Source organism: Pinus tabuliformis, chromosome 3_2 (assembly GCF_031772625.1).
Source record: "Pinus tabuliformis cultivar Carrire ecotype Pingquan chromosome 3_2, CPIR1, whole genome shotgun sequence".
NCBI classification, from domain to species: domain Eukaryota; kingdom Viridiplantae; phylum Streptophyta; class Pinopsida; order Pinales; family Pinaceae; genus Pinus; species Pinus tabuliformis.
In genome coordinates this window covers 136,139,505-136,716,220 of record NC_142302.1, presented here as the reverse complement: position 1 = coordinate 136,716,220, position 576,716 = coordinate 136,139,505, and the positions used below count along the sequence as shown (strand labels likewise).

At 38.6% G+C, this 576,716-nt stretch overlaps 3 protein-coding genes across 3 annotated transcripts; all 3 read left to right on the top strand.

Annotated features, from left to right (window-relative positions):
- Positions 1-164,540: 164,540 nt before the first annotated feature.
- LOC149180196 (protein MICRORCHIDIA 6-like) lies at positions 164,541-519,136 on the top strand. Its single transcript, XM_089413801.1, has 14 exons — positions 164,541-165,051; positions 165,453-165,536; positions 165,659-165,693; positions 166,366-166,444; positions 166,560-166,643; positions 166,763-166,838; positions 251,208-251,286; positions 251,402-251,527; positions 302,202-302,300; positions 302,519-302,611; positions 302,726-302,872; positions 303,066-303,161; positions 518,746-518,797; positions 519,021-519,136. The coding sequence occupies exons 1-14, from the start codon at positions 164,541-164,543 to the stop codon at positions 519,134-519,136; spliced, it is 1,677 nt and encodes a 558-aa protein (XP_089269927.1).
- Positions 519,137-565,939: 46,803 nt separating this feature from the next.
- On the top strand, positions 565,940-566,389 carry LOC149180195 (uncharacterized). The gene has a single exon (XM_089413800.1). It carries the CDS (start codon positions 565,940-565,942, stop codon positions 566,387-566,389), a length of 450 nt encoding a protein of 149 aa, XP_089269926.1.
- A 1,080-nt stretch (positions 566,390-567,469) lies between these two features.
- LOC149180194 (uncharacterized) lies at positions 567,470-568,210 on the top strand. Its single transcript, XM_089413799.1, has one exon. The coding sequence runs from the start codon at positions 567,470-567,472 to the stop codon at positions 568,208-568,210; it is 741 nt and encodes a 246-aa protein (XP_089269925.1).
- Positions 568,211-576,716: the final 8,506 nt, after the last annotated feature.

The window sequence follows — 576,716 nt, the reverse complement described above, 5'->3', positions numbered from 1 at the left end:
CAAAATCAAAGGTTTAATGAACATTTGGTAGCCAAATTCGAGGAAGAAAATGGGAGAGGATTTGTAGGAGGGTGTCCCCTTCATTTATGAACCCTTACTTTTGAATTCTCCATCAGAAACTCGGAGCACAAGCAACCACATTATTGCATCCAAGGGGCAGCCGAGCAAGTAAAGAAGGACTGCTGTTTATCTGCGGTTTTGGGAAGCTGAGCTCCTTGATTTTAGGAGAGATGTTGGAGGCTTGAGTTGTATAAATAGCAGGGCTTAGGTGCTCAGTTTTTTTAGTTGGATTTTATCCAGTCGTTAGTAGAATTTTCGCACTTTTGTGCAACACTTTTTCAGCTTATTCTCGAGTTTCTTTTTGAGAACACTTCATGTAATGTGACTATTATTTTTGATAATGAAGATGAAACAGTTTTTGAGCCAGCGCTGATCTATTTCAGAGGGCTAAAGCTCTTGGGTTAGGGCCCAACCCAAGCTTCCCAACACCTCCTACTTTGTACTTATATGTTTTTTCTTCAGTTCATGAGTTAATTTTTGTTACATAGATTCATTTTGCTTTGTTAGATTAGGTTGCTTTTGATGGTTTGCATAGCTGTTTTTGTTTCAGTTGCTCAAGTAGGTTACTATAGTGATAGAATAAGATTCAAAAAGGCCAAAAACAGGCCCTGATCTCCTTTCTCCCTTCCTGGGACTATGATTTGAGGTCAAGGCTACTGCTGCCACCAAAAACACAGTGTTGCTCTTCCATGCAACTGCTAGTGTGATAACTTGATTTGGAAAGATTGATATATTGGTTCAGATTTAGTTGCCAAGATCATTTCCTGTTCTTTTACCATAGATCTCTCTGCATGATTTTCTGTTCAAAGGATACTGTTCAACATTTTCGGTTTGTAGGTCAAAAATTAGGTCAAGCTAGAGAAATTTTTGTTTTCATGGCATAGTTAGTCCTTTCTTTGATCAATTTTTGTAAATAGATGTGCAGATCTCTTGCAGGACACCTCAGCTCACCATACATCCATAAAGAAGCCAAAAACAACTCACTTCTCACAGATTTCCCAAGTCATTCACAACATTTTGCTAATCTGCCCTAATTTCTGCATTTTTCTCCATAAGCTTCCCTCTTGCCATTTGAACAAATCCAACCATCATGTTCCTCCTTGACCTTCCTTGACAAGCTCCAGACACCTCAACACCTTCATCTAGCCTTCATTTACCCTTTCCCATCATTTTTCCACCTTCAAAACTCCAAAAATAGCTCTCGGCCTCCTCCTGTAGATCCTCTTGTAGATCCCCTGCAGCCTGCTGTAGAATTTCCTGTGAGTGATTTTTCGAAGTCCAATCGCCATGGAAGTCTTCAGAAGGGCACTACGGGCTTCTTAGGACCTCTCCACACCTTCCTCAGCCTCTGCAAAAGCCAACTCCACCTTCCTTCGCCACCAAACCTCTGCACGATCATAACCAGATAAATCACAAGCATAATAATTTCACATAAAAACACTCAAAAGCACAAAAATATGTTTTCTTCTCATTTCTTTTTAGAAGTAGCTTGAATAAATGCAATTCACCTTTTCAGTAGTCAATGGCACTCATTTCATCAGTTTTTATGTCTTTTCCTGCAGTGGTTGGGTTAATAGGTATATTAGGGTTTGTTAGGGTTTGCGTTACATTTCAGTTTTCCTTCTCTTTCCGCAAATAGAATAGCCTCCGGAGAGTTAGCTTTCTTTCGTCACAGTTAAAAGCTTCTTCTAAAAATTCATAGAAGTTGGCTTAAGCTCCTAGTGATCTTGCGCCAGCTGACCAAGTGACAGCCTGCAGTAAGAGCTAGTACTTGTGCATACAGTACCGTCGTTCCAAGTTTGTTACGAACTACCGGGTTGATAAAAGTAAAGTAGGAAGCCCCAGGAGTTGCAACATTACTACTGCAATACTGGTGCTCACCAAATGGTAGGGACTAAATTTTTAACTCAAGCTCAGTGAAGAAGCTATGATCATCAAAGAGCTGAACAATACTTCTAGAAGATTTAGACTCGCTTTGCATGAGACAAGGTCCATACAAAGAGCTGGGGTTCTGCCAGTGTGTCACCAATGTTGTAGCGGGTACAACCACCCTCCAAAATTTTGCCTATGCTTCAACTTTGGAGCCTTCCTTCTAAACCACAACAACTCATCTTGCACTGATCCATGTACTTGTTCTTCGAATGAGCCTTATTATTTTCATCTTGGCTTGTGCTTGATCATTTAGTTCATTTTCTAACCCATAAGCCGATCTCTTGACTTGGTCCCTTGACAATTCTGGGCTTGCCAAAAATAATTGCGCATTTCTTGAGGTCAACTGGCCTTGCTCTTGGGAATAATGCATTCCTGACTACCAATAGGCCTTGAGCTCAGAAAATGTGCAGTATTAAATGGAAGCTCGCCTTGAGTTAGGATATTGCAAATAGGAGAGGAAACCTAGAACTACTGAACCTAGAAATTGCGTAGACACCACTGTTATCAGAAACTGCACAGTGCATCAGCTGGAGAGTTTCTTAGTCCTTCCTAGAGCTACGCAATATTTCCAGGAAATGCATGGAATTTTTCCCAAAAAATAGAAAAAAAAAGAAAAAATAATCCCTAAAAAATAGTGATCTGTTTTTAGTAACCCAAAGGAGGCACTTGTGTTATTTTTAGAAACTGCCACCAAGTCTCGCTTTTTCCTTTGTTTTAGGCATGTGCGTAATAAACCTCATTAAGCGGAAACATACAAGCCTCATATGTATGGTTGTACAATAGTTTGGATGTCATGGTAAGAATGGGTTCCCTCACTGATGCTAAACCCAAGAACAGAGTCTGATTGGAGATTGATGAGTACTTGACGCAACTACGACGAGAGGCCACCATAGAAGATTTGGAGTTGAGTGCACACAACATGCAAAAGTACATCGTTGGTACTATCATGGTCAAGACCATGTTGTTCATGCTTCAGAACGATTTGGATATAGGTTCCAAGACCATATACCCGGATTCCATGGAGGCAAGAGTCTGCTTTCAGAAAGACACCATCAAATAGTTTGGGGACACCATCATAAAGTACGAAGCTTGGCATAAATATGTGACTGAGAAGCACCAAGTGGAGGTTGCCAAGTTGGTATTTCCCCAAAATTTGGAATCATAGTGTTTTGTCTTGTCACGCTGTCTCTAGCCTATTTTGTCTTACATGGGTACATGTGGAAAATGTAGTATTATTTGTAAATATGTTGTAAGTGAAATTACAAGTGTCAATATTGGAATATGAAAAGTCATTATGTAATGTGATGTGTCATTTAGTGAAGAAGTTGATGAGTCATGAGGGAAGTCAAAGAGTCATAAAGGGGAATGTCAAGGGTCACCCCACCCTTTGTTATAAATAGAACCTCTTAACTCACAAAAGAGGCCTTTGGGAGCCAAGAGTTTAGCTAGGCTTAGGCTTAGAGAAGGCGTGGGAGTATTGTGAAGAGCCTTGGGTTCTCTATGGTGTAGAGCAAGTATACTTCTTTGGAGGAGCAGGTGGTCTTGACTATAATGTTCCACTATTGGGGCCGGTCGTCAATGGTGTATGTATGGATGGAAATTTCACTTATAATAATAATTTCAGAGCCAACATGCTTTCATGCATATGTTGTTAGTGTAGTAGGATTATTCTTGTTATGTTAGCAATGTATGTTATTAACTTATGCATATGCTTATGATCTAATTTGTATGAATTTGTATGAATCCTATTGACTGCGTGTTGTTGGATTAACTCATCACTTTAATTTCTGGACTATTCTACAATTTAGCTTGTGATGTTGTTCCGCTTGTGTGTTCCTTTCAATCTGCATACTATTACAGGATTCTAAGGGGTGCACTTCCTTTTCCCATCTATGTGTTAGAACCTTCTTGCATCGCACTTGACTCTCCACAGGGTCACACACTTGTTCTCACCCAAAGTTATCATGCTTTCCTCTACGTGCTACCGTGGTAAAGGCATTACACTATCACCTACTGCTGGGAATCCTACTCCAAACGGTGTGAGGTCTAGTTAGGACTTCATATCATGGAGATCCCCTGAATATTGGAGGGTCTAGCACCGTTGAAATTTCTGGTGCTAGAAGGAGGGCCAGATGAAAAGCGAAGCCCTAGAAGTCTATTTTGAATTTATGCACATATTTCATGACTTCTTTCCAAATCAAAACCTTGGCATGTTTTTCTAACTCTACTCATTTTGAAGTGTCGATGAGAATCCTATATTACTTGTCCATATATAAGTTTAATGACGAGGGTGGAACAACCTTGTTCAGGCACACAGTTGCTTTCGTTGGCTTCTATGACAGACATTATGTCCCGCCTGATGATATTTCCTGTGGGTTGTTTGCCTTCACGTTTGAAGGGCACACAAAGAAAAGGTGCCACACATTTCCAACAACCTCTACTCACTCTTTTGATCAATTTTTTAGAGAATCATGTCATGCTTTCATTCTTTATGACCATCAAGATCTTAATAGAAAATATTAAAATTATGAAAGTCATGTGACAAATCCCTTCAAGATTTTCATGATCATTTTATTCACTACTGTTTTAAATTTCTTGAAGATGAAGTCAATTGGGAATTCTTGGATGAGAGATGTCAAAATCTTGTTCACGTTTTTGAAAATCCACATGAGTTAGAAGCTTTCGAACCTATCCCTGGTGTTAGAGCTTCTAAATATGAGAGGGAAAAGTTTGTTGTCCCAAGTGAGCCCCCGTCCCCTCCCTATAAAACAAATCTAGCTCCATAGGTTGAGGTGGGATATGTTGAAAGTCCACATGTTGATCTGTTCAGGATTTCTACGCAGATTTGGGCTGTAACTCTGATGCTTGTCATGTGGTCTTATCTCCTCATCCTCCATCCTTCAGAACCTTTGATCATCCAAACTTTGGTGTGTTGTGTTCATCCGCCTTAGATCTCACACATGATGTTCACGAGGATCAAGTACTAGAAAAAGTTGGTGTTGAACAACAATCTGCGGTCAAGGATGATCTCCTTCTGTCTGGACCTTGTCTACTTTATCCTGACATCTTCCAAGATTCTGTCATTTTTGTTCCATCTTGTGAAATTCATTTCCGAATGTTTTTCTAGTCTTTTGTAGAGCATGTGGAATGCCAATTTTTCATTTGATTGTGGAGAGGACAAATCTGTCTTCCCCAATCCTCCCAATCTCTCATCCTACCATTTAGGAAACATAGAGGGTGAAATTTATCATTTTTTATCATCCCCTTTGTACGATTCATTAGATCATGAGGATGTCATTGTCCATCATCTTGAACTTTCTGATTGTGGCTGTCGTGATATTTTCATTCATTCATTCGATCACGATTCTGATTTTTCCACTGTTGATCTTTCTAAGCCATCGATATTTGATGATCCATCTTCTTAGGAATTGGAAAGTCCTCAAGCTATCAAGCAAATTTAGCCCGAACTGATGGTTATGTCAAGTTCTCGTAGCATTGAGGTCAGTTCCACTTTGGATCAGAAATCTGTTGAATCTTTCGAGTATCCTCATCACTCTGTTGTTCACATTGAAAATCAATCTATCTTATCACTTTCACAACCTCCACCGGAATCACACGATCCTATTTCTAAAGCATTGGAGGAGTCATGCATAGCAAGGACTGTTGTGAAACAAAAGTTTTCTTATTTCTTTATGTTTGTTCCTTTTTCAAGTTCGAAGGTGTGTACATGCTTGCCTTCCATGCACAATGTGATAGGACAACATGATATATCCGTAGAGTGCCTTTCATGTGCTTTCCATTTTTTATTTTCTGTGGTTGCATTCAAGTATCAAACGTATTGGTTTTCACTGTTTCATCGTTATTTTTGGTTGGTTTTCTTGTATACCTTTGTTTTCGACCATGATCTCGCCTACATGGGCCAACTAACGCGTTGATGGCTACATTGGAAGTATCACTTCATGTGAGTTGGCCTATGTTCTTCTTAGGTTAAAAGTAGGAGTAGTTTTTATTTTATTGTTTGTTTCTTGATTTGTTTACCTTGTCTTTCTTCTTTCCTTTTTTTGTTTGCTTTTGCACCTGTAAGTTAGTTTCCGCATGAAACCGTGTTTAGCTTCTTAGACAAGTAAGGTGAAATCCAAGAGGAATTTGTACAACTATCAACACTTGGTTATCTCCCTATTCCCTCTCTTTGTGTGAGTCTTGCATTTCTTCTAGTTGATGATACCTTGATGGAAAATACATTCCTTTCAGAGAGAGTCATGGTGAAATCACAGTGCTTTCACTCTTAACTAGTACCACCTACTCTAATTGGTTTTCTATTTTTGGTTAACCCTTGTCAACTTAGTCAAGTAGAGTAAGGAGATGGGGAAAACCTTAACAAGTATGTCAGAGGTATATATATAAATATCCTTATTTGAAGGGACAACCTCTTATTCTCTCAATAATTTGGGATCCCTCTTCTACCTCATGAAATAAATAAGTGCCTATGCACAATTCTTTGAAAAATGAAAAAAATAAAAAAATAAAATAAAGGGTGAAAGAAGAAAAAGGCTTCCTATGCAGAGAGGTGAAGCAAGTAACTCCACTAGGGTACTGTCTAGGCTCGCTTAGGTGTTCGTAAAGTGACTCCATTGGGGTATTGTCCAGGCTCGCTCGGGTGTTCGTAAAGTGACTCCACCGAGGTATTGTCTAGGGTTGCTGGTAGTAGAGCAACACCAAAGAAGAAAGAAAAACTTTGATAGTCTATTTTACTTGTGCATATATATACTCCTCATTCCCCAATTGAAACAACTCAGTTCAAATTGGCTTGGTATGTGTGTTTCTGATATAGAGAATGGTAGGGACTACATCTTTAACTCAAGTTAAGTGAAGAAGGTATGATCATCGAAGATCTGAACAATACTTCTGGAAGAGTTAGACTCACTTTGCATGAGACAAGGTCCATACAAAGAGTTGGAGTTCTGCTACTTGTAGCGGGTACAACCACCCTCCAAAATTTTGCCTATGCTTCAACTTTGGAGCCTTCCTTCTAAACCATAACAACTCATAGTGCACTGATCCAGGTACTTGTTCTTCGAATGAGCCTTATTATTTTCATCTTGGCTTGTGTTTGATCATTTAGTTCAATTTCTAACCCATAAGCCAATCTCTTGACTTGGTCCCTTAACAGTTATGGGCTTGCCTAAGAGAATTGCGTATTTCTTGAGGTCAACTAGCCTTACTATTGAGAATTGTGCATTCTTGACTGTTGTTGGGCTCTTAATTTGTCATTATTATTACCACTTCTTAACAGTCATTTCATCTATTTCCACTATTCGTTTATCACATTATTACCATAGTTTATTATATAATTCCATTTCATAATCATTTATGCTCTTGTGGATAAATAATATCTGATCTCATTTATTTTTAATAATTAATTATTATTATGCATTATTTTGGTTTATTCATTCGTTTTAACCTCACTTATGATTTTAGCCTCCAAGATCTCTTCCAGATTGCAGATTTGGTCTTCAACAGATAATTAGATATTCCAACTCAGGAATTCGCTCGCATCAGAAGCGACAATTTTGCGTTGGACGTTTTGGGCAAATGAAAGTGAATTTGGAAAATTAGAGACATGGGTTTTGTTCAGAACATACCAAATCAGTTTCTAATGAGCAGTTTTCAAAAATTCGGTTTGTATTGGGAGAAAATCAAGGTTCTTCGAAGGAGATATTTGCATATTTATTGTTGTGACCATTTTCCAGAATTTCCCAATTGTAATAACCAAATTCGACTTGTTCCCATTGAATCATGATGGACAGATCTCTCAGATCTCATCTTGAATATTGGGATCAGATTGTTGCATGTTTCCTTTGGATGTTTGTATATTTAAAAGACACAATTCAGAGAGAGAGGGTAGCTAGCTGATGTAAGAATTGAGTCTTGTAATAGTGGATTTCTTGTTAATGAAATTTCTAGCCTTCTGATATTTTTCTCAAATATGGGAGTAAAGCACAACCCTAACTAGGGAGTTGGGCCCACTCTTTTGATCAGGTGTTGTGCGTGTGTCCTTTTTATGTATAATGTTTTACTTGTTGTATTTTCTTTATTGCTGTTACAGATTTCCATAGATTGTTGTGAATGCTTTTCTTTCTGCAATTTAATTTCCATTACTGTTATAGTGATGCTTTAATTTTTTAGTCACAGACCCTTGGTCAATGTAAGATTGTAACCTTGCTCCTGCATATACCTTGCATGTTACCTTGAAAAGTGTACGCACCTAGATTGGCATATTAATGTGGTAAAGGGTTGAATCACAACATTCACACTTGGACACCAACATTTTGGCGCCACTATTGGGGAAGGCTAACACGGTGCAAGACACGATCTGTATCGACCACAGAGTCAATCTCTCATCCTGGGGAGAGAAGGAGTTTTCTCACTCTGCTCCATGTCCTGAGAATAGTCATTTCTTTGTTTTGTTGTTTCTCTTTCGTTTCTTTTTGTTTTTATCTTTAGGCCCAATCTCTCATCCTGGGGAGGGAATGGTCTTTTGACGCCCTGCTCCAGGTCCCGAGCTTAAATTTTTCTTTCATTTTTGTTTGTTTTGATTTTGGAAAAACTAATCTCTCGTCCTGGGGAGGGAATGGTCCTTTGATGCCCTTCTCCAGGTCCTGAGATTTATATTTCCTTGTGTGCATTCTTTTCTTGTTTGGTTTCTTGTCCTGGGGAGGGAAGGGTCTTTTGACACCCTGCTCCAGGTCTTAAGCTTTAGATTTCCTTTCAAATTGTTTTTTTGAATAACTACGAAGAAAAAGGTAGAAATTTGAAGAAATCTTATCATTTCACTCAAGTGGTGATGTAAGCACCACCCACTCCACTAACAAATTGACAGGAATATCTTAAGGAGGAACCTCAAAGAAGCACTTGAAGAACATCTTCTATTATGGTAAGAAATGGCTCACATTGTTACTTTTGAATTCCCTATCAGCGATCTAGGAGGAGTGACACAAATGCACATAATTCCTCCATCTTCTCTACCGAATTTTCATGGTTTGGATAATGAGGACCCATATACATTCTTATTTGAGTTTGAAGTACTTTGTAGAAGATATGATTATTGTCCTAATGATCAAAGGTTGAAAGTGTTTCCTCTTACTCTAAAAGGAGCAACTCTCCAATGGTTCATGAGCCTTGGTGGGAACTGCATAAAAACATGGGAGGACATGAAGAATGTATTCTTGGAGAAGTACCAAGACTATTGCAAGACCAATGAAGATATTTTTAATATGATACAAGGGGAAGATGAAATCTTGGAGGACTATTTGGAATGATTTGAATACAACCTTCAAAAATCAAAGCATAAGCATTTGGAAAAAGAGATCTTAAAAACACTCATTCTTGAAGGGATCAAAGATGAAACTTTAGAAATCTTAAATCTGATAGGAAAATGTGACATTTTTCAGCTATCATATGATGATTTTTTTGATTTATGCATAAGGTATTCAAGAGGAATATCCAAGGCTGGTAAGAATTCTAGAGAATTTTCTTCTTTCCTTTCCAAATCTACTACAAGAACAAGAGATATAAGAGATGAAATCAGTGATTTATTTGAACATTTTAAAGTTGATTTTATTAGCTCTCTAAATTCACAATTTCATGTTTTGCAGGTTAATAAAAGTCAAGCAGAATTTGAAGAAGTGATTTTTCCTCAATGCCAAAAGGAGCATCCCATGGATAGTTTCTCTTTCTTACCTGGGATGAAAACAACATTTCCAAGAGATGGAGAAGCTGCAACAATTTCACAACCATTGAAACCTTGGCCTACATGTATGTTTCAAAACACTTCCTCTCCATTATCTTACTTGCATAATCTATTATGGAATACTCATGTGTTAGGGCAGCCATGCCAATCTCAATATAACCCTCATCAATCTTGTCCACAAGTTTGGCATGGTTCATCCAATGATTACATGAATACTCTTCCTTATCTTGTAGCACAAAAATATCATCCATATCCTTTTCCATCTTTTCAAGAACACCTTGCTTGTGTATCAAAATCATGCGCACATCCCAATCAACTACATCATCAAAATCCTCCATGCCCTACACAATATCCTGCTCAACTCATTCCACACCCTCTCCATAATAAACCAGTACAACATGCTTACAGTGTTGAATTTCAAGATTTACCTACCCTTCCCACCCAATATATCTCGCATACACAATTGCAGAAAACTTATATCAATATTGGAAATGTTTCAAATCCAAAAATTGTAGAAGTTATGGAAGAAAAGGAGGTTTTTTCTAGTTTGTGTCAAAAAGTTGTTTTACAAAACTCAAGAACTTCATGATATGACAACTATGGGAAATCAAGAAAGTAAAGGATATATTGAAGATTGGCTTCACTCCATCAGTTGTTTGCAGCGTCACTCCATACTTCAACAATTTTTGACACCATATTTTCAAGGGAAGTTGGTCTCTAATACCCTAGTATTTATTGATAGACATTTCTTAAATTCGCATGTGTATACACTTGAGGCCTAAAATGGCTCCATTGGAAGTACTCTTATATGTAATTATGCTTTATTTTTCAAGGTAGAATAGGCTAGTGTAGAAAATAGAATAAATAAGTATATAAATAATTTTCTTTATATGTAGAAAGAGTTGTGTTTGCTGCAACTTGCTGAGTATATCAATATCAATGGTAAATATTTGAATTTAATTGTGTATGTAGATGTATTATATTGAAAAAAAAATTTCTACAAACACTCATCATCATTTTGAAAAAAAAATTTAAAAAAATTGCTTGATTATCATATCTTAGGGCGTGTGGGCTTGATAAAACCACTGAAATCATAGTCGGTACAATCATGTTTTGAGAGACAAAATGGGCATATTTTAAAAAATTGTTTCTATCCTAAGTAACCCTTTATTTCTACTTTCTAATCCAATTTGAATCACTCAATTTGGATTTGAAATGAAAACTTTATGACTAAAACATTGATAGTATGCCTAGTAGGCAACTCAGGAATAAAGTTGGGACAATTATCTTTTGGAGGCCTAAATGACTAGATTTTAGAAACCTGTTTCTATGGCATATTCATATATTAATCTAGTTTACAATTCAATTTGAATCACCCAATTTCTATATCGTATGAGAAATTTATGACCAAAAAACTGGCTGTCTATCGTAAATCAACACCTTTAAAATTCTGTTTTTCTGACTGTTCCTACGCATATTTGACCCATCAATTCTTCATGATTTTAAAAACTGTTTCTATTGGATATATTTACATGAATATACTTTAATATCAAATTTTAATCGGTTCAATCCGTCATCAAACGAAAAATTTATGCTTAAAATATCAACTGTTGGTCTAAGTTGGGAAATCGAAAATGACTCTTTTATGCAGATTGTTCTAAGTAAATTTGACATACAAACCATGGAATTTTCAAAACTTGTTCCTAATGGTGATATAAATTTGAAGTATCTCTCAGTTGGCTTTGGAATGACTCAAATTGGACGAAAAGAAAAAGAGTTATGATTAAAACACTGCTGGTTAGTATGGTCGACCATTGCTCTCCCGCAGGTGACAAGTAAATTTTTCTTTGTTTATGATTCTATGTATTTGTTTTATAGAGTAACTAATTGTTATTTTTTTTCATATTTATTGGATTTATAGAACCCTATCACCTCTCTTCTTCCATTATTATATATTTTATTGCAGGTAAACACTCGTTTTTTTGCAAGTCTCAAGGGAATAAAGGAGGTCAATTTGTTTTTGAATGAGTGATTATTGAAGGAAATGATAATGAAATAATAGATATTCATCCCAAAATCTATTAAGAAATCTAATACCATATAATTTTGATTCTTTCGAGGTGCCATGGAAATTGATCATAAGAGTTTGTTACAAATTATTCCTGTTATTTCTCACCAACAACATGAAGACTTTTTCATTACTTAATGGATTCATAACAGGAAAAATGGAGAATTGATTTCCATTTGAAGATCCAACTCATTTCCACCAAAACATTTTTCCATTCATTTACCATCGATAGATTGTTGTTTCTGGAAACAGATTGATATTCCCTTAGGAAACAACATTGCTGCAGTCAAAATCATATCTGTTGCAACTTAAGTTATTTATTTATTTATTGTTTTTCAATAAAATTGTTGTTTCTTTTTTGATTCCTCTTATGTTTTTTTTCATGTGTTCAAAGTCACAAATTTTGTTCGTTCATCAAAATAAAAGGAAGCTCTCAAGTTTCATGATGTTGCTCCATATTTATCCATTTGTTCTTGAGTCTTATCAATATATTGTTTCCTCAGATCCATTGGGTGCTATTACTCTACCACTGCTGTTACTCCCGAAAATTTTCTAAGTGTCAGATGCTGTTACTCCTTGGGTGCTGTTACTCTGCTACTGTTGTTACTCCCGAAATTTTTCGAAGTGCCAGATGCTGTTACTTCTTGGGTGCTGTTACTCCGCCGTTGCTGTTACTCCCAAAAATTTTCTAAGTGTCGGATGCTATTACTCCTTGGATGCTGTTACTCCGCCGATGCTGTTACTCCTTGGTTGCTGTTACTCCGCTGCTGCTGTTACTCTAAAAAATTTTCTAAGTTTCGGATGCTGTTACTCCTTGGATGCTGTTACTCTGCCAGCACTGTTACTCCTCCAATGCTGTTACTCCATTGGTGTTGTTACTCCGCTGGTGCTGTTACTCCTAGTGCTGTTACTCCGTCGGTGTTGTTACTTCGTTGCTCCTGTTACTCCGCCGCTCCTGTTACTCAGCAAGTGCTGTTACTCCGCCGCTGCTGTTACTCCGTCGGTGATGTTACTTCGTCACTGTTGTTACTTCGTCACTGCTATTACTCCGCCGATGCTGTTACTCCTAAAATTTTTCTGAGTACCCAGTGTTGTTATTCCTTCGGTGTTGTTACTCTTTCAGTGATGTTACTCCTCTGGTGCTGCTACTCTGTGGTGAAATTTTTTCTAAGTACCTAGTGTTGTTACTCTACCCATGTTGATACTCTGCCAAGGTAAGTCTTTAGGTACGTCCCTAATCAACTCTGTGTATTTGATTGATGTTTCAATTATGACCGAGGACGGTCATATCTTAGTTGGGGGGAGGTGTTGCATTTGATAGAAAATGTATTATATTTAATATCAATGATGTCATGTCATCATTGTTATTAAAATTTCACGTCAACTCATACATCTCACGATTATTACCACCATAATCCATAATAATTCGTAACCCCCACTTATCCACACACATTGGAACTTGAATCATGCACGATGACATTAACTTGGTAAATGGGGAAATACATTTAATTGTCTAGGTCCTCTTTGACATACTGATTGGATAGTCAATTTATCTTTGTTTATCTATAAACATAATTTTATTTTTTAAGGAATAATTATGAAAAGATGATTTCATCATGGCAACTTTCAACTTTCCTAGTTTGTTAAGTCCCTGATTTTGTAAATTTATGATGATGACCACAAAATTGTACTTAAATCTTTCCATCTCTATCTAATGAGTTATTTCTCAAACCCCATTCTTAACAAAGCAAAATATATTTATCAACAGTCATTTGAAGGTTATTAGTATTTGAGAAGCAAAATTACCCGAGTTGAAAATAGTTACTATAAAACGTTTTACGCCATCCCTAGCTCTTAAGGAGTTGGCTTGCCACCCTATCTATCAAGTGATCTTTTGTTGATTAACAATAACCATAGTTAAATTTTAAACACAAATAGTCAACTGGAGGATAGGAGGTCTTATCACGAGCTAATCTACCATGATCATAGGTCCTAATAGAGTGACATTACCACTACTAGTCACCAAGCCGGGGTAATGGCCTTGATCATAAAACTGAAGGAAAAGAGGTCTCGTCATGCGCTGACTTGTTCACTTTTGTTAGTTCCCATGAATGGCATGGTTATTAACTAGTTACCAAGCTAGAGCAATGATCTTCAGTAGACATCTAAGTAAATTGAAATGCTTTTGTAACTATCTACTTATTTCTAATAGATGGGACATTGGCATCTCAATGGGTTAAAAAGGCATCCCTGTTGAGGCTATGGACGCTTGCTGGAAGCAATGGACATGCCTATGGTATAGAAGTTAATTCAATACTACGATCTACTTAGTTACCTTGTTTCCTCAAAACTAACTATCAATAAAGCCACTGTTGCATATATAAGGTTTGCTATAACTCATGGTTCATGGGGTAATATTTAATTAGTTCTTAGATAATGTTGGTTGTGGTTTATATCTATTATTGAGTTATAAATATTTACTTTACATGTTAGGGATGAAACTTTTAGGATATTTAATATTTGATATTTTGTATCATGTAATCTATCATTCCTTTATTCCATAAGTTTCATATATTTAACCAAAGATAGTTGCTTTACCCAATCAATCTCTATTTAATCCTAGCTTAACAACACTACTATTATTTTGGGGAAGGATGAAGAGACCTAATTCTGATTTTGAATCCTGATCAATTACTGATTGAGGATACTCATGAGATGTGCTATAGAAATCTTGATGACAAGGAAACTAACCAGTTTGGGGGAAGGAAATCTTGCCACACTTTTTGATTACTTTATTTGAGCTTGCATGGCTTCCACATTTCACATGACTTACACAACCTCAACCTACATTAGCTTCAAAAAGGTTAATCCATAGATGTCATTCCACATTATTTTGTTGAAAGTAACAATTGAGGTGAAATAACCTGGGTGTTTGATTTATTAAAAGTTTAGGAGAATGTCATTTAAAAAAAAACAAAAAAAAACCACTGAACATTATTCACTCATATTTTTCAAACCATTATTTCTCCTACTTTATACAGAGGCATTGGGTTGCATGTGGGCATGCAACATATTTAGTTTGGGGGAATGTTGGGCTCTTAATTTGTCATTATTATTACCACTTCTTATTATTCATTTCATCTATTTCTACTATTCTTTCATCACATTATTTACCACAATTTATTGTATAATCCCATTTCATAATCATTGATGCTCTTGTGGATAAATAAATATCTGATCTCATTTAGTTTTAATAATTAATGATTATTATGCATGATTTTGGTTTATTCATTCGTTATAACCTCACTCATGATTTTAGCCTTCAAGATCTCTTCTAGTTTGTAGATTTGGTTTTCAATAGATAATTAGATATTCCAACTCAGGAATTTGCTGGCATAAGAAGTGACATTTTTGCGTTGGACATTTTGGGAAAATTAAAGTGAATCTGGAAAATACGAGACATGGGTTTTGTTCAAAACAGACCAAATCAGTTTCCAATTCAGCAATTTTCAGAAATTCAGTTTGTATTGGGATAAAATCAAGGTTCTTCGAAGGACATTTTGCATATTTGCTATTGTGGCCATTTTCCAGAATTGCCTAATTGTAATAACCAAATTCAACTTGTTTCGACTGAATCATGATGGATAGATCTCTTAGATCTCATCTTGAATATTGAGATGAGTTTGTTGCAAGTTTCCTTTGGATGTTTGTATATTTAAAAGTCACAATTCAAAGAGAGAGGGGAGCTAGCTGATGTAAGAATTGAGTCTTGTAACAAGGGAACTCTTGTTAATGAAATTTCCAGCCTTCTGATATTTTTCTCAAATATGTGAGTAAAGCACAACCCTGGCGAGGGAGTTGGGCCCACTCTTCTGATTAGGTGCTGTGCGTGTGTCATTTTTATGTATATTGTTTTACTTATTGTATTTTCTTTATTGCTGTTACAGATTTCCATAGATTGTTGTGAATGCTTTTCTTTATGCAATTTAATTTCCATTACTGTTACAACGATGCTATAATTTCTTAGTCACGAACCCTTGGTCAATGTAAGATTGTAACCTTGCTCCTGCATATACCTTGCGTGTTACCTTGAAAAGTGTACGCACCTGGATTAACATATTATTGTGGTAAAGGGTTGAATCACAACATTCATACTTGGACACCAACCACTGCCAGTAGGCCTTGAGCTCAGAAAATGTGCAACATTAAATGGAAGCTAGCCTTGATTTATGAAATTGCGAAAACAGGAGAGGAAACCTAGAATCACTGAGCCTAGAAATTGTGTAGACCCCACTATTCTCAGAAACTGCACAGTGCATGAGCCAGAGAGTTTCCTAGTCCTTCTTAGAGGTACACAATATTTCCAGGAAATGCATGGAAGTTTTCCCAAAAAATAAAAAAAAAAACAAAAAGGAAAAAATGATCCCTAAAAAATAGTGATCTATTTTTAGTAACCCAAAGGAGGCACTTGTGTTATTTTAGCAACTGCCGCCAAGTGTCGTTTTTCCTTGATTTTAGGCATGCGCATAATAAACCTCATTAATTGGAACATACAAGCCTCATATGTATGGTTGTATAATAGTTTGGATGTCATGGTAAGAATGGGTTCCCTCACTGATGCTAAACCCAAGAACCAAGTCCGATTGGAGATCGATGAGTAGTTGATGCAACTAAGATGAGAGGCCACCATAGAAGACTTGGACCTGAGCGCACACAACGTGTTGAAGTATAGGTGGTACTATCATGGTGAAGACCATGTTGTTCATGCTTCAGAACGAGTTGGATATAGGTTCTGAGACCATATACCTGGATGCCATGGAGGCAAGAGTCCGCTTTTAGAAAGACACTATCAAATAGTTTGGGGACACCATCATAGAGTACGAAGCTTGGCATCAATATGTGACCGAGAAGCACCAAGTGGAGGTTGCCGAGTTGGTATTTCCCCAAACTTCGGAATCATAGTGTTTGTTCTTCTCAGGCTGTCTCTAGCCTATTTTGTCTTACATGGGTACATGTGGAAAATGTAATATTATTTGTAAATATGTTGTAAGTGAAATTCCAAGTGTCAATATTGGATATGAAAAGTCATTATGTAATGTAATGTGTCATTTAGTGAAGAAGTTGACGAGTCATGAGGGAATTAAAAGAGTCACAAATGGGAATGTCAAGGGTCACCCCACCCTTTGTTATAAATAGAACCTTTTAACTCACAAAAGAAGCTTTTGGGAGTGTGGTGAAGTAAAATTATAAGTGCGGACATGAACAAATTCCTCTAGCCCGATAATGGGTCTAGCCACAAAAGATACATTCTATGGAAGATTTCCTTAGGTTAGAATCAATCAAGAGGGCCTACCTCTTGGTCACTTATCCTGCTTGATGACGTCCTCGCTTGCTCGCTCCAACAATCTCTCGCTTCCTTCTTCAAGCTCCTGAAACAAGTAAACAACAACAACACACAAACATAATAATAGACAAATTGCAATTCAACCTACTTAATGAGTCAAGAAGCATTAAGACACGAATATGTAATATTACAGAACATATAGGAAATCAATCGATAATTGCATATATTAATATCAAAGAGAGATTACAAACATTCGTCTTGACGTTGCAATCTTCCTCTGACAAGATCGGGTTCCCACACACTTCTGCTAGCACTCCATGATGGCTTCAAACAACAATATTTTAAAGGCTCTTCCCTTTAGGCTTCACTCCAAACCAAACACACTTCTGCCTCACACAACTAGATGGCTACAACTAGTAATAGCCTGCTTGTCTAATCTAAACATCATACTCACACTCAACCAACACTCTAACTAGCTTGTGCTTGGGAAGAAGGGAGCTTTATATAGGAAATATGGATGGGAGATGGATCCTCTTCTCATGGGAGAAGGACTTATCCCTTGAGGTAGTTCCATCATTATAGGGGAAAGGAACCCAAACTATCATCCTCGACCCCGTCTAGCCCATTTACTAGACTTCCGTTACAGAGCTTCTAGAGGTCACAGGATCAACATGACTGGAACACAGCTCAGTCACATCGGTCAGCGCCAGGAATAATGCTAATCTCTACACATCGACATGGGGAGACAAAGGTCATTAGCATTGGCCTTGTGAACTGGGAAAAACAGAAATTTCAGGGGAAATGGTGCAAAAGGGAAATGATCTGCTCATGAAGAGGGACATAATGGGAGTTTTACCATGAAGGAAAAGCATGCAGGGTTCATTGTAGAGGTCCTCCAGGATCAAGGAACGGGGAGTATAGGGATAATGACAAAATTCTGTATAACAGATGCCCCCTAAAGCGTGAAGGTTGAGCCGAAGTGACTGATGAAATGCTTTATAAATTAGTGCAGGGAACCGATCTGTCATTGGAAAACCTGCAAGCAAGTATAGATACATATACATAAACTGAGATCTATGTCAAGTGATACATGAATCGTGGCAGGGATGCAGCCCTCTAGAGAATGATCATGTAAATGGATCCAGGTATGGGCGTAGCCATCTGTCAAAGAGGATTATAACGAAACCAAGGTATTGTCACAACCATCCAATAATGATAAGGATCACATATGATAGCTCATGGTCTGGTCGTAGCCAGCCATCTGAAAGAGACATGCATATCATCATAAACCATGTCACACCATTTCGAAACCTGGACTTATGTGATATGAGTCTAGGGTCTTGCGCTCCAACACGACCTCGTTAAAGTACAGATTCTAGCATGCTAATAGATGTGTTGATGTCGAACATGCTAGAAAGTTGCTTGATTACTAGTGAATGATGTAAACTGTTAACAAGCGTGAGAGAAACCACCAATAATAACAATGGTCCTCAAGGTACTACCAACACAATTCACGGAATGTGAATACAGGAACTGAAGTCCAACACTTGTGAAATCACTCGATCGAAAGCCAATGATGTGAACTTATCGTCGAGTGCGAAGAACTTGCCATTAAGGCATGCAAGCTCTAAGGTACTGGAAGGGAGTCTCTCGATCAACTTCCTGGATAATGAGTTGATGTCAACGGAAAGTGATCGTGTTGAAGGAGGGCCATAATGAATCCCACATCATCAATGCTAGACAAGAGGATGTAAAATGATTTTGGATGATACAGAGAATCAGAGGTAAGTGTAACTGTAGAAGGACAACTCTTGAACATATCAACGACACAACTGGAAGTTTGGCAGCTTTTGGATCCATGGGATCAGTGGTCATAATGACGTGGCAGAGATCAAATGGAAGGCAAAAATGAATGGCCCAAACCCAGGAAGGTCAATGATACAAAGGAGGATGTCCCAACCTGACACGAAGCAAAGGGTGTCATGTTCAAGAGTAAGCTACCGACACGACTTGATAGGTTTCCAAATTTTTCCCCACCATTTTTGGCGTACTTCAATTATTTTTTAATCACAAGCTTGAAGGGGATAACATATGCTTGCACTGTAAGTTCATCCTTTGGATAAATCGGACCTAGTAAGTTTAACGAGCCCTAGGAAGGGGAAGCTCGTGTTTGTTATGGTGATGAATCCGATGTTGTTTAATAGTTTAACGAGTCCGACAAAGGTGTAACTTAGTATTTTTTTATGTTTATAGAGTTTGAAAAAGACACGTAAAAGAAAACTCCACATGGTCCCTTTTTGTACATTTTTGTCTCTCGAGCTCGAAAAGGTAGAAAATGATACTTGAGAGAACTGCTTGACCATTTCAGTCAAGGAGTACCTTTTTCGTAAATAGTGCATCCCAGCGCAAAAAAGGGGTAAACTTATACTGGGTTCACGACGTTTCACATCCATTAACGAGTTTGAAATGATAAGGGCTCGGCCATATTTTCTCTTTTAAAGGGTCAGAAAAGAGCTCAAAGCAGACCCCCCATTTTTATTCTCTTTAACGAGTCAAAAAGGGAAAAAATACTCAACAATATTTTCATATGAGTTCAACGAGTCGAGAAAAGAGCTGAAACATCATTATCGCCAAACATTCATCACCTATTGTTGCACAAGTAAGGAAAAGTGAATTATCGATTCCTTGATGTAAAATAGGTCAAAAAATATTTACAAAACCTGATATTTTCATGAAAAATGAATAAAAATGGGAAAAGTAAATATATTTCTACCATTTACCATTTTACCTTTGCAGTGAAGACTTTTTACCCACTTTTTCCCTAGTTTTTCTGGAGCAGATTGTGGGAGATCCGGGAGGTCAATCGACGAGCCATCAGTTCCAGATAACAACCGAATCCCTGAGCTCCATTTTCATGCCATTCGTTTATGTTTTTAGCCATTTTTTTTGGATTTTTAGGGAGGTTTTTGAGAAATTTTTTCGCCATCGGTCAGCGTGATTTTCGGGCACGAGATCGCGCCGGCCGAGGGTGATTTGCATAACCATCCGCGTCGACCAGTGCGACTGTTTCTAAAACAGGTGCGCCGACGCCGTGGATAGGGCAAAACCATTTTTCCTCCAAGACTGACCATTAAAACTTGAATTTTATGTGCTAAAATTGATAATTGACTCAAATAAATGGCTTTTGCAGGAGAAATTGCCGAAAATGATGGATTGGAAGGAAAGAGAACACGAAGATGTTGACACCCAAACATTGAATTATCCAAATTTCCTAGAGGCTTTGGGGGCTTGCGGGCCCTCAAATTTTTCCTTACACCAGGATGCAGGCCCAGCTCGAGTTGCTTCAATACTTGATAAGCCTTTGGGACATCAATCACGAGATTTTTGTCATTGGGGACCAAGAGCTGGAGTTGACAACTTTAGATATCTACTTCATCACTAGACTGTCTCGGAGAGGTGAGTCAGTGAACTTGTATGGGTCATGTCCGATCAGGGCCAGCATATCTTCCCTGCTTGTCGAGCATTGTCTTGAGGCCTTGAAATCCAAGAGTGGGAAGATAAAGATTTCCAATGTGCGAGATCTACACTGAGGGTGCTTTTGTTAACTATCAACGGAGTGGCAGGGTCCCAAGCGAAACATGAGACTAACAAGTCGAAGTTCCTTTATGCTATTGACTGCACAGCTCCTAGGATCTTCAACTGGGTAGAGGCCATGAATATGAACATCAAGCACCAATTGTCTAAGGCCAAGGCGGGGAATCTAAAGCAATTTGGCTTCAGATTAGTACTTGTGACCTTCTTCCTAGAACGAGTGCCACTGTTCCAGTATCAGTTGACTGAGGTCTATCCTCCTGCACCACGTGATCCACGGAAGGCCCGCTGGAGTCTTCTGATGCCCATGATTACTTGGGGTCAGCATATGTCATACTGACCAACATTCTTCTCATGGCTACGACAACAGAAGATCATCGTGGAGGACTAGCTGTACAATGGAACTGATTTCGTGGAGATCCAAATATGCCCTTACCAAATGGAGAGGACTTCGATGACGAAGGTAAAAAATCAAAAAAATTTATTTTGATGTTTTTTTATTTGTTTTTGGTATATGCATGATTATAAAATTTCTCTTGTTTATGCAGATGTTGGACCAGAGCGGCCAGCCGGGATGTCCCCAATATCCAGGCGCATCCCCCGTCCTATCGATGTTGTTGCCCCTTATCAGGAAGGGAAAGATAACGAGGAGGAGATCACAAGGAACCTTGAGGGGTTGACTCATGGTATCTCGAAGTATGCTCAGATAGGAGACATGACCCGGAGGTACTAGAGGCACACAGTGGGAGTCTTAGATTGGATCTGCCGACTGCTGAATCGGGTTGCACGAGCTGTCTCGTGCTACCATGACCACCATGCTTAGTAGTTTCTATGTCCAGCACTTACATATTTTTTGAGGTTTGCATGCCACAGATGTATGAGACCTGCGAGCCGCTGATGTTTTTATAGACACACATATTATTTTTTGGGTTCTGATGTATCAAACATTCACACACACACACACACACACACACACACACATATATGTTGTATTTTCCTGTCTGTTATGGTACAAATGGTTTGCCTTATCTTTTGCATGTTTCGTAAATGTCTATCTAACACGTAATTATCTAATGCATCTGTCAATGTATTCATGCATTTAGGAATACGATGATATGTAATATACTCAAAATGTCTTTTGAATAGACAGATACGGAGATACATTCGTAATATTTGAGGGTTCCTGATAGAATATTTCCCATTGAGTTGAAGGATGACAAGCTGTGAATCCAAGTTGACAACCAATTCTCTAATGCCCAGAGCGATGACTTCTGACAACAATTCAATGACCACACTGTATTCAGCAATGTTGTTGGTTGTACAACCCAAGCAGATACCTTGAAGGTCAATCAACTCACCATTAGGATCATAAATAGCCCATGCCACGGATGATAAGTTCTAGGTACTACGACAAGAACCATTGACGAAACCAACGTGAGGAGTTGCAGACATCTACAAAGCAAGAAAAACATAGTAGACGTGAAAGCTGTTTGAAAAATATCACACAAAACCACACTATACAAAAATGAATCAAACACTAATGTACATAAGTATCGATACAAGGTGACCTAAGCATAGTACTTTTTGAGGTAAAGCCTATTTCGGGGCTTATCGAGAGGATTTCCTTCACAATCAATAAGCTCATAGGCTCCTTTCTGCAAAACATGTTTTACAATATAGGGCCCATGCCACATAGGTTCAAACTTGTCTGCCCCTAACTTATCGTTAGCTTGGTTGTATATCAAGACCAAATCACCCTCAGAGGAAGTGCAAAGGGAGACCGACTGATCGAAATGGGATTTGACCCGTTTCTTTTGTGCTTTGATGACCAAGGTAGTGAGACGACGAGTCTCATCCAATCGTTCTAAATATAAGAGGCGTTCCTCTTGAGGTGATGTTTCGGGGAGGAGTTCAACAACTAGCTTGAGTGAAGGAATCTCACATTCGATTAGCAATGTTGCTTCCAGACCATAGACCAGCTAGAAAGGTGTGAAACCAGTTGCGTCTTTGGCTGAAGTTCGGTAAGCCCACAGAGCTGAAAAAAGCATGAGATGCCAATTTGACTTGTGCATCCCAATAGTTTGCTGAAGCATGGTGACCAAAACCTTGTTCAAGGCTTCAACTTGGCTGTTGGCTTGAGGGTAATATAGGGTCGAGCCATCGTGGCACAAGCCCAATGTAGATGTCAGTTATGCCATCATGTAATCTCTGAAATGGGAGTCATGGTATGTGACAATGGCTCGGGGTACGCCTAACCTAGAAATAACATGGATAAAAAGAAATTGAGCCGCCGTCTTACCATCTGCAGAATATGTAGGCATCGCTTTGGTCCATTTGGTGAAATAATCCACAGCAACAATAATATAGCCATGCCCCCCGGCCGAACGAGGGTTACATGTCATAGAATCGATGCCCCATTTGGCAAAGGGACCAATGGTAATGACGGGGTGTAGGTAAGTGGGTGGGGCATGCATCTTGTGTTGGTAAATTTGGCATTCGCGACACTTACAGACAACAAGAATGTAGCCTTTGAAGATAGACGACCAGAAATAATTAGCGTGAAGTATTTTCTGAGCTGTAGCATAAGCAGACATATGACCACCACATGCCCTAGAGTGGAAATCATTGAGAGCTCTTTCAACTTCCTCGATCATGAGGCATCGACGAAGAACAGAATTGACACTGACATGGTATAAAGTATCACCAATAATACGGTAGGGTTGGGAATGATGCCGAATCCTTTGACGATCATCCTTGGTCAATGCGGACTGAAACGTGGAGGTTTGGAGATACACGATGATATCACCGTACCATGGATCAAGGGTGCTAATCAAGAAAAGGGTATCATCTAGAAGCTGTTCATCTGCACCAACAGGGAGAGCTTTGGAGGGAAGGGAATAAATCAATTCAGCGAAAACAAGTGACTTCTTAGATTTGGCCATAGTGAAGAACAAATCGAATTCTTGCAGGATAACGATCCATTTAGAATACTTTCCCCCCAGCAACTGACACGTCAAGATGTAGGTCATAGGGTTGGATTCAAAAATCATTGTAGTTGTACGTAAAAGGATATAGTGCCGAAAGCTCTGAAAAACCTGAACGACAGCCAAAGCAAACTTCTCAACATGTACATATCGCGTTTCAGTGTCGAGTAGATTCCGACTAAGGTAGTAGATCACATCTTTGCTGCGTTTGTCGTCATCTTGGACCAACACCATAACAATGGTGCTAGGGGCTGCGGCTAGGTAAAGGAAGTAATCTCGATAATAGTCCAGTGGATGCAACAGAGGAGCATTTATGAGGACAACCTTAATATCATCAAAATATTTTTGGGCCACCTCATCCCATGTAAAGGGCATTCCTTGTTTGAGCAACCAGGTAAATCCTGTGCCTAGCTCGACATAGTTGGGTATAAAATGATGGAGAAAGTTGGCCTTTCCTTGCAGGATCTGGAGTTGGTGTAGTGAAGATGGAGGGGGTAAATTTATAATGGCCTTGACTTTTAGTGGATCCAGATGAATCCTATCCTTGGACACGATGAAGCCGAGGAGTTGTCCTAATTCCACGCAGAAAACACATTTGTGTGGATTTAACCGAATGTTATAGTGTCTGCAACGTAGAAAAATCTATCGAAGATGGTCTGGGTGATCTTGGCACTTACGAGAATGGGCAGGAAGTTCATCCAAGTAAGTCTGGACAATGTTGTGGATATCATGAAACACATAGGACATTTCTTGTTGAAACATGGCTCCAAAATTTTTGAGGCCGAAAGGGAGCTTCTTGTATGCAAACGTACCCCATGGGTAGATAAAGGCTGTCTTTTCTTGGTCAGCTGGTGTGATATTAATCTGGTTATAACTAGAAAAATAGTCCATAAAGGAAAAGATCTCGCTCCCGACACATTCATCAATGATTTGATCAATGAAGGGAGTAGGATAGTTATATTTAGGACATGCACAATTAAGATCTCGATAATCCACGCAAACGCAGATCGTGCCTTGTCTTTTAGTCATTGAGACAATATTGGACACCCAAATCTGTAAGGAGGATGGGATAAATGAACCCAACTTTGAGAAGCTTTTCGACTTCACCCTTAATAGCAGTGGCCTTCCTAGGGTGCACTGGGCAAAGCCATTGGCGAATGGGCTTCGCGTGAAAATACAATAGTATTTCATGCACCATAATGCTAGAACCGATGCCAGACATTTCTTTGTAAGACCATGCAAACACATCATGAATTCTTGAAATAGACGAGTATATGTCTTGATCTCATCCGGAGAACAAGATAGCCCAATATGAACATGTTCAATGACACCGATTTGATAGAAATGTCAATTGGCATTGTTTGGGTAATATTACCCAAATTTCCTTTCGACCATACTTTATGAGTAACAGTCAGTAGCGGAAATGGAGAAGAGGGTTCTTCAAAAGCGGTAGACATGACCGCTGGGCGAGGTAGGAACGAGGAGCGATGATGAGTATTGATCCATGGTGGTTCCTCAAGAGACATGATTTCCATGATACCTTCATCAGCGAGGAAGGTCTCGGCTAAGGGATCGGATGATTCCAAAGTGCTAAGCCAGGGGGATTGAGAATACATATCGAGAGAGGTCTTTGACATATGAGAATCAGAGGATTCAAAGTTCGAAGCCGAAACAATTTCCATGTAATTGACTTCGTCGAGACTAAGTGGCATGATCTCACCCCAAGCATCAACAAGATCTGGTGTAGGTATGACCCATGGATCAGATTTGACCGAGACCATGTTGACAGAGGCAACATGAGAAGGTGGGAGTGGAAAATTCCCATTAACGTAGAATCTTTGAAGAGACCTATCCCCACACTCTCATAGGGATCACCAGAGTGCTTGACGTACGGAACACTGCCATCCGAGGAGGAAGAGGCAAAGAAAGATAGCTGATCGATGGTGACAATCTTCCCTTGATGGGGAAAATAGATCACACGAAACAAAGAGGAGGCCATGGTGTGCATGGCATGAGTCCAAATTCGGCGGAGTAGAAGATTATAATTGAGATTGGCATCAACAATCTCTACTTCGACTTGCACTGTCTTACCTTCCAGGGTGATGGCAAGGTTAGGTAAGACACCGAAGGGTTGAGAATCGCACCCATTGAAAGCTTCCAAAGTGTTCGAATACTGGTTCAGTGTAGGGGAACCAATAACCTTCCAACATGCAGTTGACATGATGCAGGTGGAAGCACCTTCAATTGATGACAGTGTGGTGGATGGTCTTCTCGTTAATGATTACCTGAATAAGAAAGGCAATATGATGAGGTAGTTGTGGAACATGGTTCTCCAAATCAAAACAGATCAAGTTAGATCGGTGGGGTCGATACCCTCGATAGTTGATAGCAAAGTATTCCGTTGTAATGGGCAGCTTTGGAGTACCTCGAGAGCTGACATGGCTGATGGCGCCTGAGCCAAATCTTCAACAATATTGTAGTGCTGAGCTACTTAAGCGTTGGGATTATACAAGGATCTCCACAACACACCTCGAGAGGGTGGCCGCATAGCGGAATTAGGGTAAGGGCACTTGATTTGCAGAGGGCCAGAACTTGGAGTAGAAGAAGAAGGTGCAACTTATTTTTCTTTCCCAACTGCCAGAGTTGGAGTTTGATAATATTTCAATCAGGTAGCCACATTAATGGGTGTGATCATCATGAACGCTTGAGATCCATAGGAAGTAGATCGGGGTTGGTCTACCATTTGAGTTTGTTGAGATGGAAATTGCTCTTTAAGGACAACAGGGGTCCCTTTCAGCAGGTGACTAACGTTGGATCATCGTGGAAAATCCTCAGTATAGTGATCCTCCTCGCAAATGAGGCAGGGATATTTAGGTTTCTGTTACAAAGATTCGCCAACAGACAATTTGGGAGGACCTTGTTTCGGGGCATCAGCTTTAGCTTTGCCTTTATTTTTCCCTTTCGAGGATTTTTCCATTGCAACAGAGTGGGCAGCATGGACCTCTAAGGTTTTACCAAGGCTTGGCAGGTTTTGAGATGAACTATTAGGAGTAGCATTCGAGACTGACTTTTGTTTGGAAGAAGTTTTAGCAGGGGTCTAGAATACTGAACCAATAACTCCATCAACGGGAGGAACAACTGGTGACTTTGATGCTGGAGGATCAGATGATGGCCAGACTGAGAGTATACCGGATCCAAGTACTGGGCATAGGTAATGGATTGCTCTTCAGTGACACATCTGCCCATAACTATATCTGGAGGAATTGGGGCTATGAATTATTTGGTAAGTGAGCAACTAATCATCTATCTCAAACTTGATCAGGCGAGGTCTATGTCTCCATTCATGGATATGATTAGAGATGTGCAACGTAGTCTCTTGCTTAAGCGATGTGAGCAAATAGGTGCTAGTTTCATAATGAACCAATAACTGAGAATGCATGGAAAGCCATGGCTAACGAATTGAAGTCATGGAAAGTACTTCGAGGTAGCTCGATGTACAATTTCGCTGCGGCACTCGTGAGGGTCCGTTGGAAAATACAAAGACAAATGGAATCGTACACATACAAGTTTGACGAGCACTAGAGGTGATATGTCATCACATGGGCATGAGGATCTTCTTTAGCTTTTCCATAGAAATTTGGGCAATCACTTGGTATCTTGGACGATACCAGAGGCCAGTACGACGAATTAAGGATCAGATCATTCGTAAGGCGCGATACCTCTGGCAACTCAAGTGTAGCCAAGAAAGGTAATGGAGTGTTAAAAGGCATGGGAGGTCAATAAGCGGGCTCATAGGGAGGAGCCCATCCCTTCTGGTAAGGATTTTGGCCCCATAGTGTGGGATTTTTTCCATATGGCATATGAGACTGCCCCATTACGGATTACCTTGACCAAAGGGAGGATTCTGACCTTGCATACCTTGAAACTGTCCAGGCACAGGTTGCTGATAGGCAATGTATGGGTTAAAAGGCTGTTGAGCCTGTTGACCTTGGACATATGGATATGGGACCTGTTGTCCTGGAACATAGGGTTGTTGAACTTGTTGCCCCTGAACAAGAGGGTTTTGGACCTGCAGTCCTTGGGCATAAGGTTGATACACTTATTGCCCTTGGATGTAGGGGTTTTGTACCTGGTTCCCTTGGCCGACAGGATTCTAAACTTGTTGACCTAGGACAAGAGGATTCTGCGCCTACTGCTGCAGGACTTGACCTTGACCTTGTCCCTGCAAGGGTTGACCTTGTTGATACGTATACAAGGGTTGCTGTTGTTGCAAGGGATGACCTTGCGGTTGCAAAATTTGTCCCTGGGTTTGCAGAGGTTGACCCTGTGAGGGTATAGGTTGAGAGGTATGTGGAGCATATTTCATCTGCTGCTACGCGACCTGCTGCAACTGTTAAAGGATTGACCTTGCGGTTGTTGCAGGTGACCTTGCTATAGGATAATATTCCCTTGTTGTTGCGTGGAAAACCCTTGCTGCTACAAAGGTTGCCCTTGCGGTAACAAAGACTACCCTGGTTGTTGTAAAGGTTGTCCTTGCTATTGCAAAGCTACTTGAATAGTTCCCGGGAAATTACCGAACTGAATCTGTCCATGGCCAGGCTGGATGTACTTCCTAGATTGGAGGGTGTAAGGTTGATTAACCAATCCTTAAGAACCATATGGAATGTAGGGATTTTGGTATTGAACCTGATCCCCATAGGGCTGCTGACACTAAACATTGCTTGACCCAAACGGACCACCAAGATTATGAACCTATTGGTACTAGACATTGCTTGATCCAGTAGGGTCAGCAGGGTTATAAATAATACTAGAAGAGGGCTAGTTTATACCAAGCATGTGAGCTCGTGAGACGCTCACATTAGTGGCACCTGACACCATAGAGACATTCAGGTTCTAACCCCAGGTGGTGGCACAATCTGGCCACTGACTAATGAGATAGAAGAACTAGCAGAGACAATCTTCGAAACCACCATTTGTGATTGACGTGTAACTGGGATTGATGATACAAGAGTATTCGGGATGGTGGGTTGCACCAGGACTGAAGTAACAGCTGGTTGGGAAGTCATGTTCATGATGAATGGACCTGACGTAGAACTGATGCCTGACGCCTAAATAGGATTATGGTAGAGTGATGAGGCACTAGGTGTGCCTGAAACTAAGTTCCCCAAAGACACATAGCCGGGTGGAAAGCTAGTGGGAATACCTTCCGAATAAGGGAAACCCTCAGGAGGAAACTGCAATTGCAATTCTTCCCCCTCAGCAGTGTGTGGAGTAGAAACTTTGGACTCATCTGGAGAAGTGACTAGAGCATCGCCTTCGGGTTCCATGTTTGAAAACAAACGATGACGAATGGTCGAATGTGTACTGGGGGATAGTTCCAAAGGAACACCCGACTGGTTGTATGGACTATAAGGATGTTGCGGTGATATCTCAACAGCATCAAACAGAGGTTTTAGAGGATAGATAACCAGTCCAAGCTGACTGTGAGTGGTCAGCGAGTTCTCTGGAGTTTGAACGAGATTATCCGGAGATTCTGGGCCAAGATCAAGAGACGACTCTGAATCAAAAGTAGGCGAAGGATGAGATGATAAAGGTTGAACACTCAAAATAATTGCGAGTTCAACATTTTGGTCCTCAAGTGGCTTTGATAACTTAGGAAATGGCTCCTCAGACAATCTTTCAAAGGAGAGGAAGAGGAATTGGGTGAACCAAATGGTTCAACCACGATGACCTTGTCTTAGTCGACATAACAAATAACTTCAAGGCTTTAAAATGTCCTTTTAAGGGAACTCACGATTTGGTCAAAAAGACTAACAGGATGTTTTGGATCATGGGTAATCAATTATTAAGACGCATAAAAGACTGATGTTCTTTCATTTTTTAAGAGTCGAGAAAGAAACAAAGATGACTCTAGCACTTTCGATTGGAAATGAGCTTGAAAGGACAAGTGATCGATTGACATTTCAAGTTTAATGAGTCAAAAATATCAAATGACTACTCTGGATGATCTAGGTAAACATGATTACTAGGAAACCATGAACTACAAAATACCTCCTGGCGAACCAAGAAGTACGAGCAGGAAATCTCCCCGAATGCTATGTTCAGTGTATCACGTTTACAAGGCGGCCGACTCGGCTTCCTAAGGATAAAAGGATTGCAGCTTGGTGGGGTCTCCTGTTATATACTCGACGGTATAGGGAGCATAAATCCATGCTAACGCTGTCTAATGCCGAAGCTAACGACAATTGCTAGGTTTAAAGACACCGGAACACGTCTCTAGCATAGACCTTCTAGATATGATCGTTAATGTCAAATCCGCCTTAGGTTAATTGAATTCATTTTAGAGTTGATCTTGAGTTAAGTTTCAGTTTTCAGGTCTTAGCAATGCTACTCGAAAAACCTAAAATGCAACTAAATGGAACAAGACCCTTTCAATTCGATGAAATGCCTACACCAGAAAGCGTAGAAACTACTTAATCAAATGAAAACAATCAAGCAACTAAAAACGAAATGATATTTCACTACACTTTTTCAAAAAATAAACTAATGAAAAATGCATTCCAATTCCTAATTTCCTGACAAGCACTTATCTATTAGTCCTTTCAAGATGAAAAAATTTATCTTTATTTTTCAAATGCTGATGCAATTCTAGTTTTTAAGAGATGCAAATCATAATGATGCAACAAGCTAGAATTTCATACTTTCTCATGAAACAATGGAACAAACTTTTCACATAAAATCTTTCAATGAAAAAGTTTCAAAGACTATGAGCTCTTCAAGCAGATGAAAACATGAAAAGAGAAATTCTTTCAGATCAATGAAACACCAACTTTGCCAAACACAAGACCAAAAATGTAATATATGCTGGAAAAATGCGTTCAAGCTAGTAAACGAAACTTTTTCAAACTTGTGCAAAAAGAGGTCAAAGTCATAAAAGGACCAAAAAACAAATGCAAGGATCAAACACACCCACACTCGTACTTGATGAGTCCACAAGCAGCTGAATGGGCAACTAACTAGATGCCCTAGTGTCACTAACCACTCAATGACTCAATCAATCAAATAGCAAGATGAAAAGCCAACAAGCAAGCAAAAACCAAATGAAAAGTAGCTTCCTAATTAGGGAGAAAACAATCAAAAAGGCTCACGGGGTCAAAACACAAGAGCAGAACACACTGGCCAAGATTTGGGTCCAGCCCTAATCTCCACTTACAGGCATCGACACGACTGCTTAACTGACAACAAGCGCTAGAGGCTAGTCGGCGCGATTGTTCCTCCGCAATTCACACTAGTCAACGCGACTGTCAGCGGATTAAATGCATTGGCTGAGGAAACTAAGGAAATATAAAAAAAATTTCAAAACAGGGACTAGATCAGCTACTATGAATTTTAGACTTAGGTTAGTAAGCAGGACATGAACGAATTCCTCTAGCCCGGTAATGGGTCTAGCTACAAAAAATACATTCTATGGAATATTTCCTTAGGTTAGAATCAATCAAGAGGGCCTACCTCTTGGTCACTTATCTTGCTTGATGATGTCCTCGCTTTCTCGCTCCATCAATCTCTTGCTTCCTTCTTGAAGCTCCTGAAACAAGTAAACAACAAAAACACACAAACATAATAATAGAAAAATTGCAATTCAACCTACTCATTAAGTCAAGAAGAATTAAGACATGAATATGTAATATTACAAAACATTTAGGAAATCAATCGATAGTTGCATATATTAATATCAAAGAGAGATTACAACCATTCATCTTGACGTCACAGTCTTCCTCTAACAAGACCAAGTTCCCACACACTTCTGCTAGCACTCCATGATGGATTCAAACAACAATAGTTTAAAGGCTCTTCCCTCACACAACTAGATGGTTACAACTAGTAATAGCTTGCTTGTCTAATCAAAATAGTATACTCACACTCAACCAACACTCTAAATAGCATGTGCTTGGGAAGAAGGGAGGTTTATATAGGAAATATGGATGGGAGATGGATCCTCTTCTCATGGGAGAAGGAATTATCCCTTGAGGTAGTTCAATCATTATAGGGGAAAGGAACCGAAACTGTCATCCTCGACCCCATTCGGCCAAACCATTTACCAGACTTCAGTTATGGAGATTTTAGAGCTGGAAGATTCAGTTCTAATTTAAAAAACTTTACATAACAGGACCAACATGCCTGGAACATAGCTCAGTCACACCGTTCGGCACGGGGAATAGTGCTAATCTCTGCACATCGGTGCAGGGGAGACAAAGGTCATTAGCGCCGACCTTGTAAACTGGAAAAAACAGAATTTTCAGTGGAAATGGTGCAAAATGGAAATGATTTTCTCATGAAGAGGGACATAATGAGAGTTTATCCATGAAGGCAAAGCATGCGCGGTTCACTGTAGAGGTCCTCCAGGGTCAAGGAATGGGGAGTACAGGGACAGTAACAAAATGTTGTGTAACAAGGAGCTAATAGTTTAGTTAGGCTTAAGCTTAGAGAAGGCTTGGGAGTATTTTGAAGAGCCTTGGGTTCTCCATAGCATAGAGCAAGTATACTTCTTTGGAGGAGCACGTGTTCTTGACTGTAATGTTCCACTATTGGGCTAGTGGTCGTCAATGGTGTATGTATGGATGGAAATTTCACTTATAATAATAATATCAGAGCCAACATGCTTTCATGCATATGTTATTAGTGTAGTAGGACTATTCTTGTTACATTAGCAATGTATGTTATTAACTTATGCATATGCTTATGAACTACTTTGTATGAATTTGTACAAATCCTATTGACTGCGTGTTGTTGGATTAACTCATCACTTTAATTTTTGGACTATTATCCATTTTATCTTATGATGTCGTTCCGCTTGTGTGTTCATTTCAATCTACATACTATTACATGATTCTAAGGGGCACACTTCCTTTTCCCCTCTATCTGTTAGAACCTTCATGCATTGCACTTGACTCTCCGCAGGGTCACACGCTTGCTCTCACCCAAGGTTATCATGCTTTCCTCTATGCACTACAGCGGTAAAGGCATTACACTATCACCCACCACTCGGAATCCTACTCCAAATGGTGTGAGGTCTAGTTGGACTTCATATTGTGGAGATCCCATAAATGTTGGCGTGTCTAGCACCGTTTAAATTTCTGGTGCTAGAAGGAGGGCCAGATGACAAGCTAAGCCCTAGAAGTCTATTTTGAATTTATGCACATATTTCATGACTTCTTTCCAAATCAAAACCCTGGCATGTTTTTCTAACTGTACTCATTTTGAAGTGCTGATGAGAATTCTAGATTACTTACCCATATATAAGTTTAATGATGAGGGTGGAACAACCTTGTTCATGCACACAATTGCTTTTGCTGGCTTCTGTGACACACATTATGTCCCATCTAATGATATTTCATGTGGGTTGTTCACCTTCACATTTGAAGGGTGCACAAATAAATGGTGTCACACATTGCCAACAACCTCTATTCACTCTTTTGATCCATTTTTTAGATAATTATGTCGTGCTTTCATTCTTTATGACCATAAATATCTTAATAAAAAAGATTAAAATTTCAAAAATCACCCGAGGAATCCCTTCAAGATTTTCACGATCATTTTCTTCACTACTGTTTTGAATTTCTTGAAGATGAAGTCAATTGGGAATTCTTGGATGAGAGATTTCAATATCTTGTTCACGTTTTTGAAAATCCACATGAGTTAGAATCTTTAGAAACTATCCCCGACGTTAGAGCTTATAAATATGAGATGGAAAAGTTTGTTGTCCCAAGTGACCCCCCGTCCCCTCCCCATAAAACAACTCTAGCTCCATAGGTCGAGGTGGGAGAAGTTGAAAATCCACATGTTGATCTATCACCATCTCCTCCTATCCCAGCTGTTTAGGATATTTGGGCAGATATGGGCTATAGTTCCGATGCTTGTAATGTGGTCTTATCTACTCATCCTCCATCTTTCGGTACCTTTGATCGTCCAAACTTTGGTGTGTTATGTTCATATGTCTCATATCTCACATGTGATGTTCATGAGGATCAAGTACTGGACAAAGTTGGTGTTTAAAAAGAATCTGCGGTTAAGGATGAACTCCTTCTGTGTGCACCTCGTCCACTTTATCCTGACATCTTCCAAGATTCTATCATTCTTGTTCCATCTTGTGAAAATTCATTTCTAGATGTTTTTATTTCTAGCATTTCGCAAAACACGTGGAATGCCAGTTTTTCATTTGATTGTGGAGAGGACAAATCAGTCTTTCCCAATCCTCCCAATCTCTCATCCTACCTTTTTGGAAACATACAAGGTGAAATTTATCATTTTTTATCATCCCCTCTGTACAATTCATTAGATCATGAGGATGTCATTGTCCATCATCTTGAACTTTCTGATTGTGGTTGTTGTGATATTTTCATTCATTCATTCGATCATGATTATGATTTTTCCACTGTTGATCTTTCTAAGCCATCGATATTTTATGATCCATCTTATGATGAATTGGAAACTCCTCAAGCTATCAAGGAAATTTAGCCTGAGATGATGGTTATGTCAAGTTCTCGTAGCATTGAGGCTTTGGATCAAAAATCTGTTGAATCTTTCGAGGCTCCTCATCACTTTGTTGTTCACATTGAAAATCAATTTATCTTATCATTTTTGCAACCTCCACCAGAATCACATGATCCTATTTCTAAAGAATTGGAGGAGTCATATGTAGCAAGGATTGTTGCGAAACAAAATTTTTCTTATTTCTTTATGTTTTCTCTTTTTTTCAAGTTCGAAGGTGTGTACATGCTTGTCTTCAATGCACAATGTGATAGGACACCATGGTATATCCGTAGAGTGCCTTTCATGTGATTTCCATTTTTTATTTTCTGTGGATGCATTCAATCATCAAACGTATTGGTTTTCATTGTTTCATCATTCGTGTTGGTTGGTTTGCTTGTATACCTTTGTTTTCGACCATGATCTCGCTTACATGGGCCAACCAATGCGCTGATGGCTACATTGGAAGTATCACTTCATGTGAGTTGGCTTATGTTCTTCCTAGGTTAGGAGTAGGAGTAGTTTTTATTTTATTGTTTGTTTCTTGATTTGTTTACCTTGTCTTACTTCTTTCCTCTTTTTGTTTGCTTTTGCACCTGTAGGTTAAATTCCGCATGAAAACATGTTTGGCTTCTTGGACAAGCAAGATGAAATCTAGGAGGAATTTGTACAACTATCAACACTTGTTTATCGGTCTATTCCCCCTCTTTGTGTGAGTCTTGCATTTCTTCTAGTCGATGATACCTTGATGGAAAATACGTTCCTTTCTTAGAGAGTCATGGTGAAATCACAATGCTTTCACTCTTAACTAGTACCTCCTACTCTAATTGGTTTTTTATTTTTGGTTAACCCTTGTCAACTCAGTCAAGTAGATATGGGGAAAAACTTAACAAGTATGTTAGAGGTATATATATAAATATCCATATTTGAAGGGACAACCTCTTCTTCTCTCAATAAGTTGGGATCCCTCTTCTGTCTCATGAAATAAATAAGTGCCTATGCACAATTCTTTGAAAAATGAAAAAAAAAAAAAATAAAACAAAGGGTGAAAGAAGAAAAAGGGTTCCTATGTAGAGAGGTGAAGCAAGTAACTCCATCTGGGTATTGTCCAGGCTCACTGGAAGCAGACAAATGCTTGTGTTACTAAACTGACTCCGCTGGGGTATTGTCTAGGGTTGCTGGCAGCGGAGAAACACCAGAGATGAAAGAAAAAATCTGACAATCTATTTTACTTGTGCATCTATATACCCCTCATTCCCCAATTGAAATAACTCAGTTCAAATTGGCTTGGTATGTGTGTTTCTGATGAAGAGAATGGTAGGGACTACATCTTTAACTCAAGATAAGTAGAGAAGCTATGATCATCGAAGAGCTCAACAATACTTTTGGAAGAGTTAGACTCACTTTGCATGAGACAAGGTCCATACAAAGAGCTGGAGTTCTACTAGTGTGTCACCAATGTTGTAGCGGGTACAACCACCCTCCAAAATTTTACCTATGCTTCAACTTTGGAGCCTTCCTTCTAAACCAAAATAACTCATCTCGCACTGATCCAGGTACTTTTTCTTTGACTGAGCCTTATTCTTTTCATCTTGGCTTGTGTTTGATCATTTAGTTCTTTTTCTAAACCATAAGCCGATCTCTTGACTTGGTCCTTTGACAGTTCTGGGCTTGCCTAAGATAATTTTGCATTTCTTGAGGTCAACTAGCCTTGCTGTTGGGAATTGCACATTCCTAACTACCAATAGGCCTTGAGCTCAGAAAAATGTGCAATATTAAATGGAAGCTAGCCTTGAGTTAGGAAATTGCGCAAACAGGAGAGGAAACCTAGAACCACTCAGCCCAGAAATTGCGTAGACCCCACTGTTCTCAGAAGCTTCACAGTGCATGAGCCGAAGAGTTTCCTAGTCCTTCCTAGAGCTGTAGAATATTTCTAGGAAATGCATGGAAGTTTTCCCAAAAAATAAAAAAACACAAAAGAAAAAATAATGCCCAGAAAATAGTGATCTATTTTTAGTAACCCAAAGGAGGCACTTGTGTTATTTTTAGCAACCGCCACCAAGTGTCGCTTTTTCCTTGATTTTAAGTATGCGCGCAATAAAACTCATTAATCGGAAACATACAAGCATCATATGTATGGTTGTACAATAGTTTGGATGTCATGGTAAGAATATGTTCCCTCACCGATGCTAAACCCAAGAAATAAGTCCGATTGGAGATCGATGAGTACTTGACGCAACTAAGATGAGAGGGCACCATAGAAGACTTGAAGGTGAGCACACACAACATGCAGATGTACATCGATGGTACTATCATGGTCAAGACCATGTTGTTCATGCTTCAGAACGAGTTGGATATAGGTTCCAAGACCATATATCTGGATGCCATGTTGGCAAGAGTCCGCTTTCAGAAAGACACCATAAAATAGTTTGGGGACACCATCATAGAGTACGAAGCTTGGCATCAATATGTGACCGAGAAGCACCAAGTGGAGGTTTCCGAGTTGGTATTTCCCCAAACTTCGGAATCATAGTGTTTTGTCTTGTCACGCTGTCTCTAGCCTATTTTGTCTTACATGGGTACATGTGGAAAATGTAATATTATTTGTAAATATGTTGTAAGTGAAATTACAAGTGTCAATATTGGAATATGAAAAGTCATTATGTAATGTGATGTGTCATTTAGTGAAGAAGTTGATGAGTCATGAGGGAAGTCAAAGAGTCACAAAGGGGAATGTCAAGGGTCACCCCACCCTTTGTTATAAATAGAACCTCTTAACTCACAAAAGAGGCTTTTGGGAGCCAAGAGTTTAGATAGGCTTAGGCTTAGAGAAGGCTTGGGAGTATTGTGGAGAGCCTTGGGTTCTCCATAGCATAGAGAAAGTATACTTCTTTGGAGGAGTAGGTGTTCTTGACTGTAATGTTCCACTATTGGGGGTAGTGGTCATTAATGGTGTATGTGTGGATGGAAATTTCACTTATAATAATAATATCAGAGCCAACATGCTTTCATGCATATGTTGTTAGTGTAATAGGACTATTCTTGTTATATTAGCAATGTATGTTATTAACTTATGCATATGCTTATGAACTACTTTGTATGAATTTGTACGAATCCTATTGACTGTGTGTTATTGGATTAACTCATCACTTTAATTTCTGGACTATTATGCATTGTAGCTTGTGATGTCGTTCCACTCGTGTGTTCCTTTCAATCTGCATACTATTATAGAATTCTAAGGGGCACACTTCCTTTTTCCCTCTATGTGTTAGAACCTTCATGCATCGCACTTGACTCTCCGTAGGGTCACACACTTGATCTCACCCAAAGTTATCATGCTTTCCTCTACACGCTACCGTGGCAAAGGCATTACACTATCACCCACTGCTGGGAATCCTACTCCAAACGGTGTGAGGTCTAGTTGGGACTTCATATTGTGGAGATCCCCTGAATGTTGGCAAGTCTAGCACCATTGAAATTTCTGGTGTTAGAGAGAGGGCCAGATGACAAGCTAAGCCCTAGAAGTCTATTTTGAATTTATGCATATATTTCATGACTTCTTTCCAAATCAAAACCTTGGCATGTTTTTCTAACTCTTCTCATTTTTAAGTGCCAATGAGAATTCTAGATTACTTGTCCATATATAAATTTAATGACGAGGGTGAAACAACCTTTTTCAGGCACACAGTTGCTTTTGTTGGCTTTTGTGATAGACATGATGTCCTTCTGATGATATTTCTTGTGGGTTGTTCTCCTTCACCTTTGAAGGGCGCACAAAGAAATGGTGTCACACATTTCCAACAACCTCTATTCACTCCTTTGATTAGTTCTTTAGAGAATCATGTCGTGATTTAATTCTTTATAACCATAAAGATATTAACAGAAAATATTAAAATTGGGAAAATCACCTGACGAATCCCTTCAAGATTTTCACGATCATTTTCTTCACTACTGTTTTGAATTTCCTGAAGATGAAGTCAATTGGGAATTCTTGGATGAGATTTCAATATCTTGTTCACGTTTCTGAAAATCCACATGAGTTAGAACCTTTCGAACCTATCCCTAGTGTTAGAGATTCTAAATATGAGATAGAAAAGTTTGCTATCCCAAGTGACCCCCCGTCCCCTCCCCATAAAACAACTCTAGCTCCATAGGTTGAGGTGGGAGATGTTGAAAATCCATATGTTGATCTATCACCATCTCCTCCTACCCCACCTCTTCAAGATTTCTGTGCAGATTTTGGCTGTAACTCTGATGCTTGTCATGTGGTCTTATTCCTCATCCTCCATCCTTCGGTACCTTTGATCGTCCAAACTTTGGTGTGTTGTGTTCAATCGTCTCATTTCTCACATGTGATGTTCACGAGGATCAAGTACTGGAAAAAGTTGGTGTTGAACAAGAATCTGTAGTTAAGGATGACCTCCTTCTGTTTGCACCTCATCCACTTTATCCTAACATCTTCCAAGATTCTGTCATTTTTGTTCCATCTTGTGAAAATTCATTTTCGGATGTTTTTATTTCCGGTCTTTCACAGAACACATGGAATGCTAGTTTTTCATTTGATTGTGGAGAGGAAAAATCAGTCTTCCCCAATCCTCCCAACCTCTCATCCTACCTTTTTGGAAACATAGAGGGTGAAATTTATCCTTTTTTTATCATCCCCTATGTACGATTCATTAGATCACGAGGATGTCATTGTCCATCATCTCGAACTTTTTGATTGTGGCTGTCATGACTTTTCATTCATTCGTTCGATCGCGATTTTGATTTTTCCACTGTTGATCTTTCTAAGCCATCAATATTTGATGATCCATCTTCTGATGAATTGGAAACTCCACAAGCTATCAAGGAAATTTAGCCCAAGCTGATGGTTATGTCAAGTTCTCGTAGCATTGAGGTTAGTTCCACTTTGGATCATAAAGTTGTTGAATCTTTTCAGGCTCCTCATCACTCTATTGTTCACATTGAAAATCAATCTATCTTATCATTTTCGCAACCTCCACTAGAATCACACGATCCTATTTCTAAAGCATTGGAGGAGTCATACGTAGCAAGGACTATTGCAAAACAAAAGTTTTCTTATTTCATTATGTTTTCTCGTTTTTCAAGTTTGAAGGTGTGTACATGCTTTTCTTCCATGCACAATGTGATAGGACACCATGATATATCCATAGAGTGCCTTTCATGTGCTTTCATTTTTTATTTTCTGTGGATGCATTCAAGCATCAAACGTATTGGTTTTCATTGTTTCATCGTTCTTGTTGGTTGGTTTGCTCGTATACCTTTGTTTTTGACCATGATCTCACTTACATGGGCCAACCAATGCATTGATGGCTACATTGGAAGTATCACTTCATGTGAGTTGGCCTATGTTCTTCTTAGGTTAGGAGTAGGAGTAGTTTTTATTTTATTGCTTGTTTCTTGATTTTTTTACCTTGTCTTGCTTCTTTCCTTTTTTTGTTTTCTTTTGAACCTGTAGGTTAGTTTCTGCATGAAAACGTGTTTGGCTTCTTAGACTAGCAAGGTGAAATCCAAGAGGAATTTGTACAACTATCAACACTTGGTTATCCGTCTATTCCCTCTCTTTGTGTGAGTCTTGCGTTTCTTCTAGTCGATGATACCATGATGGAAAATACTTTCCTTTTAGAGAGAGTCATGGTGTAATCATGGTGCTTTCACTCTTAACTAATAACGCCTACTCTAATTGGTTTTCTATTTTTGGTTAACCCTTGTCAACTCAGTCAAGTAGAGTAAGGAGATGGGGAAAACCTTAACAAGTATTTCAGAGGTATATATATAAATATCCTTATCTGAAGGGACAACCTCTTCTTCTCTCAATAAGTTGGGATCCCTCTTCTGCCTCATGAAATAAATAAGTGCCTATGCACAGTTCTTTGAAAAATGAAAAAAAATAAAAAATAAAATAAAGGGTGAAAGAAGAAAAAGGCTTCCTGCGCAGAGAGGTGAAGCAAGCAACTCCATCGGGGTACTGTCCAGGCTCGCTGAAAGTAGAGCAATTCTTGTGTTCCTAAACTGACTCCGTCGGGGTATTGCCCATGGTTGCTGGCAATGGAGCAACATTAGAGATGAAAGAAAAACCCTGACAATCTATTTTACTTGTGCATCTATATACTCCTCATTCCCCAATTGAAAAAACTCAGTTCAAATTGGCTTGGTATGTGTGTTTCCGATAAAGAGAATGGTAGGGACTACATCTTTAACTCAAGCTAAGTGAAGAAGCTATGATCATCAAAGAGCCGAAAAATACTTTTGGAAGAGTTAGACTCGCTTTGCATGAGACAAGGTTCATACAAAGAGCTGGAGCTTTGCTAGTGTGTCACCAATGTTGTAACGGGTACAACCACCCTCCAAAATTTTGCATATGCTTCAACTTTGGAGCCTTCCTTTTAAACCACAACAACCCATCATGCATTGATCCAGGTACTTGTTCTTCAAATGAGCCTTATTCTTTTCATCTTGGCTTCTGTTTGATCATTTAGTTCATTTTATAACCCATAAGCCAATCTCTTGACTTGGTCCCTTGACAGTTCTGGGCTTGCCTAAGAGAATTGCGCATTTATTGGGGTGAACTGGCCTTGCTATTGGGAATTGCACATTCCTGACTGCCAGTAGGTCTTGAGCTCAGAAAATGTGTAGTATTAAATGGAAGTTAGCCTTGACTTAGGAAATTGCGTAAACAGGAGAAGAAACCTAGAACCACTGAGCCTAGAAATTGAGTAGACCCCACTGTTATCAGAAACTGCACAGTGCATGAGCCAGAGAGTTTCCTAGTCCTTCCTAGAGTTGCGCAATATTTCCAGGAAATCCATGGAATTTTTCCCAAAAAATAAAAATAAAAAAAAAAAAAAAAAGAAAAAATAATCCCTAAAAAATAATGATCTATTTTTAGTAACACAAAGGAGGCACTTGTGTTATTTTTAGCAACTACTGTCAAGTGTCACTTTTTCCTTTATTTTAGGCATGCACGTAATAAACATCATTAATTGGAAACATACTAGCCTCATATGTATGGTTGTACAGTAGTTTGGATGTCATGGTAAGAACTAGTTCCCTCATCGATGCTAAACCCAAGAACCAAGTCCGATTGGAGATCGATGAGTACTTGACGCAGCTAAGACGAGAGGCCACCATAAAAGACTTGGAGATGAGCACACACAACATGCAGAAGTACATTGGTGGTACTATCATCTTGAAGACCATGTTGTTCATGCTTCAAAACGAGTTGGATATAGGTTCCAAGACAATATACCCGGATGCCATGGAGGCAAGAGTCCACTTTCAGAAAGACACCATCAAATAGTTTGGGGACACCATCATAGAGTATGAAGCTTGGTATCAATATGTGACCAAGAAGCACCAAGTGGAGGTTTTCGAGTTGGTATTTCACCAAACTTTGGAATCATAGTGCTTTGTCTTGTTAGGCTGTCTCTAGCCTATTTTGTCTTACATGGGTACATGTGGAAAATGTAATATTATTTGTAAATATGTTGTAAGTGAAATTACAAGTGTCAATATTGGAATATGAAAAGTCATTATGTAATGTGATGTGTCATTTAGTGAATAAGTTGATGAGTCATGAGGGAGATCAAAGAGTCACAAAGGGGAATTTCAAGGGTCACCCCACCCTTTGTTATAAATAGAACCTCTTAACTCACAAAAGAGGCTTTTGGGAGCCAAGAGTTTAGCTAGGCTTAGGCTTAGAGAAGGCTTGGGAGTATTGTTAAGAGCCTTGGGTTCTCCATAGCATAGAGGAAGTATACTTATTTGGAGGAGTAGGTGTTCTTGACTGTAATGTTCCACTATTGGGGCTAGTGGTCGTAAATGGTGTATGTATGGAAGGAAATTTCACTTATAATAATAATATCAGAGCCAACATGCTTTCATGCATATGTTGTTAGTGTAGTAGGACTATTCTTGTTACGTTAGCAATGTATGTTATTAACTTATGCATATGCTTATGAACTACTTTGTATGAATTTGTACAAATCCTATTGACTTCGTGTTGTTGGATTAACTCATCACTTTAATTTTTGGACTATTCTGCATTTTAGCTTGTGATGTCATTCCGCTTGTGTGTTCCTTTCAATTTGCATACTATTACAGGGTTCTAAGGGGCACACTTCCTTTTCCCCTCTATGTGTTAGAACCTTCATGCATCGCACTTGACTCTCCACAGGGTCACACACTTGCTCTGATCCAAAGTTATCATGCTTTCCTCTACGCGCTACCGCGGTAAAGGCATTACACTATCACCCACTATTGGGAATCGTACTCCAAACTGTGTGAGGTCTAGTTGGGACTTCACATCGTGGAGATCCCCAGAATGTTGGCGAGTCTAGCACCGTTGAAATTTCTGGTGCTAGAAGGAGGGCTAGATGACAAGCTAAGCCCTAGAAGTCTATTTTGAATTTATGCACATATTTCATGACTTCTTTCCAAATCAAAATCTTGGCATGCTTTTCTAACTTTTCCCATTTTGAAGTGCCGATGCGAATTCTAGATTACTTGTCCATATATAAGTTTAATGACGAGGCTGGAACAACATTGTTTAGGCACACAATTGCTTTTGTTAGCTTCTATGATAGACATGATGTCCCATCTCATGATATTCCTGTGGGTTTTTTGCCTTCACATTTGAAGGGCACACAAAGAAATGGTGTCACACATTGCCAACAACCTCTATTCACTCTTTTGATCAGTTTTTTAGAGAATCATGTCGTGCTTTCATTCTTTATGACCATAAATATCTTAATAGAAAAGATTAAACTTGCGAAAATCACTTGACGAATCCCTTCAAGATTTTCACGATCATTTTCTTCACTACTGTTTTGAATTTCCTGAAGATGAAGTCAATTTGGAATTCTTGGATGAGAGATTTCAATATCTTGTTCATGTTTCTGAAAATCCACATGAGTTAGAATATTTCGAACCTATGCCCAGTGTTAGAGCTTTTAAATATGAGACAAAAAAGTTTGCTGTCCCAAGTGACCCCCCGTCCCCTCCCCATAAAACAACTCTAGCTCCATAGGTCAAGGTGGGAGAAGTTGAAAATCCACATGTTGATCTATCACCATCTCCTCCTACCCCACATGTTCAGGATTTCTACCTAGATTTGGGCTATAACTCCAATGCTTGTCATGTGGTCTTATCTCCTCACCCTTCATCCTTCAATACCTTTGATCATCCAAACTTTGGTGTGTTGTGTTCATTCATCTCAGATCTCACATGTGATGTTCACGAGGATCAAGTACTAGACAAAGTTGGTGTTGAACAAGAATCTGCGGTTAAGGATGACCTCCTTCTGTTTGCACCTCATCCATTTTATCCTGAAATCTTCCAAGATTCTGTCATTTTTGTTCCATCTCGTGAAAATTCATTTCTGGATGTTTTTATTTCTAGTCTTTCATAGAAGACGTGGAATGCCAATTTTTCATTTGATTGTGGAGAGGAAAAATCTGTCTTCCCCAATCCTCCCAATATCTCATCCTACCTTTTTGGAAACATAAAGGGTGAAATTTATCATTTTTTATCATCCCCTCTATACGATTCATTAGATCATGAGGATGTCGTTGTCCATCATCTTGAACTTTTTGATTGTGGCTGTCGTGATATTTTCATTCATTCATTCGATCATGATTATGATTTTTCCACTGTTGATCTTTCTAAGTCATCGATATTTGATGATCCATATTCTGATGAATTGGAAACTCCTCAAGCTATCAAGGAAATTTAGCCCGAGCTGATGGTTATGTCAAGTTCTCGTAGCATTGAGGTCAGTTCCACTTTGGATCAGAAATTTGTTGAATCTTTTTAGGCTCCTCATCACTCTGTTGTTCACATTGAAAATCAATCTATCTTATCATTTTTGCAACCTCCACTGGAATCACAGGATCCTATTTCTAAAGCATTGGAGGAGTCATATGTAGCAAGGACTATTGCGAAACAAAATTTTTCTTATTTCTTTATGTTTGCTCATTTTTCAAGTTCGAAGATGTAGGTTTTAACCCTGTACAAAAATTACCTACATACAAATTCTAAAACACATAAAATAAACAATGCGTGAGCATAACACATAAAACACATATACACAGAGATTTTCCCCTGGATCCCAAAACTGGGACTACCGGCTTGATTTTTCATTATTTTCCTTTCAATGTTATAATACATATTTATACATGCCGAAGCACCCAATACCATGGACCAAAAACCATCGCGTCCAAAACCATGGACCAAAAACCATCGCGTCCAAAACCATGTGCGAAAATCATGCACAAAACCATAGGTAGGTCTGCCCAACCTAATATAGGGTCCAAAAAACAAAATTTTTAGAGGGGGGTTACCTGCACCCCTCAAACCCCCTGTGACCCCCCCCGCTATGCAATCGACGCAATGAAGGGGGCACTCCACCCCCTCTCTAACCCCCGATTAACTACATGGGCTAGTCGTGGAAAGAATATAACACAACCCAACATTTTCCCACTTGTTGTTTTTTTTCCACAGGGGGCCACAAGAGAGCTTAGTCATTTATCCAACCCTATAATGCCCATTGTTTCTCTACACCAAGAGAACTTCTCAGAGCTCACAGATTTTGTCAATGCATCTGCAGTATTCTTCAAAGTGTCCACCTTTACCAGCAACACTTTTTTGTCTTCTATTATATCCTTCACAAAGTGATACTAAACATCAATGTGCTTTGTCTTTGAATGATATGCAGGGTTCTTTGCCAAGAAAACTACACTTTGGCTGTCACAGTCTATCCTTATAGCTCCCTGTACTAACCCCATACTTGAACATAATCTCTACAACCAAACTACTTCCTTGCTTGCATGAGTGGCTAACATGTATTCTGTTTCTGTAGTTGATAGTGCCACTATAGATTGTTTCTAACTCATCCAACTAACTGCACCTCCAAATAGGTGAAACACATACCCACTTGTAGATCTTCTCTGATCCAGATCTCCACTTAGTTTGCATGAACAAAGCCGTGAATATCAACCACTTTGCCCAATCCTGGTCTTCCTTGGTAGCACAAACCATAATCACTAGGGCCACGCAAATACTTGAAAACCCACTTCACTATTGTCTAGTGCTCCTTCCCTGGTTTTGACATAAACCTGCTCAATACTCCCACTGCATGTGCAATGTCTGGTCTGGTATAGACCATTGCATACATCAAGCTACCAACTACACTTGTATATGGAACATGGCACTTGTCCTCTTCCTCTTCTTGTGTCTTGGGACACTATTCAACAGATAACCTCACACCTACAGGAATAGGAACCTTCACTAGTTTACTATCCTACATATTAAACCTCTGCAGTATTGTCTCGACATACTTCCTCTGGCTTAACCAGAGCTTCCTCTTTTCCCAGTCTCTTTTAATTTCCATGCCCAAAATGTAGTTTTCAGCACCAAGATCTTTCATGTCGAATTTGGAGGACAATTGAGTCTTCAAATCCTGGATAATTTCTTTGTCATTTCAAACCAGCAACATATCATCCACATACAAGACCAAATAAATAACATGGTCACCAATTAATTTAAAATACACACAGTGATCTGCTTTGCTTCTGGTGAAGCCAAGTCCCTGTATAAATGTATCAAATTTCTGATACCACATCCTTAGTGATTGTTTTAACCCATACAAAGACTTCTTTGACTTGCATACCATTTCTTTCTTACTCTTCACCGCAAAACCTTCAGGTTGCTTCATGTAGATATCCTCTTCCAGATCCTCGTGAATAAATGTTGTCTTCACTTCCATCCGTTCTAACTCAAAATCAAAAGCAGCAACAACAGATAAAAGTAATCTAATAGAAGCTACCTTGGCAATAAGAGAAAAAATATCACCAAAATCAATTCCTGGCACCTGGGAATAACCTTTTGGTACCAACCGAGCTTTGTATTTTTCCACTTTTCCTCCTGCATTTGTCTTCTTCTTAAACACCCATTTGCTGCCAATGGATTTCCTTCCAGCCGACAACTCCACCAGATCCCAAGCCTCATTTTTGTGCAAAGATTCCATTCCATCAACCATGGCCTCTTTCCAGAGTTTTCCATCATTTGAATCTACTGCTTCCTTCACAGTTCTGGGATCATCATCAGTAACAGATAAAGAAAAATTTGAACAGAAAGCAGATGGACTATACCTTTCCGGCTACCTTCTTTCTCGAACTATTCTTTTCACACCCAAAGTTTGTGGCTCTTCATCTTCTGATTCCTTCTCTGTTGTAGAGTCTGATTCTTCCTCCTTAAGCTCAAACTTTATTTTCTCAGGTTCCTTTGGTTGGAATTCATGTTTAATAACATATTTCACCTCTATGAACACCACATCTCGGCTGTACACAACCTTCCTTGTTACTGGGTTCCAAATCTTATATCCCTTTAAACCATCCTTATACCCAATAAAGATGCACTTTTATGATTTACTATCCAACTTGATTCTTTTCTCCTTTGGAACATGTATATATGCATCACAACCAAATACCTTTATATGTGAAAGATATGGTTTATTACTAGTCCATACCTCTCGTGGAGTCTTATCCTCCAATGCAAATGAAGGCGATCTGTTGACTAGGTAATATGTTGTCTCCACCGCCTCTGCGCAGAATTCTTGTCCTAACCCGACACCACTGAGCATGCTTCTTGCCCTTTACATCAATGTCTTATTCATTCTTTTTGCAACTCCATTTGCTCAAGAGTGTGTGGATTAGTTTTCTGCCGTGCTGTACTAAAATTCTTACAGAATTCTTCAAATTCCTTATTGCAAAACTCTCCACCTATCTATCCTCAACACCTTTATCTTCTTCTCTGTCTAGTTTTCCACTAGAGCCTTAAATTATTTAAACCTGTCAAAGACTTTTAGATTTCTTCTTAAGGAAATATATCCATGTATTCCATGGGAAGTCATCTATAAATGATACATAGTACACAAACTTACCCAGTGATGGAACATTCACAGGTCCAAACACATCACTGTGCAAAAGTTCTAATATCTGTTTCGCCCTCTTACCACCAGAGGGGAAACCCACCCGATTCTGCTTCCCATATACACAATTTTCATAGAAATCAAAAGCTAGAGATCTATTACTCATACCTTCTACCATACCTTTACCATGAAGTATTCGAAGGCCCTTCTCTCCAATATGTCCAAGCCTTTGATGCCACAACATGGTCTTCTCTCTAGAGACCACTAGATTTTCTGCTCCACTTTCAGGAACCACGGAGTTGCTGCACCCATCAACAATAGTGCTATCTAACAACTTGTATATAGTTCCAATCCGAACTCCTCGCATCAATACCAATGCTCCCCAAACCATCTTGCAAGTATCCTTCTCGAACACTATTTTTACACCTGCATCATCCAACTTGCTTACATAAATCAGATTTCTGGCTAATGTAGGAATATGCAGAACACCCGGAAGTGTTCTAACCCTTCCACCTTGCAACTTCAACTTTACTTTTCCACGACCAATGATTCTAGCCTTCCTGTCATTCCCCAAGAAGACAACACCACCATCATATTTCTCATACTCATAGAACCACTCTTTATGGGGAGTAAAGTGAAAGGATGTACCTGAGTCAATCAACCATGCCTCATGATCTACATGTGTACTTAAAGAAGCCAAGTACACATTCCCACCTTCATCTGAGGTGGTTTTTGCCTCTGCAGAAGGAGCATAATTAGATCCCTTTCCTTTATCAGGAGCTTTAGATTTACAATCCCTTTTGTAGTGCCCTTCCTTTCCGCATTTGCAGCACACCACCTCTACAGGTTTTCCTAGAGATTTAGATCTCCCTCTAGATTTAGACCTCCCACTCGATGACATATTTTTTTTTTGTTCTGGGACCGTCCTCGTATAGACAAGGCATCACCATTCTGGCTCTCCATATTTTTTCGTCTCATTTCCTCTGTCAGCAAGGATGAGACTATTTCATCAAACTACAAGGCAGTTACATTGCTACCTATTGCAATAACCAGACTATCCCACGAATCTGTTAGAGAACATGAAAAACTGATGCACTTATCTTCATCTGAAATTTTAATATCAATAGATAATAACTAACTTACCACAGTATTAAATGCGTTAAAATGCTCTATCACCGAGTCTCCATCTTTCATCCTTAGGTTATACAACGTTTTCCGTAGGAATAGTTTATTCACCAGAGACTTAGATTAGTACAAATTCCCTAACTTGTCCCACAAATCCTTCGCCGTAGCTTCCCCTGATATATTTAGCAATACTGAATCTAAGACACACAATCGTATTGTGCTCTTTTCCATTCGATCTAACTTCTTCCATTCTTCATCGGACACTCCTGTTGGTTTAGTACCCGGATCTACCGTGATCCACTGATCTTTATCCACCAACAGATCTTACATCTTGAGTTTCCACAACTCAAAATTCTGACCATTAAATTTCTCGATCTCTATCTTTCCACTACTCGCCATCTTCTTTCACCACCATAATTGATCTTGCAGATCTCCCACTGAACAGGGTTTACCACAGGCCGAAGCGAAACCCCTTAGCAACAAAGGCATCCCCTTGAAGCCAAAACAGCTATGATACCAAATGTAGGTTTTAACCCCGTACAGAAATTATCTGCATACGAATTCTAAAACACATAAAATAAACAATGCGAGAGCATAACACATAAAATACATATACATAGAGATTTTCCCCTGGATCCCAAAACCGGGACTACCAGCTTGATTTTTCGTTATTTTCCTTTCAATGTTACAATACATATTTATACATGCCGAAGCATCCAATACCATGGACCAAAAACCATCGCGTCCAAAACCATGGACCGAAAACCATCGTGTCCAAAACCATGTGCGAAAATCATGCACAAAACCATAGGTAGGTCCGCCCTGTTGAAAAGTGTGCAACAAGAAATGTAAAAATAGAAATTTCTAAAAATAGCAGTTTGGCTAGTGTGGAATTTTGGCCACCTTGGGTGAGAGGTGAAACTGCTAAAAATAGCATCTTCTAAAAATAATATTTCTGGGTCCTGTTAGTGTCGGTCTTGAGCCCTCCATCGGTGATCAAAAGCTCTTTGCATATGCATAGGTAGGTGTCTCATTAGTGTCAGTTTTGCATCCCGTTAGGCATGCCATAAAACTAATGGAGGAGCTGGTCCTTGTCCCCTTCTTGGCTTTGCTGGATCAGGTCATATCATAATGAGGTTGGGTCATACTTGTTTTTATTTTTGTCTTGAGGTCCCAAGTCTTAGGTCTAGGGTTTTGGTCAAAAATCACTGCAAGGTCATGAGTCAAAGGTTCATGAGTGCCCAGCAAGCCAGAAGGAGGTATGTACATATGTTCCATTGATATTTCTCATCAGCTACAGATCATTTATACCTTGGTTTTAAAAACCCTGTTTTTAAACCCAAGGTCATGTAATATTTGTAAAAAATAAGGAAAATTTCAAAAGTTTTCAAAATGCTGGCAATAACCCTGGTCTCCTCGCCAGAGTCCATCAGATGGTCAACCTGCACAAAGAACGGAGTTAAAATGCCTCAAAAGCTAAATTCAGGACAAAACAACTCAAGAAACAGTGTTAAAAGTGAATGTCAAAATAGAACATTAGAGAGTGGGTTTTGTGATTTAATTTTTTCAAATTCAACCTACAAGAGCTAAATTTCCCTCTAAACATTTCATTATGCCTTTATGAGCTAACAAAGAGGAGCAAGAGGGCGAAAATAGTGAAGGAAGGTCGAATTGCAGTGGAATTGGAGAGTTTTTCTGCGCGCGCCCACTCGGGCAGGGTGCGCGACCACCTGGGCGGTGCGCGACCACTTGAGCCCTCCTCCGCAGTGCAAATTTTACACTGGCGCGACCACTCCAACCCTGTGCGCGACCACTCGAGCTGTAAATTGCAGAACCGGCTCAAATTCGCTCAAATTGCCTTGTGACTTGTAAATTGCTCGAGGTAGGCCTCTCAAATGTTTTGAATGTTGAAAATAAGGATGATGAGCTTGTGTTTGTGCATTTTTATCATCAAAATCATGAAGAGAAATAGGTTAAGTGATTGCTTGTTCTTGTAGGCAATTTTGCTAGGGTTATGTTTGATTTCAAGGTTTTTAATTCCTTTTTATTCCTTCCATTACTCCTATTAGATTTACACTTGTCATCATGTGTCTCAATCTCATCTCATTTGCAAAGAATGAATCTCAATTGCCCATTCCCTACACCTAAAACCCTAAATCCCTCTCATATGCATCCCTAAACCCTCTATACAAATCTGTCCTAAAACCTTGATTCATTCCCCACAGCAATATCATTATAAAAATATGTAAAACCACAGCAAAGATCAAATAGTGATGTGAAAATGAAAGAGCAATTGCAATAATAAAACAAAAAGACAAAAAAAACAGAGAAAAAGATTACTATGTGTAGCCAAGTTATTGCAAAGATAAAAGAAACTTATTGCTGTGTATAGTCCTCATAAAAACAGTGAAAAGGAGGCTGTTATTCATAACAAAAATAAAGTAAATACAGCTGTACCTATTTGTTAAAGGACAGGTTGCCTTGAAATACTGTTTGTAAAGGAAGATTGCTATGTTTTCAGACCCAAACCTATGTATCTTTTTTTCCTTCTATTCCCCTAGATGCAATACATCTCCTTTCTCTTTGAATCTGTCAAATAAAGCCTTTCCCCTCCCCTTATGACAAATGCAAATTAATTCCTTATTGCCCCTTAGCATCAAAAGCATATCAGTCCCTTGGAAAAACAGAGTATTCTTCAAAATGTACAGTCAAAGGACATAATTGAAAAGCAGGCTGTTGATGCTAGTTATCATTGTTTCCCTATACCCCTGTAATCAGGCTATCCTTTACCCTCTGTTGAAAATTGTATTGTCCTTTCCCTTGGTGACCCTATTACATGTTTTCCCTAATAAAGATATGTCTTTGCAAATGATTTCCCAATGATGAGAAATGGGATAACATGTTTGACATTGTGTGAATTATTCCTTAAAAGTTCCCTGTTTTTATATATTTTCCCATTCCTTATGATAAAATCCCTCCCCTAACATTTCCCTCATGGTTTTTCCCCTTGAAAACAACATATTTCTCAGCATTTTGCAGGCAGGGCAGCAGTCAATTTTGCCTATTTTCTCCACCTTGCTCAATAACATCATGTCAACCACTGAAACTAATGAGCAAGGTGATGACCGGTCTTCTTCTACGGAGGTTGAGACACAGCAGAGGCCTCGTAGGGGTGGCAAAGGTGGTCATCATAGGAGAGAAGAGCCCACATCTTTAGCAGAACTACAGGCATGCCCTTTGGCAGTGACTTGTTTCCAGTACATGTCATGTTTCTAGTTTTGTGAGAGGCTGGCCCAGATTCAGCACCACAGGGAGTTGGCTCGATTATTTGTTTTGCACCTTCATGATGGGCAGGTTACTCTTGCAGGGGTGAATTTTGTGTGTTCTCCTGAGATGATTTCAGAGGCTACCGGGATACCCAATGTGGGTGAGGTGTGGCCAAAGCGCAAGTGGCTGGATTTTGTTTATTTTGAGCCATATGTCAGGCCAGCATTCGTACATAACTTGTCAGGGAACTTTCCTTTCAGATTCCTCCGGAGGGAGTATGCTCCTATCATGCGGCTTATCATGCATTACTTCACATGCGAGGGAAGGTTTTCACGAGTCTTTGCTTGTCACATTCACCTGTTGATGCACTTTACCCGGGTGAGGATGATGAACATCCCGGTTTACTTTTTCCAGGACATTCAGAGGATGGTGTCCGTGTTTCAGAGGCAGACCCCAGCTCAGCAGCATAGGAGTTTGTGCCATCATGGTCTTATCCAGCTCATTGTTTCCCATCAGCTGAGTCAGCAGGGCATTTCATGGGCAGATTTCATTTCCCGTGAGTTCTTTACACAGCCACAGCCACAGCCAGAGACCATTTATGAGGAGGGAGGTCCATCACACCAGCCCGAGATTGTTGTTCCGAGACATATGGCTTCTTCACCTCGGGTCACCTATCAGAGAGGTCATAGGACTTTATTTGCAGCAGCTCGACGAGTGCTTTCTCCATAGCAGGTGGAAGGGGTCTCGTCATCTTCTTCAGATCAACGAGTGTTATCTCCACACCAGGTGGAAGGGGCCTCGTATTCTTCATCAGCAGAGGCAGTGCAGGAGGGCAATGAGCTCATGACAGAGGAGGAGAGAGCCAGTGACACACAGGTTGACCTCATTGATCTTGATGCTCGCTCCCCTACTTCAGATTTGCATGAGATCATCCGACAGAGAGAGGCGGAGAACCTCGTATTGCAGCAGAAGCTCCAAATGGCTCAATGGACCATCACTTATCTGGAGCAGCGCAACAGACAATTAGAGGCGGAGAAAGAACTTGATGAGCTATGGAGGATCCGCGGTAATAGAGGCTTGAACCGTAGGAGGCCCGGTGACTTGCTGCCCAAGGAGAGGGAGTCCATGCTTATTCGTGTGAATGCACACTTGGAGAGACTGTTGGAGAAAGCCGAACAGGACAAGAGGCTGCTACGGAACATGAAAAATCATTATTGGGCGAGAATGCATGTTTGCAAGGCGAAAGTGAAGATACTCCAAAAGAAGTTGTCAGAGGCCCGCAAGAGGAAGAAAAGGACCGACCCGCTCCGTATCTTGGCTGAGGCCTCTCTTACTCACCATGATACTCACTAGCCTTCTCCTAGCAGCAAACTCAAGAAATTTTGAGAATTTTGAGGCATTTTGGGCATTTTTGAGAATTTTACAGGTTTTGGCCGTTGGAGTGGTCTCACCCCGCGCGCGACCACTCGGAGGGACAGCTCAGAATGAGAAAAACTTTGCATTTTTGGAATTTTCATGCAAAAATACACTTACATATGCATGGGGTCAAATTTTTATGGAGATTTGGGCCTCCAAAAGCTCAAAATACATGCAAATTTTGACTTTCTGCCCACTTTTTGAGTTGTAGAAAGATGTCTTGGGAGAAATGACTTTTGAGGGGTCAAATCAACTCCAAATTCAGAAATGCCAGTTGGGTTGGAAAGTAGACTCACAGACCTTTCTAATGAGCTATCTTGCACCTGATTTGGACACCAGGAAGGCCCTCAAACACAGCTGCCAATGCGCGCGACCACTCCAAGGCAGGGGCGCGACCACTCAGGGAAATTTTGCCAGTTTGACCATTTCGGCCTGCAAAACTCAGTTTTTACTATGGTTGACTCTTAATGCTTGTAAATGATGGATTTTTGGATAATTTTCATGGCACATGGATACATTTACTCTCCTTTAACCCTTCTAGAAGTTTCCTTGATGTAAATAGTGAATATTAAATGCATGGATGGGTTACCTAAGTTTTAGAGGCAAGTTGTTTTGACAGCCTATTATCTAGTGCTTAGTTTAGAATTAGTTCAAACTGCTCCTAGGAAGCTGAGCTCGACCCCTAGAGGTGGGGAAAGGAGTTAGATCATCTATATTATGCCTTCTCTTGCTCATTTTCATGGTTGGACTCTTGAGGGATAAGCTCTATTGTATATTTTACTTGTATCTCTGCAATTTGAGGAAAAGGAAGGCCAGGGTTTTGCAGACATCATTGTGGATTCTTGTGGATTATTGTGTTGATGGTGTGTTTCCTACTTGTCATTGTAAGTGTGTTTATGTGTTCCATCTCTTATTCTATTGCTGCTAATTAAACAAAAGAAGTGATAAAGTTTGAATTCATGCATGCCATGCTCAGCTTTCAATTTTGTTTAATATTTATGTTTTCCACTGTCTAAAGAGGATTCAAAGTCATTGTTTGCCCTCTTTAGCTCCCTCTCTTTCTTCCTTGATCATCCATCTCAGCTTAAGGCATCAGCACAAACTCCTTCCTTGCCCCAAAGACCCACCTGCAAAAACTGAGCTCAATCCCCACACCCTGAATTGCACTCCCTCCAATTGCCACCAAAAACCCCAAAAAAAACTTTAAATCAACCCTCCTCATCAGTTTACTAGCCTAATATCTTTGATCCTAATTGGTCAGCTCACCCCATTGAGAAAATACCTTGAGTCTGACCGGAGAGAGCCTTCTCCTTCCTCGTAGGGCTAGCTACGAGGTGTAATGGTTTGATGTAGCCTTGAGATTTGTCTATCTCAGCCTAGGTGAAATTTCAAGCGCTAACAGGTCCCTTCCTATTTATAGCAGTCCCTGGTCTATCTATAGGAAGTAAATTCGAATTTGGTCTTACCAGCAATTTGGAATATTAATTAATTAATTCTCCATGAGTTAATTAGTTAAGGAAAAGCAAACTTGAAGTCTTTGTGAGAACATGCAATAATTTCTCCACTGATTGGGGAATGTGTCCTTGATTTGATCCACTGATTGAGGAATTAATGATGAGTTCTATATTGAGAGGATCAGTTGACTTAGTTTAACTTAGTCAAGTCCAGTTAGATTAATTTAACAAGTTTTTAAATTAATGAGATACAATTTGTTGATGCTTGCTTGCATGTGACAACTATTATTTTCAGATAACTGTGTATTCACTCATGGATAACTGATGCATTTTAGTTCTGTCAGCGACCTAGTTGAGATCAGATGTGGGACAATGTACTATCAGATGCTAGGATATTTCTAGTAATTATTCCTTGCATGGGGAAGGAAGCTTATTCCTTCTAGTACTGCGTAGTTGGACCTGAGATGACAACAGGTATGATTTGGGCCAATTCACACATGTTATGTAGTTGGACCCCAATCAAAACTGCGCAAGGGAATAGGGGCTTGGAGGGCTTGTGGAACCTATATATACAGGCCTAGATAGTCCATGAGCTACATCATCAGAGTACAGAGAGAGAAGGATAGCTTTTGAGCTGATTCTTTTTGTATGTTGTTGTGGATTTCCACTTGATTGATAATACAGAGATGGGGTTTTAGGCTGGTGCTTTTCCTGGATAAATTCTTCTTTGTTATGTGTGATTGATTCCTTCTTATCAGTTATATGTGTTCATGCTTGATGTTGCTCATGATTGATTAGCTTCCGCAAAGTTTATGGTAGATGTAGATCTAGTATTATGCTTTAGTACATTGCATATATTAGTTGGATCTACACGTGAAATTTCTACATGATATCAGTGAGCTAATTGATTTGTAGAGAAAATTCCACACGCCCAACCTAATATAGGGTCCAAAAAACAAAATTTTCTGGGGAGCTGCCCTGGACCCATAGAGGGGGATTACTTGCACCCCTCAAATCCCCTGTGACCCCCCCGCTACGTAATCAGCGCAACGAAGGGGGCACTCCGACCCCCCTATAACCCCCCGATTAACTACGTGGGCTAGTCGTGGAAAGAATATAACACAACCCAATAGAAGGTGTGTACATTTTTGTCTTCCATGCGCAATGTGATAGGACACCATGATATATCCATAGAGTTCCTTTCATGTGATTTCCATTTTTTATTTTCTGTGGATGAATTCAAGCATCAAACGTATTGGTTTTCATTTTTTCATTGTTCTTGTTGGTTGGTTTGCTTGTATACCTTTGTTTTCGACCATGATCTCGCCTACATGGGCCAACCAATGTGCTGATGGCTACATTGGAAGTATCAATTCATGTGAGTTGGCATATGTTCTTCTTAGGTTAGGACTAGGAGTAGTTTTTTTTTATTGTTTGTTTCTTGATTTGTTTACCTTGTCTTGCTTTTTTCCTTTTTTTTGTTTTCTTTTACACCTGTAGGTTAGTTTCTACATGAAACCGTGTTTGGCTTCTTAGACAAGCAAGGTGAAATCCAAGAGGAATTTTTACAACTATCAACACTTGGTTATCCGTCTATTCCCTCTCTTTGTGTGAGTCTTGTGTTTCTTCTAGTTGATGATACCCTGATGGAAAATACGTTCCTTTCAGAGAGAGTCATGGTGAGATCATAGTTCTTTCACTCTTAACTAGTACCTCCTATTCTAATTGGTTTTATATTTTTGGTTAACTCTTGTCAACTCATTCAAGTAGAGTAAGGAGATGGGGAAAACCTTAACAAGTATGTCAGAGGTATATATATATATATAAATATCCTCATCTGAAGGGACAACCTCTTCTTCTCTCAATAAGTTGGGATCCCTCTTCTGCCTCATGAAATAAATAAGTGCCTATGCACAGTTCTTTGAAAAACGAAAAAAATAAAAAAATAAAATAAAGGGTGAAAGAAGAAAAAGGCTTCCTGCGCAGAGAGGTGAAGCAAGTAACTCCATCGGGGTACTGTCCAGGCTCGTTGGAAGCAGAGAAATTCTTGTGTTCCTAAAGTGACTTCGTTGGGGTATTGTCCAGGGTTGCTGGCAGCGGAGCAACACCAAAGATGAAAGAAAAACTCTGACAATCTATTTTACTTATGCATCTATATACCCCTCATTCCCTAATTGAAACAACTCAATTCAAATTGGCTTGGTATGTGTGTTTCTGATAAATAGAATGGTAGGGACTACATCTTTAACTCAAGCTAAGTGAAGAAGCTATGATCATCGAAGAGTTGAACAATACTTCTGGAAGAGTTAGACTCACTTTGCATGAGACAAGGTCCTTACAAAGAGTTGGAGATCTGCTAATGTGTCACCAATGTTGTAGTGGGTGCAACCACCCTCCAAAATTTTGACTCTGCTTCAACTTTGGAGCCTTCCTTCTGAACCACAACAACTCATCTTGCATTGATCCAGGTACTTTTTCTTCGATTGAGCCTTATTATTTTCATCTTGTCTTGTGTTTGATCATTTAGTTCATTTTATAACCCATAATCTGATCTCTTGACTTGGTTCCTTAACAGTTCTGGGCTTGCCTAAGAGAATTGTTCATTTCATGAGGTCAACTGGCCTTACTCTTGGGAATTGTGCATTCCTGACTGCCAGTAGGACTTGAGCTCAAAAAATGTGCAGTATTAAATGAAAGCTAGCCTTGAGTTAGGAAATTGTGCAAACAAGAAAGGAAACCTAAAACCACTGAGCCCAGAAATTGGGTAGACCCCACTGTTCTCAGAAATTGCATAGTGCATGAGCCAGAGAGTTTCCTAGTCCTTCCTAGAGTTGCCAATATTTCCAGGAAATGCATGGAAGTTTTCCAAAAAAAAAAAAAAACAAAAAAAAAAAAATAATCCCTAAAAAATAGTGATATATTTTTAGTAACCCAAAGGAGGCACTTTTGTTATTTTTAGCAACTGCCGCCAAGTGTCGCTTTTTCCTTAATTTTAGGCTTGCTCGTAATAAACCATAAATTGACCAAATTTATTTAATAGATGCTTGTAGAGCTCATTTTCACACTCAATATTGGAGCTCTAATATTCCTGAGGAGATCAAGGAGCCTTCGGTGCGATCGTCATCGTTTTTTTGGGTGAGTTTTGCTTTTCTGTCTTTTACCGCTTTTTCTATCGCTTTTTTTTGTTTAGTTTGTGAGAGTGATTTTTCACTTGTTTCTTTGCACGAATGTTGGTGTTTTAACTTGTTTTATCTTTTAGAAGTGATGTTTCAAGTTTTAGATTGCCTTTCCTTAGTGTCACGTGAGTTATCATGTTTTTGCACCAATGGTCGCCATTGTGGAAACTCTCTTCACATGCTTTGTTTTCCTTCAATTTAATCTATTGCTGCACTTGTTTCACATGCATGCATCAGGACTTAGTTAGGTTTTCACTCAAAATCACACCATATTTTAGATCTGCTTGATTTTCACTCTCCCCTTGGGCATATCTAGTTCTCCTTGCCTGGATCTCATAATTCACTGCTTGCATTGCACAATATGGGAGGGAGATCAAGGCCTCTGCCTTGGCTTCTGGAATTGTATAGAGCTTGGCTTGGGCTGGCTCCAACTGCACACTGCATAGTTCCAGGAGCCAGCCTCCCATCTTGGCCACTGAGATTGCTTAATGCACAGTCTCTCCCGATCTTGGCCCAAACTGAACTGCACATTGTGTAGTTCCAGTAATCAAGCTTCCCGATGGACTATTGGGACTACGCAGTGCAAAGTTCCCACAGTGAGCTAGTGACCTCTGTCAGCTGAAACTGCGTTATTCCCATCATGAGCCCGACTTGCTTCTTTATCTTGTCTTGAAGTTTTTTTTATTTTAATTAACATTTTCTTGCCATGAGTGTCGTCTCTGTCCCACAAGTGCACCATTTGTTGAGCATCTCTCTAGAAATTGCAGTTAACATGGCATCCAAGAGAGCTACATCAAAGGAAATTGCCGAGAGTAGTACTGGGGAAGTAGTTGAGTAGATATCTATGGATTTGAAAGTATATGCAGATACTCAGTTATTCATTCATAAGGGTACAACAATGACATGTCAATAGATCAAAGGCACTTTTTCATAGGACTTCAAGGCAAACTTGGAAGACCGACATGTTTATCTTAACATCCAACAGTTAGGGTTATACAAGTGTACATGTAGGTAGCTCACCTTCCCATGTGTGGACATAATAAATTGGATTGTCTCACATATGGATGAACAAACTATGACATTGAGTAGTGCCAGCCGGAGAGAGCTTGCCACCTTCAGGGCATAGAACTTTCACTAGATGTATCACTTTCCGTAGCCAGTGAAGCAAATGGACTCACTCTTCTATGCCACCCATAGCTATGTGAACAAGAAAGATATTATCAAGCACTGGGCGAAAGATGTTGGGATGAGAAAAGGTACTTTTTGTCCTTGTAAATAGATTTATTTAGCATTCGTGTTCACATGTGTTGAGCTTTGAAATTACACCTCTCCTACACATTTTCCCAGACTTTTTCCCCTCACCAGTACTCCATAAGCTATCAGAGATCATTGCATATTTATTATAAAAGATCATTTAAGTGGTTTTCTAACTATGTTTTTGTGTTTGCTGTTTGACTTAGATTTTGCTCATTAGCTACAGAATGCAGCCACTTTCTGCAGCTGTTTTTGTTAAACTCCAGGTTGCAGGTGACATCAGGCAAAACGAGACACGTGGGTAGATCAGGAATGACCTGGACATGGATCAGGTCCTATTGGTTCAGCCGGATTCATTAAGGAAAGTCGTGGTCAATGGTGGTCAAGCGGTGGTCAAACAGAGGAATCCTACAGCAACAAGACTCCATTTTCAAACACGTGAAGGATTCATGGCCATTCCTAGATCCCTGGGGTCATGTTGACAGCTGTAGACTGCCCCACGATGCGAATCCAACAGCCACTTTTGATAGATTGAATAAGCTCGGCAACCATTATGCTAAATTCATGAACGTTGTCTTTTACGTGTCCTCTGTTGACGTAGTTTCACAGGAAAACAGTTATAAAGCTTTTGTTATAAATAACGCGTTTCCAAACGCATAGATTTAGTTTTTGTTGATGTAATTTCGCTGTTAAAGTTTACTATGCCGTGACACTAGTCCCACTGTGGTAACGAATGATGACTATGAATGATGTGATTTGATTTTAGTTTTACTTTTCTGCAATTAGACATCAACTTGCTCGTATCATTGACGTTATCTCCGAAAGCCATAGCTTAGACTACATGGCGAGGTACCAGACTATGAATGATGTGATTTGATTTTAGTTTTACTTTTCTGCAATTAGACATCAACTTTCTCATATCATTGACGTTATCTCCGAAATCCATAGCTTAGACTACCTGGCGAGGTATTGGACTATGAATCATGTGAATTGATTTTTTTTTTTTCACTTACTGGTTCACGGATACCCGGGTCAGTGGGTAGCCGCTACGTCCAGGGTTTTAAACACTGAGTGGACACCACTCGAAGGGCATCAACACCCCTCGGCCTATTTACTGACCTAACCCAAGAGCTTTCGGGATTCGACCCTGTGACCTCCCATTCACGAGGCACTTGATTTGACCAATTGAGCTAACTCTTGGGGCTATGTGAATTGATTTTACTTTTACTAGATTGCAATATTTTTGATTTATTTGAGTGCAGTAGCTTAATTCATTTTTCTGTATTTGGAAGGCAGCAGAGATAATGGTTTCATGATCAGTAGTTCATTATTTGCTTGATTTGAATAGCAGCACATTTTTATTCTTGTTCGAGTATTAATTTCATCACTAGCATGTTCTAAGACCCTCCGAAGTGTTAAGTTATGGAAATCATTATAGAGGACATAATTGCCTTAAAATCTATATCCATACTTTCCTTATAGAGTATTCTTAAAACTCAGGAATAGGATTTCCATTCATATTAGGAGATAAACAAAGATAAAACCCCCAAAACAAAATAAAAATTGAAAACGACAAAAAGGTAAGAAAGAGGCTGTCTTGCACATATAGTGTGCCACACTTCTTCAGTCTACGACTCCCAGATTGATAATTAATGTAGCAATTTAGGACACACTAAACTGACTAAACATTTTGGCGCCGTTGACGGGGAAGTGTAACTAGGTAGCCAATCTCTTAAAAAAAAAAAAAGAAGGGAAAAATTAATAACTTCTTGAAGTATGCTCTCCTCTTGCACCTAGTGTGATCTGGAGGATCAGAAAAGAGAGTTGTTAGTTCAATAATTTCTTGATTATGCTCTCTTTTTGCACCTAGTGACCTAAAAGATCAGAAAGAGAATTATTAGCCCGACTTGAAAAAATAAAAAATAAAAAAATGACATGCATAGAGCAAGAGATTCTAGGGGAAGGTTTATAGCTAGGGCCAAAATTTTGATTTTCACAACTCCAGCTACTTCAAGGCATAGACAAGATACACCTCCATTATCTCTGACTTACACTCCCAGCCTTAGGATTCCTGGAATTCAAGGGACAATAGCCGAATTAGGAGACTCTCCCACACTATCCATTAAATCTGACCTAGGAGAAGAACCTTTCTTCACTTCTACAGGGGAACATATTGTAATCAAGGAAGTAGAATCACTTGAAGAAGAGGAGGGAGAAATTCTTCCTCGTTCACCATTAATAGAAGAACCAGAGGACTCTGAGGAAACTATCATGATAGAGGAAGTAGTGAATGGATTTGGAGGAGGGGGTAGAGGTAGAGGTAGAGGAGGAGGAACAATGGAGGAGGTAGAGGTAACAATGGGGGAAATAGGGATGGAGATAAATCATTTGGATTCCCTATAGCCGATGAGGAAACCCATACAACAATGAAAAACATTTCACCATCTGTCCTCCCAAACTTTTATGGGTTGCGAAGTGAGGATCCGGAAACATTTCTATTTGAGTTTGAAGTCTTGTGCCGAACCTCTGATTATATGGAAGACTCTAAAAAACTCAAACTATTTCCTTCAACATTGAAAGGCGCTGCTTTGAAATGGTTCATGGGATTAGTCACTCAATCTATTAGGACTTGGAATGATATGAAACAAACATTTTTGGATAGATACCTGGATTATTGCATGCCCACCAATCATAAGGATGAGGTATTCAAGATGATGCAAAAAGAAGATGAAAACTTGGAGGATTTACTTGAAAGATTTCAATACAACTTAAAGAGAGAAAAAATGAGTAATTTAGATGAAGAAACCTTGAAAGCGCTTCTATTTAAAGCCATTAGAGATGAATGGATAGATATTTTAAACATGATGGGGAAGGGAGATATTTCTCAACTTCCACTCCATGACATAGCAGAACTATGTGTCCATCTCTCAAGGGGAAAATCTAAAACTGGAAAAGGGCCTAGAGATCCTTCTCTTATTAGAGCAAACAAATCTGCAACTGGATCAGTAAGTAGGGCAGAGATTGGAAATATGCTTGATGAGTTCAAAACTGATATTCTAGGGAGCCTTAGTGAACAACTAGACACCCTTAAAATACAAAACAAACAGAAAGCAGAAGCTGAAGCCTTAGCCATATTTTGTCCAAAATGTAGAAAGAAACATGCTTTAAGGGAATGTCCCTTGGATGCAAAAGTTGTAGAAACATGTGTGATTTGCTCAAAAATCCATGAGACCAAGGATTGTCCTTCAATTCCTGGGCTCAAAGATGTCTTTCAGGAAGATCCAAATTTAGTAGAGTCCCTTTGTTTTGTTTCAAGAAGACCATGGCAGGGGCCACAAAATCAAGGATTTAACAATCCTATGAACTTTCAGCTCCCACCAAATTGGAATTCTTGGCAACAACCTTGGTCCCAATCTCAAAATCCATACCAAACATGGGCACAAGGGATGCAAAATCCTTATGGGAGATTTGCTCAATTTTATCAATATCCTCCATCTTTTCAAAATCAACAAAATCCACAACTTCCAAATCAAAACCCACAACTTTCATTACCATTTCTGCAACAACAACCTTCTCAACAAAAATCCAAATTCTCAACTCTTGCTTCCATTTCAACAAAAGACAAATCAACTACCAGCCCAGCCATTGCCAAATCCCAATAACAAAAATCCTCAGAATGCTTACATGGTAGAAGGACAACAATTTCCTACCTATATGATTATTCGTCTTAATGAAGTACAACTCAGGTCTGGTAGAGTTTTAGAAAAACCTTCTATAGATGTTCAAGAGCAAGATACCTCTGAGGAGGATTCTCTTAAAACCAATAAAGGTTCTAAGGAAGCATCTCTTCAAAACCCAAACATTCAAAAAGAAAAAGAAAAAGAGTCAACCCCCATAACTCCTATAGTTGAGCAACCTACATCTTCATCCACACCTCCTTTCCCTAAAAGATTACAAATTGACAAAGGGGTGGAAAAACAAATCTTGTTGCCTGACTATGATTTTCTAGATGAATTAAAGAATGTCTGTATCAAGATTCCCTTGCTACAAGCCATTAGAGAGATTCCTATTCTAGCAAAAACAATAAAGGAGTTGATTCTCAAGAGACCAGGAAGGAAACCAAGAGATACAAGAAGAATCCACCTGGTAGGAAAAATTGCAGATATCATGATGGGAAAAATTACCATCTAGAAATATGTAGATCTAGGTAGTCCAATTGTAAAGACACATATAAATGGGATAGAAATTTCAAATACTTTGATTGACTTAGGGGCTGCTATCAACATTATGAGTAGACAGACTATGGAACAACTTAAACTTCCTAATCTTCCTTTTACACCCACCTTACTGCAACTTGTAGATATATCAATAATCAAACCAGATGGTGTATTAGAATATATTTAAGTCTCCTTAGATTCTTGGGAATATCCAGTAGATTTCATGATTTTGACTCCCAAGAGTAATTTATGAGGGCACCCACTTATCTTAGGAAGACCTTGGCTAGCCACAACTGATGCTTTCATTAGTTGTAGATCTGGAGATATGTACATTTCTGATGGTAGTTCGACAAAGAAATTCAATCTGTATCCTCCAGCAAAAGCAATTACAGAAGTAGGAGACAATGAATGGGTCGATGATGAGGACAATATACAACCTGTCTTTACCATTTTTGAAATCAGTGAAGATAGTCAAACTCTGAACACATTATAAAATTTTGAAACATCTTCAGAACATGACCACACACAATTTCAGTTAGATTCTGATATTGAGTACTTATCATCAAGACAAATGTCTCTTTACTCTATGGAAGAGTTTGGTAGTTCTACCATTGAGATTTTTCCAGGTAAGACATTGAATATCAACAAAAATTTGGAAAAGTCACAACAGGAAGAGCTAACCAAAATCTTGCAAAAACATTCTACTGCATTTGCATGGGAGTATACTGATATGAAAGGTATTGACCCTAAGACTTGCATCCATAATATCTATATCGAGGAAAACAGTAGACCAATCAGACAACCTCAGAGAAGGATGAATCCAAACCTTAGGGAGATAATGAAAGAAGAGCTCCAAAAACTACTCAATGTAAACTTCATTTATCCAATTTCAGATAGCCGATGGGTTTCTCCTTTGGTTATAGTACCTAAAAAGAATGGTAAATTGAGGGTATGCATTGATTACAAGGAATTAAAGAAAGCAACTTTGAAGGATCACTTTCCTTTGCCTTTTATCGATCAAGTATTAGATACATTAATAGGCAAAAAGTACTTTTCATTTCTGGATGGTTTTAGTGGTTATAATCAAATTCAGGTAGCACCCGAGGATCAGGATAAGACCACATTTACCTGTCCATGGGGAACTTTTGCTTATCGAGTGCTTCCTTTTGGATTATGTAATGCACCCGCAACATTCCAAAGAGCAATACTAGGAATTTTTTCTGGTCTAATCCATGATTGTGTAGAGGTTTATATGGATGATTTTACAGTTTATGGCAATTCGTTTGAAGAGGCATTAGAAAATTTGGAAAAAGTCCTTATAAGATGTAAAGAGACAAACCTTTCATTAAGCCATGAAAAATGCTTTATGATGTTTACTGAAGGTATTGTTTTAGGACATCATATTTCAGGGGATGGGATTAAAGTTGATAGATCAAAAGTTGAAGTCATCTCAAAATTGCCTATTCCAAATTGTCAAAAAGAATTTAGAAGTTTTCTAGGATTTATTGGATATTATAGAAGATTTATAGAAAACTTCACTAAAATAGCATCTCCACTCTTCAAACTGCTTACAAAAGACTGTGAATTCAAATGGGATCCTGATTGTCAATCAGCATTTGAAACTTTGAAAACAAGAATATCTGAAGCGCCTATCTTGAGAGGACCAAATTGGAAACTTCCTTTCCATATTTCTACAGATGCTTCAGATACAACTTTAGGAGCTGTGTTGGGTCAAAAAGATTTAGTTCCTTATGCCATTTACTATACCAGTAAAAATTTAACTCCCACTGAGTTGAACTATATTGTGACTGAAAAAGAGTTCTTAGCTGTTGTTCATGCAATCAATAAGTTTAGACATTATATAACAGGCTATGAAACTTTTATTCATACTGATCATTCTACAATTAGATATCTAATGAACAAACCTATTACTAATGGCAGAGTTACAAGGTGGCTCCTACTTTTACAGGAATTCAATATTACTATGTTGGATAGACCAGGGAAACAAAATACAGTAGCTGATTTCTTGTCTAGGATTCAGAATACTAAAGAAGATTCTCCTGTAGAGGACAAGTTTCCTGATGAATATTTATTTGCAGTAACTACTAAGACCCCTTGTTATGCAGATGTAGCTAACTATTTGGTTACAGGGAAACTACCTCCACATTTATTTCCTGGTGAAAGAAGAAAGATTATTCAGGAGAGTTCAAAATATTCATGGATTTCTAATGAATTGTTTAAAACAGGGCCAAATCTTGTGATCAGAAGATGTGTTAGGGAAGATGAAATGCCTGATATCCTCAAAGCATGTCATGATGAACCATGCAGCGGACACTTTGCTGACAAAAGGACAGCCTATAAAATCCTCTCTTTAGGATATTATTGGCCATCCCTCTTCAAAGATGCAAAACAATATGTCAAAAGGTGTGACAGCTGCCAAAGAGTAGGGAAACCTACCCTTTCAAATGAAATGCCATTGCAGCCACAGGTACTCATCGAAAACTTTGAAAAATGGGCTTTAGATTTCATTGGACCTATTAACCCACCATCTAAGAAAGTATATATTGGTATGTACTGATTATGTCACTAAATGGGTAGAAGCCAAAGCATTATTTTCTGCTACTGAGCATTCAGTTGTTAGTTTTCTTTATGAGGATATTTTTACTTGTTTTGGTGTTCTAAGAGAAATTGTGATAGATCAGGGAAGTCAATTCACATCCAACCTGGTGGAGAAGCTGATGGAAGAATACAAAGTCAAGCACATAAAATCTACTCCTTACCATCTGCAAGCAAATGGTCAAGTGGAATTTACAAACAAAGTGATTGAAGACATCATCACCAAGACTGTTCATCTACACAAAAGACATTGGGCAGAAAGGTTTCCTGAAGCCTTGTGGGCCTATAGAACTACACGGAGAAACACAATAGGACATTCTCCCTATGAACTTGTTTATGGGAAAGAAGCCTGCTCCCCATTGAGTTCCAAGTCAAAACTTTCAAGATGGCAGTTCAGTTGGGAATGGATCTATCAGAAGCCCAAAAGCATAGAATGGAGCAGTTGAATGAGCTAGATGAGATCAGACAAGAGGCAATCCTAAGAACTGATCTAGTTCAATATCAAAGAGCTAAGTGGCATGACAAATACATCAAGGAGAAAAAGTTTCAAGAAGGATATTGGGCATTGCTATTTGATTCCAAGTTCAAAGATTTTAAAGGAAAATTTCAGACTCATTGGCTTGGGCCATGTGAGATTGACAAAATCTTTAGCAATGGAGCGGTAAGAATCAAAACCATTGATGAACATCAAATTCCTCTTATTGTGAATGGCCACAGATTAAAGATCTATCATAAGCCACTCTCAAAAGAGGAATTTGTCAAAATCTTTCAAGATAGTTTTGCAATAAGGCTGGTGAAGAAGAATCCTTCTTCTCCACCAACCTACCCTTTGTTCTTTTCTGTTTAAAAAAAAATAAAAATAAATAATTAAATAAATGTGTATAATCCTGAAAACCAATCACTGATTGGCAGTCTTATACAGAAAATACAGGGCGAAAATCAGGAACTCCTGACGCCCTATATTTTCCAAAAAAAAAAATCTTCTCTCATAGTTTCATGACATCTCACTTCACTTCATTTCACATCATTTCACTTCATTTTATTTCATTTCATCATCTCATTCTGCCAATAAAATTTCTTTTATGACCATTTTCATTCACTCAGTCATCATTTATCCATCTCCATTCAGTCATATGATCACTATGTCAGTTTCCGCAGCTGAACCCAATTTCCATAGCCAGAAGTTGATTCCACAACCACCACTCTGTTTTTCAACACTAACAGTCAGATGTTAGTTAAATGATCCTGAAAATCAAATGCAGGTATGGCAAAAGGAAGATATTCTGAAGATATAAAGCACCTAGAAGCATCATCAGGAAGCAGCCAATCAAAGGTCAGTGGACGGAAGTGGTAAGTTCCAAGGTACGAGCAAAGTTCATTTCAAATAGCGTTTTAAAACACATTTTACATAGTTATGAAACCACCAGCTCCATTATATGTAATGATTCGCCTTGATAGCTTCCATAACCGCTCCATAGCCCTTACATAATTCCACCACGAACCTTGCATTAATTTCTAACGACTTTATGATCCATCTCTAAACTTAACTCGTGTTCAATCGTACTTTGACACTCCATCTGTTAAACCGGGTAATTATGAGAATGTGATCAATTTGGTCACGGCTCTTTCCTACCGCACAAATTCCGCAGCCATTTTGTGAGCATGCTAACGTCTATTCCGCAGCCGTCTAGTTCAAAACTTTGCCCAGTTCACTCTATTTCCATACTGCCCCATGGAAGTGCATTTGTAATATTGGTCTGCTCACATAAGCCTTCGTTCTGTGAACCCATTCTAGCCTTCATTTTGTGAACTCATTTTTGCTACCTATTCTCTGTTCCTCCATTTACGACTACTGGTTTTTCTCCACAGTCCTTCTTCATTCCCCGCAAGCACAACTGTCTCACCTCCATCATTCTATCATTCACGCCAACGTATTTTAAAGAAGGGGAAGGAATGGGTCCTCTGTTGAGAGCAGAACTGTAAGGGCCCAAATTTATGGAAGGGTATCCGCAATCGAAAAGCATGCTAAGGAAGGTACGGTGGCTACAATTTATTCAGAAATTCAGAGGCTACAACAAGGAAGTTACGAAGACTTTTGCGAGGTCTTTTGATGGCGTGGAAGCTGAAGTTGGAGACCTTAAATTGTCAGTCACAGAGGCATCCACAACAGCCACAATAGAACTCCCACAGGAGGGAGAACGGTGGTTCAAAAATAAAAGCTTTGATGAGAGAGCATGGAGGGTTATCCTATGAAATCCAGGTAAGGATATAACCATTTTCAAATGTGGAATCCCTGTCTCTGCTTTAGAAGAAAAGTGGGCTAGTCTATTATTGATAATCCAGAAATTCATTAACTGTGAGGGACGATTTGGGTCAATGTATATGTACCACACTCGGTTGCTGATGAATTTTCTAGAAAACCAAACTATTAATTTGCCCTACTTCTTGTTAAACAGCCTGAAGAAGACGTCCATCATCGTCCAAAAGAATCTAGGGGACGTAGAACCCCACTTGTATCATCACGGCCTTGTGAAAATTTTGATTGAAAGAAAATTAAAGGAAAAGAAGGACACCTGGGAGCAGATTTTGGTTAGAAATCTCTTTCAAGATCCACATGAAACCCCTGAAAGCAGCTCATCAAGGAAAAGTAGAAGAAAGAAAACAAGTGTTAGAATTCAGGACACTCCTACTAACATAGTTAAAGAAACTAGTAGGGAAGAAAAACTGTCTGAAAGTAGGAAGGAAAGAACTGAGGGTAAGAAGCCAAGAAAATCAAAAGGGAAAAGAAATATTGAGGTTGTCTATCAAATCCTAGAGCCTTCCTTAGAAGAGGACCACCAAATAATGTCTGAAATACTAGTTTACCTTCAGGAACAGTCAGCTGCAGCAAAGAGAAAAGGGAAAGAAAAACAGAGTGTGGAGAAAGAAGACACTAGTTCACAAAATTTAAGGAGGAGCTCCAGACTTAAAGGAAAATTGAGGAAAGTACAAATGAAAGGGCCCCACTTTATTGATTTAGGAGGGGAAACACCGGAACAACCTTCAACAATCCCTCTTGGCCATGGCCCACACCATACTCCTATTCCTCAGCCAGATTTTGAAAATAGTCCTTCTCAGCCAGAGTTTGAGATCAGTCCTTCTCAACCAGATTTTGGGGACAGCCCAAGGAAGACTACACCTGAGATAGATCCAATCCAGCAAGAAATGTATGATTATATTGAGACGTTGGAGAAAACAGCCATAGACCAAGGCACTTCATCTACCCAGCCTAATATAGCTCAAGAAGCTCAAATCCAATCACTAAAACAGGAAGTTTTTGAGCTGGAGGTCTTAAATAGACACATCAAAAGAGAAAATGAAACATTGAAAGAACAGGGCAGGTTAGATAATATTATTCACGACAACACCATGCTGCATCTTGGGCTATGGCAGAAGAAAAATAGAAAATTAAAGAAAAAGAATAGGAGGTTGAGCAGGGCTCTCATCAACCTCAAATTCAAGTGCCTAATGAGGAAGTCGAGGATGATAGTGGTCCCAAGAAAGAAGAAAAGAAGGCTGGATGTATTGGCAGAGGTCTCAGAACACATGAATTGAAAGGAGGATGATCAAAGTTTTGGTTGCATGGGGACATGCAACACCTTCACAGTGGCGGTATGTTGAGCTTTGAAATTACACCTCTCCTACAGATTTTCCCAGACTTTTTCCCCTCACCAGTACTCCATAAGCTATCAGAGATCATTGCATGTTGATTCCAAAAGAGCATTTAAGTGGTTTTCTAACTATATTTTTGTGTTTGTTGTTTGACTTAGATTTTTCTCATTAGCTGCGGAATGCAGCCACTTTCCGCAGTTGATTCAACTTTCCGTGGCTGTTTTTGTTAAACTCTAGGTTGCAGGTGACATCAGGAAAAACGGGGCACATGGACAGATCGGGAATGACCTGGACATGGATCAGGTCCTATTGGTTCAGCCGGATTCATTAAGGAAAGCAGTGGTCAATGGTGGTCAAGCGGTGGTCAAACAGAGGAATCCTACAGCAACAAGACTCCGTTTTCAAACACGTAAAGGATTCGTGGTTGTTCCTAGATCCCTGGGGTCATGTTGATAGCGGTAGACTGCCCCACGATGCAAATCCAACAGCCACTTTTGATAGATTGAATAATCTCGACAACCATTATGCTAAATTCATGGACGCTGTCTTTTACGTGTCCTTTGTTGACGTAGTTTCACAGGAAAACAATTATAAAGCTTTTGTTATAAATAACGTGTTTCCAAACGCATAGAGTTAGTTTTTGTTGATGTAATTTCGCTGTTAAAGTTTACTGTGCCGTGACACTAGTCCCACTGTGGTAACGAGAGGATTATTCCTCTGTTTTGAATTATAAAGAAGACTCTGTTTTTATATGACTGCGTGAGCACAATTTTGGACTGATAGCCTGTTGACCAAGGCCGTGCAGAGGGCCCCTACACGCTGAGGTTTTGTTTCCTTATTGCTGTACAGTTTTTATGTATTGTTTCCTTATTTCCATTGCACATGTTTCATAGTTATCCACCTGTGTATATATTTCATCTGTTATGGTATTAACATTTCATTCCTGTTTATGATTTTACAAGCTTTGTATATTGCTGTTAACGCTGATTAGTGTGTGTATGTTTCAGGATAGAGTAGGCCCGAGCATTTTCATATAATTTTCACAATAACTAGTGACATGGGATTAGCCTCTTTGCTGACTTTGATTTTCTTAGTTTTTTTTTAATTCCAGTTCTGTTTGTTGATTTCAGTCTTATTCACTTGCTTTGTTAGTTAGTTTAGATATCAACTTGCTCATATCATTGATGATTATCTTTGAAAGCCATAGCTTAGACTACCTGGAGAGGTATTGGACTATGAATGATGTGATTTGATTTTAGTTTTATTTTTCTGCATTTAGACATCAACTTGCTCATATCATTGACGTTATCTCTGAAAGCCATATCTTAGACTACCTGGCGAGGTATCGGACTACGAATGATGTGATTTGATTTTAGTTTTACTTTTCTGCAATTAGACATCAACTTGCTTATATCATTGACGTTATCTCCGAAAGCCATAGCTTAGACTACATGGCGAGGTACCGGACTATGAATGATGTGATTTGATTTTAGTTTTACTTTTCTGCAATTAGACATCAACTTACTCATATCATTGACGTTATCTCCAAAAGCCATAGCTTAGACTACCTGGCGAGGTATTGGACTATGAATGATGTGAATTGATTTTACTTTTACTAGATTGCAATTTTTTTGATTTATTTGAGTGCAGTGGCTTAATTCATTTTTCTGTATTTGGAAGGCAGCAGAGATAATGGTTTCATGTTCAATAGTTCATTATTTGCTTGATTTGAATAGCATCACATTTTTTTTCTTGTTCAAGTATTAATTTCATCACTAGTATGTTCTAAGACCCTTCGAAATGTTAAGTTCTGGAAATCATTATAGAGGACATAATTGCCTTAAAATCTATATCCATACTTGCCTTCTAGAGTATTCTTAAAACTCAGGAATAGGATTTCCATTCATATTAGGAGATAAACGAAGATAAAAACCCCCAAAACAAAATAAAAATTGAAAACGACAAAAAGGTAAGAAAGAGGTTGTCTTGCACATATAGTGCGCCACACTTCATCAGTCTACGACTCCCGGATTGATAATTAATGTAGCAATTTAGGAAACCCTAAATTGACTAAACAACATGTCTAACTTCATTTTATGGATAAAAGTAGAGGAAACACAACTGGAGTTAGGTAAAATTAATCAGTAATAAATTAGATGAATTTAAGTAGGAAAAAATGACTTTTACTATATTTATGTGCAGAAGACACGTATTGGACGATGGCTATTCAATTGATAGAAAAACAACATCTCATAAAGGAAAAAGACAACATTAGAGGCAAAGCAGGACATCAAAAGACTAGGCAGACTGATGCAATTTTATGATGGAATTAGATCGAGTATTGCAAAATCCTCAGGATCCCCTGATCCCGAGGATTCGCTTTTATCTATTTACTTTTCTAAATGTTATATATAAGGCCGAAAGGCAAACTACATGACTAGTTCAGAAATTCACAGTTTGTAATTATTATTTTGGACATATAATATTGTTACCTTGGTGATGCTGTAACTCTGTTACTTGTTTTAATGAAGAAGACTGCGTTTAATTCATAATTATATTCTGAGTATCTTATAGTGGAGACTTTTGGCGACTCTGGGCCTAGTCAAGAGAAGATCTACTGCTTCACCTATGTTATAATCTTTTCTATTCATTCTTTACTGTTTGTTAATGTTAAGTTAATATCATTTCGATTATCGTGAGGATTGACGATTCTGATTTTCTTTTGCTATTTATTCAAGATTCAGATTTAGCCATGTGTTATATAGGTGTAATGATTTTGATTGAATTGCTTATGTTAGTTTCAGCGTTAGATCGCTGTTCATAGATTTCAATGATAGAATTGATTGCTTTCTATAATATGCTCATACAATCATTTGCTGTTTAAATATCATTTGTTGTTCTATTATAATTTTCTGTTCAATTATTAGTTGCTATTGAATTAGGATTTTCTATTCAATTGTCATAGTTATCTTTCATGTTTGAGTGAGTTAGTTTCCATTCCATGTAAGAATGCAAAGTGTGATTCTTTACAGTTGTATTCAGATTCATTTGCTTTCATAATAGGTTAAGTAGAATTGCAAAGTGTGTTATGAATTTCTTTCAGAATTTTTTGGATTGAGTTTGAAGAGATAGTCATTAGCAATTGCAATGATTTATTATTAGTTAACCTCTGAATTCACTACATATATAGTGCTGACACTCTTGAAATAAAAAGACTTGCCTTGGGTTGAAAATTAATGTAGGAATTAAGATTTCTTGTAAAAAGATATCTTAGTGCACCAACATTTTGGCGCTGTTGTCGAGGAGAGTGTTTCAAAGTGATTTCATTTTTATCTTGCCGTAAAAGAATTGGCTTTTAAAAACGGGAGGTAAGAACCTGCATACCTAGCAAGTAAAGTGCTTGCTTACCTGCCCACTTTTCAGCAAAAGCTTAGAGGTTAAATAGGAATAGGTTTTTATGAATGAATAGGAATAGAAAGATAGAAAAAGATCAGAACCCCCCACCTAAATCTACGAAATCCAAGGGATCGGTGAACCTTGGGAGAATGACCTTTATAGAGGAAATCGTAAGAAAAGCAGAATCTCAAGAATTAGTAGGATTCCAGATTGTATTTGGAAAAAGTCCTACTGTAATCCCTCAGGCATTAGGGTCACCATATGTAGCTTATGCTGAGATTCAAAGCCAAATTGGAGGATTTGAACAAAGTCTTCAGGTTACAACATATTTACATTCTGATCCCCTAAAAGAGGGAAAATTGTGTACCTTAAGAGAAGGAGAGGGAGAAACTAGTGGAACTACTAAGGAAGGACCTCAGATGTCTGAACAAGGACCTCATGTGATCCCATATCTAGGCAGTGCTGCAAAACCAACCCAGAATGCTAATCCTCTACTTACTCAAATAGCACCTCCTGAAATCCCTGAAGGATATTGGCACATCTTTGACCAAATGGAAAATCAACCACCTCAAGGTCAAACCTCGACATTGGAATACCCAATAGTTGATCAAGTGGCCAATGCCCCCATGAAGGCTATTCCTCTACAGAGTATCCCAAATTTTCATGGGATGATCACAGAGGATCTAGATGCCTACCTATTCGATTTTGACATCCTCTGCAAAGTATGACTAAACCACTGACCCTCAAAAGCTAAAACTGTTCCCTTTTACTTTAAAAGGAGCAACTTTAAGATGGTTCATGGGTCTAGGTGGACGTACTATTAACTCTTGGGATGATATGAAAACCTCCTTCCTCACAAGATACCAGGAATTTTGCAAGACTAAGGAGCTAAAAGATGAAATCTTTAAGATGGTTGCAAAGAATAATGAAACTCTAGAAGAATATGTTGAATGGTTTCATTATAATTTTCAGAGATCTCCACACACCACCTTACCAAAAGAAGTCCTAAGATCTATCTTAATTAAAGGAATGAAAGAAGAATGGATAGAGACTCTAAACTTAATGGGGAAAGGGATATTTCTCAAGAAGATTATGATGAAATCATTCGCTTGTGTATCAGGTGTTCGTGAGGAAGCACACACAGGAAGAAGAAGTCGGGATCCCATGAGTAGGAGAAGAAAACCACACAGTGGAGGCGTAACATGAATGGAATCGGTAACCTCCTGGAATATTTCAAGACGAACATTATGGGCACCCTCACAACGTAGTTGGACCTCCTGCAGACTAAACAGAAACAAGCCTTAGCAGAACAAAACTTGGCCGTTTTCTGCCCATGCTGCTGAAAGAAGCATAACCAACGGGAGTGTCTGTTGGATATGGTTTAGACATGTGCTATCTGTACTAAGGATCACACCACTGAAAAATGTCCATCACTTCCAGGGCTAAAAGTAGCCTTCAAGGAAGCATAAGAAGAGACAGAGCTAGTGTATCTAATGAACCAATGTTGACATTGGCAGGCCAAACCTACATGTATGTCACAAGACGCATCCCAGTTCTTTCCTTCTTCATAGTTTAATCAACAACAGAACCTTGAGGCAGCATTGCAAGGCAAATCACCTTACTCGAATTGGAAATTCCAACCATTTCTTATGGCACTGTGGCCAACTCAATCCTTTCCGAGTAATAGATGGCCAAATTCTCCCTTTTCCCCTGTTTAGCAAGGTAATCCCTATCCATCCCAGTGGTTTGCCTCCACTTCTCAAAATCTGAATTGGTTTACAAATTGGCAATGACCTTTGGGAATATCCAATACTCCTATGGGGACAGGTCCTCAACCTCAATCTGCATTATCAGCTCCATGACCATTACAACAAAATCCTCAGCCTCTTCTGCACCCTCAATTACTAGCTCAACCGAATCCAAATCCTTATATCAAACCGGTTCAGTTGGTGGAGATTGTCGAAAGCTCAGAATATGAGATTGAACAAAAAGAATGTAATGAACTAAGATTGAGGTCAGGATGTATGATCACCCCTGAGGAAAACAGGGACCAACCATCAATTGAGATCAACACCCCACCTGTACATATACCACCACCTGTAATTGATACCAAAATAAAGCAAGGAGAAGAGACAAATTATCATAAAGATCCTGAGGAACTCATAGTCACTTCTCCCCCGTTCCCCGAAAGGTTAACGATACCTAAGAAAATTGTTTACCCAAATTTTGATCTTGTAGGGGAACTAAAAAATATTTGTATAAAAATTCCTCTCCTCTAGGCCATCCAAGATATTCCCATCTATGCTAAAATAATTAAAGAGCTATGTGTAAAGAAGCCTATGAGGAAAGCAAAAACTTCACCCACCATTCATGTTGTTGGAACCTTATCTGATTTACTCTTGGGAGGGGAAAATCTGGTAAAGTATGAAGATATTGGGAACCCCATAGTTACAGTTCATATATATGGATGTTCCTTTCCCAATAGACTAGTTCATCTTGGTGCATCCATTAACATTTTAATAGCAGAAACCTGTCAAGCACTTGGTATTACAGCTCTAGAACCAACCACCACTTTACTGGAACTTGCTGATTGTTCGCTGGTAAGGCCAGAAGGAACTTTACATGATATTATGGTTTCTGTTGATTCATGGGAGTATCGAGTATATTTTCTTGTTATAAACCCAAAGAGTCGATTGTATGGGCACCCTCTCATTCTAGGCCGACCTTGGCTTGTGACAACTAATGCTTATATAGGCTGCCGAGAGGGAAGCATGACGATTGCTAAGGGGGATGCTATAAAAATATTGTTTTATATCCTCCTGCCAAACCAAGTCCACCCATTGTAAAAATATGTAAACAACCACCAGCATACCTGGAAGAAGAATTCGTTCACCACTCACAGTAGTAGAGGCACTTGAATTCATAGATTAGACTGAAGATGATGTTATCAACAATTTTATCAATTAGCCAGCTAATGTGAGCAATGTAAATTGTCATATGTTAAAAGAAATTCTTGATAATGAAGCCTTGGAAGATCCTTTGAAGGATACCGATGATCAACACATCCAGACGACTGCTATCCATAACAACAAGCCTGTGGAAATAAAACCACGAAAAGTTTTAAACATTAATGATAGTCTGGACAGTGATCAACGACAAAAGCTCATTCAGGTCCTGCAAAAATATAAAGGGGATTTTGCCTGGGATTATCTTGACATGAAGGGTATAGACCCATAGTAGTGCACACATCACATCTATACCGAAAAGTATGCTCGTCCTATCTGGCAGCCTTAGCGGAGGTTGAATCCGCATCTCAAGGACATCGTAAATGAAGAATTAGAGAAGCTGCTAGACATGAATTTCATTTATCCTATTTCAGATAGAAAATGGGTCTCTCCATTGGTAGTCGTCCCCAAGAAAAATGGGAAGTGGCATATCTATGTGGATTACCAGGAATTGACTAAGGAAACAAAAAAATATCACTTGCCTCTTCCATTTATTAATCAAGTCCTGGATACTTTGGTAGGGAAGCAATTCTTTTCCTTTCTAGATGGCTTCAGAGGCTACAATCAGATTCAAATTGCCCCTGAAGACAAAGTCAAAACAACCTTCACTTGTCTCCGGGGTACATCCTCTTACAGATTGTTACCATTTGGCTTATGCAATGCCCCAACCATGTTTCAAAGAGCCATACTCAACATTTTTTTTGATATGATAAATGAAGGACTTGAAGTATATATGGATGAATTTACTCCATATGGGGATGACTTTGATCAAGAACTTCAAAAATTAGAAAATGTTTTAAAACGATGCACTACTACCAGGTTATGTTTAAGTAATGTCAAGTGTTACATGATGATGAGAGAAGGCGTAATCTTAGGACATTACATTTCTGCAGCAGGGATACAGGTAGATCCATCAAATATACAGGTAATTCTTTTACTACCTACACCCTATACTCAGATGGAGGTACGTAGCTTCTTGAAATATGCAAGCTATTATTGTAGGTTTATCAAAAAAATTTCACAAACTGCTGGGCCTTTATATGCTTTAACTAGAAATGTTGATTTTAAATGGTGTGACAAATGTGACACAACTTTTACAGGTTTAAAGAAAATAGTCTCGACAACACCAGTATTATGTGGACCAAACTGGGAGCTGCGTTTTCACATATCCACGGACGCATCATAAGCAGCAATAGGCGCGGTCATTGGCCAGGAGGAGGACAAAAAACCTTATGATATATATTACATTAGCAAAAATCTTACTACTATAGAGCTTATTTATATAGTAACAAGAAAAAAATTCTTCGCTTTCATTTATGCCATAAACAAATTTAGACATTATATAATTGGCTACCAAATTTTTCTGTATACTGATCACTCCGCCATTAGTTATTTAGCTAACAAACCAATCACGAATGTTCGAGTGACTCATTGGCTATTGCTTTTACAGGAGTTTCACATCAATATCAAATATCATTTGGGGAAGGAAAACTTAGTCGTTAATTTTCTATCTTGAGTCCCAAAGGTAAATGATCCACTAGTAGTGGACGACCAATTTCCAGATGAACATTTGTTTTCTATAGTAGTCAAGACGCCATGGTATGCAAATGTAGCAAATTATCTGGCAATAGGGAAGCTTTCGAGGAATTTGATAGCAAGGGAAAGGAAACAGATCGTCCATCATAGCGCCTGATTCTCTTGGATTGGCGGATATCTTTTTCACACAAGGTCTGATATGTGTATATGCAGATGCATTCGCGAGGTTGAGATTTATGAAATCTTGAAGGCTTGCCATGATGAGCCCTATGGGGGACACTTCGCAGATCGAAGGAAAGGGCATAAGGTACTATAGATGGGTTATTATTGGCCCACTATTTTTAAAGATGCTAAGAAATATGCCCAGGCTTGTGATAGCTACCAAAGGATGGGCCAGCGTGGCCAATATGATGAAATTTCGTTGCAGTCCCAACTAGTCATTGAAGCCTTCAAATGATGGGCATTGGACTTTGTTGGCCCATTCCATCTGCCACCAAATCAGAAGGCCTACATATTGGTTGCCACAGATTATGTGACGAAATGGATGGAAACATTATATTTGCCAAGAGCCATAGAGGAAGCTATGAGTAACTTCCTTTTTGGGCTATTTGTGCAGTATGGTTTACCGTGGGAAGTGATAACAGATGGGGGAGGGAAATTTATAGGACACAAGATTACAACCACTCTCAAAAACCATCACATTACACACATGATCACTTCCCCGTATCACCCACAGGCGAATGGGAAAGTTGAAATCACCAATAAGGTCATTGAAGCAATTCTGACCAAGACAGTATGAACACATCGGTGAGACTGGGCTGCTAGAATGCTAGAGGCCTTGTGGGCCTATCACCAGACTTGGAGGAATACTACTAGATACTCTTTGTACCAACTCGTGTTTGGCAAAGAACTTATTTTTCTGATTGAATTCAAAATAAAGACTCTAAGAATGACTCAAGAAGTGGGACTGGATTTAACAGAAGCCCAAACCAAGTGATTTTAAAAAATCAACGAACTAGACGAGGCTCGACTGCTCGCTTTGCAACGAAGTGCAATTATTCAACAACAAAGGGCAAGGTGACATGAAAACCTTATAAAAAAGAAGACATTTCAAAAGGGAGATTGGGCACTCCTTTACGACTCCAGATTCCAAGACTTTCCGGGCAAGTTACAAATAAGATGGCTCGACCCTTATGAAATTCAAGAGGTACATAACAATGGTACTCTCACTTTGACTACCATTGATGGGTCTGGCCATTCTTTCAAGGTGAATGAGAATCAGGTGCGTCTCTATCAAAAACCACTCACCAAGGAGTCTTTCTACCAACAGGTATGCGAGGACCCCACTATGCAAATTCTAGTTGCAGGGAGTGATGACCCGACATCTTTTCTTTCGTAAAATTATGATTTTATTTCCGATTGATTGCAATTCAGTTAGGCATCACCATGTAGATATGGGGATTTTTCTTGTTTTGGGTGTTTGATAAATGTTGTTCAATTGATTGAACGATCGGTGTTCAATCAATTGAACATCACTTATGTGTGTATTTGCGTTGTTGTTCAAACGATTGAACGATAGTTGCTCAATCAATTGAACAACACTTATTTTTGTGTGTATATTTCTTTTCAATCGATTGAACGATTACTTTTCAATCAATTGAACAACACTTATTTTTATGTTTATATTGTTGCTCAATCGATTGAATGAATGTTGTTCAATCAATTGACCAACACCTTGTGTGTTTTTCTATTCAATTGATTGAATGATTGCTGTTCAATCAATTGAAAAACACTTTATGCATTTTCTGATTTTTTGCTGCTCAATCGATTGAACGATTGTTGTTCAATCAACTGAACAACACTTTTTGTATTTTCCAATTTTTGTTGTTCAATCGATTGAACGATTGCTGTTCAATCAATTGAACATCACATTTTTCTTTTTTCAATTTTTTCTGTTCAATCAATTGAATGATTGTTGTTCAATCAATTAAACAACACGTTTTTATTTTTCCGATTTTTGTTGTTCAATCGATTGAACGATTGTTGTTCAATCAATTGAACATCACGTTTTGCTTTTTCTAATTTTTTGTTCAATCGATTGAATGATTACTGTTCAATCAATTGAAGAAAACGTTTTATAATTTTTTCGATTTTGTTGTTCAATCGATTGAATGATTGCCGTTCAATCAATTGAAAAACACTTTTCTGTCTTTTTCTTTTCAATTTCGCTGTTCAAACGGTCGAACGATTGCTGTTCAATTAATTGAACAACACTTCTGAATTTTTTCTTTTTTAAAATTTTTGTTCAAACGATTGAACGGTTGTTGTTCAATCAATTGAACATCACTTTCGTCTTTTTTTTCTTTTCGATTTCGCTGTTCAAACAATTGAACAATTCCTGTTCAATCTATTGAGCAACACTTTTGCATTTTTTTCTTTCTTTCTTGAATTTTTTGTTCAAACGATTGAACGATTGCTGTCTAATCAATTGAATTGCACTTTTGTGTTTTTTCTTTTAGATTTTGCTGTTCAACCAATTGAACAACACTTTTTGTGTTTTTGTGTTGATTTTTATTTTTATGTGTAATCGGTAGAATAAACAACTGTGATTTCTCTTTGTTGTTTCATCGTTGGTCACTCTTTTTGCTATTTTTATTTCTCTTTTATGTTTCGAATGAAAACCATCTGGTTAGTTTTGTGCCTAAGATAACAAAAAATAGTAAGGTTAATATCATTATGACCTATAAAACCTTTTGATGGCCATCTTTGTTCAACAGCTAACATGGTGCATCTTTTTAATGACTGGCTAAATATCTTTTCTTTAGACACATCATAAAATGATTTATTATTTTAATACCATGCTGATTTATCTTTCACACTTTGAAATGGATAAATCTCTTTGATATGATGATATGGGGGTAAAAGTATAAACTTTCATTGGCATTTTTCTTACTTCTTACACCATCCTCGACTCTTAAGGAGTAAATTAGTCTCCCTCTTTTTATAATAAAAACATGAAAATATGAAAATAAAGAAATATGAAAATGCAACAAAAGAGGATAGGGGGTCTCATCATGAGCCAACCTACCATGATCATAGGCGACATTCCATTTTGGCCACCAAACCAAGGTAATGACCTTCTTGATAATTAAAACTGTCAGGAGGACAAGGGGTCTCATCATGAGCCAACCTAATCACTTTGTTATATCCTGGTGAATGGAACTATGATTATTTGGTCACCATGCCAACATAGTGATCTCTTTATGACAAGAAAAAAAACCATCTACATACTAAACGGAGGACTCTGGTTCATTTGTGGGGTTAAAAAGCAACCCTGTCGAGGCTATGAATGCCTACTGGCAGCAATGGCTCTACTTGTGGTACTGGAGTACTATCTGACACTACCAAATGATCTATATTCTATTACCACCTATGGATTCGTTTCTAAAGGAAATTTCCCATTTGAACAACACTTCTAAAAAGCCAACATGCATGGTAACTTATGTTACATATTCATTATATCATATTTGTCCAATCACTTTATGACAGTCATTAATACTTACCGCCAGTTATGCATTGTTACTAATACCACTTAAGGTAAAAATATTTTGATATAATGACTTAAATCTCTGTTTTAATTTACGACCATTGCAAATCCGATGACGTGTATTGCTTTAATGCCCTGTCGTGTATTGCACCACTTTTTATTAATTGGTTGTCTGCATTTATGTATTACGGTGCTTTCTCCTATTTTTCCCATGCTTGGTGGATGTGGACGCCCTTTTCCCATTGGAGGGGGATGGTCTGCATATGAACAACATGTGTGATAGTTTACAGATAATTGTGTGATAATTATTAAACTGATTTCTGGGTTAAGGACGACATGATGATTGTGTATGTGTAATTATTATCAAAGTATTTCTGATTGGACGAAGGACAAAAACCATTATGGATTACATGCGGATTGATTATGAGCCTACGTCAAATATTGCTGACGAGACAAATGACTTGACTGTATATGATGTTAATTCCCAAAACAACATCATTTTCCTGTTAATTGCTTTAACGTTCTTTGCTGCTGTTCTAAACTGTGAAAGTGCAAGAGAAGTGCATGCAAGTGAACCAGTCATAGGAAAACAACAACCATGGGAGGTAGAGCCATCTGAAATGAACCCACAGTGCTCATGGTATCGGACCAGGCTCATGCAATTCTCGAGCGTGCTGGCTGGCTGCAATATTTGAATAAATTGTAGGGATTTCACGAAGAGATGACACTCGAATTCCTGCAGAATTTGCAGAATGGTAGCACCACAGTAAGAGGCAAGGGACATAATGGTCTCCAAAGCAGTCATAGCTGAAGTCACTGGACTTCCAGCTGAGGGAACAAAATGGACAGACAAACACGTCCTTCTGTACAATGCGGTTGTAGTATTCCAGGACCCAGGCGAGCAATTGGTGCGAACAAGGAAAGGGATTCACCCTTCAGCGTTAAGACAACCATGGAAGGAATTGGCAGTCATTGTGCAAAGGTACATCACATGCGACGGTCGACAAGATGTGGTAAATCCCCGCTAACTCAAACTATTAGCCATCTTAAAATAGAAAATTTCAGTTAATTCACTGTTTTATTTGAATTCCCTATTGCATGATGTCGCTCGTCGAGTTAGGAAAGCAAAGGACCCACACACAGTCATCAGTCATCATGGGCTGATCAAATTGATTATCATGCATGGACTAGCCCAGCAGCAACTAACCTGGGACAATATTGTAAATCCTACTCTGGCCCCACCTACAGAAAACCTAGCAACAAAACAACAAGGGCCAAGAACCCCAGGTCCGAGAAGGACACTAAAAAGGAAGAATTCCTTTGTGCCCTTGAACCCAGAAAATTGAAGGCGCTCTGTGCAGGTGAAGTCGTAGCGATAGACCCCAATTCAAACAAATGAGGCCGGACCATCTCACACACCACCCCCAAGTCCGCAAAATGCCCCTTTGCAAGACTATGAGGAAGAGGTGGCCAGGGTATTGGAAAACATGGGGATATTTGGTGAGGGAAGAGAATAATCTGAGAATGTTGAAGGACAAAATTGTGCCCCCAACCAGTCTACCTCTGCTGACAACCCTGGTTATGATCAAACCTTGTTGTTTACTGATTTTTTGGAAGAATAGAGGGAACCAATCCCTTCTGTGGAAAAACCCCTAGAAGCAGAAGTGCACAAAGAAGAAACCATTAGAGACAAAGATAAATCAGCAGCTACTATCCATTGGACCCTCCAGCTGAAGAAAATCCTATAGATGAAACCCTGGGAGATGAAAATCAACTAGGAAATGCTAGTTTTATGAAGTCCCCTTAGGAGAAGGCCCACTTAGAAGAAATCCCAGAGAACAACAATTGCTCAGGAGACACCATTCTAGTGGGGTCTCCTGAGAGAGAAATTCATGATGAAAAAGAGCTGGAAGGTGAAGCTCCATCAGGAGATACAGTTCCAATTGAAACCCTCCCTGATGTCGACACAATTCCACCTGAGCAGGAACCTGAGGTAAATGCAACTACACCACCACCGGTTGGAAGTATCACAACAAAGAAAACCTACAAGGACAGGCTTAGAAAAATGCTTAAAAAGTATAGAAAACAAAAGAGAATAATTGGGTAGCTAAGACAGTGGTTAAAAAAAGCAGTCAGAGTTAGAAAATTGAAAGTGGAAATGGAGACCACAGGGACACAAACAGAACATTGTTCTAGAAAATATGCTGAAACCCAGATTGAGATTCTTTTGGTTTATTCAAAGGAAACTCAGACAGAACCATGTCTTGTAGAAGACAGTGAAATGCAGACTGAAGACCCCTGTGTTTGCCCACAAGAGACCCAAACGGACTTCCCTACTATGAATGCTGCCATTCAAAATGATGCTGAAGAAAGCATCCTAGTTGATTATTGCATGATTTAAGAAGCAGTCGAGGCTGCTATCCAGACTGAGCCTATGGAGACACAAGATAATGAGGCCCAAACAGAGGAGACACCTGCTTACATCCCCTTAGTAAGGGAAGCAATCATTAGAAAATTGCAGGATGAACTAAATAAGGTCCAGTAGGAATTAACTCAGCACAAAGAGGAAGTAGTTCCCTAATGTGTACATCAAGAATTAAGAAAGAAGTTGGAGGTACTCACAACCACTAAGGATGAGACCTTCGCTTAGTACAAGGCTGAGTAGAAAAAGGTTGAGAAAGCACAGGACAAATTACAAAAGGCGAAAGAGCAGTTGGAGATTGGCTGCTCTCTTTATTCAAACACCCTGTCATGCTGATGCATTATTCCTCCTGCTAAAAATCAAAGTTGTTGAGGTTGGAAAGTCTATGGAAATCAAGACTACCTCGGAATTTGTCAAGTGCTTCAGAGAGCAGAATGAGTAGGTACAGCGCCTCTTGTGTGAAATTTACATGCATAATTTCTTTTTAGAAGATGACAGAGATAGCAAACCTGACCCTTTATAGGGGATGTCCAATTCCAAGCCTTTCTTTCCTATTCTAATAACCAAATTAAATGGGCCAAGGCCCATAATACTTTTAGAAAATGCGAATATGGCATCGACCTATGGTTTAGGGGGGAGCCTACAAAACCCTTGCATCTCTCTGTCAGGCACAAGAAATTTATGAAGTGAGCTGGTGTTGTGGGCCAATTAGGGTCGTTCCACACAAAAATTTTACAAGATGGGAAGGAGTACTTCCAGGAGATCAAGGAAGAAGCCTTGTCTGCAACCAGACAAAGGTGGGAAGTCTCCAACAATACTATTAGGAACAAAGAACCATTCAGATACCGGAATTTTAAAGTTGCCTCCTCTCGCTTCCATAAATACAGTAACATGGTCTTAACCATGGGGCTCAAATGGATAGGATGTTGGTATAGGAGCCCAATCATATGGTATCCCCCAGACAGGTACCGTTGTGATTATAACTTGATAGATCAAGAGGTGAACCAGGCTTTCGTTGTGCTTAAGAAGAAAAATGGTTTCAGAGTTTATAAGGAGGAGGTATATCCTGCCTATTCCCTAACTCAGTTGCACCTAAACCATTTAATTGCATGAGGACATGCAATAAGGTAAGCTGGGGAGTATGTTGGGATGAGAAAAAGGTATGTTTTCTCCTTGTAAATAGCTTTATTTAGCATTCGTCTTCACATGTCTAACTTCGTTTTATGGATAAAAGTAGAGGAAACACAACTGAAGTTGGGTAAAAGTAATCAGTAACAAATTAGATGAATCTAAGTAGGAAAAACTAACTTTTACTATATTTATGTGCAGAATATGCGAATTGGACAACAACTGTTCAATTGATAGAACAATAGCATCTCATAAAGGAAAAAGACAACGTAAGAGGCAAAGGATGACAATGGAAGACCGAGCAGACCGATGCTATTTTAAGACGGAATCAAATTGAGTATTGCGAAATCCTCAAGATACCCTGATCTCGAGGATTCAATTTTATATATTTACTTTTCTAAATGTTATATATAAGGCCAAAAGGCAAACTGCATGACTAGTTCAGAAATTCACAGTTTGTAATTATTCTTTTGGACATATAACACTGTTACCCTGGTGATGATGCAACTCTGTTACTTATTTTAATGAATAAGATTGTGTTTAAATCATAATTATATTCTGAGTATCTCATAGTAGAGACTTCTGGAGACTCTGGGCCCATTCAAGAGAAGATCTACTGCTTCACCTGTGGTATAATCGTTTCTATTCATTCTTTACTGTTTGTTAATGTTAAGTTAATATCATTTCGATTATCGTGAGGATTGAAGATTCTGATTTGCTTTTGCTGTTTATTCAAGGTTCAGATTTAGCCGTGTGTTATATAGGCGTAATGATTTTGATTGAATTTCTTATGTTAGTTTCAACATTAGATCGTTGTTCATAGATTTCAAAGATAGAATTGATCGCTTTCCGTAATATGCTCATACAGTCATTTTCTATTCAAATATCATTTGTTGTTCTATCGTCATTGCTGTTAAATTATTAGTTGTTGTTTAATTAGGATTTGCTGTTAAATTATTATTTGTTGTTCAATTTTCATAATTCTCTCTCATGATTGAGTGAGTTACTTTCAATTCCATTTAAGATTTCCAAGTGTGATTCTTTACAATTGTATTCAGATTCATTTGCTTTCATAATAGGTTAAGTAGAATTGTAAAGTTTGTTATGAATTTATTTCAGAGTTATTTCTTTTAGAATTGTTTGGATTGAGTTTGAAGAGATAGTCATTAGTAATTGCAACGATTTATTATTATTTAACCTCTGAATTCATTGCATATATAGTGCTGACACTCTTGAAATAAAAAGACTTGGCTTGGGTTGACAATTAATGTAGGAATTAAGATTACCTATAAAAAGACATCATAGTGCACCAACAAAAGAGTCATCGATGTTTAGATAGACACCTACCCATGTTTACAAGACAAAGTCTTTGAGGAAGGCTTACCAGTTCTTGATCATCTTTGCTTGCATAATATATGGTTAAGAGAAAACATAAACCTTTTCTAGAGGGTGGGTGGTCTTACTGGACTAGTTGGTGAATGATGGGAGGCCATTCAATTGGTCGGATTTGTTGGATCATCAGTTGAATATCCATGTTGCTAAGGCTCAGAATCTTCCCAAGAATGAGCAAGCAAGGTTTTACATGTCCACATACTTACTGGATGCAATCTGTTCCAAACAACAATTCCCTGGCATGAGCTGGATATGGACACACCAAAAGAGATTGTCGTCAACATATATTGCAAGTTGCTTTATGATTGCAGCTATCGTGGAGTGATGGCAAGGCTAACTGACCATTTTATCACCCCATTGTGCAAGCTTAGCTTTGAGTAGGATCCACCTTTCATGTCCTAAGAAGCAATGGAGGCAATAGTAAACATTGTAGATTGGTATGCCTCACCAGGAAACACCTTCATCAGAGTGTTTGGTGGAGAGAAGTCTATGCATGTTCTACCGAGGTATGCCATTGATAAGATGATCATGCAAGAAGTTTCATACCACCTCACTAAAGGGTTGTTAGTAAAACTACTTAGGAAGAAGAAAGCACCATGGATTGCTCTTCCTTTGAGGACCAGGTTATACGATATTAAGATATTAAAAGATGTAGATGCCGAGGCTAAGGAAATAGTTAAATTCAATTTTAGCACCAGGAAGAAGAAAATTTTTTAGCATGAGGAGATAAAGAGAAGAGAACTAGAAGCAGGAAGAAGAAAAAATGAAAGGCACGATGATAGAGAAAACAATGCCAATACAGGTTGATGAGTTGAAACAACCCACAGTTGAGGAAGATGATGAACAAATGCAGGATCGAGAGCTTGCTCAGTAGATTGAGAAATTGATCAAAGTGAAAGAGATGGAGTTGGATCAGGAGCCATAGAATGAAGACACTGACCTGATGCTGAGAGAACGATAAGTAATCTCTCAATCTCCACCACCTCCAATGTCATAACTAGCCCCGAGTGAGCAAGGAGATGTTGTTCTCCTTAATGATGATCTAGTCATGGATGTGTACAATCTATTATTTGATGAGTTGTAGAAGAAGATTGTACAGGTGCGAAGGAAGCACTTTCCAGTTGATCATGCATTGCCTACATTCATCAAGGAAAGGGTGATAATGTCAGACACCAGGAAGAATCCAACTGCCCTGGTCCAAGCCATCTTGGCATATGCTAGAGCAACAAGATCAAATATTAAGTACATCACAATCGAGAATGAGAAACTGAAAAATAACTTTCACGTTGCATTGCAAGAGGCAGAACAGCTTTGAGCATTAGCGCAGAGTGCAGTTTCCACATTGGGAGAGATGAAGACAACGATACTTGCTGAAGTATCAACATTTGGTGATATCATGCAAAAGCTCTATGATTATTTTTTCACTGTTCATAAAGCAGTCTGTGTGTGTGGCTTATAACAACAGAGAAAGAGTTTGTTCAAACTCTCAAGAACATACATGTTGCCATCACCCATGTACAAGAGTGGACAATGCAGTACAAAGGGGCCTTTCTTGACTTAGAGAAGAAGATGAAGCGATAGGCAGAGTTGAAGAAAGCGAAGGTTCAAATTTTGATCAAGAACTATGAGCAACTCGCCTCATTCATCGACAACATACATGCCTCATATGTACGATTGTACAATAGTTTGGATGTCATGATAAGAATTCACATGATCCCATCAATTGGTTCCCTCATCGATGCTAAACCCAAGAACCAAGTCTGACTAGAGATCGAAGAGTACTTGATGTAGCTAAGATGAGAGGCCACCATAGAAGACTTGGAGCTGAGCGCACACAAAATGTAGAAGTACAATGGTAGTCCTGTCATGGTCAAGACCATGCTGTTCATGCTTCAGAATGGGTTGGATATAGGTTCCAAGACCATATACCTGGATGCCATGGAGGCAAGAGTCTACTCACAAAAAGACACCATCAAATAGTTTGGGGACACCATCATTAAGTGCCAATCTTGGAATCAATATGTGACTGAGAAGCACCAAGTGGAGGTTGCGGAGTTGGTCTTTCCCCAAACTTCAGAATCATAGTGTTTTGTCTTGTGAGGTTGTCTCTAGCCTATTTTGTCTTAGACGGGTATATGTGGAAAATGTAATATTATTTGTAAATATGTTGTAAGTGAAATTCCAAGTGTCAATATTGGAATATGAAAATTCATTATGTAATGTGATGTGTCATTTAGTGAAGAAGTTGATGAGTCACGAGGGAAGTCAAAGAGTCATAAAGGGGAATGTCAAGGGTCACCCCAACCTTTGTTATAAATATAACCTCTTAACTCATAGAATGTAGGTTTTAACCCCATACATAAATTACCCACATACAAATTCTAAAAACAGAAAATAAACAGTGGCGAGAGCATAAAACATAAAACAAATATACATAGAGATTTTACCCTGGATCCCAAAACTGGGACTACCAAATTGATTTTTCATTATGTTCCTTTCAATGTTACAATACATATATATACATGCCAAAGCATCCTTAAACCGCAATCCATTAACCCTGGATTAGAACATAACCGTAGTTCCCTTGACCAAGTCTACAAAAAATACCATGGACCAAAAACCATCGCGCCCAAAACCATGTGCAAAATCCATCCAAAAAACCATAAGTAGGTTTGCCCACCTAATATAAGGTCCATAAAATTTTTCCTTGCGGTGCTGCCCCAGACCCCGTAGAGGGGAGCTGTCGCCCCCCTTGTGACCCCACCGTTACGCTCGATGCAACAAAGGGGGCAGATCCGCTCTCCCTCTAACCCCCTTGTTTCACTAGTGGGGCTAGTTGTGGAAAGAATATAACACAACCGAACATTATCCCACTTGTTTTTTTATTCCCACAGGGGGCCATAGGAGGATTTAATCATTGATCCAACCCTGAAACACCCATTGTTTCTCTACACCAAGAGAACTTCTCAGTGCTCACAGACTTTGTTAATGCATCTGTAGTATTCTTCAAAGTGTCCACCTCTACCAGCAACACCTTTTTGTTTTCTACCATATCCCTCACAAAGTGATACTAAACATCAATGTGATTTGTCTTTGAATGATAAGTAGGGTTCTTTGCTAATAAAATTGCACTTTGGATGTCACAGTATATCCTTATATCTTGCTGCACTAACCCCATACTTGAACACAATCTCTGCAACCAAACTGCTTTGTTGCTTGCATGAGTGGCTACCATGTATTCTACCTCCATAGTTGATAGTGCCACTACAAATTGTCTCTTACTCATCTAATTGACTGCACCTCCAAATAGGTTAAACACATACCCACTTGTATATCTTCTCTGATCCATATTTCCAACCCAGTTTGGATCAACAAAGCCACAGATGCCCAAAAATCTATCCAATCTTGGTCTTCCTTGGTATGCCATGCAAATACCTAAAAACCTGTTTCATTGCTGTCCAATGATCCTTCCCTGGTTTTGACATAAACCTGCTCAATACTCCCACTACATGTGCAATGTTTGGTCTAGTACACACCATCGCATACATCAGGCTACCAACTGCACTTGCATATGGAACACAGGACATGTTCTCGTCCTCTTCTTATGTATTGGGACACTGTTCAACATATAACTTTACACCTACAAGAATAGGAACCTTCACTGGTTTACTATCTTGCATATTACACCTCGACAGTATGTCTTGACATACTTCCTCTGGTTTAACCAAAGCTTCCTCTTTTCCCGATCTTGCTTAATTTCCATGCCCAAAATATAGTTTGCAGCACCAAGATCTTTCATGTTGAATTTGGAGGACAATTGGGTCTTCAAATCCTCGATAATTTATTTGTCATTTCCAACTAGCAACATATCATCCACATACAAGACCAGATAAATAACATGGTTACCAATTAATTTAAAATACACGCAATGATCTACTTTGCTTCTGGTGAAGCCAAGTCCCCGCATAAATGTATCAAATCTATGATATCACATCTGTGGTGATTGTTTTAACCCATACATAGAATTTTTTAACATGCATACCAGTTCTTTCTTACCCTTCACCACAAAGCCTTCAGGTTGCTTCATGTAGATCTCTTCTTCCAGATCCCCGTGAAGAAAATTTGTCTTCACATCCATCTGTTCTACCTCAAAATCAAAAGCAACAACAAAAACAACAGATAAAAGTAATCTAATAGAATCTACCTTGGCAACAGGAGAAAAACTATCACCAAAATAAATTCCTAGCACCTGGGAATAACCTTTTTCTACCAACCGATCTTTGTATTTCTCACCGTTCCTTCTGCATTCATCTTCTTCTTGAACACCCATTTGTTACCAATGGGTTTCCTTCCAACCGAAAACTTCACTAGATCCCAAACCTCATTTTTGTGTAAAGATGCCATTTCATCAACCATGGCCTCTTTCCAGAGTTTTCCATCCTCTAAATCTACCGCTTCCTTCGCAGTTCTGGGATCATCATCAGTAATAGATAAAGAAAAATTTGAATAGAAAGAAGATGGACTATACCTTTCTGGCTGCCTTCTTTCTCGAACTGACCTTCTCACAACCAGAGTTCTTGGCTCTTCATCTTCTGATTCCTCTTTTGCTGTAGAGTCTGATTCTTCCTCATTTAGCTCAAACTCTATCTTCTCAGGTTCCTTTGGTAGGACTTCATGTTTAATAACACATTTCACCTCTCTAAAAACCACATCTCAGCTATACACAACCTTCCTTGTTATTGGGTTCCAAAGCTTATAACCTTTTAAACCATCCTTATACCCAATAAATATGCACTTTTTAGATTTACTATCCAACTTTGTTCTTTTCTCCTTTGGAACATGTACATATGCATCACATCCAAATACCCTCAGATGTGAAAGAGAGGGTTTCTTACCAGTCCATACCTCTTATGGAGTCTTATCCTCCAACGCTGATGAAGGTGATCTGTTGACCATGTAACATGCAAGCTCTAGAGCCTCTGCCCAGAATTCCTGTCCTAACCCGACACCACTGAGCATGCTTCTTTCCCTTTCCATCAACGTCTTGTTCATTCTTTTTGCAACTCCATTTTTCTCAAGTGTGTATGGAGTAGTCTTCTTTTGTGATATACCATACTTCTCTATGAACTCTTCAAATTCCTTCTTACAAAACTCTCCACCGTTATCTATCCTCAACACCTTTATCTTCTTCTATGTCTGGTTTTCCACCAAAGCCTTAAATTCTTTAAACCTATCAAAGACTTCAGATTTCTTCTTAAGGAAATGTATCCATGTATTCCTTGAGAAGCCATCTATAAATAATACATAGTACACAAACTTACCTAGTGATGGAACTGACACAGGTCCAAACACATCAGTGTACACAAGCTCTAATATTTGTTTCACCCTCTTACCACTAGAGGGGAAACTCACCCGATTCTTCTTCCCATATATACAATTTTCACAGAAATCAAAATCCAGAGAAATATTAGACATACCTTCTACCATACCTTTACCATGAAGTATTCGAAGGCCCTTCTCTCCAATATGTCTAAGCCTTTAATGCCATAGCATGGTCTTTTCTGTAGAGACAACTAGATTTTCTGCTCCACTTTTAGGAAACACAGGACTTTTTCACCCATCAATAACAATGCTACCTTGCAACTTGTATAGAATTCCAATCCGAACTTCCCGCATCAATACTAGTGCTCCCCGAACCATCTTGCAGGTATCTTTCTCGAACACTGTTTTTACACCTGCATCATCCAGCTTGCTTACAAAAATCAGATTTCTAGCGAATGTAGGAATATGTAGAACACCTAGAAGTGCTATAATCCTTCCACCTTGTAGCTTCAACTTGACTTTTCCATGAAAAATGATTATAGCCTTCCCGTCATACCCTAAGAAGACATAACCACCATCATATTTCTCATACTCACATAACCATTCCCTATGGGGAGTGAAGTGGAAGGATGCACCTGAGTCAATCAACCATGCCTCATGATCTACATTTGTACTTGAAGAGAAGCCAAGTACACATCCTCACCTTCATCTGAGTTGGTTTTTTCCTTTGTCGAAGGAGCATCATCAGATCCCTTTCATTTCTCAGGAGCTTTAGATTTATAGTCCCTTTTGTAGTGCCCTTCCTTTCCACACTTCCAGCACACCTTTATAGGTTTTCTTGGAGATTTAGATCTCCCTCCAGATTTAGAACTCCCACTCGAGGACTTATTTTTGTTTATGTTCTAGGATTGTCCTTGTACAGACAAGGCATCACCATTCTGGCCCTCCATATTTTTCTGTCTCATATCCTCTATCAACAAGAATGAGACTATTTCATCAAATTGCAAGGCAGTTGCATTGCTACCTATTGAAACAACCAGACTATCCCACGAATCTGGTGGAGAGAACAAAAAACTGATCCACTTATCTTCATCTGAAATTTTAATATCAACAGATAATAACTGGCTTACCACAATATTAAATGCATTCAGATTCTCTGTCACAGAGTCTCCATCTTTCATCCTCGGTTATACAGATTTTTCCATAGGAACAGTTTATTCACGAGAGACTTAGATTGGTACAAAGTACCTAACTTGTCCCACAAATCTTTCATCGTAGCTTCCCTGATACATTCAACAATACTGAATCTGAGACACACAATTGTATTGTGATTTTTGCCTTCTAATCCAAGTTCTTCTAGTCTTAATTGGACATTGCCGTTGGTTTAGTACCCAGATCTACTACGATCCACTGATATCTATCCACCAACAGATCCTCCACCTTGAGTTTCCACAACTCAAAAATTTGACCATTAAATTTATCGATCTCTACCTTTCCACTGCTCGCCATCTTCTTTCACCACAAGAATTGATCCCACAGATCTCCCACTGAATTGGGTATGCCACAGGCTCGAGCAAAACCCCTCAGCAGTAAAGGTGTCCCCTTGAAGCCAAAACAACTTTTATACCAAACGTAGGTTTTAAACCTGTACATAAATTACCCGCATACGAATTCTAAAAACAGAAAATAAACAATGGCGAGAGCATAAGAAATAAAACAAATATACACAGAGATTTTCCCCTGGATCCCAAAATTGGGACTACTAGATTGATTTTTCATTATGTTCCTTTCAATGTTACAATACATATATATACATGCCAAAGCATCCTTAAACCCAATCCATTAACCATGGATTAGAAAATAACCATAGTTCCCTTGACCAGATCTACAAAAAGTACCATGGATCGAAAACCATCGCACCCAAAACCATGTACGAAATCCATGCACAAAACCATAGGTAGGTCTGCCCACCTAATATAGGGTCCAATTTTTTTTTCCCCGGGGCATTGCCTCGGATCCTGTAGAGGGGAGTTTCCACCCCCAATGACCCCGCCGCTGTGACTAGTGCAACGAAGGGGGGCTTCTGCCCCCCCTGTGACCCCCCCGCTGCGCCCAGCGCAACCAAGTGGGGTTTCCACCCCGCCTCTGACCCCCCAGTTTAATTACTGGGGCTAGTCATGCAAAGAATATAAGACAACCCAACATGAGGATTTTTGAAGCCAAGATTTTGGCTAGGCTTAGGCTTAGAGAAGGCTTGGGAGTATTGTGAAGAGCCTTGGCTTCTCCATAGCATAGAGAGAGTATACTTCTTTGGAGGAGCAGGCGTTCTTGACTGTAATGTTCCACTATTGTGGCTAGTGGTCGTCAATGGTGTATGTATGGATGGAACTTTCACTTATAATAATAATATCAGAGCCAACGAGCTTTCATGCATACGTTGTTAATGTAGTAAGAATATTCTTGTTGCGTTAGAAATGTATGTTATTTAACTTAAGCATATGATTATGAACTACTTTGTATGCATTTGTATGAATCCTATTGAATGTGTGTTGTTGTATTAACTGATCACTTTAATTTTTGGACTATATGCATTTTAGCTTGTGATGTCGTTTAACTTGTGTGTTTATTTCAAGCTGTGTACTATTACTGGCTTCTAAGTGGTGCACTTCCTATTCCCCTATGTGTGTTAGAACCTTCATGCATCGCACTTGACTCTTCGTGGGGTCACACACTTGCTCTCACCCACAGTTATCATACTTTCCTCTACGCGCTACCACGGTCAAGGCATTACACTATCACCCACTGATGGGACTCCTACTCCAAATGGTGTGAGGTCTAGTTGGGACTTCATATCATGGAGATCGCCGGAATGTTAGTGGGTCCAACATTGTCAACATGCCTACATAACAATAATAATGTAAGGGCACAAAAATAAAAATAGTAGGATTCTTTGGTGTAGAACAATAAAAATATGGGGCTACACTTGTATTATAAGGACCTAGCATGCCCCTCTCCTTCAAAAAATTGTTGTCCTCAATGCTTTAGTAGTTGTGGATGCTTTTTTTTATAAAAAACTCATCCTCCCATAAGAAATCTTTAGCAGGTGAGTTCTTTCACTTAATGAGATACTTTGAAATTGATCGATTCTGTAGCTACCACATTCTTGTTTTCGTGATTACTTCAGGATCCAATATGGTTTTCCCTTCCTCATCAAGTTATGGAAATATAGTTTTAACTAGGATCTTGTCACCTATAACCTTATTTAAGCACGAAAAATGGAAAACTAGGTGTATTCGTGAAGATGCATGCAACTCCAATTTGTATGCCATAGTACCAATATTTTGCAACACCTTGTAAGGACCATCGTACTTGGGTGATAATTTATTATCCTTATCAGCTTGCTTGAGGGGAATTTGTTTGTATGGTTGTAGCCATAAAAATACCCAATTTCCCACTTCAAAACTTCTTTCACTGTGATATTGATTTTCCTGTTGTTTGATTTGATTTTTTGCTAGAGTCAAGTTATCCTTTAAGAGTTGGAGAACTTGTTTTTGATGCTCGATGTGATCTTCCACCACTTAACCTTAGAATTTTGTCTTAAGGATGATGTGATGGATAGTGGATGATATCCATAAAGCTCCATAATTGGGTTCATTTTTGCTGCGGTATGGAATGAAGTGTTATACCACCATTCCGCCAGAGGTAACCACTTGACCCATTGTGTTTATTTATTAGATACAAAAAAACGAAGATATCCTTCCAAACTTTTGTTCACTATCTCAATTTTCCCATCAGGTTGAGGATGATTAGATGAGTTATGAGATAATTGAGTACCAAGACAAGCCTAATAATTTTTTCCAAAAATTTCTAGTGGAAATGGGATCTCTATCACTTACAATAATCTTTGGGTTTCCATGTAGCTTTTGAGTTGTTTCTACAAATTCAATGTTGGGTTGTGTTATATTCTTTCCACGACTAATCTTTGGGTTTTCCGATTGCGCAGCGGGGGGGTCACAGGGGGGTTTGAGGGGGGCGGGTAGCCCCCCTCTACGGGGTCCGGGGCAGCGCCCCGGGAAATTTTTTTTTGGACCCTATATTAGGTTGGGCGAACCTACATATGGTTTTGTGCATGTTTTTCGCACATGGTATTGGATGCGATGGTTTTTCGGTCCATGGTATTGGATGCTTCGACATGTATAAATATGTATTGTAACATTGAAAGGAACATAATGAAAAAATCAAGCTGGTAGTCCCGGTTTTGGGATCCAGGGAAAAATCTCTGTGCATATGTGTTTTATGGGTTATGCTCTCGCATTGTTTATTTTCTTTGTTTAAGAATTCGTATGCAGGTAATTTCTGTACAGGGTTAAAACCTACATTTGGTATCAGAGCTGTTTTGGCTTCAAGGGGACGCCTTTGTTGCTGAGGGGTTTCGCTCGGGCCTGTGGTAGACCCTGTTCAGTGGGAGATCTGCGAGATCGATTCTGGTGGTGAAAGAAGATGGCGAGCAGTGGAAAGATCGAGATTGAGAAGTTCAATGGTCAGAGTTTTGAGTTGTGGAAACTCAAGATGGAGGATCTGTTGGTCGATAAAGATCAGTGGATCGCAGTAGATCCGGGTAATAAACCATTGGGAGTGACCGATGAAGAATGGAAGAAATTGGGTCGGAAGGCAAAGAGCACAATACGATTGTGTGTCTCAGATTCAGTATTGCTGAATGTATCAGGGGAAGCTACGACAAAGGCTTTGTGGGTCAAGTTAGGGACTTTGTACCAATCTAAGTCTCTGGTGAATAAACTGTTCCTGCGGAAAAAGCTGTATAACCTGAGGATGAAAGATGGAGACTCGGTGACAGAGCATCTGAATGCATTTAATACTGTGGTAAGTCAATTATTATCTGTTGATATTAAAATTTCAGATGAAGATAAGTGCATCAGTCTATTGTGTTCTCTACCAGATTCGTGGGATAGTCTGGTTATTGCAATAGGTAGCAATGCAACTGCTTTGCAGTTTGATGAAATAGTCTCAGCCTTGCTGACGGAGGAGATGAGACGAAAGAATATGGACAACCAGAATGGTGATGCCTTGTCTGTACGAGGACGGTCCCAGAACAGAAACAAAAATAAGTCATCGAGTGGGAGATCTAAATCTAGAGGGAGATCTAAATCTCCAGGAAAACCTACAAAGGTGGTGTGCTGGAAATGCGGAAAGGAAGGGCACTTCAGAAGGGATTGTAAATTAAAGCTCCTGATAAAGGAAAGGGATCTGATGATGCTCCTTCTGCAGAGGCGAAAACCACCTCAGATGAAGGTGGGGATGTGTACTTGGCTTCTTCAAGTACACATGTAGATCATGAGGCATGGTTGATTGACTCAGGTGCATCCTTTCACTTCACTCCCCATAGAGAGTGGTTCTGCGAGTATGAGAAATACGATGGTGGTGATGTCTTCTTAGGAGATGATAGGAAGGCTAGAATCATTGGTCGGGGAAAAGTAAAGTTGAAGTTGCAAGGTGGAAGGGTTAGAACACTTCCGGGTGTTCTACATATTCCTGCATTGGCCAGAAATCTGATTTCTGTAAGCAAGTTGGATGATGCAGGTGTAAAGACGGTGTTCGAGAAAGATACCTGCAAGATGGTTCGAGGAGCACTGATATTGATGCGGGGAGTTCGGATTGGAACTTTGTACAAGCTGCAAGGTAGCACTGTTGTTGATGGGTGCAATAGTTATATGGTTCCTGAAAATGGAGTAGAAAATCTAGTGGTCTCTGGAGAGAAGACCATGTTGTGGCATTAAAGGCTTGGACATATTGGAGAGAAGGGCCTTCGAATACTTCATGGTAAAGGTATGGTAGAAGGTATGAATGATAGCTCTCTGGATTTTGATTTCTGTGAAAATTGTGTGTATGGGAAGCAGAATCGAGTGAGTTTCCCCTCTGGTGGTAAGAGGACGAAACAGATATTAGAGCTTGTGCACAGTGATGTGTTTGGACCTGTGAAGGTTCCATCACTGGGTAAGTCTGTGTACTATGTATCATTCATAGATGACTTCTCAAGGAATACATGGATATATTTCCTTAAGAAGAAATCTGAAGTCTTTGACAGGTTTAAAGAATTTAAGGCTCTGGTGGAAAATCAGACAGAGAAGAAGATAAAGGTGCTGAGGACAGATAATGGTGGAGAATTTTGCAGCAAGGAATTTGAAGAATTTTGTAAGAAGTGTGGTATAGCACAGCAGAAGACTACTCCATATACACCTCAGCAAAATGGAGTCGCAGAAAGAATGAACAAGACGTTGATGGAAAGGGCAAGAAGCATGCTCAGTGGTGCCGGGTTAGGACAGGAATTCTAGGCAGAGGTGATGGATATTGCACGTTACCTGATCAATAGATCACCCTCATCAGCGTTGGAGGATAAGACTCCACAAGAAGTATGGACTGGTAAGAAACCCTCTCTTTCACATCTGAGGGTATTTGGATGTGATGCATATGTACATGTTCCAAAGGAGAAACGAACCAAGTTGGATAGTAAATCTGAAAAGTACATCTTTATTGGGTATAAGGATGGTTTAAAGGGTTATAAGCTTTGGAACCCAGTCACACGGAAGGTTGTGTACAGCTGAGATGTGGTGTTCAGAGAGGTAAAAGATGTTATTCAACATGAAGTCCAACCAAAGGAACCTGAGAAGATAGAGTTTGAGCCAAAGGAGGAAGAATCAGACTCTGCAGCAGAGGAGGAATCAGAAGATGAAGAGCCACAAACTCCGGCTGTGAGAAGATCAGGTCGAGAAAGAAGGCAGCCAGAAAGGTATAATCCATCTGCTTTCAGTTCAAATTTTTCTTTGTCTGTTACTAATGATGATCCCAGAACTGTGAAGGAAGCAGTGGATTCAGAGGATGGAAAACTCTGGAAAGAGGCCATGGTTGATGAAATGGCATATTTGCACAAAAATGAGGCTTGGGATCTGGTAGAGTTGCCGGCTGGAAGGAAACCCATTGGCAGCAAATGGGTGTTCAAGAAGAAGACTAATGCAGAAGGAAAGGTGGAGAAATACAAAGCTCGGTTGGTAGCAAAAGGTTATTTCCAGGTGTCGGGAATTGATTTTGGTGATATTTTTTCTCCTGTTGCCAAGGTAGCTTCTATTAGATTACTTTTATCTGTTGTTGCTGCTTTTGATTTTGAGGTAGAACAGATGGATGTGAAGACAACATTTCTTCACGGGGATTTGGAAGAGGAAATCTACATGAGGCAACTTGAAGGCTTTGCAGTGAAGGGTAAGAAAGAACTGGTATGCAAGTTAAAGAAGTCTCTGTATGGGTTAAAACAGTCACCAAGGATGTGGTATCAGAAATTTGATACATTTATACGGGGACTTGGCTTCACCAGAAGCAAAGCAGATCATTGTGTGTATTTTAAATTAATTGGTGACCGTGTTATTTATCTGGTCTTGTATGTGGATGATATGTTGCTGGTTGGAAATGACAAAAAAATTATCCAGGATTTGAAGACACAATTGTCCTCCAAATTTGACATGAAAGATCTTGGTGCTGCAAACTATATTTTGGGCATGGAAATTAAAAGATATCGGGCAAAGAGGAAGCTCTGGTTAAACCAGAGGAAGTATGTCGAGACAATACTGCAGAGGTTTAATATGCAGGATAGTAAACCGGTGAAGGTTCCTATTCCTGTAGGTGTGAGGTTATCTGCTGAACAGTGTCCCAAGACACAAGAAGAGGAAGAGGACATGTCCCGTGTTCCATATGCAAGTGCAGTCGGTAGCCTGATGTATGCAATGGTCTGTACTAGACCAGACATTGCACATGCAGTGGGAGTATTGAGCAGGTTTATTTCAAAACCTGGGAAGGAGCACTGGACAGCAGTGAAGCGGGTTTTCAGGTATTTGCGTGGCACTAGTGATTATGGTTTGTGCTACCAAGGAAGACCAGGATTGGACAGAGTGTTGGATATTCATGGTTTTGTTGATGCAGACTGGGCTGGAGATCTGGATCAGAGAAGATCTACAAGTGGGTATGTGTTTAACCTATTTGGAGGTGCAGTCAGTTGGATGAGTAAGAAACAATCTGTAGTGGCACTATCAACTACAGAGGCAGAATACATGGCAGCTACTCATGCAAGGAAGGAAGCAGTTTGGTTGCAGAGATTGTGTTCAAGTATGGGGTTAGTACAGGGAGCTATAAGAATAGACTGTGATAGCCAAAGTGCAATTTTCTTGGCAAAGAACCCTGCTTATCATTCAAAGACAAAGCACATTGATGTTCAGTATTACTTTGTGAGGGATATGATAGAAGACAAAAAGGTGTTGCTGGTAAAGGTGGACACTTTGAAGAATACTGCAGATGCATTGACAAAATCTGTGAGCTCTGAGAAGTTCTCTTGGTGTAGAGAAACAATGGGTGTTTCAGGGCTGGAAAAATGACTAAGCTCTCCTGTGGCCCCCTGTGGAAAGAAAACAACAAGTGGGAGATTGTTGGGTTTTGTTATATTCTTTCCACGACTAATATTAGGTTGGGCGAACCTACATATGGTTTTGTGCATGTTTTTCGCACATGGCATTGGACGCGATGGATTTTCGGTCCATGGTATTGGATGCTTTGGCATGTATAAATATGTATTGTAACATTGAAAGGAACATAATGAAAAAATCAAGCTGGTAGTCCCGGTTTTGGGATCCATGGAAAAATCTCTGTGCATATGTGTTTTATGGGTTATGCTCTCGCAATGTTTATTTTCTTTGTTTAAGAATTCGTATGCAGGTAATTTCTGTACAGGGTTAAAACCTACATTCAATAGTGACTATATTGGATTTCAAGGATGAGACAATGCATAAAATTGTGTATACTTGGTAAGCTTATCAACTACCACCATGATGAAACTCTTTCCTTCACACTTGGGTAAACCTATGATAAAATCCATGGAGACCTCCTCCCAATGCTAACTTCGAATGGCTAATGGTTGTAAAAGACTAGGGTCTTAATTGTATCAACTTTATTTTTTTGGAAAACCAAACATTCTTTCACAAGCTTCTAAATATCATATTTAAGGCCATCCCAAAAAAATTCCTTTTTGACCCTGTGGTAAGTTTTTAAAAATACTGAGTGTGGTCCTATAAGAGAGGTGTGTAATTCCAAAAGAACATTTTGTTTGAGTTGGGAGTTCTTATATATATATATAAGCGATCTTTGTACCATAGTGAATGATTTTTATAAATAAATGTATTAGATGCACTGGGATCTTGCTACAAATTTTGAATGAGTGTCCAAAACTCTTCATCATTCTTCCATTCATCCTTGCTTCAATTATCCAATTAGGTTGGATAATAGAAAGTGCACAGAGCAATGCCTCTACATCCTCATCCCTTCTTGACAGTGCATCTGTAACAAAATTTTGCTTCCCTTTTTTGTAGATGATTTCAAAGTCATAACCCAACATATCTGTGACATATTTTTGCTGCTCTTCTAAAGATAATACTTGTTCCAAGAAGTATTTAAGACTATCATGATCTATTTTTATCTTGAAGTGCCTTCGCCCTAGCTAAGGGCACCATTGCTTAAGGGCATGTAGTATTGCCAACATTTCATTCTCATAAATAGGGTTTGTGTAAATACTTTCCATTGATTAGATGACTTTCAAAAGCAATGGGTCTTCCTTCTTGCATTAAAATAACACCAATTCCATTTCTTGAGGCATCACATTCCATAATAAAGGTTTTTGTGAAGTGTGGTGTAGCTAAGACAATAGCTTGGCACATTGCCTCTTTAATATGTTTAAATGTCTTAGTTGCTTATGCAGTCTAAAAAAATACATATTTCTTCATTAATGTTGTTAGCGATGTTGTTATTTTCACATAGTTCTTAACAAACTTGTGATAGTACCATGTCAACCTGAGAAATCCTTGAGGATGCCTTAAAGTTGTGTGGAATTTCCATTCCTTGATGGATTTAATTTTTTTAGGGTCTACATTAACACCTTCAATGAGATAAATTATGACCCAAATATTCCACTTCTTGTACCCCAAAGAAACATTTGGAGGGTTTTACATACAATTGCTTCTCCTCAAAAATTTTGAGCACCCTGTCAACATGTTGAAAAATATATTTCCAAGACTTTCCATAGATTAGGATATCATCAAAAAAATACTTACACAAATTTTCTAAGGAGGATTTTAAAAGTGGAGTTCATCAAAGCTTGAAATGTGGAAGGTGAATTAGTAAGGGAAAAAGGCATGACCAAAAATTCATAATGACCTTCATAAGTTCTAAATGTTGTTTTCAGAATGTCTTCTATCATTCTAATGTGATGATACCCTGAACGAAGATCCAACTTGGTGAAGTAAATTTCTCCATGTGGTTCATCTAAATGATTCATCGATGATAGGAATGGGAAATCTATCTTTAATAGAGAGCTTGTTGAGTTCTCAATAATCCAGACACATATGCCATGATCCATCCTTCTTTTGCATGAATATTACTAGAGAAGGGACAGAACTTTGGCTAGGTTGAATTATACCCGACTCTAACATTTTTGCAACTATACATTCAATTTCAATCTTCTGGGAATAGGGATATCTGTAAGGTATGATATTGGAGGATATCCATGTTGCTAAGGCTCAAAATCTTCCCAAGAATGAGCAAGCAAGCTTTTACATGTCCACATACTTACTGGATGCAATCTGTTCCAAACAACAATTCCTTGGCATGAGCTGGATATGGACACACCAAAAGAGATTGTCGTCAACATATATTGCAAGTTGCTTTATGATTGCAGCTATCGTGGAGTGATGGCAAGGCTAACTGACCATTTTATCACCCCATTGTGCAAGCTTATCTTTGAGTAGGATCCACCTTTCATGTCCTAAGAAGCAATGGAGGCAATAGTAAACATTGTAGATTGGTATGCCTCACCAGGAAACACCTTCATCAGAGTGTTTGGTGGAGAGAAGTCTATGCATGTTCTACCGAGGTATGCCATTGATAAGATGATCATGCAAGAAGTTTCATACCACCTCACTAAAGGGTTGTTAGTAAAACTACTTAGGAAGAAGAAAGAACCATGGATCGCTCTTCCTTTGAGGACCAGGTTATACGATATTAAGATATTAAAATATGTAGATGCCGAGGCTAAGGAAATAGTTAAATTCAATTTTAGCACCAGGAAGAAGAAAACATTTTAGCATGAGGAGATAAAGAGAAGAGAACTAGAAGCAGGAAGAAGAAAAAATGGAAGGCACGATGATAGAGAAAACAATGCCAATACAGGTTGATGAGTTGAAACAACCCACAGTTGAGGAAGATGATGAACAAATGCAGGATCGAGAGCTTGCTCAGTAGATTGAGAAATTGATCAAAGTGAAAGAGATGGAGTTGGATCAGGAGCCATAGAATGAAGACACTGACCTGATGCTGAGAGAACGATAGGTAATCTCCCGCAGTGCAAAATCAACAAGGGCGCGATGCACTCAGGGCGCGCGGCGCACTGGGCTTGGCGTGCGATGCACACAACCAGGGAGCTCAAAAACACTTGCAAGTTGGTTTTATATCCCGGTTGAAGGCTAGCAAGCAAGAGGTAGGCTCAAATGAAACCTCTTCTCTGTCAATTTGGTCAATGAATGGTGTTTCTAAGATGTTGAATGATATCTAAAATGCATTGGCCATCCATCCAAACAATCATCAAAGCAAAATGATAAACGGGGTTTGCAAATTTGTGAAGATGCCACCAAGGTTGCTCCCATCCCCTTGTCCCCTCACTCCTCATCATTTGTCACCTCCATGCCACCTTGTCTCCCAAGGAAACCCCCTAGAAATCCCCACTAAGACCCATCCCCAGAGTTCCAAGCAAAGTTGTGTCGTTTGACAGTGCACGGCGCACACACAAGGTGGCGCGGTGCACTCAGGGCGCGCGGTGCACTGGGAGCCCGGCCACAGTGTTTATATTACACTGGCACGGCGCACACCCGGCGCGCGGCGCACTGGGCAAAGCGCGTGGCGCACAGGCTTATGAGCCTAAAAAAGCACCGAAATCACCCAAAATTTTATAAATGGCTCTCAAAATTGCAAAGGTGGCCCTAGATCCTTTCACCATTGATCCTTAACTCAAAGAAAAACATGATTTTGGTGACCATGAAATCAAAAGCAAATTTTTATTAAGCAAACACAAAAATGACACAAAGAAGGGAAAAAAGCTAGGGTTTTGCTACAATAACATGATTGCTAAATATGCTCCTATCCTACCTCTATCAGCTAATTCCCTTGGAGCAGTTTCCCCTAATAGTTACCCTAGCTACATTGCAATCATATCCATTCGTCCCCTTTATTCCCATAGCTCAAAATATCCCAAACCCTACCCCACTAAAACCATACCCAAAACACTCCAAAATCCCTGATAAATTTCTCCTTTAAACCCCTATTCCCCTTTTCATCATTCCCCTCCTAATACTCCCCTGTTTATTGTCCCCTTGGTGACAAATTTTTAGAGCATCTATCAGTTTCATTGGATTCAGAGGGCAGCATAAAACTCAGGGTACAAGCAGCAGTAATGGCATCAGAAAATTCATCAGAGTACGAGGAGGGGACCCACAGCGACACATCTTCAGGAGAGAGGACCCATAGGAGACATCATCGGAGTGGCAGACATCTTAGAGATGAGCCAAGCACCCTCACTGAGCTGTAGGCATGCCCACTTGCCATGTCTTGTTTCCAGCACTTGGCATGTTATGAATTTTGTCAAAGGGTGTCGAATGTCAAAGTCCATCATGAGTTGGCCCGCCTTTTTTCACTTCATCTACAGGGAGGCCAATCTGTCCTGGCTGGGGTCACTTTCACCTTGACACCGGAGGCTATATCAGTAGCAACATGGATACAAAACATTGGGGAGCAGTGGCATAAGAAGAAGAAGGTGGAGAGGCATCACTATGAGCCTTACATCAAGGACAGTTGCTTGAGCCAGCTCACCAGAGTTTTTCCGTTCAGATTCTTAAGGGATGAGTATGCCCCACTCATGAGATTGATCATGAAGTATTTAAGTTGCGAGGGGAGGTTTTCTCGCCTTTATGCCTATCACATCTGCTTGCTCATGCACTTCACCAGGGTGAGGATGATGAGCCTCCCATTTTTCATCTGCAACAACATTGAGAAGATGAAAAACTTCATGCAGCGCAAGACCCCACAACAACAGCTAAATAGTGTCTATCATTTTGCTCTCATCCGGATCTTGGTAGACCATCAGTTGGGATTGCAGGGTATTGCTTGGGAGGACTTCATCTCCCGTGATTTCTTCAGCGCCCCACCGGTGATATCAGAGGCAGAACATGAGGTGGGAGGTCCTTCACATCCGTTTGAGCCTGAGATGGGAAGTCCTTCACATCAGTTCGAGCACCATGAGACTGCCACCATGCCAGTATACCTCACATACCAGAAGGGCAGTAGACCGTTGTTTGCAGCAGCAAAGCGAGTGTTATCTCCACCCGAGGTGGAAGGGGCCTCGCTTCCGCCATCAGCATCACAGGAGCAGGGTAAGGGCAAGGAGCCAGTGCAGGAGGAAGGACCATCAGGTGAGTAGGAGACCGAGTTTGTTCTCCTCCAGGATGATGAGACAGATGCAGAACCTACAAATGCTGAGCTGGGGGAGATCATTCAGGAGCAGCAGTCTGTGATTGAGAACCTATCCCTGGACTTGGATAGGGCAAAGTGGAACGTGCAGTATCTCGAGCAGAGGAACAAGCAACTTGAGGATCGGCTAGCTGAGATAGAGTTGTAGATGATCAAGGAAAACCGGCGACACATCCTGGCAGCACAAGGCAGACCTATGGAGCAAAGAGACGAAGACCGGGAGTATGTGCTAGAGAAAGTGAACGTTCACTTGGAGCAGCGATTGGACAAAGCAAACAGGGAGAAAGACATGCTAAGGTGCATGACTCATCACTACCAGGCCCGAAACATGAGTTCCAAAGCAAGAATCAGGAGCCTAAAGGCAAAATTGAGCAAAGCGACAAAAGAGTCAAAGCAGGCAAAGGAGAAAAAGGAGCAAGATCGGCTTCGAATCTTGGCTGAGGCTTCCTTGGCACAGCAAAGCACTTCATAGGGAACCTCCAGCCCAAATTTCAAAGAATTTGGGCAAATTTTGGTCACAGGCAAATTTTTTGGGCACAAAACAGGAAATTCCTCCCGCTAAAAATATATGGCTCCAATGGAGAAACCTCTTGCATATTTGGATTCAACATCATAAATTACGACTACTGGTGTCCAGGAAAGAAATTTTGACAAGTTTTGGGTCTCCTAAAGGTCAAAAAACACCCAAAAATGGCCTCTCTGCCACTTTTTTGAAACACAGAAAGCAGTCTTGGGAGAATGAAGTTTTGGAGGGGCAAATGAGCTTCAAATTTAGAAATTCTAGTTGGGTTGGAAAGAGGATAGGGTTTCCAACAGGCCCACTTGGGCACATTTTGGACACCTTAAAGTGCCCCAAAACAGGCTCCAAAGTGGCGCGACGCACAGAGAATTTGGCGCGGTGCACAGGGAAAAAAACGGCCAATTTGCTCCCGTTTCGCGAAATTTTGGGTCGCGACTTCTCCAAGTGGGCTTGGTCATCTACAATTTGGTTTTTTGGCACCATAGGTGGTATTTAAAGAGTTTTCTCTCTAGATAGGCATCTATCCAAGTGGCAAAAGAATGCAAAGGGTCACCCCAGCCAAATGTCATGGTTGAGAGTGCTGCACCTATAGCTGATGGTTGGCTCTCCATCTCCTTTTTGTAATGATTTGAGTAACTTACCAACCCCTGGGAATTCTATCTCTTCCTCACACATTCTATATATTGTATGCAAGTTATTTGCAAAGGGTTGGCTGGCTTGTAACTTCTGGGAGACTATGGGAAAGAAACTCTGTTTCTGCACTGTGTATTTTTGACAGAGGATTAATGAAAGGCAGCGGCTTTGTTTCATGAGATTCTTGTGGTCGTGAGGGTAGAAAATGTGTTCTTATGTTCCATATGTATCTTGTTATGTTTCATATTTCATTTCATGCTTCATTTCAGTGAAATTTTCTAAGTGAGATTAGGTAGAATTCAATTTATATTGCTCTGCCTGTGGGAAAATTTCATGTGCAGTGTTGTTCTTCCGTTGAAAAGGATTCATGCGACTATGCCCTTTTCACCCTCTTCAGCAATCTTTCCATTCCACGTTACCTTAAGCCGAAATTGCTGCGCTTGCCGCCTACCTTCCCTCACGGAATAATCTGTGCCTTCATTCTCAATTCTCTGTTCTTTGCTGAACGCCAGTCCCATATACATCCCAGAAGCTCGGTCACTTCATAAAATCTTTTCCAAAATCCCTTTTCACTTACTAGCCTAAGGTAAATATTGCATTGTAAGTCATCTCAAATCATTTTGCTTATCCATTCACTGAGCGCGACTCGGAGAGAGCCCTCTCATGCTCTGGTAGGGCTAGCTACCAGACTGATCGTGGTTTGTGGTTACCCTAAATTTTGCCTTCTTTCAGCCTAAGGCAGATTTAGGTGCTAACAAATAAAACGGAGCTTCTTTGATCCTCTACATTTGACTTCTCTTTTGGTGTGCTTGTAAATCCTTGGAAGTATCCCCATTGCCTAGCAAGTACACTTTTATTTTATGTTTGTTTGTGAATTTCATTAGATTAAATTATTAGGTTCATATGTTTGAAATATTAACGAATGACCTTTCATAAGACAATATTAATGTTTCCTTCAATGAATATGATTTGTTATTTAATGTTTGATTTCATTAGTTTAAGTTTCTGATTTATATGCTTGAGATATAAATGAATAGTCTCTTGTAAGAGAGCTTTAATATTTCTTACAGAATTAGGTTTTGTTGATTAAGATGATTAGAAATATTAATGAGTAGTCTCCTGTAAGGGAACTTTAATATTTCTTACACTTATCACAATGTCTTTTAATTTTTAGATTTCATTTTATTAAATGACTAAATAGATGTTGGAGATCCCAATGAAAAACCTCCTGTAAGGGAGCTTTGGAATTTCTTCACCTAGCTTAGTCTAGTTTGTCTCTAGGTCCATATATATTAGATGATCCTCGAAGTTTACTTACCCAGATTGATAGTAAATGAAACTCTAATTTTCATTGCATTTTTTTTCGAACATTTGGCGCCGTTTTTGGGGAGGATGATTTAGAGATAGACTTAGGAAAACATTTTAATTGCAATTTATTTTTATGGACTAACTTGTGAAACCTGGTGACAGCAGGATCTTCATAAAGGAGTTCAAGTTTGAGCATTTTTTTTCGTACTTAATTAGTTTCAAATTCAGTCTTTTTAAACCCCCCATTTTTTAATAATTCATCTATGGATGAGAAACTTAAAGATGTTAAACAGGTACTTCTTGGAGAACAAGAACAATAATGAAGACTAGTGTCAAAAGAACCTTGCACCAACTCCAAGAATAAGACAAGTTACTCACATGCTTGCAAATCATAAGGTAAAAATTTTAAATCTTGATGTGAGCATTTTTGAATTTTTAGTTCGTAGGTGGCTTCACTGGAAGCATTCTTTTACCTAGGAAATAAAAAAAATCTTTCAAGTTAAAGGTAGAATAGATTAGACAAATAAAACGAGATCTCGTAAAGTTTTCTTTTAGCCTTGTTTTAAAAAAATAATAATAATAAAAAAGTCATCCACATTTCTCATGAATAAATTTAAGTAAGAGTCACTTCATCCATGCTAACCTACAAAAATAAAAATAAATCAATAGGTTAGTATGCTCTCTTCCTGCACTTCGAGCGATCAAGAAGATCAGAAAATCTATTGATTTACTTTCAAAATTAAATAAAAATCTCTTGCTAGGAATTTCACAAATCATTAAAACTACAAGCATTATAAGAAATCGAAATCATTTTTTAAGAAATTCTTTATTTTCGATTTCAAAATTAAATGATAATCGTGTTAAGAACTTCTCTGCATCACAAACATTTGAAACATCTAGTTGTTTCATCAAGAGATCATAAGGTAACACCTTTGTAGTTTCTGCTAATGTTAACACTGTTAGCTGCTTCAATTTGAGCACTGAGCAGATCACTAAAATATTTTGTACTGAGAGAATTTAAGAGAAAGCAAACAATGATGAATGTGTAGTTGCATTTTTGATTAATTTAATGAGCCTAAGCGTATTCATGAGCATCCTAATTAAATGAGGACTAGAGTAAAAAAAAAAAGAAAAAAAAAAAGATTTAAGTCACCAACATATGGAAAATATTTAAGTAACCAAGAATTTGACCTTTAATAAAGCATAAGTGGTTTTTGGAAGTTAGGCCATGTCCATTAGACAAAGAAATTGCCTTCGGAGCCTTTGAGGACAATTTGACAAGTACATGACCACTGAACACCAACATCGAGAGTTAAGGAGTGATGACAAGTGGCGAGCGGTCTCGTTGACCCACCATAAATCAAACTTAACAGCTGAAAGAAACAGTTCATAATTGTAGTTCTTTCTACCATATGGATCTAGGATAACATACCATTTTTAATTCTTGTTATCCTGCAAGCTCCTCTAAAGACCTCCTTCAAGATTCAGCTTCTAATGTAATCTTACATCAGCTTGAGATAGTTCTTACCTAAGAAATACCTATTGCATAAATTGTTGATATTGTGTAGTCAACTGGTTTTGAGGCCCGAGAAATATAGAACAGATTCAATCCAAATTAGCTCCTTGCAAACGAAAAACTCAACACCCAGCTCTGGAAGCTGTCTGCTAATGGAAAAACGCACTGGCTTTAGCACCAAGGTACATTTCCTTGAACAATACTCGACTTATGGGAAAATCAAACTTATAGTTTTAATGATTGAGAGATAGAAAGCCCAGTCCCCATTTTATGCCACGGCTTTCCATCTGTGAACCAAGTTGGTCACATTATATATCCCTCGCCTCGATATGGTGAACATGTAGGAGTTTTAGCAGTCTGATCTTCCATGAAAAAACCAAGGAGAAACACATGATGTTAGAAGCCCAGAATGAAGATAGGAGGACCCATAAAAAATAAGAAATTCTAGAAGACAAGGTTTCTGGAGTGTGCAGGAATGTTGAGAAGTAAAACTGACGTGAAATGGGACAGGTCAAGCAGAAGATTTAAAACAATTAGGAAGTAGAGAATGCGAGCAAAGCGATTTGAGAATGCAGATTTTCGGGCACAATTTGAGAGATTTGCTGATTACGTTCTGGATGATAACGTGGAATGTGGCATGGGTTTTGTTCTTGATGATAACGTGACCATACGCCAGCATTTACTTGTTATAACTGTCCATAAACGATGCCACCGCTATTAATTTGACCTCATGACATGCAATCACCCACTGTGGATTGCTACCATCCATCGTGTAACATGTAGTAAATGTGATGTGGCGTGAGCACAAAATGCCAACCTTCATCGAAATAATCCCTCAAAAACCATAGCGGATTGCAATAGCGCTAAATGGAAGCAAAACCACGTTTGTAGGAGCTGAATTTCTCCATTTAAAAATTTAGGGATATCCAATTCAGAATCGCTGGCATTGGGGAGGAATTGTAGGGGCAGGAGAACACGTAAATTGTAATACGTTTAGCAAGAAGACATTACGAGTTAAACATTTCTGCAAAGAAGATTTTACGAGTGGAAGCACCAGCGTCGGCATGTCTGAAACAAGCAGTGCAAATACAAAGGCCCAGGAGGGTGCAGTTGAAGTCCGAGGCCTAATCAAGGCCATCGGATTTTAACCAGGAAACCTTAGGGTCGAAGAAATCAGAGGAGATATGCGTCTCTTCCGCAATGTATGCAAGCCTCCGGGCGCTCTCGAGAGCTTTCCAACTGGACGAAAGAATATTGTTTGTATTCTTGTTGTTCCATAATTAAATGACTTACACAGAATTTTGTCAATTTTTGGGTTTATTTATCCTGGAAATGCACAATGATAGGAATGATAGGTTGAATAAGCAATATAGTATCCTAATGACATTTGACAGTCAGAAATCAGCAGATGACTTTTATCACCATTATAATCGGTAGTAAAAGTCTACTTGAAACATAAATTTGTTGATAGCATGTTCAGAACTGATTCCACTAAAGCGTTTGGATTCCAGCAGAAAGGAACACTCTTCCATTTTTGCATAAGGATAATTTCATCCAAGGATAAGACTGAATTGTATATAGTTTCTGGACACAGTAGACAAAGCAAATTTCAAGAGTCATTATTATTTTGTGTTGCGGCCAAAGATTGTGGTATAGTGGTGAAAGAATTTGAGTTGAGGTCGACAGTTATCTCCCTCCCAAAATCATCATTGTGAATTAAATCTATATCGTAAAAATCCATGCTCATCCATGGATCCATGATGCAAAGGGAGCGTGTCTGAGAATAGAAATTAGTGTGTTCGATTGACCTTGGGTTCAATTTGTAAAGTCTGATGGACAACTTATTAGAATATTTTTTTGGTTTCTGGTCTTTCTTTCTTGTTTGAATTAGGTTGCTTTGTTCAATATGAGAGGATAGTATTTCAAAATTGTGTATTCATCTTGATTTTTGAATTGGTGAATTTAATTCCCTGAGCATTGCTTTTACACACAGCAAATTCAATTTTCCGGTTAAAGAGTGATCGAATTTGTTTGTAGAACTTTGTTGAGAAAGAAATTTTGACAATCGCTCAGTTAGTAACAAATAAGCAAACTAACAATCAATATTCAAACCATGTATAAAAGGTGAATGGCATGTCAAATTGGTACTAATGAATTGGTGACAGGTCCTCTGCATTGGAAGAATTCATATAACGAACAATTGAAAGATTATAGTTGGCAGTAAATCTATGCTTGTATTCTTGCTGTATGATTTTATGTGATGTATTAATCAGCAGGCCAAGATAATGGTCATGCACATTCCAGGAGACATCTGGCACAAACAGGGAGATGATTTAATTTTCAGGTTTATTATTTAAAAATGGACTGTTATCAATATTATAAATTGGACTGAACATTATGCGTTTGATTCTCCTTAATCAATTTATGGTTAAACTTTAGAAAATAATCTCCATATACTTATTCCTAACAATTAGAATGAGTTTGTTGACTTGTGTAGGTACAAAGGAAGCTTCCAAGGCATCTTTATGTGGCACTCTATGTTCAAATTCGAATTTGAGGAGATCATGGACCTCATGGAGGATAGGGTTATGTGTCACCATTGGTTGAGAAATATGTGGGTCAAAGGAGGGAATAGTGGATTTACATTTATGAGTTTGTTATCATAGCTTTTGTATAAATAGGAGTGTTATCTCCTTCATTTGTAATCTTCATTTTGTAATCTTAGTATCTTATAGGTTGGTAATGAGAAGTTAGATTGGAGAATCATTGTAATGGTTGTAATTGCAATTTGCAATTGATGATGAATAAAACGGAGCTTCTTTGATCCTCTACATTTGACTTCTCTTTTGGTGTGCTTGTGAATCCTTGGAAGGATCCCCATTGCTTAGCAAGTACACTTTTATTTTAGTAGGCTTTTATTTTATGTTTGTTTGTGAATTTCATTAGATTAAATTATTAGGTTCATATGTTTGAAATATTAACGAATGACCTTTTGTAAAAAAGTATTAATGTTTCCTTCAATGAATCTGATTTGTTATTTAATGTTTGATTTCATTAGTTTAGGTTTTTGATTTATATGCTTGAGATATAAATGAATAGTCTCTTGTAAGAGAGGTTTAACATTTCGTGCAATCAATCAGAATTAGGTTTTGTTGATTAAGATGATTAGAAATATTAATGAGCAGTCTCCTGTAAGGGAGCTTTAATATTTCTTACAATTATCACAATGTCTTTTAATTTTTAGATTTCATTTTGTTAAATGACTAAATAGATGTTGGAGATCCAAATGAAAAACCTCCTGTAAGGGAGCTTTGGAATTTCTTCACCTAGCTTAGTCTAGTTTGTCTCTAAGTCCATATATATTGGATGATCCTCGAAGTTTACTTACCCGGATTGATAGTAAATGAAACTCTAATTTGCATTGCATTTTCTTTCAAAAAATCTTCTTCTTTTGATGTTTGTGATTCCTTTTCTTCCTCTTCTTCACAATATATGTACAATAATTTCTTCTCCACACACTTATGAACTTTAGTGTATTTTCTATCAAAACTGTAAAAAATCCCTTTTTCTCTTTTTTCCTACAGTTCTTGTGGTGGCATCCTTGTAGGTTGTGGGATGCTAGGAGTGGAAACACTTCCATATTTATAGTTGTGAGTGGTATACCTCCTTGTTGCCATAATTTTTCTTTAAACCTTTATTTCCACCCTGAATTTATTCTCTAATGATTTAGGTTCCTAAAGGAAAACCTCATGTTGGATGTTATCCTTTAAAGTCCCTAGGGAGACATCAATCAAATTCTCCTCAGGAATAAAAATTATTTTTATATTAACTCTTTGGAATTCCTTAATGTGCTTCACATCTGAACCCTTTTGTTTGATATTTATAAATTGGATAAAGAAGGTATTTCTCTTTGTATCCTATAATTTGCTATTAATTCCTTCGTAAAAATTGTCTAAGTGACAAGTGATTTATGAGAACAAATCCATCGATACCACACAAACTAGTTGGGTTCTAAATATAAAGATGCAATGCACACCTTTTGTGTATGTTGCACATCGTGTAGATAAAAAAATTGCTCCATCTGTAGTATCCATGTTATGGGATCCTTGCTATCAAACTTCCTCATATTGATCTTTAGAATATGGTTGGTATTGAACATAAAGTTAGAGTCTCTAAAATCATGATTCATATTCCTTTTATTATCATCATGAGTTTCATGAAATACCTTATCACCACAAGGAAATGTTTCTTGTAGCAACTTTGTCAAACATTCCTTCAAACCTTCCATTTATGTTTTTAAACCATCCTTAAAACCTTCCATTTTTGCTTTTAGACCATCCTTTAAACCTCCCATGTCCCATTTTATTTTTTTCTTATAAACCATCCATATTAACATTCATCACTTCCAATTCATTTTTGGGTGTAGCAATTATTTTGTTTGGGAGGAATTTTGGAACCAATTAATTTTATCTATTCTTCACTGTTCCCTTTGAATCACCTCAAACTGATTTTTCAAACAAAAGATATGAAACTTTAAAAACACACACCTTTTAAGCTCTTGATTTTGAGCTTGTTGATATGTATGACCTTGAAACTCTTTATCTATATTATTTTAGCCTCCCAATGGCTAAAATTGTGTCTTGAGGTAGCTCTCTGCGTCTTCTTCCCAACCCCACAATTTAGACTAAGATTCGATTGTTTAAGACAAATTTATGAAAAATATCCCACGATGACCTGATTATGGATTGGTTCAGTAGAGCAAACTTGTACGTGATCAGTAGAGCGAACTTGTATGGGATGCCCAATGCCATTGTTTCAACCTTTGGCCATGAAATTCCTACCTGAAGAACTATAGTTCATGCAATTTCAATTAATTTTTATGGAATTCAAATGTAATGCTAGAAGAGAAAGTTATGATGATTTTCCCTGGGACACTTATTTGAGATTGAATTCTCGAGCATACAAAAACCCTAACTTCCTTGGACCATATATCCGAAAATATAATGAACAAAGGTATGAAATTGTAACAATATGTTCATCAATATTTCTCCTCTATGTGGTAGAAATTTGACGGTTTGTTCACATAAAAAAAAATGTTATAGTGAAAATTCCATAATGACAAGTTTGAAGCATCAAAACCCTAGTATGAATACCTCTACTACCCAATGTTATGTATCTGGATCAAAATAACACAAAAAACATAAGAAAATATATCTCAAAGACTAGATAATAAGCCACTTCAAGGGGGAAACCTCCCTTTACATCACATAAATGAACAATTCTTGGATGATTCAAATGACAAGGCCTCATTTGTATATATATATATAGGGTCAAAATATAATTAGGGTATGTATAACAATAATAATGAAATGGAACAACAACAAAAATAGTGGGATTATATGGGGTGCAACAATAAAAATATGGGGGATACACTAATATTATAGAGACCTAATAGAGTGATAATAGAAAGAAGAAGAAGAAGGACCAAGAAAAAAGAAAGTCTTCCAACGATGGAAAACCAACAGGTGTAGTTAAAGAGAAGAATCCCATATCTTGTTGGATATATGGAGAGGATCACTTGCAAAAGAATTGCTCAATCAAGAAGAAGGTGGAAACTTTGGAGTAGCAAGATACAACTAAGGTTGGGATGTTGCAGGTAGTAGGGTCCTCAAAAGATTTGAAAGAAGACTTTGATACAATAGTGAAGATGGATATCTCTTTGAGAGTGAGCAACAATATTGTGGTGCTACATGCAGAGATTTAAGAAACAACAATGTGGAGTATATTATCTCATGACTTATGGATTCATGTATTCCTTGAAAGATAGAGTAGAGAAGTTGGAGAGGAGGACAAGTAAATTGGAGTAGGAAAAGGAGACCAGGATGGTAGAAGTGGTTCAAAGATGTGAATATGGAGAAGTTCCTTAGTATGTTGAGGTAAAGGAGGAGGCTAGTGATGGGCCTCCTAGTTAGGTAAAAAATAAGTCCCATCTAACCACTCCTAGGCACATAAAGGTTACAATAAAACTTACTTTTTTCACTTAATCACACTTTCCTAACTTAATGAGTTCCTAGGAGGGTCAAAGAGATTTTTCATACTTTATGTGCATAACATGAATATTATGTAGGATATTAAGAAGATTTTGCATTGATTTCGAGGAGATCCATCCAAATATATTCGTGGGACCTGCTCGCTACTACAAAATAATTCCAACTCGACTGCCTGAGGATAATAAATACTTCTTCCTATTGTTGCGTGGTGGCCCAGGAAACATGATGCAAATTTTTAAGGGTTTTGGAGTGAAAGTAGTCCTCCCCTCAAGGAGGCTACCCCCTACCCATTTTTTTTGACAGAGGGCTCAAGTAGACAAGAAAAACAAGTAGGAGTAGCATAATAAAAACATAGAGCATTAGGAGAAGTTTGAGTTCAAGTTCTGCAACTTTTTCCATGTAAAAAAATTCTTTAGTTAATAAAAGTAATATTTGGTTTCAGTTCTTAGTATGGATTTTCCTTAATAGTCCTGAGCTTCCTTGGATTAGGTCCCAGCCTAGGTGATCAATATTCCTCATGTAAAATTACTATTTATGCATATTTTTATCTCTACAACTTACTTCTGAACATTACATTTATGCATGGTTATTTATATGGTTTATGGGAAATAATTCCTTACAAAGCATCTGAGAATTAAATGATAATATTGGTAGTGGTTACATGGGTTAAATATAATTATTTTCTTGTATTTAATTAATTTTATTCATTGCTATCTATCTGTTGTCCATCATTCACTATTTAACTATGTCTGTGTAATCCCTTGTTTTGCAGCTATAGGAAACCCTACAACTTTGTATCTTATTGGATTAACCTTGATAGATGATGTGATGACTTGGACATGTGTGCCTTACCATTTTACAACCTCCCCTTAGCTTATTTTACTTCCCAATCTTTCATTTAGAATATTTTCTTACTCATTGGACTGTCTCCTGTAGCAAAACAAGGACTCCTGTAGTAGTTCGAAACTTTCCTTCGAAACTTGCTCATATTTGCACCCAATTCATGGATTATTTGATGTATTAAAATGCAATTGGAACCTTGAGAATGGAGTTTAGAGGTATAGAGACCAACAAGATGACTTTACTTAGGTTGTAGTAGAAATTGCTCCCTTCCAACAAAATTAGGGTTCACTGCTTGCAAGCTTTTATTTAAGAAGTGTGTTTGCTTCCTTACACAATAGAATAGGTATGCTTTCACTTCATTATAGTTAGAATAGTTTTCCTTCCTTCATTGAAATTAGTCTAGGTTTGCTTGTTGTCTTTCATTCCCTTCAATTTTATTTTTTCGTGTAGCATAACATAATCAGATTGGTGTTTGTACAACCAAATTTTATCTTAGTGCTTCCACCTACGTAATGGTCAACCAAAGGAAGATATAGTGCTTGTTTCACATATAGTGTTGATCCCTCTTAAGTTTGTATGAACCCTGGGTTGAAAATTAAAGTTGAGACCTTTCAGGGTTGCAACATTGTTGTTGTAATATTGAAGGTCGTCAACTAGTACCTTGACATTGAGCCCATGAGGTTTGTCATCAGATCTAGAGCATAAGGGGTTTGTTGAGGAAGCAGAAGGTAGGATAGGGTCATATCCTCCTTTATTGACTTACATGATGAGGAAGTATGGAGTGATTCTTTCGAGATATAAGATGGGAGATGAGGGTGGAGGTCACCATGACCAACACTCTTCTTCATCTTGTTGTGCCATAAGGATATGGATAACTATTATAGATAAACATTGAACTAAGAGCATGAGTGTACATAGGGTGGTGCCTCTTGAAAAACATCTTGGTGGAGTTGTGATGATTTGATATCAAGGCTATTGCACTATGAGACATGAGTTCATATGGAACTTGGTGCGATGATATCTAGATATGGCCAAAGGGTTGTTGTTGGATTATTTTTTGGATGACAATAACTTTGAGTGGGGGAGGATGTTAGGCATTGGAATTAGGTGTGACTTTAACCAAGGTGCATGTTATGGAAAAAATCTCCATTTCATGATTTGTGATGAAGATATTGAAAGAAATTTGATGAAAGACAGTGTTAGGTGAGAAAACACCAACATGTGGTGTCAAAAAATTGACACTTGGGGTTTCCATTTGGAATTTATGGGTATCTTGGTGACATGGTGGATGTGAGTGACCGAGCACCAAAATTGGCCTAATGAAGGGTGAGGAGGCCTATGATGACACCATGAGGAGCAACGTGGATGCTTGAAGACATGGCCCAAAATTCTCCTAGATGAGTGATAAAGTGGTAGACGATGTTGGCTCAAGGCGAGTTGGATTGAGGGGAGGGTGCCCTATTAGAACATATGGTGGGAAGAGTTCTCAAGATGAGATGATATGATTCAAGCTGAAATTTGGCATCAACTAGAATTTAGTTTTACATTGGATGAAATGAAATGGGTGGAACAAGTCGTGTATATGCATGACTCACATGATGGAGCAAATGTAGAACTGTGCAGGAATATGGGAGAAGAATCTAAGACGATAAGGTGCAATATGAATAGGTACAAATAAAGAGAAGAAGAGTGATGGACCCAAAGGGAGGTCACAACTAATTCTTGGACAAGTAAGGTGATCCATAATGCGATCGAGCTTGCGGTTGTATAGAGTGTCAGGTCCTATTGGAAAACCTAAATCAAACCAACCCATTTTTGGAAAGGCAACCCACGTACATGGTGGAATGACTCACGAGAGGGTGGAAGTGAGCCGGTGGAATCCTAAGGTTGTGAAGAAAGGTTCTTTGTAATTTCTTGGAATTTCTTGGTTCTGTAAATTTATGGGTCGAGCCTTCGTCTCAAGAAATTGTTGTAATTTGTGGATTAATAAAAACAAAAGGATAGAGGGAATTAGATTTATAAATTTGTGCCGTGTATGATGATATTGATGATGAATTGATGTCCCACATATAATTCTCATGTCTTTATGAATGAAAGAATTAATTGAAGTAGAAGTAGAAATAATATTGCTTACATTATATAGAAGATTTGTAATATTGTGTTGCGTAAATAATGATATAGATATTATATAAGTAAGTTTATTGTGAGGCATAGTCTAAGTGAAGTAACTTTGTACTATGTGAGGAAAAGGTGAAACACAACGGTACCATAAATCCCTTGGGGTTGTGACACACATGCTCGAGGGGCAATGGTGCACTGAGAGTGCCTTGCAACTGTGTGGAGCCATTGGGGTCATGAAAATTGGTATCAGAGCACAAATTTGGGCAACATGCATGCAACTATGGAAGAATAGTATTGGGTATGTGGACTCAACTTGTGCGATGATGAGATATGATAGGTGTTCTAGTGTCTTAGTGGAGAGTTTGGAACGATACAACATTTTGTAGTGAGGAGGCTTTATAACACAAAGACGTTGATTCCTTGTATCTCATGTGATACACCAGAGCATGAGAAAGTCCTAGATATTGGAGGAAATAACAATTAACATGGTGGTTACTTGATCTAGGTGGATCTCATGATCAGTAAAAAAATGATGTCTTCAAATGTTGATGCAAAGGTAGCCATGTCAAGAGCTCTTCAATATATTTTTAATAGTGCTTGAACAAAGTCAAACATACGTCGTATGAACAAGTTATACTATTCTGAATTTTTTTAGAAACAACAAAAAAGTTGGGAGAGTGTGCCACGTTGCAGTGCCACAAGTGGACATGTGGCAAAGGTGTTGACATGGTAGATGTGTTGACCTGGTAGGTTGACTCTATAATAATGGTTACAAATTAACACTTGACATGTGGGAGAGGTGCTGACATGGTAGGATGATATAACACTATTGACTTGTCCAAGTAATGTGGTAGAGGTGTGTATGTGGCATGGTGACATGGAAGGTTGACTCTCAAGCAACATGGACCTATCAACATGTGACACATAGAAAGGAATCTAACAAGTACAATAGATGACAACACCAAAATGTGACACGTGGCACTGTTAATGTAGCATGAGATTGATGTGGCACTAACGTGGAGAGTTAACTTGGAAAGTTGACATGGAGGTTGACTAGTACATGTCTAGACCAGCTAGAGGCTTCCATATGGTATTTTGCAATTGGCGCACAATTTTCGGGTCGATGGCTTCAACCCCCGACCTTGTCAAAATTAAACCTTCATATTATCATTAGGAAAATAACAATTTTTTTGAAACATAATGGAATAAAATATATTTAAATAACTTTATTTAAAGAGTATTTTTCCAACTAATGGTCTAAATTAGCGTCAACGATGATCGATCTTGCAACATATCCACCAGCATTTCAACGATTTGACCAACGTACCAATGAAATGACTTGATATATCATGTGGGTATTCTATTATTTGTGTTGAAAATATAAACACAGGCTGAAATTTCCTAAAAAACCATTGGATTTGATGCCATGAACTTTAAATTTAAAACACAATGATTTACCATTGTGCCAAAAGGGATGGATTTTGGATGCCTGTGCACAAGGATATGGTTTTTTTGAAGAACTTATAGGATGAAGTAAAAATAAAGGGAAGAAAAAGAGCATGAGGATGGAGAGGTCAAGGCTCAACCCTAATACTTGGTTCATGTAAAGCATGTGCATCAACCAATGCACCAAGGAAGTCAAATATTGAAATGCAATTGAAGGATTATGTTGTTATGAAAAGCTTAAAAAAAAGTGCCCAAACAATGGGAAGGCTCATGTCAAACTTGAGGTCCCGTTTATAACAACTCAATGTTTTACCCTTGCGTTATAGGTCAATGTTTTGATATGATGGTTGATCAACATAGCTTTTGAAGGTTAGTTATTTGTGTAATTTTAAGAAAAGAGGATTTAAGAGCCTTTTTTGAGTAGGATAAGGGTGGAGATATGGCTATCTTAATTTATGAAGATTACTAATGTACCTGAATTCTATTTGTGGATAGAGTGTGCAAGCTAGGATGGTTTTGTTCCGAGACACGAGTTGTGTAGAATGGGAAACTAAGGTTGTTGTGAACACTTTTCAAGCAGATCAAGAGTAGGAAGAGCTTGCGATTAGTTCCATAATCTTCCTAGAGCCGAGGACAACATTGTGTTGTCATGATTGAGTTCTATAGTGATGTAAAAAATAATATGAGATGATTCGCTTATAATAATAGAATGATTTATCAATTGAGCAAGCCTAGAGACGTAGCTCGAATAAGGTGAGATTTGTTATCAAGTTGTCTCTTTCTATCTCTCTTCTTGATGTTCATTTATTTTATTCCCTTTGATCATTGAGTTTTTATTTTCTAAATTACGATAAGTCAAATCACACTTAAAATAATTACAAGTTGTCATAAATTGTGGATCAATTTTGGTGTCAGAGAAGGTTTGATAGGATTTGCAATTTGAAGATCATGTTGCAAGAGGACAAACATGGGAAAAGTGTGTAAGTGAGAAATAATTAAGGAAACTGAAGAAATTAACTAGTAGATTCCAGAAGAGAATTATGTTTTGAGAAGGTTACTTCAAGTCTCTGAAGATGAGTAGAAAATTGCAGCTTGAACTGCAATCCAAGAATGAAATTTTGGTGAAGCTTTAGAAAGATGAAAGAGTTGGTGAAACATTGACAATTCAAGAAATGCAACGTCAGTTGCAAGTGGTAGAAGATATTTTTTAGAAGTATTAGAGTGTTGAATATTGAAGGAGAAATGAGGTCCTACCTTTCTAAAGAAATAATTTCCTACACTTGATACATAAATTGTGATTGATGTATGCAGGGTAAGTGATCCATCATGTTCTCTTTCTTCCCATCAATATGTAGATGCTTCTTTGGTGCCTTTGAGAAGCATACATGGGGTGTTGGTTTTAAGATTCTAACCAAAATGGGTTATGATGGAAAGGGTCTCAAAATCAATGGGAAAGGTATTATTGATCCCATAGAAATTATGGAAAGACCTTGCTATGCAGGTTTGGGGCATGGGAAAATAGAAGTTGAAGAATTCTCCAAGGTCATTGAAGCAAGAGATTATTCAAGAGAATAGACTAAATAATTACAAGAATGCCTTATCCAAATCATTGGAACAACAATTCATGAGCATGATAAAGAATGCAAGGCATATCCAAAGAGAGATGAACATTCCAAAGGAGGAGTGAAGATAATTTATCCTCGTTGAATTCACATGAAGCACACCCATGAAAGGTATAATAAACTTGATTATTCCAATGTTTTCTTTGGTTATAATAAAAATGGCCATGGGATACATAATTTATGGTATGCATATCCATGTAATTTTTGTGGATTACATAACCATTGTGTAGCCAAGTGTTGGAAGAAAATGTCCTTGTACATGAAGGTCATGTCAACTAAGAAGGACACAAGACATAAAGACCACCCTCCAAGATTGAATGTGGAGAATGGAAAGAAGGACTTGCGGTCAAAGAAAAAATTCACCCATTGCAATATGAGTGGTCACTAGATTGAGAAATGATGGAAACTCCATCCATTACTTCTTCCAAAGTAGGGCAAGAAAGTTGTGCACGCACCCACAAAGAAGGAGGTAGCAAATGAAAGAGTGGATCACACACTAATGATCCAAGAAGTAGTTCATGAATAAGCTCAACTAAGAAAGTGGAGTCCATTAGCTTGGTTGGGTAAGAAATGGGTGTCCTATTTGTATAGATAGCTACTTCAAACTTTGTAAACCTCACATGTTGTATGGGACCCCTAGAAAGGAAAATTTTACGAGTGATGATCTATTATAACACCACTTATATTCCACGCAACGTCTTTATGATTTTGAGCGTTACAAATCAGAGAGACAAGTCAAACCATATATCTAGACTTTTGGTGGACCAAAAATTCCTTTTGTGGGGAGGTTTGATCTAGATGGATCCTCGCTATTGATAAAAACAAATGTATTCAAATTCCAATACAAAAGTTTCCACATTGAAGAGCTCATTGAGATATTTCCAATGGTGCTTGATGATCCAGGTGGCTCCAGAGAGACACATAAGACAAAGATGGCTCAAAAATCAAAGTGTTTGGATTGTGCTCGAATCAGGACTAGAGTGTAGATCTCATCTTCCTAATCGCAGAGGTGTGAACGGTTCGTCAATCCAAGTATGTATGCGAAAGTTAGAAGCAATCAAAGTTGGGTTGAATTTTTGATGATTGGGTAGTTTAAGGAGGCCACAATTTGGACCAAACCTGGCCATCAGATTCTGGGCGAAATTGTGGGGTCGTTAATTTCACTCCTACGGTCAAAAATCGAATTTTAAAAAAGGCACTCTATTGTTTTAAAAAAACAAAAAAATATATTAAAATGGGTGGGGGCCACCAAACCCACCACCCCCCCAACACTATACGTATACAATGGTGAGGCCGGTGAGAGTTGAACCCGCCCAGCCAAATGGGCCAGCCCACTGGGCGGTCCCATAACAAACTTAACCATATATATATATATATATATATATATATATATATATATATATATATATATATATATATATATATATATATATATATATATATATATATCACACCATAAAATTGTGCATTAATACATTAACGTGCCCAACCTATATATCATACAACCGTTTCAATGCAACTATAGGCCAAGGTTAATACAACGGCCGGTGTGGGGAAGCGTGGGGCGGGCCGCCCAATGCAGTCCTGAACAATTTTTATGTGAATAGATTTGGTTAAAAAAAGGGAGGAGGCGAGATTTGACCACCTAACCTCCCCCTTAATAAATGGAGCCTCAACCAACTCAGCCAAACTAATTTCTTGTAAACTCAGCCACGAAAATTTTATATAAACTCAGATTTTTACTAGAGCTGAAGGAGACTGCAGGGCAAGGATTTCAAGGTGGAAGGCAGGCATGGATTTCGAGACGAGTTAATTAATATTTTAATGTAGGAACCATGAATTTTGCAGGAGGGCAAAATTTTCACTTTGTAAGAAATTGACAAGTTTTATATGGTTTTTACACCTCTCATCGCCACGAACACAATGGTGCTGTTAGTTTCTTCATCATAGGTCTGCATTTTCCATTCAGTTCCAGAATGCACGTGGAACCATGATTTCAGCAAAAACAAGGAGTGGAACCATGAGCCATGAAATTTTCCCAAGGAGGTAAAATTTTGACATTTCAGAATATAGTCAAGTTTATACTTGTTTTTCATAGTTTTCCATAGGGATTGCAATGGTGAGATCAGATTCGCCATTTGAGTTGTAGATTTACAGTCCATCCATGGAACAGAATCTTTGAGGAATCCCTGGGGAATCTAGAAGATTCCTTGAGCCAAAAATTCTCAACTTCTTAGAATTTGGGTTTTGGATAGTCGATTCAACACTAGTCGATGCCACAAATCTGATGGTGGCTTTATATTTCTTATTCTCTTATTTCTTCTTCTAGTCACTTTTCTAAGTGTTAGTGCAGATGTCCACATTCTTGTGCAAGCAGCTATCTTCATGAGATCAATGCCTTGAGAGCAATGGTCCGAGCAGCTTCAGCAGTGAGGCATCCACTTCTTTAGATGGCCCTCAGTTGTGAGGTATATGATGTGTTCATGTACTTCTTCTTTCTGCATTATGTTGTATAGATCCATGATTGATGTTGATGCAGGATCTTGTTTATTACATGTTGTCATGATTCCTTGCTTGATTTAATGTAGGATCTATTTATGTGATGTACTTACTGTCATAACTCTTCATATTATGCTTTGAGATCCCTTGTTGTATGTTGCTGGGATACTCTTGTTGTCGTCATGCATGTGTTTTGCTTTGACATCCCTTTTGTGCCATGTTGGCGGGATGCACACCATGCTTGTTTTTGTGTCATATTGATAGGAGTCTTTTGATTGAGAGTTCTCATTGTGGAACATCTCTTAGAGCCACTCCTACTTGAGGGCATTCTTCCTTGTATGATCAAGACATCATCTCTGTGTACATCATCTTTATTGACAACACATAATGCAGCGGCCTACACCATCTTGACATGGGGCCTGAAGACGTAGTCCCTCCTAGACGAACTCCATTATCAACGACTTTTGTTCTCATGTGCTGATGATTGTTATGTTCCTCTTCTTTATAATCTGCAGTTTTATTTGTTAATGTTCTTTTAAAATGAAATTTTAACACATCACAAAAGTAAAAGGTCTTGGAAAGGTCCTTCTTTAGACCCGAACCTGGATCACTTGAACAAATTCAAACATACATTGTATGAAGAAGTTATGGCGTTCTAAATTTTTTGTGAAACAAGAAAAAGTTGGTGGGTGGTCCATGTGGAAATACCCCAAGGCACGTGGTAGAGGTGCTAACGTGGAAAAATAATGTGGTAGACATGATGACATGGTAAGTTTACTCTATATTAATGGGGACCAATCATCACTTGACACATGGTAGAGGTGATGACATGGAAGAATGCTATGGCACTATTGACGTTGTTGAGTAATGCGGGAGGGTGACATGGTAGGTTGACTTTGCAACAACATGGACCAATCATAGCATGACACATGGCAAGGAAAATGATGAGGCAAAGAAGTGATAGCAACAAAGTGTGACATGTGGAACGAATGGCATATCATGAGGCGAATGTGGTAGTGATGTGGTAACTTGATGTGAAAATATGATATGCTAGTTGACTGATGCACATGTGGACCAAACAAAAAGTACCAAGTTGGGCTAGGTCAGGTTGAACCAATAGTGATATTTGGGTGCACAACCATTGGGTTGGTGGTTTGAATGTCCAACCTTATCAGAACTAATCCTCCAGATTACCATTATGCCAATGACCATTTGTTTGAAATATAATGGAATAAACTCTATTTAAAGGGTATTTTTCTAACCAATGGTTTAAATTAGCGTTGATGGTGATAGAACCCACAACATATCTGCCAATAGTTCAATGATTTCACCAACATACAAATGAAATGAATTGATATGTCATGTGGGTATTATTATTTGTGTTGAAAATCTTTATACAAACTTAAAGATCCTAACAATCCATGGTATGTCCCTCTAACCTTTAAATTTAAAGCAAAAAATTACCATCGCATCAAAGGGGTTGGATTTTTGAATCCTTTGTGCAAGGATATGGTTTTGTTGAAGAGATTATAGGTTGAATCCAAAATGAGGGGAAGGGAAAAAGAAAAAGGATGGAGAGTTCAGGGTTCAACCTTGAGACCTAATGCATGTAAACCATGTGCATCAACCAATGCGCCAAGGAGGCCATATATTGAAATGAAATTACATGATTATGTTGCTGTGTAGAGTTCAAAAAACTAGTGCCCGTAGTGGGAAGGTTGGGATCAAAACCGAGACCTAATTTATAACAAATCAATGTTTTACCATTGTGTCAGAGGTCAATGTTTTGATATGCTAGTTGATCAATAGATATTTTGAAGGTTATTTCTCTATACAATTTGAAGAACAAGGTATTTTAAATCCATTTTTGAGCAGGCCAAGGGAGGATTTTTGACTATCCTAATTTCTACAGATTATCAATGAGCCAAAATTCTATAATCTCCTTGAGATCAGTTCCATAATCTTCCTAGAGCTAGGGACAACGTTGTGTTGTAGGATTGAGTTCCAAACTTATGTAACAAAGCATATGAGATGCTTCACATTATAATAATGGAACACTTACTCAGTTGAGTGGGCCCAAAGATGTATCCCAAATTGGGTGAACTTTGTTATCAAGTTATTTCTTTCTATCTCTCTTCCTGAACTTCATTTCTTCTATTCCCTTTTCTCATTGATTTTTTTTGTAAATTACAATAAATAAAATCACACTTTAAATAATTGCAAATCAAGTCATATATTTTTGATAATTTCCAATTATAATGAGTGCTCATTCATATATGAGACAAATAGCAGAGATATATGCAGAGGTTGTCTAGGAAGTAGTCAAACTGAGGTAGAACGGAGCCGATGCCTTGAACAAGGGTGGTGGTTGAGACATATTTGCAGAGGATGTTAAAGTTTCCCATGAGAGATATTGGCCAAGTGTCTATTATGACTTGAGGAAAGAGGCCATTTGGGTGAGATCTCTCGAGAAAAAAGGACAAGATTATTGAGTTAGCAGTTCATCATGAGGATTGGTTGGATTTTCTTTATCCAAGCTTCACTATGATCAGAGATGAGGTCTTGGTGACCTAATGGGGAAGTGGCCCCTGGGAGTGGGGGCATAGCGATGGATAAATGAGCTAGCTAAAGAAGGAGCATGATGATGAGTTAATGTTCCTTGGGTAGTAAGAACCCAAGATTAAAAATCGTTTTAGGGTTGTGACCAGAGAAACCTTCATGTGGATGTATGTGTGATCTCATAATAGACTTGGTAGTTGGAGATTAGGTCTGAGATACATTATTCGCATGATCCAATAGGTGTAGTTGGGAATATTTGGTTGCAACTATGATGAGGCCTTGGTGTTGTTGATGGTGTTGGATATCGCCGACATACAAAGGATCTCCTCGATATGAGGTCCCAATTAGAATTCACACCATTTGGTGTAGGAGCCCCATCCAAAATATGGCCTAACTTCTGTTTAATTAAAGATATGCCTTGGCTTTAGTAGTTAGCACGAGAGAGAAATGCACCTGTGATTTTGAATTAGCAAGAGTGTGACTTGTGAATGTTCGATTGTAGATGTATCAAGGTTCTTTCACCACAAAGGGGAAATAAAGTGAGCCTCAAAGAGAGAAGTGATAGTACCACCCTAATGGAGACACACACAAATGAAAAAGGCTTGCCTAACATCAAGAGTGTTGAAAATAGCATCAAGAAATGTTAAAAATAACATCAAGAAAGAAAATCCTAATTTAATTTGTCCTTGAATTAAATTAGGAATTAAATTGTAACCCCACATCTCATGAAAACTTGTAATAGTTAACTAAGTTAATTTTACATAGTTGGCTCAGCTAATTTAAATTGAGGGTCTAACTAGAGTCATGTAGAGTGTCTCCTACTTTTTATGGGCCCTGGTTGAGTTTATTTTGAGTTGTAATTATTTAGTTTAGTTTAACTGAGTTAAATTCAGTTAAACTAGTTCTAACAGATGGAGGAATTAGTGGGAGATCCAATAGTGGGGTGTAACTAGCACTGATCAAGCGGTAAAATGAATATTCACCCATAATTAACTCATGCATGTCAGATCAGAGAAAGACTCAGTTGAGATTAGAGTTTATGGAAAATGTACTATCAATTGTATAATCATTTGAATTGTACAGGTGGTGCATGCAATCAGAGGAAGGCCAATGAGGATTGCACAATTCATATTTGTGTAATTTTCCAATTTAATATGGTCTAATTTCTTAGGAAACTGCGCAAGGAAATATGAGCTTGGTAGGCAACAAAATTGGGTAAATATTAGCTTGATCTTGTCTGGGAAGCAATGAGATAGATAAATATAGTGCAGAGGTTGCTCAGGCTTGAGAAAAGCATTGTAATCTTCTCATATTTTCTGACCAATGCAATATACAGATAGCAGGGGTTTTTAGCTGTGGATTTCTCCAAAAAATCATTATGTTATGTGTGATTTACTTCTTTCTCTTTTATGTTTCATGATTTCATCGATCATTTATTGTTTTTGCTGATGAGTAGATTAGATTCAAGTCAATTGTCTTAGAATATTACAATCTATAGTTTGAATGTACAAGGAATTTCTACATGGTATCAAATCTAAAATCATTATAAAGGATGAGAATATGAGTTTGTCTTTGGCAAAAGAAATTGAATTTGTAGTATCATACTTCAAAGCCAACAAGATGTCATTCTACGGATTGAGACTCGAATATGCCCTTAAGGGTAGTTCGAACTATATTTCTTGGAAGGATAGGATGAAGGAAGTTTTTGGAAGACAACATGATTAAAGAATTCATAGACAAATATATTCCTAAGCCAATTAACGCTCAGGATCTGGTAGAGTGGAGAAAGTGTGTGGAAAAGGCAAGAAGGATTATCCTAGAAGGAGTTAAAGATCATATTGTCTCGAACCTCGATAGTAAGGAAAATCCATTTACAATGTGGAAGGCCTTGATAGACATGTTTCAAAACAATAATGACCATAATAAACTAGAACTGAAGGACAAGATCAAAAAGATCAAGATGGAGAAGGGCGACTCAATACTGAAGTACTTGACCAAGTTCTCGCAATGTCGGGATGAGCCTAGAAGTGTCGGTGTTATAATTTATCAAGACGATATGGTGAAACTAGCTCTTCTAGGACTTCCCAAGAGATGGAACAACTACCAAGAATCAAATAATGGGAGGGAGAAGCTACCAGAGTGGGAGCGATTATGGTCCGACTTGGTGCAAGAAGAGTTTCGACAAAATACTAGAGATAGATCCTTATCCAAGAATGCTGATGAGGATAAATGTGCCTTATCTGAAAAGGTGAAGAAAGGGAAGGGGGAGTCATCCCATTCCAAATCATATTCCAATCAGGGTGGAAAGAAGAAGGACATGTCGAATATTAAACGTTTTCACTGTCACAAGCTGGGACACTATGCCACTAAATTTCCACAGAAGAAAGCAAGCAAGAAGGAGCATGCAATAGTAGCAGTAGGTGAAGCTCTAGATTCACAATTTGAACTTGATTTCACTCTCATTGCATGCATGGAAAGCACTATAATGGGAAGCATGTGGTACCTCGACAACAATGCCTTGTTCCATATGATAGGGAATAAATATCTCTTCAGTGACTTGGAGGAGAAATAACTCAAGAAAAACATAGAGTTTGGAGATGATGGGAGGTATAGCACGAACGAAATTGGTACACTTAACTCTAAGAGGGAGTCTAGCTCCCTTCTCAAACTCACATATGTGATGTATTTTCCAGGACTAAAGAATAATATTGTTTGCGTTGTGGTACTGGAATACCGTGGCTATGAGGTGATATTTAGCAAAGGAAAGGTTTTCTTTAGACACATCACCATGGGACAGGTGGAATAGATTGGTGTGCGAGTCAATAACCTATATGCACTTAAGGTACAAGATGCATGAAAATCCTTGAGGAGCAAGGAAAATGTTAGAGACATGTTGGTTGAGAGGGAGCATGAATTACCTCTCAACATGCAGCCTCAGAGGCAACCTAAACAAGTTGTGGAGTAGCCACAATTGGAGAAGGAGAGAGGAGACTGAGTGGAGACATCCACTCAAGAAAAGACCTCCAGTAGGGGAAAATTTTGAGCCAGGTGGGTAGAAGGAGAACATGCAACCATACCTCCAGGTGTGAGGTGGGGCGATATGAAACCTTAGTCTAAGAGTTTCAGAAATTGGGTAGGATCCATTGAGGTGTTTTTTTGTCTCACAGATCATTACCTTGCTATAGGGTCCCACAACATTCAGTAGAAAGAGGATCAATGTTAGTTAGATACTGAGGAGTGTGGAGCAGAGTTGACAATAGAGAAACATGCTCAGTGGCAGATTCAACAACAACAGAGCATTTCCCAGTAGACAGTTGCAAACACAATTGATTCAGTTTATTTTGTTTGGATGCTTTTTGGTTGTAGATGTTGCAGAAGAAACAACAACAATGACAAGAGTTGCATGCATAACATTCCAAAGGTACTAGATTATGATAGAGTTGAATTCCTTTCTTTTTGAGAGGAAGTGTTGAAAATAGCAACATGAAATGTTAAAAATAGAATCAAGAAAGAAAATCCTAATTTAATTTGTCTTTGAATTAAATTATAATTCCACATCTCATGACAACTTGTAATATTTAACTAAATTTGAATTAGTTAGCTCAGTTAATTCGAGGTTAGGGTCTAACTAGAGTCATGTAGAGTCTCTCCTACTTTTTAGGAGATCTGGTTGAGTTTATTTTGAGTTGTAATTATTTAATTCAATTTAACCAAGTTAAATTTAGTTAAACTAGTTCTAACTGATGGAGGAATTAGTGGGAGATATAGTAGTGGGGTGTAACCATCACGGATCAACTATTAAACTGAAGATTCACTCATAATAACTCATGCATGTCAGATAAGAGAAAAACCCATTTCATATTGGATTTGAGGGACAAACTATTAGTTGTATAATCATTCGAATTGTACAGGTGGTGCATGCAATTAGAAGAAGGCCTATAAGGATTGCACAATTCATATTTGTTGAATTTACCAATTAAATATGGGCTAGTTCCCTAGGAAACTGCACAAGGAAATAGGAGCTTGGTAGGCTGTAGAATTGGCTAAGTATTGGATTAAGCTTGTTTGGGAAGCAATGAGATAAATAGAGATATTGCAGAGGTTGCTTGGGATTGAGCAAAGCATCGTAATATTCTCATATTTTCTGACTAATGCAATATACAGATAACTAGGGCTTTTAGTTGTGGCTTTCCCTAGAAAATTATCGTGTTATGTGTGATTGAATTATTTCTCTTTTATGCTTCGTGATTTCATCGATCATTTATTTTTTTCACTGATGAGTAGAGCAGATTCAAGCCAGTTGTTTTAGCATATTACAATCCACAATTTGAATCTACAAGGAATTTCTACAAAGTGAAATAGATCACATAGATGCAATGATAATTACAATCATTACAACACATTTTCAATAAGTTAAGCACCAAAGCCATCGAAATAGTTCAATTAATTCAACACATGTGAAAGTGAACATGAATCATAAAAATTCAAAGAGTAGTATTAAAACATCTTCAATCCATGTATAAAAATGTGTTGGCTGAAAGGCTTCAAGTATTTAGCAAAATTTCCAAGATGCATAAGTACAATGAACATCAATAGCTCCAATAGTGGAGTGTTAGAGCCACTACTTTATCCCCAAAATTACTAACTCTATCTCTATAATGCATTGTGCGAGAAGCCAAGGTTAAAAGTCCTTTCCTCGAGTAATGAGGATCCTTTTATAATGTGAAGCATGACCTTTCACATCCTCATGACTCTTGACTTTCCAACTCCTAATGACCTTTGGACTTCCAAATGATTTTTGGAATTACATGACTCTTGGTATTACATGTCTTATGGAATTCCATGGATCTTTTTTCCATATATGAATCATGGACTTCTAATTATTTATCTTTATAATGAATACATAATTAAATCATAACTTCCACATCATCATGTCATGAGGCATGAAAATTCACTACCATTGATGACTGGGATGTACAGTGAGCGATGACATGGACTTTCTTGAATTGGTGACATGGCTGCCACTCGTGTCTTTGTTCTCAATGCAGCTTCCGATCATTGATCTCTTCACCCTCCAAAGGGTCTTTTGATCTTATGGAGTCTTCATGGTACTTCGATAATCAATACTTCATTGTGTTCTTTGTTCTTCAGTGCTTCCTTTGTCTACCTTCTTTGCCCGATATTCTTCATGCATGATTGCCATGTTATTCCTAAAATTCTTGCAACTACAATCACTCATGAAAAGAAACCACCAGTCTGAAAATATCCTATTCTAACACGTTTCATGCAGTTTTTCTATTCATGCCTTAATGTGTGCTCAAGAGAGTAAGGAGAGCTTCTAGGTGCAATGGCACACTTCGAAAGGCTGAAGGGCTAAAGAGAACAAGATTCAAGGCTTCAAGATGCACTCATGCACTCAAGAGAGGGAGGAACTTAAGGAAGGGCACAAGGCACATGTCCGAAGGATGAAGGATGAGGCTTTGGGCTTACCGAGTGTGCTATGCACTCAAGGGAGACAAGGAGGGTGCATGGCCTAGAGATGAAGGTTGAATGGAGAGGCTTTAGGGATTCATAGTGCGTTCATGCACTCAAAAGGTCAAGGAGGTTGTACAAAACATTGTTGAAGGTTGAAGGAGTTAATATTTAGGTCTTCAGGATGCACTCATGCACTAAAGAAGGGTATAGTCCTTCAAGTCAAATGAGTGCTCTCAAAGGAAGGCTTGGTTCTTCAAGGTCATAATTTGGAACAAGGAAGGGGAAAGATGGCTTAGGATTGTGATATGCACTCTTGGAGGGCATAGGATTTAATTACGAACAATGAAGGGTTGTCGATAAAGGATGAAGTGTGCGCTCTTATGCTCCTAGACTTAACAGGTTCATTTTATGACAAATAAATGTTTAAGTATGGAAGATCGAACAGGGGGTGAACACAATGAGTTTAGACATAAAATCATGTGTGACACATACCAACTCATCAAGAAAAATTATACAAGCTAGAATAATAAAAAATATACATCAAAATTCCACTTTACATACATTCCCCAAGTGCAACAAACAAAGTGTGTATGAGTGTGACCAAAAAGTGTCATTTTACAAAAACAGAGATGTTACGACCATGAAATGCACTAAATATGTTCTAATCAATGTAACAACACACAAGGATGATTAAGAACACTTGAAAAATATAGAATGGTATGAAATGACACTTGAAGACCAAAGTGACACTAGATACGATGGTGAAGTAGGCTCCAAAATTTGAATGTAGTGAAATTTTTGGAGGGTGTTATAGTAGCGACAACACTTGGCGACACATTGGGCGAAATTCAACTTCTCTGTCTAGGAATATATTTTTAGTTAAAGGGTTAGCCCTTTAGGAAGTATTGATTCACCAATTAGATTACCTTGACTTCCCCCTTTTGACCCGATTATATACATAATATATCACTTTCTTCCACTTGGTTCAACACAAAAATATATGCCATATCACAATTGTTTCAATCTAGGCAAAGGTAATGTGCGCAGTGATTTTATGATATTTAGAGTATGAGTTTTCATCTTTGGTTTTCCTTGGAGGGCAAGCCTGGACAGTACCCCAACACAATCACTTCAGGAGCACAAATGTTTCTTCGCTGCTAGTAGGCCTAGACAGTACCCCGGTGAAGTCGCTTGCTTCACCTCCCTGCGTAGGAAGCCTTTCTCCTCTTTCACCCTTTATTTATTTATTTAATAGGACCGTGCTTCAACACTTATTATTTTAAAATGAATAGAAGAGTGATCATAACTTATTGAGAGCAGAGGAGGCTTCCCCTTCAGAGAAATATTTTTAGAACCTATGATATTGGTTTACTCACTTTAGATTTTCTCCTTATCCTTTCTCTACTAGATTAGACAAGCATTAACACACAAGTTTTTTTGTACCAATTTGAGTAGTTTTCATACTAGCATAGGCATGGACCTAATAGGTTCCCTGAAGGTTTTTCCTTTGGATGTATTGTATTCTCCATCTAGACTTAGCTCAACCTATGTCATCTTCCTGAACAAACATATAACCAAGCGTTGTAGTTGTCACATTATCTCTTTTATTCCACCATAAAGGTCTTTCGATCCATGCACTTTTTTGACAAGGTCTTATTTATGTGCAATGATTGATACACAAGACAATACATGACATGATTAACATGAAACACATATAACTAGTGCTGAAAAAAAGAAAAGAAAAAGGATAAAATGTATAGGAATCACAACTTGTAGCTAATATTGAAAATAATGTTCCAAATCTCGACAATTTATGGGAAGGGGGTCAATCCTTCCATCTAAATATTTCAGATTGAAGGTATTATGATTGATCTTCTCTTTAATGGTAAATTGACCAATCCACAAAGGTTTGAACTTCATGTGTTTTCCTTTCTCCTCATGGCTTTATCACACTTCAGTACTAGGTCACCCACATAGAAACTCTTAACCGCTGTGGATTTCTTGTCAAACCAACGCTTAAAATAGTTTTCTTGAAAGGAAAATATAGCTTTGGCTTTGAGCCTTTCTTCCTCAATTTTGAGTTAAGTATCTATCCTACTCTGAACCAGAAGGTAAGGTCTACCTAAGGACTCTTAAGAGAGTTTAAATGCTGGGAATTACATGTTTGGGGGCAAGATAACTTCTTTACCATAAACCAAAAAATATGACAAGCTCTTAAGGGAAGGATTAGGAGTTACTCGGTCAACCATTAATGCATTTTTTAAAGCATTGTGCTAGTTCATTTGATCAAAGAAAATGGTATTCTTGATGATTCGGATAAGATTTTTATTTTTTGATTCAACCAAACCATTTCCCTGTGGGTAATAATCAGATGCATGCTTTAATACAATCCCATTTTCTAAAGAAAAATCATAAAGTTTCAATGACGAAAAATAAGTCGCATTATCAAAGAAAAGAGATGTCGAAACACCAAACCTAGTTATAATATTTGCTGCAAGAAGTGAATGACTTCCTAACCATTTACTTGTCTTAAGGGAACTGATTTTGACTACTGAGTAAAGTAATCTGTCACTACCAAAATATATCGGTGTTGCTTTGATGAGTGTGGAATGGTTACTCAACTACTATTGGTAGCAGTGGGGTGGCTTACTTTCGATCCCAACTGGTGCATATATGACAAGATGGGAACTTGAAGACATAAGCGTGAGCATTTGTGAAAATAATGGGCGAAAAATAACCAACCCTCATCACTTTATGTGCAGTTGTGTCACGCACATAGTGACCACTTGCCGGTCCATTGTGAAAATATCTAAGTACCTTCTCTGTATCCTGTGGCTCAAGGAATTATAGAAGGATACTGTTGTGGTGCTTTCTGAAAATCACTTCATGAACAAGCTGTTAGGACATATATTTTAAGATAATTTCCCTATTTTGTTTGTTCAATAGATGCGTGGGAAAGGTGTCGTTATCTGGAAATTATCATATATCGGAATATCATAGCGCTATAGACATGGACTAGGTAACATCTTCAACATTGTACATTTTTTATTTTGGTATTTTATTTTGGATTAATCACATCATAAGTTGTTGGTTGAAGTTTCAAACCATCTAATGTGGTTCATCTTTAGGACAAAGGTGAATTAAAAATAAAAATAAAATAAAACAAAACAAATCAAAATGATAATACATATATATAAAATTTATTCAACAACTAATTATTTTAATTAAAAAATAAAAATAAAAATAAAATAGAATAAAACGAATCAAAATTATAATACATATATATAAAATTTATTCAACAACTAATTTTTGACGACTAATTCCTAACAGATATTTCCTAGCGACTAAATCTGGAACCAGATGCATCTATGCTATTTAAACATTATGATTGATTGATTTTTTCAAATTTATCCCGAAGATGAACCAAATTAGATGATTCGAAATGTCGATCAACAACTTATGATGTGAATAATATGAAAGACATTACCACAATCAATATGGATCACAAAAGTCTAAAATCAACCGTTGTACATCTCTAATTCCTGCTCCCAACTTGAAAGATTTAGCTTGGGAGTATCTCTTGCTTCAGCTGCTAGTTGGAATAGGTCGTGATCCTTAACGGTATGAAAATTTCTAAACTCTAGATCATATTCTTCTAAGCGGGTCATCCAAATTTCCTTCTTCTCACCCAGTTCGTACTGCACAAAGAGTGTTCTTACCACTAGGTGAGGCACACAAATGATCGTGTGAGATTTTAAAAGATAGGGCTTGAAGTATTTTTTTGCTTATATAAATCATACACTTGTTTATCAATGATGGGATAATTTAGTTATGACCCCTATAAGCTAGCACTCATGAAAGATATAGTCTATTTATTTCCTTCAGTATTCTTTTGAGTTAGTATGACTGCAATAGATGAATCCAAAGAAAAGGTATAAAGCAAGAAATATTTGCAAAAATCAGGAATGAATAGTGTAGTTGCATCAATGATAGCCTATTTAATTTGATAAAAGTCATCCTTTTTCCTCTTGTCCCATTTATAAGTTGCATCTTTCTTAACCATATCCTATAAAGGCTTAACTATCTGAGCATAGTCAGAGATGAATTTTCACAGGAAATTAATCTTCCCTAAGAAAGAATGCATAACCTTCTTATTCACCAGGAACATGATCTAAGTAATAGTTTTGACCCTCTCGGAAAACTTTAATTCCACTCTTTTGTAATGATGTTCCCTAAGATAGTCCCTTCTGACACACCAAAGATGTTATTCTTGGGATTGAGAGAAATCCCATATTTATAACACCACTCAAATATTTGTTTCAAATGACATACATGATCTGATCTTCTTTTGGAAAAAACAGTAACATCATCCAAATAAACAACTACAATTTGACCAATTAGGCCACAAAAAGCAATGTACATCACTCTTTGAAATGTAGCATCTGTATTTATAAGCCCAAATGGCATCCTTTTAAAGTGAATGTTCCCCATTTGGTCATGAAGGTAGTTTTCAAATGATGGAGCTTCACTACTAGAGCTTGATTGTAATCGAAAAACCCATCTAGTAGAGAGAACATCTAAGACTGAGATATTGTTTGGAGGATTTGTTCCATGGATGACACTAGATAATTATCTTTATCAGATGCTAGGTTGATATTTTGAAAGTATACACATAACCTTATCTCACCAAACTTCTTTGTAACTGGGACCAAATTCGAAACCCAAGTTGAATGTCTTACTTTGAAAGTGATTCGAGAATCCAACAATTTTCTCAATTCCTTTTGAATAAGGGGCTTCAACGTTGGATGAACTTTCCTTAGTTTCTACTCGAAACATTTTACCCCTTATTTGATGGGAATGACATGCTGGATAATATGAGTATCGTATGTATTTAATTCATCGTATTTCCATGCAAACACATCACAATACTATTTTAATAAGTGAATGAATTCTTGTCATTCTTGTGGGGAACAAAATTTTCCAAGGTTTATATACTTCAGATCTTCATGAGTCCCTAAATTGACTTGTTTAGATGATACCTTCTAGATTTGAGTATTGGTATTGGTTGGTCCTCAAAAATGGTTTTGCAAGTCATATAATTTTTCCAGGGATACCATACCTTTAGGCATAGTATTGCATTTCATTGCATTAGATGCTTCCTACAAAGCCTTATTGTGCTCATCCTCTTCTATCGAAGCATCTTTAAATGCTTCCGCATTAGCGATAAAATGCAGTATCTGTTTGTCATAATTGAAAACATAGAAGTATAATTAGAAATGTTATTAGGGACAAATGGTTTATATACAATTTCAATAGAAAAACCATTTCCCAATGGAAACATCCTAGAAACTACATTAGCTAATGCATCTACTGCAGTGTTTCTAAGACTAAGAATAGAAAAAATATTAAAATATTTAAAATAATTAATTAATTTCCATACCTCCTGTTGGTAGTTTTTAAGATTCAGCGAAATACAATGGATAATATCCCATACCTGATCAGTGACCACCTTTGAGTCACCAATTACCTTGACAAAATATACCTTCATATCGATGGATTTCTTTAGCCCAAGCACGAGCGCTTCATATTCGATAGTATTATTTGTACACTCGAACTCCAAATGGCATGATAGGATATGTTTCTTATTACATGGGTCTATAAGTACGCAGCTAGTTCCATAGCCATCCCATGTCTTTGAACCATCAACGTATAAACTCCAAATATTATTATCTACTAGACTGGTTCCTATACTATTATTACTATTACTATCACCAGATGGAAAAAAAGGAAGGAGCTCCAACTGTGTATCTAGTGAGATAGGTGATGGATGTGCTTGATAACACCCAAGGTCGGTTTCCAAGAAATAATTTCCAAAGGTTAAATCTGCAAATTCAACAGGCTCATTATGGTCCTCAAGTGGTGTCATAGTATATTTCATCTATGATTCACTTTCCACTCGAATTTGGTTGTTTCTGCCCTTATATGGAAGCCATAAATGTGACCAATATGTAGCAAAATACCCTTGTAATTTACTAGAATAGTCTCTACTCAGAAGTACACCATAGGCTTCAGGGATGTCCACAATTACAATATTTATACATTGGTGTAATCGATGGTCAGATGATAATCGAATAAAAACATTCTTGAGTTCACTAATAGCATGGAAAAGGGATCTGTCTAGCTGAATGATTTGTGCATTAGTTTTGTCCCATTTAGCATTTATTTTCTTAGCAACAAATAATGGAATTACATTCATAGATGCACCCGAATCGACTAAACAATTATGGACATCGTAATTAAAAATTTCGAAGGTTAAAAAAAATTAAGGGCAGAGAGTGTTAGCATCTAATGCCATAACATTAACCACAAATTCAAGGGAACCAAAAGACTTACCAGACACCTTTTGAGAGGAAGAAGCTTTCTCTCTTAGTGAAGGTTGTGAAAAGGATTGGGCGAGTAGTTCACATTGGATTGCTATCTTAATGAGCTCAAAGATATAAATATTGGCTCGAGCTCTCTTCAAATCTTCAACTATGTTATAATCGATCATTTCACCTCTAGAAGGCAATGTTGAAGTGTCTGGAGGAGTAGTTTTATTCGACACTTCTAAATTGATGGAATTACTTTTGTTATTGGAGGAAGTGTTCTTAGAAGAAGTTGCATTTCCAGACTTACTTTGTGTATTATGATTAGGATTGACCAGTGGTGCGATTCTTCTTAATAGTTGTTCCTTAAATTTCTATCTCGTCACTTCCTATTTAGAAATGGACCCTTGGCTCCTCAATTTATGTCTCGTCACCTCCTATTCAAAAATGGGCCCTTGGCTCCTGAACTTGTATCGACCATTTTTTTTTTTTTGGGGGGGGGGGCTCGCTTTGAGGTGGTGCTTCAACACTTTTCTTATTAGTAGTGAGGATAAAATAAAAAGCATTCACTGCATGTCTAATACTTGTACTTTCTTTAGCCGCTACAGGTTCATTTGTTTCTTCCATCTCCTTAGATTTCTCATCTGCTAGTAAGGAATCCATAATGTGTGTGGATAGAGAATTCATGTTGTGTTTTCACTACAGGCATGTATTTTCTGAATGATATTCTTGGTGGAAAGAGAAATAGTTATCCATACCCATAATTTCAATATTCAACAAAACATTCAAACTCTTGGCAGATTTAGCCAGCTGATTGTTGTTGTTATTATTATTCCTTCTAAATGGAAAATACTTGGGAGGCTTTCTACTGGTGGAAGTCTAGCTTGACCTTATTTTTAATTATAAAACTTCATTAGTAAGTGCTTTTAATGTCCCGGTCAAGCTTTAAATATATACAAAATCATTTTCTTTTTCCTTACTTGAAGAAGGTTGAGACTTCCTTCCAGTCTCCTTGGAGTCTTTAGATTCATAATCATCAGTAATAACTCTAATAGCATGCAAGTATTTCTCCATGGAAATTTCTTCTACACAGTTTAGTGCCAACATTTCCTTTGCATCTCTTTTAACGAAAGAGGAAATGTTGGTGGGAAAGGCAATTGTATAACAATCAATAGTGATTGAATTATGAGGTTGCGTCCCCGAGGGAAACTTGTTCAATATGCGATTGAACTTTTGATTAAAGTCTTTTACTTTATATTTCTCCCCCATCTTACTATTCCCGAGTTCTTTCAAGAACATGGTGGGAGTCTTGTCATCATCGAACTTCTCCAAAAATAATTTTTAAACTCCCTCCAATTATGGACTAAATTGACAGGCATACTATGTTATCATGTTCCTGCTCCACCTTCTAGTGTAAAAGGAAAAAGCCTACAAGCAACATCATGGTACCATACCTCCAACATTCGTATATGCATGTATAAGTCACTGATATGATCTTCTACCTTAGTCTTCTTATCTGGATCAAACTTCGATAACTTCTTTTCCAGATTGTTAGGGCCTAAATCTACCTCAGGCTGAGAAAGGTAGGATCTAGGATAACATCAAACCATGCTTAACCTGGTAGCTAGCCCTACCAGGTTGGGAGAGGGCTCTCTCCTTGTCAATCTTAGCAAAATATGATCAAAGATGGCTTGAGATGACTGATGTGAATACTGATATTAGGCTAGGTATGTATGCAGAAGGGTTTGTTTGAATTTGATGATGTTTTGTTGGCTCAAATGGAAAGGCAGATTTTGGGTCTTGGGAATGAGGCTCAGTTTTGCAGAGGTCTGCAAGGTAGGCAAGTGATTTGATACTTCATATTGAGAAAAATGGAGAGATTTTAGACAGGTGAGGAGTTGAAGAGGGCAAGAAAACCTCAATGATCCTCTTCAAACAACTGAAAACATAGATAACTAAGAAAACCCTAGGTAGAGCACTGCAATTTCAATGGATTCTACCTTTATTCTTGTTTGTTTTAGTTAAGAAGAAATAAGAGAGAGAATGACATACATAAAACAAAATTAAACTTACATTTACAGAAGGAAACACAATATCAAAGCAAGATGCCACATGAATCCCATAGAGTGCTGCAAACCCTGGTCTATTCCTTAGCCAAAACTGCTGAGAAATGTATACAATGAAGCTCCAAGCTTTCTCAAAAGTCCAACCATGCTAATGACTGAAAAAACATAAGATATAGGCAAACAAAAACTCATCCTAGCCTCTAGGGGTTGAGCTCATGAGTTTAGGAGCTGTTCCAACAAATTCTAAACTGAGAACTAAAAAGTAGGCAGTGGAATAACATGCCTCTAAAAACTAGGGAATTGATTCATTCAGTTGCAAACTACCTTTTCATGGATGAATCTACCTCTATGAGTAAAAATTCAACATAATTACATCAAGATCCATCAAATTACATTAAATTACATCATGAGTTTGACATTAAGAAGGAGAAAAGTCAAACTGTCAAGAAACTAGGCGAAAAACAAAATATTTTGGTCAAACTGAGCAAAATTTGTCCAATGCGCTGCGCTGATTTCCCTATGCATAACGCCTTTTTGCAGCTGCTTTTTGAGGCCTTCTTGGTGTCCAAATCTGCTTCAAGTGGGTTTGTTGGAAAGGTATACCTGTCTAATTTATAGAACAAGTGGAATTTTTGAATTTGGCCTCCATTTCCCCTCCAAAACTGAGTTCTCCCAAGACTGCTTCTTGTGTGTCAAAAAAGGGGCAGAAAGGTCATTTTTAGGGTGTTTTTGACCTTTTTGGGGGCTCAAAACCTATCAAAATTTCTTGGCCATTGGTGAGCATGCATATTTTTTCATGAAAAATCCAAAAATTTTGAGTTTTCATCAAAAGGAGTCCCCCATCAAAAGCGAGCGCCAGGTGGCGCGGTGCATTAGGCAGAAAAACTTGTGTTTTGGCCCAAAAATTCCAAAAATGCAAAAAGTGTCCCAAATTTTTTGAAATTTGGGTTGAGTGTCATCCATTAGGTGCTATTCTAGGCCAAGGAAGCCTTGGCCAAGATCTAAAGTTTATCTTGCGCTTTTTTCCTCCTCAATCTCTTCTTCAACTTGGCCTTCAAGTTCCTGATTCTAGCTTGGCACACCATATTCCTTGACAAATAGTGATATGCCATGTTTCTCAACATATTTTTCTCATTGATGGCCTTCTCCAACATCCTCTCCAAGTGGATATTAGTCCTCTCCAACCAAGACTCACGATCAACATTGATTTCTTCCTCAAGTGTTGTGAACTTGACTTTTCTCTTTTTGTCATCTTGTGGGTTTTCTTGTATGTTTCTTAGCTCCATTATTGTTTGCTGATCCTCTAGTTGTTTGTTTCTTTGCTCTAGGTATTTAACAATCCACTTGGCTCTTTGTAGTTTGAGAGACAAATGCTGAATGTTGGCTTATTGCTCCTGGATTATCTCTCTAAGCTTTGAGCTTTGTGAGCCCAAATTGGTGTCATCATCCTGAATAAGAATAAAACCTGTCTACTGCTCTCCTGAAGGCCCCTCATCCTATAATGGCCTCTTGCCCTTGTCCTGAACCTATTGTGCTGATGAAGGAAGTGAGACCCCTTCCACCCTAGGTGGAGATAATACTTTCTTTGCTGCTGCAAACAACCCTCTAGTGCCCCTTTGATAGGTGACAAATACTGGCACACTAGCGGTCTGTATGTCATGACTCTCCTATTGATGTGAAGGTCCACCTGTCTCATGAAAAGCTACTGGAGGTACCTGAAGAGCCATGAAGAACTCATGAGAAATGAAATCCTCCCATGACATGTCCTGCAAACCAAGCTGATGCATGACCACAATTTTGATGAGTGCAAAATGATATATACTGTTATATTGCTGCTGAGGAGATTTCTTTTGCACTAGGGTGGTCATCTTCTCAATATTTCGGCACATGAAATAGGAGAGATTAATCATTCTCACCCTGGTAAAGTGCCTCAACAATCTAATATGATAGGCATATAGGCGAGAAAACCAGCCCTCATAGTTGAAATACTTAATTATGAGTTTCATCAAGGGAGCATATGAGTCTTTCAGGTACCGAAAGCGAAAAACTCCGCTGAGCTGTCTCAAATAACCAGGCTTGATGTGTGGTTCATAATGTTCCCTGTCAATTTGCTGCCTTTTGTTCCATTGCTCTCCAACATTAGGAATGTCGGTTGCTAGAGAAATAGACTTCAGTGTCAAGGTGAATGTCACACCAGCTAGAGTGGCTTTGCCATTATGTAGATGAAGCACAAACAACCTGGCCAACTCATGATGGTACTAGACTCTTGTAACCATCTCACAGAATTGATAACAGGATTGGTGTTGAAAGCATGTGACAGCAAGTGGGCAGGCCTGCAGCTCGGTAAGTGAAGTAGGTTCCTCTCTGATATGTTTGCCACCCTTGTGAGTTCTCCTTGGTGCATGCATTTCTGTAGGAGAGTCACTGTGTGTCCCTTCATCTCGGTCATATGAAGGATCAGACTCCATGTTTGCCAAATGTTTGTGTTGTCTTAGATGAGTATGAAGAGATTTTAGGTGTATTTGATCTTTTGCTGCCAAGTGTATGAAAATGTATGAGGGACTATGAAGAGAGAGGGTAAGAGGGATTTTGGGAATGTTGCTGACTGGAATTTGGGGAATTGAAGGGTTTTAGGGACATTTTTTAGGCTTTTGGGATAGCAATTAGGGTTTGGGAATTTTGTAGCTAAGGTTTGGGATAATGGGAATTGGGAATAGGGATGAATGAATTTAGGGATATGGGGGGATAGTAAAGTGAGTTAATGAAATTGGAAAAGAAGTGAGGGAATAAACGGTGAGGGAGTGATGGTAACAAAAAACAAATTTACAAACCCTGAGCAATCATATTTTGAGCAAAAATTGCAGGGAAGTAGGGTTTGATTTTTTTTTTACCAAATCATCATAAACATCTTAAGACACACTTTCATTGGCATTTAAAGAGTTGTTGACTTACTTTGGACCGGAGGAAACCAAGCAAATTGAGAATTTGGATGAATTTGTGGTGAAAATGGCTTGCAGCTCTATGCGCCACGCCAAAAACCCAACGCATTGCGCCTCCTATATGCACCGTGCCAGTATAGTTTTTACACTATGGAAGGAGGCCCAATGCACTGTGCCTTCTCTATGCGCCGCGCCGCTCACCCAATGCGCCGCGCCACCGAAACTAAAGCTCTTTGCTGTGATTTTGCTACCACAAGCTTGCTCTAAAACTCTCTTGCTCTTTTGGATGAAAATGAGTCTTTTAAACACAAGAAATAACTTATATACCAAAGACTTTAATTTTCACTTCATAAAACTCACTTTTGTAATGTTTACATTTGACACTTTCTTTTCAAACTCTGTTTTAGGCAGTTTTGCTTTATTTTGCCTCTGATTAACTGAATGACTTGATTTTTTGTTTGCCTTGTAGTGGATGGAGTTGTTAAAGCTTGGCAAGGTGACCAGGGTTGCCACTGAAGTTTTTTACATATGAGAGAACTGAAATTACACCAATTTATACAATAAAAACCCAAAATACTCTGTTTTTGAAAAATACATTTCTGAGCAAGTGATTATGAAATTTATTGGTACTGGAACTTTATTCAACCTCCTCATGCGCCTTCTGATCATTATTGGACATTTTGAAGAGCTTTTTTATGAAACCCTAGACCTAATGAAACTGAAACCCTAGAAATGACTCTTGCAAATTTAAAGACAAAAAATGACTACAGATGATCTTGGTGAATGGAAATTGGCCAAAAAGTAAAGGACATGAGGGAAAATGTGCAACAAGCTGCTATCATCAGAGGATCCATGCTCCTAACGGAATGCAACTGACTGAGCGAGACATCTAATATGCAATGCAACAAGAGAATTTGATCACTAATGGAGGGATGAAGATACTGACACTAACATTGGCTCCAATGGGGATGGTAGCTCGTTGGAGGTGCCAAGAACTACAGATCTTTGGGAAAGCAGGCAGTGCCTCTTCCATTGGGCTATGGAGTCAATAACTTCGACAAACCAAAAACCAATTACTATGAAACTTTGACTCAAGACTCATAGTTGAACTAACTAATTCAAAACTGAAACAAGACTCTCAAAAGCTAAAACTAGACACTCAGCTGAAACTATCTTTAAACTGAATTGACTAAAACAAAAAATGACTCAAGACTGACTTAACTGAAAGAAGTACTTACAAAGCTTTCAAAGGGCAGTGGTCCATCGAGATTTGAGGGCTTCAAATCATGACGACAAATACCTGCTTACTGATGAAATATGTACAATCATGTGAAATGGGCCTTCCAATGTAACCAATCCAACAAATGGCTACTCAATGAAATTCTGCTCTCTCTTTCCTTGAGCAGGAAGAACGATGTACATGTAGGCAACTCACAATAACAATTGAAACCAAGGCTTATGCTAACAAACTAGCCAGCATTTATCTTCTCTGGTGCTTGCAAAAGAATGCCTAAAGGATCTTGAAAATCCTGAAGCACTAGCTTGACTTGAGATCCAGCAGTAAAAATACAAGTACTCCCTTAATTCTGATCTGAAAGAACAACTAGTTGCTGAGTGATAGGAAGGCACAGAGAGGTATAAGCTTCTGCCATCTGAGTGTTAGCTGTAAATTCCTTGACCATGAGAAATTCTAGCATATTGTCTCTCTCAAGCTCATATCCCTCAACTTCATGGTCTAGGTCATTCTTAAACATAAAACAATCTTCAAGATTATCAAACATGACAGTCTTATCATTTTCATGAAGGAAAACATTATCTTTTTGCTGATCAATAAAGCTAATTTCAAGACTATCATTATTTTCAAAAGTGGAAGAAGTTTCACCAACACTTTCTTGACCATGTGCACACTGCAGACCTGCATTAGTTTGGGCTGTAACCTGACCTTTTAGGAGTTGATCTATCTCATCTTCAGACAGAGGAGATAATACCTTTTGTTTTCTTTTTCTCAAGTGATTATTTTCTTTGTGAAATAACATTTCAAAACATGAAAAACCTGAATGAAAATCCTCATTTCCCTAATCTTCTGAAATTTGAAAACATTGTTGATCATCTTCATATGACATGGCAATCAAATTATCATTTACCACTGAGTTATCGAAAGAGGATTTTTCACTTACTTGAACAAAGATCTCATCTTGTTTTTCATAAAATGACTGGATTACCTCCTCATGAAGGCTTGGTTCTAATGAAATGAGAACACATGGGCCAATAACTCTATCTTCTTCATTCTAGATGATCTCAACAGCAGAGCTCTCCTTCATGGGATTCAGACCAAGGTACTTTTGATCATCACGATCTGAATCTAGATCTGAAATAGCCAACTTGACTTTATCACATTTTGAAATTTAAACTTGACTTTCCTGCACACTGTTTTCTTCTATGGACAAATCTGAAATAAAACCTTCTCTTTCATTATTTTCCATTGTACTAAGATCTTGATCTTGCTGCAAAGTTTCCTGAGCATCTTGATGAGTATCCTCTAAGTTCTCTTTATGTTGCTGAAATGGATTTTCGTACAGAGCCTCCATGATCTCATCGTCCATGAAGTCATCATCCATGAAGTCATCATCTTCATAAACTTTTTCAAGATTTTCAATAAAACTATAAACATGTTTACAACAGTCCTGAACTAAGGTTAAGGATGGATAAGATTCTTTATACCTCTCAAAGAACATGGTATGAAAATCCTTCAAACAGTAAATACAAGCAGGCGGCAAACTTTCATACCAAGATCGGGCTTCACCTTCCAGAGTGGCCATGAATATCTTCATCAAACAATCTTCAGGAAAATCAACCTTCAACTTGTGAATATGTATGTGAAATCTAACCAAATGTAAAGCAACATCCTTCCTATCATCATCTTTAAACGTAGGCAAATTCCTTTGCCAATCTACCTTAGGAATTTTATTTGGGAAACCTGGAATGTGATCTCGGCTCATGGGAGCATACCTTCGATCCAGCAAAACCATTTTGATAACAATGAATTCACCAAGAAATTCTTCAGGCTACTGGTTCTTGAAGAGTGGAGTTTCCATAAAAATTCTGAAGCTTGGGATTCTTTGACACTGGAGTCGCCAAGAGAATGATTTCAGCCTTCATATGTGTCTGACTACTGTCTACCATCAACAATCAGATCTAACTTGATTCATGTACTGGGGAAATTCGCAAGTCAGATGTTCAGCTTATAAGGCTAGACCGGAGATTGACTGAAGCTGCTTTTATCTACTTATGCACTCGCAAAGCAATGTCCAGTTCGAAAGCTTCCTGACATAACTTCAAGCTCCGTCTGTAGTTTATAAAGCAAGAACACTAACAAGAAAATAAGCTTTTCTTCCCCAGTATGGTCACCACTATGTTAGGGCCTAAATCTACCTTAGGCTGAGAAAGGTAGGATCTAGGATAACATCAAACCACGCTTAACCTAGTAGCTAGCCCCACCAGGTCGGGAGAGGGATCTCTCCTTGTCAATCTCAGCAAAATATGATCAAAGATGGCTTGAGATGACTGATGTGAATACTGATCTTAGGCTAGGTATGTATGCAGAAGGGTTTGCTTGAATTTGATGATGTTTTGTTGGCTCAAATGGAAAGGCAGATTTTGGGTCTTGGGAATGAGGCTCAGTTTTGTAGAGGTATCAATGGGGAAAGGTAGGCAAGTGATTTGATACTTCAAATTGAGCAAAATGGAGAGCTTTTAGGCAGGTGAGGATTTGAAGAGGGTAAGAAAACCTCAGGGATCCTCTTCAAACAGCTGGAAACATAGATAACTAAGCAAACCCTAGGTAGAGCACTGCAATTTCAATGGATTCTACCTTTATTCTTGTTTGTTTTAGTTAAGAAGAAATAAGAGAGAGAATGACATACATAAAACACAAGTAAACTTACATTTACAGAAGGAAACACAATATCAAAGCAAGATTCCACATGAATCCCATAGAGTGTTGCAAACCCTGGTCTATTCCTTAGCCAAAACAGCTGAGAAATGTATACAATGAAGCTCCAAGTTTTCTCTGACAAAAGTCCAACCATGCTAATGACTGAAAAAAAAAAAAAAAAAAAAAAAAAAAAAAAGATATAGGAAAAAAAAACTCATCCTAGCCTCTAGGGGTTGAGCTCATGAGTTTAGGAGCTGTTCCAACAAATTCTAAACTGAGAACTAAAAAGTAGGTAGTGGAACAGCATGCCTCTAAAAACTAGGGAATTGATTCATTCAGTTGCAAACTACCTTTTCATGGATGAATCTATATATATGAGTAAAAATTCAACATAATTACATCAAGATCCATCAAATTACATTAAATTACATCATGAGTTTGACATTAAGAAGGAAAAAAGTCAAACTGCCAAGAAACTAGGCGAAAAACAGAGTATTTTGGTCAAACTAAGAAAAATTTGTCCAATGCGCCGCGTTGATTTCCCTATGCATAGCACCTTTTTGTAGCTTCTTTTGGAGGCCTTCCTAGTTTCCAAATATACTCCACGTGGGCTCGTTGGAAAGGTCTACCTGTCTACTTTCCAGCACAAGTGGAATTTTTGAATTTGGCCTCCATTTGCCCCTCCAAAACTGAGTTCTCCCAAGACTACTTCTTGTGTGTCAAAAAAGGGGCAGAAAGGTCATTTTTAGGGTGTTTTTGACCTTTTTGGGGGCTCAAAACCTGTCAAAATTTCTTGGCCATTGGTAAGCATGCATATTTTTTCATGAAAAATCCAAAAATAATGAGTTTTCATCAAAAGGATCCCCCCACAATAGCAAGCACCGGTGGCGCAGCGCATTGGGCAGAAACACCTGTGTTTTGGCCCAAAAACTCCAAAAATGCAAAAAGTGTCCCAAATTTTTTGAAATTTTGGCTGAGTGTCCTTCGTTAGGTGCTATGCTAGGCCAAGGAAGCCTCGACCAAGATCTAAAGCTTATCTTGCGCTTTTTGCCTCCTCGATCTCATCTTCAACTTGGCCTTCAAGTTCTTGATTCTAGCTTGGCACACCATATTCCTTGACAAATAGTGATATGCCATGTTTCTAAACATATTTTTCTCATTGATGGCCTTCTCTAGCATCCTCTCCAAGTGGATATTAGTCCTCTCCAACCAAGACTCATGATCAACATTGATTTCTTGCTCAAGTGTTGTGAACTTGACTTTCCTCTTTTTGGCAGCTTGCCAGTTTTCTCGTATGTTTCTTAGCTCCATTATGGTTTGCTGATCCTCTAGTTGTTTGTTTCTTTGCTCCAATTATTTGACGATCCACTTGGCTCTTTGTAGGTTGAGAGAAAAATGCTGAATGTCGGCTTGTTGCTCCTGGATGATCTCTCTAAGCTTTGAGCTTTGTGAGCCCAAATCGGTGTCATCATCCTGAATAAGAATAAAATTTGTCTCCTGCTCTCTTGAAGGCCCCTCATCCTGTAATGGCCTCTTGCCCTTATCTTGAGCCTATTGTGCTGATGAAGGAAGCGATACCCCTTCCACCCTAGGTGGAGATAATACTCGCTTTGCTGCTGTAAACAACCCTCTAGTGCCCCTTTGATAGGTGACAAATACTGGCACACTAGCGGTCCATATCTCATGACTCTCCTGCTGATGTGAGGGTCCACCTGTCTCATGAAAAGCTGTTGTAGGTACCTAAGGAGCCGTGAAGAACTCATGAGAAATGAAATCCTCCCATGAAATGTCCTGCAAACCAAGCTGATGCATGACCACAATTTTGATGAGTGCAAAATGATATATACTGTTATACTGCTGCTGAGGAGTTTTCTTTTGCACTAGGGTGGTCATCTTCTCAATATTTTGGCACATGAAGTAGGGGAGACTAATCATTCTCACCCTGGTAAAGTGTATCAACAATATGATATGATAGGCATATAGGCGAGAAAACCGGCCCTCATAGCTGAAATACTTAATTATGAGTTTCATCAAGGGAGCATACGAGTCTTTCAGGTACCGAAAGGGAAAAAATATGCTGAGATGTCTCAAATAATCGGGCTTGATGTATGGCTCATAATGTTCCCTGTCAATTTTCAGCCTTTTGTTCCACTACTCTCCAACATTAGGAATGCCAGTTGCTAGAGAAATAGACTCCGGTGTCAAGGTGAATGTCACACCAGCTAGAGTGGCTTGGCCATTATGTAGATGAAGCACAAACAATCTGGCCAACTCATGATGGTACTGGACTCTTGAAACCATCTCATAGAACTGATAATGGGATTGGTGTTGAAAGCATGTGACAGCAAGAGGGCAGGCCTGCAGCTCGGTAATTGAAGTAGGTTCCTCTCTGATATGTTTTCCACCCTTGTGAGTTCTCCTTGGTGCATGCATTTCTGTAGGAGAGTCACTGTGTGTCCCTTCATCTCGGTCATATGAAGGATCAAACTCCATGTTTGCCAAATGTTTGTGTTGTCTTAGATGAGTATGAAGAGATTTTAGGTGTCTTTGATCTTTTGCTGCCAAGTGTATGAAAATGTATGAGGGACTATGAAGAGAGAGGGTAAGAGGGATTTTGGGAATGTTGCTGACTGGAATTTGGGGAATTGAAGGGTTTTAGGGACAGTTTTTAGGCTTTTGGGATAACAATTAGGGTTTGGGAATTTTGTAGCTAGGGTTTGGGATAATGGGAATTGGGAATAGGGATGAATGAATTTAGGGATATGGGGGGATAGTAAAGTGAGTTAATGAAACTGGAAAATAAGGGAGGGAATAAACGGTGAGGGAGTGATGGCAACAAAAACAAATTTACAAACCCTAAGCAATCATGTTTTGAGCAAAAATTGCAAGGAAGTAGGGTTTGAATTTTTTTTTACCAAATCATCATAGACATCTTAAGACACACTTTCATTGGCATTTAAAGAGTTGTTGACTTACTTTGGACTGGAGGAAACCAAGCAAATTGAGAATTTGAATGAATTTCTGGTGAAAATGGCTTGCAGCTCTATGCGCCATGCCACAATCCCAACACGTTGCGCCTCCTATATGCGCCGCGCTAGTATAGTTTTACACTGTGGAAGGCGACCCAATGCACCACGCCTTCTCTGTGCGCCACACCGCTTACCCAATGCACCGCACCCCCGAAACTAAAACTCTTTGCTATGATTTTGCTACCACGAGCTTGCTCTAAAACTCTCTTTCTCTTTTGGATGCAAATGAGTCTTTTAAACACAAGAAATAACTTATATACCAAAGACTTTAATTTTCACTTCATAAAACCCACTTTTGTAATGTTTACATTTGACACTTTCTTTTCAAACTCTGTTTTAGGTAGTTTTGCTTTATTTTGCCTCTGATTAACTGAATGACTTGATTTTTTTTTTGCCTTGCAGTGGATGGAGTTGCTAAAGCTTGGCAAGGTGACCAGGGTTGCCACTGAAGTTTTTTACATATGAGAGAACTGAAATTGAAACAATTTATACAATAAAAACCTAAAATACTCTGTTTTTGAAAAATAGATTTCTGAGCAAGTGATTATGAAATTTATTGGTACTGGAACTTTATTCAACCTCCTCATGTGCCTGCTGATCATTATTGGACATTTTGAAGAGATTTTTGATGAAACCCTAGACCTAATGAAACTGAAACCCTAGAAATGACTCTTGCAAATTTAAAGACAAAAAGTGACTATAGATGATCTTGGTCAATGGAAATGGGCCATCAAGTAAAGGACATGAGGGAAAATGTGCAACAAGCCACTACCGTCAAATGATCCATGCTCCTAATGGAATGCAGCTGACTGAGCGAGACACCTAATATGCAATGAAACAAGAGAATTTGATCACTAATGGAGGGATGAAGATACCAACACTAAAACAGATGCTTGGGAATTTTATGAAGTTTATCTAGAAGTGCAAGAGGCCCTTAGGTCATCCAATCTAGATCCTGGTTGGCCATGTATTCATCTCTTGGTTCCTCCTCCTTTTTAGAATCCAATGGGCCTTCTCCTTCATCGTCTAAACCATTGTTGAACTCAAAATCAATTCACGAATGTTCTTCATTAGAAAGAACAATGTCTTTCTTGTACCCTTCATTAATGGGTGGAAGTTGATCTTATTGAACCATGTCTTCTGAGGATTCTGCTAAATCTTCAAGAGTGGAGAAAACCAAACCTTCCACTAATGCAACTAGTACACCAGTACGAGTTGTCTCCTTATTCTTTGGATGATGCGGGAGATTGTGAGCGATAAGGAGTAAACTGATAGCTTTTGCAAACCGACGGGTTATAGGTCAAATCATCTAGAGTTGTTCATAGGTGACCTCGTAATCCAACTCCAAACTAGGTTGAGAAGACCCTCCTACTTCAGGAATAGGAGTTAGAATGGTGCTTAGAATATTGCTACCTTGTCCAAAAGATGAATGATTAGGATGTGTGGTGTTATCAACCATAAAAGACAGACGACCTTCCTTCAAGCGCCAGAATGTTGATAGTGTTACATATCGCCAACATATAAGGGATCTCATCGATATGTGGTACCAATTAGACCTCACATTGTTTGGTGTAGGAGTCTAATTTCGGAATATGACCCGCATGTTGTTTACTTAAAGATATGCCTTGGCTTTAGCAGTTAGCAGGAGAGAGAAGCGCACATGTGCTTTTGAAGCAAGAGAGTGTGCCTTGTGAATGTTCGATTGCAGATGTATCAAGGTTCTTTCACCTAGAGGGGAAATACAGTGAGCCTCTAAGAGAGAAGTAATAGTACTACCCTAATGGAGACACGCACAAATGAGAAAGACTCACCTAACATCAAGTGAAATAATTCACATAGATGCGATGATAATTATGATGATTACAACATATTTCGAATAAGTTAAGCACCAAAGTCACAAAAATAGTTCAATTACCTTAGTACATATGAAAGTGAACATGAACCATAAAAATTCAAAGAATAGTCTTAAAAATCCACAATCCATGTATGAAAATGTGATAGCCGAAGGCTTCAAGTATTAAGCAAAAGTTCTAAGATACATAAGTACAATGAACATCACTAGCTCCAATAGTGGAGCATTAGAGCCACTACTTTCTCCCCAAAAGTACTAACTCTATCTCTCTAATGCCTTGTGGGAGAAGCCAAGGTTAAAATTCATTTGCATGAGTAATGAGGATCCTTTTATAACTTGAGGCATGACCTTTCACATCCTCATGACTTTTGACTTTAAAAATCCTAATTACCTTTGGACTTCTACAACCTTTGGACTTCCAAATGACTTTTGGAATTACATATGACTCTTGGTATTACATGTCCTTTGGAATTCCATGGCTCTTTTTCCATATATGACTCTTGGAATTCTACTTATTTGTCTTTACAATGATTACATAATTACATCATAACTTCCACATCATCATGTGATGAGGCATGAAAAGTCACTATCATTCATGACTCAGACATAAAATGACTGATGACATGGACTTTAATGGATTGGTGACATGGCTGCCACTTGCTTCTTTGTTCTCAATGCAACTTCCACTCTTTGATGTCTTCACCCTCCAAAGGGTCTTTGATCTTATGGATTCTTTAGGGTACTTTGATCATCAAGACTCTAATGTGTTATTTGTTCTTTAGTGCTTCCTTTGTCTACCTTCTTTTCCCAGTCATCTTCATGCATGCTTGCCATGCTATTCTTGAAATGCTTGCAACTGCATTCACTCATGACAAGCAACCATCAACTTGAAAATCTCCTAGTCTAACATGTTTAATGAAAATATTCTTTTCATGTCTTAACAATGCGCTCAGGAGAGCAAGGAGAGATTCTAGGTTCAAGGGTGCACTTCGAAAGGCTGAAAGGATGAAGATAAGAAGCTTCAAGGCTTCGGGATGCACTCATGTGACAAGAGAGATATGTATTGAAGGAAGGGTGCGTAGCGTATGTTCGAAGGATGAAGGATGAGGCTTCAAGATTCTCAGGTGCGCTATGCACTCAAGCGAGACAAGGAGGGTGCATGACACAGATTTGAAGGTTGAAGGGAGAGGCTTTAGGGATTCAGGGTATGCTCATGCACTTGAGAAGGAAAACGAAGGTGAATTTAACATTGTCTAAGGATGAAGGATAAGGCTTCAGGGCTTTAGAGTGTGCCCATGTGCTCAAAAGGCAAAGGTGGGTGTAGGGCGCATTGCTAAAGGCTGAAGGAGTTAAGATTCAGGTCTTTGGGGTGAAATCATTGGCTCAAGAAGGGCACAATCCTTCGAGTTGAAGGAGTTCACTCAAAGGAAGGCTTAGTTCTTCAAGGGAGAATTTTAGAACAAAGAAGAGGAAAGATGGTTTAGCAGTGCACTATGCGCTCTTGGAGGGAACAGGGTGCACTTCCGAACAACAAAGGGGAAATATGGCTTAGTAGAGTGCTATGCACTCTTAAAGGGTGCAGGGTGCACTTCCAAACAATGAAGAGTTCTCAATCAAGGTTTTAATGTGCGCTCTTGAACTCCTAGCCTTAACATGATCATTTTACGACCAAAATTTATCCAAGTCTGTAAGATCAAACAAGGGGTGAACACAATGAGTTTAGACATAAAATCATGAGTGACACATACCAAATCATCAAGAAAACTTATATTAAGCTATAATAATAATAAATAGACATCAAAACACCACTTTAAAGACATTCCCCAAGTACAACAAAAAAGTGTGTGCGACTGCAACAAAAAAGTGTTGTTTTACAACAACGAAGGTGTTACGACCATGCACTAGAGATGTTCTAATCAATGAAACGACACATAAGGATGATAAATAACACTTGAAACATATAAAATCTCTTGAAACAACACTAGATAGAATGGTGAAGTAGGCTCTAAAATTTGGATGTAGTTAGATTTTTGGAGGGTCTTGTAGCAACGACAACTAGTGTCAAACACTTAGGAAGTAGTTGGGTCAAGTAATGGAGGTTTAACAATTGAAACATGAGTTACAGAGTGGGATGAATGATGAGAATGGTAATTTCAAGATAGAGAGCCTTCTTGAGGAGGAGGACATGGACATATTTTGAGACAACTTGGCTTAAAGGCATTGGATAATACTTGGATGGCTTGGTGAGAGGAGTGTGATTTTCATCCATTGCAGATATGTGAGAAATATGATTTCATATCCAAGGGGAGATGAGGAGTGGAGATACTTGGCCAATGATAGAAGAAGTGGATTCAGATGATTGATAGATCGCCTTGGAGTTTTATTGTAGATGATGGGCCATGATGAGAGGATCACATGATTCATTTGGTGACTTATGATTTTTGGGATCTCTTCATAAACTTGGATGTGAAGAAGAAAATGGAGTTCCTATATAGAGTTTGTCTAGAGGTATTCATGGTGAGTAGGGCATGAGATTCCTTCGTTCGAGACAATTATGAGGATGGTCCAATGTTCCAGAGGCATAACACTTGGACACTGTGGAGGATATTTCTTGATGAAGTTTGGGAAGTGATGACAATGTATTATGGATGATTATGTGGTGAAAGTGCTGGAGAAATGACCGATGATGGCATGAGGATGTGCACTCTCATGATTAGGGCATGATGGTTGGAATGATCACCCAATTAGTCCGAGGCATGGCAAGTACTAATGCATTGATACATGACATGTTTATATTGGAATATGGTGGTAGAGTTCACAGGTAGCTCATCCCTTGCAGAGTTATATATTTTTGGTGATCAACATGTTGGAAGTTTCATTTTAAGACATCGTGGATGGAATAGGAGGGAGTAGTCCTTGCATGATAGCTTTGGGTAATGATGATCATTGTGGTACATTGTGTTGATCGAGTAGGTTGGAGACCTTTGGGGTTTCTTGTGGAGACTTGGAGACATGTTTCACCATTGATGCTTCAGATGGTGAATTGTTGTATGGGGTTATTGGGGATGACACTATTTTGAGTGGGGGAGGATATCAAGCCCTCAAGCCTAAGTGTATGAGAGAGCTTGGGTGAAAACGAGTTTGATGGCTGTTTGTGCAAATGAACCAAAATTTTGGGTTCCTACCATGTAGTGGAGTGGAACGATCATGTGACCAAAGGGGGGGAACTAACATAGTGAGATGGCATGTGGAACGAGTGTGTAGCCAAGTTTGGTGATGGTAGTGTGAAAGTTGAGTTGGTTTGGGCACGAAGGGATGTCGAATGACATGGTGTTTGCTTGACCCTTTGATTGTGGTGAGGTGATGAGGGTGTTGGCCTGAACAAGCATGTGATGTGATGGGTGAAACTGCTCAAATGAGTTGACTGCATCATATTATTGCATTATGTTGAATGTTGGTGATGGGTATACCTGGGATGGTGAAATGATGGGATGACGAAAGGGTGCACCAACTCAACCATCACGATAGTTGGGAATCCCACCATATTACATATATATATATGTGTGTGTGTGTGTGTGTGTGTGTGTGTGTGTGTGAGAGAGAGAGAGAGAGTGAGTGGTGAAGTTTTATGGAGGAATTTCATGGAAGTGTTGTTGGAGAATGGAACAAATGAAGCAAAGATAGATCACATGTAATGGGTTTGAGTGCAGAATGGGAAGACTACAGTCCAATATGTGGTATGGGATTTAAGATGCTTAGATGGGTTGGAATGAGTTGTACTACAAGATGGAATGGGTTGAGGTTGTGCGGCACAAAGTTCGCACAAGTCTTGGAACAAATTATGTAGAGGGTTGTGTGATAAAGTGTTGGAATGACGATGCAACGAGTTGTGCAGTAGAGTTGGTGTGATTACCAGTTGAGTCAAGAGTTGGAATGAAGGTTGAGACAAGAAAACTTAACATAGTTTTGGGGTTACGTTTCACCTTATAAAGGTGTGTAGGCTAGGTTGTGTCGCAAGGGAGTTTTGTATGAATACTTGTGGTTGTGCAACAACCGTGAGGTATATTTTGGTGCTCCAGTTGCTATAACAACCCCATTTTCACCCTATTGTAAATATTTTTATGTGAATTGATGTGTATAATGATGTGGAATAATGGAATAATAAAATGATGACTAGAATGAGAGGGATATCGATTCATGATTCCGTGGAGGTGAAGAGGGGGAATTTTTTGTGGAGTTCCAAGCCTGCACTTAATTGTCACCTATGGAATGATTAGGAAATATTAATTAAAATATGGTTAACTATGTGCCTCTAAAATAACTCCACTAAATAATGAATTTAGATTGAGTATGCGTCATTGTTGAAGAGAGGAAGTGATTGTAGAAGCACTCAAAGACAACATATGTGCGCAGAGGAGAAGGACGAGCTGACCAATACCATGACAAGGGAATATCTAGTTAACACGCCACTGTATAGTGCATGGGAAAACAAAAAGAGACGAAAAAAGAGAACATTGGAAGAGTGTGAAGTAGACAAGAAGAGAGGAGGAATAACACAATAGTGGAAGAGTACCAAGTAGAGAAAGCGCTCTAGATTTCTATGTGAATGTGCATATGGATGGTGTGAATATCCCTTAAGAAATTACCTTCATAGGCTTTGAATATGGCTTGGGGTGGCTATCTGTAAGAAAGATTGCAGTGCATATTTTCCTATTGTTGGGAGGAGAGTTGTAGTCCCAATCTCAGTTTCCAGTCATCTATTCATAATATAAGTTGTTTACTTATATTCATGTATACTAATGCCATGTAATTTCTATTTCTATTGTTAAATTGTATGGAAAATGATGAAGAAGGCCTATTACTATAAATAACGCTTAGAACTATGTAATTTGGTGAAGGATGAATGTTCAGTATTTATGGATGCATGGATGCCTGTTCATTACTTCCATGTGTGAGATATTTATGGAGTGTCTATCTCACTGGGTAATTTATTGTAATGAAATCTCTTGTATTGCTTGGCATTGGGTCATTTAATTATCCAAGGAAATCATGCCTTAAATGTGTGTGTGTGTGTGTGTGTATGTGGATATGGTTCACTTATTGTTGATAGTGGCTATACCACTGCGAGGAGGGCATGAACCAAGTGGCCATGGAGTCTTAAGTCTCAGTGCCTGAGAGTTGGGCCGAGTACTCTATTAATAATGGTTAAGCTCAGGAGGAATAGTGATATTCAACTAAGTATTGAGGCATTCCTATCATGTACATATATATGTATGTATGTAAATCTTAGGAGAGATAGGCCAATGCGGCTGAGCATTGAGAGTCTCAAAATGTATCATATACATATATGTAAACGTAAATCTCAGGATATGTGTGTGTGTATTGCTAAGTTTGAGGGAATCCTTATATACATAATATATGTATGCATTTTTGTAGAGTTTTAGAGCCAGTTGTAATTTGTTGAAGTGCTGATGGGGCCTCGACTGAGGGGTAAAATCCTCTAAGTGTTGGAAAGGTTGACGCCAAGATTAGAAGAGAGTAAATAATTCTAGGTGTCCGAGAGGGACATATCAGCATTCATTTCTACATTTCCAAGGGAAATGAAGAAACTCATGAGAATTGTGGGTTCCCCACATCAAAAATTTCAAGAAAGCCTTTGGGATACTGCCATTCAGAGGTGTGATCCAAAATATGCCAACCAAGCATTCAGATTTTCCCATTATGGTCAATAATTCCAATTGTAAGTTTCAGGGTTTCAAAGAAGTATGGACAACCAAGAAGGAAGGTTTGTGTTAATATATGGACAACCAAATGCAAATAAGGAAGTGGTATTTTGGAAACATTTTGATGGAGCGCAGACAATTAATCTATCAGCGCTATTTTTGTTTAATTTTGGATGAGCGTTGACAGTTAAATTATCAACATGAATATTTCTATGTTTTGAGATAACACTGGCAGTTAATCTGTTAGCACTATTTTTATTTCATTTTAGATGAGAATTGATAGTTAAATTGTCAGCATGAAATTTTCTCTATTTTGAGACAACACTGACATTTAATATGTCAGCAGTTCCCAATTTTCCTCTCGATATGATGCATACCAATTAATCTGTTAGCGGTTAGAGAAGATACATTTTTTGAGGCAGAGATTATGGGTTCTAATCAAGATAAATCTCATGTAAGATGGATTCACACACCAAGCTTCAATTTTGATGAATCAAACCTGAGATCCATGGTGAACTTACTATTTTGAACATGATGACAAAACTCTTTTTTTTTTTTTACTCTGTTTTTCCTTTAAAATACATTAAATTTGGTCACAGTTTCCGAACATATGGAAACAAATGTTTGAAAAAAAAGAGAGGTTTCTGTAGGGAACATAACCATGAGGAAAACCTCTCATTTTTTACATAGGTGTCACGGTTTGAGAGATACAAAGGAATATTTGTATCCAATTTTTCAGGAATATGCCATAATTTTTTTTCTATATTTAGAAAAATGCCTAATCAACATTCAGTTGGAGAGCTACCTCATCATTTCAACTTGGGGATCAAATATTATCTCCTCAGTTTTTTTTTATTTACTAAGTTAAATATAGATTAAGAGGTTTGAGATTCATTATTTTTGGATCTTGAATGATTTGTAAGTATTCTTTAAAGTCGATTATGAAATAGAACAAAGGGTTCAGTTTTTGTTGGAAAAGCTATTATGCTATGTATATTTTTGAATGTTTAATTAAGAAATCCTAAAGCTACAACAAATATTCTTGTGTTGGGTGTTTTGATTTTTTTCCTCCAATTTGATGTATTTATTCTATTTTGCCATGATGTATGATCCTCTAATGATTGAATGAAAGAACATAACCATAATTCATTCATTGCAATGATCTATTTATAGATTCAATTATTTGCATTCTTCTTTCTAAATCTGGTTTTGGAATTCATCTATCTGATGCTCCTTCTTAGTGGATTGTTCCTCTCATATTCTTCCTTTCATTACAAAAAATTAATGATTTAGAATTTCTCAACTACATTGCCTTTATTCACTATTTTAGTGTGATCTTACATTAAGCCAAAATAAATTCCATGCCTAATGGTATTATGCTCAACCTTACCTAATTTTTCAATCCTTTACAATATATCTAGCCTTTGATTTGAATACATAACCAATTTTTTTACTGATTTATCTGTGGGAGCACCCTTTAGAGTGAAAGGGATAAATTTCAGACTTTAGTACAATTTGTGGTTACCTTGGGGTTTTCCTTTTACAACGAGGAAAAACTTGTGAGTGATAATAGGACACATGATGGAGGAAATTTCCATCCGTTAAAATAGGGATTTCCATCTTGCCTTGGTGGACTGATGTGTTGCCCCATTCATTTTGGCCCTGAGAGATGGAGCCAAGAGATAAAGGAAGTCCCCTTTCGGTGGAAAATATTTTGATGTCTCGCCCTGACTTATTGTGGGGTTGAACCTATCGTGGCATGCAATTAAGAGAGGTGATATTGAAAAACTTTGCAATGGGAGCCTATTCTATCGTAAGATGGGAATGTTTACATCTTGATCACATCCCCTTAGGGAGATAGATTCTTTACAATGTCAAGAGAGAGACTAGAGAAATATTACGTAGAAGCCGATGGCCGGCTCCATCGAAAAATGGCTAAGTCCTCTAATAGTGAAGTCACCCATTGCATGGGGGTTGGGACCTTGTTGGACCTAGGTCTAAGGTTGATGTGGCAGTGATGTGGATTTGGGGGTGACATGGTGCGCAGGTAGCTTGGCATGTGCCAATCTCCAATGACCATGTTGGAGGGCCAAATGGACCATAAAGGGGTGACACATGGTGGCCATGGAGAAGTCCATGCAGACATGATGACATCAACATGATGTCATCTTAGGTCGATGTTAGCATGACATCAAGATGGGGGTGATTGAGATTATGTTAGCATGAAATTATCTCAGGACTGTAGGCCTTGGGACCTTGAGAGGATTGTGGCATGCATGGAAAGGAAGGGGCCGAGGTCTAACAAGACTAAGGGATATGAAGTTCCTCGAAAATTGGTGAAATCCCCTTTAATGTCGCAGCACCTTGTGCGAGTTCCCATGTTAAGGCATATGTTATGGAGGGTGAGAAGCAAGGCTAAGAGTCGGGAAAGCCTGGCTTGACAGTTAGCATAAAACATTTCCCCTCTTGCCTTGGGCTTAAAACCATGTTTTTTCTTCGTGTTGAGGAATAAGGGGAAGGCCAAGACTAAGAGTGGCTATAATAGGAAATGGGCCACAATGCAAGCTAAGGTCTTGGCCTTGTGGGCCTCGAGCAAGAGTGGCATGGCATGTGATGTTAAGTGCCACGTGGTAGTGCCCACTGACATGGTTAAGGGTTATTGACTAGTTCTTTAAACAACCATAACATTTGATTTGTAGGTTAGATCAAGATAAAATTTATACCATTGTAAATCTCTCACTGAGATAGAAATGATGGTAGTATCCATATTTAGTTTCAAAAGAGTCAACAATTGAGGTATTTTGAGACCCCATTTCCATGACAGGACTATGGAGGTTGGGTTAAAAGTAACACCTTCCACATACTTAGTTTAGCCTAAGTGGTGGAAGGGAGTGTTATAGATTTGTATCGGAGTAGAAGTTTTAACAATGGACCTTTGGAGATGAGTTAGGGGCTCTAACATGGTGTGATAGGGTGTTCGGACCCATTATAAATCATGGTGTTTATATATATATATATATATATATATAGAGAGAGAGAGAGAGAGAGAGAGAGAGAGAGATATAGATATATATCTGTGTGTGTGTGTGTGTGTGTTAAAAAATACGGCCTCCACTATTAATCTGCACCATTGGATTTTTCCACCGCATAGTAACCATTAATAGAATGAAGGTGGGGCATATATTTGTATATATATTTAATGTTATGTTGTATCAACTTCCAAGAGCCGATTGAGGGCCCTATGTGAATATATATATGTCTGTGTGTGTGTATGCAGTTTACTGAATCGATGATCAATACGACATGAATACGAATGACTAAATGCTTGGATGCTTGTCATTCCTTAATAGTTGTAGGACTATATTTATGGCTATGTGTATTATTACTAGTGGTATACTAACGCTGGTAGTTAAACGATGTGATCTTACATATTTGGACTGAAATGCACATGTGGATGCTCATATGATATGAGTTTTTTTTTTGGAAATTTCTGTGTTGCTTGTATCTACATAATATTGCTTGATTCAATTGAATTCCAGTCTTATATATATATGATAATTAGGGTGTGGGGATCCCATGGTCTATATGTTATATGTGGAAAAGAGCCTCGATGGTTTGGAGGCTGACTGTTTCAATATATTGATTATTTGTTATCATAGTTTCTTTTGGTCACTCTCCATTGATGGACAATGCCTTCCTTTCTCATGGAATGGTGGATAACACATGAAAATGAAAAGGTACCATTATAGATCTTTGAGGGGTCAATATGATTTTATTCTTTCTAGTTGATGCATTGATGTGAGGTGTGATGCTTCAAACAAATTTGTGCCAACAGGCAACATGTTAAGCCAAGGTTATGTTTGAGATTATGTAAACGTGTTCCTGGTGATTACTTGTTGTGTACAAGAATATGTAGGTTGTGGTATTGTGATTGCTGGATATGTACTAATTGCAGGCTATGTACTACATGCATATCCATGATGATATTATAATTGTGAAATTAAAATATTGTATATGTAATGGTTGCTATCCTTGCTAAAGAGGATGATTTTAATTGGATGTTGTTGATCTTAGTGAAGAAGCTGACTTTCATTATGGTGGCTAGAATTGGAAAAGAGGATTATTTTAAAATTGAATGATGCTGACTCCTAATTCTTGTAATATTGGAATTGAAATCATGTTGAGGTATACAAACACACACATGCGCATGTGCGTGCACACACAAACACATAAATCATATGCCTTCCTCGATGGAGGTGGTAATGGACAGGATCGAGGTACAAGATGGGGCATTTAATTTCCTCTCCATGCAACATTTAACATGAGGAAGCATGTCGAGGAAGGCACTGCTGGTGAGTGGGAGCTAAAGGTTCTTGATTGAGTTATGAGTATATCTTCTATTTGGTCTGTCGTTGGACTTGGTTGTTTGTTTCAAGGAATGGGCTACAAGTACATGGTGAGAATCGTATTTCTAGGAGTGTAGGGTAGCTATTTTTCTCCGTCATCCCTTTCCCTCCGCTCTGTGAATATAAGGTCGAATGACCATTTCGACAATAATGGTTTTTCTTTTGTCACAGTGGTGGTTCAAGGCATATTTTTCTAGGACCTTGGTTTGTTGAAGCCTATACAAGCAGTGAATAATATCATGGAGTTTGGGCACGTAGGAAACTAAGAAGGGTGGGTTTCCCTCACCTTTTATCTTGAGGTCTCCTTTATTTCCATCTTTCGAGTAAAGTTTTCATGCTTAGATTTCTATCCTGTTCAAGATTTTTTCTTTGGTTGGTCTGGTAATGTTAATGTAGTGGTGTTTATTGGGCATATAATGTGTGAAAAGAGTTTACTAGGGGTGGCAGAGGCCCAATTGTGGCTATTGTTCTTCACACCTTTAGTAGCTCATGTTAGTGGACTAGTGGGGTGGTGGGTTTATCACTTTAGGGATTTTATTTCATTTTGTAGGGTCTGGGAGCTACTTGAAGCTCAGGGGGGTCCGAAGGAGGTCCTGTCTTTGGCCGTGGTGTGCGTGTGGTGTGGGAATTCATTTCTTTTCCCAAATAGGAGGGCGAGAGGTTGTCATCATATCATTAGTGGTTATTCTAGTGACTCACATAACACATAATGCTTTGGGATGGTAACAACTCAACATCAAGTGTGAGTTTTCCATGAGACACAAATAGAAAGGACACCCCAAGAAGTATGTCCTCTTGTTTAGATGTTGCTTGTATAGCACTTTCCCAACCACTAGTAGCAACAACTTTGTCATCGATGAGACCACCTTCCCCAAAAAAAGGGAAGTTGTTCCAAAAGGGGAAATAGGACAAAGTAATAAGAAACCATTTTCAATTGCAACTCTCATGTGTCTCTTTAATATTGTGGGGTTAAGAATGACTATTTGCCCTTAACGACGGGTTAAACCATAAAGAAAAAAACTTTTATGAACACTAGTAGTAGGCCATTCAAAATCCTTATAAGAAACCTTGAGCATTACAAGAAAACATTGAAAATTTTAGAACTGTCAAGTTGTTGAAATTTTGAGAGACTAAAACCTTGTCATTATGTATTGTTTTATTGGCCCCATGCTAGAAGGATTTATCACATTGGTTATCTCTTTTTTCTCTTCTCATTCTTCTCCTCTCTATAAACATAGTTGTAGACTTCATAATTTGTTAAGGAAGCAACAAAGACCCATGACCAAGATTTTATAATCCTCATATGTTGCCCTCATTAATATAAATGTTGATTTTATCATATGGAGGCACATTGCCATTAGTGAAATAATGATAATCAAGCAAGTTATGCATTTTTTCTTCCATTTTCTATCTTATACTTTATGTTGCATGAATCAATGGACATGTGTTTGTCTTTTCTATTTGATTTTAAATGAGCTTGTTCAATGAAAAAGTAGTGTTTGAAATTATCTTAGAATGCATGTTCATTTCTTTTACACTATGTCTTATGAAGATGGAATCATGATTCATTGTCCTTCTATTTTGAGTTAATGAGCTTTACTTTCAATAGTCTCTAAGTAATATTTTCCCTTTCACTACTTATAAAGAAAACAAAAATATTCATAGTTGTAGGGATTGTTTTCATGCACCACTTCATCTCTACAATAAATCTAGTCATAGCTTTACAAAATAGTTGCTTTACTATGATAGGCTCAAAAATTAATTTTAAGCCGAACAAAGGTACCCTTTTAACCCAAGTAATGACTCAAAAGTCTAAAATGATGCATGATAGTGTTCTTGTACATTATGCCTCAACATTTAGCCCTTTTTGAAAGTGAAAACGCGCTAAAAAACTACACAATATGATATTCTTAAAAAAAAACTCATATAAAAAAATAAATTTCTAAAATCTAAAAAAAACTTATTTAACTACTATTTTAAAGAAATTATTAAAAAACAATCAAATTAAATATTTATAAATGGATCATAACTCATTTTAAATATAAAAAAAAAAAAACAATATAAAATAATAAATTAATTTGTAAATATATATTAACACAAGTCACGAGACCTTTGATTTCTCCTCATTCAAATCGAGGTATTGATTTCAACTTGAATCTTAATTTCTCTTTAGTTAAATCAGAATATTAAAATTTTAAAACATAACAAATTATAAGCAACATATTAAACATATACATAATATGAGTCTATGATACAATTCTCTTTTTTAATTTGAGATGTTAAAATTATAAAACATGACAAATCATAAATAACATATTAAACATATACATAGTGTGAGCTTATGATAATTTTTTTTTAAAGAAGTTGAAAAAGATTATGATAATTTTTTTTTTTTTTTTTTTTTTTAAAAGTTGAAAAATATTACTAGAGACCTCACCATCCAAAAAAAATCCTTTTACCAATAACATTATATTAAAATAAATAAAGTAGGAGAAAAACTAAATAACCCTTAGATGATTGTTTAAATTGCAATAAAATGACAGGGCTATCAAGGGCTTCAAAGAATAACTAGGCCAGGTTGTGATGTATAGATGTGTCAAAAGTTTCTTGAAAGTGACAAGCCTGTCGTGGGCTTCGTGGGCTTCAAATGATAACTAGGCAAATACATTAAAATGTCGTGAGTTTCTTGTTGTGCATGTTTTCCTTTTTTTGTTAAGAGAATGACAAGGTCGTTATTGGCCTGAAACGATTCTAACCAACTCAGTTGGTCATGAGCATTTGTAACTTCCGCCTCTTCCATTTCTTATTCTCAAGCACTTCAACTTCGACAGTGAACTTCGACAGTGGAAGTTACATTTATATATTTGCACAGGGATTCTAAGATGGCGGAACACTCTGAGTCCTCAAATCAAAATGCAGCAGGAATGGGAACGTCCACTCCAGGTCAGTTACCCCAGTTATCTGCTGTCAAAGAAGAAATCCCTGAAACAGTGGGTATTGGACCACAGTTATCTGCTGTCAAGAAAGAAATCCCTGAAACAGTGGGTATTGGACCACAGTTATCTGCTGTCAAAATAGAAAACCCTGAAACAATGGGTATTGGACCAGACTTTTCAGAAGGGCCTCCTGCCAATGTGGATGCAGTGACAATAGCTCAGAGTGCAGGGCAAGGCCAGACTGACCAAGCAGATCCAACACTCCAAATCGTCCAGCATGCCCAAGATTCATCTGATATTCCTGCACCCTCTGGGAACCGTGAATTTTGGAAATCTTGGAACATTGATGTACCACTATCTTCAGATAAAGGTAATTCATCTGATATTCCTGCACCCTCTGGGAACCGTGAATTTTGGAAATCTTGGAACATTGATGTATCACTATCTTCAGATAAAGGTAACTTTGCTTATATATTTAAATCTCGAGAGAAAGATTGAGGTTGAAAGTTATTTTTGGAAAAAATAAATTAATTGAAGTATTACATTTTATTGCAATTGGATTGTTCTTTCATCGCAATCCCAGTGATAGCATCTCACAAATAATTTCTCTGTTTATTAAATCTCAGACCTAGACTCAACCCAGTCTCCCCTTTTTAACCCAAAAAAACCTAGACTCAACCTAGTCTCCCCTTTTAACACCAAAAAAAAAAAAAAACCCTAGACTCAACCTATTCTCCCTTACCTTTTTAACCCAAAAAAAAAAACATAATATATAAAATTATGAAGATTGGGAATGCATCGATACAGCTAATTTCTGTTGTGTTCTGCCATCATTAAAAATTTTGTATTTTGTTTTAGATGAAGAATTGGCTGAGGACACGGTTCAAGTGAGTTCCTCGTACCTTCACTCAAATGCTACTTCTCATCAGTGGGCTCTGGGAGGTATGCCAACAAACGATCCTCATGATATTATATTTGTCCCATGAGGTAATCTACTAGTCTTCTAGTTGGTGTTAAGTTCCTGTTGATACTGGGAGATTGAAGCTTCTCATATTTTGTTGCAGCTGTAGCGGAGCTGTTGGATAATGCAATGGATGAGGTAATCCTTTCCTTCAGCAAAAAATTGTTTTTGCAATTGGGTTTTCTGGATCAAACTGTTGGAGTTTACAAACTGTGTTTGATTTTGTTTGGTTTGCAAACATGTAATAAATTTTACCATTGAAGTTTGATAAAATTTGTTTCTGAGATCTCTAGCATTAATTACTCTAAAAGTTATTGTATCTTGTTGTATTTTCTTATTAATTTTATAAAAATGTATATATTTTATTCTGTTTTAGATTTAAAACTGTGTAGTTATTTAACTACTTAAAGTTTGTGCAAATGGAAAATGGTTTCGTGGTGGCTGTGAATTCCTATTTATTTTTTCAGTGGGGAAAAGCATCCCTTCTGAAAAATCAACATATATCATATATCGCCGAAGCGAGCAGATTTTACAACTCTCCTATTTATATAGTGTTCAGTTTGCTCTGTTTCTTATCATATGTTAAGTTTCCTCTGTTTCTTACTCTTTTTCTTTTTTTTGGTTTGGCTCTTCCTCTAGAATGAATATAATTGGTTATCTTGCTATCATTATCAAGATAGTGTAATGTTATTTATGAAGATAAATATTATTTAATGTTTTGAAGTCATTACAAGCTTAAAAATTGTACAAGGTTTGAAGTCATATATGGGTGCAAGTAATTATATGTTGATCTGTGCACTCAAACAACAGAGAGAAAATGGAGCCACATTCGTTGCAATTGACACAATAAGTAACCCACGTGATAACAGTCCGGCATTACTAATTCAAGGTATTCCATTACTGATAATTTTTAATTTCATTCTCTGACGTTTTACCAATTCGTTGAAAAAGTTATTGTATTATGGTTTGAATAAGCTATTGTATTTTGGGTTTCTTTTTGAAAGACAATGGAGGAGGAATGGATCCAGACTGCCTGAGGCGATGTGTCTCCTTTGGCTGGTCTTCGAAAAAGTCTACACATGGAAAATGTATAATCTCTATTCCCTCCGAGTTTTTTACAGACCATTCTGGTTCTTAAACATTTGAAGATCAATTTCAATGGCCTCAGTTCCAATTGAAAAAGTAATTAGTTATTGTTTGGTTTCAGATGGAAATGGTTTCAAGACTGGTACAATGCGTTTAGGAGCCGATGTTATCGTTTTCACTGCTTCTAACCAAAACGGGTGTGTCATCTTTCTATATATTTTTTGGTTTTTATATATATATTTCAAACTGGTGGATTGTGGTTATTTTTATCTTTATTTTAGATTTTTGAGAATATTTTTAAATTTAATGGATAAAAGTGCCACTAGACAATTGACTTAGTTCTGGTTTATTAGAAACGAAAATGTAAGCTATAAATCCCCAGATAAATCAATTTAATAATTAAAATATATTTTTAATTATAAATTACAAAATAAATCAACTTAACAACAGAAATACATTTTAAATTTGGCTCTTTTTCCATAACCAATTAATTGATTTAACTCTTAATTATTAAAAACCAAAAATTGACTTCTTCCATAATTTTACTCTTATTTATTAGAAACCAAAAATATTTCCAAAATCTACTATTTAATTAAATTATAAATTTGAGAATATATCAACATAAAACACAAACTTAAAAAATAATGGCATAAAACACGACTTATAGATTAATAAAAATGTTAAAAATGCATATAAAACTATATGTATTTTTATTAATCTATAAGTTTGTGTTTTCCTTTCTTTTGAATTAAGATATAAAAGATTAATAAAAATGCTAAAAATGCATATAAATCTATATGTATTTTTATTAATCTATAAATTTGTGTTTTACTTTCTTTTAAATTAAGAGATAAAAATGGAAAGAAAATTTGAAAGAACATTAAAGAATGTATAGTTTTTTTATTTTTTATTTTAAATCAATCAAAAAAATGTTAAAAAATGAGAAGAATACATTTTAAATAAATAATAAAATATTAAAATGAAACATTGGAGAAAACATCAAAAAAATATCAAAATACATAAAAGAAAAATATTAAAATAAACATGAAAGAGAAACATGGAATTTTTTTGTTTTTTATTTTAAATCAATAAAAAAAAAAGTTAGAAAATAAGAAGAATACACTTTAAATAAATAATAAAATATTAAAATGAAACATTGTAGAAAACATAAAAAATATTAAAATACATAAAAGAAAAATATTAAAATAAACATGAAAGAGAAACATGGAAAGAAAATTCGAAAGAAATCAAATCAAAAAAATGTGAAAAAAATGATAAGAATACATTTTAGAAACTAAAAAAATAACTAAAACAACCTAAGAAAACTAAAAATAATGAAAACAAAAAATAATGACATAAAAACATAAAACACAAACTCAAAAAATAATGGTGTAAAAACATAAAACACAAACTTATAGATTAATAAAAATGAAAATTCGAAAGAAACATTAAAGAATGTATTTTAGAAACTTAAAAAATAATGGCATATATTTAATACATAAATTTAATAATGGATTATATATTTAATACATAAATTTAATAATGGATTATACAAATTAATTACTATAAATTTGATTTGGTTATATAGTCAATTTGATACGGTCATTAATGGGTTTATGAGTTCAACAATTTTTTAACCGATGTTATGCATGATGATACATGATGATTCAATTATGCATGATGATGCATGATGATTCAATTATAATTTTTATAGGATTAATAATCTCAATGGAAAATGACATCCACTAATGGCATTTATCCATGGTATCCACACATGGTATTATAACTCAAAAAGGTGCAAAAAAAATGCATGCATGATGATACATGATGATTCAATTATGCATGATGATGCATGATGATTCAATCATAATTTTTTTAGGATTAATAATCTCAATGGAAAATGACATCCACTAATGGCATTTATCCATGGTATCCACACATGGTATTATAACTCAAAAAGGTGCAAAAAAAATGCATGATGATTCAGATCAATAATCCCAATGGAAAATGACATCCACTAATGGCATTTATCCATGGTATCCACCCATGATATTATAACTCAAGAAAATCCTATAAATAGCGGGCCTCACCTTGTAAAATGATATTGGTATGCATGATGATTCAATTTTATATATATATATATATATATATATATATATATATACATATACATATATATATTATATATATATATATATATATATATATATATATATACATATACATATATATATATATTTTCGGATCAATAATCTCAATGGAAAATGACATCCACTATTGGCATTTATCCATGATATCCATCCATGGTATTATAACTCAAAAAGGCACAAAAAAAAATCCTATTGGTCCATTACGATGTAGCTTTTAAAGCTTTTCTTATTTTAATAAATAATTATCTTTCTTTCTTTATTATATATATATATATATATATATATATATATATATATATATTTTATTTATTTATTTATTTTTTATCTATTTGGGTTAAAGATTTTCTTATTTTAATAAATAAGTATCTTTCTTTCACATATTGAGATATAGTTTGTGTGGTTTTTTATCTATTTGAGATTTTTTTTTTTTTTAAATCTATTTGGGTTCAAGTCTCCCAGACTCACCCCCAAATCCAGATGAGTAATATTAAAGTGGGTTATGATTCCATGGCAATAAGGATTTTAAGGATCTCCAATAAAAGTTCTCATAATCTTTTGTTTTGCGTCTTTGTCCTACCTCTTTGGCTACTTTATTAAATGGTGGAAATTTTTTCATAAAGCTAGGAAAATCAACGTATATCACATTACCAAGGAGAAATGGGTTGTTTTAAATTGTAAATTGCATATACTTTAGCTTGCAATCATTATCTTATAAATCTGTGTGAAGCATGGCTGGGGCTCTATTATAGATATTAGAGGCCAAGCACATAAATTATGGAGGCATGTCTCTAGTATAGGTGCTAAGTGAAAGGGATCTCCATAATAATAAACAACACGGACATTATTTGTTGAACATGACTTACTTTCCCTATGAGAAAGATGCAAGGCCACTGTTGATGTCGTCGGATCACAACCCTCGCGTGATTGTTTTAAGGGCTTTCATGATTTCTATAAGTTGTTCCTCTTTAAATTGTATGGCGCAACTTTTGTATAGTCCTCTTTCTATGAACTTTATGATGTGCACTAACCCTTCCCCTGTCCTAGGTGCTCTCTCTCTACTAGCAACTTGTCAGTGATAGCACTTTATGTGACTGCGTTCTTGTTCACATCCAACATTGTCGGACCCAAATGACACTGTTATTGGATCAACGGATATCATGGAAGCTTTCTGAATCCAAATTGTCATGATGGGATATTTTTGTTTAAAAAGGGATACACTTTTGGGAAAGTTTGAATTGAATTGAAGAATTTTTAATGATGTCTAAGAGATCAAGGGACCCAGATATCCAATCAACAAAATATTATATAATTAAGTTTTTCTCCAGAACAACTCTCTTGGCGTGAATCATGATAAAAAGTTTTCCCTCTTGTGAAACTTTCCTTCCACAAATAACTTACATAGATTGAAGCATGTTAGGGTTTGAAGGCTGTAAATATGTTTTATTTGTAGTTTATATTAATTATGAGGGGGCCTCTTGGCACCATATGGATCAGTGCACTTGGAGGAAGAACTAGATAGTGACAATTGCACTCCATTTGTCCAGTCATTTGTTGCATGTGGTTGTGAGGATATATTCTTGGAAGGTGAATTACCTCTTTAACAACTGCAGTGAAACCCTAGTAAAGATAAAGAAAGCATTTTGTATGATGCCATATCATTCTATTGCTCTTTTTGAAACTTTTGATCTTGATAATTTAAAGTTATTAGATAGTTATTTTTTCCATGGCAATTTTGTGGATCATTATGTTTCAACCCAAGAGCAACTTACTTTGCAATATCTTATGGAAGACATTGTTTATTCTCAACATTTTTCTTTTTAGCATATACAACTCCAAATTTGCAAGTGGGGCCTACAATGGCATTTCAACAAATCATTTATGTAGCAGATGGTAAGTAGCAATTGCATTCCACAACTAGAGCTCAAGATTATATGATCAGGCTGAATCAACACATATGTCCAACCAAGTCCTATATCCATGCAGATATTCCCAAGTTTCTCATCAGGCCAACATTTTGATCTTACTTCAGCTCTTCAATTTGGTGTATCAGGCACTGAACAATTGCCAATTCACTCATTACTAGCCATGTAAACTACCATTTCAGATAAATACAAGTTGTCTACAATGGAGCTTTGTTTAGTTTCAATACCTTCTGTTTCAAATGTGCTAGAGGTGCCTGTAATGACATTTCAACAAACCAATCAAATAGCAAGAGGTAACCTTATAATCCAAATAGCAGGCTGAAAGAAAACTACAGTCTATATTCGATCCATAGGTTTCTTGATAAGTTTACCAATGTTCTTTCTCTGATAAATATTTTGTAGTGCTCTTGCAAACTCCCTTTGTATCCTGTGTTGTCAAATAATTTGGTAGCGCCTTTTCCAAAACCTTTATGCCGCAGTTGCTAGAACTGTAATATGTTTGGTTCTTCCTCAAACAATTTATTAATTATCACTAATCTATTAATTATCACTAACCTCCTCTGTTCACCTGGAAAGTGATTTCAATTAGGTGCAAATATGTGACTTGTTTTTTTCTTTTCGACAAAGTTTTAAACAGAGTGCTCCGCCTTTGGATAATATCAACCAAATCAAATTTGAAACTTCATTTTCTTCTTCCAGACCACAAACATAACCTATCTTTTTGTTTTTTGTTTTTGGAATTGGTTCAAAATGAATTTCCACACAATCTCTTTCAATTTAATCATACCCAAATCGAATACATGGGAATAAATTATTGTTTAATAGTCATACACAAACATGTATAGGTTTGTATATTCACTAGCTTTCCAAAATCAATCACAAAAAAATTAATCACAAAACAATTAACAGACTTAAAGTTCTACTCGTTGTTCATTTACGCCATTTACAAAGAGTACCTTCTAGTTCACACAAATTTGGAAGTACAGGCATGTTTCCAAACTTTGGGGACTGTATTCACACATAAAAACAATGAACTCATTCTCCAGGAATGTAATATCCCCAATTTTGATTTTCAGAATTAGAGATGAGTTTGGGGAGAGGATGCAATTCCACCATCGGGACTTAGGAGGAAAAGATAATATTGCGGCTCTAGTGGAAAGTGGGGACCACAAGAAAAAAAAATCAACCCAAGGAGGGAACTTGCACTCTTGGATGAGAGAAGAAAGAGAAAGGAGTGTGAATTAAAAGAGAGAGAGAGTGGGGACCACAAGGAGAGGAGCCAAAAATTATAAATAGAGCAAGAGGTAGTCATTTTGGTCATTCATTCATCTATTTAGAAACTTGTCTTTGACATAGCATGCTTGAGTGGAAGCCAAGTCTACAAGTGTTGTCTAGAACACGAGTGTCTCTGAGTGGAGGTTTCAACCCTTGATTCGGTGGAATTTGAGTGTCAGTCTGGGGAGGGAGTTCCATCATTCTTTGATTGTTCCAGCAGTGGGAGCGTGAGTTTGTGTGGAGGAGCCATTTGTAGCAACGTAGGGACTGCGTAGTGCTTGGAGGAGACACACTTGGGAGTTGAGACGTGAAGGGTCTTTGGACCTAGAACTTGAGGTGGAGTATGGGGAAGTGTTTTTGGGCCTTTTCTAGCATTTTGGCGGGCCACTAGCAATAGCTAGGGACTACGTAGTGCTTGCAGGAGACATACTTGGGAGTTGATGAGTGAAGGGCGTTTGGACCTAGAACTTGAAGTGGAGTATGGGGAAGTGTTTTGGGGCCTTTTCCAGCATTGTTGCGGAGCATAAAACACAAAATTTGTTGTAGGTTACATATTCTTCTTGTGGTGGAGGGCCAAGCATTTGGGGTCAATTTTGGAACATCAAAACTAGGACAAACCCTTTCTGGGTTTTTCTAGGTTTTTGACAAGGACCTCAGTATAATTTGGAAGAGCTTTTTACATAGATTTGAGGGGTTAAATAGGAGTCCCAATTCAACCAATTTGGGTTGAAATTTTGAGGTCAACATTTGGCCAATTCCTTCATGGGTTTTTGTGGATTATTTGTGCATAGTCTAGGGTTAATTTCCTGGAATTTTCGGAGCACTGGAGGAGACCCTAGTGACTATTATTTGCAACCAATAGTGTAGTTTTCACTAGGACAATGCAGAGTTTGTTGGGGACAACCATATTGCATGTTAGAGTAGCTAATTTCATCACTTGGATATTGTTAGCTTGCCTTGAGCAAGCCCAGATGCATGCTTTCTGATTTTACTTTTATATCCAACAATTATATTAATAAAATGGCTCAACACAATGCAGTTTATGGAGATTTCTGGTTGTTTGATGTGTTGTAAATTTTTGTAAATTTTTTTACTATGTTTGTTTTGTTTATCATTGTAAATTTCCATTAGGAATATTACAGTTGTATCAGAGCCATAATCTTGGCCCAGCCTGTGGGAAACCCTTAATTCTATGACATGGCGATTTCTGGTTGTTTGATGTGTTGTAAATTTTTATAATTTTTTTTACTATGTTTGTTTTGTTTATCATTGTAAATTTCCATTAGGAATATTATAGTGGTATCATAGCCATAATCTTGGCCCATCCTAATAGGAGCTTTTAGGAACTGGGGATACCAGCAACAAAGATTGGTATTGGGTTTTAGGTGGGACTAACTATCATTTCCTAGGTATGCCAGTTGACTACAACCTGGATGGTACAGTTGACCTAACAAGTGAGCATGCACATTCTCTATGGCAGTCTTGGTCAACACAAGTGGCCAACCAGTTTATGGAAAAACTCCTTTGGTTGTCTTGGTATGATGTTTGTACACGTGATCACAGGGTGATCAACATACCTTGGCGTTGAGGCCCCGAAAATCGGGTCTACAACAAGGGGGATACCCACCCGGTCTGGACCTTGAAAGCAGCTCCTTTTCCGTTTGGGATGGTGGGTCCGACTGGGGATAATGGGACCAGTTTCCCAATTTGTTTGTGATGATGCTAAGGGTTGATGTTTCCTTTTCTAAAAGTTTCTAAATAAAATGCTTTTAATCTAATTCTAATCTAAAACATGCAATTTTATTCTAATAAACAGAAACATCTAATTCTAAAACTATCCCGGGATTAACTCTTCACTTATGCGATCTAAAATAGTTTCTAACAGCAATTGGTAATAAAGATCATTCAATTGCTACAAGAAAAGAATTCATTAAAAGTGAATTGTCTCGTATAAGAAATTAGCCGAAACAATTGTGAGAAACATATCACATAATAAGTTATTCATACATTAAGCATAAACAGAATAGTCACCACTGTACAAAAGTGCCAAATGATAACTTAAACATTCAAGCTTTCATATATAAACAACTGAAAATAACATATTACTTGACACATAAGCAGAAATCATTAAGAGATAAAAGTACCATTGATAACAAGTCCTACTCATGAACTTCAACAATATAGATTTATCTTCTCAGAATTCAACATCTACTAAGAGTACAAAAGTGCATTTCAGTAGTAGACATTCAACACAGATATCAATAAATCTCGTTCCATTCATTCATCAAAACCTCCTCAGAGGGTGCAGAAGTGCATGTTTTGAAGAAATGTTTTTGACAAATTTCTGGACCCCTCTCTAAATGCATGAGAGGGGTTTAAATACTACTAACTAATGACTAAAAATATTTTATTACAAAAATATAGGAGGTGGTTTAGATGACCGTCCTCATCTAAGGCAAAAATAAATAAAAAATAAAACTAAAATTGTACTTGAAAATTAACTATGCATCTGTTCTCTTTGATCGCAAGCATTCAGCATCAGCTTTAGGAGCGTCAGTTGGCCGACCTTCGATTTTAGTTGTCCTGCGAAAATAGAATCAGCAAGCGCTAGCACTATTTTTTCGGCATAATTTTTTACCCATTTCAGAGTCATACATTGACTGTGCAGTTTAACCAAGTATTGCCAGTAAGTGTCCCAATTCAACTTGGTTAACTTCTTGATTGACTCTACCCTTTCTTTAGCTCTCCGTCTCTAGCTTGTCTGTAGTTGCTGTGCTTTTGGGAGAAAGCCCAGAGTTGTCTCTGATATCAGGTTTTCTTTATGCAGATTTTCATTGACACAGTAAATGACATTGCTCGTTGTTGTCGTTGCTTCTTCTGCTGCCTGTTTTTCCTTTTAAATCTGTGGGATGCCCAGATTTGTCTCTGATATCAGGTTTGCTCTATGCAGATTTTCATTGACACAGTAAATGACATTGCTCGCTGTTGTCGCTGCTTCTTCTGCTGCCTGTTCTGCCTTTTTAATCTGTGCATCCCACTTATTGAACATCATTTCTTTATGGGATTCATTGATTCTGAGCAAGCCTACTTTCTTGCCTTCCTCTAATTCCTGCCATTTCAAATAATCAGAAATTTTCTTATCAATTAAATCATAATCGAGTCGCAAATCCACGACTTGACTGGTAATTTTTTCGCTCATCTCGCAATGGGAACTCCATTGTGATATTCTTTGGTAGAGTGCCTCTCGCTGTTGCAAGAGTTGGTCATTTAAGGCAAGGGATTCTGAGACAAATTTTGTGATTTTGGGGTCATCTTTATGCATTTCTAACATAGCTTGTAATTGATATTCCTTTTCGACCAAATTGCTTTGATACCCCAGTTGCATCTGTTGAAAGTCCTGTTGTAATTTTTCCAATTTTTCTTCTGCTTCCCGGTTAGCATTGGCCTACTGTAACTGTTGCTGCAAAAATAAGATTTTTTCTTCTTTATCCTTAAGCAATAGCTGTACTTCAGACGCTTTATCAATAGTAGCAGAAGCATAGGCTCCTGCGATCTGGGATAACTTAGTCAAATTTTCTGTAGGATTAGTGGTAGGGTCTCACCAAAGGACATCTAGTTGCTCTGCCTCAGGTGAGAGCACACTGTCTAATTTTCATTTCCTTCTCTATCTTCTTACCACTACTTTGTGTTGCGGACTGTAAAATACAACTAGAGGAGGGATCTCCTCTATCTTCAACATGATTTCAGACAATGGGGCTATGGGAATATGCTCCTTTTCTGGAGCATTGATGACTGTTTCAATGACCATTTCTGTCATTGTCTGTGCTATAGTCTCAGGTGTCTTTATGTTTTGCTCCTTGGTACTGATTAATTCATTAAACGTTTCCCACTCTTTCTCTAGCTAAGTTCTTACTGGCTTTGTTGGTTGGATGAGGGGAGCGGGAACCTTGACCTGTGTTGGCGACAAAACTTGTTGTTCTGGGTTCTCTTTAGATTGGGCAGTATCCTTGATTGACCCTTCACTTTTATTATGGTCACTCTCTGACCGTTTATACCGTTCTGGTGATTCTTTTCTAGACTTAGATTTGGACTTGTTAGTTCCTGAGCTTCCACTTATACTGATGCTGGGAGTGGGCTCCCTTATTGGTTCAAAGCGCAACTTGTCTAAGGGGAGATTTGCTAATCTTCGTTCTCTGTAGAGTTTGAACTCTTGGAATTCCGCTGGGCCAAATTGAATTTGAGCCATATGCAAAATGTCTTTCAGTGTACTCTTCTGCTGGAAGATGTCATCAAAGAGATCATCTTCTTTAGTGAATACCTTTATCTTGACAGCCGTAGTAAAATTCTTAATTACATCAAAGGGATCGAATTGTCTCCCTGGAAATTTAAACAGTTGTAGACTCAGCATGTTATCTACCTCTTTGAAAGCATGACCTAAATCAAACAGCGAAAAAGCCCCACAGGCCATAGGAAATTGCAGCTAGACGACCTTTTTCTTGCCTTTCAATTCTTTGCTCATTCCTCCAACCCCGCAGGTTTGGTAGGCAATCTCACGGGCCAATAACTTATCAGGAACATACAAGGGAAGCACATGAGGGGAAGCAATGCTTCCAAATACTCTGATGTAAGTGAAAAACTCTTCTCCAAACCATCTTCCGACAGGGAGAATATCAACTTCAGCTTTGGGGGAAAATCTTGGGGCGTCTTTATTGTACAACATTCTGTGAATAGGTAACATAACTCCATGACAAATTCTGTAAAAATATGAGATAAACTTGGAATGCCACAATTCCTTATGGTAGACGTGAATAGGCAAGGGGTTATGTATAGTCCACTTCCAAACCATTAGAGGAAATCTAGAAATAGAACAGATTGCATCCATAACATAAGCTGCTAAAAAGAAAGGAGGATAAATCCTCTGAGAGGGAGTTCTTTTAGACCGGTAGTTCCAAATAGTCGAGGCTAAATTATCAGACAATATCTGGGCCCAATCCATAATAGTGGCGTTGGTGGCCACATCTAATAGGGGTAGCCACTTAGATGAAAGCTTGTTGATATCAGGCCTTCCAAATAGCCTACATATCATAGCAGCAACAAAACAATATGGAGAGGAGAGGGAACTAGTACTGTACATACCATATTTGTCCTTTTTTAATAGCTCTTCCTTTGCCGACCAGCTTTTGGTGCATTCCACCAAATCTTCGTTTTCCTTGGCAAATTTCTCCACGAATTGCTTGTTGTAGCTTGCTTGCGGCTCTGGTAATTGATACATAAGTCTTAAATCCTGTGGGGTAAATGACCCAATAAGCTCCTGGCTCTGAGACTTGAATTGCCTGTCTGTTATATCAACAATTTCTAATACCCACTTGACCATGTCTATATAGGGAAGTATCTTAGGCCTTGCTGCTATGTGGTGCAGGAATGAGCATGCAAGTTCAGTAAGTGATGCTTCAGATGGCCCGCATGCATCTGTTGTAACTGTAACTTCCATAACTCTGGGTTTTTCTTCTTCCAACAAACTGTACATGCCTTCCCAAGTGGATATGCCAGCTTCTCTGGTACAAGTGGTGTCTGTGAATAAGGGCATCATCTTTGTTTTCTCAGCAACCAGAGTTTTTCCCCCTTCTTTCCCATTATATTCTGCACAATGACCTGTTTATTGTTCTTCTTGCCGTTCCTATAAGTTTACAAGTAAGGAATGAATAATGGTAAGTGATAAGATGACGGGAGAGCTCTTTAATTTCGAAATCATATCATATATATCACCCTACGTGAAACAACCTTTCGATCAGATTTAAATCTTTTCTCATAAATGAGCATCAATAAACCACTAAGTTAACACTAATGCCCATAACTCGGTATCATATTATGAGAAATATTTCATTGAATGATGAGCCTTGTTGATTTGTGATAAAACGATTTTGCGATTTGCTTCACAATATTGCAGATCGCAATATCACTAATCTTTTTTGTTAAAAATCATTTATTCCTTTATGCAATTTGCGAGATGCGATTTGCAAGATGGTTTGTCGCATATCGCAGGATTGTGATGTTTTATCTTAGAAGGTGCTTGTGACATATGAAATCCGCGATATGCGATGAGTCTGTAAGGCGTGCGATCTTGCATTATCGCGTTTTTCACAATTCCGAAGGTTTGTTTCATGTGCTATCGTCCTTTACCCCTTTGCGATGCGATGTTAATTGTTAAAAGAACGATTTTATTTGAGACTTATCATAATACTTAAGATTTTGGTTTAGTGGATGTATTTCCTAAGCTTATGATAATGTGTTTTATTCAAAGTGAAATCTAAGTGCTAGTTTTTTATTTTTAGAAGGGTCCCCATTTATTTAGTGTTATTACTAATATTAAATAAAAAAGGGGAGTTGTTGCTGGCCACAACACCTAGTAGGAATTTTTCAGAGGGGGTGGCATTGGCAGGCCACCAGACGGTGCTTTGTATGGATTTGGGGACTCTTCACTTTTGTGTGGGGCATAGAGGATGCAGAGGAGTAGCGCAGTGGTAGCATCACTGCTAACACACAGGGAGATTAACTTCTCAAATCCCTCAAGGGGGATTTGGAGTGAAGATCCATTCATCGATGGGTATAGTGATGCGATAGTTGAGGTGATGATATCGATTAGGTGTTGGCCGACACGTAGAGACACAACTCTATGCCATCACATCCATGGATGTGTGGGAGCATCTAGTATTGAGTAGTGGACTACAGGTGGACATGGAGATGCATGGTGGTGTATTGTAGTGTGTTGGATCGCGTTGTGGAGTAGGAGTGCCTTACATCACATTGAGTACACATGGGGAGTGACTGGTTCCTTGACGTAGACAAGACACACGATGATACAGAATGGTATAGCCTTAGTCGGGGGTAGCGAGTGGTGTATAGGGAAATGTTGCGGCTTACAATGGCATGTCGAAGAGTACAACGATACTTGGTGGTATGTAGTGACACATGATGTAGCGTAACAAACTCTTGGAGTGTTTCCTTCAAGAAGACTTATGGACCAGGGAATTGGGTGTACCATTGGATGCAACTCACCTAGGATCGATGAGGGCATTGTTGAACATTTGGGGACACCATGTTTAGCAAAGATAGGGCTTTAGGGGAGTTATTAGAAGATCCGAGGCAGAGAGAGTGTTGTCCATAGGATTACTCTTGAGCATTCCGACATAATTTTGATCATACCCTTTGGGACATACCCGCCCATCATCCTCCAGTGTTGCTTATAGTCATAGAGTGTTTGGTTGTTTCCCCTTGACACTCTCCATTCAGGCAGCCAGGCATGGGAGGTTCACCCTAGAGAGTTGGATGAGACATTATGTGTCATGAAAGGGGAGGAGACTCTCCAGTTGAGTGTTAGAAAATTATATATTATGGAGCAATGGAACACATAAAATATTGCAGAAATATAAACACAGAAAGCGCATAAAACAAGAGAGACACAGATATACATGGTTCACCCAGTTTGGGCTACGTCCACCCCAAACAACCAGTCCTTCCTTTCTATTATCTAGCAAAATGAAGAGACACAACCTACAGCAGATCCGCTGTAATATCCTTTGTTTTCTCTCACAATCTCAGCTCTCTATTTCTCGCTCACAGAATACACATCTATCACACAACCTCAAATAAAATACCCTCATACAAAGAGAGGGGTTGCCTTTTAGGGCAAAAAACCCTAAACTAAACATAAGTTCTACCGTCAGATCATCCACCTAATGAACGGCCTAGATTGACTAGAAATTACTATACTTTTACAAGGCAATTTTACAGCTGTATTTAGCTTTGGGGACGCTGCCCCCAAAACCCCCCGCCAGGGGGGGCTCCCAAAGGTCTCAACCACCCCCCCTGGACCCCCCCGGCAGCGAATATTTTACGGGCGGCGTTGCCGTCCCTATTTCGAACTGGGGTCCAATGTGGCGATACCTTGGCATATAGAAGATAATCAGGCTCCACACCCAACAATCTTCCACTTGGAGACTGATTGTAGCAACTCCACCGCTGCTCCATTTGCTGGACAATGACTCCTCTTTGGACCTGGATGTTTCTCATCTTCATCCTCATCCTTGAAGACCAATTGAAACTGAGCATATTCTCAGTTTCTCCGTGGTTACAACTTTTGTTAGCATATCTGTAGGATTCTGGCTAGTGTGTCTTTTTCAGCTTCAACTCTCCATCTTCCAACACTGATAGTATGAAATGGTACTTGAGCTGTATGTGTTTAGTCCTGGAATGAAATGTTGAGTTCTTTGCAAGATGAATGGCACTTTGGCTATCACTGTATAACGTGCCCATATTATGCTCCTTACCCAATTCACCCATAAACCTTTGTAACCAAATCATTTCTTTACTAGCCTCTGTAGCAGCAACATACTCTGCTTCTGTTGTTGAAAGTGCAACAACACTTTGGATTTTTGAAACCCAATTGCCAGCTGTTCCACTAATAGTAAATACATATCCTGTAGTGCTCCTCCTATTATCTCTGTCACCTGCCATATCTGCATCAACATATCCTTGTAGGGAGATGTTTGAACCACCAAAGCATAATGCTTGATTTGTGGTACCTTTCAAATATCTGAGAATCCATTTCACTGCCATCCAATGTTCATTTCCTGGATTGTTCATATACTTGCTTACAACTCCCACTGCATGTGCAATATCAGGCCTTATGTAGACCATTGCATACATTAAGCTTCCAACGACTGATGCATATGGAACTTTAGACATATAATCCATGTCTTCTTGGGTCTTTCGGCACATTTCCTTGCTAAGTTTGAAATGGCTAGCAAAAGGTGTATTAACTGGTTTTGCATTGTGCATGTCAAATATTTTCAACACCTTTTGTATGTACTCATTTTGAGACAATGTTAATTTACGATTTTTCCTGTCTCTAGTTATTCTCATATCAAGGATTTGTTTTGCAGCTCCCAAATCCTTCATTGCAAATGAATTTGCCAATTTTCTTTTGAGCACATTTATTTCCTGCATGTTAGATCCTGCAACAAGCATGTCATCTACATACAATAACAATATAATATAGCTGCCATCATTTTTCTTTTTCAAATAAACACAATGATCAGAGTGACATCTAGTATAACCTTGTTCAGACATAAACTTGTCAAATTTTAGATACCACTGCCTTGGAGCCTATTTTAATCCATACAAGCTCTTCTTCAACTTGCACACTAGTTTCTCCTTCCCTTTCACCTCATATCCTTGTGGCTGCTGCATATATATCTCTTCCTCCAAATCCCCATGGAGAAAGGTTGTCTTTACATCTAACTGCTCAAGATGCAAATCTTCAGCTACTACAAGACTTAAAATAGTTCTGATTGAATTCATTTTAACAACAGGAGAAAATATTTCATCAAAATCAATACCTTTCTTTTGTGCAAACCCCTTCACCACAAGTCTAGCTTTATACCTCTGTTTTCCTCCATCTTCTTCCTTCAGCCTGTAAACCCATTTATTCTTCAATGTAGTTTTTCCTACAGGAAACTTGACTAAATCCCAAGTCTGGTTATGCATTAAGGAGTCCATCTCTTCTTCCATGGCTACCTCCCACTTCTTCCTGCTTTCAACCTGCATTGCTTCTTCATAACATTCGGGTTCACCAGAATCAGTCAACAATAAATAATATAATGAAGGAGAGTATCGTTCAGGGGGTCTACTTATCCTGGTAGATCTTCTAACACCATCTTCAGGTGTTTGGGGTGCCTGTTGTTGTTGTGGTGGTTGCTGTTGTTGTGGTTGTTGATTATTATTATTTTCAGGCACCTTTACTTTTTCAGTGATTTCATCAAGAACTGCGTACTCCTTGTTTTTCTTTTCCTGTTTCTTTTCCTGCAACTGATTCTTATACAAGACCTTTTCATTGAATATTACATCTCTGCTCCTAATGATTTTGTGATTTTCGTAATCATATAAGCGATAACCAAAATCATTAACACCATATCCAATAAAGGTACATTTCTTTGACTTTGCCTCAAGCTTTGTTTTATTTTCTTTATCAATATGGACAAAGGCCTCACAACCAAAAGGCTTTAAAATAGAGTAGTTTACCTTTTTATCTGTCCATGCTTCCTCTGGAACACCACCATCCAAGGAACTTGAAGGCCCTCTGTTTATTAGATAAATAGCAGTATCTGCAGCATCTGCCCAAAACTGTAAAGGCAATCCTGCATGCAATCTCATGCACCTTGCACGCTCCATGATTGTTCTGTTCATCCTTTCTGACACACCATTTTTTTGTGGTGTTCTTGGAACTGTCTTCTCTCTGTGAATTCCATGCTCTGAACAGTACCTATCAAACTCTTTGCTGCAATATTCACCTCTATTGTCTGATCTAAGACACTTCAATTTCTTTCTCAATCTCAACCAAAGCTTTCCATTTCTTGAAAGTATCAAATACATCAGATTTATTCTTAATACAATAAATCCAAGTTTTTCTAGTTGCATCATCAATAAAAGTAACATAATAACAAGAGCCACTGAGAGATGATACCTGAGCATGTCCCCATACATCTGTTTGCACAAGCTCTAATTTTTCATTCTTCTTTTCTTTCCCAACTCTGAGAAATCTGACTCTCTTCTATTTTCCATAAATGCAATTCTCACAGAAGTCCAAATCAACATTCTTCAAACCCGGCAACAAATTCCTTGAGTGAAGAATCTTCATCCCCTTTTCACTCATGTGTCCGAGCCTATGATGCCATAATGCTGCATCTGCTCCTTTGGAAGTTAAAGCATTAACAGAGTTAGAAATACCATTGCATAAATACAATGTACCAACCTTTTCGCCTTTTGCTATTACCAGGGCTCCTTTGGTGACCTTCCAAGCTTTATCTGTGAAAGTTGTCACACAACCTTCACCGCCTAACTGCCCTGTTGAAATCAGATTTTTCTTTAGATCTGGAACATGCCTTACCTCCTTTAATAGCCATTGGTTTCCATTCTGTTGTTTTACAAGAACCTTACCCATTCCAACGATTTTACAGGGTTTATCATCACCCAGACGAACTTGTCCAAAATCTCCTTGAACATAGTCATGAAAGTATTTCTTATCAGGTGTGGCATGGAATGAAACCCCTGAATCTACCACCAAGGAATCAGTAATATTTTCGAAAGAAAGAATCAAAGCATCTTGTAACACCTCACCTGTCACATTTGCTTCATGATTGTTTTCTTGCTATGCATCTCCTTCTTTTCCCTTCCGAGATCTACAGTCTTTCTTTAAGTGTCCTTTCTTTCCACATTTCCAGCACACTATCCCCGATCTGGACTTGGATCTGCCTTTCCTTGATTTACTGTGATATCCTGAGCTCTTTCCTCTTGCCATTTTTCTTCCTCTAGACTCTGCACTCAAAGCATTTCCCAATGTCTCACCGGAGCTTTTCTGTCGCATTTCCTCGCTAAGGATAGCACCGACAACATCGTCAAACTTTAAAGTACTAGATCCAGAAACGGAGTTACTAATGGCCATTACCAAACCATTCCAACTTTCTGGTAATGAGCACAAGAATAACAGAGCTCTAACTTCATCATCAAAGTTTACCCCTACAGAACTTAACTGACTTGTAACTGTATTAAAATCATTTAAATGATCTGCAACAGATCCACCTTCCGACATCTTCATATTAAATAATCGTTTCATAAGAAATACCTTGTTTGAGGCCGAGGGTTTTTCATATAGTTTCGACAACACCTGAATCAAACCCTCTGTCGTGGTTTCCTTTGAAATGTTGAAGGAAACTGATGCAGCAAGGCACAACCGTATTGTTCCGAGTGCCTTTCTATCGAGAAGGTTCCATTCTTCGTCTGCCATACCCGTCGGCATCTTTGATTTTCCGCCCAATGGTAGGTATAGATCTTTCTGATACAGATGATCTTCCATCTGCATCTTCCACAGCGAGTTGTTTTGGCCGTTAAATTTCTCGACCCTAAACTTACCATCTTCCGCCATTGCTCCCACTTGAACCAGGAACCCTTCTTTCCTGCGAGTTTATCAGCCAAATAGACCTTCGGCTCGGATACCAGTTGTTAGAAAATTATATATTATGGAGCAATGGAACACATAAAATATTGTAGAAATATAAACACAGAAAGCGCATAAAACAAGAGAGACACAGATATACGTGGTTCACCTAGTTTGGGCTACGTCCACCCCGAACAGCCAATCCTTCCTTTCTATTATCCAGCAAAATGAAGAGACACAACCTACAGCAGATCCACTGTAATATCCTTTGTTTTCTCTCACAGTCTCACCTCTCTATTTCCCGCTCATAGAATACACATCTATCACACAGCCTCAAATACAATATCCTCATACAAAAAGAGGGGTTGCCTTCTAGGGCAAAAAACCCTAAATTAAACATAAGTTCTACTGTTAGATCATCTGCCTAATGAACAGCCCAGATTGACTAGAAATTACTATACTTTTACAAGGAAATTTTACAGCTATTTTTAGCTTCGGGGGTGCTGCCCCCGAAACCCCTCGCCAGGGGGGGCTCCCAAAGGTCGCAGCCGCCCCCCCCCCTGGACCCCCACTGCAGTGAATATTTTACGGGCGGCGTTGCTGCCCCTATTTCGAACTGGGGTCCAATGTGGCGATACCTTTGCATATAGAAGATAATTAGGCTCCACACCCAACATTGAGACCCTTGGTAGGTGCACGAGTAGTTGGATGTAAGCTTAGGGATGGCGTGGTTGATAGCAGATGTAGCATATGTTCCACCCCCGAGCTCCCACTTAAGGGACGGTGGATGGTAGACTTCGTCTTTAGGAGGGTACCCAGAATCTGAACGGTGACTAGGTGTATCATTAGGAGTTGGGATAGTGGATTTCTCTACGTGGTCAGGTAGGAGCATGGAAGGTTCACATGCGTGGGACATACTCTTGATACTTGGGGTCCACCTAGGGGATACATATAGGGGTCATAGATGAGGGCCAAATGAGTTATACCAAATAGCAGTGCTATGCAATGACATCTTGTGAGGAGAGGGAGTTATGACCTCCTCATATGTTTGGAGGATCTAGGGACCTGGTTGGCAGGTGGACCAATCCCCTTTGTGATGAGCAGGGTCATGGAAGAGGGTGATCCAATTCACTTTGGGTTTGACACATGGGGGATCACTGAGACCTCCACGACATGGTAAGGCAGACTTATCTTGTTATGGCTCAGGGTTGAGATTGGTAGTGGAGGGGTAGATATTGGCATCATGGGGATGCTTGGGCAGGATGAGCTTGGCTCTCATATATCTTTCGCCACTAGGCCTCATGAGAGGGGGATACAGTTTGCACACAATGGGGAGTATGTCATAATTAGAGTAGTGTAGCTTCATCATGGTGGCACCACTCTGAGATTAGCAGGGGTCTTGCTCATCACCGCTCTTCACAGCTCAATAACCTTTAGGGATGGGCTGGCTACTAAAGGGAGAGATCTTGCAGATCTTCCATTGGTCTTTAGTGAGTCACCAATGGCATAGGGGATTTAATTAGCATGGCAGGTGGGTCAACAAGATGATATCAGGATAAGCTCACATGAGCAAGACACTATCTTTGCAGGGATTGGGTGGTATCTTTGAGAGTATACTCCTAAAGTGCATGGGATGGCCTACATGGTAGGAAAAATTCACGAGGAGTTGGGCATGGTACCACATTATCTTGATCCTCTACTCATTGATGGTATATAGGGGACTTCTGGTACTTTACCACCAGGCAGGATAGTGAGTGGAGCGAGGGGAGCTTCAGGTGGGACAAGGTGGATTGGGATCCTGGTATTGAGGCTTTCTTTCATGTCAGGATAGTGCAGAGATCTAGGATGACTTAGTGGCATGTTTGGGACCCCGATATTACTGATGGTGATAGGCGTGATCAACAAATAAATGAGGTGTTGGTTCAGGCATTGGTTGAGGACACAAAATTTTTGGCGGGGAGGACTGTAATATCCCCAATTTTTGATTTTCAGCACTAGAGATGAGTTTGGGGAGAGGACATAATTCTGGCATTGGGACTTAGGAGGAAAAGATAATATTGTGACTCTGCTGGAAAGTGGGGACCACAAGAAAGAGAAATTTGACCCAAGGAGGGAACTCACACTCTTGGAAGAGAGAGGAAAGAGAAGGGAGTGTCAATTAGAAGAGAGAGAGAATGGGGACTACAAGGAGAGAAGGAGCCTCAAATTATAAATAGAGAAAGAGGCACTCATTTTGGTCATTCATTCATTTATTCAGAAACTTGTCTTTGACATAGCACGCTTGAGCGAAAGCCAATTCTGCAAGTGTTGTTTAGCACACGAGTGTCTTCGAGTGGAGCTCTCAACCCTTGCTTCGGTGGACTTTGAGTGCCAACCCAAGGAGGGATTTCCATTCTTCTCTGATTGTTCAAGCAATGGAGTGCGAGTTTGTGTGGAGGAGACATTAATAGCAACGCAGGGATTGCGCAGTGCTTGGAGGAGACACACTTTGGAGTTGAGGAGTGAAGGGAGTTTGGGCCTAGAAGTTGAGGTGGAGTTCAAGGAAGTGTTTTGCGGCATTTTCCAGCATTTTGGCAGAGAAGAAAGCACAAAATTTGTTATAGGTTAAATCTCTTCTTGTGGAGGAGGGCCAAACATTTGGGGTCAATTTTGGAGCATCAAAACTAGGAAAAACTGTTTCTGGGTTTTTGACAAGGACCTCATAAATAATTTGGTATAATTTTCTGGGCAGATTTGAGGGGTCAAGTAGGGGTCCTAATTAAGCTAGCAGCTAGAGCAGCTAGGGGAAATTTGGGTTGAAATTCTAAGGTTAAGATTTGGCCAATTCCTTCGTGTGTTTTTGTGGGTTATTGGTGGATAGGACAAGGTTAATTTCCCAAAATTTTATGAGCATCGAAGGAGGCCCTAGCGACTATTATTTACAACTAGCAGTGCAGTTTTCACTAGGACAATGTTGAGTTTGTTGGGGACAACCATATTGCATGTTAGAGCAGCTGATTTCATCACTTGGATATTGTTATCTTGTGGAAATTTGGGCTGAAATTCTGAGGTCAAGATTTGGCCAATTCCTTTGTGTGTTTTTGTGGGTTATTGGTGGATAGGACAAGGTTAATCTCCTGGAATTTTATGGGCACCGAAGGAGGCCCTAGTGACAATTACTTACAACTAGCAGTTCAGTTTTCACTGGGACAATGTTGAGTTTGTTGGGGACAATCATATTGCATGTTAGAGTAGCTGATTTCATCGGATATTGTTAGCTTGCCTTGAGCAAGCTCAAGTGCATGCTTTCTGATTTTTCATTTGCACCCAAGAATTATATTAATAAAATGGATTAACACAACGCAGTTTATGGAGATTTCTAGTTGTTTGATGTGCTGTAAATTTTTGTATATGTTTTTATTATGTTTGCTTTGTTTATCATTGTAAATTTCCATTAGGAATATTCCAATGAACTCGAAAAACTTCCTCTCTTTTTTTCATTTAAAAAAAAACAAGGGACTAAAGTTATTTTTTTTATCTTATTAACAGAACATAAAATCAGTTATTGGAATCTCACCCAAATGAGATCCATAACTTCTCTTATCTAATTCCTGGCTAAATAGTATAGCTTTTAAAAATAGAACATTTTAGTTTTCTAGCATTAACATGTGATCACCCCATCACATTGCTAAGATTATCTAGAATCCATCAAATTTTGTGCTCGGCCTAATGCACCTGCATTAGAATCTCCGGGAAAGAAAAATTTATGAGCCACTGCTCATAAGTTCTTCTATAGAATAACCTAATTTCTGTAGAGTTCATCCATCCAAGTAGAATCCTCCATCGAATGATCTTTCCACTTCACCAAGTATTCCAGATACTCATTTCCTCTAGTCTTCTTTGCAACCTTTGTGTCCAAGATCAATTCAACCTCCAAAGCTTTTTTCCATAGGAATTTATTTTACACATTTTCGCTCATTGACTTCATCACTGTCTACATTTTCTATAGATGAATCTTTGGCGCTGACTTGATAAGGATACAAATCAATCACATTGAAAATAGGTGAAATATGTAACTCTAGTTCATAAGCATTTGTAGAAAACTTACAGAGTATCTTGTAAGGACCTATTTTCTTCATCTTAAGTTTATTACACTTCCTTGTTGGAAATATCTCCTTTCTTAGGTGAGCTATTACTGTGTATCCCACCTCAAAGTTCACTTCTCTTCCTTTTAAATCTGCTTTTTGCTTGTATTTGTAGATGCTGGCTTGCATCCTATGCTTAAATTGTTCATGTAACTCACCCATTGTTGCTACAAAATATTCTCCAACACTTCTATGTTCCAATTTTCCCAAATATTGCAGTTCATTAACTCCCCAAGGATGCATTCCATACAAAATATGAAATGGAATTTTACCTGTGCTCCTATTTCGTGAATCATTATATGCAAACTCATCTTGGGCTAATACATGATCCCATTACTTGGGATGTTCACCCACAAGACTTCTCAATATGTTTCCGAGACCTTTTTTCACCCCTTTCAGTCTATCCATCAAACTGTGGATGATAGGCTGAGCTGAACTTTAACTTAGTTCCAAGTTTTTTCCACAAGGTTCTCCAAAAATGCGTTGTAAATCTTGTGTATGTGTCAGAAATTATACTCTTTGGAAACCCTTGTAATCAAATGATCTCATTGAAAAAAAATTTAGCCACATTTGTAGTGTTACTTTTTTTGTAATATGGAATAAAATGAGCCATTTTTGTAAATCTTATCAAAACAATGTTCATTCTTTAAATTGCGATATTCAAAGGAACACAAATTTTCAAGATTAGTGAAAAAATATTCAATGATAAGCATGTCATCTTCTTGATCAAAAGGAGGTATACCTGAAAGAAAATATTCGATAATCGCATAAAACTCCATTTGAAATTGCTGCAAATCCAAATCTTCATATAAGAACAAAAATTCATCCACATTACTTGAAAAATAATGATGGTATAATTCAGAGAAAATGAAATCACCGAGGTCATGATCATCCAAGGGTTCAATTTGATCAATCGGTGGTGGAATATCAAGATAAAAATATGATTGATTGATAAGGTCATATGAATCATCATTAGGGGAAATATGTGAGATAAAAACCAATTATTCATCAACAAACTGATCTTTTGATTTAATGATAGGTTTGAAACATGGAACATCAAAAGGAGAATAGAACAAACGACAAGTTTGATTCTTCCTCAAGATGTTGGAATTATTTTGGATTGAGAGGGCATAATGAATCCGATTCAAAATATTTCCTTGAAATTCAGAATAGGAAATGAACCTTTTCATCCAAGAATTTCCATTCCACATCCTCATCTGGAAATTGATAACAAAGATGAAGGAATCAATCAATAAAATGTTCAAGAGATTCATTCAATTCCATTCTAAGTTGGTTAATTTCATCAATAAAATTTGATACTCATATTTGTCGAAGACGCGGCGAATCTCATTAACCAAATTTTTAAGAGATGAAATAGAAGCATAGGGTAGAGAATAGCACCATTGCTTCGCACGACCATCAAATTTAAGGGTAAACAAATGCACGAGGATTTCTTCAAAATAAACACGACTTAAAAAAAAAATTGCACAAACTCAATTACGTAATCAAGGAAAATATTTGTACCCTTTCCAATAAATTTAAAATGTGATAAGTTATGTAAAAAGTCTGTGGGGATTGAAAGATCTAAATATTTAGAAAAATACCTTGGGATTATAATATGGGATGAAGCCATTAAAGGTAAGAGACTCAAACTGACTTCGTAGGCTCAGCTTGTCATTCGGCCCTCCTCCTAGCACCAAAGATATTGATGGTGTTCAATGCCATCAAAATTGTAAGGGGATCTCCATGATATTAAGTCCCAATTAGACCTCATTGGTGTAGGAGTCCCATCCAGTCATACGATCTAGCCACCATTTGAAAGGTTTTAAAGATATGCTTTATTTACGATCAGACACAAGAGAACAATTCACCTCTTTGGGGATGCAAGAATGTGAGATTTGTGAGACACCCAATGTAAGGTATACGAGGGAGACTTCCACGGATGGTGAGGGAAACAAGACACCGGTTAGAAAATTAATAGTACTATCCTAAAGGGGGACCTGGGAAGGTAGAGAAAGGCTTGTTGAATACTTGCAAATTAGTCCACATAATAAAAAACAATCATTAAAGCATAACAATGCTCATTAAATAATAGCCATAACTAAGCAACAAATTAGTTCATTAACTTAGTATGTAATTAAAACAACATATGCCATAAACATAACCAAAATAGTCTAACTATATCTACGATGCATGTATGAAGAAGAGTCGGCTCATTGAGCTCCTGATTAAAAGTGAAAGATCCCAAGTACATTGTTACATAGATGAAACATTGAAACACTGTATCTAATAGTGGAACATGGAGCCACAAATTTCTTCTCGAAAGAATGATCTATCTCCTATGTATTACAAGAGAAGCCAGGGCAAGACCTCTAGAATCCTATCCCTCCAAAAATTCTGAGGATATATTTATAATAAGTAACAATGACCATTGATATTCCTCATGAATCTTTGACTTCTATGACTACTCATATTCTATACATGACCCATTACATTTCAATGTGTGGCTATTCACATTCCACATGTGTCCCTTGGACTTCATTACATATCATTTATTACATAAGACAAATTACAAATGAGATGACAATTATATAAGACAAAATGATAATGGGAGAAAGACTCATCAAATTGATAAGTCATTTGCTTCTACATGGAGCTCATTTGTAATGTAAGTGTGTCATGCTCTGAACTTCGTTGAGATGTCTTTGACATGGACTGACAAGTCTCCAATGTAGTGCATATGTTCTTGGAGGTTTATTGTACATTATTCCGTAGCGATGAAATCTTCATATGAACTTTGATTGTTTCAATGACATATTGCAGAATAATGTCTTTGGTTACCTCCAAGCCTTCTTGTTTTGTTGCCTGCTTGATTTGCTTGATGTATTGCCTGATCTCCAAGAAGGTAATATCCCTACCTCTGATTTCTTCAAGTGTACCTATCGAAGGCATCCCATGCTTATGTGTAAGAGACTCAAAACCATTATGTAGTCGATTATATGCAGCAATGGTACTAATTGACTATTCACCAAGACACATGTAGTTTTGGTGGTGGAGTCTCAACTGAACTCTATCCATCTATGTGGAAATCTTGTCTTTCTTCTCTAAATGTTGAGGAGAATCTATATACTTGACAACCCACTCCTGAACATGATAGATTACTCTATTTTATATATTCAGGAGTTTCACCACTTCCCGTGCCTTCTTTCGTATTCCAACAAGAGGAGACATCACTTATTGTAGAAGAATCATCTCATCATATAATCATTCCATTCTGTCCTTCATTGTCCCCAATTCACTACTTCTCATGCCTTCTTCCGTATGCCAACAAGAGGAGACACCACTTATTGTAGAAGAATCATCTCATCATATAATCATGCCATTCTGTCCTCCATTGTCCCCAATTCTTCCTGCATGGATAACTTCCATTTGACGGTTTTGAAGCTTTGTGATGACAACCGTTGATTCTACACCACAAGATGTTTCGCATGTTCCTTCACTGCAATAAGTTCTCTTCTCAACCTAGCATTCTCATTCAACAAGTACTCAAAATTATCATGTGCCACTATAGCGAATGTAATATTTGCAATCATTATAGCTCTAATATTCCTTCTAGTGTTGGAGGTTATCACCTGCTCTGTAGCAACTGAGATTCTATTTTGCGGATCCTTGGGGAAGTATCTATGTCTTTGTTACACGATCCTCTTCTGAAGTTGATCAAATGTTACACTGCATACATCCATGACTTTGTTAGCTCGTGGAGGTGTGATCCCCTTTAAGATGACCACCTGTAAGGGGAGGTTCCACTAGAATTCTTGGTTCATCATCTATGGGTTGGATGATATCTTCTTCCTCCAATGCTTCTTCTTCAATCTCCTAAGTCTCCTCTTGGGATTGCCTCTATTGTTCTTCTTCTCTTCTTCTTCTTGTTTCTTCTGTAGCAACTCATCCTTCTTCCTATTCTCATGTTTCTCTTCTTCTTCTCTCCTCTCCTTCACTTCTTGAATAGATCCTATGTTTAAAGGATCGACTTTCCATTTCTTGTTGCTCTCATCTATCGAGTCATACCTGATCCTTTTCTTAGGAGATACTTTCCTTACTTGAGGGGTTATCTCTTCCTCCTCCTATACCTACAAGTCTTGAGCTGGTGGATCATGGGGTGAACTGGTCTCCATCCTTGGATGTGCCTTCATGTTCATATTGTACCAGTTCTTTATCTTCTCATCTTCTGCTATGGACATTGATGAGTACCCCATATCGTGAATGATCCTTACATAGTGTTTCCTGACCACTTGCTTGGGATCGTATCCATGAAATTATTTAGTGGCGAAGTGTAGGCGGTCCATCTCAAGTATCTTTGCTGCTAATGCCTTGGGGCTCTTTAACTCGTATAATCTAATCCTCAATGGAGAGATGGGCCAAGAGGATTTCTTCCTCCTATGAAGAATTCTTGATGATCCCTTGTCCAATTGATTTTCTACTTCTTGCATGACCACCTTGTTGGTCACATATCGCGACATAATATGAGGGGATATATGACAACCAAAACATCTGATGTATATACCCTTTGGATCTACAAACTAGTCTGCAATATCTCGAAGTGACTTTTTCACCTCATCGATCATGCAAGGAGAATTGATCTTGAATATACCCAATTTTTCATACACGCCTCTGAAGCTTATTTTTGATAACACTCTGCAGTGGAAGTAAACTGGGAACTCCTCCTTAGGGGTCCAATTCCAATTCATTCTAGAGAATGCATATTGTGAACATATTCCATCTAAGAGAAATGCATACATGTAGAATTCTAGCACCTTGTTCGACTTCAAATATGACTTTTCCTGCCCTACTTGACACTGCAACTCATATGATAATATACCTACAATTGAAAGCTTGTTCGTGTGTCACCACCATATTGAGTGTATATATCCAATTCTCCTTGAAAACCTTAGCGTTTTTGCACCCATACAACCAACAATATATGGCTATCAAATACTGATATACATCCTCTGAGAATCTTTTTCGGATAGAATGCGGATGGGTGATGGTGAAACGTGGTAGGCTCTTGTCACGGATGGGTGATGGTGAAACTTGGTAGGCTCTTGACACCATGCTTTGATAACACCACTTGTGTTGAGGTGTGCCCATCTCATGTAGAAGTTGTCATTTGCATATTCAGTGGGCTTGAGCATCTTATAATATGTCTACATGTCTTCACCATAATAGGTGGCGAGCTAACCGCCATTCTCACTGCGAAGCACAAGGTGAGAGTCATGCATATGTGTAATGATACATTCAATCACCTCTACACATGACATGACAGGGAATCTACATGCCATCCTATGCATCATAGAATTCTTGATGTTGATGTATGCATGCACATATTCTAAGTCCTCATCAAACTTTTCTTGCATGAATGTGTTGTATATATTGCTCCATGTGACCTCTGTAGTCTTATCAATAAATCACTGTGTGTCTACATATATGGGAAGGTTTTGATTTATAACTTCCATAGGTTCATCAATGCTTACTTTTGAGAGTTCCTTGGAGGCCTATTTATGAGGCATCATGGCTCCAATAGATGAAGACAAGTTGAGAATACTTGTAACATAAACCCCTGTTTGGGGCAACACACTCATAATAAAAATATTATCTTAAAGAAACATACTTATGCAACAATACCTGTAAATCATGTACAAAGAGCCATCACATGTAACTAGATATGAAAATATATGAACAACAACACAAAAAAACTTTCATGCATGAGAAAATGGGCATGTAAAATAGGTGGGCATACTTTCATAGCATGAAGGAGTGTAAGGGGTCATTCAAGGCTTTGCATTGTGCTCATGTGCTCAAGCAATTGGAGAAAACCATCAAGGACGCACTGTTGTACTCTGAAGTGTTCAAGGGGTGAGTTGTTGGGTCTTTGGGCCTTAACCATGCGCTAATGTGCTCGAGGAGAAAGGGAGGGCACACTCTCACACTCCGAAGGGATGAAGGAATGGGTTGGCCAGCCTTCAAGCCTTCATATTGCACCCATGTGCTCAAAGGAAAGGAGGGTGCATTGTTGCACTTCGAAGAGCCGAAGGAAGATGCTTCATGTCTTCATGATGTGCTGATGTGATCAAGGGAGGGCATAATTCTTTGTGGTGAAGAAGTGTGCTCAAGAGGAAAACTTGATCATTATGGGCGCAATTTTCAAGACTGATCAAGATTCGAACTCAAGTATCGAACTCAAGTAGTGTGCTCTACCTGTTGGAAGCTTAGGAACAAGTTTAAACATCAAGAGCTGATGATTAAGATGAGGAGAAGAAAGATATACAAGGCTATATAGTTTTTGTCACATTCACAATGGAATATGAAAGGGTTGAATAATGTGAATAGTTTCTACATGCGACAACAGATTAACACTTGCAGCATGAATATTGAGCATAAATTTCAGCAAGAGAAATGAAAAACAAAGGAATGACTACAAGAAAAGAAACAAACATAGTGAATTCATGAAAGGAAATGAAAATATTTGCCATGCAAAACTTACTTGTAGCGTTAGTTGATGAAGTGTCTCTTGATTCCCAGTTATGCACACCCAACTCAAATGATTATGTAAATGAATGTATAACTAAGTTTATTTAAAGAAGTTAACATGAAAAATTTATTCATGCATGAGTGCCACATGTCAACGACTAAAAGGATTAGTTACGAGAAGTTAAGTGGGCTCCTATTTTCTAGGAGTGTGCCCACATGCAACAAGTTGCTCATGCATGCACCCAGGAAGAGCACATGTCTTCGACATGAAGGAGTGCACTTAAGAAGGGCGCACTTGGTCAACATGAAGGAGTGCCCTAAAGGAGGGTGCACTTATTTACCCTGAAGGAGTGTGCTCAATTTGGGCACATGTCTTCACTAACTTGGAGTGCGCTTTTGCTTTTTTGAGTGATTTTTAACTTTTGTTTTCTTTTTTTGTTCTTTTGAATGTTTTTCGAGTGTGTGCATGGCTATAAGGCAAGTTTCTAAGCCAAGAAAGATCACGAGTTCACCTAACCATGGACTAACTAACTCAAGCGCTTCTAATTTTTAAGTGACGATGCTTAGGAAACATTGACTTAGAGGGATGTGACACTGGAGAAAACAAAAGAATAGAAAATCAAATAACATGACAACACAAAGGATCTTGAAACGACAGTTGATGTAGTCTCCAAAATTGACATAGGAAGAACATTTGGAGGGTCGTTGTTGCAGCGACAACAAATTCACAAGAAAGTATCAAGATCAAAGAAAATAAGTTTAATAAGTTTCCACTTTACATTTTTTAACATGGTTTTAGAGCTAAGGTGAACAAGGAAGGCAACTGAAAGGAAATGAGAGAATTTTTTATCAGGGGAAGGGAAAAGGAAGCTCTAAAGGAGAAGACTTTGAGAAGGATTGAAGAATCACAAGTAGAAGACATAGAAGGATGGTTTCTACTAAAGAAAATCAAGTATACATCAAGATCACATCAAAGGAATATCTGAGAGGAGGACTTCAAGAAAAGTGTTGATATCTCGTTGAAGAAGATCTATTTGGAAGACATCTTTGAAGGAAGCATCAAGGGACTTCGGAAGATGTTATCAAGAACACTTCAGACAATCTTGAAGGCATCAAAGAAGGTTGAAGACATCATCAAGGAGAATCTTGATCTCAAGTAAGTAACATATTAGTTCATCATACTCGAATCTTCAATTCATATGGGTTTTTTTTGCAAGGAGAGCAACAAGCTCAATGGGTTATCAAATTATCTAGCATGGAAGAAAAGAATTGACTTGACACTAACATAACAAGAAGTAATGGAATATGTTATTGGGGAAATTATTGAACCTGAGAAAGATAAGGCTCAAGAACTAGCAAAATAAAAGAAAAGGGAAGTAAGGGCACAAAGGATCATAGTGGAATCCATTAAGGATGCTCTTGTTCCATTTGTTATAAATTTCAAGACTTCCAAGGCCATGTATGACAAGCTAGTGAATTCGTATTCGGTAAGTACAACATGACAAAAGGTTTTGTTGAAAAACAAGTTGTACAAAATGAAGAAATAAAAAGATGAGGGCGTGGCATCCTTTCTCATGAGGGTCTCTCAACTAAGAGACCATCTGCAAGGAATTGGGGAACCAATTATTGTAACCATTTGTGTACTAAATGAATGTCCACCAGAATGGAGCATCTTTGCAACAAGCATCTACTCCAAGAAGGATTCAAATCCCTTTGATGAGTTGTGGGTGTAATGCATATTGAAAGAATCAAGGATCAAGGTCAAGGATGATATTTGATCCAGGTGGATATTGGTGGCCACCTGCCAAATCCACTTGGACCCCCACCATTGTTTCTTTCATCTTTTCAGTTTCCTTAATTGTAGCACAGTTTACTATTTTTAGCAATTTTTCGGGTCCTGGACTTCAAGAGCTGTTTTGAGGCCCTAAACGACGTTTTTTAGGAAAATTGGGAGCAACATGGGTCCATGGACCGATATTTCTCTTCCCAAGTTTGTAGTTCTCGGATAGATATTTCTAACGAGATATTGTGCATGTCAAATGGAGATCGTATGCCAAAGTTACGACCCTGGGAAGTTGATGTACCAATTTTCCCAAATGGGGCCCACAGTTTGGCGTTTCATCTTCTAGAGTTAGGTTTTTGGATGTTTAGGGTTTTGCATTGTTTCTCAACAATAAAATAGGCCTTCAAGCCTTATTGTAAGACAGTTTAGAGGCATGTAGCTACCACAACTCTTCTCAGAGATAATCTACCATCACCCTAGCTGGTTTATTTCCATTTCTGTTTGTAAGCATATTTCAGTGTTTTACAGTAATGAAATGAAGTATTATTTCTGCTGCATCTCTGTATTTGTGGTTATCTCTATAATTTGTTGCATTCCTATTTAAAATCGAATCAGTGGTATCAGAGCGATCTTATTTTTCTCTGTTTTTCTTTGCATGTCCCCAACGAGGTCGGGATATAAGGAGTTAGGGCTTGAACTGGTCGAACCTTTGCAAGACCATCCTTGCAAATCCCGACGACCTCCTATGGCGGATGAAAAGAAAGATGAGGGGGTAGGAGATCCTATTAAAATCTTGCTCGAAGAAGCCCTCGAGTGGAAAAGGAACGTGATGATGGACAACCTTGCCCAGATCCTTCAACGGCTACCCAGAGGTGACTCATCGGCTTCCAACAGCTACTCTGGAAATTCCAAACCCTTTAAGGTACAAGTTAATTTTGAAATCCCCATCTTCGAGGGTCAAATAGATCCAAATGCCGTAGATAAATGGTTAAATCTACTAGAAGGGTATTTTTCTGTTGATGATTTTTCTAGTCGGGAAAAGATTATTTTCGCCCTTCTCAAAGCAGCCCCCCACGTCAAGGATTGGTGGGAAACCTACTATGAGAAAAAGGATGAAAATGCGAGCTCACTATTTTCAGCCGCACCCACTTGGAATTCATTACGGACTACCATCAAGTAGCAGTACTACCCTGTCGGAAGCTATGAGGATCAATACATAAAGCGGACCATGCTATGACAGGGAAGGGACCAAGACATGCTAGAGTTTACCAATATTTTCCATACCCTTTGCATAAATTTTGGTATCAAGGATTCAGAGCAACATTTAGTACTCAAATACCACGGTTGCCTTCACAAGTACATCCAAGAAGAAATAGAATTCCTGAACATCTCCTCGCTCGGCACATCATACAGATATGTCGTCAAGGTCGAGAAAAAGTTTAAATAGAAGAAGCGAGACTTTGGATCTGTGAATCTGAAGCAAGGGAAAGGTGCCCCCAATCCATAGAACAAAGGACAAAGCCAAGGTGGGGTGGCCCAAGACAACCCGCCAAAGCTACAAGCAAAGAACAGCGTCACGAAGCCGAAAAAGGACACGGGAAAGTGGTGTGAGTACCATAAGAGCTCCACTCACAACACAAATGAGTGTCAGGCCAAGCAGTCACTGGTGGTCGAACTAAGGGTTTTAGAATCAGATGCATGTTCTAAATTTGAGTCAGAACCCAACAAGGGGAATGACAAAGGGAAGCATATTATCGATGTGGAGCCCAACGCCACCGTTGCCACCACGAAGATCTAGAAAGAGGAACCCGAAGATCTAGAGGAGGAGGAGCGTCTCTTCCGCTCCCAGATGTGGGTAAAGGGCTCTCGACTACAGTTCGTTGTCGACAGCGGGAGCCAAAAGAACCTCATTTCAGCAGAGGTCATGAAGCAGCTCGGTTAATTGACCACAACACATCCACAACCATACACCATCGAGTGGCTTCACCAAGGATGGGATCTTCGCGTAAGCCAACAGTGTCGCCTTCCATACAACATCAAGCCCTTCACAGATGAGGTATTGTGTGACATTGCTCCCCTTGATGTTTGTGATGTATTATTAGGACAACCTAACTTGTGGAAGCGACATGCTGTGTATGAATCAAGGCCCCGTGATGTTATTATTACTTTGGGAAATAAGTTGTAGAGGATATCAGAGGTAGCACCGCCTACTACCATCTCTTTGGTTACTACAAAACAATGCAGTAAGCTCATTTCCAAAACCGGGAAATTTGTTTGCCTGATGATACGCCCTCAAGGAAAGAAGAAGACAGTGGCCACAACCTCCAGACAGGGCCCCTCTGCATGACAACTATAGATGGACAAGGTTGTGGAGGAGTATGAAGACATCTTCACCTCCCCCGCAGGGGTTCCTCTGCACTGTCAGGTCAAGCACTCCATCGATTTGACCCCAGGTGCGTCGCTGCCCAATGGACCAATCTATTGGCGCTCCAATCTGGAGAACGATGAAATCAAGAGGCAGATTCAGGAGATGTTGCAGAAAGGTCACATCTGTCCGAGTTCATCGCCTTGTGGGAGCCCGATCGTGTTGGTATAGAAGAAGGATGGGACTTGGAGAATCTGTATTGACTATCAAGCGCTGAACAAGATTACTGTTCGTAATAGGTACCCGATCCCACAGATTGATGACCTCCTGAACCAACTGAAGGGGGAAAAATATTTTAGCAAGATCATGTTGGGTTGTGTTATATTCTTTCCACGACTAGCCCACGTAGTTAACTGGGGGTCAGAGGGGGGGAGGTCATAGGGGGTTTAAGGGGTACCTGTAACCCCACTTTATGGGGTCCAGGGCAGCGCCCTGGAAAATTTTGGTTTTAAACCCTATTTTAGGTTGGGCAAACCCACCTATGGTTTTGTGCATGATTTTTGCACATGTTTTTTTTGGATGCGATGGTTTTCAGTCCATGGTTTTGGACACGATGGTTTTCGGTCCATGGTATTGGATGCTTCGGCATGTATAAATATGTATTGTAACATTGAAAGGAAAATAATGAAAAATCAAGCTAGTAGTCCCGGTTTTGGGATCCAGGGGAAAATCTCTGTGTATATGTGTTTTATGTGTTATGCTCTCACATTGTTTATTTTCTGTGTTTTAGAATTTTTATGCAGGTAATTTCTGTACGAGGTTAAAACCTACATTTGGTATCGGAGCTGTTTTGGCTTCAAGGGGACGCCTTTGTTGCTAAGGGGTTTCACTCGAGCTTGTGGTAGACCCTGTTCAGTGGGAGATCTGCGAGATCAATTCTGGTGGTGAAAGAAGATGACGAGCAGTGGAAAGATACAGATCGAGAAATTTAATGGTTAGAGTTTTGAGTTGTGGAAACTCAAGATGGAGGATCTATTGGTGGATAAAGATTAGTGGATCGTGGTAGATTCAGGTACTAAACCAATGGGAGTGTTTGATGAAGAATGGAAGAAGTTGGATCGAAAGGCAAAGAGCACAATATGATTGTGTGTTTTAGATTTAGTATTGTTGAATGTATCAAGGGAAGCTACGGCGAAGGCATTGTGGGACAAGTTAGGGACTTTGTACCAATCTAAGTCTCTGGTGAATAAACTGTTCCTGCGGAAAAAGTTGTATAACCTGAGGATGAAAGATGGAGACTCGGTGACAAAGCATCTGAATGCATTTAACACTGTGGTAAGTCAGTTAGCATTTGTTGATATTAAAATTTCAGATGAAGATAAGTGCATTAGTTTGTTGTGTTCTCTACCAAATTTGTGGGATAGTCTGGTTATTGCAATAGGTAGCAATGCAACTGCCTTGCAGTTTGATGAAATAATCTCAGCCTTGTTGATGGAGGAGATGAGATGGAAAAATATGGAGAGGCAGAATGGTGATGCCTTGTCTATACGAGGACGGTCCCAGAATAGAAACAAAAATAAGTCATTGAGTGGGAGATCTAAATCTCCAAGAAAAACTATAAAGGTGGTGTGCTGGAAATGTGGAAAGGAAGGCCACTTTAAAAGGGACTGTAAATCTAAAGCTCCTAACAAAGGAAAGGGATGTGATGAGGCTCCTTCTGTAGAGGTGAAAACCACCTCAGATGAAGGTGGGGATGTGTACCTGGCTTCTTCAAGTACACATGTAGATCATGAGGCATGGTTGATTGACTTAGGTGCATCCTTTCACTTCACTCCCCATAGAGAGTGGTTTTGCGAGTATGAGAAATATGATGGTGGTGATGTCATCTTGGGGGATGACAGGACGGCTAGAATCGTTGGTCGTGGAAAGGTAAAGTTGAAGTTGCAAGGTGGAAGGGTTAGAACGCTTCCAGGTGTTCTACATATTCCTGCATTAGCCAGAAATTTGATTTCTGTAAGCAAGCTAGATGATGCAGGTGTAAAAACAGTGTTCGAGAAGGATACCTACAAAATGGTTCAGGGAGCACTGGTATTGATGCGGGGAGTTCGGATTGGAACTCTGTACAAGCTGCAAGGTAGCACTGTTATTGATGGGTGCAATAGTTTTATGGTTCCTGAAAGTGGAGCAGAAAATCTAGTGGTCTCTGGAGAGAAGACCATGCTGTGGCATCAAAGGCTTGGACATATTGGAGAGAAGGGCCTTCGAATACTTCATGGGAAAGGTATGGTAGAAGGTATGAGTAATAGCTCTCTGGGTTTTGATTTATGTGAAAATTGTGTATATGGGAAGCAAAATCGGGTGAGTTTCCCCGTTGGTCGTAAGAGGGTGAAACAGATATTAGAGTTTGTGTACAGTGATTTGTTTGGACCTGTGAAGGTTCCATCATTGGGTAAGTCTGTGTACTATGTATCATTTATAGATGACTTCTCAAGGAATACATGGATATATTTCCTTAAGAAGAAATCTAAAGTCTTTGACAGGTTTAAAGAATTTAAGGCTCTGGTGGAAAACCAGACAGAGAAGAAGATAAAGGTGCTGAGGACAGATAACACTGGAGGGTTTTGCAGTAAGGAATTTGAAGAATTCTGTAAGAAGTTTGGTATAGCACAATAGAAGACTACTCCATATACACCTCAGCAGAATGGAGTTGCAGAAAGAATGACCAAGACGTTGATGGAAAGGGCAAGAAGCATACTCAGTGGTGTCGGGTTAGGACAGGAATTTTGGGCAGAGGCCGTGGAGACAGCATGTTACCTAGTCAACAGATCACCTTCATTAGCGTTGGAGGATAAAACTCCACAAGAGGTACGGACTGGTAAGAAACCCTCTCTTTCACATCTGAGGGTATTTGGATGTGATGCATATGTACATGTTCCAAAGGAGAAAAGAACCAAGTTGGATGGTAAATATGAAAAGTGCATTTTATTGGGTATAAGGATGGTTTAAAGGGTTATAAGCTTTGGAACCCAGTAACAAGGAAGGTTGTGTACAACTGAGATGTGGTGTTCAGAGAGGTGAAAGATGTTATTAAACATGAAATCCAACCAAAGGAACCTGAGAAGATAGAGTTTGAGCTAAAGGAGGAAGAATCAGACTCTATAGCAGAGGAGGAATCAGAAGATGAAGAGCCACAAACTCCGAGTGTGAGAAGATCAGTTCGAGAAAGAAGGTAGCCAGAAAGGTATAGTCCATCTGCTTTCTGTTCAAATTTTGCTTTATCTATTACTGATGATGATCCCAGAACTGTGAAGGAAGTAGTAGATTCAGAGGATGGAAAATTTTGGAAAGAGGCCATGGTTGATGAAATGGCATCTTTGCACAAAAATGAGGCTTGGGATCTGGTGGATTTGTCGGCTGGAAGGAAACCCATTGGCAACAAATGGGTGTTCAAGAAGAAGACAAATGCAGAAGGAAAGGTGGAGAAATACAAAGCTAGGTTGTGGTAGCAAAAGGTTATTCCCAGGTGTTGGGAATTGATTTTGGTGATATTTTTTCTCTTGTTGCCAAGGTAACTTCTATTAGGTTACTTTTATCTATTGCTGCTGCTTTTGATTTTGAGGTAGGAGAGATGGATGTGAAGACAACATTTCTTCACAGGGATCTAGAAGAGGAGATCTACATGAAGCAACCTGAAGGCTTTGCGGTGAAGGGTAAGAAAGAACTGGTATGCAAGTTAAAGAAGTCTCTGTATGGGTTAAAACAGTCACCAAGGATGTGGTATTAGAAATTTGATACATTTATACGAGGACTTGGCTTCACTAGAAGCAAAGCAGATCACTGTGTGTATTTTAAATTAATTGGTGACCGTGTTATTTATCTAGTCTTGTATGTGGATGATATGTTGCTGGTTGGAAATGACAAAGAAATTATCCAGGATTTGAAGACCCAATTGTCCTCCAAATTCGACATGAAAGATCTTGGTGCTGCAAACTATATTTTGGGCATGGAAATTAAAAGAGATTGGGCAAAGAGGAAGCTCTGGTTAAACCAGAGGAAGTATGTCGAGACAATACTGCAAAGGTTTAATATGCAGGATAGTAAACCGGTGAAGGTTCCTATTCCTGTAGGTGTGAGGTTATCTTCTGAATAGTGTCCCAAGACACAAGAAGAGGAAGAGGACATGTCCCATGTTCCATATGCAAGTGTAGTCGGTAGCCTGATGTATGCAATGGTCTGTACTAGACCAGACATTGCACATGTAGTGGGAGTATTGAGCAGGTTTATGTCAAAACCGGGAAAGGAGCATTGGATAGCAATGAAGTGGGTTTTCAGGTATTTGCGTGGCACTAGTGATTATGATTTGTGCTACCAAGGAAGACCAGGATTAGACAGAGTGTTGGATATTCGTGGCCTTGTTGATGCAGACTGGGCTGGAGATATGGATTAGAGAAGATCTACAAGTGGGTATGTGTTTAACCTATTTGGAGGTGCAGTCAGTTGGATAGTAAGAAACAATCTGTAGTGGCACTATCAACTACAGAGGTAGAATACATGGTAGCCACTCATGCAAGCAAAGAAGCAGTTTGGTTGCAGAGATTGTGTTCAAGTATGGGGTTAGTACAGGAAGCTATAAGGATAGACTGTGACAACCAAAGTGCAATTTTCTTGGCAAAGAACCCCACATATCATTCAAAGACAAAGCACATTGATGTTTAGGATCACTTTGTGAGGGATATGATAGAAGACAAAAAGGTGTTGTGGGTAAAGGTGGACACTTTGAAGAATACTGCAGATGCATTGAAAAAATCTGTGAGCTCTAAGAAGTTCTCTTGGTGTAGAGAAACAATGGGCGTTGTAGGGCTAGATAAATGACTAAGCTCTCTTGTGGCCCCTTGTGGAAAGAAAACAACAAGTGGGAGAATGTTGGGTTGTGTTATATTCTTTCCATGACTAGCCCACGTAGTTAACCGGGGGTCATAGGGGGGGAGGTCACAGGGGGTTTGAGGGGTACCCGTAACCCCACTTAGGTTGGGCGGACCCACCTATGGTTTTGTGCATGATTTTCGCACATGTTTTTTTTGGACGCGATGGTTTTCGATCCATGGTTTTGGATGCGATGGTTTTCGGTCCATGGTATTGGATGCTTCGGCATGTATAAATATGTATTGTAACATTGAAAGGAAAATAATGAAAAATCAAGTTGGTAGTCCCGATTTCGGGATCTAGGGGAAAATCTCTGTGTATATGTGTTTTATGTGTTATGCTCTCGCATTGTTTATTTTCTGTGTTTTAGAATTCGTATGAAGCTAATTTCTGTACGGGTTAAAACCTACAAATCGATTTGAAGTTAAGATATCACCAGGTACTAATCAAACCCTCCAATATGTGGAAGACTTCCTTCAAAGCCAAGGAGGGGCTTTTCAAATGGTTGGTTATGCCTTTCGGATTGGCGAATGCTCCTGCAACCTTCATGAGGCTAATGGATGACATCTTGCAGCCATTCACCGACTCATTTGTAGTGGTATACTTGGATGACATCCTGATCTTCAGCTAGAGTTGGGTAGAGCACCTCCACCACATCCAACAGGTTCTCCAAAAACTGTGACAACACAAGTTATGTGCCAATTTGGAGAAATGCACTTTTGGCATGACCCAGGTTCAGTATCTGGGATACATTATTGATGAATGAGGGGTGCATGTGGATCCAACCAAGATCCAAGTCATTCGGGATTGGCCATCTCTAACCACTTTAACGGAGCTTTGCATCTTTCTAGGTCGTTCCAACTTCTATCTCAAGTTCGTGTTGGGATTTTCTCATATCACTTGGCCCTTGAGTCAAGTCACCATGGGAGGAGCGAAAGAAAAATTCTTTTGGTCTGAGTCTCAACAGAAGGCATTCACAGAGTTGAAAGATCACCTCTGCTCAGCACCAGTGCTCACATTACCAGACTTGCAACAACCATTTGATGTCGAGACAGATGCCTCTAACTATGCTATTGGGGCAGTCCTTACTCAACATGGGCATCCAGTGGCATATCACAGTGAGAGACTTTCAGACACAGTCCCACTTATGACAAAGAGATGTATTCCATTATGCATGTTTTTCAACAATGGAAGCATTACATTTTGGGGAAGGAAATGATCATCCATACAGACCACCGACCCCTGCAGTTCATATAGACCCAAGGGAAATTTCATAATGATCGCCATCAGAAGTGGTCCACATACCTGCAACAGTTCCATTTAAATATCAAGTATAAGAAGGGCAGCACCAATAATGTTTCAGATTGCCTCAGTCTACCACCGATCATGGTGTTAACCATCATGCTCAACTCTTGTGGGCACGAGACTTTTAATTGGCCACTTCTCTACAAAAGCAACCCAAAATTTGGCCACACATACTAGACACTCTTGGAGGGTCAGCATGTTCCAGATTTTCACCTCCGGGATGCCTTGTTATGCCACCTGGGTCACCTTTGTGTTCCTCCAAGTGAGCATGCCAAGATGATTTGAGAAGCACACTATAGTCGGGCTGCTGGGCATTTTGGGGTTGAGAAAATGGTGGCAGTACTGCAGAAGTATTTCTATTGGCCGAATCTTCGACAGGATGTCGGGAAGTACATCAGATCATGCACTACCTGCGCCATTGCCAAACCAACCATCAAGAAGCAAGGCCTTTATACCCCACTGCCTACCCCTAGTCGACCTTGGGAATTCATCTCCGTGGATTACATGTCGGGCCTTCCTTCTACTAAGCATGGAAACGACTGTGTTTTTGTGGTCGTTGACAGGTTCTCGAAGATGGCCATTATGGCAGCTTGCAAGAAGACTATCACAGCAGAAGCCACTGCTAAACTCTTATTTGAATGAGTGTGGGTACACTTTAGGATCCCACAGTCTATCATCTCAGATCGGGACAATAGGTTCCTTAGTAAATTTTGGTCCAGCCTCTGGTCGATGCTTGACACCAAACTCACTAAGTCCACAACTTTCCATCTTCAAACTGATGGCCAGACAGAGGTTATGAACATGATGATCATACACATTGCGCACATGTAAAACTCAAAGAATCCATGCACATGGGATGAGAGCCTCCCCTATGTTCAACACAGCTACAACCAGGCTCTCTACAGCTCGACTGGCCACAACCCTTTTTAGGTGGGCTTGGGATTCCAGCCACTATGTCCCATTGATGTGGCCATGCCATTTGCAACTACTCATGCAGATTCATCTCATGTCTAGTCCAAAATAGATAAGGCAAACAACTTCATTGAGCACATCCAACATATTTTCCAGCAGTTCCACGACATTCTGGAGAAAAATAATGCCAAGTACAAGCAACGACATGATTAACATCGGGTGCCACACATGTTTTAGGTGGGCGACAAAGTCTGGTTTCATTTGCAAAAGGAACGCCTTACCGAAGCCTATCAGAAACTCATACAACTTCGATATGGTCCTTACACCATTACCAAGGCTATGGGAGACAATGAATTTGAGCTCAACATTCCCCCATTCCTTGGCCTGCACCCAGTGTTCAATGTGGACCGCCTTCGGCCATACTTTCCACGAATGATAGACACATCCGACATTGCAGAACAACTCACACCCACAGAGTTAAATCCAGATTGCATGGAACAAGCTGCAATTGATTGGATCATGGACACACAGATCAAACACACTTGCCAACAGAATATCCAACTGTATCAAATTGTCAAAGCAGGCCAACTCCTTCACCAGGGCAAGTGGCTCACCACGGACCAAGTTGAGCAGAAGTTTCCTCATCTCATGGAGGAACTCAATGCAATGGGGACCATTGCTTCCTAAGGGGGGAGGAATGATCCAGGTGGATATTGGTGGCCACCCACAAAATCCACTTTGACCCCCACCATTGTTTCTTTCATCTTTTCAGTTTCCTTAATTGTAGCACATTTTACTATTTTTAGCAGTTTTTCGGGTCATGAACTTCCAGAGTTGTTTTGAGGCCGTAAACGATGTTTTTTGGGAAATCTGGGAGCAACATGGGTTCATGGATCGATGTTTCTCTTCCCAAAGTTGTAGTTCCTGGATAGATCTTTCTAACAAGATATTGTGCGTGTTAAACGAAGATCGTATGCCAAAGTTATGATCCCGGGAAGTTGATGTACCAATTTTCCCAAACGAGGCCCACAGTTTGGCATTTCATCTTTTAGGGTTAGGTTTTTGGATGTTTAGGGTTTTCCATTATTTCTCAACAATAAAATAGGCCTTTGAGCCTTATTGTAAGACAATTCAGAGGCATGTAGCTGCCACATCTCTTCTCAAAGATAAGCTACCATCGCCCTAGCTGGTTTATTTCCATTTCTGTTTGTAAGCATATTTCAGTATTTTACAGTAATGAAATGAAGTATTATTTCCACTGCATCTCTGTATTTGTGGTTATCTCTGTAATTTGTTGCGTTCCTTTTTAAATCCAGATCAGTATTGGATCTGATGAGCAATCTCAATCTTTTCTAGCTCGAGTTAAGAAGTTGAAGAAGGGAAAGTTTAGTAAGTCAAAGAAGAAAGACATGTCCAAAGTACAATGTTTTGGATGCAATGAATTTGGACACTTCAAGAGGGACTGTCCAAATGAGTAGAACAACAAGAGAAAGGAAGGGAGTGAACCTTATGCAGTTGAGGCAATGTGTTAACCTTATAAGAAGGCAAAGAAGAAATAAGTGAAGGATCTTTACTACTAAATAAAGTTCATTGATTGTTAAGTTATTTATGAAGACATTTTTCTTTTAGGATAGTATGTTTTGCATAGCAACATAGAAAGAATTATATGATAGTAGCATGTCTAGAATTTACATGATTACATTTATTTGTAGAGATCATCTAGATAGATGAATAGATAGAACATTTTTCATATTAATTATCCAAGCATTTTATAACATTATGTTAGAGGAAATCATATTTCTTAGGTCGATGATCATGATCCTAGAAGAATCATAATTATGAAAGGTTCTTGGAAGAAGCACTATGACAAAGGTTAGTAGACATTCCATGTAATGTGGAATTAATATTGGTAAAGGGATGAAAGAATGCAATGGGTTAGGATGCAGGTTCTTTATGAGATATGTAGATAGATGGATGATCAGCTGAAAGAATAAGAATACATGTTGGATATAAACCTTTGGATAAAATTCATATGTATAGAATCTTGTGGAGAGAAAGTTGGTCATAAAATATGCTTAGGTATATGGACATATGATGCTAGAGAAAGAATAGGATTTGACTTACTTAGGGTGTATAAATAATTTAATACTTTATCTAGAATATATATAATAATTATTAACATCCAATAGAGTCTTTGGAAGAAAAGTTATAACTTGGTAATCAAGTTTGATCCTTGGGCACTTTGATGCATGAAGGAAGATTCAAGTGGAGATGGACTAGGAGGATGTTGATGAAAAGAGAAGGTAATCATGATGAGCTAAGTATGATTTTTATTATTGTTGGTTATTTGGTTAACATATTATTTTTCTACTTGGTAGAGTGTTGTAGGGATATATGATGATAGTTGAGGCAAGTTCAACTCTATGGATGAAGGATATTGAGGGAAGCTCCATATCTGGTACCTAGAAACTGTGAAGCCAAGATATAGACATATTGGGATTAAAAATGTAACGATATGATAATATTACCTAGAGGTCAAAGGAATATCAGTTTCAAGAAGAAGCTATGATCAACTTGAAGTTTGGGAAGGCTCAATGTAATGCTTTCATATCGAAGAAGAAAGTGATGAGCAAGTTGTGAAGCCAAGATATAGACATATTGGGATTAAAAAGGTAGTGATATGAGAAGATTACCTAGAGGTCAAAGGAATATCACTTTAGAGAAGAAGCTATGATCAACTTGAAGTTTGGGAAGGCTCAATGTAATGCCTTCATATCGAAGAAGAAAGTGATGAGCAAGAAATTGTCCTGGAACCTGTCATAAAATTTGAAGAGAGAAGGTGGCTCCATGATTCATTGAAAGAAAGGAAGCTTGATAATGAAAAACTAAGAGGGAACCGGAAAACTATGAAGAACTAGTAGCTGGTACTCTTATGAAGACAAGTTGTAAAAGGAGTAAAAGGGAGTAAAAGGAGTAAAAGGAGTCTCCTTGTATAGGAGCAAGGTTCTATTCTCAATACTAAAAGAGAATAGGGATGTCCTCTTTGGTTGAGAGGGAATGGTGTTGGAAATCACTTGTGAATTCTCCTCCTCATGTGATGAAGAGAGAATTACAGAGGATTGGATAAGCATTTATGGTTTCCTTGAGGACACAACATCCAAGAAAGGAAAGGGAACGACACCCTTTGAGGATATGGCAAGTATCAAAGAGAAGAGTGATCAAAGAGGACTGATATTCTTTGAGTACTCAGGATTGGAGATCCAAGGTAAGAATAGTCATAAAAGGACATACCTTGTAGAGATCTGGATGGGTTATGTACCTTGTAAAGGTAGTGTGCTATCACATGTAAATCCTCCCAACATAATGGTCTTAATTAAAGTAGAGCTTATCCAGTTAGGCCTCAAGCACAATGTTGGTCATGATGGTGATGCTTATATTATGGCTTATCAATCCGACTCTTCTTGTGAGAACTCTTTATTTTGAGATATAATGTTGTACTGGTTGTACAATTATGAATACCTCCCTAGTTAAGAGAGAGTGTTCAGAAGTGTAACTAGTTTCGGTTGTCATTATTGTTTTTGTACCCATTTCAATATGTATCCTATGTAACAAACAATAAAATAAAAGAAAAGTTATTATTATTAAAGCATGGGCTTCATGCTCATTATTGATGGTATTTTAGGTAAAGTCATGTTCTTCGTGCTTCTAGGGTTTGTTAGGTCTTAGGATTTATTGCCTTGAGTAAAAAACATCATGTTTATAAGACCCTTTCACGAAAAAATATATTTGTCAAATAATTATTTTTTAGTCTAGAAAGTCCTAGAAGCTCCAAAGTACAAGTCGGCCCTGGGAACATAAAATTAGCCTAAAGGATGGAATTTGACCCCTTGAGAAGGTTATAGAAAGGATAAGTTTGACCTCATTTCAGACACACTTACTCATCAAGTTTGATCTACAAGAAATATTTCGATCTATAAGTGGGTAGCTGCAAGGAAATCAAATTTAAAGTCAAGGAGAAGTTGGAAGGACAAAATTTATTCTTTTTGGGCTCTCTCACACACATGCGAATTTATAGGTTTTTAGGTTGTAGGAAGAGGTTGAAGTTGTAGGGTTGAGTTGTAGTAGGATGAAGTGCTGAAACTAATAGCTGGTGTGAAAATTTGATCAACCTCGTGTTGTCACCCTCTGCAAAGTTTGTTTTCAGTTGTTTAAAAGGTACAATCAGGCAGAAAAGTTTGCAACCATCTTCAAATCCACATAAGAATTCAAAGATTAATCATACCTCCTCCAATGGATAATGCTCAGAATTAGATTTCCAACGATATATAGAACCCTTCAACTGAACCCCGGAATCAAAAGCTATAGTAATTGAAGTTACCCTTGAAAACCAGAAGCCAAGGAGAAAATGCCTTAAGGAAAAATCTCGCAATTGGAGATTGGAGGTCCTAAGGTGCAGCGTGGTACAACAGAAGAAAATCACCAATATGAAATCAACGATCAATGATCATCGATATCAGAGATTGGAGGACCAAGGCATAACGTACAGTGCAGTAATCAGATGTTAGAGCCATGCTGGAAATCGACGATCGCAAATATCAGAAAACCATCAGCGGGTCGCAAATAGGAGGTCCCAGCAATCTGCAAATGACTGTTATAAATAAAATGCCAGGAAAAGGAGCCAACAATGTAAAATTCCAGGGATCAACTTAGAAAATGTCACAAAGGAAATCAACGTAAAACCAAGGGGCAAGTGGGCCTTTTCTCTCTCCTCCAGGGATGCCACACGACAGAGTATTATTGGATTCGATAAAGACACTATGGCGCTAACATCACCATGAAATGAAAGTGTGGAGGACACGTGGCATGATGATCCGACACTTTCAAGGTCCTATGAGGGCATATCTAGGTGACACGTGTCCCCCTTAGGAAGCGACGTGTGGTACTGATGACATCATCAATCGGAAATAGTTGATCGAGGGTAGCAGCACATTGTGCATCACAGGGAATTCACATATATCGAACCTTTGATATAGGGGCTAGCCCACAATGATGTTAAGGAGAAAAGGACCAAGGGATGAGTGTGAAGGAGCGGTCCCACAGTCAGAGATTGCAAGAAGGAAGGTCATGTCAGTTGCACAGCCTGGGAATGGTTGATGTGCCAATTGAGATATCCTAGGTGGGCCCAATCAGCGTTTGGTGGCTGCAAACTATAGAGGGTGTGGACCCTCCCTTATTATTTTTCTAAGTGGGCTAGACCTTATCGCGCATCGGAGATCACAATGTTGGGGAGGAGGCACCAAAGGTGAGCATTAGAAATCGTCGATATGCGGGATTCTGTTTAACAAAGGGACAAGTCTCCCATACATGAGTCCAAAGGTCCTAGCACCCGAGGACTAAGCACCTAGTCATAGCCCTCGGTCACATGAAGCAAAAGGAGCTCAAAGAAAAAGGGGCTAAAGTGGATTGGAATGCCCCGTCCCATAAGGAATTTTAATGGGAAATCCCGATGTGATAACTGCGTGATAAGGTAATGCAGAGCTTTAAAGGCGTGGTGGGTCAGTAGTTGAGGCATTTAAGAAGGAGATGGAGCATTCAAAAAATTGGCATGGGCTAACCCTATAAGGCCCCTTGTGACACGAAATCGGGGTCAACACAGATAGAGTAAATGAAGGCATGAAAGCTCAGGAGGACTTGATGATTCAACATGGTGCTCTATGTAGAGGGAAGACGAAGTACCACCCAGGTGACCTCTGCTTCTGTACTATGGCATTAAATTGATAGCTGACCACTCCTAGCTCTAGAGAACGAATGATTCGAGCAGTAAAGGCAAAAGTGACGAGAATCAACTGAGTAGTAGATGAAGCCAGACCGTGGGCAAGCAACAACCTGAGAAAATTCCATAGGGATGGGCATTAAGATATTTTGCAGAAGTTTTCCTCTTAAATTGACTTGTTTTGTTTTTTTTTTCCACAGAAAAAATCAAACCATCTATTAAAAATAATAGGTAGTTACATAGCAAATGCGAGGCATTGCAAAAGGACTCGTTCTTTTCCATGAGGCAGGGGAAAGAATGGAGTCGCAGCTGATTGAAAAAGAAATCAGCACAGACATGCTCACCCGGAAGGCAATGAACTAGCACAGAAATCCCATATGGTTGACATTCAAAATGGAAAAGTCGTGCGCTGAAACCGACCAAACGGAAAGAGGCATAAAACCTGCTTAAGAAAAATAGCATGCCTCCCTGGAGCCCGAAGGAAGGCAGACCGTCGAAGAATAAAATATATGCAGAAAAACAAAGATTCTGCACAGGGAAGGAGCACACATCGTCCAGGAAGGAATCCTGTGTAAACATGATCAGGATTCTGGAGAAAAGGTAGAGAGAAATAGTGACCAAGTCGAAGTGAGCCTCCTTTTACAAGGAAAGCAGCCCGAGAGACCTGAGAAGGAGCATCGAAGGAGAAAAGAAAAAAATAAGAGAAAACAGGACATATATTTACAAAGCACAGGAAAGAGAAATGTAGAATAGAAATCTAAGCAAAAATGGGATGTTCGAGAGGTCGAACCACCCCATTTTCTTCTTCCAGGACAGTCCACGACCCCATGATTTGATTAACACCTTCTTTGGAGAGATGATCGGCATCAGAATTTCTTTCCCTGTAGATGTGACTAAGGGAGATCTCCGTGAATTGATTTTTTAGTCGAGAAACTTCTCTAAGCAAGGGAAGCATGATGAAATTGCTGCATAACTGTGTCCCATTGAACCAACTCACGGTGTTCATAGAGTCCCTGAAGATCTGAACCTCTTGCACGTTCTGCAGGACAAGCCAACAAAGAAGAAGGTGGAGGGCTTTCAATTCAGCAAAATTATTGGATCCTTGGCCGAGGCCGACTGAAGCCTTAACAGTCTTATCCGTTGAAAGATGGATTATTAAACCAGCCCCACAGTGACCATTTATGTCTGAGGCTCCGTCATAATAAGCCCACGGGATTGAAGATCTTATAGATTCTTGCCGAACCAACCTGGGAGAAGGAGTAGTAGGCGGAGCAGGGATACTATCGAATATTGTAGCTCCTTTAGCAGCCAATCTTACGATCGGGAAGACGGAGTCCTTGAAGATGGCCTGGTTCCTAGCCAACCATGTCCCCCAGGTGATGAGGAGTGGGATGGATCTCTCTCTGTCATTTGCAGCTTCTTTCCACCACTTCTGCCAGGCTTCCGAAATCCCTTGCCCTTCCCACCTATAAGGGATTTTGAGTAACCTTAACGTTTCAGTCCAAAGACTAGAATTGAAAGGGCAGAAGAGGAACATGTGTTGAACTGATTCAATGCTGTCTTTGCATAGAGGACACTAGCCAGGGCCTATCCTACCCCGTCTTTGAAGAAAATCCCAAGTAGGGACTTTTTGGAGCAGAGCACACCAGAAAAAAAGTTTGGTTTTCGCTGGACCTTTTAACTTCCATAGAGATTTGGCCCACCAAGTCGGATTTTCCCACCCTTTCTGGGTCATCATCCATTTGTACCCCATCTTTGGAGAGTAGATGCCATTCTGAGCAAAGACCCACCGAAGTTCATCTGGGGCGTCGGAGAGCCTGACTGAAGAATTAAGGAGGTCATTCCTGTACGAATCCCATTCCTCCAGCCATTCTTCATCCAGCTGAAGATCTATTCCTTGCATCCACCCTTGGCTCCATATGGAAGAAGTCCAGGGATCAACCACCTGGTTTAAAGTGAAACAAACCTTCTCTTTTAACACCGCAACCAACCCCTAAGATAGGGAAAACCGCTTTGAACAACCAATCCAGGGATCTCTACCCAGCCTTATTTGAGTGCCATCTCCCACGCTCCAAGCCAATCCCTTTTCAATTATGTTGACAGAGGCAACCACGGCTTTCCAGACCACCGATGAGTGATTGCAGGCCTTTGATGGCAGTCTGATCCAATCTATCGTTGATAGAGGGTCGATATATTTTCTCTTTGTAACAGCAGTCCACAAATTGTCAAAAGAAATAAGCCTCCAAGCGAGTTTTGCTGCTAAAGATTGGGAGAAGCATTGAAGGTTTTTGATCCCCCAGCCTCCCCACTCTTTGGGACGAGCCACTTTATCCCAGGCAATCCACGGAGTGACCTTTTCTGACTTGGAACCTGCCCACAAAAACCTGCTGCAAAGTTTATCGATTTGGGAGAGGACTCCTTTGGGAACCCAAGTCAGGCTAGCCCAGTAGACAGGCACAGCCATAAGCACAGATTTTATTAACACAAGCCTTCCCGCCCTGGAAAGCCATCTGAAGCTCCAGTGTTTCAGCTTGGATTCGATTTTAGCAAGAATCCAGGTCCAATCTTTGTTCCTGTAGTTGTCCGGTTTGAGAAGAAAGCCCAAATATTTGAAGGTATCCTCCAGCTCTTTGACATCGAAATTTAAGACCATCTTCACACTATGCACCATATCTCTGGACAACCCTGAGCACGTGAGAGAGGATTTCTTCTCATTTATACAGAGACCAGTCACCTTCAGGAAAAGGTCCATGATCCTTTTGAGCGTCTTACAATCCTCCAGGCTACCATTACTGAACAGAATTATGTCGTCCACGAATAGAAGGTGGGTAACCCAGAGATTTTCAGCTGCTTCAATGCCTTTGAGAGTTCCTTGTCTTTTAGCATCGTGGATCATAAGGCTGATGCCCTCTGCAGCCAACAAAAACAAAAGGGGAGAGAGCGGACAACCTTGACGCAGACCGCGTTCAGGGCTGAAAAAACTGGAGGCCGCTCCATTAATCAAAACAGCTATGGAAGAGGAAGAAATACAACTCATAATCCATTTCACAAAGTCATACCTAAAACCCAGATGAGTTAGCAATAGCCTGAGAAACAACCAGCTGATTCTGTCAAAAGCCTTTGACAAATCGATTTTCACTACAACTCCTTTTTTTTTCCCGATTTTTAAACTATGGAGAGTTTCTTGAGCAACTCCAACCGCTTCATGGATTTGTCTGCCGTCGAGGAAGCCAAATTGCTCAGGGGATATGTTTATGGAGAGAAAGGGTTTTAATCTGGAGGCAATGACTTTTGCTATGATTTTGTAAACACAGGTGCACAGGGATATGGGTCTGAAATCTGCAAAAGAGCTCGGGAGGTCAGATTTGGGGATAAGAGCAAGAAAAGTGGAGTTGAAGGGATGGAAAATTGATCCCGTGCACCTTGACTCTTCTACAACTGCCACAAGCTCATCACCAATGAACTCAAAAAAGTGTTGGAAGAATTCGACAGTCCAGCCGTCCGGGCCAGGGCTTTTGTCCTTTTGCATGGATTTGAGAATATCCTCTACCTCTTCCTTAGAAACAGGGGCCATGATGGAATCGTTGCCTTCCTCCTCTATGAACCTAGGGAAGTACTGAGCAACTCTTATGACTTCAGCAATAGTTGCTTCCTCTGGTTCTTTAAAGAGATTATGAAAATAGGAGTTCCCTAGAGAAGCTAGCTCTTCAAAAGAAAGAGCCCTATCACCATTGGCTTTTTTCAATTCCCATATGGTGTTGGAATTTTTCCTCCCTTTTGCATAGTTCTGGAAAAACTTGGTGTTATCGTCCCCCGCCTGCAGCCAGATCGCTCTGCTTTTTAAGCGCCAGCTCTCTTCCCTGGCCTGAAGAATCCGCTTCCTTTCCAACTCCAGATCTTTGAGTCTGGCCCGAGACTCTTCAGTTCTATAACCAATACCTCCTATATCTTCAAGAAGGGCTATTTCGGCATTGACATTTTCCAGAGTTTTTTCTTCATTTAGTTTCTTCTGGTGAGCCCATTTCTTGGAGGCGGCCTTCATCCTTGTTAGATTTTCCATGAAAGCCTTGCTATGACTTTCATCTTTGCTGAGGTTATCATTAATCCAGGTGCTGTGGAAGAGGCTGATATAGGATGCGTCCAGAAGCCAGGAAGCATTAAATTTGAACGGAGTGCCCGGTTTTGAGAAGGCACCCTTCACTTCGAGGAAAACAAGGAAATGGTCCGAGAGACCTCCTTCACCAACCCAGTGTCTGAAAGCCTGTAGCTTTTCGGACAACGAATCACAAATTAGGAATCTGTCGAGCTTCTTCCCAACCCAGTCTTCACCTATTCTTTGGTTTCTCCACGACGGACGCATCTTGAGCAGAGTGACATCCACCAAAGGAGAGGAGACCAGTTTATTTATAAAGAAATCCGTGAGAGGGTCTGCTCTTGCTCTAACCCCCCAGGACTCTGTCATCCCCAGAGAAAAGTTGAGGTCTCCGCCGATAACAAGATTAGGGTGCGCCAGAAACGACTTAGCAAAAAAGGGGTTCCAAAATCTCTCCCGATCCATAACAGGACCGTATACATTAATAATGAGGAAGGGGATGCAAAGTTCGATGGAGAATAGTTCCACAGCCAGAACATTTTCCCATCCCCACGAAGAGATCTCTCTAAGAACCTTCGAATTGAATCCCAATTCCACCCCTCTTGAGTGACCATTGGCATCTAAGACATGAAAGCTCTAGCCCGGAAGAAGCTTATTGAGACAGCCTATGACTTCTTCCCCTTTTCCCAAAGTTTCTTGGAGTAAAATAATGTCAGGTTTATTGGACCTGACCAATTCCTTCAGAGCTAGCTTTTTGGTTGGCTAGCTAGACCCCTGTAGTTGTAGGATAAAATGATCATCGTAAACTCATAGAGGGTGTCCACTTTGCTCTAAGCACCCCTGGAATAGACAGCTGCTTCCCATCTGCAATGTCTATGACTGCCTTCAATTGAGCCTTCAACAGATCAGTTTTCCTTCCTCTTTTGTTCCTCAATCCAGATGTCTCCATATCCAGCTCCAATCCACTCATAGCGAGCCCTTTTCCTTTTCTATTGGCCAAAGGTCTGAGGTTATATGGGGGCTCAGGACTTCGGACAGAAGGAGGGGCAGAGCAGACAACCTCGAAGGGAAAAGAGGTCGGTAGAGGGGAGGAGGGGATGGTCATAATAATGCTATCAGAGGAGGTTTGCCCCTTCCTCAAATCCAGCAATTCATTCGAGAGATATCTTAAGGGACCAGCCTCTCCACAACAAGGCATAGATGGAACATTAGAAAGGCATAAAGAGGAGGGAGGGGAAAGAATCAAACTCGTCTGATCCTCGCCTGCCATTTCAGAGATTAGTGAGGGTCCCCGGGAGAACATCGGATTAGAGTTGTATTCATTTGCTGCTGACCCCGGTTGATCCTGGAAATCAATCTTCCTTTGCTCCGTGACCAAACCCTGGGAAGATGCCAGGGGATCGCTTTCCATTGTCAGAGCCTCTGTTTCCTGAGAGGTCACCTTCTGGTTTGCCTTCTGGGAGTTTCTGCTTCTCCTTTGTCCTCGACGTCGACGGTGTCCAAGCGGACATTCCCGGGCCAGATGACCATATTGATGACATCGGTGACATCTGAAAGGGAGGTTTTCGTAGTCCAAGATCTGAACGAACTCTAGACCTCGATACTTCAGGTTCATAGCATCCGCCAATCCCACCCTGGGGTTTAGACTAACCAAAATACGGGTGACTCCCCATTCATGAGTTCGAAGGTATGTTCTATCAATGTCGAGAAACTTCCCTAGAGTATTACCAATAGAGGTGAAGGCTGAGTCGGTCCAGAATTGCATAGGGAGGCCCGGAAGTTTGACCCAGACTGGGGACTCCACCTCTTTTTCTTTCTGGGCGTCAAACAGGGGCGTCCATCTTTTGAAAAGGATTGGCCTCTTTCCGAAGCTCCAGTTTTTTCCCATCACCCAGTCAGCGTGCTCCTTTTGTTCGAATCGAACACAAAACCATCCTCTGTCCAAGTTTTTGATTTGTTCTGGTTGTCCCGGTGCTTCTTTCCATTCCAACTGAATCCAGTCTTTGATGTAACCTACCGAGAACTTTCTTCCTCGAACTCTACCAACTAATAAAGTTTCCGAGGCTTCCATAGCCTGGTCTATAAGAATATCCACTCCAAACACACAGCTAGGACGCTCCTCCTTCATTCTGATGGGATTGATCTTTTTCCTCTTTCCACCCCCACCATCCTTCCTGGCTTCTCCCGTTCCTGTCTTCTTAATGGCAGGATCAACTGCCTTATCTGCCTCATTCAGCTCAGGATTATTAACGACACAGTCTCTGCTTTCTTTTTCCTTCTCCGCAACCGGCCTTTTTATCCCAGCCCCAGGGATAAGAGGTAATCTTCTCACTAGATCCTCTTTTCCGATACCTATCGGCTCCCTTCCCTCTTCTTTATTAGAAGGAGCTTTGGTCAAGATGGTAGTCGGTTCTTCCAATGCAGGTTTTATAGCAGATGCCTGTTCCTGGCCTCCTGACTTCAAGCTCCCTCCTCCCACCACCTTGTCAGGAGACCGAGGGTACCCTGTTTTATTCGGGAAGAAATGTATAAGGTTTTTCTCGGAGACGTCAAGACCCCAGCAGGCAAGAAGGTCTTCTGGTGCTGGGTCTATATCGACGGTCTCAAACTCATGAGCCATCTCGCGATGAGCACCACTTCTTGGGTCCACCATTAATATTCAAAACCGATATTTGTCATAGCATCCTCAAAAATGTGGCCCACATGCTTGCTGCAAAAACCAGCTCTCCGCCTCCCTGCACGCATTGTTTTCTTCTTTCAATCTATGCTAACACTGTCAGTGGAATCCCTATTTGTCTACATTCAAAGTCGCTTAGAGTTGGGTCTTCACGATGCTAATCTAACTCCGCTGGAAAACCCTGTCCTCGGCTTCCATGGCCGCATCTAGCTTCGCCCGTCGTTAGGGTTTAGTTGCAGACAGCCATCATTTCACAGATATGTTGTCACAATTTAATGAGGCAATTAATCTGATTGTAGTATTTTTTGGCCACAGAGTCATCTCAGGCCGAAACAATTAGTCAATCTGACAATTGAGGATGGGTCGAGATATTTGTTGTAATTATAGTTCAGAGCTCCCCTCTTCTTATAAATAGAGGGAAGACACTCTTAAAAAAGGTTCAGAATTTTGGGAAAGAAACTCCTAAGTGGATCCTTTTCCTGCTTCACAAAGGCATTGTATGAACTTTGATGTATGCACTCTCTCATAGAATTTAATGGAAGAATTGTGGTGATTTTAAACTCCTTGAATTGCAATATGCTTTTCTCTCTCAGTATTTCATTATGTGTTTGACATTCTCCTCAGATCGCATGTAAGTAACAACTAGATATATTTCCATTATATGCAGATTCATTTCAGTAAAATATATGATAAAGAATGCCTGTATTGATATGGTGATAAGGTCTTTGAAAGGTGCACCATACATCTCAACATCTCATAAACCTCTCATTGCTCTTGTTTTCTTCTAGATCTAGTGATACAAGATTCTTAAAATCTAAGCTCTGTTTTGATTGATTTTCTCGTTATTATCCCCTACTATTCCATATCCATTAACAGTTGATTTGCTGCGAGTTTCAATTTGCTTTTGGCACCACTATTTGAGTATTACTCCCTCTATAATTTTGCACACATGCTATTTCTTATGGTGTGCTTCATGAGTGGTTTTGAACCAACCCTTTGAAGCTGTTCGTGGCATAAAATTATTAGCGTTGCAAGCTCACAAGGGTAATATTCTTGCACTAATTATGATGTCCTAGGCATTGGTCTATAATCAACCTAGAGGGTATCTCTAGGAAGCTTTCCTATCCTTGGAAGCAACCCTGATCCAAGTGCTGGGAAAAGTGAAAACATTGTTTTGGCACCATTGCCAGGGAAGGAATTGTGAATTATTTTTCCCTGGGTATGACAAATCATTACATTCCCCCTGTTGGTAAGCGGGGGAAGTGTGTGTTGAAGAGTTATCACCTTGGCGACCCCACCATCTGTATTTTTATTTTTCATTCTGGCTTCTAAAAGGCCCCATACCCATGCAAACATCTCTCAACAAAAATCCTTATCTAGTTCATAGAAGGCTGCAATTTGTTGTTCTGAATCTCCTCCTAGAGTTCTAGTATATCCTCCCGAGCGCGGTCCACCCCTTAGTGCAACCTCCCTAGAGGACAAAGAAGAAGTTGAGGAGATAAAAAATAAACCCCAAGGCATCCCTACCCATAGTGTTAAAATCCCTTATTCCATTGTTAGACAACTATCACACCCTTTGTAATACCTCAAGCTCCTCTAGGAATTCAACCACCCCTGATCCAAATGGTTGTCCCAGGTTTCTTTCTAAACAAGTATTCTCCCTTATGTTTATTTGGGGTAGCATCACATGTGTTCTAGGCCTCAAATTTTGCAAGGAGGCTTGGGCACATGTATTCCAAAGAACACACAAAGCGTTTTGGGAAATTCTACCTAGAAACAATTTTATTAAAATAATCAATATTTTTTAATGGGCCCCTAAGTCTAAACTTAGGAAATAAAAAATATTAATGTGTATTAATCTAATTGTGGGTGTAACTTCTAGAAAAAAATGAGGATCAAGCTAAAATGATCTTAGCCATTGATTAGCTTTTAATCTGGGCCATTGAATTTCAATGAGAATATTATTTAAGGAAGCTTGGTGGTCATTTGGAAAACCCACCAAGAGATCAAGAGATCAAATTTCTGAAGTGTGAAGTTCTCAGGAGGAAATTCTAATCGAGTATATTTCTTGCAGTTGAGGGGCAGAGATAGCATCAGGAGAGAGAGATTTTCTCATTCTAAGAATCATTGATAGAGAGAGGCAGAGAGTGATCCTTAAATTGTCACGTAGAGGCAGCACAAAGGGTGAGAGAGAGTCCAAAATTTTGTAGCAGAGTTAGTTTCAGAAGCCGGGAGCCGCGGTACAAGACCGAGAGGCTGAGAGCAGTGACTTCAGGCAGTAAATCGATCAGTTGGCTGGGTGACACAATGCCTAGAGGGGCTAACACAGGGACTGCATGAAGACTGCGCAGAGGCAGTGCAGGGCCTGCTAGAGGCACCTCATCCAGTGACCAGATCAACTGGGATTTTTCTCAGTGATTGTGTGAGGTAATCTCACAAATATTTTTTCCAGTATTTCTCTCTTTGTAAGTGAATAAACCTTGAGGTATTTGTAGATGTATTCTAAATTTGCTACAACTCAATAATAATAAACCTTCATATCTGCTGCACCGGTTTTCCTGCATTGGGTTTTTTTTCGGGGACATTTGTCAAAAAATAACAGTGTTATTTTGTTGTATTATCTTTCTTGCTCAATCTCTTGTTTCCACATATAAATTAATTAAGTGAATGCTGTAGTGTATGTATTTCAATATTTTCCATAGGAAACTGCAAATAACTTGTTCATGTAAATCTAACAAGTAGGAGAAATATCATCAATTGTTGCAGTAGGGATTCCGATTGCAGGTGGAACAAGAAGAGTAGTGCCAGAGAATCCAATGATGACCATAAGAGGGAAATCGAAAAGCTACAAGAGGCAGCAATTCAAAATCCTAGAGGGTTTGTGCAGTCCTTAGCTGGAGGGTTGTAATTTCTAGGCAATCTCTCTTCGAGTGAGTCGATGGAGAGAAGGGCTTCCATATCGATTTTTTGGTTGGGGTAGAAGGAGCAGTGTAGAAGCCTCGACATGAGGAGAGATGATGGGATGAAAATTTTTCTGCAGGTGGTTTGCTAGGTAGAAAATTGTTAAAAGAGAGAGGAGAAGCAAAGTTGAGGGAATTTCCTCTTTAGAGAATTCCTAGCCAAGGAATTTGAATTCTCTAGAGTTGAGCAGCAGCAAGGGGTAGCCATTTTATTAGCTTCAGCAAGGAGTGCATAATATAGGCCAACACCAACATAGAGGAAAGAGGATATTATCAACATTTGTGGCAAAAATGGAAACTAATGGCCTGAGGGATTAGGACAAGTTGGATGGGGAATTCAACTGCGTCATCTAGAAGGCAAGAATGTCGTTCCTTCTAGATGAGAATGCCCTCAAGACATACGTTGACAACGTGGTGATTGTCCCTACAAATACAGATCCATTGAAGAAATACAAGGATGAGATGGCGAAGGTGAAAAGAATAATCCTCGATAGAGTGAAGGATCATGTGGTCTGTCACATCAATAGTAGAGGGAATCTAAGGAGATGGATGATTTTTCTATGTTATATTAGGGATCTTTTGAGCAGTGGAAGATGTACCTTGAGCAGAAACTGAGATATGCTCAAATGCAGAAAGGGGAGCATGTGGATCCATTCCTCACGAAGGTTCAGGAGACCCATCATGAATTATATGCTATGGGGCATACCCCTCAAGATTCAGATTTGGTTAGAAGGGCCCTCAATTTCGTCTCAGATGAGTGGCAAGTCTTTGTCTAAAGTATCCTAGGTAGAGCAGCTTTGCCAAATTGGGATGAGATGTGGGTAGCTCTAAAACAAGAGGAGCTTAGGAGAGACTTAGTCAAGGTTAAACTTGAAGAAAGCAACAACAGTGAGTCGAAGCCCAAGGAGGAGGAGGAGAATGCAACCCTTGCATCAAAGGGACAACAGGAGCATAGAGACATAAGAAGGACGTCCCGAATATCAAGTGTTTTAGGTGTGGTGAGATGGGTCACTACGCTACATAATGTCCACTTAGGAAGAAGGATAAGGATGAGAAACACAATCCAAACGCTGTGCCCTCGAAGATCGAAGAGGAGGAGTTCGCCATGATAACCGAGATACCTCCAGGAAGGAGGTGGGATGATTTGGAGTTATAATTCGAAAGAGCTACAGATGGGAAGGATCCTTAAGGAACCCACCTCTTGGATCAATTCTTTGATATGAGAGCCCAGATCATAGGTAGCAGGATGGACTAGTGTCAGATGTTACCGAGGAGTGTTGTTGAGACAGTTGCAGTGGCTAGGAGCACCAAAAACTGAACAACACAGAGCAGAGTTGGCAACAGTGCAGATGGCACAAAGCAGAGGTCAACAACAATGTAGTAGATTCATAGGGTCAGTGCAGAGACTAGCAACAGTCAGACTTCAACATTCACGTGGTATCATATTGAACACAATTAGTTCACTAATTTGGGATATTTTTCCGTTGTTGATGGAGTAGCAACAATAGTTTGTAGTGCTGAGGCAATTGGCAGTGGCAGTGCCAGCAACAACACAGATGCAAAATTTCAGAGGGAGTTGCAATACGGATGCAGTGTTGACAATGGTAGGGTTAGTAGCAGTACAGATGCAACATTTGCGCAGTAGTTGGTGGACATCATGTGAGACAATAGCAATGTAGAGGATGATGCTTCAAAGTCAGAGAAGTATGCAATAGCGTATATTGCTAGAGCACATTCCTCATTAAGAGGGAGTGTTGATTTGGGGTAGCATCGGATGTGCTCTAGGCCTCAAATTTTGAAGGGAGGTTTGGGCACATGTATTTCAAAGAACCCACAATTAATTTTGGGAAATTCCATCTAGAAACAATTTTATTAAAATAATTGATATTTTTTAATGGGCCCCTAAGTCTAAACTTATGAAATTAAAAATATTAATGGGTATTAATCTAATTGTGGCTCTAACTTCTAGAAGAAGACAAGCATCAAGTTAAAATGATCTTAGCCATTGATTAGATTTTAATTCGGGTATTTGAATTTCAACGAGAAGACTATTTACGGAAGCTTGAGGGTCATTTGGAAAACACACCGAGAGATCAAGAGATTGAATTTCTGAAGTGAGAAGTTCTGAGGAGGAAATTTTGATCGAGTAGATTTCTTGTGGTTGAGGGGCAGAGATAACATCTGGAGAGAGAGAGAGATTTTCTTAGCTGGAGAATCACCAGTAGAGAGAGGTAGAGAGTTATCCATCAACTCTCATGAAGAGGCTGATGTAGGGCCATGTTTGGTTGCGCAGAGGGTGAGGGAGAGTTTGAAATTTTGTAGCAGAGTCAGTTTCAGAAGTCGGGAACCGGAGTGTGAGACCAGGAGGCTAAGAGAAATGACTCCAGGCAACAAATTTATTAGCTGGCTGGGTGACATAGTGCCTAGAGGGGTTGATGCAGGGACTGCATGAGGACTGGGCAGAGGCAGGGCGGGGACTGCTAGAGGCACCTCATCGAGTGCCTGGATCAACCAGGATTTTTCTTAGTGATTGTGTGAGGTAATATCACAAACATTTCTCTCTCTGTAAGTGAATAACCCTTGAAGTATTTAGAGATGTGTTCAAAATTTACTACTGCTTAATAATAATATGCCCTCAAATCTGTTGCACCGGTTTTCTCGCATTGGGTTTTTCCAGGGACATTTGTCCAAAAATAATGGTGCTATTGTGTTGTATTTTCTTTCTTGTTTAGTCTCTTGTTTTCACATATAAATTAATTAATCGAAGCCTGTAGTGTATGTATTTAAATATTTTCCGTAGGAAACTACAAATAACTTTCTCACGTAAATCTATCAAGTAGGAGAAATATCATCAGTTGCTGCAGTGGGGATTCCGGTTTAGGAATTTTCACACCTTAGACCTTCCTCAACCTCTAGATGCCATGCCCCAGGACTACCTCATGCTCTTGCCCGGTATAATGAGGAATTCGATGTAACATCATAGAGACACTAGAATTTTTTTGTGCCTTTGTAGAGAATCAAAATTTTGAACTTCAGGATGTAGTGTTGAGGCTTTTCATCCCAAATTTGGATGAAGAGGTCAGGAAATGGTTCAAATCCCTACCAAATGCTTCCATCAACACTTAGGAAGAAATGGAGAATTCCTTTTTGTAGAGATGGGGTGAGAAGAGAGACCATGGGTACATCCTCACTGAGTTCAACACTATCAAGAAGAAATCTAGTGAGGATGTCTCAGACTTCATTAAAATATTTGATAGGTTGTACAATAATCTGCTCACTGAAATCAAACCTCCAACGGCCGCTGCCCGAGTGGTTTTTGCTGGGGCATTTGATTTAGATTTCAGTTTTACTCTTAGAGAAAGGAGGTCTCCGACCTTAGATCAGATCCAAACCGATGCCCTAGAAGTAGAGGCAAACTATACCTCCACAGGGAAGTTGAGAAGCAAAATCAACTTTGGAGAGAAGAAAAAGGGAAAAGAGGAGGTAGCTCCCACATGTGTAAGAGAATTTCAAGACATGGAAGATAGATGAAATGGATAAATTGATTAAAATCTTATCCAGTAAACTGACAAAGATGGAGCTGGAGAACAAAAGCCTCCAAAGGCAGAACTTCCCAGTTGCCAATCGGGGTTATAATCCCCAATATAGAAGGCCTCCCCTACAATTGATGCAAAGGGAGAGGAAAGAACAACAAGACCATATTCATCCTCCATTGTACATAGAAGATGATCCTAAGGAACTGTCACCAGAACCAAGTAATTTTTAGGGGAACTTGTACTCCTCTTTCTCAGAGGAGGGGCAAGAACTCAAGACATATGAAGATGAGGAGGAAATGCAGGCCACACTAGAAGATGATGAGATCGATGGCTATTGTAAATAGTTCGTTGAATTCATGCAATCTTAGATGCATAAGAAATATGACCTTCGATCATCCAGAAAGAGATTGAGAGCACCAAATCAGAACGAAGGCACTTCTTCCCAGGAGACCCTTAAGTCTGCAGATAAAGGGAATGGGCCTATAGACCCAATTATCTCAAGGAAGAAAGAGTCCTCCAAACATGACAATCACCAGCCTGAAGTCATAAAGAGAGTTAAGTCACCTCCCCACTAAACTTGTCCATGAAAAAGAAAAATTCTGTAGAAACTAGCACTAGAGAAAGAGGTCATACGCTCTTTAACCTCCATAAAGAGCTTGAAAAAGTCAAGATCCCAGTCCCATTGTCTGATCTCTTGCAACAACCCACTTACAAGGCCCAAGTCTCTCAGTGTCTATTTCCTTCCAAGCTAGCTCAGCTCCCTGACAAGCTAAACCCGCAGGAAGAAAGACCTATGGTAGTCTTCAGACCTCATGTTGAGGAGAAAGATCCTTCCACACCACCTTTCTATGTCACTCTAGTAGTACATGACCTCCTGCTGCACAATTGCATGTTAAACTCCGGAGCTTCCCATAATTTGATGCCATTATCTGTAATGGAGCAGTTGGGTCTCGAAATAACCAGGCCCTATAAGGACCTCTATTCCTTTGACTCTAAGAGGGCCAGGTGCTTGGGGATGATCAAGGACCTGGTGGTTAATTTGGCTCAGATCCTAGCGAAAAGTCTGGTGATGGATAATGTAGTTGTAGACATCTCAAGAAGGTTTGGATGCTTTTTTCCAGGTCTTGGGGATCTAATATTGGAGGGTTTATCAAGATGGATCTGACTTATGCTACCATTCCTATATTTGGTGGAGAGGAAAGAAGTTTGTACAGAGAATCTAGAATCATCAAAATGGTCACCGGAGCTGATTGCTTAGACAATGCACCTGTGTATGGGACAAAGAGGGACATCTCCTGCCTTATGCTGGAAGAAGACGAATTCATTTTAGAGGAGACACAAATACAGCCTATAGTCCAACCGGACCGACAACTCGGAGAATGTAACAAGGTTTGAAATTTGTATTTTGATGGGGAAAATTCAAAGAAAGGAAATGGGGTAGGAATATTACTGATATCTCTAGAAGGTAACTTAGTTCATCTATCTTTGAAATTGGAGTTTGAGGCCACCAACAATGTGGTAGAATACGAGGCACTGCCACTAGGCCTATAAGCAGCAGATAATATAAATATAGACTGCCTAACAGTATTTGGAGATTTTGAACTAGTAGTCAAGTAGATCAAAGACCAATGCCAAAACAAACACCCCTGGATGAGGCCTACAGAAATGAAAGTTGGGACTTGATCGGCAATTTCTTCTCAACTTTCAATATACAATTCCTGCCAAGAGTGGGAAACTGAATGGCCGATTATTTAGCCATTGTTGCAAGAAACTTCAAGCCACCACAAAATCCTTTGCTTAGGTACGAAATTGAAGTTAGATATAGACCCTCGGTGCCAGACAATGTGAAACATTAGCAAGTGTTTGAGGATGATGAGGAGAACAAGCGTTTCATGGAGGTCATCGGGGAATTCTCAAACTCCGTAATTGATCGAGAAGAGTAATAAATAATAGAAGAGTAGCCGATTACATGGGAGGACAACATCATAGGATAGAAGGTTCCGCGGTTGAAGGGAAACACCATTCCATGGGGTCTAGTCCCTTTGGAAAGAATATTCAAACCAAACGATGTAGCTTCAAATCCTGATAAACAGGAATTTGAGGAACATGTGGAGGATTGCAACATGGGCTTAGAGGATGAACCTCGGTTGGTCAAGTTATCAACCAAGATTCCCCAGCACCACAAACAAAGGTACTTAAATCTCCTGAAAGCTTATAAAGATGTTTTTGCTTGGTATTATGATCACTTGAAAACTTTTGATGTCAATATTATGCAACATAATATTCCCCTAAAGAAAGACGTGAATCTTTGTAAGAAAAAACTCAGACAGATCAATCCACTTCTCCTCCCATCCATCAAGAAGGAAGTGAAGAACTTGCTTCAAGCAAAGATAATTGTACCCCTGATATACTCAGAATGGGTGGCAAATGTCATTCCTGTTAGGAAGAAGAGCGAAGAAATTATACTGTGCGTGGATTTTAGGAACCTGAATAAATATTCTTTGAAGGACAACTACCCATTGCCTAAAATGGACCACATTTTACAGAAGGTAGTTGGCTCTGCGAGGATGTTAATGATGGATGGATTTTCTGGATATAACCAAGTGGTTGTGAAACCTTAAGACCAAAATAAAATTACATTCATGACTTCGTGGGGGACTTTCATGTATGATAGGATTCCATTTGGCTTAATAAACACATGAGCAACATTCCAGAGGGTGATGGACATAACGTTCGTTGGAGAGAAAGATAAGTTTGTGGTGGTATACCTGGAAAAAATCTCTGTTTTCTCCAACACAAATGAAGAACACATTGAACACCTAAAGCTTACCTTTGAAAAGTGTACAAAGTATGGTCTCTCTATGAACCCCAAGAAATCTAAGTTTGCTTTGAGTGAAGGCAAATTGTTGGGGCACATTGTAACACAGGAAGGGGTTAAGATCGATCCTAAGTGTGTGGAGGTGATCAATCATATTTCCCTACAAAGGAATAAGAAAGAGGTCCAAATCTTCTTAGGGAGGGTTAATTTCTTAAGAAGGTTTGTGCCTAACTACGCGGAAATGGTGAGAGGCATTACCGAAATGTGGAAAAAGGAAAATGAGGTAAAGTGGGGCCTAGATTCTCAAGGATCCTTCTCTAAAATCAAAAGAGATTTTGTAGAGGCTCTGGTGTTGATCAACCCGGTCTATTTGAGGTTGTTTTATATCTTTTCTTTTGCCTCCCCCCATACTATCATTGTTGTATTACTTCAGAAAATAAGGAAGGCCATGAGCAGCCCATAGCCTTTTTCAACTGGGTGTTGCGAGATGCGGAACTAAAATATAATATATTGGAAAAACAAACATATGCTCACTCAAACCTCTGAAGGTCTTTAGAGTCTATGTGCTACATTTAAGCATCGTGGCTTATGTCCCAACAACAGCGGTAAAGGACATCCTAGTACAAGGAGACAACGAGGGTAAAAGGGGTAAGTGGATTGCAAGAATCCAGGAGTATGACATGGAGGCAAGACCCACAAAGCTCATCAAGGGACAAGGACTGGCTAAAATCCTATCAGAGTCTAATTGTCAGGCATTGGGGATAAATCTATTAGCAGAAGAGGGTGAAGAGGGTACACATCCCATGATCCAGACTGTAGTCCAAAAGATTCATGTCAAATATGAAACTTCGGCCTAGTACCAAAGGATCATCCACTATTTTCTATTTCTGAGATGCTCGACAAAGGTGGATAGATCCAAGTACAGAGAATTGAGGTCTCAAGCCCAAAAATTTGTTATATCTAATGGGAAACTCTACTAGAAAGACTAGGTGGGAGTGTTGTTATTATGTTTGGTCGAAACAGAAACACAAAGAGTGATGGATGAGTTCCATAATGGCGTTTGCGGGGGGCACTAAAGCTAGAAGACCACTCCACATAAGATACTTAAAGTATTGGCCCATGGTATTTGGAGATGTCCATTCTTATGTGAAGGCCTATCAGTAGTGTCAATAATTTTCTCAAAAGAAAAAAATGGCTCTACTCCCTTTGATCCCTCTTATTATAGAAGAACCCTTCAGAAAATGGGGACTAGACTTCATTGGTGAAATAAATCCTCCTTCGAGTGGCCAACACAAGTGGATCCTCACCACCATAGATTAATTCACCAAATGGGTAGAAGCAATCCCAAACAAGAATGTAAATGACAATGTGGTTATGAAAATTTTGGAGGAAAACATCTTGGCTAGTTTTGGGTGGCCTGTAAAGATCGTGACTGACAACACTCAGGCTTTCAAATCTGTAAATTTTAATGCCTTTCGTCAGAAATATAGCATCACAGTTGGCCATTCCACCACTTACTATACCCAAGGAAATGGGCTGGCTGAGTCTTCCAACAAGATAGTGGTAAGAATCCTCAAAAAGACAACTGAAAAAAGTCAAAGCAATTGGGATTCTCAACTAAAATTCGCACTATGGGTAAACTGAATCACTCCAAAGATATCCACAAGAAAATCTCCTTTTGAGTTGGTTTATGGGAAATTTGTTTTATTCCCCATTTAGCTTGCTACATCGGTGGCTAAGATACTACAAGATGCAGAAGAGGAACCCAACTCTCTAACTAGAAGGATACATCAGTTGGTGGAGCTCCAGGAAACCCTAGAGCAGGTGAATCACAGGCTGAAGAAATACCAGCAAAAGGTAAAGTCCTTGTTTGATAGGGAGGCCAAAGAGATACCTCTTTAATGAGGAGATATAGTTTTAAGATGGGGTGCAAGAAGAGAAGATAAAGGAAAACATGAAAAATTTGACCCCTTAAGGTTTGGGCCCTTTAAGATCATTGAGACAAAGCAAAAAAAATGCTTTCTTTCTAGAGAACTTGGAGGGTGAGACGCTTGAGTTTCCTGTAAATGGGCAGTTCCTCAAATTATACTTCCAACACTAAAAGATCCATCCCTCACCCATTGTACATACCAGTGAGACATTGTAAAAATAAAAATTATACTTTCGATCCTTTACATTTCTATTTTTTCTTTTATATACTTGAATGAAATGACTCCATGGCTAATGGATAGAAGGCCACTAGTCTGCAAGTTCTCAACACCTTTCTAGCAAGGCACTATCCCCAGGTGGAGCCAATGTTGTCACCCTTTGCAAAGTTTGTCTTCGGTTGTTAACAAGGTGCAATTAAGCAAAAAATTTTGTAGCCATCTTCAAAGCCACCAAAGCATTCAAAGATTAATCAAACCTCCTTCAATGGATAATGCTCAGAATTATCTTTCCAAAGATATATAGAACCCCTCAACTGGACCCCAGAATCAAAAGTTATAACAAATTGAAGTTACCCTTGAAAACCAGAGCCAAGGAGAAAATGCCTTAAGGAAAAATATCGCGATCAGAGATCGAAGGTCCTAAGGTGCAACAGAATAAAATCACCAATATGCGATTAACGATCATTGACATTGGAGATCAGAGGACTAAGGCATAGCATACAATGCGATAATCGGATGTTAGATCCATGTTGGCAATCGATGATCACAAATATGAGAAGATCAGTAGTGTGGCGCATCAGCAGGTCACACATTGGAGGTCCCAACAGTCTGCAAATGACCATTATAAATAAAATGTCAGGAAAAGGATTAAATAGTGTAAAATGCCGGGGAGCACCTCATAAAATGTGACAAAGGAAATCAACACAAAACCAAGGGGCAGGTGGGCCTTTTCTCTCTCCTCCAGGGTGCACGCGGTGGAGTATTATTGGATCCGATAAAGACACAGTGGCGCCATTGTTTTACGAAACGGCCGTACCGAAACGGAAACGGCCGTTTCGATCCGAGTCAAAAAAAAAAATTGCGAAACGGCCTTTGACCCGGCTCGGTTGACCGGGTCAGCTATGACCCGGCCGAGTCAGCCAATGACTCGGCCGGGTCATAGCTGACCCGGTCAACCCGGCCGGGTCCCGTCAAAAAACGGCCGAGTCAATAGAGGTCCTTTTATACAGCCTGAACAAATTTGAAATTGGTGCAAATGAGTGCCAGAGGATGTCACTGAACAGGGCTTAACCATGCCCTCAAACAGTCCTTAACTTCATCCTTAATGCTGCTTTGAAAGGGCTGGAAAACACTCAGGAGCAAGCTCAATACTTCAGATATTCACTAGATAACTTCAGCCAACCCTTGCACAAATGATTCTAAAAGCATAAATTTCAACAAGTCAACTCACTGCTTCTGATGATGATATTCATTCTCTGCTACAAGACAGACTGAAAAACCGTTTGATCAAAACTCACCAGGGCAAGAGTCTTAAAGATCCACATGAAACAGATCCAACTACTCTGCAAACTTGTCCTAAGAAGAACTCCACATATCAGTGAGATCAGCGTCAGAAAATACTCCACCTGAAAGAGGCCTGAAGATAAGGCAAAGATCTGCCACCAAAAATCCTTCAAATTACTGTGCCAATTAAGGGTTAAGACTAGGATTAGACAGGCCTCAGAGATGGCCTTAAATCTGCTTCAGATAATTTGAATTTAAGCTTCAGGAAGCCAAAAAGAATTGCCTCAGACTATCTTGGATTAGGGATCAGAATCTCCAATGAAAGTTGCCTCAGAAAAAAAGGGCTTGGATTAGGCCTTAGGAGACTAAGCAAAGTTGCCTTCAGTCTAGGGAAGAGGAAACTCAATGAAAACTTGATGCTCAGAATACCTTGAAGACCTGGTCCGAATTACTCCCCAGTAAGCTACAGAAATCTCCCAAGAAAAAGGGGCCAAATAGGCCTCAAAACGGAGTTTATCCAGCCTCCTTGGTTATTTGTATTTTGTTTTGACTCTTGAGTCTTTGATCATGTATGACAGACTACAGTTGACTATGTATTTACTATTGCCATTGGGTACACCGTACCATTTTGATATAATGGATTGGTTCATGAGCCTACTTTGATCATATGTTGTCTTCCATGTATATTATAATGTTGTGTGTTTGGAAACTTGAATGAAAATCTTTAAAATTATGTTTAAAATATTTAAAATTATGTTTTTTTATAAAAAAAATAAATATTTAATGTATTTTTTACAACGACCGAGTCATTGAAATCGAGCCGGCCAAGTCATTGCCGTTTCCGTTTCCGTTTCCGAGTCGATCCTCGGCCGAGTCCGAATCCGAGTCCGTTTTGTAAAACATTGAGTGGCGCTGATGTCACCATGACATGGAAGTATGGAGGACATGTGTCATGATGATCCGAAACTTTCAGGGTCCTATGAGGGCATATCTAGGTGACACATGTCTCCCCCTCAGGAAGCAACGCATGGCATTGATGACGTCATCAATCAGAAATAAACAATCGGGGGTAGCAACACATTATGCATCACAGGGAATTCATCTATATCGAACCTCCGATATAGTGGCTAGCCCATAGTGATGTTGAGGAGTAAAGGACCATGGGCGTGCTAAGGAGTGGTCCCTTAGTCAACGATCACAACAAGGTAGGTTTCATCAGTGGCATGGCCTGGGAAATGTCGATGTGCCGATTGTGATATCCTGGGTGGGCCCAATCAACATTCAACGGCTTCAAACTATAGAGGGCATGAACCCTCCCTTATTATTTTTCCAAGTGGGCCAGACCGCATCGTTCATTGGAGATCGCAATGTTGGGAAGGGGGCATCAAAGGCGAGCATTCGAAATCACCGATATGCGGGATTCTGTTTAACAAAGGGAAGTGTCTCCCAGACACGAGTCCAAAGGTCCTAGCACCTGAGGACTAAGCGCCTGGTCATAGTCCCCAGTCACATGAAGAAAAAGGGGCTCAAAGCAAAAAGGGTTAAAGTGGATTGGAATTCCCCATCCCATAAGGAATTTTAATGGGAAATACCGATGTGATAACTGCACGATAAGTTAATGCAAAGCTTTAAAGGTGTGGTGGGTCAACAACTGAGGTATTTAAGAAGGAGATGGAGCATCAAAAAATCGGCATGGGCTGATCTCTAATGCCCCTTGTGACACGAAATCGGGGTCAACACAGATAGAGTAAATGAAGGCATGAAAGCTTGGGAGGACTTGATGATTCAACATGGTGCTCTATGTAGAGGGAAGACAAAGTACTACCTAGGTGACCTCTGCTTCTGTACTATGGCATTAAAATGATAGTTGATCACTCCTAGCTCTAGAGAACGAATGATTCAAGCAGTAAAGGAAGAAGCAACGAGAATTAGATGAGTAGTAGAGGAGGCTACTATGGGCAAGAAAAAATATGAGCAAAGGCCATCATAGGGATGGGAATTAAGATATTTTGCAGAAGTTTTCATTTGTAAATTGACTTGTTTTATTATCATGTACTTGTCACAATTTAATGAGGCAATTAATCTGATGGTATAATTGTTGGGCTGTAGAGCCATCCCAGGCTAAAACAGTTAGTTGATCTGAAAAAATGAGGATGGATCAAGATATTTTTTGTAATTATAGTGCAGAGCTCCCCTCTTCTTATAAATTGAGGGAAGCCACTCTTAAAAAAGGTTCAAAATTTTGGGAAAGAAACTCCTAAGTGGATCCTTTTCCTACTTCACAAAGGCATTGTATGAACTTTGATGTATGCACTCTATCAGAGAATTTAATGGAAGAATTGTGGTGATTCTAAACTCCTTGATTTGCATTATGTTTTTCTCTCTCAGTATTTCATTATGTGTTTGATATTCTCCTCAGATCTCATGTAAGCAGTAGCTAGATATATTTCCATTATATGCAGATTCATTTCAGTGAATTTTTTTATTAAGAATGCTTGTATTAATATGGTGATAAGGTCTTTAAAATGTGCTCCATTCATCTCAGCATCTCATAAACATTTCATTTCTCTCGTTTTCCTCTAGATCTAGTGATACAAAATTCTTTAAATATAGGCTTTGTTTTGACGGATTTTCTCGTTATTATCTCTTACTATTCCATCTCCATTAACAATTGATTCATTGCAAGTCTCAATCTACTTTAGCCACCACTATTTGAGTATTACTCCATGTCGAATTCTTCACACATGCTATTTCTTACAGTGTGCTTCATAAGCAGTTCTAAACCAACCCTTTCAAGCTATTCGTGACAAAAAACTATTAGTGTTGCAAGCTCCCAAGACTAATCTTCCAGCACTAATTGAGATTTCCTAGGCATTGGTCTATAATCAACCTAGATGCTGTCTCTAGGAAGCTTTCCTATCCTTGGAAGAAACCCTGCTCCAAGTGATGGGAAAAGCAATAACACCCGAAATCACTACTGTAGCAAACTGATATTACTTCTCCTAATCGTTAATCCATGCAATTTATTTATTGTGTTCTAATGTAAATATCGAGATAAATACAAATGTAGCCTTCACAACTTTAAATAATATGTGGAAACAAGAATCTGAGCAAGAAAAAAATAACACACACAAGTGACATCATTGTTTTTGGACCAATGTCCCCAGAAAAACCCAATGTGGGAAAACAATGCAGCAGTTGAGGGTTTGTATTATTAAGAATTAATTTCTGAATACAACCTTTGGATGCCTTATTTGCTATCCAATACAGAGAATCTAACTGGCATAGATATGAGTGAGATATACCTCACACTATCACTGGAGATTCAATACTAAACCAGAGTCTGGATGGAAAGCCCCGCACTGCTTTTGTTTTTCCTTTGTGTAAGCCTATGTAGCTCATTGTTGCAACTACTAAGCTATGTGTCACCCTTAGTGCTGATCGATTTGCCTCTGGAACTTTGAATTTCCTCCTTCCCATTCTCAAACCCTAGATCCTGGCTCTACAACTCGATCCTCTAGCAAATTTCAAATATCTTCTCAAGCTCTACGCTGCCTCAACATGGCTCCACGTTTCCCAACGTGGCTCTGTGTTGCCTCTTGTAGATCTCTCTCTGCCTCCTCTGTGAAGTATCCTTGGATAAGGAAACTCTCCAACTGGAAAACTATCCCTACCCCTCATTGCAAGAAATCAACTCGATCGCTTCTTTGGAAATTGTTGCGCTACTCTCTTCAGAAATCGATCTCTTGATCTCTTATTCGATGTGTCTTCCAAATGCCCATCAAGCCTCATATTATAATCTTCTCATTAAGTAACCAATGACCCAAATTAGATTCTAATCAATGGCTCAAATAATTTTGGCTTGATCCTCCTCTTCTTTTAGAAGTTACACCCCCAGTTTAATTAATACACTTTAATTATTTTAATTTCCTAAGTTTATACTTAGGCCTGCATTACAAATAGTTAATTATTATAATAAAACCTTCTCTAGGTGGAATTTCCCAAAACAATTTTTGGGTATCCTGGAATGCATGTGTCCTAGTCTCCCTGCAAAATTTGAGGCTTAAAGCACATCTGATGCTACTAGAAATCAACACTCCCTCTTAGCGAGGAATGTGCTCTAGTAATGCAACCTACTAAAGCATCACCCTTCTCAGTAACATCTCCCTCTGCACTTCTGATGTTTGACATCACTTCCCACCAACTACTGCATAAATGCTGCATCCATGCTGTTGTTGGCCCTGCCACTGCCAACATTGCATCTGCACTGTAACCCTCTCCAATTGTTGTTGTTGCTGCTGTTAGCCTTGCTGGCAAAAGGCCCACAAATGGATCCATATAGGCTCTTGAAGTCTCCAAATTCACTTAGAAACATGCCAATGGATCCATTAATGCCCTTGAAATCTTCAATTTTTTCTCAAAGATCATCTAATGATCAAAATTAGCGCAAGAGGAAAGCCCTTGGAAGGGCAGAAATGCACTATCGGGAGGCTAAAATGCTTAAAAAACCATGAAAAATCCACAAACACAGGCTTAAACAGAGGAACGAACAACCGTCGTTAGATCTAGATGATCAACAACCCAGATCTAGGTGGCTAATCACAATCAGCCGAGCAGAGGGGACAGTCTAAAGGCAGGTACATGACACCGTCGATCAGTGATCGCCGATGATCGGATCGGCGGGTCGCATCGGCGGGGAGTATAGTTTATGTTATATAAAGGACCCGAGCATTGAGCGATTAGCGATTGCGATTTATCGCATCACTGATATTGCATCGGCGCTATACCAAGGGGCGGGACCTATGAACATACATATGGGCGACCCGATGGGCTGGACTCGACGAAATTATATGTAACAATTCATAAATTTTGAGATCCGCGCCCAAGAAATTTTCAACGTTTTTTGTGTATTTTCGTTGTTTCAACGAAATACAAAGGGAAACAGGGGTAGTGTGATAGCAATGGAACCCAGACCCGATGGGTTTCCTGAAGCAAAATATATATGTTTTCAGGTCCGCAAAAGCCCATTTTTTAATGTTTTTGTGTGTTTTCGTTGTTTAAACGAAATACGATGGAACCTTTGGCTAGTGCCGATTGCGATGAAGCCCGGACCCGAAAGGGTCCGGGAAGTGGAATGTATGATAGTTGAAGTCCGCCAAAGCATTCTTTCATGCATTTTTCAGTGTTTTTTCATATTTCATTATATAAGGGAAATACACAGGCTAGGCCAAATGCGACTTGCGATGGCGACAAGGGCGGACCTGATGGATAATTAAACCACATTTTAGGATTTTTGAAGTCCAAAATACACAGTTATGGGTGGGATTTATCAGTGTTGCAACATTTTCACTGTTTATAGCCAAAACAGTCACTGGTCATAGTTTAAAGGGAAACACAAAGGCCCCAAGACCCATTTCACCATACAACAATGCCCAGGAGACAGTTTGCTGGGAAATAGAGCCCAGAAAGGGAAAGAGAAGGGCCATAGCATGCTGTAGCCTGAAACAGAAATATCAAGGAGCTCAGACAGTGCAACAACCACACCAACAAACATTATGGAGCATCTCTGGCATAGGAGAACTCCCAAACAGCGTAACAAGCCACCAAAAATATCTGAAAGTGGTTACTCTGCTGTCAGAAGCAGAAAACTCCGATCCCATGCTTGCCTAGAGGGCATAAAATCAGTTAACAATTCATATCAGGCAGATTAAGACTCTGAGCCTCTTAGAGCTCCAGAGCATTGTAAACAGGTTATAAATAGCTAAAAGTAAGATGTAATAGGGGTTCAACTTTTGGAGATTATTCCTCCTCTATTCATTCAAGCTTCTCATCTTCATTCTAGCAATATAAGCTTCTTTTGCCATTATATGTTCAATGTCCATTCTCTTTGTTGTTCTATGCTTGCACTTGAACAATTTGTTCATGTTTTCTTTGTGTCTAAGGCCATATAACTGTCATCTTATTTATGCTTTGATATATTAGATTTGCAAGCTTCTTCATTTCCTATAGCTAGCCATCCATATGTGGTCATATATGCATCTGCCAGTACAATCAGTATTCTCTTTTGCTGCCTATAGCTAGCCATTGATGTATGTTTATGTATGCAATCTGCTGGTATAGTCAGTATTCTCCATCTATCCATTGAATTTATAACTTATTGAGCATTAGTGGTCTAAAGCCTTGTATTGGTGAGAGCATTCATGCATGCATTGAGTGAAAACAGAACAAGAATGGTTATCTAACTTGATCCAAACCATCATTTATTCCAATAGTTCAAAGAACAATATTGAAGATTATATGTTACCAGGCATCTCTGAGCTACAACCTAGGAAAGTTTCTTGGAGTGATAACATAATTGGCGTTGTTTCCAGGGAGAGGAAACTGAAGCTCAGCTTCCTTCGGAAATGACATATATCCAGCTTTGATGATAGAAAAATTTTGGGCACTTTTCTGGTTGTAATCATCTATCTGGCAACTCTACTGGAGGTCGAACCTCTTGGCGACTCCACTTCATAGTTCTAGCTCAGTTTGTGAGGCATACTCAAAGAAATCCTCAAAAGCTACAAGCTGACCCGGTACCTGACCCTGAAAAAATCATCAAAGGGAGAAAAGTATTGCAGAAAGGAGCATCAGGTTCAGGTAAACCTAAACAATCTCCTATATCTCTTCAAGAAAGGCTTGTAATAGAACAAATACATGTTGAGAGTATAGCATCTAATACTAGCAGTGAAGAAAAACTCTCAGAGATTCATAAAGCTCCTTATTCTTTAGGTTGTCCTTTTGCTTTAAGCCCAAAGGAAACCTCACTTCCTACCCATCATACTCCTTTAGTCTCGTCAGTCACTCCTCAGCCATCTATCATTTAGACTGCCAGTACTCTTTTAGCCACCACAGCTATGGCAGATCCACAAGCACCTACCAAAATGGAAAGAATCATAGCTGCTAGGTATGGACCTCTAATACTGCCCACTCCTTTGAATGCCATGCCTACTGGAGAATATCAGAAATATAGGCCTAAGTTCACTGGGACTGAAGGTGTTACTGCTGAAGAACATCTTGAGTCATTCTATAGCTATTATTATGATAATCTGGACATTAGTGAAGATGATGTGTGGATGAGAGTCTTTTTCCAAAGCCTAGATGGAGAGGCTAGAAAATGGTTTAGAGAACTAACCCCCAGATCTATAGTAGATATTGAAGCTTTAGATGATGCATTCCTAGAGCATTGGGGGGATAAGAAGGATCTCCTCTACTACCACACTGAGTTTGGGAACTTAAAGAGGGAAAATGGTGAGTTGCTATCTAATTTTAATAAGAGGTTTAACCGTATGTAAAACAAGATACCAACCGAAGTAAAACCCATTACTACCTCTGCTAAACTCACCTATGCCAGTGCTTTTGATTCTAACTTCTGCCTATTGTTGAGAGAGAGGTGATGTGCTACTTTGGCTGACATGCAAGATGTAGCCTTGGAAGTGGAATCAAACATCATGGCTGCAGAGAAGCTCAAGGGAAATGTTGATAGAAGAAGACAGAGGGGTGAGTCTTCATCATCCTTTGATCCTAAGATAGATAAAATGACCAAAATGATCGAGTCATTAGCCTCTGAAATCTCCAAATTGAAGGTTGAGCAGCACCTGGGGAAAGGAAGAGTGCCTAATATCTTTGCTCCTAGAAATCCAAATCCAAATCCATATAGAAGAAGAAATGAGCAGTTGCAGATTTTGCAAAGAAACAAAGATGCTAATGAAGACTAAAGGGTGAAGGCTCCTTTTCAAAATACAGTCATGGAAGAAGAGCAGTTTGAAGAAGAAGATGAGATCCATTGTCTGGAAGACAAAGGAAATGCTTCCTTTTTGACCTCCTACCTATGAAAAGTCATTATGCAATGACCAGATCAGCTAAGAATGGGATGGTGAAACTATTCTACAAACTGTAGATCAAAAAAGATATAATTTGAGGTCAAAGATAAATAATGCCAATGAAACTCCTGTTCAAAGAGCTGTTGTCCCTACAGTACAACAAGCTAATAAACAAAAACAATTGGCAGTTGATCCCATCATCCTGAAATCTCTAGCTCATGAGGTAAGATGCCTTGACAAGTCTCCTTCTCCTTTCAGTTTTCAATTAGAAATTCAGAAGCTAAGAATACCTATGCCTTTGATTGAACTAGTGAAGAATGAGTCCTTCGAAAGATCCATCCTCGAGGCCCTTGAGCCTAAAGCCATCCAAGCCTCCACTGACTATGTAAATCTGCAAAATGACAAGCTAGCTGTTATTCTCAGCCCAATGATTGAAAATTGTGAAGACAGATCCCCATCATTCTATGTCTCTCTGACTATTCATGAAAAATCCTTCACAACTGCCTTTTGGACACTGGAGCCAGCCATAACCTAATGCCCAAGGCTGTCATGGATGAGTTGGGTCTTGACATCACTAAGCCTTATCATGACCTATTTTCTTTTGACTCTAGAAAAGTGAAATGTCTAGGATTAATCAAGGACCTAGCCATCACTTTGTCTCAGCTGCCTATGAAAAGCATGATCATGGATATTGTGGTAGCTGATGTACCCCCCAAGTTTGGCATGTTACTTTCCAAAGGTTGGATCAAGAGATTAGGTGGATCATTACAAAATGATCTGTCCTATGCTATTGTCCCAGTTTTCGGAGGTGAGAGCAAGAGATTATACAGAGAGGCGTAGTTGGCTTATATCATCAGTGATGAGAAGAACCCTACTAATCATCCCATCTATGCTATTGACACTGATTTTGGAGCATGTATTCTCCATATTGAAGAATCCCAGTTGGCCTCCATGTAGCTTAAAAAACTAGTTTTCCAAATCGCTGAAGAAGGCCCACATATTTGGGACATGTTCTTCGATGGAGCTTGCTCTAAAGAAGCTGCAGGGGCAGGTGTAGTGCTTGTGTCCCCAGCACAGGAATATATTCATTTATCTTTCAAATGAACCTTTTAGGTCACAAACAACATAGCAGAGTACGAAGCCTTGATTCCAGGCTTAAATGTTGCTAAAGAAATGGGTATCAAAGGCCTGAAAGTTTGGAGATGCAGACCTCATTATTCAGCAGGTCAATGAAACTTTCCAACCTAAGCATCCAAGACTGAAAGCATACAGAGATGAGGTATGGAGGCTCAAAGATTATTTTAATGATTTTAGCATTTCTTATATTCCAAGAATGAAGAATCAATTTGCCGACTCCCTTGCTGCGTCTGCTAGCACGTTTATTCCTCCCTTGCCTCCTAAATTGTCATATGAAGTTCAGGTAAAATATAGACCGTCTCTGCCTGACAATGTCAAATATTGGAGAGTTTTTTAAGACGATGAGGAAATTAACAGGTTTTGGCAAGTTGTTGAGGAATTTTTTGAAATGAACATCGATAAGGAAAATGAAGCCATGGGAGAATGTAGCCAGCCCAAGTTAAAAAATGAGATCGGTCGAGGAAGCATCATCCAGCTGCCTAGTAACCATATACCAACATATAACAAAGGGATTAGTGCCTCTAGAGAAGTTGTTTGACCAAAATGATGTGCCATATAAGCCTGCCGAAACAGAAAATGAGTCTGTTGTTCGTAAACACAATATAGGGAGCCCAGCCCATCCGAAATACATAAATATGTCCACTCAATTGTCCTCTGCCCAAAATTCCGAGTATTGCACCCTCATGAAGCAATTCGCTGATATTTTTGCCTGGGAATATAGTGATCTCAAAACCTATGATACAAACATCATTCAGCATAAGATCCCACTGGAAAAGAACACCACCCCTTTTAAGCAGAAATTAAGACCTACCAGCCCTCTCTTATTGCCTTTGATTGAGAAAGAAATCAAGAAGCTGTTGGATGCCAAAATCTTAGTTCCCCTAAGGTATTCAAAGTGGATAGCTAACATTGTGGTAGTAAGAAAGAAAAATGGATAAATCAGGCTTTGTGTTGACTTCAGAAATCTGAACAAGTGCTCTAAAAAAGATAACTATCCCTTGCCTAAGATGGAACACTTGCTACAAAGAGTTTTAGGGGCTAGAGTCATGTCTTTCTTAGATGGATTTTCAGGTTACAATCAGATTGCTATACATCCTGAAAATCAGGAAAAGACTGCCTTCACTACTCCTTGGGGCACTTTCATGTACCACAAGATGCCTTTCAAATTGATGAATGTTAGGGCTACTTTTCAGAGGGCCATTGACATAGCCTTCTTGGGAGAGAAGGACAAATTTGTCCTTATTTATCTTGATGACATAACAGTCTTCTCCAGCAGCCATAAAGACCATTTACAGCGTTTGAAGAAGGTCTTACTAAAGTGCAGACAGTTTGGAATTTTAGTGAACCCAAGGAAGTCACAGTTTGCTCTAGAAGAAGGCAAACTTCTGGGACATATTGTTTCTGCTGAAGGTGTGAAGATTGATCTAGCAAGGGTTCAAGCCATTCAGACATTGTCCATACCAAGGTCAAAAAGGGACATTCAATCCTTCTTGGGTAAGATTAACTTCGTATGGAGGTTCATTCCAAACTTTGCAGAGCTTGTAAATAACATCACTTCCATGTTGAAGAAAGGAGCAGAAATAAAATGGATAGATGCTTCAAGAAGCTCTTTTGAAGCCATCAAGCAAGCTATCATGGAAGCTCCCACTCTAATCAGCCCAGATTACACTAAGGAGTTTTGTATCTTCTCTTTTGCCTCTTATGATACACTTGTAGCAGTTCTGTTGCAGAAAAATGATGAAGACATAGAGCACCCTGTGGCCTTTTTCAACAAAACTTTAAGGGATGTTGAGCTAAGGTATGACCTTATCGAAAAACAAGCTTATGCTCTCATAATGTCTTTAAAGACATTCAGAATTTATATTCTGCATTCCAAACTAGTTGCATATGTACCTTCAGCCTTAGTAAAGGATGTCTTAACTCAGCTAGATATTGATGGGAAGAGAGCTAAATGGATTGCAAAATTCATAGAGTTTAACATAGAGGTGAAGCCCACTAAGCTTGTCAAAGGCCAGGGCTTGGCTAAACTTATGGATGAAGAAAATTGCAACTTGCTAGATATAAATTCCATGAGTCTGAATTCAGATGATGCGCAGACAGAGGGAGCAGTAAAAGAGAAAAAGAAGAATCAGTCTTTGGCTGAAAATATAGCCACATGTGAATGATATTATAGCATAGTTCATTTTTTGCAAAGGCTAGAAGTCCCTCCAGGGCTTAGCTCAAATCAAGCTTGTGCCATTAAACTCAGATCAACCAAATTCTAAATTAATAAAAAGCTGCTTTATTGGAAAGACCCGTCAGGAATCCTCTTGAGGTGTCTAGATAAAGAACAATCTGTGGAAGTCATGCACCAGTTCCATTCTAGCATCTATGGAGGGCTTCATTATCGGAAAACCACATCTCACAAAATCTTGAGGGCTGGATATTATTGGCCTACTATGTTCTTTTATGTGTTCTCTTTTGTAAAAGCTTGTGACAAATGCTAGAGGTTTACAGGAAGACAACAACTAAAATCTTTGCCCTTGAAGCCAATACATGTCAATGGTCCCTTCTAGTAGTGGGGCTTGGACTTTATAGGTGAGATCAACCCACATTCCAGTGGCCAACATAAATGGATCTTAGTAGCCACTGATTATTTCACCAAGTGGATTGAGGCTATACCCACTAAGAATGCCAATCATCAAGTTCTCATAAAGTTCTTGAATGAGAATATTTTCACTAGATTTGGTTGCCCAACCAAACTAGTCACTGATAATGCAACAACTTTCAAGGCAAAAGCATTGGTGGACATGAATGAATCCATGGGCATTCAAGTGGTGCATTCTACCTCATATTATCCTCAAGGCAATGGCTTGGCAGAATCATCTAACAAGAGTCTGGTAAGGGTAATAAAAAAACTGTTAGAAGAAAACAAAAAGAGCTGGGATTCCAAGTTGAAGTTTACACTATGGGCTAACAGAGTTACCATCAAAAATTCCATAGGTAATTCTCCATTCAAACTGGTCTATGGCACTGATGTTGTTTTCCCCATCCAGCTCATTCTCCCTGTGGCTAAGTTCTTGCAAGAAGAATAAGATGACGAGAATGATATGGTAAGAAGAATTAATAACCTGGTTGAACTACAGCAGATCAGAGAGCAGTTGGTTGAGAAGTCAAAAGCTCATCAGAAGAAAATCAAAGAAACCTTTGACAGGAAGGCAAAAGTGAACAATTTCCAAGTTGGTGATTGGGTGCTTAAATGGGATGCATTTAAGGAAAAGAAAGGTAATCATGGCAAGTTTGACTCCTTATGGACAGGTTCATTTGTCATCACTCAAGTTTAGCAGAACAATACATTCATTCTGCATAGTCTGGAAGGAGGAGATACTTTTGGTAGCCCAATAAATGGGCAGTTCTTGAAACTTTATTTCGTTTAAGGATTTAAAGCCTTGTCATTGTAAATATGTTTTCCTAGTTTTTATTTCACTTTCAAAATAGACTCCATGCCCAATGGAACACTAGATGGAAGATTTGAATTTGTTTTTAAGGAAAGGCATTGGTCTGTGATCCTCGAAACCTCACAAGGAGGATTTCATCCCCAGAAGGAGCCAGTGTTAGCCTTGCTGGAAAAAGGCCCACAAATGGATCCATATAGGCTTTTGAAGTCTCCAAATTTGTTTAGAAACATGCCGATGGATCCATTAATGCCCTTGAAATCTTCAATTTTTGCTCAAAGATCATCTAATGATCAAAATCAATGCAAGAGGAAAGCCCTTGGAAGGGTAGGAATGCACTATCGGGAGGCTAAAATGCTTAAAAAACCATGAAAAATCCACAATCGTAGGCTTATATAGAGGAATGAATAGCCGCCGTTAGATCTAGCCAATCAACGACCCAGATCTAGGCGGCTAATCGTAATCGGCCAAGCAAAGGGGACAGTCTAAAGGCGGGCGCATGACACCGCAGATCAGCGATTGCCGATGATCGGATCGATGGGGAGTATAGTTTATGTTATATAAAGGACCTAAGCATTGAACGATTAGCGATTGCGATTTATCACATCGCTGATATTGCATCGACGCTATACCAAGGGGCGGGACCTATGAACATACATATGGGTGACCCGATGGGCCGGACCGATAGAATTATATGCGACAATTCATGAATTTTGAGATCTGTGCCCAAGAATTTTTCAACGTTTTTTTGTGCATTTTCGTTGTTTCAACGAAATACAAAGGGAAACAGGGCAGTGTGATAGCAATGGAACCTGGACCCGATGGGTTTCCTGAAGAAAAATATATATGTTTTTAGGTCCGCAAAAGCCCATTTTTTAATGTTTTTGTGTGTTTTCATTGTTTAAATGAAATACGATGGAACCTTTGGCTAGTGCTGATTGTGATGAAGCCCGGATCCGAAAGGGTCCAGGAAGTGGAATGTATGATAGTTGAAGTCTGCCAAAGCATTCTTTCATGCATTTTTCAGTTTTTTCTAATATTTCATTATATAAGGGAAATACACAGGTTAGGTCAAATGTGACTTGCGATGGTGACGAGGGCGAACCTGATGGATAATTAAACCACATTTTAGGACTTTTGAAGTCCAAAATACACAGTGATGGGCGGGATTTATCAGTGTTGCAGTGTTTTCACTGTTTATAACCAAAACAATCATTGGTCACAGTTTAAAGGGAAACACAAAGGCCCCAAGACCCATTTCACCATATAACAGCGCCCAGGAGATAGTTTGTTGGGAAACAGAGCTCGGAAAGGGAAAGAGAAGGGCCACAGCATGCTGCAGCCCAAAACGGAAAGATCAAGGAGCTCAGACAGCACAACAGCCATACCAAAAAACGTTATGGAGCATCTTTGGCACAGGAGAACTCCAAAACAGCGCAACAAGCCACCAAAATTATCTGAAAGCAGTTACTCTGCTGTCAGAAGCAGAAAACTCCGATCCCATACTTGCCTAGGTGGCATCAAATCAGTTAACATTGCATATCAGGCAGATTAAGACTCCAAGCCTCTTAAAGCTCAGGAGCATTGTAAACAAGTTATAAATAGCTGAAAGTAAGATGTAATAGGGGTTCAACTTTTGGAGATTATTCCTCCTCTGTTCATTCAAGCTTCTCATCTTCATTCTAGCAATATAAGCTTCTTTTGCCATTATATGTTCAATTTCCATTCTCTTTGTTGTTCTATGCTTGCACTTGAACAATTTGTTCATGTTTTCTTGTGTCTAAGGCCAGATAACTGTCATCTTATCTCTGCTTTGATATATTAGATTTGCAAGCTTCTTTGCTGCCTGTAGCTAGCCATCCATATGTGGTCATATATGCATCTGCCAGTACAATCAGTATTCTCTTTTGTTGCATGTAGCTAGCCATTGATGTATGTTTATGTATGCAATCTGCTGGTATAGTCAGTATTCTCCATCTATCCATTGAATTTATAACTTATTGAGCATTAGTGGTCTAAAGCCTTGTATTGGTGAGAGCGTTCATGCATGCATTGAGTGAAAACAAAACTGAAATGGTTATCTAACTTGATCCAAACCATAATTTATTCCAATAGTTCAGAGAACAATATTGAATATTATATGTTACTAGGCATCTCCAAGCTACAACCTAGGATAGTTTCTTGGAGTGATAACAGCTGCAACAACAACGGAAAAGAATCCAAAATACTGAACCAAAGGTGGTCAGTGTGATGCATCTATTGCTAGATTTTCTAATTTCTACTAGTATCTATGCTATCACTGAAGCCACTGCGCTGTCACTGACTCTGCTCTATGCCAACGACACTGCTGCCACTAGCTCTGTAATGTTTAGACTCTGACACTCCTGGCCACTGCAAATGTCACTCTGACACTCCTCTACACCAATTGACTTGGTCTATTCTGTTACTTCTAATATTGTCTCCCGTAGCAAGGTATTGATCCAAGATGTGGACTCCTCAAGGATCCTGCCCATCTGTAGTTCTTTCGAACTATAGTACTAGATCACCCCACCTCTCACTTGGAGGTATCTGGGAAATCATGGCAAACTCTTCTTCCTCGATCTTTGCGCTAGTAGCCTACAAATCATGTTTCTCATCCTTGTCCTTCTTCTTGAGAGGACACTGCATAGTGTAGTGACCAAATTCACCACACTAGAAACATTTGATCTTTGAGACATATTTCTTCTTCTTCCACTGCGTCTGCCCCTTTGATGCAAGGGCTGCATTCTCTTCCTCCTCCTTGGGCTTCATCCCACTGTTGTTACTGCCATCAAGTTTGCACTTGAATATGTCTCACCTCATCTCTTCCTGCTGAAGAGTGGCCCACTCCCAATTTGGAAATCTCTCTCTACCCAGGATGCTCTGGACAAATACTTTCCATTCTTCTGAGACTAAATTAAGGGCCCAACTCACCATTTTTGTAGGTTGAGGTGTTGATCCTACAACTTCCAATTGATCTCGGACTTCCTGAAGCCTTGATAGAAATGGATCAATGTGTTCCCCTTTCTCCATCCTTGTTGATCTTAGCTTCTCCTCCAAGTACATCTTTCGTTGTATGGAAGATCCTTGATTTAACATAGCCAAGAAATCCCACATCTCTTTGGCCTTCCCTTTGCCAACAATGTGACATACAACATGATCCCTCACTCCATCAAGGATCAACCGCTTGGCCTTCGCCATCTCAGCCTTTTACTTCTTGTGTGGATCTCCATCACCAGGTAAAACTACCACACTATTGACATACATATTAAGATCATGCTCATCCAGAAGGCATGAGATCCTATCCTTCCAGCTCACATAGTTGAATTCTCCATCCAATCGATCTTGATCTCTCAACCTGTTAGCTGCCATCTCTGCCAACAAAATGTCGAACCACCTCCTCTCTCCTCTACGCTACTGCTGGGTTGGCCTATGCACTCCCTACTAGAGTTAGTAGATCTGCTCCTCTCTACTGCTGCTTAACAAATGAGAAATAGAATTCCCTATCTAGGAATTCTCTGAGGAGAAAATTCCCTCAGGTAGTGTTTCCTTCCCTCTTTTGATTTTTTTCTACCAGAGCAATTGTTTCAGAAAATTGCATCTCACCATAAAACTGCTCTGCATTGAATCTGTTGCTACGCTACTCCCTTTGCCATTGCCAAATATTGATTTGGAAATCTTACCTCTGTGTCAACTCACTTAGAGAGAGATTTTCCTTGAGAATATTACCCTCCTGGCTTGGATTGTGCAATCCCTACAGGGATTCGATATGCAGCCTATGCAACACTTCAATCTTCCTCCTCCTCCTCCTCTTGAGAGCCTACATCTGTGTCCTCTTTTGTCGTTATTGCTTCTTGATATTGTTTGATGAAAGGATCTAAGGAACATAAATAATATAACTAATATTCAAAAGCAAGTATCAAAGTCAAAGAAAATAAGTTTAATAAGCTATCGCTTTACATTTTTTAACACGTTGTAGCAATGTTATAAAATGTGGCTTTCACATTGGAATTAGGCATACACATAAAGACATAAGATTGAAATAATTAGACATCAATCAAGCTTACAATAGACACACATATTTTACCATAGAAACCCATATGACAAATCTTACATTCAAATGGCTCACTTAATATTTATTCTCAACAGATGTAAAGTTACAATGCAATGCCATGGCTCTTTAGGCCATTTAGAAAATTACATAAAAATACCAAAAAATGCCTTATGAATTGACTTTCCAGAGAAATTAGGAAGTTTTTGTCTTGTTTGGATTGTTAGAAGGTCAATTATCCTTATCCACTCATTTGTCATTCTTCAATTCTCTCCTCTTTCATTTTGTTCTTTTTGGAAATGTTCCACTTCGAAGTTCCTTTCATTCTTGTCTCTTTGTGTTTTTATGTTATATCTCTATATAACCCTCAATATTGTAATCACTTATATATACTAGAGCATTAATAACTACTCATTATTATTTGAATCATTTCAAATAAATAATTATACAAATCCCATTAGCTAAATTTATAATCTTACATCTAAACATGTAGAAAAAATATATTTTTTGTGGGGTGAATGTTTTATTTCCTTCTGAACTAGAATCTACATCAAAGAGCAGAGAAAGATTGAGATGTGAACTGAAAACTAGACCAAATAGGCGAACATAATAGACTATAAGATTAAAATTCAAAATAACCGAGGGCATGACAAGAACTAAGTAGAAGGATCAAAATCAGTGGTGGCAACTTGAATTGGTTCTTCCTTGTTATCGGGATTGTTGGCAGTCAGAGAAGGGATTCCCAAATGCTACTCAATGCAATCCAGGGATAGAGGGAGAGAGAGAGAGAGTGAGGGAGGGGGGAGAGGGGGGGGAAGCAGAGAGAGACAGTTGGGGGAGAGAGGAGGATATGGAGGGAGAGATAGGTGGGGGGAGAGAGGAGAAGAGGAAGAGGGGGAGCGAGAGATGGAGAGAGCAAGAGGGGGGAGAGGGAGAGGGAGAGAGAGGGGGGAGTGAGTGTGGGAGAGGTGGAGGGGGAGGGGAAGAGAGTGGGAGAGGGGAGAGAGAGAGAGGGGAGAGAGGGAGAGAGAGAGGGGAGAGAGGGAGAGGGGGGTACAGGAGGAGGGATTCCCAAACGCTACTCAATGCAATCCAAATGTTGATCTAGGTCCCTCAGGTGTTGGTGGATGGGGAGAGTGCGAGAGAGGGGGAGGGGCAGGGGAAGAGAGTGGGAGAGGAGAGAGATAGAGGGGAGAGAGGGAGGGGGAAGGGAAGAGAGTGAGAGAGGGGAGAGAGAGAGGGGAGAGAGGGAGAGGGGGATTCTCAAATGCTACTCAATGCAATCCAAATTTTGATCTAGGTCCCTTAGGTATTGGTGGATGTGCTCCAAAGTGTGGAGGATGTCAGCTCGGGTGTGGCCCACGTTTGATACCTAGTCAACCAACTTTGCGAGAACCTTGGAATTTGAATGTTGCTTCCACAATGAGGCTCCCTCATGTTCCAAGTAAGCAATATAGTCTTGAATGGGGCCTGGATTAAGCTCTTGAAACCTAGTATATGTTTCTTCTAGGCGTTGGTGGGTACAAGTGACTTTGAAAAGTCCACTCCTGATATTAAGTTTCCCCTCAATGAACATGTGCTCAGTGTCAAGGCATGTGGGAATCCATGCCATGAGGACAAAACCAAAAAGTTAGAGGGAGAGGAGAGAAGGCACGTGGGCAAGAGAGAGAGGCCATGTAGGGAGGGTTAAGGAGAAAATGCAAGAGACAAAATACAACCATGGAGTTAGGGGTGTAGGAGATGACAAAAGGCTATAGAGAGGGAAAGTTATAGAGCAAGGGGGAAGGCCAAGGTCAATCAGAGGGGAAAATGAAAGGACATGTGAGGATTTCAAAGGCGAGTTGGGGAATATGTTCAACACCACAAATGAAAGGGAGCTATAGAGGGAGCATTAAACTGCAAGGAAAGAAAAAGGAAAGTTCAAAAGTAGAGCACACGTGAAAAAAAAAACAAGAACATGGAAGGATTGTAAATTGGAGATAAAATGGTTTCCTTTCAAAGATTTTCGAAGTCCAAAATGATTTTCCATAGCCTTGCTATGAAAATCCACTTCAATAACCACTGCATGCACTACAATTCGAATTGGGAACATCAACTCAGTATACGATGCAACCAAATGCACAATGCCTTCGGGTATCGAACCAGGGAAAGTGAAATTTGAAATTATGGAATGACAAGTGAGCTTGCAAAGTGAATGGACTCAGCTTGGCCGAAACTCATAGATGGGTCATCCAGTGCCCATAGATCGAATTACATAGGAACTCAGAGGGGACGACATATAAAGAAAGCCAAAACACAAACCATTAAAGAATTAGTAATAACCATGGGAAGGAAGTAATGAAAAGTGAGGAATGCAATTAAAATCCACATGAGCCAAGCCATGGCAAAGCCGATGATATAACATGTAATCAATGCTAGTGGAATAGTTCATAGCAATTTAGGTGGCCAACGATGCGTTTGCATGAGGCTCCTCAAGCATGACGGTTAATAAGACATGGTTATGGGGGTGTGTTGCCACATCCCCCATCCACTTGGCTTGGTAGGGCAGTGCGCCAACCCCAACCCCCCCTCACCATCCCCCACCGCCCCCCCTCCCCCCCCCACTTCCTCCATCCTCCTTTTGCAAACTTGTTAGGCCATTTAGGAATGTAGAAAATCAAATATTGTTTAATAACTAAACATTTTAATAATTTTAAATTTATAAACATAATATAATATTATTTTTTTCTTTCGCTGAGATGACTACACACTTAACCTTTGGCTTGAGAAACTACAACCCAAGGGTATCTAAGTCATCAAAATCGACTGGGGATCACACCTGCTTGAGCCACACTAACCCTTTACATGGGTGAATTTTTGTCCATGAAGTTTTGAACTAGTGACCTTCACATCATGGAGTGCCTTAACAATACACTCCATCACCATCTATTATATACCTCATAAACTAAAGATAGTATACTCTTAACTAAAAACTACCCTTTTCAATTAAAATTTAAAACCTTATACCTTAAAAACTCTCTTAAATGTCCCTGATAGGTGACACCTTTATATGTAAACTTCATACACTTAATTAATCTACATAAATATCTTTGAACAAAGATAATGTTCATATTGCAAATTGTGTTAAGTGTACTCTTGCAACCATGTTAGGGAGTTTATGTAGAGAATCAAAAGCATTAGTAAAACTTATAGGTAATGAAGAACATATATGCCATTAGAGAGATTAATATATTTATTTTATTTGAATTGAAATTTAATGTTTTTTAGTTACACAATTATACATATAATTAAATAATTAAAAATAATAAATTATAATTTATTTAAATTTTTTATTTATGTTAAAAATTAATTATTTCATATAACTTAATAACATAATTAAAAAATTTTATTTTTAGTTTTAAATTAATGTTGTAAATTTTTAATTATATTTTTGTTTATAAGAAAAAATACATTTATAATTTTTTCATTCTAAATCTCTCAACATGTCTTTAGTTCAGTGTTGCAACTCAAAGTATTGGTCTTGTTTCAACTACGTTCATGAGAGAGATGGGTTCTGAGCAATATATCTTCCCTGTGGTAAGATAACAACTTAAGATTATGTTTTATAATTTACAAGTATTATAGATTTTTTTACGGATATTTTGATATTTTGCGACAATGTCAATATTAAGATTTAATGTAATATAAATAGGTGGATTACGAAATCTCAGAGGGCCAACTAAGAAAGTTGTCTCGTGAAAATGAGGATTGGGGAAATAAAATGTTAGCTCTGGTAGAGTGGTCTCCTTACTCAACAGAAGAAGAATTATTAAAACAAGTAAGTGCCGTCAATTTATACTAAAGATTTGGTAAAACATGGTATTTATCTCGAAACAAAAAATGCTATTTAGTTTTGATTAATTTATTTTTATGTTGTAGGGATTATAGTAATCAATTCATTGTTTTTTTTAATAGTATTTCACATAAATAAATAAATGATTTTTTGTTATTTTATATCACAATTTTAGTGAATTTATAATTTTTTCTCACTTACATTTCATTTTTTCCCATAGGTTTTAAGTTTGAGGTTTTATTTGGTCTCTTCCTGAGGTAGAATCCCACATTTTCCATCAATATTTTAATTTAAAGCACACAATTTCTTATATATTTTCACCAATGAAATAATACTAGAAATAGATTTAGCATTGCATTAACATTAAATGTTTTCTTTGTAAAATGCTTAGCCCATTGTTCTTAGTCCACTCAGTATTAATTTGTCACCTACACTAGCATGCAAATGTCAGTGTTGTGTCTTTAGGGGTAGGCCCAAAGTCCTAACTACATTAATGTCTAAGGACACCCTATTTGTTTGATTGCTTTACTTCACCCTCTTCAAGCTAGTAGGCCCAAAGTCCTACCTATATTCATGTCTAAGGACACCCTAATTGATTTCTTGCTATACTTCACACTCTACAAACTACCACTTAACAATGATGCCCTCCATACAAACTATAACCACCCCATGATGCTCTCCATAGGCGGTTTGCATGTCCCTCAACTTGTATTAATTCAACCCCAAGGCAGTGGAGAGTTGGGGCCATTTCTATGTAAATATTTCTAGGTAGTTGTAAGGCCTTCATATTGATCCCATTTGATTACTATGCTTTGCCTTAGTATGATTCCTAGTTATTGTAGAAACATAAATTAAGGTGAATGTTTTCTTTCTAGCTTAATTGATAATAAAATATGGAGCCTACAATGAATTATCTATATGCTTGATTTAACTAGTTAGGCACTTAATTCTTTTTTACCAATTATTGTAAAGGTATGTATTCATGATCTACTTACCAAATTAGTGATTTTATCCATTAATCATTCATTGATCTAGAGCCAACATATTTGGTTGACTTGATAGAAACTACCCCATGAGCCACCATGATAGAAGAAGCAATCAACATTGCATGCTAAGAAAGCAAATAATGCAAGAAAAACATGAAAAAGTGGGTAAAAATCTTACCTCAAGGGCCTTATCTTATTAATCCATTATTTATTTGTAAGGAGATAATTGAATTCATTGTGATCTAGCTTACTACATTTCATGCTACATACTCATAGGAGGGCATCGATTTATTTATTCAATATTTATCTGCGAGCCAAGTAATCACTATGGTTTACTGGGCAATGATCTCCACTCATTTATATGTGCATTATCAAAGTTGTTATAATAAGTTTGGCTTCCATAGTAGTGTGGTAACCTTTCTTCTTAATAATATATATTCCAACTTTTGATTTATTACCATGGAAGGAAAACTTCTAGATCAAGGATTCTATCCTCCTTTGCAAATAGATATACCATTCTTGCTCCTTTAGAGTCATCTTTTCCCCTCTCAAAGATCTTGCAAATCCTTTATAAACACAACATTTCCCAACCTATATTTAGGTTTCAAGAGAGGGCTCACTTTCCCAAAAAAAGAAGAGAAGTCAATAAGATTAGATCATCTTGGTAATCCAACTACTATAAACATGTAAGCATGTTTGAGTGCCAAAACCTATGTAACCACCCCTCACACATTTACTCACTTTCACTTGCCTTCCAGGGTAAACATGAGAGGAAGAGATACTATGACATAATTCAACCTCCTAGGTTCCATTAAGGAAGTGGGGTCAACCATTGAAACAAATTGACCTTTCAAAACATCCTACAGGGGCTATAGGACACTCAAGGGATGAGAAACCCTCTCAGGTGGCCAAACCTTAAGATGGGCCCCTCCTTCTCTACCCTGGGTCTTCAACCGCACCCACAACAAGGCCTTGATGTGGTTGGAAGCCTCCAATCACATGCAAAAACTTACATCCATGCAATTGCAACCCAATTTTTCTTGTTATGAGCATGTGGTCCCATATTTTGAGCCTAAATTCCAGGTCAACCTTCATACCACTACCCAGAACTCAATGAGACTTTCCAGAATGATAAACAACATAAAAACAAAGCCATTTATACAAAAATTGATCAAGGAATTGACTTAACTAGGCCTAATCATGACAGTCATTTCGTCAAACATATTGAGAACATGAAATGAATGCATATTTGAACAAAAGGGTCTGATACTTATCTGAGAATCATCAAGAAGGTATAATTCCCTCTCATAATAGCTGCAATCACATTTGTTATCTCATGCATTCATTAACCATTCATCAACAAATCAAACATATCAAGAGTCATATCTAGAACCTGCTATGGAACCATGCTTATAACCAACATATAACAAGAATAATAACCATGATAGAAAAACCATCAAATCCACATTATAACAAGTACAAGTAATCGTGAAATACAAGAGGAAAAGAGATTTTAGTAACATATGCAAAAGCCAACTAATTCAGGGACTTCCACATACCACCTGACCATACATTGAGCTAAACAAAATCTTTCTTTCAGCCAATCACCCCCATGCCATATTCCAAGCATGAATGTGGGACTTGTTACTGCTCAAACTAGAAGGGGGCATAAAAGGGACTCCTAAAGGGACAACTACTAGATCAAAGGGCAACGATGGAGGCTTATCCCACTGTCACCTCAGCTAAGACTCCTTACTTTTTACGGACTTTCACTTATGGGAGGATACCTGGTATATAGAAAGTCACTTGTGAAGGATGAATCAACCAATGGATGTGAAGTGACCTTAATGATCGTTTTCCGAAAAGGGGATTAAGAATAGATCTTACTTGCTTGTTAAGAATGGTACATAGGTTTCTAGGATAAGGAGGTGAGGATTTGAGGATTAGGTTAAAGGAGCATGCTTTGTAAAGGAGTTTCCCAATCCTAAAATCCTTATTGGACTTGACTTCCAAAATGGTTCTTGAAGACTTGACTTTTCAAAAGTGTGGGACCACACGAGACCAATTGGACCCAACCTAGGTTCACGGGGGAGAATATAGCAACCAATGATGTTCTTAACGCAGACAAAGAAGGGGAAATGAACAAAGCAATAATTTCCACTTAAGGTGTCAAATTGATCCTATGAGGCATTAGCCTAGGGAAGACCAGGGAAAATTTTGATCTCAGAGCTAGGGCTTGGGTTATTTCCCAACTCTATCGTCTGAATGGCTTCAAAATTGGAGGATGCCTTGAAGACACACCAATGTAGTAGACGATAGGATATCAAATTTTTTCTTGGGCTATTTTGTTAGGAAAATGATGCCCTAGGTGACCCAACTTGTCTAGACCTAGAAGCAAGAAGGAAAGGTGAAGAAAAGTATTCTTTAAGTGATCAAATATTGGAGGACCAATGCCTTAATCCCTTGGGGTGAATGGAGTCTAGGAGAATAATGAGAAAGGAACTTGTATTTCAGTCAAGGAGGCCTTAAGGACTACTTCGCTTAACCTTTAGGGAAAGAGGAAGAGACCTCAAAGATTTTATACTTTGCTTCGTAAAAGAGATGGCTTATCAATATAAATTCCTTGATGGAATTATCCCTAGGATATTTCATTCACATACATGGCCCAAAGATTGATAGATGCTATATAGAAACAATAATTCCACAAATTTGCAATAATGCAATGCAACAATTAGCCCTATTATAAAGAAAATCCCATTCAATGCATATGAAAAAACTAAAAAAAGAATAGCATTAAAAGTGTGTACTTACATGTAATAGAACATATCCGAAGATCAACAATTTGACAACCAAGATAAAATACTCCAATCCAAACATCAAAATTCATTCATGCTCCAATTCTTCATCTTAGAAAACGTGTGAAATTCTCTAAAGAGAAGAGAGATCCAATCCAAAGTGATGATAAGAAATTGACTCATCTCACTTGTATTTATACACTAATTAGGAGTTCAAATTAGTCTTTTAAACCTACATAAGCCCCAAAATAAAATAATGTGCAAATAACCTAACTTTTGGTGACAAGCCCACCAAACTAACTCATAAATGAAATAATAATCCTTTCAAGAGGTTAAATGATAACATGTCATAGGGCCCTCCAAGAGGATTAATGAGGTCTATAGATGCCAAATGAAGAATAGGACCCTCAAAAGTGATGGACAAGGGGGTGGTCCCTTGTTTGCCAAATTATAAACATGTGGTGCTCCCAATGGGTATGGGGGCACAATAATAACCTTATGGGTCTCCAAATGAGTCGAATATTCTTGTAGACCATCTATGAGGGCTTAGATGATGGAATAAATGATACCACATAAGTGTACAAGTCCAGGGTCACGTGCCAAGTGTATGGTGCAACTGTGGGGCTTAGCTAGGCGTGGTGTACCAGGTGCATCTTCCTCATCCAATAGTTGGTTCTCGAGCAATATCTAAACATCTGTGGGGAACCATGGAGTGTTATCTACTATTGCGGAGGCCCATGGCTCTTTACAAACACCCTATATGTGCCAATGTAGCCCTATGAAGGGTTAGGGCCCCGTATAGGGAGAGAAAACCCAAAATGGAGACCATATGCAATCTTGCATAAGATCCATTGTGTCCTCATACCTTCCAGCATATCAAGTCATTAAAGTAATCAAGTAAGAGTTTACACATCATGGGAAATCAATGGGAATTTCATAATGGTATGCCCTTCCATAGTGGGCTTTGGCATGTGCTAATGTCTCCAAGCTCCAAAAGGGGTTAACCAATTATCCTATTAAGTCATTATGACTTCTAAATGGGTAATATGCTTATAGTACATCGATTAGATGGTGGTGGCATGTGACATAATGATGAAATGGAGTAAGAAGGAAAGGGAAACAACCTGGGGCACATCCCATGGGACAAGGGCAGCTAGTAAAAGGCAAGCCCACACTTGGGTAAATAATGTATAGGAGGGAGCAAACATGGTACATGAGTTACCTTGGCATTGATTTTTCCACCCTTCTTTGAATTCCTTTTTCCTTTTATGATTTTCTTTGGTTAACTGCTAGGGGCTCAAGGGATGAGACCATGATATGCAAAGTATAACAATGGATACCCCCTATTAAGGTGGGGTAGTTCATTGCCCACCGGGGGTTGGGACAATCATGGGTTCCTCAATGATAGAGGGGACTCATCAAGGCTTTATATGAACCAGGGTGATGGCCATGAAAGGGGAAGATCTCATGCAATGGTTTTTTCCTACGTGCTAAATATATTTGTCCTGACCATATTTTGCATTTTGTCATACAAGTTCCTATTAAATGTGGTCATTTATGCTTTTTCTTCTTTCTTTTATCTACATCAACCTCTCGCGCATCGTCCATGCTTGACCCAAGATGTGGGGAAAGGGGAGTGGGGTGGTTGGCCCTATTTGGACCGAGTGGAGGGATGTAGAACCAGGTGGGAAAAATGATGGAAGGGAGTATAATAAGTGGAAAAGGGGATGATATGTAAGGATTGGGTAGTGGGACCACACATTCAAAATTGGGTTTTCCCATGAACTATCATCCTAGAAACCCAAAGGTCAGTAAAAGAGATCCCATGGGACTAGAATCAAAGTTTAACACCCCAAAAGAGATCAAGGGGACATGAACTAAAACCTAGCCCACTCTTTCCGCCGAATCCCCCCATTATTCCATGCCCAATAATCTCCATAATAAGAAAATTGAAGTGCTCAATTACCAAAAGGAAAGACACACCTTTAGGCTTGGGAGGCCAACCTTCAAACATACGATCATAACAAATGGGTGAGGGACCATACGGTTGGATCAGGTGGTGGAGAAATGACACAAGAACCAGTTGGGGTTGTAAGGACCTTTTGGCTGTCGGTTGAGGACCATCATTGAGAAAAAAAAAATCTCCTGGGGATATCACCCACAAAATGGTGGGTAACATCTAGATCCAACTAGGATGTGATCTATCAAATAAGTGGACGAATCTACTCGAATGGGAGGTCAAGAGAAATCCAATAATCTCTTGGCTACTGTAGACCTGTTACCTACACATATCAATGACTAAACCCATGGGAAAACATGTTTCTATGATGTCTTGTGATCTCCCATGCTTAGTGTCATACCATAAAATCGACAGAAAAATAAAATATGCAACTTTAATCTAAATGCAATTTCTCTACCAATATTATATGATGTTAGTTCTAATGCGAAAATCAAAATGAAATTCATCCTACCCTACCATGCATATAGTAAGAGCAATACTAAGTGTAATCATAAAGCCAATGCAACCAACATATCATCATGTCACTATACATACGTCACTCATGGAACAAAAACCAAAGCGGATGTAGACACAATCACATGGAGGGTGAAGTGGGTGAGAGGTGGGAAAACATGATCTCCATTTGATGTAAAAGGAAACACTAAGAGAAGGAGAATAGGTCGATCTAGAAGTGCAAGACTTTCCCTCTAAGTACACAATTATGGAACAAAGGATCACTGTCAAGAACTCCCTATCACAATCATTTCTTATAATATTATGCTTTGTAGAGGGCACAATGCCGTGATGAGAGGGGACCGAAGGGTGAGGGACAAGAGGAGTGCAACAAATAGCTCATCCATGGTGATGGCCACATTGAAGAGGGAAGGCTATGGAGTGGTCATAATCATGACGGTGTGTCCAAGGAGATAAATAATAGTGAATGAGGGGCTCTTCCTTAACATTATACCTAGAATGGGGAAAGGGCTCATGCTCACTCTAGATCACATGACAAGGGGTCAAGGAATCTTGAGGAAGTATCAAAGTGATAAACAAGAGGAAAAGGCAAAGGGGATGGAGAAGTTTTATATTCAACGGGTTTTTCTTCCCCAAAATCAGGCTCAAGTGATTTGAATATAGAATCATAGGTAGGAGCCTATTTCCTCATTATTAGTATCAAATATTAGGTTTTCCCTAAAAGGATAATCAATTACTTCACTGCCCCTCTTCATTCAAGGGAAAATAATAATTCTCCTTCCCAAGGGTATCAATGGATATGTCATCATAAGTCATGTTTGATAGAAAGGGAAAGCCAATCTCAGTCTAACCTTCCTTGTCAATATCATAAATGGGAGCACAATCAAATTGAGGACCAATGATTTCCCACTTCTCCTTTTCAATGGGGAAGTAATCTCCAATGCCATCTTTTAAGGGGCTAATGGGATCAACTTCCTCAAGGTTTTCAAAAGAGAGTCATCGGGAGTAATATCCTCGAGAAAGTTCTCAATTTCACTTTCCATAAACTCATCCTTCCCAACATTTGTGTTTTCAAAGTCATATTGTTCATCATGTGGACCTAATGAGGACTCATATTCTTGCTCATCACTAAGATCCTCAATTTTATCTTCATCTTGGTTGTTTAACCAATGATACCTCTCTTCTTCCCTCTTATCTTGAAGAACAATGGCTAGGGTATTTGTTACATGATTTTGGTAATATGCTTCCAAGAGGAGAGCATTAGTAGGGTTTTCTTTATATTCAAATTTCATCTTGTGAAGCTTTACCTCTTCTTCATGTAAATAGAAGAATACTTCATTAAAATTTTATTCACTTACTAACCCCATGCACATCCTACTATATTCATCCATTCTTTCTTGTGTGATTTGGAGGCTCACAGGGTCCAACTCTTCATCATCCTCCCTTTCTCATTATTATTGATCAGGTTATCCAGAATATTCATATCATAGGTTATGTGAGCAAGGTCAAGGAGATGAATAGGATCCTTTTCGTAAGCACATCTTACTATGTTGATTTGTGCTTCTTGTGACCTATAAAACCTGAGCATGAATTCCATATCCATAGCTTCCAATATATTTTGATAAGATTTTTCATATTCCACCACTTTCTTTTACAGTTCTTGAATCTCTTCGTTATTGAGTTTTGTAAATATAGGACCAAGAGAAATATCCATTTTCTATAATTTTTCATATTATGATTATAATGGAGTCGCCAGGGTGAATTAAAGTTCCTTGATAAATGCCTGCCTCACCCTACAAGCATTAAATTTAAAGCTCAGTGAAGAAATAAGGCTTTTTTATTCCAATGGAGTCGCCAATAATGATATGTCGATATGTCGTATAAGGAACAAAACACATGTTTCATGTCCTTGGCAATGGCACCAAAAATGTTACCACTCAAACTAACAGGGGGCATAAAAGGGACTCCTAAAGGGACAACTGCTAGATCAAAGGCGATGGGAGGATACCTGATATATAGAAAGTCACTTGTTAAGGATGAATCAACCAATGGATGTGAAGTGACCTTAATGATCCTTTTCCTAGAAGGGGGTAAAGAATATAATTTACTTGCTTGTTAATAAAGGTACAAAGGTTTATAAGATAAGGAGGTGAGGCTTTGAGGATTAGGTTAAAGGAATATGTTTTGTAAAGGAGCTTCCTAATCCTAAAATCCTTATTGGACTTGAATTCCCGAATGGTTCTTAAATACTTGACTTTTTAAAAGTGTGGGACCACATAGGACCAAGTGGACCTAGCTTAGGTTAAGGGGGGATAATCTAAAGGAATATACTTTGTAAGGGAGCTTCCCAATCCGAAAATCCTTATTGGACTTGAATTCCTGAATGGTTCTTGAAGACTTGACTTTTTAAAAGTGTGGGACCACACAGGACCAAGTGGACCTAGCCTAGGTTAAGGGGGGATAATCTAGCAACCAATGATGTTCCTAATCTAGACAAGGAAGGGGAAAGGATAAAAGCAATAATTTCCAATTAAAGGTGTCAAATTGATCATATGAGGCACTAGCCTAAGGAACACCAGGGAAAAATTTGATCTCAGAGCTAGGGCTTGGGTTATTTCACAACTCCACCATCGGAATGGATTCAAAATTGGAGGAGGCCTTGAGCACACACCATCGCAGTAGAGGCTAGGAGATTGAACTTTTTATTGGGCCATTTTTTCGGGAAAATGATGCCCTAGGTGACTCAACTTGGCTAGAACTAGAAGGCAGAAGGAAAGGTGAAGAAAAGTATTCTTTGAGTGATCACCTATTGGAGGACTAATGCCTTAATCCCTTGGGGAGAATGGAGTCTAGGAGAATAATGAGAAAGGAACTTGTATTTCGGTCAAGGAGGCCTTAAGGACTACTTCGCTTAGCCTTTAGGGAAAGAGGAAGATACCTCAAAGATTTTATACTTCGCTTGGAAAAATAGATGGCTTATAAAGATAAATTACTCTGTGGAATTATCCCTAGGATATTTCATTCACATACATGGCCCAAACATTGAGATATGCTACATAGAAACAATAATGCCACAAATTTGCAATTATCCAATGCAACAATTAGCCATATTATAGAGAAAATCCCATTTAATGCATATGAAAAAAGTAAAATAAGAATAGCATTAAAAGTGTGTACTTAAATGTAATAGAACATATCCAATCTTCAACAATTTGACAATAAAGAAGATCCAAGATAAAATACTCCAATCCAAACATCAAAATTCATCCATGCTCCAATTCTTCATCCCAGAAAAAGTGTGATTCTCTAAAGAGAGGAGAGATCCAATCCAAAGTGATGATGAGAAATGAACTCATCTCACTTGTATTTATACACTAATTAGGAGGTTGAATTAGTATTATAAGTCTACATAAGCCACAACATAAATTAATGTGTAAATAACCTAACGTTCGGTGACAAGCCCACCATACTAGCTCATAAATGAAATAATAAGCCTCTCAAGAGGTTAAATGATAAACAATACATGTTGTAGGGCCCTCCAAGAGGCCCGTTGAGGTCCATAGGTGCCATAATGAATAATAGGACCCTCAAAAGTGATGGAAAAGGGGGTGGCTCCTTGTTCTCCAAACAATAAACCTGTGGTGCTCCTAGTGGGTATGGGGCCACAATAATAACCTCATGGGTCTCCAAATGAGTCGAAGATGCCTGTAGGCCATTTGTAAGGGCTCAGATGATGGAATAAATCATGCCACATTAGTGTACAAGTCCTGGGTCACCTAAAGTGTATGGTGCAACTATGGGGGGTGGATGGGTGTGGTGTGTCGATTTATGAGTAGCTTGGGAGGTACTCCTAGCCCTAGGGTTTAGGATTTGGAGGGAAAAGCTCCACAAGAGTCACTTATGGGCTTGGAACCCAAGTATGCAGTTTTTCCCCATTCATGTTTGGGGAAATTCTGGGAGCACATTTCTACATGTGATGACATGAGACGATAGAGGGTGGTAAGAAGGGGAAAGGGGTCCGAGGTAACCACAAACCAATATTTTAGATACAAAATCTATCCAATCTATATCCAGAGAGGGCTCTCTCTTTAATTTTTAGCTTTGTTTTGAAAGATATTAGGCTAGTTGTGAAGTTTAGGAGTTTTGTGTGAGTTTGGGTGGTGAGATTCAATAGTAGAGGGGTAGGACTGAATAGTTTAGGCCATTGGGCTAATGGAGTCAAAGAATATGGCTTAATTGGACTTGCTTTCTTAACAAAAGATGGTTTCACAGGGCAAGATGGTCAAACAAGGAACAAATAAAGACTTGGGATAGATAACATGGGCTCAAAATGGGTGAAGGGCAGTTAAGAATCCTTCAACCTATTTGAAAAAGGGAAATTGAATGATTACTCATCAAGAGCAGTTAAGTATTCTTTAATAAATAATCAAAATGAATGAACTAGAAAACATGAGCAATTAAGATTTCACTGTTTATCCTAATTCATAAGAAAACATAGAGAATAATAACGATTAAAAACAGAGTGCAATCAAGCATATTCCGAATTACTCTTTTTAATTTATCATTCAGATATGAAACATAGATGATATAAGAAACAAGGAAAACTTTAAAACATAAGGTATAGAGGACTTATTGATCCAGTGTTTGATTCAAGAAATTTGTGGAAAGTCCTTTGCATCAATTCTTTATCCAGCAAGCCATACAAAAGTTGGTCCAATCAGAAATTTATTCCAAAATAATCAATATTATAGAAATGTCTAAGAATCCACCCCAAAATACTTCAAATGGAGAAGTATTTATACTAATTGTAAACTGAAATATCTTGAAATAATATCAAGATTAGTTTCACAAATATCTCCAACTGTTTACATTAATAAAACTTTAATAAAGGACATTCCAAAATAATGAATCTATTTGGCACTATGTTTATGGATTTATGGTGACAAAGAAGAGAAAGTCGAATTTGGTAGCAACTCTTAGTTGATGATGAGACATTCTAGTCACTAACTGCATCCTTCTTTTGTGCATTCTTCCCCAGAAATTTTGCAAACATAGGGTCCAATGATACGCTTGTATATCTCAATCCGTAATAGATATGTAAAACGTGAAAGAGTTTTTTGTAGATAGGAATGTTTTTGAGATAAACCTCTCTCAGTTTCCCAAAATTCATCTCAAGCTGTTCATAATATTCTCTACAAAAAGATATCAAAAACAAGACTTTGCACAAATTGAAAAATAGGCTGTGAAGACATGCACTTATCTCCCTCTTGGTAATACCTGTGTAAAAAGTGAGATAGGTGAGATAGGTTTTTGTATCTTGGCCTGTTAGAAACAACAACCTCCTCCAGTTTCTCAAAATACTTCTTGGATTGGCCGCAATAGTTTCTGTAAAACTATGACTTAAATAGGAAATTTCTAAAGAATGTACCATTTTTGCTCTAATTTCATCTTTTAACTTTAAACTTCTTTTCCCTGTTTTTCACTTTTACTTTGGAGAAATTTTATTGTAGATGGTGAAAGTGTTTTCATCTTTGTTTAACCCTTAATATATTCATTTTTACTTTTATTGTTTACTGTTTACTTTTTACTTTTACCACTTTGTTTTTTCATCTGTCTTCACTTTGACATGAATGGTAGCTGATTTACTTGAATTGGTCTTCAATCTAATACTCTTTAACCCTGATACACTTTGACTATTCTTTACTGTGTCCTTTTACCTTCAATGTGTAGTTTAGGTTTTTACTGTTTGTTTCAACAATAAATCCTTTTAATTCCATGCTTCCTCTGCTTGTCTTTTAGCTGTGTGTTTTATTTTGCATCTCTATTTGAATAGACCTGATAACAATCTTGGAGTAAATAGGTCTTACGACTAGTATTAAAACTGTTTATCCAAGGATGTGGTCTTCTGATCACCTGTAAAACAAAACAAATTGTTAAGAAAGAATTGGCTTGCAGGAGAGGTCGAAAAGGTTTCCTTTGAGCTTGAAAACTCTGTGGAGTGAGTCCAGAATGCTTTTTGGGAGGTAAACCATGCTCGAATTAGTTAAAAGAGGCTTCAGGTGGTGTAGCTGGGTTAGAAAGGGTTTTACTGCACAATCAGGTGAAAATGAGCAACACTGGGGTTTTTGTGTTTAAATTGGTAATGGTTGGTATTGGCGGGTGAAAGGATGAATGATGAGACATTTTGACGTTTAGTAGAAGGTGGTAAGCGGTTTCTATCGCACCGCTTATGGGGAAGGGTGGTATTTAGTCTCGAGCCAGCGAGCCATAATTACTCGATGCATGGCAGAGGTACGGGAGGAAAACCGCCTGGTGATCGTGCGTTAATGCGCGGTCACCAAGGGGAGCGTGATATTGGTAATGACCGTCGGATGATGGGGACAAGATCGAATGATGGACGAGAGGCATATTGCGGTGGAGATTAACTGCGGCGGGCCCGACATAATTAGGAGTTAATTAATCACACTGGGGGTGTTGATATAACTGGTTGGGGGGTTGTTAATTAACCATGAGGGTTAAATAATTCCCTATTACTGAGGCGGGTGATTAAGGGCTCTTAATCAGTTACTAATTAACTAATTAATCCCAATTAAGGATATTTTATGGTTATAATTAACCAGGGGTGGAATATATAGATTTTGGAGTTTTTTATGTATTTAAATAATATGGGGGGGGGTAAATGTTAAGTGGGAATTATATAATATAAGTCAAAGGTTAGCATGACAATGAAATGGAAAAAGCGCCAAGTATAAAAAACCTTTAATGAGTGTATTTAACTTAAGTTTTAAGTGAGAAAGGGTTTTATAAGAAATATATGAAATTTTCCTAAGTAAAATAGGATTTTATTTTAGGAAAGGACTTGTGAAGGTGAATGAATGACTTATGAATGATTTTAAATACTTAGGCTTTACAAATTATTGGGCCGAGGGTCCTGTCCCTCCAGAAGTCAGAGAAATTCTCTGAGCCCCTCTAAGTTAGCAAATACCTTAGTATTTAGGGGAAATTAGTGAAAATTTAGGGAAGATGAGAAGGGGAGTTAATTATTTGTCCTTTCTTTGCTTGAGATGCTTTCAATACACTGTATGCTTTGGCCTTATGATGAAAGTAAAAGATTAACACATTTAGAGACATTATTCATCACACATAATTCTGCAACATCATCTACCTACCCTACCTACTTTAACCTAACATTTTTTCTTCTTTATTTGGGTGCACTTAAATTGGCAAACCCTTATCAAATCTTCCTTTTCTTTTACATGGCAAGCCTACCATAAGTCTATACTTATTACATCCAAGGGCTCAGATTATACTGTTGAGCTCCTTTTATTTACTCTACCTATCTACTTATCTGCCACGTTTACACTGTTTGGTTAGATATTTATTCTCTATTTCTACAGTATGAAATTGAAAAATGAAAGAGCCAAGTTTAAACAGTTTGACTTTTCATGAATTGTGGCATAAGTAAGAAGCTTCACACAATTTGTTTATTACAGAAAATGAAAAAGTAGTGGCATTTAGACTTGCACACTTTCCTGTTCTATTTTTGTTTGGGGTTCATTTTTCCTCATTTTTTGACCATCTTTATTCTTTTTACCCTTTGATTTTTTTTTAATTTTTTTTTAGGGTATACCCTCTTTACATTTTTAAATTTTTTGGTTTTTTTGAAAATATGGAAAACCTTTGCAACAAGAAAATGTATGAACATATTACTGAGGTCATCAAGTCAATCATGACATATGACACCTATTGGTATAAGAGCATAACACTGGCTCCACTTGGGGATGGATTTTCCTAGTGGAAAGTCAAGAACAACAGGTTAGATGGCCTTTGAATGATTTTGGCTGAACTATGGAATCTTCTTTGCTTGTTGCTTTATTATATGTATGACAGGGATACTTTTGAAGCTTAGGGCTTTCTCTTCGGGCTTCAACTTCACAATCTTACCATCCAATCAATGCCAAACCTTTATTCTTCCTTGAATCCCACTTGAGTACCTTGTAACTTAGGTAGGAATCTTCAGTCTTGGTCTTTTTATCAAAAATATTCTTAACCTTTTCCTGCACAACTTGAGATCTGACCTGAAACTAAAAGGTGCTGCAACCTTCAAACCAAATTAGTAAATCATCAAGATCTTAGGGCCTTTGATTGGATTCAAATATTTTAGGATTTATTTCATAATCTACTGAAAACTGAATTAAATCAAACTGAAATCCTAGCTACTTACTCTAATCAGCTTTTTGACTGTTGGTTAGGTAAAATGAAACAACCAATGCAACCACTCAAGCATCATATACATTGGTGACTTTTGTTGCTTGTGCTTGTTGGTGGTTAAAATTGAGATCTTAAAATCAAATATAGCTTTGTTAACCTTTGAGAAGATAAGGAAATTCCTGATTTTCTCTGTTGACTCTAGAAACTATACAAAATGATCTTGTAAAATATATACACTATTCTTGAACTGATTCAAACAATTGTACATCTGTTGTGTATGGCCTACATGCCATGAAACTGAAATATCACTTTTATCTTTATCACCCTGCATGTTTTCAATTGCTCTTTGTGATGATATTTCTATTGATTGTAATGTTTGTCCGGTGAAACCATTATCATCTTGATTTTGACTCTCATAGTCTGTTAATGGAGAAAAATTATGATTGCATTCATAATTCAACCTATTAGCTATTGGATCATAAAGAACTTGGAAGGATTGCTGCTACTTATTACATATAGGTTCAAATGGAACTTCATGGATTTCTACAAGCTGCTCCTCCTTTTCTTTAAAAATTTTATACCACATTTCCTTTAAAAATTGAAATGATTCAAAACAGAGAGGCAGGGAATAATCTTGGATCATTTGATCATATGTTTCAGCTTCCAAGTCTTCTTCTGCAACTTCATATTCAATGGCATTTTGGGGTTGCAAATCTAGATATGAGAAGTCTTGAACAAAGATTTTATTGCCCTCTAGATAGTTAATATCAAGACTTGTTGACATTTGATTTCTAATTGCATGATAGTTATCTCTGATAAAATGAAATGAATCAAAACAAAATGGTAAAGTTCCTTCACTGATTTCAAAATTTTCTGCACTTTCCTCCTCGTTCTCATAGCTGAAATGAACAAGTTGATCACTATTTTCAAGCTGCTGAACCTAAACTTCCTTATTCCTCAAATTAGATTTTGATTGCTATGTAAAGTTAGTTTGGATTTGAAGAACATAATTATCATCATATTGATCAAGCTTAGGCACATCATCATAAGAAGTAATGTCACCAAATGTACATATTAGATCAGTTGATTGCCTCTCCACATATGGTTCTATAACTCTATCTTCAGATTTATGGTAGTTGGAATTAACAAGAATTTGTTCATGGTTGTCAACCTTTTCATTTTGTTTAACAAATGTGTCATGGTAATTTTGAACAAAAAATTCAACTTTCATGGTGATCTTCTGCAACATTTCCTTTGTTTTATTTATCAAAATGTCAAGTTTTTCGTCTTTCTATGCTTTCAACTTTTCTCTTCTAATTTTCAGATTAACTTCTACATCTACTACCATGTTCTGCATCTGTTCCATTTTTGAGGGGTTTCTTTCTCTTAGATGAAATTCTATCTCCGAATCAAATGCTCTTGGGTAATGCGAAAGAGTTGAATCAGGGGGAGATCTTATATTTAATGGTATTGAATAATAGGCTTGATTAAATATGTCTGAAAATTGTTGTATTGTTTCATCTGGATGTCTTTTTCACTGATTATATTCTTCTATGATTATGAGAAAATTGACTTTGATTATCCATTTATCAAGGAAGAGTTTGAGAAACTGTTCGAGATTTAAGATGCTTGCCTCAGGCAGGGTTTTGAACCAACTCTTGACTTTGTCTTACAAAGAGCAAAAAGCCTAATACTGACATCCTCTTCATCTACTTCAAATAAGTTAAGATAATCTTCAAAAGCTTGAATATGTTTTTGGGCAGTGACACCATTCTCTCCATCAAACCTAGGGAGATACTTGGGATAATCGTTAGGGAAAGCATGGAGTGTAGGAGGAAAAATGAGTGGTTTATATCTATCAGGAACTTTATAAGGTACTGGAATATGTATAGGGATTGTATGATTAGTCTTAATTTTTTGATTCTCCTTAATTGGAAAATGATCTTCATAAGAATTAGAAGAATGCTGCTCAAATGTGTAAGGAGATTTTATATCTACATTTTTCAAAGGAAAATAATAAAAAAATTAATCTAAAATCATTTCTAAAATACAATATACATTGAAAAACTTTATCAATGAGAAAGAACATAATGTCTTGGATAACAATCTAAGTTAAAAGCCTAATCTTTTCACACAGTTCCTTCAGGTTCATTTCTCCAGTGGAGTCTTGATTGTGAAATTGATTTTGGAGTTGCCAGGTGGATGATTTTAACCTTTGTGCATCTGATCACTGTCCACCATCATAGATCAGATCTAAACCTGTAAAACAATTCTGAAGAAAAAGTTAGTTCTCCAGGAAGCGAAATTTTGAATATTTTATGATTATTTTGCTTTGTTATGAATTTTCAAAACAACTTCTATGATTTCTTTAAGAGGCTTTAGATATGAGATTTAAACTTTTTTAAAGATTTATTTGACATGAGGAACTGGTCGAATGTTTGGAAATTAGATGTTCAGTTCATAAACTAAAAAGGATATAGACTGAAGCAACATTCATCTAATATTCACTTGCAAAGCAAGAGCAGTTCAAAGGCTACCTGACTAACTTCAGGCTCCTTCTGTAGTTTATAAAGCAAACAATAATAACAAAAAAACAAACTATTCGTTCCCCAGTGGAGTCGCCACTATGTTATCACTCAGATTTTCCCAGGAGTTGTAAGAAGGGGAAAGGGGTCCGAGGTAACCACAAACCAATCTTTTAGATATAAAATCTAGCCAATCTGTATCCCGAGAGAGCTCTCTCTTTAAGTTTTAGCTTTGTTTTGAAAGATAATAGGCTACTTGTGAAGTTTAGGAGTTTTGTTTGAGTTTGCGTAGTGAGATTCAATAGCAGAGGGGTAGGACTGAATAGTTTAGGCCATTGGGCTAATGGAGTCAAAGAATATGGCTTAACTGGACTTGGTTTCTTAACAAAAGATGGTTTCACAGGGCAAGATGGTCAAACAGGGAACAAATAAAGACTTGGGATAGATGAAATGGGCTCAAAATGGGTGAAGGGCAGTTAAGAATCCTTCAACCTATTTGAAAAAGGGAACTTGAATGATTACTAATAAAGAGTAGTTAAGTATTCTTTAATAAATAATCAAAATGAACGAACTAGAAAACATGAGCAATTAAGATTTCACTGTTTATCCTAATTCAGAAGAAAACATAGAGAATAATAACGATTGAAAACAGAGTGCAATCAAGCATATTCCGAATTACTCTTTTTCGTTTATCATTCAGATATGAAACATAGATGATATAAGAAACAAGGAAAACTTTAAAACATAAGGTATAGAGGACTTATTGATCCAGTGTTTGATTCAAGAAATCTGTGGAAAGTCCTTTGCATCAATTCTTTATCCAGCAAGCCATACAAAAGTTGTCCAATCAGCACTTTATTCCAAAATAATCAATATTACAACAATTTCTAAGAATCCACTCCAAAATACTTCAAATGGAGAAGTACTTATACTAATTGTAAACTGAAATATCTTGAAAAAATATCAAAATTAGTTTCACAAATATCTCCAACTGTTTACATTAATAGAACTTTAATAAAGGACATTCCAAACTAATGAATCTATTGGGCACTATGTTTATGGATTTATGGTGACAAAGAAGAGAAATTCGAATTTGGTAGCAACTCTTAGTTGATGATGAGGCATCCTAGTCACTAACTGCATCCTTCTTTTGTTCATTCTGCCCTAGAAATTATGCAAACTTAGGGTCCAATGATACGCTTGTATATCTCCATCTGTAATAGATATGTAAAAAGTGAAAGAGGTTTTTGTAGATAGGAATATTTTTGAGATAAAACTCTCTCATTTTCCCAAAATTAATCTCCAGCTCTCTGCAAAATGATATCAAAAATAGGACGTTGCACAAATTGAAAACTAGGCTGTGAAGACATGCACTTATCTCCATATTGGTAATACCTGTGTAAAAAGTGAGATAGGTTTTTGTAGCTTTTCCTGTTAGGAACAAAAACCTCCTCCATTTTCTCAAAATACTTCTTGGATTGGCCGAAATAGTTTATGCAAAACTATGACTTAAACAGGAAATTTCTGAAGAATGTACCATTTTTGCTCTAATTTCATCTTTTAACCTTAAACTTCTTTTCATTATTTTTCACTTTTACTTTGGATAAAGTTTATTGTAGCTGGTGAAAGTGTTTTCATCTTTGTTTAACCCTTAATATCTTCATTTTTACTTTTACTATTTATTATTTACTTTTTACTTTAGGACGTTGCACAAATTGAAAACTAGGCTGTGAAGACATGCACTTATCTCCATATTGGTAATACCTGTGTAAAAAGTGAGATAGGTTTTTGTAGCTTGTCCTGTTAGGAACAAAAACCTCCTCCATTTTCTCAAAATACTTCTTGGATTGGCCGAAATAGTTTATGCAAAACTATGACTTAAACAGGAAATTTCTGAAGAATGTACCATTTTTGCTCTAATTTCGTCTTTTAACCTTAAACTTCTTTTCATTATTTTTCACTTTTACTTTGGATAAAGTTTATTGTAGCTGGTGAAAGTGTTTTCATCTTTGTTTAACCCTTAATATCTTCATTTTTACTTTTACTATTTATTATTTACTTTTTACTTTTACCGCTTTGTTTTTCATCTGTCTTCACTTTGACATGAATTGACAAGAATTTAAGAATTTGTATACTTCATCTGTCTTCACTTTGACATGAATTGACAAGAATTTAAGAATTTGTATACTCTGTTTTGTAACTGTCTGCCCTTCTGTTTATCTTCATGGTAGCTGATTTACTTGACTTGGTCTTCAATATGATACTATTTCTTTAACCTTGATACACTTTGACTATTCTTTACTGTGTGCCCTGCTTTTATCTTCATGGTAGCTGATTTACTTAACTTGGTCTTCAATATGATACTCTTTCTTTAACCCTGATACACTTTGACTATTATTTACTGTGTCCTTTTACCTTCAATGTGTAGTTTACATTTTTACTGTCTGTTTCAACAGTAAATCCTTTTAATTCCATGTTTCATCTGCTTGTCTTTTAGCTGTGTGTTTTATTTTGCATCTCTATTTGAATAGACCTGATAACAATCTTGGAGTAAACAGGTTTTATGACTAGTATTAAAACTGTTTATCCAAGGATGTGGTCTTCTGATCACCTGTAAAACAAAACAAATTGCTAAGAAAGCATTGGCTTGCAGGAGAAGTCGAAAAGGTTTCCTTTGAGCTTGAAAGGTCTGTGTAGTGAATCCAGAATGATTTTTGGGAGGTAAACCATGCTCGAATCAGTTAACAGAGACTTCAGGTGGCGCAGCTAGGTTAGAAAGGGTTTTACTGCACAATCAGGTGAAAATGAGCAACACTAGGGTTTTTTTGTTTAAATGGGTAAATGGTTGGTATTGGTGGGTGAAAGGATGAATGATGAGACATTTTGTCGTTTAGTAGAAGGTGGTAAGCGGTTTCTATCGCACCGCTTATGGGGAAGGGTGGTATTTAGTCTCGAGCCAGCGATTCCATAGATTACTCCACGCATGACGGAGGTACGGGAAGGGGGGTGCAATATTGGTAATGATCGTCGGATGAAGGGGATGGGATCGAACAATGGAAGGGAGGCGTATTGTGGTGGAGTTTAACTGTGGCGGGCCTGACATAATTAGGAGTTAATTAATCATATCGAGGGTGTTGATATAACGGGTTGGGGGGTTGTTAATTAACCATGAGGGTTAATTAATTCCCTATTACTGAGGCGGGTGATTAATGGCTCTTAATCAGTTACTAATTAACTAATTAATCCCAATTAAGGATATTTTATGGATATAATTAACTAGGGGTGGAATATATAGAATTTGGGGTTTTTTATGTATTTAAATAATACGGGGGGTAAATGTTAAGTGGGAATTAAATAATATAAGTCAAAGGTTAATATGACAATGAAATGGAAAAAGCGCCAAGTATAAAAAAACCTTTAATGAGTGTATTTAACTTAGGCTTTAAGTGAGAAAGGGTTTTATAATAAATATATGAAATTTTCCTAAGTAAAATAGGATTTTATTTTAAGAAAGGACTTGTGAAAGTGAATGAATGACTTATGAATGATTTTAAATACTTAGGCTTTACAAATTATTGGGCCGAGGGTCTGGTCCCTCCTCCAAAAGTCAGAGAAATGCTCTGAGCCCCTCTAAGTTAGCAAATACCTTAGTATTTAGGGGAAATTAGTGAAAATTAGGGAAGATGAGAAGGGGAGTTAATTATTTGTCTTTGCTTTTCTTGAGATGCTTTCAATACACTGTATGCCTTGGCCTTGTGATGAAAGTAAAATATTAACACATTTAGAGACATTATTTGTTGGGTCCCTATAATACTAGTGATTACCCCATTACTATTGTAGTTATACCCCTTATTTATACTGTTGTGCCCCTATTACCCCCATATTGTTACTATTGTGACACATAGAAGCCCACTATTGTTATTGTTGTGCCCTACAATATTATTGTTATGTAGGCTTGGATTGTATTGGGACCACTTAGACTCCTATATATAGAAAGGAGGTATTTTCATTTGTATCATCCAAGAATTGTTCATTTATGTAATGTAAAGGAGGTTGCCCCCTCGAAGAGGCTGAATTCTAAGGCGTTGATCTTTCTTTTCTATCTTTTCTTGAGCTGGTTTCATAACATTTGGTATCAGAGCTTTGGATTCTAGGGTTTCGCTGCTCCAAACAGGTCATCGTGGCATTTTCGCTATAACTTTTTTTCTGTGACGTTTCAGAAGTCGCAAAAAAAACCCATGTTAGAAGAATTGGCGCTGAACCTTGCGTCCGAATTTCAGAGCTTTTCGCGCGATATTTTCGGCGATATGATCTGAGGAAGTTGGCCTTTTTGCAGACTCCTGAATTACATTCAAAACAGGTGACCTGGGGAAAATCTTCATAACTCTCTCTCTGAGGATCGGATTGAAATTTCGTAAAAAGGTACAGAAAGAGGACGGACTGTAGTTTCTTGTCTGTGTTTTTTAGATTCAAAAGGTGAAACAGTGACTCGTGGCACGTCGTACAAGTTCGCTCTACTGAACCAGTCCAAAAGCAAGTCACTGTGGGAGATTTCACATAACTCTTCCTTGGAGAATCCAATTGGGCTCAGACTTGTGGCATTGGAAAGAGGACGCAGAAGGCTACTACAGGTTGCAACTTCAGAATTGGATGATCTGAAATTACAGAGATACATCAGATTCAATATCAGGCTTCTATAAAGTGAAAAAAGGTGTGTAGTTTTTTTTTTTTAATTTTTGTGTAAGCTTGGTTTAACGGAATTCAAAGGGCATAGTAAAGCATTATTATCGGTAACTGATGCCCCGAGGAAAGAAAATGCAAACACCTAGTAAGGAACCTGAAAGCTCTAGCATGACTCATGAAGAAGAGGAAGAAATGCTACATGATATATCAAAATTACAAGAACAAGTGCAACATATGTCACGCTCACAAAAGCTAACAGAAACTAAGATAAATGGTGTGGAATCTAAGATAAATGGCGTGGAATCTAAGATGAAGGGCATGGAAGCTAAGATGGATGATTTGAAGACAGATTTGAAGACAAACATGGCAGATTTGAAGACAGATTTGAAGACAGACATGGCAGATTTGAAGACAGATTTGACAAATTTTCTACAAGAAATACTTACTAATGGTGAAAAGGTAGTAAAGGAAACTCATGATGAGAACAAAAGAAATGTTAATCATGATTCCATAGACTCTAATGTTGGATCGAAGACTCACCATGTTCCAAAAATCGATATGAGGAAGTTTGATGGCAAGGATCCCGCCACATGGATATTACAGATGGAGCAATTCTTCGATCTCAATAATGTGCAAAACACACAAAAGGTACGTATGGCAACTTTATATTTGGAACCAAATCAGTTTGTATGGTATCAATGGCTTTGTTCTCGTAAACAATTTATCACTTGGGCAATTTTTACGGAAGAATTGATAGCACATTATGAGGATACAAAAAGCAACACTTTTTTTAGCCAATTGATAAGTCTCAAACAAAAGGGTTCAATAATGGAGCACATTGAGGAGTTCCAAAAATTGAACATAAGGGTAAAAGATATTCCAGAGGAGCATAGGATTGATGTGTTCATAGGGTCTTTAAAGGATAATATCCAACATGATGTGCGCCTTTGGGAACCTGATTCATTAGAGAAGGCATTCAGGTTAGCAAGAAAAATGGAAAGCAAAATTATGGCAACTAGGAAGCATACCATTCACAACTATAAAGACGGAAGTGTTGCCCATAGTCTTCCACAACCTACAAGGTTGACACCACAACAATTGGAAGAAAAAAAAGCAAAAGGGCTTTGTTACAATTGTGATAGCAAATACACAAAAGGTCATAAGTGTGCTGAGAAGAAATTATTCTACATAGATTGTGAAGAGGAAGAAGAAAAGGAGCAAGAAAGGTCAAAAGAAGAGGATATATTCCAGGAACAAAGCCTAGATGAAGAACAAATAAATCCGACCATATCTTGTAATGCATTGGCGGGAATTACCACTCCTCAAACCATCAAGATAGAAGGACAAATCAAGAAGAAAAAGGTAATAGTGTTGATTGATTCAGGAAGCACCCACAATTTTATTCATTGTAGGGTAGCAAAAGAATTGAATTGCTTCCTATATCCAGCACCAGAGTGTCAAGTGATGATTGCAAATGGAGGAACAATAAATTGCTCTGGAAAGTGCCATAATATCAAGCTATCCATGGGAGAATATGTATTGACTAGCCCAATGCTTTCCATTCCAATGGGAGGTGCTGATGTTGTACTAGGAGTCCAATGGCTACAATCCTTGGGTACAATAGCTTTTAATTTTCAAGAACTTTTCATCAAATTTTCTGCGGAAGGAAAGGAAGTTGAATTAAGGGGTATTGCAGGGAAACCAGGAAAGATAATCAGCTCTAATGGTATGACAAAGCTTCTAAAAAAGGAGCAAAGAGGTGTAATTGCACAATTATGTTCGCTAGATGTTTCCACATTGGAATCATCTATTTCTCCAGATCTCCAAAAAGTCTTGGACAATCATTCCAAGGTATTTGAGACTCCCAAGGGTCTCCCACCTATGCGTGATCATGATCATGCTATTCATCTGATTCCAGGAAGTGTTCCTCCAAACATCAGGCCGTACAGATATCCCTATGTCCAAAAAAGTGAAATTGAACGTATGGTTGCAGAAATGCTAGAGGCTGGTATAATTCAACCGAGTCAAAGTTCTTTCTCAGCTCCAGTAGTATTGGTGCACAAGAAGGATGGATCATGGCGCATGTGTCCAGATTATAGGGAGCTCAACAAGCTCACTATTAAAGATAAGTTCCCCATTCCTGTTATTGATGAATTACTGGATGAATTGCATGGATCAATTTACTTCACCAAGTTGGATCTTCGTTCGGGATATCATCAAATCAGAATGAAGATTGAAGACATTCCAAAAACGACATTTAGAACTCATGAGGGTCATTATGAATTTTTGGTCATGCCTTTTGGCCTTACCAATGCACCTTCAACATTTCAAGGTTTGATGAATTCAATTTTCAAACCATTCCTTAGAAAATTTGTGTTAGTATTTTTTGATGATATACTAATCTACAGCAAGTCTTGGAAGGATCATGTTGAACATGTTGACAGGGTGCTACAACTATTGGAGGAGAAACAATTATATGCAAAAAGATCCAAATGTTTCTTTGGAGTCCAGGAGGTGGAATATTTGGGTCATATTGTATCTCATGAAGGAGTTAAGGTAGACCCTAGCAAAATTAAAGCCATTAAGGAATGGAAAATCCCCACATCCATAAAGCATCTGCGAGGATTTCTTGGGTTGACAGGGTATTATCGCAAGTTTGTTAAGAATTATGGGAGAATAGCAGCACCTCTAACAACATTATTGAAGAAAGATTCATTTTCATGGACTCCGGAAGCAACAAAGGCCTTTGAACATCTTAAAGAGGCAATGTGCCAAGCACCGGTCTTAGCTACACCGGACTTCACAAAAACCTTTATTGTGGAATGTGATGCTTCAGGAAATGGAATTGGTGCTGTTCTAATGCAAGATGAAAGACCCATTGCTTTTGAAAGTCGTCCAATCAAGGGAAAGTTTTTAAGCAAAGCTATTTATGAGAAGGAAATGTTGGCAATACTCCATGCACTTAAGAAATGGCGACCCTACCTAATGGGAAGACACTTCAAGGTAAAAACGGATCATGATAGCCTTAAATACTTTTTAGAACAAAGATTATCCTCTGAAGAGCAACAAAAGTGGGTCACAAAGATGTTGGGTTATGACTTTGAAATCATCTACAAAAAAGGGAAGCAAAATGTGGTGGCAGATGCACTCTCAAGAAAGGATGAGGATGTGGAAGCATTGTTGTGTGCCATTTCTATTATCCAACCAGATTGGATAAACGAAGCAAGGGAGGAATGGAAGAATGACGAAGAAGTGTGGGCACTTATTCGAAAGCTACAACAAGATTCCAGTACTTCTGATACATTTAGCTGGAAAATGATTCGTTATGGTACAAAGATCGCTTATACCTCTGTAAGAATTCCCAGCTAAAACAAAAGATTCTTATGGAATTGCACACTTCTCCCTTAGGAGGGCACTCAGGATTTTTAAAAACTTACCACAGGGTTAAGAAGGAATTTTTTTGGGATGGCCTTAAATCAGATATTCAAAAGTTTGTGGCGGAATGTTTGGTTTGCCAGCAAAATAAAGTTGAAACAATTAAGACACCGGGTCTATTACAACCTTTATCCATTCCAAGCCAACGTTGGGAGGAGGTTTCAATGGATTTTATCACAGGTTTACCCAAGTCTGAGGGAAAGAGTGTCATCATGGTGGTAGTTGACAGACTTACCAAGTATGCACACTTTTGTGCATTATCACATCCATTTAAAGCCAGTACAGTTTCTACTGCATTTATGGAAACAGTTCAAAAGCTACATGGAAACCCAAAGATTATTGTAAGTGACAGAGATCCCATTTTCACTGGAAATTTTTGGACAGAATTATTTTCTTGTCTTGGTACTCAGTTAGCTCATAGCTCATCTTATCATCCTCAATCTGATGGGCAAACTGAGATAGTAAACAAATGTTTGGAAGGATATCTTCGTTGCTTTGTATCTGATAAACAGACACAATGGGTCAAATGGTTGCCTCTGGCTGAATGGTGGTATAACACTTCCTTCCATACAGCAACAAAAATGACCCCATTTATGGCACTTTATGGGTATCAACCACCATCCATCACATCATATTTAAGAGAAAATTCTAAGGTTCAGGCAGTGGAACATCACATCGAACATCAACAACAAGTCCTCCAACTCTTAAAGGATAACCTCGTGTTGGCACAAAATAGAATGAAACAACAGGCAGATCAACATCGCAGTGAAAGAAGTTTTGATGTAGGTGATTGGGTATTCCTACGGCTACAACCATATAAGCAAATGTCCCTAAAGCAAGCTAAGAAGGATAATAAATTATCACCAAAGTATTATGGTCCGTACAAGGTGTTGCAAAAGATTGGTACTATGGCATACAAATTGGAGCTTCCTGCAGCTTCTCGATTGCACCCAGTTTTCCATGTTTCATGTTTAAAGAAGGTTATAGGTGACAAGCTCCCAATTCAAACAATATTGCCAAAACTTGATGAGGAAGGAAAAATTATATTGGAACCGGAAGCAGTCATAGAAACAAGAACTCGACAGCTACGAAATCGATCAATTTCAGAGTATCTTATCAAGTGGAAGAACTTATCCACTGAAGATTCCACATGGGAGGATGAGAATTTTATGCAGAAGTATCCAGAACTACTCAAGCGTTGAGGACAACACTTTTTTGAAGGAGAGGGGCATGTTGGGTCCCTATAATACTAGTGATTACCCCATTACTATTGTAGTTATACCCCTTATTTATATTGTTGTGCCCCTATTACCCCCATATTGTTACTATTGTGCCACATAGAAGCCCACTATTGTTATTGTTGTGCCCTACAATATTATTGTTATGTAGGCTTGGATTGTATTGGGACCACTTATACTCCTATATATAGAAAGGAGGTATTTTCATTTGTATCATCCAAGAATTGTTCATTTATGTAATGTAAAGGAGGTTGCCCCCTCGAAGAGGCTGAATTCTAAGGCGTTGATCTTTCTTTTCTATCTTTTCTTGAGCTGGTTTCATAACATTATTCATCACACATAATTCTCCAACATCATCTACCTACCCTACCTACTTTAACCTATCATTTTTTCTTCTTTATTTGGGCGCACTTAAACTGGCAAACCCTTATCAAATCTTCCTTTTCTTTTACATGGCAAGCCTACCTAAGTCTACACTTATTACATCCAAGGGCTCAGATTAAATTGTTGAGCTCCTTTTATTTACTCTACCTATCTACTTATTTGCCAAGTTTACACTGTTTGGTTAGATATTTATTCTCTATTTCTACAGCATGAAATTGAAAAATGAATGAGCCAAGTTTAAACAGTTTGACTCTTCATGAATTGTGGCATAAGTAACAAGCTGCACACAATTTGTTTATTACAAAAAATGAAAAAGTAGTGGCATTTAGAATTGCACACTTTCCTGGTCTATTTTTGTTTGGGGTTCATTTTTTCTCATTTTTTGACCATCTTTATTCTTTTTACCCTTTGATTTTTTATTTTAATTTTTTAGGGTATACCCTCTTTATATTTTTAAATTTTTTGGTTTTTTTGAAAATATGGAAAACCTTTGCAACAAGAAAAGGTATGAACATATTACTGAGCTCATCAAGTCAATCATGACATATGACACCTATTGGTATAGGAGCATAACAGGTGGAAAGGAGAATCCAACGCTTTGAGAATCATCAAATTCCGAGTTTTAGAAGTGGAGAAATGAATCTTTGAAGTTGACAAGTACTTATTAGTTTTCAAGTCATGTAGGCTTGAAGTAAAATTTTCCCAATAGATGTGTCTCTTCACTAATTCGTTGGATCCCCTTTATTGGCTATAAATAAAGAGTGATGTGATGTGTTTTATGGCATCCAAGTGTGCAACATTTCTACAAGAAACAGAACTCGACGAGGGTTTGGGGGACTATTTTTGGGCCAAGACAAGATCCAAGGTGTTGTTCTCATGTGCAGAAGAGGGAGGAAGCTACGCCAAGTATAGGAGGAGTAGAACATTGTTCTTTGGGATTGTTTGGGCACAATTCTTGGAGGTCAAGGCTACAAAATAGTTGTTGCGGTAGGCCGCAGGCCATAGCATACAAGTAGGGACTGTGTGAGGGTGGGTTGTCAAGGGTGGACAACACCCTAAGGAGGAAACATGGCAAAGGGAGGAGGCTTGCCAAGGTGAACTGTAGCCCTTAAGGGGCTTGTTTGTTGACTGTAAGGTGGATTGAGGGCTACAGTACGTGCCCTAACTAGGGCTGTCACAAATAGCAAGGACAAACATATTACAACAATGTTTTGGGTTGAATGTTGGGTCAAAGGAGTTGACCAATTTGGATCGTGATCATTATAGCCTATTGATGTTGTGTGGAGGGTCTTCCAAGGAGGTGAAGAGTCTTCCTAGTAGCATAATTGACAGTGGTTGGATTGGGTTCCATTGATCTGATTGGAGGGTAGTGTGTTGGCTACCTAAAGTAGCCCTATAGCGACATACAAGAAGGATGTTGTTTGGTGCGAGGTTGGGTGAAGTTTGTAGCCTTATGAGTAGCTCTCTGATGGACGAAAGAGGCTACTAGAAGGTAGTTTGGAGCTCAGGAATTAGGCCTACCCAGAGAGAATATTTATGAGCCTGTGTACTTGTTGCAAAAGTGGCATGCAACATTGTTTGGTGGTAGTCCTCCTGGAGTCTCGATGTGTTATCCTTTGAAGGACTAAGGGATAGCTAGAGATAGATATTGAAGCGAAGGACTGACATGACAGTATACGGCATAGAAGTTGCGGCGATGTTTTTCATTGTATCTTGTATACCATAGACTGTTGTATTATTTAGATTTGGTTTAATATAATGAAGATTGGTGATTGTACAATATTGTACAATTTTGTTAAAAAGTGTGTATATTTGTGCATATGTGATTTACTACTTTATATTTCTGGTGTAGTAGTTTATGGTTAAGATTCTTGCTTTTGTAGCATCAATGATTTTAAGACTCTAACCTAGACCCAAGGTCATGGACATTCAACATGGTATCAGAGCATGTCTGAGCTACTTTGGAAGTTAGTAAATCAGTTGTGCGTAGCAAAGTACAACATGAGAGGGAGTTGGTCACATTATAAGTGAGGGGCTCACTACAATGTCGAAGTTGCAGGTTGGTCTCCACTATGAGGACAAGTTGGAGGGGTTGCCCAACTATATTCCTTGGAAGAAAAGGATCAAGTTGGTCTTGCAGGTCAACAGGCTCTGGGAATTCGTCGATAAAGAGATAAAGAATCCAAACGACCCTAAGGAGCTGGAAATATATGAAGATGTGGATGCAAGGATGAGATTAATCATCCTAAATGGTGTGAAGGATTCCCTAATACCTCATTTATCTGGGAAGCAAAATGCACATGAGATGTGGATGGATCTTTAGAATTTGTTCCAGAATAAGAATGAGAATTGAGTACTGATACTAGAGGATAAGTTGAAGTCCACCAAGATGATAAAGCGTGAAAGTGTGACCTCGTATTTGATGATATTTTCTCAGGTCAAAGATGAGCTTGCTGCCATCGGTGTGTCTACCTCAGATGGAGATATGGTAAGGATTTATTTGAAAGGGTTCACTGAGGATTGGAAGCCCTTCATCAAAGGGATCGTTGCTAGGGAGAAGTTGCCAGATTGGGATAGGATGTGGGATGACTTCATTCAGGAAGAGTTGCGAGACTAGGATCTTCATTCAAAGAAGAGGACTTTAGTTGATGACATTTCACTTGCAACGTGAATGAAGGGTAAGAAAAAGGACTTGAGTAAAGTCAAGTGTTTCAAATGTGGTGAGTTTGGTCATTATTTTTTGAGATGTCTGATGAAGAAGAAGGGAGATGATGAGAAAAGTAAAGGGAAGAAGACCACTGGTGTTGTCACTTCAGCTGAGATAAATGATCTCCCCGTGAGATTGGAGGAGGAGGACTTTGCTATGATTTCTAATTTTGTGCAGGGTACTGTCAATGAGGATGGATGATACATGGATAGTGGTATGACGAAGCATATGATAGGTCAGAGGAGGTTTTTGAGACTCTAGTGTAATGGGACTCGAAGTTTCACATGGTGTTGGGTGACAAAAGTCAGTTGAAGATCCAAGGGTCGGGAGTTGTACCATTCAGGATGGAGGTAGGACATATGATGTGGGTCCAGGATGTACTATTTGTATCAGGACTCAGATATAGCACGATTTCTGTCTCGATGATTGAGAGGAAGGGGTTTGAGGTGTTGTTCCAGGATAGGAAGGCAAGACTAAGTCCCATAGGTTCTATGTCCGACAGGATTATACTCGGGGGTAGAGAGCATGGTCTCTACAGGTTGATGAGTAAGTCTATGGGTCATGGAAAGAAGTAGGTGCAGGTTCCAGAGAATCAGGAGTAGGTGCAGGCTCCAGAGAATCAGGAGTAGGTGCAGGCTTCAAAGGAGCAGGTACAAGTTCCTAAGAAGAAGGTACACCTCCCTGAGAAGGTCCAAGTTCCAGAGACTCAGAGGGAGTATAGTTCGAGAGGGAGCTTGCAGATTCAGAGGGAGACTTTGCAGCTCAAGAAGAGCGCGTGGTCAGTGGGGAGAAATGGTGCTCCTACAACTACCAAGAAGGAATCATGGAAAGAGTCCAAGATGTTATAGGATAAGAAGAAGAAGCAGGTTGCTTCCCGCATTGACAATGACACTTTCGGGAAAGGAGTAGTTCATTGTACATGATTGCTGCAATTGTGAGTGCTAAGTGTTTGGCACGTGTTACAAGCAATGATGATGATGACGAGTTACTTCCTAGTCCTGGAAGTACCTCCCTTTCTAAGAGGGAGTGTTGATTTATGAGTAGCTTGGGAGGTACTCCAAGCCCTAGAGTTTAGGGTTTGGAGCGAAAAATGCCACAAGTGTCACTTCTGGGCTTGGAACCCAAGTATGGGGTTTTGCACCCAATTGTGTTTTGGGGAATTTTGGGAGCACATTTATACATGTGATGAAATGAGACCATAGAGGGTGGAAAGGAGAATCCAACGCTTTGAGAATCGTCGAATTCCAAGTTGTAGAAGTGGAGAAATGAATTTTTGAAGTTGACAAGTAATTATTGGTTTTCAAGTCATGTAGGCTTGAAGTAAGATTTATCCAATAGATGTGTCTCTTCACTAATTCGTTGGAGCCCCTTTATTGGCTATAAATAAAGGGTGATGTGATGTGATATGTTTTAAGGCATCCAAAAGTGAAACAATTCTCCCAGAAAGAGAACTTGGTGGAGAGGGATAGCTCTAGCCTAGACGCAACACAGGAAGGTATGGGAAAGCGAGGGTTTGGGTGACTGTTTTAGGGCCAAGTCAAGATCCGAGGTGTTTTTCTCAAATACGGAAGAGGGAGGCATGTAGGTCAAGTATAGGAGGAGAAGAAAATTGCTGTTTAGGACTATTTGGGCACCATTCTTGGAGGTTGAGGCTACAAAACAATTGTTGTGCTAGGTCGCAAGCCATAGCACACAACTAGGGACTGCGTGATGGCTATCAAGGGTGGACAATGCCCTAAGGAGGAAGTGTGGCAAGGGAGGAGGACTGCCAAGGTGGACCGCAACCCTTAAGGGGCTTGTTTGTTGAATGCAAGGTGGATTGAGGGTTGCAGTACATGCCCTAACCAAGACTGTCACAAACAACAAGGAAAAACATATTACAATGGTGTTTTGGGAGGAATTTTGGGTCAAAGGAGTTGACTAGTTTGGATTGTGATCATTGTAGCTTGTTGATGCCATGTGGAGGTGAAGATTCTTCCCAGGAGCATAATTTATAGTGATTGGATTGGGTTCCATTGATCTAATTGGAGGGAAGTGTGTTGGCTACCCAAAGTAGCTCTAGAGAAGCATACATGAAGGGCGTTGTTTGGTGCGAGATTGGGTGAAGTTTGTAGCATTATTTGTAGCTCTTTGATGGATGAAAGAGGCTACTAGAAGGAAATTTGGAGCTCAGGAATTAGGCCTACCTAGAGAGAAGATTTATGAGCTCGTGTACTTGCAACAGAAGTGACATGCAACATTGTTAGGTGGCAGTGCTCCTAGAGTCTCGATGTGTTGTCCTTTGAAGGAATAAGGGGAAGCTAGAGAGTAGTATAGAAGCAAAGGACTGATAGGACAAGATACGACATAGAAGCTGTAGCGATGTTTGTCATTGTATCTTATATACCGTAAACTGTTGTATTATTTAGATTTGGTTTAATATAACGAAGATTGGTGATTGTACAATATTGTGCATATGTGATTTACTACTTTATATTTCCGTTGTGTAAAGTAGTTTATGGTTGAGATTCTTGGTTTGGTAGCATCAATGATTTTGAGACTCTAACCTAGACCCAAGGTCATGGAAATTCAACATGGTATATCAGGTGCATCTTCCTCGTCCAATAGTTGGATTTAAAGCAATCTCTAAACATCTTTGGGGAGCCATGGGGTGTTGTCTACTACTGTGGAGGCCCATGGATCTCTACACACACCCTACATGTTCCAATGTAGCCCTCTAGGGAGACCAACCCCAAAATGGAGACCATTTACAATCATGCATAAGATCCAATGGATCCTCATACCTTCCAGCATATCAAGTCATTAAAGTAATCTAGTAAGAGAGTTTACACATCATGGAAAATCAATGGGAACTTCATAATAGAATTACCTTCCATAGTAGGATTTGGGATGTGCCAATATCTCCAAGCTCCAAAAGGGGTTAACTAGTTATCCTATTAGGTGGTTTTCGCTTGTAGAGAGGGTAATATGCTCATAGTACATCGATCAAATGGTGGTGGTATGTGACATAATGATGAAATGGAGTAAGGGGGAAAGGGGTACAACCTAGGGCACATCCCATGGGACAAGGGTACTTAGTAAAAGGGAATCCCACACTTGGATAAATAATGTATAGGAGAGAGCAATCATGGTACATGAGTTACCCTGGCATTAATTTTTTGACCCTTCTATGAATGCCTTTTTCCTTTTATGATTTTGTTTGGTTAAATGTTAGGGGCTCAAGGGATGAGACCATGATATGCAAAGTATAGAAGTGGATACCCCTATTAAGGTGGGGTGGTTCATCGCCCACCAGGGGTTGGGACAGTTATGGGTTTCTAAATGATAGAGGGGACTCATCAAGGCTCTATAGGAACTAGGTTGATGGCCATGAAAGGGGAAGAGTTCATGCAATGGATTTTTCTGACGTGCTAAATATATCTGTCCCAACCATATTTTTCATTTTTTGGTACAATTTCTTATTAAATGTGGTCATTTATTATTTTTATTTCTTTCTTTTATCTGCATCAACCTTTAGGGCATCGTTATAGGCCCGACCCAAGATGTGGGGCAAGGGGAGGGGGTGGCTAAACCTATGTGGAACCAGTGGAGGGATGTGGACCCAGGTGGGAAAAATGATGGAAGGAATTATAATAAGTGGAAAGGGGATGATATGTATGAATCGGGGAACCACACATTAAAAATCAGGGTTTCCCATGAACTATCATCCCAGAAACCCAAAGGTCAGTAAAAGAGATCCCACATGACTAGAATCAAAAGTTAACACCCTCAAACAGATCAAGTGGACATGAGCTCAAACCTATCCCACTCTTTCAACTGAATCCCCCCATTAGTCCATGCCCAATAATCTCCATAATAAGAAAACTAAAATATTGAATTACCAAATGGAAAGACATATCTTTAGGCTTGGGAGGCCCACCTTCAAACATACGATCATAACAGATGGGTGAGGGACCACAAGGCTAGCTCAAGTGGCAGAGAAATAGAACAACGAGTTAGTTAGGGTTGTTAGTTACTGGCTGAGGACCATCATGGAGCAAAACAAATTTCTCCTAGTGATATCACCCACAAAATGGTGGGTAATAGGAATCAAGACAAAAACAACCTGGGCTTCCCAAAGATTAAACTACCTCCACCCTTAGGATTTATCACAATCGTGCCGAAACTGGTCAAGGGATTATTATAACCAAAATAAGAACATAACAACCAGGATTTACAACAATACCACCAAATCCGGTCAAGGGATTACTAAGCCCAGAGAAGCTTGGATGGCACAGAATTTATTCATTAACACCTTGAGGAATTTTTGTGTCTCCAGCCTCATGATTTATCGCAATCTTGCCAAAACCAATCAAGGGATTCCTAGGCCTTGTTACCATTCAAACTAGTAGGGGACCTAAAGGGGATCCCTTAAGGGAAAATTCTAGACCAAGGGAAATAAATGGATACTTAGCCCACTGTCACCTTAGCTAAAGCTCCCTTCTATTTACATACTTTAACTATTGGGAGGATGCCCTATATATTATGGAGTCAGTGATGAAGCATAAAACAATGAATGGATGTTTAGTAAACCAAATAATCCCCTTCCCATAAGAGTGTGACAGATGAAGCTTGTTTTCTTTCAAAGTAAGGTACAATGTCTTCTAGGAAAAGGAAGGGAGGATTTGAGGGTTAGATTTATGGGATATGACTTGTGAAGGAGTTTCTTGACCCCTAAAATCCTTGTTGAAATTGGTATCTGGGATGGTTCTTGAAGAATTGTCTTTTAAAGGAACGGGACTACACGAGACCAAGTGGACTTGGTTTAGGTAAGGAGGAAGGAGTTTAGCAACTAATGGTTTCCTTAACCTAGATAAGGTAGGAGAAAGGATTAAAGAAAGAACATTCACTTAAAGGTATTGAATTGATCCAATAAGGTACTAGCCTTTAGGGATGTTAGGGAAAAGTTTGATCTCAGAGATAGGGCTTTGCCTTTCTCACAACTCCATCATCAGAATGGCCTCAAATTTGGAGGAGGTCTTGAGGAAACACCAGCACAGGAGGGTTTAGGAGATAGAACTTTTTGGAGGGCTAGTTAATCGAGAAAATGATGCCCTAGGTGACCCAACTTGGCTAGACCCAGGAAAAGGTGAAAGAAGTCGGTTCAAGTGACCACATTTTGGTAGATCAGTTACTTTAGTCTTGGGACAATGGATTATATGATGAATATTAGTGACGACCTTTGGTTCTTGGTCAAGGAGGCCTCAAGACTTCTTCGCTAGCCTTCTAGGTCAAAAAGAAGAAATCTTATAGCTTTGATACTTCGATGTGAAAAATGTGATGTCTTATCAAGATCAATTCATTGATAGAATTACCACTAGGATATTTCTTTCACATTACATGTCCCATACATTGAGAGATGCTATAATAGAGACAATTCCATAATTTAAGTAGTGAATGCATGCAACAATTAGCCCTAAGAATAATGAAAATACCAGTTCAATGTATATGGAAAAGTAAAAAATAATAACATTAAAATCATGAAATTACATGTAATATAATATATCCAACTATCCACAATTTAACAAGAGAGAAGCTCCAAGATAAGATATATGAAATCCACACATCAAAATTCATCCATAAAGCTCCAATTCATCCACTAACAAAAAGAGTAAAATTCTCAAGAGAGAGAAGAGATCCAATAAAAAGTGATGATAACATAATGAAGTCATGTCACTTGTATTTATACAATAATGAGGAGTTCGAATTAGCCTCCTTGGCCTACATAATCCACAAAAATAAAATAATGTTGTAATAATCTAACTTTTGGCAACAAACCCACCAAACTAGCTCATAAATGAAAGAATAAGCTTCCCAAGAGGTCAAATAATAATATATGCATTTCGCAGGGCCATATTAGACACCTCATGAGGTCCATGAATTCCATAATGAAGAGTAGAACCCTCAAAAGTGATGGACAAGGGGTTGGCCCCTTGCTCTCCAAACAATAAGATTATGGTGCTCCCAATGGGTGTGGGGGCACAACAATAACATCATGGGTCTCCAAATGAGTCAAAGATGCCTATAGATCATTTGCAAGGGATTTGATGATGATGTGGGGGATGCCACATTGTTCTACAAGTCATGGGTTAGCCGCCAAGTGCATGATACATCTGTGGGGCCGGTTGGGAAAAAATGAACCAGGTGCATCTTCCTCATCCAATGGGAGTATATCGAACATCTCTCACCATCCTCGGAGATCAATGGAGCCCTACCTACTGCTGTGGAGGCCCATGGCTCTCAACACACACCCTACATGTGACAATGTATCCCTATGGGGGATTAGGACCCCACATAGGGAGACCAAACCCAAGATGGGAACCATCTGCAATCCTACATAAGATCTAATGCGTCCCCTAGCCTTTGAGTGCAACAAGTCATTAGAGAAATTGAATAAATGAGCTTACCAATCATGGACCACAGGTGGGGACTTCATAATGGCCCGCCCTTCCATAATGGACTTTGGGATGTGTTAATGTCTCCTAAACTCCAAATGGAGTTAACCAAATATCCTATTAGGTGGTTTCTACTTCTAAAGGGGATAATATGTTCAAGGTACATCCTTCAAAAGGTGGGGGCATATGACATATAGGTTAATGAAGTAGGGAAGAAGAAGGGGTAGCCATGGGTCACATGTTGGGGTACAAGGGTAGCTAATAAGAGGGAAGCCCACACTTGGGTTTATAATGTATAGGAGGGAGAAATCGTGGTACATGAGGTGCCCCGAACTTGATTTTTCTACCCTTATTTATATTCCTTTTACTTCTTTATGAGTTTATTTGATTAACTGCTTGGGGCTTAAGGGGTAAGAGCATGATGCATAAGATATAACAATGAATAACCCTCTTTAAGGTAGGGAGGTTCATTGCCCACCAGGGGTTGGGACAATCATGGGTTCCTATATGATGAAAGAGGTAGGAACAAGGGTGGTGGCCATGATGATGGGGTAAAGCTCATGTATTTGCTTTTTCCCATGTGTTAAATGTGTTTGTCCTGACCATATTTTTCATTTTGTGGTACATTTTCCTGTTGAATGTGGCCAAATATGATTTTCTCTTTATTTTTAGTTGCATCAACCTCTGGTGCATCATTCCAAGTTGGACCCAAGGTGTGGGAAAGGGGAAGGGGTGAGCTAACCCTATGTGGACCCAGTGGAGGAATGTGTGCCCAGGCGGGAGAAATGATGAATGTGATAGTAATGAGTGGAAAGGGGGTGATATGAGTAGATAAGGGAGTGGGACCACACAAGAAATCATTGTTTCCCATGAAATACCATCCCTAAAGCCAAATGGTCAGTAAAATAGATTCCATAGGACTAGAATGCAAGGTTAATATCCAAAAATGGTTCTAGGGGACAAGGGCACAAACTTGACCCATTGTTTTCGTTGAACCCCCCCATAAATCCATTCCTAGAAATGTCCATGATAAGCAAACTGCAATACTAAATTACCAAATGATAAGGCATACCTTTAGGTTCGGGAGGCCCACCCTGAAACATATGATCATGACAGATGGGCGAGGGACCACAAGGCTAGCTCAGGTGGCAGAGAAATGGCACAATGAGCTAGCTGCAAGGGGCTACTCACTGCTGGTTGAGGACCATCTCGGAGAAAAAAAATCTCCTAATGATATCACACACAAAATGGTGGGTAACATCTGGCTCCAAATGGGACATGATCTCTTGAAGAAGTGGGTGAAGCTGCTCGAATGGGAGGTCCCGAGAACTCCAACAATCTCTTGGTTACCATAGACCTATCACCTACACATATAATATATGGAAGAACATGGGGTAGCATGATTTTGCGCATCTCATGTTCGCACATGCTATACGTTAGGCCATAAAATCAATAGAAAATAAAATATGAAAATATGCATCTATCTACCTTGAAAAATATCATATGATGTTAGTTCTAATGAGAAAATCAACATGCAATGCATGCTACCCTAACATTCATATGACGAAGCTATTATTAAGTGTAATCATAAATCTAGTGCAATCAACATATCATCAAGTCAATATAAATATGTCTACCTATATGATTACTCATGCAACAAATCCCAAAGCGAATGCAAAACCAAAGACATGGAGGATGATGTTGGTGGGAGGGAGGAAAATATAATGGCCACACATGGATGGTTATGTGAGAAGACGTAACAAAAGGATGTAATCTAGTCCATGATATCTTCTCTTGCAACCAAAATACAGAGATGTCAATAATCAAGCTCATAATTTTTTTATCGATGGCAGTCTCTGGCATATCACTTCCACCGTTTCCCTTAGTATTTACGTCATGACTTATGGCCTTCATCAAGTTATTATTAGTAGGAAAGGGAGGCCAACGAGATGGAGAAACATAAGTAGGTTTCACATGATGATTACACTAGAGAGGGGAGACTATGGAGTGACTAAAAACTTGAGGGTGCATCCAAGGAGGAAAAGTATAATCAATGAAGGGATTTTCCTTGACACTATACTCGGGAGGGGGGAAGGACTCTTAGTTATTTGAGATCATATGATCAAGGATGAGGGAATCACTTGATGAAGAGTCAAGATGATCACTGATAGGAAAAAGGGAGGAATAAATATTGTATTCAATGGGTTTTCCTTCCTAAAATCATAGTCTAAAGGATCAAGTGATTCAAACATAGAATTATATTCATGAGAAGTAGGAGTGTTATAAATTTCATTAGTATCACAGATTGGATCTCTCCTAAAAGGAAAATTTATCACTTCCAACTGCCCCTCTTTATGCAAAGGAAAATTAAGATTCTCCTTCCTAAGGGTATCAATGGGTATGTCATCATAAATAGTGCCTGAGGGGAAGGGAAGACCAATCTCATCCTCATCCTCCTTATTGGTGTTGTAAATGGGAGCATAATCAAATTTATGACCAACAACTTACCATTTCACCCTTTCAATGTGGAAGTAATATTCAATGTCATCTTTTAAGGGGTTAATGGATCAACTTCGTCAAGGTTCTCAAAAGGAGGATCATTAGAGGTAATATCCTTGAGAAAGGTAAGGTTAGTCTCAACTTCACCTTCCATAGACTTATTCTTCCGAACACGTGTTCTCAAAATCATCCTTCTCATCATTTGGACCCAACGATGACTCGCTTTACTGCTCATTACTTAGATTCCCAATGTCTTGATGATGCTAGATGAGGGCTTCCTCTTGGGTGTTTAAAATAGGGAATAATTGAAAGTGACTACGAATGCCATCAACGAACTCTTCAATAGATGATATGCTCTAGGGTTCATGATCATGCAACAATGAATGGTGACCACTGAGAGATCCCATGAATAATAACATAAGGACATATTGGTGAACCACTTTCTCCTTTGCAGTATGTGCATTGAATCTTTATACATGGTTAATTGTGGAGAGTGGATCACCTTCAAACATGGGCATCCCATGTACCATCCTTCCCTCAACACGATTAGGGTGCCCAGGATGCTAGCAATATCCAAAGTGGGAAATTTATCAAAGAAAGACAACCTATTTGAGATATGCATGAAAAATATGTAGGAGTTGCCAAGGTGAATTTAAAGATGCCTAGAAAACTGCTTGCTTCACCCTACAAGCATCGACCTCAAAGTTCAATGTAGAACTAGGGGTTCGTTCTTCCAAAGGAGTTGCCAATAATGTTATGTCAAGATGTTGTATGGGGAACAAAACTCGTTTCGTGTCCCCATCAACGATGCCAAAATGTTACCACTCAAACTAGCAGGGGATCTAAAGGGGATCCCTAAAGGGAAAATGCTAGATCAAGGGAAACAAATGGAGACTTAGCCCACTATCACTTTAGCTAGGGCTCCCTTCTATTTAAAAACTTACACCAATGGGAGGATGCCCGATATATTATGGAGTCACCAATGAAGGATAAATCAATGAATGAATGTGGAATGACCAAATAATTCCCTTCCCATAAGAGTTTGAAAGATGGAGTTTTCTTTCTTTCTAAGAAAGGTACAAGGTCTTCTAGGAAAATGAAGGGAGGATTTGAGGGTTAGGTTTATGGGATATGACTTGTGAAGGAGTTTCCTGATCCCTAAAATCCTTGTTGAAATTGGTATCCTGGATGGTTCTTAAATAATCGTCTTTCAAAGGAACAAGACCACATAGGACCAAGTGGACCCAATCTAGGTCAGGAGGAAGGAGTTTAGCAACCAATGGTGTCTTTACCCTAGACAAGGTAGGGGAAATGATCAAAGAAAGAATACTCACTTAAAGGTGTTGAATTGGTCCAATAAGGTACTAGCCTTTGGGGATGCTATGGAAAAGTTTGATCTTAGAGCTAGGGATTGGTGTTTCTCACAACTCCACCATCAGAGTGGCATAAAATTTGGAGGTCTTGAGAAACACCAACGCAGGAGGGGCTAGGAGATCGAACTTTTTGGAGGGCTATTTCATCAGGGAAATGATGCCACAGGTGACCCAACATAGCTAGACCTAGGAAAAGGTGAAAGAAGTTCGTTTAAGGTGACCACATTTTGGTAGATCAGTGCCTTTAGTCTTGGGAGAATGGAGTCTATGATAAATATGGGTGAGGACCTTTGATTCTTGGTCAAGGAAGCCTCAATACTACTTTGCTAGCCTTCTAGGTAAAAAAGAAGCAATCTTGCAGCTTTTATACTTTGATGTGAAAAATGTGACATCTTATCAAGATCAATTCATTTATATAATTATCCCTAGGAGATTTCGTTCACATTACATGGCCCATACATTAAGAGATGCTATAATAGAGACAAAATTCCACAATTTAAGTAGTAAATTCATGCAATAATTAGTCCTAAGAATAGCGAAAATCCTAGTTCAATGTATATGACAAAGTAAAACAATAATAACATTAAAATCATGAAATTACATGAAATATAACATATCCAACCATACATAGTTTAACAAGAGAGAAGCTCAAAGATAAGATAGACCAAATCTACACATCAAAATTCATCCATAAAACTCCAATTCATCCACTAACAAAAGAGTGAAATTCTCAAGAGAGAGAAGAGATCCAATCCAAAGTGATGATGAGATAATGAACTCATCTCACTTGTATTTATACACTAATGAGGCGTTCGAATTAGCCTCCTTGGCCTACATAATCCCCAAAAATAAAATAATGTTCTAATAATCTAACTTTTGGCGACAAATCCACCAAACTAGCTCATAAATGAAAGAATAAGCTTCTCAAGAGGTCAAATAATAATCTATGCATGTCGTAGGGCCATATTAGAGGCCTAATGAGGTCCATGGATTCCATAACGAAGAGTAGGACCCTCAAAAGTGATGGACAAGGGGTTGGCTCCTGTTATCCAAACAATAAACTTGTGGTGTTCCCAATGGGTGTGGGGGCACAACAATAACATCATGGGTCTACAAATGAGTTGAAGATGCCTATAGATCATTTTCAATGGCTCTGATGACGATGTAGGGGATGCCGCATCATCCTACAAGTCTTGGGTCAGCTGCCAAGTGTATGATACATCTGTGGGGCCGGTTGGGAAAAAATGAACCAGGTGCATCTTCCTCGTCCTATGGGAGTATATCGAGCATCTCTGACTATCTTCGGAGATCAATGGAGTCTTGTCTACTGCTGTGGAGGCCCATGGATCTCAATGCACACCCTACATGTGACAATGTATCCCCATGGAGAATTAGGACCCTGTATAAGGAGACCAAACCCAAGATGGGAACCATCTGCAATCCTACATAAGATCCAATGCGTCCCCTAGCCTTTGAGTACAACAAGTCATTAGAGAAATTGAGTAAATGAGCTTACCAATCATGGACCACAGGTGGGGAATTCATAATGGCCTGCCCTTCCATAATGGGCTTCGGGATGTGTTAATGTCTCCTAAACTCCAAATGGAGTTAAACAAGTATCCTATTAGGTGGGTTCTACTTCTAAAGGGGATAATATGTTCAAGGTACATCATTCAAAAGGTGGTGGTATGCGAAAAATAGGTGAATGAAGTAGGAGATGAGAAGGGGTAGCCCTAGGTCACATGTTGATGTACAAGGGTAGCTAAGAAGAGGGAAGCCCACACTTGGGTTTATAATGTATAGGAGGGAGAAATCATGGCACATGAGGTGCCCTAACCTTAATTTTTCGACCCTTATTTATATGCCTTTTTCCTTTTTATGATTTTCTTTGATTATTTACTCGGGGCGCAAGGAGTAAGAGCATGATGCATAAGATATAGCAGTGAATACCCCCCTTTAAGGTAGGGCAATTCATTTCCCACTAGGGGTTGGGACAACCATGGGTTCCCTTATGATGAAAGAGGCTCATAGAAGCTATAGGAACTAGGGTGATGACCATGATGATGGGGTAAAACTCATGTATTGGCTTTTAACCCACGTGCTAAATGTGTTTGTCCTAGCCATATTTTTCATTTTGTGGTACATTTTCGTATTGAATATGGCCAAATATGCTTTTATATTTCTTTTTAACAGCATAAACCTTCAGGACATCGTTCCAAGCTTGACCCAAGGTGTGGGCAATGGGAGGGGGCAAGCTAACCCTATGTGGACCCAGTGGAGGAATGTGGACCCAGGAATGAGAAATTATGAATGGGCTAATAATGAGTGGAAAGGGGGTAATATGAGTGGATAAAGGAGCGAAACCACGCAAACAAAACCGAGGTTTCCCATGGAATTCCATCCTTAAATCCAAATGGTTAGTAAAAGAGATTCCATGGGACTAGAATGCAAGTTTGATATCCAAAAAGGGGTCTAGGGGAAAAGGGAACAAACCTGACCCATTATTTCTGCTAAATCCCCCCATTAATCCATGCCTAGAAGTGTCCATAATAAGAAAACTACAATACTCAATTACCAAATGACAAGGAATACCTTTAGTTTTTGGAGGCACACCTTCAAATATACAATCATGGAAGATGGGCAAGGGACCACATGGCTGGCTCAAGTGGTGGAGAAATGGAACAATGAGCTAGCTGGTGGCTGAAAGGGGTTGTTGGCTCCCAGCTAAGGATCGTCTTGGAGAAAAATTATATTCTCTTAGGGATATAGCCCCAGAAAATGGTGGGTGACAGGCCCTATGGGAATTTTCCTAAGACCACCTCAGCCAGTTCAAAAACCATATGGCAATCCAAATCTCAACCAAATAAAACAACCCCATCAAACCATGGTTATCTGAAAAAGGAAAGGCAAGGTTGAAACCATTGTCACACCTGGAAAAATACATGCCAATTTAAACAAAAGGACCAAATGCACACATTCACAAACCAACTATGAAATCACACATGCAACCTGTTACCTGCAAGTATTCTTGTTGAATCTGTTTGATCCTACTTTTCCTAGCTTGTCCCTTGCTTTTATTTTCTTCCATGTCCTTCCTTTTCTTTCCTTTCTCTAATGCTAGAGTGCTCCAAGAATTCTCTAAGTGTGCAAGAGTATGAGAGAATAGATAGAGCTCCAAAATTGAATTGACTAAAAGCTACACACTGATCCTCAGAAGCCTTTTTATTATTGAGGCCTCTATTTTCTTCAATTTCCTATATTTTTCCTTAAATTTCCCTCTCATGCAAACATGTGACCTTTCATCTCCCTTTTCTCCTATTTTCCTTTATTTTCATAAATAAAATGTCAATTAATTCCTTTGTTCCTTTTAATGCTTTTGCGAATGCCTTTGCCAATTTCTTTAGCCATAATAAACCAAATGAACACCCACTAGGATGTTTTTACCAACATTCATCTTGGAATACTTGTTCCATGACCTTGGTCTTATTTTTCCTTTATTAACTTTGTTACATGAACTTTTAACCCGAGGTTGTTACAGACCCCTCCCCCTTAGGGGAACACTGTCCTCAGTGTTCTATGACACCTATGACTAGCAAACTGCTAAAAACCAAATCATACTGCCTATAAAAACAAAAACATATTGCCCATGGAGCTTTATAACTTAGCTCGATGCAATATTTACAACGAATAAATTGTTGAAAAGAAAAACCAACATGACAACACGAAAACCATATTGCTTATTAGAGCTTTATAACACAACTCATTGCGATATTTACAATAACAACCATACATAAATATGTACATATACCCAAAACTCATTTGCTTCAACTGACAAACAATGAAGGATACATAACCCACATCTGATCAACCATCTCCCATGTAGCTTCATTGGGCCCAATGTGCTTCCACTGCACTTTAACTTGCTCGATTGCTTGGTTCCAGAGCATGATCTATTTCTGTTGCAATATGCATTGATGTTCTAGTTGGAATGATCCTTCTCAATCTACCTGCAATACAGATTATTTAATCACATGATGAACATATTTCACATATATTTTAAGCAATTATACATGTAAAACATCATGGAATTACACTATCAAAGGCAGTGCAAGTATGTAGGTCACTGGTCCAATCCTCTCAAGGATCTTGAAAGGCCCACAATACTAAGGTGCCAACTTGGCATAGATCCAATCCTCAAGGAGCTCCTCTTGGGCTTGATGCACAATTACACATGCTCCCCAACCTGAAACTCCTTAAGTGCCTTGTTCTGATTTGCATAACTCCTTTTTCTATCCCGTGTTGCCTTTAGATTTTTCATGATAACCTGCATTTCCTATTCCATTTCTACCAACATGTTTAGTCCTATCAATACCATGTTCGCTAGATCACTCCAACTGATAGGAATATTACAACTCTGCCCATAAAGTGCCTCAAACAAACTTAGCCTCAGTGACTCTTGATACCCATTATTGTAAGCAAATAAACCAATGGAAGATACTCCTCCCACCTCATCTACTAGTGTATAACATACATTCTCAACATGTCCTCCATAATCATGTTGACCCTCTCAGTCTCTCCATCTTTCTGTGGATGATAAGTTGTACTAAAGACCAACTCTATACCCAAACCTGCAAATAACTCCTTCCAAAACCTAGAAGTGAACTTGGCATCTTTGTCAGATACAATCTTCTTAGGAATACCATGTAACCTAACTATCTCATTATGAAGACCCAAGCTACCTAACTAGCTAAATAAGTAGAATTAACTATTATGAAGTTAGGTACCTTAGTCAACTTGTCAACCACAACCATGATGGAATCATGCTATCTAGATGTTTTTGGCAAACCTGTGAGGAAATCCACTCAAATGACCTCCCATTTCCACTCTAGAATCAAAATTGGTTGCAATAGACCACTTGGATGCTTGCACTCCACTTTTACTTGTCGACAATCCAAACACCTGGTGATGAAATCAGCTACCTCTTTTTTCAGATTCGGCTAATAGTAGAACTTCTTCACAATCGTTAGAGTCTTTTGATATCCTGGATGACCTGAATATGGCTTAAAATCAAATTCCCTAAAGATAATGTTCTTGAGTTTATCGTTATCCGACACATAGATCCTATCCCAATCTCACCAAACCATGAGTTGTGAGATGATAATCCACATCTTGTTCAACTATTGCACTTGTTTCCCACATTGGGTTTTTCTAGGGACATTTGTCTAAGAATACCAATGTTAATGTTTTTGTGTGTTTGCTAGCGTTTCTTAGTTTCCAACATTTTTATTTCCACAAAGTTTATCCTACTTTCTGAAGAAATTGTACTTTGATTAAATCAATATTAATCACAAAATCAATAAAATGAATAATCAATTAGGAGAATTAATTCTAGTTGTTGCATTTCAAGGAATTTTCACATTTCTTAGCTTCTCAACTTTTTTTTGTTTTTTTGTTTTTAGATTCATCTCCCCTTTTGACATCAATGGAAAATAAAATAACATGCTTCTCTTGTCAAAAATATCCCCTTGTTGTTATGATCCTGTGGACTAGTCAACTACTTCTTCTTATGCTAAAAACTTCAGGTATTTCTGATCTAATCTGTAGCCTCCTTTCTATCCTGTGGAGAAGATTGAGTTGAAAGAGGAGGAATAATTAATTCTAATTTCTACCTCAAGTAGTCAAGAGGGATCTTTTGCTAAAGCAACACATACTTGTACAATTAAGCCATGAGAAAAATCATGCTTTCTAGTCTAAGCCTTAGCTAGGCTTACATTTATAATAGTGCCCCTTCGTTGATACATACACCTGAACTCTAGCACCAACAACAATCTATCCTATGCATGACTGACGCCATTAACATTTCAATTGATGACCAAAAAAGTACAATACTTAGAAGTTCTTATATGAAAAATATAGAGGGACTCTCACCAATGCATGCTTAGCCCAACCACTTATACTCTACTTGACAAACTTCTAATGGAAGCAGACTCACCATATTAAATTTGACTCAACATGAACATTAGCATGTAAATCAAGACTCTTTCAATAACACTTGGACTAAGAATCTCATACTAACAATATGAATACCACACTCTAACAAAAATACAATGATAGTAATACCAATTAATAATACTTTGAGATCAATGATACCAATTTTTGAGCACTTGAAAACTAAGTGTTCTCCCCCTATGATTAGGCTCTTTTCTACAATATTCGTTCTCTCCACAAATATGACGTTTGATCCCAATTAATAATTGGAATAGTCTAGAAGCATCATATTAGACATACAATTCATCATTTCTTCATCTTAAACCTTGATCACTCAAACACCATTAATAGGCAGCAACAACACCATCCTCTATCTTCCATGTTTGTCCTTAAGCAACAAAAAATTGATACCAATTTATGATACCAATTGTTAATAAAATATATTGATACTCAAATCTTAGTTTGAGTATACTCTCCTTAAGGTTATGTTCCCTCCTTAGCACTAGGAAGTTGCAAATATACTTGCACAAGACAAGGAAACTTTTGGCAGTGAACATTGCATCATCCATGTTTTGTCATCACTTTCTATACTCAATTTGCCAATCTGATTTGGAAACAACATTAAATCAACCAAAAACATACTACTTAAATACTTTATAATCAACCACAATACTCAACAACAACAGGCTTATCAACTTTATAAACTAAAGAAAAACAAAAAAGGATTACTTCCCTTATCCTTCAGATGCATTACTTGGCATGTTATTTTTGCTCCTTGCATCTATCCTTTATGGATTCTCTTAAATCTAACCTCTTATTTTCAATAAATAGGAACAAGGGATATACTCCCCCTGAGTAGATTATCTCCCTTTTCTTCCACACTTCGGTATGTTGAGTTTTTACTTGGTTAACACCATGAGTTGATTGCCTGCGTTGATCTGGTACTCTTTCCTTACTGAGTGACTTATTGCCATAATTTTAGCACACAAACCATTGATGATTCCTCTTGTTAGCACTCATTAAAGCCAATTTTCAAATTACCTATTTTTATTCCTTCTCACCATCTGTGCCTACTTTTTGGTTGTACTACATTGCATAACTTTGAGTTTTTGCTACTTCTTCTATTTGATCGAGGACTTTGTCTGTTGCAAGTTTCATAAGAGAGATCAACCACAAGAATTTCAGACCTTGGCATGCTAATATTATGTTGATTGTCTTTAAATCCAACCATTGGTTTTTGTTTCCTCCATGCACCATTCGAATGCCTCTTCTATTGTTTCTGTAATAACTTTTGTGTAGTTGTCCTTGCTCACTCCCAACATGATACATACTTTTGTTTGACTTGTTCTGAAAAGGAGGTGTATTCTTTCCAAATTTTCACATGGATTCTTTGTGCCAAAATTTCTTACAGATGTAGCATTCAACATTAACCAAGAAGGTGGAAAAGGAATTATTCTTATCGAAGTTTTTTCTCACCCAATTGCTTGGACTGATACTCGCTCTCTTGGTGTTTTTGGGCCACTGATAATTTTTTATTTGAGGGAAAAAGGTTTTTTGTGCATGGTTGAAAAGTTCTTACAGATGTAGCATTCAACATCAACCAAGAAGGTGCAAAAGGAATTATTCTTATCAAAGTTTTTTCTCACCCAATTTCTTGGACTGATACTTTCTCTCTTGGTGTTTTTGGGCCACAAATAATTTTTCATTTGAAGGAAAAAGGCTCTTTGTGCATGGTTGTTTGAGTTGATCTGAGAAACTCGTGGCTGTTGTTGAAATAGGGTGTTCCACCTATGTTGTTGCAACTCATTTTTCCACTCTGGACACTTAGAGGCAAAGTGCCCTGCTACCACAATAAAAACATATGAGGGTTTGCATACCTTTGTATTTAGTTTTGGAAGTAAGTTTGTCTCCTTGGTGTTGTGTTAAATTCTCTACTGCTGTTATCAGGGCTTTCTTTAACAAAATTGATGGGTCCCTTTAATGTTGTTGCTGAGTCACTTTCACCTTCCAATATTATCTCAACCTAAGAGGGACTAGGGTTGGTTTGAATCTCTTCCAAAACTTTAGAATTATGAAACCTAGTCAACTGCTCCTTTAATGTTCTATTCTCCAATTCCAACGCCATATTGATGGCTCTGAGATTCTTTATCTCCTCAAGGGTTCTTATAAACTTCTTTTTCAAATAAATATTTTCTTCAAAATATTCCAACTCAGTACAGGAGCTACTAGATTCATCACTAGAGTCTATTTCACTCTCAATATATTCAATATATTATTCCTAACTCTAGGGATTCTTCAACTGACACATGAAATGTCCTATCTTCTTCTCTACCAAAGGTGCACCCATTGATTTCTCGACCAATGTCTAGATATGTTATTGCTATTAAGGTAGTTCCTTCTTCACTACAACTAGATGAGCAACTCTCACCTTCACCAATACTTGCAATTGAGAAACTTGAAGATAAACGTCATATTGTTCTATAAGAACAACATAATATCAATTGTCTATTGCATCTCCTTGGTATTCTATATGTATTGAACAACAACTTGGCTTCTTGATACATGAGAATCATCCTTTGGTTAATGATATTTTATACTCTTTGAATCTATGATTGCTCCATTCTTCAGAGAAAGGCTCTTGACATCACATACAACTTGTATGTCTATAGCATAGATAAACTACAACTCATTTCATATCTCTTTGGAAGTATCACAACATATTACTTTCTCAATATATGAATTGAAAAACCCTCTTAAGATGTTCTCCTTGGGCTTGTTCACCAACCTCATTATTTGTTAATCCATTCTCCATAGCTAGCCATACATCCAGATCAAGAGCTTGCAAGTAGATTCTCTTTCTTATCTTCCAAGTTGTATAATTTGACCCATTCAAGAATTGAACTCCATATGAGGTAATCCAATCCTGATTCTCCATGTTTCCCGATCTTCCTTCCAAATGTTATCCTGAAGGAACCTGGTTGCTTTGATACCAATTGGTAGAAACAATGGAAACTAAGACACTACTAAGAGGGGTGTGAATTAGTGTGGCCAAATTATATAAATCATAGCATCATATAAATAATCATTCACACGTGTAACATATATATAAGACATCATTTTTCCTTTTATTTCTTTGGCAAATACAATATTCAACTTGTTATTACATTACTACCTCACAATATTCCACTTGTAGGTTTATCAATTACTACTAAAAGAAACTTCTATCCCTGCTCTTTTATCAGCTACCTTTGAAAAGGACTACTTCCCCTGCTCATTCACTAAAAGTGACCACTGCCTCCACTCGTTTATCAGCTACTACTAAAAGGGGTTGTTGCCCCTAGAATTTAGGCTACCACTTGCTAGCCATGTTAATCCATCTTTCATCCATTTTCACAGTTAGATCAATATGATTTTTTCTTTCATAAAGAAATCAACTTTTTCTCACCTCAACTACTCACAAACACCATGAAAACACCTTCAACAATCTCTAATTACTAAATAAATCACCAAACACAAGTTGCATCAATTTTTAACAATTACTAATTTTACCATAAAAACATCTTTACTCAAATAATTCACCAATTCATTCTTTATCTTCTCAAACACCTTTAGGACACCAAAATTGATCTTTGATTCACCTCTGATGCATACCAACACTATGCATCTTGTTGCACCAATGACCTCTTATGCCTTGCAAATTCGATTATGCTTATATAGATTTTGGTTTGATATTTTTGGATTAAAGCTTTAGTTATCTCCAACTCCTTTCTTACATGAATCTCTTATTTTTTCCTTTGTATTACTTCTATCAAGTCATCTTCATGTGCTTTTCAAGCCTTGAAATACTCCTCACATGTTTCTGCATGAAAAACTGAGCTTAATTGTGCTCTTTCCAATTTTGGCACTTCTTCAAATTAGCCAAACTGCCATATTTGCCCGTTCCTTGATGAAATTTCTTTTCTAGAGTACCTCAAGGAAATTGCTTTTCTAGAGTACCTGCATTTAACTGTGACCTGCTACTTCTTGTTTAGAATTTTAAACATTCAAATCCCCTATTTTAGCGATTTTATTTATTGCAATCTACTTTTGATTTTAGAGAACAATAGGGGCATTTCTCCATTTACCTATTACTTCTTGTTTAGAATTTTAAACATTCAAATCCCCTATTTTAGCAATTTTATTTACTGCAATCTAATTTTGATTTTAAAGAACAATAGGGGCATTTCTCCATTTACCTGCTACTTCTTGTTTAGAATTTTAAACATTCAAATCCCCTATTTTAGCAATTGGTTTTAGAGAACAATAGGGGTATTTCTCCATTTTTGCAAGGCCACTGTGAATTTTGTATGAAACAATAAACTCATTGCTAACGTTGTGTTCAAATTTATTGACATGATTTCACATGATACACCTTTCCATTGGTGACGAACCGATACTTGTCGGTGCTCAATGTCACAAATAGAAACATTATTAGTGAATGAAATGAGACGTTGAATCTGAAATAAAGTGGTGTGAGTTTGTTATTATGCACATTACTTATGCTATAGCCGGAAGCTCATCGTTTTGATTATTTTTTAAAATGAAATAAAATTTATGTGAAATGTCTTTTTTAAATTACAAATCTTTTTTTAACCCTAGCAAATCCCTTTGGAGTTTTATGAGTAACGAGTATATTCTGTGTGCAATCCTAAAAACCCAATATATGTATTTCAATAATAGAGACATAGTGGAGATTGTGTACTGTACATTGTCACTATTATTTAAATGATTTATAGCAAAGGTTGGGTTGTTTTTTTAAACTAATATAAATTTGTTATAATATTTATAAAAGTATAATATAAAATTATATTAACATTTATAAAATTATAATAATAAAATATAAATATAATTGGTTTATATCAGTGGTGGTTTGTTGTTTGCATTGATAGTTTGATGATGTGAAACCCCATGGAACAAAGATCATTATTTACAACTTGTGGTGTCATGAAGATGGACAAACAGAACTTGATTTCGAGTCAGATAAAGAGGTAAATTTATAATTATTATTGAAGATGTTTTTGTTTGTTTGTTTGTTTTTGTTTTTAAATTCAACAAATTTTTTTATTATATGTTAATTTAATGTTTTATTTAGTTGTGATTTTAAAATTAAATTTTACATATATATATATATATAAATTTAGGATAATCGGTAACTAGTGAGAGTTATATATAGAAATATTATTAATAACTAACAATTTGTTTTTAGGATATTTTATTGAGAGGTATATTTAAAAAATCAAGAGATCCACAACATATAATTGAAACACACATATCAACGCGCCTTCGCTACTCCTTACGTGTAAGAATTCCCTCCCCCCAATTTTTTTTGTTTCTTCACCTCAATATTGAATTCATGTATTTATGTTTTAATCTATTTTATAAAAAGATTTAATATTTTAATAATCCTTTGTAGGCATATTCATCTATTTTGTATCGAAGAATGCCCAATGATTTTAAAATAATTCTACGTGGGAAAGAAGTACAACATTATAGTATTAGTGAAGATTTGAAATTCACTGAACTTGATTCATACAAGCCACAAATTAGTGGAATGAAGGAGGTAAAATTTTGTTTTTATTTGTTTGTTTGTTTTTCATATTTCATAAATTCATCTTTGTTAGGTCACAAATTAGTGAAATAAAAGAGGTTAAATTCTATTTTTATACTTGTTATTTTACATTTTTATTTACATTTAAACTCATAAATTCATCTATATTTTCTACCAACTATATAATATTTTCCCTCCTCATCAGGTTATCACAATACATACATTAATTGGATTTACAAAGGAGGCTCCTGTAATCAATGTTCATGGGTTTAATGTTTATCACAAAAATCGCCTAATCCTTGTGAGTATCTATATGAAACATTACATCTCTTAAATTTATTGATCATCTACGCTTTTATGAGAATTAATTAATGAGTTAGTTAGATATGTTTTTTTAATCCTTGCTCGGAATACACAATATTGTTATCAAGATATGTAAGAAAATGAGCATTATTTTGATTTATTAGTATTGGACTTTATGTTTTAATTAATTAAATATTCATTTTGAAGATTATCTATGAAATAAAATAGTGAATATTTTTCTCTTTCTCCTTGTGATTTAAAATTAGTTTAATGTTTTATATTTGATATATGTCTCTTTTCTCTATAACTTGTGCTTTTGATTCATGAACCTTCAATGCTATGGGAATAAGTTGGTGTGCAAATGAGATTCGTTCGATAAATAGGATTTAAATATTATCATTTCATTTTTTGTCATAATTTTGTTATTTATTATAGAGTAGATTTTTCAAGAGATAATAGAGGTGCTACACATTTAACTTTTTATATATTTCTTCAATATATTTATATAGTCAATTTATATATTCATTTCTCCATAATGAATATGTTTAATCTCTATATATACATATTTCTACCATTAACATGTGGGTACTCCAATAGGTATACCTTTATTACATATACATTCAACCTGATTACATACACATTTAAACGATCTTGTATAACCCTAGCTCTACTTAATGGGATATGAAGAACATGAGTTGAACTAGCACTACCTTAGAAAAAAGAAGTACAAATATTTAGGAATATGAAACTAGATTCATAAAGAAGTGCATTATATTGGATATCTACTAGCCTAACATATATATTATGAACAAGTGCACTAGGGGGTTTCATAGTCAAATAAGGAAGGAATTGCTATGTTTGAATTAAATACCATTGATGAGGTATGCCAGAAATTCCTGTACATAAAAGCAAGGTATGGAAAATAAAGCTCTTAATGTTTCTCACACTTCTAAGGAAGAAGACTTAGGGCGGAAAATGGAAGAATAAAAGAAATAAGAAGTTTTCTAATACTAAACCCAAGAGGGACTTGAAATGTGACCACTATAAGAACAATGTCCATGAGGAACTATTAGGATTTAGACCTTGAGTTAATTCCAATGTTTGAAAGAAGTTCTTGAAATTCCAAACCAAGAGACTTAAGGTGTATTAAATGTTAATGATAAGATATCATTGATGGCTCAACTTAATGCCATAAAAGATAATATATGAAAGGCTCACGTATGATAAATTTAAAAAAATATGAGAAATGAAAAGCTCATGTATGGAAACCTTCCATTGTAAATTATTTTTCTTATGTTGTGTAAAATAAGTCCTTAGATATTATAGGGGAGAAATTTTTTTGCATCAAGATGTAGATAAAGAAAACAAAAATGACAAATATATTTGATTCCATCCGCAAAAAGGAACTTGGTATTTGAATTTTTTCCTCAAGATCTAGTTTTAAAGACCATGATGCTTCTAGGCCCAAACCCATTAGGATAATTTTAAAAGGATGTAGGGTTGTAAATGACATACTAGTGTAAGTTTAATTCAAGTTAGTTCATAAACAAGTTTGAGTGGAAAATAGTATCAATTTTCCCTCCTCATCAGGTTATCACAATATATGCAATAATTGGATTTACAAAGGAGGCTCCTTTAATCAATATTCATGGGTTTAATGTTTATCACAAAAATCGCCTCATATATATTCAATAATTGGATTTACAAAGGAGGCTCCTTTAATCAATATTCATGGGTTTAATGTTTATCACAAAAATCGCCTCATCCTTGTGAGTATCTATATGAAACGTTACATCTCTTAAATTTATTGATCATCTACGCTTTTATGGGAACTAGTTAGTTAGATATATTTTTTTAATCCTTCCTCAGAAATCACAATATTGTTATCAAGGTATGTAAGAAAATGAGCATTATTTTGATTTATTAGTATTGGACTTTATGTTTTAATTAATTAAATATTCATTTTTAAGATTATCTATGAAATAAAATAGTGAATATTTTGCTCTTTCTCCTTGTGATTTAAAATTAGTTTAATGTTTTATATTTGATATATGTCTCTTTTCTCTATAACTTGTGCTTTTGATTCATGAACCTTCAATGCTATGGGAATAAAAATATTCATTTTGAAGATTATCTATGAAATAAAATAGTGAATATTTTGCTCTTTCTCCTTGTGATTTAAAATTAGTTTAATGTTTTATATTTGATATATGTCTCTTTCCTCTATAACTTGTGCTTTTGATTCATGAACCTTCAATGCTATGGGAATAAGTTGGTGTGCAAATGAGATTAGTTCGATTTGATTTAAATAGGATTTAAATATTTATCATTTCATTTTTGGTCATAATTTTGTTATTTATTATAAAGTAGTTTTTTCAAGAGATAATAGAGGTGTTACACATTTAACTTTTTATAGATTTCTTCAATATATTTATATAGTCAATTTATATATTCATTTCTCCATAATGAATATGTTGAATCTCTATATATACATATTTATACCATTAACATGTGGGTACTCCAATAGGTATACATTTATTACATATACATTCAGCCTGATTACATACACATTTAAACGATCTTGTATAACCCTAGCTATACTTAACGGGATATGAAGAACATGAGTTGAACAAGCACTACCTTAGAAAAAAGAAATACAAATATTTAGGAATATGAAACTAGATTCATAAAGAAGTGCATTCTATTGGGTATCGACTAGCCTAACATATATATTATGAACAAGTGCACTAGGGAGTTTCATAGTCAAATAAGGAAGGAATTTCTATGTTTGATTTAAATACCATTGATGAGGTATGCAAGAAATCCCTGTATGTAAAAGCAAGGCATGAAAAATAAGGCTCTTAATGTTTCTCACACTTCTAAGGAAGATGACTTAGGGCGGAAAATGGAAGAATAAAAGAAATAAGAAGTTTTCTACTACTAAACCCAAGAGGGACTTGAAATGTGACCATTATAAGAACAATTTCCATGAGGAACTATTAGGATTTGACCTTGAGTTAATTCCAATGTTTGAAATAAGTTCTTGAAATTCCAAACCAAGAGACTTAAGGTGTATTAAATGTTAATGATGAGATATCATTGATGGCTCAACTTAATGCCATAAAAGATAATATATGAAATGCTCACGTATGATACATTTAAAAAAATAAGACAAATGAAAAGCTCATGTATGGAAATCTTCCACTGTAAATTATTTTTCTTATGTTGTGTAAAATAAGTCCTTAGATATTATAAGTGAGAACTTTTTTTGCATCAAGATGTAGATAAAGAAAACAACAATGACAAATATCTTTGATTCCATCAGCAAATAGGAACTTGGTATTTGAAGTTTTTCCACATGATCTAGTTTTAAAGACCATGATGCTTCTAGGCCCAAACCCATCAGGATGATTTTAAAAGGATGTAGGGTTGTAAATGACATACTAGTGTAAGTTTAATTCAAGTTAGTTCATAAACAAGTTTGAGTGGAAAATAATATCACTGATGATTTTTGAAGTCCTTATTTTTGTGATAAAGATGTCATCTTTATGGTAAGGGAAAATAATTTGATATTCACGAAGGATGGAAAACCATACCTCACTAATATCCATAATTTAAAGAAGACAATATCATTTATTTCCACCTATTAAACCACATGGTTGATTAATAGCAGTAAGATTTTTGTAATGTTAATAAAAATATCCAAAGTGAAACCAAAAAATACCAAATATGTTGAAGCTAATATAATAAAAAACTATAAGGAGTTGAATCAACCTTTGGGGAAATATGAAGTGGTGCTTGCATAACTAGATGGTTTTTCCTCCTAGTAGGCCAATTGAGCATGAAATTGAGATGTTGGCAAAGTCACCATTGTCAAATATTGGTTTGTACAAAACCTCATTCTTGGAGAATTCGGAGATAAGGAAGAATATCCATGAGTTGTTTAGTCATTGATAGGTGTGGTGTGTCCCCTTATGGATCTCCCATTTTGCTAATGATACCCAAGAAGGATGGGGACTAGGTAGATGTGAGTAGACTTTAGAGCAAATAATAACATCACAATCAATAGCTAAAATTCTCTTTGTAGTATAGGTGACTTGCTAGATCAAATCGATGGAGAGAAGTAGTTATCAAAATTGTGCCTCAAATGTAGATACCATTAGGTAAATTGCATAGGGGTACTACTAATGAATTATTTCACTATCTCTTGGAAAGCTAAAAATATTATCTCGTTTCATGGATTATGATGAGCTAGAAGGTTTGATGAGTTATTGGTGGATCATATGATGTGGTATGGTTCCTCTGGAATTTTGATTCAACCTAATTTTTGGGCATGTTCATAACTAACAAGGAAGTTCACCATTCGTAATGCATCTTCGGTAGTTCACGATTCTTAAGGCATTGACAAAAATAATGTGGGGTTATTTCTTCATGCATGGGAACTCACATGTAATGGCACATTACATATTTTTGAGATTTCACCTTATTCACTCATTTTTAGGATTATATCACATGATTTGATGGGATTTCCACCTTGGAGGTTGTATTGGGGGATTATCTGGCATATGTGGATTGTTGGATCCTCCCATGACTTAGTAGTCATTATTTGAGGAGGTTTGTTACACCTTGAACACCTCACCCATGAGACTTTGGAGTTGATTGGGAAAGGGAAACCACTCCTGAGAGGATTTCCTCGCAATTATAGGAAAGTTTCACCTTGGAGACCAACACATCTACCTTGGAGAAGACCTGGAGGCTTTACTTGCACACTTTGATAAGTTTGTTGAGAATATACACCTTTGGAGGCTATGCATTTGAAATTTGACTCACATTCTTCCCTTATTTATGGATATGTCCACGTTTCTTGTGATTATTTCACTTGGATGATTATACATGTGGTTCACCACCTCATTTATTTATTTATTTTTGACTAGATAGTTGGAGGAAATTGTATTTTACTACATACGATAGAACTAATTATCTCACATGAGATAATATTGTTTAATTATAAAGGATGTTGAGAAACACTCTATATAAAGAGTTTCCCTCCCTCATTATTTCTCATGGGTGGAATGTTGGAACTTCCACTCAATGTTTAATTGATATGTCTTTCTTAGAGCATGTGGTTGTGTAAATGTTTCTTTCTTTGTGGATAATTGTTGTCAATTCTCGAAGCTTCTCCATATTAGGTCTCTCTTTGTTCCAAGTAAACGATGGTGAAATTTTCTATTCTATAGGCTAACTAAATTGATCCATTGAAGCGATTTTCTACCATTGGAGGGAAGACATTATTGGGTAATTCATTCCTTCTTCCTTTGTTGGTTTGGTGATTATTTGGTGCCTTTCTTTTTCTATCCATTTTGGACACTTAACATGAAGTAATAATTAATATTATCATGCCATAAGTGATCTTGTTGGTTAAGGTTGTTCCCTTGAGGTTTCCTTCTTGTTGGACCTTGATTTCTATCGTTTATATCGATTGGATGAGGAATTATTCTTTCTGTTGCTTTTAATCTCTTACCTTAACTATTGAATTAAATAGGCCAATTGTTAAGATAGTTTTTTCTTGGCTCCATAAGCCTTTTTGAGTCGCCTTGACTCTATTTACCTTGTTGGATTTGGAACTAGTCTCTACTTCCTTCTATCACCTATTTTAAAACCCAAAGGCATTCTAATTTAAGCTACTCTCACCTCCCCTTGTGCCACATTTCTTATCTTTAGCAACCCTAATTGGGATAGCCACTTGAGCCAAAGGAGAGCCAACCTAAGGTAAAGAAGATAGGTTTGGTTTTTAAGGTGATAGTGGTGACTTCTACCCACCAAAATGGGTAACCCCATAGGAGAAAAAAATTTCTCCTACATTGGACAACGAACCAACCAACAACCTCTTAGATTCACTTCTTGATGATGATATCCCATATGTCTCCACCATTTGCACCAATCATGTAGCTCTCACCATCCAACATTACTCTTAGATGAAGGTGGGATGTTATTCAATAGGTACTTTTATCTTTTGTAATCGGATGATTATACTTGTTGTTTTGGACATTTAGTATATAGAAAGGGGTGATATGAAAGATTGACCAATATTGACTGTAAATATGTTTTCTCACCTAACAAGGGGGTTAATATTTAGCCCTAGTATAGTGGAACCTCCCTTAAGACCTTAGGGTTATAGGATGGGCACTTCTTGGAAAACCTGTATTGAGATAACATGTTCATTCTCCCTTACACCATTATAAACCCCTTATTTATCATCTCCATTCTTCGAGTGTAACTTGTCATTGGTTCATTGGGACTTGGCACCCCTTTATCTGCATCCTTTCGAAGATTCGACAAACATTTCCTTGGAGGTTGATGCAACTAAAAGAATGAAAAAGCATAAGATGGCCACAATGAAAGAAAAGGAAAATTCAAAATGCAAATGATGGATGGGACATAAGTTAGTACATGGGAAAAAGCTTAGCATGAGCTCTAATCTCATTAGCCATCACCCAATTCCTTAACACTTGATGCTCCATCTCATCAAAATGGACCTTTACATATACCAACCCTAATGAGTAATAAAATTTCTCATCTGAAGGGTTAAAATTGGATGCTACATCATAAACATAAAAATCTAACCCTTGAGCTATTCACCCAAAATAAAGCATTATTATGAATAGAAAAAGGAACACTAGAGGGCTGGAAAATGTAGGTCGATCAAGGTGAATCATGCCACCATGAGTTATCCCTCCACTAAATCTATACACTCAGGATGTGTACTCTCATTAGTTGATCCCCTTAACCGCAGCACTACACCATTTAGGTTTTCCCCTCCATTTTCGCTCATTTACACCAACACCTATTGATTGAAGTGTTGAAATTGGAAATGCCATCTCCCCTTGGAGGTTGGAAGCACCTAATAGGGTTTATCATTATATTGTAGAGAAAAATTTAGAGAATTGAAACTCCCGAGGGTTTCACCACTTAGCATGGCTCTTGAGGGTCAATTGTCAAAGTTTGAAAATATTCCAAAATATGGAATCGAGTTAAGCTCGGTAGCCAAGATATCTGTAAACTTCATTATTAACAATGTCTAAATCAAATTCTACAGACAAAGCAAAACAAACTTCAATTTCCTGAAGGAAAATCTCCAATTTTCACCCTTATTCATTTACATATCCCTGTGTTATATCCCAAGGCTTTCAAGTGCTTCATCACTTGTCTGTGCAAGTAGCTCTTATTATGATTCACCAATGTATTCTCCTTATTTTCCATGGCATAGTTTACACAACCCCACAATCGTAACTCTTTTTTAGTCATACAAGAGACCATGCCCTACTTTAATAGTTTCATTCACCATACTAGAGAGTGTTTGTGCTTCATAGCTTGAAAATTCACCTATAGGTACGTAGATATTTGTATGTTCCCCTTCAATAAAACCTCTATGTAGTATCTCCTCTCCATCGGATTTGCCATAATGCCAATGTTTGTAGAATTTCCCACTGTAGATCAACATATTATGCAATATACTAAAGCAAAATACAAGATCTACTTCTACAACAAACTTGCGGAAGCTTAATCGAATATGAGCAAGATCAAATAGAACACATATAAATGAGAATGAGAAAGAAATCACACATGAACGCAGAAGAATACACTAGGGAAATCCTCAGCCTAAAACCCCGATCTTTGTAATATCATAAAAGTGGAAATATGTTCAAATTACACAAAGCTTCAGCTCACAAGCCATCCATCTCTTAGGAAAACCGAAAAATACAACTCACAGACTGAATAGACACAACATATGCCTTCCCTTAGCCCTCCAAGCCTCCTATTTCCTTGCGCAGTTTCTCTTGGGGTCCAATGTTAGCACCTGTGTGAATTGGCCTCATCACACAACGATCAAACTCAAAAGTAACTGCACAATCTCCAAGGAATGAATTCCTTCTGCATGCAAGGGATATCCTCCATGGAATATTCCTGCAACTGATAGTACACTATCCCATCACCTGATCTCAACTGGGTCTCTGACTGACATGCATGAGTTATTTATGAGAGAATATTCAGTTATCTGAAGTGTAGCAGTTACATGCATGCATGCATTAACTAATTGAACTCACAATCAGTTCCACAAACTGTTTGAACTAATCTAACTAGACTTAACTCATATAACTGAGCTAACTAATTACAACTCAAAGTACAACTCATCCCGATCTCCTTAATCAAGGGATAACTTCCTCAATCAATGGAGAAACTGTTGCATGTCTTCACATAGACTTCATGTTTGATTTCCTACAATTAATTAACTCAAGATGGATTAATTAATTATTTTTCAAACAGTTGCTAAGATCAAATTCGAATTTTAATTCTCAATTTTAGTTTAGGGACTAACTAAAATTGGAATGTATCCCGAAATGCTATTTATAGTAGTTCTATTTTTAGCACTTCTATTTTTAGCATTGCTTGTTGCTATTTTCAACACTCCCTCTCAACAAGAAAGGGATTATCAGTAACCCCAATCCCGTCTCTGTGGAACTCGAACTTGCATTTTGACAATGCCTTAGTCAAAATATCTGCATCTTGTTCCTCGGTCGAAGCAAAAACATGATCCTCTTCACCACATAGTCTCGAAGATGATGGTACCGGATATCAATGTGCTTGGACCTATCATGAAAAATTGGATTCTCAGAGAGTTTGATACAACTTGATTATTGCAGTAGATCACAGTTGGATCCATCCTCTGACCAAACAATCCCACTAGAATCTTCCGCATCCAAATGACCTCGCATGTTGCATGACTGGTAACCATGTATTCAACCTCTGCTGAGCTAAGTGAAACTAACCTCTGTTTCCTGTTGTGCCAAGAAACTGCAGCTGAACCAAGGTTGAAGATTCCTCCAGAAGTGCTCTTCCGGTTTGATGGACTCTCTGCCCAATCCACATCTATGAAGCCTTGAAGCTTCACTCCCTCTATCCATCTGTACCACAATCCATACTGATATGTGCCTCTAAGGTATCTCATCACATGCTTCATTGCCTTCCAAAACAGCTTGGTAGGCTGAACCATAGCTTGACTCAGCTAGTTCACCACAAAGCATAAGTTTGGCTGTGTGTTCACCAGATACATAAGTGAACCCACAAGATGCTGATAAACAATAGTAGCTACTACCTCACCCGTAGTAGCATCCTCCTTCCTCCAGTTACCAGCTAGAGGAGTTTGCATGGGCTTGCACTTCTCCATGTGGAACCGCCTGAGTATCTCATTGGCATACTTGCCTTGAGACACAAAAACTTTCCCATCCTTTTGCCACACTTCCATGCCTAGAAAGTAGTGCATAAGATCCATGTCTTTCATCTTGGACTCTCTTGCAAGGTCCTCCTTACAAGACTAGATAAACTAATCATCATCTGTCAAAATCATATCATCGACATAAAGAACAATGATCAATGGCTTACCTTCTACCATGATGTGGCAAAGGTTTACATCTGTTTCACTCTTGGTGAAGTCCAACCCGGTGAAATAGCTGTCGATCTTGTGTACCAAGCACGAGTTGCTTGCTTCAGCCCATACAAAGCCCTCTTGAGTCAGCACACATGCGACTCATGATCAAAGGTCTCGAAACCTTCTGGCTGCTCAATGTACACCTCTTCCTCAATATTCCCATTGAGGAACATTGTCTTCACGTCTATCTGATGGATCTTCCAACCCATCTGAGTTGATAGTGCCAACAACGATATGATAGATGAGTACCTTGCTACAGGAGAAAAAGTCTCATCGTAGTTGATCCCCTCGACCTGTGAGAAACCACGGGAAACAAACCTTGCCTTATGTTTCTCAACACTGCCATTAGCTGCCTGCTTTACCTTGTAAAGCCATCTGGAACTCACCACTGACTTGTCCTAAGGTCTTGGGACAGCATCCAAAACACAGTTCTGAACAATGGAGTCGTACTCCTCCACCATTGCATCAACCCAGACTGGTTGTTGCACTGCCTCCTCGAATGAAGAAGGCTCAGACTCTACACGCTCCCCAACCAGGGCCATGTAACCAATGTACCTCTCGAGCGACTTCCTTTGTATGTGCTGAGAAGATGGTTGTCCCACATTCTCTCGCGCATCTAACATCAACCTGTCATCTTCCCTTAAGCGTTTCCTCCCATCTCTAGAAGACTTAGCATGAGTGGACGTATCCACTCCCAGATCCTTTGCATGCGGCTGCTTCACATCAATCTGAGGCTCCTCCTCCTTAGGAACTAAAAGTTCCTCCTTTGATGCAACTTGAGATCCCTCACAAGTGATACTCGCATGGTTTTCTGCTCGTCAAACTTCAGATCTCTGTGTACCATTGTCCTCTGATTGGTAGGCAGGAACACCCGATAGTTGTGGGGAGTATTAGTGTACCCCACAGGTATCCCCAACTCAGTTGTTGGATCTAGCTTCTTTTGGGCATATTTGGTCACATGGAAATAAACCGATGATCCAGAAGTGACTCACATCTGGTTGCTTCCCGGAAAAAGCCTCCATAGGTGTCTTCATTCCCAGTATACGATGCGTGCTTCTATTTTGCAAGTATACTACTGTATTGCATGCCTCAGCCCACAAATGAAGTGGTAGGATTTGGTCATGCAACATTGCTCGAGCTGCTCCCACAATCAATCTGTTCTTCCTTTCAGCCACCCCATTCTGTTGTGGGTTATGGGGTGTCGTAAACTCTCGTTTAATTCCTTATGCATTGCAAAAGTCCTTAAACTATTTGGAGACATACTCTCCACCATTTTCGCTACACAAGGCCTTTATTTTCTTTCTAGATTCTTTCTCCGCCAAGGCTTTAAACTCACAAAACCTCAAGAAGGTTTGATCCTTCTTTTGCATAAAGTAGATCCAACATCTATGAGAAAAATCATCAACAAAAATAACATAGTACCTTTGTTTAGCGGTGGTGGTTATAGAGAATGGTCCACAAACATCTGTATGAACTCACTCCAGGATTGCTCCAGCTCTACTGTCTCAATCTTGAAAGGAAGATTTCGCATACTTACCCAAGGTACAACCTTTGCATGTATCCGTCTGCTCCATTTTTCCCTTGGGAAGTTGGATAGAAATATGTTGCATGATCTTTAGGGATCCATGGTGCAAGTGGCCCAATCTTCTATGCCATAGCTTACCAACATCTTGGCTCTACACCAACTCAGCTTTGGAACTCAATGCAATATAGTCGTCTACCTCCAGCTTGTAGATATTCTTTACTCAAATCCCAATCCTCTTGGCCTGTCCAGTGTTGATATGCCTCAGGAATACCTTTCCTTTACTAAAGACTATATCATAGCCTTTATCTTCTAGCATAGTAACAGACACAACCGTACCTTCACCTGAAACATGGTACTTTCCATCATCGCCCATCTCGATCTACATCAAGAGATACTTCTCCTCTAAGGTACTGAAAATATTCTTGTCACCAGACATGTGGAATGAAGCTCCACTGTCCAGGTATCAAACACATCCCACCATGGATGAAACCATGCATGCGATGAGAGAGAAATCCAACTCAAACTATGAGGCCAGTGCCTCACCATCTGATCCCTTCGAGGATCCCTTCTTGGATTTCTTTTGTGGGAAATTCATAGCATAATGGCCCACTTCATGACAATGAAAGCATCACGCTTTCGATTTGTCAAACTTCTTCCCACCATTGGAAGAACTGGATTTGGAATGGGACACCTTCCTTTTCCCCTTCCTCACCTTACTCTCTAAGGCTAGATTTTCCTTATCATATTGCTTTGATGAGGATCCATCTCTGGTGCTTCTTCTTGTCTCCTCCTGCATCAGATCCGACCAAGGTCGTTCCCAATCTGGCAGTTTCTCTCTTTCATTTACCAAGTCTTGGTAGCTATGCCAAGCTCTTAGGAAGATCGAGGAGAGCTAGACTCACCATGCCATCATCGACTGTCATGATCCCTACACTTCCAAGCTCATCCCTGTAGGTGGTGAGATTGTTCAGATACGTAGAGATCATGTCGCCCTTTTCACACTTGATTTTCCGAAGCTTGTCTTTCAACGCCAACATCCTTGATGTTGTTCTGATATAGATATTTCAATGTTTCCCACATTGAAAATGGTGTCTCCTTCCCATGGAGACTCGAGACTATGTGGTCTTGAACTCCCTCCAGAAGGATTCTCCTTGCTCTAGCCACACATTTCTTCCATTCTGTGAATTTTGGAGCATTAGCCACTGTCGGCTTGGGGAATTTTTGATCAATGAAGTCCTTTAGACTATTATCCTATAATACTGCTTCCATGCGATCCTTCCAGGCTATATAATTCGAGCTTCCATCAAGGGCATACTCGAGTCTTAAACCGTTGAACGCCATTTGTGAAATTGAGATGTGATAAGAACTCGATTTCTATATTCACGAACTTCAACCTTCGAACTTCTCCCTTCTTTGTATATTTTTCTCTCCTTTGATCACCTTTGATCCGATACCATGTAGAATTTCCCACTGTAGATCAACATATTATTCAATATACTAAAGCAAAATACAAGATCTACTTCTACAACAAACTTGCAGAAGCTTAATCGAATATGAGCAAGATCAAATAGAACACATATAACTAAGAATGAAAAAGAAATCACACATGAACGTAGAAGAATACTCTGGGGAAAGCCTTCACCTAAAACCCCGATCTCTGTAATATCATACAAGTGCAAATATGTTCATATTACACAAAGCTTCAGCTCACAAGCCATCCAGCTCAGCACAATTGAACAGTACACCTCACAGACTGAATAGACACAACATATGCCTTCCCTCAGCCCTCCAAGCCTCCTATTTCCTTGTGCATTTTCTCTTGTGGTCCAATGTTAGCACCTGTGTGAATTGGCCTCATCACACAACCATCAAACTCAAAAGTAACTGTGCAATCTCCAAGGAATGAATTCCTTCTGCATGCAAGGAATATCCTCCATGGAATATTCTTGCAACTGATAGTACAATGTCCCATCACCTGATCTCAACTGGGTCTCTAATTGAACTAATATGCATGAGTTATTTGTGAGAGAATATTCAATTATCTGAAGTGCAGCAGTTACATGCATGCATGCATTAACTAACTGAACTCACAATCAGTTCCACAAACTGTTGGAACTAATCTAACTAGACTTAACTCAGATAACTGAGCTAACTAATTACAACTCAAAGTACAACTCATCCTGATCTCCTTAATCAATGGATGACTTCCTTAATCAATGGAGAAACTGTTGCATGTCTTCACATAGACTTCGTGTTTGATTTCCTACAACTAATTAAATCAAGATGAATTAATTAATTATTTTACAAACAGTTGCTAAGATCAAATTTGAATTTTAATTCTCAATTTTAGTTTAGGGACTAACTAAAATTGGAATGTATCCCGAAATGCTATTTATAGCAGTGCTATTTTTAGCACTTCTATTTTTAGCATTTCTTGTTGCTATTTTCAACAATGTTGGCCTGATATAAAGAAAACAAATAGCTTGTCATTGTTATAGAAATAATCTCTCTATCTATATGATAGATAAAATTGCATATAATCACATCAAATTTGTATACAGATGTTGCTCCAGAGCTAAAAATGCATGGAGAGGGGAGAAAATAACAAGTTAGATGTATTAATATGAAAAAGAATTTTAAAGACATATACACATTTTCGATCCCACACAGTGTGATGTAAGGTGTAAGATGAGTACTATGATTAGAGAGGTTAAATAAGTTTGGTTGGAGAAAATAACAAGCTAGATGTATTAATCTTAAAATTAATTTTAAAGACATACACATTTTCAATCACACATTGTGTAGCGTAAGGTGTAAGATGAATACTATGATTAGAGAGGTTATATAAGTTTGGTTTATGATTTAGGAAAGGAACAAGATGTCAGAAACAATGGAGAGTTTATTTTTGTACCCAATAGTTATAAAAATTGAGCGATTCAATCAATTACTTGGAGGTAACATGTGTTTTTCTTTTTTATCAAAAAAGTTACAAGTTTAAATTTAATTAATCAATCAATATATTAATTTAATTTATAATACAATATGAATAGTTGGGTGAGGTAATTAGGTGAAGATAAACACACACCCTCATAAGTGGGGTGAAAAAGTGCACTTACACCTTTATCCCAAGAAGTTTGGTGTATGATGTGCTTATGCATAACACCCTCTATCGAACAAAAATAGGTGGTAGGGTGAAAATGATGTATGTGTCCATTTTCTATGTTCGATGGTGATGGGATGGTAAAGATATATATCCATAGTTGTAATAATGTATATTATTATGTAAATTGGTAGTACATATATGTGGAAATTAAGTGAATATTTTAATAATTTTAAGAGATGATTTTAGTACTAATTTTATTTATTTATTTTTAAATAGTGGATGAGAAAATTGTATTAGTAGAAAATACTATGACTATGAATAGAAATGAACAACAAACAAAAAATCAACAGAGAAAAGAAGAAATGACAAATGAGGAGTGTCATCAACAAAGATTGTTACAATAAATGACAACAAAACAACAACAACAACAAGAGACGAAAGAACAAATTGAATGACAAAGAGCACATCAAAGAGAAAATCAAAGATCATATCGATAAAGAAAGGAACAACAAATGACAATAGAAAAACAATAAAAAGAGAAGGAAAACAATTTGAACGAAAAAGAGCATATTGACAAAAAAGGTGCAATAGATGACAACAAAACAACAACAAAAAGAGAAGTAAGAACAAATAGAATGATAAAGAGCATATCGACAAAGAAAGGCGGAACAAATGACAATGAAACAACAACAAAAAGAGAAGGAAGAACAAATTGAAAGACAAAGATAATTTTGATAAAGAAAGGTGCAAAAAATGGCAACGGAATAACAACAAAAAGATATACAAATTGAATGACAAAGAGCATATTGAAAATAATATCAGAGCATATCAACAAAGAAAGACTCAACAAATAATAAAAAACAAAAACAAGAGATAATAGAAGAAATTGAATGAACAATAGCACATCAAAGAGAAAATCAAAGAGCTTACTAACAAATAAAGGTGCAACAAATGATAGCGAAACAAAAAAAAGAAAAAAGAGAAGGAAGATAAAATTGAATGACAAAGAACACATCAAGGAGAACCTCAAAGAGCATATCGAAAAAAGAAACAAAAAATAATAACGTAGCAACAACAAGAAGAGAAGAAAGAACAAATTGAGTGACAAAAAGAATATCAAAGAGAAAATCAAAGAGCATGTCAACAAAAATAGGTAGAATAAATGACAATGAAACAACAAGAATAAAAAATGCAAGAAAAATTGAACAAATAATATCATATCATAGAGAATATCGACAAAGGATGATGTAACAAGTAATAACTAAAGAGTGTCAAGAGAAACTAATACAAGAAAATGAAAAAGTAAATCTTACAAAATAAAGGTATTTAGAATATGTAGAAGAAAATCCAACAAAGAAAAAGGTGTTTAAATAATAGCTATGCCCAAGTTCAACATGAAAATTTGGTTGATATGAAAATTGTGCATCGAAAATTTCATGATAGGATTGATCAATTAGCTCAAGTTCAAATGTGTCATGTGTGTGATGATTCAAATGTTGGAATTCATATATTTAACACAAATATAGGTCCAATGTACATGACATGTAAAGAGAAGGAAATCATCACAAATTTTCATTTGATAATCATATGAATCTAGGATAGCAACCTAAATTTTTTGAAGATTTCATATACTACTTGCGAGTCTAATTTTGCAAGTTATGAATTCAATAGGTGGATAATACAAAAATAGAGGACACACCATTAGTTTTCCACAAAAGATTAGCAATCGTTCCATGAGGTTGCCTCGACATATTAAAGACTTGGATTTGAGGATTGTTTTGCGAAAAAGAGGTGGAAAAGTATGAAGTTGTGATTTTACTGTTATAAAAGATAATGTGTTGCATGCATTGAATTATATGATTAAGAATGGTCCATATTATCATGGAGTTCAAATTGAAAAGAATGCACTTAAATAATTACTTGAAATTGCAAAATATGTATCACAATTGATTAAATAAGTTACATTATTGGAGATAGACAATGATAGAGAATTTTTTATGTTGGAAGGGTTTGTAGGGATTGATGATGCATTGATATAAATAAAATTCTTAGTTGGCCTTGTTACCCACCATTTTGTGGGTGAAATCCCTAGGAGAAATTTTTTTCCAAGATGGTCCTTAGTCGGCAGCTAGCAACCACCAACTAGCTTTTTGTGCCATTAATCCACCACTTGAGTCATCCATGTGGTCCCTCACCCATCTATCATGATCCTATGTTTGAAGGTGGCCCTCCCAAACCTAAAGGCATGCCTTCTAATTGGTAATTTATTATTGTAGTTTTCTTATCATGGATACTTCTAGGCATGGATTAATGGGGGGATTTGGCGAAAAGAGTGGGCTAGGTTTGTGCTCTTGTCCCTTAGACATTTTTTGAATCTTAACCGTGGACCTTAGTCCCGTGGGATCTCTTTTACTAACCCTTGGGATTTAGGGATGGTATTACATAGGAAACCCCAATTTTTTTTGTGTAGTCCCTCTCCTTCATATATATATATATATATATATTATTCTCTTTCCAGTCATTATAACCCGATTCATCATTTCTCCCACCTGGGTCCACATTCCTCCACATAAGGTTAACTTTCCCTTCCCATTGCTCACACCTCGAGTCAGGCATAGAATGATGCCCTAGAGGTTGATGCAACTAAAAATAAAAGAAAAAGCATAATTGGCAACATTCAACAGGAATATGTACCACAAAATGAAAAAGATGGCTGACAAAAACACATTTAGTATGTGGGAAAAATCCAATACATGAATTTTACCCCATCATCATGGCCATCACCTTGGATACTACAGGACCTAGATGAGCCTCTATTCTTTAGGAACCCATGATTGTCCCAATCCCTAGTGGGAAATGAACCACCCTACCTTAAAGGGGGTATCCACTTCTATATCTCACACATCACGCTCTTACCCCTTGAGCCTTGAGCAGTCGATTAAATAAAAATCATAAAAGGAAATATGAATATAAAGAAGGGTGGAAAAATCAAGGTCGGGGCTCCTCATGTACCATGATTTCTCCCTCCTATACATTATATACCCAAGTGTGGGCTTCCCTTTTATCAACTACCCTTGTGCCCCAACATGTGGCCCATGGTTGCCCCTTTTCATTCCCTACTCCATTCATCTTTGTATCGCATACTACCACCATCTAAAGGATGTACCTTGGACATACTATCCCATTTAGATGTATAAAACACCTAATAGGATACTTGGTTAAGCCCACTTGGAGCTTAGAGACATTATGTAATATCCCTAATTTTGATTTTCAGCATTAGAAATGAATCTTGGGAGAGGATGCAATTCTGGCATTGGGACTTAGGAGGAAAAGGTAAAAATTGCGGCTCTAGTGGAATATGGGGCCCACATGAAGTACACACTTGGGGAAGAAGGAATTCAAATTCCTTGAGAAAAATTGAATTGGTGGAGGGACCCATAAGGAATGCATGGCCAACAATTATAAAAGGAAGGAATGAGGGAGAAATAAGGGTCTTTTGTTTATTTGAAAATTGAAATTGCCTTAGCACAAGAGCTTCCCAAGGAGAGAAGCTCAACCTTTCTTCAATGGACTTCGAGTTCCACCAAAGGAAGGCTTTCCTTCACCACCAAGATCAGAAGAAGCATCAATTGCATGTCGTACACATTTCTGGAGCATAACACACAGTCCAGGAGCCACAACTACACATTGGGAGAATTCATTAGTCATTTATAGAGCAGGGTTGTAGGGAAATTGTCTAGAGAAGCTACAAGAGAATCCTTTTAGCACTTTCATGTGTGTAGAGGGTAGCTACATACAAGAGGGTCATCCCATACGCAACTCTCATTTCATCACATGCAGGATTGCGTCATCTCCTCCATGACTGCATAGTCATTTGAGTGAGATTTGTTGGGGAATCATTATCCCAGAATTTTTTGAGCTAGGAGCTAGGAGATCATTTGGAGGGCCATTTGAGGTGAATTGTTAGAGTTGGAAGTGCAAAGATTGACAGGATCAGTCACAACAACATAATTCATATTTGGTGGAGGGTCAAGCTATGAAGAGTCAATTTTTTAAGGTTGGAACCAAGGGAAACCATTTCTAGGTTTTCCTGGATTTTGGGCAAGGATCACAATCCCAAATTCCTAGAATTTTCCGGGCAATCTAGAGTGGGAAAATTAGGGGGTGAAGCTAGGAAGCAATGTAGTTTTGGAGCAAAAACATAGTTTTTTGGAGCAATTTATTATTACATCCGTTGGGATTTTTTGTACTCATCACCCGATGCTTGTAGCTTTCCTTGTGCAAGCCCAGGTGTCGTTTCGCCAACTCATTTGTACCACAACATATATTATTAATAAAACTTGACCAGTTTGGGGATTTGCAAAAATTTCTAGTTTATGTGTACACATTTCTAAATTTTTTTGTGTTATTTATTTTTTCATGTCCTTGTTATCATTGTAAAATTTCCACAAGGAATATTATAGTGGTATTAGTGCATTATCTTGGCTAGTTGTGGGGAAGCCAACAAGATCATGGCAGATTTGGTTGTGTATGCACTGTGATGGGTGAACCATGGATAAACCCATGGCTTAAGGGAGAGTGAGTAGCATTGAGGCAAAAATGACCCTCACCCACTTTGATGGCTTAGCTATGAGTTATGTCAAAAAATGGGTACAAGAATTGGACACATATTTCCAACTAAACCCGGAGAGGGAGGCTAACACTATTAAACATGCCACTTTTCACTTGGATGGAGATGGTATGGAGTGGTGGTACCGAGGGTTGATCCCTTTGGTTCATGCATGTATCATATCCTACACAAAGTTCACACAGAGGCTTGTGGAGAAATTTGACTGAAAGGACACCAAATCTCCTCAAAAGGAGCAGGAAGGACAAGTATAGTTAGAGGATTAGAACATGACACATTTTTGCTGGTGGAGATCGAGCTTTAGATGTCAGAAGCTCATGGAGGAGGTTGAGCAGGAGGACACATAGGATGGTGAGGGTCACATTGATGTACCCAGTGTGGCACATGAGTCACCATTATTGGATACCTCTCTAATAACACCAATTGACACCTTGACAAAGAGAGTGGATCATACACCTATAGAGCCATCTAATGATGTGGTGTCTATCATTGATGAGGTACCATCCGTTGCTGATGTATCCATTGATGAGGAGTCCAAGACCATGTCTAAATTTTTAGGTGAGGGAAACCCATATAAGATTAGGAAGGTGTAGTAAGACACATCCATTAGTGAGGTGATGATAGGCACAGAGGTACCTAGAGTCGTGATAGATTTATCAGACGACAGCTACCTATAGCGGCATGGAGAGCACCTTGGGGAGCATGAGCTAGATGAGGATGTTATGCTCAGTGAGATACTTGTCGAGGGAAAACTTGGGACTCTTGTTATGCCCATGGTAGAGGAGGATGGGAAATCATTTGTTGGACCTACCATCGTCAAGGAGCAGATAGATGCCCAAGCAGCCAGCAGAGATGTAGTACTTCCAGTCACTATCCCTCTTCAGGCTTATGTAGATGGGGCCTGCAGTATTGCTAGGTTACCTCTGCACGTTGGAAGGAGATTGGCTGGGTTACCTAGATAGGTTGTATATGATGATCATGCTAGTGAGATGAGGTGACATGAGTTACGTAGGGTGAAACACTCGCATGATGGAATTGCTACATACTTGAGGACTCTTACATTTGATCCTTCTCATGGGGTTGTGTGGCACGAGGTATTGCATTGGTACCTGCTAGGGCTACGTCATGGTTTTCCAGAGGGGCTTGAGGGTTCGATCATCGTTGGGACCCAGGTGGGACTCCCCACCACTCCATGGATTGGTTTAGTCAGGGTAGTAGCAGGATGGTGGATCTAGTGATTGGACTTGCCCCCATTTTCATATTCTCACTAGAGTTTTGGACAACACCCATGACAGGTTGAGCTAACAGAGGAGAAGGAATCCATGATTTTTACTGGCATGTTGGACGTGTGTGGAGGCATAGGATGATCGGTGTACCTTAATAGGAGGTTGTCAGAGGAGGTGGCATCGACAAACCACTAGTTGGTTCCTTATATGCAGAGGAGGATTTCCCATGGATGTATGGGGGACATTGGTCATTGAGGAGAAACACCTTAGGGACACCCCCACATTTACTTAGGGAGATTCACATGTTATATATCCTAAGGAGGATGAGGAGGGGAGGTCCACTTACCCGAGGTTATGTAGATCCATTCACTGGGGGATATAATGATGTGACCGTGGATGTGATGATGTCAGTCGGATGCAGGCTAAAGTGCATTAATCTAGCTTTAGGCCATGACGTCCAGGGATGTGTAGGAGAATCTAGCATTGACAGTGGTAGGCAGGTGGACATGGAGGTGAATTGTGGTGTGCCATAGTGTGTTGGATTGCGCTTTGGAGTAGGATGAGTGGATCACATCACATTGGGTACAAAGATACTTGGTCGTATGCAATCTCGACATATGGTGTGGCACTATGGGCTCTTGGGGCGTTGCCTCCAAGGAGACTTATGGGAAGGAACCTTAGATGTACCATTAGGAGAAACTCACCTTGGATGGATGAGGATGTTGTTGAGCATCTGGGGATTACATGTTCAACAGAGACAAGTTTTCAATTGGGTTATCGACAGATTCAAGGCGGAGAGAGGGATGTCCATAGGATTACTCTTCAGTATCCCGAAAAATTCTTGATCATAGCCTTGGGGACCTACCCACCCATCACTCTCCAGTATTTCTTACAGCAGTAGAGTGTTTGGTCACTACCCTCTGATACTCTCAATATAGGCAACAGGACATGGGAGGCTCACCTTAGGCATTTGGATGAGACACACTGTGGCATGGGCAGGAGGGAGACTCTCCAATTGAGACATTTGGCAGGGGTAGGAGCTGCCATATAAAGGCTTAGGGATGGTGTTGTTTACTATTGAGGTAGCATATGTTCCACCCCTTGGCTCACACTTGGGGAGGTGATTGCAAGGGAGCTGCATGATGAACTTTCAACAAGACAATCTAAGGCATCATATGAGCATGAGGTGAAGTGGATGGTAGACCTCATCTATGGGTAGATGTTTAGACTCTAGGCGATATCAGGGTGCACTTTCCAAAGGTAGGATCACAGACTTCACGATGTGGTATGGCGAGGAATATTTACCCTATTTTTGCTCAAGATCGAGATTAGAAGTGGATAGGTTGGCATTGGCATCTTAGAGATTCCTGGGCAGGATGAGCTTGGCCTTCACATATTTTTCACCATCAGGTCCCAAGAGAGGAGGATGCAACCTGCGCACAATGGGAACCATGTCCTAATCAGAGTGGCACAACGTCGGCATGGTGGCACCCTTTTAAGACTAGCAGAGGACCCGAGAAGCACAGTACTTCATAGCTCAATGAACTTTAGGGATGAGATGGCTTTTACAGGGGGGATCATTCAGATATTCCATTGGCCTTTACCGATTCATTGATGGCGTGGGTCACTTCATTGGCATGGCAGGCTGGTCAACAAGATGATATCTAGAGAAGCTCATGTGAGCGAGTCTTTCTCTTCACATGGATTGGGTGGTATCTTCAAGAGTTTACTCTTGGAGTGTATGGGAGGGACTACTTGGTAGTGAAATTTCTTGAAGAGTTGTACATAGTCCCACATTATCATGATTCCCTACTCATTGATAGTATGCGGATGGATTTTGGTACTTATACCTTGTAGGATTTTGAGTGAAGCAAGGGGAGCTTCATGTTGGATAGGATCGCTTGGGATCCTAGTATTACAGGATTCCTTCATGACAGGACAGTGCAAAGGTCAGGGACAATTCAGTGGCGCATCTGGGACCCTTGCATATTTTGCAATGACAGTGGGGGATAAATAGCTAGAGAGGATGCTTACTCAGGAATTGCTCGAGGACAAACAATTTTTGGTGGGGAGGATTGTAATATCCCCAATTTCGATTTTCAGCATTAGAGATGAATCTTGGGAGGGGGCAAAGTCAAGAATCAGTGTAGTTTTGGAGAAACAACACAGTTTTCTGGAGGAGTTGATTATTGCAGCCATTGGGATTTCTTGTACTCATCACCTAGTGCTTGTAGCTTGCCTTGTGCAAGCCCAGGTGCCCTTTCTCCAACTCATTTGTACCACAATAGATATTATTAATAAAATTTTGGCAATTTGGGGATTTGCAAAAATTTCCGGTTTATGTGTATGCATTTCTAAATTTTTTGTGTTATTTATTTTGCATGTCCTTGTTATCATTGTAAAATTTCCTCACTTTCCTTGGTTGAAAATATAGACCATTATCGAGTAGGATCATTGTCACTCTACCTTCATCAATTTTTAGTATAGTGACACAATTTGCAGATGATCAAAATTATGTAATGTATCTAATTGAGATGAATATTATCATTTAAGTTTTACTCAATTTTCTCATTTTATTGAACTATTAGAGAGAATTATTTAAAAGTATACTTCAAAGTTACCTGAAGAATAAGTTAAATGAAAATAAAGTAATAATGGTGAATGGTGAAAAATGTAAATAATATGAATGCAATTAATTACAAATATTTTACATTATGATCAATTTCAATCTATCTTCTTCTATTTTTCTTATATTCACATTTGTTAGTTTTGTCATATTTTTATATCAATCATATGAAAATGGAGGTTGAAATCATAAACCATTCAAATTTTAGCTCAGGATGTTATAGTAATTGTCATACATTGTTTCTATTCTTTCTCGATATTAATAACAACATTCTCGAATGTCAATCTTTGTAACTAATGGATTATTAAGCCCCAAACAAGTTTTAAAGGAATTTGTTTTTTATTACCTTGCTCATTAGGTGTAATAAAAATTATTTGAGGGATTCATTCATCCAATGGAACTCCTACATGCTTATCATACCAAATTCCTCGAGGAGAAGATCAATTGGTGATCAAAGTGATGAAATCATGGAAAATAAGAGATCCAAGGTTCAATCCCCCCGTTGTAACTCGGTCTATGGAGAGGAGGATAAGTTGTAGGCTCCATAGGTTCAATCCCCCCGTTGTAACTCGGTCTATGGAGAGGATGATAGGCTCCATAGTTATAGTGGTAGTAGTCAAAATAAACCCCATGTCATGTGAGTATGAGATTGACTCGATTGGAAATTCCTCTTTAAAAAAAACATATGGAACTCTTACATGCTTACCTATCTTACCAAAACATACGTGAGTGGTTATGGAAGTTAAATTTTAGGGTTGTACATAATTTTTCTTTAACTCCAAGAGAATCGATCCGTATTTTTTATATAAGCATCACCTTATCTCCAATTGTGATACGTAACTCAAGTTTCAAGCATTCCTAATCTATTTCTATAGAGTAGTTGTTTTTTTTCTTATCTCCAATTGTGATACGTAACTCAAGTTTCAAGCATTCCTAATCTATTTCTAAGAGTAGTTGTTTTTTTTCTTATAGCAATACTAGTTGCAATGGTATAAGGTAGGTTATTTAAAGAACACTTTATAATTGTGTATGTCATCATTTTTCACAAATAAATATATTGTATTAAAGGAATATTTTGTGGAAGCATCCAAAGAAATATTTGTATGACTCACAAATAAATTTCAGTCTTCTGTAGTTGTGTTAATTTTTCTTAGGGCTATATTGTTCATTGCTTTGATAGTTTCATTTCTTCATTAACATATTACATTCACCCCATAACATTGTACATTATTCATATTTACATGATTATTCAGCATCAATATCATCATCATCAATGCAGCGGAACATAAAGGAACACTAGAAGGAAAAAATTCACACATAGAGACACCTGGATTGGTCGGAGACTAGGGAAAAACCCACTGTGGGGAAAACCCTTTCAAATTATTCTTCTTATTAGATCATCATCAAATGATTCTGAAAAGATAGTACAATGATCCATATATTTATCTATGCAACTAATCAGCAAAATAACTACAACATCCATTAAATTAACCCAACAATGTATATACTCAAAACTCTGATTATGAAGTCTGTTATGAATTGTCATTATCTGCGTCTCTGCGGTCAACTGCCAAACATTGCGGTCAACAAGTGAAAACTTCGTAAGAATAATATTTCATCTTTTAGGTCTTGGTCGCATGGAGGAGATATGCAAGCGACTATGGCTGCCCAGTTGCTCCCTTAAGCCTAGCAGGTGAGCGATAGGGATCATATCTAGATTACGAAAACCATAACTCCTAGTCACACGCATGAGGCTCTAAGACAGTGACTATAGTCAGGTTCCTTTTGTGTTGTGCCTACGACTATGGTCCATAACCCTAGATATGAAATGTGAGCTTCAGACCTTGCAATTTCACCTTAGAGTGAACCTGATCCTCTGTGGATGAGCCTTAAACCTGTGCCAGCCAAAATCAAGATAGAAGAGTGTCCCATCATTGTGTCTAAATGAGGTAGAGGTCACTTGTATTTATAGCCTTCCAAGGTGGTCCACTTTTCTTTAGGGCCAACTTTATCAAATATGCACATGTGGGATTTTCTTCATAATTACACTTTTACTTATCTGTTTTTAGCGATCTTTAGGTCGATTTTGGTCCTCTTGAAAAGAGGAATTCAATAAAATCATTATATACATTAGGTAAGCTTTCAAAAGTGTAATTTGACTGCATTTTCGTATTTTTAAAACTCCCTCTCAACTAGGGAGAATTCCACTTTCTAATATCAGACCATCGATCATCATGTCATCCTGTCATCATATCTCATCTAGTCTCAAGTATCTCATCATCCCATATCATCACTAATATTGATTCATCTCTTTATTATTCATGCTTATCTCTTGATTTTCCTTGCTCATATGCTGAATATTTTCTAATATATAAGAAGAATAATTTTGACATCGAAGGGGAGCTTAATATACCACCCTCTGTCCATTGGGCTACTACCCAGAATCTTTGTCAGCTGGCTAATACGTAGAAATATTGGTGATGATTTAGATCTACAACCCACATCATCATCGAAGATAATATCATCAAGGATCATATCTCAACCTAGAACCATATCGGGGAGCATATGTCTACTCAAACTCTCATAGGGGAGCTACTACTACAACCCCATAATGAGAAATAGGTGATATAGGGGAGTTACTACTCAACCCATCCTATTTCCTACCAATCATTTTTGAAATGGCCCTCAATAGTCATGTGGTAGAAAACCTACATCATAATTGACTTGGGTTGTAAACTCTCAACAAGCTGGCCAGATGGGGAGCGGTATTCCAAACAAACCTTGCTTGTGGGTATGATGCTAACTGGGGTATACGCGACATAGACCAGATAGGGGAGAATCATCTCCAACCCTATGAAGATAGGGGTGATACCCTATTTTCCATAGTTCCCCCAACCCTACGATCCCTCTATCTCAATTCCACACCCTGGGAACTCAAACAGGGGAGGAAGAGTTTGCGTAGTGTCCTTGATCAACAATTCTCTCTATCATATCATTATGTTCATATCAGGTATTAGTTTGATCATCATGTAGCAATAGAAATAGTCCCCTATTCATGTAGGTCATCAAATCAAATATCATATTAGAACATAAATAATCATATAATCATAAAAAGGATACCATATTCATCCTCCCTCTTGAGATGCCAACCACAAGCCTAAGCTTGTCTCGTACATCAACATTGTCTCAATCTATGAAGGTAACTCAATCCGAGCTATATGTGGCATTCTTTGCCAATCAGTTCTCTCTCTTTGTCATCATAATGTATCCATGTCATATCTAGATCTTGCTCAGATGACTCTCTAAGGAGCTTCTTCATCCTACCTCACAACTAGCTATGCTAGCACCATTGTAGTGAACCCCGGTCGTGCTACGGTTCTCTCATCTAGGATATCATGGTAGATCTCATACTAGGGAAGCATCCAAATGTTCACATCTCATCAATAATGATCCTAAACATCATTAGTACATCCATGTAGTCACATATCGTAGAATGAATATCTCAGATAAAAAATCGATCATCCCATGCAACTATCTCGAAGGATGCTTGGTGGTAACTCAATGTATATGAAGCGTCTCAATCATGAATTCACTTAGGTTCTACATCATATATATAAGAACGAGTGTTCAAAATAGAACATCAATGCTTTAATCAACTGTCGGTTGCCAAGCTGAGTTCAACAATATCTCTTCACAACTTCTTGAAATTAAATTGGAGTGTCCAAGGATTTTCATTTCCTTTTTCCAATACTTCTTCAATAGCTTCACAATATAGATTATTTTCCCAACTTTAGAAATCAATTCATCATGCCATGATTTATTATTTTGAGCTTTGGAAGCCATTTCCCTTTTACTTTGATCATCATAGGTTCATTACTTTTCAATAGTATATCGTTAGCATATAAAACCAAATCAAAATAAAATTCATACCTTGGAACACTTCTAAATTATAGGTTTGGATCAACACATCTTCTTGACTTCACTAGATAGTTTTCAATGTAGACATATCAAAATCTAGGAGATTTCTTCATATAGTACTCTTTGCAAACATAATACTTTTCCAAACCAATGTTCTGAGACTCACAATATTGTACAATCAAATCAGCTAAGTCAACTTATCAAAGTTTAGATGCCAGATCATAACCAATATCAAAATCATCACAATATCACAGTATCATACTATTTAGACCAGGTGACAGGTAGAGCTCTCATGAAGTCATGAATTCATCTATTATCATGTCAAGAAGTTTCAATAAGCAATATAAAACCAAACTTCATCAAGTCATCCTTATGATCATAATATAAATTACTGGATACAAATGCATACACCAAGAATAATTCATGCAGGTTGCATCCATTTATCGTGAGGTTACTTCATATTGAATCACATCTATGAATACTTCAACCATTGTGCTAAGAATGAGGAGGCCAATACAAAGCCATTATCAATATTAGTCACTGAAGGTCATTATACCCATTTAGCATTGTTATTAATGAAAATCATCAGTCATCAAATCAAATCACTGGTCATCAAGTCAAATACTAGATTCTCTATCATAGTGGGATCTATCGTCTAGAACATATCTCAACATCAAGTAAAATTTCTAAGTAGTCATCAAGCATCATTAAAAAACTCCAAAAACTTCTTATCTATATTAAACAATCTAATCATGTCAAACTCTTGTAGCATAAACTTCAAACATAATAACATATCTATATGCATGTCTCGGTCACCTGCAAACACAAGTTCACTATTCATATTCATATTATTGTAAACATTCAAACTTTCCTACTCACATATCTTTTTGTTGTCTCCTTCATGTCTTTAGGACTGACATATTTCAGGTGAACATATGATTTCATGCACAAAACGTCATTTTTGTGTCTTGCAGGCATAGTCACACCCATAGGCCTTCCTCTATGTAGTTGGGAGATTACAGTCTCACCCTTAAATATGTTATGCGAGCGACTATGTCTTCATAGCCACCAAAACCCAGCTCAGAATTGTCTTAGTGCCTCGATCGCACCCTTGAGCATGCTGCCTGCTTACGTGATGCTGGGAGGCTATAGTCACACGTAAAGTCTTTATTCCATGCAACTAAGGATTAGAAAAATATCTCACCTTAGATTAGAACTTTGTTGTATATCAGCAATGTCATATATTTGTCTATTCATGCTCATAAATCATCCTTCACTAATAAAGAGTATATAATTAAAATGACAATAGGAGAAGGGATCTTATAGAGAGGGAATCCACTTTAGTCATATTCATTTATGCCATCAACCTATCTATAATTCTATCATGCATCAAAGAATATGTTAGATCATAAAGTCAAACCATATCACATATTCATCATGGTTATATTATGTTATCATCAGCTACTTCATCATGAGAGAAATTTGTCATCAAGGGTTAGTGTCAAAGAGATAATAGGAGTAGACTTCAAGAATCATGATCACATGCATTAATTGTTTTTCACATTAATAAATCCATCAAGTCAGAGCATTCAATTTTACCATGTGTCCTAATCACTAAACACATCAAAACATAACCATGGTCGACAAAGATCTTGAGTATCAATCTCATTGTTATACTTCTATTATTGTTGGGTGCAGGAATTCTGCTTGAGCAAACTCCTCAACACTTAATTGTCAACCCGAGGGTTTCGTAAACTTAGAGATGAAGCAAAGGAAATGCTAGAAATGGTATGAACTTTTCCTATCTATAATCCTACTTCTTAAAGGGAATGCTTTGCAAAATCAAACATAAAACAATCGGAAAGGTAATTGACTCCAAAGCAACTCTAGTGCTGGAATGTAAAAGACAATTTTCATGTAAATCAAGTAAAGAAATTCCACACAACGGAAAAAATATTAAATGTTGTAATGAAATTCTATGTTCATCTTCAAATGGATGGCTAATAGTCTGACAAGTGGGCCCTTGTAGAATTCTGTCTTCCTTCTGATCTTCCTTCCACACAAACAACCTATCCTTGCACTATTACAATCTGCTTGCACTAGTGTAGGTATAGTATCTCTGTGCAAAAGTATATGTGACCTTCCTTACTAAAGACTTATGTGTTAGTGAAGGTGCTCTAAGCCTAAGGGCATAGAGAACTCTACTTCTGTGACAAGAGACCAACTCTTGCACCGAAGTAGAGCTTCCTTCACCTAGTTTCCAAATTACTTTCGAAAAGACTGAAAGATGTGCTAGAAAAGAATTGCAACTGTAAATGAAATTTTGAAGTAAATTATTTGTGAAAAAGGAAATGCTTCAATTCATTAAACCTTGCAAAGGAAATAAACTTCATGAAATAAAGGCACTTCAAAATAATCGAATAGTGGTATAAGTGTTTTTCATGTGTTAACTAACTTTAGTAATCCATTCAAAGATGCTTATGTTCTTTGCAAGTATAATATGTTTATGATGGTTTTATGCAATTTCTTCCAGATCCTCTTAAAGATGTACTTTTAATACCGAAGACAGTTACTAAGTTAATGATTCATTCATTTGTGTAATCACTGGAAATAATATGCAGAGAAGTGATTCATTGTTCGCTGCAAAAGAATGATTAAACGAATGATTAAACCAAACTGCATGCAACAGCATGCATTGGTGTAGGAAAGAGTTCCTTGCACGATTTGATTGAAAACAAGTTAAAACGAAGATTAAGAGTAAAGGAAATATAGGAAATATATTTCATAAACAAAGTAAACACCGCTAACTCTCAAACCATGGATCCATTTCACATGTTAGCTACAAAATATATTTTAAATCAGAACTTGAAAGATAAAGATTAAAACTATAACATCACACAACTGCAAATGGAATATCCACACCTTCTTTATGAATATTGAAAGCGAGAGGGGTAAACGAGCTAGTTTGGTTGGGCCCTAGCCAACCAGCTCGTTCCCCTTCTAAGGAACGAAAAAGCTCAGCACTTCAAATATACATCAAAGATAAATGAGATGTTGTGTATGCAAATCATGGAAATTCTCTTGTATTACTTGATTCAACAAATTTACATAACAGAGCAGTCCAGCCCCAGAGCTGAGGCGATAACCAAATTACATAAAACAAAATTACAACTGATGGTTCACTACCTTCTAGCCTCCTCCTACCTATATCTATATTTTATATATCATTTCGGCTCTAGCCATTTTCACTAATTACAGACATTTCTTGTTCAGGCCTTTCGGCCGAGACTTAGAAACCGAAATTACAAACTTGGCCAGTAGTTATAATATACATGAATCTTGCTTGGTCGTAACCTAAATTTGGAAAATATTCCCTGATTGTGCACCACCTGTTATCCTGTTTCAGTTCATCAACAACTAAACTCAAAGTCAAGGATTGAGAATTGTCCTCGTGGAAGATTTGGCTTCTCAGAAATCTCAGACAGTCTTCGTGGTGGTGCAGGAATCTACCTGCACTAGTCATACTCATTCATAATTAATACTAAGTTCCATGATTACTCTAGGAGATTAATATGAGTTACAAGAGATATGTAAATAGGCATGAAATCCAAAAAAAATGATTAATAAAGTGCTGTAATATTCTTAATATAAATGTGAGCATGTGCAGGAATGAATAATTGTTGGGCGCAGGATCCCCCAAGGGAAGTTTTGGGGCTAAAAGCTCGGATTTTGGTCATAAATTGTATCTTTGATGTAAAGACTCTGCATTTTCTGGGTGCGGAGCACGTAGCTTGTAAATGAGTCATAGGGTTGTACGCCCTTAATTTTGTAATGTAATGTCAGCTATAGAAATCTACCCATGGTCCACGGACCATGGGATTGTATAAATAGAGCGAGGCTCTAAGTTGTAATTCAATCAAGGGAATGATCATGGAATAGAATCATAGCGGAAGATATAAGGGTAAAGTCGAGTCTTTGGGTTGTAGAGTAGGAGAAGGCTCTGTAGCTGAGTGCGCAGAGGCCTAGTAGTCCGCAGCTGAGTGCGTGGACCCCTGCAGCTGAGTGCACAGGGCGAGTCAAGTCTGTAACTGTTGAAGCATTAATAAAGAGAAGTTTTACATCAATTTTTTGTATTTATTTCTTGTTTCATGTTTCAAATATATTGGGTATAAATTGAATTTTTGTTGTCTATATGGTGCGCAAATGTATATAACTGTGTAGGTTAAGTGAATGTGAGTTAATAAGTGAATGTGAGTTAAAGTATCTGTTACATGGAGTTGACTAACATCTATAAGAGGATATGTAAGATACGTGGTGTAACTTGGGGAAATAGCGCAGATCGCTGCCATAGCAGCACGAAATCACCTCAACCCCTGGTTAGGGCTGTGCGAAGGACAATTATTGCAGATTACGAAGGTATCGCAAGTTAGAACAGAGCGCAAGGTGACCTGCGTGAAGGTAGGCACAATTGGACTAAATCGACCCCTCAGACATCTCGAGGGTGTGAAAAATTAGTTCCAGGATCCCCCCATACTGCTTTTGGTGAGAATTCAATCCATTCTCCGCAGGCTGATGCCGAAAGGGCCAGTAGTGTAGGGATTTGTTTGGCTAATTAACTCCGAACATAGGTTAGGCCCCATCAAGCCAACAAATGGTTCCATTTTTGGGACACTTCAAATGGTGTATGCACTCCATAAGTATTGATACTACTTGCTAAGGGGACACTTCAAGATGTATACAGATCACTCCATGTTGAAATACTTGGTTAATAAGCCTGTGTTGGGGGGGCGCATATTCAAATGGCTGTTATTGTTCCAAGAGTATGATTTTGAAGTTGTTATGAAGCTTGGATGATTGAACGCAGGACCAGATCACCTGTTGCGCATTGAGACAGGAGAGGAACCTACTAGTTTGGAGGAAGGATTACCTGACGCACAGATCTTTGTTGTGTGCATAGCGGATGGACATTTTGAAGATATAATCCACTTTCTCACGACTGGAACGCCGCCAAAAGGGTACTCTATCCAACAGAAGAAGGAACTAGTGGTGCGTGCGACAAACTTCTCTGTCATTGCGGGGCACCTATATAAGATGGGGAATGATGAGATACTGCGATGGTATGTACCTGAATTTAAACGAAGCAATATCCTCATGGACACTCATGGGGGCACCGCGGGAGGACATTATGCAGGGAGAGTGATCACACAAGGTTGTGGTGGCCGACCCTTCATCAGGATTCAAAAGCACATTTCAAGGCCTGTGATGTATGTCAAAGAACAGGTAAGCCATCATTGAGGGATGAGATGCCTTTGAATCCACAAATGATGTTGCATCCCTTTGAAAAGTGGGCGATCAACTTTGTAGGACCTATCAAACCTCAAGGAAAGACAGGCACAAGATATATTATCACAGCGACAAAATATCTAAATCGTGGGAAGAAGCACAACCAGTAAAGGATTGCATAGTCGCGACGTCCACAAAGTTTCTATTTGAACACATATTGATGTGATTCAGGTGTTCGAAGATCTTGATGAACGATCACAGTACACATTTCCTGAACGAGACAATCAGCACGCTGACAAAATATTTTCAGGTGGATCATCAGAAAAGCACAACGTATCACCCACAAGCTAATGGGATAGTGGAAGCATTTAACAAAGTACTGGAGACTGTGTTGACCAAGGTATACAATGCACAACGAAGTGATTGGGACCTATGCATACCCATAGTACTATGGGCTTATAGGACGACATGCAAGAAACTGACAGGACAGACACCTTTTCGGCTTGTCGATGGAGTAGAAGCCATAATGCCTATGAAGTATATCATGCCTAGTCTGTGCATAGCAGCGCTCACAGGTATGATGGATCGCGACACCCTGGAGGAGAAGCTCGCACAGTTGGAGGAGCTCAAAGAAGAATGGTTTTTGGCTGGATTCCACCAACAGGTGCAAAAGCAGCGCGAAAAGGCCTGGCACAATTGACATATTAAGTTTCAAACCTTCAAGGCAAATGATTTGGTGTTGCTATACGATATTAAGTTTGATCAATTCTCAGGGAAGCTCAGAATGCATTGGTTGGGGCCATATGTTATTAAGGAGATCAAAGATGGTGGCGCGATGCAGTTGGTAAATTTAAATGGAGAACTCTTCCCAGGAAAAGTCAATGGCAGTCATTTGAAGATATACACAAGTGGCCCGACCATCTAACTAGCCACAGGAAGCACAATCATAGTGATCCAGGTAGCTAATAGGAGGTGCGGGACTATAAACTACTTTGCCTGAGAGTTGCGCGATGACAAGATTGTGCACAGTAGTGAAGTGTCACAGGGTCCATGACAGCATGAGGGTAGCTACACTGCCGCGTGGGTTGGTTGGAAAGTGATCGTTATGTCACTATTCAAGATGTGATGCTTGGTTTGAGACCAAATGGAGCGGGCAGCAGGCATTTAAGGCAAACTTTATGGGCTAGATTTGAGAAAATCTGCCGCCAAGGGAGCATTAATGGACCGAAAGAGGGTGGAACGTTTGAATTCAAATTCAAAAGGCACTATAGATTACAAGTGGTTGTCCAGTGAACAACACTTGCCATTTTGAGAACGGAGCTATTACGCTATCAACTATATATGGACCTTTCAAACTTTGAGGCTTTGAGAGCAAGCTCAGTGTTTGAAACATTGTCAAAGGAAACGCAGGACCTTCTAATGAGAATGATGGAAGTGCCTGAGGAACCCATGGATACCAAAGAAATGATCGCTGAGGAGTCCACGTAGGCCATAACAGTAGGAGAAGCCCCAGAAAGTGTCGAGATAGTCGCAGAAATCCCTGAATCATCGCACATGCTGAGACCCAAGAAAGACAAGCAGCCTATGGTACTAGTGTGCATGTCCCCTAGGAATCCATTAAGAACGAGGCTCACCATGGAAGAAAAGGGGAAGGTGATCAATTTGGAATCCGATGAGGAGGAAGACTTTGAAGAAATCATGGTAAAGGAGGAAGAGGACGTAGAGATGGAGGTGGAAACCTAGGGTGTGGACCCTCTAACTAGGCTGCCCGTGAATGTTCCTCCATAGAAGGGGAAAGAAAGGGTGCCCAAAGACATATACGAGAGCAAAAGCTCTTTGTAGATCTCGCTGCTCCCTGATGACATCATTTTTGACGAAGCACACTTGGGGTGAGTTCCGTATTAAAATTTGAAGACTGGGATCTCGCATACCACGAGAAATTAACACATTTGGCAACCGCGTAGCTCATGTGCCAGAAGAAAAACACACCGCTGGGACTTATAGAGTTAGAGATGCGCGAGTGGTTGCTATGTGTAGAGAAAGCAATATTGTTAAACTTACTCTGGGTGCCACATTACCATCGCGCCCCAGTGACTATTTTCGTCATCAGGTAACTGCTCTACCTGGTGCATGATGGTTGTTTGTGGCTAGAGGAGCCCATCCTCATCACAGATCATCTAATTCACAAAATTACCCAGCTCCCTTGCAAAGGGCAGGATCCAGTGAACATATCCGAGGGCAAAAGTGATGATTTGGCCATCGCAGAGGCCATGAAGAAGAAGTTCAAGCTGGAGAAGAAAAAGAGAGGGTACGCGATCTCCAGTGCTGTAGTCAAAGTCGCAACATAGATATTGGCTGGGAAAGTTATGCGGAAGTGCCACGCGGATGAGGTGCTTGCGCCAGTGGTTGCACTTGCCGCACGGTGCACTGAGGGGGTCCAATTTAACTAGGCAAATTACTTGTGCAGAGAGTTCCTGGAAAATTTCCACGAGGCACAAGGGCAGGGGAAGACTTTCCACTATGCATGGTTTCTGCTATCCATAGTGCTGGTGGCTCGGGAATTGCCCAAGGATAGCCAGTTCCCAACAATTACGCAGGATCTTCCAGAGGCAGCAAAGTATGCTTCGCTATTGGTAACGAAAGATGTGTAAAGGATCTGAGACAACAAGATATTTTGGGTGTTCATGGAGATGAACATCAGAATGGGGATTAATCCAAATCCATGGTTATTGCCCACTATCTACAAAAATTTGCAGAGCTTCGCGGAGTTCACGGCGGACTTTCATCACGTGTACATCAGGGTGAGGAAGGACCCCGTGAAGGCATGGAAGGAGCTACCTTATCTGGTGACGGATGATGTCATATTCGCCGTGCTTGAGTCGTGGTCACCGGAGTGGTGCGCTCCAGCCAGCTCTGTGGTGGAAGTAGAGAAGTTCGTTGCACAAAGGAAGAAGGAGGAGGCAAAATTGTGGATGGAACAACTGGAAGAGAAGAGAAGGAACGAAGCAACAGTAGCCAAGGCACAGGAAGCGCGCGACGCGACGAAGGCAGTGGAAGAGCACTGGAAAGTAGTAGAGAAGGAGCACGAAGGCTAGAAGTCACCTTCGCCCAAATAGGAAATAGATCTAGAGGAAGGTGGTGAGGACTCACAGATGACATCCACATAGTTGAAATGGCAATGCCTAAGAGAGCAGGTGGGGCCGCGGAAGAAGTTGAAGGCATAAAAGACTTCTTTCGAACCGATCACTCTCACTAAGGGGGATCTCCATGACATTGGGGAGACGATGATCGACGTCACCACGGAGGCCTTCCAGAAGTTTGTGGAGGAAAAAAAAATGGTGTTGGGGGTCCTCCGAGCGCAAATATAGGAGTTACAGGTGCGCACTCCATAGGTTTGTACCCTGTCAACCAGCCTCGCAGTAGGTACGACTGCAGTTGAGGAAATGCTGCGCATCTGCATGTCCAACACAATAGTGCTGCCAGAAGGAGCACTGGTTATAGAAAATGAGGCTGACAGGCCTATGGTCAGTGCGCTGAAGGGAGTTGGAATAAATATGGTTTCACTCCCTCAAGAGACGCTCTATGTTTTGCAGGATGGAGTGATTTCAGAAATGCGAGCTGGGGAGGGTCGCATGCTCCAGGTCATGAGTGAGCAGCGCATCAACGTCGAATAGTTGAGCCTACATCATGACGAGGTAGTGGAGCATAACCGATAGATTGTGCAGGTGGTCGACGAAGCTTGCCAGATGGTCCCGAAGCTGGCCATCCAAGCAGATGAACCAGCGAAGGTGCACATCTGGAAACTAGCAGCAAGGGTGCGTGAGGCGAAGGGAAAGATGGCCAAGGTTTAGCTGGAGATGAACCTTCAGATAACCGAGCTACAATTGAAGGTGCAGCCTTCAATGCCACTAGAGGTTAAGGAATAATGCACCAACATGATTACAATAGCCATAGCAGAGGTCAACAATGCAGTGAAAGACTGCACCAAGCTATTTGAAGAGTCGCTCGAAGTTATCACCACTTTGCAGGAGGACCCGAACATATAATGCTTAGAAATAGAGGCGCGTGAGCTGCAACAGAAATATGATGAGATAAAATGGATCGTGCAGATAGTTTCCCTTACACAAAGGCTCTGACGAATGTAGCAGGCAAAAGCGCTCAAGGAGTAGGTGGATGTTACTCGACACAAGGAAGCTGTTTTGAAGGTGTGCATACAAAAACGGATTCATGAGGCATTAGTCATTATAGCCTCTATTGAAGAAAAGCTTGCACAAATGCAGGGAAAACATGAATAGGCTCAGGGAAGCTGTTCAGCTACAACGGTTTCTGAACAGCGTGTTTAGGAAGTACAGTAGGCAGCTGTTTGGTGTGATGCCTACCTTGCAACAGTCCAAGCAGAGTTGGGAGGTCTGCGCATAAAGATATCTTCACCAATAGAGTGACTCGAGGACGAGTCACGATGTTTGTGTTGGGGGCCTGTTGGGCACGGGATCCCCCACGGGAAGTTTTGGGGCTAAAAGCCTGGATTTTGGTCATAAATTATATCTTTGATGTAAAGACTCCAGATTTTGTGGGCGTGGAGCACATAGATTGTAAATGAGTCATATGGTTGTTCGTCCTTAATTTTGTAATGTAATGTTAACTATAGAAATCTACCCATGGTCCGTGGACCATGGGATTGTATAAATAGAGCGAGGCTCTAAGTTGTAAATCAATCAAGGGAATGATCATGGAATAGAAGCATAGCAGAAGATCTAAGAGTAAATTCAAGTCTTTGGGTCGTAGAGTAGGAGAAGGCCCTTTAGTTGAGTGCACAGAGGCCTTGTAGTCTATAGCTGAGTGCGTGGGCCCATGCAGTTGAGTGCGCAGGGCGAGTCAAGACTGTAACTGTTGAAGCATTAATAAAGAGAAGTTTTACATCAATTCTGTGTATTTATTTCATGTTTCTTGTGTCAAATAAATTGGGTATATTGCATTTTTATTGTCTATATGGTGTGCAAACATATATAATTGTGTAGGTTAAGTGAATGTGAGTTAAAGTATTTGTTACGTGAAGTTAACTAACATCTATAGGAGGATAAGTAAGATACGAGGTGTAACTTGGGGAAATAGCACAGATTGCTACCATAGCAGCATGAAATCACCTCAGCCCCTGGTCAGGGTTGTAATTATAGTGGATCGTGAAGATATTGCAGGTTAGAACAAAGCGCTAAGTGACCTGCGCGAAGGTAGGCACAATTGGACTAAATCGACCCCTCAGACATCTCGAGGGTGCGGAAACTTGGTTCCAACATCCCCCCATGCTACTTCGGGTGAGACTTCAGTCTGCACTCCATGGGCTGATGCCGAAAGAGCCAGTAGTGTAGGGATTTGTTTGGCTAATTAACTTCGAACTTGGGTCAGGCCCCATTAAGTCAACAGTAACTATCTTGTACTAGTGCAGGAAACAAGGGTCTTTTGTTGAGATAAAACAAAGGTTTATTTTGATGGAAATGGGGTAGAAAATAGGGTAGTTTAGGATACCAACATCCTCCCATCCCTAAGCTGTTGTGTGTCCTCACATAACATTTTACCTCTGTAAAAAAACCTTCAGAAATGAATGTCTAGCTCCTCAGTCCTGAACTTCAATGTTTATTCCTGCTGTTACTATCTTTGGCTTCTTGTCTTGGGCTTTTCGCAGCTGCTTAGTCACCTTCTTGAGGCGTCTATACCATTTGGAAGCCTGATACTTCCATACCTTTACTTTTTGCTTCTACCTCTTTACTTCTGCAAGTAACTCCACCTCGCTCTATTTCTGCCAACTTTGCTCTTTCATGACCTGGTTCAAAGCCTCTGGGTCATGGACTTGTTGCTCCAGATCTACTATTCTGCTATTGAGGAAAAGAGTGGAGGGTACTTTGCTAAGATCTTCAGGTGTGAACGTCTTTTCTACCACGGACTCCCATCATCATCAAGGTCAAGGCTGTAGAAAGCCTGATTTATGACATCGCCGAGGGTTTCTATGCTCTGGTTTTTCTCATTACTGAGAGTTTTGATGCCCTCACCAATCTTCGTGCCTTGTGCACAATTCCTTGGGGCTCTTAACACTTTTTTCTCCCGGCTTCTCAGGGTATTCAACAACCTATCTTTCCAAATCATTAGGGGTTTCAGTTCCTCACTCTTCTACAACTGAAGGGACTTCAGTACCCTATCCTTCCAACACTGCAGGGTCTTCAATACCCTGACCTTCAAAAATCACAGGGTCTTCAATACCTTGACCTTCTAAAATCGCAGGGTTTTTAGTACCCCGACCCTCGAAATCATTAAGGGTTTCTACATCTAGTTCTTGAAATTATCAAGACCCTTTGCATGTTCCTCTTCATTCTCCTCTGCTTGCATTTCACCATTATGCGGTGTCAATGTCATCTTTCTGCTCCTTAGCCTGCTAACAAATGTTGACAACATGATGTCGTCTTCTACATTCTCCTCATTTTCCATAGTGTGTGCCACTGCGTCTGCAAGCACCGAGAGATTATGAACTGTGGGGGAACTTTGGGGTGTTTCATTGATTACGATTGGAGAACTCAACTCGTTCATCCCTTGGGCGACAGTATTCCTCCTCATCGAGGTTCTAGTCTTCCTCTTCTTTGCCGCAGGTGGAGTGTCCCAATGGGCCTCTCCTCTGCTTACACTGGTGAAATTTTACCTTATCGCTTGGCAGGAGACAATGTCTCTGCCTTTCTCTTCTTACCTATACTAGTGCTAGCAGACTCTTCTTCACCCCTCGCTCGGAATTCTTTCAGAAATTCTCCCCACATTATGCCCTTTTCTTCTAACTTTTTCTTGACCAAAATTGTAATAAGCCCATGATTGCAGAGCTTGTTTGCAACCTCGCTTGCACTTCCACTTTGCACGTTTTTCCCCATCTTCTCAAGGCTTCTGAGCAAGAAGTGAGGAAAATTAATCAATTTTCCTACCTCGAAATGCAACAACAATTGGAGATGGTATACAAATGCTAAGGTATAGCATCCTTCTCTAGTTACAAACTTCTACAATATAAATAGTAAATCTTGCCACTTCCCAACCATGGCAGTCTATGGAAGTCCCTTTCTCCAATCGACCTTAATTTTCTTATCAATCACGAACCGGTGCCAATGCTTCTTCGCGAGTTGATCTTTTTTAAACCAGCACTCCCCTGTAAGTGGCAATCTTGTGGCTGGTGCGATGAACTCCTCTGTAATTTTAAATTTTAAGGACCCAACCCTGACTTGGCCTTCTTTGAATGTCTTTGCAAACTCTAATGCCACAGCCATGTCGAACCCATCAAAATTCTATAGAGATGGAAAGAACCTAGATTCTTGCAATAGTGCAAGACTGTTCTTGTACTCGGCGGTTTGTTTAATTTCTTGCAAAGACAGTAGCTCATTCCTCATAAGTGCCATTTCAAACCACACTCCACTTCACTTTGTTCACACCCTCGAAGGAATTTCTGAGCGACTCCAACTTTCATTGAGAGTTTTATGCTGGAGTTTCATCACCTTCCGTCTTTTTAGATCCACTCACCCGACTAGGATGGAACAATCCCCCCACATCAGTTATTGATTCGTGTCAGCTTGCTATGGGTGAATCGTAATGATTGGATGTAATGGCGGTATAGGTGGCAGTGGCGCAATGACGACAATGATCAAATTGCGGGTAAGCTAATAATGGTCAGGGTGGTGCGGAATCATTTCAAGGAGGGTGTGTAGGTTATCGGATAGTAGTACCATCCTGCAGTCAACATCATAATTCAATCAGACATACTTCAACATTTATTAAAAATATTAGATTTCAGACCTTACACATCTTGCACTTTAAATGTTCCTAGATTAGTAAATTATGAAACAAAGCATCAATTAAAACATGGAATGAGATAACATATTAACACATGTGCAGGAAAGTACAAGCCCAAAAATATCCTTGATAAACCATTCCAGGACTGTGTGAATTGCTTTCATAGTCAACTATATTCTTGCACCAAACCTTCTTGCACTATTGTGCTTGCACCAGAGACTCTTACCAAACAAAGAATCTGATAGGACACACTTCTGTAGTTGGACTTAAAAAATTTGCCTCATTATACAAGAAAAATTTATTCGCCATCCTTTGGTGTTTCTTGAACATGCCTTCTAGATTGACTGCATCAAATTATGCAATCAATTTATGAGGAAACAAAGAAGTGGGAAAGGGGTAAAATTTTAGAATGGGAAGGAATATTATAGCAGGGATTTCAAAAACAATATCACCAAGAGGGATAATCGAAACGGGATGTGGGAAAAAAATCAAGGGAAAAGAGGGATTTTATGAAATATGGTAAGGTTAGTTTCTTGGAAGAAAGAGGAAGGTAATTCATTAGGGAATTTAGAAAAGAAATAGTGGGAAATTTTGAAATGGGAAATAGAAGAAAGACAATCTTTTTACCTTGAAATCTACCTACACTGGTGTAGGAAAAATAATTGCAGCAGGAAGTAAGCATTTACTTGGATAAAAATGTCCGTGCTAGTTACCCCAAACTTGGGTAAGTGCTCGGTTTCATGAACCTGCTTCTTCTTGGTGGCAGCCAACATATCCAAAAGTCAAGTAACATTCCCTTTCTATTAAAATTTCGATCTTCTTGCCAGCATGCTAGTTTTCAGGTTGATCCTTTTGCAATCATGTCAGTCAACTGATTTTCATAATTACAGGAAATTTTTTCTTTTTATACTTTTTATTTTTGTCATTTTTATTTTTATTTTCTTTTTCTTAATAATGACAAGAAGGAATCAATTCTTCAACAAGTTGGTGTTACCACCCACCAACTCCTTTTCAAATGGTTGTTGGACTTGCTACATAAAATCTCCTTTAGTAAGGAGCTGAAAATATACCTTTAGTCTATGCCCATTTACCAGGAACACAGAATTCTGTCCATCAATAGTTTTGATTTCTACTGCTCCATTTTCAAACACTTTTACCACCTCATAGGGTCCCATCTAGTGTGTATGGAATTTTCCTTTAAAATGTTTGAATCTTGAATCATAAAGGAGTACCCAATCACTTGGTTGGAACTGCTTCTTCTGAATGGACTTGTCATACCACTTCTTGCACTACTGTTGAACCAAGATGTTCTGCTGAACAACATCCCTCTGGATTTCATCTAACTCATTTAATTGTAGAAGGCATTGCTGCTATGCTTTAGAGAGATATATTCCCAATTGGATTGCAGTATTGGAAGTCTTGATCTGAAATTATAATGGCAAAAGGATTTGTTTCCCGTACACTAGCTCATATGGTGTGTGTCCTGTGTTGTTTCTCCAAGTGGTTCAATAGGCCCATAATTCTTCCAGTAATTTGTCAGCCCAATCCTTTTTGTGCATGTTTACTATCTTTGTGAGGATGGACTCAATCATGGACTCCACCTGACCATTTGCTTGTGGGTGATACAGTGTATATTTCCTATGCCATATTTTGTACTACTCCATCACACCCTGTCCCAGATTAGAAATAAACTGCGATCCATTGTCAGAAACAATTTCTCTAGGCACACCAAATCTAGTAAAGATTTCAATAAACTGAAAATCAACAACAGCTCTTTCGGTAGCAAAAGAAAAAACTTTAGCTTCTACCCATTTTGTAACAAGATCTGTACAAACCAAAATATGTTTTTTATTTGATGATGCAGGATTTATTGGTCCTACGAAATCAATGGGCCATTTTTCAAAAGGCTCAATCATAACCTGAGGACATAAAGGAATTTCATTGGTTTGATTAGGCTGGCCAATTCGTTGACAGCTATCACACTGCTTGACATATTGTTTGGCATCCTTGAACAAGGAAGGCCAAAAATAGCCAGCTCATAATACTTTGTATGCAGTCTGCTTATCAGTGAAGTGACCTCCACAAGGTTCATCATGGGAAGATTTTAAGATATCAAACACCTCTTCCTCTCTTACACATCTACGAATAATGACATCTGATCAGGTGTAAAAGAGGTCTCCTTGGATCTAGGAATATGCAACACTTTTCTGAATGATATTCCGCTTTTAACGAGTGGATAAGTGAGGTGGTAATTTTCTGGTGACTAAATAGTCAGCAAACCATGGAGATTTTGTTGACACAACAAAAATATGTTCATCAAGAAAATCATCATCAACAAGAATTGCTTCACCAAGATATTTAATCTTGAAAGATAATCTGCTACTAGATTTGACTTTCCTGGTCTATCAATAATGGTAATATTAAATTCCTGTAATAATAGCAACCACCTAGTCACTCTACCGCTAATTAATGGTTTATTCATCAAATATCTTATAGCAAAATGGTCAGTATGTACAAAAACTTCATATCCTGTAATATAATGTCTAAATTTATTAATGGAAAAAATTACAGCTAAAAACTCTTTCTCAGTAACCGTATAATTGGGTTCAGCGGGTGACAAGTTTTTACTAATGAAATAAATAACATAAGAATGTTTTTCTTCTTCTTATCCTAAAGCTGCGCCTATAGCGTTGTCTGAGGCATCAGAGGAAATATGAAATGGCAGGGACTAGTTTGGTCCTCTCAACATTGGTTCCTGGACTACCTTTTACTTCAATGTCTCAAAGGATTGTTGGTAAGCTATGGACCCAAAAAACTCACTATCTTTAGCCAAAATTCGAAAAAGGGGGGTAGCTATCCTTGAGAAATTCTCAATGAATCTCCTATAGTAGCTCGCATGTCCCAGAAAACCTATCACTTCCCTCTGAGTTTTGGGTATAGGAAGACTAGAAATGACTTTTATTTTTACAAGGTCAACTTGGATAACTTTGTCGGAAATAAGATGGCCAAGAACCACTCCTGCCTTGCAAATCAATTTGCATTTCTTGTCACTCAAGGCAAGATGAGATTCTTGGCAGCAAAGAAGCAATTTTTCTAGATTCTTGAGGGCTTCCTCAAATGAATCACCAAACACAAAGAAATCATCCATATAGATTTCTACGCATTCAAGGTCAACAAAAATAGACAAGACTGCCCTTTGAAAGGTAGCCAGGGCATTACATAGCCCAAAGGGAAGCAATCAATAAGGAAATGTACCCCATGGACATGTAAATGTGGTTTTGTCTTGATCCTCAGGTGCTATCTGTATTTGGTTATATCCACTAAAGCCATCTAGAAAAGAAAAGTACTTCTTACCAGCAAGGGTATTGAGTACCTGATCAATGAAAGGAAGAGGGAAGTAATCTTTGAGAGTGTCTTTATTCAATTCTCTGTATTCAATACAAATGCACCATCTCCCATCTTTCTTTGGAACTAATACTAATGGAGAGATCCACTGGCTATCATAAATGGGATAGATAAAATCGACATCTAAGAGTTTTTGCAATTCTTCTTTTTCAATGTCTCTTAGAGCTAGCTTCATTTGCCTTTGGGGTTGTCAGACAAGTCGAGCTCCATTCTGAATATATATATGGTGTGTACAAGTTTCAGGAGGGATGCCTTTCATATCTTCATAACCCCATGCAAAATCATCAAGATGGTTTTGCAACAAATTCACAAGCTGCTCTCACTGAGAAGGTTCCAAGTCCGAATTGATATACAAGGATTTACCTGGACTAATCTCAACAAGAGTAGTATCAAGCTCAAGAGTACACAAGGGCGTCGCTAGGAATGGTGATAATGGGGGTAGAGAGTCATATCCTTCCTGAAAATCTAGGTGTCTAGATTGTTTAGGAAGTCTTGAATCTCACCCTCTATTGAGGACTCGGCATTATGATGTATCAAGGAAATAGGATGAGTCTCCTCATCACTACTATAGTCTATCCATAAAGTGTCTCGGAGCTCTTGAATAGATCTAGCGGGTGGATATAAGGTGACTTTATTTCTGGAATCTCCATGGGAAATATACATATCACCAGAACGACATTTGATATAAGCATTTGCCGTAGCAATCCATGGTTGTCCCAAGATCAAGGGATTCCCTCCCACAGGGTTCTTTGGATGAAGCACAATGAAATATGAGGGATATTCCCAAGAATATAGGGAAACGACCACATCATCCAACAACCCTTCTGGCTTGATTTTAGATCGATCTTCCAGTTCAAGCACAGTGGGAGTCGGACGAATATGGACCAATACAAGTTGATCCATGGTTTGCTTGGTCATAACATTAATGGCTGCCCCTATGTCTATAAGTACATTGGAGACAAGGACATCACCTATCTGAACAGAGACAACAGGGTTTCTAGGGTTGGTATATTTTTCCATGTGCATACATCCCGTCATTAACTCTGTTGCTCTACCAACAAATTGAATGGTTTGGGATTCCAATCTTCTCCTTCCTGACTTCTTGAGATAGAGTTCCCTAATGATTTTTGTACAAATGGGGATCTCTTTGATAGCTTGGAGCAAAGGTACCCTTATGAAAAGGTTCCTAAGCTCGGAAGCCAGGCTAGACTCAGGAATGGGGTCTTTCTTCTCCACAACTAACCTCTCTAGATAGGGAGGTCGGTTGGAAGAAGATGACAGGGTCTTAGAATGTACAGGGATAGGCTGAATGGTGTCATATTTTTTAGAATGGTCAGTAGTTTCCTCCTCTCGTTTCTCATCGATAATCACCATGGGCTACTTTTGATTCTTTGAGGTTACTACCTTCCCTGATCTCAATTGGAGATCATTGACTCTAACTGGCATAGTCTAAAATCTGGACGAAGAAAGCGGGGTCATAGAATGTATCATTTGTACCGCTTTATTATTGGGGTTGGGTAAAGGTTGAGGAGGCAGTTGAGAAGGTTGAAATGATGGAGGTAACAGTAATGGTGGCATTGGTTGAATCCGCTATGGTAATGATGGTTGAGGCATTGGGTAAGGTGCATATGTAGGAGGGTATGCTTGCATAGGTGCATGATAGGAATTATGTGGATGATATGAATGGTTTGGCGCTCTCCATCCTTGTTGCCAATATTGGGAGGGTTGTCCATATTGATATTGATTCCCATGTTGCCAATGCTGAGAGTGACCAGTGTTAGGATAGGAATATGAATGTGCATTATAACCAAAAAAATTTGGTGGAGATTCAAGAACCATACCTGCACTTACCTGAGGCCAATTCCTTCTTGCTCCCATAGCATGCAATGATTCGTCTTCAGGTTGTACCCCCTCCAATATAGCTTTCAGCCCAGGTATCAAGGGATATTTATCTGTAGCATGGTTATTTGTACAAATTGCACATTTATTAGTTTTTTAATATCTAGAGGACATTCTCTTAAAGGATTCTTTATTTTATATTTAGGATAGAAAATAGACAATATCTCTTGCTCTTTTACAAGTTTCTGCTGAAACTTCAAAGAGTCTATTTGTTTACTAACAGTATTCATTATTTCAATTTTCATATTGTCCATTTTGTTTTCTAATCCAATAATCATAGCATCAGTAGATTTGGTTTTTCTGTTTTTATTCTAAATTCCTTTACCGGATCTATATTGATTCCTTGAGAATTTCTTGCACAAGTCATAGATCTGATCAAAAGTATTTTGAGAAATATCCCCTTGTCCTAACAAATTTAAATTATTTCTAGCATCATCGGTGAGCCCACGTAAGAACAAGGTTCTAATGGTACTCGGATCAAATTTGTGCTTTGACCTTTGAAGGATATACATGAATCTCCCCAAGTAGTCCTCTAAAGTCTCATCATCAGTTTGCACAATAGTAAAGATTTCATCTTGAATATCTCTAGTTTTACAATATTCCTGATATTTTGACAAGAATACTCTCTTCATTTGCTCCCAAGAAGATATAGTGTTTCCTCCTAGTCCCATGAACTAGCGGAGTGCTGCATCCTTGAGGGTTGTAGGAAACAACTTTAACTTCTAGGCATCAGATGAATAATCATAATTTCTACACAAAATATCAAACTCAAATAAGAAAGAGTTTGGTAGAAATGAGGAAGAGCTTATGGTGAAATGTTTTTCATTTGTACTTGTGTATCCGGATCCATAATCGAGAATCCGAAAGTGGACTATTCCTCATTTACTTGATTTTCACCATTTCCTTCTACATGGTCTTCCATATATGCCATTTTTTTTCTTCCACCCGAACCACTCTTAAGAGACTGAGAAGGCTAACTATGGATTCCAAGAGTCCTCTTCTTCCCCTTTATGGGTTGTATCACACCTGAACCACTGCTACAAGGGCCTAGGTGGACTGTTCTTGCATGATGAGTCTGAGTTTGTTTAGAATTTCTGCCTGCAAAAGAAGGCCCAATATGACTTTTGGTTTCAGATTTGTCAGTGTTTCTTTTGCCCCTAGTGAGCTTCGGTCCCCTACCTCTTTTAGGCATTCATTTCAAAAAATGACAAAACGAAATTCAAATAAAAGCTGCAAGTTTCAAAAAAATAAATTGGCACCTATAAATTCCTTCAAACAATAGAAGCACATTGCAGGAAAAAATAATAGCAGACTTACCCTTATTGCAAAAAAATGGAAAATTCTTACCAATTCAAATCGCCTCCCCGACAACGACGCCAAAATGTTGGGTATAGGAATTGCACTTGAGAAAACTCCTCAACACTTAATTGTCAACCTGAGGGTTTCGACAAAGCACAAGAAATGCCAAATATGGTATGAACGTTTCCTATTTCTAATCCTACTTCTTAAAGGAAATGCTTTGCAGAATCATACAGAAAACAATCGGAAAGGTAATTGACACCAAAACCACTCTAGTGCTGGAATGTAAAAGACAATTTGCATGTAAATCAAGTAAAGAAATTCCACACAACAGAAACAATCTTAAATGTTGTAATGAAATGCTATGTTCATCTTCAGATGGATGGCTAATAGTTTGACAAGTGGGCCCTTGCAGAATTATGTCTTCCTTCTGATCTTCCTTCCACACAAACAACCTATCCTTGCACTATTACAATCTGCTTGCACTAGTGCAGGTACAATATCTCTGTGCAAAAGTATATGTGACCTTCCTTATTGAAGACTTATGTCTTAGTGAAGGTGCTCTAAGCCTAAGGGCTTAGAGCACTCTGTTTCTGTGACAAGAGACCAACTCTTGCACCAAAGCAGAGCTTCCTTCACCTAGTTTCCAAATTACTTTTGAAAAGACTGAAAGACGGCTGGAAAAGAATTACAACTGTAAATGAAATTATGAAGTAAATTATCTATGAAAAAGGAAATGCTTCAATTCATTAAACCTTGCAGAGGAAATAAACTTCATGAAATAAAGGCACTTCAAAAGAATCAAACAGTAGTATAAGTGTTTTACATGTGTTAACTAACTTTAGTAATCCATTCAAAGATGCTTACGTTCTTTGCAAGTATAATATGTTTATGATGATTTTATGCAACTGCTTCTAGATCCTCTTAATGATGTACTTAATGATGTACTTTTAATACCGAAGACAGTTACTAAATTAATGATTCATTCACTTCCGTAATAACTGGAAATAATATGCAGAGAAGTGATCCACTGTTCGCTGTAAAAGAATGATTAAACCAAAGTGCAGGCAACAACATGCACTGGTGCAGGAAAGAGTTCCTTGAACGATCTAATCGAAAATGAGTTAAAAAAAAGATTGAGAGTAAAGGAAATACAGGAAAGATATTTCATAAACAAAGTAAACACCGCTAACTCTCAAACCATGGATCCGTTTCACACGTTAGCTACAAAATATATTTTAAATCAGAAATTGAAAGATAAAGATTGAAACTATAACATCACATAGCTGCAAATGAAATATCCACACCTTCTTTTTGAATAATGAAAGCAAGAGGGGTAAACGAGATGGGTTGGTTGGGCCCTAGCCAACCAGCTCGTTCCCCTTCTAAGGAACGAAAAATATTAGCACTTCAAATATACATCAAAGATAAACTAGATGTAGTGTATGAAAATCATGGCAATTCTCTTGTATTACTTGATTCAGAAAATTTACATGACATTGTTGGACACAAATTGTCATTGATGTCAATATGGCAATATTCAAGGAGAAAACAGAGCTATCGAAGGAGCCAAGAGGAGCAAACAAAGCCACCAGAGGAGAAAAAAGAGAAAAGAGCAGACAAAGCCATTGGAGGAAGCAAACAGAGCCATCAGAGAGAATATCAAAGCGTAAACATATATATGCATGCAATTAACAGCTACAGGTCCCAATAATTTCAAAAGAATACACTATTGGGAGCATATATCATATATATATGCATTTACACTATCGGAGGTGCGGACCCTTATATATATGTATTTACACTATCGGTGGCATAAACATATATATGAGGCCAAAACCAGAAATACCAAGAAATAGCGGAATACACTATTAGAGAAGAGAAGGTTATGTATATAGGTGCATATATACATATATATTGGCGACAGTGCTAATCAGCATCTAGGCTATGCACCATCACCCCAAACCCACGGACCATTACAATGTGATATAACATAATGTTGGCAGAAATCAAGTTATGAGTTAAGTCAAAGAGTGGAGGAATATAGATGGACCTGAACGGGTTATGACAACAACCCTATATAACATCGTCTCTGCCCATTGGGACTCTCATATCACAATGTATAAAGGGTTGTCACCCCCGAAGCGTTAATTGCGATTGCAAGATCAGACCCAATGCAACATTATAGATGGGCTTAATATAATATCGCGTCTAGTGGAGGATCGACCATCGGCCATTAGCGATGCCATGGTCTTGATGTATAAAGGACCCCCAGAAGCCTTGAGCACCGATTGTGATTATACTACAGACCCAATAAAGTATAGATGAGGGTGAATTAAATTTGAAGTCTGCCTCTTTAATAGTTTCGCTGGTTTTTTCTCTGATTTCCTATGTATTTGAATATTTTCCGTGTGCGGGGTTTGGAGGCTAAAATATGTTAAGTAATACTCCAGATAGTTCAGGAGACCTAAACGATAGCTCAGAAGGCTAGAATCAAGCTGATTACGATCGCGATAGGACGTGCCATGCCCGTTAAACGAAACAGTCTTGGTGGATGCCTGTTATCATTGGAAAAATGGACCTGTGTTACAGTTTTAACACACAGTAACCGAAAAGCTAGGAATATGAATGGAAAACCAATGTAGAGGAAGCCACAATGACTAAGGAGGGAAGCTGAAAGATCAAGCGAGTTACAGGAAATGACAACGACCGAGGAGGAAACCAAAGAGGTGGTGGAAAGTGGAAACGAAGAGTTAGAGGCATCTGAAATACATAAAAGTAGAAAAACAAGGTGAGATGTTGATGATGTATGTATAATTAGTGAGAGAGGAAGTCGAAGAACATGCAAGAAGCTGGAGAGGCCAGAGAAGCAAGAGAACAGGAGAAAATCATAAGCTCAGCAAGCTTGGGAGCAGAGAACTGGAGCAGAATAGTTTATATCAGGTTTGGGTTGGAGCCCAAGAGGTTGGAGCCTTAGAACTGAATAAGATTGAAATCCTTGCCAGTTGGTGCTCCTAAGAGCAAAACTATTGCAAGATAGAGTTGGTGCTCTGGAGGTTGGAGCCTCACTAAAATCCAAGTTGGATCTTGGCAACTAATTGCAACCAATATATATATATATATATATATATATATATATATATATATATATATATATATATATATATATATATATATATATATATATATATATATATATATATATATATATATATATATATATATATATATATATATATATATATATATATATATATATATATATATATATATTGTCTTTATTTCATTGCACTGTTCTGTGTTAATAAAAGCATCAATTCCAGCTATCTATTTTTGTGTTCCATATATACATATATGTGCTTTTGGTAACAACAAGAACAACAAAAAAGGAAATATTGATTCACCCCCCAGTACTTCCAACAATTGGTATCAGAGCATGCTTCTCCAAACTATCCTAACAACTTAAAGAAGGATCTGCAACCATGATGTGAAATCACGAGGCATGAGGAAGACCTCCTCTATTCTGGCACTAACTTTGGTTTCTGGAAAGAGAGAATGACCTACTACTCTATGTCCCTTAGACATGAAGTCTGGCATTTTGTTCAAAATGAGTACCATATGCCTACCACTCTTCCAACAGATCAAAATGAGAGGAAAGCCTACATTGCCATTGCAAAAGCTTTGAACTCCATCACTAGTGGAATCACTGATTCAGAGTTTACAAAAGTAATGAATTGTAACTCTGCCAAAGAAATGTGGGATAAGCTAGTTGGCTTATACGATGGAGACTCAAAAGTCAAGAAGGCAAAGCTTCAAACTCATAGAAGACAATTTGAAAGTCTAAGGATGGAAGATGAAGAAGATATTGCAGCATACCTCCTTCGAGTAGCTAAAGTGGTCAACTCCCTTAAAGGATTGGACGAAAAAATTGAAGAAAGTACCATTGTTCAAAAGGTGTTAAGATCTCTTCCAGACATATTTGACTCCAAAATAAGTGCCATAGAAGAAGCAAAGGATCTAGATACTCTCAAGATGGATGAACTCCATGGAATCCTCATTCCCTATGAGATGAGGAAAGGTGGCCCAAGCTCCAAAGATGTAGCATTCAAGGCTTCAAAATCAAAGAAGGCGAAAGAATGGAATGATTGTAGTGATGAATCCAATGTGGAATCTGAATTGGCTCAATTTGTACAAAAGCTGAAGAGAGGATCTAAGCTAAAAGGTAAGTACCCTCTTATCTTTTTAAAATGTGGAAAATTAGGTCATTATGTTGCAAAATGTCCTCATAAACATGATAGTGATGATGAAGGAAATTCTAAAAGAATGGAACACAAAAAGAAAGGATTCAATAAGAAATTCTTCTCTAAGCAAGATGAGTCTGATGAGGATGAGTTTATGAGTTTGTAGTCATAAAAAAGAAATCAGATGAGGAAAGTGACCACGATGAAATCCAAGAAACATTATTCGTGGCTTTCACAAATGATGATGACTTAGGGCTAGAAGGAAATGTAGATGAACTGTTAATAAGTGCCATTGAAGAAAATGAGAAACTCCAGAATAAAATCATCTCTCTCAAGGTAGAAAACGAGGAAACAAGAAGAAAAGAAGATCTCTTGGAAACAAAGCTAAAATAAAATGAAGAAACTTGCGAAGAATGTGAAGCTGAAATAGTATCTCTGACGAAGGAATTGGAGCAAGTTAAAAAGGGTTGGAAAAGCTCTCAAATACTTGAGACTATCCTAAAAATTCAAAAACCTCAACATGACAAGTTTGGAATAGGTTTTAAAGGAGAATCTTCAAGCACTAAGGATAGTGTGAAAATCTATGTCGATGCACTTTCCAGCAATCCAAAAGAAGAAAAAGTATGTCATAAAAAACGCATCCCAGATCCAAAGAATGAAGAGAGAATTAATCCAAAGAAGAATGTGGAGTTGAATCAGGGATACTACAGCAAATACAAACCAGTATTCCACCAAAGGCCCATCTCAAATCCAAAGAATGAGGCGGGAGTAATTCAAAGGAAATCGACTCAAACCGTGGCTGCTACAACAGGTACAAAACTATCTTTCTTGGACATTGTTTTCATTGTAAAAACTTTGGTCATCACGCCAGACATTTCATGGCTCACAGAAGTGAAACACCAAAGCTAAAGGACTGAATAATCAATTCATATGCCCCCAAAAGGTAGGGAAAAATCAAAACCTTCAACTCGTTTGATCCCTTGATCAAATTTGATTTGATTTGCTCATTATGCTACAATAATGGACACTTTAAACAAAACTGCCCACTCAAAGGAAGAAAAGCAAGTAGTGAGAAACTCAACTTGGATAAATGCGGCCTAGCTCTATATGCTCAAAATAATGAAAATCATTGGTTTGTGGATAGCGGGTGCTCCAGACACATGACTGGGGACAAAAGGAAGTTTGTCTCATTGAGAAAAAGGAAGGAAATGTGTCCTTTGGAAATGGATCTGGCAGAATTGCAGGAAAAGGAATTGTTACTCTTATCAATGGAAAAGGAAAATCTCAAGATGCTCTGCTAGTAGATGGGCTCAAACACAACCTCCTGATTGTCAACCAAATCTATGATCAAGGACATAAGGTTGTCATCAGCACCAAAGACTGTGAAATAAGAAACTCTTCCTCAGGGGAACTTGTGGCAAAAGGGGTTAGAACACCAGACAACATTTATATTCTGAACAAGATTCAAGAAAATAAATGCTACCTGAGTTAGACAGATGAGAGTTGGATATGGCATAAGTGACTTGGACATACAAGCTTCGAAAATCTGATCAATATCAGCAAGATCAGAGTTGTATGAGACACCCCAAGGCTATTCAAACCAAATCAAGGAGTATGTGGTCCATGTCAACATGGAAAGCAAACCAGAACTAGCCACAAGAAAAAGGAGCTCTCTACATCAAAGCCCTTGGAGATCATCCATGCTGATTTGTGTGGACCAACTCGAAATCAGGCACTCCAAGGAGAAAGGTACTTTATGATATTTGTTGATGACTATACTAGAATGATGTGGATATGTTTTATAAAATATAAATTTGAAACTTTTGAGTGTTTTAAGAATCTAAAAGCTCTTGTAGAAAATGAAAAATACTAAAAAATTAAGTGCCTCAGAACAGACAGAGGGGGATAATTCACGTCAAAAGATTTTAATGAGTTCTATAATATTCATGGAATTAAAAGGGAATTCTCTGCTAGCAGAACACCCCAGCAAAATGGGGTAGTTGAAAGAAGAAACAGGACAGTTCAAGAAATGGCAAGAACAATGTTATTAGCAGCAGACTTGTAGCCAAAATTCTGGAGAGAAGCAGTCGGGACAATTGCCTATAACTTGAATCAGACTCAATTAAGACCAAATTGTGAAAAAAATCCTTATGAATTATGGAAAGGAAGACCTACCTCAGTAAAGTGCTTCAAGATCTTTGGAAGCAAGTGATTCATAAAAATCAATGTTGGATCACCAGGAAAGTTTGATTCTCAGGTTGATGAAGGGATATTCCTTCGATACTCTACACGGAGCAAAGCCTACAAGTGCTAAAATTTTCGACTAAAGAAAACAGTTGAAAGCATTGATGTAAAGATTGATGAAGACCTTCCAGAAAAATAAATTGAAGAACATGAGGATGATCTTCTCATTGAAGAAGAAGAACCTAAAGAAGAAGAAATAGATCAGGAAGAAGAAGAAGAGGAAAAAGAACCACCTCATACCCCTTCAAAGATGAAGTTTCTCTAGAAATATAATCTAGAAGAGTAGATTACTATTGGCAATAGAGATGAAGGGATGCAAACTTGAAGAAGGACGATAATTACACCAAAGAGAAACATTATTTCTCTTTTATCCATGACAGAACCAGAAACATTTGCACAAGCAAGGATCCTCATTGGGTAAAAGCCATGGAAGAAGAAATGTCCCAAATTGAGAAGAACAAAACATGGGAGCTAGTACCTCGTCTAAAGGACAAAAACATAATAGGAAACAAGTGGGTATTCAAAAACAAAATGAATAAAGATGGACAAGTTATCAGAAACAAGGCAAGGCTTGTTTGCAAAGGCCATTCAAAAATTGAAGGAATTGACTTTGAAGAAACATTTGCACCAATAGCTCGGATGGAAGCTATCTGGATGTTCTTGGAATTTTCTTGCTCAAAAGGATTCAAAATCTATCAAATGGGCGTAAAATTAGCATTTCTAAATGGGGAACTCAAGGAAGAAGTCTACATAGAGTAGCCAGAAGGGTTTGATCTAACAAAAGGAAAGGACTTAGTCTGTAAGTTTAAAAAGGCTTTATATGGGTTGAAACAAGCTCCTAGAGCTTGGTATGCAAGAATGGATCACTCTCTACAACAACAAGGCTTCAAAAAGGGAGTGGTTGGAAGTAATCTATACGTAAAGATAGATGAAGGTAAGTTACTAGTTACTCTTGTTTATGTCGATCTAATTTTTGCTAGCAATAATGATGAAATGAGCCATGAATTTTCTCAAAACATGTCAAAAGAGTTCAATATGTCAATTATAGGAGAGCTATCTCACTTCCTTGGACTTCAAGTATCTCAAACTAGAGCAGGATTGTGTATATCTCAAGCAAAATATCTAAAAGACATGCTCAAAAGATATGGAATGGAGGACTGTGCACCCATGAGCACACCTATGACCACAAATTGAAAATTGAGCAAAGATGATGGCTCCCCTCCAGTAGATGCAACTCAATACAGGTCAATAATTGGAGCCCTTCTATACTTAACAGCTACAAGACCAGACATAATGCAAGTAGTAGGAATGGTGGGAAGATTTCAATCTGCTCCCAAATAATCCCATTTATTAGCTGTAAAAAGAATTCTCAGATATCTGAAAGGAACTCCTGATTTTGGTCTTTGGTACCCTAAGAGCTCAATGCTAATTGTAACTGTATACACCAATGTTGATTGGGATGGAAGTGTAGATGATCAGAAAAGTACTAGTGGAAATGTGTTCTTCCTAGGAGACTATTTAGTATCCTGGCTCAACAAAAAATAGTCATCCATAGCTAAAGTCGAGTATATAGCTGCAGCGGAATGTTGTACTCAAATACTATGGATGAAGGAAGTTCTAAAAGATGTCAACAAAGGTACAAATCAACCGATTACCATTTATTGTGACAACACAATTGCTATCAGTCTCAGCAAAAATCCAGTGATGCACTCAAGGACCAAACACATACCAATCAAGTATCATTTCCTTCGTGAAAAAGTAGTTGGAAAAAACATCGTCTTGGAATATATCAGTACTAAGGAGCAGATAGCTAATATTTTCACAAAACCTCTTCCTAAAGAGGCATTTGAACATCTGGGTCAAAATATGGGGGTTATCTCTTTATCATCACTCAAGTTAATTCATAAAGATGTAGCGGGACAGGGGGAGTCCGTATGCATTCCTTTGCCATTAATGTCAAAGGGGGAGAGAAAAAGAATATTGCCATCAATAACAAAGGGGGAGATTGTTGGACATAGATTGTCATTGACGTCAATATGGAAATATTCAAGGAGCAAACAGAGAAAAGAGCAGACAAAGCCATTAGAGGAAGCAAACAGAGCCATCGGAGAGCATATCGGAGCACAGACATATATATGCATGCAATTAACAACTACAGGTCTCAAGAATGTCAAAGGAATACACTATCAGGAGCATATATATATATATATATATATATATATATATATATATATATATATATATATATATATATATATATATATGTATGTATTTACACTATCGGAGTGGAGAAGGTTATGTGTATAGGCGCATATATACATATATATCGACGACAGTGCTAATCGGTGGTTCGACTATGCGCCATCACCCCAAACCCCCTATTGCGATACATATGTGTGTGTGTGTGTGTGTGTGTTTGTGTATATATATATATCTGACCATTACAATGTGATATAACATAATGTTGGTGGAAATCAAGTTATGGGTTAAGTCAAAGAGTGGAGGAATATACACAGACCTGAACGGGTTATAGAAATAACACTATATAACATCGCGTTCGCCCATCAGGACTCTCAAATCGCAATGTATAAATGGTTGGCACCCCCGAAGCACCGCTTGCGATTGCAAGACCAGATCCGATGCAACATTATAGATGGGCTTAATATAATATCACGTCCAGTGGAGGATTAGCCATCGACCATCAATGATGCCATGGTCTCGATGTATAAAGGACCCCCAGAAGCCTTGAGCGCCGATTGCGATTACACTATGGACCCAATACAGTATAGATGAGGGTGAATTAAATTTGAAGTCCGCCTCTTTAACAGTTTCGTCGATAATTTCTCTGATTTCCTGTGTATTTGAATATTTGCCATGTGCGGGGTTTGGAGGCTAAAATACATTAAGGAATGCTCCAGATAGTTCAGGAGGCCTGAACGATAGCTCAGAACGCTAGAATCAAGCTGATTGCAATTGTGATAGGACGTGGCATGTCCGTTAAACGAAACAGTCTCAGTGGATACCTGTTATCATTGGAAAAATGGACTTGTGTTATAGTTTTAACACAAAGTGACTGAAAAGCTAGGAAGCTGAATGGAAAGCCAGCATAGAGGAAGCCATTGTGACCAAGGAGGGAAACCAAAATATCAAGTGAGTCAGAGGAAATGATAGTGACTGAGGAGGAAGCCAAAGAGGCGGTGGAAAGCGAAAACGAAGAGTCTGAGGCATCTAAAATACATAAAAATAGAAAAACAATGTGAGATGATTTGATGATGTATGTATAATTAGTGAGAGAGGAAGCCGAAGAACAGGAAAGAGGTAGGAGAGGCTAGACAAGCAACAGAATAGGAGAAAAGTAGAAGCTCAATAGGATTGGGAGCAAAGAACTGGAGCAGAACAATTTATATTAGGTTTGGGTTGGAGCCCAAGAGGTTGGAGCCTCAGAACTAAACATGATTGAAATCCTTGGGAGTTGGTGCTCCTAAGTGTAGAACTATTGCAAGACAGAGTTGGTGCTCTGAAGGTTGGAGCCTCATCGAAGTCCAAGTTGGAGCATAAAACATTAATAAAAGCATTAATTCCAGCTATCTATTTCTGTGTTCCATATATACATATATGTGCTTTTGGTAACAATAAGAACAACAAAAAAAGAAATACTGATTCACCCCCCCTCTCAGTGTTTCCAACAAACATAGCAGTCTAGCCCCAGAGCTAAAGCAATAACCAGATTACATAAAACAAAATTAAAACTGATGGTTTGTTGCCTTCTAGCCTCCTCCTACTTATATCTATATTTTATATATCTTTTCGGCTCTAGCCGTTTTCACTAATTACAAACATTTTTTGTTCAAGCCTTTCAACCGAACTTAGAAACCGAAATTACAAACTTGGCTAACAGGTATAATACACATGAATCTCGCTTGGCTGTAACCTAACTTTGGAAAGTATTCCCTAATTGCGCGCCACCTATTATCCTGCTTTAGTTCATCAACAACTAAACTCAGAATCAAGGATCGAGACTTGTCCTCGTGGAAGATTTGGCCTCTTGGAAATCTCGGACAATCTTCGTGGCGGTGCAGGAATCTACTTGCACTAGTTATACTCATTCATAATTAATACTAAGTTTCGTGATTACTTTAGGAAGTTAATATGAGTTACAAGAGATATGTAAATAAGCATGAAATCCATATAAATTGCTTAATAAATTGTTGTAGTAAATCTTAATATCAAATATGAGCATGTGCAGGAATGGGTAACTATCTTGTACTAGTGCAGGAAAGAAGGCTCTTTTATTGAGATAAAAGAGAGGATGATTTTGATGGAAATGGGGTAGAAAATAGGGAAATTTAGGATACCAACAATTGTCATGGCAACCATTCTTTTCACAAACAAGTAGTGTCAAGTTACCATCTACTAAAATCAAGGTTCTAACCTTCTTTATGGGATCAAGATATCGAAAATGATAGATGTTAGCAAAACATCAATTATATCACTATATCAAATATCAACATAGAAGTAAGATAATTGGTCAATACAAAGTGCATCATTTCATCATAATAACCATGGATCCAAATCACTTTCATATGCTTGCATGAACCATTTGAGAAGGAGGCATTCTCATGATATCGCGGGGCTTGCTAATATTACAGCTGAAACATAACGTTGATACAATCTACCATGCATACCTTATAGTATTCAAATACCTGTGCCCCTTTTCATTTGACATAGGTAGCTCGTAGCACTTAGTCATCTTTTCATAAGGTGCCTTTTTAACTTTTCCAGCTCTAGTTTTTTCTTTCCTACATCTCAAATGATTGTCAAGAAGGATCCTATGATTACATCTCATAAAGGAGGTTAGAAACATCCAAATACTCAAATATACATGCAAGAAGTATAAGTAATGATGAAAACAATAATCAGATCTATAAGCCTAGTCAAAAGCAATGACATAAAGGAGCATCATAAGTCAAGAAATACTAATCTTCAATGAGAAGTGATCCTCTCTCTCTCTTGAACCAAACTTCAAGAGTCATCACTATCCATTTTCCACATAACAATGTTGCCTTCAACTAACTCTATCAATAACTAGACCTACTAGAGACTATCCCATCTAGGGCTTCATCAAATCTATCACAAGTTCTTGAGCATATTCACATTGACCATGCAATGTTTCTAGATTTCATATCTCAAACTTTTCCATAAATCAGGGTTTATCTTAAAACCTCACCTCATGATATCCATTAAAACTTAATACACAAATTACCTAAGGTTATCTTGAAACCCTATAATTATTTTAGGTCTCCTCCATCTTCTCTTTCTTCCATCAAAGGTGCACCCATGTGGGTGATATCCATGAACTTTCATAAGCCCAACTCTGATACCATGTTAATTTTTCTTAGGGCTATACTGTTCTTTGCTTTGATAATTTCTTTCTTAATTAACATATTACATTCACCTCATAACATTGTAACATTATCATATGCAACTATATAGAAGGAACAATATCATCATCATCAATACAGCAGAAAGTAAAGGAACACTAATTCACATAGAGAGACCAAGATTGGTCAGAGACTAGGGAAAAACCCACTATGGAGAGAACCCTTTAAAAATTCTTCTTCTTATTAGATCATCATCAAATAATTTAGTAAAATAGAGTACAATGATCCATATCTTCACCTATGCAACTAACCAGCAAAACAACTACAACATCCATGATATGAACCCAACAGTGTATATACTCAAAACTCTAATTATGAATTTTGTAATGAACTACCATTGTCTAGTCTCTGTGGAACTTCCGAACACTGCGGTCAACGAGTGAAAACTTTACAAGACTGTGGTTTCATCTCTTAGGTCTTGGTTGCACGGAGGAGGAGATATGAGAGTGACTATGGCTGTTCAGTTGCTCCTTTAAGCTTGGAAAGCAAGCGAATGGGGTCAGATATGGATTGCGGAAACCCTAACTCTCAATCACATGCATAGTTAGTTTTTCATGCAACTGGAAGGCTGTAGCTACATGCATGAGCCTATGAGAGAGTGACTATAGTTGGGACCCTTTTGTTTTGTGCTTGTGCTGTGGCCTAAAACCCTAGATCTGAAATGCGAGCTTCAGAACCTTCAATTTCACCTCAAAGTGAGCTTGATCCTCCACAGACAAGCCTAAGACCTGTGCGAGCCAAAAACAAGATATTATAGTGTCTCATCATTGTGTCTAAATGAGGTAGAGGTCACTTGTATTTATAGCCTTCTAAGGTGGTCCACTTTGCTTTAGGGTCGACCTTATCAAATATGCACGTGGGATTTTCTTCATAATTACACTTTCCCTTATCCAATTTGAGCGATTTTTAGGTCGATTTGGGTCCTCTAGAAAAGAAGAATTCAATGCAATCATTATCTCCAATAGGTGGGCTATCCAAAGTGGAATTTGACTGCATATTTTTAACAAGTTGGAATTGCATTTCCAATGTTCATCAACAAATGATGAAAATATTTTTTCTCATTACTTTGTCCATCTTTTTGAAACATGATATATATTGATTTGTGTAGCTTGGGAGGCATTCCAAGCCCTAGGGTTCAAGGTTTGGAGGGAAAGGCACCACAAGGTTCACTTGTGGGCTTGGAACCCAATGTAGGGGTTTTTCACTCATCAAATTTGTGCCAAAACCATGAAGAATTTGAGCATAAGAAAATTTGAGATGATAGAGCTTGGAGTGTCGATTCCAATGCTCCAAAAATCACTCAAGTTGGAGCTCTAGAAACGAAGATATGAATTTTTGAAGTTGACAAATAATTATGGATAGTCAAGTCATGTAGGCTTGAAGTGAATTGATCAAGAGACATGTCTCTTCATCAATTCGTGGAGCCATTCATTTTATTTTTAAATAGAAGGTTGAGATCACTCATTTAGTCATCCATTGGTGTAACAGACATTAGGGGAATTTTGAGGTCTAAAATGGGCCTCCTAAGAAAAATGTACAACCAAAATAAAATTTAGAAGAACCAATAGGATTCAAGATGATGATGTCAACCATAGGGGATGATTCACCATTTTTGGAGTAAAAAAGTAAAAATATTAAAAAATAATAAATTAATAAATTACTTTTTCAACTCATATTTTCAACTTATCTCCCTAAGTTTTTACTCAAATTTTGAGCGGGAATACACGTTGGATACAAAATTTAATTCCTCATCCAAGGAGTATCCATGTTGCATACCTTTGATGGACCCTACGACACGAAAAACGAAAAATACATGAAAAACATAATTGCAATCACGTTTTTCATGTATTTCTTATTTTTTTGTGTAGCAGGGTCTATCAAAAGTATGCAACATGGGTACTAATTGGATGGGGAATCAAATTATGTATCCAACGAGTGTTTCCGCTTAAAATTTTAGTAAACCCATAGGGAGATAAGTTGAAAAAATAGTTTTTTTCTTTTTTCCCTCTAAAATGTGATGATGTAATCTAATCTTATATCATTATTTCCACTATTATTTTATAATTTTCTTAGGAGGTCAATTTTAGACCTCACATTTCCACTAATGACACAAGAAGAAAGCTTGTCGAGGAGGAGGCTCATTTGATCTAGCCGCAGCAAGGAGAGATAGCCTTGTGTGGGAGAAGGACTCTTTTAGGGTCTATTTAAGGGTAAAGGAGGGTTGAGTCCCCTTTTCAGAAGATTCGCGGCCATAGGATAGTTTTGAGGGCACTTTGGAGGGGTGAAGACCCATGGAAAGGTAGTCACAACCCTACAAAGTCTTGTTGTAGGGTGCCGCAACAAATTACAGGTAGGGTGAGGGGTAGACAAGGGCTAGGGTAGCCCAAAACTGAAGCAACCACCCTTGGCCCCTCAAGGAAGGGTAGATGCACCTCTTGGGAGTGTTTTTAGGCACCAAAGGAAGGTTGGTTAAGGAATGTTGAGTCCCCTAACTAAGCTCGCTTTGTTGCAACCAAAAATACCTCAAAACTATGAGCTAGTACATGCTTATTGGAGCAGTGTTTGTTGTTTTTTGGGTCAAGGAAGTGACCATATTTGGATCAGAGTATTGCAGCCTATGGAAGCCATGTATTAGAGTTGACTTGGGTGTGGGGAAGACTTCAATTAGGAGCAGATTTCACAGTGAAGGATTGGGCATCATTGGTCTAGTGGAGGGAAGCATGTTGATAGCCCAAAGTAGCCCTACACAAGCTATCTTAAAGTGACGAAGAGGAGATGAAGGTTGGGTGAATTTTGGTGCCGAAGTGCAACACCTTGATGGACCAAGGTGACTGATAGCCTGACAGGTTGGAGCTCAGGAATTAGGTCTAACCAAAGAGCAGATTGGATTAACCCATGTATATGCTACAGAAGTGATGTGCAACGATGTTAGGTGGCAGCCCTCTTGAAGTCTCGATGTGTTGTACTTTGAAGGACTAAGGGGTAGCTAGTGAGAAGTATGGGAGTGAAGGACCTACAGGACAAGATATGACATAGAAGCTACAATGAATTTTGTCACTGTATCTTGTATACCATAGGTTGTTGTATTATTTAGATTTGGTTTAATATAACGAAGATTGAGGTTTTACATTTGTTAAAAACTACATATATTTGTGCATGTGTGATTTAATGCTTTATATTTCCACTGTGCAAAGTATTTAATGGTTGATATTCTTGTTTTTATAGCGTCTGTGATTTTAAGACTGTAACCTAGACCCAAGGTCGTGGAAATTCCACATGGTATCAGAGCGTGTCAGATCTACTTTGTGTTGAAATGTGGCAACAAGAATATTCCAATTTTAATTTGTCTTTGAATTAAAATTCGAATTTGGTCTCACCAGCAGCTTGGCAAATAATTAATTAATTCATCTTGAGTTAATTAGTTGGAGAAATTCAAGCTAGAATTCTTTGTGAAGTCTTGCAACAGTTATCCCTTAAATTAAGGAGATTATCCCTTAGTTAAGGAGATAACTATGAGTTGTATTTGAGTTGTAATTAGTTAGCACAATTAACTAAGTTAACCAGTTAAATAAGTTCCAAACTGTTTAAGGAACTAATTGTGAGTTTAGTTAGTTAATGCATGCATGCATCAAATGTTGGGTTGTGTTATATTCTTTCCACGACTAGGCCACGTAGTTAACTAGGGATTAGAGGGGGGGTGGAGCCCCCCTTCGTTGTGCTAATGGTGTAGCGGCGGGGGGGGTCACAGGGGGTTTGAGGCATACCCATAACCCAACTTTATGGGGTCCGAGGCAACACCTCAGAAAATTTTGGTTTTGGACCCTATGTTAGGTTGGGCGGACCCACCTATGGTTTTGTGCATGATTTTCGCACATGTTTTTTCGACGCAATGGTTTTCAGTCCATGGTATTGGACGTGATGGTTTTTCAGTCCATGGTATTGGATGCTTTGGCATGTATGAATATGTATTATAACATTGAAAGGAACATAATGAAAAATCAAGCTGGTCGTCCCAGTTTTGGGATCCAGGGGAAAATCTCTATGTATATGTGTTTTATGTGTTATGCTCTCACATTGTTTATTTTTCTGTGTTTTAGAATTCGTATGCAAGTAATTTCTGTATGGGGTTAAAACCTACATTTGGTATCAGAGCTATTTTGGGCTTCAAAGGGACACCTTTGCTGCTGAGGGGTTTTGCTCGAGCCTGTGGTAGATCCTGTTTAGTGGGAGATCTGCAAGATTGATTCTAGTGGTGAAAGAAGATGGCAAGCAGTGGAAAGATAGAGATTGAGAAATTTAATGGTCAAATTTCGAGTTGTGGAAACTCAAGATGGAGGTTCTGTTGGTGGATAAAGATCAATGGATCGTGGTAGATCCGGGTACTAAACCAACGGGAGTGTCCGATGAAGAATGGAAGAAGTTGGATCGGAAGGCAAAGAGCACAATACGATTGTGTGTCTTAGATTCAGTATTGCTGAATGTATCAAGGGAAGCTACGAAAAAGGCTTTGTGGGACAAGTTAGGGACTTTGTACCAATCTAAGTCTCTAGTGAATAAACTGTTCCTATGGAAAAAGCCATACAACCTAAGGATGAAAGATGGAGACTCGGTGACAGAGCATCGGAATGCATTTAATACTGTGGTAAGTCAGTTAGCATCTGTTGATATTAAAATTTCAGATGAAGATAAGTGCATCAGTTTGTTGTGTTCTCTACTAGATTCATGGGATAGTCTGGTTATTGCAATAGGTAGCAATGCAACTGTCTTGTAGTTTAATGAAATAGTCTCATCCTTACTGATGGAGGAGATGCAACGGAAAAATATTGAGAGCCAAAATGGTGATGTATTGTCTGTACGAGGACGGTCCCAGAAAAGAAACAAAAATAAGTCATCGAGTGGGATATCTAAATCTAGAGGGAGATCTAAATCTCCAGGAAAATCTCTAAAGGTGGTGTGCTAGAAATGTGGAAAGGAAGGGCACTACAAAAAGGACTGTAAATCTAAAGCTCCTGATAAAGGAAATGGATCTAATGATGCTCCTTTTGCAGAGGCAAAAACGACCTCAAATGAAGGTGGGGATGTGTACTTGGCTTCTTCAAGTACACATGTAGATCATGAAGCATGGTTGATTGACTCAGGTGCATCCTTTCACTTCACTCCCCATAGAGAGTGGTTCTATGAGTATGAGAAATACGATGGTGGTGATGTCTTCTTAGGGGATGATAGGAAGGATCGGATCATTAGTCGTGGAAAAGTAAAGTTGAAGTTGGAAGGTGGAAGGGTTAGAACACTTCTGGGTGTTCTGCATATTCCTGCATTGACTAGAAATCTGATTTTTGTAAGCAAGCTGGATGATGCAGGTGTAAAAACAGTGTTTGAGAAGGATACCTACAAAATGGTTTGGGGAGAACTGGTATTGATGCAGGGAGTTCAAATTGGAACCCTGTACAAGCTGCAGGGTAGCATTGTTATTGATGGGTGCAACAATTCTGTGGTTCCTAAAAGTGGAACAGAAAATCTAGTGGTCTTAGGAGAGAAGACCATGTTGTGGCATCAAAGGCTTGGACATATTGGAGAGAAGGGCCTTTGAATACTTCATCGTAAAGGTATGGTAGAAGGTATGAGTAATAGCTCTCTGGATTTTGGCTTTTGTGAAAATTGTATATATGGAAAGCAGAATCGGGTGAGTTTCCTCTCTGGTAGTAAGAGGGTGAAACAGATATTAAAACTTGTGCACAGTGATGTGTTTGGACCTGTGAAGGTTCCATCACTGGGTAAGTCTATGTACTATGTATCATTTATAGATGACTTCTCAAGGAATACATGGATATATTTCCTTAAGAAAAAACCTAAAGCCCTTGATAGGTTTAAAGAATTTAAGGCTCTTGTGGAAAATCAGACAGAGAAGAAAATAAAGGTGTTGAGGACAGATAATGGTGGAGAGTTTTGCAGCAAGGAATTTGAAGAATTCTATAAGAAGTGTGCTATAGCATGATAGAAGACTACTCCATATACAACTCAACAAAATGGAGTTGCAGAAAGAATGAATAAGACGTTGATGGAAAGGGAAAGAAGCATGCTTAGTGGTGTCGGGTTAGGACAGGAATTCTGGGCAGAGGCGATGGATACTGCATGTTACCTGGTCAACAAGTCACCTTCATCAGTGTTGGAGGATAAGACTCCACAAGAGGTATGGACTAGTAAGAAACCCTCTCTTTCACATCTAAGGGTATTTGGATGTGATGCATATGTACATGTTCCAAAGGAGAAATGAACCAAGTTGGATAGTAAATCTGAAAAGTGCATCTTTTTTGGGTATAAGGATGTGCTAAAGGGTTATAAGCTTTGGAACCCAGTCACACGAAAGGTTGTGTACAGCTAAGATGTGGTGTTCAGAGAGGTAAAAGATAATATTAAACATGAAGTCCAACCAAAGGAACCTGAGAAGATAGATTTTGAGCTTGAGGAAGAATCAAACTCTACAACGAAGGAGGAATTAGAAGATGAAGAACCACAAACTCCGGGTGTGAGAAGATCAGTTCGAGAAAGAAGGCAGCTAGAAAGGTATAGTCCATCTACTTTCTGTTCAAATTTTGCTTTATCTATTACTGACGATGATCCCAGAACTGTGAAGGAAGTAGTAGATTCAGAGGATGGCAAACTCTGGAAAGAGGCCATGGTTGATGAAATGACATCTTTACACAAAAATGACGCTTGGGATCTGGTGGAGTTGTCGGTTGGAAGGAAAGCCATTGGCAGAAAATGGGTGTTCAAGAAGAAGACAAATGCAGAAGGAAAGGTGGAGAAATACAAAGCTCGGTTGGCAGCAAAAGGTTATTCCCAGGTGTCGGGAATTGATTTTGGTGATATTTTTTCTCCTGTTTCCAAGGTAACTTCTATTAGATTACTTTTATCTGTTGATGCTGCTTTTGATTTTGATGTAGAACAGATGGATGTGAAGACAACATTTCTTCACGAGGATCTAGAAGAGGAAATATACATGAAGCAACCTGAAGGCTTTACGGTGAAGGGTAAGAAAGAACTGGTATGCAAGTTAAAAAAGTCTCTGTATGGGTTAAAACAGTCACCAAGGATGTGGTATCAGAAATTTGATACATTTATACGGGGACTTGGCTTCACCAGAAGCAAAGCAGATCACTGTGTGTATTTTAAATTAATTGGTGACCGTGTTATTTATCTAGTCTTTTATGTGGATGATATGTTGCTGGTTGGAAATGAAAAAGAAATTATCCAGGATTTGAAGACCCAATTGTCATCCAAATTCGACATGAAAGATCTTGGTGTTGCAAACTATATTTTGGGCATGGAAATTAAAATAGATCGAGCAAAGAGGAAGCTCTGGTTAAACCAGAGGAAGTACGTCAAGACAATACTGTAGAGGTTTAATATGCAGGATAGTAAACCAGTGAAGGTTCCTATTCCTGTAGGTGTGAGGTTATCTGCTGAATAGTGTAAGTGCAGTCGGTAGCTTGATGTATGCAATGGTTTGTATTAGACCAGACATTGCACATGCAGTGGAAGTATTGAGCAGGTTTATGTCAAAACCAGGGAAGGAGCACTGGACAATAGCGAAGATGGTTTTTAGGTATTTGCGTGGCACTAGTGATTATGGTTTGTGCTACCAAGGAAGATCAAGATTGGACAGAATGTTGGATATTCGGGGCTTTGTTGATGCAGACTGGGCCGGAGATCTGGATCAGAGAAGATCTACAATTGGGTATGTGTTTAACCTATTTGGAGGTGCAATCAGTTGGATGAGTAAGAAACAATCTGTAGTGGCACTATCAACTACAGAGGCATAATACATGGCAGCCACTCATGCAAGCAAGGAAGCAGTTTGGTTGCAGAGATTGTTTTCAAGTATGGGGTTAGTACAGGGAGCTATAAGGATAGACTATGATAGCCAAAGTGCAATTTTCTTGGCAAAGAACCCCACATATCATTCAAAGACAAAGCACATTAATGTTCAATATCACTTTGTGAGGGATATGATAGAAGACAAAAGGGTGTTGCTGGTAAAGGTGGACTTTTTGAAGAATATTGCAGATGCATTGAAAAAATCTATGAGCTCTAAGAATTTCTCTTGGTGTAGAGAGACAATGGGTATTTTAGGGCTGGAAAAATGACTAAGCTCTCTTGTGGCTCCTTGTGTAAAGAAAACAACAAGTGGGAGAATGTTGGGTTGTGTTATATTCTTTCCATGACTAGCCCACGTAGTTAACCAGGGGGTTAGAGGGGGGGCAGAGCCCCCCTTCGTTGCGCCGATTGTGTAGCGGGGTGGAGGGGGTTAGAGGGGGTTTGAGGCGTACCCATAACCCCACTTTATGGGGTCCCGGGTAGCACCCCGGGAAATTTTGGTTTTGGACCCTATGTTAGGTTTGGCGGACCCACCTATGGTTTTGTGCATGATTTTTGCACATGTTTTTTGGACACGATGGTTTTTGGTCCATGGTATTGGATGCTTTGGCATGTATAAATATGTATTATAACATTGAAATAAACATAATGAAAAATCAAGCTGATAGTCCCGGTTTTGGGATCTAGGGGAAAATCTTTGTGTATATGTGTTTTATGTGTTATGCTCTCGCATTGTTTATTTTTCTGTGTTTTAGAATTCGTATGCAGGTAATTTCTGTGTGGGCTTAAAGCCTACATCAAACTAGTGTACTCCAGATAACTGAAGATTCTCTCATCGATAACTCATGCATGTCATTTAAGAGAAAGACCTAGTTGAGATTAATGACAGGGACAATGTACTATCAGTTGCAAGAATTTTCCTATAAGGAAAAATCTTGCATGTAGAAGGAATTCATTCCTTGAGATTTGCACAGTTTTACAGGGTGTAAGATGAGTGTGAGTGATCAGTGTCTCACTTGGTGACAGCTGGAGCACCCAGGAGAAACTGCACAAGGAAATGGGAGGCTTGGAGGGTAGAGGAGAAGGCATATGAGTAGTCTATTATGTCTATGAGCAGTAGTGAGGGATTGTACTGAGAGCTGGATAGTTGTGAGAGCTAAAGCTATGTGTAATCTTAATATATTTCCACTTGTAGTGTCTCACTTGGTGACAGCTGGAGCACCCAGGAGAAACTGCACAAGGAAATTGGAGGCTTGGAGGGTAGAGGAGAAGGCATATGAGTAGTCTATTATGTCTATGAGCAGTAGTGAGGGATTGTACTGAGAGCTGGATAGCTGTGAGAGCTAAAGCTATGTGTAATCTTAATATATTTCCACTTGTATGATAATACAGATAGCAGGGTTTTTAGCTGAGGCTTTCCCCAAAGTATTCTTTTGTGTTTCATGTGTATTGTTTCCTCTTCTAGTTATATGTGTTTCACTTGATCTTACTCAAATTTATTAATCTTCTACAAGTTTAATTGTAGAAGTAGATTAAGTATTTTTCTTTAGTTATATTGCATTATCAGGTTGATCTACAGTGAGAATTTCTACATGGTATTGGAGCAAAGGTGATTGAAGCTGTGAACAGTATACTGAGAAGGGAAATTCAAAGTTTGAAGTTCTTGGTTGCAAGTGAAAAATCAAATTCTTATCATACTTCAAAATTCACCAATGGCGTTCAATGGCTTGAGACTTGAGTATGCTCTGGATGGCAGCTTGAATTACATAGCATGGAAAGATTGCATGGAGGTTGTATTAGAAGACAATGACTTAAAGGAATTCATTGATCAAGAAATCCAAAAGCCTGCTTCAACTAATGCACAAGAATTGGCTAAATGGAAGAAGCGTGTGGCGTAGGCGAGACGGATCATCTTGGAGGGAGTTATAAACCATATTGTCTCGAGTCTCCATGGGAAGGATAATCCATTTTCAATGTGGAAGACATTGAAGGACCTATACCAGAATAGTAGCGACCAGAGGAAATTGGCGCTCAAGGATAAGCTTCGAAGAATCAAGATGGAGAAGGGTGACACTATTTCCACATACCTGAACAAGCTCATCACCTACAGAGATGAGCTTAGTAGTGTGGGAATAACTACTATCGATGATGATATGGTGAGACTCACTCTCCTCAGCCTTCCAAAGAGCTGGAATAGCTACCAGGACTCTGTGAATGGAAGGGAAAAACTGTCGAATTGGGAACGACTGTGGTCAGATCTGATGTAGGAGGATATCAAGAGGAGCACAAGAGATGGTTCTTCATCTAAGCATGATGATGAAGAAAACCTAGCCTTAGTAAGTAAGGAAAGGAATGGGAAAGGGAAGGCTTCCCATTCCAAATCGAATTCTTCTCATGGAGGGAAGAAGATTGACAAATCTAAAGTGAGATGCTTTAATTGTCATGAGATGAGACATTATGCAACTAATTGCCCATTGAAGAAATCCAACAAGGGATCCTCGAAAGGATTAGAAGGTGAGGCATTAGCCTCTCAGTTTGAATTGGATTTTACCCTCATCGCATGCATTGTTTCATCGATAGTGGGTTGTGTTTGGTATCTTCACAGTGGAGCCTCATTCCACATGACCGGCGATAAAAGTTTGTTCAGTACCTTGGAGGAGAAAGACCTCAATATGCGCATAGAGATGGGTGATGACAAAAAGTATAGTGTTTCAGGAGTGGGCAGGTTTTCTTTTCAGAGGGAGCATGGATCTCCTCTCACCTTAACAGATGTGAAGTATGTGCCTGTTTTGAATAAGAACTTGGTATCAGTCGTGATGTTGGAGGACAAAGGCTACGATGTTGTCTTCAATAAAGGAAAGGCATTCATGAGAAACATAGCCATGGGTCAGACCAAGAGGATTGTGATTCGGGTGAAGAATCTCTATAAACTAGAGGTAGATGATTGTGCTGCATTGAGTTTGAAAGCAAAATTGGTGCAAAGCCAAGACATTTGCGAGTTATGGCACAGGTGGTTGGGCCATTTGCATCATGGGGCCTTGAAGATAATGCAACAGATCTCTACTGGACTTCCCAATGGTAAACTTGAGAAAGTTGACACATGCAAAGGTTGTACCTTGGGTAAGTACACAAGTTCTTCCTTTCATGATCGAGACAGTTGAGCAGAAGCAATATTAGAGCGAGTTCATACTGATTTGTGTGGACCATTCTCGACGGCCTCCACAGCGAAGCAAAGGTATTATGTGATTTTCATTGATGATTTTTCTCATAAATGCTGGATTTATTTAATGCAGAAGAAGGACCAAACCTTCTCAAAGTTTTGTGAGTTTAAAGCTTTGGTTGAGAAAGAATCTGGGAAGAAAATCAAGCCCTTGAGAAGTGACAATGGTGGAGAATATGTCTCTCAAGAGTTTAAGGACTTCTGTGTAGCTGAAGGAATTAAACGGGAGTTGACAACACCCCATAACCCACAACAAAATGGGGTGGCCAAGAGGAGGAACAGAACGATTGTAGGGGAAGCACGGGCGATGTTGCATGACCAAGGCCTACCACTTCATTTGTGGGCTCAGGCATGCAACACAACGGTCTATTTGCATAATAGAAGCCTGCATCGCATACTTGGGATGAATACACCAGAGGAAGCATTCTCCGGTAAGAGACCAGATGTGGGTCACTTCAAAATCTTTGGCTCATCAGTATATTTCCATGTGACCAAGGAAGCACAGAAGAAGCTTGAGCCGACAACAGAGTTTGGGATACTTGTGGGGTACACTGATACACCCCACAACTATTGGGTGTACTTGCCTACCAATTGGAAGATCGTGGTTCGCAAAGATCTCAAGTTTGATAAGAAGAAGCCCATGCGAGTTTCCCTTGAGAGGGAGCTCCAACTACAGGCTGTGGAGAAATTGTTGGTTCCTAAGGACGAGGAGCCTCAGATTGATGTAGAGCATCCACATGCAGAGGTTCTAGGAGTGGAGACATCCACTCAAGCAGAGTCTTCCAGAGAGGGACGGAAGCACACAAGAGAAGCTAACAGATTTTTGTCGAATGCAAGAGAGAATGTGGGAGAACCATCTTCTCAGCATAGACAGAGTAGTTCACCTGAGAGGTACACTGGGTACATGGCCCTTGTTAGGGAATGTGTTGAGATCGAGCCATCTTCCTTTGAGGAAGCAATGCAACAACCAATTTGGGTTGATGCTATGGTGGAGGAGTATGACTCCATAGTTCAGAACAATGTTAGGGACATGGTTCCAAGACCGAAGAACAAGTTAGTTGTGAGTTTTGTTGGCTTTACAAGGTAAAGCAAGTTGTTGACGGTAGTATAGAAAAGCATAAGGTAAGATTTGTTGTCCGTGGCTTTTCACAGGTCGAGGGGATAGACTATGATGAGAATTTTGCTCCTATAGCAAGGTACTCATTTATCAGATCGACATTGGCACTATCAGCACAGATGGGTTGGAAGATCCATCAAATGGATGTGAAGACTGCATTTCTCAATGGAAAGATTGAGGAAGAGGTGTACATAGAGCAGCCGGGAGGTTTTGATACCTTAGATCATGAGTTGCATGTGTGCTGAATCAAGAGAGATTTATACAGGCTGAAGCAAGCACCTCTTGCATGGTAGACTAGGATCGATAACTACTTCACTGGGTTGGGCTTTAGAAAGAGTGAAGCGGATGTGAATGTATACCACATCATTGTGAAAGGTAAGCCATTGTGATGATTAGTTGATCATGTCTTGCAAGGAGGACCTTGTAAGAGAATTTGAGATAAAAGACATGGGTCTCATGCACTACTTCCTTGCAATGGAAGTGTGGTAGAAGGATGGGGAAGTGTTTGTGTCTCAAGGCAAGTATGCCAGTGAGATACTCAAGAGATTCTACATGGATAAGTGCAAGCCCATGCAAACTCCTCTACTAGGTAACTGGAGGAAGGAGGATCCTACTTCAGGTGAAGTAGTAGAGGCTACTGTGTATCAGAAGATTGTGGGTTCACTGATGTATTTAGTGAACACATGACCAGATTTGTGCTATGCAGTGAACCAGCTGAGTCAAGCTATGGTTTAGCCTATGAAGATGTTTTGGAAGGCAGCGAAGCATGAAGCTACAGGGCTTCACTGATGCAGATTGGACATGGAGTCCATTAGATCGAGAAAGCACATCAGGAGGAATTTTCAACCTTGGGTCAGCTGCAGTTTCTTGGTACATTAGGAAACAGAGTTCGGTTGCACTCAGCTCGGCAGAGGCTGAATACATGGTTGCAAGTCAGGTAACATGTGAGGCCATCTGGATGCAGAAAATTCTAGTTGGTTTTTTTTATCAGAGGATGGATCCAACTGTGATCTATTGCGATAATCATAGTTGTATCAAACTCTCCGAGAATTCAGTATTTCATGATAGGTCTAAGCACATCGACATCTAGTATCATCATCTCAAAGACTATGTGGCGAGGAGGATCATGTTGTTGTAGTATATTTTGACAGAGGAGCAAGATGCAGACATTTTGACTAAGGCATTGTCAAAGTGTAAATTTGAGTTCCATAGAGACAGGATCGGGGTGGCAGATAATCCCTTTCTTGTTGAGAGGGAGTGTTGAAATGTGGCAACAAGAATATTCCAATTTTAATTTGTCCTTGAATTAAAATTGAGAATTAAAATTCGAATTTAGTGTCACTAGCTGCTTGGAAAATAATTAATTAACTCATCTTGAGTTAATTAGTTGGAGAAATTCAAGCTAGAATTCTTTGTGAAGTCATGCAACAGTTATCCCTTAAATTAAGGAGATTATCCATTAGTTAAGGAGATAAGGATGAGTTGTAATTAGTTAGCTTAGTTAATTGAGTTAAGTCCAGTTAAATTAGTTCCAAACTATTTGAGGAACTAATTATGAGTTCATTCAGTTAATGCATGCATGCATCAAACTAGTGTACTCCAGATAACTGAAGATTCTCTCATCGCTAACTCATGCATGTTAGTTCAGAGAAAGACCCAGTTGAGATTAATGACAGGGACAGTGTACTATCAGTTGCAATAATTTTCCTATAAGAAAAAATCTTGCATGCAGAAGGAATTCATTCCTTGATATTTGCACAGTTTTACAGGGTGTAAGATCAGTGTGAGTGATCAGTGTCACACTTGGTGACAGCTGGAGAACTTAGGAGAAACTACCCAAGGAAATAAGAGGTTTGGAGGGCAGAGGAGAAGGCATATGATCAGTCTATTCTGTCTATGAGCAACAGTGAGGGATTGTACTGAGAGTTGGATAGCTGTGAGAGCTAAAGCTGTATTTAATCCTGATATATTTCCATTCGTATGATAATACAGATAGCGGGGTTTTTAGCTGAGGCTTTCCCCAGAGTATTCTTCTGTGTTTCATGTGAACTTTTTCCTCTTCTGGTTATATGTGTTCCGCTTGATCTTGCTCAAATCTATTAATATTCCACAAGTTTGATTGCAGAAGTAGATTAAGTATTTTTCTTTATTTATATTGCATTATCAGGTTGATCTACAATGAGAATTTCTACACTTTGGAAGTAAGTAAATCAGAGTACGACGTGAGAGGGAGTTGGTCACATTGTAAGTGAAGATCTCACTAAAATATTGAAGTTGCAAGCAAGTCTCTGGTATGAGGACAGGTTGGGGGGGTTATCCAATTATAGTCCTTGGAAGGAAAGGATCAAGTTGGTCTTGCAAGTCAAAAATATCTAGGAGTTCACTGAGAAAGAGATGAAGAAGCCAACCAACCCTAAGGAACTGGAAGTATATGAATATTTGGATGCGAGGGTGAGATTGATCATCCTAGATGGTGTGAAGGATGCCCTAATACCTCATTTGTCTAGGAATAACAATGCATGAGATGTGGATGGCTCTTCAGAATTTTTTCCATAATAAGAATGAGAACCAGGTATTGGTATCAGAGGATAAGTTGAAGTCCACCAAGATGATAAAGGGTGAAATCGTGACCTCATATCTGACAAGATTGTCTCAAGTCAAAGATGAGCTTGTTTCCATCACTAGAACTATGTCAGATGGAGATATAGTAAGGATTGCCTTGAAATGGCTCGACAAGGAATGAAAGCCCTTCATCAAAGGGATCATTGCTAGGGAGAAGCTGTTAGAATGGGATAAATTGTGGGATGACTTCATTCAGGAAGATTTTCAAGATGAGGATTTTCATCCAAAGACGAAGTCTTTCGATGATGACATGGCACTTGCAGCATGAATGAAGGGTAAGAAAAAGAAGGATTTGAATAAATTCAAGTGTTTCAACTGTAGCGAGATGAGTCATTATTCGTCGAGATGTCTGATGAAGAAGGGAGATGATGAGAAGAGTAAAGGAAAGAAAGTCTCTAGTGTTTCCACTTCTGTTGAGATAGATGATCTTACCAAGAGATTAGAATAGGAAAACTTTGCTATGACCTCTCATTTCTCTCATGATACTATCTATGAGGATGGATGGTACATGGACAATGGTGCTATGAAGCATATGACAGGGTCACATGAGGTTTTTGAGATTCTAGTTGAATGGGACAAGTTTCACATGGTGTTGGGTGACAAGAGTCAGTTGGAGATTCAAGGATCGAGTGTTGTGCCATTCAGGATGGAGATAGGATGTGTGGTGCTGGTCCAGGATGTACTGTTTGTACCAAGACTTAGATATAGTGTGATTTATGTCTTAGTGATTGAGAGGAAGGGATTTGAAGTATTGTTCCAAGATGGGAAGGCAAGACTTAGGCCCAAAGGGTCTAAGTCCGACGGGAAAGCTTATGGATCATGAGAAGCGGGTGGAGAAGGTGCAAGTTCTAGAGAAGTAGGAGTAGGTGCAGACGTTAGAGGAGCAGGTATAAGTTCCCGAGAAGAAGGTACACCTTCCTGAGAAGAAGGTCCAGGTTCTAGAGACTTAGAAGGAATCAAGTTCGAGAGGGAGCTTGTAGATTCAAAGGGAGACTCTGCAGTCCAAGAAGAGTGTGTGGTCAGTGGGGAGAAAGGGTTCTCTTACAAATACCAAGAAGGAATCATGGTGAGAGTGGAGGACATTACAGGAAAAGAAGAAGAAGCAGGATGCTTCGAGTGATAGCGACACTTCTAAGAAGGGCGTAGTTCACAAAACAGGGATTGCTATGATTGTGAGTGGCAGGAGTTGGGAAATTTTTGCAAGTGGTGACAACGATGATGAGTTACTTCCTAGTCTTGGAAGTACTTCCCTCGCTAAGAGGGAGTGTTGATTTGTGTAGCTTGGGAGGTACTCCAAGCCCTAGGGTTCAGGGTTTGATGGGAAAGGCATCACAAGGGTCACTTGCGGGCTCGAAACCGAAGGTAGGGGTTTTACACCCATCGCTATTTGGGCCAAAACCATGAATAATTTGAGCATGATGAAATTTGAGGTGATATAGCTTTGCGTGAAGATTCCAACGCCCCAAAGATCACTCAAATCAAATCTCTAGAAACAAAGTTATGAATTTTTGAAGTTGACAAATAATTATGGACAATCAAGTCATGTAGGCTTGAAGTGAATTCATCCAAGAGACATGTCTCTTCATCAATTTATGGAGCCCTTAATTTATTGTATAAATAGAAGGTGGAGATCATTCATTTAGTCATCCATTGGTGCAAAAAAGCACAAGAAGAAAGCTTGTTGAGGAGGCTCATCTGATCTAGTTGTAGCAAGGAGAGATAGTCTTGTGTGGGATAAGGAGGATTATTTTAGGGCCTATTTCAAGGTGAAGGAGGGCTGAGTCCCCTTGTTGGAAGAGACGCAACCATATGATAGTTTTGAGGGAAATTTGGAGGGGTACAAACCCATAGAAATGCAGTCGCAAACCTACACAGTCTTGTTGTAGGGTGTTGTTGCAAATTATAGTTAGGATGAGGGGTAGACAAGGGCTAGGGCAGCCCAGAACTAAAGCAGCCACCCTCAACCCCTCAAAGAAGGGAATTCGCACCTCTTGGGAGTGTTTTTGGTCACAAAAGGAAGGTTGGTTAAGGACTATTGTGTGCCCTAACCAAGCCTAGTTTGTTGCAAGCAAACAAGCCTAAAAAATGTGAGCTAGTACATGCTTATTGGAGTAGTGTTTGGTGTTTTTTGGGTCAAGGTAGTGACCAGATTTGTATCAGAGTATTCCAACCTATGGAAGTCGTGTATTAGAGTTGACTTGGGTTTCAAGAAGACTTCAATTAGGAGAAGATTCCACAGTGAAGGATTGGGCATGATTGGGTTGGTAGAGGGCAGTGTGTTGATAGCCCAAAGCATCCCTAGACAAGCTATCTTGAAGTGACAAAGAGGAGCTGAAGGTTGGGTGAAGTTTGGTGCCGAAGTGCAACACCTTGATGGAAAAAGGTGAGTGTTATCATGGTAGTTTGGAGTTAGGGAATTAGGCCTATCCAGAGAGCAAATTGGATTAACTCATGTACATGTTATAGAAGTGACATGTAGTAGTGTTAGGTGGAAACCTTTTGGAGTCTTGATGTCTTGTCCTTTGAAGGACTAAGGGCAACTAGTGAACAATATGGGAGGGAAGGACCGACAAGACAAGATACGACATAGAAGTTGTAGTGAAGTTTGTCATTGTATCTTGTATACCATATAATGTTGTATTATTCATATTTGCTTTAATATAATGAAGATTTGGGTTTTACATGTTGTAAAATTTGTTAAAAACTATGTATATTTGATTTTACGCTTTATATTTCCGCTGTGCAAAGTAGGTTATGGTTGAGATTTTTGGTTTGGTAGCGTCAGTGATTTTAGGACTCTAACCTAGACCCAAGTTCATGGAAATTAAACAATATCAAGGGTCATAAATGTTGCATAAGGGTTTTATAATTCTTTGAAAACATCTTTAGATGAATATACAAGTTTCTGCATAATAGGTAGTAACTATCCCAAATCACCAATCAATATAACTTACTTTCCACAAAAAGGAATGTTAGTATTTTTTAGGAAAGCTTGGAAAAATATTGTATCAACTTTTGTTAACAAATTCCTTTCATTGAAGCTCATTTCATTTATTAGGAAATATTTCACATGTTTCACCTATTCTTCTAAGGTAATTTAATGTGTTATATTTTTTATTGGTATTTTAAGTTTATAATGAATTTTTTTTGTAGACTTTATTGAAAGTTGAACTCTATTTGGGAGATAAAAGTAGCATACTCTTCTTAGAGAGGGGCTTAGTTTCAAGGGAATTCTTAATAAGCATCATTAAATATGACTTTCCTATACCTACAATTGCTTGGATTATCATATGCAATGGATCAACCATTGATATATAATGGTCAGAGATAATGTCAAATACTCTCCTTTGCTTAAACCCCAAACATTCAAATTAATAAGACATTGTAGGTTGGTTAGCAAGAATGGACTTCAACTTTTGCTTCTAAAATATGAAATGAATAACATGATTGGAAGTGTCTTCATCTACACAATCCGTGCCCTAATTATGTGGTAACATCACAATTTCTAGGACCAAGCATCTCAAACTCATTGTAATTAATAAGTTTATTCTTATATAATGCACAAATGATCTTTGTCTCATAATATATATGTAGATGGTAGATTTATATTGGAATCAACATGCCAAGGTTTGTATTGAATTTTTTTCCAATTTTGCATTATTTCATGAACTATATGGCCTATGTCACTATAGACATCATGAAAGGTCTCCATGGTAACGATTTATCTCCATGTAACATTTTCCACATGATCATGATTTTGTAACATTTATCAATGCAAGTTAATATGGGAAAGTCACTTGGTATATGAATTGATAAGAGACTTATCATTGTTGGTATTATATGCATCAACTTGAACTTGTTTGAAAACTTTCACATAAACATTTATAATCACAAATCGATGAATAGATTCTGAAAGAAGATTCCCTTAAAGAAAATGGGAAATATCATATGCATCTATATCCATATTAATAGTGGTTTCACACAAAAAAATCATGTATGCATGCATTATTATTTCATTTGGATTATGAATAGAATAGGTGCACAACAACATATCATGTAATTTTTTTATCCCTTTTTAGATATTGTATTATAATTTTCAATGAAATTGATGATCACACACTGTGAAAGAACAGGTTGTCATTATATATCAACCCTCCACATCATTAATGTTTCATGACTGCGTATATTCAATTTATAATTGTTTCATATTAGTTCATACTTTTTTCTCTTTTTTTATCAACATGAATTTTTGAATGAACACATATACCCCATGGTGCTTTATATCGACATATCCATCTTTTTATCTTCTTTGATAATAAATATTTATCATTGCAGGTGATGTGATGCTCAACACAATTAAGTATTTTTTCATAATCAATTATAGGATTAGATTTAAATATTTGTTGTAGCAAGGATAATCAAAATTGAGTCTAACTTGAATATTTTTGTAATGTATTCATTACACCTACACATCTACCAAAATATTTTTTTGTAGATATAATGTGTAGGATCATTCGAGTTTAATGTGTCCATGTTAGGAGAATTTTTTAATCATATAAATCCATGTACATATGGATATCTATAATGTTACCTCTAACAATGATACTAACAATATGTATTTTGATGAAAATGATTGAAAATTTCATCTCAAAACATGGTATGATTTAAGTATACAATGTGTTTTAATCTGAAGATTATTGATTACATTTTGATGTCTCCATTTTTTTGTTTCCCTTATATCTACAAGACTTATACTATGTATTAATTTATGCAAATTCAACCACTAAATATTTTTTGCATGCAATGTGAAGGATATTGTTGGACATTCAATATATTGAATCAAGTCAGATAATTTGGCATGAAACTTCCTCCAATATGCATGTGTACCTCTTAATACAACTCTTAATCACATTAATCTTTTTGCAAGTTGTGAATCTAAATTATTTTTTAAATGTTCTTCTAAATTTTGCATTATTGTCGATATATCTATCATATTGATTTTTTCAAAAACTACAAAGGAATCTTGTGTACAATGTCTCCTGATGTTATTAAGTAAAAGGTATTTAAAGTGAGGTTTTCTTCCAAACCTCTTGTCACAACATTTGAGGAGATGTTTTTTATACTCATGAAGATGGGCATTTTGGACTCATGGTTGTAACCAATATATTTCGCTTCTTGGGAACATTGTTGGAAATTCCATATTGAATAATTCCTTGATGTTATTTATTGGACATGAACTAATTCCAAGCCAATTAAGCACTTCAATCGATCCATCATTTGTGTTATGTGTCTAAGTTGCATTAGGGTTATTTTTGCAAGCTTGAATAAGCTTAGTTTCCAATGGTACATTTGGAATCATTGTTGTAAAAGAAAATTTATATAAATCATTCAATGAGTCACTAGTCCCTAGTACTCCTTCCAGCAATGAAAATTTAGTGTCATTGTGTATGCCTGATAAAATAATAGAATTAATCATATGTGATACATTTATTGCAATTCCAAGTAACTCATCAAGTGTATTATAATCAACTTAAACATCACGATAATATGGATCATTTTGAATCTTATATAAAATGCATCCATTACTCTTTGTTTTATAGTAAAATGATAAGTTGATCCTTCTCGATCTTTTTTTGAACAACAATAATCAAATCTAAGTCTTTAATGTTGGGATAATGTCATGGAAACATATTTAACATCTTGGGGAAAACTAATGGTGTTCCTTGTACATCTGTATTTTCCATCTATTGAATTCATAACCTACAAAATTTGATTTTTGTATGTTGTCAACATCCGTTCAACTTGTATGAGCACTCCAAGGACTTAGGTTGTGATCTTGGATCCATATGGCTTTGAGATGAGAATATATCATTAGTTTTCTCTCTTCTATATTTCATACACATTGGACCTCTATTTGTATTAAATAATTGTATTTCAATGTATGACTCCGTGCACATGATAGATTTTCATTTTGGCTAATCAATAAATTTAATCACAAAATGTTCAATTTACAATATTCAAATTTGAAAATGCAAAAGTATATTAACTTCAATTTAATTTTTTTCACTATCTCAATATTTTTCATCATTTTCTCAATGAGAGTTACACATTAAGATTGCATAGAGATATCATCTAAACTTTTTTGTTATGTTTTTTTCTGCAAGTTTTGCATTTTGTATTGTATGTATTCGTTGAATATTTTTTCCTTTATCAAAATAAATTTTATCATTTTGATTTTTTTTCAAGTTCTTGATATTTCTTGATTTTCATTTGTTGTCCTTATCTTTTTTATATTCTCTTTGGTGTCCGTAAGGTTTTCTTCTTTGTTTTAATTGTTCACTTTTCATCTATTATGACTCGTTTTTATCTTTTTTATATTCTCTTTGGTGTTCATAATGTTGTCTTCTTTGTTTTAATTGTTCACTTTTTATTTATTATGACTCGTTTTTTTATATTCTCTTTGTCATTTAGAATTGTCCTCTATGTACTTTTTATTGTTTAGTTGTCATTTGTTGCATTTTTTATGTGTTTTTTGTCATTGGATTTTTGTTTTCTTTGTACTCATTGTTATTCAATTGTCATTTGTCGTGACTTTCTTTATTAATATGCGCTTTTTCACTTAACCATTTGTAATTTGAAGCAAACGATGCAAGGTTCTCAAGATAAATGGATCTCTAGGACATTTCATTCATATAACATTGGCCCATACATTTTAATAGCTAAAACATGCTTAATTCCACATTTCAATAATGCAACAACTAGCCCTAATTTTAGCAGCATGTAGCAACAAGAATAATAGTGATAAAAGTCACTTACAACATTATAGAGTACATCCAAATTGAAACTCATTTGCATAAAAAAGCTCCAAGATAAGAGAAATAACCTAAACCCATACATCAAAATCCATCCACATCCAAAAATATCCACCAAGGAAAAAGTGCAAAAATTCTCTATGATTAGAGGGATCCCAAGTCAAGTGATCATACAAATGAATGTATCTAACATCAATATATAGCCTCTTAAGGAATTAGAATTAGCATATGGGTGCCTAATGATATAATAATGTGCAAATAATAACCCCTAATCATGACAAGCCCACCATACTAGCTCATAATGTAAAAACAAGCCTCACAAGGGGCCAAATAATGATGTATGCATGTCGTAGGTGTGACAATTCCTAATCCTCAAGGAACCCCTATTGCAGCAAATCTAAATCTACTTCACCTACTTGATTTTAATATACATTATCAAGTTATTCTCTGAATATTGAAGAAAATTACTTCTACAGCTTACACTTCTTTAATATTTGAATACATGAAACATAAAACTAAGCAAATAACAAGATACATAGGACATAATTATTTTTGGCAAAATAGTCCTCGGAAAAACCCAATGTGGGAAAATCGGTGCAACAACTTTGAGGGTTTATTATTATGCAAGAGAAAATTATGAGTACAAATGTAGGATGCTCAACTAGCAATCCTTTACAGAGAAAATATTTGAAAAAAGACTGGTGAAATGATCTCACCCTGTCACTGGAGAATCAATGACATCCTTAACCTCTGGAGGCTCTGCGTCACCTTCTGATGACCTCTACATCAAACTATGTCACCCTGAGCAGCTTTTGCATCACCCCTCCTAGGTATTACACTGTCTCTTTGCTCTAGATCCTCTGCTAGCTAAGAAATCAACTTTCGTGCCTCGAGACTCACACCCTGGCTTCTGGAAACTGAACTTTGAATTCCCTTAGTAGAAACTCGACTTCTCCTCACTAATTGTGCTGCCTTTGGGTCAGCACTGCGAAGGCCAACGTCAACCCTCCTTTGGACGTATTTTTTCCACTCACTGCCTTGTACTCTCTAGAATGTCCCTCTCTCGGATTCTCACTACTCCTTAGCTACAAGATCTCCCCAATTGATTTTTCTCTTGAGAACTTCTCACCTCAGAAAATTGATTTCCTCAATCTCTTTGTGTTTCTTTCTAAATGAACCCCAAGCCTCCTTATACTTTCCTCGTTGAGACTTCAACAACTGATATTAAGTCTCTAATAAACAGATAAGATTAAAACATGACTTGATCCTCCTTCTAGATCATTCTCACTGATCTAGAATTTATTCAGGATAAAGAATGAAAGGTATTACAAACTGATGTGCATGGAGGTGCCTATTTTACTTATGTAATGGATCGATAAGATTGCTAGAATACATAGACACTGAGGCAATCAGAGAAAACATAATAGTCAAACATGTAAACAAAACAAGTTTAATAAGGAGTTCACCTAATGCTCCTAGGCTACGTCTCCTGGTCCAGCCTTTCAGTGGTGGCACCTCTATTATGTTTTCAAGCAGATTTTTTACAACAGTTAGCTCGATTCAAGTCTCACTAACATAATGAAGTCAGTAGGAATGGATTGCACAGACTCTCCTTACTGAACTCGACCTCTGAGGGTCATAACAGTATGACAGGCCTGTGCCGAGGAGCTTGCTTGAACCTCTCAAGCCTTCAATGGAGTACACAGAATCTCTGACTCTCTCTGGCTTTGTCTGGCTCAATGATGCCTTCAGGTCAGCTCAGCTTCTTCTCTCTGTTCTCTGTTGTTGGCTTTCTGTGTCTCTTCGTTGTCTGCCTCTCTGTTTTTCTGCTTCTATCAGTTCATGGCTTTAAAGCCAGTCTGCTCTTCGACTACTCGTTTTCGCTTCCAGGCCTTCTGGTTTCCTTTCCTCTATTCATTTGAATTCCTTTGCTCTGCATTTTCATCATTGGGTAACACCTTGCAGGGAGGTGGCCACCTATTTGCTAACAAATTGGGTGTCAGATTCCTTGAATCATATCGAATGGCCATTAAATCTGTTTGATTCAAGATCGCCCACGAACATGAATCATTTGCCAACTCATCATCCACGTCGGAAGTAAAATCCCTATCATCTTGGTTTTTGACCTATCAAATCCTGTCAGTCATCGAGACGTATCTCCGTTGTTGACCTGGACCCCCCAGATCCTACAGTTGTCCTTCATATTGGGTGGAGAAGTTTCACGACGTTTACCCATCTGATGCAAGCGGTTTTCTCTCTCTTCTGCCGAACACATGTCACTCGATGTGTGGTATCGGGCGAGACTTAGTAAAACTGCTTACCACCTCGAAGCCTTATGATATCCGCCAGTTTTGGGAATCCGTGCTACAAAACCGAAACAGTTACTTTTCCAATTTTTATAACATTTTCGGGTCCGAGTGTTCCAGGGCTTTCCTTCACTGAGGGGGACACCCTGCAGTATGAGATTAGCGCTTAGTGTAATCACGTATCAGAATCCACATCCGTTTCTTGATCTGGCCTCTGGTTTTTCCAGTTTCGTGCCATTGCACTTTACCATGGACCAACAGTCTGCGTGCTTGACCGAGGGTCCTCGTTGCTCTGCTCTAGCCATAACTGTAATTGCTATGAGGATTCCTTCTGATAGCTTTGATCTTTTCCTAGGACTTGAATCTTTTAGCATAATTGAAACAATCATGAAAAATTAGAAAGTTTTAGGATCCAATTCGGATCACGGCCTTCCCACTGAAAAATCTTTTGGACCACCAAAAGTTGGTTTTCTTTCAAGCATCAATCAAGTGAGGGTATTGATTCCTCGCTTTCTGAATTTTGATCCATTTCGCACTGCTTGGCTTTGAACCTTTGAGTCCGATCCTCAGGTACTCAACGTCACCTCTGCATGTAGTTCTTAACTTCCTGTCCAGAACTACATCTTCCTGCAACCCATTAAGATATTCAAGTAACAGATCATCAATAGAAGGAAATTGACTCTACTCTTCGGGATCTTCAATTAATGAAGGTTCAAATAGTCTCAAGTTGTCTGCATTAACAACTGAGTAGATGTGCATGTAAGCTGGTAGATCAAGGTGAAAAGCATTCTCACCAATTTTCTCAAGTATCTTGAGAGGTCCATACCTTATTGGCTTTAGCTTCTTACCTTCACCTTGCATCCTATCTTTACTAATATACAGCCAGACTTGGTCACCAACTTGGAAACTATGCTCCATCCGATGCTTGTCATGCCTTGCCTTGTAGTTGGCTTGGCTCTTTTCCAGCTGTTCCTATACTGCCTAGTGAATCTCTTGGATTTGTTCAATGAACTTGGTTGATTTTTCCACATCACTGTGTCCATCTACTGCTATGTCTTTACCAAAGACAAAATCCAAGGGAGACGTTGGTGTGAAACCAAAACAGGTCTCGAAAGGAGATCTCTGTGTAGAAGAATGTTTAGCTCGATTGTAAGCATGCTGCACATAGCATAAATGTTCATTCCAAAGTTTGAGATGCTTGCTACAATAGCCTTTGAGAAACTGGATCACTGTCCTGTTGACCACTTCTGTTTTGCCATCTATTTGTGAATGAAAAGTTGTGCTTTTCTTCAGCCTGGTGTCCATCAATTCCCACAAGTTTGACCAAAATTTCCCAACAAATTAGGTATCTCAATAAGATAATATGGAAGTGGGTAATCCAAAATGAACCCATACATGCTGAAAGAACAACTTTGTAGTTTGTTCAGCTATAATCTGTTTGTTACAAGGTATTAAAATACACATTTTGCTGAACCTATCCACAACAACATATAAATAGTCATGACCTTTCCTAGATTTAGGCAGTCCTCCAACAAAGTCCATGGAAACACTTTTCCAAGGATGAGAAGGAACTGGTAGTGGAGTGTACAAGCCTAGCTTTCTATTATTGGGCTTGCTTTTAGCACACATGGTACACCCTCTTACATATGTAGAAACTGTCTCATTCATTTTCGACCAATAACAAAATCTTTGCAGCTGTGCAACTGTTTTACTTACACCTAAGTCACCTGATATTAGAGAAGTGTGTGCTTCTCGAATTATCTTTACTCTTTTATTTTGTGGAATGCATAACTTCACACAATGATAGAAGTGTTGGTCCTTAATATGATAATCCAATTCTTCTACTCATTTTCCTTGACTTAAAGTTGCATATACATCTTTAAAATCTATATCTTGAGCATATTGTTCAATGTAGCTCTCATGCAATACTAAATTATGCTTAAGTATAGTAGATGCATTTATCATTGGTCTAGATAAAATATCTGCAACTTTATTGTGTATGCCTTTTTTATATCTGATGACTAAATGAAATTTTTGTAAAAAAACAATCCATCTATAGTGTCTTGATTGCTTCAACTTAGTTTGGGAGTGTAGATATTGAAGTGGTTGATGATCAGTATGTATAACTATCTCTTTGCCCATTAAGTGAAGTTTCCAATTTTTCACACTCTATACTAATGCATAAAATTCTTTATCATATGTAGGATAGTTAACTACTGTAGAATTAAATGTCTCAGAATGATAACATATTGGTTTACCGTGCTGCATCAACACTGCTCCCATGGCATAGTCACTAGCATCTGTTTCAATCTCAAATGGTCTTTGAAGATCAACAGTGCTAGTACTGGTGCTGTACTAATCTTTTCTTTCAAGGTGTCGAAGCTTTCTGCTGTTTGCCTCCCCACTGAAACACCTTGTTCAATCATGTTAAAGCATGTAAGGGAGCTGCAATTAAGGAAAAGTTAGAAATAAACTTTCTCCAATATTGTGCTGCTCCTAAGTCGCTTCTAACCTTTGTAGCAGATTTGGGTTTAGGTCAGTTTACAATGATTGAAACCTTAGAGGGATCTATATTCAATTCACCTTGCCCTACTATATGTCCCAAATAATTCAAAAATGTTTTACCAAATTCACATTTTGAGAGTTTAACACAAAAAATTTCTCTTTTCAAAACATCTAGTGTCTGCTTAACATGCTTTAAATGTTATTCCCACATTTTGCTAAATATAATAATGTCATCCAGATATACAATAACAAAATCATCAAGAAAAGTTTTGATTACATCGTTCATTACTCTCATGAAAGTAGCAGGAGCATTAGTTAAGCCAAAAGGCATAACCAACCACTCATACAATCCCTGCTTTGTTATGAAAGCAGTCTTCCATGCATCTTGCTCTACAACTTTGACCTGATGATAACCACTATGCAAGTCTAACTTGGAAAAATAAACAGCTTCCTTTAACTGATCTAATATATCATCTATGTGAGGAAGGGGATAACGATTTTTTATCGTTATCTTATTCAGTGCTCGGTAATCAATGCACATTCTCCACAAGCCATCTTTCGTTTTCACCAAAACGATTGGAGACCCACATGGTGATGTGCTAGGTCTAATGAACCCCTTCTTGAGCAACTCTTGTACTTGCCTCTTTATTTCCGTATTCTCTAAAGCGGACAACCTGTACATTACGATGTTAGGCAATGGAGAATCTTGTTGCAAATTAATATCATGCCCTATTTCCTTTTTGGGTGGCAGACCTTTAGGTTCTTGAAACAATACATCATATTCTGAAACAACTTTTTCTAAATCATCTTTCTATTTAGCATCACAACCCTCAAATACATTAGTTTTATCAGGTTTCTTTTCCTTTACAGCCATCAGTAAAAATTGTTTGCATGAATTTACAATTCGTTTCATCTACCTTGAGTTTATGAGAGTATAATTATTCTTGAGCTTATGAGCTCTTACAATATATTCGATTCCATCTTTAACGAGTAGATAATTGTTCTCAGCTCTATAGAAAATAGCTTTTCTATCATACAAGTAAGGACTTCCTAAAACAATTCCACATATATCCAAAGGAACTATATCTAACTCAACCTTATCTACAAATGTTGACCCAAAAGAAAACTTAAGTTTACATTGTCTAGTCACTTGTAGCTTTGCTTTATCACATAGCCAACTTAATGGATATGGTTTCTTGTGAGGTGTGGTTAGTAATCCCAACTTCTTTACAATTTCTTCAGAAATTAAATTTACTTGTGAGCCACTATCAAACAAAGTATCAATCTTTTGATGATTGGAAATAACTCGAATATGAAAAATCTCACATTTTTTTCTCACATTTTTTTCTCTCATTTTCTTCTTTATCAGTAGATTGCACAGAATTACTAATAGATGCTTCAAAAATTTTACCTTTTATACCTATGGCTGCGATTGTTGCTTCATATCCTGAGTCTGACCCCGAATCTTTTTGAATAGCTGCAGCAGTCTTCTTCTTCTTGCCCTCGAAATTCTTAGGTTTCAGCTTCGAATGCAGAATCCAGCAGTGTTCATCGTCATGCCCATCCTTATTACAGTGAGTGCATGAGGACTTGCTCTTCTGTACAGTGTTTGTCTTCCTCTCTTTCCATTTCTGTTTTCTTTTCTCCTTATTTTTGGTTGTAGTGGGTTGGGATGATCCCCCAACTTTTGGGTTCCCATTCTTACCTCTAAACCTCTAACTTCTAGGTGCATGATACCTTATCTATGCTACTGGGATTAAACATGAGGATAGTGTGCCTCATGTAGCTGTGTAGACCACCTATGTACTTCAATAGAGTCTCAGGTGAGTCTAAAGAGATTCCTAGAATCAAAGCTCTTTTCCTAAATTCTTGATTGTAACCTTGTACACTTTTCCCTTTTAGTTGTTGAATAGTTTGCCAGCTCATCATGGCTTGTTGCATGTAAGCTAGTGGATAGAATTACTTTTTAATTGCAGAAACAAATTCACTCCAGACAGAAAGAATCTTACCATGTTTCTTCATGTCAGCTTGTGTCCTGCATTACCACCATTCCAAGTCAGTGCCTCCGAGGCGTAGGCTAGCCAGCTGAATCTTACTCTTGTCTGAGTCAATGCTCTGCACTCTACAATAAACATCAATCTGTCTGATCCAATTATCCAGTGTCTCTGCATTCAACTCTCCATCATATATTGGTAAATCAAATTTAACATCTAATTTAATCAAAGATGTATTCTTTTTATGTTTAGGGCTATTAGGAGGCGTGAGGAATTTTTTTTCTTTCCCTTTGCCTTTGGAGTGGTCATGGAAGCGAGATTCTTCTACCCCTTTGTCTTGTTTGGAGCTTGATGCATCTTCATCTCTATGTTTCTTATAGTCCCTATACATTTCCTCCACCATGGATTTCAGGGTCATAAAACTATCCATGAACTGGGGATCTGATTCCAAGGGATTTTCTTCTAACATTTTCCTCTTAGAATAGACTCTTCCAATTTTCGGGTTAGTTTTAGCCAATTCTCCTTCTCCTAATTTAAGCTTTGATCTAGTTAGTATTCAAAAACAAAATCTAGCACAAGCTTGTCTAACCATAATAACTCTATGCTTTGATACCACTTGATCTTGAATTTATCCAGGATAAAGAATGAAAGGTATTACAGACTCATGTGCATGGAGGTGCCTATGTTACTTATGCAATGGATCGATAATATTGCTAGAATACATAGACATTGAGGCAGTTATAGAAAACATAACAGTCAAACATGTAAACAAAACAAGTTTAATAAGGAGTTCACCCAATGCTCCTGGGCTACGTCTCCTAGTCCAGCCTTTCAGTGGTGGTCTCTCTATCATGTTTTCAAGCAGATTTTTTACAATAGTGAGCTCGATTTGAGTCTCACTAATAGAATGAAGTCAATAGGAATGGAGTGCACAGACTCTCCTTACTGAACTCGACCTCTGAGGGTCACAGTAGTATGACAGGCCTATGTTGAGGATCTTGCTTGAACCTCTCAAGCCTTCAATGGAGTACACAAACTCTCTAACTCTCTCTAGCTCTGTTTGGCTCGATGTTGTCTTCAGGTCAACTCGGCTTCTACTCTTTGTTCTCTGCTATTGGCTTTCTATGTCTCTTCGTTGTCTGCCTCTCCGTTTTTCTGCTTCTGTCAATTCATGGCTTTAAAGCTAGCCTGCTCTTCGACTGCTTGTTTCTGCTTCCCAACCTTCTAGTTTCCTTTCCTCTATTTGTTCGAATTCCTCTGCTCTACATCATCATCACTGGGTAATGCCTCGCAGGGAGGTGGCTACCTGTTCGCTAACGAATTGGATGTCAGATTCCTTGAATCATACTCGAATGGCTGTTAAATCTGTTTGCTTCAAGATCGCCCGTGAACACGAATCGTTTGCCAACTCATCATCCACGTCGGACGTCAAATCCCTGTCATCTTGGTTTTTTACCTGTCAAATTAGGTCAGTCATTGAGACGTATCTCCACCGTTGATCTGGACCCCCCAGATCCAACAGTTGTCCTTCATATCAGGCAGACAAGTCGCACGATGTTTACCCGTCCAATGCCGGTGGTTTTCTCTCTCTTCTGCCATACACATGTCACTCGATGTGTGGCATCAAGCGGGACTCAGTCAAAACTGCTTACCACCTCGAAGCTTTCAATATCCTTCCGGTTTTGGGGAATCCGTGCTATGGAACTGAAACAGTTACTTTTCCGAGTTTTATAGTGTTTTCAGATCCGAGCATTTCGAGGCTTTCCTTCACTAAGGGGGACACCTTGTGATAGTGCTAATCGTGTATCAGAATCCACCTTCGTTTCTTGATCTAGCCTTCGGTTTTTCCAGTTTCATGCCATTGCACTTTACCATGGGCCAATGGTCTGCGCGCTCGACCGAGGCTCCTCGTTGCTCCGCTCTAGCCACAACTACAATTTTTATGAGGATTCCTTCTGATAGCTTCAATCTTTTCTATGACTTGAATATTTTAGCATAATTGAAATAGTCATGAAAACTTAGAGAGTTTTAGGATCCAATTCGGATCACTCACCCATATTTTGATTAATACCCATTAATATTTTAATTTCCCTAAGTTTAGACTTAGGAACCCCATTAAAAATATTAATTACTTTAATAAAATACAATCCGGGTGGAATTTCACCAAACGGTTTTTGGGTTCCTTAGAACTCATGTGCCTTAGCCTCTTCCCAAATTTTCATGGCTAGAGCCCATTTGATGCTACCAAAAACTAACTGTAGGTCCCTCCAAAGGCTCAATACATCCTGAAGGGCTATATTGAGGAATGAATTCCTTAGGATAAGATGGACAAGGGGGTGGCCCCTTGTTCTCCAAGTGGTAGACTTGTGGTGGTCTCAGTGGGCCTGATGGCACACTAATGATCCCATGGGTCTCTATATGAATTTGAGATGTTTGTAGATCCTCTGCAATGCTTTAGGTGGTGGAATGAATGTTTCCATGACATCCTATAAGTGTTGGGACTCCTTCCAAGAGTGTGGGGCTCCTGTGGGGGCCTGTTGGGCATAGTGTACCACTAATGTCACCATTGTCCCAAAATTGGATCGCTAGTAGTCTCTGAACATCCATGAAGATCTATGGTGTGTTGTATGTTGTTGTGGAGGCCCATGGCTCTCTATGCACACCCTACATCCACCAATGTGGACCTCTCGGGGTCAGGATCTCATATAGGGAAGCCAAACCCAAATGGAAATCACCTGCAATCTTTCATAACATCCAATGTGTCCCCTAGGCTTCCGTAGTTGGCTTTGACATGTGCTAGTGTCTCCAAACTCCAAAGGGGGTTTTATCCAAGTACCTTATTAGGTGGTTTCATCCCTTATAGGGGGTAGTATGTCCAAGGTACACCCTTCTAATGGGGGTGGAAAGTGACAAATAGGTGAGATGGAATAGGGAATGAGAGGGGAAAACCTAGGCCACATAATGGGGCATAAGGGTAGCTAGTTAAGGGGAAGCCCACACTTGGGTATATAATGTAATGGAGGGAGAAGGCGCCCTAGCCTTGATTTTTCTACCCTTCTTTATATGCCTTCTGAATTTTATGAATTTTCTTTAGTTAGCTACTCAGGGCTCAAAGGACAACAACATGATGTGTATAATATAGTAGTGATTACCCCTTTTGAGGTAGGGTGGTTCATTTCCCTTTAGGGGTTGGGACAATCATGGGTTCCTAAATGATAGAGGAGGCTCATCTAGGGCCGGGGTGATGGCCATGGATGAGGTAGACCTCATGTGTCGTATTGTTCCCACGTGCTAATTATTTTTATCCCGACCATATTTTTCATTTTGTGGTACAATTTCTTGTTAAATGTGGCAATTCTTCATTTTTTTCTCTTAATTGCTTGCACCTCTAGGGCATCACTCTAGGTCTGAACCAAGGTGGGGGCAAGGAGGTATGGATGCTATCCCTATGTGGACCTAGAACGGGAATGTGGACCCAGGTGGGAGAAAAGATGAATGGGGGTATAGTGAGTGAAAAGGGAGTGATAGTGCGGATAAAGGAGCTGGACCACACACCCAAAATCAGGGTTTCTCAAGTAGTACCACCCTAGAACAAAATGGTAAATAAAGGACATCCCATGAGATTAAGATCCAAGGGTAGCAACCAAAAGAGATCAAGGGGAAAAGGGTACAAACTAAACCCACTATTTTCACAAAATCCTCCCATCAATCCATACCCATAAGTATCCTTGATAAGTAAACCCAATACTCAATTACCAAATGAAAAGACACACCTTTAGATTCGGGAAGCCCACCTTCAAACATACCTTCAATATAGGTGGGTGAGGGACCACATGGCTGGCTCAGGTGGTATAGAAATGGCATAGCGAGCTAGTTAGAGGCATCAAGGGGCTTATAGTTTCTGGTTGAGGCTCATCATGGAGAAAAATTTCTCCTGGGGATATCACCCACAAAGTGGTGGGTAATAGGCACCACAAGACTCCTACATGATCTTGTAAGCTTCAAAATCCATTTCCTACCTCACGTGGAATGCTGAGACATTTCTAGTCCACATTGTCCTGCTATACCATGTCCTGCCCATTCAGGGAGAGGCACAACAATGGTTAAAATACTCCAAAGAAGCCAAAGAATCTCCAAGAAAGACCTAGGATGGAGATCAAGACATAGGTTTTGAAATTTTCAATGAGTGGTTTTCCTAAATTGAAGACTCCAAAGATCATAGAGGACCTCTCAAGAAGCTTGTGAGATGGCTTGGAATTTCAAATAGGCTCTTCCCTCTTCTTGAGAGACCTACAAGAGGCTTACACTAGACCTAGAATTTTAGGATAACCGTGAGAATAAATTCCTCTGAGGTATTCACTAGGTTAAGGTAGGGTAGAATAAAGGGTTTCTTATGATTTATTCTATCGAATACAAGGTTCATATGACCGTCAAGGAAGTCACCTTTCCAAATAAAACGGGTTAGGTTTCCTTCTAGGGCACACCTAGGGAATAATGGTTTATGGATAATTAATCGTGAGAATTCCACCAAAATTTGAGGTCACCAAGAGGAAACACTAAGGAAGTGTTCTATCATAATAGAATCCAAAAATTCATTCTCCAAGGGAATTCACTTAATGCCCTAGCTAGTTATCCTAGGGAAAAGGGGATGAAATTTTTGAGAGGAGAAAAGAAGGAAGAAAGAGAGGGTAATCACCAAATTTCTCGGACCAGTGCTAGTTCTCTGGGATATGGAGTCTAAGATGATTCAAAATTTTCCAATATTGTCTTTAAAGAGGCTAAATAATGATTCCCTAGCAATCACTCTTTAACAATTACCCACTTAAGATCCATGGATATTCATGGAAGAAAAAAATAATTTCATCCACTAGGAACATTAATCTATTAGCATGCAATGAATAACATATGGAATTTCCATATAAATGGCCTTTTACAATGATATTCAGAAAATTAGGGCACAAGAGCATTAACTAGTTAGAACAATTCCATACAATAGACACTATTCTAGATAATTTTTCAACAACAAACACCTACAAGATGACAATAAGATATATCCAATCATAAGCCATGTAGTAGCTCCAAAGAAGATCAAAATTATAGCTCAAAAATTATTGAATTGCATAAAAAGAATATACATTAGCATGCAAAAGAAAATGTGTGAAGTATTTTACAAGAGAAATATCGTGATGATGATGATGAGTTCTTACAAATGATATTCATCTCTATTTATATGAATCTCTCCTAATTCAATTTAACCTAATTAGTCCCAAAAAATATAAAATAATGTGCTAATAACAAGTCTTGGTTACAAGCCAACCAAGTAACCATCAAAAGTTATGAACAAGTGATTCATAAGTGAGCTGAAATGATGATATCATGATGAAGAAGGGCCATTGGAGGACCCTGTTGAGTCCTCTAGGTGCCATGATGAGAGAGAGGGCTCTATGAATGATGGAAAAGGGGATGGCCACTTAATATCTATGTAAGTCATCATGTGGTGCCCCAAGGCGGTCTCATGGGTCTCTTCATGAAATATAAGCTTTTAGATTGCTCCAAATGAGAGCTTTGATGGTGGTGCCTGCAATCCCATGTCTCAAGAGTGAGAAAAGCTACTCTCGGCCTTAGATCAGTTGCCCTGATTGTGCTAAGATAATTGGATCATGCTAGTCCAATTGCATCATCTCATAGATAATGTGGGGCAATGAACGAGCTATTGAAGGTGATGAGGGTTCCCATGGCATGGAATTATGCTAATACATATGATGGAGTCCCATGGCTCTCAATGCATCCCATACAAATGTCAATATGATCCTCTAGTGGGTGTGGGCCCCAGTTAAGTTACCCATCCCATGACAAAACTACCTACTAATTACATATACGATCCAATTCATCTCCTCACCATCAGGTACAATAATTCATTAGTGCATCTAGGTGAACCAAGCTGGTTAATCAAGGGCACAAATGAGGCTTCATAATGGGCTTCCCTTCCAAACTTAGGGCTTTGGGCATGTAATGGTGTTACCTCCCTAGGTAGGAGTGGCTAATAAGCAACTTTATTAGGTTTTCCTAACCTCTAAAAGGAAATATGGGTCCAAGGTACATCTTTCAAGTGATCGGGATCATGTGGATAATTGAGGTGGATTACGACACAAGGGTCTCAAGGCCGAATGCCATGGGTTCAAGGGTGGTAAAAATGAGGTATGTCCACACATTTGGGTGTATAAATGTAGGAGGGAGCAATCATGCTACATAAGTTACCCCAACCTTCGTTTTTCCACCCATATTCATTTGCCTTTTATCTTTTCTTTGATTTTTCTTTTTATTACTGCTCGGGCTCTAGGAAATGATGATGGGTCCCATCAATAGGTATATTTTTAGGTTCATTGTGTTATCTTCCAGCTCTTAAAACACTCATTTTCTCACATTAATTCACATTTTTAGCCATAATATTTCTAGTCAATCTAGGTCGTTCATTAGGCAAATGATCTGACGGTAGAATTTATGTTTAGTTTAGGTTTTTCTTTTTTTCTTTTTTTTGCCCTAGAAGGCAACCCCTCTCTTTATGAGGGTATTGTATTGAGGCTGTAGAATATGTGTATATTCTCAGAGCGAGAAATAGAGAGGTAAGACTATGAGAGAAAACATAGGATATTACAGTGGATTTGTTGTAGGTTGTGCCTCTTCATTTTGCTGGATAATAGAAAGGAAGGACTAGTTGTTCGGGGTGGACATAGCGCAAACTAGGTGAACCACGTATATCTGTGTCTCTCCGGTTTTATGTGTTTGTGTTTTTCCTCATATTATGTCTTGCATTTCTCTGTCATATATAATTTTTCTAACATTTCTCATTTTCAAGAAAGTGCAAATAGATAGATGATACATGCAAGTAATTTGTTACATTTTTTAGGTCCGCAAAGAGAATAACATGGTTTACTTATGCAACTAGCCTTTTTCCTATCATGCAATTTCAATTCAGCATTTACATTGAAATAAAGGCACTTTCACTTTTGTAGTTAGAATCATGTTCATCTCCTTGCAATTGTGACATGTTTTTCTCTTTGTAGTTAGTTGAAGGAGTGGTCTCTGAAAACCTTGATTTGATCTCATGACTAAGGGTTACATGAGTATAACCTAACCTTCTATGCATATAACATTGTCACCTCTAAGTTTGTATGAAACCCGGGTTGATAATTTAAGTTGAGAATCCCATGGGAGTTACAACATCCTTGGTGCAATATTAGGGCTCATCACTTTTTGGCATTGTTTCTAGGGAGGTGTCTAAGTATGTGTTGTTTCTACTTAATATATATATATATATATATATATATATATATATATATATATATCTATATATATATATATATATATATATATATATATATATATATATATGTATGTATATATGTATATATATATGTATATATATATATATGTATATATGTATATATATGTATATATATATATATCTATATATATATATATATATATATACATATATATATATATATATATATATATATATCTATATATATATATATATATATATATATATATATATATATATATATATATATATATATTGCATCTGCCATATTGTTTTGAAAAAAAAGAGTGAAAAATTCAAAAAAATAGTTCTTTCATGCCTCGTAGGATTAGGTAAAACCAATGGAAGTTCTTACCAGAAACCATCATCTCCTCAAGAAGTCAACCTTCATTCTCCTTTAGTGACTGTGAACTTCCCTCTCTAACTACAGGGGAGCTAGAAGACCCTCTAAGTGAGAAACCTGGAAATTTTGAGGAACCCATAGGGGTAAAAGAACTTGTCTCACTTACCCAAACCATGGCTGAAAAATGCACAATGAGATTTTCCCTATCATAGAAACCGATGGGGAGGATAGAATGAAGAATATAAGCCCTGCTTCCCTTCCACATTTCCATGGCTCAACCTCTAAGGATCTTGAAACCTTCAAGTTTGAGTTTGATGTCATTTATAAGACCTGTGACTATGCCTCTTATGAGCATAAGATGAAGTTGTTTCCTTCTACCCTCAAAGATGTAGCCTTGCACTAGTTTATGAGTTTACTTGGAGGCAACATCACTACCTGGGCCCAAATGCAACAAGCCTTCAATGAAAAATATAGGGATTACTGTAGGTCCAAAGAAACAAAGGAGTAAATCTTTAGGATGACCCTTGGACCTGATGAATCCTCGAGGACTATGAAGAAATATTTCAACTCAATTATAGGAGGGCCAACTTTACCCTTGATCCTAAGTCACTCAAGCTAGTTCTTCTCTGAGGGATCAGGGATGATGTAATGGAAACCCTCAACATGATGTCTGGAGGAGATATCTACCAATTTCCTTATGATGACATCAAAATTGTATTTAGGAATCACTCTAGGGCTGCTAGGAAAAAGGGTAGGTCTAGCCAAAGCTTGGTCAGTTCCTCTCCCTTTACAACAACCATCAAACATGAGATAGGAATTATGTTGGAATATTTTAAGAGTGAAATGTTGCATACATTTTCTCTACAAATGGATAATATGTAAATCAAAAGGAAGGAAGAGGAAGTAGAAAGAGAACTATCTATATTTTTCCCTAGATGTACTAAGATACATTCTAGGAATGAGTGCCCAATAAATTTCATAGAAGTCTTCTCAGTCTATGAATAGAATCATGCAACAGAAAAATGTCCCTCCCTATCAGGCCTAAAGGTTGTATACCAAGGAGGGGTAGAAGTTGGTTCAAAGTAGTTGTGCTTCATTAACTAAAGGAGGCCTCCAAATCCTCGACCATATCAACAAGGCATGCAAGGTGCACATTATCCTCATTAAAATACAAATCAGAATGCATCTTTCCAGCCTTGGTACCCTTCCACTCATCCATCATGGTCCACACCTCCTCCTTGACCTTATTCTCTTCATTATCCTCCTTAACCTATCAACCCTCCTTTTCAGCTATATCCACTCTAATATTCCCAATGGAGCAACCCCTCACTAGGGTGGAAGCCTCTAACAACCCAACCTCCTGCTTTACCGCTTCCACCTCAACCACATATTCCTCACCATACTCCACCTAAGCAGCCTCAAATTATTTCTCAACCCAATCCAAACCCAAACAATAAGTAGGCATAACAGGTTTACAGTGGGGAGACATCCTATCCTGCTTATGTTGTCGAAATCTAGGAGACCAACCTTTCATTTGGGAATATTCTCCCAAATAATCACCCACCTTCTCCACTTGGAGAGATTTAAGAGGAGAATGAAGAGATTTCTCCCCAAGCCAATGCACCTCATTACCCTGAATGATTGGTGCACCTTGTTAGAGTCTTATAATATGAATCAGTAGTGTTGGCCTCTCACTATTCATTTTGGTTAGTTTAGCCTATGAATCACTAGGTGTCATAGTATAAAAGGATTTCATGTTCAAAGGGTCATTTATCAAACCATTCTAAGGTTGGGAAAGATTTTTTCTTGTCAAGCTTCTATAAATAATCTTGCAGGTGTTTTCATGATAAAGTGCTCCGAAGCATCTTTCCAGTGGTATATTCAGTCCTGCAAATTGAATTCTAGCCCAAAAGTTAGAGAAAATTCATGTTTTCTCTTCAAAACCCACAAAACAAAGGAAAATGCCTAAGTACGGGTCTCGGATCCCACATATTAGAGGTTTGGAAAGGAAAACAATTCAAGTGAGAAAAATGTCGATTAGCAATCAATGATATTGCAAATCGGCGATCGACAGTTTTGAATCTTGCATCATGCAATTCAGAGGTCCATAGATCATCACATATCACATATCGGAGCATAGAGCGATGTCGGAAATCAACATATCGGTGGGGTCGGAAATTGGCGTTTGCAGGTTGCAGGGGTGACAAACTTTAGAACTTGCAATATGTGATAAAAGTGTCGGGAATGGGCTTATAGTTTTAAGGTATCAGGAGGGATAAAAAAAAATTAACAAAGGAATCTCTTGCAAAACCAAAGAAAGTTCAAGCCTATTCTCTCTCTTCCCAAAGGAACGCATGTTAGCAAGATATTGGATCTGATAAAGGACACAAAAAATAGAGACTGGATATGATTAGCTACATGTGGCAATCAACAATTAGTTCTGATAAGGGAAACGTAGAGGATGATGTCAGAAATGACATCGCCATCCCATGGACACGTGGCAAGAAATTTTTCAGGGGTCAGAATAGGCCAAAAATGGGTGACACATGTCACCACTCATAGGCCATGTGGCAATGACATGGCGATGACGTGGCATTGATGATGTCACATATCGGTGTTCAACGATTGGCGGATGTGTGTTGCGTACCAAATGAAACCACTGATTAGAGATCACCGGGAGAGAGGCTTTGATAACCAGGCTAGAACGTGGTCATGTGAAGAGAAACAAACCCAAGGGATTAACTCAGAAGGTGATCAACGATCGGAAATTGACAAATTTTAAGTGTTGTGCACCAAAGTTACACCTCTGATTGGGAATTGTTGATTAGAAAAGCTCTGATATAATAAGCCTTGGTCTCACCTTTGGTCACAAAATTAAGAAACGCATAAAGGAGTTGAGGCAAAGGTGTTTACATCCCTTCCACAGTCATGATTTTGTACTCTACCTTGCTTTATGGTTTTGACTGTTCAGAAGTGACCTGATAAGCTTGAAGGAGATTGATAAGGCATCAGGAGGATTTTTAGTAGTATTTTTGGCACCATGGCAGGCAACTCGGGATTTTTGGGAGAAATACAAGTAGATGAGGATGAAGATGATTTTCTAAGTTAATGTTGTTCATTTAATTAACTTGAATCTTGTTGTTTCCATTGATAAAATTCACCTTTGATCCACTTAGCTAGATGAAATGTAATGTATCTGGCCTTTGGCTGAAATAGTATTTAAAGGCTAAATATTCAATGTAACAGGGAAGGAGAATTGTTGATATGAGAAGGAGACACTGTACACATTTTAATAAAAGATTAGAGCATACCTTGTTATTAGTTTTAGAATTTCCTTTGGTGTGTGGTCTTTAGTCTATGTTTTCCTTATGTTAATTAATATGCATTTCTAAAGTTGTTGTCTAGAATTCATTCCTATATGCTCAAGATAACGGTGGATCTTATTCATGATAGAATTCTTTTTTGCTCTATCATGTTTCTTCTGAATATTTAGTTATAAGTTGTGTAGTAGAATTCATAACCTTATGCTATGTTACATGTGATTGAATATTTAGGGGTTCCCTCATTCTTCAATATACTATAACCAACTATTGACTTAAGATATGTGCCTACCTTGCCTCTATTGCCTTGATGTCTCATGCATGCCCTGATGTGCTATAATCTTATACTTCAGTGGCCTTCACTTCCAACATTTTCATCAAATTTTATATTATCCACCCTTGAGCTTAATAACCAGTCTAAAATCCATATCCTATCAGTATTTTTGATTGATAGTTGATCTAGCAAAAGAGCCCTCTCCAAAGTTAGGGGGACTGGACCTTAACCTACAAGTGGTTTGTGGTTACCTCTAGGATTCATTTCCTCAGCCTTAAGGGATTTATAGAGTGCTAACATTCTGGCGTTGTTTCCAGGGACCGAAGGCTTCATTTTCCCCATGAAAGATTATCAAAGTTATAGCTCTGGTTGTTGATGGTGAACAATAAGTAGACATAGGAAAGGCTGAATCATTCACCCGGAAAATCTAAAATTCAAAGGATCCAGAAGATTAAGCACACAGTGACTCCACTGACCAAAGGACATTAATTTTGGTTGATTGTTTTCAAAAAGGGTTTTTTACGAACGAATGTCGGGTATACTTCCATGGATAGATCTTGTATTCCTAGTTTTCTAAATCCTATGCTTCATGTTAATTGGTCAGCCTGTCTCCCAATATTCAGAGATGGAAAGGGAGAAGATGCTTCTATGCATTTAATTAAATTCCACATGCATGTACATAGACTTGAAGTTCATTTTCATGAGGATTCATTGATGAAAATGTTTATGGAAACCTTAGAGGATAAATTTAGATCATGGTATGAATATTTTCTAGCTGCAAGTATATTTTCTATGATGGATTTCTATTCAGCATTTTGTGAAAATTTTCAACAAACTTACCCTTCTATAATAGTGGTAGAAATATTTTGTGGAAAATTGGATGATTTGTTTCAGCTCATGGGAATTGACATCTATGATCAAGATATAATGCCTAATGAAGTTGAAGAAGCCTTGTTTGATTTGTCTTTTCCTTAGGAAGAAATAGAAGAAGTTTGTTGCCTGGTTATTCATGAAGATTCCCAACAGGCAATGATTTCAGTAGCTAAATATGAAACTAATCGAATGGAGGTTAATGAAGAAATTCAGCAGATCGATCCAGATCAAGAAGAGGAGAGCAGTGATAAAGAAGAGGTTGTTTTAGATCCTCTTGCACATGAAGATGTGCCTCCAGTTACATAAAATGAAGATTTTGCTAAAGAAGTATCCATTTTCTTGATTGGTTACATTGGAGAGAAGAGATCACATAGTGTATATACTTTCAGAAGTAGCAGACAACTATCATCATGGTTTGAAGCCCAAGGAGAGGGCCCTAAGACTTTGGTGATGTGTTGTCAAATTTCTTATTTCTTTTAAAGTTTTCAGTTATGTAAGTTATTCAGTTGTTAGTAAGTTGTTTATGTTGACTCCATTACCCAATGGTTAGGCTACTAGTCTATTTCTTGTTCTTGGCACCTCACTAGGAGGGCGCCATCCCCATTAGAGCTGATGTTAGAGCCTTATAATAGGAATCAATAGTGTTTGCCCCTCACTATTCATTTTGGTCATTTTAGCCCATGAATAATTGGGTGTCATAGCCTAAAATCATTTCATGTTCAAAGGGTCATTTATCAAACCAGTCTAAGGTTGGGAACAATTTTTTCCTATCAAGCTTCTGTAAATGATCTTGCAGGTTTTTTCATGATAAAGTTCTTAGAAGCATCTTTCCAGCGGTGTATTCAATCCTACAAACAAACTTCTAGGCCAAAAGTTAGAGAAAATTCATGTTTTTTCTTCAAAACACACCAAAAAAAAGGAAAATGCCTAAGTATGGGTATTGGATCCCTCATATCGGAGGTTTGGAGAAGCAAACAACAAAAGTCAGAGAAAATCGTTGATTAGCGATCATCGATATCGCAAATTGGGGATCGGTGGTTCCAAATCTAGTTCCCATAGTTTGGAGGTCAAGAGCTCATCGCATATTGCATATCCAAGAAATGAGCGATGTCAACAACGACATATCGGCGGGGTCAGTAATTGGCATTCACAAGTCGCAGGGGTGACAACCTTTAAAACTTGCGATATGTGATAAAAGTGTCGAGAATGGGCCTATAACGTTAAACAGTCGGGAGGGGCGAAAATAAATTAACAAAGGAATCGCTTGCAAAACCAAAAAAAGTTCAGGTCTTTTCTCTCTCCTCCTAAAGGGACATGTGTCAGCACAAGATTGTATTTGATAAAGGACACACAGAAAATAGATATTGGATCTGATTAGCTACACATGGAAGTCAACGATTGTTTCTAATAAAGGTCACGTGGAAGATGACGTCAGAAATGGCGTGGTCGTACCATGGAAACATGGCAGGTAGATTTGGCACTTTTAGGGGTCAAAATAGGCCAAAAAGGGTGACATGTGTCACCACTCACAGGATGACATGTGGCATTGATGACATCACGTATTGGCGTTCGACGATTGGTGGATGCGTGTTGCATACTAAATGAAATCACCGATTAAAGATCATCAGGAGAGGGGCTCTGATAAGGGGGATGGAACATGGTCACATGAAGAGACACAAAACCAGGGGCTTAGCACAGAGGGTGATCGATGATCAGAAATCAGCAAAGTTGAAATGTTGTGCACAAAAGTTACACCTCTGATTGGGAATTGCTGATTATAAAAGCTCTGATATAATACTCCTTGGTCTTGCCTCTGGTTACAAACTTAAGAAACACATAAAGGAGATGAGGCAAAGGTGTTTACATCCCTTCCATAGTCATTATTTTGTACTTCGCCTTGTTTTATGGTTTTGATTGCTCGGAAGAGACCTAATAAGCTTGAAGGAGATTGATAAGGCATTAGGAGGATTTTTAGCAAGATTTTTGGCACCATGGTAGGTCGTTCGGGATTTTCTAGAGAACCCCAGGCAGATGAGGAGGAAGAAGATTTTTTGTGTTAATGTTGTTCCTGCAATTAATCTAAATCTTGTTGTTCCCATTGATAAAACACACCTTTCATCCACTTAGCTGGATGAAATGTAATATATTTGGCCGAAATAGTATTTAAAGGCTAAATATTCAATGTAACAAGGATGGAGAATTGTTGATAGGAAGAGGAGACATTATATACATTTTAATAAAAGCCGAGAGCATACTTGTTTATCAGTTTCAGAGATTCCTATGTTGTGTGGCCTTAAGTTCGCGTTTTCCTTATGTTAATTAATACTCATTTATGAAGTTGTCTTGAATTCATTCCTATATGCTCAAGATAATGGTGGATCTTATTCATGGTAGAATTCTTTGTTTCTCTTTCATGTTTCTTCTTAATATTAGTTATAAATTGTGTAGCAGGATTCATAACATTATGCTTTGTTACATGTGACTAAATATATATGTGTTCCCTCATTCTTCATTATAATAAAATCGACTATTGACTTAAGATATGTGCCTACCTTGCCTATGTTGTCTTTATGGCTCATGCATGCCCTAATTTTCTATAATCCTATACTTTAGTGGCCTTCAATTTTAACATTTTCATCAAATTTTATATTATCTACCATTGAGCTTAATAACTAGTATAAAATCCATATCTTATCAGTCTTTTTGATTGATAGTTGATCGAACGAGAGAGCCCTCTCCAAGGATAGGGAGACTGGACCTTAACCTACAAGTGGTTTATGGTTATCTCTCAGATCCCTTTCCACACCCTTAAGGGATTTACAGAGTGCTAACACACCCTAACCAACACACCCCATAAGAGGTTGAACTTCTAGGAGAATTAAAGAACTTGTATGTCAAGATACCCCTTCTCTAGGCCATCAAAGATGTTCCCATTTACAACAAGCTTATTAAGGAGAAATATTTCAAAAGCCCTAGGAGAAGAATAAGAGATACCCCCACCATCAATGTTGTTGGACAACTATTTGATCTTATGCTTTGAAGAGTAATATCCCTGAAGTAGTTGGATCCTGGTAGCCCAGTAGTGGATGTGTACATTGACGGAATTATGGCCACTAATATCTTGATTGATCTTGGGGCTGTAGTCAATGTGATGACCATGGAAACCATGTTGAAGCTCAATCTCCAAGGGGCTTTAAGGAAGACCACCTCAATGTTGCAGCTTGCAGACATATCCATGATAGCTCTAGAGGGAGTTATTGAAGATGTCATGGTCTCCATTGACTCCTGGGAGTACCCCACTAATTTCCTAGTCTTCCATCCCAAAACCAAGTTTAATGGCTATCCTATCATCCTAGGAAGACCTTGGTTGGCCGCCTACATTAGTTGTAGGGCTGGAAACATGAATATTAAGAATGGAAATTTATCGAAACATCTTGTGTTGTATCCTCCTACTCAACCCTCTATTGAGCATGATTTACCTTTATGGTTAGAGTATGAGGGAGAGGAAGAATTTTATCAGACATCCATCTATCTAGTTTGCACTTTAGATATTGTTATAGGAGGGAGGAAGCTTGATGAACATGACCTTACTGACCATATCCTACAGAATCATCCCACCACTGCCATACCATTTGATGAACTAATGAAATAATCTTAGAATAATCCTTGGACTGATTTGTGCTTTGTTGACTCTAGCCTGGACAAGCCAAATTTGTGGAGATTGGCCCAACCAGAACTCTAAAGGTCAACCCTTATGTAGTGTGTTGAGGTAGCACATGAATGATTTTCTTGGGATTATAAGGAAATGAAAGGTGTTCACCCCTCCTTTTGTACTCGTCATATTTACATCAAAGAGGGATACAAGTCTGTTAGCCAACTCGAGAGAAGGATGGACTTAGCTCTTAAGGACATTGTGAAAGATGAAATACAAAGGATACTAGATGCAGGGTTCATATATCCCATTTCAGATAATGAGTGGGTGTCCCTCTTGTTTTAGTCCCCAAGAAAATGGGAAGTGGAGGATCTGTGTTGACTACTGAGAGCTTAACAAGGCTACAAAGAAGGACCATTTTCCTTTTCTCTTCATTGACCAAGTATTAGATGGCCATGCAGAGAAGAAATTATTCCCCTTCTTGGATGTATTTAGTGGATACAACCAAATAAAGATCAGCCCTGAAGACCAATATAGTACCACATTCACATGTCCTTGGGGTACCTTTTCCTATATGGTCCTTCCATTCGGTCTGTGCAATGACCCTGCTACTTTCCAGAGGGAAGTTTTAAGTATCTTTGTTGAATGTGTTCATGAAATTGTCGAGATATACATGGATGACTTCAGTCCTTATGGATGTGACTTCCAGGAAGCTCTTTTTAATCTGTGTAAAGCCTTAAAGAAATGCATTGAAATGAATCTTTCATTGAGTCTCGAGAAATGTGAATTTTTTATGAATGCAGGGACTGTACTTGGCCATTCTATATCTAAGGAAGGGATACAGGTTGACACAAACAAAATTTCCATCTTAAAAAGGGTCCCTATTCCTCAAAAACAAAGAGATGTCAGGAGTTTCCTTGGATTCATTGGGTATTATAGAAGGTTCATTAAAGACTTTAGTAAAATGGATTCACCCTTGTTTGGATTACTGGCTTAAGATTTAGAATTTTTTGGGAAAAAAACTGTCAAGAAACCATTCAAGTACTAAAAGACAAGCTGATCAATGTACCCATCCTTATAGGTCCCAACTGGGTATTACCACTCCACATACACAAATATTGTTGGCTTATAATGGCAGAAGTGTCCTCAGACACGTAATTTTATTAATTAAAAAAAAAACAATTACATAATTGATTTGCAAGAGTTTACACCCGAACAACACAAACACTCTTGCAATGAGCTATTTATAAGCTCCATGTCCTAACTACCTCTAATTATGGATCACTTATTCAATAACAAGTGTCCATTTACAATAAATGCTATTCAAACCAACTAGCTAACTAATCTCCTATAATAGATCCTAAGATACGACTCATTTGGAGAGTCATATCTAGTTACAACAATATGCTAATTCTAAAAGTCTCCATTAAATAATTAAACATTCTAGAACAATAATTATTAATTTAAGATATTAAATTAATAATTATTTTATTCTAATTTTATAACCTATGATAAAAAAGTATTTTTGGATCATCTAACATTCCCCCCTATGATCCAAAGATACATTACAACAGATACCAAGTTCATCCCTGAACTTAGTAAATTTTATTCTGCCAAGCGGTTTGGTGAAAATGTCGGAGATCTGATCTTCGGAAGGACAATAAACTGGTTTGAGGACATCTTTGGCAATGAGCGACCTGATATGATGATACTTGGTGTCCACATGCTTTGTCTTTGAATGAAAAACTGGGTTCTTGGCAAGTTTGATGGCTGACTGGCTGTCAATGAACAATGATGTAGCTTCTCCCTGAGAAATGCCCAAGTCCTGCAAAATTCGGCGCAACCAAACAATTTCACATGCTACTTCCCATGCTGAAATGTACTCTGCTTCTGCTGAAGAAGTGGCCACTGTAGCTTGTTTCTTACAACTCCAAGATATTGCTGCTGACCCCATATTCATTAAATAGCCTGATGTTGATGCTCGATCATCAATACTCCCAGCAAAGTCGGCATCAGAATATCCACCAAGTACAAAATTTTTAGTCTTTGTGTAAAGAAGACCAAAATCTTTTGTTCCTTGGATATATCGAAGAACTCTTTTGGCTGCATTCCAGTGGTTGTCTCGTGGTTCCTACATAAAACGTGAAAGAATACTCACTGCATAAGATAGATCAGGACGAGTATTTGTCAAATAAATCAAGCTGCCAATCAACTGTCTGTAAGTTGTACTGTCCACCTTTTCCCCCCCTTCAAATTTTGAAAGTTTCAAGTTTTGCTCCATGGGGGTGAGAACGGGCTTGCAATCTTGCATGCCAAATCGCTGAAGAACCTCTGCTGCATACTTACTCTGTGAAATGAAAATATGATGTGGACGTTGGAAGACTTCAACTCCAAGATAGTAGTGAAGTAATCCCAAATCTGTCATCTTAAAACCTGCTTGTAACTCCTTTTTTACCTGTGCAATATGATCATCATGATTGCCAGTGATGATCAAATCATCTACATACATAACAAGAATTACCAAATATTTTCCCTGTTGTCGCACATACAAAGTATCATCAGATTCACTGCGATGAAAACCAACTTTCTTAAGGTAATCATCCATCTTTGCATACCAAGCTCGGGGAGCTTGTTTTAACCCATATAAAGCCTTGATCAATTTGCAGACTTTATGTTCTTGTCCTTCAACTTCAAAACCTGGTGGTTGGGTCATATACACGTCCTCCTGTAAATCCCCATTGAGAAAAGCACTTTTCACATCCATTTGATGAAGTTTCCATCCTTTTTGAGCGGCCAATGCAAGTGTTAATCGGATGGTGTTCCATTTAGCTGTTGGAGCAAAGGTTTCTTCATAATCAATGCCTTCCTGCTGTGCAAAACCTTTGGCGACAAGTCGTGCTTTATACTTGTCAAGTTCACCCTTCTGGTTATACTTAATTCTGTAAACCCATTTGCATCCTATGGGTTTAACATTTGTTGGACATTCAACAAGTTTCCAAGTGTTGTTATCAATTACTACTTTATATTCGTCAACCATAGCCTGTTGCCATTCTTTATGTTTTACTACCTCTTTTTATGTGGAAGGTTCAGTAAAATCATTTGCTATCAAGGCAAAATTGCCTTCACTTCTATGTGCCCTTCTGGTGCCAGTTTTATTCTGTTCATCAGGCTTTACATCTTTCAAAAGTTGAACTGCCCATTTCGGAAGTTGGTGCTCACTTGTTTGTGCTTCTGTAAAGTCCCCATCATTGTAAAGAGGATTAATATAAACTGATGTACGTCGTTCAGGTGAAGAATGTGGAGAATCGTTGTCAGAAGAACCGCTGCTGCTTGGAGATGCGGATGAACTGCTTGAAGACCCTGTTGCTGGTGTGGATGTAGATGACTCATCTTCAGAGGAAGGAAAATCAAGTTCATACCAATTTGGTGAAGTTGGTTGACTTTGCTTTTTATCATTTCTTTTACTTCCCTTAGATTCTAACTTGTGAAGAAGATTTTCAATTTCTTCAGCACTCTTACTCTCTGTTTCATCAAAAATGACATCCCTGCTCACAATAAATTTTCCGTTGGTCAAAAGACGATACCCTTTCTTCTCATCAGAATAGCCAATCATTGTGCATTTTAAACTTCTTGAGTCAAGCTTAGTTCGTTTTTCTTTCGGAACTAAGGCATAACACACTGACCCAAAAACTCTAAGATGTTTAACTCGAGGTTTGAAACCAAACCAAGCTTCATAAGGTGTGATTCCGTCTAAAGAAGCAGTTGGAGATCTGTTTCTTAAGTAGACAGCTGTATGAATTGCTTCCGCCCAATATGTTGGACTTAACCTCTTAAAGGTTAACATGGATCTCGCCATTCCTAACAAAGTGCGATTCACTCTTTCGACTACTCCATTTTGCTGTGGAGTGTAAACATTAGTGAGATGTCGTCTTATGACATTTTCACTGCAATAAGTTTTGAATTCATTTGAAGTGAATTCTCCCCCATTATCCGTCCTGAGAGTACCTATCTTTTCTTTGACTTCATTTTCAACAAGTTGGCGAAAAATTTTAAACTTATCAAATGTTTCTGACTTGTTTTTCAAGAAGTAAACCCAAGTCATTCTGCTGAAATCATCAATGAATAGTAAGAAATACTTGCAACCACCAAATGAGGTTTGTAGTGGACCACAAACATCACTGTGAATTAGTTGTAGCCACCTGTTTGCACACCATGAACTTGTCGGAAAACTTTCTCGATTTTGTTTCCCGTAAATGCAAGCTTCACATTTTGCATTTTCCCGTTTGAATGTGGGAAGTCCTTTAACCATTCCTTGTTTCTGCAATTGAGAAAGACTCTCAAAATTCAAATGTCCATATCTTACATGCCATAGTCTGATAGGTGAAATACCTGTAGTCACTGCCCCTGCAAAATCAGAATGCCGTGGAATAACTGTCCCTTTCATCCGTAACAGTTTTCCATCTTCATAACCTGTCATAACTGTTTTCAAGTTCTGTTTCACTGAATTAATCTTCACTAATCCATCTTCCATAATCACCTGATGCCCTGCTTGTCGAATCGTGACTAAAGAGAGCAAATTTTTCTTGAAACTGGGTACATACCATACATTGGAAATCAATTTTTCTCCAATGTCAGGGAGAAAAACTTTTACTACTCCTTTTCCATAAGGAGTATGTTTTGTATCATCAGCAAGAAAAATTGAATTAAGTTGGCATTCTTGAAAATTCCAGAAAAAATCACGTCGACAAGTCATGTGCTGAGTTGCCCCGGAATCCAAGATCCAGGCATCTTCATAGTCACTTCTAAGATGAGATGAAATTTGTGATGCTGGTGAGGAAGTAAAAACATATTCTGAACTATCTTCATCTTGGTCATTTGCAAATTGTGCTGAATGCTGCTGAAACTTGGGAATTTTATTAAGTGAAGTGCGACAATCTTCAGCATAATGGCCAACTTTGTTACATCTTCGACATACAATTTGACTTAAGTCTCTTCCTCTTCCTGAAGATTGTCCTCTGCCTCTGCTTTGACCTCGATTTGGAGATTGTCCTCTACCTTGACTATTATATCCTTGTGCTTGAAAATTGCCTCTTCCTTGGTTGTTTCCTCTACCTTGAAAATTATTTCTTCCCCCTCTGTTAAAATTGTTGCCTCTACTTTGGCTTCGACCTCGATTATGTGTTGTTTGATTCTGATTCCATCTGCCTCTTCCTCGAGAACTATCTGCTGATGACTTACTTGTGCTGGCTTCTGTGAGAAAAACATCTTCTCCAACTTTCTTCTTCTTCCCAAAAGTTTTATCATGCTGACTTAACATTTCACAAAGTTCATCAAACTTTAATTTCTCTAATTTCCCAGTTACTTGTAGAGTCTCTAAAAAGTGTGTGTAGGAAGAAGGAAGTCCAGCAATTACAATTGTAACCATGAAGCTATCATCAATTGCGGGAAAACCAGCATTAATAATTTCCTGCTTAATATTCTTAAGTCTGGAGAGATATTCAAGAATATCACCATCTTCAGTTAATTTTTGTTGCAACAATTTTAACTGTAAATCAACCTTCTTTGATTCTGGCTGAGTATCAAAGAGGTCTTTAAAAGTTTTCAAGGCAGTCCATGCATCTGTGGCATTCTCTATATGTACATACATTTCATCATTCACAGACGATTTAATAAGTGCTAAGGCTTTAGCATTCTTGATTTCCCATTTTGCGAGTGGATCTGCATCTGTGGGTTTATTCGGCTTAACATCGCCATCACATATTCCTTGCCATAATTCATTGTAAATAAGTGTGCTTTCAATAAGACGATGCCACGTTTTATAAGATTTGGTGCCTTCTAGTTTGTCGGAATCAGAAAATAAGTTAATCAACTTAGACATTTTTGCAATGAAGAGACGCACCAAGAAGTAGAACAGAAAGGACAAGATAGTCAACACAACAGCAACACACGATGCAAAAAACGAACTATCGGGGCTTGGCCTTGACCCTCGAATAGTCGTCAAAACAGAAGAATATTGACTGAGCTTTGCACTTGGCTCTAGTCAATTTCTCAAATTATTACAGGGCAACTTTCAAAATTTGACTTTTTACAATGGTGCCATGCACAATCTGGAAAAAAAAATTTACTCCCCCTCAAAGTAAAAATACTTTGAGTTACAAATATGATGATCCCAATTAAAAAAATAGCTTCTTGAAAACAAATTATCAAACACACCTTATCTCTCCAAGTTACAAATAAAAAATCATTATCACTCCAAAAATCATAAATTTCACACCACCATCCTTATTACTCCATGACATGACTTAAAAAAAAAAAAATACTTTTAAAAACCTCACTTATCACTCCATTACTTCACACCTTATCGCTCCATTAAAAAACCTTCATAATCACTTTACATAACAATGGGATAAAACATTCAAATCACTTTCCAAAAGTGATTTATAAAAAAAAATGACGTGAAGATTTAATTTTGGAAACGTAAGTAATATGCCCAAAATTACAAACCCCTTATTACTCCAATAACATTACAAACTTTTAATAAGAGCCCAGAGCTTTAAAAAAACGATGCACCATACCCAAATGTTTGATTTTGACCGATGCACCAATATGACCGCCCTCCTTCACGTAGTATTTCTGAGTTAAATTCTTCACTGGAACATCAACCCATTCTGAAACTTCTATTACAAGTCTTAGCACGATCAAATGATACCACACCACTTCTGCGCAGGGAAAAGTGTAAGTTTGTCTTTATCGGTGCAGAGAGGTTTCGTTCTTCGCTGGGGACTTTACAGATTTTTACAATCTGAACGATGACTACCAACAATTTGTTGTGTGTAACTGAATCTTCAATACGTGATCGACGAGTTTTCTGCCTGGTGTCGGTCCCTGGAGTTTTCTGCCACCGCTAAAGAAAAAAGGACGATGCCGGGGAGCCACTCTGCTGCTATGTTCTGGCAACAAAGAGGCCTTTGATGATCTGGAGCTGTAACAAATCAAATCTTTGAAAGAAAGCGCAACAATAAATTGCAGTTTGCGTTTTTGTTTCTGCAGTATATGCTTTAGAAATGTGATGCTGCGTGAGAGGTGCGGAGATCTGATGTTGTTTGACCACTTAAACGTAGATCAATTCATAAGCATTTAACATACTGCGTGACAGCCTCAACGTAAATCAATTCAGAATTAATTTGCCTTACTGCGAATCAATTTCCCTTACTGCGTGAAAGCTTCAATTTCTGGTCCAAAACGCTTCAGACCCAAGTTTTTAAATTTTTTATTTTTGGCGCTGAATGGGATCTTATAGATTCTACCGGGAGTACGATTACAGGTGCAGAGTATTATTTGAAGAAAAGCAAGTAGCAGAGGGAGGGATGGCAGTTTCTTGGATAATAATACAAAAAATTTTCACTAATCCAGCAGCGCTTCATTATTTTCACTAATTTTTTAATTCTTTTATCATAATACAGAAATTGGTTTTCAGATTTAACAACCTAAAAACAATAATAAAATTCCTTTTCTTTTGAACAAAAAAGGAACAAATTGCATACCAATGATTTGCTGGTCACTTCAACAGAGTTGAGTTTTTTTCACAGTTGGAATCTCCTCCTCAAATCAACTGCTGGAATCTCCTTCTCAAATCAACTGCAACATTACCATAGCTCCGATACCACAATAATGGCAGAAGTGTCCTCAGACACGTAATTTTATTAATTAAAAAAAAAAACAATTACATAATTGATTTGCAAGAGTTTACACCCGAACAACACAAACACTCTTGCAATGAGCTATTTATAAGCTCCATGTCCTAACTACCTCTAATTATGGATCACTTATTCAATAACAAGTGTCCATTTACAATAAATGCTATTCAAACCAACTAGCTAACTAATCTCCTATAATAGATCCTAAGATACGACTCATTTGGAGAGTCATATCTAGTTACAACAATATGCTAATTCTAAAAGTCTCCATTAAATAATTAAACATTCTAGAACAATAATTATTAATTTAAGATATTAAATTAATAATTATTTTATTCTAATTTTATAACCTATGATAAAAAAGTATTTTTGGATCATCTAACAGCTTAAGGGGGCTTGGACCCAGGTTCAAAGTTAGTTGCACTAACCAACAAAACCCTACACTACCGGTCCTTTCAGCAACAACCCGCGTAGGGCAGGCTGCAGTCTCTCCCAAGGCAATATTGGAGGATGCTAGAACCAAATTTTTGCATCCAAAGGACTATGTGATGTGTTTCTGTTACTCTTAGGGCTTTATTCCGACCTTCGTGAACCCTAATCATTAAACACAGAAATTACAGTAACTAAGAGATAAAAGATTCTAACTATTCGTTGATTCTTCTAAACATTCATGACATCATGTAATTAAACATGTTTACCCCTTTTGCACATCTATTAAGCATGTTTCATGATAGATTGCATTAAACAGATCGAATACACAGTAAATTCGTAAGTAAATAATAACACACAAATACACAGATAATGCTTCAAAACAACTTTTATTATGCTTAGATTTTCAATTACAAACTCTTTCAACCTTCCGCACACAGCTGCAGGGGCCAACGTACTTAGCTTTTGACTTACCAAGGCCTCCATGCACACAGTTGCAGGAGCCTTCCCCTTCGCCTGAGTACAAAATAGGAAATACAGACCCAAAAATTTCATATCTATGCTCTTCGCTATTCTGACTGACTTTTCTATGACCTTCTATGACTCCTTTTATATCTTTCTTCATTGCAATACCATGGTTGGCAAACCATGGGCAGGTCAAAACAACTTAACTTCTAAAAAACTAATGGGCTTTGAACTTCCTAAATCCCCTTTGACTCCTAATGACCTACATGCTCCACTCTTCAAAATGCGAAGACTTTACAATATTAACAAAACTCAAAATTTAACCCCAAGGGACCTTGTCCCAAAAGGCCCCTAACACAAAGTCGTGACTCATCCGAAGAGTCACTCTACTGGTGTTGCCTCAATATTTTTGTACAGACCGCTGAATTCTATCTTCAATGCTTGAAGGTCTATTTTTCCCTATGCAATGCCCTGATGAACTTCCTCAACCAATTTTTCTGTAGTTGGGCCTTCAACTGCAAGGCCCATGGTTCTCTATGTCTGTTGCATATCCTTTAACTTGCTCTACACCATATGTGAGGCTGACTTACCTCATCTACCCAGGGTTTCATCCTTGAGGATATGATAGATGCCTTCTGATGCATCTCGTCAATCTCAGTCTGGATCAACTTCCCCTCCTGTAATCTGGTGAACCTTTGAACTGGTGCTAAGGTCCATGTTGTAGCTATAATCCATTAGAACTTTCTTTTCTTTTTGTGGATGTCTATTTAAATTTTATGCAAGTGGTGATCCTCCTACAGTGAGGTCCACATCTCCATGGTATTTTCTAACAACTAGTTGCAATCCTTGACTGTAGTTTCTAGAGTATTCATCTTCTCCTTAACAGCAGATTCGCACTACTCTCTGACTTCCAGAGGAGTGGTTGATTGTAGCTTGAGTTAAAGCTCAGATATCTGCAGCTGCAACTCAAAATGAACCTTTCCAATCTCCTCCTTTGATTCTATGGAGGCCTCTTCTAATGGAATCTGGAGCTCAGGCAGCTCACTATAGGTTTGCGCTATTGCTGCTTCTAGTTGCTAACTACGCGCAATGACTTCTTCCCATTCCTTGATTTCCTGCTCTTTTTCCTTAAACATCTATTTTTTGTTGGTTTTTACTTCGTTGTTCACTAGTAGTGCTTGTTGTTCCCAAACTCTAAGCTCATTGAATGATCCTTGATGCAGCTCATGCAATGTCTAAATAGGGAGGACCGCAAGGATTAGACTCAAATTCTTCAGATTTAACAGGCGCACCTTGTCTTCTAAAGTCTCAACCTATAGTGATCCCTCTGGTAACTGCACTGCACAGAGGTCTATGGTGATTCTTGTTGCTAAGGCTGACCCACTAGCTTGCTTCAAACTCGTTTACTTTAGGCTCGCTTATCCAACACTCACTTGAATAACACATATTTGGACAAGCAATTCTCTAAGGCCCTGCTGCACCTTGTCCAGTGTCTAATGGTACTGGTCCTCGATGTGGCTCCAAATTTTTTCCATGGCGTCGCGGACCACGTCGCCAATCTCGTCCAGATCCCCCTCTGTGACGACCATTGGTGTTGTGCTTGTAGACTTGTCAATTTTTTTCTTCTTGCAAGGTCCTGTAGAACTTGACTTTTGCCTCTTTTTAACAATGAAGGGGGACTCCAAGCCTGCACTCCACTTCCTCTTCACCCTCTGTCTCTCCTCTATGTTAGTGTGCTCTATTTCAGATTCACTGAGGTCAATAGTGGCTTGTGACGTGGGGGAAACTTTCTCCTTTGGTGCTTCTGTCCCTTTGGTAGAGACCTTCTCTTCAGTGCTTCCCTCTCCTTTGTAGCAGCTTCTTTCTGCTGCGAGACCTTTTCTTTTATCGCGGACTTTTCCTTTGCGGAAGCCTTCTGTGCTTCCTTCTTATCTTTTCTTGCTACTGTCGTAGTTGTGGTTTTCTTTGCTTCACCTTCGACATCCTTACTGGTTCCTACACTTGCATCAGATGGGGTGAGCTAGTTGCTCGGCCATTTACTGACGACCCCCATATTATCATCTTTGGCGACCAAGTATGTCAACTTATTCTATGTGCCCATGGAATCTTTCTTCGCGTCGATAGATAGATTATGAAAGTCTTCCTTGAAATCAGCAACATTAACATATTGTTCATGCAAGCTTGGTGATAACAGTGGCTACTGTTTAATCACCATCCTCAACTCTGATTTAAAAAAGACCCAAAATATTTTGGTCTCCATAATGCACTCAGGGTCCTTCGTCGCCCATAGTGAGGTGAATTTCACGGCCTCACATAGGTCTGAATCATGTTGCGGGAACTGGATTCCCTCTGGCCTCCTCCATGCTACCGACACGATCAACAAGAGTAGCCATGCATAGTGTAATACCTTTCCCTCGTCTTGGGCCTCTCTACAATCCTCCAAGAATTTTTGACATAGATGATGATACCAATTATATTGGAATTTTTTGATGCACTGTGCAGCCAGATATACTACTAGCACCAACACTTCTTCAGTGCGACACTTCCTCATGATTTTTCTTGCCAATATTTGTGTAGCGAACTGCACCGCGCCATCTTCTTTGGAGCTAATCACATAGCCACGTGACTTCTTCACCAGCTTAAAGTCACTCTTCATCTGGTCTACCAACTTCTTTTCCTACGATTTCCCCACAAAACCATCTACAGGTTCTACTCCTTGATATGGAAATAATGTTATCTAGTGAATTAACACATCAGTAATTGGGATGGGCCCTCCCAACCAAAGGCATCCATCATGAACCAGCGTCAATAGTTTACACACACAGACAATGTTGATGGTGCTGCGGATAAAATGTGGCACCCACAACATATTAAGCAACCCCTTGTGCTCAACCTTGGTTGCCCACTTCATTAGTTTGAACTATGTAACATCTGACTCCTCATAGTAAACTTTCTTCAGGTATTTGCTCAGCTCCAACTGCGAGAACTTTGCATGATCCCCCAGGTCCCAGTCCTCCATCTTTAAATACGGTATTCATGCTAGCATAGTGCCCTCAAAATATATGTTCTATGGCAGCAATGGTGTGGAGACCATGAATTTTTCCAAATATGGATCTTTAGTAACCTTAGCAGTGGATTTACTTGGTGGTATAAAAGGTAGTAGTTGATTAATCAGAACGACTTCATCTGCATCAATTTCTTCAATCCCAATGGTGAGCTCTTCTTCGTCTAAGTCTAGGGGCTCTAACGACTGCTTGGTTCTATCCATCTTCCCCTTTTGTTTGACCTCCGTTGGATTTTTGCACGGAAATTTCTGCACATGCACTTGCTAGGGATTCTTCTACTTCTTTTCTCCTGCCACGAAGGCAGATGGTTTAGGTCTCAATGACCTAGGCGCTGTAGTAGGCAAATTTGGAGGTACAAGTTGAGTTAGATCAGGTCGGGTTGTCTTCATTCTCTCCAGGAATATTTCGTGTTGCCCATCACTTAAATTCCCGAATCCCTGCTGTGAAATATTCTCTTGAAGTATTTTCCAATCCTCTTTAGACATGGAACAATTCTCTTAGTGCAAACTAAAGTGAAAAATCTTAAGGAAATTTCTCAGGAAGAAAAGTGTTTGAATGTGTAGTCGGATGTTGTATTTATAGCCCAATTTGAATTCAAATCCATTTTTTACCTCTAGATCCCTATCATTAATGCACTTTCTCCCCCGGCCCCCTCCCCCACTCCCTTCAACAGAAAAATCCTTGTCCAATCATGTACAATGCTTTCAATAGTCACTTTTTGACCAGGCTGCGGGGGACCCACCAATCTAACACATCTCCTTCATCGCAGCTCTCCTCTGCGTCTTCCCTCAATTCGTTGCACAAACCATTCACTTTGCCAAACTATCCTCCTGGCAGTGTAGTTTATAGTCCCATACTTCCTTGCAACTACTTGTAGTACTAAGACTGTCCTACACTCATATAGTCATTTCACAAGGGTGAGATCACCCCTATACAACTTTAACCGGCTCCCATTGACCTTTCCTGGAACAGTTCCCCATTCAGCTTTGCGAGATGAACTGTATCTCCATCCGTAATCTCTTTGACAATATATGTCCCCATCCAATGCATCTAGAAGTTCCCTGGAAACTTTTTGAACTTACTATCATACAACATCACTAAATCTCTAATTTTAAAGGTGTGTTGTTTAATGTAGCGATCATGTCATGCCTTTTCGTGAGCCAAGAAGTGATCTTCTTGCAGCTCAACTATTTGTGCAAGGCATTCTTCCATGGTATCTCGATCAGCCATATCTATTACTGCATCAATCCAAAAACTTGGCACTATGTACTCCATCAGCATCACTGCTTCTTGGCCATAAACCAATCTAAACGATGTTTGTCCAATCATTTTTTTATAGGTAGTTTTATACACCCACAGAACAGCTGGTATGTGCACATCCCAATCATTCTGATTTTCATTACAAATCTTCATTAAAGCATTCTCTGGGATTTTATTGAAGGCTTCCACTCTTTCATTCGCTTAAACATGATACAGCGTACTTCTTAGATGATACATCTGGAACTCTTCAAGCAAGGCAAAAGTTGTTTCGTTCAAGAAGTGCAAACCCCTATCACTCATTAAAATTTTAGGGCAACCAAATTGAGATATAATGTATTCAAAAATTAACTTTGCAGTTGCAGTCGCGCTACAATCCTTCACAGCTTGCACCTCAACCCATCTCGTCAAGTATTCGGTCGCTGTAATGATGTATCGAGCTCCCGTCTTCTTTCCTAGTAGCTGAATTGGTCCCATGAAGTCTATTGCCCACTTATTGAATGCTTGTGATGAAACTTGTGAGTTCAGAAAATATTAATCCCTTCGCGATAGCCTCCCTATTCTTTGACAAACATTGCATGCCCTACAATAATCCTTTGAATCCTTATGCATAGTTGGCCCCCATAGCCCAAATCGTAGGATCCTCTACATAGATTCTGTTCCCGCATAATTTCCTTCTGCAACTCCCCCATGTGCTTTAGTGAGGATACTTTTTCGTTCATAATCTGGGACATACCTATGCAGTACTTCATCCAATCCCATTTTATATAAGTGCCATGCAATAATAGAAAATTAAGTTGTCTTGACCACCAATTCCTTCTCATATTGTGTTGTATACCTTTTAGGATTCATTCCCATACACAAGAACTGGATTATATCTGCAAATTTTTCATCTACAACATGCACAACAAAGACCTGTGCATCAGGCAATCCTTCCTCCAGATTTGTAGGCTCGTCATCATTCTCAATCCATGAGAGGTGATCTGGTCCAGCATTTAAATGCCCTGGCTTCACAACTACCTCAAAGTCATATTCTTGAAAGAGTAGCAACCATCTACAAATCCCCCCCCCAAACATAGGCTTGTAGACCAAGTACTTTAAAGTGGAATGTTCTGTGTACATTTTGAATCACGCAACCAACAAATAGTGCCTGAACTTTTGAAGCACATACACCATTGCCAATCCTTTGCACTCTGTAGTTGAATAATTATTTTCTGCCTTAGATAACTTCCTTCTCGCAAACACTATTGGATGGTCAATATCACCTACACCTGGTTGGGTTATCACAACTCCTAATGCTATGAAGGATGCATCTACATGTACGTGGAATTCCTTCTTTGAGTCGAGGAACACTAGAATAGGTGTCGCGACCATTTTTTTCTTCAATACATCTAAACTCTTCTGCCAATAATCATCCTAGCAAAACATCGCAACCTTCTTGAACTTCTTATAATATGTTGTATGTCACAACATTGCGCGCAACTATTTGACATTCCTCAGAGGCTCCAAATTGATAATTACTACAATTTTGGCAAGGTCTACCATCAATCAGTGCTTACAGACAACATGACCCAAGAGTATCCCATATGGTACACAAAATATGCACTTCTTCAAATTCAGGGATAGCTAATACTTTCCACAAGTATCCAACATTAGGAAAAGACTGGCAACATGCTTCTTTACTAATCCAAAGACTGTCCAATCATCAAAGTAAACCTCCAAAAATTATGAATAAATTCTTTGAAATTTATAACTAGCACCCTAGAAAAGTTTGTTGAGGCATTCTTAAGTCCAAAGGGCATGACTGTATACTAAAAACAACCCCATTCTATAGTGAAGGTAGTCTTACTCCGATCCTTTGGCACGATTTTCAACTGATGATACCCGAAGAACCCATTGGTGAACGAATAGGCTTCCTCACCTCCAACATTCTCTAATACTTCATCTGTGGAAGGCATAGGGAATGGATCATGGACACAAGCATAATTCAACTTTCTTAAGTCTACACAGATCCAAATTTTTCCCTTCGTCTTCTTTTCCTAAACCAGCATAGGTCTAACTCAGTCTGATTCCTCGACAGGCTCAATAATCCCAGCTGCAAGCATCTTATCTAATTCTTTGTGTAGTTTTTCCTTGTACTTCAAACTCAACTAGTATGGGTGTTGCTTCACTATCTTCACATTTAGTTTTAGAGTGATCTTCATGACACCTAGATCACCTACTATCCCATTTAGATCAAATAAATTTGTGGGAAACAAGTCCTAATACTCCCGCAATAACTCTATGACTTTGTCCACTCTGTCCTCATCCCAGTAGTCACCTATATCTACGAACTTCGGTTGCGCTTCCAACACAATGTTCACCTGCTTAGTTTTCAAGGGCTTTGATATGTCAAGAACTTTTTCCTTAGGCCCCACGACTTCTCATTTTCCTTCTAACTTAGGAATACTAATATTCCTAGGATCTTCCTCACCTTCCTTTGTGGTCACATTATAACATTCCATAGCATGGCGCAACTACATGCTCCAATCTCGTTGCACCCATGTGGCAGGTTCTTCAGGCATTCTGAATATTGCAACCTTAATCTCCTATAAGGCTTCATCAATACACTCAAATCCATCCTCGAAACTGAAAGTTAATAAAAAACTTTCATTTGGAACATCCTACTCTGCGGTTCCATGTCGCAGCTCTGTTTCTAGATACCAGTTCATCGAAATAGTATCCAAAGTGTGGTAGAATATATGAACCCATTTTGGTTGTGGTTCTTCTCCCCATGCCTTCGTCCATCGAGCCATATGCTTGAGTGGATCATCCTTTCCTATATACTTCTCTATAATGCATGTATTGGTATACCCAAACTATAACTTCCTCATTTGTCTATATTCCTTCCAGTCTGCAAAGTTGTTGTTATGTGCACCCCACCATCTAGCAGGCATAGCTCTCAGCGTGATGTCTAATGCCTGGAACCAATGTTCCTCTAGTACATCCCTTTCAAATTTATCCAAAAATAAATTTACATCTTCTAAACCACCATAATACGGTAAGTTGCATACCTCACTCGATATATACATCGAAGTGACTTTGTGAGCCTATTGCATCACAACGTTCATACCTCATGCAGTCTATATGGCATTCTATTATGCCAGTGCTCAAGCTCCTCATCTGAGTTTGAATTGCAGGAGTTTTCCTTCTCCCAAGTAATTCGCCCATCCACCGTAGGGTTGATCCAATCCTCATCCCATACAATAAGCTTATATATTTGATCAATATCTTCTTCTTCATAATAATCTCAGACTGGTTTAGTATATCGCGCACCCCTGGCTAGATCCAACGGAACAATAACCCTTAGTTCCTTATTTTCAAATGTCATGTTGCGCTTCTTTAAGTTGATGACTGCATTCATATCAAATTCCCAATTAATTAGAAGCAACGCTGGGTATGGATTATTGCCATCTACTATTTCAATTACTTCAAATTATGTTATGGCATGCAACCCTTCAATATCCACAGTTACTCCATGTAGGCACCCTATAGGGATAATATTTTGTTGATTTTCCATTCACAGTTCGATCGGGGACCACTATAGTGTTGGTTTTCCCATTCTTTCCCAGGTTTGCTTTAGCAAAACATTGGCATCAGACCCTAAATCAAAGATTGCCTGGTCCATTTCAAATTCCTCAATATGGGCAGTCATTCTCATCTCGCGATAGTCCTTTCTTACCTCTATCCACCTTATCCACTATGTGTTGTTCAGGTAGTGGCTTACCCTTCCCGACACAGTTATCTATCAACTCTTGCAGCCCCTCTACTGCTTTTTGTTCCCTTAAAAGATTCATGCAGGTCTGTAATAAAGATGTTAAAAATGATGGATCTGCTTCCTACGCAATAATGATTTCTTCAAGCTTCTCCATTCGTGTACTATGAGCCTTTGATGTAGAAGCTCCTGCATATGCAAAGCCCTTTTTTTCCTCCATAAAAGTTTCTTCACTTTATTAAAATCAAAACTAACTTCCTTGTCAGCAGCCTTGTGTACCTCTGTTTGCTTCCCTTTATCCTCCCCGGTAGCTATACCGCTTCGCGTAACAATATTAACACTCGGTCCATCTTCCCGAGGTTTTGATCTCATCATATATATGTTCTGACTAGGATGTTGGGTCTGGGTCTTATTTTCTTTCATTTTTGCGATGAGAACAGGACAATCTTCTATTACATGATCAAACTGTCAGCAGTACTGACATGAGGGGTTTGTTGGATTCTAAAAATCCCGTGCAAAGTGGTCTGTCTCTCCAAAATTGTAACAAATGCTCAGGCCACGACCTCTTCTAGCTCCTCCCCCACATCCTCTTCCTCGTCCTTGGAATCCTCTGTGTGTTGCAGTTGTGTCTTGATCCTGCTGAGGACGTGCCTTCGTTTGTGCTCTATATGTTGGTGTTTTGTCCATCATTAACTCTTGACTTCGGGAATTACACTCGTCATGACCTACAAACTTACAAAAATTGGAAAACAGTTGTTTGGGAGTCCACACAAACGTCTGTAGCAAATGAAAGTTTTTCGTTGTATGTTTTTAGTGCACCATAGCACTACAACAGTGCTGTACGTTCCGGCTTTAGGGGGACAGGACCTCCCTCAACTAGATAATTCTAATACACTGTGCAATGATCCTTGTCATGACCATGAATTTTAAATTTTAAACACCATACTTTTGCATAGGTCTCAATCTGGACTTATTTTCCCTTTTTGAGACTTTGCAATTCCATATGTAGGTTAGCCAACTGCAACTGAATCTGTTGGACTCCCAGATTCATATCTTGAATAGGTGAGCCTTCCAACTTCATAGAAATCTCCAGGGCGTCAGCTTGCATCTCAATCTTCTACTGCGACAAAGGCAACCTCAAGTGAGGTAACAACAAAGAAATATACCAATCCTTGTGTTGTTCATTCGTGATCTGCATATTAGACTATTGTAGCAGACATTTTAACCTTTGATCAAAATCCCATGCAGACTCATTTACCTGCTGCTTAATTTCTTTAACCTCAATTACATGTTAAGCATGAGACTTAGGCTTCTTGAATCCATTATTTAGCACATCCTTTGTATCTTTCAACATGCAGTAGGATGAGTTGTACTATACTTAATATACTAGCTTAACGCCCTATCCTACAATGTTGTGACCACCTGCGCTTTCTTCAGGTCATCATACATTATCTGCTATGACTTCCACACAGCATCTGCTACAAACTAGAATTGTTCAGGGTCTTTTGTCCCCTGACCCTTGAATATGGATATCTCCATCATGTTGTCCATACTAAACAACAGAGGTGGAGGTGGAGGTGGAGGTGAAGGCGGAGGTGGAGTGGATGGATGTGGTATTCCTGCAATACCCTAATTTACCATATGCAATGCACCTTGAGGTTTCTTCAGACTACTAGTCTCTTCATCACTACCAGATGCTCCCAACAAAGGACTATACTCAGCACCTAAGTCTAGATCTCTTCTGAATGGATTTCCACTGCAAGTAGTTCCCTTCAAGTCTCGTCTAAACATCAATTCAATGGCATAACTCGTTTCTCACATAATAAAATTTTAATCCAAGTTTTCAGGGACTTCAAATACTTACCTCTTGGTCCTTTGAAAAATCGGCATTCAGCTTCACTATAACTGACAGATGTGTCAATCGCGAACTGAGTAATGAGTCCTCCCAAGATGTTATCAATCCAATAGTCGACAACCCTCGTGATCTTGTTTTCTGAACCTTCCAGACGCCTTACTAACTCTAGAGTCCACACAATAGGGTTATCCAACTTCCACGTACCTTGACTATCTACCATTTTAGCCAACCATTCTTGTAACCCGCATGAAAAAGAGAAAAAGAAAATTTCATGTTCTTCTGATACAGTTATCTATTCAACCAATCTTCCTTCGACAGGCATAGATTCTTGGTTTCCTGGGCAGAAACTCGTGCAGATTTTGATTTGTCCACTTATTGATCTCTTTCTTAGTCAGTATCCACTTATGCCACATCACACATTCCTCAGATAGATCCCAGTCTCGGCAATGAGCCATTTTTTGGCTTAAGGGGGCTTGGACCCAGGTTCAGATTTAGCTGCGCTAACCAACAAAACCCTACATTACAGGCCCTTCCGGGCAACAAACCACGTAGTGCAGGCTATAGTCTCACTCGAAGTAGTATCAAGGGATGCTATAACTAGGTTTCTACATCCAAAGGACTATGTGATGTGATTTTGTTACTCTTAGGGATTTATTCTAACGTTCGCGAACCCTAACCCTTAAAACCCGGAAATTACAGTAGCTAACAGATAACAAATTCTAACTCTTCGCCGATTGTTCTAAACATTCATGACATCATGTCATTAAACATGTCTACCCCTTCTGCGCATCTATTAAGCATGTTTCATGATAAATTGCAGTAAACGAAGCGAATACACAACAAATTCAAAAGTAAATAATAACACACAGATACACAGATAATGCTTCAAAACAACCTTTATTATGCTTAGATATTCAATTACGGACTCTTTCAACCCTGCACACACAACTATAGGGGCATAAGCACTCAACTGTGGACTTACCAAGGGATCCACACACATAGTTGCAGGAGCCTTCCCATTCGCCTGAGTACAGAATAGGCAATACAAACCCAAAACTTGCCTATCTATGCTTTATGCTATTCTGACTGAATTTTCTATGACATTGTATGAATCCTTTTATATATTTCTTCATTACAATACCATGGTCCGTGAACCATGGGTAGGTCATAAAAAAACTTAACTTCTAACAAACTAAGGCACTTTGACCTTCCTAAATCCCCTTTGACTCCTAATGACTTGTGTGCTCCGCTCCTCAAAATGAGATACTTTACAGTGTTAACAAAACTTATACAAAATTTAACCCTAGGGGATCCTGTCCTAACAGGCCCTCGCGATCTTGTTTTATGAACCTTCCAGACACCTTACTAACTCTGGAGTACACACAATAGGGTTATCCAACTTCCACATACCTTGACCATCCACTAATTCGACCAACCATTCGTATAACTTGCACAGAAAAGAGAAAAAGAAAATTGTGTATTCTTCTATATACAGGTATCTATTCTACCACTCTTCCTTCGACAGGTGCGGATTCTTGGTTTCATGGATTGCAAACTCATGTTGCTTCCAATCTATCCACTTCTCAATCTCTTTCTTAGTCAGTATCCACTTATCCCGCATCACACATTCCTCATATAGACCTCGGTCCCAGCAACATAACCATTTATTGGCTTAAGCAGGCTTGGACCCAGGTTCAGAGTTAGTTGCACTAACCAACAAAATCCTACACTACTGGACCTTTCAGAAACAACCCGCATAGCTCAGGCTGTAGTCTCACTAGAGGCAGTATTGGGGGGTGCTAGAACCAGGTTTCTGCATCCAAAGTAATGTGTGATGTGTTTCTGTTACTCTTAGGGCTTTATTCCAACCTTTGCGAACACTAACCCTTAAAACCCGGAAATTACAATAACTAACAAATAACGAATTCTAACTCTTCATCGATTGTTCTAAAAATTCATGACATCGTGTAATTAAACATGTCTACCCCTTTTGCCCATCTATTAAGCATGTTTCATAATAAATTAAAGTAAATATAGAAAATACATAGTAAATTCATAAGTAAATAATAACACAAATACACAGATAATGCTTCAAAAAAGCCTTTATTATGCTTATATCTTCAATTACAAACTCTTTCAACCCTATGCACATAGTTGTAGGGGCCCATGCACTCAACTTCAAGGGCCCACGCACTCAGCTACAAACTTACCAAGGTCTTCACACACATTTGCAGCAGCCTTCCCCTTTGCCTGAGTACAGAATAGGCAATACATATCCAAAACTTGCCTAGCTATGCTCTTCGCTATTCTGACTGACTTTTCTATGACCCTTTATGACTCCTTATATATATTTCTTAATTACAACACAATGTTCCGCAAACCATGGGCGGGTCATAAAACATCTTAACTTCTAACAAACTAAGGGGCTTTAACTTTCCTAAATCCCCTTTGGCTCCTAATGACCTTCGCGCTCCGCTCCTCAAAATGTGGAAACTTTACAATATTAACAAAACTTATACAAAATTTAAGACCTTGTCCCAACATAGATGCCGCAGATAAAGTTGTAGGGGAAGCCTTAGGACAAGTGGAAGACAAATTGCCTTATGTGATCTATTTCATCGGTAGGAACATTTCTAAATATGAGTTAAATTATATTTTCGTTGAAAAGGAACTTTTGGTTGTGGTACATTCTTTGAACAATTTTAGGCAATATATCACTGGTTATCAAACTTTTTTTCACATTGATCATGCAACGATTAAGTATTTAATGAATAAACCTGATGTCAATGCTAGGATAATTAGATGGTTGCTATTATTGCAGAAATTTGATTTTACTATTATTGACAAACCAGGGAAAGAGAATGTGGTTGTAGATTTCTTGTCAAGACTAACCCTGTGTGCAGAAAGGAAGAGATGGTGGATGATCAACTCCCAAATGAACACCTCTTTTCCATCTCAATGATTTCTCATTGGTTTGTTGATATAGCCAACTAATTGGTTACTACGAGGTTCCCTCCTAATCTATCCTCCAAGGATAAAAGAAATATTGTTAGGAAAAGTGCCCCATTCACTTGGATTGGGGGAAATATTTTCAAATTAGGGCCAGATCAGATCCTGAGGAGATGTGTGAGGGAGGAGGAGGTCTTTGACATCTGCTCAGAATGCCATGATGGAACTTGTCGGGGCCATTTTTCTCCTAAGAGGACATCCTTAAAATTTCTATAAGAAGGTTACTACTGGCCCACTTTACATCGAGATGCAAGGAGGTACACCACCAAGTCTGATCAGTGCCAAAGGATGGGTAAGCCCACACCTAAAGATGAAATTCCCTTACAACCTAAAGTGACTCTGGATCCATTTGATAAGTGGGGCATGGACTTCATTGGACTTATTGATCCCCCATCAAGACAGAAGAATTATATCATTGTGTGCACTAATTACCTGACTAAATGGGCTAAGGAAAAGTTAGTTAAGGAAATAACTAAGAAAAATGTTGGTGAGTTTCTGAGGGAGAACATCTTTTACAAGTTTGGTTTTCCAAGGGAATTAGTCACGGATCAAGGAGAATAATTCACATCAAATATGATCGAAGATCTCATGAGGCAACACCACATCAAGCACAAAACATCCACTGCATATCACCCCCATGCAAATGGGCAAGTGGATGTCACAAACAGAGCATTAGAGAACATTATAACCAAGGTTTTTAGCAGCAACATAAAAAATTGGGCAGACAGACTTGTAGAAGCCACTTGGGCCTACAACACAACTTGGAAGACCACCACTGGATTTACTCCATTCAAACTAGTTTATGGGAAGAATGCCCTGTTTTCCATTAACTTTGAATACAACACCTTAAGGATGTCAACTCAGTTATACTTTGACCTCACTACAGTATAACAAGAGAGGCTGCTCCAACTCAATGGTTTAGATGAATTTAGGCTGCAAACTCTCCCACACACTGAGGTAATACAACTACAAAGGAAGATTTGGCATGACAAACACGATAGGGAGAATAATTTTCAAGAAGGTGATTGGGCCCTATTGTATGATTCTAGATTCAAGGATTTCAAGGGAAATTTAATGACAAGATGTTTGGGTCCCTATATAGTAGAGAGATGTCGTGAGAATGGGTCTGTTCAAATTAGAACAATTGATGAGGAATGGATTCCCTTACTTTTCAATGGTTATAGTTTGAAGTTGTATAAAAGGCCTTCATTCAAGGAAGAGTTTATTAGTTCAATAATTGAATGTGATTAGGAGGCTCATAGCCCTCAATCCACGAAGATTTAAAAAATAAATAAATAAATAAAGGGCGTAGATGAAAACCTCTATGAGGCATCTAAGGCCAACTATGGAGTTGAAAACCTCTATGAGGGAGCCCAAGAGAAAAAAAAAGAGAGAGAAAAAACAAAAACAAAAATCAAAGGAAATATCCTTAATGAAACCTCCTCCGAGGAACCGAGGGCAAGCATGCGGATTGAAAATATATACAAATCTATACAAAGGAAGTCTACATGCATCAAAAATAAAAATAAAATAGAGAGACAAAAAATTAAGACACAAGGGAGTAGTCCTTACACCAATCTGGCTAACATATCTCTTTTGCAGGACTCCAGACAGTCAGAAGAACAATGGTTACAGAATAGGTTCCATAGATTCATTTCTCCATTCTTCCCAGCTATCCATTGCATTTTCATCATTTTCATTCAACTCCATACCTCTTTCCATCATCTAGCAAACAATTGGACTATGGTTTTCCTCCTTTTTGAAGTGCTACAGGAATGTCCTCAATTGCTATAGGAGCAACCTAAATTGCTACAGGAGGTACATCCAATTGGAGAAATTGCTACAGGAGGTACATCCAATTGGATAAAGGGGCTAAAAGGTCATTTTTTCCTTAGGAAATGTTGGGAGAGGTCCACCAAAATCCCTCCATCACTCATCCACTCCATCTGGCCAAAATTCATCCTCAAGATTCCACTCTACCATACATAAAGAAAAAAACCAAAAAAAACTTTGTCTTCAACTTTTTCATTGCATACACCACCCTCTAATGATTCTAATCATGTCCCCATAACTCCTATTTTTATCTAAGTTCTCGAATGCATTATGAGGTCTTGAGGGATGAATTGATTGTTATAGAAAGGGGATCCCTCCCGTAGTAGGTTGCACAGTGAAAATAGAATTCTAAACCAATTTTTTTTTTACAGCCCTAGAGTAGAAGATCTAGCAACCTTAAGGCATCATGGGTACATGTTTGAAGTTGAGAAGGGACACACCATCCATAGGGAGAAGATGTCAGGTCATCCATCGATTTCAACAACAGTGGAATGAGAACTAAAAAGAGGCATGCACAAGAACAACAAAAAAGGATATCATCAGTCAAGAATTATCATGCTATGAAGACTTGTGTATAAGCAAACAAACGAAATCAACACCTTCAAAATCATCCTATTATGAAGTTCAATAGCAGCATGCAAGAATCTCCAACAATTCAACATCATAGGAAGGCCTACGTATAACACCCCTCACCTCTTCCCTATGCACATAATGGAAAAAATGTGTTTAATGAACGAGAATGGAGTTTTTATGGGTTGGAGGTGGCCAGTAAACTTGACCACCTTCGATTAGTTAACTACAATTTACTCAACCACCATGCAACATGAAAAAATAAATTTAAGGGGGTTATAAGTATGAGGAGTAGGGACAACAATTCAAAAACGGAAACTTGTGCAAAAGCCAAGTCACCAAAACACTCCAAGCCTTTACCCCAAAAAGGAATAAAAAATACAAGGATCAACTCCATTTGCATACTTGCTAATTTCTAGAAAAGTTTTGGAGAAGGATTAACTAGATGCTACCAAAGAATGCCTAGGGTGCCACCAAGTTACTACAAACTGAGTTTGCATGTTTACAGGAATTGCTACAGGAGGATCTACAAGAGGGTCTGAATTGCTACAGGAAGCACAGAGAGGATACTACAGGGGGAATTAAGGGGATAAAAGGAGCCAAATCCACCAGAGATTGTCTTCAAACTGTCATGCACATAAGAGAGTCATCCTGAAAAGAGTAAGTGGCCTCCTCCCTCTCCAGTTCCCATACACCTGCTAATCCGAATTAGATCCTTAAACATTTCCATGACTGTTTCAAATTATGTTAGGCTTCAAAATCTTATGAATAATGAGCTTATCAGAAATGACCTCTGGACAATGGCAATTTGTGGCCAGCATAGAACAACGAGGACCCTCAGTCAAAGCGCGCTGACCATTGGCCCATGGAGACCGTGCATGGATGCAAATTGGCAATCAGAAGCCCAAATCTAGAAACAGAAGCAGTTTCTGATACGGAACAATGCATACCCTCGGTCAAAGCGCTAATCATGTATCGCAGGGCAAAACTCTCAATGAAGGAAAGCCTCGAGCACTCGGTCACGAGGAAAACAGGAAACCATGCGGAAATCATCAGAAGGCAGGTCCTACGCCCAAAACCGACAGGATATCACATGCACTTCGATCGGTAAACAGGATTGGCCGACTTCAGCGTGATGCCACACACCAGGCGACGCGTGTCCAACAGATGAGAGAGAAATCCGCTTACATCGCGTGAGTAACGGTCGAGCAACTTACCCATGCGATATAGATGGAGACGATCTGGAGGCTCCAGATCAACAGTGGAGAATTAACTCGATGGATGACTGGATTCGACGGGGAAATAGATTGAGGCACATAAAAATTTGAGGTCCGAAATGACCAATGAGCTGGCAGAAGAATCAGTTTCACGAGAAAATCCTAGAGTAACGAAATAACGATCATTTAAAGAAAAATGACACTCAGTTCATAAGGCGATAAGTGGCCACCTCTTTGTGCAGCGTTACACAGCGATGATGACGTAGAGCATGGGAATTCCAGCAAACCGAGGCAGGCAATCCAGAGAGTCGAGAAGAGGAAACGAATAGTCAGAGAGTAGATTGGCTTTAAGCCACAAATAGACAAAGAGCAGAGGGGACAGAAGTAGAGAAAAAGAAGTGAATTGCAGAGAACAGGGAAGCCAAGCTGACCTGCAAAGCAAAAGAAACATCAAACAGACATAACAGAGAGAGCAGGGAAAATTTTAAGAACCCCCCCAAATTTACATGTATAATAAATGGGCGAATCTCCATGGTATATAGGAAAAATGGAAGGTGATTTTATCAATAATATGATATGTATATATAATTTTTCGGCAAATCTCTCACCAAGCATGGCAAATATTTTACTCAATTATAAATTCTTGTGTTTATTGAATACACAAATGAAATCATTTCATTTCTTTAAAATATCTTTTGAAATTAAAATTACCGAAATTACATATCGATAACCTAGTGGGTGTAGGATAAAATTCACCTGTGCCATTCACAGAAAGCATGAGAAAAAACCTAATACTATATATAAAACCAAGAAAAATTCAAATTCATCACTTCTGGGGACCTCGTAACCACCCTGCCAATACACAAGTATGTTCCTGTATGCAATTAGAAAAATTACCCAAATTACAATTTGTTTACTCCAACACATGTTGGAAAGTTATAGAAGGATGACTAGTGCAATCAATCCATTCCTTTTAGCCCTGGATTTTTTTCAGTTTAAAAAGTATACAAATATACTTGTCCAATGCCTATGCTTTAACCATTCACCTTAAGATGTTTTTACAATATAATTTCCTAAGTCTATTTAATATCTTCATGATCATAAAAACCAACCTATATCCATCTTAACTCCACATCTACCACTCTTAGGGGGATGAAATCTATTTATCCCTCTGAGCACTTGGTAGACCTAGAATTAAGATGGATCTAAGATGATAGAATTTCCCCTTTAAATAGTCTATGCTCACATGAATACCATGGTATTACCATGGGTCAATACCATGGGTTATCATAAACCTGGAGCTTGAAAATTACTATTAGTAATTTATAAAATTAATAAAATTAATAGTTGATTTTTATTTTAACCAAGCTAAAATGTTTAACATACATTAAATTACAACATCCATTTTTACTCTTGATCGGATCAAATATTTTTTCACTCTATGCTAGTTTGCATATCACGATATTTGATACCTCTTGGGGATTAGTAGATCCAGAGTAAAGATGGATATGGATCTATGTTGGTTTAATTCCCCCATTTAAATAGGCTACATTCCAGGTGAATACCATGGGTCAATACCATGTGCCATTTTGGTGAATACCATGGGTCAATACCATGTGCCATTTTTATTTTTATTAATACTAATATTAGGGTTAATAATGTTTTTTGCATGGTATTAATAACAATCTAGTCCATGGTATTTGTCCCATAGTATTTTGCTCATAGGTTTCACCTAAATATAACACATTTTTTGAGTGTTCGTAAATATAAGGTGACTTATGGAGTAAATATAAAGAAATGTTTTATTTGTTTACCATACCTCTCGTTTATTTATATTTTTATTAATTTACCATACCTCTTTTACAAATATGGTATTTGGCCCATAGGATTCACTTAAATAAAACCTCTTTCTTGAGCCTTCATAAATAGAACGAGGGTTATGGACTAAATATAAAAAGGGGTTTTATTTATTTACCATGTGTCTAGTTTATTCATATTTTTATTTATTTACCATACCTTTTGAGTAAGTATAAAAAGACGTTTTATTTATTTACTATACCTCCACTTTACTTATATTTTTATTTGTTTACACCCTTGCATGTATATAAGGTGACTTATGGAGTAAATATAAAAAATGTTTTATTTATTTACCATACCTCTCATTTATTTATATTTTTATTAATCTACCATACCTCTTTTATAAATATGGTATAGGATTCACTTAAATAAAACCTATTTTTGAAAATGGGCGAATGGATTCACTTAAATAAAACTTATTCTTGAAAATGGGCGAATGGAAGGTTGTAACTCCTAATTTCAAGGGCTAAATTTACCTTTTTAACCCTCTCTCTTAAAATAAGGTGGGCTATTTGATGTGATTTGTAAAAATGTACTATGATACAAAATATTCGCCCACTAAAAATTTAAAACCCCTTAATTTCGCCAAAGGGCGAACATTTGCCCCTAAAATTTTCTATGAGAGAGAGTTCGAGAGCCTGTGAACTCTAGAGAAGGCTTGAGAGGTTCAAGCAACTCCTCTGTGTAGACATGTCAGGTATTGAGTACCAAATTGGACTCATACCACAGAGACCAGTCGAGGTTAAGATTCAGTAAGGGGAGTCTGTGTACTCTAGAGACTTGGGGGATCTAAGCACAATCCTACTGATCATTCTCTGTTAAGTGAGACTCAAATTGAGCTCCTTATTGTAAACTATCTGCTTTAAGACACAATAGAAATGGCCACCACCGAAGGCTGGACCAGGAGATGTAGTCCAGGAGGATTGGGTGAACTCCTTATTAAATTTGTTGTGTTTTTTTGTATTTGCTTACTGTATTTCTCTTACTTTTCCAAGTGCTTGTGTATTTCACAATCTTATCGATCCGTTGCTTAAAATAAAATAGGCACACCCCAACACATGGGTTTGTAATACCTTCATTAATTAACTGAGGTCATTCACGATTGATTTTTAGATCAAGTGGTATCAGAGCTCTAGGTTGTTTAAGGTTAGACAAGCTTGTGCTAGATTTCGTTGTTGAATGCTAACTAGATCAAAGCCTAAATTAGGAGAAGGAGAGTTGGTTGAGACTAACCCAGAAATTGGAAGAGTCTATCCTCAGAAAAAAATGTCAAAGGAAAGTCCCTTGGGGCCAGACCCTCAATTCATAGATAGTTTCCTGGCCATGAGGTCCATGGTAGAGGAAATGTATAGGGACTTTAGGAAACATAAAGATGAGGACTCATTAGGCCCCAAGCAAGATAAAGGAGAAGAAGAGTCTCTCCTCCATGACCACTCAAAAGGCAAAGGGAAAGAAGAAAGCTTTCTCACACCTCCTAGTAGCCCTAAACATAAAAAGAAGACATATTTGATCAAATTAGATGTTAAATTTTATTTACCAATATATGATGGAGAGTTGAATGCAGAAAAGCTGGATAATTGGATCAGACAAATTGATGTTTATTGCATAGTGTAGAGTATCGACTCAGACAAGAGTAAGATTTAGTTGGCCAGCCTACGCCTCGGAGGCACTGCCTTGGTATGGTGGGAAGGTAGGACACAAGCTGACATGAAGAAACATGGTAAGATTCTTTCTATCTGGAGTTAATTTGTTTCTGTAATCAAAAAGCAGTTCTATCCACTAGCTTACATGCAACAAGCCATGATGAGCTGGCAAACTCTTCGCCAATTGAAAGGGAAAAGTGTACAGGGTTACACCCAAGAATTTAGGAAGAGAGATTTGATTCAAGGAATGTCATTAGACTCACCTGAGACTCTATTGAAGTACATAGGTGGTCTACACAGCTACATGAGGCACACTATCCTCATGTTTAATCCCACTAGTATAGATGAGGTATCTGTCCAAGCTACACATCTAGATGCTAGAGGAAAGAATGGGAACCCAGAAGTTGGAGGAACATCCAAGCCCATTGCAAGCAAGAATAAGGAGAAAAGAAAACATAAATGGAAAGAGAGGTGGCCACTTGTCACCTTAGGAAACTATCTATGAATTGAGGGTCTGGCCCCATCGAAATTTACAGGTTGTCCACTTTAGAGAACACAGAAATCAAGAAGCAAGCGCAAGAGTTACTCGAGAAGGGATTCATCAGACCTAGCACATCACCATGTGGGTCTCCAATCGTTTTGGTGAGAAAGAAAGATGGCTCATGGAGAATGTGCATTGATTACTGAGCACTGAATAAGATAACGATAAAAAGTCGTTACCCCCTTCCTTGCATAGATGACCTATTAGATCAATTGAAAGAAGTTGTTTATTTGTCCAAGTTAGACTTGCATAGTGGATATCATCAGGTCAGATTTGTAGAAAAAGATGCATGGAAGACTGCTTTCAAAACAAAGCAAGGATTGTATGAGTGGTTGATTATTCCTTTTGGCTTAACTAATATTCCTGCTACTTTCATGAGAATAATGAATGATGTACTCAGACCTTTTCTTGATGATTTTGTTATTGTATATCTGGATGACATTCTTATATTTAGCAAAACGTGGGAAGAACATTTAAAGCATGTTAAGTAGACACTAGATGTTTTGAAAAGAGAAAAACTTTATGTTAAACTCTCAAAATGTGAATTTGGAAAAACATCTTTGAATTATTTGGGTCATATAATAGGGGGTGGTGAATTGAAGATAGATCCCTCTAAGGTGGAAATCATTGTAAACTGGCCTAAACCCAAATCTCCTACAGAAGTTAGAACCTTCTTAGGAGCAGCACAATATTGGAGAAAGTTCATTTCTAACTTTTCCTTAATTGCAGCTCCCTTACATGCTTTAACAAGATTGAACAAGGTGTTTCAGTGGGGAGGCAAACAGCAGAAAGCCTTCGACACCTTGAAGAAAATATTAGTACAGCACCAGTACTAGCACTGCCTGATCTTAAAAGACCATTTGAGATCCAAACGGATGCCAGTGACTATGCCATGGGAGCAGTGTTGATACAGCATGGTAAACCCATATGTTATCATTATGAGACATTTAACTCTACAGTAGTTAACTATCCAACATATGATAAAGAATTGTATGCAGTAGTATAGAGTGTGAAAAAGTGGAAACATTACTTAATGGGCAAAGAGACAGTCATACATACTGATCATCAACCACTTCAATATCTACACTCCCAAACTAAGTTGCAACAATCAAGACACTATAGGTGGATGGGTTTTCTACAGTAGTTTCATTTAGTCATCAGATATAAAAGGGCATACACAATAAAGTTGCAGATATGTTTTCTAGACCTATTATACATGCATCCACTATACTTAAGCATAATTCAGTACTGCATGAGAGCCACATTGAACAATATGCTCAAGATATAGATTTCAAAGATGTATATGCAACTTTGAAAGTCAAATGAGTAGAAGAATTGGATTATCACATTAAGGACCAACTCTTGTATCATTGTGGGAAGCTATGCATTCTGCAAATTGAAAGAGTAAAGATAATTCGGGAAGCACACACTTCTCTAATATCAGGTCACTTTGGTGTAAGTAAAACGGTTGCACAGATGCAAAGATTTGTTATTGGCCAAAAATGAATGAGACAGTTTCTAGATATGTAAGAGGGTGTACCATGTGTGCTAAAAGCAAGCCCAACAATAGAAAACTAGGCTTGTACACTCCACTGCCAGTTCCTTCTCATCCTTGGGAAAGTGTTTCCATGGAATTTGTTGGAGGACTGCCTAAATCTAGGAAAGGTCATGACTATTTATATGTTGTTGTGGATAGGTTCAGCAAAATGTGTATTTTGATACCTTGTAATAAACAGATTACAGCTGAACAAACTGCAAAGTTGTTCTTTTAGCATGTATGGGTTCATTTTGGATTACCCACTTCCATTGTATCTGATCGAGACACCCGATTTGTTGGGAAGTTTTGGTCGAGTCTGTGGGAACTAATGGACACCAAACTGAAGAAAAGCACAACCTTTCATCCACAGATAGATGGCCAGACAGAAGTAGTCAACAGGATAGTGATCCAGTTGCTCAGAGGCTATTGTAACAAGCATCCCAAACTTTGGGATGAACATTTGTGTTCTGTGCAGCATGCTTACAACTGAGCAAAACATTCTTCTACACAGAGATCTCCTTTTGAAACCTGTTTTGGTTTCACACCAAGGTCTCCCTTGGATTTTGTCTTTGGTAAAGACATAGCAATTAATGGACACAGTGATGTGGACAAGGCAACCAAGTTCATTGAAAAAATCCAAGAGATTCACCAAGCAGTACAGGAACAGCGGGAAAAGAGCCAAGCCAAATACAAGGCAAGGCATGACAAGCATCGGATGGAGCATAGTTTCCAAGTTGGTGATCAAGTCTGGCTGTATACCAGCAAAGATAGAATGCAAGGTGAAGGTAAAAAGCTAAAGCCAATAAGGTATGGACATTTCAAGATACTTGAGAAAATTGGTGAGAATGCTTTTCTCCTTGATTTACCAGCTTACATGCACATCTACTCAGTCATTAATGTAGACAGCTTGATACTATTTGAACCTTCGTTAATTGAAGATCCCAAAGAGAAAAGTTGATTGCCTTCTATTGATGATCTATTACCTGAATATCTCAATGAATTGCAGGAAGACACATCTCTAGATAGGAAGGTGAGGATGACACGCAGGGGAGACGTTGAGTACCTCAAGATTGGACTCAAGGGTACAAATCCAAGCAGTGCAAAATGGATAGAGATTGGACAAGTGAGACAGCTATACCCTCACTTAGTCAATGCTTGAAAACCAACTTTTGGTGGTCCAAAAGTTTTTTCACTGGGAAGGCCATGATCCAAATTGGATCCTTAAACATTTCCATGACTGTTTAAAATTATGTCAGGCTTCAAAATCTTATGAATAATGAGCTTATCATAAATGACCTCTAGACAATGGAAATTTGTGGCCAACACGAAACAACGAGGACCCTCAGTCAAAGCGCGCTAACCATTGGCCCATGGAGACCGCGCATGGACGCAAATTGGCAATCGGAAGCCCAGATCTAGAAACAGAGGCAGTTTCTAATACGCTATTAGCAATCGCGTATTGTAGGGAAAAACTCTCAGTGAAGGAAAGCCCTAAGCGCTCGGTCACGAGGAAAACAAGAAACCATGCAGAAATCGTCAGAAGCTGAATCTCGCGCCCAAAACCGGCAGGATATCGTGTGCACTTCGAGCGGTAAGCGGGTTTGGCTGAGTTCACCATGATGCCACACACTGGGCGACACGTGTCCAGTGGATGAGAGAGAAAATTGCTTACATCACATGAGTAACAGTCGATCAACTTACTCGCGCGATATAGACGAAGACCGTAGGATCTAGAGGCTCCAGATCAACGGGGGAGAATTAACCCGATGGATGACTGGATTCGACGGGGAAATAGACTAAGGCACATAAAAATTTGAGGTCCGGCATGACCGATGAGCTGGTAGAAGAATCAGTTTCATGGGAAAATCCTGGAGTAACGGAAATAATGACTGTTTAAAGAAAAATGACACTCAATTTGTAAGGCAACAAGTGGCCACCTCTCTATGCAGCGTTACACAACGATGATGATGCAGAGCAGGGGAATTCCAGCGGATCGAGGTAGGCGATCCAGAGAGTCGGGAAGAGGAAATGAACAGTCAGAGAGCAGATTGGCTTTAAGCCACGAACAGACAAAGAGAAAAGGGGACAGAAGTAGAGAAAAAGAAGTGAATTGCATAGAACAGGGAAGCCGAGCTGACCTGCAAAGAAAAGGCAGCATCGAGCAGACAGAACAGAGAGAGTCCAAGAGCCTGTGAACTCCAGAGAAGGCTTGAGAGGTTCAAGCAACTCCTCTATGTAGACCTGTCAGGTATTGAGTACCAAATTGGACTCATACCACAGAGACCAGTCGAGGTCGAGATTCAGTAAGGGGAGTCTGTGTACTCTAGAGACTTGGGGGATCCAAGCACAATCCTACTGATCATTCTCTGTTAAGTGAGACTCAAATTGAGCTCCTTATTTTAAAATCTTTGCTTTAAGACACAATAGAAATGTCCACCACTGAAGGTTGGACCAAGAGACGTAGCCCAGGAGGATTGGGTGAACTCCTTATTAAATTTGTTGTGTTTTTTTGTATTTGCTTACTGTGTTTATCTTACTATTCCAAGTGCCTGTGTATTTTGCAATCTTATTGATCCGTTACTTAAAATAACATAGGCACACCCCAGCACATGGGCCTGTAATACCTTCATTAATTAACTGAGGTCATTCACGAGTGATTTTCAAATCACCTGCATGAGGAATTATGCTTGAATTGGGTATCCTATAGCAAAAAATTGTGCAATAGTTTCCTTTGAAATTTATTATATGAGAAGGAAAGATAGGGACAAAGAAGAGTTTGTTTTTTTATAGAAAAAATAGCATCCTTCTTCACGTTTGTTAAGAAAGGGAAATTTAACACCATCTTTGCACCCAAGACTACTCTAAGGCCAAAATTGAGAAGATACCCAAATAACCTTGAGAAGGAGTAGTAGAGAGAAATGGGGGTAGGTTTCAATAGAAGAGAACCCACATACACAAAAAGAATCCATCAACATCCCCATGTTCTAGACATTTTCCTGAGACATCAGTGGATGGGGTTCTTTGAGCAATTAAAGGGATATGATGATGAGATAACTCAAGAATTTTCCATGGCCCTTAGCTCTCAAGGAGAAAATAGTGCCACTACTATTGTTAGAGGACTTGCAATCCATTTGAGTGCAGAACTTATAAGTAGAGTGACCACCATACCCTTAGGAGTTCGATGGAGCAAGGAAGATAAGGAAATAAGTGTTACAGCCAGGAAAAAATTGTTCCTACATAGAGAGAAGCCTATGGAAGATAAAAATGGAGTAATAAGGAAGATCCTCCCTTACCCTTACCCTTGGGACGAAGTGACTTGTCACATCCTCAAATACATCATCTATGAGGGGAGGTTGAGCATTGTGTATGCCTATCAATTTAGGTTTCTCTATGAGATAAGGTTCCAAACAAAGTTACCCATTCAAAATAGACTCAGTATCCCACATTTCCTCTTACAATCCATCATTGAGATGAGCCAAAAGGTGAGGGAAGGGAAGCACTAGCACATTTCCCATCATGGCCTCATCAAGCTAATTGTCATGGAAGCCTTGAGCTATTTAAGGAACCCTGTATGACTTCATAGATATGGATAGAGATATTTTCATTGAAACACAAGCCTTTACCTCCACACAACAAGAAGAAACACCAGTCTCTAGTATTAGTGGTAGGAAAGATAAGGAAGAAGAAAAGGAAGAAGAGGAGGAAGTGAAAGCAGAGGAAAAAGAGGCGGAGGAACAAAAAGTAGACGAAGAAGAGCCCGAGGAGCCCTCCAAATCTTAAGGAACAGAGAGACAAGGGGAACAAATAAGCCTCTCACTAGGAAACATAAAGAAAGAGGTGGCTACCACATTGGCCACATTGGTCACAACGATTAAGCCCGAAAGGAGGAAGCCAATACAAGGCCCCATGCACTTTAAAATAAGGAAAAGCACCAGGATAAGGCAAGGGAAACGTCAGCCTCCTTCAAATATCCCTATCACCATTGATGAATTAGCAAGAAAAAGGGAAGAAGTGGGACCTAGTGAGGAAAATATTCAAGAAGTTACCTCTCCTAAGGCCAATACTAAACAATATGTGCTACCCATAGGGAGACCCACCACTAGAGAAATCACATTTAAGAGGCTCAATGTGATATTCCCAATTAGCAATATTACTAACGGAAATATCAATCTTACCCAATTTTGTTTTATTTCATGTTTGCACTTAGGAGATGTGGGTTCAAAGGTCCCACATGAATTTTGGGATTAAGTGGGGAGCCAAAAACTAGGAAGGAAGGGAAATATTACGGCTCTAGTTGGGGGCCACCCCATGCAAAATTATAGCCCACATGTGGAAGACGCTTTCATTGGAGCGAAGCTGGTGGGGAAAGTCGAGTTAGGCTCACATGGGAATCTTGGAGGCTCTTTGGTAAATAGAGCAAGAGGCACTCATTTTGGTCATTCATTCATCTACTTAAAAATTATGTCTTTGACATAGCACGCTTGATTTGAAGCCAAGTTTGCATTGTTGTTTGGCACACAAGTGTCTCCGAGCAGAGATCTCAACCCTTGCTTCGGTGGACTTCGAGTGCCAACCCAAGGAGGGAGTCCTACCTATACCAGTTCGTACCAACAACAGGGAGTGCGAGTTTGTGGAGAGGATTGGTAGCAACAACATAGCCAAGTCTACAGTTTTTTTTATCACACAAGTGTCTCCGAGTGGAGATTTCAACCCTTGCTTCAGTGGACTTCGACTACCAACCCAAGGAGGGAATCCTACATATACTAGCTTGTACCAGCAACAAGGAGTGAGAATTTGTGGAGATGATTGATAGCAAAAACATAAGGATTGTACAGTTCTTAGAGGAGGCACGCTTGGAGGTTGAGGAGTGAAGGGAGTTAGGGGCTGAAACTTAAGGTGGAGTCTAGGGAAGTGTTGTGGGGTCTTTTCTAGCATTTTGGTAGAGCATCATTTGCTACAAGTTACATCTTTTACTTTTAGAGGAGGGCCAAGCATTTGGGGGTCAATTTTGGAGAATCAAAACCAAGACAAACCCTTTCTAGTTTTTTTTAGTTTATTGAGGAGAGGCCAAAATTAATTTGGCATAATTTTCTAGGCAGATTTGAAGGGTAAAATAGGGGCCCCAACTTAGTAGCTACATTCCCTAGGGAAAAATTGGGCTGAGATTCCAAGGTCAACATTTGAATAATTCATTCATGGGTTTTTGTTGGTTATTGGTGGAGAGCTCAGGGTTAATTTCTTGGAATTTTCTGAGCATCTGAGGCTCTAACAATATTTCATTGTAGCTAGCAACATATTTTCTGGGTAGTTTCAATGCAGAGCCAGGAGAGTGAAGCAACAAATTTGAGAGGGATTTCTTATTGTTCATTTGGGCTTAGCTAGCTTGCCTTGAGCAAGCCCATGTGCACTCTTTCCAGCACCACATTGTACCCTCTTATTTATTAATAAAATGGCTAAGATCAACGCATTCCATGGATATTTTTGGTGTTTAAATGTGTTGTAAATTTTTGTATGTGTTTCTGCTATGTTTTCTTTGTTTAACATTGTATATGTCCCTTAGAAATTTACAGTGGCATTAGAGCATGATTTTGGCTAGCTATGGGTATAAATCACACAAATTCTCAAGTCCTATTGTGGACTGGAATTCTAGACGCTAAAGCACTAGTCCCACATTATTCTCCATATTCTCAAGTGCTATTTTGGACTGGAATTCTAGACGCTAAAGCACTAGTCCCACATTATTCTCCAGATTAAATTTATGCCCAAAAATGTCTCAACAGGAGAAATTTGAAAATGTTACTAGGAGCATCGAGAACTGGTGGGGCATCTATCAATAAGGGAAACAAGAAGAAACAATAGTTTCTGACCGACAGATGAATAAAATAAGAGGAGAAAGGTTTTTGAACGAAACACTAGTAATAATATTGCAAAGACGAAGATGGGAGGTAGAGGTAGTGACGAGATGAGAGAGAACATACCCATGGAAGAGGGAGTTCATCTAGATACGTTTCAGCTGGTTGAGCATGAGGCTAATGGCATGCATGAGGAGAACAAGTATACACCTAGTGTGACGCAGGAATCACCCTTCTTGTAGTTTCCTTTGGTAGCCCCAGTAGACAGATTGGAGGAGGCATTTGAGCACATATCCATTGATGAGGCATCTTGGTCTTTAGAATGGAAACCACCTACAATCAACTGATGAGCATGTCTCGCATGTTGGATTGTCTATGGAAGAGCAGATGGAGGCTCATGTCAAGCCCACAATGGATGAGGATGTGTAGCCATCCTTTGGGCTAGCCATTGATGAGGGGCATCTTAGAGACCACACGTTGGGATTCGAGCACAGTTCACTTCAAAGGTGCACTAATAGGATCTACAATGTTATCAGCCCATCCCTACGTATTGGACTGAGAGAGGCAGAGTTGTCTAGACATACCAGAGGGGATGACTAGGTTAGTAACACTATTGGGTCACCTTTGCCCATTGGAGAGAGGGAAACAAAGCTACCTAGTCAGATCTCATGTGTTGACCTAGATAGCGGGATGAGATGATCAGAGTTGCACAAGGTGCAACATCCGCATGTCTGGGTTGTACTATGTGCAAGAGTTCGTGCATTCAATCCCTCTCTTAGGGTTGGATAGCAAGAGATTTTGAGCTAGTACCCAATGGAGTGGACTGGACTCATGGATATGATCATATTCTAGAGTAAATACTAGTGGGAGCTCTTAGACACAGAGGGCATTGGAGGCCCAGATTTGCATTAGGATTCAGGAGGAGCTCCAGATTTGATATCGGACATGCGGGATGGATATGGCATTGATGAGGTAGTCGACCCAATGGCTGAGCATATGCATTCCCTAGGTAAATTCCAGTCGGTGTTAGTGGACAGGCGGTTTTTTATCAGGCTCTATGGACTATATTGGCATGTTGGTTGTGTTGAAATTTCTAAGTCTAACACGTTAGAAATCCCTACTACATTATCTGGTTTATTTTCTCCTCCTACTTTTTCTTTTCATTAACAAGTTATTTATAAATATAAATACTAAAAATAAACACAAATGAAGCCTTAACACTTATACAAATCAGCAACTGAAATAACTTAGACAAGCACACAAGGGACACCATTATTTTTGGATAATCGTCCCCGGAAAAACCCAATGCATGAAAATCGGGGTAGCAGATATGAGGGTTTTATTATTCTGCAATTTCTGAATACAACTAGGGTGCCAGAAATGGCTCACCCAATAGAGAATGCCCTCGGCAGTAATACCTCTCCATGAGGACAGTTATTCTGGTTAATCAGACACTGGATGAACGATCCTATAGCAACTACAGAAGCTCCTTAACTGGACAGCGAAGGTTGCTCCAAGCTTCTCTACTACTTTGTATCACTCTGCAGGGACTTTGTCACCCTTCCCAACTCACCAGCACTAAATTTGCCCCATGAAAAATCACACAATGCTGCCTCTTGGCCCTGCGTCAACTCTGCTAGCCTTTGTGCAGCTACTGATGCCTCTTCGTCAGCCTTCCCAAGCTCTGCACTGTCTTTCTGGTACTATATCTTCCTCTTTGTTATGTATTCTCAGCTTTGTGCCAAACTGCCCCTCATTGCAATAGATCACTGGTTTGATTCTCTCAACAAACCTTGCTCTAGAAAATCGAACTGACTGATCAATTTGGTGTATCTCCAACTGACCCTCAAACCTCCTCTTACTTTTCTTATTGAGTCTTCAACGGCCAAGATGAAGTCCCTAATCAATAGTTAAGATTAGATTTGGCTTGATCCATGTCATTTAGAACACTATCACTCAGTTTTATATTAATACCCATTAATATTTTAATTTTCCTAAGTTTAGACTTAGGAACCCCATTAAAAATATTAATTATTTTAATATCTCTCCAACTGGGTGGAATTTCCCCAAACCATTATGGGTCTTGGAAATCTTATGTGCCTTAGCCTCTCCACCAATTTTCATGGCTAGAGCACATTTGATGCTACCAAAAATCAACACTCCCTCTTAGCGATGAATGTGCTCTAGTAATGTTTCACCATGAAAACATCACATTGATCCTCTGCACCGGTACCTGTTCAAATGTTTGCACCCAAGCACTACTCTACTACTCCACTACCCTCTGCTCCACCTGACCTTTGTCATCATGCTACTATCATTAAGGGCTCCCATATCCGAATATGTTCCAAGATTTTGGGAACCTCAAGGATCCCGCCCCTAATATGTAGTCCTCCTGACTATAACTCGATGTCTCCCCACCTCTTCTTTAGAGGTGCATGAGAACTCATGGCACAATCGTCATCAGTCTCAACCTCTTTCTTTGCCTCAGCTGGATATGCCATAGAATCAGAAGCATCTCCCTTTTTTCTCTTCCTGGGACACTGGGATGCATAATGTCCCGGCTCCCCACAATGGAAGCACTTCACCTTGGAGATGTCCTTCTTCTTCCTCTTACCTTGTTGTCCCATGGATGCTAGAGAGGCATCCTCCTCCTCCTCTTTCTTGATTCAACTTCCCTTGCCACTACTCCCCGCCTTGGTCAACCTCCTGATCTCTTCTTGGCGAAGAGCCGCTCACATCTCCTCCCAACCTGAAAGAGTAGCCCAGCCCAAAATACTTTGGACAAATGTCCCCCACTCCTTGAAGACTGTATTCAGGGCAGTCCTGACCATAAATTCTGGATCCGGTGTAGACCCCACTGTAGTGAGCTGGTCATGAATCTCCTGCAACCTGAGAAGGAATGGATCCATCTTCTCTCCCTTCTGCATCTGATACAACCACAGTTGATTCTCCAATAGCATCTTCCACTACACGGAAGTGCCTTGATACAAGGTCTTCAATGTATCCCACATCTCCTTTGTTGTGTTCTTTTCAGCAATATGTGGTATGACATGATCTTTGACCCCTTCTAGGATCACACACTTTTCCCTTGCCATTTCATCCTCATACTTCTCATTCTCGGTTAGGTTGATCGAGATAGCCATGGTTCTCAAGGCAAATTCCTTGATGTGATGTCGATCCAAGATTGCCAAGATCCTGGCCTTCAAGATGACAAAGTTGGAAGCCACGTCCAACCTGTCCTGATCCCTCAGTCCATTCACTGCCATTTCAGATCTTGTTCTAGACTCCCTTGGAGTTTTGACTTCTCTCCTGGAAATCTTACTCTAAGTCCTGATTTCCTTGCTGGAAATCAATTGTTCAACCACTCCTTTCCAATCCTCCTTGTAATAACAACTCAGATTTGGATTTCCTGGCTAGAAATTTGTCAAGGTAGTAACTCCCTCTACCTTAGTTTTGTCTCCTTAGGTACTATTTTGTAGTGACAGAAACATGACCCTACCAACTTCTCAATCACAATCTGCCCACAGCTCCCCAAGCCTCAACAACAAAATAAATTGAGCCTTTCAGGCTCTTCGTAATCTCGACAATAGCCAAATATGCTCCTTTTGGCCAAAATGTTGATGGGCCTCTAAATTAGACAAAAATTAAGGACCATACCTCTAAATTAAACATTAATTTAGGGTTATTGTGGAGAGAGCTTGTATTTTTGCATCCCCATTGTATTTTCTTGCAGGGATGTAATTCTATTGATGAAAATAATGAAGATTGGTGTCATTTTCAGCTTCTAAATCTTGTTCTCCTCCATGGGTCTCTGATTTTCCTTGGGCTTGGCCGTCCCAGGAGCCTCAGAGCCCTTTTGTATCACTTTCTTTCTTTATTTTCACTTCTATTCACATGCATCTCTTGTTTTTATTTCTTTCTATTTCTGCCATTAGTATTAATGATTTCTTGTTGTAGGATTGAGTTAAATGGCTTATGTAAGTTCTTTTGCGGGATCAAAAGTATTATTTAACCCTTGGAAAATCTTTGTAAGTTCATAGTAATCATTGAGCTGCTTGGATTAGTCTTCTTATTCCCAAATATAGATTGTTGGTCCTCCTTTTTAGCAAAGAACAGAACCTCCTTTTTAGCAAAGAACAATAAATTTCTGCTATTTTTTAGAGCATGCTAATCAGCTTCAATAGAGTTGATTCCACTTGCATTAGATCAAAAAAAACATTTTATTTCATAAAAAAAATTATCCCACTGCATTTTCACTTCATTAGGTTAGGCATTTTTTAGATTTACTAGCTCACTAGTTCTCGAATTTCTAGATTTTCAACTAGTAATGATTTTTTATTTTTTAGCATGGATTAACAAATGTATTTTTAAGTGATTCCACTTGGAATGGGGACCTAAGACATCATAGTTAATAACAAAATTTGTCCCATCCAATTTGGATTTGATTTTGTTGGTCATTCGATGAATTATAGTAAATTTGTACATCCTGTAGGAAATCACTGTAGCATCCTGTAGGAAATCCTGTTTTGAGCCTGAATTGAGAAAAATCATCATTGAAGCTGAGATTAGGCCTCTACTTGACCTATGCCATCAAGACCATTTTAACCCTCTTTCTCCTCATTTAGGTCAGCATTTTTCTAGTTTTCAAGAGTAGGATTTCATTTCCATTTATTCTATCGTCAGCCTTACATTAGATCTCACCATATTTTGTATCATTCTACAAAGTTTTCCTCATGCACGAAGTAGACAGCTAGCTCATGGAATTCTGTTTCCTTTAGATAATTGAAATTCTTCTTGTTTGCATGATTTTTGGGTAAATTTCAATGTTTGATGCAATGTAGGTGTTTCAGGAGTACAAAGAGATTTCATAGTCAGCAACCTCATCCCAACTTCATCCACCCATGGTCCTCACTTTCTTTCACTAAACCCTCACCAATTTCATAATTTAATAAGGAAACTTCTACAATATTTTTCAATAAATCCATCCATCTCCCAACTTGGGTTTTGAGTTCTGAAGTGGTCCTAGGGACTCCCTTGCCTCATTCCATCCACCAACCACCTTCCCTAAGCTTTCCATCACCTTCAACATCCATCATTTTTCTCTCGGTTGTATCCTGTAGGTTTTCAGGGGATCTTGTAGGTTTTCAAGACATCTTGTAGGAAATCTTGTAGCATCCTGTAGGAAACCCTGTTTTGAGGCTGAATTGAGGAAAAGGCCTCTAGGAAGCTAGCAAAGGGTCCCTACTTGTCTCCCAAGCCTTCTGACCATTCACCATCATCTCCAAGCCACTTGCCACATCACCAAAAGAGATTAGCTTTCACACTCTCACATGAAAAAAGACAAAAAGAAAAACATATCTATTTTATTCATTCATGCACAACAGTAGAAGGTTTGATGGTTTGAATCTGCATGCTTAGGAAAATAGGATTTCATACATGTTAACTTAGCATTCTTTTGAAGCAAAGCCTCTTAGAAGTTAGTTAGAAAATGGTGTTTTTTAGCATTTGATTTCAGTCTCTTTCCTTGTACTTTCTTTCTTGCAATAGGTTAAGGTTACATTTCAGACATTTCATTTTCATCAATTAGTTTAGGATTTGACTTCAGTACATGCACTCCATTACATCATAACAACAAAGGAAGGACACATTGTATGTTGCACATATAGTGCCAATATCTCTTAAGTTTGTATGAACCCCGGGTTGATAATTAAAGTTGGTAGCCTTGGGAGTTTCCACATTCTTGTTGCAATACCAAGGATCATCACTTTTTGGTGCCATTTTCAGGGAGGTGTCAAAGTATGCATTGTTTTATTCCCTAATTGATTCATTTCTTTTTACTTTTTTTCAAAAACAAAAAAATAATTGCATTAGGCATATTTCATTTAAAAATAGAAAAGTGCATTGCAATAGTGTTTTCATTCAATCATAAAAACAAAACAAAATTATCCAACACCAACCCACCCACCCCCCATTTGATCACGTGGTGCAGTAAGAGCCACATCACCATTCACTTTTTCAAGTAGAAGAAAAAGATGGCAAAGAATGTAGAAGAAATTGATGGATATGATGATAATGAGGAAGATCCTCTCAGATTTCCCAAAGTGTGCACATGAAGATCATCCCTCCATCTTTTCTTCCAAAATTTCATGGTCTAAGGTCAAAGGATCCAGAAACATTTCTCTTTGAATTTGAAATTGTTTGTAGATCTTATGGTTACTTATTAAAAACTCAAAATCTGAGATTGTTTCCAGCAACATTGAAGGATAGATCTCTTAAATGGTTCATGAGTTTAGGGATGAATGGATTGATTTTATGCAATTAGTTTAGGATTTGACTTCAGTACATGCACTCCATTACATCATGACATCAAAGGAAGGACACATTGTATGTTGCACATATAGTGTCGATATCTATTAAGTTTGTACGAATGCTAGCTTGATAATTAAAGTCGGTAGCCTTGGGAGTTGCAACATTCTTGTTGCAATACTGAGGCTCATCAAACGTCAATCCTTCTTGGCTGAGAAAGATGATCGAGAAATGCGTAGGTCTGATCTGCCCCTCTCTGCCTATGCACTGATCCTCCTCCTGGCTTGAAATAATGAGGCAAGCCCTCTGTGCCACTTGTTCTCTGTTGCTTCTACTCTGGAACAGCATTGTCTCTCGAGACAACTGCTACTGCTATAAATTCTCCAGATTATAGCTGGTGCCTTTAGTTCTCTTGTGATCTATAATGCTATGATACCAAGTTGAAATTTCTAAGTCTGACATGTCAGAAATCCCTACTGCATTATCTGGTTTATTTTCTCCTACTTGTTCTTTTCTTTAACAACGTATTTATAAATATAAATACCGAAGATAAACACAAATGCATCCTTAACACGTAGATGGATCAACAACTGAAATAACTGAGACAAACACACCAGGGACGTCGTTATTTTTGGACAAGCTTCCCCGGAAAAACCCACTGCAGGAAAACCGTTGTTGCAGATATGAGGGTTTTACTATTATGTAGTTTCAGAATACAAATAGGGTGCCAGAAATGGCTCACCCAACAGAGAATGCCCTCGGAAGTAATACCTCTCCTCGGAGACATATATTTCAGCTGATCAATCACCGAATGAACGATCTCATAGAAATTATGACAACTCCTTAGCTGGACAAAAAACGCATCTCCAAGCTTCTCTACTGCTTTGCGTCACTTTGTAGGGACTGCGACACCCTTCCTAGCTCACCAGCACTTAGTTTACGCCACAAAAAATCACCCAGTGCTGCCTCTTGGCCCTGCGTCAAATCTGCTAGCCTTTCCATAGCTATTAATGCCTTTGCGTCAATCTTCCCATCCTCTACGCTATCTCTTTGGTACTATCTCTGCCTCTATATTATTGTATTCTTGGCCTCGTGCTGAACTGGCCCTCGCTGCAACAGATCACTGGTTCGATTCTCTCAACAAACCCCACTCCAGAAATCGAATTTGCTGATCAATTTGGTGTATCTCCAACTGAACCTCAAGCCTCCTCTTATACTTTTCTTGTTGAGTCTTCAACGGCCGAGATTAAGCCCCTAATCAATGGCTAAGATTAGATTTGACTTGATCCATGTCATTTAGAACATTCTCAACTAGTTTTATATTAATACACATTAATATTTTAATTTTCCTAAGTTTAGACTTAGGAACTCCATTAAAAATATTAATTATTTTAATATCTCTCCAACCGGGTGGGATTTCCCTAAACCATTTCTGGGTTTTGGAAATCTTATGTGCCTTAGCCTCTCCAACAATTTTCATGGCTAGAGCACATCTGATGCTACCAAAAATCAACAGGTTGTGCATGGGGTTGCACGATGATTAACATTATCTTGCAAGAGTTGGTGGGATGAGGTGGCATGGGTAGGCCACCGGACTAGGCATGGTATGGAGATGATGTTCTCCCATTGGGGTATTGGTAACATGAGTCATCGAGGATCATCACATAAGAGATATCCCCTCTAACAGGTGTCGAGTTAGGTCGCTCAAGATTACCAAGGTAGATGTGGAGGTGTAGATCACTTCGTGGTAGGTGTACTAGCAGCATGGTCATTGCATGTGCACATATGGGATTCCCTATGGTACATGGGAGCGTGGAATTGAGCGTTGGTATTGAAGGTGCATAGAGTTGTGCCACAGAGTTTAGTTCTATGCAAAGGAGTGTAGGGGTAAATACTTGTATGCAATCGAGCAAGATGATGCACAATAGGTTGTCAAAGTGTTGCCGCTAGAGAGATATCCTAATGAGGGCATCAGGCACATCATTTGGTTTGGCACACTCAGATTTGAATAGCAAGTTGATCAAAGGGCCGGCCATGAACTTCCATTTATCACTCTCCATCATTTCACACTGACATCAGGGACTTGGATATCATCTCTTCATTCTCTCATTATGAGAAACATGACTCATGAGGTTCATCTGAGACAGTTGGACAGGACAATGCATTGGGAGAGAGGCTTTCCAGTTGTGGCATATGGTTAGGATGCGAGTTGGCAGATGCAGGTTTGGGGGTAGTCTAATCTCCTGCAACGATAGCACTTGCACCACCCTTGAGCCCACACTCAGGGTGATACATGATCCCCTTTTGGTGAGACATTCTGAGGTGTCTCTGGAGCATCTACAATAGTTGGTGGACCTTGCTTACAGGCAAATGTGTAGACTCTAGGTAGTATTAGGGAGAAATTTTAGGAGGCAGGATGACAGATCCCACTATGTGGTATGGTCGGCGCAGGGTTGTGTCACATGCACCAAATTTTTTCATGATGTATGGATTTCATATATTGATTCCACGCAATGACATAAGACGCGGTACAGGTTGGTTCCATCAGTTGTCAGGACTATGCCACAGTGGTTCTAGCTGTGGAATTCAGGGGTTTGGTTAGTCGATTGGAAACTCTGCTTCGTGGTGAGTGGGATTAGGATGGGGGATGACCCAACTCAACCTTGGTTTGACATGTGGGGGAGCACTGAGGCCTTGATCGCATGGCAAGGTTGATTTTCCTTATTATCGCTATGGATCAAGGTGAGTGTTGGATGGGTAGGAGGTGACATCATGGAGGTTCTTGGTCAATATGTGTTGGGGCTCCATATATGTTTATCTGCCAGGTCCTAGGAGAGGTGGATACAACTTGAGCATGAGGGGCAGACTGTCATGATCAGAGTTGTGTAACAACAACATAGTGGCACCTATTTTAGACTAGCATGGGATTCGAGCATCATAGGACTTGGCAGTACAACTACCCTTGGGGATGAGTTGATTTGTATAGGGGAAGATCATTCATATCTTCCATTGGGATTTGGTGACTCGTTAATGGCATGGGGGGCTTCATTATCATGGCAGGTGGGCCAGCAGGATGATATCATGAGAAGCCCAAGTGAATGAGACATTATCTCTACAAGGATTAGGTGGTATCTTCAAGAGTATACTCCTAGAGTTCATGGGATGGCCTACGTGGTAGGATAGCTTCATGATGATTTGGGCATAGTGCCACATTATCATGATCCCCTACTCATTGATGGTATACATGGGACTTTTGGTACTTATACTAGGTAGGATAGTGAGTGGAGCGAGGGAAGCTTCAAGTGGGATAGGATGGCTTGGGATCCTAGTATTGAGGGATTATTTCATGTCAGGACAATGCAGAGGTCAGGGAAAAATTAGTGGCACATTTGGGACCCTGGCACATTTTTTTAGTTACAACGAGGAATAACAACTAGAGATAACGTTGTTCAGCAGTTGCTTGAGGAATAGCAACATTTTGGCAAGGATGACTCTGATATTCCCACTTAGCAATATTGCTAAGGGAAATATCAAACTTGCCCAATTTCGTTTCATTTCATGTTTGAACTTAGGAGATGTGGGTTTAGAGGTCCCACATGGATTTTGGATTTAAGTGGGGGCCCAAAAATTAGGAAGGATGGGAAATATTGCGGCTCTAGTGGAGTGTGGGGGGCACCCCATGGAGAATTACGACCAAAATGTGAAAGATGCTTTCATTGAAGTGAATTTGGTGGGAAAAATTGATTTGGGCCCATAGGGAATCTTGGAGGCTCTTTGATAAATAGAGCAAGAGGCATTCATTTTGGTCATTCATTCATCTATTAAGAAATTGTGTCTTTGACATAACACACTTTAGCTGAAGCCAAGTATGCAGTGTTGTTTAGCACACGAGTCTCTCCGAGCAAAGATCTCAACCCTTGCTTCAGTGGAATTTGAGTGATAGCCCATGGAGGAATTCCTACCTATACCAATTCTTATCAACAAGAGGGAGTGCATGTTTGTGGAGAGGATTGGCAGCAATAGTACAGGGACTGCACAGTTCTTGGAGGAGGCACACTTGGAGGTTGAGGAGTGAAGGGAATTAGGGGCTAAAACTTAAGGTGGAATGTGGGGAAATGTTGTGGGGGATTTTCCAGCATTTTGGCAGAGCAAAAAACGCAACATTTACTATAGGTTATAGCTTCTTCTTATGGAGGAGGGCCAAGCATTTGGGGGTCAATTTTGGAACGTCAAAACTAGGCCAAACCCTTTTTGGGTTTTTATGGGTTTATTGAGGAGAGGCCAAGATTAATTTGGAAAAATTGTATGGGCCGATTTTACTAGTCAAATAGGGGCCCCAACTTAGCCAATAGCTACATTCCCTAGGGGAAAATTGGGTTGAAATTCTAAGGTCGGAATTTGGCCAATTCCTTCGTGTGTTTTTGTAGGTTATTAGTGGAGAACCCAGGGTTAATTTCTCAAAAAAATTTGAGCATCTGAGGAGGCCCTAGTAGCATTTTTTTGCATCCAGCAACATATTTTCTGGGTAGTTTCAGCGCAAATCCAGGAGAGAGAAACAACATATTTGAGAGGGGTTTCTTATTGTTCATTTGGGCTTAGCTAGCTTGCCTTTAGCAAGCCCAGGTGAACTCTTTGTAAAATTTTGTATGTGTTTTTGTTATGTTTCCTTTGTTTAACATTATATATTTCCATTAGGAATATTACACTCGAGACAAACTTCCCTATTACAATAGGAAACATAAGAGATAAAGGAAAAATTAGAGGAGCTACAGATGAAATGGGCGCTGCTACCGGAGAAATAGGGGCTCTTATAAGAGAAACAAGGGTTGCTACAGGAGCAATAGGAGGCACTACAGGAAAAGGCAACCACTCCAAAAGAAGAGACAAAATGCCTCCAATAACATCAAGATTTTGATCCACAACCCAACCTAGCATCCTACTACAAATTTATTGAGGGAGGTAGGATTATACCTCAAAAAAATTTTATCCCACTCTTCTTTGAGTTGGAGAAGGAAAGAGGCAGAACACACAGATGGATGCAAATTACAAAATCCAAAAAGGCAGAAGATGTGGTCCTCATGGAGGAGAAAATAAATGCAATGTGCAAGGACTTGAATGACTTGATACTAAGGTAGTCAGTCATGAGGAAGAAACTATAAGGAGAAAACATAAGGCTAAGAGAGAAGCTACAAGAAAAAGAGGTACATCTTAACACTATGGCAAGTCTATCCATGGAAGTCATACAATGCAGGTAACCATCCAAATCCTTTGTCGTCTTCCTCAAGGAGCAGTGGTTGCAATTTCAGATAAACACCTTAACATAGTATGGCTCTCTACCTTTTCAAGGCTATATGAATTTCACTTACTTTTGCAAAAAGGCAAGTATTGAGGATAGAACCAAACTGCCTGAGTTTTACATGCACAATATGATTCTCATAGACATGAATTTTTGGACCCCAACTCAAGATTGGGAGACATGCAACTGATGACATTAACCTCTTGTTTGGCCCATGAGGAAACAAGGGATGAACAAGTAAAAATGGCGATGGAAAAGGAAGAAAATGAGCCCTTATACATCATAGCAGAATTAGTGAGCCCCAAGGCTATCATCAATGACCACAATCTCATCTCATTTGACCCTGACTTAGAACCTAGGTACATGGAAACCCAAGAAAAATCCATCCTACATTTTGAGGATACCATTAGGATATTGGGGACAATTTTTGCAAGATCACTAAGGAAGATGGCATGCCCTACCTCACACTTTGCAAATCAGGAAGACTAAGGAATGCCTTGGACAGAACCCTAACATATAAAATAATCATGCAAAGGCTAAATATCAAGAGGATAAGACTTAAAATTAGTCCTCCCTTACTGTTGATCCTATAGGAGAGAAGAAACCAAGAATAAGAACAAAAGGAATGGATAGACATATAAGAAAAATCAGGTTTCTATCCCCAAGAAGGCATGCCATCTTAGATGCCTTGGGATGTCAGAGATGCCACTAGAGCCATGAATGAGCTTCATATCAGTGACTGAGTTGATCAGAGGGTGAGAAAACCTTCAACGATGGGGTGATGATGGGTCCCATCAATAGGTATATTTTGAGGTTCATCATGTTATCCTCCAACTCTTAAAACGCTCCTTGTCTCACATTAATTCACATTTTTAGCGATAATATGCTTAGTAAGAATACTAAATGGTGTTTTTCATATTACATGGCCTAATGTGATTAATATGTAGAGGAAAGAAGCATTTTTGGAGATATTTACTATGCAGGGGCTTGATGGAGACAACCAAAGAGAATATAGGAGGCTTTTCAAGCTCATTAACTCTCCAACTCTACTTGAGATCAAAGAATCCTTACTAATAACTTGAATTCACTAGCAGACGAGGAAATCCAAGTACATGTGAATATCAAAGGGAACCAGATCCACAAGTCTCGAGATTTTGGAGGGAATCACTCATATTTTCAAGGGATATGCCCTCAACTACTTTTTGTATAAATAAACCAGCCAATACGCTCATTAGGATTCGAATTTTTGTTGCAACTAAGAGTAGATATTGGGAGCCTATTGCTTTACATTGTTATTATCATCCTTCAAATGATGTATGTGACTCTTATTTTTTGTTATGAGAAGTTCACTATTGGTTTGCATCTGAGTTATTTTTGGAGGGCTAAAACCCTTGGGTATGGGCCCAACCCAAAGGCTTTAGTCCCTCTCTTTTATTTCTTCCTTGTTATTTCTCAAGTCATTGAAATTATTATTTTTTTCAATAGCTATTATATCATAAAAACTTATAGTTGTTGGTTTTCCTATCACCTCTCTTGTGGTAAGACTGACTAGAAGATATACAATAGCAACCCAAAAATATGTGTTTATGATTTCTTGGAAATTCTTAAGTATTGGATTGCAATCCTTCTGCATGTTTAGTTTCAAAAAATTAGAAGTTAGTAGCATTGATTTGGAAATTTGAGTTTTGTTATAGGATAGAGTAGATTTTAATAAAATTCAACTCATCCTTTCCATGTTAATTTGCTTTGATGTAATAATGATTATTTGATGCATGTTTTTGACTTGTTTGCAAAAAAAAAAAAATTGACCTGTAATGGTGGGCACAAATTTCTACATCCACCTAGGCCACTCCATATCCCTCCTAGACACCTAACATTACATCCAAACTTTTCCACCAAGATCACTCTGCTAGGGTAAATGGAGGACAACATGGGCACAAACTTTGGTGTAAGATAGACCTCCAAGGGGTACTAGGCTTGGCTAAGGGGCTCCCACGCCCTTCAGTCACCTTACTATACCTTCATCCACCTTCCTCTACCTTCACTACACCATTCCTTTCCTCAAAAATCTCTTGTACCCCTCATGTAGCAATAGGGGGCCTCGTGTAGCACTTCATGTAGCAGACTTGTAACATTGTTTTCTTCAACCAGTTTCGCTCCAAATTTCAACCCTTGGTATTGAATTTGAATAATGGCCCAAAGCCTTGATTTCATGATATAGGAATATTATAAGGCTACTCCAATCCATTTTTTGCTCACTGTAAGCATAAGACAACAAATAGAATTAGAATTAGCATTTTTTTTTCAAAATTGTGCAAGGTTGAATTTCTCATTTTCAAGCAAGCTCAAATAGATAGATTATTCATGCAAGTATGTTGTTACATTGATTAGGTATGCAAATAGAATAGCATGGTTTAATTTTAAAACTAGACTAGCCTTTTTCCTTTCATGCAATTTCAATTTAGCATTTACATTGAATGAATGGCACTTTCACTTTTGTAGTTAGAATCATGTTCATCTCCTTGCAATTGTGACATATTTTTCTCTTTGTAGTTAGCTGAAGGAGTGGTCTCTGAACACCTTGATTTGATCTCATGATTGAGGGTGACATGAATAGAACCTAACCTGTTGTGCATATATCACTTTCACCTCTAAGTTTGTACAAACGCAAGTTGATAATTTAAGTTGGGAGTTGCAACATCCTTGGTGCAATACCAGGGCTCATCATATGAAAGCATGTTTTTTATGATATAAGAAGTTATTATGCATCGCCCACTAAAGGTTGGGTTGTGCATGCGTTCCTTAATTATGTGGGGGAACTCATGGGGCCCTAGGAACCAAGGCGATGGCCATAATGAAGGGGTGGATATCATGTTTTTCTTTTTCCCATGTGCCATTTTAAATGTCCCACAATATTTTATATTTTGTAATTTCTTTTTCTTTCCTTTGTGGCCTTATATGCTTTTATCCTTTTTTTTTTAGCTTCATCAACCTCTAGGGCAACATTTCTAGGCCCAACCTAGACATGTAGACAAGAGGAGAGTGTGTACCAAAGCCTTGTGGACCCAAAAGTCATGTGGACCCAGAGAGGGAAAATGATGAAATAGGGAACGTAATGTGCAGAGGGGAGTGAAAAATGTTAAACGGGAAAATGGGACCACGTTACCAAAATTACAGTTTCCCAAGTAGTGCCTATCTTGAAGCTATAAGCCAATAGGGGAGGTCCCACAGGAGTAGGATTGAGGATTAACCCCCCATTTAAGGTAAGGGAATGAGACTACATTAGAAACCCTTCCTTCTTCTAAGTCACCCCAATAAACCATACCTAATGTGCCCAAGGAAAAATAAGCACAAGCACCTAATTGCATAATGAAAAACATACCTTCAGGATTGGGTGGCCCACCTTCAAACATACACTCTTAAGATATGGACAAGGCAACATATGACTAGCTCAAGGATCAGAGATCAACTGGCACAATATATTGGCTACATTGGTGGATGTTAGGGGTTGTTGTCTGTCAGCTGAAGAAAAATCTAGGAGAAAAGTTCTGCTATGGGGTTACCCACCAGTGGTGGGTAACATTTGGTTGCAAGTGGGACATGAGCTCTTTGTAAAGTGCATGCCTAGAAAGGGGTTAAATCATATTACAAAGCTTATTGATGTAGAAATTCCCATTGTAGATCAACAGATTATGCAATATACTAAAGCAAAATACAAGATCTCCTTCTACAACAAACTTTGCGGAAGCTTAATCAATTTGAGCAAGATCAATCTGAACACATAGAACAGACAATGAGAAATCAATCACACATAACACAGAAGAAATAACTCGAGGAAAGCCTCAGCCTAAAACCCCAATCTCTGTATTATCATACAAGTGGAAATATGTTCAGATTACAAAAAGAATCAGCTCACAAGCTATCCTGCTCTCTCTACAATCCCTCTGCTACTCATAGACAACCAAAGGCTTCTTAGAAACCTTCTCCTCTACCCTCCAAACCTCCTATTTCCTTGCGTAGTTTTCCTTGGGGTCCAGTGCTGCCACATGTGTGAATTGGCCTCTTCACAAATTCACTAACCTCTGATCTAATTGCGCAATCCTAAAGGAGATAATTCCTTCCGCATGGATGAGTTTCCTATATAGGAAAAATCCTCCAACTAATAGTACATTGTCCCATCATCTGATCTCAACTGGGTCTCTAACTAAACTGACATGCATTATTTATTTATGAGAGAATATTCAGTTATCTAAAGAGCAGCAGTTACATGCATGCAAGCATTAACTAACTGAACTCACAATTAATTCAACAAACTGTTTGAATTAATATAACTGGACTTGACTCAGTTAACTAAACCAACTAATTACAACTCAAATTACAACTCATCCTTATCCCTTTAATTGATGGATAAATTCCTCAATCAATGGAGAAACTGTTGCATGTCCCCACATAGACTTCATGTTTGATTTTCTACAACTAATTAACTCAAGATTAATTAATTATTTATTTTACAAACAACTGCTAAGATCAAATTTGAATTTTACTTCTCAATTTTAGTCTAGGGACTGACTAAAATTGGAATCCATCCCGAAATTCTATTTATAGCAATGCTATTTTTAGCACTTTCATTTCTCATTCCTTGTTGCTATGTCCAACACTAGTACCCGAACTGCTATTTATAGTAGTGCTATTTTTTGCACTTCTATTTTTAGCATTTCTTGTTGCTATTTTCAACACTTGAGATCCTATTTCAACTTAGGAGTCTTGATCTTAGGAAAGCATTGAAAATCTTGAGCCCTAAGTCTAGATTTCCATCCTAGGTCTTTCCTGGAGATCCTTTATCTTCATTCAAGCATTGAACCATTAGTATGCCTCTCCTTTAATTGAACCCCTAGAATTGAACTATTCATACCTTATCATCAACAAAACCATTACAAGTTATTTCCTTCCAACCCAGACTCCTCCCATCGATGAAAGTCCATAAAGAGTAGGGGACATTGATGAAGGTGACAATGGGTCTTTGTCCCATTCTTGTCACTTGGTATGGTAGTTGTCCCATAGGTTCCCCTCTTAGGGAACTGCTAGATTGTGTGGCAACATGGCCTATTTTATTCATAAAATAATCATTGAATCATTGCATAATCATGGTTGATTATCTTGTTTATCCATGGTGTTATTGAATTCTTGGGTCATGTGGTTACTTCCTTCTTATTGAATTGCAAGTTACCTAATATGCTCATAACTGGTGACCTAAATATCACTCAGGATCAACCTATTTCCTACTTATAAGCTCTTTGTTATCTGATATGTTTAATAATTTGAGTAGCTCATTGTCATAACATTGATTTCAGGTCATTTATAGGTTATGAGTTTAATTTATATATCTATGGTCATATGTAATGTTTTGTATTCCTAATATGCTTGAATGCTTGAACTATGGATTTTGTTTCCATACTTATGATTACAAATAAAGTTGCATATTGTGAACTAAATGGACACCTGAGTTATTTTAATAACTAATTAGATCATAAATAATATGGTAAATTGTATTCAAGTCCCACTAGCACAATTGGTTGAGGATGGGCCTCATCAGCAAGGCGACTGAAGATCAAACCTCACGGGGGGTGGTTTTGCCCTATGCTAGGGGGAGAAGACATGCTAAAAAATCCAGTAAGCTAAGGGCTACTATGGCCCAGGCCAGGTATGATCCTCAGGTGACTTTGAAAGCGTAGATGCCCCTAGGTCGCGGCTCTTCAAGCCATAGGTCAAGCCTGGAGAATCACAAACAACTTCAAAATAAAACAAAAATGGTAAATTGTAGGTTTACGTATACTCAACTTTCTAGGGATTAAACTTGTAGTTGTTGAATGTTTAGGGATAATATATATTGTCTAATGATTGGACCTATTGCTGCACAAACTAGGAGGCCTAGTATATAGGCTAAATCTAGAGGCCACGACAACAATTTGGGACAAAGGTCCACTGTCACCATATCCTATGTCCCCTTCTCTCTCGTATTGTCACCGATAGGAGGAGTCCTAGTATATATGCCTATCCTAGGGTTCAAAGTGAGCCAAGGATGGCTCATCCAATGGAAATAGTCAACTAAAGTGCGAAGCTAGGATGACTTTCTATGAAAAACCCCATGAGATAAATACTATACAAGAGCTAGGGTTGATATATTTGACAAGGTAAGAGTTAATCCAAGGTTAATATAGTCAAGAGAAAAGGTTCGAATGATATGCTACCAAAGTATGAACCTTCAAGGAATCCATAAGTTGAAGAATGCCTTCTAGGGTTCCCACTATGTGATATCTAAGGCATCAATTAAAATGACATTCCACTATCGAGAGAGGTGAAAAGAATGATGTGTCATTATGTTAATGTGATCACCAAGGATCTAGGACCAAAGCCTAGCAATTGGGAGGATTGGATTCACAAATGACATTGATTTGGTAACTTCACTCATCAAGGAGGCCTAAATAAGAAACTTCACTATCACTGACAATTCATATGTAGTTTCAAGGATGCAAATTATCCTTTACGAACATTCATTCATTCATCATCTTATGAGTAACACATGCAAAATTTTCTAATAGTATCAAGGCCTTAAACAAATTTTCATGAATTAGGGAACAATAATAACCATAAGACAAAAATTCCATGCATTAAACACTCATTATTTCACTAAATATAGAATTAAAGGAACTTACAAGACAATAAAGATTATATTCATCCATCAATTTTCCAAATAGGATATCCAAGAAAGATAACGAATTTTTCCAAACATCAAAATGCATTAAAATCATCCAAATATCTCCACAAAATTGCAAGCCAAAAATCTCTAATGAGAGCGTCGAAAAGCCCAAGTTTGATGATCTAAAATGAGAGAGACTCTCACTTATTTATATAATCCTAATGAGTTTGAATTTCCTAATGAAGCAGCCCCTAATGTTCTTAAACAATGTAACAAACCCTTGGTTACAAGCCAACCAAGATAGCTTTAAAATTAATTATTATTTATTTCTTCTTTAGCCTGTGCAATTAATGTGAAGTGCTCTCCAATGCTAGAATTAAGGCTTCATGTTATAACAATCACGGTGAGGGCCTAAAAAATCATGGTCAAGACGGGGATTCCGTCCAAATTCTCCAAAACACCCCCAAACACCAACTGGGTTTTGTGGGCTCCAAATGAATCTCATGGGTCTTCAATTGGAACAAAATCATGTCAATGCTACATCAATGAGGGTTAGAATATGACACATTCTCTCCCATGTCTCTTTGAATGAGACAAAACCTCATTTGCCCTCTTGATCAACTAAGTGTCAGGTGCAAATGTATGGTTTTCTAGGCAACATGGTCCAATTCCATCATCATCTTTGTATGACTGGGGCACGAACAAGAAATGTGTGGTGCTAAAGGGGCCCATGGTGTGGGAAGTGATGCTTTGCTCTGGTGGAGGCCCTTCTATCTCTACGCTCACCCAACAAGTTCCATTATGACCCTCTGGAGGGGTTAGCCCTCATATAGGGAGGCCAATTCCAACATGAAGACACACCTGCAATCATGTATAATATCTAATTTGTCACATCATCTTCCATTACAATTGATCATTTTTGTAATTTATTAAATAAGGTTTCTAATTAAGGCAAGAAGTGGACACTTCGTAATGGCATGCCCTTCAAAATGGGCTTTAAAATGTACATGTGTTACCTTGCTCGTCAAGAGAGGTTAATAAAGGACCCTATTAAGTGTTTCCAACCTCTAAGGGGGTGACAAGTCCATGGTACACCCATCAAATGGCAAGGGTCATGTGAAATAATGATGGAACAAAGTGGGGGCAAGAGGGAAGTCTCCAAGCCACATGCCATGGTACAAGGGTAAATATAATGAAGGAAGCCCACACCTTGGGTATATGAATGTAGCAGGGAGAAATCGTGGTACATGAGTTACCCTGGCCTTTATTTTTCCACCCTTCTTCATAAGTATTTTTCCTTTTATTGTTTTTTCTTCCTTTCATCGCTTGAGGCTCCAAGGGATGAGAGCATGATGTGTATGATGTAGCCATTATTACCCCCTTAAGGTTAGGTAGTTCATCTCCCACCAAAGGTTGGGACAATCATGGGTTCCTTACTGATGCAGGGGGAACTCATAGGGGCCCTAGGAACTAGGGTGATGCCCAAAGTGATAAGGGTAGAGCTCATGTTTGGCTTTTGCCTTTGTGCTAAATTTTTATATCTTGACCATATTTTGCATCTTTTGGTACATTTCCTATTGTAAGTGGTAAAATTATGCTTTTATCTTTCTTTTTAGCTGCATCAACCTTTGGGGCATCATTTCAGGCCCAACTCAAAGTCTGGACAAGAGGAGGGGGATCTAATACCTTGTGTACCGAATGGACAAATGTGGACCTAGATGGGGAAAATGTGAAAAAGAGCTACTAATATGTAGAGGGGAGTGAGATATATGGTATCATGAAGTGGTACCACACAATGAAAATTAGGGTTTCCCGTGTAATTCCACTCCTAAATCTAGTAGCCAATAGAGGAGATCCCACGGGACTAGGATACAAGATTAAACCCCAAGTTGAGGTAAGGGAATGAGAGTACAATCAAATTCTGGTATTTCCCATGAACCCTCCACTAATCCGTGCCCAAATGTGCTTAAGAAAAGAAAGCATAAACACCAAATTACATAATAAAAAATCATACCTTCAAGGTTGGATGTCCCACTGTCAAACATACGATCATAACAGATTAGAGAGGGTACAAAATGGCTAGCTCAAGTGTCAGAGAATTGTAGAACATCGAGCTATCAAGTGGCTGCAAGGGGCTGCTGGCTACCAGCTGAAGACAAATATAGGGGAAAAAATCTCCTATAGGGGTCACCCAATAGTGGTGGGTAACATCTGGCTCCATCTAGGACATGAGCTCTTAATAGAGTGCACGAACCATGCAGTCGAATAGGGATTTCATGAGAACACCAAAAATATCTTGGGACCATAGACATGTTACCTACACATCAGAAACAAAGCGAATGGGGAAACATGTTTTGATGTTTTCCTTTCATTTACCATGCTTTTGTTAGTCCATAAAAATAAACAGAAAATAAAATGTACTCTAGAATGAAAGTATAGTCTAAATACACCTAATATAGCATGAGAACATGATATGATGATGTTAGTTATGCAAAAATCAACATGCAAAGAATCCTACTCTAACGTGAATGGCTACAAAATGCTAAGTGTAATCATATAGGCAGTGCAACCAATATATCAATAGAATTATATAAGAACACCTGCCCCTATGATTATTCATGTAATAAATCCAAAAGAAAAGATACAAAGAATCATATGAAGGATCACAAGGGAAGGAGGTGGGAAAATAAGATAACCACATATGGAGGATCATGGGTGAGGAGGGAAGAAAGCTATGCAACCTATTCCATTGAATCCTCTCTTTTAGCCAAAATATAGAGATATTAACAATTAGCCTCAAAAATTTCCGATGAAGGGAAATCTCAGGAAAATCAACCCCATCGTGTTCCTTTTCAATGATGTCATAATTCTTGGTTACCATAAGGTCACGATGGGAAGGAAAAGGGGATTGATGACATGGAGAGACATGATAAGAAAGTTTATCGGTAGCATGATTGTATGCAAGAGAGGCATCCATCGTGTTCTCAATATGCTTGGAAGAAGTGATACCTCTAATGAATTTTTTCTCATCAACACCATCCTCAGAAGGGAGAAAATATCCATTATTATTAGTGATAGTATTAGAAGGATTGAAGAAAGGGTCCACATGTGACTCAAAAGTATCCCAAAGATCACGAGGAAAGACAAGGGTTCTATTGATATCATCATCATTAGTGTTGTAGATAGGGTCCTTGTCAAAATGATGCCCATGGATTTCCCATTTCCCCTCTTTGATATGTAAGTAATCATTGATATCATTGTCCAAAATGGTAGTGGGATCATCTTTTCCAGATCCTCTTGATGTTCAATGAAGGATTCCTCTTGAATATCTAACAGTTGGCATGGTTGAAATTTTTTAAGAAAGCCATCAAAGAATGCTTCAATAGATGAGATACTCCTAGGTTTGCAATTATGTAGCCACAGATTATTACCATGGAGGGATCTCATGAATAACATTAATAAGACATCATGATGAACCACTTCAACAACCTTTGACGTATATGTTGTGAAAATTCCTAAACTCGGAATCCCTACTGCAACGAATTGATGTTACTTCTCATAACTTAATCCATACAAGTTATTTACTATGCTCTATGGTAAATATTAAAGTAAATACAACTGCAACATTCACTATTTAAAATAATATACTGAAACAAGAAACTGAACAAGAAAAAGATAACACAATGACACAGTTATTTTTGGACAAATGTCCCCAAAAAAACCCAATGCAGGAAAACTGGTGCAACAACTCTAATAGTTTTATTATTATGCAGTAGTAAACATGAGAACAATTCAATGGAAGCCCAATTGGTTATCCGATACATAGGGAAACTGGAAAAAACAAATAGTGAGATGGTCTCACCTTGTCACTAGAAGATTTTGACCCTGACGTCGCTGGAAGGAGGCTCTGCATCCCTTCTATGTCAGCCTCTTTGCAGATCTGCATCAACCCTACGCAGTCTCTGCATCACCTTAGTTAGGGACTATGTTGCTTTCCCTCTGGATCCTCTGCTTCCTAGAAAATTTGATTTCCAGCCTCTTGGTCTCACACCCTGACTCCCAGCTTCTGAAACTTGATTTCCTCAGCAGGAATTTGATCTTCCTCTAGCCTCTGCACTGCCGCTACGTGGGCTAGCATTAGCCTCTCTCTGGACGTCGTTCTACCCTCTTTGCCTTGTACTCTATAGCCTAGGAAAACTTCCCTCTTCTGGATACTATCTCTAACCTCACTATAAAATATCACTGTCAAAAATATCTCTAGAAACTTCTCTACTTCATCAAATCGAACTTCTGATCTCTCCTATGTGTGTTTTCTCCAAGTGCCCATTAAGCCTTATTTTATAATCCCCTCGTTAATCAATCAACGACCCATATTAGATTCTAATCAATGGCTAGGATCATTTTGGCTTGATCTTCGCCTTGTTATAGAAGCTTCACCCATAGTTTATTTTAATACCCTTTAATTATTTTAATTTCCTAAGTTTAGACTTAGGGTCTCGTTAAAAATAATTAATTATTTTAATAAAATTATCTCCAGGTGGAATTTCCCAAAACAATTTCTGGGTATTAGAGAATACATATGTGTAAGCCTCCCTACAAAATTTGAGACTTAGAGCATATCTAATGCTACCAAAAATCAACACTCCTTAGTGAGGAATGTGCTCTATCAATGCACCATGTTGAAGCATCAGTCTGTTATGTAACATCTCCTTCTGCGTTGTTGATGTCTGACATCTTGTCCACCAACTATTGCGCAAATTTTCCATCTATACTGTTGCTGACTCTACCACTGTCAACACTACATCCGTACTGCAACTCCCTATCAAATTCTTCATTCATGATGCTGCTAACACTGCCACTGCCAATACTGCATCTATACTACAAACTTCTCCAATTGTTCTTGCTACTGCATTAGCAATGGAAAAACATCCTAAATTACTGAATTGGTGTTTAGTATGATTCATCTCGTTTTTGGAGTCTGGCTACTACTAGTCTATGTGTTGACCCTCTGAAGCCTTTGCATTGTTGTTGACATCTAGTTTGTGCCATCTACGTTGTTGCCAACTCTACTTTGTGTTGCTCAGTCTTTAGCACTACTAGCCACAGCAACTGTCACTCCTACACTGTGCATCAACTAGCATGGTCCATCCTTCTACCTCTGTTCTGGTCTCCCGTTGCAAGGAATGCATCTGAGGGGTGGGCTCGTCAAGGATCCTGCCAATCTGTAACTCTTTCAAACTACAACTCTAAATCAGCCCACCTCCGTCCTAGAGGTATCTCGGCTGTCACGGAAATATTATCCTCCTCAATATTCATGGCTGCAACCTTCAGATCATGCTTCTCATCTTTGTCCTTCTTCTTGAAAGGACATTGTGTTGCGTAGTGACTGAGTTCTACACACCTTAAGCATTTTATCTTCGAAATGTCCTTCTTTCGCCTTCGTTGCTCCTGCTGACCCCTTGGATGCAAGGGTTGAATTCTCTTCCTCCTCCTTGGGCTTTGACCCACTGATGTTGCTTCCATCAAGTTTACACTTGACCAAGTCCCTCCTCATCTCCTCTTACTTAAGATTTTCCCACATCTCATCCCAATTTGGTAAAGTCGACCTGCCTAGGATGCTCTAGACAAATATTTGCCACTCCTCAGACATTGAATTTAGTGCCAGCCTTACCATCTCGTAACCTTGAGGTGTTGACCCCACAGTGGCTAATTCATCTCAAGTTCCCTGAAACTTCGTGAGGAATGGATCAATGTGTTCCCCTTCTGCATCTATGTAGATCTCATCTTCTACTCCAAGTACATCTTCCACTTGGAATATCCTTGATACAGTGTTTACAATACATCACACATCTCCTTGGTAGTGTTTCTACCAGTTATGTGACAGACTATATGATCCTTCACTCCGTTGAGGATCATTATTTTTGTCTTCACCATTTCTCCTTTGTACTTCTTGAGATGATCTGGATTTGTGGGCTCAACTACCATGCTGTCGATGTAGACTTTGAGAAAATTCTCATCCAAAAGGCATGGCATCCTTGCCTTCCATATCACATAGTTGGATGCCCCATCCAACCTGTCCTGATTTCTCAGTCCACTGGCTTCCATCTCTTCCAAATAAAAATGTCGAGTAGCATCCTCTCTCCTCTGTGTATCCCTGGACTAGCCTATGTACTCCCTTCTGGATCTTTTAGATCTGTCCCTCTCCAGTGCTGCTCAGCTAGGAAGAATTCAGACTCCATGGTTGGAGTCCTCTGAGGAAGAATTACCTCTATCACATCTCTCTCTTCCCTCTAACGACTTTATGCCCAACAATTTCCCGCAGAAAACTGTGTCCCACCAGAAAAATCCCTCTTCACTGAAGCTTCTGCTATGCTGCTCCCTCTGCTGCTCACATATTTTGATCTAGAAATCTTACCTTTGTTGACGCACTTAAGAGAGAAACCTCCTTTTAGAATCTAGCCTTCTTGGCCTAAACTATTTAAACCCTTTGTGGATTCGAATTGTTGCCTTTGCAGTAATTTTGAATTCCCTTCTTCCTTCAGTGCTGGGTCTTTCAGCTCTGTTCTTCTCGCTTTGATACCATGTGAAAAATCCTAAACTCAGAATCCTTACTGCAGCAAACTGATGTTACTTATCCTACTTGTTAATCCATACAAGTTATTTACTTTGTTCTATGGTAAATATCAAAGTAAATACAACTGCAAAATTCACTATTTAAAATAATATGTCGAAACAAGAAACTAAATAGGAAAAAGATACAACACAATGTTACAGTTATTTTTGGACAAATGTCCTTGGAAAAACCCAATGCAGGAAAATCGGTGGAATAACTCTGAGGGTTTTATTATTATACAGTAGTAAATCTGAGTATAATTCGTTGGAATCCCAACTGGCTATCGGATATAGAGAGAAACTAGACAAAACAAATAGTGAGATGATCTCACCCTGTCACTTACCCTGATCTCATTGGAAGGAGGCTCTACATCCCTTCCATGTTGTCCTCTATGCAGATCTGTGTCAACCCTATATAATCTCTACGTCACCTCAATTGGGGACTATGGCGCTCTTCCTTCAGATCCTCTGTTGCCCAGAAACTTCGATTTCCATCCTCCCGGTCTCACACCTTGGCTCCTAGCTTCTGAAACTTGATTTCATTAGTAGGAATTTGATCTTCCTCTAGGCTATGCACCAGCTCTACGTGGGTTAGCGTCAACCTCTCTATGGACATCATTCGATCCTCTCTACCTTGTACTCTCTGGCCCAGGAAAACTTCCCTCTTCCAGATACTATCTTTGCCCCTCACTGCAAAAGATCACTATCGAAAATCTCTCTAGCAGCTTTGCTTTAGAGAATCTAACTTCTGATCTCTCCCTTGTGTGTGTTCTCCAAGTGCCCATCAAGCCTTCTCTTATAATCCTCTCGTTCATGAAGAAACGACCCAAATTAGATTTTAATCAGTGGCTAGGATCATACTGACTTGATCTTCACCTTCTTCTAGAAGTTTCACCAAAGTTTATATTAATACCCATTAATTATTTTAATTTCTTAAGTATAGACTTAGGGTCCCAGTAAAAATAATTAATTATTTTAATAAAACTATCTCCAGGTGGAAATTCCCAAAATTATTACTGGGTATTGGAGAATACATGTGTCTAAGCCTCCCTACAAAATTTGAGACTTAGAGCACATTTGATGCTACCATAAACCAACATATGCCACAAACCTTACTACATGATTAACTTCAAAAAGTGGATCACCATCAAACTTGGGTGTGCCACATATGGTATTCTAGGTGACATGATTAGGATTCCCAAGGATGGAAGCGATGTCTAGAACAAGGAATTCATTGAAGAAATACCTCCTATTAGATTTACAAATAGCAATTATGGATGAGTCACTAGGGTGAAATTATTGATGCCCAAAGAGATGTTTGCTTCACCCTACAATCATTGACCTTAAAGTTCAATGAGGAACTAGGGCCTCATTCTTCCAATGGAGTTGCCAAAATATGATATTTCAATATTGTTGTATGAGGAACAAAACATGTCTCATGTCCCCAACAATGGCCAAAAATGTTGCTACACAAACTAGAAGTCCTAGTATATAAGCTACACCTATAGGGCACAACAACAATTTGGGACACAGGCCCACTGTCATCACATCTTATGTCCCCTTATCTTCTTGGATTTTCACTGATAGGAGGAGTCCCAATATCCCTCACTTGTGATTAATATGCCTATAATAGGTTTCAAAGTGAGGCAAGGATGGATCATTCAATGGAAATATTCAACTAAAGTGTGAGCTTTGGGAGAAGTTAAGATGAATTTCCATGAAAAACCCTTAAGTGAAATACTATATGAAACCTAGGGTTGAGATATTTGACAAGGTAAGAGTTCATATGAGGTCGAGACAGTCAAGAGAAAAGGTTTTGAATGATATTTTTCCAAAGTACGAACCTTCAAGGAATCCCTAGGTTGAAGAATGGCTTCTAGGGTACCCACTTGGTGCGATATCTAGGCCATCAAATAAAATGAAATTCCGTTATCAAAATTTGTTCAAAACTTAAGGATGCCTAGAGGAGACACTAAGGAAGAGTCTTGTCTAGACAAAATCCAAAAATTCCTCCTACCTAAAATTTCACACCAAGATTAGAAACCTTCCTTATCCTTAAAAGGGACGAAGAATAAAAGAGAGAAAGAAGTGAAAAGAATCGTTGTGTTAATGTGATCATCAAGGATCTAGGACCAATGCCTAACAATTGGGAGGATGGGAATAAGAAATGACCTTGATTTACTAACTCTCCTCATCAAGGAGGCCTAAAGAAGTAACTTCAGTATCTATGGATGCAACTATATGTCCACTTTAGGTTTTTATACTTCAATGAAAATAGATATGGAGTTTCAAGGACGCAAACTATCCTCTAGGAACATTTGTTCATTCATCATCTTATTAGTAACACATGCAAAATTTTCAAATAGTATCAAGGCCTTCAAAAAAATTTCATGAATTTGGGCAAAAAAATAACCATAAGAAAAAATTCCATGCATTAGACACTCATTATTTCATAAATATAGCATTAAAGGTACTTACAATACAATGAAGAGTATGTCCATCCATCAATTTTCCAAATAGAAGCTCCAAGAAAGATAACAATTTTTTCCAAACATCAAAATACATTAGAATCATCCAAATCTCTCCACAAAATTGCAAGCCCAAAATCCAAAGTATGATGATCCAAAATGAGAGAGACTCTCTCTTATTTATACAATCCCAATGATTTCAAATTTCCTAATGAAGAAGCCTTAATGTTCTTAAACAAGGTTACAAAACCTTGGTTACAAACCAACCAAGATAGCTTTAACATTAATTATTATTTAGTTCTTCTTTAGCCCATGTAATGAATGTGAAGTTCTCTCCAATGCTAACCTTGAGGCCTCATATGTTAGGAATCATAGTGAGGCCCTCCAAAATTATGGTCAAGAGGGGGATGCCCTCCAAATGCTACAAAACACCCCCAAACCCCAATTTGGGATTTGTGGGCTCCAAATGGGTCTAATGGGTCTTCAAATGGATCAAAATCATGTCAATTCTCCATCAATGAGGGTTGGAAGATGAAACACACCCTCCCATGTCTCTTCGGATAAACCCAATTTGGGCTTTGTGGGCTCCAAATGGGTCTAATGGGTCTTTAAATGGATCAAAATCATGTCAATGCTCCATCAATGAGGGTTGGAAGATGAAACACACCCTCCCATGTCTCTTCGGATGAGACAAAACCTCATATGGGCCCTGGGGTGAAAATTTGTGGCTAGCTGGGCAAAGTGGTCCAAGTGCATCATCATCTCTATATGGTTGGGGTAGGAACAAGCAATGTGTGGTGTTGAAGAGGCCGATGGTGCGGAAAGTGATGCTCTGCTATGGTGGAGGCCCATGGCTCTCAATTCTCACCCTATAAGTGCCATTATGACCCTCTGGAGGGCTTATCCCTAGGGATACCAAGTCAAAGATGAAGACCCACTTGCAATCATGTATAAAATATAATGTGTCTCCTCACCTTCTAGTACAATTGGTCATTAGTGCAATCGAGTAAATAAGTTTGTTAATTAAGGGTAGAAGTGGACACTTCATAATGGCATGCCCTTCTAAATGGGATTCAAAATGTACAGGTATTACTTAAGTGTTTTAAACCTCTAAGGGGGTAACAGGTCCATGGTACATTCATCAAATGGCAGGGATCATGTGAAATAATGATGGAACAAAGTGGGGGAAAGAGGGAAGGCTCCAAGCCACAAGCCATGTTACAAGAGTAGTGTTATTGCCCAAATTGTATAGGTGAATGTGACAATGACTCAGGGAAGGGGTTGTCACTTTGATCCCTTCCCTCTCTATTCTAGCTATCTCCTTACAAAAGGCTATGGGGGGTATTCCCTATGAAATGTGTAGATGAAAAACTTATCAGGAACTGACTAGTTCGGGAAACAAAATTAAATGGCCTAGAAACCAGGTTAATGATGATCCACAAGCTTAATTATTAACACAATTTGATTAGATTATTGGAAATTCTAGTGCCTTATGGAGTCAAATTACTTGTAAAATATAAATTATTTACCAAGTCACCAAATGAACAATTGTTGCTTAGGATGCACACTATCCTATATGAAATGTGACACTTAGATCTATGCGAAGTGCACTCTTGGTTGATTTTAAATTAGATGCCTATCTAAATAAGTCAATTCTACTAGTCTCAAGTGTAGGTTGTGGAGAGAAACCCAAGGGAAAATAGAAAAGGCTATATTAATGATACCTCCCCTGGAGTTATAACCACTTGATGCCTCTGGCACTGCAGAGACTATAGCTCTGATGATTACAAGGTCACTGTGTTAACCACAAGTGAGGGTCTAGAATTCACAAGTTGGGTGAGATAGGTGGTCTTATCATGTTTCAACCAAGCTTATGCTTGGAGGTAAGTTAATTAATGCAAATGACAATGATGATGAAGCCAAATTTTTTCAATGAGTATAATGCTATCAAGGTGCCTCAAAATAAATTGTCAATTCACTTATAATTTGATATTCACTTATGAGCACAAGAAGATTAGTTTTGCAAATGAAGCAAATTTAAATGTTACTCAATAAAACAAAATTAGATGCAACTAAGTTAGAACAATTAAACCTAAATAATATATCAAATTCAAATGTTACTCAATAAAACAAAATTAGATACAACTAAGTTAGAACAATTAAATCTAAATAATATATCAAAGTGCTCCAAAGTGACATTATTGAGGGGCTAATGAAAAAATGTCACTTTACTTTAATGTATTTTAAGAGTATTTTAGAGCAATATAGAGCACATGTTGATTATACAATAAAGTATAATTAATTAGATTTAATTGCATAATAAATTTAGTCTAAAATGCAAATAAGATTAATAAATTGAATAATAAAACAAACCAAAAAAATAAACCAATTTAATTTAATTAAATCAATTAATACAAATTAAAACCTAATATCTAATGTTAATGATTAAAGTTAAATTTAAAATTAAATGAACTCATTTAAAGTTAATTTGATTTAAATTTAAATAAATAAGTTAAATTACAAGGTTACCTAAATGAAAGCAAATGCTAATAGTTTAAAAATTAATTAAATTCATTAAAAGAAAAAGGAGAAGGATTCACAAAATCAAACCTACAATTATATAAATTTATGGATTTAGTGGATTGAAAATATCATAAAACTCCTTTAAAAATTAATTGACCTCTTTTTCCAAAGATTAATAATGGGAAAACTTTATCACAATATTTTCTAAAAAAAAATTAATTTCTTAGTAGAGTTTAGGCTTCTGTGATCCATATCAAGTTTACAAAAAATTCTTCGGCGAAGATCACATGAGACATCATTTGTCGACGCGTTTCGAACCAACCAGTGTGGTTTATCGTCAAGACAAGTTGAAGAAACAGAAAAAAATTAATTTCTTTCCAAGGGAAACAAACCATCTCCTTAATTTAATTTAATTTTAATATAGAATAAGGAAAAATCCTCCTAAAGAAAAGAAAATCACTTTCTCAAACAACCAATTTACTCCAAAGAAAATTTGACGTCTAGGCTCAAGAAATAAATCTAGGACTATCTATAGCTAAGAGTTAGAAATATCTAGGAACATCAAACTTATATTAGCCGTTATAGAAATATTATTTGATTTTAATAATCATTATTAAAATATTAATTTTCATAAACTAATTTTTATATGATATTTTGGTCATTATTAAAATATTAATTTTCATAAACTAATTTTTATATGATATTTTGGTCTCTACATCGCTCTCCATTTAATCTTGTGCCATGATCTACATCTTCATCTGGTCCTGATGATGAACCACACTTGTTGGTTCGAAATGCATCAGCAAAATTTTCTCCTATGTGATTTCTACCGAAAAGACCCTTCTTAACATCAAACTGACCGAAATTTACTCATTTTCCAAGTAATTGGCTTCAGATAATTCCACTAGAATGCACATGTTTTTGCTCACAGGACTGGAGAAGATGGGTGAGACTACTTGTAAATCGATTCCAATCACCAAAAATCCAGAAGTCGGAATTGGTGATGGGACTTACTTTCATATTGTTTGTATCCTCCTACACTATGGATGTATGGGTAATGCCTCCAGAAATTCCTTAAATTACTCATGACTTACTAAGAAAAAAACTCAACCAAACTTTGAAAATTCTTGCTTACAAAAACTACTCTTGATTTTGAACTTCTTTTATAAAAACTGTAAAACCATCAAGATACTTCTGCTAAAGATGCTTAGTGTCCTTACAAAAATTTTGGTAATAAATTTTCAGATCTTCCAATCAATCAACTTTGCCAAAAATATTGATGACAAACCCTATCATAACGATGCTTTTCTAGACCTTCAAAATTTGTTTCAAAAATACCTTGCAGCATTGCAAAATTATGCCCAAAAAGGGGATACTTTTCATTAATCCTTCGCGAGAAATTTCGAACAAATTCTAAATAAAGGCCCTTTAAAATATAATTGATTCTCTCTGCAAAACCAAGGGTTAAATGAGATAGAGAATTAGTGAAAATATCAACCCTCAAAAGACTTGCGCCCTCGAGAATACTATTCTTAAAATCTACAAAGAATTTGCCAAATGAAATTGCAAGGAATTTTTTTATTAAATAAATTTCCCTAAAAAGAATTCGTTATAAAGTAGGAAAACAAATATGAACTCTCTCCGCCTTGGAAGAGATTTCTAAAAGAAAATGGCTCTAGAAAATTCATTTTATCTTTCAAACCCTAGTAGTTCATAAAAAAGAGGGAATGGCTAATTTTTTTTTGTTCCTTATCAAATACTTAGTGTATCCACCTGCAAATAAATAAATTAAATAATAGGGATCAATTTCAAATCTGCAAAACGAAACCAAAGAAATATAAGAAAAATATGTAATACATTCATATAAACAAGGTTAGATTTATTTAAAAAAAAAATACAAAATTTAATATGAGCTTTTGAAAGCAAATTAAATCAAATTAAATCTAAATAATTTTTTTCAAAAATTTTATGGATGAATAATTTCAAAAGATACACCAGCCAAAACTTTTATGCAAAATAATTTGTCATAATGAAAACTTGAGAGTCAAACAAGATTAGTTCTTTCTCACATTTTGTGAACTTGTACCCAAAGACTAGCGTATTTGTAAATATCTATTCAAATTTAAAATAAATTGTTAAACCATATAGTGAATTAGATTGCCTAAGATAACTCGTACCAATCGAATGTTTTTATCGCTGACAAATAATAATAGTTTGTAATATTCAACACAATATAGAATATATAAAACACATACACCCAAAGACTAGTGTATCTGTAAATCTCTATTCAATTTTAAAATAAATTGTTAGATCATATAGTGAATCAGATCGCCTAAGATAACTTGTACTAATAAAACGTTTTTATCACTGACAAATAAAATAATAGTTTGTAATATTCAACACAATATAAAATATAAACACATAAACTAGCACATAGATAATTCGTACCAATAGAATGTTTTTATTGCTGACAAATAAAATAATAGTTTGTAATATTCAACACAATATTAAAAATAAACAAAAACCTATTATGAGAAAAATAATTCCAGCACAGCATAAGCTTAGTACATCAATAGAACATTATTTCACCCAAAGATCGGAAATAGAAGCTAAATAGATTCTTTATATAGAGAAAACTCCTCCAAGTGGAAAATAATGGCTAGTTGGTTTGATCCTTGTGAAGATAATCTCGAAAATAACTTAGTCTTCTTGTTGATTTTTCATTTTTTGAGGAAAACTCGAATTTCTTTTAAAAATCATATTTTATTAATCACAAAATTAATATTTTGGATTAACTTCCTCAAAAATTTTACTTCGACTTAATCCAAGGGCTCAAATTTTCTTAAAATATCCATTTGTCCCTTGGTGGAGGACTGCTTAAGTTTTTTTTCCCAAAAAAAATAATTAATTGACTCTAGAGGGGATTTAATTATTTTTCCACCCTCAAATATTTTAGCCATTGTTTCTCATTGTGAGGGACTATGAACTAAAATATTTTTTACGTCAAAATATTACAATGAATTCAATCCTTAGAAAGGGAAATACACATTTAGATTACTCAATTTTTCGACACAATATGATCTAGTATGAAACCAAGTGTGTTTTTAATAAAATTATTCTTAAACACACTTTTACAATAGACCTGATAAATGCTAGGACTCACCTAAGACGACGAGCTCCACCCTAGCTTTGGGGTTAGCTGGAAGAAAAACTCTGTGAATTATGTGTGTTTACAAAAACACTTAATTCGGGGAGGTTAAAAACTTCCTAGGATGAAATCATTTAACAAAATCATAGGCTTACCTAGGGGTTATTACATAATTAAAGGGTCATACTAGCATCATTTACAATAATTCCTGCAAAAATTAGATTTGCAATGATGAAATCTTGTTGACTAATGACTTTGATATTTGAAAACAAATTTGCCACTTCTTTGTACACTGCTTTCCATCTAGCTCCACATGGGGACACATTTCTTCACTGAAGGAATGTGAAAATCCATAATCCTATATCCAAAAAAACAAAAGTACATCAAATAGATATCCACTCAAAAACAAAATCATCATGTATACACCATAAAACATATAAAACATTTGTTGGAACATAAAAACTATTCTAACATATGAAATATAAAACTTAAATGCATGAAAAGGAAACTAACTAATGAGAAAAATGAAATCATATCTAAAAGAGTAGGTTTAGATATCATATACAAACATGCTCTGTGGCATTAGATGTTTGTAATGAAGTGCATATTGAGTATATGTTGATTTTTAGGCAAATCCATGGGTTGTTTTTCTGAGATGCCATGCTGAATTTTGAAGATGCTAAGACTTTGACTTATCCCAATATCATGTTCCCAGCCATCAGATGCATCAAAATTCTTCCTTCTACACTTTTGTTTTTTATGTTTCTTTTAGGCAAGCTATGACGTTAATGTGACGTTGATGATGATGTGGTCGGTGTACAAATTTCTACCTTATCTGGAAAGCGCCATACGAAAATTTGGAACGTCCAAAATTTTTGTGAGATTCTCTTCTTTATTTTCATGAATCTGCTCTATCAAAGATGATGGATCATTCTTGCAAGTATCAATTAGATTCCCATTAGGCTTTTAGACAGCCCAATGAGATGTATTATTGATCACTCTTGAGAGGCTTGCTATTTTGTTTATGAGCTAGTTTGATGGGCTTGTCACCAAAAGTTAGTTATTTGCACATTATTTATATTTTAGGGGTTAATGTAGGCTCAAATAGATAAATCATGTTGATTTAAGGTAGCATCGGATGTGCTCTAACTCCAAAATTTTGTGGAAGGGCTAGAATACATGAGATCTCCAAGACCCAGAAATTGTGATGGCTTATTAAAATAATTAATATTTTTAATGGGTTCTTAAGTCTAAACTTAGGAAAATAAAAATATTAATGGGCATTAATAAGAATATGGGTGAGAAACTTCTAAGTGACAAGGATCAAGTCTGTTTTAATATTAGTTGTTGATTAGGGACTTAATCTTAGTCATTGATTCATCAATAGGAAAAGTATAAGAGGAGGCTTGAGGGTAAATTGGAGATACACTTGAGAGAATTCATCAATAGGAAAAGTATAAGAGGAGGCTTGAGGGTAAAATGGAGATACACTTGAGAGATCAGTCAGTTCGATTTTTCTGGGGCGAGGTTTGCTGAGAAAATTGAACAAGTGATCTGTTGCAATAGAGGGGCACGGATAGCTGAGGTTGGCGGATCCTCTTCAGGACCTCGAATACAAAACAGAGGGAGACAGAGAGACGCTAGAGGAGGCAGCGCAAACCCAGGGAGGCTGACGCTGGGCCAGAAGGGCCCACACATTTCTTGATGCAGTGTCAGCGCAGGGGTAGAGACACCCTCCAGCAGAAGTCTGATATCAGCAAAGGAGCAACAGGATCAGCCGAGAAGGCTGACGTTAGAGCTCTAGAAGGAAGAAGGATGTAGCGCAGTGCCGACGCAGTGTCCCAGTGTGCTCCACGCAAGCCCACACAGCTACTGCAAATGGTAAACATAGTTGTAGCCAAGGATAGTTAGTCTAGTTGCCAGAACAAAGATATTTCTGTCGGGTGAAGTGAGGTAATATCACTTAGGTTTTTGCCAGTATATTTTTATCTCTGTATTTGGATAGCCAAGAGGGAATCCAGAGTTGTATTTAGAACTACTGCTTAATAAAAAAAAATCCTCAGAACTGTTGCATCGGTTTTCCCGCGTTGGGTTTTTTCAGGGATGTTTTTCCAAATATAACGGTGTCCCTTATGTATTTGTCTCGTTCTATTTTCAGTTCATGATTCGTATGTATGTGTAGTCTACAATAGTGTTTTCATCACTATTTAAATAAGTAAATAACTTATTGAATGTAAAAACAAGTAGGAGATGATAAACTAGTGGTTACAGTAGGATTTTTGATGTGTAGATTCAGAAATTTTCACATGGGATCATAGAGACTGAAGACACTAGCGGGGAAATCCAAAGAATTTGTTGCAAAGAAGCAACTATCCCAAGTGACAACATTGTTTTAGAGGCAAAGAAGCAACTGAAGGTGTGACACGGAGCCAAAAAAGTGACGCAGAGGCTCACAGTGTAGAAATTTTGAATAATTTAACACATACTCACAGAGATTATCCTGATCATACAATTATAAGCGAAACATGTATAATACATAATCTCCTCTACGTTGATCATCAATATACAGAAGCAGAAACATTCACAGGCACACATAGAAGCATCAATCAAACTCATTAACACAATATGTATCCCGGGGAAAGCATCTCGCTAAAAACCCCACACTATCTGTATATTATATTGATTGAGTCATGTAACATTACAAAGTACAATGCTTATCACAAGAAATCCAGTACCAGCTCCACCTGTTACACACAATACAGCTCAGATCTGATCTCCAAATCTCCCCCGCTGCTTGCCTGCCTCCACAGCTCAATACCTGCTTGAGAACTGATGAGAATGGCTTACCAAACTCGTATTTGACCTGCAAATAATCACTCACACTTTGTTGGACGTGAGCACAAGCTACAATTCTTGATATTGGCCAATTCATTGGCATACTCAATCCCTCTGATTGTGCAAATCATCATGCACAACTATAGTCACAACTGATAGCAATCTGATCCTCTAACACCTGTCCCTGCTGAATTGAACGTGCACTGACATGAAATTGAGTTAACTGATGTATTCTTTAGTTGCATTATGAGTTAATAACTTAGTTTAACAACTCATCATTAGTCTATCTGCAGTTAGACTAACTACAACTAATTTAACCAAGTCAAACTGAACACAACTCCATCAACTCCACAACCAACTCCACCAAACTCAACTGATTGAGTTCTAACTGAAGTCATGCATGCAACAACTCAACTGACTCATAATAAAAGCATATTTCCTTCTGACGGCAGCATGTGCCACCTCTGTAGCTCAAACTGAAGTGCTCTAAGAGAATAAGATCAAGTTTATAGTCCAAATATTATTATGAGACAATAATATTTGACTTTTCTATTTTTGACAGCCAGTCTAAAAATAGACTTTGATCACTCACACTTTGATCACTCACACTTTCATCAAAAATAGAAGTCCATCTATTTTTCCCAACTTGACCAATCATTCATAAACAGCAACCTGCAATCCATAGACATGATCCATATGTCTAAAAATAGACATAGTCTAAAAATAGACTTGTGCCAAAAATAGCCTGCGGGCCCACTTAGTGAAGGCGACTCTTTTTACTAAGCTCCATCATCTTGTTGCACTCTCAACAAGCATTTCTTGTTGCACACTTTTCAACACTACCTCTCAACAAGAAAGGCTTCCTCTCAAACCTGATTCTGTAACTCTGGAATGTTCTCCATGCAACACATCTGGCCGATCCACTTGCTCTGTCATCAAAGTCTCTGACTGCTATTGCCTCTGTCGACTAAAACTCTGCATCTTTGTGCTCTTCAGTATCTGACTGCTCTAACCTCTATCACTTTGATCTCTGACTGCATCCGTGCTGCTGCTGGTTCTATCTCCCAGCATTGCATCCGCACTGCACCTCCCAACTGACCTCCCTGTTGGGATAGAAACACCCTCTGATGCTGAAGCTCTACCTGCTGCTGACAAGTGCTCCCTCTCTGACATCTGTGCTACTGCAACATCTCCATGCATCTCGCACCATTGCACACCTCTCTGTGCCACCTAGCACTGTGCAAAACACTTGTGCCTCTCGCATTACTACAGCCTACTAGCTATGCGCTATCCTGGGATTCCCTGCACTGTCGCTCTCTCTGCCGCTCTATCCGCATCTGTCTCTACCCAATCAGTCAGTTCCTGCTACTACACATTTGGGGCTCCCGTAGCAAGGTCTCATCCAAAAGTTTGGGTACCTCAAGGATCTTTCCCCTCCTCCTTGGGACAATCAATCCACATCACCCCACCTCCTACCTGGAGGTATGGTTGCATGTGATCCCTCAGCCCACCTGGCTCGAAGTTTCCCCCTACTGGAGGTCTCTGCATGATTAGATGTCTCTACTCGATCTCCTCTCAGCTTCCCTTGTTGTGGCTGCTCCACAACCTCCTGAAGCTGCTGCACCAATTGTGGCTCCTCCACAATCGTCTGAGACTTCTTCTGGCTCTTCATGTTGAAAGGTAACATACCTTCCCTCTCAACCACCAAGTCTCCATCAATTGCCTCGCTGCTCAAGGCTTTTCATGCATCTTGAACCTCAAGAGCATACAGGTTCTTGACCCGTGAACCCTCCTCATGACAACGAAAGCATCGCACTTTCGATTTGTCAACCTTCTTCCCACCACTGGAAGAATTGGATTCAGAAAGAGAACCCTTCTCCTTCCCCTTCTTCACCTTACTTGCTAAGGCACAATTCTCCTCATCCTGCATGGATGAAGAACTGTCTCTGGTGCTCCGTCTAATCTCCTCCTGCACAAGATCCGACCAAAGTCTCTCCCATCCTAGTAGTTTCTCCCTTCCATTCACCGAGTCCTAGTAGCTATGCCAACTCTTAGGAAGGTCAAGGAGTGCTAGATTCACCATCCTCATCTGACAATCACCCCCACACTTCCCAGCTCATCCCGGCATTGGGTGAACTTCGTGAGATACTGGGGCATACTGTCTCCATTCTCACACTGAATGTTTCTGAGTTTATCTCTTGCTTTGGAATTAAATTCGAATTCCACCAGCTCAAAAAACTCAACCACTTCCGATCTAGAATTCGTGAGAACAAAGTATTTCTTGTACAGAGATTGACTGTCTGGGCATTCACCGGATATCTCACCTTCCAAAAGAAGGATGAATCCAAAGGCTACCTGGCCTGATTACAGACTCTGCCTGAAGAAATAAAATGTAAACACTTTCTGAATAATAGATTCGATGATCAATCCTCGCTTGATATCCTGTAAAAATCTCTTCTACAAATCAAGATGCTCTGATACCATGTAGAAATTTTGAATAATTTAACACATATTCACAGAGATTATCCTAATCATACAATTATAAGCGAAACATGTATAATACATAATCTCCTCTACGTTGATCATCAATTTACAGAAGCAGAAACATTCACAGGCACACATAGAAGCATCAATCAAACTCATTAACACAATATGTATCCCGGGGAAAGCATCTCGCTAAAAATCCCACACTATCTTTATATTATATTGATTGAATCATGTAACATTACAAAGTACAATGCTTAACACAAGCAATCCAGTACCAGCTCCACCTGTTACACAAAATACAGCTCAGATCTGATCTCCAAATATCCCCCGCTGCTTGCCTGCCTCCACAGCTCAATACCTGCTCGAGAACTGATGAGAATGGCTTACCAAACTCGTATTTGACCTGCAAATAATCACTCACACTTTGTTGGACGTGAGCACAAGCTACAATTCTTGATATTGGCCAATTCATTGGCATACTCAATCCCTCTGATTATGCAAATCATCATGCACAACTATAGTCACAACTGATAGCAATCTGATCCTCTAACACCTGTCCCTGTTGAACTGAACATGCACTAACATGAAACTGAGTTAACTGATGTATTCTTTAGTTGCATTATGAGTTAATAACTTATTTTAACAACTCATCATTAGTCTATCTGCAGTTAGACTAACTACAACTAGTTTAACCAAGTCAAACTGAACACAACTCCATCAACTCCACAATCAACTCCACCAAACTCAACTGATTGAGTTCTAACTGAAGTCATGCATGCAACAACTCAATTGACTCATAAGAAAAGTGTATTTCCTTCTGACAGCTGCATGTGCCACCTCTGTAGCTCAAACTGAAGTGCTCCAAGAGAATAAGATCAAGTTTATAGTCCAAATATTATTATGAGACAATAATATTTGACTTTTCTATTTTTGACAACCAGTCTAAAAATAGACTTTGATCACTCACACTTTCATCAAAAATAGAAGTCCATCTATTTTTCCCAACTTGACCAATCATCCATAAACAGCAACCTGCAATCTATAGACATGATCCATATGTCTAAAAATAGACATAGTCTAAAAATAGACTTGCGCCAAAAATAGCCTGCAGGCCCACTTAGTGAAGGCGACTCTTTTCACTAAGCTCCATCATCTTGTTGCACTCTCAACAAGCATTTATTGTTGCACACTTTTCAACACAGTGCCTGCATCATCATTTCGAGCCTGCATAGGGTGACACAGAACCCAAGAGGAGCTCACGCAGTGATTGTCTCAACTCTCTGGGCCAACATAGAGCCTGACAGGCTGGCATCACTCAGTTGTTAGGGCTGGAGGAACAGAGCAGATTCAATCTGAGGAGTTGATGGGACGTTGTTTTTATTGGTGCAGAACAGTGTCTAGGGAGATAAAGCCAAGGTAGAGGAAGTCACTGCCTTGACAAATTTCTAGCCAAAGTAATTTAAATCTAGGTTGCAGCATCAAAGGAGGATTAGAGAGGAGTGATTTGACATTTGGCAGGAGGATTTCTGTGAAGGAAATCAAGACTTAGATGGAGTCTAGAGGAGCTTGTTCCTTAGAGGGGTTCTTATGCCAAATAAATCAAGATCCAAATCTTGTTGGATTAGCAACAAAAGAAGGAGAAGAGAACCAGTCCTAATTTTTTAGCAGAGATGGTGGTCAATGGACTAAGGGATCATGACAGATTGGATGGAGAATCCAATTTTTTCATCTAGAAGGACAGGATCCTGCAAATCCTAGACAAACATCACATCAAGGACTATGTCTTGAAAGTAGTTGTTCCAGTCAAAGTTGATATGTTAAATAAGTACGAGGAGGCCCAGGCAAAGGCCAAGTGCATGATCTTGGATGGGATTAAAGATCATGTAGTACTACACATTTCTGAGAAGGAAACAACAAGGGAGATGTGGGAGACATTGACCACCTTGTACTAGGGCACTTCCATCCAACGAAAGATGCTATTAGAAAATCAATTGAGATAGTACCAGATGCAAAAGGGAGAAGAGATCGATCACTTCCTCCTCATGTTACAAGGGATCCGTCACCAGTTGACTTTCATGGGGTCTACACCAGATCCTGAGTTCATGGTCAGGATTGTCTTAAATGCAATCACCGAGGACTGGGAGACATTTTTCCAAAGTATCTTGGGTAGAGCGACTCTCCCCAATTGGGAGGAGATGTGGGAAGCTCTTCAACAAGAATAGATCAGGAGGTTTACCAAGGCATGGAGTATCAACAGAGGATCCTGGGTCAAGAAGGAGGAGGAGGATGCAACTCTCGCATCATCAAGAAAAAGGCAAAAAAAGAGAAAGAAGAAAGATATTTCCAAGGTCAGATGCTTCAAGTGTGGGGAACTTGGACATTTCGCCACTCAATGCCCCCGGAAGAAGGGCAAGGAGTAGGCTTCTGACTCGAAGGCTACCCCAGCGAAAGCTGACAAGAAGGACGATGATGGGGATTGTGCCATGAGTACTCATGCACCTCTAGAGAAGAGGTGGGGCGACATAGAGTTGTAGCTAGGAGGACTACACAAGGGCAGGATCCTTGAGGTGTGAAAAATCTTGGATCACATACGGCTATGAGAGCCCTTAATGATAGTAGAAAAAGGACAGGTGTCGATTGGTGCGAGTTGTGATGGAGCAACAATCGCAGAACTAGAGTGCCAAAGACTGAAGTAGCGCAGTGGATGTTGTAGCAGTGTGAGAGGCACAGAGCAAATTGTAGCAGCGCAATAGTAACAAAGGGTCAGCACAGATTAGCAACAGAGGTGGCTTCAACATCACAAAGCATCCATACTGACCAACATGTCAATTTTTGGGTGAAGTTTCATTTTCTTACTTCTCAACAACTGAGTTGCGGTGTAACAGTTAGCAGTGGTAGTGTTATGGGCAGCATGATGTAGCATATCGAGAGGGAATTGTAGTAAAAATGTAGCAGTTGAAGTGGCAGAGTCATGGGCAGTAGTATAGGAAGAAATAGTGCAATGGATGAAGGTCATCATGCCAAGCATTAGCAGTACAGAGGCTAGAGAACATTCCTTACTAAGAGGGAGTGTTGATTTTGGGTAGCATCAGATGTGCTCTAACTCCGAAATTTTGTGGAGGGCTAGAATACATGATATCTCCAAGACCTAGAAATCGTTTGGATAAATTTTACCCGAATGATGAGTTATTAAAATAATAAATATCTTTAATGGGTTCCTAAGTCTAAACTTAGGAAAATAAAAATATTAATGGGTATTAATAAGAATAGGGTGAGAAACTTCTAAGTGACAAGGATCAAGTCTATTTTAATATTAGACATTGATTAGGGACTTAATATCGGCCATTTTGAGGGTCAGTTGGAGATACACTTGAGAGATCAACCAGTTCGATTTTTCTGGGGCGGGGTTTGTTAAGAAAATCGAACAAGTGATATGTTGCTACAGAGAAGCATGGATAGTTGAGGTTGTAAGATCCTCTCTAGGGCCTCGAATAGACAAAAGAGAGAGGCGGAGAGATGCCAGAGGAGCCAGAGGAGCCAACGCAGACCCAGGGAGGCTGATGTTGGGTCAGGACGACCCATGAATTGCTTGACGCAGTGCCAGCGCAGGGGTAGAGCCACCCTCTAGCAGAAGTTCGAATTCAATCAGGGAGCAGCAGGATCAGCCGAGAATACTGATGTCAAATCTACAAGAGGCAGAAGGAGGCAACATAGTGCTGAAGCAATGTCCTAGTGTTCTCCATGTAGACCCACGCAACTACTGCGAAGGGGAATCACAGTTGTAGTTGGGGACAATCAGTCCAGTTGCCAGAACGGAGAGATTTTTTCTAGGTGAAGTGAGGTAATCTCACTTAGGTTTCTACGAGTATATTTTTATCTTTGTAACTGGATAGCTGAGAGGTCATCTAGAGTTGTATTCAGAACTACTGCTTAATAATAGAAAACCCTAAGAACTGCTACATCGATTTTCCCGCATTGGGTTTTTCCAGGGACGTTTGTCCAAAAATAACGGCGTCCCTTGTGTATTTGTCTCGTTCTATTTTTAGTTTATGATATGTATGTATGTGTAGTCTGCAATAATTTTTTCATCACTATTTAAATAATCAAATAACTTGTTAAATGTAAAAACAAGTAGGAGATGATAAATCAGTGGTTGCAGTAGGATTTTTGATGTGTAGATTCAGAAATTTTCACAAATTGAACTCCTTAGAGGTGTATAAATACAAATGATGTGTCAGAAAATAAAAAAGGTGGTAAAGTTTTATAATTACTTGTGATGTTTCTTATTATTGTGACGATTCTTTATATCTTCTCTCTTTAGTTCATCAAGCAATTACCAAAAGCAACAACACATAAAATAATAGACACTAGATGTAGGCACATGCTAGGGCAAAACTCCCCTCGAGGGGAAAACCCAATCAAGATAATTCTTCCTTTCAATAGTATTATTTGAGACTCTTCACCCTAGACGAAGACCAAAACTTTCCTCCACACCAAGTCAGCCTCCTAGAATTTCAACCTCTTCCAACAACTTTGACTATGCAACTTATGGCAATTGGCAACTTTCGACAACATTGAAACTTGAAGACTTCGATCTCCCAATCCAAGACACGAAATAGAGAGAGACAAACACCAAAATTTATATTTTCCTTCTCTCCTCAAACTTCCCCAAACTCGCATTCACTTCGGCTACCCGACAACAGGCTTCACACCTTTTCCCAACTACGAGAGGACTTCGTACTTCTGCTCAACTACAAGATATTTTCGCACTTATTCTCTGCTACAAGAGAATTAAAACTTGTGAGAGAATGATGCTCCAAATGAATGCGATGAGCTTTCTTTTATAGGCTTCTTGTGGGGTTGAATAGGGTCCTTAGCACGACTTGATCTTCTTCTAGGCCGTCATGGTGTGGAGGTTACATAATTCATATTTGACTCAATATTTAACATGTTTACATGATTCAAAAGCCCAAGAAGGGTCTATTTAAATGTACAATGACTCTACAGACTTCGAATAAATCCTAGAATTCCAAAGAGGGGACTTTGACCTAAAATAAGGTGACCCAAGCGTGAAACTTATGCTTTATTAAGTCACAATAATAATAATAATGATAATTCTTTTTCTCTATTCTTTTGACAAGTACATTACATAGTGACTCAAGTACATTATTGAATACCAAACATAGTTACACTTTCTAACACTCCCTCTTAACTTGGGAGGTATTCCTAATGTACAAATACAGTGGAACATCTCAAACTATATGAACCATGAAGAACTTTAGGCATCGCAATGCCATGGACTAGATTCCTGACCATGGAAATATATCCAAATAGTCATTCAATAGTTTAGGTACTGCAATCCCATGGACTAGATTCTTCACCAAGGAAATCTATCCAGGGGGGACTATGATGGAATCAAGCTTTCAACCCCTTTAGGTACCCTTAGGCTTACTTTCTAATCAGCGACCCAAAAATCCAGGTGTGTATCCAAAACAGAGCTCAATAATCAACACCACCTTTCCAACTTTGGGATCCAGACATTAGTGCAAAGTGCACCAAATATTTGACAAAAGATTCCTTAATCATATGCTTTCCTTTCCTACTTCTCATGCAACAACATATCCTCCAAAATTCATTCTACATTTACCATCAACCAGAAAGCATCTCTTCATCCTGGCTCCCTCTTAATCTTAGGGAGAGATTTTCTATTCATGCTTCCTCAGAGAGATCAACTTCGTATTTTCGACATCGGAGAATCCTTCATGGCTTCTAACCATTTCATCAGAGTTATCGACATCCTCATCATGCTTATCACATCAGCGAGCATCTTCAAGTTGAATATTGTATACCTACACAACTTAAATAGCAATTGCAACCTAATCTATAAAAGCGTGATGTTAGCCATATCAGAATCACAGAAGCATTTTAAATTTATACATATTAGATACCCATACTTAAAACAAGGGACACATACTCTTCAACATCTTGCTAGGGACTTAGTCATAAACCCTAGTATATTTCAGAACAACTTTTATTCCATCTAGAGTTTCAATGTCACTTCCAAAGGTATGACATACCTTCCTACAACATATAGCAAACCATAGAAACAATTCAAACAAATATAAGTCTACAAAGCATCTAACAACCTTTCAAAATACATATGTTAGACTTCTCACTAGGGATTCACACAAATCCTAGATTTCATAAATAACCAATCAAAGTCAATCACAACTTAGTCATTAGCCTGACCAGCTTCCACAAGGGTTAGTTCCAACCTCTATATTTTCAATTAACCATCAATCAGTCACTAACATAACTGGCTACCACTAGGGTTAGTTTCAAACCCTAGATTTCCTATCAATCATCAATCTCAACCAAAAATTCAAATTTCAACAATCTTTCACAAATCTCAAATTATCATATAGTCATCATATATCATAGATTTCTACATCGACTAAGGTTTAACTCCAAAACCCTAAAATTCCAATTTCACAATCTCAGCAATCTTACACAAATATCGAATCATATTTTAGATATTTTACTTTGACTAAGGTTTAACTACAAAACCCTAGAATTCCATTTTCACAACTTCAACAATCATTAAATACATAGATCTCAGATTGTTATATTATACACATGACAAAGTTACTACAAGGATTCAACTGCAAAACCCTAGATTTTCATTTCCAACAATCATTTAATAGATTTCATATTGTTATGTCACACATAATAGACAATTTAATTTCACTAGGGTTTAGATTTCCAAATATCATTGTCCTAGAATCTCGGACAAGGACTTCCATTAAATCCTAAGACTTATGACCTTCAATGACTAGGTCAACACACACATATCTAGGACATCATAATCATTCATAAGCATATCATATGTCCAACAACATTAATACTTCTTACCTAGACCAACCTAGGATTTCAACCAAAAAAGGACGTATCTCTATATGCCTAGATTTCATCATCATGAATATACATTTCACATTAAGTGTTAGTCAAACCCAACTTCACAAATATCAATAAGACTTAGATACACAACAATCTTGATTATACTAGGGTTTGGTCAAACAAACACACTCATACCAAGTACAAAATTTTAAATCCAATATAAGGTTATTGCTCACACATTCCACCAAACGCTAATGAGCTAGGGTTTCAATGTAGAAACATAGCAAAACCAACATTGCCAAAACTTCAAGGGTTAGACCTTATCATGCCATCCTAAGAAGTTAGGTTTTCCCAATCATACCAAAATCCCAAACATGACATCATCAATAAGAACTTCAAATAGAATTTCACAATCACCCTAAGCAGTTTAGGGTTTTCAGACATTCACATTAGCATACCCTTTGGTTAGGATTTTCCAAAACCTATCTAGGGTTCTACAAAATCAGTTAAGAATATGAGTGGGTGGGTAGATTTATCAAGATAGGAATCACCGAAACAAGAATGACTATGATTCAATATAGCTAAACATAACAATGTTAGTAATAGATCATCAAATGGATAATCCTTTCAATCAATGCATTTAAAGCATACCTTTGTTCCTTGACTAACCTTGTCTTGAGAGATCCTCCTTCTTCCATATTTTTTTCTTATCTTTGGGAGTTTTTGGGGGCTCCCTCCAAAGCTTGAGGGATACCTACAAACTTATAAAAACAATACAAAAATGTCTTTTCCAAAATATATTAAAACCTATAAATTTTAAAATAGATAAAACAAGATATATAAAGCTACAAGCAAAGGGCTTAAGAGTGTAAGTCCCTAATGTTGGGTTCTTCGGGCTTGAATATCTTTGAGTCTCCTTTTACAGAATGGTTGGCTTGATCCCTTCCTATCTTCTTATTCTTTGGATTGTTAGGACAATCACTTTTGAAGTGACCTTTCTTATGACATTGATAGCACTCTATCTTGGACATGTCAACTTTCTTCCTTGGTCCCTTCGATATATTTCCTTTATGATGAGAAACATATGCATTTGACAATCCTTCAGGATTTGTAACCATATATATCCTTAGTTTTTCTTGACTACAAGCAATCCACAATTCTTCAAAGGTGGGAGCGACCTTCCAAGTGTTAAGACCTACAACAAATGCACCCCAAGAGGGTGCCAATCCTAATAGAGTGGTTATCACAAGTTATTAGTCTAAAACAATCTCATCAATCTTCCTATCTTCTTGTTATTTGGATTGTTGAGATAGTCACTTTTGAAGTTACCTTTCTTATGACATTGATAACACTCTATCTTGGACATGTCAACTTTCTTCGTCGGTCCCTGCGATATATTTCCTTTATGATGAGAAACATATGCATTTGACACTCCTTTAGGATTTGTAACCATATATATCCTTAGTTTTTCTTAACTACAGGCAATCCACAATTCTTCAAAGGTGGGAGCTACCTTCCAACTGTTAAGACCTGCAACAAATTCACCCCAAGAGGGTGGAAATCCTAATATAGTGGCGATCACAAGTTATTAGTCCAAAACAATCTCATAAATGGCCACGATATCGTACCTGAGTCTAGCTATCTTCACAATGAAGGTTTCCACAATATCTTCTTTAGTCACCTTCGTAGTTCTCATCTCATTCTTCAAACTTGCTACTTTACCGATATTATTAATAGTAAACAACTTCGACAAGGCTTCATACATTTCTTGAGCATGATTGATGTTGGCTATGAAAGGGACAATATTTTCCTTTATCCCTTCTACCATCATAGTCATAGCCACCAATTCTAAATCCCTATATTTTTCTTTGTCTGCATCACTGTCTTCTTTTGTAGGCTTCTTTACATTTCATTTTACCAAGTCCAACACCTTGTTCTTTTCGAGGATTAGGTCAATCCTCTTCTTCCAGGACCTAGATTTAGAGTCTCATTCAATTTTGTTCTCACCCTTGATTGAGTTAGACATCTTCATTGAATATAATAGACTCCTTCCCTGAGATAGTACCTATGAATGGATCATGTGCTTGAGACTGCCTTTTTATTCCGTCTTCACCAAAGCTTTAATACCATGTTATAAAATCAGAAAGGCAATAAAGATGTTATTGTTCTTGATAATTACTTATGATGTTACTTATTATTACGATTCTTTATATCTTCTTTCTTTCATTCATCAAGTAATTACAAAAAGCAGCAACATATAAAACAATAGACACCAGCTGTAGGCATATGCCAGGGCAAAACCCCCCTCGAGGGGAAAACCCGGTCAAGATAATTATTCCTTTCAATAGTATTCTTTGAGACTCTTCTCCCTAGACCAAGACCAGACCTTCCCTCCACACCAAGTCAACCTCCCAGAATTTTGACCTTTTCTAGCAATTTCGATTATGCAGCAACTTATGAAAATTGGCAACTTCCAACAACTGTGAAACTTGGAAGACTTCGATCTCCCAATCCAGGACACAAAATAGAGAGAGACAAACACCAAAATTTTGATTTTCCTTGTCTCCTCAGACTTCCCCAAACTCGCATTCACTTCGGCTACCCGACAATAGACTTCGTACATTTTCCCAGTTACAAGAGGACTTTGCACTTCTTCCCAGCTACAAGAGATTTTCACACTTCTACCCAGCTACAAGAGATTTTTTCACTTGTGAGAGAATGGTGCTCCAAATGAATTCGATGAGCTTCCTTTTATAGGCTTCTTGTTGGGTCGAATAGGTTCCTTAGACCAACTTGATCTTCTTCTAGGCTGACATGGTGTGGAGGTTACATAATTCATATTTGACTCAATACTTAACCTTTTTACATGATTCAGAAGCCCAAGAAGGGTCTCTTTCAATTTAAAATCCTAGAAGTCCACAATGGGCACTTTGACCTAAAACAAGGTGACCCAAGCGCGAAACCCATGCTTTAATAAGTCACAATAATAATAATAATAAATTATTTATTCTTTTGACAAGTACATTACATAGTGACTCAAGTACATTAATGAAGACTGGACATAGTTACATTTTCTAACATGATGAGAGTTCATTTATCATCATCACTTGGTTTGGACTTCCTTCTTGGTGGACGAAATTTTGGAGCATGGATGAATTTTGATGTGTGGATTTTCTTTTCTTATCTTGGAGCTTCATGAAGTCTATTGGTGGTTGGATATATTCTCTTACATGTAAGTGCAAATTTAATGCTATTATTGTTTTACTTTGTCACATGCATTGATAATGAGATTTACGCTATACTAGGGCTAGTCGTTGCATGCATCTACTATGAAATTGTGGAATTATGTTTCTATATAGAATATCTCCATGTATGTGCCATGTATGTTGAACAAATTCTCCTAGGGATAATTCTATGGTTTAATTTATATTGGAGGTCATGGGAATAGTTGCGGTTGACAAGTTTACAGTTCTCGTTCATGTATCAGATTTCACATTGAATTTTGTTGCCTACCCACTGAACATGCATGGAGAGGTGGTTTTTTTGCATCACATACACAATTATGCATTAATAACATATGACCCTCCTGCATTGGGTCCATCTAGGGCTTTTGTCATACGTATAGTTTCTCTTCTTCCAGAACTGGTTTTACATGTAGGTGATGTTGTGTATCTTGTTTCTTTGATTCAAGGCTTAAATGCTCAATCACTCAAGTGCTTTGTCACAAATCCTAAGGCTTCTTCAAATAATATTAATTTTATCAAAGTAGACACAGATTTTGGTGTAGATTATTCAGGTGTACTAGCTGATGAACAGGGGAATGTTCGAGCATTACAGGGCATATTATCTAGGAATGATATTGGAGGAATTCCAATTTATGCTAAAGGTGAAGTGCTACACAAAATTATAAATGGAACTCTTGATGGTCAACCTTTGATTATAAATGGCATCAAAATGTGTAAACCTTTTGTCTGCATTTTAGAGGTGGAGTTGGCTCCCGTTTTACTTTTAAAGATGTGTGGCTTTGGACTAAGTGATAACTTAATTACAAAGTTAGCATGCATCGGACCTCATGTATTTCAAGTGAAGAATTGTCATGTTAGATCAAGCCCTCAACATACCTTGCAGCCAGGGGACATGTTATTGGTAATTGATGGTAAGCCAATTACCGATTTCCATGATATAGAGAACGCTTGTCAACAGTGCAAGGATGAAGGGGGAAAACAATTTTTCGTGAATATTCATATTTGGAACTTTTGATATGATCCGATGTTAGAGATGGGTTTGGACCTAAACACATAGTGATTTGGAGTGGATGTGTTATTCATGAGTCAAACATTGTTGTTCGTGCATTTGGATTCTTTCCAGAAGAAGGGTGTGGGGTATATGTATCATCATGTTGCAATGGAAATGTTGCAAGTAGATATCGGGTTTATGCAAACTCATGGAAATAATTCTATGGGTGAATATACAGAAAAGGACACGACCGTAACGATGGACTTCAGTTAATTAAATATAAATATATATAAGTTACTATATAATAATTAATGAAACTATATATATATATATTAATTCACATATATAAAGAAATAACATTTAAAAAAAAGGGGAGTGGGTTTTCAAGGAAGAAATCGACATGCCAAAAGGTCGTATGCAATATGGTATCTAACAATAAAGCTTTGAGAACAAAGCTTTTGAAGAGAGGGGAAATGTTACGAATATAAATTATATAAAATAAAATTAATGTAAATAAATGTAAATAATAAATAATCAAAATAATGATCATTTTAAATAGTCATTAGTTAAGTGAAAAGACATGTCTAAAATACATGCCCAATCAGGAAGGAACACCTTTCTAGGTATATAAGATGTCCCTCATTGTAACATTCAACACACTTGTATATTTCATCTTATTAATAAAAATATTATTTACAATATTTTGTGTATTTTACGTTTAAAGCACAAATATTATAAGTTGTGTCGCTTCAACATGATGGACCATCTTTGGAGAGTCAACTAGTGGCTTATGTTGAGCCCATGATGGAGGACGATGAGCAGACATCCTTGGGCCAACTATTGACGAGGAGTAGGAAGATGTACAGACAACCACCAGGGAGGGAGTATTTGCAAACATTGGTCATCAGGAGGTGTTGGGACCTAATAGGATAGCTTTGTAGGTGACGAGTGGATTGGGGGAGCATGGAGTTTCTAGTCAGATGAGAGAGGGTCTTTTGGAGATATTGGTGCATCCATTTTTGGGTCCTACCCATTAACGAGGTGCATGTAGATACAATGGATTCTAGAAAAGTTGCAGTATTTCCAAGAATCGACCCTCTCCAGGAGTACATAGATAGGGTTTGTAGCATGGTTTGCCCACTTCCAGGGATTCCTAGACATATAAGGTTGATTGGTTGGGAAAAAATACATGAGTTGAGCATCGTGCAACATAGTGGACACATACCATGTACAGGTGCACACGCATCTGATCCTTTGCACGAGATGGATTGATGGGAGATCATGAATTGGTATCATGTTGGTGGCATAATGATCTCAGTTGGAGGCAAGTGCAACATGGACACTTAGACATGAGGAGTACTACATGCTCCAGTTGGTAGTGCAAGGTATGCCAAAACCTTTCAATCACTTTGGGCCCGCATTTACATAGTGGCACTAACCTTGGCCTATGTCAAGGGTTGGACTGGAGAGAGGTGATGAGTTGTTACATAATCAATGGAGAAACATTCATAGCTAGATCTATAACACAACAATAGCCATGGACCATTAATGCATGTTCTCGGTGGAATAGGGATCCAGGAGGATTTTATGATGACAATCATTGGTCTGGGATCTGGGGCATTGAGGGTTGACACAAAGGCATAGCATCACCTAGTGGTTTATATGGGATATGGGCATTAGGCCTCAGTTGCATTGGTCCAAAGGTTTGTATTTCTTAAGGGCACACAATCTTGGGGTGGTAGGATTTGTGATGTTCCTTTTTCTGGTGTTCCTATGGCATGGTTAGGATGGACTTTTACGGTTGGAGGATGACAGCAGGCCCAGGGGATTTTCGAGATGATTTATGGGATCCAAAGGAGTTCACTTTCCATATTCCATCATTGGGATTGATTCCGAGCAATTTTCTTCTCCTTCCATTGCATTCTGATAATTCTTGTAAAACGGGGTTATTATTGTACCTAACTCAATTAATTATGTTGAAGGTGACATTCTGAGAGGAATAGTTGATGGAACACCTTAGTGTATTAGCTTGTTGGAACTGGAACAAGAATATCTACATGATGGGATGGTTATAAGTGATGTTTAGTGGAGGCAGGCTGGCCAATTTACCATTTTCTGACATTAAAAATATACTTTAATTGAAATAAAAAGAGGGAAATATGCTCAATGATTAAAATAATAATAAAATAGGAGGTTCTAGAGGGATCCATCATATCTATAAAAAGAGGAGGAGGCCATTACATGATATCTTGGATTTGATCTTTCTTCTTGTATGAGAGGTTTGAGAACCTGGTTCTCTACTTCATTTGTAGCCCTAGGATGGAAACCCTCGGGTGATTTAGTGAGGTTGGGTGAGTACCCCATCTCCCCTTGGTGAATTCATCTAGAAGTCAGAGGAGAGATTAGTAGTGTAGTTCATGTCAATTTGGAGGGCCTATGCAGTGCAATAGATTATCTTGTAGGCCAGTTTCTAGTTTCAATAATTTTCAGTTTATCTGCATGTAACCTTGTTTTGTATAAAAATAAAGATGAGATTGCTTCCAGTTTATTTTGTACTTGTTTTCCGCATGTTGGCTGCTGTTTTTGTTAAATTTATGGAGATTTGGTTGTGAAGATTTCGTTTTAAAAAGGCATTTCAGGGAAATACCTGTAATTTCCCCATTTGGGATATTACACTAATTTGCATTTATCTTTTAGTTGCTAGATAGTATAACTTAGTTTCATAATTTTTCATTTATATGGTTTTAGCCTAGAATTTGCATCCCCTTGTTTTGATGATCATCCATATCTCATAACATTGTTAAAACCAAGAATGGCTATTGGGCCAAAATTCATATGGCTCTCTTACCAAAAATAGTGTAAGTTCTAATTGGGACCACATACTAGATAGAACCCTTTGATAAATTTTTTTGGGTCATTTATCCCAGTCAACATAACCATTCTACTACCTTTCAAAAAAGGGTAAGGCATATGGTCTATATTATATAATGAAGCTTTTGTGTTGTCGATTTCCATGTGTAGTGATTTCTCCCCTCATGTGCGCTTATTATATAAGTTCAAATGTACAAGAAAGAACTACTGCATATGTGTAACCTTTCTCTCGGTACTAAAATCCTCAGGAGATGAGAACATATATGGGTTCATTGACCAAGGATGCATGATAGGAGTTTCTCTATCTCTAGAACTCACCTTCACTAAGTGTAAGTTTTACTTTACCCAATTTTTATTCTTGAATACCTTTTCTTGAAACTATGAACTCTTCTTCACTAGTGTGTGGATTTACTTTAAGTTTCCAACATCCATCATTTCTAATCATGACCCAAAATTTGTAAACCATTTTTGGAAAGCTTTGTAGTAAATGTTGGATACAATTAAATTAATAAAAAATAATCCATTTATAAATATACAACTAAATAGAAGTTGTTAGCTCCACATTTATGCAATTTTGTGTATATACATAGACATGAAACTACAAACATGGGATTTTATCCTTCTTTACATCCAGTATGCCTATAATATAGTCCTTCACATTTATATTGGGTATAGTCATCTAGAAGAATGTCATAGGTTCCATCCAAATATGTCCCTATAAATTGCAATTTATGTTTCAATGACTTGTGAACCTCTTGCATACATAAAGGAATAGTCAAAAGTATACAAATTTGTATATCATATTCAATAGGTGTACCAATAGGTTCAATAGATCTTGATACACCAACAAAATAAGTAGAAGGGGAACCATGATGTGAATTTTTCTCCTCATCATTTTTATATAAGTGACAAGGTCTAGTTATAATTTTGGAAGAAATTTTTAAAAGGTCCCCACCACAAAACCAAGCCTCTTAAATATGGTCCCTACATCATACTACAAGTAGCAAGAGGAAATTTTTTTATTAAAACTTCTTCCATACCTAGTATTCAATGTTGAGCTAACAAATCCCGATGTACCACCTATTCATAAACCATTCATAATTACATATCCAACATATTTTCATCTTGAGCACTAACACCATGTGTAAAAATTCAATATGTAGGTGTCAAGAAAGTCACTAGTTATTTCAATAATTAAGGTTAGAGAATATACACAATAAGATAATTAGTACATATTGTAGAAAATCTAGGTACAATTTCCATAACAAAAAAAAAATAACACAATGGGGCCATTACTTTTGAAAAAGGGGATGTGTAGATGAAAATAGATGTGCACAAACCACATCATTAACCCTAGTTATGTGTACCATCCCAATAATAGAATACACAATTCCCTTCATAATATCTTATAATTTTTTATGTCTAGGGTTAAGGAGTACAACTCTTATGTGTTGATTTTTGTAGCTTGGGTGGTACTCCAAGCCCTAAGGTTCAGGGTTTGGAGGAAAAAGCGCCACAAGGGTCACTTGTGGGCTTGGAACCCAAGTTGGGGTTTTGCACCCAATCATGCTTAGGCAAATTTCGGAGGCAAATTTCTACATATTATGGCATGAGACAATAGAGGGCGGAAAGGAGAATCCAACTCTTCAAGAATCATCAAATTCCGAGTTGTAGAAGTGGAGAAATGAATTTTTGAAGTTGACAAACTAATTATTGGTTTTCAAGTCACGCAGGCTTGATGTAAATTACTCTAATAGATGGGTCTCTTCAATAATTCGTTGGAGCCCCTCTTTAGGCTATAAAAAGAGGGTGAAGACATGTCATTTGAAGCATCCAAAAGTACAATACAAGAGCTCAAGAAGAACTCGGTAAAGGGAGCAAAAGGTTCTGTTGAGGACACATAAAAGAGGCAAGGTCAATGAGGTAGTTGAGGACTGTTTTAGGGCTCATTGAAGGGTATTCAAGTTGCTGCTAGAGGGACGAGGAGATGGCTTGAGGTCCAAGTTTCAACAGATGATAATGCAGGTATGTGGGGCGTCTTTAAAGTGAGGTATCTCTGTGTTTGAGTGGGTCGTAGGTACAAGAGGATAGATATGGTAGGATGTAGGACATACCACCTCAGAAAGTTGCCTACGTTGGATTGTTCGAGGGTGGAATAAGCCCAGAAAAACAACAACAAATTAGGACATACTCCCTTGACTAGGTCGCAGTTAATTAAGGGTTGTTTGGGTGGAGAAGTAAGGTTTGTAGCAGCGTGTCAATTCCCTAACCAGGGACAACATTACTACAGACTTGGAGCAACATTTGTGTCTTGTATTGGGTCAAATATTTGACTTGTTTTGGATCAATTTTTCTAGCAGCCTATTGGTCCCATGTGGAGCATCTTCCGAGGAGGTGAAGAGTCTTCCAAGGAAAAAAATTAATATTGATTGGATTGGGTTCCAGTTATCTTATTGGAGGGTAGTGTGTTGACTACCCAAAGTAGCCCTAAAGCAACAGACAAGAAGGACATTGTTTGGTGTGTGGTTGGGTGAATTTTTCAACCTAAAGAGTAGCTCTTTGATGGATGAAAGAGGCTACTAGAAGGAAGTTTGGAGCTCATGAATTGGCCATCCTAGAGAGAATATTTATGAGCCTATGTAATTGCAATAGAAGTGACATGCAACATTGCTAGGTGGCAGAGCTCCTAGAGTCTCGATGTGTAGTGGCCTTGATGGAATAAGGCACTACTAGTGAGAAGTACGGAAGCGGAGGACTGGAAGGATGAGATACAACATCAAAGTTGCAGCGAAGTTTGTCATTATATCTTGTATACCATAGAATTTTGTATTATTCAAATTGGTTTAATATAACTAAGATTTAGATTGAATAATTTTGTTAAAAAGTGTGTATATTTGTGCATATGTGATTTACTGCTTTATATTTCTGTTGTGCAAAGTAGTTTATTGTTGAGATTCTTGGTTTAGTAGTATCAATGATTTTAAGGCTCTAACCTAGACCCAAGGTCATGGAAATTCAACATGGTATCATATCGTGTCTGAGCTACTTTGGAAGTAATTAAATCAAAGTTGTGCATAGCAAAGTACAACGTGAGAGGGAGTTGGTCACATTGTAAGTGAAGGGATCAATACAATGTCAAAGTTGTAGGCAGGTCTCCAGTATGAGGAAAGGTTGGAGGGGTTGTCCAACTATAGTCCTTGGAAGGAAAGGATCAAGTTGGTCTTGCAGGTCAACAAACTCTTAGAGTTTCCTGAGAAAGAGATCAAGAAGACAACAAACCCTAAGGAGCTGGAAATATATGAAGATTTGGATGCGAGGATGAGATTAATCACCCTAGATGGTGTGAAGGATTCCTTAATACCTCATTTTTCTCAGAATAAAAATGCATGTGAGATGTGAATGGCTCTTCAGAATTTGTTCCAAAATAAGAACGAGAACTGGGTACTGGTATTGGAGGATAAGTTGAAGTCCACCAAGACGATAAAGGGTGAAAGCGTGACCTCGTATATGATGAGATTGTCTCAGGTCAAATATGAGGAATAACAATGCACATGAGATGTGAATGGCTCTTCAAAATTTGTTCCAGAATAAGAACAAGAACCAGGTACTTGTATTGTAGGATAAGTTGAAGTCCACCAAGATGATAAAGGGTGAAAGCGTGACCTCGTATCTGACGAGATTGTCTCAGGTCGATGATGAGGAATAAAAATGCACATGAGATGTGAATGGCTCATTAGAATTTGTTCCAGAATAAGAAAGAGAACTAGATACTGGTTCTTGGAGGATAAGTTGAAGTCCACCAAGATGATAAAGGGTGAAAGCGTGACCTCGCATCTGACGAGTTTGTCTCAAGTCAAAGATGAGATTGCTGCCATCTATGTGTCTACCTCAGATGGATATATGGTAAGGATTTCCTTGAAAGGGTTCACTGAGGATTGGAAGCCCTCCATCAAAGGGATCGTTGCTAGGGAGAAGCTACGAAACTGGGATAGGTTGTGGGATGACTTCATTCAAGAAAAGTTGTGAGACAAGAATCTTCATCTGAAGAAGAAGGCTTTAGATAATTACATGGCACTTGCAGTGTTAATGAAGGGTAAGAAAAAGAATGACTTGAGTAAATTCAAGTGTTTCAACTATGGCAAGATGGGTCATTATGTAGGCAATAATCTTTACTTCCATTGGATTTTTTATGGTTTGTAGTATCAATGGTTACTTTTGCAAATAGAGCATATGTAGTTCACAAGATTAGAATGGTATTATGAATGCAGAGATAAACTGACTAAAGCTACTTACAAAAGAGTAAACACACTTAAAAGAATGTTTAAAAACTTATAGGAAATAAAACTCACTCATGTTGAAAAGAAACACACATGCTGGAAAAGAAATATGTATGTTGGAAATAAAAGAAACAAAGTTGCAAAAATGAATGGTGATTTCTGATGAATAAGAAGGGAGTTGATGATAAGAGGAAAGGAAATTAGGTCGTTGATGTTGCCACTTCACCTGAGATAGATGATCTCTCCAGGAGATTGGAAGAGGATGACTTTGCTATCATTTATCATTTCTCATAGGGTACTGTCAATGAGGATGGATGGTACATGGACAGTGCTACGACGAAGCATATGACAGGGTCATAAGAGGTTTTTGAGACTCAAGTTGAATGGGACTCAAAGTTTCACATGGTGTTGGGCGATAAGATTCAGTTGGAGATCCAAGGATCGATGATTGTGCCATTAAGGATGGAGACAAGACGCGTGTTGTGGGTCCAGGATGTACTGTTTGTCCCAAGAATTAGATATAGCGTGATTTTTGTCTTGATGATCGAGAGGAAGGCGTTTGAGGTCTTGTTACAGGATAGGAAGGTAAGACTCAGGCCTAGAAGCTCTAAGTTCGATGGGATTGTATTTGGAGTTAGAAAGCATGGTCTCTACAGGTTGACGAGCAAACCTGTGGATCATGGAAAGAACCAGGTGGAGCAGGTGTAGGTTCCAGAGAAGGAGGAGTAGGTGCATGTGTAGGCTTCAAAGGAGAAACTACAAGCTCCCGAGAAGAAGGTACACCTTCCTGAGAAGGTCCATGTTCTAGAGACTCAAAGGGAGTCTAGTTCAAGAGGGAGCTTGCAGATTTAGAGGGAGACTCTGCAACCCAAGAAGAGCGCGTGGTCGATGGGGAGCAAGGGTGATCCTACAATTGCTAAGAAGGAATCATGGAGAGAGTGGAAGACATACAAGATAAGAATAAGAAGTAGGGTGCTTCCAGTAGTGACAACGACACTTATGAGAAGGGCGTAGTTCATTGTACAGGGATTTTTGTGATTGTGAGTGCCAAGAGTTTGGAAAGTGTTGCGAGTAGAGATGACGATGACGAAGTACTTCCTAGTCTTGGAACTACCTCCCTCGGTAAGAGGTAGTGTTGATTTATGTAGCTTGGGAGGTACTCCAAGACCTAGGTTCAAGGTTTGGAGGGAAAAGCACCACAAGGGTCAGTTATTGGCTTGGAACCCAAGTATGGGGTTTTGAACCCAATCGTGTTTGGGGAAATTCCAGAGGCACATTTCTACATGTGATGGCATGAAACAATATAGGGAAGAAAGGAGAATCCAATGCTTTGAGAATCTTCAAATTCTGAGTTGTAGAAGTGGAGAAATTAATTTTTGAAGTTGACAAACTAATATTGGTTTTCAAGTTATGTAGGCTTGATGTAAATTACTCCATTAGATGGGTCTCTTGACTAATTAGTTGGAGTCCCTATTTAGGCTATAAAAAAGAGGGTGAAGACATGTCATTTGAAGCATCCAAGAGTGCAATACAAGAGCTCAAGAAGAACTCAATCAAGGGAGCAGAAGGTTTTGTTGAGGACACGGGAAAGAGGCAAGGAAAACGAGACAGTTGAGGACTGTTTTAGGGCTCATTGAAGTGTATTCGAGCTGTTGTTAGAAGGCCAAAAATCTGGCTTAAGGGCCGAGTTTCAACAGAGGATAATGTAGGCTTGTGTGGCAGCTTTAAGGTGAGGTATATATGTTTTTGTGTGGGATGTAGGTATAGGAGGATAATTGTGGTAGCCGCAGGCCATACCAACTCAAAAAGGTGCCTATGTTGGACTGTTTGAGGGTGGTATAAACCAATAACAACAACGCTAAATCAAGGCATACTCCCTTGAATAGGTCACAATTAATTAAGGATTGTTTGGGTAGAGAAGTAAGGGTTGTTGCAGCGTGTCAATTCCCTAACCAAGGACAACATTACTACAAACTTGGAGAAGCATTTGTGTCTTGTATTGGGTCAAATATTTGACTTGTTTTGGATCAAATTTTCTAGAATCCTGTTGGTGCCATGTGTAGGATATTTTGAGGAGGTGAAGAGTCTTCCAAGGAGAAAAATTAATATTGATTGGATTGGGTTCCATTTATCTGATTGGAGGGTAGTGTGTTGACTACCCAAAGTAGCCCTAGAGCAGCAGACAAGAAGGAAGGTGTTTGGTGCGTGATTGGGTGAAGTTTTCAGCCTAAAGAATAGCTTTTTAATGGATGAAAGAGGCTACTAGAAGACAATTTGGAGCTCGGGAATTGGCCATCCTAGAGAGTATATTTATGAGCCCGTGTACTTATAGCAGAAGTCACATGCACCATTGTTAGGTGGTAGCCCTCCTAGAGTCTCTATGTATTTGATGGACTAAGGCACTACTATTGAGAAGTACAGAAGCGAAGGACCGACAGGATGAGATACGACATCAAAGATGCAGTGAAGTTTTTCATTATATCTTGTATACCATAGAATATTGTGTTATTTAGATTAGTTTGATATAATTAAGATTGGGATTGTACAATATTGTACAATTTTGTTAAAAAGTGTGCATATTTGTGCATATGTGATTTACTGCTTTATATTTCTGCTATGCAAAGTAGTGTATGGTTGAGATTCTTGGTTTGGTAGCGTCATTGATTTTAAGAATCTAACCTAAACCAAAGGTCATGAAAATTAAACACTATGGGGCCACGAGGAAATATACTCATCTAATTGTAAAATGTCAACATTTATTTCATCAATTTCAAGCTACATGCATAAGTTCCAACATGTCCTGACACAACTCACGAACCTTGTGTACGATCTTTAGCATTTTGTGTGCACACTTACAACTAAGAATGCCAACAATTAAAAGAGTATCTACAACCATATAAGAGCATATTAAAAGGCCAAATATCTATGTTGATGATTCTTAGTTCATTTTTATAAATACTAATATATGCACTATGTTAGTTGTCTTAGATATTTTAGTCACTATTGGAAATACTAAGATGGTGGTGGGGGGGATAAGTATTACCCTAATTTTCACAATTGGTTAGTTATTTTAAGCATTCAGAGCATTAAACAGAACATCTTCAAATCAAATATTAGTACACAAGATATGTTTCTCAACAAGATTTAGTTATGTATGATGTACATACAAATTTACTAGTTGAACTAAAAGGACGTACAAGACTCCCAAAGGGTTTACCAACAAATCTGGTAGGAAGCAAATTCTCCCATCATCAAATCAAATATTAGTACACAAGATAGGTTTATCAACAAGATTTGGTTATGTATGATGTACATACAAATCTACTAGTTGAACTAGAATGACATACAAGACTCCCAAAGGGTTTTACCAGCAAATCTAGAAGGAAACAGCTTCTCCTTGAATGGGTTTGGGATCCCATACCAGGGATAATGCGAAAACTACAATGAAGTTGTAGCCTCTATTATTTCACTTCATTGTTGTTTTTTTCCACTGCTACCACCACTTATACCATTTCTTCCACTGTTGCCCACGGATGCCCACTGCTTTTATCCATTGTTGTATCTGCTACTACTATTTCCATTGTTTCCACTGCCCACTAATGTCCTCTGTCAACTAATGTACTCTATCCATTGATGTCCTCTATCCATTTTTTTCATCTACCATTGTTGTCCTCTAACACTACTGCTACTTCTATTGGTGTTATTACGACTATCATAATATCACTGCCATGATTATTATTGTCATCATCATCAACCATATGTCATCGTTATATCATTGCAACATCAACACAATGTCACAAGGTCATTGTTACTAGGTCACTTCCACAACAAGGGTTATTTCCAAATCAAGGTTATATATATCAATAAGACTGTCATGTACTAGGAACATTGTCTTGTTGTTATCTATATATATATATATATATATATATATATATATATATATATATATATATATATATATATATATATATAACATTGTCTTGTTGTTATATATATATTTTCATGTGTAGTTCACGGATACCCATGGTCACTAGGTAGCCGCTACGTCCATGGGACAACACTAGGATGGATCCCCACCTAAAGGGAATCACAGCCCTCGGCCTATTTACTGACCTAACCCCAAGAGCTTTCGGGAATTGACCCTATGACCTCCCGATTGGCGAGGCACTGAATTGACCGATTGAGCTAACTCTTGGGGATATATATATATATATATATATATATATATATATATATATATATATATATATATATATATATATATATATATATATATATATATATATATATATATATATATCTATATCTATATCTATATCTATATGTATGTATGTATGTATATGTATGTATGTATGTATAGAAATCACTGCCAAAGACAAGGATTACTACCATAAAAAGGTTACATGCATACTACCACTTTATTGTCAAGATCCCACTAACATACATATCACTTGTCACAATCACTACTATATAGATTCATTGTTATACATCAAGTCATTGTCATAGAATAAGTCAGGTTTCCCTTACATAGGTCACTGCCACATACCATATCACTATGATAACAAGGGTTGCAATCATAGTTAACAGTCATATAGCTTACATCAAAGGTCATTGTCATAATAATCAAATATTAGTGTATTGTCAAAATATCACTTCAATAGAAGATTATTGTCGCTTTTCATGTTCATTGAGGTCATTATGTTTTCATACTTCTAGGTCACTATCTTCCATCAAGGTTATTTCCACAGTCAAAGACGCTACCATATTAAGTCCATCAAAACTCCTACTCTTCCTTAACCAAATAGAAACTTATAAAGTAATAAAAGTGAGAGCAATGTTACAGTTTTGTTTTGTGAAGTTCATCACTTCCATATGAGGTATATATCACTGTTTCATATGAAGATAAATGTCAAGAACTTTGTTTTACTCAGCTATTCACTTGACCTTCATCATTTCTTCAACCTTACTTCTTACTGACTTCAGCCATAGGTATACTATCACATTTAAACTCTTATTGCAAGCAATATGATGTGGTACTCATGTTTTAGATCCCACTTCAATTTTTGATGCTATCATGAGCATTTAACAAACCATTCTTCCCATATCAAGAGACATATATTGATGTTTCCACTATAACAAATATAAGATTGTTTTTATTACCATGATCTCCCAATAGGCGATTTTGACTTCTCCTCGATAAGAACATGTATACTAATGATTTCTACATATTATAGACTAAAAAAGCTTCAGGATAGTGAGACATAACAAGCCATTATTAGAATCATCAAAGGATTTTTTGCACTACAAACATCATCATTACAAATCAATTCATGATGTATGGATCTCTACATATCCTAGCATGCTATTGGAAACACTCTTCAAGAATTTGTCTTTGTGATACAAACTTGGAAGGCCACGTTCATATTTTACTTGATGAAACCCTCAGTAAGGATAGCATCTAATTGTGATAAAAACCTTACATCACAATGTTTATACTCGCATCATCATTTCAAAGATTTCTTACAATATATCAACACACATTACAGGTGGTTGTAGGATTAAGTCTACATAGCATTATCAAGGTTAGATTATAAATGCCATAATGAGTCACCCGAGAGGCTACAGGAAAGATTCAAGCCACAAGGATAGGAACTACATAAAAAGGGTTGTAATGGGTCGTAGATTCCATCAAGATAAGCCTGAAATTTATCGCAGAAGATAGGGTTATAACATGTCACAAAGCCCTGAATCTTTTAGTAGAACATGGAATCATGCATAGCCAAGTGATGCTTTAATTCCAAGAGGATCTAAAATACAAAGATTTATAACCACAAACTTCAAGGGTTCAGATCTTCTCAGCAGAGAATGTGTGAATAAACTCGAATTCAAGGGTTTGTAAATTTTGAACTAGGTTGATCCCCAGTAAGTTAGCAGAGAGACAAGAAAAATATGTATACCCATTATCCTCCAATTTCATGCACTCAAAACTTCAGAGAGTGATATAAACCAATAATCTGGAAACAATTCAGTGAAACCCTTCAATTCATGTAAGAATGAAACACCAATTAATGTTTTATTGAGCCGCAAAGGATGAATGAGATACTCAGTTTGATCTTGAAACCATCAATTTAGAATAGTCAGAATGAAGCCCTTGCCCCCCAAAAAAATTGTAAAGCATACAACCTCCTCCAAAAATAATTCAAGGGTTGCATGCATGTCTTAATAGATCACTTGTCAAACCCAAATGCTTAGAAATTTGCCTACGAATTACTTCTTTAGATGTACCTGCAAAATACATTCAAATGTCCCAGAAAATCCCATGAGAGAATAGATAGCCCAGAATAAAAATCATAAGCCCAATGTAATTCCTAGATATTCCCTTTCCAAAGGACTAAAGTTCCTTAGGGAATGTGGATCAATTCCTTGATACCTTTCACAGACCTTCTTGAGATATTAGGAACTCCTTATGGCCGCAAACATAATAGATAGATAGAGGGAATTACTTCCATAGTTTTGAAAATGATTTATTACCCTTTATATCATTTAGGAAATTCATATAAGAGACTAGACGACTTGAGGGTTGGAGGGAGTTTAAATTTAAATTTAATTTGAACAAAATTATTCCTTCTGAATTTAATCGTCTAAATTGACTTTGCTTCCACATTTGAACCATGATAATTCTCTTTATTATTTAACTTTTATCATTTCTCTTCATGACGAGGACCGTAGTCTATTCAACATTTTATTGCCACATTATTTATGCAATGATCAGATGCCACATCATCACTGTTTGGGGATATTGACCATGAGATGGGTGCACCATCTTTGACTAGACATATATCTCAAATAGTGAAGGCCCACAAGACGCTCCACATATCAACATAATTGGCACGATGATTAGAATCCAATGGTGAAGGCCTTTGAGGAAAAATCAGTAACATGCTTCTTTAAAATCTCCAACAAGAGTGTGATATAAAAAATTCCCATTGAGACTAAAGCTTAGAGCTATAGTTTTATCACTACATCATCTCATCCATGAAAACCAACATATCAAGGACATCAATGATGACATCTTGCACCTGTTGCACCCACTTTGACATCAATGACAATATACTCAACAATATCCCACCTTTTCATTGATGTCAACACACCGATCATAATCTAGCATAAGCACCCCTTCATGCTTCTCCTCTTTGTTCCTTTCCAAGATTATCTCCCCTTTGACATCAATGGAAAATGGTGACATACACCCATATGATGTCGCTTCCCCTAACAATGTACTCTCTGGTGTCATCATCTCTACAAGCTCCCCCTAACAACATGGTTTCCTACTACATCATCTCTACAATATCTCCTGACAATGTACTTTCCTATTGTATTATCTCTTCCATTACATATGCTCCCATGACAATGCGCTCCCTTGCTACATCATTTCTTCCAATTGTGTGAAAATAATTGTGAAACCTATTTTCTTTGCCAAACCATGGTGGTCTTGTCTTCTTTCCTAGTAAATTCTTTTCCTACCTAGTTCTATGAGGTCCACATCAAGTTGCTTCTTCAATCACGTGAAAATTTTCCAAAGTTGTGATGTAGGTAGCACTAGACATCTGGTCTAAACAATGGAGGATAGGTGTAGTAGCTTTTGTTGTCATGGGCATATGGGACTTTGTCTTTCCTTCCAATAAATCTACTTCTAGGGCTTTGATAAAACCCTCTATGAGTACTCCTGCTATATTCCATGCACTCTCTAGCTCTATGTCCATAGTTGGAACATGCATAGCAATAACCATGAAATGTGCCTACATACATGGGTCTATAGGGTGATGATCTCCTAAATATGTCTCTCTTGATAATATCCAATGCTTTGTTGTTCTCCATTTTGGAATGCTCTTTTATTATCTAGTGTCTTGAATGTATCATCTTGATTTATTGAGGCATTGGCCTTCTAGCTCTTGGTGTTGGTTGACTTGTGCAAAACTTTGACTTTGGGCTTCTCTTCATTTTTGAAATGAGGCTTCCTTTCATGAGGTTTCTTTCCTTCTTGGACATGTGGCTTCTCTTCGCCTTGGGCATAATGATTATTTTCATGAGGCTTCTCTTCATCATGTGACATATCTTCCTCTTTGACAACTTCATCCTTGCAACATGTAGAATCACCAATATATCCAAGACTTGTCTTGATAAGTGGTGACCTTTGGAAATTGAAAATGTCATCCAAGACCTATGAGCTCCTCAATTTTGCTTTAGATCGTCTACTTCTTTCAATGTGACAATATCTTGTTAATGTTTTGTGAAATCCTCTTCCTTCTACTTCATTTGACTTCTTAGGACTTCCTCGATTATGTAGGTTTCTTCAAGTTCCTTCTTCAAGGAGGTGACTTGCTTTCCAAGTTCTTTATCCATCTTATTCCACTTATTATTTTTTTCATTTTCTTTGAGTTGGCTTGTCAAGGTGCTTTCCCTATTACTTGCCTTTTGTATCATGCCCTTGAGATGATCCAATTCCCTCTTTGCTTCATCAAGTTCACGATCCTTTTCTGATGTTTGTAGTTTTATAAATTGATATTCAATATGGTTGATTTCAACTATGCCATATCTCCAATTTCAAGATCCTTTTCTGATGTTTGCAGTTTTTTAATTTAATATTCAAGATGTTTTTTTCATGTAATACTTGGACTTCTTGACCTTCGGGTCTTCATGTTCCTTATAAAGACTATTATACGTACTTGTGGTCAAACCCCTTGTCTCGTTCCACTTTTAGAAGTTTGCTTTGAGGGAATTAACATCTTCTTCAAGGTCTACAACCCTCTTATCTTCAATTGGAGGCTTCACCAATCAAATTTGAATGTTTTGGATCAACATCCAAGGGTTAGGATTTCAACGAGGGGCTTTCTCTAGTATCAATTGTTGGAAATATTGAGGGGTGGGGAAATCATTATTTCCTTAATTTTTCACAATTGGTTAGTTCTTTTAAAAATTCATAGAATTAAACAGAACATCATCACATCAAAGATTATTACACAAGATATGGTTCTCAACAATATTTAGTTATGTATGATGTACATACAAATTTACCAATTAAATTGGAAGGAAGTAAAAGACTTCCCAACGGTTTTACCAGCAAAGCTAGAAGGAAGAAAATGCTCCTTAAATGGTTTTGGGCTCTCGTACCAGGGATAATGACCCAACTACAATCAAGCTACAACCTCTGCTACTGCACTTAACTACCACTATTGTCTATTTCTACCACAACTTCTACCACTAATGCCACAGTTGCCCATTGGTTCCCATTACTTCTATCCATTGTTTCCTTAGTTTCTACTGTTACCATTGTTCGCTATTATCCTCTACCATTGTTGCTACTTTTTTGGTGTTATTACAACAGCCATAATATCATTGTCACGATTATTATTTTCATCATCAACAACCATACACCATTGTTATATCATTGCAAAATCAACACAATGTCACAAGGTCATTGTTACTAGGTCACTTCACAAAAAGGGTTATTGTCATATCAAGGTTATATATATCAAGAAGACTGTCATGTACTAGGAACATTGTCAAGAAGATATTATCACAATTAGCATAAATGTCACTGTCATTATTAAGGGTCACTACCAAGGTCAAATATCATTGTTATATATATGTATATGTATAGAAGTCACTGCCAAATTAAGGTCACATCTAAGGATTACTTCCATAAAAAGGTCACATGCATACTACCACTTTACTATTAATCTCTCATTGCCATACATATCACTTGTCACAATCACTACTATATAGATTCATTGTTATACATCAAGTCATACATATCACTTGTAGGTCATTGCCACATATCATATCATTGTGATAACAAGGGTTACAACCATACTTAACATTTATATATCTTACATCAAAGGTCATTGTCATAATAATGCAATATCATTGTATTGTCACAACATATCATCGCAACATCACTTCAAGAGAAGATCATTGTCACTTGTCATGTTCATTAAGGTCATTATGTTTTCATACTACTTGGTCATTGTCTTCCATCAAGGTTATTGTCATAGTCAAAGACACTACCATATTAAATCCATCAAAACTCCTACTCTTAACCAAACAAAAACTTATAGAGTAACAAAAGTGAGATCAATGTTACAGTTCAGTTCTATGAGGTTCATGAATTCCATATGAGGTATATATCACTATCACATATGAAGTTCAATATCAAGAACCTTGTTTAATTTGTTGTTCACTTGACCTTCATCAATTCTTCAACCTTATTTCTTACTCAATTCAACCACAGGTATACTATCACATTCAAACTCTTACTGCAAGCATGATGATGAGGTACACTTATTGTAGATGTCACTTCTAGTGTTGATGCTATCATGAGCATTTAACAAACCATCCTTAGATTAAGAGATATTTATTGATGTTGCAATTGTAATGACTATAAGACTTCTTGTATTACTATGATCTCCCAATAGGTTGGTTTGACTTCTCCTTGTCATGCACGTGTATACTAATGATTCTAGTGAATTATAGACTAAGCTGCAGGATAATGAGACAAAACAAGCCACTATTAGAATCATCAAATGATTTTCTACGTCGTCAAACATCATTGTTACAAATCAATTCATGATGTATGGATATCTGCATATCCTAGCATACAACTGGAAGTGCTATTTAAGAATTTGTCGTTGTGATACAAACTTGGAAGGCCACATTTAGATTTTACTTAGTGAAACCCTCGGTCAGTAAGGATGGCATTTAATTTTCATAAAAACCTTGCATCACAACATTTATACTCTACATCATCATTTCAAATATTTCTTACAATATATTTACTTTCATTATAGGTGGTTTTAGGATTAAGTCTTGATAGCATTATCAAGGTTAGATTATGGATGCCACAATGAGTCGTCCAAGAGTATATAGGAATGGGTCAAGCCACATAGATAGGAACTACACAAAAAGGGTTGTAATGGGCCACAAATGCCATCAAGATAAGCCTGAAATTTATCACAAAAGATAGGGTTGTAACATGTCACAAAAGGTTTGAATATTTTAGTAGAACACAAAATTGTTCCCAGCCAAGCGATGCTTTAATGCCAGGAGGAAACAAAATGCAGAGAAGTATAACCACAAACTTCAAGGGTTTGGATCTTCTCAATAGAGAGAATGTGAGAATAAAATCAGCTTCAAGGGTTTGTAAATTTTGAACCAGGTTGAGCCCTAGTAAGATAGCAAAGAGAGAAGTGAAATATGTATAACCAAGATCCTCCAATGTCCTGCACTCAAAACTTTAGAGGGTGATATAAACCAATAATTTGCAAACAATTTATTGAAACCATCCAAGTCATGTAAGAACAAATCACCAATTAATGTTCTATAGAGCCACAGAGAATGGATGAGATACACAGTTTGATCTTGAAACCATCAATTTAGAATAGTCAGAATGAAGCCCTTAATAATTCAAGGGTCATATGCATGCGTTAATATATCACTTGTCAAATCGAAATGCTCATAAAATTACCCACATATTACTTCTTCATATGCACCAGCAAAATAGATTCAAATGTCCTAATGAATCCCATGAGAAAAAAAATGGCCCGGAATAAAAACCATTGTAGAAATTTTGAATAATTTAACACATATTCAATGGAGATTATCCTGATCATGTACTATTGCGGAATAAATACACAATACATAAGCTCCTCTATGTTGATCATCAATATAGCAGCATCAATAACAATAAAACATCAAGAGCATTCACACATTAACAGAGTATGTAACCCGGGGAAAGCATCTCGCTAAAAACCCCGACTATCTGTATATTAATGATTGAGACCATGTAACATTACAAAGTACAATGCTTATCACAAGCAATCCAGTACCAGCTCTACCTGTTACACACAATATAGCTAAGATCTAATCTCCAAATCTATTCCACTGCTTGCCTACCTCCACTGCTCAATACCTGCTCAAGAATGAATGAGAATGGTTTACCAAAATTGTATTTCACCTCCAAAGAATCACTCACACTGTGTTAGACGTGAGCAGAGGCTATAATACTGGGCAAATACATGAGCAAAATCATTGGCATACTCAATCCCTTGATTGTGCAAGATCTGATGCACAACTATAGTCACAACTGATAGCAATCTGATTCTCTAACACATGTCCCTGTTGAACTGAACATGCACTGACATGCAACTGAGTTAACTGATGTATTCTATAGTTGTATTATGAGTTAATAATTAGTTTAACAACTCATCATTAGTCTATTTGCAGTTAGACTAATTACAACTAGTTTAACCAAGTCAAACTGAACACAACTCCATCAACTCCACAATCAACTCCACCAAACTCAACTGATTGAGTTTTAACTGAAGTCATGCATGCAACAACTCAACTGACTCATAAGAAAAGCGTACTTCCTTCTGACAGCTGCATGGGCCACATCTGTAGCTCAAACTGAAGTGCTCCAAGAGAATAAGATCAAGTTTATAGTCCAAATATTATTATGAGACAATAATATTTGACTTTTCTATTTTGGACAGCCAATCTAAAAATAGACTTTGATCACTCCTGTTGTGATCACTCCTGCTGTGGTCACTCCTACTGTGATCACTCCTGCTATGGTCACTCCTGCTGTGGTCACTCCTGTTGTGGTCACTCCTGCTGTGATCATCCCTGTTGTGGTCACTCCTACTGTGATCATCCCTGCTATGGTCACTCCTGCTGTGATCATCCCTGCTGGGATCCAAAAATAGAACTTGCGCCATAATTTGCCTGTGGGCCCACTTAGTGAAGGCGACTCTTTTCACTAAGCTCCATCATCTTGTTGCAATCTCAACACTCCCTCTCGACAAGATATGGATTATCAACAACCCCTATCCTGCCTCGGTGGTATTCGAATTTGCTCCTGGTGAGAGCCTTCGTCAGAATATCAACATCCTGATCCTCTGTTGGAATGTATGAAAGCAACATGATCCTCCGCTGCGCACAATCTCTGATATGATGGTACCTGATGTCAATATGCTTAGATCTATCATGAAATACAGGATTAGCCGAGAGTTTAATGCAACTCTGGTTACCATAGTAAATCACAGTAGGATCCAAATGAGAACTGAACAAACCAACCAGGATCTTCCTCATCTATATAGCCTCGCATGCAGCCAAACTTGCTACCATATACTCGGCCTTCGTTCAACTGAGTGCCACGGATCTCTGCTTCCTGGTGTACCAAGAAACTGCTGTCGATCCAATACTGAAGACCCCTCCTGTTGTGCTCTTTCTGTCAATTGGGCTCCCTGCCCAATCTGCATTCGTGAAGCCACATAGCTTCACCTCATCCTCCTGTCTGTACCACAAACCATATCCCGATGTGCCTCTCAAATAACGCAATACATGCTTGCCCGCCTTCCAGAAGAGCTTGGTAGGCTTAACCATAGCTTGTGAAAGCAGGTTAACTGCATAGCATCTATCAGGTCGTGTATTGACCAAATACATCAACGAACCCACCAATTGTCGATAAACAGTGGCATCCACTTCTTCTCCCGAAGTGGCATCCTCCTTCCTCCAACCTCCAGGAAGAGGAGTATCAACAGGCTTGCTGCCATGCATGTTCTTCTCCAGTATCTCCCCAGTATACTTGCCTTGAGAAACAAACAGTCCACCACTACGCTGCCATATTTCCAATCCTAGGAAATAGTGAAGGAGGCCTAAATCCTTCATCTCAAACTCTGTAGCAAGATCCTTCTTGCATGACAGTATCAACAACTCATCACCCGTTAGAATCAAATCATCAACATGCAGTACAATGATAAGCAACTTACCCTCCACCACAATCTGGTATAGGTTAGGATCCGCCTCGCTCTTGGAGAATCCAAGTCGTGTGAAATAGATGTCTATCCGTGTGTACCAAGCACGTGGTGCTTGCTTCAACCCATACAGCGCTCTCTTGAGCCTTCACACATGCGACTCACTACTGAAGACCTCAAAGCCTTCGGGTTGCTCAATGTACACCTCCTCCTCAATGACTCTATTGAGGAATGCAGTCTTCACATCCATCTGATGAATGTGCCATCCCATCTGCACTGAGAGAGCAAGAATCGTCCGTATGGAAGAATACCTTGCAACAGGTGCAAAGGTATCCTCATAATCAATCCCCTCTATCTGTGAAAAGCCTCGGGCAACAAATCTTGCCTTGTACTTCTCTACACTCCCGTCAGCTACCTGCTTAACTTTGTAGATCCATCTCGAACCCACCACTGATTTCCCTTCTGGTCTAGGAACAATCTCCCATGCACTGTTTCTGACAATAGAATCATACTCTTCCACCATGGCGTCTACCCATGCGGGATCCTCCACAGCTTCCTCGAAAGAGGATGGCTCAGTCACAACACACTTGCTCATAAGAGCCATGTATCCAGTGTACTGATCAGGTGATTGTCTCTGCCTGCGTTGGGCTGTAGGTGGTCCTACAACTTTCTCTGCATCTTGAGCCAGTCGCTCAGCTTCTGTCAAGCGCTTTTGCCCTCTGATGGTTGGCGCTGCATGAGTGGTCTCTTCCACTCCATGAACCTCATCCTGTGGCTGATCCACATCCTGAAGCTCATCCTTAGGAACTAATAGCTCCTCATCTGCATGCAAGTGTAGCTCCCGCTCAAGCGAACACTTCATGGCTTTCTCCTCCTGAAATTTTATATCCCGTCGCACAACAATTTTACTTAAATTCAAAAAGAGTCAAGGGATCTCTACTTGAATGGTTCATGAGGCACAACACTTGCTAAGGTTTTGCAAATGGGGTAGCAAGCTAAGTGGGCTTGATTGTGGAGAAAACTCCACAGTTAAGCGCGCTTGAGCCAGAGGAGTTCTGGGATGGGTGACCTCCTGGGAAGTCCTGGTTACCGGGTGCAAGCCCCGGAAGTGATGATTGATGCTATGTGATTCATTTCACTAGTTTCAATCCCACTTCTTCACCCCTGTGAGCATCACCCGATGCAATGAGTGCTAAGTGAACTATTCAAAAATCATGAGAAATTAGTCAGTTACGACTACCTCTCATGGAAATGGTCATACGTGAATGACTTACTTAACGCAGTTGAATCCCAAAATGATATCTAATTTTACCACTGTCTGGCAAATACACACGATAGCTGTGGGGCGTATCAGTGTACCCCACAAATATCCCAACCTCTGCGGTCGGCTCCAACTTCTTCCTGGCATCCTTCGTCACATGCATGTAAACGTTAGCACCAAAAATCCTCAAATGAGAAAGATCAGGCTTCTTACCAGAATAAGCCTCCTTGGGTGTACTCATGCCAAGTATCCTATGAGGACAATGGTTCTGCACATAAACTGTTGTATTGCATGCTTCCGCCCACAAGTGAAGGGGTAGGCCCTGATCATGCAACATTGCCCGTGCAGTACCCACAATCGTTCTGTTCTTCCGCTCAGCTACCCCATTCTGTTGTGGGTTATGGGGAGCTATGAGCTCTCTACGAATCCCTTCTGCCTTGCAGAAATCCTTGAACTCGTCCGAGATGTATTCACCACCATTATCGCTCCTAAGAGCCTTCACCTTCTTCCCCGACTCCTTCTCGACCAGTGCTTTGAATTCACAGAACTTTCAATATGTCTCGCTCTTCTTCTGCATGAAGAAGATCCAGCACTTACGAGAGAAATCATCAACAAAAATCACATAATACCTGTGTTTTGTTGTCGAAGCAACTAAGAAAGGTCCACACACGTCTATATGAATTCTCTCAAGGATCGTCGTGGCGCGACTATCCTTCTCGTGAAAGGTGGCTTTCACAAACTTCCCCAAAGTACACCCCTTGCACTGATCTGACTGCGCAAGTGTGCCTTTAGGAAGCCCTGTAGTGATCTGCTGCAATATCTTCAAGGCTCCATGGTGAAGGTGACCCAATCTCCTGTGCCACAACTCGCCATCATCCAGGCTCACCAATCCTTCTGCCTTGCCTGCCATTGCTGCGCATCCATCTACATGCAACTGATAAAGGTTCCTCACTCGAACCCCTATCTTCCGGGTCTCACCAGTTGTCTTGCTGCACAGGAAAGCCTTTCCCTCGCTGAAAACAACATCATACCCCTTGTCTTCTAACATCACCACTGAGATAAGATTCTTCTTCAATCCTGGAACATGCATGACTTCCTTCAATACGAAGGGTTTACCAGACTCCCTCTCAAAGGAAATGGTACCGATACCGATCGCAATGTATCTACCATCATCGCCCATCTCGATGTGCACTCCAAGATCTTTGTCCTCCAGATTAGGGAACAAATCTCTATCTCCCATCATGTGAAAAGACGCACCACTGTCCAAGAACCACAACGATCCCATCACACTTGAAACCAAGCATGTGATCAATGAAAAATCAAGCTCAAGCTGTGAGGCTAGAGCCTCTCCTGCTGAAGATCCAGCAGCCTGCTTGTTCTTCTTCTTCTGCGGACAATTAGTGGCATAGTGCCCGTGTTGGTGACAGTGAAAACACTTCACCTTGGACATATCCTGCTTCTTGCCTTTCGCACCAGACTGAGAAGCTTTCTTTCTCTTCCCTTTCTTTGCTTTGGCAGCCAAAGTGCAATTCTCTTCATCAGCTCCCTTTGACGAAGATCCGTCCCTGGTACTCCGCCTGATCTCCTCTTGCACAAGATCTGACCATAGTCTTTCCCATCCTGGCAATTTCTCCCAACCATTGATAGAGTCCTGATAGGAATGCCAACTCTTCGGAAGACCAAGGAGAGCCAAGCTCACCAAGTCCTCATCATCGACAGTAACCCCCACACTTCCCATCTCATCTCGACACTGAGTGAACTTCGTGAGATACTTGGGCATACTGTCACCCTTCTCGCATTTGATGTTTCTGAATTTATCTTTGAGTGCCAGCTTCCTCTGATCGCTCTTGCTTTGGAATAATTCTGTTAATGATTTCCACATCAAATATGGAGTAGCCTTTCCATGGAGGTTGGACACAATGTGATCCTTCACGCCCTCCAACAGAATCCTTCGACATTTTACGGTCTTCTTTTGCCAAGCATCAGTAGGCTTTGGGACATCCGTATCTATGAACTCCTTTAGCCCGTTATCATCCAATACTGCCTCCATCTTGTCCTTCCATGCAATATAGTTTGAGTTGCCCTCAAGAGCATACTCCAATCACAATCCGTTGAAAGACATTGCTGCGTTGCCACCAAGAAAACACTGCTACAAATTCGAATTCCACCAGCAACCAACTCAACCGCCCTGGATCTAAGATTCGTGAGAACACAATATTTCTCGTACAGAGATTGACTGTATGGGCATTCACCGGATATCTCACCTTCCAAAGGAAGGATGAATCCAGAGGCTACCTGGCCCGATTACAGACTCTGCCTGAAGAAATAGAATGTAAACACTTCCTGAATAGTAGATCTGATGATCAACAGCTCTGATACCATGTAGAAATTTTGAATAATTTAACACATATTCAATGGAGATTATCCTGATCATGTACTATTGCGGAATACATACACAATACATAAGCTCCTCTACGTTGATCATCAATATAGCAGCATCAATAACAATAAAACATCAAGAGCATTCACACATTAACACAGTATGTAACCCGGGGAAAGCATATCACTAAAAACCCCAACTATCTGTATATTAATGATTGAGACCATGTAACATTACAAAGTACAATTCTTATCACAAGCAATCCAGTACCAACTCCACCTGTTACACACAATACAGCTAAGATCTGATCTCCAAATCTATTCCACTGCTTGCCTACCTCCACTGCTCAATACCTGTTCAAGAATGAATGAGAATGGTTTACCAAACTCGTATTTCACCTCCAAAGAATCACTCACACTGTGTTAGACGTGAGTAGAGGCTATAATACTGGGCAAATACATGAGCAAACTCATTGGCATACTCAATCCCTTGATTGTGCAAGATCCGATGCACAACTATAGTCACAACTGATAGCAATCTGATTCTCTAACACCTGTCCCTGTTGAACTGAACATGCACTGACATGCAACTGAGTTAACTGATGTATTCTATAGTTGTATTATGAGTTAATAATTAGTTTAACAACTCATCATTAGTCTATTTGCAGTTAGACTAATTACAACTAGTTTAACCAAGTCAAACTGAACACAACTCCATCAACTCCACAATCAACTCCACCAAACTCAACTGATTGAGTTCTAACTGAAGTCATGCATGCAACAACTCAACTGACTCATAAGAAAAGTGTACTTCTTTCTGACAGCTGCATGGGCCACATCTGTAGCTCAAACTGAAGTGCTCCAAGAGAATAAGATCAAGTTTATAGTCCAAATATTACTATGAGACAATAATATTTGACTTTTCTATTTTGGACAGCCAGTCTAAAAATAGACTTTGATCACTCCTGCTGTGATCACTCCTGTTGTGATCACTCCTGCTGTGGTCACTCCTGCTGTGGTCACTCCTGCTGTGATCATCCCTGTTGTGGTCACTCATGCTGTGATCATCCTTGTTCTGGTCACTCCTGCTGTGATCATCCCTGTTGGGATCCAAAAATAGAACTTGCCCCATAATTTGCCTTCGGGCCCACTTAGTGAAGGCAACTCTTTTCACTAAGCTCCATCATCTTGTTGCAATCTCAACAACCATAAGCCTATCAGAATGCCCAGATCTATCCTTTCAAGAAGACCAAAGTTCCTCAAGGAATGCAAATCTCCTTGATACCTTTTGCAGACCTTGTTGAGGTATTAGGAACTCCTTATGACCACAAACAAAATAGATAGATAGAGTGAATTACTTCCATAGTTTTGAAAAGGATTGATCACCCTTTATATAGTTTTGGAAAGTCACATAAGAGGCCAACTGACTTGAGGTTAGCAGGGAGTTAAAATTTAAATTAATTTGAACCAGATTCTTCCGTTCAATTTTGATCATCTAAATTGACTTTTCTTCCACATTTGAACCATGATAATGCTTTTTATTAGTTAAATTTATTTTATCATTTCTCTTAAAGATGGGGACCATAGTCTAGTCAACATTAGATTGCTACATAATTTATCCAATGATCTGATGCCACATCATCACTATTTGGGGACATTGACCACAAGATGGGTACACCATCTTTGACTGGGCATATCTCTCAAACCGTGAAGGCCCACGAGATGCTCCACATATCAACATAATTGGTGTGATGAGGAGAATCCCATGGTGAAGGTCTCTAAGGAAAATTCAGTAACTTATTTCTTCAAAATCTCCAACAAGTGTGTGGTATAAACATCGTCCAAGGAGACTAAACCCTAGAGCTAGAGTTGCATCATTGCATCATCTCATCCATGACAGCCAACATACAATGGACATCAATGACAACATACTAAATAGTCACCACCATATAATATTTGGCTGTAAAATGATTTTCAAAACTCTCAAATATGGGATTTCTCAATTACTCCATCCTTGTTGGTTGTACTACCATTATGTTGAGTTATGTTTCTACATATTCAATGTAGTGTTTATAACTCTTAATTCTCCCATATTTGGAGCTTTTCTCTACAATGTGTATTTTGGACCACTTGTGTTTGGTGTAGATCAAATAAAATATTTTGTAATGTAACTAAATGAGGCATAATGATTTTGTAAAAGTAAGGAGAGCATTGTGATAAACAAAAAAATTATAATAAGATGAGATAACTTTGAAGGGAAAATGCATTACTTGGACTTATAGAGAAAATTAATTATATTTTCATTAATATTTCTCTATATGGTTTATTCTTCCTATATGTATGTATGTATTATTTGCTCTATCTCTATGAATTATTTGATTAAACCCTATTAATAATTTATAATCTCTCTTTAAATATATAATATATTTTACCTTTTTCTTTCTTTTAATTATACAGGTTTAATAAATTTATATTATTGTTTTATTTCTAAATCATTCTCCAAATTGTTTTAATGCAGCCCTTTCATAAAGTATTTGAAGAAAGTAGTAGTAGAGGGAGAGGTGTTGTGGGTAAGTATGTAGCATTTACATAACTTTATTTACACTTAAATGAAACTCAAATAGTTTAAACTATTAAATTTTAATTGTTATTTGAACTATTTCCATTTTCCTAAGTTAGATTTGAATTTATAACTTATAATTTATTTATTTATTTTAAAGTTAGTAATTTCTTAATGCACGTGATCTATATTTTTTTGGGAAAATTATTATTTAAGTATTTTTCCTATTTTAGGTGTGCTTGAAGCCGATTGTATTGAGCCTACACATAACAAGCAAGATTTTGAGAGGACTCAAGCATTCAATAAACTAGAGAACCGCATGAAACAATTGACCATCGAATATTGGTAAGTTAAAAGCCTTCGATGTATAAATATAAAATTAACTAACATTTATGGTAAAGAACTTTCCTTTGAGAGTTATTCATAATATGTAACACTCTTCAATATTTCTATTTTAATCATAAAATTGATCTTAAAACCGATGAACATAATCTTAAATAGACATGTAATATTTATAAACCCAAAATCGAACCATCAAATACCATATTCTAACAATTGGCGAATCCATATTGATAAAAATTTATGGAATGCATATTTTGGAAATATATTAATGATCCCAAAATGGGCCATCATATGTCATAGTCATAATGGTTTAATCCAAATTGATGAAAGGTAGGAAATGCATGGTTTGGAAACATAGAGAAATATATACTTGCATTAACATTCTCTGCACTTTGTGTGAAATGGGAAGGGAAACTTATTTGCTAGTTATAATATATTTGGTTGTTGTCGGGAACTAGTGACATTTTTTGATATTATTGTTAAATTTTTACCCCAAAATGGGGTTTAAGAAAATGTATGGAACGTATATACTTGGGAAATATATGACCCCAAAATGGGGTTTCAGAAAATGTATGCAACACATACTTGGGAAACATACATATATGGCTTATCTATACCGATTGTGAAAACCCATGATATTTTTAGATACACATGTTATTGCTTTAATGTTTTTTACCTCAAAAGGAGTATCGTATGACATATTCTAACCACCTTATAATTTATATTTAAGAAAATGTATGAAACGCATATTTGGGAAAGAGAGAGTAATATATGTATATTACTATGGTGTTTTTTATCGAGGCTATAATTTAGTTCAGATGGTAAAAAAATTGGGATTTGGTAAAAAAAAAATGAAGAAATCTTATTCTGGGACTGTTTGAATCTTTTTTTGACGATGGAAATGGATTTAGTACCAACCAGAATCCCCGCAACACTCAAAATCCTCAAGCTTGACAGTTGTAACCAAGATTTAAAAAAAATTCTACCACATTTTTTCAAAATCCTGCCATAAGTTCCATTGCTTTCCGGGTGAAATTTTGGCTTCGTTAAACTACAGTTATTACTATTCCCTTTGATTTGTGTGAAGTGGAGAATTTACTTGCTCATCCTTTAAATATTGCAGTGGAAACCATTAACATACATATTGAAATGGAGAATTTATCTTCTTCTCCACATCTACTATAAACAAGCAAGATAACATGAGAACTTATCTTCTTTTGACAATGGAAATGGATTTACTACCAACCTGAATTCCCGTAGCACTCAAAATCCTTAAGCTTGACAGCTGTAACCAAGATTTCAAATAAATTCTACCACATTTTTTCAAAACCCTGCCATAATTTCCATTGCTTTCTGGGCAAAATTGCGGCTTCGTTAAACTACAGTTATTACTATTCCCTTTGATTTGTGTGAAGAGGAGAATTTATTTGCTCCTCCTTTAAATATTGCAATGGAAACCATTAACATACATATTGAAATGGAGAATTTATCTTCTTCTCCACATCTACTATAAACAAGCAATATAACATGAGAACTCTACTTACAGTTAGAGTTGTAGGTGGACTGAAAATGATATATGAAAAAATCTTATAAAATGTTATGATGATGTACTTTTACTTTTATAAAAGGCATGTTCATTTTTTTTTTTTCAATTGATACTTTCTAGTATCACAAAATCATAATTACATTGTTGTAGCAGTTGTCCATCTAAGGACTTAGATAGACCATGGATTTGAATGACCCGAAAGAGAAGACTATCATAGATTTGACGGACCCAACATAATTATTCAACTTGGGGACGATCTTCAAAGTGACTCTTCTTTCCTCTCTTTCTCACAACCTTAGTCCAACCGACAAAAGTTGAATCAGCCAAAGTAATTTGAAGATTATTGTTGAGATCCAAAGGAGGTTCCTTGTTGGTGTCAAAAGAAGTTGAATCATGTGCATGCTTCAAAATACCTAAAGACACATCTTGAATTTCCAGCTATTTAGATCCTCGCTAAAAACCCATAAGTTTGATGAGGAGCGATATTTTGATCCTATTTCCCTAGAATCATATCATCATCGGTACCATACTCCTCTTGATCTAAAACGGAAGAAGTCTTGTCCTCCAAGGGGGGGCGGGGAGGGGCGAGGTGGCGGTAGTACAAGGTTTCCAATTTTAGATTTTGAATATCTGAATTGATGTTTCTTGATGGAATTTGATAGAGGGCAGGAATTTTGTAAATGGATAGTTTAAAGACAAATGTGGCATCGAAACATAGTAATATCGTAATATGGAGGCTGGGTCCAGTGATAATCACCTATTTTTAAATTTATTTGATCCAACGGCCCTTTGCTAATGTCAATTTCCACACATATCTTTCATAGGTGTACATGCCACACTTTCCTTGAGAGGGATTTGTGGTAAGATAACGACCCAAGGAATTTCCTATACCTTGAAAAACTAAAAAAGTGCCAAAGATGGGTGGGAAAATTTGGAAGTCGAACCCAAATTGGCAGTTTGGTAATGATTGTTGTAGAGGGATTGAAGTCTAGAAACTAGGGGGTTATGAACAAACCAACTTTACCCCAGAACCAAGGCCCACTAGTTAGGGCCTTATGGTAATATTTTGGTTCAATAAACAACACTATAAAAAATCCTTTAGGGTAGAAGATGACCTTGCACTTCTTAGTCCATACTATATGAATCCACTTGTATAGCTCCTGTGTACATGGACATAAGCCATTGAAACAACAATGTGTTGAAAAGTGTAACCAGGTTAGGTCTTCATAATGGCATGTATTTATGATTTTATGTAATGAGATGTAAAGAAGAAAAATAAAATTATTGTATTTCTTGCTTCATGGCTCTCATGAGCAAAAGATTTTATTTTTGAGTCAAGACTCCCATTGAGATTCTTTAGGAATTATTTGTCATCTAGTCATAAAATGAGAGTCATTTTCATTTAAAGAAGTCATGTTACACATTGTAAAAGGTAAAACTTGTCTATTTAAAGTATCTTCCAAGACCTTGTCACTTATCCTCTTCAAGTCAGCCGACAATGAATATAGAACTTGCTAGATCTCATACTTCCTCATGTGTTCATGTAGGCCTAAGAGATATGAGATGAAGTGTATAAATATCCACACTCGGCCTCTCTTAGTGGAAAGAAAATTCGACAAGAAATTCAGTGAAGAGAAGTGCGAAGAAGAGCCTAATAACAGAAGTGCGAAGAAGGATTCTTCTGGGGTTTGTCTTAGGCTAATCTTGGGTTATATACTCTCCCACATGCGAAGGAAGAAGGACCGAAGGCATCACAAGAAGATCTAAGGAAGAAACTATTGTTGCATTGAAGTAACTTTTGGTTGGGCATAGAATCTCGTAAAAGGAGGTCAAAGAGAGGCACTATAGGTCTCTCTCTTAAGGATTCTTATTAAGAAGCTCATTCTAGGGGTTTTTATCAAGAAATCTAGATTCACTGGATAAGCAAAGAAGAAGAAGTGAGACCAAGATTCTAGATAGGCCGAGAAAAGTAGTCTGAAGTCTAGAGACCGGGATTCTCTAGAGGAAGAAGTAAGAAGCCTAGAGACCAAGATTCTCTAGAGGAAGCTAGTGAAAGCATAGAGACAAAGATTCTATAGAGGAAGCTGAGAAGAACAACTTGGAATGATAGAGACTAATATTCTCTAGAAGAATTCAAGGAGAGCAGTTTGAGGTCAAGAAGGAAGCCGAGAAAGGGAAGAGACAAGGCATTAAGACTAGTGACAAGGTTCTTGGGGGGATACTAGAGTCAAGGGTCTTTGTCATGGTCTTGGTATTCATCAATTGTATATCTATAAGAAGAATTTTGATCGGGTTTTCTTCTCAAGAGGTGAGAGGTTTTGGTCCTAGCTGACAAGCCTACATAATGTGTAACTTCTATTGTGCATATTGGTAATTGTCTTGATGAAAAGAACACAATAATAATATAACGAAGAGAACACTATAAGCTAAAAAGTAAAGGTATATTGACAAGCAATTATCAAGCAGAGAAATCTTGTAACTCCTTTTTCCCTAAATTTCTCAACATGGTATCAAAGCTTAGGTGTTGAAGTCAAGAAGGTGAATTCAATCAAGAATACATCAACCCTCGAAGAAGGATCGTAGAAAATTAAAGGGCTTCCAAGCTCAAGATCTTCAAAACCTTAGATCGAAGAAATATACACTAGCAAGAGTCTTGAAACCATATTCGAGAAAGAAGGAAGACTAGAACATTCAAGAAGGATCATGAATCAAGCTCTCTCTCATCAATCCCTCAAGAAACAAATCCTCTATCAACATCCATATTAAGGAGGAAGCAAGCAACAATCGCTCAAGTAATTATATGACTATATATGATAATATCAAAATGTCTTTTTGCAAGGAAAGCAATAAATTGGTTGGGGCTTCAAGTTTCCTTGCATGAAAGAAAAGGACAAACCTAAATCTTATTGAGAATGAGTTCATGGATCACATCAAGGGGTCGGTAACCCAACCTCCAAAGGAAGATTCTCATGAACATGCTAGATTCATGAAGGGAGAAGTGAGAGCCTAGAGGCTTCCTATAGAATCTATAAAGGGCTCTCTAATCCCATATGTATCAAAGTTGGAGACTGCAAAAGCTATATATGATGAACTCGTGGAGTTTTTTTCTGTAAGCATTGCAGGAGAAGTAATCTCATTAAGGAAATAACTCTAAAAATTGAAAATTTCCAAGGAAGATGGAATAGCCTCATACTTCATGAGGATATCATAAATTCGAGATCAACTACAAGGTCTAGGAGAAGTCATGTCTAATAGAGAGATGACCACAGTGCTACTGAATGCACTATCGAAAGAATGGGGAAACTTCACTTCAAGTTTATATGGGAAGAAAGAGACTACTGCATTTCAAGATCTATGGTCACTCCATAAGATCGAAGAAACCAGATTGAAGTCAAAGGTTGATGTAGGATCAAATGAGCAGAATTGAGTATATGCTACTATGACAAGAAGAAAAGGGAAATTTTGGAAAGTTTGGTCCTCAAAAGAAAAAGAAGAGCATGGCTAAGGTAAGATGCTATGGATGTTAGGAATTTGGGCACTATAGAATAGATTTTCATAAACGTAAGAAGGATAGGATGGATAAGGAATAAACCCATATTACGAAGGAAGTGAAAGAAACTATGACAAAGAATCTTAAGGAGGAAGTAAAATATCTCTACTATGACTGAGATGATCTTCTTCACTAAAAGTTACTTTTCACTTGTAATTTATAGATAGGAAGAAGTGTAAATAATATAGGATGCATCATAATAGAAAATAGCATCATGAAAAAAGCATTAGAAGTAGGAACTCGTGACATGGGAAACAGAAAGCATGTCTGGAATAAATTCTATTTATTGAAAAGAATAAGAGCTCTTGGAAACCTCATTTAAATCTCAAGTGAAACTTATAGAAAGAAGTAGAGGTCAACATCGACTAAGATCATCATACATTATTCAATAAGGAAACATCTGTTGGGTGGGGATATGAAAGATCCTCAAGTTTCTTTGATGGAATCCTTGTGAGAGGATTCACCGATCTAGAAAGGAAGCAAGTGTTTCATTAGGAATTCCAACTCGTGGGATAGGGATTATGGTATGATGACATAACAAGTGAAGTAGGTCAAATGGATAAATCTCTTTCATTCAGAGGAAGTTAAAGTAAGTCCAGATGACTCAAAGGAAATATGAGGTATGTATGCTTACATAGGATGTTATGAAAAGTCATGCCATATAGTTGCAGACAATATGGATCACTATCTTGGGAAACATGATCAAAGAAATGGATCCCCTACTCTGAAAAGTTGCAGAAAGGCATAGGTCACACTAGATTAAATCAACATAATATGTCCTCATATGAAGCATGAGGTAGCTGACTACAATTCAGGAACTCTGACTGGAATCTCTTGGGAATGAAGTGTATGAGGAAAGGGGGGAAGAGATCATAAGATATGCAAACCATGGTAAAGGAATAAACATCCAAAAGATACCAAGAAGCTTTTACTAAGATCTCTCAGAAAGATATGAAGACTCTGATGGAAGTTAGAAAAATATGGAGACCCTTGAAAATGGATATCTTTGGGAGATGTGTAAACATGCATGCAAGATGTTGATACCTATAGGAAGATGACATGATAAAAGACCATCACAAAGGTAATTTTTATTTAAGTGTTTATTTCTTATTTTTGAACAAATATTTGGACGGGCTTATGCAGGATTGCCAAACGAAATATATGTAGATGACTTCTAAGAGGACCATATAGAAGGATATAAGATCCTTCCATAGAATATGGCATGAAGAAAGCAGCATGACATGAAGTAAGGTCAGATGAAGGTTGATGGATCACTTTCTGATGAAAGGAATGATGACATGAATGACTCATGGATGAAAGTGATGGATGGTGTGTGCCCTATGAAGAAGTCCCAAAAGATGAAGACTCCATGACATAAGAAATTCATGACATAGAATAAAGGAGTTCTTCAAGCAGTTGTTTGTCCCATCATCTCCACCAGAGGAGCTGTTGAAGGTCCCTATTTTGAGATCAAGCTTGGCAAGTTTCTTACTTGGAAGAGACTTGGAAATTCCTAAGTCAAGAAGGAGTTGAGGTACATTCCCATTGTAGGAATGAGTACATTCCTTTATTTGAGTAGATATGTCCTCCCTATTTGAGAGGGAGAGATAGACACATCATTTTGGTATTCACCTGGGAAGACATAATGGAGGATTGGGTAATCATTTGGCATCTGATACTCTTTGAGGATGAGATAGGGAATCCAAGAGAAGAGTGATTGTAGAGGACCAATATTCTTTGAGGATTGGTAATCCAAGATAAGAATAGTCCTAATGGAACACACCCTCAGTAACCAGGTGGGGTATGATCCGGATGAGGCAATGATGAGAGTGTCTATAAATCATTGGTCTCACCAGCATTGAGCTCAGATCTCATGGAGAGGTAGAGTTGTTAGTCAAGGCCTTGCTATGTGACAATTTTTGTTGATATGATGTTATACAAATGAGTTACCAATCCAAATTATTCTAATGAGAAACTATTCAGATTGAGAATGTCCAAGTACCACTATGAATACCTTCGTAGTTAACAGGGAGTGTTGAAAAGTGTAACTAGGTTTGGTATTCATAATGAAATGTATTTATGATTTTTTGTAATGAGATGTAAAGAATAAATATAAAATTATTGTATTGCTTGCTTCATGGGTTTCATGAGAAAGAGATTTTAGTTTTGAGTCAAGACTCCCATTGAGAGTCTTTAGGAAATATTCCTCATCTAGTCATAAAATGAGAGAGTCATTATCGTGTAATGAACTCACGTTACACATTGTAAGAGGTCAAACTTGTCTATGTAAAGTATCCTCCAAGACCTTGTCACTTATCCTCTTCAAGTCGACCTACAACGAATATATAAATTGCTATAAATGTTGGCCTTTCTCAAGTGATCATGTCGGCCTAGTGAGATGAAGTGTATAAATAGCCACACTCAGCCTCTCTCAATGGAAAGAAAATTCGACAAGAAATTCAGTGAAGAGAAGTGCGAAGAAGAGCCCAATAGCAAAAGTGCAAAGAAGGGATAGCGAAGAAGGATTCTTCTAGGGTTTGTCTTAGGTTTATCTTGGGTTATATACTCTCCCACATGTGAAGGAAGAAGGACTGAAGGCATCACAAGAAGATCGAAGGAAGAAACTATTGTTGCATTGAAGTAACTTTTGGTTGGGCATAGAATCTCGTAAAAGGAGGTTGAAGAGAGGCACTATAGGTCTCTCTCTTAAGGAGTATAATTAAGAGGCTCATTCTATGGTTTTTAATCAAAAGACCAAAATTCATTGGATAAGCCGAGATGAAGCAGTGAGACCAAGATTCTAGATAGGCCGAGAAAAGCAGTGTGAATTCTAGAGACCGATATTCTCTGAAGGAAGCAGTAAGAAGCCTAGAGATCGATATTCTCTAGAGGAAGCCAGTGAAAGCATAGAGATCAAGATTCTCTAGAGGAATCTGAGAAGAGAATCTTGGAAGGATAGAGATCGAGATTAGGCTAGAAGCAGTCAAGCAAAGCAGTTTGAGGTCAAGAAGGAAGTTGAGAAAGGGAAGAGATAAGGCATCAAGGCTAGTGACAAGGTTCTTGGGGGGATACTAGAGTCAAGGGTCTTTTTCATGGCCTTGGTATTCGTCAATTGAATACCTACAAGAATAATTTTGATCACGTTTTCCTCTCAAGAGGTGAGAGGTTTTGGCCCCGGCTGACAAGCCTACATACTAAGTCACTTGTCTTCTATTTTGCATATTGGTAATTGTCTTGATGAAAATAACACAATAATAATATAACGAAGAGAAGACTATAAGCTAAGAAGTAAAAGTATATCACAAGAAATTATCAAGCGGAGAAATATTTAACTCCTTTTCCCCTAGATTTCTCAACAAAATGAGGCCTCATTATGTGTAGAGTTGAAGGTAGTCCTCCAAATCTAAGTGAAAAATTTCAATAGAGGGAACCTCCTCCTCTTTGTCCACCTGGAACACCCTAGGAGCTTCTTAGGGCTACTGAGAGTAGGGTCCTATTTTGAGGGCCTCCTTGAAGGACAAAGGCTTTGAATCCGAAGATGTCCACCCCCTCAAGAACCTCCAAACAAGCATGTTGCTATAGAGATAGTGACAACCCTCTTTCCATAGTCTCTAAGCTATTGTTCCATCTTCAGTTGCCTCCCTCCGGGGAGGAGCCTCATCTCACCCACCAGGATATGTGTTCATTGTTGAATACTAAGAGCGAGCTTTTGGACTCCATCCATTTATGTGGCTATAAAACAAAGGGACTTACCATACATGGACCAAACAAAGATTGGAAATTTTTGTAGGTTCCCAACACCTTCCATTATCGGATCAACTATGGCTAGCGACTTTTGAAAAAACTTTGTGTTCATTATCATTTTCCCAATGAGTATCTCTTTCTGAGATATCAGCGAACACTTTGCTAACCACATTACCACTATTACAAATGTTAAGTCCAAAAGCCTTCTCAAACTCTAAGATATGTGCAACGTGCATAATACCTCCACTGCCCACACTAAATGGTGAAATCTCTATGGCTCTCTCTATGGCCATAGGCTTTTGTTTAGTAACATTTTTGGTGCTAGTATTTTTCACAGCTATGGCGCCTTCCTTGTTGCTTTCTGCTCTCGCAACGACCTCTTTTGCATGCCACTGATTAAAGGAACTCAAACTCACTTTAGACTTTAGCTAGTTATCAGGGAACAAAAGCTCCATTTCTGCTGGAGAATTAGACAAAATGCAAGTAATTATTTACAAAATTTAAAAGGAGACAATAGTCCACCCATTTCCTAACCACAATCCAATTTAAGAGAATTGAGTTATCTATAATGCAATTCCATGAAAATTCCATAAATCCACAATGAGAGTTACATCGGTAGTTTTATGCTATTTTTAATGGGAAAGGTATTAGAGGAGGGTTCTTAGCCAAAAATACATAATTAAAACATTGTAGCTCTTCAATATTGTTCTCCTTTTGAAAGGGAAGGATGAATAGCATTAAAGCTTATAACGTTTATGTATATTTGTAGAATTAAAATAATTTAGGTGGAAGTGGAGAAAGAGTGGTTGGATCTCCTTAGCAATGGACAAATACCGCTCTTGTGTTCTAATTTATTTTCCTTTTTCAAATTGAGATACCTTTCTTGTACTCTACTTTACTTTCCCTTTTTTTATGGACATTTTTTTAAGTGTGGTTTTTGGATGTTTGAAAAACATAACAATTATTTTTTCTCCATTACAACTATTTACAAATTAGATATAAAATCAAAAAAATTATAATAAGGAATTATAATTTTATTTATAAATTGAATTGTCTTTAAGTATTTTTATTATTCAAATAATTTATATGATTTTTTCAAAAATATTTTATGTAAATTTTTAAGTTTTAAATATATCACGGTATTTTTGGTTTTATTGGGGATATGTGTGTCATGTCAATGATAAAAGTTTTGAATCTTGAACTTGGTATTTCAAAGTAGGAAAAAATGGTGCATGTTTTCATGTGACAATTGTATTTATGTCTTAGTAGTGATATTTGAATGCATATACTTATAAGAAATAATGGGAAACATACAAAATAACAGCAACATCTCTCTTTGTTACCTTTCCCATTAATGATGACTCTTTCGGAAAAGAAAAGGCAATAAAAAATGTACAATATATGTTACCCACCACTAGTGGGTGACCCCTATAGGAGAAAATTTATCCTAGATTTGTCTTCAATAGGCAATCAATGACCACTGGATAGCTTGATGTGCCACTATTTTTTGCCACCTGAGCCAGTCATTGTGTGCCCTCATCCATATGTTATGATCGCATATCTAAAGGTGGGTCTTCGAAAATTTTATTATGTGATTGGGTGTTTATGCTTGCTTTTCTTCAGCACATTTGGACATGGATTAGTGGGGAGGTTCAACAGAAAGAATGAGCTTGATTTGTACTCGTGTTCCCTTACCTTAACTTGAGGATTAATATTGTATCGTAGTCCAGTGGGATCTCATCTATTGGCTACTAGCTTTAGCAGTGACACTACATGGGAAACCTAATTTTGGTTTTGTGGTCCCGCTTCCCTATACCATACATCTCATTCCTTGTCGCTCATTACTAGCCCCTTTTCAGATTTTCCCCATCTAGGTCCACATTTTTCCATTGGGCCTATTATGACTCAATCTATCAGGGTCTTAGGAGGGCTTCCTAAAGAGAAAGTACTAGGTTAAATGGAAACAATGGAGAAATATCCCACTATCACCTCAGCTAAAGCTCCTCGCTCATTACAGACTTTCACCGATGAGAGGAGTCTCAGTAACAGGGAAATCACTATGAATGGTATATTAATGATATATAAGTAGTGATTTCAAGGGCCTATTTTGTTGATTTTTGGTAGCATCGGATGTGCTCTAGCCATGAAAATTGGTGTAGGGGCTAAGTCACATGAGATCTCCAAGACCCAGAAATCGTTTGTTGAAATTCCTTGGTGAGGAAATCGAGTTAGAGATCAGTTGCAGTGAGGGAATGTTCAACAAAGGGATTTCAATCCAAGGCTAAAGAATACACATCAAAGAGGAAGAAAAGTTCCAGAAAAGGCAGCATAGAGCTTAGGAGGGTTGATGCAGAAGCTAAGGAGGCCAGCACGGAGGACAGAGAAGCCGAAGAGGTAGATACAGAGGACGCAGAGGCTGGCGTAGAAAGCTGCAAAGGATGACGTAGAAAACACAGAGGGATGTAGAGGCTAACGCAAGGCTGAACAGGTTGCACTGAGGAAGCTCTGTGGGGAAGACTGAGAGTAAATCAGCTAGGAAAGGGTGACGCAGTTCTAGAGAGGGTGACACAGTTCCAGAAGAGTGCATGGAGAAGTGTTCACTGTCTAACACAAGGAAGGGTAAGAGTCACTGTGGGGTTGATCCTTTGGTTGCTGATCTTTTGGAATATCTGTCTACAGAGAGAGGTGCTAATGCCAAGGATATTCTCTAAAGGGTGATCCATTTTTGGCACCCTATTTGTATTCATAAATATGCTTAATAATATAAACCCTCTATATGCTACATTGAGTTTCTCGCATTGGGTTTTTCAGGGATGATTGTCCAAAAATAACGGTGTCCCTTGTGTTGTCTCAGTTTATTTCAGTTCTTGATCTGTATATTTGTGAAGGCTACAATTGTGCTTACTTCGATGTTTATATTATTAAGTAACTTTTTAATGTAAATAACAAGTAGGAGATAGTAAACTAGATATTAGGGATTTTTGATGTGTTAGATTCAGAAATTTTCACATATTCAAAGGAGAGGCTCAAATTAAAGAGGTTAATTTTTGAAGAAGCAAAGTGCATGACTCTCCAAGAAGGGCTAAAGGGATCCTAAGCTTAGGGATGAAGGGTTATCTCTTGAAAGGATGCCCTTGACCTAAGAATCCTAGGAGAATAGGCCTTCCAAGATGATCCTTGTGAAATTTGAGTAATAAAGATGTGGGACCACCAAGAAGCCCAAGTGGATCCCAACAAGGCCAAGGGCCTTGGACGAAACTTCAAACAAAAGGGTCTTGACCAAGTGAGGGAGAGGAAAAGGATCAAGGAGGTTAGATTTTTCTTGAGATTTAGTGCAATGATCCTCAATGAAGCCACCAACCAATGAGGCCTAGAGCTAAGAATGAAGTTGGAGCTAGGGCTCAAAATAATTCCAAATATCACAATGACATCGATGTCAAAATTTGTGAGGGCCTAGAGGAAACCCCATCGTAGGTATGCACCAACTCACTCACCAAATGGATGGTTGCAATAAAATTTGGATGATGCACAAGGAGACACTAGGGTTAGTGCTTATAGAAAGGAAGAGAGGAAGGTGAAAATATTTTTGTTGAAGTGATCACCAAGGATTAGACTAGTGCCTAGTCTATTGGGAGAATGGAGTCAATGAGATTTCAATGTTTAAAGTTTCTTTTACTCAATCAAGGAGTTCCTCACCAACTTCACATAGCCCTAAAGGAAGCAACTGGGTTACCTAGGAAATTTATACTTCTTGATGATGCAATTGATGACTAATCAAGGAAATTATGACGATCATATGCCCCTAAGAACATTTGTTCACTATACCAAGCATGAGACATGAAAAATCGTCATGAATTCAAGATTTAACAAATTCGAATTTCTATTAGGGTAGCAACTTAAACTTCATGAGCGAAATTTCATACCTTGTACATGTGACATGAATAGAGAGGTAGCTCATGAAAAAGGCACTTACAAGTATAGCAAATATATCCAATCATCAAGAGAGACAAAAATCGAAGCTCCAAGATGAAGACAAGATTTCCAAATATCAAAATGCATCAAGGATTACGCAATTCATCCCCCAATTGCTATAGTGAAATTATCAAGAAGAGATAAAGATCCAAACCCAAGTGATGATGAGAAGAGAATGAGTCTCTCATCTATTTATATCATCCTCTAAGGTTTCGATTTTCCTAATTAGGCCTAATGATGCCCCAACTAATAAAATAATGTACAAAATAACAATACTTGTGACAATCCCACCAAGATAGCTCAATAACATGAAAATAATCCTCTAGAGAGGGTTAAAATGATAGACAAAATAGTTCGAAGGGCCACAGAAATGCCTAGTGGAGTCCAATTTGTGCCAAAATGAGTGGAAGGGCTCCAATTATAGTAATAAAGAGGGTGGCTGCTTTGATCTCCAAGTGACTGATCTGCGGTGCTCCCAAGTGGTTGTGGGGGCACAAAACATCCTCATGGGTCTCCAATTGGATTGAACAAGCTTGTATCCCATCTATAATGACTCAAAGAATTATGCAAGCCCTCCATTTGTCTCTCATAGTGAGACACAACCTCATCTAGGCCCTGCATCAACTGCCAAGTGTGTGGTGCAAGAGTGTAGTCGATTGGGAAAGGTGGTCCAGGTGCATCATCATCATCAAATAAGTGAAACATGAGCGAGAAATGGATGGTGCTGATGGATCCCATGATATGGCAATCTTCTCTCTGCTATATTGGAGGCCCATGGCTCTTAATGCTCACCCTACAAATTGTCAAATTTTGTAGCATCGAATGGTTCTAGCCACGAAATTTGGTGGAGAGGCTAGAATACATGAGATCTCCAAAACTCAGAAATTTTTTTTGGAAATTCTGCATAGAAATGAATTAATTCGATTATTGACTAGTTTTTAAATATTTCCTAAGTCTAAGGGAATATGGGTAATTAATCAGTATTAATTAATTCAAGATGAGAATCATCTGGAAACTCACACAAATCGATCCAGAGATGATCATATCCATCGTTTATGTTTTAATCTTGGTCGTTGGTGCTCCTACATAGGATTATAAGAGGAGGTAGATGTGGTGATGGAGAATACACCAGAGCAGTTTGATTTCTTGGCAGATCAATTTCAAGAGCAGCAAAAACTAGTTGTGAGAGAGAGACAGAGATTGAAGTAGTGACTGAAGGGCAGGGACAGTGATCTGGAGATTTTTTTTCCAAATTTGGAGAGGCAACAACAAGAGGGTCGAGTTATCCCAGTGAGAAAAAGAGAAGCTCTGTGCAATAGCTTCAAAGAGGGCAATTCAATTTCCTGGAGAGAAAATTGTTCTCAGATCTAGAGGCTAGGCAGAGGTTCTAGAGGGCCAAATGCATAATGACTTCATTAGAGATTAGTTAGAGGCTAGACATCATAGTGACTGCGCAGTCTAGTGCGAGGGTGAAGCAAAAGCTTAAGAAGGACGATTTTTCTATAGCAAGGTTGTGCCATGATTTTTTGTGGAGGAAGGGTAAATTCCTTTCAATAATTTACCCAAATTTTCTTGCTGTGGATTTCCAGTTTCAGGCTCACTACTGCATAATAATAAAAACCCTCACTCCTGCACTGTTTTCCCAAGTTGGGCTTTTCCACGGACATTTGTCCAAAAATAACTGTCTCACATTTTATATGTGTGTGTGCTATTATTTCTCAGTTTCCGGCGCATTATTTTTCCACAATATTTTACTTGTGAAGGTTGCAGTGTTTTTATTTCGATATTTGTCATAGCAGATAAATTTTAAATTGATTAATAATTAGGATAAAAAATACCAGTTGTTGAAATAGGATTATAATTTGAAATTTTCACATCGTATCAGAGCATAGTTGTTTAGCTGGCGACCTCAGAAGTGAAGGAAAGGAATTTCACTGCTGGCAGTAGAGCGAAATTCCCAAGGGCAGCAAAATATTATTTTTAGGAGGCCGAATTTTTTGAGAAGGTTCATTTTTTTCTGAGTGATTAGCAAAAAAATTCAATCCTTCCAAATTGAGAGATTCTAGAGGAAGAGGGAGCAGCTCAGTGCCTACATTGGTAGATCTATAGTTGGACGTAGAGGGTTTTGCAGTAGTACACTGAAGTAGAACCAGCACCAGGGTGGAAGCGAGAAGAGTACACATAGAGGGAAAATTTTCCGTAGGTAACTTCTAGCCTCAATAAGTTCGATTTTCCTTGCAGATAGACAGTAGTTGTGAGCAGATATTCTCAGTCTAGAAGGGAGTGCGAGTAACAGAGCAGAAACCAAGCAAAAGGAAAGAGGAATTTTTTGACAGTTCATTGAGATGACCACAATTGGGCTTCGTGATCAAGACAGGTTGGATGGAGCTTCCATCTACATCATCTAGAAGGAAAGGATGTCCTTTCTTCTAGAGGAATATGGCCTAAAATCCTACATTGATATTGTAGTGGCAGTTCCTCAGGATGTAAATCAACAAAAAGAATATGGTGTTGGCGGAGCGATTGATCTTTGATGGAGTCTGGAATCATATTGTCTCACATATAGCTAGAAAAGATGCTACCAAACAGATGTGGGATGCTCTCTCCACGTTATACCAGGGTACTTGCAAGCAACAAAAGGTGTACCTAGAGGATAAGATGAGACTCATCTGAATGCAAAAAGGGGAAGCAATAGACCCCTACCTTACCAGGATTCAGGAGGTTTGAGACCAGCTATCAATTTCGCCTGAATCCACGGAGCTAGTGCAATTGGAACTCAATAGCGTCTCAAAGGATTGGTAGTTTTTTTTTCCAAATCATATTGGGCAGATATAGGATAGCAGTATAAGATAGAATTTGGGTTGATTTGCAACATGAGGAGTTGAGATGAGCTCTGTTAAAGAGATCCATCAATGGCAGCAACAACAGATTGAAGATGGTGAAGGAGGAGGAGAATGTGACCCTCGCATCAAAGGGTCCCAGTCAAGGACAAGGGGCAGAGAAAGAAGAAGAAGTACCTGCCAAAGGCCAAGTGCTTCAAGTGTGGTGAGCTCAGTCACTAAGTACCCAGTGTCCTCTCAAGAAGAAGGACAAGGAGGAGAAGCAGGACTAGTAGGCAACTTCAGCAAAGATCGATAGGCTTTCCTCCAGGTTAGAGGAAGACTTTGCAATGTTTGTCGATATACCTCTAGGAGTGAGGTGGGGTGATTGGGTGTTGTAGCCCCAGAGTGCTACAGTTGGCTAGGATCCTTCAGGAGTCCACCTAATGGATCATTACCTGTGTATGAGGGACCATAGTATTCAGTAGGATGGATCAGTGGCAGTTGATACAGTCAGTGTCAAAGTGAGTTACATACTAGTAGCAGTCAGATGCTGAGGAGTGCAGTATAGAGTTGGAAACAGTGCAGTTGGCATAATATAGAGTCAGTAGCAGTGCAGATCCTTCAGCGACAATGCAGATGGTAGTAGGAGTCAGACACCTGAGGGACCAATGCATCATACTGATCACATTTGATTTAGTATTTTGGATGTTTTTTAGTTGTAGATGTTGCAGTTGTAGCAGCAACAGATGAGAGGGAGTTGTAGTGCAGATGTAGTAGCAAAACACATGCAGTGTATATCAAAGTTGCGTAGTAGTTGGTGGGAATAAATATCCATACATCATCAGCATGAAAGGAGATGATGCAGAGATAGGGTATTGTAGCAGTGAATGCAGCACTAGAACACATTCCTTGCTAAGAGGGAGTGTTAGTTTTTGTAGCATAGAATGTGTTCTAGCCATGAAATTTGGTGGACATGCTAGAATACATGAGATCTCCAAAACCCATAAATCATTTCTAAAAATTCCACCTAGAAATCACTTAATTATATTATTGACTAGTTTTTAAATATTTCCTAAGTCTAAACTTTGGGAATATGGTTAATTAATCAGTATTAATTAAGTCAAGGCGAGAATCAACTAGAAACTCACACAGATCGATTCAGAAATGATAATCACCATCGATTATGTTTTAATATTAGTTGTTGATGCTCCAACATAGGATTATAAGGGGAGGTTGATGTGGTGATGGAGAAAACACTTGAGTAGTTTGATTTCTTAGCATATTAATTTCTAGAGTAGCAACAGTCAATTGTCGGAGAGAGCCAAAGATCGAAGCAGTGAGTGGGGACATGGATAGTGACCTGGAGGAATTTTTCCAGATTTGGAGAGGCAGTAGCATGAGGGTCGATTTATCCCAGTGAGACAGCGCATAGCTCTATACAATAGCTTCAGAGAGGGAAATTTGATTTTCTGGAGATAAAATCATTCTCAGATCCAGAAGGGTTGGGTAGAGGTTCCAGAAGGCCGGAGAGACAGATTTCTCACTAGTAGAAGGCATAATGACTTCATCAAAGACCAATTAGAGGCTAGACATCATAGTGACTACGCAATCTAGTGTAGAGGTTGATGTAGAAGCTTCAGGAGGCCGAGTTTCCTATAGGAAATTTGTGTCAGGATTGCTTGTGTAGGAATGGTAAATTCCCTTCAATAATTTTGCCCATATTTTCTTTTTGTGGATATCTAGTTTCAAGCATCTAGATTATACTTAGATTTTCACTGTTGCATAATAATAAAAACCCTCACTCTTGCATCAGTTTTCCCAAGTTGGGTTTTTCTGGGGAAATTTGTCCAAAAATAATTGTCTCATATTTTATGTGTGTGTGCTAGAATTTCTCAATTTCCAACGCATTATTTTTTCGTAGTATTTTATTTGTGAAGGCTGCAGTTTTTTTATTTCGCTATTTTTCATAGTCGATAAATTGTTAAATTAATTAACAATTAAGAGAAATAATACCAGCCGCTGCAATAAGATTCCATATTGAAATTTTCACACAAATTCCAATATGACCCTCTAGAGGACTTGGTCCTCGTATAGGATACCCCAAATGAAGACCCACCTGCAATCCTGTATAAGATCCAATGTGTCTCCTCACCTTCTATTACACCAAATCATTAGTGTAATTGAGTAAATGAGCTTACAAACCATGGAACTAAGTGAACACTTCATAGTGGCATGCCCTTCCATAATGGGATTTAGAGTGTACAGGTGTCTCCAAGTTCAAAAAGAAGGTTAACCAAGGACCCTAGTAGGTGGTTTCAACCTCTAAGGGAGTGATAGGTCCATGGTACATCCATCATATGCCATGTTTCATGTGATATAATGATGGAATAGAGTGGGGCATCAAGGGAAGGCTCTAGACCACATGCCACGGTAAAAGGGTAGCTATCCTAAGGGAAGCCCACACTTGGGTATATAGATGTAGCAGAAAGAAACATGGTACATGAGATACCCTAACATTTTTTTTTCCACCCTTCTTTATATGCTTTTTTTCCTTTTATTGATTTTCATTTATAACTACTCAGGGCTCTAAGGGATGAGAGCATGATGTGTGTTATATAACATTGAAACCCCCATAAGTTTGGGCAGTTCATCGCCCACCAAGTTTTGGGACAATCATGGGTTCCTTAGTGATGTAGGGGTATTATATAAGGGCCCTAGGAACCAACTTGATGTCCATGATGCTAGGGGTAGAGATCATGATGGATTTTTACCACATGCTAAATTTATATGTCCTGACCATCTTTTGCATTTTATGGTACTTTTTCTATTGAAGGTGGAAAAATTATGGTTTTAACTTTATTTTCAGTTGCATCAACCTCTAGGGTATCGTTCCAGGCCCAACCCAAAGTGTTGACAAGGGGAGGGGGAGGCTAACTCCTTATGGCCCCAATGGAAAAAATTTCGACCTGGATGGGAAATATGTGAAAAGGGGTTATAATGAGTGGAGGGAGTGCTAAATTTGTATGTCATGGACATATTTTGCATTTTATGGTAATTTTCCTATTAAGAGTGGAAAAATTATGGTTTCAGCTTTCTTTTCAACTGCATCAACCTCCAGGGTATCGTTCTAGGCCCAACCCAAAGTGTGGACAAGGGGAGGGGGAGGCTAATTTCTTGTGGACCCAATGGAAAAATGTCGACTCAGATGGGAAATATGTGAAAAGGGGTTATAATGAGTGGAGGGGAGTGATGTGTTTGGTGTCAAGCAATGGGACCACATAACAAAAATCGAGATTTCCCATGTAGTGCCACTCCTAAAGATATTAGCCAATAAAGGAGATCTTATAGGATTAGGATATAAGGCTAACCACCAAATTGGATAAGGAGGCAAGAGTACAAACCAAGCTCATTCTTTCTGTTGAATCCCCCCACTAATCCATGTTCAAGGTGTCCATGAAAAGCAAGCAAAATTACCCAACTACATAATTAAAATCCATACCTTCGAGATTGGAAGTCCAACCTTCAAACATACAATCATAATATATTGGTGAGGAATCATAATGGTTGGCTCAACTGGCAGAGATGGTGGCACATTGAGCTATCTGGTGTTTGTGAGGGGTTGTTGGCTACCGGCTGAGGACCATCTAGGTGAAAAAATTATCCTATGGGTGTCACCCACGGGTGGTGGGTATCATCTGGCTCCAACTGGGACATGATCTCTGATAAGAGTGCACAAACGTACTCGGACGGGGAGGTCATGATAACACTAGTAATCTCTTGGGATTGCAGACCTGTTAATTTCACATTTAAAGGCCAAGCACATAGAGAAACATGTTTTTGTGGTGTTTTATTATCATCCATGTTTAACATTAGGCCATAAAAATCAACAAGAAATAAAATTTACGCTAGATGCAATTTTAATCTAAATGCAACTAATATAGCATGATAATATCATATAAAATTAGTTCTAATGCTAAAATTAAATGCAATGCATCCTACTCTAATATGCACATAATACAAATTCAAGTATCAAGGAAAGGGGTGATTCGACTTAATCAGCCAAAGTTTGTCATCAAGTTTAGCAATGTAATAATATTCCTCACTGACCTTCCCATGAATCTTGACATGAATGGGCTTTTTATCAACCAACACCACATCCCCAACTTTATACTCCATTTTAGGTTTCCATTTCTTTTTTTGCTTGTGATTGGGCCTTTTAAGGATACAAACTTCTTGAGAAGGAATTATAGGGGATGGCTTTTTAGCCTCAGGGGTCTTGTAATAAGTAATTGTGCTTGACTTTACCACATGAGTAGGATACATGGGTTCTCAATAAAGGGTGAAGGAAATTCCATTAGGTTGCAAAATTGTGACATAAGATAAATCCATTTAAAGTTGACCACCCACTGTGGCACCCCATTTTCTAGACAATAGCACCCCCCATACATCGGGAATATCTATGACTATGACATCCATGAATAATGATATGTCAGGGTTCATAACTAAGAAAAAATTTATATCTTTTATGAGGCCTTCAACTTTGACAAGTTGGGATTTGAACCCACAAACAACCTTATACCTTTGGGTAATGCTAATATTTAGTTGCCTCATGACGTTTAATGGCATAATATTTGCGGAAGCCCGTGTAATAAGAGATCATTGATATTTAAGGTGATTAAGAATGGTTCATGTCCCAGCTTTGAGTTAGAGAGGTGAATATTTTGTAATGTTATGTGCATGTCCTATTCCTCAAACCCAAGGGCCTTCGTGGCTTGCCATTGTTGTTGTGGGAATTTCACAATCTCCTTTAAGGGAACTTGTACGACCATCTTTCCTATAGCAATACCTACATCAACATCAAGCTCAATATCCTTGCCATTAGGCTTCTTTTTAGGCTCTCCCTTTGGAGGATTCCTTTTAGGATTATCTTTTTTAGGGGTATCCTTCTTATGGGGTTCCTTAGTAGAAGATTCTTTAGGAGGGAACTTCTTAGGAGGAGTCTCTTTCTTGTTGGGTTCTTTTGAAGTTGTGGATGAGTCTTTATTGTCCTTTCATGAACATTCAATCCCTTGAAATCTCCCACTATCATTAAAATTGATGACTGGCTCATCCTTTTCTTCTTTAATGATTACTTCACTAATCGGAGGATGAGTGTATGTACCACCTAACATAATGTTGAAGGTGTGAGAATGCACAACATTAGATTTCTCATCACGCTCTTCATCTTCAATTTTTTCTTCATCACTATGCTTGCTTTCAAAAGATGATTCTTGTTCTAAAACATTAGTTGCGGCTAACGTGTTAAGAACTTGTGAAGAGCTTGCTTACTTTCATCACTAATTTTTCTAGGAAAATGCTAGTTTTTGGAATGAAAACTTGTCTTTTGGGCCTTTTCAAGGGTGGTGAACTTATTCATATAGATCCTACCCCTTGAGTTCATTTCCTCAAAGAGCTTTTCAAGCTTCTTAGGGACCACCATAAGGGTTTCCTCATTTTGATCTTTAGACTTACTTTTCTTAGCCTCAAACTTATCTTTAGGGTGCTCGTTGATTTCAATTTTGGAAATTCTCAATTTTTTCTCAACTTTCATAACAATATCTTTGGCCTCGGCCAAGGTCTTGGGTTTCTTGTCTTTCAATTCATACGTTGGGTGACCACCCAAAACCTTAATGAATTTGTCAAGGATATTTGCATCAGGAGGCCTAAGGTGATCAGGGATGTCTCTTACTATCCTATCAAATTGTTGGATAAATTCTTTAATATATTCCCTTCCCCTACTTATGTGGCAAAAATTTTCAATGTTTAAAGTCCCTTGGGAATAAAATGACCATATTTTCATGAAAAAATCCTCAAATTGATCAGAGTCTTCTATGCTACCTGGAGGGAGACTAAGATACCATTCCCTAGCTTATCCCTCAAAGAATAAGTCAAATAGCATCATGATCCTATACTCAGCATCAATGAATCTATGGGAAATCATCCAATAGAATCCCTCGACATTATCATGGGCACTTTTGGTGGAATCTCCTTTGAATTTGGGTAACCAATCATTATATTTTTCGGACAAAGGTTTAGGATTGTCATTCAATTTCAAAGGTCCAAAAACACTAACCAAGTGCCTATTGCTTCTAGTGACTTTGGTTTGTTTTTTTATTTATTTTGGTTGGCATTGGAGGTGGTTTCCATATTGAGAGTTGAATTACCAACCTTTTCAAATTCAAGGAGAAGATTGATTCTAACAAGTGATAGTTTTTTCTCCCCTTCTTGCAGTAGCCCTAGTTAAAGGAGGAACGTTGTCACCTTCAAGCAATCTATGGGATTGGATGATGAATGGAGTCGCCAGAGGAATACTTGAAATGTTTTTAATGAATCAATTCCTCAATGATTCAAAATGGAGGTAGACATGCTTCCTCCCTGACAACAACGCTAAAAATGTTACCGCTAAATCTAGCAGGGTCCCAGGAGGGGTTCCTAAAGAGAAACTACTAGGTAAAATGGAAACAATGGATCAATATCCCACTATCACCTTAGCTAAAGCTCCCTTCTCTTTATGAACTTTCACTGATGGGAGGAGTCCCAGTAATAGGGAAATCACTATGAATGGTATATCAATGATTTAAAAGTAGTGATTTCAAGGGCCTATTTAAAGGAGAGACTCAAATGAAAGAGTTTACTAGGTGAAGGAGAAGGTGCATGGCTCTCCAAGAAGGGCTTGTTACTACTCAAACTAGCAGGGGTCCTAGGAGGGGATCCTATAGAGAAACTACTAGGTCAAGGGGAAACAATAGAGCAATAACCCACTGTCACCTCAGCTAAGGCTCCCTGCTCATTACAGAATTTCACCGATGGGAGGAGACCTGGTATTAGAGGAATCATAATGATGAATAGATCAATGATTGGATAAAAAGTGATTCCTAAAACCTATTCACAAAGGGGCTCAAATAAATGGCTTAATTGCTTGAGAAGTAAGGTGATGGGCTCCCTAGGAAGGGATAATAGAATACTTGAGCCTAGGTTTGGATGATATCTCTTGATAATAATTTTCCTAGACTTAAGAATCCTTGTGGAGGAATAACTTCTATGTAATCCTTGTGAAATTTGAGTTATACAGTTGTGAGACCACAAAGAACCCAAGCGGACCCAAGCTAGGCCAATGTTATGGAGTTGATCACCAATTGAGGGGTTTGACCTGACTAGGGAGGAGAATATGATCAAAGGACTAATTTTCTTTTGGGATTTGAATGCAATGATCTAAGTGAGGACACTAACCCAATTCAACCTAGGGCAAGAATATGTCTTATGGCTAAGGCTTGCTATATCTTGATATTCCACCATCGAATTTGTCTCAAATTTGGAGGACCTCTTGAGAAAACCCTAGCACAATAGTGGATCAAAATTCAAGGGTTTTGAATGGCTAGAAAGAATTTCACTTGATGCCCTAGGTGACCCTCTAGGGTTAGGATTAGAATTTGGAAAAGTGAAAAAAGAGAGGTAAAGTTAACCACCAAATGGATACAAGGATCATTGCCTCATTTCTTGGGCTTAATGGATTCAAGATACACATAGATAGAGAATTTTCGTGAGCTAACGAGCCCTAATTGATCTTCTCTAGCCTCTTCGAGGGTAGCAACTAGGTCAATAGGGGTTCATACTTCAAATTTGCGAAAGAGACAAAGTTTCAAGGTCTTCAACCTAAGAGGTGCCTCTAAGAACATCCACCCCATCCCTCATAGATCAACGCATACATTTAATCACTTATTCAAGGTCCCACAATAATTTCGCATTACATTAACCCATACAAGAACAATGATAACAAGATACATGCATTTGACAAGTAAGATAACAAGAATAACATCAAAATTTTGACTTACATGAGAGAGAGATAGAGTATATCCATTCATCAATTTTGCATTAGAAAGAATCTCCAAAGACAATAGTGGAACTCCAAACATCATAGTGCATCAAGAAAGCTCCAAAATGTTATCCCAGTAAAAGGTGCGAAAATATCTCAAGAGATACTAGTCCAATCCAAGTGATGATGAGAGAAATGAATCACCTCTCATCAATTTATATGATCTCTAAGGAGTTATATTGCCTAATTAGGCCTAATTAAACCCCAAGTAATAAAATAGTGTACAATAATAATATCCCTTGGTAACAATCCCACCACGATAGCTCAATAAACTAACATAAGCCTCTCAAGAGGGCATTATAAGCAATATAATAAGTCGTTGGGCCATTAAGAAGGCCTAATGAAGTCCAAAGTGTGCCATGGTGAGAGAATGGACTCCAAACATAATGGATTGTGGTGCTCGCAAGTGTTATTTTTGTAGTGTCGGATGTGTTCTAGCCACGAAATCTAGTGGAGAGGCTAGAATACATGTATTCTCCAAAACCTAGAAACTGTTTCTGGAAATTCCACCTAGAGACAACTTAATTAAAATAAGTAATCAGATTTTAATATTCCCTAAGTCTAAACTTAGGAAATATGATTAATTAAAGAGTATTGATTAAATCATGGTGAGAATATTCTAGAAAAATACTTGGATTGCGTTCTAGTTAATCTTAGCCATCAATTAAGTTTTAATCATGGTCAATTATGTCTCAATGAGAGATTATAAGAAGAAAATCGATGGGGCTTGGAGAAAAACACACCAACAGCTCGATTTCACTAGTAGATCGATTTACAGAGTAGCAGCGCTGAGTTTCCGGAGAGAGAGCTAGTGAGCTCAAAGAAATGAGAGAGGGGCAGGGATAGTGAGGCTAGAGGAAGCTTTTCCAGTTCCAGTGAGTACATTGTAGAGAGACGGTGATTGCCACAGTGAGGTAGCGCAGTCTTTAGAGGGGATTCTGTATTTTTCTGGGGAGAAGCAGTGATTTAGTGCCATAAGCTAAAAAGAGAGTTCGGAGGCCTCGAGGATCCATCTTCTAGACAACAGTTAATCATATAGAGAGAGGGAAAGTAGTTTCAAGTTGTGAGGACGTAGTACTACATAGGTTGATCCAATGACTGCACAAAGGAAACAAAGAGAAACTCAAATTGAGCCAAGGTTAGTGTCGGATCGCCTGTGGAGTGAGATTTTTCTCACTAGATTTATTGTCATCCATTTCTCTGTATGGATTGCTATATTTAAGCATCCATATTCTTATACTCATATTTACTACTACATAATATTAAAACCCTCAGTTGTTTCGCCGATTTTCCCGAGTTGGGTTTTTTCGGGGACTTAGTCCAAAGATAACTGTGTATTTGTGTGTGTGTGCATCTATTCTTCCAACATTTTTATTTCTTCCGTAGTACTTAATTTGTGAAGGTTGTAGTGTATTTGCTTCGATATTTGTCATAGCACACAACAAATAATTTGTTTAATTAAATTAACAAATAGAATACATAAGCTCATTTTCTGCAATATGATTCAAGGTTGGCTAAATTTTCACATGGTATTAGAGAAAAGATTGAAGCAAGAGAGCTCAGTTGCAGGCTGGAAGAAGGAGCCTCGAAGCACTGCATAAGCAGCTATTCAAAATCCTAGAGGCTGCGCAGTCTCTTTTACCAGGAGGATCAATTTTTGAGGAAAAGTTTATTTCTCTGAGAGAGTCAATGGAGAATAAACTTTCCAGATCAAAGATTACCTGAGGGAAAGGGAGAAGCAATATTTTCTTTGCAAAGCATATCTTCATCTAGGGAACAGTTATTTTGCAGTAGTTTGTTGGTGAAAAGTAGCGTCAGGAGGAAGGAAGAGCACACACAGATGGAATTCTTTCCTCGGGGAACTTCTAGTCCAAAAGTTTGATTTTTCACTGTAGAGCAGTAGTAGTTGTCAGCATATTTTCCCATTATAGCACGAAGTGCGTAGAGCCATCAACAGTTGTGCAGAGGACAAGAGGAAGAGTTTGACTTTTTGTAGAGATGGCATCAGCAAGGCTGAGAGATTAGGATTGGTTGGACAGAGCCTCCAACTACTTCATTTGCAAGGCAATAATTTCATGTCTTCTAGATGAATACGATCTCAAAGCCTACATTGATAATGTGGTAGTTGTACTCACAGATGCAAATTAGGTGAAGGCCTACAAGAAGGAGATGAGGAAATAAAAGAGGTTGATTCTCGATGCGGTTCGAGATCGTGTGGTGTCTCAAATAGATGACAAAGATACTGCGAAGCAGATGTGTGAAGCTCTCGCTACGCTATACCAAGGATATTCCGAGCAACAGAAGATGTATCTTGAGGAGAATATGAGATGTACAAGGATGTTGAAAGGGGAGCACATAAACCCCTTCCTCACTAGGATTCAGGATGTCTTAGACCAAGTGTCTGTAGTAGGGTCAATGCCCTAGCTCATAAAATTTGTGCGGTTAGATCTAAACAATGTTTTCAAAGACTGGAAGGTCTTCGTCCAGAGTATTATGGGCAGAGAGAAGTTGCCAGAGGGGGATCGAATGTGGGTTGATTTGTAGCAGGAGGAGATAAGGCAAGATTTGGTGAAGAGCACCATGAGTGGCAGCAGAAGCAGAAGTGGGACGAAGCAAGTGAAGGAAGAGGAAAATGTGGCCCTTGCATTAAAGGGGAAGCAGGATCATCGCATGAGAAAGAAGGACCTTTTCAAGGTCAAATGCTTCAGATGTGGTGATTTTTTCCACTACAACTCCTAGTGTCCCCTCAGGAAGAAGGACAAGGAGGAGGAGAAGGACCAGGCGGCAGCTCATGCAAAGATCAATAGGTTGTCCTAGATTGGAGGAACAATTTTCCATGATCACTAATATACCTCTAGGAGTGAGGTGAGGTGATTTTTTTTTGTAGCCCCAGAGAGCTACAGGATAAGCGAGATTCTTGAGGAGGTCCACATCTTGAATTAGAACCTTGCTATGGAAGCCCACAATATTTCAGTAGCAGGATGGATCAGTGGCAAATGGTGTAGTTAGATGCCAGAGTGAAAAATGTAGTTGGCACAGAGAAGAGTTAGTAGTAGCACAAAGGCTTCAGTGACAACACAGAGACTAGCAGCAGTCAGAGACTCGGGTGATATATGCATCATATTGATCATAGTTGATTCAATATTTTGGATGCTTTTCAATTGTAGTTGTTGTAGTTGCAACAATAGTAGATTGAGATGGAATTGCAATGCAGATGCAGTGTTGGCAGCAATTCAACAGGACCAGTAGCAACACAAATACAACATATATCAAAGTTGTGTAGTAGCTTGTGGGCAACAACAAAAACGGGGAGGTGGTACAGAGGAAAGGTGTTGCTTTAGTGGGTTTTAGCACTAGAACACTTTCCTCACTAAGAGGGAGTGTTATTTTTGTAGCATCGGATGTGTTCTAGCCATAAAATTTGGTGGAGAGGCTAGAATACATGTATTCTCCAAAACCCATAATCGTTTCTATAAATTCCACCTAGAGACAACTAAATTAAAATGATAAATATTTTTTAAATAGTTCCTAAGTCTAAACTTTAAAAATATGATTAATTAAAGGGTATTAATTAATTCATGGTGAGAATCTTCTATAAAAAGACTTGGATCGAGTTTTAGTTAATCTTAGCCATCAAATAAGTCTCAATTGTGGTCATTGATGTCTCAACGAGAGATTATAAGAAGAAACTCGATGGGGCTTGGAGAAAACACACCAGAAGTTCAATTTCATTGGCAAATCGATTTCTATAGTAGAATTGTTGAGTTTTCGGAGAGAGAGATAGTGAGCTCGAAGCAGTGAGAGAGGGGTAGAGATAGTGATGTCGGAGGAATATTTTCTAGTTCTAGCGAGTACAGTGCAGAAAGGTAGTGATTGCCACAGAGAGGAAGCACAATGCTTCAGAGGATATTTTGTATTTCGCAGGGGAGAAGCAGTGATTCAATGCTAGAAGTCATAAAGAGAGCCTGAAGGCATGGAGGATCCATCTTCCAGACAACATATGATCAGATAGCGATAGGGAAAGAAATTATAAGTTGTGAGGATGCAATACTGTGTAGTTTGACACAGTGACTATGCAAAGGCAACAAAGAGCAGCTCAACTTGAGCCAACGTTAGTGTCAGATCACCTGTGAAGTGAGATTTTTCTCACTAGATTTATTGTCAGTCATTTCTCTATATGGATTGATAGATTTGAGCATCCATAGTCTTGTACTCAAATTTACTACAACATAATATTAAAACCCTCAGTTGTTGCACCAGATTTCTCGAGTTGGGTTTTTCTAGGGACTTGGTCCAAAAATAATTGTGTATTTGTGTGATTGTGCATCTATTCTTCCAGCATTTTTATTTATGATATAGTATTTTTTTGTGAAGGTTGTAGTATATTTGTTTCGATATTTTCCGTGGCACACGACAAATAATTTGTTTAATTAAAATTAAAAATAGAAGAAATAACATTAGTTGCTACAATAGGATTTGGGTTTAGCCAATTTTTCACACCAAGTGGGTGTGGGGGCACAAGGACATCCTCATGGGTTTCTAAGTGGATCAAAAATGCATGTAAACCATATTTAAGGGCTAGGATGATGACATGAGTCCTCCCTTTGTCTCCTGCAGTGAGACACATCTTCATTTGGACCTTGGAATCTCTGTCAAGTGTGTGGTGCAAGTCAAGCTGGTTGAGCATGTGATCCAAGTACGTCATCCTCATCCAAATGATGGAACACAAGCAATCATTGAATGATGTTGGGGATCCATGAAGTATTCTCTATTATGGTGGAGCCCTGTGGTTCTCAACACTCACCCTACAAGTGCCAATGTGGCCCTCTGGAGGGCTTGGACCCTGTATAAGGAGACCAAACCCCAAATGGAGACCCACCTGTAATCCTACATAAGATCCAATGTGTCCCCTTTCCCTCCAATACAACAAATCATTAGAATAATCAAGTAAAAGAGGTTACAAATCATGGAATCAATGGGGAAATTCATGATGGCATGCCCTTCCATAGTGGGCTTCGACATGTACAAGTGTCTCCAAGCTTAATAAGGGGGGTAACAAATGACTCTATTAGGTGGTTTCAGCCTTTAAAGGGGTGACATTTCTGCGGTACATCCATCAAGAGGTAGGTAGCGAGTGATATAGTGATGGAACGAAGTGGGGATCAGGGGAAGGATCGAGGCCACATGTCATGGTAAAAGGGTAGTTATAATGAGGGAAGCCCACACTTGGGTATCTAAGTGTAGGAGGGAGAAAATTGTGGTACATGAGTTACCCCGATCTTTGTTTTTCCACCCTTATTCATATGCCTTTTTCATTTTGATTGATTTTTCTTCAAGACTACTTGGGGCTCTAGGGGATGAGAACATGATGTGTAGGATATAGCAGTAGGTAACCCTTTTAAGGTGGGGAATTTCATTGCCTACCAGGGGTTGGGACAATCATGTGTTCCTTAAGGTGGAGGGGGATCATCTAGGGTCCATAAGAACTAGGATGATGGCCACAAATAAGGGGTAGAGCTCATGTTTGGCAAAATCCCATGTGTTAAGTTTTTATATACCAACCATCTTTTTCATTTTTGGTACATTTCCTGTTGAGATCGGCAAAATTATTTTTTTTCTTTTCTTTTAGTTGCATCAACCTTTGGGGCATCATTCCAAGCCTGACCCAAGGTGTGTACAAGGGGAAGGGGAGGCTAATCCTATGTGGACCTAGATGGGAAAAATGATGGATGGAGTTAGAATGAGAAGAAGGGAGTGATGTATATGGTGTCAAGAAGTGGGACCACACAACCAATATTAGGATTTCTTGTGTAGTGCCAACCCTAAAGCTAATGGACAGTAAAGGAGATCACATGGGACTAGGATATAAGGGTAACCACCAAATCGAGTAGAGGAGACAAGAGTACAGACCTAGCCCACTCTTTCTACCGAATCCCCCCACCAATCCATGCCCAAAAGTGTCCATGATAACTAATGAAAATTACTCAAACATACCATTTAAAAGCCATACCTTCAGGGTCGAGAGGCCCACCTTTAGACATGTGATCATAACAGATGGGTGAGGGACCACATGGTTGGATCAAGTGGAGGAGGAGACAATAGAAAATCAAGCTATCTAGTGGCTACAATGGGTTGATGGTTTCCGACTAAGGGCCATCTAGGAGAAAAAAAACTCTCCTATGCATACTACCCATAGGTAGTGGGTAACAAGGCTAAAGGGATCCTAGGTTTAGGGATGAAGGATTATCCCATGAAAGGACACCCTAGACGTAAGAATCCTAGGAAAATAGGACTCCCAAGATGATCCTTGTGAAATTTTAGTAATAAAGATTTGGGACCACCAAGTGGACCCAAACAAGGCCAAGGGATTTAGATGAAACTTCAAACAAAAGGGTCTTGACCAAGTGAGGGAAGAGAAAACGATCAAGGAGGTTAGATTTGTCTTCAGATTGAGTGTAATGATCCTTAATGAAGCCACCAACCAATGAGGCCTAGTGCTGAGAACAGAGTTGGAGCTAGGACTCGAAATAATTCCAAATCTAGCCACAAGATCGATCCCAAAGTTTGTGAGGTCCTAGAGGACATCCCATCACATTTATGGACCAACTGGCTCACCAAATAAATGGCTGCAATAAAATTTGGATGATGTTGTAGGAAACACTAGGGTTAGGGCTTAAATAAAGGAAGAGAGGAAGGTGACAATATTTCTGTTGAAGTGAACACCAAGGATTAGACCAATGCCTAGTTTATTGGGAGGTTGGAGTCAATGAGATTTCAATGTTTAGAGTTTCTTTTACCCAGTCAAGGAGTTCCCTAGCAATTACGTTACCTATGAAATTTATACTTCTTGATGTTGTAATTGATGACTTATCAAGGCAATTATGATAATCATATACCCTTAGGAACATTCCTTCACTATACCAAGCATGAAACATATAAAAATCCCTCATGAAATCAAGATTCAACAAATTCACATTTCTATTAGGGCAACAACTTAAACTTCGTGAGTGAAAATTTCATACATTACACGTGATATGAATAGAAATATAGATCATCAAAAAGGAACTTGCAAGTATATCCAATCATCAAGAGAGACAAAAATCGAAGCTCCACAATGAGGACAAGATTTCCAAATAAAAAAATGCATCAAAGATTATCCAATTTTTCCTTCAATGGCTATAGAGAAATTATCAAGAAGATATAAAGATCCAAATCCAAGTGATGATGAGAAGAGAATGAGCCTCTCATCTATTTATATCATCCTCTAAGGGTTTGATTTTCCTAATTAGGCCTAATGATGCCCCAACTAATAAAATAATGTACAAAATAAAAATACTTGGTGATAAGCCCATAAGGATAACTCAATAACATGAAAATAAGCCTCTCAAGAGGGATAAAATGATAGACACAATAGGTCAAAGGGCCATAGAAAGGCCTAATGGAGTCCAATATGTGCCAAAATGAGTGGAAGGGCTCCAACTATAGTGATAAAGGAGGTGGCCCCTTTGATCTCCAAGCGAATGACTTGTGGTGCTCCCAAGTGGTTGTGGGGTCACAAAGTATCCTCATGGGTCTTCAAGTTGATTGAACAATCTTGTATTGTTAGTTTTTGGTAGCATCAGAAGTGCTCTAACCTTGAAAATTCGTGGAGAGGCTAAGACACATGAGTTCTAAAGAACTCATAAACCGTTTGGTGAAAATTCCACCTGGATTGTATTTTAGTAAAATAATTACTATTGTTAATAGAGTTCCTAAGTCTAAACTTAGGGAAATTAAAATATTAATGGGTATTAATCAAAATATGGGTGAGAATGATCCAGAAGGCAGATCAAGTCATGCTTTAATCTTAATCATTGACCAGAGACTTAATCTCGGTCGTTGAAGACTCAACAGGAAAATTATAAAATGGAGGTTTGGGGTTCATTTGAAAACACACACACATACAGAGAGAATTGATCTAGAGTTCAATTTCCGGGGCTAGGAAGATGAGAAATTCAAACTAAGTGATGATTTAGCAACATAAGGGAAGTGAGAATCCGAGAGAAGGACTTTCAGGAGAATACTAACATAGAGGCGGAGAGAGATTGTAGAGAGGCAGCGCAGTAGCTAGGAAAGGCTGACATTGGGCCAGTTTGGGCCCACGCAGTCCTGACGCAGAGCTAGAAGGGTCGGCGCAGAGTGAAACCATTGCATCTCACACAAAATCCATAACAGTCAGAATAGCCGGAACTGCCAGGAGAGTTAACGTAGAGGGCAAAAGAGGTGACGTAGGGCTAACACAGAACCTGAAAGGCTGACGTAGAGCCTACATAGGGCCAGCACAGAAATAGATGGGGTTAGCCAGTCTTGTGACGAATCAGCCGGAATTCTGCCAGGTGAAGTGAGGTAAAACTCACTTAGATTTTCCACCAGTATTTTCTCTGTAAGGGATTGCTAGATGAGCATCCTAGATTGGTATTTAGATATTTCTCCTACATAATAATAAACCCTTAGAACGGCTGCATCGGTTTTCCCATATTGGGTCTTTCCAAGGACTATTGTGTCCAAAAATAAGTGTGCCCTATGTATCTTGTTATTTGCTCTGTTTTCTGTTTCAAGAGATCAAATATTTAATTAGTGTAGGTTGCAGAAGTAATTTTCTTCAATATTCATAAGAATAACATGATGAATGTAATTTAAAAATCACAAAGGTGAAGTAGATTTAGATTTGCAGTAGGGGTTCCTTCAGTAGTAGGAATTTTCACATGGTATCAAATAATTGATTTTGAAATAGGAAGATCAGATCCAGTACTAAGCAGTGAGGTTGAAAGCTGCACTTGGCAGCAATTTGAATCCCCTTGAAGGGATTACGCAGTCCTTGCCGAGAAGCAGATCCGAGGAAATCTCTCTCTGAGTGAGACGATAGAGGTACAATTTCCAATTCGTGAGTTTGTAGAGGCAGAGGGGGTGATGTAGAGCCTCAACGCAGTGCTTGAAGGGTGCAATTTCTTCCTGGGCATAAATTTGCTAGAAAAAAATGAAGACACGTAGAAAGGGAATTTTCTCCTCAGAGAAATTTTTGCCAAAAAGTTTGAATTTCTCACTTGCTGAGCACCTAAACAATGTTAAGCAGTGACTAGAGGAGTCAGTTTGACAGTTGGGTGAGATGGCATTGCATGGGCTCAGATATCAGGACAAGTTGGATGGAGCCTCCAACTATGTCATATGGAAGACCAAAATCTTAGATGTTCTGGAGGAATATGATATCGAGGCCTATGTCAAAAGTGTTGTAGTTCTTGCTAACAACAATCAAAATAAGAAGTACAAGGCTGAGCAGGGGAAGGCAAAGAGGCTCATTCTCGATGGAGTTCGAGATCATGTGGTCTCACACTTGCAGGGCGAGGATAGAGCTCGAGAGATGTGGAAAGCCTTGCCTTCTCTCTATGAAAGCTCTTCCGAACAACAAAAGATGTATTTGGAGAAAAAGCTACAATAGACTTTGAGGATGAACCTCTATCTTCAGCGTCTTCAAGACACTAGAGACCAACCTACTCCTGTGGGGTCCACTCCTCAACCAACTGCGATGGTGAGGATAGCCCTGCATGGAGTCCCGGATGAATGACAAGATTTTGTCCAAAGCATATTGGGCAAAGAAAAAATACCTTCATGGGAGGAGATGTGGGTAGGTCTTGAACAGGAGGTAAGAAGGGACCCAGTGAAGTTCAACCTCAATGCTAGCAGTGGGAGTGACACAAAGACAGAGGAGGAGGAAAACGCAGCTCTAGCACTGAAGGGACAACAGAAGTTGAAGCGAAAGAAGGACTTTTAAAAGGTGAAATGTTTCAGTTATGGCAAGATGGGCCACTATGCATCCCAGTTTCCTTTGAAGAAAAGGGATAAAGATGGGAAACATGATCCTAAGGATACTTCAACAAAGATTGACGAGGATGAGTATTCCATGAGTGCCCACCCATATTTAGGAGGGAGATGGGGCGATATTAAGCTATAGTCAGGAGGACTATATGTGGGTAGGATCCTTGAGGAGTCCACCTCTTGGATCAATTCCTTGCTACAGGAGCCCAAGATTGTGCAATAGCAAGATGAACTTAGTCTCAGATGATGCAGTGGAGTGTTTGGAGAATAGATGTAGTAGCTGGGGACCAAAGACTTATTAGCGCAGAGCAAGATTAGTAGTAGTGCAGATGGCACAATGCAAGAGTCCGCAGTAGTGTAAAAGATTCAAAGGGTCAGAATCAACAACAATCAGATTCCAACATTCATTGTATTATGATAAACACAGTTAAGTTTAGCTAATTTTGGACGTTTTTTAGTTGCTTCTCTCAACAGCTGAGTTGCAGTACGGATGTAGTGTTAGCAGTTGCAGTGCTAGCAACATAGCAGATGCGGCGTTTGAGAGGGGGTTTTAGTACAGATGCAGCAGTGGTAGTGGCAATGTCATGGGAAGCAGTACAGTAGTAGTAGTAGCACAATGTTGGTGGCAGCAGCAGTGCAGAAAGAGGATGCTTCAGAATCAAAGCAACATGTAGGTGGACATTGTTGATAGAGCACCTTCCTCGCCAGGAGGGAGTGTTAGTTATTGGTAGCATCGGAAGTGATCTAGCCTTGCAAATTTGTGGAGAGGCTAAGGCACATGAGTTCTAAAGAACCCAAAAACCGTTTGGTGAAATTCCACCCAAATTGTATTTTATTAAAATAATTGATATTTTTAGTAGAGTTCTTAAGTCTAAACTTAGGGAAATTAAAATATTAATGGGTATTAATCAAAATATGGGTGAGAATGATCTAGAAGGCGAATCAAGTCATGTTTTAATATTAGCCATTGATTAGAGACTTAATCTCGGTTGTTGAAGACTCAACAAGAAAAGTATAAAATGGAGGCTTGGGGTTCATTTTAAAACACACACACACACAGAATTGACCTCGAGTTTGATTTCTAAGGCTAGGAAGCTGAGAAATTAGAACTAAGTGATCATTCAGCAGCAGGGGAGTAGTGATAATTTTGGAAAAGGAATTTCTAGAGAATACTGACACGGAGGTGGAGAGAGCTTGTAGAGAGGCAGTGCAGTAGCCAAGAAAGGCTGATGTTGGGTCAGTCTAGGCCCATGCAGTCCTAACGTAGAGTCGAAGGGCCAACGTAGAGTTGAAGTTGCCTGTCACGTAGAATCTACAACCACTGGAACAATCGGAACTATTGGGTACTGCTGAAACTTCTTGGAGAGCTGGCGCAGAGGGTAGAAGAGGTGACGCAGGGCTGACGCAAAGCCTACATAGGGCGAACACAGAAATAGCCAGGGTTGGCCAACCTTGTGCTGGATCAACCAAAATTTTTCCAGGTGAAGTGAGGTAAAACTCACTCAGATTTTTCGCCAGTATTTTCTCTGTAAAGGATTTCTAGATGAGCATCCTAGATTTGTATTCAGATATTTCTCTTGGAGAATAATAAACCCTCAGAACTGTTGCTCCAGTTTTCTCACATTGGGTTTTTTCGGGGACTATTGTGTCCAAAAATAAGTGTGTCCTATGTATCTTGTTCTTTGCTCTGCTTTCTGTTTCATGAGATCAAATATTTAATTAGTGTAGGCTACATAAGTAATTTACTTCAATATTCAGAAGAGTAACTTGATGAATGTAATTTAAAAATCAAGTAAGTGAAGTAGATTCAGATTTGCTGCAGTAGGGGTTCCTTCAGTAGTAGGAATTTTCACATGTATCGCATATATAATGGTTGGAATAATGATGCAATCCATCCCTTTGTCTCTCATGGTGAGACACAACCTCATATGGGCCCTCAATCAGCTACAAGTGTGTGGTATGAGAGTGTCTCAGGTTGGGAAGGTGGTCCAGGTGCATCATCATCGTCAAATAAGTGGAACACGGGTGAGCTATGGATGGTATTGATGGATCCCATGACGTGTCAATATTCTCTTTGCTATAGTGGAGGCCCATGGCTCTCAATGATCCAGGTGGATATTGGTGGCCACGTGCCAAGTCCACCTGGACCCCCACCATTGTTTTTCTCAGCATTTTCAGTTTCCTTAATTGTAGCACAACTTACTATTTTTAGCAGTTTTTCGGGTCATGAACTTCCGGAGCCGTTTTGAGGCCCTAAATGACGTTTTTTGGGGAATCCGGGGGCAACATGGGTCCATGACCGATGTTTCCCGTTCCAACAATGATAGTGCTCGGATAGATCTTTCTAATGAGCTATTGTACGCGTCAAACGGAGATCATATGCCAAAGTTACGACCCCGGGAAGTTGATGTACCAATTTACCCCAAACGGGGCCCACAGTTTGGCGTTTCATCTCCTAGGGTTAGGTTTTGGAATGTTAAGGGTTTTCCATTGTTTCTCAACAATAAATAGGCCTTCGAGCCTCATTGTAACACAGTTCAGAGGCATGTAGCCATCACATCTCTTCTCAGAGATAAGCTACCATCGCCCTAGCTGGTTTATTTCCATTTTTGGTTGTAAGCATATTTCAGTATTTTCCATTAATGAAATGAAGTATTATTTCCGCTGCATCTTTGTGTATATGGTTATCTCTGTAATTTGTTGCGTTCCTGTTTAAATCCGGATCAGTGGTATCAGAGCTGTCTGCTTTTTCTCTGTTTTTCTTTGCATGTCCCCAACAAGGTGGGATATAAGGAGTTAGGGCTTGAACTGGTTGAACCTTTGCAAGACCAGCCTCGCAAATCCCGACGACCTCCCATGGCGGACGAGAAGAAAGACGAGGGGGCAGGAGATCCCATCAAAATCTTGCTCGAAGAAGCCCTCAAGCGACAACGGAATGCGATGATGGACAGCTTTGCCCAGATCCTTCAGCGGCTACCCAGAAGCGACGCATCGGCTTCCAGCAGCTACTCTGGAAACGCCACACCCTTTAAGGTACAAGTTAATTTTGAAATCCCCATATTCGAGGGTCAGATAGACGCAGATGTCGTAGATAAATGGTTAAATCTGCTAGAGGGTTATTTTTCTGTTCATGAATTTTCGAGTCGAGAAAAGATTGTTTTTGCTCTTCTCAAAGCAGCCCCCCACGTCAAGGACTGGTGGGAAACCTACTGCGAGCAGAAAGATGAAAGTACTGGCTCACTATTTTCAGCCGCACCCACCTGGGATTCATTCCGGGATGCCATCAAGGAGCAGTACTACCCTGTCAGAAGCTATGAGGATGAATACATAAAGTGGACCACGCTGCGGCAGGGAAGGGACCAAGACGTGCCGGAGTTCACCAATCTTTTCCATACCCTTCGCACAAAGTTGGGTATCAAGGATTCGGAGCAACATTTGATACTCAAATACCGTGGCTGCCTGCACAAGTACATCCAGGAAGAAATACAATTCCTAAACATCCCCTCGCTCGGCGCAGCATACCGATATGTCATCAAGGTCGAGCAGAAGTTTAAACAAAAGAAGCGAGACTTTGGATCTGTGAATCCAAAGCAGGGGAAAGGTGCCCCTAAACCACAAAACAAAGGACAAAGCCAAGGCGGGACAGCCCAAGACAACCAGCTGAAGCTGCAAGCAAAGAACAGCGCCGCGAAGCCGAGAAAGGACACTGGAAAATGGTGCGAGTTCCATAAGAGCTCCACTCACAACACAAGTGAGTGTCGGGCCAAGCAGTCACTGGTGGCTGAGCTAAAGGTTTCAGAATCAGATGCATGTTCCGACTCTGAGTCAGAACCCGATAAGGGGTATGAAAAAGGGAAGCAGATCATTGATGCGGATCCCAGCGCCACTGTTGCTACCGCAAAGATCCAGAAAAATGAACCCGAAGATCCAGAGGAGGAGGAGCATCTCTTCCACTCCCAAATGTGGGTAAAGGGCTCCCCGATATAGTTCATTGTTGATAGCGGGAGTCAAAAGAACCTCATTTCGGCAGAGGTCGTGAAGCGGTTGGGCTTATCGACCACAGCACATCCACAACCATACACCATTGGGTGGCTTCACCAAGGACAAGATCTTTGCGTGAGCCAGCAGTGTCGCCTTCCATACAACATCAAGCCCTTCACGGATGAGGTATTGTGTGACATTGCTCCCCTTGAAGTTTGTGATGTATTACTAGGACAACCATACTTGTGGAAGCGACATGCTATGTATGAATCAAGGCCCCGTGCTGTTATTATTACATTGGGAAATAAGTTGTTCAGGATACCAGAGGTAGCACCACCTGCCGCCCTCTCTTTGATTACTGCAAAACAATGCAGTAAGATCATTTCCAAAACCAGGAAATTTGTTTTCCTGATGATATGCCCTCAAGGAAAGAAGAAGATAGTGGCCGCAGCCTCCAAACGGGGTCCCTCTGCACGACAACTACAGATGGACAAGATTGTGGAGGAGTATGAGGACATCTTCACCTCCTCGGCAGGGGTTCCTCTGCACTGTCAAGTCAAGCACTCCATTGATCTGACCCCAGGTGCGCCGCTACCCAATGGACCAATTTATCGGCGCTCCGTTCTGGAGAACAATGAAATCAAGAGGCAGATTCAGGAGCTCCTGCAGAAAGGTCACATCCGTTTGAGTTCATCGCCCTGTGGGAGCCCGATCGTGTTGGTACAAAAGAAGGATGGGACGTGGAGACTCTGTATTGACTATCGGGCGCTGAACAAGATCACTGTCCGTAATAGGTACCCGATCCCGCGGATTGATGACCTCCTAGACCAACTAAAGGGGGCGAAATATTTCAGCAAGATCGATCTGAAGTCAGGATATCACCAGGTACCAATCGAACCCTCCGATGTGTGGAAGACTGCCTTCAAATCCAAGGAGGGCCTCTTCGAATGGTTGGTCATGCCTTTCGGATTGACGAATGCTCCTGCAACCTTTATGAGGCTAATGGATGACATCTTGCGGCCATTCACCAACTCCTTTGTAGTAGTATACTTGGATGACATTCTGATCTTCAGCCAGAGTTGGGAAGAGCACCTCCACCACATCCGACAGGTTCTCCAAACACTGCGGCAACACAAGCTATGTGCCAATTTGGAGAAATGCACTTTTGGCATGACCCAGGTTCAGTATCTGGGATACATCATTGATGAACAGGGGGTGCATGTCGATCCAGCCAAGGTCCAAGTCATTCGGGGTTGGCCCTCTCCAACCACTCTAACAGAGCTCCGCAGCTTTCTAGGTCTGGCCAACTTCTACCGCAGGTTTGTGTTGGGGTTTTCTCATATTTCTTGGCCCTTGAGTCAAGTCACCAAGGGAGGGGCGAAAGCAAAATTCTTCTGGTCTGAATCTCAACAGAAGGCATTCAGGGAGTTGAAGGATCGCCTCTGCACGGCACCAGTGCTCGCGTTACCAGATTTACAACAACCATTTGAGGTCGAGACAGAAGCCTCTGACTATGCTATTGGGGCAGTCCTTACTCAACATGGACATCCAGTGGCATATCACAGTGAAACACTTTCAGACACAGTCCGGAAGTACCCCACTTACGATAAAGAGATGTATTCCATTGTACAGGCCTGCCGACAATGGAAGCATTACATTTTGGGGAAGGAAACGGTCATCCACACAGACCACCGACCCCTGCAGTTCATACAGACCTAAGGGAAATTGCAGAATGATCGCCATCAGAAGTGGTCTACATACCTGCAACAGTTTCACTTGAATATAAAGTATAAAAAGGGCAGCACCAATAATGTTGCAGATTGCCTCAGTCGACCACCGATCATTGCGCTAACCACCGTGCTCAACTCTTGTGGGCACGAGACTTCTGATTGGCCACTTCTCTACAAAAGTGACCCAGAATTCGGCCACACATACCAGACACTCTTGGAGGGTCGGCATGTTGCAGATTTTCACCTCCAGGATGCCCTATTATGCCACCTCAGTCACCTTTGTGTTCCTTCAAGCGAGCGTGCCAAGATGATTTGGGAAGCACACTACAGTCGAGCTGCTGAGCATTTCAGGGTCGAGAAAAGAGTGGCAGTACTGCAAAATTATTTCTATTGGCCGAATCTTCGACAGGATGTTGGGAAGTACATCCGATCATGTACTGCCTATGCCATTGCCAAACCGACCATTAAGAAGCACGGCCTCTATACCCCGTTGCCTACCCCTAGCCGACCTTGGGAATCCATCTCCATGGATTACATGTCAGGCCTTCCTTCCACTAAGCATGGAAATGACTGTGTTTTTGTGGTCATCGACAGGTTCTCGAAGATGGCCATTATGGTGGCCTGCAAGAAGAATATCACAGCAGAAGCCACTGCTAAACTCTTCTTTGAACGAGTGTGGGTGCACTTTGGGATCCCACAGTCTATCATCTCAGATCAGGACAGTCGGTTTCTCAGCACATTTTGGTCCAGTCTCTGGTCAATGCTGGACACCAAACTCACGAAGTCCACAGCCTTCCATCCTCAAACTGATGGCCAGACAGAGGTTGTCAATAGGATGATTGTGCACATTCTGCGCATGTATAACTCAAAGCATCCACGCACATGGGACGAGAGCCTCCCCTATGTTCAGCACAGCTACAACCGAGCTCTTCACAGCTCCACTGGCCATAGCCCTTTCCAGGTGGGTTTGGGATTCCAGCCACTATGCCCCATTGATGTGGCCATGCCACTTGCAGCTACTCACATGAATTCAGCTCATGTCCAGTCCGAAACAGATAAGGCCACCAGCTTCATTGAGCGCATCCAACATATTCGCCAGCAGGTCCATGAAATTCTTGAGAAATCAAATGCCAAGTACAAGTAGCAACATGATCAACATCGGGTGCCACACAAGTTTCAGGTGGGCGACAAAGTCTGGTTGCATTTGCAAAAGGAACGCCTTACTGGAGCCTATCGGAAATTGAGACCACTCTAATATGGTCCTTACACCATTACTAAGGCTATGGGAGACAATGCATTTGAGCTCAGCATTCCCCCATTCCTTGGTCTACACCTAGTGTTCAATGTGGACCGCCTTCAGCCATACTTTCCACCATTGCTAGACACATCCGACATTGCAGAACAGCTCAAACCCACAGAATTAAATCCAGATTGCATGGAACAAGCTGCAACTGATCGGATCATGGACACACAGATCAAGAACACTCGCCAACAGAATATCCAACTATATCGAGTTGTCCAAGCAGGCCAACTCCTTCAGCAGGGCAAGTGGCTCACCAGGGAACAAGTTCAGCAGAAGTTTCCTCATCTCATGGAGGAGCTCAACGCAATGGGGACCATTGCTTCCTAAGGGGGGAGGAATGATCCAGGTGGATATTGGTGGCCACCTGCTAAGTCCACCTGGACCCCCACCATTGTCTTTCTCAGCATTTTCAGTTTCCTTAATTGTAGCACAACTTACTATTTTTAGCAGTTTTTCGGGTCCTAAACTTCCGGAGCTGTTTTGAGGCCCTAAACGACGTTTTTTGGGGAATCCGGGGGCAACATGGGTCCATGACCGATGTTGCCCGTTCCAACAATGATAGTTCTCGGATAGATCTTTCTAATGAGCTATTGTACGCGTCAAACGGAGATCATATGCCAAAGTTACGACCCCGGGAAGTTGATGTACCAATTTACCCCAAACGGGGCCCACAGTTTGGCGTTTCATCTCCTAGGGTTAGGTTTTGGAATGTTAAGGGTTTTCCATTGTTTCTCAATAATAAATAGGCCTTCGAGCCTCATTGTAACACAGTTCAAAGGCATGTAGCCATCACATCTCTTCTCAGAGATAAGCTATCATCGCCCTAGCTGGTTTATTTCCATTTCTGGTTGTAAGCATATTTCAGTATTTTCCATTAATGAAATGAAGTATTATTTCCGCTGCATCTTTGTGTATATGGTTATCTCTGTAATTTGTTGCGTTCTTGTTTAAATCCGGATCACTCAACTCTCACCCTAAAAATGCCAATATGACCCTCTGGAGGGCTTGGACATCATATATGGAGACCATACCCCAAATGAAGACCCACCTATAATCCTGTATAAGATCCAATGCATCTCCTCACCTTCCAATATAAAAAATCATTAGTGAAATTGAGTAAATGAGCTTACAAACCATGGAACCAAGTGGACACTTCATAGAGGCATGCCCTTCCATAATGGGCTTTAGAGTGTACAGGTGTCTCCAAGTTCAAAAAGAAGGTTAACCAGGAACCCTATTAGGTGGTTTCAACCTCTAAGGGAGTGATAGGTCCATGATACATCTATCATATGGAAGGTGTCATGTGATATATTGATGGAACAGAGTGGGGAATTAGTGGAAGGTTCCTGGCCACATGCCACAGTACAAGGGTAGTTATTATAAGGGAAGGCTCACTTGGGTATATATATGTAGGAGGGAGAAATCATAGTACATGAGTTACCCTGAACTTTGTTTTTCTACCGTTATTCATATGCCTTTTTCCTTTTATTTATTTTCATTTATAGCTGCTCAGGGCTTTAGTTTATGAGAGCATGATGTGCGTGATATAGCAGTGAATACCCCCTTAAGGTTGGGCATTTCATTTCCCACCATGGGTTGGACAACCTTAGGTTCTTTAGTGATGTAGGGGACTCATATAGGGCCCTAAGAACCAGGGTGATGGCCATGATGATAAGGGTAGATCTCATGAAGGCTTTTTTCCATGTGTTAAATTTGTATGTCCCAACCATCTTTTGCATTTTATAGTACTTTTCCTGTTGAGAGTGGCCAAATTATGCTTTTAACTTTCTTTTCAATTGCAATAACCTCCGGGGTATCATTCCAGGCCCAACTCAAAGTGTGGAAAAGGGGATGGGGAGGCTAACTCCTTGTGGACCCAATGGAAAAATGTAGACCCATATGGGAAATATGTGAAACGGGGTTCTAATGAGTGGACGGGAGTGATGTGTGTGGTGTCGGGCAATGGGAAAACGCAACCAAAATTTGAATTTCTCATGCAGTGCCACTCCTAAAGCTAGTAGCCAATAAAGGAGATCCAATGGGACCAGGATACAAGGTTAACCACCAAATTGGACAAGGAGATAAGAGTACAAACCAAGCTCATTATTTTCGTCGAACACTCCCACTAATATATGTTCAAGGTGTCTACGACAAGTAAGCAAAACTACCCAACTACATAATGAAAATGCCTTCAGGTTGGAAGGCCCACCTTCAAACATACGATAATAATAGATGGGAGAGGAATCATAATGGCTAGCTTAGGTGGTGGAGATGGTGGCACATCAAGCTATATGGTGGTTGCAAGGGATTTTTGGCTACCAACTGAGGATCATCTAGGAGAAAAATTTATCTTATGGATGTCACCCATGGGTGGTGGGTAACAGGGTCCACAAGGTGTTAGCCTCCCTCTCCCCTTGTCCACACTTTGGGTTGGGCCTGGAACAATTCCCTAGAGGTTTATGCAACTAAAAATAAAGAGAAAAGCACAATTTGGCCACTTACAATAGGAAATGTACCATAAAATGCAAAATATGGTCGAGACATAAAAATTTAGCATGTATGCAAAAGGAAAACATGAGCTATACCTCCTTATCGTTATGGCCATCACCCTGGTTCTTAGGTTCCCTATTAGTGCCCATTTCATCTTTAAGGAACCCGTGATTTTCCCAACCCCTGGTGGGCAATGAAATACCCAACCATAAGGGAGTAATCATTGCTACATCATACGCATCATGCTCTCATCCCCTAGAATGTTGAGCATTATAAGGAAGAAAATTCAATAAAAGGCAAAAAGAATATGAAGAAGGGTAAAAAAAAAATCGAGGTAACTCATGTACCACAATTTCTCCCTCCTACATTCATATACCCATAGTGTGGGCTTTCCTCATTATAACTTCCCTTTTACCATGGCATGTGGCTTGGAGCCTTCCCTATTTCCCCACTCTTTTCCATCATTATTTCACATGATACCTACCATTTGATGGATGTACCATAGACATGTCACTCCCTTAGAGGTTGAAACCACTTAATAGGGTCTTAACCTCTCTTGTTAAGCAAGGAAACACTTGTACCTTTTGAATCCCATTTGGAAGGGAATGCCACCGTGAAGTGTCCACTTTTTCCCTTGATTAACAAACTTATTTACTTAATTGTAGTAATGATTAATTGTACTGGAAGGCGAGGAGATGCATTGGATCTTATACAAGATTGCAAGTGGGTCTTCATCTTGGAATTTATCTCCCTATATAGGTTCCAATCCCTCTAGAGGGTCATAATGGATCTTGTAGGGTGAGCATTGGGATCCATGGGCCTTTTTAGTACCACACATTGCTTGTAAGAGCCCCAGTCATACAAATATTATGATGCACTTGGACCAGATTGCCTAGCTGACCACACATTTATACTTGACACTTAGAAGTTGATCTAGAGCCTAAATGAGGTTTTGTCTATTTCAAAGAGACATAGGAGGGTGTGTGTCATCTTATAGCCCTCATTGAAGGAGCATTAACTTGTTGTGGAGCCATTTAGAGCCCACGATACCATTTCTTGTGCCTCATAGCCACTTAGGAGCACCACAAGATGTTTTCCTAGAAATCAATGGGCCACACCCATTGATCATCATTTATGCCCCCCCCCCTCATCATGCCACATTGACGACTCATTTTGGCCTTCCAACAACCCTTTTCACCATTATTTTATCATTTTGGTCCCATTAGGAAGGTTTATTTCACACATTTGATCTATTTGGTGGGACTTGTCACCAACGTTATTGTTATTTTGCACATTAAAATATTCTTAGGGGATTAATTAGACTAAATTAGACAAAATCAAACCTAAGGAGCATCATATAAATAGAAGAGGCCTCATCTGGATTTCTCATCATCACTTGGATTTTGATCTCTCTACAAACTTGGACCCGCGATTTTGGATGAAATTTTGGATGTTGGGATGCACTTTGACATTTGGAAATTTTCATTATCTTTTCTTGGAGCTTGTTTTTGCAATATTGAAGGATGTGTATACTCTCAAATTATTGGAATTATTGCATGCATTACTCATGGACAATGATCAATGAATGTTCCTAGGGGTTAGTCTTACATATTGAAACCTTGAAACTCCATCAAATATTGGTAACAAAGTATAAAATTCTTTTGTATCTATGAAGCTTCCTCCTCTAGGGTTAGTGAAGCTGATAGGTCTCCTTAAAGAGTGAAATAATCAAATATAAGTAATTCTTGACTCCATTTTTCCCAATAAGAAGGCATTGTTCTAGAAATACTTGGTGATCACCTTCTCATTAACATATCTCTTTTTATTCTCCTTATTCTCTCTCTTATCCTCGTCCCTCAAGGCTAAGGGAGCCTCTCTAGGGCTTTGTGTGAAAATTTAGGGAGGAGGGATTTTGGATTTGGTCTAGACAAGACTCTTCCTTAGTTTCTCCTTTAGGAATCCACAAGTTTTGAACAAATTTCAATGGTTGAATTTCATTTTATTTGATGCCCTAGCTATCATACCAAGTGGGAACCCTTGAAGCTTCTCATCAACTTAAGGATTTCTTGAAGGTTTATGCTTGAGTATCTTATCATTTGAAACATTTTCTCCTGACAATCTTGACCTTGGATGAACTCCCACCTTGTAAATTATCTCAACCCTAGGTCTCGTATAGTCTTTTCTCTCAAGAGGTTTTTCGTGGAAAGTCATCCTAGCTTCTCCCAAAGCTCACACTTTAAATGAACCTTTCCATTGAATAAGCCATCCTTGCCTCACTTCGGACCCCATCATAGAAACATTAACCACAAGTGATGGATACTGGAACACCTCCTGTTGGTGAAAATCCAAGAAGAGAACGGGGCATAAGTTGTGGTGACAGTGGGCCTTTGTCCCAAATTATTGTTCTCTCTAACTCTAGCCTATATATTAGGCCTTCTAGTTCATGTAGTAACAATACCTTGATACATTTTTATTTGAGTTCATAATCATGAATGTGAATGAACATGGTTTAAAACCATTTCCCTTGACATAAAATGATGTGAACATGAAAATTTTCATGGACTTAGAAGGTGACTCAATTAAACGTTGAAGGATATGGAGGAACCATTTTTTAATGAGTATAGATATTATTGTTAAACAATAAAACCAAAGAGAGAATTACAAAGAATAAGAGGATGAAATCTTCAAAATAACGAATGTCACCCTTTAAAATGTCCACAACATTGTAACAATAAAGAAACATTATGGCTAAAAATAATAATAAAAAAAACATTAAAAAAATGTTATTTTAAAATGTAGAATGAGTCAAGCATCAAGTTAGAAAATAATGGGAAGAGGAGATAAAATAAAAATACCTTGTATATTTTTTAAATTTTGTGTCTATATTAAGTATTAACACAAGAGGTAAAGCAAAACTCAACTATTAAGCCATGAAAACAAAATAAGAACTTGAGATGGGAAACATCAAAATTTGATAAGAGGAAATGAAAAGAAAGCTCCATTGCGGAGGGAAGACCTGGGCATTTATGGAACGATGGAACCTATGACTGAATAATATCATATAGGAATCTTAATCATTAATTGGATAGGATGGAAAAATAAACCAAAAACCAATTAATCTCATTGGAGTCTATAGGTAAGTTCAAACCCCATGGAGAAAATACTGGAAGAGTCAATATTTGCCTTTGAAATTCTTTATTAAGACATTGGATGGAAATCTAAAAGTTATTCGTCTTGTAAATTAGTTCTATATACAATATGTGTAATGCATAGATATAGACTCATTTTTTTCTACAAGTTAAAAAGGACATTTAAAATGTCATTAAACTATGCATTAGGTTCAATGACAATGGGTTATATGCAATGAATTTCATAGTGGAAAATTGCCCCAAACTCATTTATATTGAAGTAGCTATGAAATATAACATTTAAACATTTGAAAACAAAAATTCACAACATGAAAGATAACATTTAAACATTTGAAGGAACAAGATAGGTTGCTCTGTGAATGCCTCGCTCTGTTCAGTACGAGATAACCCTAATTCCTGCATACTCCTGGTTTTCAAAGCTCACGCCACAGCGCACCCACTGACCTCTTTCCCATGGATGCACCTTCGGGAGAGGCGGGATCCTCCCCTCCTTTCAACGCTTCCGCCTCTGACATTTCCAGGCCTACAGTACCCCTGTCCCCTCTTGGCGGTTTACCAGAAACAAATCAGGGATCCAAACCATTCAATAATGAAGCTGACCCCTCAGCAGCACGTGAAGCGGATGACAAAGACAAAGGCGTGAACCAAAAGTCTCCAACGTCATAGCCAAAGGTGACCTCGGCAACATGCATCCCGAAAGCTGCAGAACGAATCAAAGTCGACCTCCCTAGTCATCGAATCAACAGCGAAATCCAATTTATGCAGGACCACGCGCTCATAGGCAAATTCCTAGGATTTTGGCCAACTGAAAAGGCTCTGCAGGGCTGGATCGCTTCAAAATGGAAGCCCAAAGGACAAGTCACTCTGCAGCTTGGCCCCAAAGGCTTCTTCACGGCCATTTTCCACTGCGTGGAGGACAAATCTCGCATATTTGAAGGCGGCCCGTACTTCTTTAACTCCTCAGGTCTATACCTTCGTGACTGGAAAGCTAGGTTTAACCCAGATAAGGAAGATTTCAGTTGGGCTCCAGTATGGATATGTATGTACTCCCTTCCTGTGGAATACTGGAAAGAGGAAACGCTAACGGACATCAGCAACAGATTGGGGGTTTTCATCAAAGTTGTTGAGGAAACCAAAACCCGTAGATACCCCTCATATGCCAGGATCTGCGTCCAGATGCACTTGACCAAAGCTCTTTCAGACTCGTAAGTCTCTTTCATGATGATTTTGAATGGATCCAACCATTAGACTACGAGCATATCCCTTTTCGTTGTCGAAAATGCCATGAACATGGTCATCTCTTCTGGGATTGTCCTCTGAACTCCCAGCCCAAAACCTCTGCTAATGAATCTAGCAAAGACTCTGAAGGATTCATTAAAGTCCTTAATCGTCGGCAGCATGCAAAGAAAAATCCTGCAGCCCCAAAAAGCCTAATTCCCAGAACATATTCATTTTACTCTCCTCTCAAGATCCCTCAGAGAATCAAATCTCCGATCCTCACGCGATCCCTTCCCCACCCTCATCCTCCCAGATTATCAAAGCTTCATGGCCATCCTCCGCCTCCGATCCCTCCAGCATACTAATATCCTCTGACTCGGAGAAACCTATTCCAGATACTGGCCTAAATCCCTCTACCTCGGAGAAAACTGTTCCAGAGTCAGGCCAGCAGTCTTCTTCAATGGAGCTAGATGCTGCTCTAGCTCTTAGTCTACATGACGATGCATCCATGGAAGATCAGAACACTCCCACAATAATGGATGAGGATCCAGAGAATGTTAGTTTGGATGGTCTGGATATCCTCAAATTGGAAACAGCATGCAAGCTAAAAGAATACAATTCAATACCCCCATGGCAAATCAACACGCTGGAAGGAGTTCTCACCAAAGTTCAGCACAATAAATGTCTAGGTATACAAGCAGGAAGCCCCTGGGATGGAAAAAAAATTCTAAAAGAAACGAAGAAAAGAGGGTGCAAAACAGATTTGCAAAGGACCATTATCGTAGGAGAAATACTTATGGAATCCAGGCGATTCCCTAAGTTGACAAAGTTCTACAAACCCAAACCCCACTGTTCCTAATGAATCTCATCTCTTGGAATGTGAGAGGGATCAATAGCCCCTCAAAACACAGAATGTTAAAAAACTTGATCCAGCAAGAGAAACCATCATTAGTTTTTCTTCAAGAAACGAAAAGTAATAACACTGTTATAGAAAGAATCCTCAATAAGGTCTGGTCAGGCAGCTGCTCAGTTTCAGTAGATGCCTCTGGGGCTTCCGGAGGACTGGCAATTATGTGGAACCCGCAGGTTCTCACTCTTCAAGACTTTCATGCTACCAATTTCCTCATCCAAGCGTCCTTCCATCTCATCGGAACAAACATTCACGGGCATCTCTCAAATGTATATTTTCCGCAAAATTTACAGCAAAAACTGGAAATATTGGATATTCTCACCATTCTCAATTCTAATAGGCAGTTCCCCCTCTGGATTGGTGGTGGCGATTTCAACATCATAATGACGCTGGAGGAGAAACACGGTGGCAGATCAAGGTTAGAAGGTGACAATAGCGGCTTCAAAGAATTTATTCAAAGTAATCAATTAATGGATATTCAGACTTCCAATGGTGTATATACCTGGACCAATAAGTGGAGGGGTACTCAGCATATTTCTTCCAGGCTAGATCGGTTCCTCATCTCGGACAATGCCATACACCTGGGAGGGGACTTTCATGCTTCCATATTGCCCCAAGGAGGATCAGATCACTGGCCCATTATGTTACAATGGTCACGGCCAGGTACAAGATGCAACAAACCTTTTCGATTTGAAGCCTTCTGGTTCTCAAATCCTAACTTCAAAGCAGTGGTTAGTGAGGCCTGGCAATCCTTTATCCCACCTGAAGGAGCCAAAATGTTCCAATTCCAACATAAACTAAAAAACCTGAAACAAGTTCTCAAAGTTTGGAACCGCACTCAGTTTGGCAACATTTTTGAGAATCGAAAAAAGTTGGAACAGCGAATGTGCTCACTTCAATAGACTATCATCTTGGAGGGTAGGACAGAAGAGCAGGCGCATCACGAGCAAACCCTTTGGACTAAAATTGAGGCTTGCAGGCAGCAAGAAGAAATCCTGTGGCGAAAAAAGTCTAGAATCTGGTGGCTCAAGGAAGGGGAGATACAAAATTCTTCAATAGATCCACCATCCAAAGAAGAATGCACAAAAATATTGCATTCATCAACAATAGACAAGGGGAAAGATTAGAAGTGCATGAAGACATGGAAAAGGAATTTAAAGATTACTTTCAGGAAATTCTCAAGGAGCCTCCAGGAAGCAGAGATCAAGCCATCACGTAGCACATTCCTAAAATCATAATGGAGGACCATAACAATAAACTGCTCCAATCTATTTCACTGCAGGAAGTAGAAGCTGCGATGGCCCAACTCAAGGATGGCAAGGCACCTGGTCCTGATGGTTTCACCGCCAATTTCTTTCACGAGTTCTAGGAGCTCATCAAGACAGAGGTATGGGAATTAGTGGAGGAATCAAGATCTATGCACTGGATTCTCTCCTCCCTAAATGCCACTTTCTTAGCGCTAGTACCTAAAGGGGATGAACCAAATACGCCCGACAAAAACAGGCCAATTGCATTATGCAACGTCATCTACAACCTCATCTCCAAAGTATTGGCGAACAGGCTCAAACCTCTCCTCCCTCTTCTCATCTCGCGCGGAGCAGACTGGATACGTAGAAGGGCGTCAGATAATGGACGACATCATTCTTTCAAATGAATTAATCCACTCTCTAAAGCTTCTGGAAAAGCCAGGTGTGATTCTAAAGTTTGATCTCTCTAAAGCTTTTGACAAACTTAGCTGGAACTATATTCATCAGATGTTATTGGCATTTGGCTTCAATACCACTTGGACAAGATGGATCATGAATCTCATCTCCTCCCCTATTTCTCGGTCCTGCTCAATGGCTCCCCCTCATTTCCCTTCTGCCCCTCATGTGGTATTCGTCAAGGGGATCCCCTATCCCCCTTCCCTTTTGTCCTCATGGAAGAAGGGCTCAGTCGTTTGCTTCACTCTGCCGTTTCCTCTCAAGCTCTAAAAGGAATTTCTCTCTGTGGTCCTCATCCCTTATCCCACCAACAGTTTGTAGACGATACTATGCTTTTTGGCCACCCCTCCTCTCAAGAGGTTAAAGCCTTCAAAGATCTGCTCTCTCTCTTCTCTGAAGCCTCTGTTACCTCTATCAATGCCTCCAAATCCCAACTCTTCTTTTTTAATACTCCTGCTACCGCTCAAAGGAACATCGCTCGTATTCTGGGATTCTCTATAGCAGTGCTTCCATCAAAATACCTGGGGGCTCCTTTGTTGGACTCCGCCATAAAGCACGCCTCCTAGAGGACTCTTCTAGACAAATTGGATTCAAGGCTCTCGTCCTAGACTTTCCACTCTCTCAATATGGCCGACAGACTCATCTTGATCAAATATGTTCTCTAGGCCATGCCGCTGTATCTTTTTTCTATTCTGGCAGCGCCAAAATGGGTCCTTAAAGCAATCTGCAATCTTCAGAGAAACTTTCTGTGGGGATCTTCTGGTCTCAATAGGAAATGGGCTCTTGTCAATTGGAAGGAGGTCTGCCAGCCAAAATCAGAGGGTGGGCTCAGATTAAGGGATCCTCTCCAAAGCAACAACACAATGGGAGCTCGTATATGGTGGAATTGGATCTCCAAACCACAAATACCCTGGGCACGGCTATGGCAAGCAAAATATGCCCTAGGAAGTCAATGGAGCGACCTCATAAGAATTAGAACTACAACCCCAGGCTCTTTGATTTGGAATGCTGCCAAGCTTCATAGCGCCTTCATTCAAGAGCATAGCTTCTAGGAAATTCATTCAGGTACCACAGCTGGGTTCTAGGAGGACTCTTGGCAACAGCTCCCAAAACTAGCCGCTCCGTTCCACAAGCCAATCTGGCAGGTTTCTATGCAGCAAGCAAATCTCACCCATATTCATCAATTCTGGCAGCAACAAATGCTCCAAGATTTTCAACTATGGAAACCCACTAGCACCTAGTAGGCCAATTGGCAAGGGGAAACCTATACCGAGATCGATCAGGAGTTAAATCACAGAAGAATCAAATACTCAAACCAGCAGGACAAACTGCGTTGGGGACATACGCCAAGGGGAATGTTTACCACCAAGGAAGCTTACCAGCTTCGCTACTCATCCACTCAGACAGACAAGGATTAGCTATGGGAACGGGTCTGGCAACCAGGAATATGGCCTAAGGTCTCCACCTTTCTATGGCTCTTAAGCAAGAGGCGTATCCTCACTTGGGACAATCTGCAAAAAAGAGGATTCATTGGCCCATTGAGATGTCCCAACTGCAATCTCAACTCTGAATCCATTATGCATCTCATGGAGACTTGTCCTCTAGCTACTCAGTTATGGGAGAAAATTGAACAATTCAATAAAGATCGGGAGAACGGATGGGAGATATAACAGAAACCATTAGAAAATGGCTAAAGCACCCTTTTCAAAGCCCTCTTCTAAACTCTCTGTGGAATCTAATCCCAGGTTTTCTCTATTGGATACTCTGGAAGAAAAGGAACAACAAAATTTTTAACAATATCAGCAGGCCAATTGACACTCTATGGCTTCTTCTGAAACAAAATCTCTAAGAAACTCTAGCTATCATACACTGGCAAGACACGGATCTGCCAGAATCACCTCAGGAACGCCTCATCATGAACGGCTGGAATCTGGACCTGTCCTTTTTGGCCCATGTCAAAGCTCGTCCTCCAACCAGTTCTGCCTGTCCTCTCACTTGGTCTCCTCCTGCATTCAACTCATACAAATTGAATTTTGATGGGGCAGCCAAGGGAAATCCTGGGCCGACGGGATTTGCGGGGGTCTTCAGGAACAATGTGGGTGTAGTTCTGCATATCTACTATGGAACCATTGGCAAAGACACCAACAATGCTGCTGAATTGGAAGGACTGTGGAAAGGGATTTGCATTGCAGATCAAAAAAACTTCTTCCCATTAGAGGTCGAGGGAGACTCCCTTATCCTAATAACAGCAGCCACCAGGATTCAAGTAGGTACCTTGGTAGCCAAGATAGCTTCTAGCTGGAGGCTACTCAGCAGACTTGAACTTTTGGAGGAAAGGCTTCAGAATCCCCAAAGAATTACCTTTAAGCATGTAAGACGCACTGCCAACAAAGTAGCAGATAGACTGGCCAATCAAGGGGTAAACCAGCGACTCAGATGATGAACAACTCAAACATGAATGCACCTCTCTGGTGCAACAGGACTACTCGCTCCCGGATGCGGATGATTGACAGGCTAAAGGGTACGTTGGAGGCGCGTCAAGTGGGTAGGTGTCAGCCCAATTGCGCCACTGGTAATGGTTATGGGATGGCAAGCTGGTCTCGCACACCTCTATTAATGGCAGCATTAATGCTGTCCTTCAGGCTCCTGGTTAATTGCGCAATGGCTCTCAGGCTTTTCGTCACTCCCACGGTTCCGTTGCAGGCCTTCGACTCCATAAAGGTCGTTGCTCTGAGCGTCTCCCTGAGCCACTCTGTTAGTTCGTTTCTGTTAGTCAGTCTTTCGCTCAGCTCAAGAGCTTTCTCCATCTTCGTCTTTCGCTCAGCTCTAGCTCCAGGGGCTCACGGATTTGTCTGGGCTCCGTCTCCGCTTCTCTCTGAGCACTCATTTTTTTGTCATCCCCCTCTGTGCATTCGCCCCTCTGTCAAGCCTCGGTATATCAAAATGCCGCGAGAAAGGCCCAGAATGGGGAGTAGGTGAGGCGGTTCCCGCGGTCACACCAACCATCAGTAATCCACCCCCACCTCGGACCCATCCTCGGATGCGTTGGAGTTCGATCACTTCAATTATCCAGCCACCAGAAGTGGCAGAGGCAGGGGAAGAGGGCGAGTTAGGATCGATGACTGTGAGCATAATGCACATCCCACTGCCCATTTCTGCATTCAGTGTTCCTTGGCAAACTCCTCCTTCATAGTCTTGGTTACGATTGAAAAGTGTGAGAATGCCAAGGGTTCGAGAGCAGTTCATCTTGGGGTTCCTGCAGATTAGAGGATGGCAAATCCAATGTTAACCAGTGCCAAGTCACAGGAGGCCTTTCTGTGGTGAATTTTGAAGCCAACGCAGGTCCGAGCGCGCCAGCAAGAGGAGAGCCTACAGGCTCAGAGGTCCATCCGTCCGACTCAGATGACTCAGCTCAATTTGGGTGTTGGGTCATTGAGGAACAGCCGTATACCTCAGATGACGAATGAACCAGCTCGTGCCTCCGTTTTTGTGTTGCATCTGAAGGAGTTTGCTTCCCTTTTGAGTCTCGGTGTTCATGTATGTTTCAGGTCTCTGTCAGTTAATGTTTTGTTTATGATTAGCAATGGATAGCTGTGTGGTCAATTTTGGATTTTTATGGAAGTTAAAAGCACTGTTGTAAGTCTTCCGCGGACTGAGGTCAAGAATTTTTTTGTAAAATGCCAACTTCATGGCAAGAATTTTCAAGGCAGCTGCCTTGCTGTAACACTTTTTGTATAAATAATAGGAGTAGACCGATTGAGAAAAAAAAAACATTTAAACATTTGAAAACAAAAATGCACAAATGTAATAAATAAGGATTGAATGTGGTGGATAACAAACTCTCCTTCATGCTATGTGTTGGTATAATTCTAGGTTTGATTTATCATTAAATTCACATATTATATTATCCTTATTGTTAGATCATAAAATATTTATTGATTTATCAATATTTAATCCTACAATATTTATATCGATGTATCAAGTATTAATAATAATAATTGAGTTTAAATTGAAGTTCAACAATCTTATGTTTGATAAAATTTTGATAGTAAAAATTTTGAAAATAGATTTTAACATTAAATTTGAAATACTACATAATTCGAAAATTAAAAATATATGTACAATAAAAAGAATATAATATTTGAAAAATGAAAATAACATGTCATTATGATTAAATATATATTTTATTAACACATTATTTTATTCAAAATCTAAAAACATGTACCTGATAAAGTGTCAACATAGAAATGAATATTTTTTCTCACCATTTTTTTATGTTTGAAATGGTTGGTAAATATGTGTTTTTCTTTAACAACAATGAGTACTTGACATATTGATTCTGCGCCCAGTCGGAGAAAAATACTCAGGTGAATTATATTTAGATTTTCCCTTGGGCTTCTACTTTGCCTCTTTCAACATGATTTACACAACTCAAATATTCATGGCCATTACAAAAAAAAATATGGCGATTACAAAAAAATTTAACTAACACAGTACTCTTATTTAGACTACTGGTATATATTCGACAAAATTGAGATAACAAAATGATACAGTAGAAACCAGACATAGCAAGGAGTAGTTAGTCCATAGGGTCGGTCGGGCGGTTCAGGTCAATGCCCAAATTTTGGACTTCATAATCTCTCTATTCTTCCTAAGGAGACCCCATCTTTGACAATCGTAGTTGAATGTCTTCAAACATGGTTCTCAACATAGCTACCTTGTCGTTTGCCGACATGTTTCCCTTTCACATGAATTTATTCTCGATTTTCACATGCCACCACGCTTTGTCGATGCACCAGGTCCTTAATGTCAGAAAGTTGTACTTTAATCTCAACAATTCCTTTTGCACACTTCAAGAATAACAACAGAGTCAGCGGAGGTGGAGTACTTTGAAGATGACTCGATTTGTGACTTTGTGTCTCCTTCCCCAACACTCCTCCAGAGCGAGTGTATCTGAAAACATAGGAACTTGAATCCATCATCTGATTGACAAGACAGGGCCGAGGAGTAGTATGCCAAAGAATTTCCTCCTAAAGTGATTTTTCCTGAGCCAGCCTGAGAAAATTGGAGGGAAGATTAAAATGGAGGGCATAATTCTAGTCACAAGGATAAACTGTGAACTCGCACCCTAGGGCCCCAACCGAATTCACAACACTCAACAAGCAGAACCTCGACCAAACATTGTGGAGAAATCCAACAAGATGAGAGGGGGGTGGAAATACGTCTGAGATTTATAACTACGGCCCTACAGAAACCATCCTAAGCCACAAGGATCCCAATACGAACTCATCATTTCCCATTGAGGAAAGAGGTCGACCATGATTTACAAACAAAAGAACAAACTGATGGGCAATCTCTTCAGGGCCATGGAGAGTAAATGTTGCATGTTGTGAGAGAGGCCTTGCATGGAAAACCACCTCAAACACCTGCAATAAACCTTGGAGAATGACATCAGTGTGAGAAGTCTCATGCTTAGCTACAAATTGTGGTATAATGACATCACGTGGAGGGGGAGGAGGTGGTCACGCGACAAGGAAAGAAGAGGTGGCATCAAATGATCATATGGGGAAGGGTGAATATTCAAGAAGTTGATGAGTGGGGGGTGGCGAGGGGTGACATAGGAAGATAATAATAATTTTTCTATTCTAAGTATGAAATGTAGGGTTAGGAGGGGGAGATGGGGGGGGAAGAATAGAGGGGTTAGGGTATAGGGTAGGGGCTAGAGATCCCATTGATTTCCAAAATTCCTTTTGACAAACAACGAGCTTTATATGCCATCAGATCTACTTCAACATTAATGTTTCTGAGGATATTCTAGTCTTGATAGGTTTCAAAGGAGGAAAGGGTGTTTTTATCTTGAAGAAAAGTTTGTCTTGGGTGATTGTCCTAGGAAAGGGAGGAGTTTTTGAGGTGCCTAATAATCAAATAGGAGTCTCCCAGGATTATGATGATTTTTACTTCCCTCTTTATGGTTAGGAGGAGTCCCATATACAAGTTGTACACTTCCACTTGATTGTTGGTCTTAATTCGTAAACCCCATGCATATTTTTCCACAATGATTCCATGAGGATTAGAGAGAATACCTCCCCCTCGTGCAACACCTCTGGCTAGTAAATACGTTAAAACATATAGAACATATGATTCTTTCTTATGTATATGACCCATATATATGGCTTATGTAAATTTCGTGTCCACGCTTTACCACATGCTGTGAAGCATGATACTATGAGCAATTGGACCAATTCAAGACTCTTCAACTTGATAACGAATTTGTTTGAAATCCAAAAATCCCTTGAAAATTAACAGATTTTGAATTTCTTCCTTGAAATTCATAGAGCATGGTGCCTTAGATTATAATGTACTTAATTACTTTTCAATTGTGGTATATGTGTGGTATATAATGTAATTATAGAGTATAAGAATAATATCCAAGAAAAATTAAATTACAAAAAGAAAATGAAATATAACAAAAGTATTAAAGCTATAGAAGACATAACTTTTTAATTAATAATCCAAAGGAGAAAAATGTCCATATGCCTCTCCAAAGGTGTGACCTCCAAATGAATGTTCTCTAATACAATAATAATCCTTGACAAAAGACTACATAGTTTTTGTCTACCCTAAACTATAATTTTTACCACCTAAAAATGATCCATAATGTAATTATACAGTATAAGAACAATATCTAAGAAAATTTAAACTGCAAAAATAAAATGAAATATAACAAAAGTATTGAAGCTATAGAAGACATAATCCTTTAAATTAATACTCCAGAGGTGAAAAATGTCCATATGCCTCTTCAAATGGGTGACCTCGAAATGAATGCTCTCTAATAAAATGATAATCCTTGACAAAAGACTACACAATTTTTATTTACCCTAATCTCTAATTGTTACCACCTCAAAATGCTAGTTCATTATATAAATCAATCGTGTAGGGGTAATTAAATGATTTCTCCATTAAAAGAATAATTTCAACCAATTTGAAAATTTGGCAAGGATTTTTTGGCCATGTTATACCTCATATTGTTTGAGGTTTCACTTTGTGATTTTCATCATTTGCATGGGTGTTTGTATTGAATTCTCATGGAGAATTTGGATGGATTTGGAGGTACTCACCTTCACAAAGCCTATTCTCTTGTTGTTAGTGGATTATTTGACATATATCTTTAGTGGACGAGATTCACTTCTTTATGGTGAATGGTCATGGTTGGCAACCATTTAGTGGTCTAGTGCTACTTCCATATATTTGCTTCATGGATCATTCTTGACATATGGATGCTTACTAATTCATGTCATTTTTGGGAGTATCCTAGTGACTATGTATGATGGTGTTATTGAGGTATTTTACATAGTCCCTTTTTTGTTGAATATGTTTGTTTTAATCCTATATATTTAATTTTTGCAAGCATACTCTTGCATGCACACACATTTAAAACAAAGATTTTATCATGTGAATCTAAACTAGGAAAAATAGAAACATTTTCAGTATATTAGATCTTTACAATGTTACAATCCAATTTATATATCCAACAACATCCATAAAACCCATATCCATTAGCCTTGGATTAGAATATAAACATAATTCCTTAATTGGAATTAAAAAACCATGGGATGAACCACAATGTGTCAAAAAATCACTAAAAGAGAAAATCATGTGTTGAAAATCACCAAAAATAGAGGAAAAAGAAACCACACAACTTTTT

Excerpts from the sequence above, each read along its gene's own strand:
- LOC149180196 (XM_089413801.1), top strand. The coding sequence starts at position 164,541 with ATGGCGGAACACTCTGAGTCCTCAAATCAAAATGCAGCAGGAATGGGA. Across the intron at positions 166,839-251,207 it reads ACTGCTTCTAACCAAAACGG|TGTTGCAACTCAAAGTATTG; the intron begins GTGTGTCATCTT and ends TCTTTAGTTCAG. Across the intron at positions 302,301-302,518 it reads ATTTCGAGTCAGATAAAGAG|GATATTTTATTGAGAGGTAT; the intron begins GTAAATTTATAA and ends ATTTGTTTTTAG.
- LOC149180195 (XM_089413800.1), top strand. The coding sequence starts at position 565,940 with ATGCAGGACCACGCGCTCATAGGCAAATTCCTAGGATTTTGGCCAACT.
- LOC149180194 (XM_089413799.1), top strand. The coding sequence starts at position 567,470 with ATGTGGAACCCGCAGGTTCTCACTCTTCAAGACTTTCATGCTACCAAT.